General features: G+C 38.7%; 2 protein-coding genes and 1 long non-coding RNA gene across 12 annotated transcripts; 2 read left to right on the top strand and 1 right to left on the bottom strand.

Moving 5' to 3' along the window:
- Nucleotides 1–140,205: 140,205 nt before the first annotated feature.
- vrk2 (VRK serine/threonine kinase 2) lies at nt 140,206–153,475 on the top strand. Of its 2 annotated transcripts, none has more exons than XM_073873278.1 (12): nt 140,206–140,610; nt 140,956–141,011; nt 141,098–141,171; nt 142,293–142,376; nt 142,506–142,614; nt 143,984–144,076; nt 144,315–144,447; nt 148,332–148,452; nt 148,746–148,804; nt 149,941–150,098; nt 152,741–152,902; nt 153,098–153,475. In XM_073873278.1, the coding sequence occupies exons 1-12, from the start codon at nt 140,484–140,486 to the stop codon at nt 153,473–153,475; spliced, it is 1,554 nt and encodes a 517-aa protein (XP_073729379.1). In that variant the 5' UTR covers nt 140,206–140,483. The 2 variants fall into 2 exon arrangements, with proteins under 2 accessions (XP_073729379.1, XP_073729380.1); XM_073873279.1 differs by having other exon boundaries at nt 140,476–140,610; nt 149,938–150,098.
- On the bottom strand, nt 152,991–178,637 carry fancl (FA complementation group L). Its single transcript, XM_055170479.2, has 14 exons — nt 178,351–178,637; nt 178,145–178,203; nt 177,982–178,042; nt 177,619–177,675; nt 177,379–177,476; nt 173,532–173,628; nt 170,323–170,391; nt 162,135–162,285; nt 161,162–161,245; nt 157,889–157,934; nt 157,492–157,573; nt 153,986–154,102; nt 153,740–153,811; nt 152,991–153,597 (listed from the first exon to the last, which is right to left on the bottom strand). Exons 1-14 carry the CDS (start codon nt 178,438–178,440, stop codon nt 153,562–153,564), a joined length of 1,119 nt encoding a protein of 372 aa, XP_055026454.2. The 5' UTR covers nt 178,441–178,637; the 3' UTR covers nt 152,991–153,561.
- A 1,906-nt stretch (nt 178,638–180,543) lies between these two features.
- On the top strand, nt 180,544–522,797 carry LOC129416802 (uncharacterized). 9 transcript variants are annotated; one of them, XR_008635548.2, is made up of 8 exons: nt 180,544–180,834; nt 187,813–187,959; nt 210,037–210,133; nt 250,084–250,180; nt 281,089–281,231; nt 310,194–310,251; nt 345,178–345,987; nt 353,940–355,257. It is a non-coding gene; the product is annotated as an uncharacterized lncRNA (long non-coding RNA). The 9 variants fall into 9 exon arrangements; XR_012372153.1 differs by lacking the exons at nt 345,178–345,987; nt 353,940–355,257 and adding exons at nt 498,604–498,777; nt 521,106–522,797 and having other exon boundaries at nt 180,551–180,834; XR_008635550.2 differs by lacking the exon at nt 353,940–355,257 and adding an exon at nt 295,023–295,089 and having other exon boundaries at nt 180,553–180,834; nt 345,178–347,613.
- The last annotated feature ends 15,392 nt before the right edge of the window (nt 522,798–538,189 follow it).

Below are 538,189 nucleotides of genomic sequence, written 5' to 3'. Positions count from 1 at the left end.
CGGTAAATAAAATTCTGGCTTTGATTGAGTGTAATAAGAGGGTATTTTTGGTGAATATTAAATTTAGCGTTAATGGTTAGAAGAAAGTAAATTGGGTCATCTCGACATTAGTGTACGTCTCCTACCTCACCGCAGCGACAAGGTTTAAAATCAAACTCGATGTTAATTGGACAAAGGCAGATATGCGTAATCTTTGGACAAATACTGCGTTCATTAAAGGTGAAGGGGGGTTAACTTGTCTTTGGGAAGTTGGATTGTAAACAAGAAGTGACATTATGTTCTTTAGCAGAGATCAAAGTAGGAAATAAATAATCGAAGATAAAAGACAGACACTCTCAACTTGAATTAAAGGAATAGTCTGCTCATTTTTAATATTAAAATATGTTATTACCTTAACTAAGAATTGTTGATACATCCCTCTATCATCTGTGTGCGTGCACGTAAGCGCTGGAGCATTTAGCTTAGCCCCATTCATTCAATGGTACCATTTAGAGATAAAGTTAGAAGTGACCAAACACATCAACGTTTTTCCTATTTAAGACGAGTAGTTATATGAGCAAGTGCGGTGGTACAAAATAAAACGTAGCGCTTTTCTAAGCGGATTTAAAAGAGGAACTATATTTTATGGCGTAATAGTACTTTTGGGAGTACTTCGACTCGCCTGAAAAGTCCGCTCCCCTTCTCACTCTCATAATGGGAGAGGGAGGGTGTTACTGCGCCGAGTCGAAGTACTCCCAAAAGTGCTATTAAGCCATAAGATATAGTTCCTCTTTTAAATCCGCTTAGAAAAGCGCTACGTTTTATTTTGTACCACCAAATTTGCTCGTATAACTACTCGTCTTAAAGGGATAGTTCGGCCAAAAACGATATTAAACCCATTATTTACTCACCCCCAAGCTGTCCAAGTTGCATATGTCCATCGTTTTTCAGACAAACACATTTTCGGATATTTTAGAAAATATTTTAGATCTTTCTGTTGATTAAATGTAATGTTACGGGGTCCAGCAATAGTCCACGACCTTCAAGTCCAAAAAAAGTGCGTCCATCCTTCACAAATTAAATCCAAACGGCTCCAGGATGATAAACAAAGGTCTTCTGAGGGTAATCCGTGCGGTGTTGTTGTAGAAATATCCATATTTAAAATGTTATTAACGTAATGAAATACCTTCCGGTAGCGCCGCCATTTTAGAGTCATTTGCATTCAGGATGAGCGCTTACGCAGCATACAGCGGTTTCTCTGCTGCTGCTCTGTCCCCCGCCCTCCGAATTTGTCATACGTCACTAAGAAAAGTGCGTACACTACGCTAATACTCTCTCCTGAGTCTAGGATGGCGGCGCTACCGGAAGGTATTTAATTACGTTAATAACATTTTAAATATGGATATTTCTACAACAACACCGCACGGATTACCCTCAGAAGACCTTTGTTTATCATCCTGGAGCCGTTTGGATTTAATTTGTGAAGGATGGACGCACTTTTTTTGGACTTGAAGGTCGTGGACTATTGCTGGACCCCGTAACATTACATTTAATCAACAGAAAGATCTAAAATATTTTCTAAAATATCCGAAAATGTGTTTGTCTGAAAAACGATGGACATATGCAACTTGGACAGCTTGGGGGTGAGTGAATAGTGGGTTTGGTATCGTTTTTGGCCGAACTATCCCTTTAAATAGGAAAAACGTTGATGTGTTTGGTCACTTCTAACTTTATCTCTAAATGGTACCATTGAATGAATGGGGCTAAGCTAAATGCTATCGAAGCGTCGCAACGCGCTCCAGCGCTTACGTGCACGCACACAGATGATAGAGGGATGTATCAACAATTCTTAGTTAAGGTAATAACATATTTTAATATTGAAAATGAGTAGACTATTCCTTTAACCTTAAGCTAGTCAAGCAGTAGGTTTTTGATGTCTCAGTGATGTGATGTGATGTGTCGTTTTACAGTGCTTAGTACTGATGTGGGTTAAATACTGTAAACTTTCCACTAGAAAAAGGTGAAATAGAATGTCTGAAGTTGTATATCCAGCTTGGAAACTCATGCAGCGTTGACAAATCTGATTTGGCAGAGATATGCATCAATGTGCTTCAGTTCGGAGACACTGCAGGTTTAAAATACATCCAACACAGAATAAAAATAAAGCTCCCATTCCTCTACAAGGCCAAAGTTCAAAGCAGCACAAAATTAGATTGAAAAGTTAGAAAGTAGAGAAAAGATTGATTTAATATCAATCACAAACTGATGTGAGCTGATGTGTCCATGCTTTGAAAAATGACCAGTGTGGTGAAAACCAGCCTTATTAAATACTGTATTAAACTGGAAAAGTATTACATCAGTGTTGGTTTTTTTGCTGCATCAAGCGGTGAGATTACGAATTGCAAGCAACAGCTCCACAGCAAACCCTTCAATTTCGAAAACCCAACGAGAAGCTACGGTAGCTGACACAGGAAAAACGTCGTCGTCTGAGACAACGTAGATGGGTGATTCTCACGAAAACTTGGTTTTAAAAATGTCAAGCATGAAAATGTAAAAATTGCTTAAATTTACTTTTTTTCCCACCAGACATTGAAAAACAAAGTCTGGAGTAAATGGGAACATTAATTTAAAAACTTTTACTTATCATTTAACACTTTTTGTAACATAATTTTTTAAAATTAGTCCTAAAAAATCTCATTACCGCAACAGTCAGAAAACATCAACACTGACATATTTTCAAAATGACATGACAAACCTGAAAGAACATAATTTGGAGATTCTGCACATGCATTTAAAATCAAAGTATTATGCTTCTATTAATTAAATTAACATTTAATAAGCATCTGTTGCGGTAATGATAATCAAAATGTCGTGTAAGCATTCTGACAAGACAATATTTCAAATTAACTGTAAAAAAAATTATCTTACCTGGTAGCCATCTTGAAGTAACTGGTCAATGTGCTTGGTCACTCAAAATCAAACTTTATTAAAATTCTGTATGTGTGCTTAAACTGTTCTCAAAAAGTGTTGCGGAGGATGAGAACATCAGGCATGGACACATCATTTTCCTAATTTTTCTTCATTATTATTATACATGAATATTCAGTAAATATTTTTTCTGTCATCTAAAGTAGTCTAGCAAAACATCCATTTATTTTTTTTAATTTGATTAAATTACAACATAACGCATGTTCAAACACAGCCGGACACATTGCGGTAATGAGAATTTCAGCAGAAAATGAGATAAAATTTCCAATTATAAATAAACTTATGTGGAAATCACACATTGTGCAAGGTAGAACACAGTAGTGTGTTAATTCTGATGCTTTTTAAAGGGACACTTCACCCATTTGCATTAAGCTGTGTATAGTTAGAACTCCAGTCATGTTTTTGAATGGTCGTGCATCATTTCCTCAGTTTCTGCTGAAACAGGAGAAATACAGACTTCAGTGTTGCACTTCCTTCTTTCAATGATGTAAATATCATAATTTTGCATCATTGAAAGAATGAAGTCCAATATCTTTGTTGAGGGAGTGAGACTACAAACAGCCATTTTCTCGGTCAAATAGGCACCAAATTCAAAATGTATGTTACATTTCCACTACAAATATGACAAACTTTCAATAAAGATTAATGTTTCTATGGGTGAAATGCTCCTTTAATGTTACTATATTACACATTTTAAAGCTAAAATCATTAGTGTCGTGGTGTTTCAATGGTTTCGTGAGAATCACCCAGATATGAAACGCGCTCTGTTTGTCAGTTTAAAGCTACTGTAGAAACATGCCGCCGACTTCCATGTAAGACCCGTGGTGTATGTAAGCATAGATATACACAATAAAGACTAGATGTCTCGACCGTGCTGCTGGCCAATGGAGGTCGACGTCCGCACCTGGCGGCCATTTTGTCACACTCAGCTCGCTCACTCGTAACATTGTGTTTTAATGGTGCATGTACTTTTTAAATAACCATGCTTAATCTTCTACCGATTTTCAAACTGTTTGGTTTGTCTGAGATGTACTTATGACACTGCATACTTATGAATAATGTTTATGATGCATGTTCAAGCATCCAGAATTATAGTAACGTTTGTTTGAGTATTTGTGTTCGTGCAGATCACTCACCTTGCATCAGGTAAACAAAGAGCCCGCTTGCCTGTGACAAGATGGCCACCGGTGATGACTTTATAGATTCTGACGTAAGACATCTAGCCTTTATTATGTATATGTATGTATGTGTTATAGTCATGAAAAACTTGATTCATTTATTCGTGTCTATGGCACGAAATACAGCTAAAGTGTCTTTTTTGTGTCACTCACACAAATGTCTATAAATAGCTTTTCGTGTCAGCTGCTCGGGATTTCATTTAATGTATTGTTTTCTTGTTGTTTCCTATTTTCTTACCACTGTCGCTTGGGGTTGGGGTTAGAATCACTTTCTGTTACAGTTTTAGACATCCTAACCTAAACCCCAACTCTAACCCCAACTCCAGGTGACAATAGTTTTAAAAAGCGAAAGAAAAAAAAGTACATCCTAACCCAAACCCCAAAAACCCTTTCCATGAGATTATGTTGGACCCATGGTGTATGTAGAAAAAACGGCTTATTCTTATGTAATGAAAACAATACAGTTATTTTGGTAAGGTCTTTATACACCACACAAAATATAGTTATGTATATTATTATTATTTTCTAAAAGCCCAAATTTTACCTTTAAAATTGTCTTTAAATTAGAACAGACATGGGGGCTTGTTTATAAATAGCTGCATGAGAGACTGCCCCCAAATTTGATCATATGATCATTTCTGCTTACTTGTGATTCATAAAATAAATGTACGCACGAAAAAAGAGCGTGCACTTCTATTGCAGATGTGAAATTTGTAAATCACAAATGATCTTGAAATTGTGCGCAGCACCTGCCAAATGTATAAATGTAAATGTCCATCTAAATATGCTTTCCTGGTATTGGTAATAAATGATATGTCAAATGCTATTAAATGCTATATTGTGTGTCATTATTTTATATTAAATGTAGACTTTTCATGTGTGTACTGAACAGTCACACTACATTACAGAGTTACAGTTTAATCAGATTGAATATGACAAATCCACTTATTTATAATTACATTTTCACACATGTATAATAAACAATCATGATTTTATTCTATATGACTGCTAAATGTGTAAATAAGTTTATAACAGAGAACCGTCACCAAAATGAGATCTAACACCAAATGACAGCAGCAGGTGTGGATGTTTGTAATGAAGTATAACCCTTCATTAAACATACCCCTTAAAAAGCCAGAGATGTTCTGTAGACAGAAAGACATGAACAGAATGTGATAACTGTTGTTACATCAGTCATTTTTTTTTAGAAAAAAAAAAACAGCTCAGGGCTTGAAGTGTTAGCTAATGTAAAATCAATATACAATTACAACACAGTGACAAAATGACACTCACAAAAGTCTCAAATGCTTACTGCATTAGAAGTTAAAATCCTTTAGGAAAGGCAAAACAGTCGTGAGACATCTGAAAAGTTGTCATGTTTTGCAGTATAATGGGACTTAATAAGGAACATCAATGGACAAAGTCTAGATGTAACAACACAACATGTCTAATACAATGCAATTTTATAGCATATGAGATTGGGGAGATTGGAGGAATTTGCTTTCACCCACAAAACAGTGTGTAAATTGTCCAAGCATCACCTACGTGTTTTGCCAGTGGGGGAGATTTCATAGTGTGTCACAGTGTCACCACAGGAGCCCAGATTTGACAAGAGAGCACAGTGGGAAGGATGCCCAGATTAGAATGAGTATAAAACTCCTGTCTAATCAAAACCACCACTATGACTATAAATTAAAGCTGCTATTAACGCTTTTATTTAAGCAGCTTAGTGTCACATGCTGCTGTTTGGTTATACTGATAATGTTACCTACCTGTGCAATGCATTTTATTATGGAAACACTTTTATACTGCAACACCAACACTGAAATTGCAAAATAAATAAATTCTGAAAGTGTTTCTCTCTTCAACAGCATGTTTATTTCAATCACATTCAAAACGTGCCACTTAAAGGAACAGTATTTAGGATTGTGGCCAAAACTGGTATTGCAATCACAAAACTTGTGGCTAAAACTGGTACTGCAATTGCACAACTGGTGGCCAATACACAAAATGACAACATAAACATCAGTTGAGGGCTGCAACTCCACTTTTTAAATGACAATATCCTGGCCAGACCACTGTTGTCAGTGATATCAGTATTTGAAATGAAAATAATTTCTTAATGTCTAGTGACATATTAGGGCCATTTTATGATGAATTGATATAAATTTCTTACATACTGTTTCTTTAAGGATGCTTAATGTTGCTATTCATTTATATAAAGATAATGATAACTCTAAATCTCAGAACCAAGTCAAGGTTTTGTCGTAATAAATATTTGTTAAAGCCAACATAAGCATTAGGACTGAAGCTTGGGGGGCAGATAATGGGTTTAAAGGAACCATATGACCTCCAATAAGCGTTTCATTATCATGACACACCTCGTGCTTTGGTAACAGACCATTAGGTGATACGTGTAAAGATGATTAATCTTTTGGGAAGACATTTAAAAGGGTGTTCTTCTAATGACCCCTTTTATCCATGTTTAAAGATTAATCAGCATGTTGAGCTTTGGATTTCCCATGTGGCTTGTCATTAACAGATCAGAGCTGGACTCATGAAGCCTACTTCTTAGCCAAGCCTTAAAAATAGCTGTATTTTTAAGGAAAAGCTTCACCCAATGACTTGTTTTGGCAGAATTATGAGGTTTTTATAGGAAGAATTGAATGTGTGTGTTCTCACGGTTCTGACAGTTCTAGAGCAGGTTTAGCCCTCACTGCACAACAACAGAACAAGCTGTCCATTCCTGAAGAAACTCAGGGAGACAAGAGATAAAGAGAGAGAAAGAGATAAAGAGAGAGAGAGAACGAGAGAGAGAGAGAGAGAACGAGAGAGAGAGAGAGAGAGAGAGAGACAGAGAGAGAGAGATGAGATGAGATTCTGATTGTGAAATTAATGAGCAGACGCTAGCAAGGGAAAGCAGTGTGTCGGTTCAGCCAACATACTTCCAGTTCAAGCAGAACTGACACTTTGCTTATTTGTTTGGATTTACAAAAGATTCTGTTCAAGAAAAATATTGTTTAGGAGCTCTAAATGGGCTCATTGCAGTTGCAAAATTGATCATTGTTAACAAACTGCCTGTTTCTTAAAATTAATATATGAGAGTTTGTTTCCAAAACGGGATTAACGCCATAAAAAAAGTTACCGCCAAAATCAGTATTGTATCAGGTCAGTATTAGAAAGTCAATTCTTCATTTTGCACAAAATCTGATATCCGTCGTGTTATTTTGTCATTTTTTCTTTTTTTTCCAAAACGCGACAAATGCCAGTCCTCCTAGAATGCAATTTATTCGCTCAACAAATCACAGCGCATCATTCCACGCATTGTAAACAATAATAGGGGCGTGTTAAATACACACAGAATCCTAGTTTTCCTCACCTACTTTGTACTTCGTGATCAACAAACAGACAAAAACAAAATAATAATTTTGATGGCATTGATAAACCTGTGGTGGTTTTCTGTGGCGGGTAAGCCATCAAAAGCGAATAATATACACGAGAGGCACTCGGAAGATAGAAAAATGCCAACTGTTGCTTGTTCTCACACGACAGCATCAAGCTTCTGTCAATGCTAACACATTGACCCCAGGGGATCTTATGAAAAACTTTCCATTATTTTACTCAAAATCAACGAAAATCAAGAAGGACCAAAACATTTTACAGCTGATCACGGTCAAAAAAGTTACGTGACGACGTCCCAAGGATGACAGCAGCAATGACAGTGTTCATATATGACAAAGTAAGTGTTTTGATAATGCCATTAATGTTTTTTTATCAGTGTATACCACTAGTCAACTAAATGAATATACAATGGCAAAGATGAATGCAGATTTATGTATTGATTCAATAGATTTATAGCATTTCTTAAAAAAAATAAAACTTGTCATGAATTTATTGCATTTTGCAGAAAAAATGATCAGTTTTTATAATAAATCTTTGAAAATCAAATTATGGATTTGAAATTATAATACTATTATAACCTTAAGAAGTTTGTACCAGAAAATAGTGGTTTTCATCTTGTCACTTTCTTGGTATAGAAAACGTCTCAGGTTAAGTATACGTTTTTACCTAAATTAGTCAAAATTGATTTAATGCGTTTTGGAACAAAACTCTTCATATATACATTACTTACACAAAAATGTGAAAATAGTGGTCTATTCAGAACTAAATAGTAAGTAAAAAAGTTTGTTAACTAGCTCAATTTCAACAGTTAATGAAAAATGCACATTTACATAAAATTAAACTTGCAGAAATATGGAGATGAAACAGCAAATTCAATGGAGTGATAAATTGAAGTTAATCCCAGAATGACATGCCAGGCCCACACATTATAATGAATGATGAGGAGACATAAACATAAATAAAGTTCCCACTATAAGCATTTAATTGCATTTGCCCACCAGCCATGAAAACAAAGTCAAGCTTCCTTTACTTAATTAACCGCAGACAGAGAAAACATAAAGGCTGTTTAAAGACAGTGGACATCAGATGGTATGATAATGATGAGTGAAAAAAACAAAAGCATAATAAAATGAATAAACTGAACAAAAGGAAAACAAAATAATGATATACTACAAAAATAAATAAACTGCATTGTCATGTGTAGACCTTAAAAGACAATTAGGATACCAATGAAGATTTACATTGTAAATCTGTAAGAACTGTGCTTTATATCAATACTCTCTAAAGCTTTTTCTGGACTCCATAAATATCTGCAATGGGGGAAGCGCTACTGTAACATGGAGCAGAAGATAAGAACTGTGTCTGTATGCTAAAAAACAGATAGGATACAGTTTACACCATGTCCTGTGTACAGTATACGTGTCCTTCCTGCATGCGTATGCCACAATCCCACAATACAAATGGTTTCTAAAAAGTGCTTGAAAGACAAGAGTGATTTATAAAAGAATATAAATTAAATTACATTTAAATCTAAAGCACACTTTGTTTTTAGATCATGGGTGTGACATCATCATGCATTGGAAATCTACCTAAAGGAAGTCTATCTGATGGTCATTATGTATTATGTACAAGATAACTTGAAACACAGCACTGCTATCATGCCTTTATATTCTCTGGCTGTTTTCAGTGCATTTATCACACCATATGCTGACTCTTTCTGTCAGGCTCAACATGTTTTCAGGGCATTTTGTACAACCGAGACATGTCTTGTGTAGCCAGGCATCTATGACCCAGCGCACGGGTACACAGATGACTGACAAGTGGAGGGGAATTTGTCATGACAAAAGCATGCCCTCCATTTTCTGTACTCTACTTTTCCACATGCCACTCTCATTTCTTCTTAAGCACAGCAAAAGTGTTTCTCACAGCTGTGTTTAGCAATTCAAAACAGGACCGTGTTTTTATAAGGTCACCTAACAGAAGATATAGGAAATGCATAATGTCCGTGTTCTATTACCGTCATGTCCCGCATCATTGTGACATTTTATGGTCATTTTAATTTGGTTAGAAATGCAAGATGATATCTAATGATATAATGATATGCAATAGATTGTACAGTTAACATTACGTTCCCTGACCAAACCCTCATCCAAATGGTCTAGTTTACTAAGCATTTATTTAGCACCATTACCCATGATTCCAGCATGTGTGCCACTAATGGTTTAAGGAGTATAATTCTGGAGACACAGGCTGATGATCAATAAGTGCACATGTGGGATATGCTTGAAAACAACAATTTACTCTGAAATGAGTAGAGATGGGCAAAACGGCACAAAAATAATAGAAATTTGCAGAAACACAGAGCACTGTGCCATTTATACATATCAGTTATGACCACAGAGAGCCCATTTCTTTAGCTGCTTTACATACTATTAGTATATCTATTATCTGTCAGTGCACTATGTTGGACATAGTTCAAAGAGCTCTTGTACTACCCTTTGTTTGCTGGTTTTATTGAACAGAACACAAAAACCGATGTCGGCCTCTGAAAATGAATACAAATGAGAATGTGGTCAGAGTGTCCAAAGACATTTACTATAGGTACAGTATATGATTATTATAGTACTATGACCTGAACAGCCCTCTTCAAAGTATTTATCACCTGTCTACACTACTGTATGTGTTTGCTTTTAACAGTGATTTTATATATTATCCTTCAAAATAAACAGTACATTTGGTTTTGTTACAACCTTTGGCTGATGTGTCCAGCTGAGCCCCAAAAGAACATTAGTGCCTAAGTCAATTCCTTATCTTAGGATGTTATTGATTTGGCCTACACGCGTGAGCATTTAGTCTTTAACAGGCTAATGCTAATGAGTTTAAACAGAAGGAACATTTATCAATTGCATTTGAGAGCAAATATATTCAGCTCAAATCTGTAAATACAATAACTTTGTTGGCATATTTAAGGTAGTTAAGAGGATGGGGAATGTCTCACACCACGGTTTCACTGTATAGGAAAAACAGCAATCTTTCAGTACAGCAGCTCATTAGAAGCCAGTTATTCTACAGTTTCTAAAAACCTCATTGAGCTCCACACAGAGACACATGAATAAAACATTCACTAAGAGTTCCTCATCTCAATACTGCAGACAACAAAGCAAAATGTGAGCCTTCTGAAATCTAAACCTAGAGCTTTAAAGTTAGCAAGCGATTGCCTTATTTTCCCCAACATATATCCCAGTGAAATGGCTTCTGAAATTAGAAAAAAGGTAGGGCGAGACTTGATTTCGTCCATCGAGAACTGATTGGATCATTTGAAGTTGGGACATCTTGCTACTTGCTAATCGCTGCAATTTTTTCCGGGCCCCCTCCTAGTGCCATACCTCGTGACCGGAAGTTAAGAGAGATAGTCTCGAGGAGAGACTAGTGTTTTTGATTAAAGATTATGAGGGCACCATCATTTTTTTTTTTTTACAAATAATGAAATTCACAGATCAAGTAATTTGTAAAAGAAAAACCAAAATATGTCATAAAAAAAATTAAGTTTTCATTTTAATTTCATGCTGACTTAGACTTTTGTATCACACTTTTTCCAAGATCTTTTGGCAACATGGTAGAAAAGAATTTGTTTTTTAAGTACTACAGAGAGTGGCCGGTTTGGACTACAGCCCTCTACTTCCCGGATGTATGACGTCAATATAAAAGTTTTTACTAACCTCCGCCCACAGGAATACGGCAGTCGTCAGCTAAGCTAATCTGCTATCCAATCACAACACACTAAACCAGCTACACACAATCAGAACTTGTTACGTATTTCTAAAGGAGGAACTTCACAGAACAAGGAAGACAGCGGTAGATAAGTAAACTGTGTGAAAAATACTGCATTTATATACACACAAAACATGAACACATGTTATACTGTGCACCGTAAACGCAATCAAAGCTTCGAAAACGAAATTAGAATCACTTTATTTTGATTGTCCTGTTGTATAAAGTATGTTGCACCTACATGTCAACTAACTCTCATTGGAGAATTTGTACAGTATATACATCTGCTCAATATCTGTAAACACTTTATTGTGACGATCAACTCAACACAGATTCTACTGACTATATCGCCGCTGTCCGATGAAAACCACGTATGTCCATTTTGCCGATTTGAGATTTTTCAACGGATTGAATGTCCAGGTTCATTTCCGTATACAGTATGCTTTACATATCTAAATGGCCAATGAAAAGCTGTGAAATCATGCCATCTGATTTTCACGTATATCCATTTGGTGTCAAAGCTGTCAATCACACCGCGTATCTCCCGCCCTATGGAAGAATCTCGCCGGTCTTGTGAAGTTTCATTGAAGCTCAGCACTGGATAGCCGAATAAACACAGCCTGGAAGACAATGACTTTCCTTCATCGAGGTAAACATTTCCCCCTGACGCCAGACGTACGTCTAGGAGTGACAAAATTACGGTAGGATTGTGCAAACAAAGTATCCGTCTAGCATTACCATGTCAGTGTATTGATTAATTGTCCCTTCATAGTTTGCAAGAGACATTTAATAAATTTGTAATTAATATTAAATAAGCTAAGCGTATTTAATAAACTAAGACGTAGGCTATTTAATAAACTGAGCGTATGATCAGAAGAACACATATCAACCACCGTTACTGTAAAATATGCACGTATGTCCAGCTTGATTTAGAACCCTAGATTCTCAGACTTTTGAACCTTTTTACCTTAAGAAATTGTTACAGAGAGCAATGTAGGACATCAATCTAGTGATGGATTACAGTAATTTACCTACATTCATACCATTCAAACCTTACAATGCATGTTTTCTGTAATGATGGAATGTAACTACCTTCTCTGAAGCTTACAAAAGGGATCATGTTATTTCTGTAATGTGTAATTTTAAGTCTCAGATGGGACTCAGCCAGCTGTGACTGCTGTCACAGTTGTTTCATTACCAGTGGGCTTGGTGCCTCTGGAAATGTCACCAATTCGAGCCCAAGTCAGATCAATCTGGATGGAGGAAACATTCCTGTCACATCAATGAATGGCTGTGCCGAGCACCGGCAAGAAGGTGAGAGCAGGAGAAGAGAAGGAAAGTCTCTCCTATCAGATTGCGTTAGAGCACACAACTGCTCATCTGTGTTTACATCTGGGCTTGTAGAGGGGATAATGGCATTTCTTTTATACAGGGAATCAGTGCTCTGGCTTTAACTGTGAAATGGATGTAGATTTCCGGTCAAGAATTTTGAATTAAATATTTTGACGACAGTCATGATAGCATTTAGCAGATATATGCATTACAAACAAAACGTCAAAAAGATACAGACCAAAAATATTGATAACTCATCTTGTCCATGCATGGGCATCGGAACCATTTTATGTGGGTGGGACAAGGCCCACACACTTTTTAAAACCAGTGATATTGGACCCACTCACTTTTTCTCTAATTTAGCGCATATGTCTACTAGAGGAATGCCCTAATAAATTTACTCAAATCTGTAAACAGAGAAACGAAATTTTAGTAAAAGCCATTGAGGTGGTTGGGGTTTCTAAAAACTTTGAGATTAATCGTTTTCTGCATTTGCTGTGCCAGAATTTCTTTGTACAACACACATATAATATAATACACTAAGGCACAGAAATGAAGGTGTGCTTTCTTGCTAAACCGCTGATGGCTGAAATATCAGGAGGAACAAGTTATAGAAAGAGAGACTCTCTCTCTAATAAGGTCCACAGAGACATACCTCTTAGAAGGTAAACTCACTTAACCTTTTATACTCATATAACAGTTGTCAAATCAGATGCAGGAGTTTGACCCATGCTGTTTTTACACACAAACACACTAAATGTTTCTCTAAGATCAGAGAGGTGTTCTTTTATTTATCAGCAGTGGTTTTACTTTGACCCTTTTATTAATCCCTTTACCATTATTATTATGCCCCACTGCTTCATGGGAACCACTAAAATGTGACACAAATTGAGGAAAATAGTTATTATGTTGTCAAACTGACGTAATAATTGTGTATGTGATGATTCACAGTTCACAAAGCCTTTAAACAAAAACAAAACCTTTAAAGAAAGAATGTGATCAGGGCTGCATTTCCCGATAACGTTGACTCTTAGCGCGCCATGAAGACTCTTAAGTTAAACCTTAACTACAGGTTTACCTTTTCTAGGCGTGTTTCCCGAACTGTACCTTAGAGGGTTTCTTAAGGTATACTTTCTTACGTACGACGTTACCAGGTGCTGTCCATGGCGATGGTGCTGAATAGGTTGATATCGATTGCTCGACAATCAATTGTTCACTTTATGTAATAGGTACTTCGCTGCGTTATGAGAGAGCGGTGTTATTTATTAAATAAACATTTCAGAAATAGTTCAAGTTACATTTATTGGGAATATCTGGTAAAAATATTTCAAATTGCAAACAACTAAATATAAACCTTGAATATTTTATTTTATATCAAATCCATGCAAAACTCGCAACTTCATGTCCAAAAGTATCATGCATAAAGTGCTCCAATGCATCCATTATTCCTTCACTTTAAAGGATAATTTATATTAGGGGTTCCCATAAATGCGTTGCACAGGGGAATAAGGTGGGTCGTGCAAGTCACCTGGCTTGGCATTACACTTAAAATATATAAAAACAAATTGTTGTTCATTTGTTGACGCGTTTATGTGCTTGGACACTGGATGCGCAACAGCGCGTTTACAATGCGGATAACGCTTAATGGACGCATTTCTGGAGCCGCGCCTGTCTGTTTACCTTAAATATAACATAAAAATATATATTATATGATATATAAATATATATTATGATTGTTTTAGATTTTAGCTTTGATTAGTTTTAATGTGGAAAATTTGTTGACCTTATACAAGCAATAATCAAGTGGAGCAGTTTCTTTTGAGTGTTTATAAAGAATATGGCATGCAGCTGCCTCAAAATTAAAAACTTCGATGCAAAGTCGACTTAACATCAATAATAATATTTAGGAAAATTATGATTTTGTGATGAATGTGCTCCCGTGGCATGCGATTTTACTTGATTTGTTTTATTGCAGCTAAAATAGCCGGTAAACTAAAGATTTAACGGATTTGAAATGCACAAATTAAATAGTAAGATTTGCTGTATAGCTGCCTGCCATAGTTTCACCAACTCCTAAACCCAAAATGTTTTTTTTTAATAGTTTAAAATCTAACAACCATCAGTGTAATGATCGAGCTCTAATTATGTGAATTTTTTATTCTTTAAATAAAAAATGCCTAATTTAACACGGAGTGTACTTTAACTTTTTTTTATAGATATTTAGTTATATAGACTGCAATATAAGCTTTTATCACAGTCATGGCCCCTAGCGGAGTCAAGTGGGATAAGGTATAGCTAAGAGTGCTCCAGACCAACCTTCCGAACGAACGACTTACAGAAGTGATACGTAACTAAGAACGTTTCGGGAAACACGTATTAACGATAAGGTACAGCTTAAGGTACAACTTAAGAACGACGTAGAGCTAAGAGGGTTTCGGGGAACGCAGCCCAGTACGTTTAGTTTCATAAACTAATATCCTGTTTGCTTTCTTGGTGAGATTAATCTCAAAACCACAAGTGATGATACTGTACATTTAAAAGCTTCTTAAAGTGAAATAATAGAAAAGGTTAAAAAACTGATCATTCCACTGTAACACAATAAATATAAGTGATATTATTGTTGTTTCTGTGAGAGACCAAGTAAGGGATATTACTTATATTTAGTTATTGATGTGCTTACTTGAAGCAGCAAAAGACTGTGTTTGGCATTTACACATAGGCAAGGTACAGTAAGGACAGAAAATGCAGCTGAACATCCAAGGTCACACATAATAAATAGTGATATTTAGCAAGTCTGGTTACTCTGTGCTGGGCTATGTTACAAATGACAGTTTACTAAAAACTACCTTATACATGAAAAATGTGAAGTTTCCTTTCATTACCAGGAAGTTTTGATGATTTTAGACAATATAATAAAACTGTCTAGTTTTACACTGGGTATTGGCAAGGGCCTCACGATACGATACATATAACGATGCATGTGGCATGATACAATGTATCACGATACGTTTCGCTACTGTACATGTTGCTATACATTGCAATACTTTTTCTTTTTTTATCAAAAATCTAAAAAAGCTGAATTTTTAAAACTTTTTTTTAAAAGCCAAAGTGCTTCCACACAAATTTTCTGCCATTTTCTCACTCCCGCTAACTTCTGAGACATTGGTCAAATGGCCGTATATGACAACTAGACAGCGACAACTACAGCAGCGGCGGAGAAGGTCTTTTTATGAACACAGAGGAATTTGTTGTTGTTTTTTTATATCAATACTAGAGATTGAAATATCGATACACTATTGTGGAAAAATTATCACGATAGTTTGCTATATCGATATTTTTGCACAGCCCTATTTTTGCTACACTAAAGAAAGTCAAGCGGTACAGTCTAGCACTGTTTATATATTTACAGGTTATATATTCACATGCATCACTACTCTAGGTACTTACTTGAAGAACTAGTTTGACATTTTAAAGGACATGTTTCTGCATCTCCATTGCTGACATTATTCTTCCATACAAATATTAATTTCAAATGCTCAGGTGTCTGTACTGAGCCTCAGACATAAACGTTTATTTTCCTTTGGAAACATTGTGTGACAAGATTTTGAGCTCCTGAACACTTTCAAAGTTATTCTCTCAATCTTTGACATGGGCTTACTTTTGAGGTTATGTTTTAACAAAACATTCTTACATTATTTAGGTTGATTTTATGTAGAAAAAAAGTAAATAACAAAAACGACTTTTAAACAGTATATGACTAGGGATGCATCGATAGGATTTTTTGGGCCGATACCGATTTAAACAGACAACTTCTGGCCGGTACCGATGCTGATACCGATATTAAACACTTGTATAAAATATTATACAGTTAGTCTATTAGCTAATTTATTTCTGATTCAAATTATTTTACTGAACATGGATTGGATCTAATTAACATTCAACCGACCAACATAATAAGAAAGGCACAAATTAAGCTAAAACAAATATAGTAAGACAACCTTCAAAGGTGGTTTTTGATATTCAGCATTTATTTTATTAACAACATTAACTCTTTTTTTTTTTACATATAATGGATTTCTTTAATAAACATAAATAATGCCAGTGCTATTGCTTTAAACAGGGTAAAAATACTTCTTTTCCCCCACTAAAGTGCAGTCTGTTTCTTTTATTGTCCAAAAGATTTGAGCCAGCTCAACAAAGGTTTTCTGTCGGTGCTTAAGTATAGTGCACACCAGAACATTAAATCATTTTAATTGAACAACAGACATGCAACTCGTTGACTTTATGTGGTTAATTAATAAACAATCGGTATCGGCCTTTCTCGTGCTATTGCCGATATTCTGATGGTTTCAAATTCCTCAAAAATTGGCCGATAAATATGGGCGGCCGATACATTGGTGCATCACTATATATGACATATGCTATATGTATACAATCACTTAAAGGATTATTAGGAACACCTGTTCAATTTCTCATTAATGCAATTATCTAATCAACCAATGACATGGCAGTTGCTTCAATGCATTAATGGATGTGGTCCTGGTCAAGACAATCTCCTGAACTCCAAACTGAACGTCAGAATGGGAAAGAAAGGTGATTTAAGCAACTTTTGAGCGTGGCATGGTTGTTGGTGCCAGACGGGCCGGTCTGAGTATTTCACAATCTGCTCAATTACTGGGATTTTCACGCACAACCATTTTTAGGGATTACAAAGAATAGTGTGTTGGCTTGTTGATGCTAGAGGTCAGAGGAAAATGGGCCAACTGATTGATAGAAGAGCAACTTTGACTGAAATAACCACTCGTTACAACCGAGGTATGCAGCAAAGCATTTGTGAAGCCACAACACACACAACCTTGAGGCGGATGGGCTACAACAGCAGAAGACCCTACCGGGTACCACTCATCTCCACTACAAATAGGAAAAAGAGGCTACAATTTGCACAAGCTCACCAAAATTGGACAGTTGAAGACTGGAAAAATGTTGTCTTGTCCGATGAGTCTCGATTTCTGTTGAGACATTCAGATGGTAGAGTCAGAACTTGGCGTAAACAGAATGAGAACATGATCCATCATGCCTTGTTACCACTGTGCAGGCTGGTGGTGTTGGTGTAATGTTGTGGGGGATGTTTTCTTGGCACACTTTAGGCCCCTTAGTGCCAATTGGGCATCGTTTAAATGCCACGGCCTACCTGAGCATTGTTTCAAATCATGTCCGTCCCTTTATGACCACCATGTACCCATCCTTTGATGGCTACTTCCGCAGGATAATACACCATGTCACAAAGCTCGAATCATTTCAAATTGGTTTCTTAAACATGACAATGAGTTCACTGTACTAAAATAGCCCCCACTGTCACCAGATCTTAACCCAATAGAGCATCTTTGGGATGTGGTGGAATGGGAGCTTCGTGCCCTGGATATGCATCCCACAAATCTCCATCAACTGCAAGATGCTATCCTATCAATATGGGCCAACATTTCTAAAGAATGCTATTAGCACCTTGTTGAATCAATGCCACATTGAAATATAGCTGCAAGCAGCAACTCGGGGCCAAGCACCTTCAGCGCAATAATGAGCACCCAAAGCAAGCACAGCAAGCACACAAAACACAGCAAGCTCACAAATCACAGCAAGCTCACAAAGCACAGCAAGCACACAAAGCACAGCAAGCTCACCAAGCACACAAAGCACAGCCAGCACACAAAGCACAGCAGGCACACAAAGCACAGCAAGCACACAAAGCACAGCAAGCTCACAAAGCACAGCAAGCTCACAAAGCACAGCAAGCATACAAAGCACAGCAAGCACACAAAGCACAGCAAGCTCACAGAGCACAGCAAGCTCACAAAGCACAGCAAGCTCACAAAGCACAGCAAGCTCACAAAGCATAGCAAGCACACAAAGCACAGTAAGCTCACAAAACACAGCAAGCACACAAAGCACATCAAACACACAAAGCACAGCAAGCTCAAAAGCACAACAAGCTCACAAACCACAGCAAGCTCACCAAGCACAGCAAGCACACCAAGCACAGCAAGCTGACAAAGCACAGCAAGCTCAAAATGCACAGCAAGCTCACCAAGCACAGCAAGCACACAAAGCACAGCAAGCTCAGAAAGCACAGCAAGCTCACAAAGCACAGCAAGCACACAAAGCACATTAAGCTCACAAAGCACAGCAAGCACACAAAGCACAGCAAGCTCACAAAGCACAGCAAGCTCACAAAGCACAGCAAGCTCACAAAGCACAGCAAGCACACAAAGCACAGCAACCACACAAAGCACAGCAAGCTCACAAAGCACAGCAAGCACACAAAGCACAGCAAGCTCACCAAGCACACAAAGCACAGCCAGCACACAAAGCACAGCAAGCACAGCAAGCTCACAAAGCACAGCAAGCTCACAAAGCACAGCAAGCTCACAAAGCACAGCAAGCACACAAAGCACAGCAAGCTCACAGAGCACAGCAAGCTCACAAAGCACAGCAAGCTCACAAAGCATAGCAAGCACACAAAGCACGGTAAGCTCACAAAACACAGCAAGCTCAAAATGCACAGCAAGCTCACCAAGCACAGCAAGCACACAAAGCACTGCAAGCTCAGAAAGCACAGCAAGCTCAGAAAGCACAGCAAGCTCACAAAGCACATTAAGCTCACAAAGCACAGCAAGCACACAAAGCACAGCAAGCTCACAAAGCACAGCAAGCTCACAAAGCACAGCAAGCACACAAAGCACAGCAAGCACACAAAGCACAGCAAGCTCACAAAGCACAGTAAACTCACAAAGCACAGCAAGCACACAAAGCACAGCAAGCTCACAAAGCACAGCAAGCACCATAAAGCGCATCAAACACGCAAGGCTCAGGAATCATAGAGCAGAACCACCACAATGCAAAGCAACAACAGCAAACATGGAAAAATATAACATATGTGAACTACAGACAGGTTGAGAAGAATTGATGAGGAAGAACAAAACATTAATAGAAAAAACTAATACATGACTCAGGTGGGATTCGAACCCAAGAACTCAGAATCTCAATGCATGTGATTAACTGGATGCGCCACTCAGTTGACACAGTTCATGGGGCAGCAGAAAAAGATTAGATATCTGCAAGGATTGAGATATGTCAATCACCAAAGATGCAGAATTGACACAGCAGAAGTAGAAATAACAGAAATACAATGTACATGAGTTCAAGTGAAATTGAAGACAAGCAGATCATTATGTATAGTAATGCTATACAATGTAATATACAGTCATATTAATTTACTATGACAAATAGACAACGTCACAGGCACGGTCAACTTTGGAGTGGTATTTCTAAGAAAAATAACATAATATCAAAAATCTGTTCAGTCATTTCTGTGCGGATTGCTCCAAACATTATACGAGCAGAACCTGGCAAAAAATAAACAAAATTTGTAAAAGGAGTAGCGGAAAAATCATCTACCAAATGCTTTACAATAATACATGAACAGAATGTTGGAAAATGACAAATGAGGTATCGTTGCAACCGGCATATCGAGTGAATACAATTTCAGAAAGAAATTCATAAAGTAATCCGAAGTTATAAGCAGTTCCATAAGAACTGGAGTAGTTTATTACCCATAGGTGGCGCTGTACTCTGACTTCCCAGGTACCTTCAGGACATCATGTCAAAGCTCCTTGCCACTTTTTGGGCGGATATGTCCAATAGATCAAAAAATATAACAATTTATGTGAAATTTCAAAATGGCGGACAGGCGTTTTGGTCAAACCCGGCATAATACACATCGACAGATGCGGCATGATGTAAGGAATCCATAGCCACCACAATCATAAATTTCTGACAAACAGTTCAGAAGTTATGGGCAAAAATAGCCTATTTTCATATATCATGACCCATAGGTGGCGCTGTCACCAAATTTGGCATGAACCCCAAGTTCATGGTCCATATGAAGTGTACCAAATTTAATTTCAATTGATCAAAGAATGACCGAGCTACAGCTTCAGAACCATTTTTGAGTCAACCTCGTTAAGTTTGCGCATTTATTACTTTTGAACAAAGATAAATATCAAAATTCTGTTCGGTCATTCCTGTGCGGCTCACTCCAAAGTTCACCTGTGCCATATTTCATAACAATTGAACCAAATTTGAAGGAGGAGTAGCGAATAAACTGAATACTGTACATTTCAAAATGGCCACTACTGTAATGGGTGGAGTTTTACTGTAAGGTATTAAAAACAACAAGCATGATGAGAGCAATCACGTGTACTAAGTAGAATTTTCATAGATCAAGCAGATCAGCAGTTATAACCATTTGAACATTGAATTTTTGCACTGCTGGTGGCGCTATAGAGTTAGGACTAGAGACCCCATTTTTGGTCACATGACTTTTTAAGACCACCACTACAACTGTGCCAAATTTCATCATTTTCCTACGTACGGTTCATAGGGCTGCCATAGACTCCCATTGGGGAAGAAGATGAAGAATAATAATACTGACAGTTCCAATAGGTGCCTCAGCACCTTCGGTGCTTGGCCCCTAATTAAGGCAGTTATGAAGGCGAAAGGGGGTCAAACACAGTATTAGTATGGTGTTCCTAATAATCCTTTAGGTGAGTGTATTTTAAATTAACTAAAATATTAACCTAGTACTTCATAGATTCTAGAGGTATTCTGGTTTATTTTGCTATTATTAAACTGCTTGCTTGGCCACCTACTTGTCAAATTTCAGTACTTTGTATTCCAACGTAACTGATTTAGCCATGTGTATAGAAATATTTAAAGACCTGAAGCATTATTGATTTACATGTTTTATAGTTTGTCACAGTCTGAGGTCAAGGGTCCAATCTACAAGTATGAAGGTTGAAGGTCACAGAAATTGTCCCAGTTGCTGAAGGTAATTAAGAGCAAGACTATAGAACAGAATGATGCATAGAAAGAAGGGTGTGCTGTCCTTTCAGATTACACATTAATCCAGCAGACATACTGTACGCGCATCCTCATTTCCACTGCTCTCAACAGAGTCCTCTTAGGAACACTGTGTCTCCATCTGTGTGCTTATGCATGAGGACAAACAGGAACAGAAAGTTCTGTCACAAAAGACCCTTTCAGTTTTAGGTGAATGTAAGCATATCTGGCAAAAAGTTTCAGAAAGGTTCACAGAAAGTCCAATTCAATGGTGTTAAATGTTTTTCATATATGCTTTTTTATTAATTTGGATTCATCTCACTTCAGAAGTATTGGTTTTGTGCCACTTCGCCATACATTTGGCATTTAATCACTTTTTTTACTTAAATGATATTGGAATCCCTGGCATATGACTTGTACAGATGGTTGGTCTGTCTTGGGAGGTTTATGTGTTATACAAATGTCAATTATTACGTCTGTTATGCTTTATTTCTCTTTTGTGTGATCAGCATGTGGCCCTGTTAGAATTTGTTCTCTGTCCCAAATGGCACACAGTATGTCCACCTGCAAGTGATCAGTTTTGCATGTCTGTGAAGTCCACAAGACCGTAGGGTGTGCCATTTGTCATTTCATGATTCAGAAGGGTACTCATTAGTGACCCCATTTTCGGTCGCTATGCCCTCTTTTGCCAAGCCAGCACTGTTGTGGACTTTATAGCAGACAACACAATAATTTATCCGGGATTATGTCACTATTATGGACTAGGAGATGAACCACTTGGGCTGAGGCCAACATTTTCCAACACTAAATCTCATCCTATCTATTGGCAGACATAGAGAATCATCATTGACATCATCGAGTCATGATTAACATCAGCATGTTCCACAGTTTTCCCACCCATTACACTCATCCATTCTCTCTCTATTCCCATAACACATTTCAGTGTGCTTTCCTGTAGCTAGTTATGGTCAGGAAATGCATGTACTGATAAAACTGATATGCACTGTAAGCCACTTTAGATAAAAGCATGTGATCTGATTTATCTTACGCTTTCATCTGGTGTATTTTACCTGCGTTTCTTATGCATCAATTTAATAGCAAGCAAATCAGTTTGTAGATCGATGTAATTGGAAAGACAGTTATTGTAATGCATCAGTAGTGTGGGTGTATGTTTAACCACTGAGTGTATTTTTTGTTCATGCCATTGCTGAGCTCTTTGTATAAACGCTGCTTCAGAGATACTGTATATGTACTATAATATGTACTATTGTTCATTGTTAGTTCATGTTAATTAGTGCATTTACTAATGTTAACAAATACAACCTTATTGTAAAGTGTTACAAAATAATTAAATAACCTTTCAATACATAAATGACTTCTAACATTCTTTACACACTTTTACAATGAATAATGATAGTCCATTAAAAAATGAAGAGTCTGACGCTCTTGATATATAGAGCTGCAAACGCCCTTTATCACACAATGTAATTATCATGAAAAACTACTACTAATGCCATAGACTGACAGACTGCAAAATCACCACCATCCTATGAGAAAAAAACACCATTCACTGGATAATTTAAAGAGGGTCTGCATGTTAATTAACTAGTTCTTTTAATCTCTGGGACAGAGGGTTCACAGATATAAAATATAAATATATAAATATGACATGCAGTAAGCCCTTATAATGGTTGAACATTGGATGTGGAAATATCCAGAAACCTACGCATTTAGGCAAAAGGTCTGTCTTGTCATGTCATTGCTGTATCTTTATCAGACATACAGTATGATAAACAGCCTGGCATAAAGCTCAGGCCACACAAGGCTCGAGGACTGTAAAGCATTACGACCCATTTGTTTGATGCTAAAGTGTCCTGCACCATGACAGAAGCACCTCACATCAGTAAGCTGCTGAAGGACTTGAGTGATTAAATCCCTCATCCCTCATTGTGAGAAGTAATACATAGTGCCTGAGGACTACTGCCTGTCAAGTGATCATATCTTAATCATTAGACCTGTCTGGTAATATAAACCAATCTCATCCATTTACTACTATAAATTAACCCATCTACTACCAGTACACGGTTCCTGCTTTAAACTGAGCTACCATCCAAAGGCAAACACATTAAATGGAGGAACAAGACAGCAGAAGCATTTAAAGTCATTTGACACTTGTACAGTAGATATTGTAGTATCATGAGTTTACAGTATATATGATCACAGTGTTTCCCATACATTGATTTATTTGTGGTGGCCCACCACAGAATCAACACTGGCCCCCACAAATAGAATTTTCATGATTCCCATTTACATTTTTATTTCACCATTTAAAACAGCTTAATTCGTCTTAAAATATAATTTGATATATAATACAGATCAAATACAGATACAGATCAAAGAGTAGAAGTGAAACATTTCAGGTGCCAACACTAGATCAAACGCAAACACAACATGATGACGTCACATATATGCTAATTAGCGGGTGACGTCATCACCACCACAGTCTCCTCAAAATCCTGTGGGAAACACTGGATCAACTATATTATTAATGTGTAATATTTACTATAACAGCAGGAAGCGTGTGGGTATACTGTTTGGTACAGTGCTTTAAGTGGGCCGGTACGCGCCGGTACTCAGTACCGGCACTTCCAAATATAACTCCTTAGCGTACCACCACCTCTCCGTGCTCCCAGAACGTGCTTTTAGCGTACCGGAACGCTCATTTCCACATCTGTTTAAATCAGAGGTTTTAATCCTTTGGCTGCGTTGCCGCTTTTCAGAGCGCCCCTCACAATGCACGCTTCCTAATTCGTCCCAACCAGAGCAGAGACTACATTACCTGTACACCCTTGAGTTTTACAAGTTAAAAGCGCATGCGTCGCTTTTGCTGCTGACAGTTTTAACAACTCAACGTGGTCCGGGGAGGTGTGTGTTTGTGTGTGAAATGTGCAACCATAGCTGCTCGATCAGATGTAAGCTTTTTCCAATACCCTTTTGTAGGTACGTGGCAATCCGCTGTCGTGGCTGTCAGTTTGGTTCCCCTTAACGCAACTTCGGATTTCCGAGTAAAAGAAATAAAAACATTATTGAAATTGTGATATACATTAGGCCCTATTTTAACGATCTAAGCGCATTGTCTAAAGCGCACAGCGCAACGTCTAAATGGGCATGTCCGAATCCACTTTTGCTAATTTAACGACGGGTCGAAAAGGGTTGGTACAATTTTTTTAATGAGAAATGGGAGTATTTCGGGCGTAACGTACAATAAACCCATGAGAGTCTCAGCTCTCATCCCCTTTAAAAGCCTGTTGCGCTGGCGCTATGTCTAATCCCTATTTAGATGACGGACTTTGTAAACTGAAAAACTAAGTGGAGAAAGAAGATCCCCAGTTTAAGATTAATGTTAAATAATTGTGTTGTTTTTCACTTGTATTGAAATTGTTGTTTTTTTGGATTAAAACCTTTAAAACCCGTTTTCTTTTAGTCATGGAAGTAAAAAGCAGGCTTGTAATTGCTTTAAATGTATGGCTATCCAATATCATCAAAAAATTATTTACAAGTATGTAAGAAAAGGTTTTTACTCTAAAAATACTTTATTTGTAACAAACAGGAGATAAAGAATTTACAAACGGCTCTCCTTTCAGCACTTGGACAGCGTCACGAGATTTTTTAAATGTTTCTCATCTCACCATATCCACAGGTACAGAGTCATCATATACAATAAATCCGTGAGGTAGCATTTAAAAAAAAAACATTTAAAAACAGATGCATTTGTTTAAAGCAAAGCATTTATTTACTTACCAGTCTGCAGGTGAAGCAACTCTTTGTGCCTTCTAATGTCTCATAATTAGTCCTCATTTATGTCCAAGAGATTCAATAATAATCTTTTACATTCATTCCTTTAATCTTTCATATTTAAAAGCGTTTTTGTGCTGCTGCGCATTCATGTATGTGTTAAGCAAACCCACGTTGTCGTCCCGTTTAGGCGCATATTACTAATGCGCTGTTTAAATAACAAAAAAAAATATATTGCGCCCTTGACTTTAGACTTTAGAGCAGGTTTTTGTTGGTCAATGGCGTAGTCAATTTTAGTTGCCTCAAAATAGCAACTAGTGAAAAATAGTGAAAATTATTATTGCGCAGGGTGGAAAATAGCAAATTACACTTGCGTCGCGCATTGCGCTGCATTGCGCCGGGTGTAAGATAGAGCCCATTTAGTTTATTGCCAAACTACAAGTGAACAAAATTTCAATGAATTTTACCACCCGCAAAATGGAAAACAATGGGACAGAATAAAGTGATGACTTTCGAGTTTCAAATGGCCAGTATTTTGTTATTCTTGAACCCATAGACATGGTCTTGGTGTCATTTTAAAGCTTTTTTTCAAGCTAGTTTTAGCATTTAATCATGTTGAAAATTTTACTCACATACCTATCTTTTGCACATTTTATTTATGTTTAGTAGCTGTTTCTAACTCAAGCAAATCCACAAACTAATAAAATTATTTATTATTTTTTACAAGGTTGTCTGTTGACTGCTGTATATAAAACCCCTTCAATATAGTTGTTGTTACTTCAGAGGAGTAGTCGAGTCAGTAAAAGTAAATAAAAAATAATACAGTTCGAGTACCGGCACCTCTTTTGGGCCACTTAAAGCACTGGTTTGGTATGATAATCCCCACAGAAGATGTTAATTTATAGCATGGACGTCACAATTACTTCAGAAACACATCATACACATCAGAAAAAATGGTCAGAAAATGGTCCCTAGCTGTCATTGGGATGGTATCATTTCAAAAAAAGTACACCTTTGATCCCTAAAGAGTTAAAGCCGGAGTCCACGAAGTTTGAAAAACGCTTTGGAAAAGGAGACGGGCCAACAACCAAAACACACTTATAGCCAATCAGCAGTAAGGAGCGTGTCTACTAACCGACATCCTTGCCGGGTTGCGTATGTGTGGGGCGGGTCTATCAACAGAAGGTCCAGATTCTATTGGGGTAGGGGCGTGTTTGTTTAGGTGATTTCAAATATCAACATTGGCTTTCAAACATCGTGGACTCCGCCTTTAATATTGGCAGGGCTGACACTAGTGGGGTGAAAAGTGTTGACAATTATTGGGGCCCCCACTGCCAAGAGGGCCCCACAAAATCCAGAAGTTACAGTATACTACAGGCTCCTATTCTGTCAATAATTTATATATATATATATATAAATATATATATATATGAAGAGTTTGGTTCCACAATGCAATAAATCCATTTTGACAAATTTTGGTAAAAACGTGTTTTCTATACCAAGAAAGTGACAAGATGAAAACAACTATTTTCTGTTACAAACTTTCACACAGCATCTTTAGGTTATAAAAACATAAAAAATTCAAATCCATAAGTTGATTTTCAAAGGTTTATTATAAAAACGGATTATTTTTTCCACAAAATGCAATAAATCCATGACAAGTTTTTATTCAAAATGCTATAAATCTATTGAATCAATATGTAAATGTGCATTCATTCATCTTTGCCATGTTATATTCATTTAGTTGACTAGTTGTACACACTAATTAAAAATATAAACATTAATGTTATTAATCAAAACACTTACTTTGTCATATTAAGAACCCTGTCATTGCGGTTATACTTGACGTCTTCGCTTAACGTCTTTCACAGCGATCAGCTGTAAAATGTTTTTGGTCCTGCTCGATTTCCGTTGACTTTGAGTAAAATTATGGAAAGTTTTTCATAAGATCCTCTGGGGTCAATGTGTTAGCATGAGAAGCTTGATGCTGTCGGGAGAACAAGCGGCCGCCTCCCGAGTGCCTCACAGGGAAATTATTAGATGTTGATGGCTTACGTTTCTTTCCCATCACAGAAAACCATCACAGGTTTATCAATGCAATTAAAGTATTATTTTGTTTTGTTTGTTGATCACAAAGTACAAAGTAGATGAGGAAAACTAGGACTCCATGTACTCAGCGCGCCGCCATGTTTGTTTACATTGCGTGAATGGTGCGCTGTGGGATTTATTGCGTTCTGTAAAAAAGGGGGAGTGGCGTTTATCGCATTTTGGGAAAAAGGGAGAAAAGATGACAGAATAACACGGCGGATATTGGATTTTGCGTAAAATTAAGAATTTACTTTTAACTACTGACCTGATATAATACTGATTTTGGCAGTAACTCATTTTTTTCAAAAATGGCGTTTATCGCGTTTTGGAACCAAACTCTTCATATACAAGTTCTATGACTTAGATTTTAATGAAAACCACAGAAAATGCAATTTAGTGTGAAAAGGGTTTGCATGTTGGCCTACTAATAAAACGTATATGATATGGGTGTAAGGTGTTGGGGGCCCACATCTCTATTTCTCAGGGGGCCCAGAACTCTCTAGCTACTGCCCTGCATATTAGTACATGCAACAGTACATACTGTAGGATCTTTTTAAAGAGTTTTGGTCCAGTGACAGCTAGGGACCATTTCTTTTTTTTCTAACAGTGCATGATGTGTTCAAGATATTGCAATAAATATACTGCGCAGTCAAACAAAATAAAAAAATATGATCTTGTCATTTACATTTTTATAAATTGTGCTATTATATACTGTATACAAATTAATAAGCTTTGGATAATATTTTGTATTTTGCATAAATGTTTTATATCACTAAATAAACACTGTATACACAGACATTGCATCTCAACTAGCAAGTACTCTGCGGATATTAGGGCCACAAAAAGTTTTATTAGCTCTTAAATTCTCTCTAGAGAAATGAAATTCCCCTCACTTAAGTGCAACAACCACTGCAGTGCGCCGTGCAATGGGCTGTCTGTAGATTCAGAGTGTTATGAGATGAGTGGGACTTTAAAGCTCTAGTCTAATGTATTCAGACATACTGTAGCTGCTGACTTCTTCATCAGCTCTGAGCTCTGTGACACTTGACACTATAAAGCTGTTTGTCTGCAAAGACTGCACTTTTAGCAGTATCCAATTAATAAGTATATTTATTTATTTTCTGTTTTTATAAATACATCCGTTTTATTGCAATGTTAAGAATAAAAAAATCCATGAGATTGAGAACAGTCATAATGTTACATGAGAATAGTTAAAGGAACAGTATGTAGGATTGTGGCCAAAACTGGTACTGCAATCACAAAACTTGTGGCTAAAACTGGTACTGCAATCATACAACTGGTGGCCAATACACAAAATAACAACATAAACTTCAGTTGAGGGCTGCAACTCCACTTTTTAAATGACAATATCCTGGCCTGACCACTGTTGTCAGTGTTAAAAGTATTTGAAATGAAAATTATTTCCTAATGTCTAGTGAAATATCAGGGCCATTTTATGATTCATTTATATACATTTCTTACATACTGTTTCTTTAAATTAGAGAAAATTTGAAATTCTTGGGAATTCGAGATCCTGAGGCTTTGAAATCTAAACTGCATTATTAATTCGTAAACCAGTAGTCACATAGAAACTCAGTCAATAATGAAGTTACTATAGATTATTTGACTGAAGTGTCCCACAGGCCTGGATATATTGATTATGCTTGTGTACAGCTCTAAGAGGAGATATGTTTATATTGAATGCATGCTGTGCATCAATTTCAATATACTTGATCAAGTATGACACTGTACATTACTTAGACATTCATGCTCATCAAATCCCAGCAACATTAATTCATTTTAAATACATTCCAATAAAATATTTTGATTTAAGATTTGCTTTGTATACATACTCTATACAGTATTTTAATGGGTTCTGACCTGCAAGAAAGCCTGATGAATTCAAATATGGTCTTTAAAGTGACCAAAGTCATTAAGTAGTGTCACTAAAACATTCCTGATGTCTCTAATGACCTTTAGGGGTAGACAGATCAGGTCTCTTGGAAGGGGGCTGTGGGCTTGTTACCCTCCTGAGGGGCTTCACTGGTTGGTCTCAGATTCTTACAGGAAATTAATGAGGCGTGAGCTAGAGGAGGTCATTTTTATTTAATGACTGGGGTGTTATCTCATTCTACTGTCTCCAAATGCTGATCTGACCTGATCTATGGCTCCATAAAGTGCAGTAATAGAGACATTAAAGGAGGTGAGGGAGAGCATCTTTGAAATTCTGCCATCTTCTTTAAACAGGCATCTGTTATAATATTACAGACATGAATTTATGCTTTATCAATTTGGTTAATTGAACATGGGTTGGTCAAATACAAACTAAACCCATGACTACTGTCTAAATCACATATGATTTGCAAGATTTATTCCAACATGATCCTAAATAAAGGTCAACATATAAAATGTGTTTTTTTAATTTTTTTTTAATTTTTGGCATAATACAATCGTAAACAATGTTTTCAGAACATCCAGAACATAACTGTAGTATCATTTATTTATTAATTAACACAATTCCAGCATATGAATATATAAAGGCCAAGAACTGTTTAAAGATGATCTACACACAAGTTGGGGAAGGACAATTTGGCAACTCAAGTTGAACTGAATGTCTTTGGACTGAGTGAGGAAACTGGAATACCCAGAGTAAACGCAAACTGAGACAGTGAGAACATGCAAATTTCACATACTGTAGAAAGACCTGGCATTGAATTAATGAGACATGCAAAAGTAGTATAACTTTCAGCAGCAAGCAAAAGTTTTCTTTGCTACAGTATAGTGCTGAAATGCCAAAACCGAGATTAGCAATTATGATATTTTCAGAAATTGTTTGCATTTTCAGTCAGTCGTTCTGGGAGTTGCTTGAGAAATTTGCATAAGCAGTGAATGGAAAACATTTAATTAAGCATATTAATGCAGTGCTTTTGCATATTTAAACTTGTCACAAATATGATGAGATCGCAATCAGTTTGTGATCACCCTTGTCAAAAATGCAAATAACAAATGCGTGTCAATGCATTATTAATACTGTCTGCTACATATTTGTTGTATATTGTGTGTGTAAATCCTGATGTCGCCATACAGTACATGCATGAATTTACTGAAGAGAACATTGAGAGGAGGAAAAAAAGAGTGATTTTCCTCTTTATCTTTTAATAATGAGCCAAAATAATCTAATTAGATGCCATACAGCAATTCCCAAATAAAAAATTGGTTTAACACAATTCTTAATATAATTGTTGGTGGTGCACATTAAAAAAAAATCACAATTGTGTGATTTTGATGTTACGTTTAATATCTAGTTTCTTGTTCGCTTTCAAAAAGTCAGGTTAAAAGCCTTAACTGTCAAATATGAAAATTAAAAATGTGGTTATTTTCAAATAGTAGGCTCACATTTACTTTAAAATGACAGGTCACGTTGAAAAGGAACGGTCTGGGAGGAAAGTCTACTTTGAAATTAATGTGACTTTAAATGTTATGCATTCTGTAATAGACATTTACTTTTTGATAGCTTTCAGTCTGAGTGACAATAATTCCACATGAATGTAGGCTATGAGTTGCCAGAGCAGCCAGACTTATACACGTTCAGAAATAAAGGTACAAAAGTTGTCACTGGGACAGTACCCTTTTAAAAAGGTACACCTTTGTACCCAAAGAGTGCATATTAGTACTTCAAAGGTACATATTGTACCTAATTGGTACATATTAGGACCTTTTTTTAAAGGGCACTGCCCCAGTGACAGCTTTGTGCCTTTATGTTTTACAGTGTTAAGTTTGTTTTGTTAAAGTGATTTTGTAAAAAAATATTACAAAATAATATCACTTCTAAGACTCTGAAACCTATCACAACCTTTTTATGTTTATCATGCCGATGTAATAAAAGCAATTCATACTTTACAATATTTTGACAAAAACTACATTTGTTTGAACCGACAGTAATCAGCATCAGTAATCTTTTTTTTTGTTCAGGAAGGAGCAGCCTGAACATCCCTAAGGTATAGACCCTGAGGGTGAATGTGATTTCACTAAGTAGGATGTGATCCTGGATCAACACCAGTGTTGGTCCTGAATAAACATTTTCATTTACCAATCAGATTGCAGTATTAGGATTAGGATGCTAGATTTAGGTTTAGAATTGAGGGGCTTTTAAAAAAATTATTCTCAAACTATTATTTCACACTAATATGAGGGTTAAAAATTGTTAGGGTTTGGTTTAAGGGTAAGTTGGGGTATCTTTGATTAAAATGTTGATCCAGGATCACATCTTAGGGCGTTTTCACATTTGTAATTCGGTTAATTTGGTCCGGACCAAAAGCAAAAAAATTATACATTGTAACTTTTTTAGCAGATTTGGTTCCATTTCACACCACACTGATTGCTCTGATCCGCACCAATTGAAACGAACCAAAATTCTGTCATGTGATAAGATCAACATCCCTCATTGGCCACATGTATTTGAACGTATTTCGTAAACGGCTTCACGATTGGTCAGAATCAACGTGCGGCAAATTCCAACGAAACCCCCGGAAGTAAACAAAAGAAGGATAATACAGCAGACACCATGGACAGACTGCTGTGAGCTGTAATTATGTCTCAGTGGTTGTTATACATAGTTTTTATACAGAAATATAGACAAACTGTTCATTTTCAGAACTAATCGCGGATGCGGCTTGAAAAAAAATTACGAGGCTCCGCCCGCACCTCCTCGCAACTCCAGGTATGTCCGCGATTTGTCATTGTGCTAATATTGCTAATAGAAACGGCCTACAAACACTTCCTCATCCGATAATGCACTGCGCAGTTGACTACGGCAGCTGGTTTAGTCCAAAATGCGCAGTACTTTTGCAGTTAGGTCGGCTCGATCTCGGATCGTGTCCTCACCACAAACGAACCGCTCCAGAGTTCGTTTGAAAGCGTACCGAGACCACCTCTGCAAGCTGGTCTCGGTCCGCTTGTTTGGTCCGCTTTTGGTGCGCACCAGAGTTCGAGTGCTGCATTCTCACCTGCCCAAACGAACTGCACCAACTGAGCAATCGAACTCTGGTACGATTCAATCGAACTAAACAAGGCAGGTGTGAAAACCCCCTTACTTTGTGAAATCACACTGATCAAAGTGGGAGTGCAATAATAAGGTTACAGAATTTTTATGTTGCTAAACTATTCCTCTAAAATATAAGGAGCATTTATAACAGGATTAAGTCTTACAGGCTAATGCTATAAAATGTTGACAAACTACTAGAGCATGACAAATCAACCAATGTTTTATTTTAATTATGGTGACCATACGTGCCATTCTTCCCGGACGCATCCCGTCCAGGATTTTGTGTTCGTCTCCCGGAAGTCGTATTTGTCGACCGCATACGTCATAGAGGATTATTATTATTATTATTACAGAAAAGCAACCGTTACATTTTAAGGTAAGAATGAAACTACGATTGTATATCTTATGTTTTTAACTGAATGGCGTATGCGGACTTCCGTAAGATGCAACGAAATCCTGGACGGGATGCGTCCGGGAAGAATGGCACGTATGGTCACCCTTTTTTAATTGCTGACGTCTTACCAAAGGAGAGAAATGCACTTTGGTTCAGAGCAGTTGAGTGGAAAGTCTTCCTGGATAATAAATGTGTTTATAAGAGCAAGGTATATCACCTACATAAATTCACTTTTATCCTCCATTGTTTTAACGCATCCCCTTCTAAGGATAAACATTGTATGCAAGTGCAGAGGTGAAGACAGAGTGCAATTTTAAACTCATTTTAAAACGCATATATCTTGCTATTATAGTGTGCATGATGTGATCCACTCTTCAAGGTGTAAACTTGAGAGTGCTTGGCGTCAGAGAGTGAGAAAGCTGAATAAGGAAAAGCTATATCTGTTTTTAAACATAAGTAATGCTGTCTATCTATAGACTATACTACAACAATGCACAATGTTTCTACAGTGTCTTTTAAAGTTCAATATAAGAATACAAATATCTGTCATTGGAATGCCCATTTGAACCGCAAGAAAGGATAGAAACAAACCAACTGTTTCTTTAAGCAATGCCTCTTTTTCTTTCATGTTGTAAATCACCCTACCATTACTAATCAATATCACAATCACAATCGGTCACACATATATGTGTCAACACAGCTGTCCACACAGTCCAGTCTGATTCAAGGACCTGTTGTAAAAGTCAATTTAAGTATCACCATGCGTCCCCATATATATTAATTGAATTATACAACAATCACATCATGATCTATTGATGCATAAAACAACTGTGTGCACACATTAGTAACATAATTACATCAATGCATTAAGTGTGGGTGTGCTGGAACATCTAAACACTCAATATTATAACACACAAAGTAATTTATTCTACACTACGACAGAAACAAGAGAAGATATTCAGTCACTTCAGTCCTCTAGAGTGAAAAAAACATTTCATTGATTCCCCTGATTGCTGTCAAATTGGTATAAACGTAATGCTGTACTTATCCCAACATTCATACCAATAATAGATATTTTAACAGTATAATTATATTAGAGTATGATTATAGGATCCTATCAAATCAATCTTTCATTTGACTTTGTTCTAGTCTTTGTATGGTTGGCTCAAACCATGTCTCCCCCATCTCATGGTTAGTGACAGTAGAAATCAAATAAAGCCACATGAGTTATAGAAATTGATTTTTCAGAATGAAGTTACATTTTTTTAACTTTGCCTCTATCACATCTATCTCTCGAGATCCCACAAAATCCAATAAAGCATATGGAGACTTTTCTTGACTTGTGTCGCAGAACTTGACCAGGAACAAAATGGTCATAAAGGCGAGAAATAAGATAAGATGATCATGCAGAGGAGATTGTTTAATAAGTACTGTGTCATAAAGGCACAATTCAGAAAAATCTCATAATGGCAGTGATCTGGGGGGCAATTTTTCAAACAGATTTGCAGTCAAGAACAAAACAAAAGAAGGTATACACTTAATATATACAGCATTAAATTGTCCGATACCAGCTCTAGGTTGACAAGGCAATGCTAGAGGCTTATTAGGAATGAACTTGTGCCTAGGAAAAGGGTAGAGGAGCGGTTGCCCTGGAAACGGCTTATGCAGCAAATCTGAAGGTTAATAAACTAAAGGCTGGGCATGGTGAAAATGCTCACTCTGGAGAGAGGGAATTATTTGGAATAAGATCCGAACACGTGACCACCCTTGAGAAATTGACTTTGGTTATTGGTTAGGTCCTATTTATGCACCCAGCATAGAGGAAAGAGTAGATATTGTGTTGATCTGTTCAGCACGCAAAGCTTTCATTATATAGCTGTTTACACCTGAACAGTGGCAGCAGGTCAATAGGGGCGCTGGGGCACCGCCCCTTAAAGTTGGCCAGAGAAGAGCGCTACTTTAACATGTTACCAAAAGTTAAATATATAGTGCAAATTAATACAAAATAAAATAGTTGTACTATTTCACTGTTAGACATATTATCATTTATTAAATAAATCAAAACTGTATTTCGTTTTGTGTGTGTCATGTGTGTGTGTCTGGGGCACCACCCAAACAAGTGAGTATGTAGGTCAGTAAACTTGTTAAAAGCATGTGACTTGAGGCTGAGCTCTAATTTGCTTGTTTAAGATCATTCTTGGGGCGCAGCACTGTGCGGCCCAAACCCACCCACTTTGGTTGTTAGCGAATCAATATAGATTTTTATGTTTTTGACCTCATGTGATCGGACCTTTCTCAGAGTCTTGTCACGGATTGACTTTTAGGGTGGAACTAAAGGTGAGAGGAGAAGTTCCGCCCGGTACGAATTCCACAAACACCCGTCACTTCCGGGTAACCCCGGACAACCCAAATCAAGCGAAATCCGTAGCAGGTGTGTACGATGACGTGGCGATCGCTGACTGGGCGGCTTACACACTAGAGGAAGTATAAAGGGAGCGGTAAAGATGCAGGAAGGGAAGATCGTTTGGGACAGGAACATGACGAACGGATCGGTGTGTTTGGATGCAGAGGCGAGGTGAACAGGCAGAGGCATTTGGAGGATTATTGAGCAGATGAAGCGATTGGAGATCAACAATCAAACCATGTTTGAAGCGAGTGAAGTTGAAAGATATATGTACTTACCAATCTCGTGTGTGCTGTGTTAAAGGTTGAGTGGAAAGACAATCTCAGGACGGATATACCATCCTCATTGCTGGGCGTGGTGAGTTGTCTGGGGAGAACCAGAGACGAAGAAGAGAGGAGATAAATGACAGGGAAATCGTGAGTACAGCGGATTGTTTACATTGTTGTTATATCTGAAGACGGATATAAATACCTGTGTTGGAGTGTTAAATCATTGATTAGTGGCCCCACCGTGGATGACGAGACGGGTGGGCGAGCCGAAGTGTTGCAGATCGACGGAGATTATATTGTGGGTTTTACGAACGGCAGCTGATTACCGGCTGTGTCAGCGACCTTGAACTCCCGCCAGGACGAATCGCGACCGAGTACGGAGTACGGACCTTAAAAAGTCACTGAAGTGTGTGGAGTGCAGTGGGTGAGTCTGTCTTTGACGTGTGTGCACCGAAGTCTTGCAGTGCTGTGCTGTGTCTCTCGTTGTCTGTACTCGTCCTCTAGGTCTAGGAAGTCCCAGCTGGACGTTTATGCGAGCTGCTGTGGCGGTGATCGCCATTTCACATCTCCCCACGTATAAATCCAGCCCGTGTGTTCAGCCCGAAGGAGGCAGTGTGCGTACGTAAGCTAAGGTACTGTGGGGTAGACCATACCATTGAAGGAGAACATTGTAACTGTCGTCTAACCGCTGTGTTGCATGCCTTGTGTTGTGGAGTGAGCTGCCCGCTCTCAGATCTAGGTCAACAGCACGTCCCCCGTGTGGCGACTCTACTTGGACCCCCCACTACGATGACAACGGCCCAATGAGCAGCAACGCGGAGTTGGTAGGACCCCCTGCCCCTAACTGGAGTTAAGAGGTGACATATGGGTTTCCCTGTGTATATCCACCTTGAAGTCTTGTAGAGTCAGAGCTAAAAGCTATACTTACCCCGTAAGCCCTGCAAGTCCAGAACAGCCGATCCAGCGACGAAAGAGAGCGTTACCTGTAATAAGCTAAAAGTCATACTTACTCCGTAAGTCCTGTAAGTCACGAATAGACGATCCAGCAACGAAATAGAGTATTACCTGCAACAAGCTAGAAGTCATACTTACCTCGTAAGCCCTGTAAGTCCCGAATAGACGATCCAGCAATGAAAGAGAGTATTACATGCAACAAGCTAGAAGTCATACTTACCTCGTAAGCCCTTTAAGTCACGAATAGACGACCCAGCGACGAAGGAGAGCATTACCTGTAATAAGCTAAAAGCCATACTTACCCCGTAAGTCCTGTAAGTCATGATAGACGACCCAGCGACGAAGGAAAGCATTATCTGTAATAAGCTAAAAGCCATACTTACCTCGTAAATCCTGTAAGTCACGAATAGACCAGTAACCATGTTTTTTTGTTTTAACTGTAGTAAAACCATGGTTAATTTTCGTAAGGGTACCTTGATTAGTTCCTTACTGATAATAAATCCACATTATACTCAGATTCACAGATTCATACTGCTTCTATTTCATGCAATAGTTGTCTTCAACAGTAACATTTTCAGCATTTTAGTTAAGCAGTAATGATACATCGTCACCTGATAAATGGCTATTAACAGTCTTGCATTACTGCAGTAAAAGCCGCCACTGCTGCTGAGATCCCTGAAATAAAAAGAAATAGGGAATCGTACTGTATATTTAAAGTGGACATATCATTAAACCCATACAGTCCTTTTTTAATTAAAATACAAATTACATAGACTGTCAGAAAGAAATGGTCAAAAAAGATACCAGCTGTCACTAGAGAGGTACTCTTTCAAAAAGTACACCATTGCACCTAAAGAGTTCATATTAGTACCTCAGAGGTACATGTACCAAATAAATATCTGCACCTAAATAGTACATGTTAGGACCTTTTTAAAGGGTACTTCCCCAGTGAAACCTTGGATTCATTTTTTGACAGTTTTTTCAAAGCAGATTCCTCTTCACAACCACAAGCGTGCTACCATATGACTGCATACAACTACATATTGCCAAGCTGTATATAAAGTTGGTCATTGCTGATGAACAACTAGCAACACATTACTCCAACAGACATTTACATAAAGTCTAAGAGTGACAGCCTTTATAAATTTAAAGGAAACAAAGATACTGTTTTAGTGCAAGAAGAAACATTGACCTTGATTATTTCTGCATCTCAAGTACAAACATACTATAAAATGGTTCAAAGGGTTCAGTTTATAAACAGGGATGATTCTGCCCCTACCAGAATCTCATTCTTGTGCAGAAAATATAAAACAGAGGGGTGAGTAAAAACTGGGTTACCTCACCTTTATATGAGAAGTTTATGATGATAATGTGTTCATTGTGTTCTGCTTAAATATTGTTAAGTTTCCATTTGTTACTAGAACAGTTGAGCAGTCAAGCTTATAGTGACCCCCTTGTGTAATGTTACTGTGGGCCTATCATATATGAAAGATTACCTCACACGAACCGTCTAATCAGCTCTTTTTGTGTGCTGAACAATGCGGTGGTTACCATCATAAGTTATGATCAATTATTCCTCCTCCAATAACATTACCCACAGGGCAACAGTGACTGTTCTGTACAAGCGATTTTTCTGAAACAGGTAATGTGGTTTATTATGATAGCTACATGGGGGCTAGCCTCTTATTTTTATGTAAAACTTAGCAAATTTTGTTCACACCCCACAAAGAGGAAGTAGTTTCTGCATACGTAGGAGATACACAAGAGAGAGAGTGTAGCTCATATCCCAATGCCATCGCTGTCATCTGCCTACATTTAGATGAATTACTTCAGGGCTCTGCAAATTCACAGGTAATGTGATTTGCACAGGAAACACACCTGACTCTTTATGAGAGAAATGGACAATGGTTCCTACTTAAATTTCCTTCTTCCTTCCACCATTATAGGGCTAAGACAAACCACATATTGCATGATAAACTGCTCATGGACACCAGATGTCTGCTTAACGTGAACGTGTTTTAAATATTCCAAAAGATCGCTAAGAGGAACACACGATCTTGAACTGAACATTCTTAGACTCAGCTATCAACACCTATTGGCAAGAAGCATACAGTTAGGAAGGAATATATGGGCTCATACTTTTATTTGAAACTAAATAAAATAATGTGTGCACCAAGGCCAAAACGCTGTTGGAAACCAAAATGTCCAATTTTAAGTTTCTTCAGGGAAAACAGAACAGCTGTACAAGCAGATAAAAAAGACAGTGAGATGATCTGTCAACATGTCAATGAGAAGAATGCTCCTTCTGTTAGACAGGCAAACTCTTTAACATTAAAGACAAACTGGGTTTCAGCGACAACGGCTCATATATTCAATCTTACTATGTTCAATTTTACTTTTTTTTCACAGTTTACAAAATTCTATACAGTAAATCAAGGGCTTTTAGGCTGTTCATAGACATAAATGGAGGTATTAGAGCAAGTTCATGAGACATCAGAAATGGTTTATGTCAATACACCAGTCATGGTGAAACGGTAATCACATAAACTTGCAAAATATATACACATTTACAGATATTATAGTACAATATCAATTTTGTATCATACCAATGGTTTTGAAATTAAAGCTCCCATAACACACGGTGTTTCTGATGCATCTGATGTTAATCTGGAGTACCTATAGAGTAGTATTACATCCTTCATATCTCCGAAGAGTCCTTAGTTTTATCAGATTTTTAAGAGACAGATCAGCTTTACTGATTTTTTCCGATAACGTACAAAAAAATTCAGAAGGAGGAGTTACGAACTGTAGGAGGAGCGAGTCACGAGTCATGCAACACTTTATACAACAATGACTGGATAACTTATGATTCACTACATGTTTGTGTCGTTTATATAATATGCACTTACGCACCTATTTCCAACATAACAAAGAAGTCTTACTTACCGCATGCAACTCATGACCCTGTTGGGACTTTTCAACACAATCCAGCGGTAAACAAACACACACGCAAACTCCGCTGCTACCCCAGATAAACAAACTATATTCATTGTTTCCATAATGCTGGCTTACTTGTCTTTACATCCAAAACACACTTCTTCTTCTGTGCCATTGTTGAGTCTTGATATAAAACAAGTGATGCCTGTGACTTCTAGTGTGGGTGTGGTTTTTCGGGGGGAAGTGCGTAAAAAATAAGTGATACGTTTGGATTACCCCTGAATCGTCAGCTGGACCTGTATTCGAAAAAAAACTTTCCGAAACTTGTACGGAACACTGGCGAAGTGCATTCGGCACAGAAATACTCAGCCAATACACGTCCAACTGCTTTTTTGACACTTTGCTTATGTTTAGCATGAGGAAACCCCCTTTAAATGAGTGTTATTTGGGTAGCCACATACTGTAAGTCACTCATGATAATTTTACATTTACGCATATGGCAGTTGTTTTTCTCCAAACGACTTGCATTGCATTACAATGTAGGCTATATATTTATATCAGTATGTGTGTGGGTTCAGACTGTAAAAAAAGATGGACGATGCGACGTCGCCTTCCTCCATTGTAATGAATTGAAGCCAAAAATGTCCGACCATGGTCGCCGCCATGTTACTTAAAAACATCAGTTTGGAGCCAAGGCATGCGCAGAATGAATCGTCTGTGGAGCCAGACACGGAGCTGCGGTATCAAACTTCCGCCCAAACGCTCGCGCGACCAATTCAACCACGCCAATAATAACGTTTCTATAGCATCAAATTACTAGCTATCACAAATCACAAAAATGAACACTTGAACATGATAACAACTACTTGAAAGGACCAAAACCATCTTTAGGAAACTTTTATTGGAAGTGTTAATATTTTTTTATTTAGAGCAGAGTCTCATTTGTTTGAATGGAGAGGGCGGGGTTTATGACTTGTACTGCAGCCAGCCACCAGGGGGTGATCAAAGAGCCAGCGGCTTCACTTTTCAAGACTTATGAGGCACACTCGATTCAAACCTATAACCTTTTTCACCTTTACCACTGAGTTATACAGGAAAATTGCAAATAATTTTTGTAACGCAAATTGTAAATGGACTATTATCCATCACATACAAAGCACTCAAACAATTGTTTAAAGTTGACAATATTCCCTGTTTTATACTGTATATAAACAAGTTACTGTCTGCCTTGCTGTTTAAGGTAGACCAGTGGTCTGCAACATGGTGCCCACGGGAGTCTATGAGTTGCCCGCAAAAGCACAATTCTAATAGCCTCAATTGTAATATTTATTTATTACATATTTTTATATTAGCTTGGCTTCTTTTATTTATGTTAACATTTTAAACAATGATCAAACATATTGAAATAAAATAAAATCAACAAGTAAAACAAAAAGTTTGAGTAGACTATATCAAAAATGCAGCTCTCCAGATTGTTTCATCCATTGTGATAGCCCTTGCTCACAAAAAGGTTGGAGACCCCTGAGGAAGACAGTGCACTTCATGTGTTTATTCCAAAACTCAATTAAACTTTGACTGAGTTCAGACTGTGAACTTTACCAACAGAACACCAAATTTCAGCTCTCTCTGTGTGTGACTGGGTGTAAAGCCACAGTGGTTGCCATGGAAATGGTGTGAGCGAGGGACGAGAACGCAGGTGTCAACGCAGGATTTAAAGACACTATTTACTGCATGTAGCAGATGCAGAAATAATGTGATGCATTAAAAGCTATGGGCTGCAGCAACACAGAATATCATGACATGTTCGGATGATAAATATATAGATCTGCAGATGATAGCCAGGGTGCACTAATAAGATGGTTTTGGGAATGTGCTAGTATTCCTCTCTAAAATTTCTACATTTCTGTTTTTTCTGTCACCCCTGCTGAGACTAAGAGACAACAAAAAATACTCATAAAGACGTAGCATACAAGGTTTTTACACTTTACTGCAGCAAGATGGATTGAACTGCTAACTTTTATTTGTGCCATACACAAGTCATATACAGCTTGTTGAGAGTGAGACTACAGCACTGTCTAACTACTAAAACAATCTGATTTTACCTGACAGGCAATGAAAGAATTAAAAGAAATCATATGAGCCAGTAGTCAGACCAGAAAATTATAGTAAGTTGGTCCCCGTTTCCAAAATCGACAGTATAATGAATTAGATGAAGTATAAAACAGTATGAATGAATTTGGATGTTGATACATCAAGTGACACAAGTCGTCATAACAAGTTAGTAATAAGTGGAATGAGATTAAATAAGAGCAATTTAACCACAAGGGACAGAAATATATGTATTTGCATTTGAATCTGCGTTACAGTTTTCAGATATTTTTGAATAAAACTCCACCTCTCCTCCTTCACGGGGCTAACAGGATAGTAAAGTTTCCATCAAATGAACACTTCCGGATCTTACCAGAAATAGTAGGTCATCAGGGTATTTTCCGCCTGTTTTTCGAATACTATGAATTCGGACATACTTGCCTTTTGGCCTACTATATGGAAGTAGGCGTTTTCAGACACAGCGGGTGTTTTTTTGGCATCAACTGTACATTATAACAATGCACCTTAAACCACACCTCAGCAACTAAACTATAAGACATACATATGTATCATTGGCATCGTAATGTAAGCTGTTGTATTACTATTTCTTTGTATACGATAATATCACCAAGGGACAATAAATCATTCGGGGCATTATGGGATGTGATGCAAGGAAGGGCAGAGCCATGTGCAAAGCCTACAGCAGATATAACAGCCTGCTGTTGAAAGGACACAAAGGTCTATGAGTTCCTCTGGCATCTCTCTCTCTCTCTTTTCTCATTACACAACAGTATGTGTAAGACAGTAGCTGCATTACTCATACACGCGGAGAGCTGGCTTGCGCTCAGTTACCCACGATTGATATGTTTCAACATCGGTGAGTTGATTTATTAGGCACTAGACGCACAGGGTCAGGAACATTTTAGATCTTCCAGGAGGCAAATTTGGAGCATTTGATGAATGAGAAAATCATCATTTAGGTTCTATTGGGAGGACACTGTGGAGCAGGGGTGAAAGCTAATAAAATAGATTAAAGCAGAGGTGAAGGCCGAACACCTGTTCAAACCGAGACTGAAATCTTAAACACATTTGCTGGCCATTCACTATGCAGTATATTTTCATGCCATCCTAATAGATTATGTAATTTTATTGAATTAAGCTTAACACTAACATAAGAAAAAATCTTTGGGGAATATTAAACGTATTATCTAGGGGAATTTTTTAGGGGCTGCAGTCCCTTAATGGCGTCCCACTCTAGAAAGTGTTGTTATTATTAGTGGGGACAGCATAAACATCATTAGCAGGGGCGGACTTACCATTAGGCAAAGGTCGGCAGTTGCCTTGGGCCCCGCCTTACCAAGGGGCCCCAAAACGCAGGGGTGTACTTGGTGAGCTGCCACTTTTTGCCCTTGCTTATCATCAAGATTCCCAGAAAACTATCATAATTTTGTTTAATTAAGAATTCTATTTAAACATCTTTTGTGTTTTTCAGTATATTCCCATAAACGGTTTGAACGTTATTATTACATCTGCACGAATGCGCCCCCCATTATAGTTTAAAGTGGATCATTCCATGCACTACCGGATATGCGCGCGTAGCTCAAATCAACAAAGCGAGCAGAGCTGCAGGGAGCAGCGAGTGAGTTTGATACATTAAAAGAGCGAATCTGCAAGGAAATAAACTAAGAGTGAAACGTAGCTACACCAATGGAGCAGAAAAGATGATTCACACAAAAATGTTGCAAAAGTCTCCGCTTTTCTCCACACAAACACTGCCACGGTCTGTGCTGCTCTCAGCAACCTCTTTTCCGTCAGACACAGCTCTCTCTTGACCACGGACACTGATAGCGTGCCGGTGAGTATGCTCCACAAACAATACAGGATCTACAGTTTATATAATATTAGCGTGTAATCTCAGGTACAGTAGCCTTTAGGTAAGCTTTAGTCTGCCGAAATGTCTGCCCAGCACCACTAAAGATTGTAATTCATCCCCAATCTGCACACGAATTCGTGATCGCTTTAGTCTCATTTAAATCTCATATGAAAACGGTAGCATGCCTCGGCTTTGCCCTGTATATCACTAGCGAACATCAAAGTACAAGATGTGTACATAGATGACATCTGTATAGTTCAATAATATAAAAACAGTTTACATAATGTAATGCAGAAGCAATACATGACGCTTTACCATCCATGTAGAAAGTCAAATTTCACCCCTTGTTTATCTTATGTCGAGTTCTTTAAACCTATGATTGCATTATTTTAAAACCATATTATGTTTCTTCTCATCATATTATGTTCATTTTAATACAAAGTATTTTAATTTAAAATATATTGTGGATGTAATGTGGCATTAAATGAAAATTTATTAAAGAAATTAAGTACACAAAGTAAAATAAAAAGTACATAATTGTTATACACGTCTTTTTACCATGTAGTACTGCGGTTAGTATAAAATCCAATCATATTATCAAACAGTATTAATCTCAACCTCATTGGGGGCTGAAACTTATGTACCCTAGAGGAAAAAAGAGATAGCGATGAGAAAGAGAGAAAAATACAGTAAAGGTTGCATAAAGGGTGCATAGTTAGGGCCCCGACACATGGTTCGCCTTGAGCCCCCAAATCACTAAATCCGCCCCTGATCATTAGCTATGGGTTTAGTTAATTGTGTTATATCTTGTGGTATAAATTGCTTATCATACTTTAAACATTTCACTTTAAATGCACAGAAAACTGTATAACTATCAAAACTGACTCTCAGTCACTCACTGAGCATTGGCTAACTTTACCTCTGTATTCAGCTTTCTTTCTGTTAAAGGGATAGTTCACCCAAAAATGAAAATAATGTCATTAATGATTCACCCTCATGTCGTTCCAAATTCATAAGACCCCCGTTCATCTTCAGAACACAGTTTAAGATGTTTTATATTTAGTCCGAGAGCTTGTTGACCCTTCATTGAAAATCTACATACGGTATACTGTCCATGTCCAGAAAGGTAATAAAAACATCATCAAAGTAGTCCATGTGACATCAGTGGGTCGGTTAGAATGTGTTAAAGCATCGAAAATACATTTTGGTACAAAAATAACAAAAATTACGACTTTATTCAGCATTGTCTTCTCTTCCACGAGACTAAAGTCATGTGACTGCAGTGACGCGGATGCCGTGTTACCCTCAGACTTGTTTGCAATGTTTTTTTTTTCAAACAGCGTGCATCTCCCTCAGACTGTAAACGATGCCCGTGCGCACAAAACAAAAAAACAAAAACGGGAGCGCACCAGATAACACGTCAGCCGCGTTGTACGTCATCCGTGAAGAGAACACAATGCTGGATAAAGTCGTAATTTTTGTTATTTTTGGACCAAAATGTATTTTCAAAGCTTCAACACATTCTAACTGACCCACTGATGTCACATGGACTACTTTGATGATGTTTTATTACATTTTTGAACATGGACATACTATTATACTGTATACTATAATAAAACAGGTATCTGATCCTGACCAGAGCAAGATCTCTGAAAGTCTGGTACAGTTTTATAGATTTTCTATCTTAAATTACAACACTGCTTACCTCACTGGGATGTGAGACAACCGTTTTCTGCCCTTGGATGTCTGTTCCTGATGGAACACACACATGCTCAGGTGCCCAGCAGTGACCTCATTGACCTTACATCATTTTCATTATACATTTCCAGGGATCTAAGAGAGATGAAGATACAAAGAGCAAAAACAACCCAGCATTAGATTAAAAAAAGAAATCAATAGTAGACTTTTGTCTAGCAAATTATAATTATTCATTTTCTATGTCTGCCATTATCAAATTAAGCACATAGCCTTTAGCGTTATGTCAGTACCACGTAAATATGCAGACTAACCACATGTGAATTAAAGATTTTTATTTATTTATTACATTTATTAATTATACAATTTTAGGGTGTTTTCACACTTGGTCCTTTTCAGGGGTCTGAGGGCAGTTTAGGTTTTTGGCCCTTATTTGAACACATCAAACGGTCTCAGACCCATATAAAGTGAACCTTATACGGACGTGGTCTGTAAACCACTGTCTCTTAAAGAGGACTCAAGTGTGAAAACACCCTTATACCTATGATTTAGACATCAACAACAAGTGTAAACAGCAGTGAATCATTCCGACATGAGGAAGATCCGCCTCTGTTTGAACAGGACATTAACAAGTTTCTCAGCAGAGATCTTTCACAGCGCCCTGCAGCACTTAAGGTGTTTCTTCTGGAGTTTCCTGAAAGTGCTGAGAGAGTCAGGTCCCCTGTTTAAAACCCTCTATTAGATTGATTCTTAACACATCTCTGAATCACACATTTTAGTGTTCTCTTCGCACCTCTACTCCTTTCACACGCCACCCTCATTTACACTGAATACAGAAATGAAGGAAATTACAGCTAAATATAGTGATTTTGTACCATCAGATCATTTCACTTCAATTTGCTACATTTGTAACAAGTACGAGGAATATACCACTGAAAAACTTTCATTTTTTAACTTTTTAGAAGGAGAGGGGTGTTTTGGTATTATATTAGGTAGAATAGTATAGTTATGAAAAAATAAAATTTATCCTACTTGCTCTGCATGGTAAACTTTGTTGTTGTCATGACAATAGGCAACAATCTTTTCTTAAGTGCAAGAATTCACACTGTGATGAATTGTTACCCCTGATTGTGATTACTGTGTAGCTCTTCATTTATGCTCCATCTGGGCATTATAAAGTCTAAGTAAAGGAACATTTCATTGTTTATGTACTCAAATGTGAGTTAAATGCGACTTTGACAAGCAAATCAGCGGATTTACTGGATATTAGTTGTTCTTGTCTGATCTTTTAGGTTGCAGAGATTCTGTTCACCCTTTGTCACAAACATACAGCAAGAACAACTAAATACTAAACCCTTTCCTCGCCATTGACAAGTTCTCTCTTCAATTAAAGCAACACTAAAGAGTATTTTTTACCTTAAAATAAAGTTTCCAAAAAGTTTCCATGGTTCATCCACTCGAAACAGGGTGAACGGCACATTCATATTCGTTTTGCAGCCCTCTATCGGCCAAAACCGCACTAAAGTTGTTTCAAACTGTCGGGTCGCGGTCCTGTAGTTCGAGTGAAAACTACAAAAACTTGCTTTACGGCAGACCTACAATCCAATCAGAGCCAGCTTCCATTCCTCTTCCAACCTGTAGGGGGAGCAAAGAGCAAAAACTCTTTAGTGTTGCTTTAAGAGAAAATGCTTCCATGTCAATGACGCTTCCCTGACGAGTTGTGGGGTGGGAACAATCAAACAATTTTTCATTTTACGACATGTCCACTGTAGTGGAAAACAGTATTTATAAATTTCATTCTTAGCTGCTTTTTCTTTCATAAAATGTGCTTGTTGGCAAGATCACATTTTAAAGAGCCAAGTGTCCACTTTCAGGAATGGCTGGCATAGCACAAAAGAAATAAGAGAAAAAAATAACGTCCTCTACAGTGGACAAAAATAATTGGCTGGGTACACATACATAAAAAAAATCAAGTTATATGTTCATCAACAATTTTTGCTTCAAATCCGCTTAAAATCAGCCTCAGGCCATTCAGAAATACCAGTTTGTTGGCAAAATGCATTAAAGGCCACGTTGATTTTTTTAAGCAAGGTCCTCTAAAAGCGATGTGGAAGCCACATGCAGCTCCCCTTCATTTTTACATTTTAATTCTTACTTACATTATTTGCAATGTTTCTAGTTGCATCAGTAACACTTTACAATAAGGTTCATTAGTTAACATTAGTTAATGTATTAACTAACATAAACAAACAATGAACAATACGTTTGTTACAGTATTTATTAATCTTTGTTCATGTTAGTTTATAGAAATAAAGCTTTTAATTGTTTGTTCATGTAAGTTCACAGTGCATTAACTAAAATTAATAAGATTTTAATAAAGTATTAGTAATTGTTGAAATTAACATTAACAAAGATTAATAAATGCTGTATAAGTGTAGCCTGGGTGCCAGCCGATCTTAGCCCCGCCCACAAGAATTTGAAAACGGGAAGATCTGTCTGGCGTTTCTCCGTTGAGGAGCTACTATGCTAAGACAAATGCTGGTCGAACCAATCAAATTGTCAGGGCGGGCTTTATACGATGATGGACAGATAATCAACAGTAACGTAATGAACCACGTCACCAAAGAGCGCGTGTGTTGAATGGCTGCCGCTGTAGAGTTCAGATGTGTGGATTCTGACATTGAGTCTGTTCTAAAAGATATAGACGGGGCACTGATTTTACAAGAGGAACAGAGAAACGCGAGCAGGGCATTTGTTTTTGCCGTCCTTCCTATTCGGCAAAAGTTGGTCGCAACTGAAATGGCTAACGTTATCACGGCGATGCAACTCAGCGTGCACGACGAGATGGATATAATTAGCGGTCGTTGCCAGCTTCTTTTCGGAAGCCCGGAATCGTGGTTGGTGAATAAGTGGAGGGACATGCTAGGCTCCAATATTTTCAAGCAAACGTAATGGGTATTGTCGTGGATGAAGTTAACCTAACGTACAAATGGTAAGAGATAGTCTTACTCTATGACTTAGTAAATACTTCATGATGTGATATAAACGAAATGTTGTAAACATAATAGGTGTTGATGTAAGAAAAAAATTTGTTTACTCCAAAATGAAGATGGAAAGCAGAGAACACACAAAGTGTACTGTAGCACTACACAAAACCAAAGAGAATACGTCAATGGGGCAAAAACAGCCACGGACAGTAAATGAGGGAGAAAAAATTTAAATCTGATGCTGCACAAAAACTAGCAATGCATCAAAGCCAATGTTATTACTAATCTTTCACATGGCCAAGACTGTGATAAAAGGTTAAAAAAAATCCAGTCCACAATCACTTTTATATTGAAAATTAATTGCATGTGTGTTTTCCCAAATCAGTTTTGAGTTTTGGAAAAAAATCATTGGCAATTAAAAAGTAAAAATTCTGGATTTTGTATTAAACATTTAGCAGTTTTAATCAGGACTGGGGCGCACACCGTTACGGACTAGTGCATTTCATTGTGAAATAGAATATTAATACAATTTACAATGCTTTTGAAGTGTTCATGATGATAAGGGTTTTATTTATAAATTTATTTATTAGGTTGGTTGGGGGCCCCCCTAATATGACCGCTGGTAGGGGGCCCCAAGAAGCCGCCTACCTATGCCTCTATGTTAAGACCGCCTCTGCATGCACTTAGAGGGTGTGACATTTTTGAAAATGCCTTTTCATTGCCATTAAAGTTACTGAACCTAAACCTAAGAGCTTGATACAAATGCTAATTTACAAGAACTTTTTATACTTATTATTGTGCATTTGCTAAGCAAATATTGCCTCTCTAAGTTATTTTTTTAAGAAAAAGGCAATATATATATACTGTAATAATAATATTCTGTATAATAATAAAACTGAAATCTTTGAAAAGGTATAAAGATAGACATAAAAAGAAAAGAGGCATTGAGGAAACCTTTCAACAAATTCACTGTTCAGCTCAGGGACTTGAAAAAATAAAACCTTGCACAAAAAGATCCAGTCATACTTTCATCTATCCTAAAGCCCCGGCCAACTACTTAAGTTTCATAAGGCATCAGTCCTCCTTTTGACTCACATTTATGCTGGTATATCAAAACAGAGAAAAGACAATTTCCAAAAATGAATCAATAATGACGTTGCAATTCTTGCTAAAAGTGTACATAAATCAACAGCTTCATTATGTCTTTAACTGCAATGAATAGTAAATGAAATGTTGACTCATTCTGATTCAAACAGTGTCCTTGAGAGACTGAATATATTCACAGCTTTAAAAGTGAATGGCACTCACACAGGTATTGATTTATTTATTATTTGTTTTTTATCCTCAGTTAAATGCCTTGGAGGTATCAAGGCTGTTTTGCATTTCTATTTTTCTGCTCATACCAGACAAATCGCCTGCAGTACGTCTGTGCTTATCCCCGAAGGACAACATGGTGAGGTGTTGGAGGGTGTACAGGAGAAGGAGATGACGTGACATTTCTTCTGCAGCGCTCTCCTGGAAGAGCTTCACTTAAAACTATTACATTCATGACAGCAGCTGTCATGTTCAGTCTCTGTGGGTGGAACAATGAGGTAATTGTGCCTCACCTCTACAACCTGCTGCCACTTCATACAAGACTCTTAATCACCTCATCTTCTCCTTTCTACTCGAAATTTATGGGGTCAAGGTTGAACTGGGCTGGTCAAAATGGACAGAGTTGAGCCTGGAGTATTGTCTGTTTTTTATGTGTAGTAAACGTACGCGCAGTCGAAGCCCTGCAAAGCACAATTTATTAGACTTGTACGTGTACACAGACGTTCAACGCATGCGCAGTGTGACAAAATGCATACATCTCCTGGGCTACATACTACAATCTCCTGTACGTGCATACAAAGTACACATGGTAACAAAAATCTGGGGGTGTGCGTGCAAAACGATGACAACATTTACGTCACATGCAATATTGAAATATTTCTAACATTTTACATATTTTTAGGTAACACTGGCAAATATTTAACCCAGTCTGTGAAAACCCAGCGAAAGGATTTTTTCTACTTTACCGTTTTTTACAATCATCCTACATAATATAAAGAACATTTTGTAAAAATTAGGGCTGTCAATAGATTAAAAAAATTAATCTAGATTAATCGCATGATTTCATGAGTTAACTGCGATTAATCGCAAATTAATCGCACATTTTTATCCATTCTAAATTTACCCTAATTTAACACTTTTCAGGTTTTTAATATTCTAATCATATATACATATATAGATGCTTTATGGAAATGTATGTTAACAACAGCCTGTTTACATTTTTAACAGGATCATCAGCCATTGTTTTGTATATGAATTTTCCTTTCAGAAGATTTTTCTTTCTCCATTTTTGTTTGCTGCTGCATCATTTGTGACCTGTGCTGGCAAGTTGAGTCGGAATTAGCAAATTTTAAAAAAAAGTTGTTCATATTTTGACATTCTCTATTAAAACATAGAACAATGCATGATTTGTTGAAATATAACAAAATATGACAGAACTACACTTGTTTGAAGTTGAAAGAGTCAAATTACCACAAACATTTCCACATCCATACATTATATTACCACATCAATACCTTAAAATCACTGGTAAAACTAATAGATTTAGCACACACAAAGCAAAAACATCATCAATGTATGTTCAACTTTTTTTCCTTTTGTTTGATTGACATTGAGACAGACAATCTAAGTGATCTAATATAATGTTATACATCAGATATTTTTACCCAACAGTTAACCAAACATTTACTTAAAACATAACAGATTATAGAGCCTACCTGCGTGAATTCTTATCAAAACAGATATTTGTAAAACTGTAATTTTGTGAAGATGTCTATATATCCGGGTCGCGCACTCGCGCGTATGTGTGCATGCGCTTCAGATATCAGTCAGTCAGCGTGAGGGGATCGCTTTTGAGTCTTGTCGCTCTTAATAACTCTTTAACATTAATCAGGTACCGAACTTTATCTCTCTTAATGACTATTTTAACATCAAGCAAGTCCTGCAGTCTATTTTATAAGTCATGCACAAAAGCGAAACCAAAATGAATTGAGACGCATTTTTGTATTAGATTAAGCATTAGGAGGACAGTAACGTTACACCTCAGACGTATAAATAAAGATCATATCAGATGTCCAACGAGCATTTAGAGCATTGGATTTGGTAGACGATTTGCTTAATGTTCTTATTTCTATGAAAACCTTTTACTCATTTAGAGAGAGTCACATTTGTCTGCGTCTCTGTCCATTCAACTATGGGCTGGACCAAGGGTCAAACAGAAATTGCGCGTTGCGTTAATCTCCGTTAATAAAATTAGTGGCGTTAAAATGAATTTGCGTTAACGCGTTATTAACGCGTTAATTTTGACAGCCCTAGTAAAAATATAACCTTGAAATCTTTAATATTAAAGGGGTAGGGGTAGGGTTATGTCAAAGGTTAAAGTCAATGTGAAATCACACTTTGATGCTCCTATAATCTCAGACTTGGATATGAGACTTTAGCCTGAATTTGACAGACAATGTCACACATATTATTATTTACTGTACATGTTTTATACATTTGGCACACTAAAAAAATGTTATGTTGAATTTACTTAATTTTATTATGGCAAAAAGATGCACAGATTTATCTAACTCCAGATATATTTTTTAAGTTGTGTGTACTTTTAATTTATCAATTGAGTGTACTTATATTTTATAAGTAATTTGGGATTAAATATATTCATAATTGTAGCTAAACTATTTTGAGTAGTATTTACTCAATTTTTTATGTTCAGTACACTCAAATTAATTATGTGCAACCAGATCAATGTAATGGTTTAAAATCCAATAGTTTTTTAATCTCTTATTCTATCTTAACTTTCCACATTTTACTGCCACATTATGTTTAGCAAGTAAGTAGAGACACATAGGTCTCAGAACTGGCATAAGCACATTATAAAAAATACTTTGCTGCCTTAAAATTTTTTGTTAAATCAACTCAGATTTACAAGTTATGTCAACAGAGATGAGTTGTCACAACTTATAAAATATAGTTGAGAAAAGTCTACTTAATTTTATAAGTTATAACAACTCACCTGTAGTTATAACAACTCATCTCTAGTCAAGATAAATAATAGACTGTTAAAAATAACTTGTAAATTCGTTGATTCAACAAAAAATTTTAAGGCAGCAAAGTATTTGTTACAGTGGACAGTTACTGCTTACCTCATGATTTTTATTGTGTCACCTATTGTCTGTACACAAGCACCACTCTTCTGAATGATGGTAACCACAAAACTCAAATCAGAAACAGAAACTCTTCTAAATCTTAAAGATAATTTAACGTGAAACACTAACAAGTCTTTATTTTTTGTTAAAAACACAAAAAATAGCGTTTAATTTCAAATTTTACTCTTCAAATGCAGTCCCATAGTTATATTTACTTAAATACTTCAAGTAGTTTCAACATAAATTTCTTTCTTACAAATTTGAGTGGATTTTACATGATAAAATTAAGTGAAATTTACTGAATAATTTGTTACTTTAGAAATACTTAAATTTGGAATTTTTACCTTTTTTTAATAGAATTTAATCATTTCTTTTAAGTTAAATTTACTAAAGCACAGAATAATTTTTTCAGCAGGCATTTTATTCACTTAAAGTATATTTACAAGCTATTTTATCAGTTTGCACGTTCCGTTGGAATTAAACCCATGTCCTTGGCAATGCAAAAAATACAAATGAATTGTTCTAAAAAAGAACATGGGTCTCCATTAGGGACTCTGGTCCAATAAAAGCATTGTTGTGAATCATTAAGTAAAGAGATACAGCTCTTTGTGTGTTATTTCTCTGGTGTGCTCTTTACTGCTTTTATTGAGCAACTATATTTGACTCTTGGCACCTATCTGTTGTTCGATATCTTAACATACACAGCGTTCCTTACTCTCACACTGAGCGTGCTGCATAGACACTTGAGACCGGATCTTTAAATAGGTTCTGTGCTAATTGAAAAGTCAATGCTTTTTCAAAGATGTCTGTCTGCATGAGGGTATGTTCATCAACCACCGATGTAAGGAGATATCTGGGGTTCTTCTACACTGCAGCTTTCATCTTACTGTTTGATAAATGGTACTTATAAACCTCTCAATTAAGACTCAGGCTGGTGAAAGGTCACATGCAATTGGATAGCAGATGATATTCTCAGGTCAGCCTAGACATTAACATATTAAATCAGGAGTGACTGAAATGTCAGCCATTAGTCAAAGCGAATGAGACTTCTGCTCTTGAATCAAGAGGTACGCTAGTGCTGTCACACCAGGAAAATCATTGAGTAGATTCTCGGGATCAAGATCTGAAGAAACATGCAAAAGTGAATTAGACAGCATGACTTTAGTCAAATATTGGTGCATTTTATTTTCCAGCTCTAATATTGTATTATGCCTTATGTAGTTTGCATGCAATTCTACAAGTAACCCTGTCAACTTAATTTGAAATCCTGCCTCTCATCCAGGCTGAAGAGATCAGCTGCAGTTCAAACAAAGATGGATGGTTTACTTCTGTTTTATGGTGATCTTTACAAAGCAGGCTACATTAAAACAAGGCAAGATGACTGATCTGTGTTTCCTCCAAACAGACCTGCTGTTTTCAACATAACAACCTTGTGAGGTCTCTATAAACCAATGACATCGTCAATCACCATTACGCCCCATTCAAGGTAAAGTCACCAGTGCGTCAAGGCTTTAGGTAAACACACAAATTAAACTGAACAGCTTAAACATCTGCAGAATGGTGAAAAATGGCCATCATGGTGAGGGTTGCAGTTTATTAAGCCCTGTGATAAGGGTCAACATATGTTTATACTGCTGTGTGGACTTTTTGTCCTGGGATCCATTATTTTAGGCATTTTTGACATATAGCATTTATCGACGCAGCACGATTAGCTCAAACAATAGCATGCGTTTGGGGACCTGTTTGTTGGCAAAAGGTAGACAGAAAAGTTATCGGGAAACCTAACACTATATCATGACAATTCATACATATTTTGGGTCATTCTACAAAAAAGGTGGAAATGCTTGTCCCTTGCTTTTGCAGACCCCTTAATCATTTAATTTGACCCAATAATCCCATAATGATATATATTTAATAAATATAGACTGTCCTTAAAATGATGAGAGAATTTATTTATGTACTTTTCTTTTTTTCCTTTTTTTAAACTTTTTTAAATGTCTGGTCCTGAAAATTGCCCTGTCCCTTTGATCATACATGGAAATTGAACTGTGAACTTATTATTTAAAACCATGTTTTTTATAAAACAAATCTAATTTACATTTACCTTTAACCCTGTATGAATTTACTACAACACTGAAATGGTAAAACTACACTATTAATATGAATAATATAAAATAAACATTTGCCCCCAAATTTATGTCATTGGTGTAACCCTACCCAAAGCACCTTTATTTTGAAACAATGCATCAGCTCTTTGAAGTTTTTTGGGGGGCAAGAAGTGGAAGAAGTGCAGTGGAGAAAGGCAAAAGGTTTGTGAGATGTCTTACCTTATTTGTCTAAAATATCATGATATATCTAAGAATCTTGATAAGATTTTTTGGATGTCATTAGTGTTTTTTTTATAGCTGGGAGTGTAAAGATCTTTACATAAAAATACATTATACTAAATAAGTATGTGATTGTTACATCTCTAATGAAATGGCACATGGCTAATGGCAGCCATTTTGTTAAAATATTCGTTTTTTTTCTGTAAATTGTCCATTGGTGTTACCATCATTGGTGTTACCATCATTAGTATTACTTCTCTAATGAGTACTTTTTATATTTTAATTTTGTCATTGGAGATACATTGTGTCATTGGTGTTAAACCAAGTTTTGGTTATGAATGTATTTTCTTGTACTTTCTAGTAATTTTTCTCAGTTTTTTCTTGCTGTTATCATTCCTCTACTCAACCTTTAACTAAATACACAAGCTGTAATAAGAAAAAATATTTATTATCAACATTAATCTTGTTTAAAGCGTAACTAAACCCCTGGTCAGAGCCTGACTCCACCCACTGGCAATATTTGAAAAATGCAAGAAAAGTGGGCAGATCCCAACGGAGATAGAGGGGACGAACTAAGCTCGTACCAAGTGTGTGGTGAGATCGTAACAAGGGCGTGGTGAGCTTGAACCTGCTTACGTCACGAGTTCTTTTTTTGGACCCAACATCCAATAGGAAAATTCAACTGCAGTAGCCAGCGTTCAACCTGAAGAGGGCAGCACTCAGACGTTTTTACACCATATATTATTGTATTGAAACACTTTATATCCACATGTCAAAAAACTTACTAAAATCAATGAACAGCACTAATAAAGCATAATTTTTACAGATCATTAACTAAAAAAAGTTGGTTTAGGGTTTAGTTACTCTTTAAATAACAGTAACACCAATAACAAGTAAATGACTCAAGGATTCTTTATTAAAATATATTAAAAAGTTAAAAATATATTAAGCTGCCCGCTTTGTGGATTCATAGATTTGACAAGTTAATTAATGCTATTAAAGGAGTTTTGGGTATATTGAAAGAAGTTAATTTAAGCAAATTTCCATCACCCGAATTCCACCTTTTCTGTAGAATGACTCTTCTGTTAGGTGGCTAATTCGTACAACCACATTCATGCATTTTTGTAAGATTTGCTTTTGCCCCTGTGACTTTGGGGTTAGGGATGGGGTTTCTGTATTGGTGCAATCGTACGTTTTTGCATGATTCACTTTGTATTAATTTATACGACTTTTTCAACTTGTAATATATTTATGAATTCTCATGAGATCAAGCTGGGAAACTTGTTTGCAAACAACTATTATTTTGCAATTATGTTTGCTGGCAGAGAAAAATTATAAACAGGTTTGCAACCACAGCAATGTATTGTGCCTCAGAAAATGACTAAAAAATCCAAGTTCGCAAGCTGTATGTAAAGGTGCAATGTCTGATGATGGAACACCGGGAGACTAACATGTGTGTATGAGTCTATATAAATCAAATCAGAAAAACGCAATGAGTGTTTTTACAGCGGCTTGTGGAAGCATCTTCTGTGTGTGGCCATGCATTTATACCCGACAAGCCTGTATTTAAAAACACCTTGGCATGTTGACAGTGCTGCCAAAAGTCAATCACATTATCAGTGAATTATCCCTGTATGAAACAGCTGTGCTAGCAGATCACCTGCACAACACTGGGTGATTACAAAATTTAGCTCTCAAACACACACTTTCATCTATTGTCAGATCCCAGTGGTCTTATTCTCTCATCTGACATTAAGCTACAATCCATATTCACTTCACTAAGGAGGGAGAGAGAGAGAGAGAGAGAGAGAGAGAGAGAGAGAGAGAGAGAAAGAGAGAGAGACTCATACTTTCTCTTACTATGAGCCTCATATTTTGGAATATGCAGTTCTGTGCAAAAATCTAAAACTAAAAAAAGGATGTTTTTTACATTGGTATATTTGGCTAATCAGGAAATAAAGGCTGTGCGTTTGGCCCTTAACCCTTTACAGGAGCACTGATGGATCTGGGACATGCCGTCCCCTGCCCACACTCAACCTGTTCCCAGAATGCACCAGTCCTGCTCTCTATCCATTCCCCATGAGATATGGTCTATATATGTTTTTCAAGTGACCCATAATGAATATTTGTTAATGGAGCACAGATATGTCAGATGTGTCAGCATTAATTTAGAAAACAAAAAACATTATACTGCCATCTCTAAAAATCAGTGAGAAGGGTTCTGACAAATTGTGGGTAATGCCGGTTAAGCAGTTAGAAAGGCCTCCAGGCCAACATCATAAAACTTCACAGTTGTCTGAGAAAGCTAATGAACCAAATAGCATGACATTCCTGTAAAACACACACTTTACAGTACAATTTCCCGGCAGTATGAATAGGGCTCCAGTGACCTAACATTTTCATTTTGTAAATGAATATGTGGTTCATGCGTGTGTGTGTGTGTGTGTGTGTGCGTGTGCACATTAGAATTTGTGTTAACTATTAAACGGTTTACAAGCAATCACAGCACCCTTTGTATATAAATTACCAGGAGCGTGTTCTGACTGAGCACAAGAAATGAGCCACACATTGTCTTTCAAATTTATATTACCTAATTTACTTTTTGTTCAAAATTACTTGCAAATGTCTTGCAGTTACACATGAATAATATAAAATAAAACTAAATGATGGGAAACATATTGGAAGACACAGAGCAGTTAAACTCTAACTGAAAAAGATGCTTTATAATCATTAGTAGAGACATCTTTATCATTCACCTACAAGAAACTGAATTATTATTACACTCTTGAATACTTGATTCTGACGAGCCGGTAGCGACATAACCGCCTAAAACTGATAACAAAGGGTCATAATATTATATTATTAATCAAAATTGTATGTTTGTATTGTTTGTGTCTGGGCTTAAAGGGGACATTTCACAAGACTTTTTAAAGATGTCCAATAAATCTTTGATGTCTGCAGAGTACATATGTTAAGTTTAGCTCAAAATATCATATAGATAATTTATTATAGCAAGTTAAAATTGTCACTTTGTAGGTGTGTGCAAAAGTGTGCTGTTTTGGATGTGTCCTTTAACATGCAAATGAGCTGATCGCTGCACTAAATTGCAGTGGCGTGGTTGGATAGTGCAGATTAAGGGGTGGTATCATCCCCTTCTGACATCACCAGGGAGCCAAATTTTAATGACCTATTGAAAACTAAGTTACTGCGTTGATCTTATTCACATTTGATAAAAGGTTGATAAAAGCACTGGGGACCCAATTATAGCACTTAATCATGGAAAAGGTCAAATGTTCATGGTATGTCCCCTTTAAAGTTGCTGCTTTTTTCCATTTGTTGTAAATGAGTAAATACAATTTATTAAATCAATGTTTTGTGTCCGATAAATTACTCATGTAGCAAGTAGCTGTGTAATAATCAGGAAATAAATGAATGTGCTCTTCTTCAGCTGGCTGTACATTATCCCTTACTTATTTACTGTGATAATATACTGTACATCTGAAGTGATACACTTCATGCCATGTCATATATACAGGATAGGATATTCATCCCAGAACTGCATTCACTTTTTGATTCATACACTATATAGTTTCTTTGTGCAGCCAAGTAGCTATTTGGTTCATACTGGATGAACTCTGCAAAGGCAGCAGTATAAAGTGCATTGAAAATGCTAAAGGTGTAGTGCACATCAATATATATTTCAGATTACAAATAGGATGGGAAAACAACTCTCAATTTTCACCTTGGTATAAACAGAAAATCAGGACAGAGAAGGTGTGAAAATAGTCTACTTTAAATATCATTTTGAATTGTATAATTATCCTGCATCAAGGCATAAAAGAGATCGATTTAGGTCTGCTCATTTTTCATGCATTCTAAATGCACAGCAATAAAGGACACAACATAAGTTTAACAGCAAAATCATAAAAGTTTGCTACGAATCACACATATAAACACAAACCTACTTAAGCATTAATGAAGAATGTGAAAATAGGGTTGTGTTCAGAACAGAATACTAGCTTACAATTTACCACTAGCCTAGTTTTTAATATAAGGAGAGATCTAAAACATTCTGGGAGGGGTGCTACATAGGACTGGGTTTGGACACACTCCCTTATGTACCCCACACTAGCGTTTTGTACCTTTTTACTGACAGTGAGCTCATTATGCTTCATATAAGAGTCCAATTGATAACAAAAAGTCACTTTTATCTTTATTTACCTTTTTACACAAATGTATAAGTGGTTTTTGCATTTAAATAATCAGTCTAAAACTTTGTAATATACACTTGTCAAAAATGTATCACAGCTATCACTGGGGCATTAAAGAGACACTCCCCTTTTTTTGAAAATATACTTATTTTCCAGCTCCCCTAGAGTTAAACATTTGATTTTTACAGTTTTGAAATCCATTCAGCTGATCTCCAGGTCTGGCGCTACCGCCTTCACATAGCTTAGCACAATCCATTGAATCTCAGTGTTTCCTCTAGGATTTTTTCCAGCTGTGGCGGCAGGGGGCGCCCATGATGATTAAAAATGTACATTATTTTTTTAAATGTAGAATATAGTTTACAGTAAACTAACATGTATTTTTCATGCTGTCATTTCCTTTTCCTTATATTTTTTCCTAAAAAATACGTTTTATAGCTTCGTACGGATCTTTCATTGTAGTTTTAATGTAGTGTGCAAGTTCATGCTCGTGTTTAACGTTACAGAGCTGTTGCAAGGTCACGCACAATCCTGTTTGATAATCCGCACCGCAGTGATTGACGGAACACCCGACCAGTTATCCGACATCAGCAGCAATTTAGTCCACACTCGACCCGTTTGACATAAAGGGCTCTATCTTACACCCGGCGCAATGCAGCGCAATGTGCAACGCAAGTGTCTTTCGCTAGTTTTCACCCTAATTTTCACGTTTAGCGCCGCGTTGATTAAATAGCAAATGCATTTGCGCCCCCTTTTGCGCCCATGGGCGTTCTAGTCTGAAAACGAGGTGTGTTCAGGCGCATTGTTGGCGCGTTGCTATTTTGAGGCAACTAAAATAGACTACGCCATTGACCAACAAAAACCTGGTCTAAAGTCTAAAGTCAATGGCGCAATGTGTTTTATGTTATTTAAAGAGCGCATTAGTAATATGTGCCTAAACGGGAGGACAACGCGGGTTTGCCTATCACAAAGTACATGAATGCGCAGCAGCACAAAAATGCTTTTAAATATGAAAGATTAAAGGATTGAATGTAAAAGATTATTATTGAGTCTCTTGGACATAAATGAGGACTAATTATGAGACATTAGAAGGCGCAAAGAGCTGCTTCACCTGCAGCCTGGTAAGTAAATGAATGCTTTGCTTTAATTAAATGCATCTGTTTTTAAATGTTTTTTTTAATGCTACCACACGGATTTATTGTATATGATGACTCTGTACCTGTGGATATGGTGAGATGAGAAACATTTTTAAGTCATGCTTAAAAAAAACTCTTTGCTAAAAAAAACGCTGTCCAAAGTGCTGAAACGTGCGGAGAGCCGCTTGTAAATTCTTTATCTCTTGTTTGTTACAAATAAAGTATTTTTAGAGTACAAACCTTATCTAACATACTTGCAAATTATTTTTGGATGATATTGGATAACCATACATTTAAAGCAATTACAAGCCTGCTTTTTTACTTCCATGACTAAAAGAAAACGGGTTTTAAAGGTTTTAATAAAAAAAACCACACAATTATTTAACATTAATCTTAAACAGGGGATCTTCTTCGTCCGCTTAGTTTTTCAGTTTACAAAGTTCATCATCTAAATAGGGATTAGACATAACGCCAGCGCAACTTGCTTTTAAAGGGGACGAGAGCTGAGACTCTCATTGGTTTATTGCACGTTACGCCCAAAATACTCCCATTACAATAGGACCAACCCTTTTCGACCATGCGCTCGGCGCACAAACCATTTTTCCCGTCGTTAAATTAGCAAAAGTGGATTCGGACACGCCCATTTAGACGTTGCGCTGTGCGCTTTAGACAATGCGCTTAGATCGTTAAAATAGGGCCCAAAGACCCCGACCCGATCATATAAACCAATATAAACCTTTAAGGGTCTTCAGACAGAGCTTAAACACAAATAAGCACAGGACCATTTAAAAACTGCTATCTATCGGAATCGAGTCGAATTTTGGTCTTGGATGTTAGACCCGCAGTTAACTCTTGTTTATTGAGTCCCGACCTGCATCTACAACGCAAATGACACATTAATATACATCAAATATATGCGTTTCACCCGCGGGTACCCCGACCCTGCTGTCTGCCTCAAGTTTTAATTACCAACGTCCTTCTCTTCCCACGGGAATAATGTACGTTTCCTTACAAACAGATTCGACTATTAATGTCTTGCATTTCCATATGAGTAGTATTCAGTATTTAGCTTTTTTTTTTGACAAATATCTCATTAAATGTGAAACTTTGTGAGTGTCGATCTGAAGAACGGAAGATTGACAGTTGAGCGGTCAGCAGCACGCTGCGCTTATAGTCTATATTCTGAATAACTAATGGCCCGATAAGTTGATAATATGAGTACAGTGATTCCAAATGAATTTCCGAAAAACTCGTAATATGTTCAATCGAAAGTTTAATCATGTCTTTTCTCGCAGCCCTGCGCTGCGTCCGTGTATATGCGCCGGTGAAAAGCATACGCGTGATGACCTTGAACCTTAAACTACCCTACATTTATTGTCATACAGATAAAAGTAAAATAACATTAGAAACTGTAAATGTTGTATTTTTATTTGTGTAAACTCACAATAAGGAGAAAACGTTGTGCTTATTTAAAATCCTTAAAAACATGACGTGCTTTCTGCTGCTTTGGTTTTACAGCGCGTCACAAAAAAAGAACAGAAACTTAAATACTTTTTTTATTTGTTTTGTCAATCTGATAATTATTTAAGTGTAACATATTTCGTGTAGGCTTATTTATTTTATTATTATTTCTCAAAACAGAGACGTAGCCTAATCATCATCTGTTGATTTAAATCTATGTGTGCATGAAACTAAACCCATGGGGAAATTGATATTTAGGCGATTTATTTATAAATGAGTGAACAACGCGAATCCAGAAAGCAATTTGTTTATTTTTAAAGACAGCCAGTCTGGCAGGGCTCTTTAATTTGTGAGCTGCCGCCGTGGGCTTTGTCTAGAAGGGATACAGCAAATGCCGAAAAGTTTAGGATTAGATTTGGAGGTAGGATTATTAGGATGAAAACAGCGCCTCTGGCTAAATGAGATCCAAATACATCCTACAATCGTGTGAAATTTTGTGTTTAGAGTTGGGTTTGGGTGAAGGATTATGATAAAACAGTGCTCATACGGCAAGATTTCGTTTGCTGTATCCCTTCTATCCACAACCGCAGGAGTGGCGGGGATGTTTTAGGCGTGGCGGCCCGCCACGGTAGAATGTATATAGCGGAAACACTGAATCTGATTAGACCATTTAGCATCGCACTCAAAAATTCAAAAAATGCTAAAAGTGGTAGCGCCAGACCCGGAGATCGACTGAATGGTAAAATTCAAAATCAAATGTTTAAAGGAACAAAGTAGGATTTACCCCCATCTAGTGGTGAAGTTGTATTTTGCATTCAAACGAACAGTGCTCTCTAGTGCCTCACTTTTCCAAATGGGTGTTGCAACTACGGTAGCCGTTATGTAATCACGGATCTCCTTGTCCGTTTCGGCTGGTTCACGTGTTCTGAATGAAAACGCGTTGTGGAAACGCGTTGGTAGGCTAATGCTATTATAGTTTATCAATACAGCGGAACGATATGGATGCCTCCTTGGACTTACCCGTTCAATGTAAGGAAAGAGAAGAAATTCTAAGCTTACAAAGAAAAGTCAGATCACTGGCAGAGTTCATTTGACACCAACGGGGACATATTCATGAATAAATACATTGATTTTGATTGATAAAACACTTAAAACCCTACTTACTGTCCCTTTAACTCTAGGGGAGCTGGAAGTGAGTATATTTTCAAAAAAGTGGAGTGTCCCTTTAAAAAGGTCCTTTACATATGATATGTACTGTATACATTTGACTCAAATGTACCTTTGTAATAGTAATATTTATTTTAGATATTAATAAGCTATCTTTGGTGGTCTAGGTTTATAATAAATAGTATAAAAACTACATATACTGCGAAAAATAGTAGACTCTAAAAAATGCTAGGTTGTGTTTAACCCAGGGCTGGGTCACTATGGACAGAACACACTGCTGGGCTAAAAATGACCCAACTGCTGGGTTATTTTAACCTAGAAATGTGTTCTGTCCAATAGTGACCCAGGCCTGGGTTAAAAACAACCCAGCATTTTAAGAGTGTATGCGCATACTACTCTATAATGAACAAAATCTTGATAACATAGCTGTATAATTGCTTCTTGTGAGCAGTGAAAGCTGGCTTCAACCTTTAAAATATTTTCACCACTTTTTATATCCTTTTCACAACAGTGCTTCTGAAATAAATAAATGACTGTAAACGGGTCAGAGATGTACATTTGGTAACCCTTCCGGTGACCCATCTGTCTGTTCTTCTGTCCACTCCCCTCTCTCTCTGTTCATTTCTCTATGGTTTGCTCTAGGTTATACCCCCACAACCCATCATGAGTCTAAAGAGTGCTTCTATAATGAGTGAATCACAGTTAACAGGTCCGGTGCTCTGTGCCCTGCAGTCATTGAACTGACCCTTCTGTTCTCCCGACCAATCAGTATAATCGGCCGAGCTGAGATGGGGTCAGATGCCTAGAGAAGCTGGCTCGGGGTCTTGGAGCGAGGCCTAAACCTCTCTTTGAGCACAGCACGGCCATATGTCTACTCTGAATCGCATGACCGCTGTTGGGCCTGGAAGCAACCAATGACAATATTTATCTGAGGTCAGTATGAGTCATCACAGTGGATGATGTCATTGTACCCTAGAAAGTTACACACACCAATAAAAACAGGTAAACATGAGTAACTTGCTATATGTGATAAGGTCCAGACCCATGTTTAGTTCACAAGAGATGTAGAAAGTCTGCAGGAGTTTGACATTGGGATGTATTCAGATTCTTTTTATATATAAATTATATATATTTTGGAGAGCATCTATTTGAATTAGGTGAGGCGTGTTTCATCCTGCTGTGTGTCCACATTTGCAGGACAAATGACAGAGCTCAAATGTTATTTTTCTGAGATATCTCCATTGTATAGCTACACCACAATGTACACTAGCACAACACACTCAGAGCAAAACAGAGATAAACAATCCCACAAACAATGGAGATTCTGATCACATTTTTAGTTTTGCATATCTTTTACCCTGATGTTGAGTTTAATTTACAGCATGTGAAGAAACAGATAAAAGAACCATTTGAATACATATGCTCAGATAAAAACATGAGGAGATCATAACACATAAATCAACCCACACGTGCATGCAAACGGGATACATTCAATTACATTTACATTCATATATACTCACACTGAGGAGAGATCATTAAGATGGGGTATATTAAGTATGTTGCAATGGCTGCGTGAGTAAATCTTTTCAGTAAGCATTCAGTAGTGTACTAGAGCAACCAAGACTATATTTGGATGATGGTGTCTGAGTTGTTTATTTTGCAGACTGCTATATGGCACAAGCACATGACAGGATGATAGATTCGAAAGTAAAACTTTTAATTACTGCGGTAGATGATACAGCGAGATTTACAGAACCATACGATTTTCTCAACTTTTTGTCAAATGAGAACACAGTTCTGTATTAGTTTACTTTTTAAAATAAATATGAATGTCATTATTTAAAGTGTGCAAAACACACATCATCAATAAGAAAACATGAGAGACACATTCTTCTCCCTTTTTAAAATAAAATATTCTTTACTTTATATATCTTCACTATCTATCTTTTTAACTAATATCTTTTATATCTTAAAGGGGTGGTCAATGGTATTTCATGCATTCTGACTTATTAACACAGTTATAGAGTTGTTTCCTCATGCTAAACGTAGGCAAAGTGTCAAAAAAGCAGTTGGGCGTGTTACAGAGTATTTCTGTACCGAATGCACTTCGCCAGGGTTCGTACAAGTTTCATAAAGTTTTTTTCGATTACGGTTCCAGCTGACGTTTCAGGGGTTTCTATATATCACTTCTTTATATGGACACTTCGCCCGGAAAACCCCGCCCACCCGTCATTCAGCGGGAAACGCTAGAACTAGCAAACATCACATCACGCGACACAGCTTTGTTTAATTTCAAAACTCAACCATAGCACAAAAGAAGAAGTGTGTTTTTGGATGTAAGAAGAAGAAAACCAACCTTATTGAATAAATGGATATAGTATATTATCTGGGGTAGAAGTGGAGTTTTGCGTGTGTGTTTGATGCGTTGGATTTCATTGAAAAGTCCCAACCGGGTCATGAGTTGCATGTGGTAAGTAAGACTTCTGTCATATGGTTGAAATAGGTGCGTGCATATTATATAAATGACATGAACCATCCATCATAAGTTAAAACAGTGTTGTATAGTGTTGCATGACTCGTGCTCGCTCCTCCCTCCGTCGTAACTCCAACTTCTTCATTTTTCCGTACATTACTGGAATGAATCGGTAAAGCTAATCTTTCTTTTATAAATCAGATTAAACTAAAGACTCTTCAGAGATATAAAGAATGTAATACTACTCTATAGGTACTCCAGATAAACATAAAAAATGCAGAAACGGCATGTGTTATCTGAGCTTTAACATGTATGATTATGATTGGATGTATTTTACCATTTTAGCTTCATTTTTACTCTGCTTTCCGTGACCCTATCCCACTCAGCCCACTAGTTGAGAATCACTGGTATACTGTAACAGTATGGTTAGCAACAATAACACAGTCTATCCTCATCAGATCAGATTTTGTAACCCAGAAAAACAACAGCATCTGACAGTTTGTTAAGTCCACTGGAAAACATCCATTGCTTTCTGCAGCTAAAACTGGCCAAAAACTGCCCACCTAAAGAAGAAGAGTCATGATCTGACATGCAAAGTGATTTTATACAGCATTTGCAGGATTATTTACAAATATTTAGCCAAAGTTCTACAAGGCAGCAATTAAGAGAAATAATCTGCTTTCAGCTATGACTCAGCCTGGCTCATTCACATCTACACATTTTTTGTAGTGTGACCACCTGAATAAAAAATGTGGATAGTCAAACTTTCAGTGAAATAACTATAATAGAGATAAAGAATGAGGGAACAACTGAAGTTGATCTTGTCCCTGATCTTGTACTGTTTCAGAGGCAATATAAGATAACCATTTATCTTCCCATGAAACATGGCTCCTATGTCCCATGGTTGTAAAACAAATGGTGCAACAATACACTGTGTTGTTATCTTTGACTCCTCTCTTAGCACAGTATCATAGGGACTATACATCCTCTCTTCCTTCTTCTCCTTTCAAAAAATAGTTTGCCAAAAATGTATATTCTGCCAATATTTACTCATCTTCATGGTGGTGCAAGATTTTCTCCATACAAATTAAAACCTACCAACCTGGGTTTTGTCAACATGTTTGAATTCTGCCGTTAAAATCTCCTAAAAGTGGTTCTTGGCTCGTGAGAAACCATTTTTAGTGCTATATAGCACCTATGAAGAATCATACTGGGGTCATATACAGTAGCACCACTATAGCACCACATATGGTTCTACATAGCACAACATGGTTCTACACAGGTGCTACACAGGTACTTCATCTGTGCTATATGGCACTTAAAATGGTTCCTCTATGATTATGAGCCAAGAAACACTTTTAGTGCTATTTAGTACCATTTGTTTTTAGATATAGTATTTTTGTCTCTTTTTGTCCTTTGTCAGTTCCTGTTGAGTAACTTATGACAGTAATTTAAAAAATAACTAAAGCTACCGAACTAAAATTAGATAGCTAAAGAATTTTCGTGGCACTTTACTTGAAGGGTTGTTCATAAAAATGACATGATACCTTCATAATCATGACATGACACATGTAATGAACATGAAGGAGATCTTATGCACGTTTATGACAACTGTCATTAAGTGTCATTTTTTTTGGTTATGTCAATTTTAATGCAAAGATGACATTGTTTGAGATGTCTTTGTGATGAAAACTTGACATAAACCAATACATCATAACTTGTCATGACAACTTGACATTACCAAGACAAATATAATTTGTCATTAAAATGTCATTAAGTGTTAATACTCTGTCAAAAAGTTTTATAACAGCGTCATGAATATTTTTCTTGACCTCAACTACAGTGGTACAAATATAATTTGTCATTAAAATGTCATAAAGTGTTAATACTCTATTAAATAGTTTTATACACTGTACATTTTTTTTTTTTTAATTGTGGAAACTGAAAGTTAAGTATTGACTCAACACATTGCTTTCAAATAATTCACCCTAACAAAAATATGCATTATGGTAATTAAAACTTGAGGTATTGGGGTAAAACAAAAATGTTTATTCACAGAACATATTAAACTCTGCTCAGCCAATTTATCATGTCAAATGAAAAAAACTGAGTTGACTGAACGTAGTTTGAGCCAGAAAAGCGTATGGGAATGCACCTGAAATTAATTTGCTTCAGTGTGGGTGCGCGGGAGTTGATGATCGACATTTTCTACAATAAAGTTATGGTAATTACTTAAATATTTACATTTAAGTCATTTTTAAAGTCATTTTCTAGTTAAACTGAGTAAAAATCTGAATAATTACAGCATACAAACAAAAAGCATATGATATATTTTCTCCTCAGTGTAACGCAGTGAGCTAACGCTTCATTTAGTGAGGAAATGGCAAGGTCACTACAACTTTCACAGTGAGTATATTATATTTGTATTTCTTATTACATATTTGTGTGAAAACTGTTAGCTTTTTCGAGATTTAGGTGCGTTTTTTTATTAAGAGCCGCTGGGCCGCGCCCACACACACGTGCACACATAGACATGAAAGGCTGCTTGCAACCCGCACCTTTCTAGAGAGAAATTGTTGTGTTTTTTAAAATAAATTAATATATTACGAGTGTAGGGGCTTCTGTATTCGGCCTGGACGTCACGAAACGGGCGCATTGTTTACATGTATTCAACTGCATGCAGCACTGCGCAGACAAATCAACCTATGACATCAAAGTTCTGCGAGAGCCATTCAAAAGCTTATATCTCGCGTTCAATAACAATAATAATAATAATAATAATAATTGATAAAATAATATTTTATTGCATTTGGAGACCGATTCACCTAGCCTGGTCCAACCAGACTCTCGTACATTCATTTCATTTGTACAGAGAGTCTGGCCACGCTCCATTGCAAAGTGTTACTTCCGTTAAGGAGGGTCCTTTGTTGAAGTTTAAAACTATTGGATTTGCCCAGAGTCACTCAGGATCTGCCATAGGTGATCGCTAACGTGTGGTCGTGATGTATATCATGCACCGAAACCGGCCGGAAACAACAAATCCGAAAAATCAGACCAACAAAACTAAGCAAACCTGGTTCTTGCTCCGGCTTTAACTTCTGTATATTCTGCAGTTTTGGAACAATGGACCGAATAGATTTTCTCACGACTTTCTCCGCTGCCATTCCTGAACTACAACTCAAACTGACCTCAACGTCATCGTTCTTAGCCACCCCCCTCTGTTCCCTAATGGACCTGCAGATTTTTGCAGGAGAAAACGAAACTCTACATAGCAGTCCCAGACGTAGTACTGAAGCTAAATAAAAATTAAGCGGAAGCACGTAGGAGGGCGGAGCCAGGCTACGATTCACCTAAACTTAAATGAAAACGGTACAATAATGGGTTAAGACCACTGATCTATATAAATGACTGGATTGCGCATGACGTCACACTTGTGAAGCCACCGCGCCGCCATGTTGGTATACCCAAACGTTCTATTAAACCAATGGACGTTATCAGATTTTAATGATAAAACATCACTTTACTCGTCTTCGTTATTATATGTGAAGTTACCCTGTACATTATTACAACAAAAACGTCCAAACCATGTAAATAGTTATTTACTGAAAGTTGTACATTTTGCGTTTTAATCAGTTATTTCTTTATTACAGTATCAGATCAGCAGACAGACCGCAGCATATTTAGTATTAATGACAATAAACGTGCTCATTCTGAAATCTAAATACATAATCATGCTTTGTACCGTATGTGCATGCAATAATTTGCTAGTTTTGTAATTATGTTATCTAAACTTACAAGTTACCTGAACTTATTAAGAGAAATAACGCTGACCGTCACAGAATGTCAAACAAAACTTTATTTATACCCGTGTCATTAACAAATGCAACAGACACACTCACCTTAACGGTTTTTTATAAATCCATTATCCTGCCCGATTAAAACATAAACATTGCAAATAACACCAGAATTAACAAATAATTAACGTACACATATCCTAAAAATTAACCTTGTGTAACTGATACGCTGTAAAGGGGGTAAATTTTGATCATGATTTTGAATGGAAGTCAATGACGCTCTCTGCCGGTTGGGTATACCAAGATGGCGGCTCGAACTGTGTGCTTGATTCACCTCACGAAGTTACGTCAAGGTTTCTATGCGCAGTCCAGTCATTTATATAGATCAGTGGTTAAGACATACAGTGTTGGGTCCATATCACTGGAAAAAGTACTTGAATTAATAAATTTTTTTCTATGTCAAAAAATTCAGAACCCTATGTGTGATGAAGAGCAAGTTCTGTTAGTTGTCTGTTTTTAATGTATTTTGTACATACATAAAGTATAAGTTAAGTATAATCTTTTGATGGGTCTGTTGCATTTTTTTAAGGTATTTAAATAATTTGACAGAGTATTACCACTTAATGACATTTAAATAACAGTTTCTTTGTAATGTTAACCCATAAAGCTAGGTCATTTCTTAAGTTTGATCATTATTCTGCTATGTCATGTTTATGACAGATTTTAGACAAGTTATGATGTATTGGTTTATGTGAAGTTGTCATAACAAAGACATATCAAACATTGTCATCTTTGCAAATGACATAACTGAACAAATGACACTTAATGACAGTTGTCTTAAACGTGCATAGAATATCCTTCATATTATGAATGTGTCATGTCAGTCTTATGCACACATCTTCAATTAAAGTTGTACTGAATTGTCTCTTCTTTTTTTAATGAATTATTCCTTCACTCTAAAAAAGATGGTTGTTCTTTCCATGGCTGGGTAAGATGTTTACAAATAAAACTGTTTGACCTGACCTAGCCATGCCCAGTTGACCCAATAAAGCCAGTGTTTAAATCAATTTTCCTATACATGTAAAACATGAACATTTTTGCCAACAGAATCTAAACACAGCAAGTGCAAAATTAGCTTCACAGACCACAAAAAGATACACAGATCAGCATAAGAACTATATTGCTATTGGGCTACACTCTTACAATATCCCAGGAGACTTTTAAGTAGCCTACATCAGTGATTAATACAGTAGCATGACCTATTAGTCAGATTCCTCTCAACAAAAGTGGTCTCTAAGGGCACGTCTCCACGGAGACCAGAGGTCACTTCAAATTCTAACCAATTGCTACCCATTTGTACATATAAAACTGAAAGGAAATAAAAGTACATGGAGAAAGTGAGAAATAACTCATTCAGAATACATTTAACTTAAAATAATATTCATTTTATTTGCTCAATTTTCACACACACACACACACACACATGCACGCACACCCACACACGCACACATGTCCTCAAGATGGAGGAGTGGACAGGGGAGAAATGACAAACAGAATCGATTGCTTTTCACGAGTCTGAAAGGAATCACTCCAATATACTGGTAACGATTACCACTCCATAACAAACTCGCTAATAGAGTACAAGGGCAAAAGACATTAACTAAAATGACAGAGACGGGTATACTCTACTCTCAACCTCATACATGTAGATTCATGAGTGACAGAATGAAAACAGGGCACCATTGATATGAGGGAGGCATATCAAATAATTTTATAGTATTCAAACTCAGCTGTTGCATGCAATGGCCTGCAAACATTTCTTTGGTAAATCTCTGCCTTTTTAAGTATGAACACGTAAAGCTCCTGACAAGATCATGACAAGGTTATGTCCTTTTGCTCCTTATTGAAACACGTCTATGAGGGGGTTGCTGAAGCCCCTATTCCTTTAATTCCATTTAAAATGAAACACTTGTTTTCTAGGACTGCCACATCAGGAAAGGTTTCCATCTATCAAAGCATCGAAGGCCACTGATTTCCAGCCTGACTAAAATGTATGAGAACCTGCATAAAGGGATTAAAGGGACTGGGGGTTGGACATATCCATTAGACATAATGGATAATACCATCATTTAATTTGATTTCAAACCACTTCTTTTGTCCGCTATTTAGTTCACATGGGATTTAAATCACTGATTTAACGATTGTGTGCATTTTAATGTATTTCACACCCGCACTTAATGTCAGTCAAATATTTACCTACACTCAAAAAACAAACGGTGCTATATAGCACCAAAAGTGGTTCTTTGCTCGTAATCATAGAAGAACTGTTTTTAGTGCCATATAGCACCGGTGAAGCACCGGTGAAGCACCTGTGTAGAACCATATAGTGCTATGTAGAGCCAAATGTGGTGCTATAGTGGTGCTATATGGCACCTATATGGTTCTACACAGGTGCTTCACCGGTGCTATATGGCACTAAAAACAGTTCTTCTATGGTTACGATTCAAATCAACAGTTTTGGTGCTATATAGCACCGTTTGTTTTTTTAGAGTGTGCATTCTTGAAGACCTGCTTTGATCCGGGATAATAGCCCATCAATCCACAGCTGCCAGCTTAGTTTCTCCAACCCTGCCCTAAAACAGACATGTCTGTACCTCCACAGCCCGAATCCACCCCTCGGCTGACAGAAACATCACAGGAACAGGTCTGGGATTCACTGCACCTGACCTGACAACAAGAGTTTTAGGACATATTAGATTTTTGCCCATGGCATTGTCTTAAACTGCCTCTGTCTGGTATGAAGTGTGCTTTTGATGGTTGACCTCAAATTCCCATTTGTTTTCTGTGGTTAAGCTGAAAGAAAGAAATATCCAATTTGCTTGCAATAAAAGCTTCAGATTGACATATACCAACCCAGCGTAGGGTCAAAAAGGGACAAATCCTGTTGTTGGGTTAAATTAACCCAGAAAAATGTTTATATTTGGCACAACAAGGGGTTAAAACAAACCAGCAGTTACATTCAACCCAACAGGTTGGGTTTATCTATTTGTGTAATCCTGTAATTTATTTAATACAATTATTATAGCAACATATCTTGCTGCTTTACTGCTATTGAACTTCAGCAGGTAGGCTACTCCAGAGCTTGGAGGGTACAGGAGCTTAATCTTTCTGGTGTTTTTTCTGCAATTAATAGTATTCCTTGTAATCCACTTGAAATGATAGATGAAACAATGGGTGTAATCAATCACATTGACACATAAATTAATGTATGGTATTTTTGATGGCTTAAAGCTGGGACATTGAAGTCTATATTCAATTCTTCTGGCAGGATATGAAAAATCAGCCGGTCCATCCTGCGACCAAGGTTTGAATCACATTAAATACACTAACTGGATTTCTAGTCGTATCTTTAAACCATTTTGTCATTCATTCCTGCAAGCAAATGAAATGAAATAGCAGACCAATAAAATTGAAGGTTATGATAAAATCATATTCGGATGAGATCACATTTTTTCTCATTGATTTATACCGAATTAAGGAGGAATAGCATAAGATAGGAAATCTAGGACTGGATGAATGTGCTTTGTTCATTTGGTATAGATGACATCATAGTTTGCGATTCCCATGTAGCCTTGGGAATCTCATCATTTGACAGAGCAACACAGATCATGGATGAAGGATTTACAGCCATTCTAAATGGAAACCCATGCTGCCATCTACTGTTTTGAGTATAATACCGCATATAAACCATATAGTACACACAGTATTAACCAAATAACTGAGCACCCAAAAGTCAAAATGCCTCAATACATTAGTGGTAATAGTGCTGTAAAATAAAAGGTTCCTGGTAAGTAGCAATTTGAAATCTATAAATTAACATTTCAGAAGTTAGTCCATAGCACTGGGGGACACGGTAAAACAGCAAATTAAATGATTTAATATGGTATATTATATATAATATTATATAATATACATCCCTATGATGTAATATTATGATAAAAGAAATAACATGATTAAAATCTTATAATTCTAATCACTAATCTCACATATTTTGAGATGGGGACATGACTTAAAACACTATTAAAAATAAATTTGATACACAATGTCATAGAAGAACATGTTATGAATAGTCTTAAAGGGACATTCCACTTTAAAAAAAAAAAAAAGGCTCATTTTTCAGCTCCCCTAGAGTTAAAGGTAAAGCGGAAGATTTTCCCGAATTATTTAAAAGAACTGCCCCTCGATATACACGCAACAGTCTCCCTCCCTCCTCCCAAGGGGGAACGCCTGTTAAATGCGTGCACGAGACAGAGAGAGAGAGAGAGAGAGAGCATGCAGGAGCTCAGTTCTTCTCTTTGCTTTGTTTACAAATTTCGGTCGGCATGTTAAGTTTACCGTGTCTGTGCGGTTCGTGACTTGTGCCAGGGCTAGCATCGCTAATCATAGCTTACATCAACTTTTACTAGCAGTGATTTTAAATGGATTCTTCAAATAGCATGACAAAATGTACTTTCCAGTAGAAACTTAACGTGGGAAGCTCAACCTCTCCTTTTAGCTCACGCCAGCGTGTGAAATAGTCTCCCATAAACATTCTGGTCTTGTTTCTTTCTTTATAGTCCTTTCTCTTCTTGTCATACAATTCGTAGACACTTTTTCTCTTGCGACCCTCAGACATTTTGAAAAAAAAAACACAGCGAGAACGCGAGCTTCAATGAATGGTTGAAACCGTAGCACAACACACATACACGTGAAAGTGCGCATGTGCAGCAAGCGAACCTAGAGGCGAGCACGTACGACGGTTATACGTCAACATATAATCAGAATGATTGACATCTGGGATGACCAATAGTCTTGATGATCCACCCGGAAAACGGAAATTTTCTGCTATACCTTTAATCATTTGATTCTTACCGTTTTGGAATCCATTCAGCCGACCTCCGGGTCTGACGCTAACACTTTTAGCACAGCCCAGCACAATCCACTGAATCTGATTAAACCATTAGCATCGCGCAAAAAATAACCATAGAGTTTGGATATTTTTCCTATATTTAAAACTTGACTCTTCTGTAGTTACATCGTGTACTAAGACATATGGAATATTAAAAGTTGCGATTTTCTAGCCAAATATGGCTAGGAAACTCAAACTCAAACTGGCATAATAATCAAAGACTTTGCTGCTGTAACATGGCTGCAGCAGGCGTAGTGATATTACGCACTGCCCGAAAATAGTCCCCTGCTATTGAAAATAACCAAGGGGACTATTTTTGGACAGTACATAATCACAACTTTTAATTTTATGTCTGTCTTAGTACACGAAAAGTACACAGAAAAGTCAAGTTTAAATAGGAAAAATATTGAGACTCTTTGGTTATTTTTAGCGCGATGCTAATGTTCCAATCAGATTCAATAAATTGTGCTAAGCTATGCTAAAAGTGCTAGCGCCAGACCCAGATCAGCTGAATGGATTCCAAAATGGTAAAAATCAAATGTTTAACTCCAGGGAAGCTGGACATATTTTCAAAAAAAGTGGAATGTCCCTTTAAGAAGGCTTAAAAAATACTAAATGGTACTTTTTTTAGGGACTCTGGTAGGTTAGCGGAATAGAATATACAGTTTGTACAGTATAAAATGCATATAATTCTGCATGGTGAATGTATGTGTTTTGTAATGTGGCCGGGATAATTGGATAGATCAGGCAAAAGACCAAGGTGATGGACTGCGGTTTAACAAGACGAAGATTGCTCCAGATGGGATTTCAAAGTACAGGGAATCTATAACCACGGGAGTTAAAACAGCGCTGGTCACGGACTGCCAGCGAGAGCCTGGCATCCAGCCCATCTGCTCTATTAGAGGAAGAGTGGCTTAGAGCTACAAAACTGAGACGATGTGCTGTTTCTCACCTCAACAGAAAGAGAGCAGAGGGTGCTGAGATAAGCTGATCCACAATCAGATGTAATATAGATTAGAGGAGACATTTAAATGTTTCCTCTTTAAAAACTACACAGTCTCACCCCATGGCGTCAATATTTGACGACACTTGACCATGCGTCAATATGTTGACGCGGAGGGTATACCTTTCGCGTCATTTTTTGACGAACTGGGGACTTCAATACTATTACGTCCGTTGCATTCTCTTTCATATTTTCTTACCATTTTCGCGTCGGTTTAGGGTTAGACTACGCAAAATTAAACAGTGTACGCGAAATTAAACAGTTGTCACCTGGCGTTGGGGTTAGAGTTAGGTGTACGCGAAATTAAACAGTTGTCACCTGGCGTTGGGGTTAGAGTTAGGTTTGGGTAGGGATGTCATTATGTAAATCTAACCCTAAACCGACGCGAAAATGGTAAGAAAATAGGAAAGAGAATGCAACGGACTTAATAGTATTGAAGTCCCCAGTTCGTCAAAAAATGACGCGAAAGGTACACCCTCCGCGCCAACACACCGACGCATGGTCAAGTGCCGTCAAACACTGACGCCATGGGGCGAGAATAGTAGGATTAAGTGGATATATAATGCAATATATTTACAGCTTTGTTAACTAATAAACTGAGGCAATTTACAGGGCCTGATGTTGTCAGAGATGTTACTTGCTGAATTATTACTTGTTATATGTCGCTGAGCTGGTCTGTGAAGAGACAGACAGGGTGTTATAGCAGTATATAACACATAAGAGACTGAAAGGGTAGTTGGTAGAGAATTTGCAGCTATACAGACAAACTTATTTACTGAATACAGTTTATACTCAATGACAGACTGTACACAAATAAAATCTGAATCGGCTTTATTTGCCAAGTGCACACACACAAGCGACAGCCTACACATATTTACCAGTCAAACATCTCACTGTAGGATTTGAGTGAAAAGTTGTGAACCTACACTGTATGCTATATCATGTGTTTTTGTTACAAGCCAGGGCCCAGGGGACTGCATAAAAAACAAATCTCTAACGCTTCAAAATGTCTGCCAGAAATAGGCCACAGCTACTAACCTCAATGGCAGACACTTCCAAAGATGAAGGTAATCCATTTACCTTGAGCCCTGCCACCAGAAAACATATTACAGGGGTTAGCAATTACCGGACTCGTGCCCAGGGACTATTAAACACTTTAAATATCCTATCACAGCATGACAGATATCACCATCATTCAATAAGCTATTGGGAATACTTTACACCAAAGATACTGTAGACTACAGTACAGTACATGTGCTGTCAAAGAACAGGCATAAGGCCACAGGAGACGAGTTAGATGCTGTGCAGGAAGAATAAAGAACTAAAATGTTTTATAACTGGGACAGAAAGGCATTTATGTGGGTCACAGAAGGAAAAAGAAAACACAGCACTTAATAAAACGAAAAAAGAGAATGGGGAAAAATGAAAGAAATTAATCTTTGGCTTGATGGTAAATCAACTGGAATCACGACTCATTCGTTCTCAATTCAAATCTAAACGGTTCAATACACTAAACAGCATTTTGATAAAGTAACTTGCCTCCCCAAAAGCAAGATAAAATATATGCTTTTAGGCTCTTTATTTGGACCACAAAAACTAAGAAAATATGTTGAATACATTTCCTAAACATATCTGCTACTATACTGTGTATATGTTAGTGCTAAATGTTAGTTAGTTTAGTTTAGAAAAGGCTTACTTTTTCTTTTCTGCCGTTTGGAAAACAGCTTAAGAAAACAGGAAAAAGCACTGAAGAGATACATCGCCTGTAATGTGTATAGTCAATTTGACTGTTATGGCCATTCAAGTCAGAAATACTCAGAACTCTTTTGCATTTTGTAATTTTAATAAAACAGCAATGTTAGAATAAAATGTACATACAAGTCAGGGAACTGTATACACAACTGCCCACAATATGTAACTTTAAGGTACTACTGATATGCACCGTTTACTGTAGGTACAAATGTGTACTTTTTGAAAAGGTACGCTCCCAGTGACAGCTTTTGTAGCTTTATTTCTAAGTGTGTTTAATATGCAATTTCTGTAATGATATTGGTTTTTACACTCACTTATGCAACTTGGACTTATGCCTTTTTTGTATTGTTAAAATTTTATTTGCCATTACTTAAAAAAAAAAAAAAAAAAAAAAAACGTTTTTGTATGTTGAATGTACATCGTATATTACTAGCACTGCTGTTTATTTTTTCTGTATTTGGTATGTGTACATACATGCCTAAGGATTTTAAATAATTTGTAGACAAAAACAAAAACTATTTAAAAGTAATATTTTAACATCTTGTGATACATGATACTGCTATGAGGAAGACAGTAACTTTGAAGAAAGTTCCTTGTATTAAAAAAGGGAGGAAGAGGTCAGCCTGTGTAAAATGTGGATAAAAAATCAAAAGATAAATGGGAAGGATAGAGTCAAAATGAATCTCTGTTGCTGTAACTGCACGGTGACTTTAATAACACTCTTGTTCGTGTGTTATGTGACTTTGAAAGAGGTGTACGGATACATTTCTGCTCCTTTTCTTTATCCTCTCATTGTTTAAAAACCATGCATTGCAGAATATTTAAAGGCATTATCTTTCTCATATTTTCTTTTGTATTTTTTTCCAGATTCTCTCATTTGTCTATTGCATCACACTTTCTTCATAGGTTTTACACTCACATTTAAACACTACTGGTGTGCATTCACTTTCTTAATGCTATTCTATCATAAACGCTCCCTTTATCCCCACCCAATTTCCTTTGCTCCCCTCTGAGTTGTGCTAGTTCTGTCAGATCTGTACAAGTATGACAGCCTTGACAGTTATTATTAATACTATCATCTTAAACAATCACTATTTATTAAAGTACAATAAACAGTTACTGTCATTTAGTTTGATTTTATCAACAATAATTATTCTAATAAATACATACCAAAGAAAGAATCTAAAAAAATACTGTAATTTAATGTAATTTAATTTTTATGAGATATAAACAACAGTATAAAGTACAAATTTCAATAAACGTTAGAAAAATCATTATAATGAATTAGTGTATAGAATAGTGTATATTGAGCAGTACTTTCTGAAACTGAATCAATGAATATGGCAAGTAATTACTGCCCTCTCTTGGTAATAATAGGTAAATGCATTATCGCATCTCGTGTATTGTACAATTTAGTTTACTAAAGCTACATTTAAATCATTTCCAGTGTGACATTTTTTCTCACAGTTCTTACTTACCATGTAATGAATGATCAGCAAATATCTAGTTATTTACTTAAAGCATAGAATTTCAGTTCTCACACTGTTCGTTCTGTAGTTGTTTCCCATTATTTATTCTTGAAATAGGCTACCATATGAACTACAAAAGAAGAAAAATAAAACAAGTAATTTGAACTGTACAAGGTTTGAAATCAACAAAGAAAAAGCCTTGCGAGTGAAAATTAAAGTATTATTATTGAAAGAATTGTCATTTGATATTTACCAAAGAATCTAATTTCATTACTTTCAAATACAAAGGCTTACTTGCAAGGCTTACGTTTTTCAGGTTTGCAAGGTCAATATTTCTTCCTTATTTTCTTGTGCCTAACTTAAGAAGTTTATGTTTAAGCAGTCATTTAACACCAGACTCAGTCCCACCTATTTATGCACTGTGAAGTCTAAAAAAAAATACTTACAGTAATATGTCACTAAATGTTAAGGTTTCAAATGTATTTGTCATGTGCACAAGACATCAGTGACAATTTGCACATAGAAATGTTTGATGTGAGGCTCTTCTGCATTACAATTCAAACAGTAAAGTAATACAGTAAATTAAGATAGATTGCAATATAAACATTTGCTTGTAGTAAATGATTGTATATGCATAAAGTATAACTAAAACCACAATAGGTTTAGATTAGTGTTGTACTTGAGAAAGGTCTCTATATTGTTTTAGACTGAACAGCATTTGATCTCGGTTTTCTAAATTCAAAACAGTAGGCCTACCAACATATGTATATGAGGTTGTTTTTTTATTATAACATCTAATAAAACTAACAAATAACACAAGAGCAAGAGATGTATTTTCACAAATATAAGCAAAACTTTAAATGCTTTTAATACATAATAGGGTGATTTCCCATACAGGTTTCCCATACAAAATGCGTGTTTTAGTTGCTTTAAATGAAAACAGCTTGAAATGACATATGTTCAAATGTATCAATGCTATTGTTTTTTGTAGAGTATGTTTGTAAAAACTACTTAAATGTCCTAATATACTTAGGCCTTGCCCTTGATTAATCTAAACCCTGTCTGGGAAACCACCCGAATAAGTTTATTTTTTCTTGACTTTTTTAGGTTTAGGGCTATGTGGATATTTAAAATGAGTGCTTGGTTGTCTGTATATACAGTAATACCTGTGTGGTTTTCCTATACATAGATTCAATACAGAGGTAAAATACTATTATTGGATTAATGTTATTGCATTGAAAATATCAAATGATTGTGTGGTGTAAGGCTAATCTCAATGACCTATAATGACCTATAACATAATCTTGAGAAAAGCATCTTATACCATACTGTTAGTTGCTTAAGGTGAAGTCTCTCTTTAGGGTTTAACAAAGAACTCTGAGATTGTTGAACATTTGCTTAGTATGGCTGTTTTAGTAAGCGTGACTTATAAATGTAAATTCAGTTACTTGGTTCAAGTGTTTATTTTATACTTTTAAACAAATCTAAATTTATACTGCATGTACAGCATTTCCAACATACTATATCAAGAACAGTGGTTCTCTCTTGACTTTAATATTTACATTTACATAAATATACACATAATTGATTCAAATGTCTACCTGTAAAAAAGCACATACAAATACATTACACAACTACTATCTTTCTGTCCACTGTCTCAATATCATACTCTTTTTCTCCCTTCAGCCACCTCTCTCTCTCTCTCTCTCTCTCTCTCTCTCTCGCATTCCCCCTCTCCAGTTTAATGATGAGCATTTGCTTGCAATGCCTGGTGAGATGCTCCATGTACTGAAAGTAATTTATGTAACCAATCAAGCGCTCATTTGTCAACCATCACTCTTCATTTCAGTGACTGCAGGACACCAGTGCTGTGGTCTCTGGGGTGTTGACATATGTTGTTTTGTTATTTTGATTGCAATTAGCGGATGTGTCTGAGTAATAAGGGATGGTGGAACAGGGCCATGGCAATATGGTCACCTCAGTGAACGATAGAGAGAGAGAGAGAGAGAGAGAGAGAGAGAGAGTGAGTGAGTGAGTGAGTGAGAGAGTGAGTGAGTGAGAGAGTGAGTGAGTGAGTGAGTGAGTGAGTGAGTGAGTGAGTGAGTGAGTGAGTGAGTGAGTGAGTGAGTGAGAGAGTGAGTGAGTGAGTGAGTGAGTGAGTGAGTGAGTGAGTGAGTGAGTGAGAGAGTGAGTGAGAGAGAGAGTGAGAGAATGAATGAGTGAGAGAGTGAGTGAGAGTGAGTGAGTGAGTGAGCGAGTGAGTGAGCCTGTGAGTGAGTGAGTGAGTGAGTGAGCGAGTGAGTGAGCGAGTGAGTGAGCCGTGAGTGAGTGAGTGAGCGAGTGAGTGAGCCTGTGAGTGAGTGAGTGATTGTTCATTTTAGTAAAAAGAAGCAACATTGATTGAGGACTGTTTTTTAGCTTCCAGCTGCCTCACGAAACAGAAATGCAAAACACTAATTGTTTTCAAATAGTTTAAAGACTCCCTGACGTTCCTGTAGCACTGCTGGTAGACCTTTGTGTTACCAGTGCAAAGCTCATGGGTTCGATCTCTAAGTAACAATCTATCTATATAGGCATTTTCAAACTAACAAACTAACTTTACCTGATCTACTTTCATTTGAGTTTGTTTGTGACTGAAATTACAAGCCTTCTTTATCGGTACAGATGTGTCTATCTCACATTAAGCTACTCATGTGGCCATGTTGATAGCCACGTCCAACCGAACAAGGTGAATATTGGTCCTCCATCTCTCCTCCTTCCTCTCTGCCTCACTGCCTTCCTATTAGCCAGCCCATATTCCACATCAAAGGCACAGATGCCAATAACCCCACTCTGCCCCCTAAATGCTAAATTATTATTATTAAAGTATGATTGACGGGCCTGCTTATTAATTATAATCTTGTGCACATATGCGGGGTGATGGCAGGAGTGAAAGCAGCATTGTGTGCCAAGACGCCACCACACAGAAGCTAATTTGCTCTGACACACTATCAAAGCACGCTCGTCACAACTCCCATGGTGGCTCCTATAGGCGGCACTCACGTTTTAAGGGGCACGCAGGTCAAGGGAAAGACGATCGCACCACACACGCAGGCTTTGCACAGGCCAAGAGAAGTACAGAAAGTCAAAGGTGAAATGATTTGGCACATTTCTCACTTCCTGACAAACACAGCAGTGCTTTAAGATAAGTAAAAAAACTTGGAAACTTGAAAGAAAAGTTAGGTAACACTTTACTTGAAGGGGTGTTCATAAGCCTGACATTAAACCTTCATAATCATGACATGACACATTTCATGAACATAAAGGAGATATTTTATGCACGTTTATGACAACTGTCACCAAGTGTCATTCGTTCAACCGTGCAATTTTCAATGCAAAGATGACACTGTTTGAGATGTCCTCACTATGACAACCTGACACAAACCAATACGTCATAACTTGTTATGACAACTTGACATTACCAAGACAACATAACTGACCACTTTTTACCAGTGATACAAATTAAATTGCCATTAAAATGTCATTAAGTGTTAATACTCTGTCATATAGTTTTATAACAGCGTCATGAATATTTTTCTTGACCTCAACTACAGTTGTACAAAATACAAATATCATTAACACTTATTTACATTTAAATGACAGTTTAATGTAATGTTAACCCATAAAGCTAGGTAGTTTCTTAAGTTTGATAATTATTCTGCTACGTCATGTTTATGACAGATTTATAACAAGTTATGATGTATTGGTTTATGTCAAGTTGTCATAACAAAGACATTTCAAACAGTGTCATCTTTGCATTAAAATGACATAATTGAACAAATGACACTTAAAGACAGTTGTCATAAATGTGCATAAAAATCTCCTTCATGTTCATGACACCTCTCATGTCATGATTATGAAGGTGTCATGCCAGTCTTATGAACACCCCATCAAGTAAAGTGTTACCAAAAGTTACCTTTGGATGCTTGAACGTGTCTTTTTGCATAGTTTTGTAGACTATGACTTGCTGCTTCATTCTAATACAATTTGCAAGTTTATCAAGTATCAAGACAGTTTGAAAACAGGCAGAAGGCAATGACTCACTAATGCAATTTGTAAAGATGCTTTGTAATACACTTAAAACACCCACATAAAGTTTACCTGCTGGACTTTAATAGCTCGAAGGAATCAATGATGCTGTTAGTGTGAGATAAATGTCAGAGCAATTCATACTCTCTCCATTAAGAAATAAGATGGGAGGTGGGAGACTTTTTCCTTAGAGATGCTAAAGAGGGAAAAACCGGAAGGCTTATTCCTTCCTTGCATCAGCCACAACTGGGTTCTCAAAGTTTTTTGTCATTTAATGATTTTCTAACATGCAAAAATGTCTAGGTGTTTAAATATCTGATCAGTAGGGGGCACTAAAACATTATGCTTGCCTATGGACAGGTAAACAATTCCTCCCTGTGGTGTTGGTCACAGAAACATTTTTTATCATGGTCTGAGAAACTTATCGCACAATTAAGGAAACACTGTCATACATCATCATGGGTGTTTATGGTAAATGATGCATATATAAATATAACAACCCAATTTCTTGTATGTTTTGTAACTGTCAAAATTAGGGTGACCATACGTGCCATTCTTCCCGGGCGCATCTTGGTCAGGATTTCGGGTGCGTCTTCCAGAAGTCATATTTGTCAACCGCAAACGTCATAGAGGATTATTATTATTATTACAGAAAAGAAACTGTTACATTTTAAAGGTGCAGTGTGTATTTTTTAAAAGGATCTCTTGACAGAAATGCTAAATAATATACAAAACTATATTATCAGGGGTGTATAAAGACCTTTTTATAAAGAACCGTTATGTTTTTATTACCATAAAATTAGACGTTTTTATCTACATACATCGAGGGTCCCCCTACTACATGGAAGTCACCATTTTGTGCCGCCATGTTTCTACAGAAGCCCTTAACTGACAAAGTTTTTTACTAAGTTGTCTCCATCGATGACATTTTTGTGAGAGGGGGGGGTGGCTACCGTACCTTCTCTTTGCGTTTCAAAAGCGAGGGAAGAGCAGTGGACTGAGCCATTGGTTACAATTCGCAACCTCACCTAGATGCCGCTAAAATTTACACACTGCACCTTTAAGGTACGAATGAAACTACGATTGTATGTCTTATGACATTTTGATATATTGCAAAATGCTACCTGTCTAAACAAAGGCATTGTCATGTTAAATCAAAGCACACACATGCATACACGTACACACACTCATAAGCGAAGCTGAAATGGCAGAGATGAGTAGCCGGAATATAAAGTAAAAGCATTTTGCAGGGTGGCGGGACCTGGAGCCATGATGGGATTTGAATGACTCTTTTAATAGGTGAAAAAGACTTAGATGATTAAATGGAGGCTCTCGGATGCAACTCAATTCAATTTGTCAGTATGCCTATTCATTTGGCAGACCGGCCTTGCTCTATAATTTCTCCATCTTAGTGCTCATTTCATAGACGGTAAACTGAACGGACGTCTCGTGCTGGTCTTTACCTACACATTCGTCAGAGAGCCGGCAACTACCGGCACTTAAATGTACGCTGAGATCCGGTCACGGTTCAGCTTCATTATGCCTGTATGTATATTTCAAATAAAGTAAAACACATCTGCTTTTCCAGCAGCCTCTGCACTCTTGCAAATGGAGTTCAAATTGCCTGAAATGAGGGAAGGAGTGAGCGAAGAGAACAAAGGAAAAAAACAGGAAGATTTCATCCTTCCAGGAAAAAATGACTAATAGCGGTTTCGGCCGAAGCCCGTACAATCTTGTTGGGCTATTGAAAATAAGAGGGTGCCTAATTTGCCAGTGCATTTTTCTCTCTATTGTGCTATTCTCTCTTACTCTCTTTACCACTCCTCCATCCCCCGTAGTTATCCACCTTTCATTCTACCTGTCTCTGAATGCAAAGCTGCACCCAAGGGCAGCTTGTGGATCCTGGTCAATATCACCAAGCAGATTTGCATATTCAGTGAGTCATAAATCTTCTATTAGCTGACTGACTCCTGACCCTTCTTTCTTCGGGATGGGGGGTTTAAGGCAGGCAAGGGCACACAGCCTGCCTCCTGTCCCCCTCGTACTGACACCCAGCCTTTGCACTATTCACACGTTTGCTTGTCCACATGCTGCTATCTGTGAACGAATCCCATCATCCACAGGCCCTCTCCTCTTCTCTTTCATGAGAGGACCACAACAGGCATCCTGGCACAAGCACAAGATGTCCTCTGATGGGATAGAAGAAACACATCAACGCATTTCCACAACCTCAAGGGCTAAACTCTCATTCGTTGGTAGAAGTCCAGAGAAAATGGCCATGGCACAATAATGAGCAGAGAAAAGTTTATCATTTTTCTTGTTAATCAATATTAGGAGAGAGAAGGAAAGAAATAGGGAGAGGAAAACTGTTCTTTTTCCATGTTTAAGTTGGGTCTTTAGTGTTTCTATCAACCTAGAAAATGTGAATAAGAACAACCCAGCAACTTAGTTTTGGTAAACCATTCTCTGCAAGCATGTGAAAAAATATTTCATTTAAATTTAGCTCCCCCTGTGATGTCAGAAGGGGATAGTACTGCCCCTTAATCTGCACTATCCAACCACGGCACTGCCATTTTAGTGCAGAGCTCATTTGCATTTTAAAGGACACACCCAAAACCAGCACATTTTTGCTCACACCTACAAAGTGGCAATTTTAACATGCTATAATAAATTATGTATATGATATTTTTAGCTAGAACTTCATATATGTACTCTGGGGACACTAACGATTTATTTTACATCTTTAAAAAATCTTGTGAAATGTCCCCTTTAAAATATAGAATAAATGCGTCACTGTACTGACCTGTACTGTAAGCATTATTTCCCATTTGTGCACCTGAACATACAGTAAATGCCACAAATGATCTAACATATTTTAAATATTTTTATGGCAACAAAGTGTAGTTTATTAATGATGGCAAAGTCTTAAAAATCTCTGAAAAGCAGTGCAGCAGCACAGCAAAGAGTGCATGGGTCTTGAAAGAAGAGTTTTGTAAAAGTTGTTGTTAATTTCAGTTCTGTATTGTACTTAATTTTTCCGGAATTCCCGAATGCACTTGTGACTGTTTGTGTATACAATGTCATCAATTAAGGAGCAATGTAGATAAACAAAAAGAAAGAAAAGTGAGAACCACAGAGATGGAAATAATAAGGAAAGAATGAAGTGTAAGAAAATGTGGAATGAAAAAACAGGAAAAAAGAGATAGAAGAGATTTACATGCCTGAATCAGCATTGCTCACACATCTGGACATATCCAATGTCATCATATCCCCGTTTTACATTACCACATTAATAATGCTTGCACCAAAGCTCTTGTTTATTGTTAACCATGCAGCTAAACTGAAATAAAAAAAATAGGAATAAGATGAGACTCAGGACTGGTGAATATCACTCTGAGAATAGTTGCATTCCCATTTCTCATATATTCAATTAACTAACAAGGCTGTAGTGCCAAGCGCGAGAGCAAGTTTGATGGATCAGCCAACTTTGTCCCAGCAGGCTGAGCTTACTCAGGCATTTTTTCCTTACTTCTCCCCTTTATTCTGGAAGAATAGTGAGAAAAGTTATGAGGGTGCTGGAAAGTGACAGGCTTAGCGATGTATGACAAATTTACCATCTCGGTGTAACCTCACGATTCTACAAATCCATGAAAAAAACCTAGAAAGAGATGATGAAAAACTAAAGAGTGAGGATGACTTTTGAATGAAGGTTTATTGGCATTATCTGCGCTTCACAATTCATGTTTTTGCTGTCAAATATTTAGACCAACTGTATGCAGCAGGCCCTATTTTCTTCTATACAATTGGATATCTGACACTGTGGATATCAACTAGAAGATTTAATAACACACATCTTTGTTTATTATGCCAGTAGTCCATTTTAGTGCTTATAGAAAAGCAATCATATTATTTATTAAAGCATTTTTTTCTCATTTTCATCTATCTCTATCCCTTGGCATTCAATGGCCTTTTGAGGGGTCAAGTGCTGACATTAAGGCTGACATTTGGCTGAAATCTAAAAAATAGCCTGTATCATTATGGGTCAAAGTGCCATGACTATAGCCCGACCCTGACCATGTGACCACAGTTGAGATGTGTTTTCTGAAACCTGCCAATGGTATGCTGTGGCAGCTTTGGTCTTGGTATGATTATATATTTGCTCTTGGATATTGTGGGACGCAAAAAATGTGCCACCTGAGAAACCCTTTTCACATTACAAGGGTGAGAAGTGGGACACGCCCATCCTTACAAATGACCTGGGGCTTTTTTGCTACTCGACTGTGTCTACTAGAGAAACCCAACTTTCACAGATTCTCAGTATCTCCGTTTTCCTCAAGGGAGGACGTCCTCATGGGAAACCCATCTCAGGGTCAAATATCAACTTCAACGTGCTGTGGCCATCTGCCGCACGGCCTCATACTTCCAGTGTAACACATGACCCTCTAAGGACCTCATAAGTTAGGCGAGTACCAGGGCAAATCTGTAGCCAGGTCACCTTGCCGTTCCCACGGAAATGGGTCAGGATGAAAGGTGTCTCTGCGGTCCATTTGCATGGCTCCTGAACTCAGTCCAGCATTTGCTGCTAGAGGACACTGTGTAGGAGAGGGTGAAACATAATCCGAGCCAAAAAAAAACTCACACTCACTCGCTCACAAAAGAGAAAATACAGTGAGTCCAAATTCCCCAGCTGTGGGCCTGTCGTTTTGCATAAGTCAGGTATGTGTTCGTGGACGGGGATGGCTCATAACTCTCGGCAGGCTGATATTAAATCCGTATGTGCGGAGACGTGCCCCCGGACAGTAATGGATTACCTGGCCCTGATTCCCCTCCCAGCCCGGACTGGCTTGGCTCAGCCCACCGACCCCAACTGTCTGGAATGTGACAAGATAGCAGGAGCCTGCCAGGGCTGCTGGGAGGCCAGATTTATCTCGCTCCGCGCTGACGGATGATAAAAACGTCAGGTCGTGATGTTTGGACCGGGTCGCCAGCCGGAAGGCCTGTCTGTAAAATGCACGCTGGCCCTGCACACTCACACGTGCGAGTAAACCCACATATCTTCCCTATCGGTTAATCACATAACCTGACCCACACCTTCAGGGCAGCAGAAACGATAGTGTAGCTTGATACTTTCGTTTCTCTGGAATCTTTTTGTTCAAGACACCTCAGGTAGAGCGATTTGGTCCTCTGGTGCCTCTTCTTGAACACTGATAACATCACAATACGTATGATAATACTATTTCAGCACACAGACTTGCACATACACACACACACACACACACACACACACACACACACACACACACACACACACATACACTGATACACACACACATACTTGCATACACACACACACACACACACACACACACACACAGAGGCTCACACAGACTCAAATGCACACACAGACTCACACTTACACAGATTTACAACAAACGAATACAGACACACACACAGACTCACACAAACACAGACCCACACAGACTTGCAGACACATAGACTCGCACACAAACAGACTCGCGCAGACTCATACAGTATGCACACAGACTCACACACACAGACTCACACTTACACAGATTTACAACAGACTCAAATGCATACAGACTCACACACACACACAGACTCACATAAACACAGACCAACACAGACTCGCACACGCACAGGCACATAGATTCACACAGACTCAAATGCACACATAAACACACACAAGCTCACACACACAGACTCACGTGAACACAGATTTACAACAGATTTAAACACATACAGACTCACACACACAGACTCACACAAACACAGACCCACACAGACTCACAGACTCGCACACAAACAGACTCGCACAGACTCATATGCACACAGACTCACACACACAGACTCACACTTACACAAATTTACAACAGACTCAAATGCATACAGACTCACACACACAGACTCACATGCACACAAACTCACACAGACTCAAATGCATACAAACTTACACTTATACACAGACACACACAGACTTGCACACACACACACACACACACACACACACACACACACACACACACACACACGCACGCACGCACGCACGCACGCACACATGCACACACACACAGGCTCACACAGACTTGCACCCACACAGACTCACAGGCACATGGATTCGCACAGACTCAAATGCACACATAAACACACACAAGCTCACACACACAGACTCACATGAACACAGACCCACACAGACTCGCAGACACAGACTCACACAAACGCAGACCCACACAGACTCGCAGACACACAGACTCACACACACAGACGCACATGAACACAGACTAGCACACACACAGACTCACATGCACATAGACTCACACACACACAAACGCACACAGACTCACAAGAGACTCAAACGCATACAGACCTACAGATAAATATGCACATGAACAGAGACCCACACAGACTTGCACACACACAGACTCACATGAACACAGACCCACACAGACTAGCACACACACCAACTCACTTGCACACACACAGACTCAAACGCATACAGACTCACACACACAGACTCGCGCACACACAGACTCACATGAACACAGACCCACACAGACTCGCACACACACAGACTCACATGCACAAAAACTCACACAGACTCACGTGCACAAAAACTCACACAGATTCACACGCACACAAACTCACACAGACTCACAAGAGACTCAAACGCATAGAGACTCACACACACATACGCACATGAACACAGATCCACACACACTCGCACACACACACACAGACTCACACAAACTCAAATGCACACAAACTCACACAAACACACAAACTCAAGAGACTTAAACGCATACAGACTTACATGCACACAGACTCACACTCATACTCCGATGCACACACACCCTACTGAAAAATCCAGCTAAGACCAGCATAAGCTGGTGAGCTGGTTTTAGCTGATCTCCAGCTTGGTTTTAGCTGGTTTTGCTGGTGTAGGAAGCTGGTTTTGCTGGTGTAGCAAGCTGGTCTAGCTGTGTTTTGGTCACTTTTTAAGCTGGTCTAGCTGGACTTAGCTGGTCAGGCTGGAAGACCAGCTGGCCCACCAGCATGACCAGTTTTGTCAGGCTGGGAGGACCAGCGTAAACCATCTTAAACCAGCCAAAACCAACCACCAGCCCACGCCGGTCCCAGCTGGACCCCTCAGCAGGGAGACTACACAGATTTACAACAAACTCAAACGAATACAGACACACACACAGACTCACACAAACATAGACTCACATGAACACAGACCCACATAGACTAGCACACACACAGACATACATGCACATAGACTCACACGCACACAAACTCACAAAGACTCACAAGAGACTCAAACGCATACAGACACATACGCACATGAACAGAGACCCACACAGACTTGCACACACACAGACTCACACTGACGCACATGAACACAGACCCACACAGACTAGCACACACACACAGACTCATTTGAACACAGACTCACACACACGACTTGCATGCACAAAAACTCACACAGACTCACACGCACACAAACTCACAAAGACTCACAAGAGACTCAAACGCATACAGACTTACAGACACATACGCACATGAACAGAGACCCACACAGACTTGCACACACACAGACTCACACTGACACACATGAACACAGACCCACACAGACTAGCACACACACACACACACACACACACACAGACTCACTTGAACACAGACTCACACACACTCAGACTCAAACGAATTCAGACTCACACACACACAGACTCACATGAACACAGACTTGAACACACACAGACTCACACACACACAGACTCGCACACACATACACAGACTCGTATGCACACAGACTCACACGCACACAGACTAGCACACACATAGACTAACTTGCACACAAACTCACACACACCCAGACTTAAGCGCATTCAGACTCACACACACAGACTCACATGAACACAGACTTGCACACACATACACAGACTTGCATGCACACAAACTCACACAAACTAACAAGAGACTCAAACGCATACAGACTCACAACACATACACACTTGAACACACATCCACACAGACTTGCACACACACAGACTCACACGCACACACTCACAAATTCAAATGCACACATACTAACACAGACTCACAAGAGACTTAAGTGCATACAGACTCACACTCATACACAGACGCACACACACAGACTCACATGCACATCCACGCACACAGACTGACACACACAGACTCAAGCGAACACAGAATCAAACACATACAGACTCTCTCTCTCTCTCTCTCTCTCTCTCTCTCGCACATACACACACACACACACACACACACACACACACACACACACACACACGCAACAAAGACTCATACAACCCCCCACACAGGTAGTCACACACACATTCACATGCACACAGACTTAAGCACACGCATACAAATACAAAATCATACAGTCTCTTACACACACACACAGAGGCTCACACACTAAAATCAGAAAAAAAGTCAAGACTGACTTTAGCATCAACTTGAGTGATTCATTGTCTCTCTGTTTCCTCATTTAGAAACAGAGACACTGTGTGTTCTTTAAGAGCCTACTTGGCATCAGGCCAAGGTCCACAGGCTGTGTCCACGACAACGGAGGGATGAGCCTTTGAAAATCAACCAGAGGCTCAATTATGTCCTCCTAAAGCAATTATGCCCAATGACACCAGCTTCGCCCCTTTTCCAGATGCCCTCACCAGCCTTAATTACGTATGCAAATGTCGAACCCAGGTGACATCACCAAACCGGTTTCTGCCAGCAAAAATAAATCACAGATTATAACAAACATCTCCATTTAAAAACGGTCAGCCAACATAGATCATCTAACCTCATGCGTCAGTTGGAGGTTAAATAAAAGATACCTGGTTTCGACCCGTGGCGAGCTGAACCCGTGCCCGCTGATAGGCCTGGCCTGCTGCATTTAACAATATTTAAAAAGAATATGCCAGTGTGATGGTTTAACACTGATTGATAAGGCTGCCAGAGCAAAGTAGATAAACAAGCAGGTGATGGATTTGCCGCTGTAGAAGTGAAGACATTACGCTGCTTGCCGAATCCCGTGCCAGACACCTAGGAGCAGTGGGTGGCCGGAGGTTAGCCATTTTGTGCCCACTCAGTAATGCGGCCTTAATCACTCTCTATATTTCCAGTTAAAAAGGAGGTTTAATGAGCCAGTTTCACAAGCCCAGAGAAACTGATTATTATCTGAGAAATCCTACTGAGTTGGTGTTTGTCCAAGCCTTCCTCTCTCTTTAGCTTTCCCTCGCCATATCCTCAGCTCCCTCAGTAGATGGCACTGTTAGTCTTCTGCAAAAAAAACCCGGGTTGCTTTTGCGTGACGTTCCAAGTAGCTTTACGTTAACATATTTTCTCCCTCCTGTCTTTATAATTGGTGTGTGTGTGCGTGTTTATTACAGAATAAGCGTAAGAGTTCTTCAAGTGTTTATAGACTACTGCCAACCTATCACAACATACGAGTACACAGTCAGTGGTATCACAGCTCGACCCATTTATAACATGCACTGATTTAGATACCTCAATAGAATGCCGTTTAACACAATGATATGTGGAAATAGATACCTTTGCTTTAAACTCACTGGTTATGGTTTCTGTCCTAATTCTAGTAGTTTGAAGTAATTTCTGTCTGTTTTAATTGTTGATGAGTCACATCACTGTCTGTCTCTGATCTGTCTACAAGCATATGCTACTGAGCCCATCTCACCCCCTCTCCGTGCTAAAAAACATCACACAGATCTTGACTGTCTCTTTTTCTCTCTCAGGGCTAACAGCACAGCTGTAGACACAACGAAATTCTTGCGTACAGGCACACAGACAAGACGGCAAAGGTGGAGATGGAAAGAATCTACCCGGGGAAAAAAGCAAAAAAAATATCCAATAGCATCACGCATGCTGCATCCGTGTATGTTTGTGCTTTATTGTGTTGGTTTTTTTTTGGATTTTGTACATTTTGGTCCCGTGGACACACACATTCATCTGTGAGCGTTTTTGCATGTGTGAAGCCTGCAGGGTGTGAGGAAGCAACTTTTCAGGAGGCAAAGGCACAAACTGTGAAGAGATGGGCTTAATTAAAATCCACATGAATATGCATGAGACACTTGTACGGTTCCAGTAATTACATATTGAAAAAAAAAAGGTTTCATGCGCTAGTGAGAAGCTGGCGTAAGTATTCTTAAGTGATGTCTAATTCCAGCACGCCACACGGCATGTAGATTGGAAGGGAGACAGAAAATACTCTTAGTTAAAAAAAAACACACACCAAAAAAATAAAACCTTTAAAGAAAGAAAATAGTAAGACAGCAGAAGATTGTGAAGGTTAAAGTTTGCATACAAAGCCATTGTAAAACATCGATGAGCTTTTAAGGGAGAAAAACACCTACAATTTATGTTAACCAGAGCCAACAGTTCACCGAACGAACATGGCAAATCTCTGCAGGGATAGCGCTTATTTATTACTGAAAACATCAGTGTGGTTATTGCAGGAAACCTGCAGGTCATTCTCAATATACTTACAGCCACTTACAAAAGATTGACACATCTGCTCACTTGTTCTCAGAATAGTACAGCGAATTTACAATTAAAATGCTGGTTTAAAGGTGCACTCAATTATTTATTTATTTTTCGGTTTATGCTGAACTGGCCAACATCACGGTTATTTTAGAAACGGCGGGGTGGAAACGGCAAGTTGCAAGACAAAAGTTTGATGCCCTGAAGTCAGACGAGATTTATTCAAATGTCTGAAGCTTACTGAGAACTGGTCATGTGATCATAAGATGTTGCCCCCCCCCATGTAAAATAATGCAGTGTTGATTGGGTATATACACTGTTGGTAGGGATGCATAACGATTAATCGCGATTAATCTATAGAAGAATAAAAGTTTTTGCACGTATATTTTCAAAAACTTCCCAGGGCCTTGAATTATTTCCCCCAGATTCACAAACTTTCAAGGATTTCAAGGACCCGTGGGAACCCTGGTATTAGGATGTTCCCTTAGGCACAGATATGTAAAGATTTTTTACAGATATGTTTATGTATGAGGTTATATGAACTATTTAGGTGCAAAGCAGTATTTGACAGTTGGGGTACATATTTTACCATACTTCTGATACTGTAAGAGTGGATTCTTTATCTAATACGAGTGACAGTGTAAAATTTTTTAAACATATTAATGTACTATGTAAAGTACTATACATTTTTAGGGACAGTTTAAAAAGTGCATCTTTAGACAGGATTGAAGGAATCTCCACAGAATCATTGTGGGTTTGGGTTCAATTCCTAGAAAACACACACTAATAAAATGCCTTTTATGAAAATTACTTAAAAGCTTCTGCCAAAAATGTAAAAAATGATTTCCATCCATATTCCCATTTTAGACCTTTAATAGATTACAACCGAAGAGAGGGATTTAACTAAACAGGACTGTAAAGAGATTCAGAGAAGGGTAGAAAAGTAAGTTGGGAATTGCAATGGCAACTATGATAGGATGGTTAATCACCACTTTGCCCCGCTAATTTTGCGCCCCCGTGGCAACAGAGCATGTTTTATTCAACAATTTATTAGATCCCCATCCATTCTGGCACTTAACACGCCGAGTCCACGCAGCTCTGCCGAGCACGGTGTATACAGATCCGCCCAGCGGCGGCTCGGCCCGTCTGCAGACCTCCCAGCTATTATATCAAACCGCTGACAGGACAGCCAAACATCATTAAAGACCGTCTACAGACTGAACCAACATCGCTGCAGTTTTCCCTTTACAGAATCATCCATCGCTGCTACAGTACGTACTCTCCAAATATTACCCATAAAGCAATGAAGGAGAGAGATTGAGGGAGCAGAAGAGAAGGGACAGCAGCACCAGGCAGGGTACTAATGGCTCCCCGAGACACTGGCATTATGCAGAAACATGCTGGCCATATGGAAAAGACAATGAAGTACAGTAATTAAAACAGAACAAAGAGAGAGACGCAGTGTGCCATAATTAGAACACAGATTAATCTGCTGATAATTTTACCTTGATTAATGTTCCTGATTTTCTCTTCATACTGACCTGAGCCAGTTGGGTACGGTCCAATTAAATTTAAATGAAGCGGCAGAAATTCAGCATCAGAATAAGATGTCACAGGACAGGAAGGTCTAATTGTTTTAGAGGTACGCACAAAATGCAAGTTGAGACCTTTATATGCAAATCTGCCAGGTGCGCTTAATTGTACAATACACGGGATTCAACTAGTTTTCAGTTATCGGTAATTGTTATCGTAATTTCTAATTCAAGATGCAGAATAAGATAAAACATCTATAAAACATCTACATTGTCAGAAAAAATGGTCAAAGTATGTTCCCCAGGTGTCACTTCAGGTGTTCACATTAGTACCTCAAAAGTACATATTGGTACTAAATCTATAGCCTACATACAGTGTCTGTAGTGCAACTTTATATCATATAGCTATTAAACACAATTGCAAGTATTTTGCTGCTCGGTTATCAGCTTTATAATTCTTTCTGAATCATCTTCACCAGTTCTCCATCTGAAATGTCAATACGCCTCGCCCTCATATTATCCACCAAAAAAGATTTGAGATGTTATTCTGCACAAACGAGACCTCCCAAAAGCCCAACTCACTGGGTGGCTCCCCCAGAGATGCTCCACCCTGACACCAAGCCCTCAATCACAGCCAAAACTAATCTGCCCAATATCACACAATGGCAGGTGCATTTATTCTGTCAATTGAGAAGAGAGGGGGAAACAGTTGGGCGGCTAAATGAAAAAGCTGCCTCCCCGTTCTCTAGCGGCCTCTCTGCACTTCGCTTTCGTCCGGGTTGGGGCTGTTGGCCGGGCTTCAGTTGACTGGCTGGCATCCAGCGCCTGTGGAGTCACTTTGGGCAGGCCCTGCCAGGCGTGTCAGTGTGCCAAGGCCTCCTCCACCAGCATTAGCGTAGGGCACAACTACTGTCACAGAGCCCCAACAGACCCGACCTGGAGCAGCGTGTTAATTCACTCAGATCTATTTAAAAGCGGGTGACAGCTCTGTTACGGATGGAGAGGTGACAAGGGCAGCTGTTCGCCCGCATGCACATGAATACACAAGTGCCGTTCCCAACATCCACACTAAATAACGGAGATCCATGTAGTTTAGCTGCATGTTGACAGAGCATGCAGATCAGTGCACACAGTGGCCAAAAAAGTTACTTTTATTTGCAATATATAGTTAATTTGTGATGAAAGATGGCACAAGCATTCCTTTTCTAATCTTTCATTTTCTCTAAATACGTTTGTTAGTTCAGAGTACGTGATGAATTACACCTGTCATTTTTCTGCTACGGCACCTGTGCAAAAGGTGAACTGACTTTATACATCCCTTAAAAATGTACTTTTCACACTTATGTTGGCTAAAAGTAACTAATAAAAATGGCTAGTGATGACAATCTAAAAGTATGGCTTAGGTGTCCAACTACGTTTTAGGGACCATTATATCTATGCTTTCTAATCAAGTCCTGGGCAAAACTGAATTGCAAAAGTAACCCCCGAAGTATACACTAAGAGTCCTAATTCAACCCGAGTCATAAATGGAAAGGCAGAAAACAGAATTGAAGAGCGAAAAAGTGGCATAAAGAGATAAAGAAAAGGCCTCCTGTGATCTTGATATATGAGCTTTGTTAAATTAACGTGTGGTTTCCAATCAACGGAGGCACGCCACAGGGCTTCTCATCAATGCGGACAGAAAAAAAATCTCATCTGTAGCAGTCGAGCTGGGAGAAACTGGGAAATGATCCAAATTTTGACTCGCAAGTTTATATGCAATGACCCACTCCTGATGGAGGCCTCCAAGCTCGTCTAGCCCCCTTTATCTTCTCTCTGGTGGGACCCCCTCACCATCTCCATTGGACCGGGCTTGTAATTGACCATTAAAGGTACTACGAACATTTTTCAGTTATCTCCCAATGACAATAACAGCTACAGAACATGACAACATTCCATTAGTGTTCAATTTGTGTGCAGATGGGTACGCATATGAGCGCGCGTGTGTGTGTGCAGAATACGACGTCGACATTGGTATTGGATGAGCACGTATATCCGCTGCGTTTTGCGACCCTTGTTTCTTTTGTTTCCGCTCCTGAGTGAAAACAAAACCCAAATAGGCAAAGGAAGCTTGGCAACACGCAACCCGTCTTCCTCTGATGTGCAGTGAGCAATGAGACCTTGCCTCTGTCATATACTGTGTTTAATTACATGGAAACTTTCTTTTCCTGAGGCCATGGCAGTGTAGTGTTTTGACAAGTAGACCGTCGCACTGACAACGTTCCTCATGGATGATTTGGGATAAACTACGCACAGACATAAAAGATTAGTCCATTAAGATCAGCAAACTGCGGCGTCTCATTGATATTCAATGGAGGGCTGGTGCTAAAACAGATTATCGGTTGATGGGCGCCTTCATTAATTCAGTTCAGTTTTTGGGTTGCCTGCATCCTGTTTCCTTCTAAAACAAAACAATTGTAACTGATCTAATAAAATCACGAACTAGGAAATACATAAATACTGGAATGTCTCCGGTTGTGACATAAGCTGACAGCAATAAATTGGAAATTAGCCACAAAGCTGTGGTAAAAAACGTCTTGTGCCGAGCATCTATTTGATTGGATTTGACACGCATGTGAACAGGTGCACGTTTATCTCCGAGGTAAAATGAAGTGACTCGGGCCATTCCAATGAACGTGGTATAAATTGCGAGTCATTAAAAAACAGAAAAACTAAATGATCAGGGAAGAAAAATGTAACTTTAGAGTAATATCAGAGCACGCTCCTGGTCCACATTTAGCTCAGATTGTGTGAAGCATTTTTCTTCCGTGGCCTTTTTGATATTCTAATAACAGGCGGTGAGCTGGACGCAGGTGTGGTGTTCTGGGCAATAACAAGGCCTGAATAATTACCGCCGCCATATCCATAACAGCCCCAAAGCTCAGAAGTGCGTTCAGTCTGTGGCGCCCCTTCTCTCCGCTGTGGAATCCGCCCCTTCGATGGTAAATGGCAGAACTGGGATCTCTTCCAGATTTAGTGCTGCCCAGTTAGAGGGAAATAAAGCTGGCAATTCTCAGGAGAACTCTCTAATGTCTCTGTTAATTGTGAGTTATGGGTAAACATTGCAGGCTTCCCGAGGTCAGGCCTGTCAGCAATAATACTTTTCAGGAGGAATTTACGAGATGGCACTGTTTATTCCGCTATAAAAGGAAGTAACAGAAGGAATTAGACACGGTCTGTTGTTGTCGTTTCTTTTCGCCGATGTTTGCTCATGTCAATCCCTCTTTCCGTCATCTCTTGATTCCCGTTGCGCAGAGAGAGCTACTTATTTGCAAGTGTGACAGTGCCAGTCTTGGTGGATGAGGTACTTGGGCAGAATCTCTCGCAGTCATGGCCACAAGCTCGGCTATGATGACATTCAAAACTTTAGTCTAATTTGTAAAGAACCCTTTTCTTAACAATGCCGTCTGGAGACGGGGAGGGTTGAGGTAATGTTTCGGAAGATTGTATCCTCATTTACTCACTTCAACAAAGAGAATGTGTAGTCTTAAAAGCCTAGGTGCCCCTGTTAGAAATAGACCTACATTCTCACACACAATGAAGGTTTGGGAGTGATAAATGTTGGAGACCAAGGGACCATGTGATGCTTTGAATTGTGTTAGTTTGAGGAGGTGAGGGCGGTCCACTCCCTCTAGACAGAGCCAAACGGAAAGATCTGGGGATGCGTGGTTATTAAGGGAAACGGTTCTTGGCACTTTCGCGTGGGGGCATCCTCTCTGGGAAAAAAAGAGGCGTCTAGATTCAGGCACAATCCATAGAGAGCCTCCGTATGAGGTAGCATTACTTTAACAGCTGTGTAAATAGCTTTAATTCCTGCACTGGCTGGGCCAATGACCGCCCGAAAGCTTACGGAGTCAACAGAGAGCGAGTGATATCTAAGCCCTCCGAAACCCCAGAATGGACAAAGTACATCATCTAAAACATTACCTCCTCCAGAAAAGCTCAGGCCATGCTGGCAGGAGGTGCAGATGAAGACGAAAGCGCACGGGGGAGAAATGTTAATAAACTCAAGGACATGAAGAACGTGTGTCTTTCCATCTATCTCCATCAGCTCCAGGACAGCAGATGACAGCGTGAAAGACAACAGCCCCACCTATATTATCTTTCAAAAGGTGCTTGATGTAAGAAAAAGAAAAGGGATACGAGAGGAGGCGACAAAGAATACAAAGCACGTTAGCTTGCGGATGTTTGATTAATTTGGTGGGTATGACGCCAGCAAGGAAGTACAACAGGAAACACGCATGATGACAAATGTGGGTGCCATGCTACATGATATAAAATGCCTTGCCAATTACCTAACATTAATAAATCATAATGAAATGTTAAGCAGACAGGTTTTGTAAATCTGAGGTAAAGATCATAATGAATGCATGCCAGATTGTTGCATTATGCACACACATGTATGTCTGTTTAAATTATTGTTTAGCAACAGTACATACAAACCATGTCCCTGTAACCACACAGTAGGGCTGGGCAATATGTGACACAGTCTGAAAACCTATTTTTCTAAAAAAAAAGTTGATAATGCAAAGAACCTTAAATTAAATTAAAATGATGTCCAAGATGAAAAATAATTAGTGACAGAAAACAAATTTTTATGCTCCTAATCTCAAAATTAGGCTGAGACTTTAGCCTGAATTTTAAGCCTAGCATTCCTAATTTCAATTTTGGTAGTACAAATAGCATTGGAATAAAGTTCAATTAATTTCTATAAAAGTCCCTCTGTATTAGTATTGTCAGATTTTTAACGTTATATTTAATATTTTTGGTGTAGATAAACATTTCTGTTTTATGTTATTTATTTATTTTCAAGCTGGTGAATTTAAAGTGAAAATAATTACATAATGAAGAGTTTGGTTCAGAGTCCTGCGTGTCTAAAACGGGTGGATTGCGACATTCCTAAAATTTACGGGCGGATAATTAACTCTGTGCCGGCGGGTAGTAGCGCGAATAAAAATATGTGCTAAATTTGTATGTCTTGGGTTGTGCACACCAAAACTTTTAAACGTGGCTGAAAATGCCTGGAGGACACCAAATGCCAGCAGTTTTTTTCAGCCGGGCGCTTTTTAGCTGTGATACTTGAGCTGTGAGCCGGTTGTTTGTTGTGATACTTGTCCCGCCCCTCCTCCACTGTGATTGGACGGCCATGTGAAAACTGACATTGACGAGCTGAGCTTTTCACCCAAAGTTGAATTCAACTGTCCACGCTCAGCGCCGAGCTGCACGTCCCAGGCAACATATGACATTTGACCCACCACGTCACCACCACTGCGTCAATGTGTGACCTTTGTTGATTCTTCTCGTAGCCTAGTTGGAGCGAGCGTTGCAGGAGTTGCATAAAGTTTTGCCGTTGGGCGGAAGCGGGTCTCCAAAAATGGATCCGTGCAGAAAATCTGGTTTGGTTCCAAAATGCTATAAATGCCATTTTTTTTTTAAATAGTTACCGACAAAATCAGTATTGTATCTGGTCAGTTTTAAAAGTACATTTTTAATTTTACGCAAAATCCGATATCCGCCGTGTTATTCTGTCATCTTTTCTCCCTTTTTTCCCAAAACGCAATAAACACCAGTCGTCCGCAGAATGCAATAAATCCTCTCAACAAATCACAGCGCACCATTCCACGCGTTGTAAACAATAATAGAGCCATGTTGAATACACACGAAATCCTAGTTTTCCTCATCTACTTTGTACTGCGTGATCAACAAACAAACAAAAACTAAATAATAATTTTGATGGCATTAATAAACCTGTGGTGGTTTTCTGTGGCGGGGAAGAAACGTAAGCCATCAAAATCGAAAAATTTACGCGAGAGGCACTCGGGAGGCATAAAAATGCCGGTGTTGTTGCTTCTGCATGTTGTAGCATCAAGCTTCTGTCATGCTAACACATTGACCCCAGGGGATCTTATGAAAATCTTTCCATTATTTTACTCAAAGTCAACAAAAATCGAGCAGGACCAAAACATTTTACAGCTGATTGCTGTCAAAAAAGTTCAGCGAAGACGTCCCAAGGATGACAGCAGCAATGACTCAAGGACTAATCTACTGTACTTGAGAACAGTGACTGAACTGGAATTTTTTAAGTCATATCACAAAAAAATCTTTATGATACATGCTGCCCAATTTTACTGCCCAACACTGCCACACAGCACAACCAACACATACATCTTCACATACAGTTAGCACAAACACAAAGGCATCAGCACCTGCCCTTCTGCTTCGAGTTCATCATAATCCAAACCACCCGCTTCACAAGACACCATCTCATGAACAAACACTGACCCCACGTCACCCTGTCACCCACGTGTCCATCTCCGGTCCACTTTTCTGATCTATGTCCCCCCCAACTCCACCTCAGCTTACTGCCAACCTCTCCACCCCTCAGCTTGCATGAAAGTAACACTAAGGCCTCTAAATATATAAAAGATGCAAATGACGCAAGTGACTGACACAGCATAAATAATCCATAAAGGCACATGAGAGGAAATGTGAGCAGCAAGACTGACTGTAATGATAAATAATGTATTACAGGAGACAGGGCTTGTTTATTTTGGTGGCTTGTGCGATTCCTCACAGACAAATTATTCCACCTGTGTGACTGAGAGGCAACCGTAACAGACAGTAGTGTACGGAAAGCGTTCATCTTCTATGTCTGTAAAATGTGTGGTATTGGATATTCTGCACAGGGTGGACATTTACAGTGGAGTTCAAAAGTTTAAGTTTCGGTTTTGCATTTGTTTTCATTTTGCATACTAATTTGACTTGCATTTGATCATTTGTGACCATGTCTGTGAAATCCAGCCTCAAGCCTAATAATCTAATTATGAGATTAGGAGCATCAAAGTTTCATTTCAATCACTGATTTCAATCTTTGACATGGCCTTACTTAGTCAATATCAAGGTTATATTTTAACAGAAAGTTCTTTATTGGATTTTATGTAGAAAACAGTATTTCACAGACTGCACTCTAAAAAATGCTGAATTATTTTCAGCCCAGCATTTGGTGAAAAAGAGTTGAACCCAATCTGTTGGCTTGTACTGTAATTTAACCTATGCTAAGTTGTTACAACCCAAAATGTTGGGTTGTTTAAACCCATTTTTAGTTATTAGTATATCCTCTATTTGCTTTATTGACATCATGCATTTTTTTCAATATGGACTCCGGACTTCTGAACCCCATTTTGTAATCCATAGTCTCACTTTCAAACTGTGAAATGTAGGTGTTAATAATACATGTACATTTTTCATGCCAGACGAATGGTGAAGTGATTGAAAGAATATTTCTGTTGTGGAAAACAACCACAACTAAACATCTCTTTACAGAATTTAATTTGCATCCCAAGGGAGCAGTATCTAGGTAACCACATCAGTCCGTGGCTCAGAAATGGTGCTGATGGTGACAGTGTTAAATATGCCCAGTGAAGCACACCTCAAAGACTGACACACACACTTGCCACTCGGTGGCACATCACTACAATCCTGGACACCCGGAGGTGTGAACCACGCATTGGGCTGAGAAGCAGAAACACTGTGAAATGTCCATACAAAATTAGCAACAGCAATTAGAGGCATTTCAACACAAGGATGAAAAGAAACAGGCCGGACCTCAAAGAGCCACATGGCACCGACTGACAGCTCAGAGAAAAGCGTGCATGCTCTATGCTGAAGTAAAAATGGCAAAAGCCCAGTTTTTCTGCCTTGTTTATCGCTAAACATTCCCAGCTAAGGGCACCCAAAAAAAATTCAAATCGAACAGAGAAGCAGAATCATCAAAGACTAACCAGATGCCAGAAAACAAAAGCAACAACTTAAAGTAAGAAACTGGGGTGTATGCAGAATTAAACTGAAAAAAGATGCATTTGAAAAGGAAGCGTGCATATGTGCGGGGGCTTCGGAAAGGAATGAGAGAAGAAGGAGAAGAGAGAAAGAGGGAGATTAGAGTGAAAGAGAGAGAATTCCATCAACGCAGTGGTGAGATGATGGGGGGTATGGGATAGTGGAGGGAGGGGGCATCTCGGAAGGGCAGAGCAAAGCGGGCACAGGTGACTGTCATGTGTGATGATTATTATTACTGTACACCTGCTCCTCCACACTAATTAACTTTGGATATGCAAATCAGCCCTATTGCATCATGGCCTCTCTCTCCTCCCCAACAGATAAGAGGATGTTCAGCTGCTGGATTTAATTAGGATAATGAACGGTCGGACCGCTTAGGGAGAGAGAGAGAAGAGGAGGAGGAGGAGAAAGAGATGAAGAGAGAAAAAGGAGAGAGAGAGCGAGGTAGATGAATGAATGTGGGGAGGTATGAGGAGATGTAAAAATCAAGGGAAATCGAGAAATATGTCAAGGGAGAGTCCAAATTAGACAAAGAAAGAAACAAAGGCGATGATGAGAGGGGGGGGAACGTCTGGAGTTTGATTGAAAGAGCGATAGATGGAGACGGCGGTGATGGAGAGCATAAAAGAAGCGGGAAAAGTGAGGGCGGAGGAACCGTCCCCACGCAGAAACTCTCCCAGCTTGAATTAGAACAATTCGTTGAAAAAGAAAGAAAGAGAACAAACAAACAACAAGAATACTCTGACATACTTTCATAGACACTATACATGCTAATGCGTGCACTTTCCACCATGCTGTTTCCGGGTATGGCTGATGATCTCTCTTCTGATGTCTCCTTGGTGGTAGGTGCAGTGAGCCCACAGCGCTATGATGGGACTGGATTGATGAGATCTTTGGGGGAGGCTGGGGCAGAGACAGCAGGTGTTCTGACAAGGACACAGGGCCTCACGCCTTCATGCCAAAGTCTCCTACCCTTCAACTGTACGCTTCTCAGCTCTACGAATTCATATGCAGACGGAAGGGGCCGTCCCAGGCCTGGAGCTCACTGGACGGACTCACGGCTCTGTCTGGTTACAGCAAAAACGAACAGCCAAGTTTAGGACTTCATTGTCCAGTTTTACAGCATGGCAGCTTTTTCGAATAGCAAATCAGCTGATGAATTGACGGGCCGCAGAAGGATAGCGTTGCCAGCAGTTTAGAGATCTGGTGCTCAGACTAATTGCCCTGTCAACACCAGGGCTGGAAATAGCCCTATCTCTGAAATGGCGAGAGAGGATGAGACCAAGAGGAAAGAGAGAGATGGAATGATAGAGAGAGAGAGTGATGTGTGTTCAAGGGTGAGAAGATGATGGCATCTTATTTCTCATTCTGCATGGAAAAAATGCATTTCACACACACAAACACGCGCGCACACACACACAATAGCATTATGTTGAACATCGGATGACAGCACCTGACTTAGAGGTTACTTCAATTTTTTTATATTCATAAGATTAAACTTTGTATTACAAAAAACTTTGTATTTTTAAAGTATAAAAATATTCTGATCAGAATAATTCACAGTTCAAAGAGATGTGAATATGCAAGGACAGCCATAGACGCTTGCTGAACTATATGCCATAGGAAAAATAGTGAATTAGGGATACACAATTGATATTGATACATATATATATACACTCACCTAAAGCATTATTAGGAACACCATACTAAAGCTGTGTTTGACCCCCAAGAAACCGATTTGAAATGATTTGAGCTTTGTGGCATGGTGCGTTATCCTGCTGGAAGTAGGCATCAGAGGATGAGTACATGGTGGCCACAAAGGGATGGACATGGTCAGAAACAATGCTCAGGTAGGTCGTAGCATTTAAACAATGCCCAATTGGCACTAAGTGGCCTAAAGTGTGTCAAGAAAACATGCCCCACACCATTACACCACCAGCCTGGTGGGGTCTTCTGCTGTTGTAGCCTATCCGCCTCAAGGTTGTGCGTGTTGTGGCTTCACAAATGCTTTGCTGCATACCTCGGTTGTTTATTTCAGTCAAAGTTGCTCTTCTATCAGCTTGAATCAGTCGACCCATTCTCCTCTGACCTCTAGCATCAACAAGGCATTTTCGCCCACAGGACTGCCGCATACTGGATGTTTTTCCCTTTTCACACCATTCTTTGAAAACCATAGAAATGCTTGTGCGTGAAAATCCCAGTAACTGAGCAGATTGTGAAATACTCAGATCGGCCCCTCTGGCACAAACAACCATGCCATGCTCAAAATTGCTTAAATCACCTGTCTTTCCCATTCTGACATTCAGTTTGGAGTTCAGGAGATTGTCTTAACCAGGATCACACCCCTAAATGCATAGCAACTCCCATGTGATTGGTTGATTAGATAATTGCATTAATGAGAAATTGAACAGGTGTTCCTAATAATCCTTTAGGTGAGTGTATATATTTAAACACACACGCACACTTCTAGGCTGTTCACCTTTACTTGCATCAACTTCTAGTCCTACTTGTAAACATGGCTATGTAAACCGCACTTTTTGTTACCGCAGTGCTCTCTTTGTAAGTTACTTAAAATTGATATAAAACTGTCTGCAAATGAGTAAATGTTTATGCACCAAATAATAAAACTTGTTAATTAGTGAACATTCACATACTTTTTGCCTTGTAGCGTACAGTACATCAAATGTTTGTTTATTTTTCACACAAAGCGGTTTCTGCCTTACATGGAGTGGATTACTGCGGTATAGTTATCAAGTTATTGTTTTGCAGGCGGACGGTTCAGATTGCCTTGCACCACTTGGCTCTCCAGAGCGACCTGCAGCCTGGAGTTCCTCTCCCCCACTTTTAATCTTTCTGCTTCAGGTGATTGATTGGAAAAGGAATGAGCTGTTTATTGGATGCAAGGGAAACAAATTGCTGTTTTAAGTGTGTTGCCTTGATACCAGACATGACTTAAAATGAAGCATCTAACTCTCTCCCTCTCTCTCTTTTCACTCCATGTCTCTCTCTCCGGTATGTGCTATACACAACCTTCATTTGGAGACCTGCCAACACAAACCCACTTTCACCCGCTGCATAAGTGTGCACTCTCACACGGCAGCCATTTAACATGGCATCTGTTTCAGACGCCTTTTATCAACCTATAAAATCAGCCCTTAGGTTTCCTGCGCACGCAAACAAACTTGCGATCTGCGTGAACTGGGGATTTTGCTTCGCACACAGAGCCGTAACCGTCCTAAAGTCACTTCCGAATAATCTGGGATTTGATCACCAGCGAGGAACACGGAAATGCTGATAGTTGGTCAAGGGTTATCATAAAGGATACAGACTACGAGAACTGCCGTCAGCTTAGCCGTAACATCATAAACACATGTTGGCAGATTTCATGACTACTCTACACATACCTGTCTAGACACCTCGATGGTTTTGGATAAGAGCCAGACCTCCCATATCACAGGCCCTTGTTGTGTGAAGGACATATGGAGCCATCTTGGCAAAGGCTCGGTGCACACTGTGAGGGCAAGCCCACTGCGGACCAGCCATAATTACACAATGACGGGCAGACAGGAGGCCAACTGAGATGGACAGAAGAACTCAGATGGGATAGCAGACCTACAGCTACCATCATACTACCAGTATATAATTATCAGCCTAGAAACTAGTGTTGCATAGACATTACACAACATACATCTCATAAATGTTTCTGACTTAATTTACGCATATGCTGGTCATTACTAATTGTACACACAAACAGAAAAATAATCTTCACATAACTACAACAATTTTATGGTCAATAATGAAAGCAGGCTGTCAAAAAAAAAAATATATATATAAAAGTGCCATAAAAGAAGGTAATTTAACTTTTATAAGTCATTACACACGGCTAATGGATTCAAATGTAGTGCAGGTGTGACATCATGGCATTCGATTATGAGACCAAAAACCAATGACGTCCAGTGTTATTGACCTCCAACCTTCACCATAGATGCCAAATTCGATTTAAGCAGCAGTGGAAGTGAAGTTGATCAGTAAATAATATGTTTATCACATACAGCTTTAGAAGACATAACTTTAGAACTCACATGGACTACTATCATACTTTTATAGTGCTTTCTTTATCCATTTCAGAGTTGTACAGCTAGTGGTTTAGAATGACACATAGTGATGCCATAAAACAGTGGTTCCCAACCTTTTTCTTGCCATGGGGAGGGCATCCCTTTACATCCATCTTTCCTATTGATTTTGCCATTACGTTGACAGGCAAGTTGAGATGGAGCGAGCAAAAGTAAAATAATTATTTTACATAAAAGTATATTTCAAGTACCTTATCTTGGCATTGTGCACATACAATGTCAGCAACTTTTACAATTATTTTTTTAAATAAAATTATTAATGGACACGGGTGGGCACGGACCCCAGGACCCATTCTGCTACAGAAGAACCATTTTTGTTTCCTCAAGAGCACCTATTACATTGCTAAAACAACGTTATTTTGTTTATTTGGTGTAATACAATGTGTTTGTGTGGTTTATGGTGTGGTTTATGATTACCACATGACATGTAACATACTGTAAATTATTGTTGCTCCTCTACACTGTAAAAATGATTTTGTGGCTTAGTAAATTTAACTAAATGAGTTAATTCTATAAAATAAATAAATAAATAAATATATTTTTTTAACCAAATTTTGTAAAAAGGTGAGTATTTCTGAATTATTAAAACACATTATTTAGTAAATTCAACTAAATTTTATCATGTAAAATTTGTAAGAAGGAAATTAAATTAATATTTTTTGGTTGAAACTACTTATTATTTTAGTAAATATAACTAACTAGACAGTGGACTCAAAATAATAGGCTGTATTTACTTAATAATATACTGTAGTGGAGTGCATCATTTTTGCATTCATTTTTTTTAGTAAATAGTACATGGAATTTTAAGCAATTGCCATGTAAAACTTGCTTAAAAATTGCAATTGCTTAAAATTCCATGTAAAACTTGCATAAACATTGCAATTGCTTAAAATTCCATGTAAAACTTGCTTAAAAATTGCAATTGCTTAAAATTCCATGTAAAATTTACTTAAAAATTGCAATTGCTTAAAATTCCATGTAAAACTTACTTAAAAATTGCAATTGCTTAAAATTCCATGTAAAACTTGCTTAAAAATTGCAATTGCTTAAAATTCCATGTAAAACCTGCTTAAAAATTGCAATTGCTTAAAATTCCATGTAAAACTTGTTTAAAAATTGCAATTGCTTAAAATTTCACGTAAAACTTGCTTAAAAATTGCCATTGCTTAAAATTCCACGTAAAACTTGCTTAAAAATTGCCATTGCTTAAAATTCCATGTAAAACTTGCTTAAAAATTGCCATTGCTTAAAATTCCATGTAAAACTTGCTTAAAAATTGCAATTGCTTAAAATTCCATGTAAAACTGGCATAAACATTGCAATTGCTTAAAATTCCATGTAAAACTTGCTTAAAAATCCATGTAAAACTTGCTTAAAAATTGCAATTGCTTAAAATTCCATGTAAAACTTGTTTAAAAATTGCAATTGCTTAAAATTTCACGTAAAACTTGCTTAAAAATTGCCATTGCTTAAAATTCCACGTAAAACTTGCTTAAAAATTGCCATTGCTTAAAATTCCATGTAAAACTTGCTTAAAAATTGCAATTGCTTAAAATTCCATGTAAAACTTGTTTAAAAATTGCAATTGCTTAAAATTCCATGTAAAACTTGTTTAAAAATTGCAATTGCTTAAAATTCCATGTAAAACTTGCTTAAAAATTGCAATTGCTTAAAATTCCATGTAAAACTTGCATAAACATTGCAATTGCTTAAAATTCCATGTAAAACTTGCTTAAAAATCCATGTAAAACTTGCTTAAAAATTGCAATTGCTTAAAATTCCATGTAAAACTTGTTTAAAAATTGCCATTGCTTAAAATTCCACGTAAAACTTGCTTAAAAATTGCCATTGCTTAAAATTCCATGTAAAACTTGCTTAAAAATTGCAATTGCTTAAAATTCCATGTAAAACTTGCTTAAAAATTGCAATTGCTTAAAATTCCATGTAAAACTTGTTTAAAAATTGCAATTGCTTAAAATTCCATGTAAAACTTGCATAAACATTGCAATTGCTTAAAATTCCACGTAAAACTTGCTTAAAAATTGCAATTGCTTAAAATTCCATGTAAAACTTGCTTAAAAATTGCAATTGCTTAAAATTCCATGTAAAACTTACTTAAAAATTGCAATTGCTTAAAATTCCACGTAAAACTTGCTTAAAAATTGCCATTGCTTAAAATTCCATGTAAAACTTGCTTAAAAATTGCAATTGCTTAAAATTCCATGTAAAACTTGTTTAAAAATTGCAATTGCTTAAAATTCCATGTAAAACTTGTTTAAAAATTGCAATTGCTTAAAATTCCATGTAAAACTTGCTTAAAAATTGCCATTGCTTAAAATTCCATGTAAAACTTGCTTAAAAATTGCAATTGTTTAAAATTCCATGTAAAACTTACTTAAAAATTGCAATTGCTTAAAATTTCATGTAAAACTTACTTAAAAATTGCAATTGCTTAAAATTCCATGTAAAACTTGCTTAAAAATTGCAATTGCTTAAAATTCCATGTAAAACTTGCTTAAAAATTGCAATTGCTTAAAATCCCATCTAAAACTTACTTAAAAAAGTGGATGCAAAACTGGACTTAACTCTTGCCCCGCCAGTGTTTTTTAAAAAAAAGTTGCCAGCTAGCGGCAGCATTTTTCACAATTTTCACAAAAGTTTAATGCCTTCCAGAAAATGTTCTTTTTTAAATATATAAACAAACTATGCACGGTAAAAAAATTCTGTAGAAATTGCAGCTGGGTTGCCGGTAACTTACCGTAGATTTAAATTTATGTTTTTTACTGGCAACATTTTGTTCAAAGTTAAATGAAAATTAAACATTTACAAGTCTTTGTCTTCACAGAGTAAAACTAAAAAAAACAGCATCAAGCAAAACATTCTGGGAAACAAAATCTGAAGCAAAAAACAGAAAAAGGTTGATGATGATTTCTGGTTCCCAGAATGCTTTGCATGAGGCTGTTATTGTATAGTTTTATTCTGTAAAGATAAAGACTTGTTAATTTTTAAAAATTATTTAACTTTGAACAAACTCTTGCCAGTAAATAACATAAATGTAAATCTACGGTAAATTACCGGCAACCCAGCTGCAATAACACTGTAATTTCTACAGAAATTTTGTTACAGTGTATGTTAAATGAAAGAACAGACCCTCTGCTTTCAAAAAAAAAAAAAAAGTTTCATCTTAACTTAATTAATTCTCTTTTTATCACCTCTCAAATATGGGTAGGTTTCTTCAAAAACACCCGATTTTGAGCAAAAAAGCTTAGATAGTTAAATTTTTGTGAAGGACATTTGATAGAAATCAGATGCAGGGAATTTTTAAAACATACATGGAGTTCTTTCTCTTTCACGTGAGGCGCTACTTCCGGGTTGTATAAGTTGCAGAAGTGCACCTGGTGGATAATAGCGGTATTGCGGAAAGCCGGAAATTCTCGTCATTGGCAGGGAAGCGTTTTCTCTTAATTGACGAGTTATCTCGTCAATGGTGGGGAAAGAGTTAATTTTTTTAGTAAACCCAGCATATTATCTTTTTTCAGTGTATGCCATGCCTTCCTAAAACGTGTTGATTTTGTACAAAGCTCATTGTTCTGAAAAGCGCAGTGTCCTCCGATTGGCCAGCTAACCAGAACGTTGTGATTGGCCTGAATACCTCTGCCGTCAGAAAGAAATGTGACGCTCCTTCCCATGTTTGGAAGATTAGCTTACAATCCAATGTTGACAGGACAATATCATCTTTACTACATTATGATAACGAAATGAATCTGATCCAGAAAATGCATATGACCAAGCTGATCGAACAACTATGCCAGCGCGTCTTGAGCAGAAAGTAACAGATTGGTAAAGGTAAGGATTACTAAAACATTAAAACCATTTGTAATCGTAGAAACGACAAACAACCAGCGCTACTCTGCACTGCTCAAAACTTGCGTTTGAATCATGGTTTAGTCAGTAGTAAATTCTTTAAATATGAAAATATAGACCACTTACAGGCATTGAGTCAAAAGTGGGCGGAATTATGATAACACACATACAGGACAATCCTTGTGTTTGTTGTAGTCCAAGAAAAGAGATTTAAGTTGGAATCAATAATTCGCGTCATTGTTTACTTTGGGATTTGTACCTTTTGCATATCGTTAACATGTACTTACACACCAAAGAAAATGTAAAATCGTGAATCGGATAATTGGTGCTCTTTAAATAACAATTTCTTTCATACCATTTTATAGTCTAAACAACATTTCTCACTACAAATAACCTTTTGAGAAACAGAAAGTTTCTTGGGATGTTAAAGGTTCTTTAGTTCTTCTATGGATATGAGAAGCACCTTTATTTTATAGAGTGCATACGAGTGAACAAAATAATGGCAGGATTCTTTTTTGGGTCAACTGTTTCTTTAAGAAATCTGTACTACAAACTGGAGTTAAACTTTCAAATGATCAAATATGCGTAGTTTCAAATAGGCCTCAGACAACTTGGCCAATGTTATAACAATACTCAAATCATAAAGTGTTCAAATAAATCATAACGCCTTTGTCAATCAAACTGCCACGAGGTTTACTTTCATCAAATTTATGAAAAAAAAAAATCCCCTCGGTTTTCCCATTATTTTATCATTTTCATACCGCCTCCTTTATTTTATTCTTTCATCGCATGAACGAATGCGACCGCTCTCCGGAGAAAGTCGTCACGTTGCCTACTTAACGACAATCTGTCTCTGTACTCACATTTCTCCACTCGGCTTATTTATTTGATAAAGTGCGATGCCTTTCCTTTTGTTGCCCTTAATCGGAGCTTAACGTCTTTACTCCGAGATCAATAAACTTTATGAATTATTTTGCCAGCGTCTATTTTTATGGTTCCTTTTGCTCATTAGCATGGCTGGCTTTATTAGCTGAGGCTGCCAGTGTCTTTAGCCGGTCCTGTGTTCCTTAGGTACAGTAAATATCACTCATGTTGTAATTAATATGCACACCCTCAGCACTAATTAAAACACAGACCCCTCCAACCAGCTGGGCCCAAGCAGAAAGAGCCGTAGTCGTGCCGTAATGAACTTGTTGTAAATGTGAGCCCAGCCATCGGATATCATATCCCTAGGAGCTGACAGCATGCGACGGAGGGAGGAAGTAATAAGATCCATGAACTTGTTAATACCTACCCAACCATCCAGAAGCATACCCCCACCATCTCTGGAAAGAGAGGATATTTTAATGACACATCACTAATTAAAGCCTTACTTTATCTCCAGTGTTTGTTTAAGAGCGATTGAACGAAGCCGAGAAAAAGAGGGAGAGACAATTCAAGCTATATGATGTACGGAACTTAACTTAAAAAAAAAATACTGACTAATGAGTATTAAATGCACAACCTTAGCTATCTATATGCATATCTTATGCGTTAAAGTAAAATATCATTACGGCCATAATCATGTTAATTAACACAAAGAAAGCGTATACATAAAGGTTTAACCCAACATATTAAAATGCTAATTATAGCTCTTCGACGAACGGTAAGTCAATACAATCCATAAAAAAAATTTAATACAGGGATTTAGACACCTCAGGTTTTTTATTAGTATAGAAAGTTTACTTTCTGTGCATATTATGGAGACCTCTCCCTAATGACCTCCCCCCTTACAACCTAATCTGTTATAAATGTAACTTAGATCACTGAGCAAACAGTGGGAAAGGTCAAGGCTATAAAAGCAGAATAGTGGCGACTCTGAAGAAAAGCAGAGCTTTCACAAAGATTTTCTCTCACCACTAGTCTCTGCTGTTGGATCACTTTTCAAGGGTGCTTCACAGGCTTTCTATAGCTACACAGAGATGAACAGTCTTACATAAACCTACATTCCTTTGCTCGCCTGTGCAACTGTGCTATTTTACTTCAGAGATTAGAAAGTGTGTCTGCACCCCTAATGCATTTGTGCTCTTGGGAAAGCAACGTATTTCATGATTTACTATCATAAAAAAGGCCTTTGGTTTCTTTATTCTTGGTTTCTTATTAGCTTTTCACAATCACACAAATCTGACTACTGTAAGTAAAAATTGTGTGCGTATGTAAAAAGAAAAGTTAATTTGTTAACGCGTAAATAAATTCTGTGTCCAAAACCTGCTTCCCAGTCAGTCAATGAGCTCCCGGAGAAACAAGCATGTGTGGAATTCATACATTTAATTTACATTTAATGAAACAAAACAAATTCAAGTAAATATTTAATGACTACAGTATTGAGATTAAAATGTTTATTTGCTAACCGTCAAACCACTTGCACAAATCGTACTGTAGGATTTCACCAGCAGCAAAAGATCTGTGGATTCGAACGTACAGTATATTTAATGCTATCCTGCATTTATGAGGTTTCAAACACAGCCACTATACATCCCAAGCAGGCTTGATAATTCATTTCCACATCTGTGTTTATATCAGTGAGAGAAGTGAGAAAGTGTTGCTTGTAACTCTCATGATAAAAAAGCAACGAGGTTCTGATATCCCACGTTTTATTCTTGACGCAGCTAAACGTGGTCTACGCTGAAACTAATGAAGTCTTTCTAATTCAGTTATAGTTTATTTATGTCAAAGACACAAGTCCATTAATCAAGTTATAACACAACTGTGTGCTGAGAGAAATGGCTGGATTTCGTGTGGTAATAAGATCACAAACATTTTAAAGGTCTGCGATTATCACTGTGGGTTCCTGAGCTCAAGTAAGAACTCCAAAAACCATTTTCATTCCGGGCTCATTAATATGCAAAATTATTCAAATGAGATTGTAATTAAGCATCTACTCAGTGGAAACCCTTTTCATGATAATTTATGATAAACTCTGTAGCTGCTTTGATTGAGATTGATTTTTCGGTGCAGAGAAACTGTCATGAATACAAAACTGATTTCTTCCCTTTTCTCTCTTCTGCTCAGGTATACAGATGCAACATACCCTATGATTATTATTACGCAGGCAGCTTATAGAGATATATTAAGCTAATCTGAATAAATTCATTTGGCAAAAAAAGAAAAAGAAAATCCTATTTTTCATGGATTTCAAATGCTGAATTTTATCTTAACCACATACTTCCTTAAATACGGTAAACACTGTGCTTTAATTAAAAAAGAGTTTTTCCACAGACATATTCTACATTTGATACATGGTTAAACAAGGGCTTAAACAAGAAGTAAACGAAGAGTGAGAATACAGACAGAAACAGAAAAAGAAGGTCATTATTATAGCCCAAGGGTTTTTGTGTATAGTCACTCTCTGCTCTTTACAACCCACTGGAGACCAAATTAAAAAGCACTGTTAACTTATGAGGTTCACAACTAAACCACACAATGTCTAATACTTGCTAATGCTTTTTGTATGAAGTGATAGTACTAAAAGGCAGTTAAAATAGCAAATTTAATGCTCAGCGCAGGAGGTCAGAGACTTGGAGTCAGACAGCTTCTGCTGATGAACTTTTTAAAGTTATTCTAAAAGACATTAAATGCTTCAATAGTTTTCAAATAAATATCTGTTTTTTATCATGTCTTTCATTTATATATAAGCCTAAATTATGTGCTACTTTGTAGCTGGTAACCATCTTTGTCAATCCTCTAGTTCCCAAACTCAAATTAAATCATACCAAGTAAGTCATAGTTCTTTAAAAAAATCTTATCCTTGAGTTGCAGTCTCCTCAGGTAGAGAAAAACGTGTTGAAAACAGATGAGCTGAGGGTGGATACATAGATAATAATAATCATCATAATTAAGTAAGCGTGAGCAAGCACTTGAGGGACTCCATATTCATTGTTGTTAAGGTAGAACATAAAAGGAAAGGTAATGCTAAGTAAATAATATTATTATAATTGGCACACAGGTGAATATTACAGTGTAATTCTCATAGCTTGTTAGGGCTCCCTGATGTGTGCGCTGAGAGACTGCTTGCTTTTCTACTGTCATTCAACTCTTAGTTTAATGCTATTATAAATACAGAATCAGATAAAGAAACATTGCTTTAAAATTAATTATTGTTGCTCAATTTACGATTTAAATGTTTATGTCTGTTACTGCCACAACAGAAGAAACAAAGTGCACTGCTGATTTTAATAAACATGTAAACAGCTACAGTATTTGGAAACAATGTAAACCGTTTTACTGTCTTTGGTAATACATTTAATAACACTAAACATTATAAAGACTGTTTCTTCGAACAACACTCAAGTCTTTGCTAGTAAATATAGTGAATATGGTCACAGCTACCTAATAGGGTTGCCATGATCAACAATGACGTTTAGACATGACCATATGAAGTTAAAGGGCACCTATAGTCCGATTTACATTTTTACATTTCCGTTGGTGTGTAAGTGTGTATTAGTACATGCTAACGATATTCAAAAGGTACAAACCCCAAAGTAAACGATGAGTTATCATTTCCAACATAAATCTCTTTTCTTGAGCGTCACATTTCCGGTTGACGTCAGAGGTATTTAGGCCAATCACAACGTACAGATTAGGAACACAACGCTTTTCAAATCGATGTGTTTCAGGAAGAGAATAAAATCTGAAGCTACAAAAATATTCAGTATGTGGAAAATAATGGGTCTCATTATAAAACGTGATTAAAATTATAAATATACACAAAACGGGGCTCGAAACGTGCGTATGCCAGTTCCCACACAAAGGTTGCGATCTATAAAAAAACTGAATGGGAGAATGGGCTTGCAGGGTGATTCATGTACGCACACTTGCATGTGATCTGTGATATATAAAGGAAACATTGCTTTGTTTTATAAGTTGTAGTATTTTTTGGGGTATGCCATTTTTGGCATTTGTGCGTACGTAGACTTTTAGTAAGGATCCTATGCACAGTTTTATAAATGAGACCCAATGTGTTTTTTACAATAAACCATGCGAACACGTATACACAAAATAACATTGTTAGCAATAGTTTTGGTTGTGAAAAGTTAAATAACTTATACAGTCAAGTTAAATTGTTTAACCTATTTTTTTTTTAAGTTAGAGTAACATACAAATTATGTTGATTTGACAAAAATGCATACCGTACTGCTTGGACACTCTAAAAAAGGATGTGTTAATTTTTTTACATTTTTTTTTTGACATGGCCTTACTCAGTCAACATTAAAGATATAAACACTGAAAAAATATTATGTAGTAAATTAAAAAATTTAATTCTATTAAAAAAATTGTAAAAAATAATAATAACACAAAAAATGTAAGTAATTCTAAATAAACACATTGAGTAAATTTAACTTAATTTTATCATGTAAAATCCACCCAAATTTGTAAGAAGGAAATTAACTTAATAATTTTGTGTTGAAACAACATGAATTATTTAAGTAAATATAACCAGCAGTGGACTTGTACTTCCCAGCATGCTTTGCATGGGACTGCATTTGGAGAGTAAAATTTGAAATTAAACGCTATTTTATGCATTTTTAACAAAAGAAAAACTTTTTAGAGTTTAATGTTAAATTATCTGTGAGATTTATAAGAGTTTCTGTTTTGAGTTTTATGGTTACCATCATTCAGAAAAGTGGTGCTTGTGTATAGACAATATTTGCTGTCTTCCAGCTATTCTGTTTCATTTGTTTTTGTTACGAATGGTGAGTTACATTACTGGCACTCTTGTTTGGCAGAGCAAAAATATCTTAATAAAGTAAGAGTTGAAAATATTGGGTGTGCTTTATTTGTCTGAATATTAATGAAAGTTAAGATAGAATAAGAGATTAAAACTTAATTTTAGTATGTCGAAATTAAACCATTAAATTGATCTGGTTACACATAATTAATTTAAGTGTACTGAACATAAAAATTGAGTAAATCAAAATAGTTTAGCTACAATTATGAATATAATTAATCTGAAATTACTTATAAAATATAAGTACACTCAATGTATAAATTATAAATACACTTAAAAAACTTAACATAAAAATATATATTTATAATATGTATTTAATTTATATTTATAATGTGTATTTAAATAAATTTATTGTGTGCATCTTCTTGCCATAATAAAATTAAATAAAGTCAACATAATTTTTTTCAGTGAAGGTTATATTTTAACAAAATGTGTAATATCTAGGATGATTTTATATAGAAACAAGTAAATAAAAAAAAAATGACTGTAGCTTGATTTTCACAGACTTGGTCACACAGTATAAAATGTTACTCCATTTTCCAAGTGCAACATTATTGAAGTTGCTAGTCTTAGAAGCAGAAGTGGGTCATTAAAAACAAAAGCAAATTTGCCTCTGTCAGCTTTAGTTTAAAATACCAAATATAGACATAAAGGTCACAGATTTCCAATATACAAGTTTTTAATGTGGCTTAATTGTGAGATGTTGAGTTTAAGTGGTGTGAGAGGAGACACTTGTGGTCTGGCTGGGAGAGGTAGAGAGAGAGAGACATCATGGTGAGAAAAGTGAGCAAACTCAAAGAGGTTACAGAGGTCTGACCAGTAGACTGCACTGACCTGCGTACTGACATTCGTTTAAATGTAGCAGCACATCAAATAAACATGGAGCTTTATCTTTTTAACATGGGTTAATCGAAACAGGCTTTAGTGCTGTCATTGAATTTGTTTTCTAGCAACTGCACACTGTAAAAAAAAATTCCGTAAAAAAACGGAAAAAGTACTGGCAGCTCATTACACAGACTTTTTACCGTAAATAAATAATTGATTTTTTTATTTAATTAACAGTCTTTCCACAGTAAAAAAAACCAAACACTTTCTGTTTTTTAACGTTGTATCTGTAGTAATAAGTATAGAAAAAACTGTGTTTTAATGCCATTTATACTGTAAAAAACCTAAATATTTTCTGTGTTTTAATGGTATTCCTACGGTAAAAAAGTTGACATTTTCTGTATTTTAATGGTATGCCTACAGTAGAAAAAGTGGACATTTTATGTGTTTTAATGCTATTCCTACAGTAGAAAAAGTGGACATTTTCTGTGTTTTAATGGTATTCCTACAGTAGAAAAAGTGGACATTTTCTGTGTTTTAATGGTATTCCTACAGTAGAAAAAGTGAGCTTTTTCTGTATTTTAATAGTATGCCTACAGTAGAAAAAGTGAACATTATCTGTGTTTTATTGGTATGAATACAGTAGAAAAAGTGGACATTTTATGTGTTTTAAAAATCAAAAAATATTCTTAATTTATGGTTTACCTACAATAAAATAAAACCCCTTTTCTATATATCTACAATATACACAAACATATAGAGCAGCAGTAAAAAAGTGTTAGTAAACTGTATACTTACAGTGATTATTAAAAACAAGATTGTAATAAAAACAGATTTTTTAATGAAGAAAAATATTGTAGTTCTTTGGAATTACAAATGATAAACAATACATACTTAAATAGTAAAACTTGGCAATTAAATAGTAAATACTATGGGGCGGTTTCCCGGACCAGGATTAGCTTAATCCAGGACTAGGTCTTAGTTTAATTAGGACATATAACTAGTTTTAAACAACATGCCTTACTAAAAACATTATCTGTGTGCATCTTGAAGTAAAACAAAGGGCCCTGATGTATTTTAAGATCTGTAAGTGAAAGTTGTTTTCAGTTTGGAGAGCTATTAAAAGTGTTTAAGTCTAGGACTACTCTAATCCCTGTCCGGGAAACCGCCCCTATATGTCCTAAAACAAGACATCTTGACCAAACAACTTCATTTTGAATTGCATTAAAATGTAACTTTTAAAAGTTAAGATATTCAAGTTTGAGTTAATAACAATTGAGCAAATCATAAATCATTTTTATGAAACAAAATTAACCGCAAGAAAACTGTCAGCGTCAGTAACAGACAACTTTAAGATGCCATAGAATTCCAGTCCTAAACTAAAAAGGCCTCCAAATAAAAAGTAAACAACAACAAGGGTGGCCTAAATATAAAAAACAAACAGTGATGGTTCAAGCATGACAGACAAAACAGGACAAAAATTTGAAAGAGATTTCATTAGACTTGGAGCAAAAACCTTCTTTGCAATAACCCAACACAACAACATGAATAGTGAACATGTATAAGGATAATTCTGATGTTAAATCCACATTTCATCTTCTTCCTCCGATACTTCTGGCTTTAAAACAAAAACAAAATATTACTAATACAAACAAATACGAATACAAACTAGCACTTAACTTACAACTGCAGTGATTACCTGCATGTCAATAGCCCTTACATTTTAATAGTCCTTAGAAACAATAAAAAACATTTATTTCCTTTGTAATTATTCTCAAATTCCAAGTATGTGGCTGCAGCACTGCCAGTTACAATGCCATAGACAAGTGGTTCTCAACTCCAGTCCTCGAACCCTCCTCCCAGAACATTTTAGAGGTCTCCATATATAAAAACGCCTGATTCAGTTTATCAGCTCGTTAGTGTGTTAATTAAGGAGCCTGATGAGGGAAATCAGGTGTTTCATATCAGGAGACATCCAAAACATTCTGGGAGGGGGGGGCCGAGGACAGGAACTGGGAACCACTGCCATGACTGACCTGGCACTACAGCAAAACTACAGTTGCTAAACAGGTTTTTTTTTGTGTTAATTTTGCCACACTTTTCTCTGTTTCAGCATATGGAATGATTTTTGGTGACAAATCTTATTTTACAAATATTTTGAAAAAATGCTTTGACATTTTTCAAAAACTCAAATTTTTTGGACAAAAAAGAATTTTTCCTAACTCAATGTACAAGCCAGAAATTAAAGGCGCACTAGGCGAATCTGTGTGACGTCACTTCTTGTTGACGATTGAAGTGTTCGAAACTTCTCCCCTCCCTTTCGTGCTTTCTGAACGAGTCATGAACGAAAGGGTTGTGAATTTGAACATCCCACAAGGGTTAATAATACCAGACTTTACCAAATAGCCTAAAGTGTAGGTACTTTCGACAACAATACTTGGTGGTATTGTAGAAAAATTTAGGTGGTGAGAGAAACAATATCATGAAAAAAGTTTGCTTAATTACCTTTAAATCTTCCAAGGATTCTGGAAGAAATTTAAGGAGTTTAGGTGGAATGCTGTACTGTTTGGATCCCTTTTTTTCCGCTTTGGACCCACGTTCAGGATTTATACCGAGCAGGCTCCTGTTGGAAACATAACAAAATGTCTCACATTACTTGGCCTGGAAAAATTAAGTGAACTTTAATTTCATCAAAACATACCTTTGGATAAACTCCAGAGTAAGTGCTGCTCCCTTGGGGTACATAATGTTTAGCAAATAAAAGAGGCTAAACATGTAGCTGACCGCAATCAAAGGACAGCTGATGTTGTGGTTTACTGTAATTTCATCTACCGATATGCTGTACCTTCCATCCTCTGCAATGAAACAAACATGCAAAACTTGTTTAGGAGTAGACATGCATATCCTTACATACAACTATGATATATGCTCTTCCTTACCTAGTACTAGAATGCATGGGGTGCTTGGTAGATCTGATAAAGCATCCTGTGAAAGATTAAGACAGATTAAGGCAAAGGGTATAATGTAAATGTAGCGATTGCTAAATGTTGTGCATATAAAGATTTTAGAAGTAAGACAATATTCAGCTCCATTGATTGTTAATTAACTTTTTAAAATTTACTATCCTTTCATGTTGCTAGTGGACAAAAACATCCAATAAATTAAACGGCTGTAAAAAATTATCAGATAAATATTATTATTATTATTATTTGCATAAATCTGTTAATCAACCTCAGTACTGATCAAAACTCTCAAATCTTTACAAATACTCCATTATTTTAACTCTTTAATTGCCATGTTTATAAGGGATGTCACTGATTTGGGGAAAACACACACAAAATTACTGATTTTCAACGTATTAAGTGATTGTGGACTAGATTTTTACCTTTTTCACAGTCTTGGGCATTTCAAAGATTAGTGAAAACATTGGCTTTAGTACATTTTTAGTATTTCTGCAGCATCAGATATTTATTTTTCTTCCTCATTTATTGTTTGAGGATGTTTTTGCCCCATTGACTTCCATTATAACGATTTTTGATTGCAGAGCCATGACACCTTATTATCATGCATTCTTGATTGTTGGTGAGTTTTCCTTTTGCAAAGGGGTAAAATTGGTCATTTTTACTGTTGATCACCATGTGGCACGATTAACCCTTTGATAGGCCTGTGCAAATACAGAGCTTAATTAAAGGTGCAAAAGAGGATGTTTGTTTTATACATTTTTGCAATATTACTTGAAACAGTCTTTACTAAATGATTAAAGAATATTTATTAGGTGCACTGAAAGTAATAAAATTAATATACGTCATCTGTGCACAAGATAGGGCCTTAAAAACATCAGCCAGTTGCTCATGCGGTCATTGTATCAGCGATTGGCCCTCTGGCTTGTCAATCACTGCCATTACGATCCTTGTGAGAGACGTGCGCGCTCCAGTAACTTTACACAGGTGACGCATGTGCATAGCACATCAAACGTCTTAAGTTTCGGTTTGTTTTCATTGTCGATCCTGCTTTCCTCCTCGAATTTGCACACTGGAAGAGAATGAACCTGAAGGAGGACGCAAAACAAAGACTTTTTTTAAGCCACTGGGAATAGGAGAAAATTGTCAGAAGAACGTATTGTAACCACAGTCGTTATTGGAGAAACATTTCAACACTGGAGAGCAATGAAGGAACAGAGGGGTGTCAAGACAGAAGCGCAGTTCACAAAAAATTATTCTCGACAGGTAACAGTGATTATTCTTACTTTGTGGAATAATTATTGTTGTACTGTTATTCAGGTATATTGACGTTGTTCTTGTACTGTAGTTGTAAGGCAGTGACCAGTCTGCTACATGCTAGAAATGGGAGTAGCGTCGACTGATCTAACGTTTTAATGTCCTACGTGTTTATTATTATATCATTTCACAAAATGAATCCACTGACGCGACACAGCATATGCCGGTGGTAAACAAACACTCGTGTTCAAATATTCATGCACGAGTTTTGGAAGGCGTTCCCTAGAAATGAGCTGTGAAGGAGGGAGGCTGTTCTTACGCATGCGCTCATTTAAAAGTCCATGATGTTTGAAAGCCAATGTTGATATTTGAAATCACCTAAACAAACACGCCCCTACCCCAATAGAATCTGGACCTTCTGTTGATAGACCCGCCCCACACATACGCAACCCGGAATTTGATTTGATTTGATTGGCTATAATTGTGTTTTGGTAGTCGGCCCGTCTCCTTTTCCAAACTGTTTTTCAAACATCGTGGAGTCCGCCTTTAAATAACTCAGTAACCGTTTTTGGATTCTCAGTCGGCGAAAAACATCCTCTTCTGCGCCTTTAAATGTCATTATAATGCAATTCAATGGGGCAAAAACAACCTCAAACCATATAAACTAAAAATGCATCAATGCCAATAAAAAAATCCACCATCACTTTTTATATTGAAAATCAATAATTTTGTGTTGTCCCCCAAATCAGTGACATCACTTAAAAGAGTTTAAGAGTTAAAATCACGGATTTTTTTGTAAAGATTTAGTAGTTTTGATCAGTACTAAGGTTGATTAACAGATTCATTAAAAAAAAATAATAATAATAATCTGATAAATTTTACAGCCATTTAATTTAGTGGATGTTTTCAAAAATGTGCCCACGGTATATACACCTATCTTTTCAAATGTCTTAAAAATAGGCACCAGAGCAATGTTTGTGGTAACCGTCGTATGGAGGAATAATTGACTCCGCTTCCTTGAACCATTTGAAAACAACGCACACCCGCGGTGCAACGGCACTCCGCTTTGCGTCGTGCCGCATTGCACCTTGGGTGTGCATCATTTTCTTATAATTCAATGGCCCGTCGTCAATTATGTAAGGAATAATTGACGACGGGCCATTGAATTATAAGGAAATAATGCACACACACCGCGGGTGTGCATTATTTTCAAATAATTCAAAGGACTGGAGTCAATTATTCCGCTTATACCATGGTTACCACAAACAATGCTCTGGTGCCTATTTTTAAGACATTTGAAAAGTTAGGCGTGTGGTTATTGAAAAATAATGCATACCCATGGAACATTTCTCAACCAATCAGAATACAGCATTTAACATGTGCATGGTATAAATGTAGATATTCACTGTTGATTTATACACAGGCTACAGGAGACAATGCAGTATATGTCGAACGTCACGTGACCATACCGGAATACTGGGTTGATCGCTTCCGGTTGCCAGTTTGTGCTATTGTAGCGAGTTATTGTTATTCGTAGTATTATTATTTGTGTTATGTTCTGAATGTATGTCAGAAAAAAATACCTAGATCGAGAAATATATAAAGTATAATAAAGTTAGTACATTTTCTTTTACTTAGGTTTAAGATGTTAACGAGCATATTCACTGGACACATGGTTATTCTCGTGTTTGGTAGCTCCTGAAGTTTTCATGTATGAAAACAGGACCATGTTCGCATAGAGCATACAGAACTGGAAGCAATCTACTATGTTTAACAGGAATACGGAAGTAAGTTCCACATATACCCTATTGAACTGCAATGGAATTTAGTGTTTTACTGAATTAAACAATTAATAACACACATTATGATCCATTGTATAAGCATATTCATTATAGGTTTTCATATTTAAAATTACAGTAAATTTAAATATTACTATGACAACCGATATTATAAAATCTGGTTCTTCATTCTGATTGGTTGAAACGTGTTGTAAGCCGTGATAAAATACCCCGTCGTGCCTAACAACGCCCCTTAGATGTTATAAAATGCACTGGCAACCCACTGCTTCTTGGGGCTTATTGCTTTAATGAACATAGCTTAGCCCTTACGAAAATTATCCATTGTTTTACTCCAGTTAACACAAAAAAGACATGGTTACTGTAGTAACACCATGGTAACCACAATTTTAAAAATCATAGTTTAATCTTGGCTAGTGTTGTAAAACCATGATTTTGCCAATAGTAATCAATACACAAAAAACATGATTACTACACTTTTACCACAATAAAACCATGGTTAATGGTAAGAGAAGTACAGTGGATAATAATGTGTGTTATTAATTGTTCAATTCACTAAAACACTAAATTCCATTGGAGTTAAATTGTCTCGTGTATGCTGTGTATGAATCAACAGTGAATATCTACATATATTTTAATATTTGGTGTGTACCATTACACTGTTTATCTTATATCGTGAACTTTTTTTATAGTCTATGGTCAATCTAAAACTTGGTCTGCTAAGTATGATCTGATGATGCAAACTCACTGGACGCACCATGAACAACAGTGACGTATGGCCTGAGGCCATAAATCTGCCTTGCTCCAGGTCTGCAGCCTCCCCCTACTCTATTTGGCAATCACAATAGTTGATCATAGACATGTCACTCTCAATATCATCTATTTCTCACCTCATGAGAATGAAAAAAATTTACTGGTTTTATTGTCTATAGACCTTTTGCGTGTAGGCAAACAGAGATTATGTTTTTTTGTGTGGGCAGTTTTTTGTGAGCCCAACTGGTGGCAAAAAGTGACAGCTCTGCAGTAGCGGTGTGCAGTGTTAGTTTGATTGTTATGGATTCGGTGTTCTGTCGAAGTCTGTTCCCCCTATGTTTCTCGTTTAGTTTAAATGTCTTGGCTACTGAGATGGGTGCATGTATGTAATGTATATGTATTGTTCTTTATTGGCAAATCAATTATTTTTACAGTATGAATAGCTAAAGTACATAATACAGCAATACTATCGTGTATTATATATAATACCATTATTAAATATTTCATATTTTTTCTGTTTTATAATATTTCCTCCTTATATTTATAGCTTACGTGTTTATGTGTTTGTTCTAAAACAATTATAAAACTATTATGTTTACATACAAATTAATATGCATAGGCCTGTCTATATATTAACAACACTTTACATAGTGTGTGTGTGTGTGTGTGTGTGTGTGTGTGTGTGTGTGTGTGTGTGTGTGTGTGTGTGTGTGTGTGTGCTATATTTATATGTTTAGTAAGTATGTAAACATAATAATTTTGGAACAAACAGTATGGACAGAAAGGAAGAAAACATAGGCTATAAGATATAAGTTTAAAAGAAATAATAGAAAAATATTTTATAAATGCTATTATAGAATACGTGATATTGTTGCTTTTTCAGCATAACCCATTTAAATCTTTAATCTTTCTAAATAAATTATAAATGTCATGAAAATGCACAACATGACATTTTTCTAGTGAGTTGTCTTGCTCTTTCCACTGTTTTTCTGCCACAACATTGCGTGCGCATTGCATTGACACAGTGACGTCTACTCGCAAAAGGTCTATGGACCGCTAGGAGGCAGTGTCCACGGGCATGTTGCTGGCAGTATCATCGCAAGCGCCAAAGAAGACGCGGATGGTTGTGTCCCGCCTGGTTCTGGCTAGAGGAGATACATCTACGGCCAAATCTTGCGAGATATTTGGGTTAGGATTGGGGTAGGATATGAAAACAGCTGTTCTAGATAGATAGGATACAGATACTGTAATCCCGTAAAATGTTGGGTTGGGGTAGGTCGCGACTGTGATGAAAACAGCGCTCTTTCACAGAATTTTGGCCGTAGCTGTATCCCTTCTAGTCACAACCGGTTGGGTACGCTTTCGGATAAACAATTACCATTAGCGGCAAATACAGTTTGCTGCAGCTTAAATAGTTAATAATAGAATAAGTCATTTATTATGAAAATGCATTCGGAAATGGGAGTTTTTTGCCCTGAGGGAGATGTTCAAACAGGCAGTCACAGCACTTGCAGCGCCTCATCGCTCAAACATCAATATTACACACATATTATATATAATATGAAGTTTAAAACTGCACGACTCTCCGTAAGCAGCTCTTTCTGACGAAACAGTTCATGTGTCAATCTGCCTTCTCTACCCATACAAATTAACCAATAAGCCAATCATTTTTTTATCATTATTTCGAACACAGTTTTCTAACTAATGATACTGCAGCAACTAACCTTAGCCGTCTACTAAGCAGAATAACCGTAACTATACAATAATTGTTCTGTTCTTAACAATAAGAATAGAAACAAGAAAAATATAAATAAGCATAGTTTAGTTTCAGAATATAAACATGCTTCCTTTACTCAGCATTTCTTCATTCTAAAATGTTCTAGGAATATGCATTTCCTTTTGTTTATATTTAGGTCATGAACCATGGTCATTTTAAGATCGCGCTGTTCTTTTTGTCCTATTGCGTGATCCGTAGTTGAGAAGTAATCTCTCATGCTTTCATTTGCGTTCCCGCAGTTCTCCTCTAGTGCGTTACATTCACGGTGCTTCTTTCTTGTCTATCCTCTTCTCATGTCTGACGTAGCATCGTCGGTATGTATCATTTGTTTTGTGACGTTATTCCGGAAGTATTATGTTGTTTTTGATGATAATTTACGTGTGTAAAGTGTAATCTGAGGATGTTTTGAAAGTGCGTGAATTACGTATACGCTAGCTCTCACGTGTTTATTTGTTAACGAGCTGCACGGTAAAGATGTTATAATGTCGTGAATGTAGTTCACGTTAGTATTTATTTTAGTACTTCTTTAGTATTTTCATATGTATCTCTTTTTAGTTTTAAAATGAGTACAAACGGAAAAACAACAGTTATTGTGCAATTTGCTTTTATTTTTGGGTAATTTGTCATTGCTTTTTTGTGTGTTGCAGTTTTACTATTTTCCTTGTAACTCCATTAAACCTGTGGAATTAAATCAAGCTTCAGAGTCATGGGGTTGGGAAAAAGTTTAGCTGGCTGTCAAGATATAAAGTAGACATATCGAGGACGGCACAGTAAAACGACGTCTATCAAGCAAGCGAGGTGAAAGATATCAAGTTGGAAGCTAGCCAAACATGTCTTCTCACGCATCCAGGGGACGGTCAACAGACCATACTCTACAGCCAAGTGCTACTGCAGCAACGCACGCCACAGAGCTACACGCTGCAGAACAGAGTCTGCATGGAAATATAGCAGCACAAGAGAACCCATACAGTGCATCAATAAGGACACGCTCACAAGCATGTTGTTCAGTGAGATCCAGTTCATCATCAGTGGGGTCTGCAGCAGTCAGAGCAAGAGCGAAGGCTGAGGCAGCAAAGGCACGCCTATGCTATGCTGAAGAGGAAGCAAATCTGAGGCTACAACAAGCTAAGTTGGAAGTGTCTATAGAAATGCTAAAACATAAAAAAGAGACTGCAGCAGCCATTGCTGAAGCAGAGGCATTCGAAGCAGCTGCTGATGTAAAGAGTGAGAAACATAGTTGTGACCTGAACAAAGACTCTGTTCCTTTAGAAGCCTCACAACGTACAAAGCAGTATGTGCTTGATCAACTAAAAGAAAGGGATTCAGAACTTAAGTCATGTGAAAACGGTGACGCATCAGCAAAGAGAGAGTCGGTCACTAACCACAACGTGTCACCTCCACCACTAAAGCCTGAATCCAGTCCCTTCTATCCGCAACAGAACAATACTGCTTCTCATCATCTCACCTCACAGCAGCCTTACATCAGCACATACGAGGTCAGTCACAAGCCATTTAACAGGACTCCTGAAGACGTTCGTCTATCTCACATCAAGTCCAGTGGTGAGCATGCTTCTCCTACACACCACTTTAGAAAACAAAATCACGACATCCAGCCTCCTCCCGCACAACATGCCATACGGACAGATTTCTATGACTGCAGCTCATACATAAATGATGGCGGCTCACACGTAAATGACTTTGTCAGGTATCTAGCTCGCTGTGAGCTTGTGGCTACAGGCCTGCTTCAATTCAATGACAAACCCCAAAATTACAGAGCATGGAAGCGTTCCTTTTTGACTGCCGTCAGAGGCCTTAACCTGGAGCCGAGTGAGGAGATGGATCTTCTGTTAAAGTGGCTTGGAAAGGAGTCAGCAGAACATATTGAGCAGATAAGAGCAATACATGTTAATCGGCCAGAAGCAGGACTTGCCATGGCATGGGAAAGACTAGACCTTACGTATGGCTCAGCTGAAGCAGTAGAAAATGCTCTGTTCAAACGCATTGACAGTTTTCCAAAAATAATAAACCGAGATGGACCTAAGCTGACAAAGCTGGGTGATCTACTAATGGAACTGCAGGCCGCTAAGGCTGAAGGGGACTTACCAGGCCTGGCTTTCCTTGACACAGCAAGAGGTGTCAACCCGATCGTACAGAAACTCCCGTTTCGTCTACAGGAAAAGTGGGTGGTAGCTGGTGCAGCATACAAGCATCAAAACCAGGTGAACTATCCTCCCTTTTGCTTCTTTGTCGATTTTGTCATCCAGCAGGCTCGTATTGCCAATGATCCAAGCTTTAGCCTCAGCACCAATACAGACATAGCCCCCAGGACAGAGAGGATAGCGTGGAAGCCGAACAGGCAACGGGAGGTCGCCGTCCACAAGACAGAGGTATCACCCAGAGCCACATTTGACACGGGTGAGTCTCCAACAAAACCTGACGGCAGCGAAAAACTGTGTTTGTTACATAAAAAGCCACACCCTCTTCGGAAGTGCCGGGCGTTCAGAGAGAAGCCCATTGACGAGCGCAAAACACTCCTCAAAGAAAACAACGTGTGCTTTAAATGTCTGTCTTCCTCGTCTCACATAGCAAAGAACTGCAAACTCAATGTCCAGTGTTTCGAATGTAAAAGCAACAGGCACAACACCGCGCTCCACCCTGGTCCCGCGCCCTGGCAGCAGGAAGCTGGCCCTGCTTCTGAGCACGGCGGGGAGGGAGATGAAGCTTCAGCGCAGTCTCAGGTCACCAACAAATGCACAAAAGTCTGCGGAGGTGAACTCACAGATCGCTCCTGCTCGAAAATATGCCTTGTTAAGGTGTTCCCAGCTGGCCACAGAGAAAAAGCCATGACGTTGTATGCAGTTATGGACGAGCAAAGCAATAGGTCACTGGTTCGCTCACAGTTCTTCGAAATGTTCCATGACCAAAGCCCAAGTGCTCCTTACACACTGAGAACATGCGCTGGAGTGAAGCAATCAGCAGGGAGAAGGGCCAGTGCCTATGAGGTGGAGTCTCTAGATGGAGCTGTTCGCATCCCATTGCCAAGCCTCATAGAATGTAACGACATACCGAACAACAGAGAGGAGATACCAACCCCCGAAGTAGCTCTTCATCACGTTCATCTAAGGTCAGTTGCACACCTCATCCCAGACATTGATCCGCAAGCCCCTATCATGCTTCTCTTAGGACGGGACATTATCAGAGTGCACAAAGTCCGCAAACAGGTGAATGGCCCTCACAACCTGCCTTACGCACAGAAGTTAGACCTGGGGTGGGTCATTGTTGGAAATGTATGCCTAGGTAATGTTCACAGGCCACTGACAATTAGCACGTTCCACACAAACATTACAGAGCGGCAACGACCCACTCTCTTTAATGCATGCCCCAATGTGTTCCATGTGAAGGAGAGGTTCAGTGACACCCAAGCCACCAGTGATCCCTCAGCATATCTTGCGGACCAGCCTATCTGCGAAACCGACCACCTTGGATGCACAGTGTTCAGGCGGAACAAGGACGACAACCAGGTGGCTCCCTCCATTCAAGATACAAAGTTCATGGAGATAATGGATGAGGGACTGCAAAAAGACTCAAATAACAGTTGGGTGGCTCCATTACCCTTTAAGAACCCACGTCCACGGCTCCCAGACAACAGACAACAGGCGCTGAGGCGTCTCATGTCTCTGAAACGTAACTTTGATAAAAGGCCTGAGATGAGAGACCACTTTCTCTCCTTCATGGACAATATGTTTCGGAACGGTCATGCAGAGTTGGCCCCCCCTCTCAGCTCGGATGAAGAAAGGTGGTACTTACCAACATTTGGGGTGTATCATCCGAAAAAGCCTAAGAAAATCCGTGTGGTGTTCGATTCCAGCGCCCAATACAATGGCGTATCACTCAACAACGTGTTGTTAACTGGACCTGACCTCAATAACACACTACTGGGAGTGCTGATGCGGTTCAGAAGAGAGGCCATCGCAGTCACAGCCGACATAGAACAGATGTTCTATTGCTTCCGGGTAAGAGAAAAGGACCGTAACTTCTTACGTTTTCTTTGGTTCGAGAACAACGACCTCTCAAAAGCCATCGTGGATTACCGCATGAATGTCCACGTCTTTGGCAATAGCCCGTCACCAGCAGTGGCTATTCATGGTCTACACAAGTCTGTCCAAGGAAACGAATTCCATGTCGACCCAGATGTGCAGCACTTTGTGTTGCATGACTTCTATGTCGATGATGGGCTGAAGTCCCTGCCCACTGCTCAAGCTGCTATCAGCCTGTTAAAAAGGACACAGGATGTGCTCTCTAAATCAAATCTGAGACTTCACAAGATTGCAGCGAACAACAAAGAGGTCATGGACTCCTTTCCATCCAGTGACCACGCGAGTGACCTCAAAGACCTTGACCTCGATGCAGACGCACTGCCATTGCAGCGCAGCCTCGGGCTTGATTGGAATCTCAAGACAGACTGTTTCCTTTTTAATGTCTCAAGTGAAATCAAGCCCTACACACGGCGGGGTGTCCTGTCCACGATCAATAGTCTCTATGACCCGCTAGGATTCGTTGCGCCCGTCACAGTCCAAGGCAAGGCTATCCTGCGAGAGCTCACGACGGAGAACGGTGACTGGGACGCACCCTTACCTCCTGCAATGAAAGATGCCTGGACGTCATGGAGAGCCTCTCTGTCTGAGCTTGCCAAGCTTTCCATTCCAAGGTGCTACACAGAAGCCTCACCATCAGCAGCGGTAAGAAGAGAACTGTGTGTGTTCTGTGATGCGTCAGTCAAAGCTATCGGTGCTGTGTGCTATCTAAAAGTGACAGACAGTAATGGCAACAACCAGATTGGATTTGTAATGGGGAAAGCCAAGCTGGCCCCCCGCCCTGAACACACAGTGCCAAGACTTGAACTCTGCGCTGCAGTGCTTGCTGTTGAGTTAGCAGACCTGGTCTCAACAGAACTAGATCTACAGCTTGATGCTGTAACCTACTACTCGGACAGTAAAGTAGTCCTGGGCTATATTTGCAATGAGACTAGGCGCTTTTATGTCTATGTCAGCAACCGAGTGTTACGCATCCGAAGATCATGCCGTCCAGACCAGTGGCGTTACGCGCCTACAGACATGAACCCTGCAGATCACGCAACACGTTCCGTCCCTGCTAGCCAATTGAAACACACCAACTGGTTAAGTGGGCCCAAATTTCTCTCCAAGCCAGAGCCCAGCATTTCTGAGAGCATTTATGACCTTGTGGACCCAAGCTCAGACCCAGAAATCCGCCCCCTGGTGTCTGCCTTAAGCACTGCAGCCTCAAACCAGCAACTGGATTCACAACGCTTTGCAAAGTTCTCTACCTGGAAGTCATTAACTCGTGCATTCACTCGCCTCATTCACATAGTTTGTCATTTCAAGACAGCTCACAGAGAGAACACAGCATGCAAAGGCTGGCATTACTGCAAAGCTGAATTTACAGTTGAGGAATCTGAGAAAGCGTCAGCTGTAATCATCCAAGCAGTTCAAAAGGAAGTCTACAGCCAAGAGTTAAAGTGCATTCAAAAACATGAAAGGATGCCAAAAACAAGCCCTCTCAGAAATCTGGATCCGTTCATTGACACACTTGGCTTTCTCAGAGTTGGAGGCCGGCTTCATTATTCAAGTGTTGATCAGGGTGAAAAGACTCCTCTTATTATTCCTGGCCAGCATCACATCGCCACTTTGCTTATCAAACACCACCACAAACAAGTCCAGCATCAAGGCCGTCACTTCACTGAAGGGGCAGTCCGTTCTGCTGGCCTTTGGATAGTTGGAGGAAAGAAAAAAGTAAGCAGCATCATTCACCACTGTATAACATGCAGAAGGCTCAGAGCTCCTCTCGGTATCCAGAAAATGGCTAATATGCCAGCTGATCGTCTTTCAACAGATCCTCCATTCTCTAATGTAGGTCTTGATGTGTTCGGCCCATGGATTGTCTCCTCGCGGAAAACCAGAGGCGGCTGCGCTCAAAGTAAAAGGTGGGCAGTGATTTTTACGTGCATGAGCATAAGAGCTGTGCACATTGAAGTCATAGAATCCCTCGACACATCTAGCTTCATCAACGCGCTACGGCGTTTCCTTTCAGTGCGTGGGCCGGTCAAAAACATTCGTTCCGACCGCGGCACGAACTTTATTGGTGCCTGTAAGGAACTGAAGATAACCTCAAACATTGACAGCACTGCCGTAAAGACTTTTCTCTCAGACAAGGGTTGCATCTGGTCTTTTAATCCCCCACATGCATCCCATTGGGGTGGATCATGGGAGAGAATGATAGGGCTGGCAAGAAGGATTCTGGATGCAATGTTTCTCCAGCTGAAAGACAAGCTCACCCACGAGGTGCTAGTGACTTTCATGGCAGAAGTCGCAGCGATCATCAACGCCAGGCCACTTGTTCCAGTGACTATGGACCCTGATGACTCGTTTGTTCTCACGCCAGCTGCTCTTCTCACACAAAAGACAAACAGTGTGCCTGCTCCTGCTGGTGAGTTTGGAGTTTCAGACCTCTACAAGTCCCAGTGGAGGCAGGTTCAGCAGCTCTCCAACACCTTCTGGGACCGTTGGAGGAAACAATTCCTCCCAACACTGCAGGCCCGCAAGAAATGGCAGTCCACTCAGCCAAACATTCAGCCTGGAAGCGTTGTTCTCCTTAAGAACATTCAAGCACCTAGGAATGAATGGCCTCTTGGACTGATTACTCAGGCCTTCCCTAGCAAGGATGGAAAAGTACGCCAGGTTGAGGTAAAGATTATCAAACCAGGAGGGTCTAGCCTCTTTCTCAGGCCAGTCAATGAAATTGTTCTCCTTCTGCCTCCAGAGGCACAGTAAATGGACTGTTTAGTAAATGGACTGTTTAAAAAAAAAAAAAAAAAACTGTGCATGGACTGTTGGGTGACGTGTGTCCACGTCAGACGGGGAGTGTTCTGTTCTTAACAATAAGAATAGAAACAAGAAAAATATAAATAAGCATAGTTTAGTTTCAGAATATAAACATGCTTCCTTTACTCAGCATTTCTTCATTCTAAAATGTTCTAGGAATATGCATTTCCTTTTGTTTATATTTAGGTCATGAACCATGGTCATTTTAAGATCGCGCTGTTCTTTTTGTCCTATTGCGTGATCCGTAGTTGAGAAGTAATCTCTCATGCTTTCATTTGCGTTCCCGCAGTTCTCCTCTAGTGCGTTACATTCACGGTGCTTCTTTCTTGTCTATCCTCTTCTCATGTCTGACGTAGCATCGTCGGTATGTATCATTTGTTTTGTGACGTTATTCCGGAAGTATTATGTTGTTTTTGATGATAATTTACGTGTGTAAAGTGTAATCTGAGGATGTTTTGAAAGTGCGTGAATTACGTATACGCTAGCTCTCACGTGTTTATTTGTTAACGAGCTGCACGGTAAAGATGTTATAATGTCGTGAATGTAGTTCACGTTAGTATTTATTTTAGTACTTCTTTAGTATTTTCATATGTATCTCTTTTTAGTTTTAAAATGAGTACAAACGGAAAAACAACAGTTATTGTGCAATTTGCTTTTATTTTTGGGTAATTTGTCATTGCTTTTTTGTGTGTTGCAGTTTTACTATTTTCCTTGTAACTCCATTAAACCTGTGGAATTAAATCAAGCTTCAGAGTCATGGGGTTGGGAAAAAGTTTAGCTGGCTGTCAAGATATAAAGTAGACATATCGAGGACGGCACAATAATATAAACGAAAGTATACAATATCACTTCCGTTCAACACTAATCCATGATAATTGCATAGTACAAAGAAAATATTAATTTTATTTTCCATCAAATAATTACCTTTTACACACACAGCGGAGCAGAAGTTCACAGCAATGTCTGTCACACTCACACACACAGTGCAGCGATGGAGTGGACGTTACTTCCCGCCGATGTCAGAAATACTAACAAATAAACTGTAAATTAACAGAGAGCATGAGGAGATGGCATAAACAAGTAAATAGCACAGAATGGCTTATTTGTATTACAAATAATCACTTATAGTGCAGTTTGTATACATAAAAAAACATTGGTTCTTGTTACCAATATTAAACGAAATTCACTGTTGTATTTTACACGGTAAATTCAAACAATGTATCGATTAAAACAACGGATAATACAATCATTTAGTTTAAATAAAAGTACTTACCAGTGAAAACAATTGTTAAAATGTTGAGTTATACGTCCATGGCCACCAAATGTTGAGTTATACGTCCGTGGCCACCAAATGTTGAGTTGTACGTCCGCGGTCACCAAAAGCCGCAATCACAGTCCCATAATGCAATTCGAAAATGTATATAAACGGAAAAACTCCCGTAACACATATAGTATGGACATTTTTTGTTAAAATTGACAGTAATTTCACTGTTAATATACAGATTTTTTTTACAGTGCACCCATCAGATTCTAGGTAAATCTATTTGTCAGAGGATGCTTTCTTACTATAAACTAGAGCTTAGAGGTCACGGCTAGTTGTCACATATCAAATTTACATTTCTGAATTTTGGCAGATGCTTTTATCTAATCTGGCTGACAATTTTTTGTCAGTATGTGTGTTCCCTGGGGATCGACCCATGACCGTTGCGTTGCTAGAACAATGCTTTACCAGCTGAGCTACAGAAACATTTAGGGCTGTAACTCAGTAACCATAGTTTTACGTTAAGCCCAATCCCATACATTTCTTTTTGGAAGGCTGGAGATTAAGAATCATCCATGTCATAGGTAAACATATGCCATTTATAAAGCCTAAGTTTGCTAACAGCACACAAACACACAAATCCTGCAGACCAACAGCGATGAAAGGTGTCAGAAAGACAGTAGTTGCATGGGTGCTGGTTTCCTTCACATCCAGCAGTGTGTGCTTCTAATTGGTTGTCCTGCAGGGCAAGGAAGGGTGCTCATGTCTGGAGAGACCATGTCAAAGCTCCATAGAAAATATTTGCACACACACACACATACACACACAATTTCAAACAGACTCCCCTGTGACTGACTCTGTCCTTATCTTTTTCGCTTTTTCTCACATGCTCCCTGCCTGCCTGACCTCAAGATCGATGAGTGTGGCAGATGCAGGGGCTGGTCATGTGGACGGCAGGGTTGACACAAAGCTAAAAGGGCTACTTGCCTTTTCACCACACATACTCTATACAGGCACAGTGCACCAGACAGCTTAATTAACCCTGGGATATCGGAGCTGCAGGTTGGAGTCATGCCTTACTGTGTGTATGGGGGAAAGTTTGGCACACAGCTGGGGTAGGAACAACTGGTGTGGTGTATTAGCCAATATGAAAGCTAAAGATGAGACTAGAGTAATGCAAAATATATCTAAAGAAGTGTTATGTTATGTAGAGTATCAGATTATATGCTTGATCTGGTTGAACACTTCTGAGTTGTCCTTCTTTTAATGGTGGCTGGCCTAAAAAACAAGAATAAACGCAATATCTGTAGGGGTTGTGACCCTGCAATACAACAGTCTCTCAAATCTCTTTACTTGAAGGATTAGTCAATTTTCTTAAAAAACAAAACAAAAACAAAAAACAGATAATTTACTCACCACCATGTAATCCAAAATGTTGATGTCTTTCTTTGTTCAGTCGAGAAGAAATTGTGTTTTTTGAGGAAAACACTCCAGGATTTTTCTCATTCTAATGGACCTTAATGGACCCCAAAACTTAACAGTTTTAATGCAGTTTAAAATTGCAGTTTCAAAGGACTCTAAACGATCCCAAACGAGGCATATGGGTCTTATCTAGCTAAACGATTGTCATTTTTGGGATCGTTTAGAGTGTGACGCGCCAGTGCGACCTCACGTAATACGTCATCACGTCAAGAGGTCACCGATGACGTATGCAAAACTACGCCCCAGTGTTTACAAGTGTGGAGAAAGACACTATTCCGACGTTGTTGTCTGTCGAATGATACTAATTAATGTCTTTGTGTCAGTTAATTGTTTAAAATGGTCCGCAAATGTACGTTTCATATATGTAACACGTGACCTTTCGACGTCATTACGCAATTACGTGAGGTCGCGCTGGCGCGTCACAAGACCGGAGGAAGACGAGAAGTTGTGGTTTAAAAGTGCATATTTGTTTTTTCTTGCCAAAATGACAATCTTTTCTCTAGATAAGACCCTTATGCCTCGTTTGGGATCATTTAGAGTCCTTTAAAACTGTAATTTTAAACTGCATTAAACTGTTAAGTGTTGGGGTCCATTAAAGTCCATTAAAATGAGAAAAATCCTGGAATGTTTTCCTCAAAAAACATAATTTCTTCTTGACTGAACAAAGAAAGATATCAACATTTTGGATGACATGGTGGTAAGTAAATTATCTGGATTTTTTTAAGAAAATTGACTAATCCTTTAAAAAAATAATTGTTATTATCATGCATAATTAGCTAATCCAGTCTATTAAATCTCTTTAAAAGCAGGTCCGAATGTATTGCTATTAGACTGAAGGGCTACTCTTTGGCCATTGAAGAGTTGGAGAGATGGCCGCCAGTCCAAAATTCTCCAGAAAATGAGAGTTGGATACAGCATATATCGGAAAAAACAACAACACCTACTTATGTAGTCAACACTGCACTCAGGCAGCATTAAGTCTATATTACAGGAAGAAAAAATTTCTACATAGGTCTACATCAGTTGCTTCAAATGTGATGGACTCTTGCTAGCTTATTGCACTACAATATTCTACATTTTTGCCTTTATATCTCATTATTTGTTTATTTAGGCCGAGAACAAAATATACACCACTGCTGACTGCACAGCTCTAAAAGTGAGAGAAAAAAAATCACATCATAACTACCACCAATCTGCACAAATAGTGGTACATCATGAAGAGATATACAGCCCTAAATGATGTTTGGTTTGGGGTTTTACATTTCAATTTAGCCCAAGGCCTTAGAGACATTAAGACCCTAATGTACATCTTGGTCAGTGGCGTTCCCTGCAGCAGTCACTATGGTTTATTAGCACATCTCTGGCCTCTTTGTAATAGCAAACCAGTCTCTCATTACTGGTCATTAGATTCATATTACTTGTATTTGAAATAGCAATACATCTTACAACCATAACTAGTTTTAAAGGCCTCGATAATGCACTGAAAAGAAAGAAAATACTCGGAGCAAAACAGTTTGTAATTGGAACATGGTGTAGAGGCTGTTTGCTTATTGTATGGACTGCTAATGTGCTTCTCTTGTATAATAACTTGTACAATCAGTAAGGAAATTTGCAGACTGAAATAATCTTGCATTTAAGGCATATTTGGGCTCTGAGGAAAGTATAATTTCACGGGCAATGCCTTGGGGTTAGAATATGATACTAAATATGCATCGAAAGCCCCACAACTGCTACACCTAGACGGCTCTGCCTCTTACATACAACCCATGTCATTGTTATGATGTGTTATAAGTCAGGTCATTATGCCCTTTTACATATGCATGTATAAATGCATATCTTTTGAATTGTGTAGGGCTATGTCATGACATTTTAAAATGCATTTTCTCCATCTGGTAGGCATATTCATATTTGATGCCGATGGTTTCCTTTTGCAGTATATTACTGCTATCTGACCCAAAAGGTCAGAACTAAAGAGGTCTACACAACGTGGAGAAAGCTATCCATTAACATTCCCATTCATCCGAACAGCAGTTGCACGGCTGGCACAAAACCCCCAGGAAATATGCAATTTGAAATCTGCTATCTTTGCTAATAGGAACCGCACACATTTTCAAGCCAATCATATGAAACATAAATGCCATGTGACAAATCAGCCAGGTGCCACAGGAAAGCTGTCATCATGAAACAGGCTGATGGCACCACCAGGGGAACATGGACAGTCCTTCACTATACTTGTGACATGAACAGCCAGATTTCAAAACAGTTTTGAATTAAACAGTTACTAGAAAATTAATTAGTTTTTGCTACTTACAGTAAATGTACAAATTGATTTAATGGAGTAAGATGTCTATTTTAGAAATAAATTGTGATAGTAAAGCATCTAACACCAATGTTACCATATTAACGTTATTAACATATGAACTAACATATGATTTACTTGATCAAAACTATATGGTGAAAGGTATCATTGTCTCAAATTAAAATTTCAGCATTTAGTAAATCTATCTGCATTTGCATTCTCTAATTGCTTACATTTACTGTGAGAACGTTTAACACTATAGGATGTATCGGCAGCTGCAGATATATAAGTGAGAGTAAGTGAGAAAGTGAAGTGTGGCATTATGAAGATGTCAAAACAGTTTCACCAGGCCTCATCTGTCAGCGCTTGATGCCCTTGGTGAAAATTACAGTCTGCCCATTTACAGTCCATTTTGAGTATACATAGCACATTAAGAGACTCATTATCAATTTCAGGCCATATGGACCTAGGCTGAGGTGGGTCATTGCAAGGCCATCCCAAACAGATCTCTCTAATTACAACAATTACGACATCTTCATTACAAGGGGCATTTATGGAAAATGGTGCCATGGCCTCTCAAGATTGGTGTCATTGCATCTTGGTCTACAAGAGGGCCAAAGAGATATTAACCTGCAACCCACAGTCCCCAAATATCCCTCAAATCACAATGACGTTGACCAGAATTCAAATTCTTGCTCATCAAAAACTGTAAAACAGTAAAAACTGTAGGTCTGCTTTCCTAAATCAACAATCATGTAAGTAAAATGCCTAAAAATATTTATTTCTCTGATTAGTACTATGTCTACATTATGCACATTTTAAGATACAGTTTAATTTTTTTGTTTTAGATGTTGTAATTTTTTAATGTTGGGTCTAAAGGGAAGCAAAATTTGCCTGTGCACCTTGCATAGGATTAGATGTACTGCTAACCTGTTAACAATTTACTTTATCATTTTGTGTTAGCAAAAGAATAAAATATTGATTTTAAATGTCTTTTTTTAAATTATTTTATGTTTATTAAAGACTTAAATGATTTTTAAGTCTTTAAGAAATAAATTATTTATTTGAGAATTTCAAAGTATTTGTGTAGCAGTGTTTGAAATTATCTGTATCTTTTTATTTATAAAATATACTTAACTGGTCTTGTGTTTTTTTGGAGGGGGGGCTTTGCTTGTGTACCTAAATATCGTCTTGCTGCACAAGGGCCAGGTGATAATGTTCTGGCATGTCTGCATGTGTGTGTGTGTGTGTGTGTGTGTGTGTGTGTGGTGGGTATAAGTGCTATTAGCATGATAAATAGAGTACAATAAGCTTGACAGACAGTATTGTTTGGATTGGGTGAATCCTTTGAAATGTATCCTTTAAAAAGTATGATTGGAATTTATTTGCATTGAGATTAATAAGCTTGGAAATATTTTTTTTCATGTCAGAATGCTATCAGACAGAATGTTTTATCTACAATGTGTATGATGTCATTGAAATTGTCCAAATTTGAAAAAAAGTGACTTTGAGATGGGACTCTGATATACATGATGAGGAGGAATGTGGTGATGCCTCCTAACTGGTACAGAGAAATTACTCTGACTGCTCACATAATGACCCATGACAGGTATCACTAGGGCTATTAATCGTTTTTGATTTTCAATTTTTGATTCAAACAATTACAAAAACAAGATAATCAACGTAAAACAATTATTGTGCAATACAAATTTAAATTGCGTGTTGCTGGACAAATGTGCTTGTAAGTGTCAGGGTTCTGTCTTGTGTTCATGTCTTTTATTTTGAAGTCACAGTCTCTTATTTTGATATTGTTCATTGTCATGGTTGTCTCTTGTTTACCTGTTTCCTGATGTGTCATGTTCTGATTTGTTCCTTGTCTCTATATATAGCCATCATGTTCCCATTGCAGCCCTAGGTATCACTGTCCGAAAAATGATTTTTTCAGTCTCAAAACTGATACAGTAGTTATGTTAGGGATAACACTAATGATCTTCATTCATATACCACTAAAGAACTTCTGAAGGTTGGTGTCAGAAGTGCTTGACACCAAAAAGAAGGGAGCTTCGGATTACAAGCATTTAACATTTCTATGAACAGAGATAAACATTGCTATTAATACCAGTTTTCATTCAGTTTATCAGGTTTTGTAAATACAACTAGTGTATTTTATAATAAATGATTAAATTAATTAAAATTAATTTGTCTGATTATTATGTATGTGATGTGTATGAATATATAGGCTGTTACTGGGCAAAACTTTGTTCTTAATAGGCATGGGCCGGTTACCGGTTTCAAGGTATACTGAGGTTTTAAAGAGTCAAGGTTTCAAAACCACTAAAATTTTCTGTTATATTGTTTCCAAGGATAGCTGTGTTTACACAAAATTAATTAAATCATTAAAGCATGTCATTTATTTGAGGTTTTCATTGATATATATTAAAAATATATTTTTTGAAAGAATATTATAATTTAAAGGCTTTATTTTTACCTGGCATACATGTTGTATGTTGCTTTAAAAAAATTATACAACCAATATAGCAAAGACCGCCCAACGTTGCACTATTACATTGACATTTTAGTAAATTTTTATGGTAATGTTAAAACAAATTTATTTCTGCACTAGAGGCATCTTACAACAACATATAAAAGGTTACTTTTAACATATCAAACTTTCCTCAAAGTTTTATGATATATTTGGGTCTTTCAGGGTTAAAATACATATATTAAGTAAACGTTGAACATACACAAAAATTATATTCCGTTTACAGTCAAAAGTATATTTCTGGCCAGCTGAAACTGAATAATTACAGACATTATAGAAGAGAAAGGGAATGTAATAACGTTTACCTCTAGTGGTAAGCAAACGCCCCAGTAGTCACTCGTGCTTTAACACAGCTGTCCAAGTTTACTTTGAATGATATCGGCTTTATCCAATGGCTTAACAAGTGCTAAGCTTTGTCCCGCCTTCTTGGGAATTTGATTGGCAGTAAAACATGAATGACGGCACATTTCTGTTTAACGATTGGTTGTGATTGATTTGGAGGCGATTTCGCGGGAGTGTCAATACCCTTCTTCAGGAAGTTACACTGAAGTTTAGTGCACCAACCAGAAGAGCTGTAGCCCGGCTTTCTGTATGCTACTGTAGCTATTGTCGTTTTAAGTTGGTATTTACTTTTGACGAACGTTTATATGAGCACTTTGTTTTTTAAAACGTACTAGTTTATTTGTCAAACAACAGCCAAACGAGGCTATCAGAACCAGCAATGTAAACCGATCATTGTTTCAGTTTTGCATTCGGTTTACTCGTTCAAAAATTTAACAGATTATAATTTAACATTATGCCTCCTAAGAAATACAAATTACCCATCGAACTCCCAGACGGATGGATCTTAACAGATTCAGAAAAGAAGAAATGGCGCATCGGCAAAATCATTGGGAAAGGAGGTTTTGGACTGATTTACCTTGGTACTAGCACTATCATACTGTCCATACTGTAAATGTCTGTGTTTTATATTTTAAGTTTATCTGTATCAGCCGACAGAATAAACAACCAGGGCAACCTAATTTTGTATTGCACCAAGTGGACCTTAAAGTCGAACATTTCTAAAAGCTGAAGGTGCAGGTGGATCTAACATAACTTTAGTCACTTTAGTCTTTACTCTTCATTGTGCGTCTATAGCAATATAGAGTGCAAGAATTATGTTAGAATAATTGGATTTCTTTAAATATTTTTGTGGTAAATCCACTGTATAAGGCCAACCTAACTGCATTTAAGTTGATTTTCACTTTTTAATTTATTCACATTTCCAGCCTCTGCTGATATTAATGTACCTGTTCAGAATGACACTGATTATGTGATCAAAGTGGTAAGTAGTAAGTTTGAATTATCTTTTATAACAACATAAGCGAGTTTTGTTTCTATAACGCGTGTAATCTCTGAATACATTTCCAGGAATATCACGAAAATGGACCTTTATTCTCTGAGTTGAAATTTTACCAACGGGCAGCTAAGCCAGATACTATGAGTATTATGTTTTTTCCCCGATATTGCATTTTAAAGGTCACGTTCTTTCTGATCCCATTTTTTAAACCCTAGTTAGTGTGTAATATTGCTATAATAGCATAAATAAACCTGTAAACGATAAAGCTGAAAGTTCACTGCCAGGTGATATATTTTCTTTAATAGAATTCGCCTTTCAAAGCCTACAGCGAACGGCCGGTTTGGACTACAGCCCTCTACTTCCTGCTTTAATGACGTCACTAGAAAGTTTTTTTACTAAACTCCACCCACAGAAATATGTCAGTCGCCAGCTAAGCTAACGGCAAGCTAAGCTGCTATCGAATCACAGCACACTAAACAAGCTACACAATCAGAACTCGATACGTATTTCTGAAGGAGGGACTTCATAAAACAAGGAAGACATCAGCCTGTTTTGAGGATAGTGAAAACAGCGATATACAGATAAGTAAATTGTGGGAAAAATACAGCGTTTTTTTACACGTGAAATATAAACGCATGCTATATTGCGCACCGTAAACACAATCAAAGCTTCAAAAACACAGAAAGAACGGAAGCTTTAAGATTCTAAACTTGACTTGTGTTCCTTTTCTGTAAAGGATTTTTTTTCTGTTATGCAAGAACTATTATGCAGCAAACTCTTTAAGCACTGATGTTATTATGGCCAAAGGAGGGAGAAGCAGATGCACACTTTGGAGTAGTGTTGAATGAAAATGCTGAAGACCCCTCATCTTCAACTGAGAGTTCTCAAACATGGAGTGCATGTCACTGATGAAGTGGCTATAGATGTAAATGAGCCTGGCTAGGCGAATTAATAAACCAAAGCAAACATGCACCTCTGCGGTCGTTAGTGCAATCCCAGCTTGTTTGAGCTCTAATTCAGAGAGAGTGACCAAATTGCTGATAATGATGCTGGTTTCTCCAAAGGGCTTCTGACCACCTGTCAGTCTGGTGCAAAGCCAGTCAAGACAGATTTTCATCCCAGCTAAACTGGAGGAAGCACTGCTTTAGTTTATATGTGTGTGTGTGTGTGTGACAGAGATGTGTCTATCTGTTTGTATGTTTTTAAGGATAAGCAATGTACAGTATAAAATGGTCTTCTTTACCAAAGCCTTTTCATGACAGTGAGCAAATGGAAGAAGTGTAAATGCATGGAGTTTTTGGGGATACCGACTTACTGGGGGTCTGGATTGTCTGAATACAAAGGGACAAGGTATGAAATCCAAATGTAGACATTTGACATTAATCAATCTTTATATTAAATAAATCGAATGTGATACTTGTCTGTGTCAGAAATAAATGAAATTGATAATTTGGGTCATTTTGTGGTTATGTACGTTAGGTACAGGTTCATGGTGATGGACAGGCTGGGCAAAGATCTGCAGAAGGTGCTTGAGGAGAATGGGGGACAACTGAGAAAGCCCACAGTGTTACAGCTGGGTGTCCTCATGGTGAGATCTTTTCATTGCTGGACTCGTTGGCACAGGGTTTGACAGTGCTTCCCAAAAGCAGTGCTGAACTTTGCACATCATTTATTTTTGAGTTATAAATAACTGGACTTGTTTACTTCATAGTGTGGAGATTACTTGTAATAAGCTTGACCTGTGAATTTGTTTAAAGGTTCAGATCCTCATTTGTCCTCATTATAAACATTATATAAATCAAGAAATGAATAGTAATTAAAAAAATATATATGTATGAAAAGTGTTTACACCTACATGAGAGGACTTTAGTCATATCAGTAGACTAATAAAAGATGATTTTTTTTGACATAGAGGTCACCTCTCTGTAAATATCAGGGTTCCCACGGGTCCTTGAAAGTTTGTGAATCTGGGGGGGAAAAAATCAAGGCCTGGGAAGTTTTTGAAAATATACATATATAGATACAGGTCATTGAAGGTGCTTGAATCTATTTTATGCAAGAATTTTTGTTGAAAAATATCCATATTATTCCCTGTATTGTGTAGGATAATATCAAAAAAATTCTAGACTTTTTAAGCACACATGCTAAACTGTTCGCTTTAAATGCTTATATCTTCTGTATGCGAATGTCGATTCATACCAAAATGCTTTTTTGCCTAGTTGTGCTTGACACATGAAAACCTAAAACATTACGTATGTAACTGTTGTTTCCTGAGAAGGGAACGAGACGCTGCGTCTCCCTTGCCATAATTCTTGCGTCCCTGCAACACCGTCTTTGGCAATATTTCAGATAGCAATATACTTCCTGGCTCCCTCATCACCCTGTCTTTGTCGTTAAGCCTCACTATTGGTTGAATTTGATATACACATTCAGACGCACTTACCCTTGGAGGCGTCCCGAAAGTGTCACCGCAGTGACGCAGAGCGAGTTTCCTCAAAAGGAAACTGTAACAATGTTTCTTCAAATGTAACACGATGTAACCTTGCTCTCACTTGAAATGTGTCCCCACATTTAGTCCTTGAATTTGAGGGTATTGGACCTGGAAAGTCCTTGAAATGTCATTGAATTTGAGTGTGGGAATCTTGAAATATGACCAGCTAAAAGAAAAAGCTTAATTTGTAAATATATTTACATAAATCTTGCTATATATTTATGTAAATATATTTACAAATTAAGCTTTTTTTAGTTATAGTCTTTTTTTTATAGTTATAGACTTAAACAACAGTGTGTTCCATTGAATGGATACAGTGTTGTATAACTTGGTCTCAAAAAGCTTTAGTTGAATTGTCTAGTTGCCTTGCATCCAGCTCATCTGCCTGCAGTCATTACGGCAGGTCATCATGAGGTTACTAAATTATTCATGTTAACCTTCCCCTCTGTCACTTTGCCCTCAACAGCTGGACGTGCTGGAATATATTCATGACAACGAGTATGTACATGCTGACATTAAGGCTGCCAATCTTTTATTGGGACACAGAGATGCAAACAAGGTGAGTCTGCATCCACATTACCCAGTCAATAAAGTTTTTTCGTATAAAGTACCTACTCAAGTGCAACACGAGTGTTTTATTGCCTCCATTGATTGTCTGCCAAGACGGCCAGCCAGCATTGATGACATTTAGATCTTAACTCCTAAATATGATCAATTAACATCTCAATCTGCTGTCACAACATACAAACTGACCCCATTTGCTTTGCGGATGACTGTGGTGTCTGTATCTCTTACAGGTGTACCTGGCTGACTACGGTCTGTCATACAGATATTGTCCTAATGGCCAGCATAAAGAATACAAAGAGAATCCCAAAAAAGGACACAATGGCACTATTGAGTATACAAGCCTTGATGCTCACAAAGGAGTAGGTAAGTTTAAAGGGTCTTTCTTTTAGTATCTCAAAACTATAATGAAGTATTACATGCCAATATGCGAGAATGCCATTTACAAAAATGAATGTTTTAGGTCAGGTACTGTATGAATCAGTCTGTCTGTAATGAGGCACTGTATATGTGGCTAGAAATCTTCAGTATCATGTCCTCAGCTCTGGGTCATGCTATTGGAAACACATTAACTCGTAAATTGCGTTCAGTCTTTATTATTGGATATCGATGGTTCTGTCCATGCTTACTTGGGCAGACTTAATTCAAGAATTCCCTAATTAGTCAAAGTCATAACCTGCATCTTGTATGCATTTGCTATTAATTAAAGCTTTGATGTTTTGTTGAACCGGGGCTTAAATCCAATATCTTTACCTGCGTCGACCATACAGGAGTTCAATACCGAATATACGTGGTAAGGCTACATAATAGCCATGTTTCTGTTACTGGTAATTTTATTAACATGTGCGAAAAAAAACACATAATGCCCAGTCAGCAGAAAAAAGATATTGTTCAGCAGCAGGTTACGTAGGTTTTTCAAATGATATTATGTTTCTCAATGTGTTATTATCATCAGGATAATTTTATAGGTAGAAGACACAGGAATGTGAGGGTGTATTGTTCCTGTTCAGTGGTGGAAAATAAAGAGTGTGCATGATTCATTGTGCTTCATATTGTGGAATCAACATTACATATCGTTTAATAGGTTTGAAAGTAAATCATTCGTTCAGGTTCAGACCGAGGTCTGGCTGCTTTCAGGCAACTACTTGTTCTGACTTGATACAATTTGTTAACTTTTCATGTGCAGGATTTTACATATGGTCTTGATTCTGTCTTACTGCTCTATAAATGTATGGCTAGTTGTACCGTGTAAATCACACTGCACATGGCAAGTGATATAACTCACGAGAGTTTAGGAAAACACCTACCCACTGACGTACTGATTTTGGGCTTGGGGCGGATTAGGCCGCTGAACTCCCATATCGAAGCAGCGCAGCTTTAATTTTACCAAACCACATATCTGCACATTCTTGACGTCACTGCCTTGGATGACTTGACGGAGGACCCTGACAGCTGTTGTGTAGGTCATTAAAGCCGTTTGCCCTGTAGATGAATGCAGATTGCAGTCTTTTCTTCTTTTCTTCTGGCCCTTGGCACCCCATGTAGATGTTGATTTGTTACCATGGTGAGGATTGCAGAGACAGGCACTTCATGTCCTGCTAAACTCCGTGCTAAAGGCCTAATTATCACCTGTAGGGTTGAAGTGAGCCAGCTGAAATTCAGGAGGAGAGGTTCAAGAGTTTGACACAGTGCTTCGGATAATCAGAATAACAATAGGCCATAATTATGAACAACAGCTTCTGTCTGATGGAAGGTGTTGTGCGCGGCCCGGGAATGCTTCGTTCTTAGGTCGGCATTTTTTATAAGTGAATCTGTGTCAGGACTGGGCCAGGCAGCCCACCCATTTCTGCTCCCTATTACCAAGGCGTATAAAATGTTTACAGAGTATGTCTTATCTTGCGCACTTTGGTCTTTAGTCGAGGTGCCCATAATGAGGAAAGAGGGCACGTTTAACATGGCACTCTAAATGCTTTCACCAAGGTCACGTCTGCGTGCGTACTAGGGATATTTTTCGAGGTATTTTGTGTTGCTAAATTAGTTTGGTCAAGGGTAGAGGAATAATAAAAGAAACCCATATACTTGTCCTAATGGGTCTAGCTGTGTTGGTGGCTAGCGGGCAGAGAGGTTGACTCCATAATGGGCACTGCAAGATCAATGATGGCCATGGATTTAGGCTGAGATTTTCCCTTTTGATGAATGCAGTCAATAGGTAATTTCTCAGGAGATGGACTGCAGTTACTGTATTGAGTTAATACACTCTCCAGGCACGAACAAACGATGTGCCTTAATTTACCCATATTGATGAAGTTGGAGCTTTTCATGAAGAGAGACGCTTAACGGGAGGTTAACTCGAGACAGACATAACCATCCAATTCAGATATACATTTAGACGAAGGTAATTCATTGAGGGTGCTTTGTTTAAAGTCAACCCATAATTGGTCAGCCTGACCCAAAATGTATTTCAGTTTAATAGCTGGGTTCCAAGATCAGTACCAAAATGAATATTTCATATCTAAATGCTGCTATCTATCTGGTCGGCGTAGGACTAATCAGTGGGTTGAAGTGAGGCCATTTCACACTCAATGGCCTGTTCATAAGCAGATGCTTTCGCTGTAACATTAGAGCGCGGCTTAAAGTGGCGTTGTTAAAGATGGACTGGGATAGACTTCCATAGAGCTTTTTAAAAAGTGTGAAAGCACCCTCTTGGCCAGACTTAGCAATAATCTCTTGGGCTTATTTGAAGAGCGAAGAGGGGGGCTTCACTTACTCCAAAGTATTTACCTTTTCTGTTCCTGAATTTAAGAACAATTGCATTGATTCTACGGGGTTGGCTAGGATTGCCAGACAAATAAAATATGCCTATAGGGTAAAGGCAGATGCAAAGTGTTTTCGGGAAGATTAAAAAAAATGGGAGGATCATGCAAGATAGATGAGGAGTCTCTTCTTTCTTCTTCCTTTTTTATTTTATGAGATTGTCTAAAGCTTGATTTATACAATAGAAGAAGGCTGATCTTTTACTCTCCTAACTGAAGGAAATCACCTTAGGTGAACTACACGGAACAATGTTTTAAATTAGTTTGTCTGTAAGCTAATGACAATAAAATAACAAATTCCTCAACTATACCACACCCATGATTTATTTTACCTATAGATGCACTGATATATCTGTATTGGTCGATAAAAGCAATTTTCACACTATCGGCGGATATTTTTACAACAGTCGATAGTCATGCCGTTATATCCTGTCAATCAAAAGAGAACAGGAAAATGCAATGAATTTGTAGAAAATGTAAAGTAACATCACTGGGTTCATTTAATTTTATTGGGTTAACTGGGTTAGTTCACTTTTAGAGGTCATAATATGAATGAATAACATTTAGAAAATGTTATCTTCAGAATTTAGTTAATGCCGTAACTATCGGTAACAGCATCGGCAGATATCAGTCTAAATAATCGACTATCAGTGGAAAATGTCCATATCGGTGCATCTCCAGTTTTAACCAATCATGAACGCTCCTTGAATAGCCTAGTTCTCAGTAAGTAATTTCTAGCGGTGCATTTACCATAATTTTTCGTAGACTAACATAAAGACTGTTCTTCAAGTAAATATAAATGATACGAAGTAGAAAATACAGGTTTGTTAAACTGCAGGGTACAAAGACCTTTACACTAGATGGCAGTTGTGTAATGTGCTATGGCTGAAGTAGAGATTGAGGAGGTCTGAGGAGAGCATAAGCACACTCCCAGGCTCTTCTTTTAGGGCCAACAGAGACCCCACGAAATCCAGAAACATGTGGGAACAATTTTGGGGCCCAGACATTTATTTCTTTGTTTTACGGCTTGGCTCTCCGTCGGAGAGTGTTGGGCCGGGCCACAGGCTGTCTGGATCATGTCAGAGGCCGTGAGGATCAGGTTCCTGGGACGAGTCGCCAGACCAGACGGAGGAGGAGGAGGGTGCGGGAGGGAGATGTGAGGAGTTAGAAGTAGACAGAAGGATCTCTGGTGGGAGGAAACTGACCTACTCTATCAACCCTCAGCCCCTCTTAGAAGAGCCCGGTTAGCAAGCAAGCGAGCCCAGGGCACCAGCTGAGAAAACAAAACACTCATTTCTATCACTACCCCCCCTTCTCCAGGATTTTTATAAGGATATATTTCATCAGCCAATAGATGGACCATTTAATCAAAATATTCGCTTCTCGATCAGCACTCATTTTTATGTCTTCCTTTCCCTCTGTCCTGTCTTTATATAGCACCATCCAGACGAGGAGACTTGGAGGTGTTGGGCTACTGCTTGCTTCATTGGCAGTGTGGGACTCTGCCCTGGCTTTCTTCTCTCAGGAACCCAGCTGAGGTCCAGGAGGCCAAAGCCAAGTATGCTTTCCCCCCTCATTACCCGCAGGTCTAGGCCTTGAGCTGTATTGTGTATAGTGGCCGCTGATCTAAGGTCTCATGTGCTTATACAGCCTAAATTATTCACTCAGTTATTTGGTAAAGCTATTTAAAGTAGCTCGGCTAAAGGTGAAAGAACCTTTTGTAGCATCTTTATTTTTAAGTGTGCATGTTGTGTATTTTAGTAGAAAGAAGAAAAAAATTTGTTTGAGATGTGCAACACGGTCTGATGCTATAGCCGTAGTTAACCTCTACCTTTGTCATGTTGACCACAGGCTAATGGCTAACCTGCCAGACTCGGTCAGGAGAATGTCCAACTCCAGCTCCACCACAGGTATGTTCTCTGCGTGAGCGTGCATACAGACCATTTACATTGATCAACAAGGTATGACTTTGGGTGGACTCACATTAAGGCTAACCAAACCATGCAAGTGCGTGATTGTCCCCCCTCCCTACTCTCCCAGAAGCATGCATTCAGCATACACACTGTACTTTTGCAAGCCCAGGCGTAACCTTGCACATCAGAAGGTTTTTACAAAGGCAGATGAAGTAAGTGGTCGCTCAATTGACATCTCTTCTTTTGAACCGCGCTCTGGCGTGATTATACAGCGCATTCCGCGCCTGAACCCAAGTGATCCGCGCTCGAGCCCACCTCTGCAAACCGGCCAGGGTGTGATTAACCAAACACAGGCATGGTTTGGTTAGTGTGAGCGTGCCCTTAGTTGCCTAACCATCACCTTGCCTCTACTTTATCAACGAACTCTAGCATTCCCGCAGTATCTTTCCCCCCTCCACAGGGAGGGGGGTATGCATGTCTCCTGAATGGTGCCTTTGTGATCTATGATTATGATGAGGCCTTATTCCCCAACCTTGAGAGTCAGGCTGCAGCTGGAGCAGAAAGATAAGACCTCAAACATGCATCAAGGCTGTGCATGTGGTGTACATTCAGTCGGGCTGCCACAAAGAAAACGCGCAGTGGCGTTGAACTGCACCCACGTATTTATTACAGTGAAGAATGGAAGGTGCCCATATTAGACACACATTTGTGTTCTTGTATGAACAGAGTGGCTCTTCTACATTGTGCACCTGCCACCATCCATTTGTTAAGGAAGATCTGTTTTTTGTTCCCATGGAATGGAAATGTATTCCGGGGATGCAGGTTGTCAGTGGCCCGGACATTTGTGTGTGTTTGGTAAGCATCTAGGTCAACTGCGGGATGCATGCACATAAAGCATGCAGACCAGCTCAGCTGGGGTTTATCTGTAAATTATGCAAATCTGCAACCGCAATCCACCTTCACAGCAATCATAAACTGCGTCGTAAAAAGGACACATTTTGAGGGATTTAGGAAGCATCACAATAAGGTGTCTAGAAGTTTCCTGCTCAATCTGATGTTCTGTAGACATTTAAATTTTTGCAATATTTTAAATCTTGGTACCCACAGATGTCTTTCTTATTCACCCTCAGAAGAGATTGCCAGTTTCCTGTTATGTGTAAAACACCTAGACTACAATGAAAAGCCAGACTATCAATCCCTAAGAAAAGTTCTTTCAAGATCAGCATTGCAGGGCCCACTGGACCTTTCCAGGCTGAGAGCGTCGGAGACATCCAGGCCAGCCGCTCAACCGGTGAGTGTGAAATGCTTTGGCACAACAGCCTAGTAGTCTTAATAGAGACCAGAGAAGTTAGGGCTGCGGCAGATTTATCTGTCTGGAAGAGAGAAGATGCTTAGGTTTGGGAGGACTCCTGTGACCCTTTTCAAGCTACACAGACTCCCACTCTTGCTCTGAGATGTCAGACTGGCCTGTTGGCTGTGGAAGACTTGGAGTGTAGTGGACGTAAAAGGGAGATTTACACAGTAGTGACATACTCAACTACTAAAGGGCTTCAGTCTGGGGCCACAGCTCAATCTAGTGTCAAAACTGTACAAGAGTCATTTAAGTACACCTCCTTATTTATTGCAATCATATGGATGCAGGTATTATAATTGTTTTATGTGCATTTAATAGCTTAAAAAAGTCACACTGCATACCACTAAGCCAATGCAGCAGGCGATGCTGGTAAGAGGCAAGAATGGCACTTTACCAATAAAAGAGGAATGAGATGGTGAATCTTGACATTGGTGTCACAGGTTAACCTTTGCTCACCTTGCCGAAAGGATTATTGGCTGAAAAGAGGTCTGAAATGGAGAGGCTGAATGAATGAACTGATGAATTTCATGAAAACCTAAACAGCCCAGTTTGGTGCTGTTGAATTCACACATTTGGCAGGGGTCAAAAGATTGCCAGTTAGAATTGCCTCTCATCTTTGTGATGTCCAGCAATATGATTTGTGGTTCAAGAAAGAGGCTAGGGCTCTGGAATGAGCTAGGATGGTAAATACGCTTTGTGTTTAGGGTGTTATTTTACCATCTCTTTATATTGAAGCTGTACTAGACAATAACTATCCAATGGAGCTTCTGCAAAACACATTTCAGTTATGTATTTTTGTTTTTGATTTGAACAATATGGGTAGTTGGTTACAACCAAGAACAACCTGCACAAAAATTCATTGTTATGTCTCTTTATGAAGACTGTAGATGTTTGTTCATGTGTTCATTTATGTGATATCTGTTTATGTAGCTAGTTGATTTACGGTATCAGCATACTGAAATAAGCATTAGCATCCTTATAAAGCTTTGTGCAGAAATCGGTCTATGCCTTTTGAACAGATGGAAAACATCAGCACCAACACCAAGGGCATTAGGATTTAAATCTCCTTTTCTTTGCAGTCATATTTTTCTCTGCGGTTCTGTTCATCTACTTCTAGAAGATCTAGCTGCAGTTCCTTTGAATAAAAGCTAAAACAACACCATCAATGTCCCCCTCGTGTCCTAGCTCTCCTGAAACCACGTCAGGCTGCGTGAGGATAGCAGCTTCCTGTGTCACTCCAACACTCCTGGAGTTTATCTTGCCTACAGCTGACCTCGATGGTGATCTGTGGCCAAATTTAGTTTGGCCAGTTGCCACCTTAGGGAGAGCAGTAGATGTCATCAATCAGGGCAGGTCTTCTCTCTGGATCCAGGTCAGCGAGAGAGCATCGTGCATTCACAAGAGAGAACGCTTAGAGACAAAAACAACTCAAATCCTCTAAATCTAATTTAACTTAACCTCCCACAGACCGCAAGCCAACCCAAACGCACTGACAAAAAACCTGATAGATCAAAGCTTGTGGCAGCAGTGGACGAAGATGATGAGGAAAAAAAAAACAAAGAATGTCTGGAGCAAGATGATGAAAGATGCACATGAACAGTTGTTGTTTTTTATGTACTTTAGATATATGCAAAACTACAAAGTGAAAACAATTTAAGACTTTTTTAAATTCAAAATTATACACTTTTTAACCTAAATATAGTGATAAACTCAATAAAGATGGGTCGAGATGTGACGTTGGTCTGAATGTGTATGTGAATAAATTAAAATATCAAAAAACAAAATAACCATATTCTAGACAAAAAACTAACTATTCAGTTCTTGGTGACCACTGTGACCCATTCTAATTATGACCCCTACATGTATTAAACACACAAGGGGAGGTTTCCCATGCAAAATGCATGTTTGAGCTGCTTTAATTTAAAAACACCTTGTCCCGACTAATTTTAACATACATGTGCTTGTCATATAATTAGAAAATCATCAAAACTTTCATTATTTTACTAACTGCTGACTTGACAGTTGTCCAAAAGACGACTATTGACACCTTGCACAAAGAGGGCAAGACAATTAAAGGTCATTGCAAAAGAGGCTGGCTTTTCACGGAGCTCTGTGTCCAAGCACATTAATACATAAGTGAAGGGAAGGAAAAGATGTGGTAGAAAAAAGTGTACAAGCAATAGGGATAACCACACCCTGAAGAGGATTGTGAAACAAAACCCATTCAAAATGGTGGGGGAGATTAAAAAAAATGGACTGCAGCTGGAGTCAGTGCTTCAAGAACCACTATGCACAGACGTATGCAAGACATGGGTTTATGGAATTAGTAAAATAAATCACCTTTTTGATGATATTCTAGTTTATATGACCAGCACCTGTATATCGGTGACATTGTTTTGTCTCAAGATGCACACCTGTAGTGTTTTTTGTAAGGTATGTTATTAAAAACATCTCAAATGACCTTATATAATTAAGGTCTAGTCCTGGATTAACTTAAACTCTGTCTGGGAAACCGCCCCAATAATATCAGTGGTTTAATACAAGCTTATTGAAATAATGTTTTGTTTTCACCTTTACAGACACCATACAGAGTTAACACAGCTGCTAGGAAAGGAAGTTCTCGTCAAAAGCCCGTGTTCAGAGAAAGTGATGAAGACTGGACTGATGATGAAGAGACCCTGCCTCCACGAGCTCATCCTAAAACAAGAGCAGGAGCAAGACAGACACACACGGTCCAGCAAGTAATACCAGCTGCAAACACATAGCAAACGTCCACACAAACCATAATCAATGGTTTTCATAGCAATATAAACAGATTAAAACTAAATATATGATTTGCAATGTTTATTTCTGTGATACAAAGTATATTAACAGATACATCAATTCTAACATCGGATTTACATGTATTGTAAAATAAAAAAAATCTTACTAAACAGGAAAGGAGAAAAGCTGACTTGCATGGTGAGGCAAGGATAACTGAGAGAAGAAAAAAGAACAGTGAGCACCGATGTGGATATACTGGGAGACTAAATGATGATCAAAGCGAACCCAGCAGAGAGAATGACTACAGGGGGGACTACAGTAGAAAACACAGCAGGAATTACAACCGATGGGAAGAGCAAGATTATCCTGAAGATCACTGGACTGTTTGTGAACGGGAAAATGAATGGACTCATGACAGTCACTTCGGAAAACCAGACGACAGTGCAATATGGGGTATCAGGTCAAGCAAAGAAAAATGGATTTTGATTCTTTTCTTTGTTGTGATATTGACTGCTGTTGGTTTTGTCCTTCGGTTCAGACTGTTTCAGTGACTTCATTGTGTCTTGCTCCAGCTCTTTGATCATGACACTGGAGTCAGAGTACCACACAAGCATTGCTCGGAATCTAGATGTTGTAGTTACAGGTTTTGTGTGACCATTTTCACAGTTATAGGCTGAAAGAGATTAAATAATCAATATGTGCACTTAAAATAAATAAAATGATTTTAATGTGAAGGTTTAAATACAGTAATTTTATGAACAACTTTAATGTGTTCTATTAGTAAATTGTTATCATAAAGTGGAAATATACTTTACCTTGCTGCAGTAAGGGCATTCTCCAAATACAATATTGAAGCTTTGACGACTGGTAGGCAGACCTCTCAGCCACTGGTGATGAACAGATTAATATATACTGTAATTGTGACAACTGTCGAGTCATTCATGTATAATGTTCAAGAAATTGGGTTTGCACAGAATTTTTTTAATAGAAATAATATTAATTTAGTTTGTTTCTAAATGAGATGAGGATGAATTATTATTGTTAAATCCTAAAGCTCTTACCTCATAAAGACAGACCTGATGAAATGGCTGACCACAGCGTGGGTCATTGCACACCTGATCCGGAATTGCAGATTCGAGCCGATAAGAGTAGCAAATACCGCATTCAACACTGAAAACCTTAATATACAACCAGAAAACAAGAATTAAAGTCAGAAATTGTAAAAAAAAATGACACATTAAAATTCTAAATATATTTAATTATTTTCTTATTTAACAAATTATTAGTGCCAATTCCAGTTCAAAAAGTTAAAAAAAAAAAGTTTTTGTTTTCACCCCCCAAGGAATCAAATATCAAAATTAAACAGACATTATAGTTTATTTAAAAAAGTATGTCATAAAATGACAATTTTTAAATAAAACTGATATGTGAGAAAATAAACTTATACCTATTAAAGGGATAGTTCACTCAAAAAAATTCTGTCATCATTTACTAACTCTCATTATGTTACAACCCTGTATACATTTCTTTGTTCTGATGAACACAAATAAAATATTTTGAGAAATGTTTGTAACCAAACCGTTTGTGGACCCATTTACTTGTGTATTTCTTTTTCCTACTATGGAAGTGTAAAATATACACGCACTCGGATGCTAACCCAGATAAACAAACTATATATATTGTTTCCATAAGGCTGGGTTCTTTGGGAAGCTAATCAAGCTTAAAAAGACACAAAAGGTACTGGCACTACCACTTTTATCATAGCTTAGCACAATCCATTGAATCTGATTAGACCATTAGCATTGTGCTAAAAATAACCAAAGAGTTTTGACATTTTTCATATTTAAAAATTGTGCTACCGTAAAGTAGCAAAGTTTTAAATATGAACAATGTCGAAACTCTTTGGTTATTTTTGAGTGCAATGCTAATGTCCCTTTAAATTTCCCTCAGAAACAACAACACACTTTGGTGACGTTGACTTCGTGTCAGCTCTTGGTTGGTGTGTGTGCGCTATTCCAGTTAAAGTGCCCATATAAGGACTTCCACTGTACTTCCTGTATTGAAACTGCCCATAAAAGAAATAAAGCAAGATTGTTGCGTATGAAACTTTCACGTTCGAGAAAACTTTCTGAAACTTGTACGAACCCTGACAAACCCTGTGTCTCAATTTGTTCCCTAGCTCCCGAGGTCGTGAATAGTATATCGTGTACACAGGCTCGGGCACTGGTAAAGACCCTAGCTCACTTGACATTGGAACAATGTTCACTTATTATCATTCACAGCTGTTAGAGGCCAGTCACACCAAAAGCGTTTATGGCAGCTGCAAGCGCCTTTTTTAATGATATTCTATGGGCAGGGCGCGTTTGCGCACTGTTTATGCGCGCCGAGCGCCTTGCGGTTTTTTTGCTGCCTGCCGTGCACGCGTTTTTGAAGGAGCGCTGAGAGCGGAGAAGCGCCCGACGTCATTCGCGTCTTTGAATTGTCCAATCGCATGAGGGGAGAGGCGGGCCTTACGTTGTGGTGAGGGAAGTTTACAGCTGCTTTGAAGAACCGGACTCCACTCGCTCACTCTCTCATGAGTATTTGTGCACATCTCACCCTCAAACAAGGTCAGAGCAAGCGCCCTCTTTTTAAAGTTTCAGCTAATATGACAGTTAACAGCAAAAGAGCGCTCACGCTTCAATATTTGATTGACAAGACAGCTGACTCGGTGGTTGCTTAGCAATATGAAAAGCCGCGTCGCACTGCTCTTTTTTTAAAAAAACGCCTTGCGTTTGCAAGCGTTTAAAGCGCTTTTGGTGTGACTGGCCCCTTACTCATCAACAACCGGCAAAACCAACATATCTCTAACTTAATTTTAAACAGTACATTGTGAAAAATGCTGTCATTATTCTCTTACATATCCGTGCATACAATTGGAGGAATATAATTACATTTTAAATATAAATAAAATAAACACTATTATTTTAAATATTGAGTAGATTGTGGTTCCTTAGGGGCCAGTCACACCAAAAGCGCTTTAAACGCTTTAAAAAGAGCAGTGCGACGCGGCTTTTCATATTGCTAAGCAACCACCGAGTCAGCTATCTTGTCAATCAAATATTGAAGCGTGAGCGCTCTTTTGCTGTTAACTGTCATATTAGCAAAAATTTTAAAAAGAGGGCGCTTGCTCTGACCTTGTTTAGAGGGTGAGAGATGCATAAATACGCAGGAGAGAGTGAGCGAGTGGAGTCCGGTTCTTCAAAGCAACTGTAAACTTCACTCACCACAACGTAAGGCCCGCCTCTCCCCTCATTCGATTGGACAATGCAAAGATGCGAATGACGTCGGGCGCTTCTCCGCTCTCAGCGCTCCTTCAAAAACGTGTGCGCGGCAGGCGGCAAAAAACCGCAAGGCGCTCGGCGCGCATAAACAGCGCGCAAACGCGCCCTGCCCATAGAATATCATTCAAAAAAGGCGCCTGCAACTGCCATAAACGCTTTTGGTGTGACTGGCCCCTAACTGTGTAGCAATGTGTGTTTATATTGTGTTTATATTGTGTTGGCGAGCTTCAGAAAAGGTCACGTGATTTCCAATAAGGGAACATAGGGACCATCGATGCTCACTGGTTTTTGCGTTGCATTGTGGGAGTTTTTAGGGAACGAACATTCCAGTGCACTGGATAAATTTTGCAATTGAGACAGCCCTTAAAATGGCCGACTCCCTAATCAGTGCCCTGACTACCGAACAAGGGAGCTGATTGAGACACATGGAAAGTACATTCGGCAGAGAAATACTCAAACTCTTAAACGGTGTTAATAAGTCAGAATGCATAACTTTAGAGCCCCCACCCCCAAAGTATAATTTATTTTTTACCTGGGATTACATTTAATATAAAAATTGCCATTTGCAATTTAGTCATCCTGCTGGTTAAGGGTCTGTAATATATTCCTCATATTTGTTTTCCACAGTATAAGGAGACTTGGGTGGACTTATCAACACTATTTGTGCTTGACCCGCACTACACAAAATCCTTCTGCTTAGCCAAACGTCTCATCCAGACTGAAGAATCCTTACACATCCCATCATTCCTGTGTTTCTGATCTCATCTACTGTCCATCTTTGCATACTGCTGTTCAGATAACTAGAGGCTTTTTTCTCTGTTCAAGCCATTAAAAAGATCCAAGATACAATTTGTACATTTGGTCAAGCAAACTTTTCTCGCTTTAGAATGTTAATGATGGTCAAGTATTAATCTATGGTACAGACTGAAAATAAACAAACACTGCACCCTTTCAACCCTCAAGCTGAAAGAGAGGAATCATAAAAAATGCATGCAGGGAAAAAATAATAAATGGTTGAGTTATGATTAAACAGCTCTTGATAGCGCCGAAGATTTTGCCACCTTTGTTATTGAAATGATCTTATCTGTAAACAACCCATTTAAAGGAAATCCGTAGCCACCTCTCCAGACGATAAAAAAACATAAAGGGAAACGCAGGAAGAAAAATACTGCAAGCTTCAGATGTGATGGTGATGTGAAGCTAATTGTAAGTGGCAGTGTTTGAGTCGAGAATATGCAACATACAGATTTTTCGTGGGTGGCAGGCGATGGAAATTCTATCTCCAACACATCCTTCATATTCTGTAGGACACTGCAGTCAGGGTTCCTATGAGGAGGGGAGGAAATCATAGCTTTATGCACTAATTAAACGCATACAACATAGTCATGATGGTATAATGAATACATTTCAACGATTACTGTCCAGAAAACTCTACCATATCATTCTGTGAATCAACGTTCTGGGCCAAGACAATCCCACTGCGTGGTATAGACTTCTAATTCATGTTACACTCTATTATAGATAACCACTGAAAAATATCAGTACTATACATACTGTAGAAATAAGCAAATCTACATGGAAATAATTAGTATATTCTATACTGTAATTCATTCTTAATTTAAATAAACAAAGTGTTCTTACCATAAATGCATATTAGCATTCAACTTGTTCCTTAACGGAGTGACCACTAAAAGACACAAAGAATTAAAATTATAAACAGAACTATAATGACACTTTACACACGTTCATCATGACTAGGGTTGTGCCAATAGATGATACGATTGTGTTTGACAATAGTCAGACACATGGCTGATAGCGGGCTTTCATGATGATAGTTGGCCATAGTTATTATTTTTATCATCATAGTTTCACAGTAACATGCGCATTGCGTGCTTTTCTTCGCATGAGAGGGTTTGTGGGCTTCACTTTGCGCGAGAGAGCTTGTAACGTGCGCGGATTCCTTCTCGCACGCACCTGAACTTGTAATGCGCGCGTCTTAGACTTTTCCTTGTACCTGAACTTGTGCGGCATGGACTCCTTCTAGCACCTAAACTTGTTAAGCGCATGACTCAGACTCTTCCTCTTTTTATATGACAGTGATAGTGTTGTCCTTAGAGTAAATTGGCTTCTTTTTGTCCACCAATTAAGTCGCTTGTCATAAATGAGTAAAAAATGAATAAATAAATAAATAAATGATTAAACGATTGCCACGATACTACCGTGTATCGCAATCTCACAGGCTGACGATAGGACGATCTCACAATGGGGGAAAATTGCCTAACACTACTCATGACAGCACATCAACAGATTCCCTTTCACAAACAACGCAAGTGTCATCTGAGAACATGGGAAATCTCATGGTCAAACGTGGGACGATGGGGATGACAAAATAGCATTAATCAGGTTTCCCACACCTTAGTTAACTTCAAATTCAAAGACCTTTCAAGGACTTTCCAGGTCCCATCAACTCAAATACCAAGGACTAAATGTGGGGACACATTTCAAGTGAGAGCAAGGTTACACCGTGTTACCTTTTAAGATACATTGTTACAGTTCCCTTTCGAGGGGACTCGTGCTGCATCACTGCGGTGACACTTTGAGGACGCCTCCAGAGGTAAGTGCGTCTGAATGTGTATATCAAATTCAACCAATGGTGAGGCTTAAAGCAACACTAAAGAGTTTTTGCTCTTTGCTCCCCCTTGAGGTTAGAAGCGTAATTGTCCATTACCCACTGTCGTAAATACTGCAGCATAGCTGGCTCTGATTGGATTGTAGGTCTGCCGTAAAGCAAGTTTTTGTAGTTTCGAACTACAGGACCGGGACCCGACGGTTGGAAACTTCTTCAGTGCGGTTTTGGGCGATAGACGGCTGCAAAGCGAATGTGAAAGTGCCGTTGACCCTGTGTTTTGAGTGGATGAACGACTGAAACTTTTTTGGAAATGTTATTTAACGTAAAAAAAAAACTCTTTGGTGTTGCTTTAACAACAAAGACAGGGTAACACGAGAGCCAGGAAGTATATCGCTATCTGAAATATTGCCAAAGACGCCGTTACAGGGACGCAGGAAGTATGGCAAGGGAGACGCAGCGATATACAGTTACATACGTAACACAAGATGTTTTCATGTGTCAAACACAATTATGCAAAAAAGCATTTTGGTATGAATCAACATTCGCATACAGAAGATATAAACATTTAAAGTGAACAGTTTAACACGTGTGCTTAAAAAGTCTAAAATTTTTATGATATTATCTACACTACACAGGGAATAATATGGATTTTTTCCAGAAAACTTCTTGCATAAAATAGATTCAAGCACTTTCAATGACCTGTATCTATGTGTGTATATTTTCAAAAACTTCCAATGGCCTTGAATTTCCCCCAGATTCACAAAATTTCAAAGATTTCAAGGACCCGTGTGAACCCTGATTACGTGATTGTGGTCGTTATGCTTTCGTCATGTATTCAACATGTTGAATCTTTACAATTTGTGATCGAAGTGGCCCTGACATGCTTCCGAGCAGTTTCAATTGTCCCTTTCACAAATACAGTCTTTACTGGTAAATAGATCATCTGTGAACAGAACCTTTCTTCTTGCGAGATTTTAATGTTAACATATTTGGTTTTTCTTAAGCGAATGTAAACAGATAAAGAAAATCAAAACATTGGCTCTGTGCTTTACACAGCGGTATAAATGCAGTCTGCTGTTAATAAAAAAAATCAGAAACCACTCCCTATTTTTTATAAATGTAAAAAAATTGCGTTTACATTACTTCTACAGCATTTATTAATCTTAGCTTATGTTAATTGCAGCATTACGTTTGTCATTGTATTCATTTTATTTGTTCAAATGACTTAATATTTCACTTTAAAAAAGCAAGGTGTTCTAAAACATATAAGCATTTTCTGTTGTCACGAGAATCATGTGGTTGTACTGGTACTGGCAACCATATTTACCCGGAAAGCCAGGTTATCTGTTCTGTCACATCTTTAACTATTTATTAAAAGAACATCCACATTCATTAACATTTTTGTAAAAGCAATACGCATTGGACTTGTAAGCCAATGGGGACAAAAAGTCATCAACATAAAACATATCAATCAATCTACACGGCAAAAACAAGCCTGAGGGACTGCACCGTACGAAAGCAAGCACAGTGCTCACCCCCTTAATGTAGCCGAGCAGTTTCAATTAACTCAACCTCATCTCTCATTCAGCCTTCCTCACCTGATCGCCGAACACTGACAGACAATGCGCAGCGCTTCATTTCTTACCTCTAATCTCTGTTCTCTCTAAGAAACGACGAAAGAGCCGGTCATTTCCCACTGTGACAAACCGTATGACAAAAAGGGAAATATTCAAATAATTCAAATAAAACGTGCTCATCACGCCTGTTCCACCCGAGAGATCAATCTGGGAGAAACGTGATAGGCGCACTCTCTGTTTGTCATTTGTAAATGCAAAAAGCAATATTTCTGTCTGACCCCGCGCTCGGAGGGTCCGCGACTGCCACCGTCTTGACTATTGAAGTGTGGATTTAATATCAATGAATAACATTGCTAGGCAACCGACAATGTGTTCTGTGTGCCATTGTCAGCCGAGCATGACCTTGGATTTAAAGAAACAATCACGTCGGCTTAAATAGTGCAAACTGACCTCCATTCCAGCACCATCTCACTTTAAATCTAAAAGCGTGCTACGTCGCCAACATATTGCTGGCTGTCAGCTCGGCCAGTCCTGCTCAACCGCTCCTGTCTAAACGCAGTAAAGCATTTACAGCATGTGCATTTATGTATAGAGGTAATTGAAAAACAAGAGCGTGCGAGCGAGGCACGAGCTTCTTGCTGCCGCTTGAATAGAGAAAACAGTATCCATGTAAATATGGAGAGATCTGCAGATATGAACAATGCCTACCGTGATCAGCCCCGAGCAGGCAACACTCCGGCAGCATTTTGGGGTGTCTGGGGTCAATCTGTACCTTTATTGAGACATTGTTTCCTGGAGAACAAGAACATGGCAGCTCAGTTATATTGATATTACTGTAGGTAGACATACTTTGAGAGATGGCAGGAAGATGTGATGATTGCAAATAATGAGATTCAAATGTAGTAATATGAATACTCACACCGTTCCAAACCCGTTTGTTTAAAATCTCTTGACACGTTCATTTACTAAACATTTTGTGCAATCATGACTGTTTGCTTTGGCATCGATATTTAAATCTGGAAAAAGACAAGTGCTGCATGAAAGTTTCATTTGCTTTTTTAATGATTTCTTGGCTTTTAGTTCTTGGTCAAAAGTTGCGTACTTTAACAGGGACATTTCACAAGCCTTTTTTAAGATGTCAAATAAATCTTTGGTGTCCCCAGAGTACGCATGTGAAGTTTTAGCTCAAAATATCATATAGATAATTGATTATATTATGTTAAAATTGCCACTTTGTAGATGCGAACAAAAATGTGCCGTTTTGCGTGTGTCCTTTAAAATGCAAATGAGCTGATCTCTGCACTAAATGGCAGTGTCGTGGTTGGATAGTACAGATTAAGGGGTGGTATTTTCCCCTTCTGACATCACCAGGGGAGCCAAATTTCAATGACCTATTTTTTCACATGCTTGTGCTGATGGTTTACCATAACTAAGTTACTGGGTTGATCTTTTTCACATTTTCTAGCTTGATAAAAGCACTGGGGACCCAATTATAGCACTTAAACATGGAAAAAGGGAAAAAGTCAGATTTTCGTGACTTTTTTCGTGAAAGTCAGATATGTCCCCTTTAAGTCTATTTTTGTTTGATAGAAAAAGTAACAGCATACGGGTCTGGAACAACATGAATGTGAGTAAATACTATAATTTCTTTAATGAAAATAATAGTAGTAGATCCAGTTACCGACAGCAATTCTTCTCATTGAATCTGCTTTAGTGGGTTTTTCCGGTTCCAACACCCATGTCTGCTCATCTATTTCATCCATGACCGTCCAAAATTCGGACAGAGCTTCCACATTTAACAGGAACTGACTGTGTACATGCACCAAGGTGCTCTGAAGTAGAGGAACAGAAAATAAATCAGTTTTTAAATCAGTTTAATACTTTCGATATGAAGAATACAAAGAATATTATAGCTTTAAGATTTTACTTCAATATATTGAATACTTAAAGGATTAGTTGATTTTCTAAAAAAAAAAAAAACAACATCTAGATAATTTACTCACCACCATGTCATCCAAAATGTTGATGTCTTTCTTTGTTCAGTCGAAAAGAAATTATGTTTTTTGAGGAAAACATTTCAGGATTTTTCTAATTTTAATGGACTTTAATGGACCCCAAAACTTAACAGTTTTAATGCAGTTTAAAATTGCAGTTTCAAAGGACTCTAAACTATTTCAAACGAGGCACGATTGTCATTTTTGGCAAGAAAAATAAAAATATGCACTTTTAAACCACAACTTCTCTAGTTTTCCTCCGGTTCTGTGACGCGCCAGCGCAACCTCACGTAATACTTCATCAAATTAAGAGGTCACAGATGACATATGCGAAACTACGCCCCAGTTTTTACAAGTGTGGAGAAAGAGGACCGTTCCGACGTTGTATGTTGAATGATACTAATTAATGTCTTTGTGTCAGTTTATTGTTTAAAATGGTCTGCAAATGTGCGTTTCATACATGTAACGCATGACCTTTCCACGTCACTACGCAATTATGTGAGGTCGAGCTGGCTCATCACACAGCCGGAGGAAGCTGTGGTTTAAAAGTGCATATTTTTTATTTTTCTTGTCAAAAATGACAATCGTTTCGCTAGATAAGACCCTTATGCCTCGTTTGAAATCGTCTAGTGTCCTTTGAAACTGCCATTTTAAACTACATTAAAACTGTAAAGTGTTGGGGTCCATTAAAATGAAAAAAATCCTGGAATGTTTTCCTTAATAAACATAATTTCTTCTCGACTGAAGAAAGAAAGACATCAACATTTTGGATGACATGGTGGTGAGTAAATTATCTGGATTTTTTTAAGAAAATGGACTAATCCTTTAAATATTATAGCCTTAAAAAGATAGTTCACCCAAAAATGTAAAATTCTGTCATCATTTTCTCACTCTCATGTTGTTACAAACCTGCTGATAGAGGCAGTTAATGGCGGTGTATCTACATTGAATTTTTTTTAATCTTGCACTTATTCACATCAAAAATCCAACATTTACATGATCACCAGAATGGATTAGGAAACACAGTTTTGTTAAGACCATTTAAAAGCCAGTAAAAGAAAAAAACTACAGACAGTAGATGTAAAGACTAATGCAGAAATTGTAAAAATACAGCAGTTCTTTGTAACAAATCAACAGAGCAGTATACACAGTAAATACATGTAAGCATCTAGATGTTAGAAAGGGTCACACTCTTTATATCTTATAATCTTACATTGGCTTGGCTGTCTTGAATAATTACTGAAACCTACTAAACACATATGGAAGATGTTGATACTGTCCACATGTCTGGTTTCATATCGCTGCTTTATACAAACTCTTCATGCCTCTGCCGTCAAAAATAAGGGAAGAAAAAGAAAAAAAGTCCCACTGAAGTCTTGCCAAGTCTTCATCAACTACCTGTCAACAAACCATTGATTAAAGCGCCAACCACAAACAAATCAAATGTAAAAAGTGACTGAACAGGAAAAAACCAAAACTCATACATCAGCAAACAAGAGAAATTCAGCAATAGCTTTTGATCACTGAGAACCACAGACGACCCATCCACCGTTCACCATAGCAGCTTCCTCTAATTCTAACACACACAAACACAGTATGCCTCCGTTTCCTTTGGAGCTGTCCAGTTGTAAGGCAAAGCTAATGGTTCGAATATGGCCGCTCATAAATCACAGCTGATGATTGACAGCTGATGGGGTTTGGCCCCATTTCACTCCATGCTGTCAGAGGAAAGGAGCGCAGGTCGCCCAAGCCGCACTGACCTCAGACCCAAAATCCTCGGTTCCCTCCCGGCTGCCAAATCAAGGTCTTTAATCGCGAAAAGCCAGAGTCTGGACACCAGATCCTCTACGCTCAATGCCACGTTCAGTGGTTTATTTTTAGTGCTGCTCAGGACTGCGGCGTATTCGGCATTGAGACGTGTCAGCCCGCACTTGTACTTAACATTTCGGGTGTGAGACGGCGGGTTAGCGAACTCAAAACTATGATGAAGCCACTACATCCAAAAAAGTTAGACATGCAAACTTCCTGAGAACAACTTACAATATGGAACTAATTTAAAATTTCAATTTGCACTGCCTGATATCATAGATGCGGCAGCTTGTTAAAATTTACAAATTTTAGGGAGGCAAACACGTGGTAAATGACCAAATTAAAAGTTATTAATTAGCCCAAAACTACTATTAATTATGTCATCGCAAACGGATTTGATCATCAGATCTATGTTTTGGCTACACCATCTGTTGTAGAATGCCTTGTTTATACAACAATCCTATTTGATTGTTACAGATAATGGCAAAGATGCATTTATATCACCTTTGCACAATAAAGCAAAATATAGTAAATATAGGGCTTCCTGATATTGGTCAAAACTGACTATGCATTATTTTGTTTTTCTGTGATGTGTATTGTGATATGAAAAAAACTGGATGGCGTCACCAGGTGACTTAAAAATTCAAGTAATTACAGTAACTGCATTTTTTGTATAGCTCTGGAAGAAAAAAGTTGCATGATGGTATATATACCACTTGTCTTGTGACCAGATCTTGATATTAAAACCTTTGGAACCATATTAATTGGTACCACCACGTGAGGTGTAATGTTACTGAATCTGTGATTTCTCTCTACTGTTCTTGTATAGTGTGAGGCACCTAAAATAGTTTTTCTTCCCAAAAAAATGCTCTAGTTCTCTGATGTGACTCAGATGTGCACATTGCGATGTCGACAGAATTAAACATACATATTGATTAGTGGTCGACCATTATGGGTTTTTCAATGGCCAATATTAAGAAAGCAGTAATTCTGATTGGCCAATATGAGGCCGATATAACACAAATGAAATGACAGTAAATGAGAGTCAAACAGAAAATTGGTAAAAATATCGAGATATCTCGTCAATTAAGAGAAAACGCTTCCCCGCCAATGACGAGATTTTCCGTCTTTCCGCAATACCGCTATTATCCACCAGGTGGCACTTCCGCAACTTATACAACCCGGAAGTAGCGCCTCACGTGAAAGAGAAAGAACTCTGTATATGTTTTAAAGATCGCTCTGCATCTCTATCAAAAGTCCTTCGCAATAATGGAATTATCTCAGCTTTTTGCTCAAAATTGGGTGTTTTTGAAGAAACCTACCCATGTTTGAGAGGTGATTACAAGAGAACTAATGAAGGTAGGATGAAACGTTTTTTTTTTTTTTTTGAAAGCAGAGGGTCTGTTCTTTCATCTGATATATTGTTTATTTATACATTTAAAGAAGAACATTTTCTGGAAGGCATTAAACTTTTGTGAAAACCATGAAAAATGCTGCCGCTGGCTGGCAACTTTTTTTAAAAACGCTGGCGGTGAAAGAGTTAATAAGTCATTTAACTGTCTGTCAGACTTTGGGTTTAAATCTGAGTGTCTTTTCATTACAAACAACAAATTTAAGTAACAAAAAAATTTACTGGCCTATTGAAAAGATTAATCAGGGGATACCAAAAAAAATTTAATAAAATGAATCGGCTTATATAACGGGCAATGGTATCTGTCTATTACTAGTTATAATAAAACAGAAATATTTAATTCAAGTTTATTTCTGTAGCACTTTTCACATCAGGAAAAACAAAAACGATTAAAAAACAAATATAAAATACATGGCATCATTGCAATTTTTTTACAAAAATTTACATTAATACAGAGCCCCTAAGGTGACATGGGGCAAAAATTAAATAAAAAGTTTTAGTTTCGCGTGCGCATGTGAAAAGTTTTGTGAAAGTTTGACGCGAGACGCGAAAGGTTGACGCGAGCACGCGAAAGTTTGACGTGAGCACGCGAAAGTTTGACGTGAGCACGCGAAAGTTTGACCAGAGCAAGCGAAAGTTTGACGCAAGCACGCGAAAGTTACACGCGAAAGTTATACGTGAGAACTCGAAAGTTACATGTGAGCACGCGAAAGTTACACGCGAGCACATGAAACTAAACTTTTGATTTTTTTACTCTAATGTCACCTTAGGGGCTCAGTACATTAATGATATTAACTGTGAAAATATTTTTTATACATTTCCCAGTCTGCCAGACTATTTTTTTTTGAAAACAGAGGGTCAGTGCCCGGTTGCATGAAAGTCCTTAAGCTAAGAAATCCCTTAAATATAAGGTTAAGGGTGCCCTTATCCAAAAATGTGTTCCAAGAAAAACCCTTAAGTGAACCTTAAGGCTGTCAATAAGTATTTACCCTTAAATGCTAAAGTATTACCTTAAGTTCTGCTATGCGTTGCAACAAAGTCCTTAAGTCCAATTTTCCCTTAAAAACTTAAGGGACTATAACAGGTCCCTTAACGTCACACGCGATGGCTGATTGTATGGTTATTTATGAAAATGAAGTACCAACGCGCATTTCTAACGATCTAACTAATCCCTAGAGAAAAGTGATGCGTATTTATTAGGAGAATAGCGGGTTGATCGTCCGTCAATATAAAGTTTTTCCAGTTTGAATTACTTTGAGGTTTTATACATGCGGCACTTTACAGTCTGTTATTTGCGATGTTTCATTGTACACAAATCCGCCGTTGATTTGTTACCGCTGTGAGATTTTGTAACTACAGCAACCGCGTCTCCGCTGCCGTGTTTTGGCAGAGACTGCCGTAAAATACTTAGTATAAACACTTAGGTAAGGGTGACAGTTAAGACCTTTGTTGCAACGAGTTTCATGCAACCGGGCACTGTTCTTTAATTTGACATATTGTATGTTTATATATTTAAAGAACATTATTTTCTGGAAGGCATTAAACTTTTGTGAAAATCATAAAAAATGCTGGCGGGGAAAGATATAAGCAAATATGCATATTAAATGTTTCATAACATTTTGATATTACCATCTCAAAAACATTTTTGCAGTGTGTCTTTTACACAATTGCCTGGAGTATTTCTAAACGAGGTAAAATACATTGATTTTAGATCATAAGATGTTAAATCACACTTGTCAACAGTAATTTTGTACCATTGTAATATCTCATCCACATAATACAGCCAATCTGAGTTGATTTAAGGGGTAGAGGACTTCCTATATTTAGAAGATGAGATTTAATGTTTTTTTCTTTTGTCACATAATTTGCGTGCTGATGTTGATTATGTGCCTGATACTTTTCCATACATGTTAAATTGGAGAGCACAGAGGCAAAGCTGAATACAGCACCCAAAGCTGGTAATTGAACACAACAAAACACATCAAATGACTTTTGTTTTTTTTCAGACCGTAGCACCAAATATATATGGTGGCGAGAGAGAGAGAAAAATGGGGAACGGTGTTGTAATATGTGTTTAGGTAGGAATTTTAGACTAATAGCACACATTAATGTGTATGAGTTTTCATCCAACACCACACAGGAGAAGATATTTCGACACAGGAGAGAAAGCATGAACCTAATATGATGGGTCATTGTGCCAATACAGCGCACACAATTTAGCATTGCACAGGTGCAAAGACGTGGCAATTATTTTCCAATTAATGCCGGTTGTGTGATTATAGTTATGCTTTTATTTAAATATACGGTACAGGCGAGATGTCTTCATAATTTAATCTTTGTTGGAAATGTGCCCAAAAAGTGGAACAACACAATGATTCATCTCTAGTGAGGTGACACAATGCTTACCGTTCTGTTAACTCTTCCAATTAGGGCCCTCCTCTCAATGTTTAATGGCACATTTTCAGGCATTTAGTGAATGTGTGTCAAGTAAATAAATCAATAATTGCACACAAAGAATTGCTTTTTCTTAACATTCATAGTCTATAATTGTAAAGGGCCGTCATGTGAAGCAACAATAATGGGTTAAACAGATTATTTACATACTCCATTAAAATAGTATCCAAAAAAGTGTGCATCATGTAGATCAGCAGGTTTTTTTTTTAATTGGTGTCTAGGGACCCCAAAAGGTTCTAAGGGGTACCTATAAAATTGTGAAAAATAGACAAAATAAAAATTTTAAAAGTCTTTCAAACAAAACCAATTTGAAACCAATTTTTTTAAGGTCTGAACTTACTATAACCATTATTTTTAGAGGATTTAAAAAATATTTCCTATAGAAATATTTAAATTTTTTAGATTATCATTATCAAAAACTATCATTACCGCAACATGATATTACAATAAATATATGCATTTACAAACTCATGTTTCGGTAATGAGAACTATAAAGTTGTCTAGGTACTATGACAAACAAAATTTCAACTTTTATCTGGAGAGAAAAATAAGATCTGCTTCCCTGGTAGCCATCTTGAGTGTCACAGTAAATTATGTCCCTTCCAACAATTTTTTTTGTTGAAAATGTTAGTTCCTTGAGGGCTTAAACAATGATTGAAAATTGTTGTGGAGGATGAGAAAATGTTTCTTGGACACATTTATATTCCTTATTATTGTCTCTACATTTACCAATGATCATCAAATACCACATGTTTCTTTACTGTAAATGTTTATAGTATAACATGCACTGAAGCTTTTTATTTTATTAGATTTTTTAATTATAAATATTTCCATGTCAAAGAACCCAAATCCAGTCATGGACATGTTGCGGTAATGAAAATTTTCCCCTTAAATGCGGAAAAACAACAGAATTTGTTTGTATGATGTCATTTGAAATCATGTTCAAAATAGTACATGAAGAGATGTTTGTTAACTGTATGCTTCTTATTTTGATACTCTTACTTTGCATTTACTTTTTTCATCAAAATGTTTTATGACACCTCATAAGTCTAATTTCACCCTTTTGTGCTGCCTTTAGCAAGATTATATTCTTAGCCCATTCAATTTATATCTTAGAGCCGAATATTGAATTACTATGTCTATGTTATTTTTCCCAAAATTAAAAATATTTACTAAACAGCAACATCAGGTAAAACACTTCAAACTTTTTTCATTCTGACTTTTACATCATATTTTACAAGTGTGGTGCACTTTTTTGAAAATGGGCTGAGAACATTGTCTCCCTCTGCACACCAGGAGTCTGTCCGGGTGACTGGCTAAGTGTAAATTGGGCTGAGACACACCTGCATCCACACCGCGCCAAATCTTCTGATCCATATTACACACTGCTCACAAACTCACTGACTCTCTCTCTCACACACACACACACACACACACACACACACACACTTCAACCCGCAATATGCAGGTAATCACCACTCATTGAAATGTGCGTAAGAGTCAGTTGGACAGACCCTTCTCTTCCCTGAACAGAGGAGATGCATCAAGACATCAGCAGCCCAGCAGGGCTTCAGCAAGCAGAAGGCTGCGGTGTGCTGAGCTGGTCTTCTCTGTCAGAGAGCCATGTTTCGCTGCCATCTCTCACCCAACACAACGCAGCTTCAGCGGAGAACCCTCCCCTACTCGCTACACTGCTGCGCGGTACGCCAAGTCGCTTTCATCCACCTCAAAGTAATTGGAGCAAACGTATGACTGAAGCATAGGCTGTTTTTCAGGGAGGGAGGTGAAACCGGAGGACGATGATAAAAAGGAAACGACAGTGAAAAATGGGCCTCCGTTCTCGCTTTTAATTGTTATACGTAAAAAGAAACTCATCGAGGCTCATTAGAGGCCGCTAACACGTGTAGCTTTCCAGATCGCAGTCCTGTTGGTTTATTTGGCACGGATTGAGCCTTTGTGAGTGGAGGTATTGTTTTTATGGGAGCAACATCAAAGCGACAGTGCAGCGTGGAACACCTTTCATCAACAAAAACGCACCTTCCAATGCCAAAAAACTTTAACTAATTGGTAATTAAACTAATTGTACTTCAATTGTTTTGTTTTAAAAACAGGTCAATTTTAGTGGTATGAAAAGTAAAAACTTTTTTGTACTAATTTGTTTAGCTGAAAAAATACAATGTTTTAAAATGAGGACTGTGTACCTGTGAGGTCCATGTGATGGCCAAAGGAACGGGAAGATCAGCAGAGAATTCTGGGGCTTCAGCTGGATACTGACAAAAGAAAAAAATTAAGCAATTATAAATGCAGGGTTCTCACACCTTAGTTAACTTCAAATTCAAGGACCTTTCAATGACTTTCCAGGTCCAAACCCTCAAATTCAAGGACTAAATTTGGGGACCCATTTCAAGTGAGAGTAAGGTTACAACGTGTTACCTTTTAAGATACATTGTTACAGTTCCCTTTCGAGGGAACTCACGCTGCGTTACTGAGGTGACACTTTGGGGACGCCTCCAGTGGTAAGTGCGTCTGAATGTTTATATAAAATTTAACCAATGGTGGGGCTTAACGACAAAGACAGGGTCATGCGGAAGCCAGGAAGTATATCGCTATCTGAAATATTGCCAAAGACGGTGTTACAGGGACGCAGGACGTATGGCAAGGGAGACGCAGCGTCTTGTACCCTTCTTAGGAAACAACAGTTACATACGTAACCTGAGACGTTCTCATGTGTCAAACACAACTATGCAAAAAAGCTTTTGGTATGAATCAACATTTGCATACAGAAGATATCAGCATTTAAAGAAAACAGTTTAGCCTGTGTGCTGAAAAAGTCTTAAAAAAACTTACAAAGTTTTATGATATTTTCCTACACTACACAGGGAAGTATATAGATTTTTTTCCAGAAAACTTCTTGCATAAATAGATTCAAGCACTTTCAATGACTTGTATCTATGGATGTATATTTTCAAAACTTCCCAGGGCCTTGAATTATTTCCCCCAGATTCACAAACTTTCAAGGACCCGTGGGAACCCTGTAAATGTTTACACTATACATTACAGTATAAACAGACAGTGAACAGTCCAAATATGTATAATTAAGAATCATGCATAATTATGTGAACACATATTTAATTTTTTACAGTTGCAAATATACACAAAATTAATATACAGTACATATCATGCTCATCTGTAAACAACTTTCCCTCTTACATCTTGTATATTACTTACATTTTTATTTTTTATTTCTTGTGATTATGCATATAATGCATGTTATACAGGTAGTCTGAGCTCCTAAAACCACAACAAATTTCTTGTGTGTGCTCAATTGGCTGACAAAGCTCATTATGATTCTGACATTATATTATGTATACAATATATATGAGCCACACCCTGCAATTGTACCCTCCTTTTGGGTTGTGATTCTCTTCTCTCACACATTTTTTCTACACTACAAGCAATGAACATTTTTGGGTAAGACCCCATAAGCGACTGAAATGCCTTGACTTGCTCTTGTTGCGTGAGCCGCTGTTGGGTGACGGAGGCCCTTGTGAAAGGGCCCGGCTCGAGGAAGATGAGCAGATGTGAGGTGGTTAGATCACTGCTATTTTTAGCACACTGCAGGACGGTGGGCAGGTGGGCACAGGGGACTTCTCACGCCCTGCTGAATCTCATCAGGACCCCGTACAGTGTCCGCACGGATCCACTGGCATCTCTACCATGTCCCTAAGCCTGATGCCAAGCTCACGCTCACAGCCCCGCTCTCAATAAACCAATCACACGACACAATTTTCTGCTTATACCGTGGCCCCTGTAATCACCTTATGTAGATCACTCACAGTCTTATCTCTGTCACCGCATCCTTGTGCTCTCTCGCCTCTCCTTCAGGCCGTGCCAAAATCTCACTGCTTTATCTCTCAGCATAATCTTACGGTCACAGCACATTAGTGCCACCTGCTTGAAGTTAGATACTAAAACCAAAGTATTGCTCTTTTTTTTTGTAGTCCGGCTGTTTATGTAGAGTGAACCTGAATTTGGAAAGCGGTGTAAACTTTGCATGTGTGACCTACAAAAATCCTTATTCTGAACATTGACAAAATAATACAAGCTTCGTTTTAAGGCTGAAATATACACTTCTTTCAAAACTTAATATGAAGATACAGCTACAAATAAGATATGGATGGTTTTACCCATACTGTAAACAATGTCTGTGACACTTTTAAACATTTCTGTTTGGCCGAGAATCTCGATCAGCCCAACACAGCACCATTTGCTCAACCAATGCTATGGCTTAGGGTTAGAACTGTCAAAAACATGGGCAAATTTTAATTGATGAAAAATTTGTTAATGGGGCTGTATCTTTCAAAAAGTACACTTTTGTACCTTTTCTACAGAATGCCATAAATCCGCTCCACAGATTACAGTGCACCATTCCACGCAATGTAAACAAACAATGGCGGCGAGTTGAGTACACAGAGTCCTAGTTTTGCTCATCTACTTTGTACTTCGTGATCAACAAACAAACAAAAACAAAAAAATACTTTAATAGCATTGATAAACCTGTGATGGTTTTCTGTGACGGGAAAGAAACGTAAGCCATCCACATCTAATCATTTACGCAAGAGGCACTCGGGAGACGGGTGCTTGTTTGCCCGGGCCGACAGCATCAAGTTTCTGATAACACATTGACCCCAGGGGATCTTATGAAAAACTTTCCATAATTTTACTCAAAGTCAACGAAAATCGAGCAGGACCAAAACATTTTACAGCTGATCGCTGTGAAAAACGTCAAGCGACAACGTCAAGTATAACCGCAGCAATGACAGTGTTCTTAATATGACAAAGTAAGTGTTTTGATTTATGACATTAATGTTTATATTTTTAATTAGTGTACAACTAGTCAACTAAATGAATATAACATGGCAAAGATGAATGCACATTTATATAGGCTATTGATTCAATAGATTTATAGCATTTTGAATAAAAACTTGTCATGAATTTATTGCATTTTGTGGAAAAAATAATCAGTTTTTATAATAAATCTTTGAAAATCAAGTTATGGATTTGAATTTTTTATGTTTTTATAACCTAAAGATGCTATGTGAAAGTTTGTAACAGAAAATAGTGGTTTTCATCTTGTCACTTTCTTGGTATAGAAAACACGTTTTTACCAAAATTTGTCAAAATGGATTTAGTGCGTTTTGGAACCAAACTCTTCATATGTAGCTAAAGGGTAAATTACCTTTTTAAAAGGTACTGTCCTAGTGACACAAATGTAAACTTTTGTACCTTTTTTCTGAGAGTGTGCAATGTGTTTTACAAATAGCATGACCATAATAAAGACCATGGTTCATAAAATGTGAAAAATCTGGTTAAAGAATCAAATGACATTGAGAGAAAATAAGGACTTCACCTTGGACTTGAGCTTGATCGTAATGGTGTGTTGACGTCCTGCAGAGTCCTCTGCCTTCAGCTTCAGTGTGCGAAACTCTGCATCAATAAAGAGCAGCCTGCCAAAACAGATCAATAGCAGCACACATAAATGACACACGTCAGACATGTCAACAGTGACCACCAGTAAAAACATTATTGTAAGTAAGAACAAGTAGTAAATCATTACAGGGATGTGTGTTTTCTGCTCAAGTACTCGACAGATAAATCAGACAAGTTTTCGGGTTAGGGCGGGAGAGTTGGGGCTGTGCTATTTTTATATTGTTGGTCTATATGCATGCATCAGACAGACATTTTGACCATCTGGCCATCTCATTTCATTGTATGTTCAAATTTTGTATTTAAACAGCAAAAATGCATTACATACATAACTGCACACTGATGTTATAAGTTAGGCACATTAAAACAGCTAAAGGAAAATTTATTTTTGTTGACTTGTCATTTTAAAGATGCTTCTCAGACATGCACAATCCTTACGGCTTTCAAACGGGAAAAGTCTTGAATCGACTACACCACACCACAACAGATGTATGCCTGCTAATGTTCCAGCACTTCACATGGCACACAGATTTCAGCAGCTTATTTACGAGTCGTGTAACGCAGCATATTGCGGTTAGTACGTTCACGCACACTTTGCTCTGAGAGTTCCTGTCGGTAGAGGCTGCAGGATCGCATATCCACATTGTACCTCTTAGCACTTAACTCCACATAAAACAACTCGGAGAAACACCTCCACCATTCTGTTACCACAGAATATATACAACTCTCCTTACATTATTATAACAGAATTCTCACTAGCAAGTGAGCATGTGTGTATGAACCACAATAAAAACTAGAAATAATTTTAAACACTATTATTTGGTAACATATTTTAATTTTTAAAACATTTGATTTTTCATTTAAACCACTAGTCAGCAAATATACTTTAATAAGCTTTGATAAGCTTATCACAAGCCTTAAAGGGACACTCCACTTAAAAAAAAATATATATATATACATTTTCCAGCTCCTCTAGAGTTAAAGAGTTGATTTTTACAATTTTAGGATCCGTTCAGCTGATCTCCGGGTCTGGCAGTATCACTTTTAGCATAGCTTAGCACAATCCATTGAATCTGATTAGACCATTAGCTAGTGATGGGGACGAGACCACCTATGCAGCGTCTGAGTCAAGGCCGAGTCTTTGAAGGGTCGAGACCAAGTCCGTTGGTTTTCAAATACAGTCGAGCCCGAGTGTTGTGTGGTTTTTTTATATGAACATAAAAATGTGTTGGTCTCAAGGACACGAGTCCTTCTCCTCCCACTGTGGTCCGAGACCGAGTCTTTGAAGGAACAAGTCCGAGACGAGTCCGAAAAAAATAACCAAAGAGTTTCAATATTTTTCCTATTTAAAACTTGACCCTTCTGTAGTTACATCGTGTATTAAGACATTGCAACTCTTTGGTTATTTTTTAGCGTGATGCTAATGGTCTAATCAGATTCAATGTATTGTGCTAAGCTATGCTAAAAGTGGTACCCCCAGACCCGGAGATCAGCTGAATGGATTCCCAAACTGTAAAAATCAAATGTCTAACTCTAGGGAAGCTGGAAAATTAGCATATTTTCAAAAAATGTGGAGTGTCCCCTTAAATAAACAAAACATTTAATTTTGTTTTAAGTCGGACATGACAGAAAGTAAAGGCTTCAGTTCAGAAAGTCGGTTCAGTGTCACTTAACTGCTCTTACAGATTTGGTGAGTTCATACACTGAAAGACACAGTATGTGAAACTGTAAAACAAAAAAAAATCTTTAACTTCAATTTAAACTGCAAACTCACAACTTAGGCAAACTTAGATCTTTTTGCTGTGTTGTTGTAGATTCAGGAAGGCCTCTTTTTCTCTCATAAGCCACAGGACGAATCTTGTGCATCGCATTCAATTACAGATGCTTTTGGCACAAAATCACACCAATCATTCATTTCCTCGAAATTGAGATCTCCTTTCTGAGCTGGAATCTCATTCAGTCACTCTGCATTCTATAGGGATCTGCTGCTACAGTATCAGGCCTCGCTGCCGCTCACCTCAGCTGATTGAAACAGCTTGACGGCTGGACGTCTTGCTGGGAGGATTGATGAGAACATTACATTTGCAACTAGAAAATCAGCTTCCTTCATAAATGGCAGAGGAACATTTGACGTGTTTGCATACAAACAGGCCACAGATGAAAGCAAAAAGCCATACAAGAATGTTAGTTCGAAGAATATGGGAGGAAAACCCAAACTGTAATACAGTCTACGCCGCTTTTGTCACAAATTCTTATCAAGTATCCAGATATGCAAAAACCCAGCTACTGAAAATAGTACAGTTATTCCATTCTCACAGGTGCCACCAGGGATCATGGGTTTTAAAATATAACTGCTGGCTAGAGTGAGATGGTGAGAGCACTAGCCAATAGGAATCCTGCTCAGGTGTCATTATCTTGGTGGGGTGTTAAAAGACCACAGCGAGAGGCTCACGCTTCTCTCTCATACATGCGCAAGGTGTGACAACCTCTCACCACGGCTCCTATGCACCAATTGTCTAAAGAAATTCTGAATGGTTTCGTATGATAATGTCAAACCAAATGCAATATCTCACAGTAAAATTGGACTAAAATGGGATCAAAGTCAAAATATTCCACTTTCATTTTCTTATGACCCGATGCTTTCGCTGATACTCCGAATAACGCACTTACACACCACTTTAAAGCAGCCAGAAACTGATGTTTAGTAATTTCCTAAATATCTGACTCTTTTGAACTGTTCTAAGGATATGAGGCAAGAACAGAACTGACCCCATCTATACAGTAATTACCAGTAAATGTGGCTTCTTCAAGGCAACTAAAACTCATTAAAATGACCAGGTTTTGCGGCACTTCCCCCTTCCTAAACCAATCAGAGGCCACAACTATGCCGGACTTGAGGCTATTAACACAGCCACGAATTAAGGATCTTAATTAATCTCAAGTGCATTTACAGATAGTGCCAGTGTATAATACTTCTGACCGCAATTCCGGTCTGAAACGTGCACCTTATTTCCAGTCTAACTTCTACATTTCCCGATTAAACTTGAGAGTGGGTCTCCAATTAGACCAATTTGCATCTGCTAATATCATAATTATATCTTTGGACATTAATAGAAGGCAGAAAATGAGAAGCCGACTGAAATCGGAGCTTAATACACGGATGACAGACACCACATTAGCCCCCTTTATTACAAAGCAAGTCGGATACGGAATGTTTGCGTAAAACTGTAGCGGTTGATGACAGACGTACATGCCATTGATGTCCTGCACCTTCTAGTGGAATGGATTATCCTAATCCTACCCCCAAACCTAACCCTTAAAGCAACAATAAAGAGTTTTTTTTTACGTTTCCAAAAAAGTTTCTGTCGTTCATCCACACGAAACAGGGTGAACGGCACTTTCACATTCGCTTTGCAGCCCTCTAACGGCCAAAACCGCACTAAAGAAGTTTCCAACCGCCGGGTCGCGGCCCTGTAGTTCGAGTGAAAACTACAAAAACTTGCTTTACGGCAGACCTACAATCCAATCAGAGCCAGCATTGCTGCAGTAGGAATTATTTAGACAGTGGTAATTAACAATTCCGCTTCCAACCTGTAGGGGGAGCAAAGAGCAAAAACTCTCTTGTGTTGCTTTAACCCAACCGGGATTTAGGCCGTAGTTGTATCCCATCTACCCAAAACCCACCTCTACACTGTCTAATGCAAAAGATTTGTATGCGATTGTAAGTGACCACAAAACAGTGCGAGCATACAAAATTCAAAACATCATACTTATCCCATCCTAAGCCCTCCATCTCTGTTATCAGCTGGGAATAATACTGAGGTGGTGAAAAGGATTGACATCCTGGTTGGCTTTTCAATGCCACTTCCTGAGAAAAGACAAAATCATAACGAGAAGCACATCATTTATTTAATAATAACCCTTGTGCTTTTTATGGTAATATTATGCTGAATATGTTACATCATGTACTGTTTAAGATAAAAAAATATGAGTGCTTTAGCAAAGTTTACCAATACTGTCCTGAGTTCCAAGATAAAACCCATCAAATCTGTTGAATGCTGTAGTCTCTGTTAAAATAAAATACATGCTTAACCATTGCCGAATATCAAAACCTGTACCTGTTCATTTGACTAATGAGGGTGACCACCAGAGTTAATTATTAATCATTTTAAATTCATAAGAAAATAATGAACTTGAACCCGTCAGGGTACAACATAAATCCAGGGAGGGCAAAACATAAATCTAATCTTTATATCCTACAGGCAAATGGAAAATGATTACTTTTTTCCTCTACAAACATTACATGTTAATTAAGACACATTTCTAGAATGATGAGAAATAGCTGGAAACTATTTCCCATTGATTTACTATACCTGTTTCACGATATGTTGATAACCATGAAGTAGTCGTTTCATTTGCCAACAACAGTGCAACCTTCAAAACAACCAAAGACAAGCCAAAGTATATGAATATTAATAATCACATTGCCAAAACGTCATACTGTACATCAATGAATTGTATTGCAAACAATCATACTTTGCATGTTTCATCTGACGATCAGAGGGTAGAGTTATTCGTATCCTGAAGTCTTTCTCCTATCAAAAACAATTCCTTTTAAAAGAAGTTGCATTTGGATAAGTTCATCTAAGTTATTGGTCAAAAAACATACCGCAGAGTTGACAACTTAAACTGACATTGTTAACATGACTTTGTCTAATGAGATTAAACGTTTATTTTCTTACCAGCGCTGTAATGAACCCATCGTAAACTGTATTCTCTTTATTAAGAGATATTATCATTGGACTCTCCTTAATCAGCAAACAGTTCGTCATGATCAAAACAAACTGTCCAGTTTTTTGGAAAAACGCGAATATAACTCTTTGGGGAAATCCTTAGGGAAAGGAAATGGTAGACAGCATAGACAAATGTTTGTGCTGTCAAAAAAGTAACATTAACTTCCTCCGCTGTGACACGAGCAAAGCGAAAGTAACTTCCCGCAAAAAGAATCAAGTGTCGCTTACGTCATGAAAGTTTGAATGGCCAAACTTTATTTGAACACACCAGCTACAGCATATCAAAATAATGTCTGTAATTAAAGAAAAATGCACTGCATAAATTGTTTGAAATACAGGAAAACGCCGTTTTATCGCCGTTAAGATTATTTAAAAAAAGATCGTTTATTTATTTTATTGTTTTTAATTCGTCGATAAAAGTCTGTTTGCATGGTGAATGAAAACACATAAAAAGAAAGGAATTTCTTTTGGGTTCAAATCCAAGGTAATACGGCAAATACATGATCTCAGACTTATTTTAAAAAATAAAGCACGCACGCGCTGCCCAGGATCACGTGATCAAAATGACTCCTTTGAGGTGGCTGGATTCAGTGGCAGATAGTCATACCGATTGGGGAGATTTTTCAAGCATGTGGGGTGCACAACTGCGTAATTCGCAATTACCTTAATTTAGAAAGGTCAACAAACCAACTCAACAAAACGCGTAGCTCTGTAACAGGTAGGTAGGCGGGCTGACCAGCATATTTATTTGCCCGATTCATTGTATTGTGATACAGAAAGAGAAACTCTTAAAGAGGACCTTTCACAAATACTTTTTTAAGATGTCAAATAAATCTTTGGGGTCCCCAGAGTACGTATGTGAAGTTTTACCTCATAATACCATATAGATAATTTATTATAACTTGTTAAAATTGCCACTTTGTAGGTGTGAGCAAAAATTAGCGAATTTGGGGTGTGTCCTTTTAAATGCAAATGAGCTGATCGCTGCAGTAAATGTCAGTGCCGCGATTGGCTAGTGCAGATTAAGGGGCGGTATTATCCCCTTTTGACATCACAAGGGGAGCTAAATTTCAATGACCTATTTTTTCACCTATTCACATTTTCTATGTTGATAGAAGCACTGGGGACCCAATTATAGCACTTAAACATGGAAAAAAGGTCAGATTTTCATGATATGTCTTCTTTAAATAATCACAAATATTTTCCCTAATATACAATGGTTGTAACCATAGGTTGCAGTGATGCGCAGGTTGATCCGAAATGAGCCGGTGCCTGTGGTTACCCATGGTTATGAGTCCAAAGATTTTTTTAATGATATTCGGGTCGTGGTCCGTCGGGTCGTTTGAAATAAAGATGCCAATTAACTATTTTAAACAATTACTACTTTTAAAAAATGCGTGCCAGGGCGGGTCCAGTACAGTATTTATTTTTATTTTTTTGCGGCCCAAGTTGCGGGCGGGTTATTTGAAAACGTTGGTCGGGTGTACGTTGTTTATACATTGACCCCCGCATTACTGATTTCCCTGAATATAAAAATACAATATATATCCCATATAACTTACATTTTATATATATTTTCTATTATACTGTATATATATATATATATATTTCTTTGCTACACATCATTTAGAAGTCTACAACTTAAACTTTGTAAAGTAAAACAAAAAGTAATGTTTTTTTCAATCTACCCTAGAGTGCTAGTGAATATTAATCTATACCAGTATCCACCACCCATTTTTATCCCCAGTTATCAACTATTTATATATCAAATTAAACATCATGACATGATTTTTTTCTTTTGTATTAACTACAACTTAAACTATCACTACAGGTGGGTCTTGGTCATGTAGTAATTTCACTATTGTTAATTTGTAGATAGTTAAACAAGTATTTCAGTTCAGCTGTAACTGCCCAGCCTCAGCAATTTTATATCACATATAATAGCAGCTGTTAAGTTCCCTGACATGTTTCTCCTGGCAACACCAAAGCTTGCTAACCCATTTCATTTTCTTCCATGCACTGCTGTGGATGCAGATGCATTTGTATTGTTTTTACAATTTCACTTTCAATAAGCATGCTGTAATATGCACATATTTTCCCCCCCAAAAAAACAAAATATGCAGGTTTTCACTAAAGCTGCCTTTAAGCAAATACACACCATTAAAGCTGAGAGCACTGTGTTGGAGTCTGTGATTGTATATTGCTTGTGTAGTGTGTCAAGCGTGTGCGTGCTACACATTGTGCCTGGAGAGATTGATGTTTTGTCATCCACCTGCTTCTAAGCTGTAAAAGCAAGCGCAGCAAAGGCAAACCTACCCAGCTTCAAAATCCAAACAAAGAAATCTTAGTGGGCTGTTTACATATCTGTGGAAGGAATATCTGGCTTGTGTTGACGGGGTGCTAGTGGTTGAGAGATCAGTCTCCGCTCAATGGGTGAGTGTTAAATGCTTTTATTGTTTGCGACAGTGAGGAACAATTTAAAGCGAAAATGGTTGTGACTGTGGTTTGGAGAGGGTGAGGCTGGCAACTCCGCACAAGGAGAGAGAGACTCTTCATTTTCCTTCACATGCAGATTGTTAAAGACGTGCACTGCACAGGGTTAATGTCAGTCCAGAATAAAGGATTTTAACAATGATGCTTTCTGGATTTCGGGAGGTACGCAGATCATTTCGTTGCTCCCTGCTAATGCCTTATTCCTCCAGCATCTGCCTTCTCTTTATACCATTTGAGGGGAGTGATCTATTGTGCATTGTTTATCTCCAGCTATGGTCACTTCTCTGGAATGCAATTGGCTGGAACTACATCGTGTGGGTCTTGCTCCCTGCTTTTTCACCCTCTCTCTCTCTCTCTCTCTCTCTCACACACACACACTTTCTCTCTTACAGATCCTTTTGAAGCAAGACAAGAGCAGGGGTGGCCGATTTATCGCGCCTCTCTCTTGCCGTGCATTCATCTGAATGAGAATAAGGAGCTATTGTTCTGTTCCGGTCCTGGTTGACAAGCTTTAATGTCAGTTTGCGATTATAAAAAAAATATTGCTATTGCTAATGTAGATCGATGGTTCATTATAAAATTCCATTCAATTGCTTATGTGTTTTAAAACAACATCATGCAAGAGCAAATTGATGTTTACATGTAATACTTTTATCAGATTTGTAAGAATAAAAAAGCCATATTCTATTCTATTCTATTCTATTCTATTCTATTCTATTCTATTCTATTCTATTCTATTCTAGTAAATTAAGGAAAGAATAATATTTATATGTTTATTATTTTTTCTCAGCACTGAACACCTGTGCTTTGTACTGGAGCGAGAGACAGAGGGAAAGGGAGGGAGGGAGAGAGAGAGAGAGTTAACCACTGTGATGTAGACTTTGGCATGTGTATTAGTTTCAGCTTTACCAGAGCTCCCATAGCTGCCCATTATTTGAATGACTGGTGTAATGAGACGGATCAAACCTGGTGCTGAGCTGACCAGGGAAGCAGTGCATGTCAACTATTTGGCCAGAGTCCTGGACCATCATTACGCTTTCTTTATGGAGCCATTCAGAATGTACATGAGGCACAATATGTCAGTGGAAATTAAAGTGTCCCAGCACTCTTCCTGCTCGTTCCTGCTCATTTACCGTGCGCACTGGCCGTTAGCCTTTGCATGTCCGTAATGGGAATCCGTCCCACGTCTCACCGCTGGCCAAATACTTCAAAGTTATATACTGCTTAAATAAAGTTCACCAGTGGCTAAAAGTCAAACCAGGATTTTAAAAAATAATAGCGTGATACTTTACAGTGCAACCTGGGGGTTCCTAACTTGCAGGTTTCATGAGGATTTTGGAAAGATTTGATTTTTCTTTGGTAAAGTTATACAACAGGGAAAAAGATGAAAGAAAATAATAGTGTATAAGTTCATTCTTTTCCATACAGTCTAGTAAATAATTCTCAGGCCACTGTATTTTGGGATTTTAATTTTGTGTGTAACTGTCATTCTAGTAAGGAAAACACACATAAAAATAGAAATGTGTGTGATTTTTCCACCCACTGATTTTTTTTACTAATATACTGTAATATTAGTGACCGCATAAGCATGCTAAGTGATTTCCAGTATCACTCTTAAAAATAAAGGTGCTATATGATGCCATAGAAGAACCATTTTTGGCTAAAGGGTTCCATTAAAAACTTTTAACATATGAAGAACCTTTTTGTTGTACAAAAGGTTTTTAAAAGATAGTTCACCCAAAAATGAAAATAATGTCATTAATGACTCACCCTCATGTAACCGTTCATCTTCGGAACACAGTTTAAGAAGATGTTTTATATTTAGTCCGAGAGCTTTCTGACCCTTCATTGAAAATCTATGTACGGTATACTGTCCATGTCTAGAACGGTAATAAAAACCTCATCAAAGTAGTCCATGTGACATCAGTGGGTCAGTTAGAATGTGTTGAAGCATTGAAAATACATTTTGGTCCAAAAATAACAAAAATATCGACTTTATTCAGCATTGTCTTCTCTTCCGGTTCTGTTGTGAACCACATGCACGAGACGGACGATTTATCCTCAGATGTGTTTGCTTTTTTTTTCAAACTTACAACGTGCGTCTCCCTCAGACTGTAAACGAAGCTCGGGCGCACAAAAACAGCTGGGGCGCACCAGATAACACGTCAGCCACGTCACTGCAGTCACGTGACTTCAGTCTCGTGCACGCGGTTCACAACAGAACCGGAAGAGAAGATGCTGAATAAAGTTGTAATTTTTGTTAATTTCAGACTAAATCTAAAACATCTTAAACTGTGTTGCGAATCTCTTTAAGATTGTAAAAAATAAGAAAGAAATGATTCTTTGAGGAACCAAACACGGTTCTTCTATGGCATCGCTGAATACCCTTTAGGCAGCTTTATTTAAGAGTGCAAGTTAATAGCAACACATTTTTGCTAAATGATTTACTGATAGGCCTTGAGGGGTACATAACTGTACGACAACAAAGGTTGGCAAACGCTACACAGTAGCATTGATTATACGAGGAACTTGTAGTAGGAATTAACCGAATGCACCTTATCCAATTATGCTTAGTTGTTAGCACGCTGGCACCCATCCACTGCAGCGTGTCTGAATGTACACTACGACTAATTTGCTGTATCACGCTTTGGACCAAACCCTTTTCTTGTGGAGGTGAGGCAGGCAGTGTGAAGACTTAGCCAGGATTACAGGACTTCAGAGATAGCGCTGAATCCAGCCCCCTGTCTGACATGAATTGATCGGATTAGAAAGGGTGGATTCCATCCTTGAGGGGAAACCAAGCACGTTGTGTATAATTGACTTTTTTCCCCCTCCATGTCTTGTGGGTTGGCAGCGCTAGCAAAAGGGAATACTTTGGTGGGTAAATATCAGAAAGGACTCGGGTTTGACCAGGTTGGTGGAGGCTTAGCAAGCCGATCGATATCGCTGGTGTTGAGTTGCAGCGGCAGCCCAGGGACACGGTGAGGAGGAAATGTCTCTGCGCTGTGATGCTCGACCTACACATCCACAGAGGTCCAAACGATTCCGCTGCGGGTCTTGTTTCAGAGGGTTTCGGTTGTTTACCTCCTTTGTGCTCCTTTTCATCCGCCACCCCCACCCCTTTAACTCTTAAACCTGTCTGTTTGCTGCTACACAGCGGAATAGACACAAATGCTCCTGCTCATCAGAGTGGTGTGGGTAAGGTTTCATCTCTTTGGTAAATCCTTGTGTCAAAAGTGAGACTCTCACTTACAGCCTTGAATCGTGCACATCCGGTAACCTTTGAAGTGTGTGTGGAGAGCGCTCATAGTCATCTGAGAAGGGCTCAGTAAATGTTAGGTCACTTCAGGGAAGAAAGATAGAATAGAGGAATAAGGTTTTTAAGACTTCTTTTTGCTCTAACATCACTTTCTTCGCTTTATATGAAGGATGACTCTCAGTAATAGCAGTAGACCCGATATAACTACTTTTTGGGGGTCATTAGATAAATTTCAATTACATTTTCTAGCAGATGTTTTTGGGAGTATGTGTCCGCTGAAAACACAGATGAGTTATGTTCTGTTTTAATGATCTTTATTGGGTATCTATTTTAATTAGCAGATAAATGTGGGAGGGGTGAGAATTGCCCATGAGAGCCTGTGTATGTACTTTATAGTCTTTCTTTCTAAAAAAAAATAGTCAAAAAATGGTCCCTAGTTATCACGGGGGTGGTGGTACCCTTTTTAAAAAATAAATTTTTGCACAAAGTTCATATTAGTAACTCAGAGGTACATACTGGTATCAAAAGTATTATTCGGATGGGTTAGTTTTACATAAGGATGTGGGGTAAAGCAATTTTTATCAGAGCTTCTCAGTGATTTTAGTCCTGTCCGAATGCTCCATGTCAGTAATCATTACGGAAAATGTCAGTAAAGATTACGGCGACTTTCACCTTCTGTAAAATGGTCTGGCAAAATTACCTCAGGTAATACTAATCCAGTACGAATAGACCAGCTGTAAATCAGTGGCGACTGGTGACTTTTTTGAAGCGCACGATGCGAAGTTCGTCACAACATGTATGTAGCTCGTCATATGTGTGGTTCGTCATTTCAAAATATGTGTTCTGCGCTTTGAGAGATTGTGTGTGCATCACGTGTCATGCCAAAATAAGTGCCTGCTGCCTTGAACTTGAAAAGAGACGCTCGCGTTTGCCAGATACTCGCAAAATCTCATGCGTTATCAGTTTACTGTTAAGAGAGTCTCTTGCGTGTATTTAGGGAACGTGAGCGTCTCTTTTATCATAAACGGTTTTGACGCGTCTGCAGCAGGCACTTATTTTGACAAAACACATGATGCACACAGGAACTCTTCACACGCAGGACACATATTTTGGAAACGGGAACCACACACGTGACAATCTGAACACTTATTTTGAATTAGCGCATCCTCGGAAGAGCTGTCACAAGCGCCACTGCTGTTAATATACACGTACATTTTGTCATTTCCTGTTATTTTGCGGGTTTTTTCAAATATAAAAGCACTTAAAGAAGGATTTACTTGCGTTCTAGGCGAAAAAAAAAAACAAGTCAGTGGCAAAGTTAGTTCCTGAATACCACGACACAAAAAAGTCAAGTTCACTTCTCAGAGGCACAGAACTGTTTCTGAAACTGACGTTCTCCCCAAACTAAAATTAAACGCAGTGTTTTAAGGTTTTTCTCATCTGTGTCATTGTGTTTGCACATGCGATAAAGCAAGGTAATGTGCACGTGACGACTAGAAAGGTGACGCTCTGTGTAATCGAGTTACCCCTTCCACTTCTGAAAGTTTTACTGAGATTTCGAATCCTGTGCGAATTGATCATCATTATTACAGACACCCTGTGGTAAAATTACATTACGCCATCTACCCCTGTAAAACTAATCCCATCCGAAAAAAGAGGCTAAAGAGGGCATAGTACCTCAAATTGTTACTAAATGGATGAATATGAGGGCCTCTTTAAAGGGCACTGCCCCAGTGACAGCTTGGGAGAATTTTTTGACATTGTAGCATTTTAAAAAGTGTTTACTCTTGCATTTGGTTACTCTAAGGTTTTGCATGGCCATGAACCTGGATATTTACATTATGCTAAACAAAAACATTAAATACAAGAACCAACTGGTCACAGGTTCTCTTTAGGTTCTTTAGTGGCCCAGCAGAAGCATATATATGTGTGTATATATGTGTGTGTGTGTGTGTGTGTGTGTGTGTGCGTGTGTGTGTGTGTGTGTGTGTGTGTGTGTGTGTGTGTGTGTGTGTGTGTGTGTGTGTATTTTTTAATGAGCCCATTTCATCTTCGATATTGTGTCATTAGACCAGAGTCTCTGTAAAAAATTGCAATTTTCCACATAACCATGTGTAGAAAACAAAGCACCTCTACCGTTTTGGCAAAGAATTAGGTTGAGCTTAATGGATCAATTTTTTGATTATTAAAGCCAAGTCTCTGTGCTAAGGCGTAATGCGTTCAGCATTGATCTCTCCCCAATCTTTTATTGCCGTTTCTCCAGTGGCTCTCACATTTAAAAGATATGTTCACACGAATAAAGATTTTACGAAGAGACACAGGGGTAAATAAGATCTTAAAGTGCAGAGATCACATTTTTAGAGTAAGGTACAGTATAGAACGATACAAAAAACTAGAACATAAAAGTGTTTCTTGGATTACTTAACAAACTAGAATCAAGCCAAATCCTAAATTAGTTTTACTTATGTACTACTAAAGTTTCATCGATGATGGAAGTCATAGTATGTAGCCAACATATAATAGCTTTTTTGTTCTTAGTTTAGATTAAATCAATGTAAAGCACCTCATCCTTATGACATTTGAAGAACAGATCAGCTTCACAAAACGTGTTAGGTTTTATTATATTTTGCTTCACGGTCAGTCAGATGTTGGACGAATGTTGATCCGATGTCGTTTCTTTGGCTTGTCTTGGCAGTTGATTTAGAGGACAGTGTTGAAAAAAGTGCCCTCCTGTGTTTAAAGGGCCAAGAGCATATGGAGTCTATTGACCATATGAGTAGAAATGAGTGCAAAAGCTTAGCGTGTAATGATTGTTGCACACTGGGCCCGTGAGCTGTGTGCTAAACAATCAATATCCCATCAATAGCTTTTTATTAAAATTGTTCGCAAGCAAATCAAAATCCATATTGTTTTCACTGAAGAAAAGAGTGTGAAAATCCCATTTATATGTTAGTCAGATGAACAGAGAGAAATATTGGTTTCTATGCATGATAGAATTAGGACTCGTTGCCTATACGTATTGTTATTAGAATATCTCGCCGAAATTGATTTTCCTAAGCGATGCGTTTGTGATTAACTTATTTTCATTCATTTCAACTGAGCTGAATTAACTATCATATTACCCCTGTATAAAGATGAGATTAATAACACAAGTACTCATTATACTTATGAGATGAATGATATGCCGCGCGGGCCGTATTGATTTGGCTGAGGGGAGAGAGAGCGCGCGCGGTAGAGTTGCTTATCACTGCGCTCTTATCGTTTATTTACTGCTGTATATTGGCCAGTACGGGCCTTTTAAAAGAGTTCATTTTAACAGCTTGAAGTATGAGGCACAGAAACTCTCGATTGTGTGCATCCGTCACCACAAAAGTCGTTTTTCCACTCCTCCTTTCCACTCGGCATTGTTTTGAATTTAAATCAGATCAGTAATCCTCCCTCTGTGATAGACCATTAGACATACAATGGAATTTGAAGAGCATCTTTATTTAGATCAACCATTCTGGAGATTACTGAATAAACTACCCACCTCTTCACTTCCTCAAGCTCACAGATGAACGAGGGAGGAAAAAAGAGAAAGCAAAACAGATAGTTGTGGAGGCTGAAAAGGATATTCACTGAAAGTTCCCTTTGCTGGGGTTTGTTTCCTATCTTTGCAGAGGAGTGGGAAATCAAAACCTGGAATGCTGGGAGAACTCCGTGGAAACTGATTGAGGGGTGAAGTATAAATTGGAGGACGTATACTTCCTGTTCCTGCTGAAGTGACCCGCTGGTCTGAGGTGGAGAGAAAGGGGCAAAAAAAGAAGGTGGGTATGAAATGAGCCAATAATAATTTGTGTTAAGGATTAAATGTGTATAAGCTTTACATAAATTTGGCCTAGTTAATAGATCAGGGCTTTGGTCATATAGTATTTTAAGTGTTTTGGTGGTGTTTCTTGACTCCTTAGTCTTTCACTAGTGTAGCTGCTTTGATTTTTCCAAATCCCATGGACAGTAAACGTCATTTATTACTCAAAAGCACTTATGTGTTATTTGTAGGGCAACCACAAGGCCAAAATATAAGTGTAACATAGTCATATCTGAGTGAATACTTCACACCTATTGGAATTGTATTTCGATATTATTGTGATATACTTTTATCCGTCTTGAAATATCTGCCTGTGTTTATCCATGAGGAATTGTAATTTTCTGAAAAGAGACTGCAGTGGCACATGCCAGCCAAAAGAGGGCAACATGATTTCAGAATTCCTCTATTTAATAGGACAGTATAGTGGCTAGAGGGTTAAATGTGTATGTAACAATAATTTACATTTGCATTCGGAATGGCTCCTCCACTTTGTCAGTTCAAAGCAGTTCAACACTTTTGGCAACAAAGGAGGGTGTTGTCACGTCTGTGAGATGTTCCAGCTGAAATGAAGTTTCCTACCCATCAGCGTGTCATCATGAAAGGACCTCACAGTCGTGATGTCTGAATGAAAACAAAAGAGAAATTACATTTAACCTATCATTGCTGAAACAACCTGCTGTCAGGAGATAGCCAGAGATCATAAGCTTCATTATATTTAGCCTATTCCACTGTTTTAGAGTGATGGGATGGGATTTTTTCAGCTAAACAAAAATGTAGATTTAGTACTTCTCAGAAACACTGGCGAGATTACATTTCTTATTCCACATTATCACTCATGAGCTTTTCAATATTACGGCACATGTGCTCTGCATCAATCAAATGAGAATATGCAAAAGCAGAATTATGGTTCGTTCAAAAATGGCTTTATTTGGATACAATTTAAGGTATCTGCAGATTGTTAAATCTGAATGTGTGAGTTATGTTTTAGGTTTTTTGTATATATTTCTGCATATGAATTTATACAAATATACATATGCATGTAAGTGCATACTTGAGTGTGTTTTAAATGTATCTAGGGTGCTGAATGTGTGCATGTATACACATTTAGTTTTTATATGTCTTTTCATAGCAACATACATTTCACACAAAAACACAAATTTTATTGATAAAACTGCTTTGTCACAGGCTGCTTTCATTGTTAGATGTCATAGGCCACAGTAGGCAACTACTGTATATAAGGGTCAGTTGCACTTCATTCTCTGGCCAGCAGAGGGAGGCCCTTCCAGTTTGGGCTGCCAAGAGTGAGTTTTTTGGGTACATGAAGCTGTGATTCAGTTCGGCACACAAGTACATATTTAGGGATTTCTTTATTTCATTTACTTAAAACATAGTCTCTAAGTATAAAGTATAAATAAGTATACTTGTGGGTATAAATGTTACTCAAACATAATGTTCATATACAATATTCACAAGTAATAGTGTGGCTAATTATGTCTTTATTTTAAGTTTTTTTTTAATTTTTATTTATAGTATATATCACATTAAATGTTTGTATTTATTTATGAATATTTATTAATTTTACAATTTTGTTACTGCTACATTTTACTGAATAGCTTTTCAGATGTGTGTGTATGCAAGGTTTTATTTTAATTTTTTTTTAACCTGTTAAGTGTAATAATAGTTTTGAACTCCGTTTAGTATCTCTGCTTACATCTCTTATCACTCCTGTCAGTGTTATTTCCATAACAGTAATGCACTTGTAGAACAATTCAATTAGGCTGGACATGCTGTACAATTAGGTTTTCCTGTTATGGAATTTAACGGTAAATTACTTGCATATTTCCCAGTCATTTGCAAGTATGCAGGGCCCATTTCATCCGTCTGAACTGGAGAGAAATCATAGCTATTCATTTTTTTCCTCTTGCTTTTTCACTGATATCAGTGGCTTGACTCTAAGAAAATAAAGGTCAAAATAAAATCTTAAAGATGAATGTAATTTAAGCTTTATGTAAACTTTAGAATGCTGATTATTCTGGTTATAAATTTTTTTCAGTACCATCGCCATCCTTTGCATTTGTGCAGTCGTGCTTGCGAGATGCTGATCTCCTGCTGAATGTCACATTAGACAGGTGTGTACAAACACACTGTCTGCTAGTAAAGTGAAGCAAACACTTATTCGTTTGTGCATTCTTGCAATATCTAATTATAAACTTCTGTTTCCTCTTTCCCTGTAACTGGGTTAAAGAGATTTGCTGATGTCTGCATTTTGTACTTTAAAAGCAACAACAAAGAGATGCTTGTTTGTTTTCTTTGCATTAAGATAATTGATGCATGCTTTTGACTAATATGATAACCGTTGTTTTGTCGCAAAAAAAATCCGGAATATTCATATGTCTGTAAACACTTGTATATTTTTTATTATGCATAATTGTGTTTACTTGAAAGTAGATTATTTATTTTTATTTATAGTAGGCTATACTCAGAAAAGGCTATATGCATCTATTAGCACATTTAATATGAAACAATAAGCTTTGTTTTGTAAATATAGTCGTCCTCGTTCCTAATTGCCGGTTGATATTTTAGTCTTCGGTGCCAAATTGATCCATTTCTCGGCACAAGCCTTTTTTGCTGTGGCACAGATGTGCGTCATCTTCTCAGTCTGCCCGCGTGGACCGAGCGCGTCTTTACTCAGAGCCGTAACTGACATGACACCTTCTTCTCAGTGCAGATCCAGGGATGTGTCTAATCGGCGCTGGCAGAACACTCTCTGCTTAATTTTAGCCATAATGGCTGTGAGGGGTGAAATGATACTTTTAAGAGGATAGAGAGAGAGAAAAGAAGTGAGAAGGAGAGAGAGCCAGTGAGAAAAAAGCGAGAGAACTCGAAGGTGATTAGTTGTTCTGGAGAATCTTGGCTGTGGAGGCAGGAACACTAATCCTTGCTTTGGTTGGAGCCATTTTGCGCAATAGGTCCCCGATTCCACCCCCTCTCAATTTTAAGACCCGTGTCAAGCTCAAGCTCCTCTCCTGCGCCTCACTGCTCTCATTTCCTATGCCTTCTGGCGAAGCCTGCTATTTATAAGAAATCATTTTTCTTCTTGCTTTTATTTAATTCTTTCCTACTTGTTTGATTTTCTGCCCTGCTTAGGAAGGTGGCCAGATCCAGAGGGTTCCACTGCTCGCATTCTTGCACCCAGAATCCTTTGCTCTGTTGTGCTCCATGTGCCTCTCTGGCTACCTGAGCTCAAATAACACATCCACAAACACGTACACATGCATATGCTCTTTGCGAATAGGAATCTATATATCTTACTGCCTACATTGCCTTTGTTGATGTTGATGTAACCAGCACACTGTTTGTTTGAAAGCATGCTAACAAGCTTTCTGATCAGATAATATTGAGTTTTATTGATAGTTATATCCTCATCAAAGCTAAGCTTTAGGCTGTGTTGTGTGGTCTGTATTTGTATTGAATGCCCACCTATTTTAAGTCTGAAAATCTTTTTTATAGAATACAAATATTCTGTATTGTCGGATTGAAGGATGATTTTACATAAATATTCAGTATTTAAAAGTGATTTTATTTATTTTTTTGTTCCAAACATGCATAATATTTTTCATAAACTTTTGTGCTGCCTTTATGTTTATGTCTTTTTTAAACTTAAAGGATTAGTCAATTTCCTAAAAAAAATCCAGATAATTTACTCACCACCATGTCATCCAAACTGTTGATGTCTTTCTTTGTTCAGTCGAGAAGAAATAATGTTTTTTGAGGAAAACATTCCAGGATTTTCTAATTTTAATGGACTTTAATGGACCCCAACACTTAACAGTTTTAATGCAGTTTAAAATTGCCGTTTTAACGCAGCTTCAAAGGACTCTAAACAATCCCAAACGAGGCATAAGGGTCTTATGTAGTGAAACGACATAAAAAAAATAAAAAATGCACTTTTAAACCACAACTTCTCTTCTTCCTCCAGCTGTGTGATGAGCCAGCGCGACCTCACGTAATTGCGTTATGACTTCGAAAGGTCACGTGTTACATATATGAAACGCACATTTGCGGACCATTTTAAACAATAAACTGACACAAATACATTAATTAGTATCATTCCACATACAACAACGTCGGAATGGTCCTAGTTCTCCACACTTGTAAACACTGGGGTGTAGTTTCGATACGTCATCCGTGACCTCTTGACGTGATGACGTATTACGTGAGGTTGCACTGGCGTGTCACATGACCGGAGGAAGACGAGAAATTGTGGTTTAAAAGTGCATATATATATTATATATATATATATATATATATATTTTTTTTTTTGTTGTTGCCAAAAATGACAATTGTTTCGCTAGATAAGACCCTTATGCCGTGTTTGAGATTGTTTAGAGTCCTTTGAAACTGCAATTTTAAACTGCATTAAAACGGTTAAGTATCGGGGTCCATTAAAGTCCATTAAAATGAGAAAAATCCTGGAATGTTTTCCTCAAAAAACATAATTTCTTCTTGACTGAACAAAGAAAGACATCAACATTTTGGATGACATGGTGGTGAGTAAATTATCTCGATTTTTTTTAAAGAAAATTAAATAATCCCTTAGCAACTGTCAGTGTATGGAAAAACATTTCACATTTTTATTTTATTGAAAAAAATAACAGCCTGTCCGAACACATGTGAGGCTGAGCAAATAATGACATTTTAATTTTGGGGGAACTTTTTTTTGATTTCCCCCTAAATCATTTGAGTGGCGTGCACTAGCTCCTGCTATATTTTTGAATTACGTCCACAAAAGAATACTTTCTAAAAAATGTTTTCAGATGTTAATAAATCTGCCTGGAAAGTTTTTGTCACACGAAGTGATCAGCTTTAGGAGCTTCAGATTTTGAACTCTGCAGAAAGATGAAGCTCTCATCGCTGGTCTTATTCAGCTGTCACTGCAGTGATCAAACCTTCACATGCAGGATCACTTGCAGGTTGGCGAAATCGGTTATGCAAAAGGAAGATATTGAAACCTATTGAACACAGCTAAATGTTGAATTGTGGCTTTACTTTTTTCTTCCTTACATGAACAGTCAGTAAAATTTATTTACCTGACCTTCGAGTTTCCAGAGCAGCAGGGTCCAAGTTTCACATTTTCTTTTTTGTGGCATTTCATTTTAATATGAAATACATAAAACAGGATAATGAGGGCTCAGGGTATCTACTTATTGATTTTTATTTCAAGGCTAGAAATAATAATAATTAAAACAGAAAAATTACCAGCTGGTCCTTGGGATTTTTGTGTTTGGTGTTAAAGTGCCGTTTAAAGGGCTACAGAATTAAATTACATTCATCAAAATTATAACTTTAAAAATATAACTTTAAAAGTTGAAGGGTTGATAAAGTAATTATTATTTCTCCTATTATATAACAAATAGATTTTAGCCTCTCTACAGAGTTAAATTTGTAAAATGCTATTTTATTTATTTAATTTGTATTTGTTTTAGGGATTAGTAAAGTAGAAAAACAAGAATTGACTACATAAAACACTATGAAACATTAACTGTGCCATTGAGAGAAAAAAGGAAAGCTTGTCTCTATTAGACCATTAATAATATAATGAATGTAGTAATGCTTTTGACACCTCTGAGAGTCAGAACATGAAGTCTCTATTTCAGTATGTTGTCTGGAAACCCCACTTTGTAGTCCTTGCCAGCCACATCCAGTCTAATCCATCCTAAGACGTTGTGTAGTAGCATCAGAAAAGAATTAATGAACAAAAAAAACTTTTAGACCTTGTGTCACTTGATACCGGAAAAACTTTGTCTAAAGCCCTTAATTCACACAGGAGATGACTGGGAAGAACGGTGTCCACTGAAGGATATTGATATAGATTTTAATAAATGTACAGGCGATGACACCTAAAATGCTGCTTCAACAATGCAGGTTGACAGTGTATTTGTACTAATAACCCCTAAGAGTGGAGATGAAATAGCGGGTGCTTCACTGTAGCCGTGATTAATGTGGCTGAAGTAATTAAATTCCATTAGGCCCTGGGATCACCTGCCAGTGGAAAGCGGGTGGCAGGCCACGGCGAGACAGCCATCCAGGACCAAGAGACTAATGCTTTATAAAGCAGCGCTCCCAATCCCAGCCAAGGATACGCTAACGTAGGACATCTGCTCTCTGTTGATGGCTGAAGGTATTGATGCATTGGATCATTAAGGGGGAGGGGGGGCAGCGAGGCGGTGCCATCAGAAAGCTGAGTTTTTTTGGTGTTGACAGGAGAGATGCACCAGAAGAAATGCATCCGCCGTGCCTTTGTGTGCTGTAATCTCTGGGTGTCGCGGGCAGGAGAAGCCTGGCTGCAGGGCTCTGTGGGAGTAGCTTTGCTATGGGTGCAGTGTTGGGCTGTTGTTTTTCTGTTTTTCCAGTAGATGGGCATAGCACCGCCCCTTCACCCCCTGCTGTTTTGCAGCAGATTCCTGAAGACTGGCATCATAGTGGGCGGGGAGAGAGAGCCCTGTGCCCTTTGCAAATGGCTACAGTAATGATCCACTTGGGACGCAACGGGTCGCCATAGATGCGGATGTGTCCAGGTGCCACATACGCATTTCATTAAATATTAAAGCGATTGCTTTCAGTTACAGAAGCGGGGGAAAATTGGCCACGTTCCAAAAGTGACTAAATGTATGTGAGATGAGAGAACATCTCACTCCACGTCTCTCTCTTCCCGTTTTCTCTCTTGCCTCTTTTCTCTATTTTTCTGTCTCCTCTCTCTAATCACTTTCTGGTTTTACTTGACCTTTCTTCTGCTAATTAGTTGCCTTCTTGAAATGCATTATGGGTAATCTATCTTGGGCGATCCAGCTTCCCCCTTCTCGCTCCGGTAATCACTCTAAATGTATGAATGATTTATTCAGTGGAGCCATTTCTCACAATCTTAAAATACACAAACCATAAAATACAACCCAATTATTACCTCAGGCCTGCAGACCGGACCTAGCCCGCTCCTGTGTTGTGTAATTGTGGTGACATTGAAGAAGAGCGTTATCTAAAATGTGCACAAGCACAAGTGCGCAGGAACTTGCAGGTGTCTCAGGAATGCAATTGCACAGATGAGCGCAGCAGTAATGTAAGGTGTTGAGATGGGCAAACGCATGCCCATGCTGTGTTAAATGCTACGTGTGCGACTAGTTTTCCACAGGCTGAGGAAAGGGCTGAAAGCTTAGCATGTCCTTGTTACGCATGTGAAAAAAAATCAAATTTATTCAGTATCCGCTTCTTACTGTGACTGTAATTTCTGTATGGGTCAAATTATATCAAGTTTTTAGAGTCTATTCATTTTGTGCAACCTTTGAGTTTGACACTATCATGAGAGTAAATTCATGCAGTTGAAATCCAAACAGTTTTGATGCCATGTGTTGTTTAACACTCAGAAAAGTGCTTGTGTATTTGTGTGTTGTCTTTGATATGTGCATACAGTAGAAATGGATACAGCAGATGTGTGAAGCCAGAGCCCCCGGCTGCTGCCAGCTCCTGGGATACTGTGTTGACAAGTGCCTTCAGGTGCACAACTCTTCCCATTACACGCATAACAGTCCCTTACACAGAATCAGAGCCAGGAAACACTGTATAAGCATGTGTGTGTGTGTGAGTTTGAACACATTGGGAAATGGTGGTGAATCGGGGAGATGAGTTAGAAGTTAATGCACATCAGAAGATCAAGTACTTACAGATTTTTTTCTAAAGCAGTGCTCTTGTTTGTGCTACTTGTCTTGTTAAAGTCACTAATTCTCAGTAATTTTCATCCGATTTTGCAAAATGTCATGATCATTATTTTTAGCAATTACAATTACAGCGGTCAAATTACAAGGAATTGCATTTTTTTGTAGTTCTGCATGGTTAGGCTATGCATACAGATAGGATTGCATATCACCACTGGGTTACTTAGTGTTTTTCTTTTAGTTTTTTACATTAATGCAGTTAATTTTTTCCTTTAATTATTGAAAAAGTTATTATTGGAAAAGTTGTCCTTTTACTTGTATTTTGGGCACTACATGTATAATAGGCAAACAGAGCTTATTTAATTAATACTTTTCACACTTAGAATACATTTATACAATGCATGTTTATTCCATTTGACTTTGTCTTCCAAATGTAAAATAAGTCATAGTCTAAAAAGATTTATTAAAACTGAATACGTCTTGTAACTGTGCCATGCAGTTACATTTGCTAACTCTGTTAGTAAGCACTACGGAAAAATATACATAGTATTTAATTCTTAAGGTTAGAGGGAAGATATAAAGTTTTAAGCTGAATCAAGAAAAAATATATGACGGGTCCCTTGTAAAACACAATTTCATGTCTAAAGCATGCATGCTCATATTAAAAATGATTGTTCAGTAAGTGCTGTTTACTGTATGCAATTTTGTTTTACTATTTATTTTTGCAGTACTTGGAATTGTTACTAAATGTTTCTAAATAAAATTGTTTCCCTGAGAATTCTATACATATGTCTCCATAAAAATATGCATCAATTAAATCTGATGTAAAGAGAAAGGACAATTTATTGCTCTGAGGATTTATTCAATTTAACTCTGTAATTGCTTGCAATTCACTTGCTCATTATAGTACAATTTAGTGCATTTAACAGCAGCTGTTATAGAGTTAATGACAAGAGCTATAGGGAGGATCTACATTATCCCAAATTACTCTGTTCAAGGTGTAATTCCACACTCAAACACACTGCATTTAGGAACACCACATGAAGGAGGTTTATAGAGACTGTACATATAATAAAATATATAATAATATAATAATTATATTATATATTATATATATATAAAAACACGCACACACATATTATTTATGCACATTATTTTACATTATTTTATTAATTACTTTTAAATATTTTTTTATTTAACCCACTATCTGCTGATACAAAAAAAGGTTAATCTGGATCCAAATGAAGTTTAATAGACATTTGGAAATTACTGCAGTAAAGAGGGTCAGATGCATGTACATTATGTTTACATAAAAAGGCACTCCAGAAATTTTTTTATTACCTTAATGTGGTTTTTATTACATTGATATCAGGGTCATTCTACAGAAAAGGTGGAATTCGGGTGATGGAAATCTGCTTAAATAAACTTCTTTCAACATACCCAAAACTTCTTTAATAGCATTAATTAACTTGTCAAATCTATGAATCCGCAAAACGGGGAGCTTTATCTATTTTTAACTTTTCAATACATTTTAATAAAGAATCCATGACATTGTATCTTCAATACCTGACAAAATGAGAATATAATAAAAGATAATGAATATGATAAAACTTATAAACTTAAATTTTTTTACATCTTATTGTGTTTTTAATGCTTTTGTGTTGGTCAGGTGACGAAATAGTGCTTAGGAAGTACTCATTAGAGATGTAACACCAATGATGGTAACACCAATGATGGTAACAGCAATGACAATTTACAGAAAAAACTAACATTTTAACAAAATGGCTGCCATTAGCCATCTGCTATTTTATCAGAGAAGTAACAATCACATACTTATTCAGTATAATGTATTTTATGTAAAGATCTTAACGCTCCCAGTTATAAAAAAGAGTAACACTAATGACATCCAAAAAATCTTATCTCAGAATTCTTAGATATATCATGATATTTTAGACAAATAAGGTAAGAGATCTCACAAACCTTCATGCCTTCTTCCACTGCATTTCTTTCACTGACCTCTTGACCCATGAAAAACTTCAAAGAGCTGATGCATTGTTTCAAAATAAAAGTGCTTTGGGTAGGGTAACACCAATGACATAAATTTGGGGGACAAATATTTATTTGATATTATTCATATTAATAGTGTATTTTTACCATTTCAGTGTTGTAGTGAATTCATACAGGGTTAAAGGGACATGTAAATTAGAATTGTTTTATAAAAAAAACATGGTTTTAAATAATAAGTACACAGTTCAACTTCCATGTATGATCAAAGGGACAGGGCAATTTTCAGGACCAGACATTTAAAAAAAAAGTTTTTAAAAAGGGGAAAAAAAGAAAATTAAATAAATAAACTCTCTCATCATGTTAAGGACAGTCTATATTTATTAAATATATATCATTCTGGAATTATTAGGTCAAAATACATGATTAAGGGGTCTACAAAAGCAAGGGACAAGCATTTCCACCATTTTCGTGGAATGACCCATTATTGCAATTTTTTTTAACAAAACACAGTCTGTTATGTTTTTTTATATTTTAAGCAGGAAGGCAGTTCAAGAGATACTGCATACATCATAATTTTATTTATGTCTTGCGTATATTACAGGATAAAATCTGTGATTCAACAGTCATATTATAGAATTGTATTATGTTCTCATTTGTGTATGTCTGTGTGAATGTGTGTGTGTGTGTGTGTGTGTGTGTGTGTGTGTGTGTGTGTGTGTGTGTGTGTGCGTGTGCGCGTGCGTGCGTGTGTGTATGTGCGTGTGTCAGTCACTATTGTAGAGGTGTTCTGGGTGTGTGAACTGACTGTGAAGATGCCTTTGAGCAGTGGCTGTGTTTTTTGCCTGATTGTTTACCACTCCCCTCTTTTTTTTACTTTCTCTCTCTCTCTCTCTCTCTCTCTCTCTCTGTCTCTCTCTCTCTCTCTCTCTCTCTCTCTCGGCTGTAAGTCTAAAATTTTAATTATGCTGCCTGACAGGCTCGGTACGTGATGCACGGCCCTGCATCCATCACGGCGCGAGGGCCGGTGGCGGCCCATGCCTTGCCTCTTTCCCGAACGTCGGAGCAAGGGCTGAGCAGCAGGTGCCATATTACTGTGTACAGAAAAGCAATTAGGAAGCATATTGGATGAATGAGGAGTGCATTAATATTAGCGAGTACATTTGTCAGTGGGCTTGATGCGAGTCTTTTTCTTTTCTTTATGCAACATTAAGATTGTGGCGCTCATAAATTCTCTGCTTAAATTGCCATCTGTTTCCCTGTCAGGGTACTCCGAGAATCTGAGAGGAGGGGGATAAGAAAGTTTTCTCGGTTTCTCTGCCCCCCCCTCTCTCTCTCTTTCTCGTTCACTCTTTCGTCTTCCTGTGTCAGGAGAATGTGGTTTTGGACACGTTAACTCTTGTGTGTCTTACACATCTCTCACTTGTTCAGGCGCATGTATTGTATTGTGTATGGCCACAAAAATCAAATGTTTGAATTTTCTTATAATAGAGATTGGGGATGTGAAAAGTTTTATATTTTTTATAATCAAATACTTGGTGGATTGCCCAAACTAGCCGACTGAGCTCTGTATATTCATAGGATGGACAAATTTCTCAGAGGGGAGTTTAGATAAGACAAATTATTTGCGTTAGACGGAAAACAGTGGAGTGAAACTGAATGCAAGGGTCTTGAGATGTCTTATTAAAGGTTAGACATTTTGACACGCTGTCTTTAAAACTATATATATGTTAACTTCAGCATTTTTTTTTGATTCGTCAAGCATGTGATCTCACATCTCTTTGGTTGAACAAAACGTAAAGGTCTCTTCAGGTAATGTTAATTTACTCACGAATGGCTAAAACCACTTTGTTCTTTTTCTCTCATTGTCTTTCAGCGGCAGAGGAATAGCTGCTCATCACTCGCTCTCTTTGGCATGATGGCCACATTCTCAGGGCTATCATCTCAATAACACGGACGGCTTAATGATGGCACGTCCAAGTGCTGTCACAGAGAGATTACTGTCAGTGCGTCCCATGCCCGCAGGGGATGTGGGGGTGTGCTCGGCTCGATTTGGAGGGGGTGGGGGGGTTGCATAGAACCACATGATAATTAGCCAGCCTGCAGTGTGCATAAAACAGTCTGGAGTGTCAGAGCAGCCCCTCCATTCACTCGTGTGTTACAACGTATAGCATAGCTATAACAGGAAACCGTCGGGTTTGACCAGCATCGATGAGTTCGAAACTAGCAATATGCTTTGTTTCCCCAACCGAATTGATTCGAGTGTGTGTGGATTACAGGAATGCGTACGTATATCAGCACTGTCATCTGGCTTTAAACAACATATCATGTGTCATTAAACATCCACAACTCCTACCAGCGCTATCACCGCAGACAGTTAATATACACTTCGACGGCATACGCTGAGCGCACAGCTTGGATGAGAACGTCTGGACTGTGTTTGCTTGTTTTAATGCGTGTCAGTGGCCGCCAAATCTGTCCATCCAGTGCGGTTGCGCTCACGCTGGCTGACTGTTATTAAAACATTTTCCCTTCTGAGAATTATATTCAAATAATTCTGTTGCCAGAGTTGTCAGCCAGTTAATATTTAACTGACTCGTCAGTAGCTCGCTCCCATAATCTGTATTACAGGCATTGGCATTGAGATTAAAGATCAAGAGATTTTAGGAAACTTAGAAAAGAATACCAAAAGAGAGAGGGAATTTGGCCATTAAATGGCAAATTCCCTAGCAAGTCCTTGTGTTTAATGTGGGTTGCCTTAAAAAGACCTCCCTGCATGATGTTTATGGTTGGAAAGCTGCAGTGACTTTGGAAAGAAAGAAGGCAAACTTGGAAAATTTGCTACCTTGTGTTCTGAATTAGTGTGTGATTTTCCCCTTCTTTATACTTTAAATTTTTTGTTTTACATGGTTGTGGATCATCGAAACACAGACTGGAAAGAGGACGGAATTTTCCCTTCACTATATCCACCTGTTTCTCGAACGCAAAGTAAATGATGTGACGTATTTCCTTTCCGGTGCGAGACTTCCGTTTCAATATCCAGCCGATAGAAAACAGTGTAGTGGGAGCACGCGTAAATCATGATTTAAACAGTTTATATTTACTATACCTGCAGCCGAACCAGTGTGAGGATGAAATTAAGAAGTTGCTTGATATATGAAGATATATTGAATCATTTCGTGTTGTTGATCGGAGGTGACAGGTCTTCAATGCGCAAATATAAAAGCAGAGACATACCAGTATCTTTATGGGAAAGTCAGTCGAGTGTTTGTACATGGAATTTACCAAGACTTTGTGTTTTTAACTTTTCAGGGGCTGGTTTTAAATATCACAACTGTCCCTCTGGTGTGAGTTTTTTTTAAACGGCAATTTATAATGGACTTGTTTATGGCGACACGTCAAGCTTCATGTGGTCCGACACAGTCAGCAGTATCATTCAACATGAAAGTTATTTGAACAAACCATTATAAACATATTAAACTACTCCATGTATTGAGTATTGTTTTCGTTTTATAAAAATATTACATCTTATGCACTAGGTGGAGATGAAATTATTATATGAAATTATTTGCTTACTTTTTAAACTATTTGCTTTTTCATTTAAAACATGATGAAAGTACGCGCAAACACATTACGAACTATTTTAAATATTAACTAAGCAGATTATGTCGTATATATTCTGTACTGTAATCGAATTATTGTATTTATTGTTTACTGGCAGTTTCTTTTAAAGGTTTTACTGGATGGATTTGTAAATACAGATCATGATTGCATGTGCGCCACATACACATTCAGTTCTTGTGCATGGGGTTAAAATAAATGTTTTGTAGAGATTAACTGCGTTTGTATAAGCTATTATGGCAACCCCTAACTGCACAAATCATGTCGGCCTTCTTGGATTTCATAATAAACATTAAACAGCCAGTCAAAACGGCACACTTGTGTCCTTCGCAATAGACTACCATTAGCTTTAGTGGCTCACCAGAAGTCATAAACAAGAAAGCTCAAAGATGGCGCCGCCCACATTTACGTCAAGAAACAGGTGTATACTCTGTATATAGCATAGGTCGCAAAATAGCAGATCATAGTCTAGATCCAGACCACAAATAATTGAATGTAAATTCTTCTGGTTATGATTAAAAACACACATTATTTTCCACATACCGTACATTTTTGTAGATCCAGATATCCCGCCTTTCTTAAAACGCTTTGATTTTGTACAAAGCTCATCGATCTGAAAAGTGATGTGTCCCTTATTGGCCAGCTAATCTGTACGTTGTGATTGGCCTGAATACGTTTGACGTCAGTCGGAAATGTGACGCTTCTTACCATGTTTGAAAGATTCGCTCACAATGCAATGCTAACAGGAGTTAACTTACAGGCTGTGAGTCAGAAGCGGGATGAATTATGATAATGTCGGTCTTGTCTACATCACCAATCCCAGGAAGTAAACTGTTGCCTACAATTTGCGTGTTTGTTGTAGTCCAAGAAAAGAGATTTATGTTGAAACAATAACTCTCGCTGTAAACATCTTATACTTTTAATGGAAGCTAAGAACCTACTTTGTCTGAAACTGCACCAACAATGAATAATCTCTATAATCAGTATCATTTATAAATGGTATATAAGTGCTCTTGCTGTTAATATTCCTGAAATGGACATTGGATATTTACAGTAGTTTCATTGCCATACAAAATATTGCATCTTGAAACTGTGTTTTGATTGTTTGGACCCCTGATATCCACCGCCCGTATCCAATGTCTGTTTGAGTACGTAGTAGCCTATCTATGTGTGTGTATGGATCCACAATTGCATGTACCCGAGGGTTTCCGTCTTTGACGTAAATCACATTGGTGAAAAGACCAAGTTTATCTCTCCTTAAGCGTAGCTGAATCTCTCAACAGGTCTGTGCATGATCCAGTGCTATTACGCTGTCTAATACCTTCTCATTGTTATTCATTGGCTATAACATGGCTCGTTTTTTTTCTCGCCTCTTGCCTTCCCTCACAGCTCCATTTATGAATTGCTCTGTAACCTCTTTTAAGAGTGCCGTCTAATTGATCTAATTCAGTGCTAACGGATGTTCTCTGTTATTACAGATGATCTTAGAGGCAAAGTTGGTAAAAGCATTAATAATCTGCACTCGTTGCGCTGTGCCGTGGCACGCCTGAACGCGCCGGGGGGTAATCACGCAGTCCATAGGGGGCGCATGAAGCCATTATTAATATTAAGGCAGATTGTTCGGCCCACAGTCGCTCACCTAGTCTAAATAGAAGGCGGAAGGTGGGATGCACGGAATACTGAAACTCTGAAAGTAGTATAAGACATTAACCCACAAACTGATACCGCTGCTGTGTCTTCAGACTCTTTCACATGACTGCTGGTAGACACGCAGTGTGTTCAACACCTCCTTCCTTTGTGTTTTGTACCTCACAAGCCTACACTGTAGTCAAAGAGCCTCTCTTCAACATCATGATGATGCTCCGGGTCTCTGTTGCATCATGAAACCAAGATCTCCAAATATCTCAGGAGAACATTTTGCTAGCCTGGTGAAGGTTGTTTGATATTTCCCATTCTTTCCCGACTTCCTTCTTTCTCTCTCCTTCGCCTCCTAATTCGCAGTATGATGACAATAACATGCACGACAGCCTTAGCGAGACCTTTCGAAATGCTGCCAGCCGCCCACTCCCCTGCCAAGGTCACCACTAAAAGGCGTCTCACTCTTCTGCTAGTGGCTTCTTCTTCACGCAGACTCGTCGGCTAGCCCTGAAAGATGTAATTTTCTTCAAATGCACCTTTCGGACTAGTTTGTCTATTTCCGCGGTGCCCTTTTCCAATATGAGACAGAGACTCTACATCGCAGCGACTTGCACAAATCACCCGGCGGGGCGGGGATCTGAGAGGGACAATTTGCCAGCAGTATGCATGAGTAAGCAGGGAATTTCTCCATCCATTTAGAGTGACCAGACTGCTCCCTGACAAGCAGATGAGAGAAAAGCAGTGCATATAGAAATCTTGTGGCTAACGTGGTCCTGTGAGGGAACCATCTTCAGATGGCTTTTGCCATGTCTGATCTTTCTCTCTGGTCGAATGTGGTTTTTCTGTTGTCTGTACTGGTGCTTTGTAAGCTGGGATTTTTATATGTAAGTGTATTTTCTTTTATTCTTGCTGTTGCATTGAGGTACTACAACAAAACATACACACTGTCAGAAAAATTGGTGAAAAAAATAGTCCACTGGGAAAGTAGGGGAGAGCGGGGTCGAAAGTACAAAAAATGTAATTTTAAAAGATAATGTTTTAGACATATATATATATATTTTTCTTTGTGGGCAATAACTCACAAGTGTGGTCTATCAATACCAGGTGGAATTTTGATCAAATGTAAAATGACTTCAGTATAATTTCACTTTAAACATAAGTAGTGAATTGTTCCTTTTGACCCTGACAGCAGGGACGATCGTAACACACATGTGGGTCAAAGTAACACAACAAAACAATAGATTTTTGTGTTACACTTGTTTGTATGAAATATAGATGACTATGACCTTGTTTATTTGTAACTGCAAACATATTTTGTAATTTATCTTTGTAAAAAATAATGAAATTACATTTTTATTTAAAATTTTTGTTTTATCAAATGTTTTAAAAGCAACCAACAGTACAAACTTAAATAGAATAAAACATGTTTTCAACAGTTTGAACACTATGAAAATTAAATTAAATCAAATTAGAATAATATCAATTTTCAACATAATGCAACAGTATAACATTTAAAACTCGATTTACTTTTATTTTGAAAAACTCTGAGAAGTCAATCTTCAGGATGTGTAAGGTCACTAAATAACCTGTAGATTGATCAGTACTGTAACACAGTGGTTCCCAAACTTTTTCAGCGTGTGGCCCCCCTTGTTTACGGTGCATTCCTTCGCGGCCCCCCAAAGAAAATTTGTGACAAAAAATGTTCTAAATCTCAACATTTTAATTTAAAAAAAAACATTAAATTATACAAAAAATAGTGCTTTTGGTTAGTAGCCTTATTTTTTTAGGTGTAATTACACAGAATTTATGATAAATTAATGTATTTCATAAAATGTCATAAAACTGGGGCCCCCTTGCACCATCTCGCGGCCCCCCTGTTTGAAAGCCACTGCTGTAACACATGAAACGAAAAACACAACGCGTTATAAGAAAAAATGACCGCTTTTGGAATTTACTTTTCATGACTGAAAACACATTTCTGAACCTAGATGCGCAAAACGGTGAGTAAATAATGTGATATTTGTCAGCTCTGTCAAGGGTTTGTGTGCTAAAGATGCTGTCATAGTTTGTGATGCAAATGTTATCAGGCCTCAGAGAAAATCTCTTTGTTATTTTCGTCCCCGCTCTGCCCTACTCTTTAAAAAGTTCACCTTTGCACATAAAAAGTAAGAATTAGTACCTCAGACATACATTCTGGTAAAAAAGAGTGCATATTAGTACCTCAAAGGTACATATTGGTACCAAATGTACACATAGCAGTAACATATGGATTTTTGACAGTGTATAACCGGCTGCCTGTACGTTATCCCGCTTATTAAAGGTATTGCGGAGGATTTTCTTTTTCCGGGTGGATCATCAAGACTATTGGTCCTCCTAGTTGTCAATCAGGAGTGTTGCGCAATCGCATTTTTTTAAAAAGTGGAGAAGGCGGTTCTTTTCTAAAATTCGAGAAAATCCTCCGCTACACCTTTAAATTGCTATTTACCTCATAAGTAAGGTAAGAAACAGATGTTGATTTGATTTGAATATTTTATTTTTTAATTTTTAAGAAATTTAAAAAATTTATATAATATCATATATGTTTTTAATTTACATATTTATATTTAATTTTTGTGTGTTATTTAACTGTACCTGTCAAAATTATTTGCAGCATCCAGGTTACCATGCGTTATTAGTTATGTAAGGAATAATTGACAACGGGCCATTGAATTATAAGAAAATAATGCCCATGAAACATCATCAGAATGAACCAATCAGAATAAAGCATTCAGCAGGCCCGTGCATAACTGGGAATAATAAACCTGCAAATGTCGCTACTGACCAATCAGAATCAAGCATTTCAACGAGCTGTATCAATAACAAGGAATTTTATTAAATCATAATAATTCATTAAAATAAAAATATATCTATATCAAATCATAGATTCAATTGTGTTGATGATGGAATGTGGCTTTGTAATAACAGATGAATGCCATAATGATGGATGCCATTTTGTCGTGTTTCTTTAGTTTTTTTTATTTTGATAGAAGCCAGTCGCTATTTCAGAATGAGAAGATCTGTTATTGTGAGGTGGTTTTCCAATTAGGAGGGCAGTTTGCCTTGTGATTTTACCCGGCCAGCTCTGAGTAGAACAGCAGACAGTAGACAGATTTGGCAGGTTACACATCTCTACAGCACATGAAATCTTGAGTGGTCCCACATCTTGTTTAAAAGACTGTGTAAATCCTCCCTGTCCTGCTTTAAAAATCACACTGACTTTAGAGGTCAACTCTTCCCAGTGAAGTGTCCTTCAATGAGACGTTTAATGATACACTCATCACATTTAGCATTACCGCTGTCATACAGAACAATAAAACACTTGCTAAACAGAAAATAGCACCTTTTATGCTATTTCATTTATATGTGTCTACACTCTCAGACAAAAGATACAAAGCTGTCACTGGGATTGTACCATTTAAGAGATTCTAATGTGTAATATTTAGGTACAGATGTACCTATATGCATCTGTAATATACACTTAGACACAGTTTTTTTTATCAGAGAGTGTAGTAGTTTGTAGTCAATTGTGTACTTATTTGTGTTGATATAGTTCTTAATATTTACCAGATTCGGCCTGGCATGTGAGATTTCCTTGTTAGCTTAGATGTGGAATACTGTTTTTAGAGTACACACCAAGTCAAGACTTTTGTGCGAAACCCTCCAGCCAGCGGCGCGGTAGGGATGATGCGCTCTCTCACAGAGCGCTAACCTTGATCAATACCCCACTATGGATCGCTCCAAACCCCGCCGCTCCTACTCGCTCTTTATTTCAATATCACGGCTGTTTGAACACTGTAGCCAGAAGCCCTTGCTGAAATGGGCTCATTCTCTCGTTCTCTCTCCCTCGCTCTTTATGGGTAGGTTTGTAGAGGATAGATCGCCAGAGGCCACAGGCAGAGGACAGCTGTGTCACTTACCTGTGTTCTTCATTCCCGCCTAAACTAAGAAGAAGAAGAAAGTTGGCAATGCAGCCTTGCTCGCACATCAAAAGTAACTTATATTTGGAAATGCAGGAGAGATACAGTAGAGAAAGGTCTTTAATCACTTCCCATGTGACCTTACCAGCCTTTTGAGCCCTGCTGGGCTGAGAAGAAGCGGTTTGTTTTTTATGTTTGCTCTCATTTTGGGATTCAAAGCAACAGATACTGCAGCTTTTGTTTTTAAAATCAATCTTTAACTGTATTTAGCCCTTTCGGACATATGAATCACTTTGTGTTTATAGGAGATCACACAGAGGTGCTCAGACAGGTGGAGTTTGAGTTTGAACCAGCTTCTAGAGATTTTGTACTATTATTTACCTTACACTGTGAAATGATACATTGGTTAAAGTGTGCACGTGAGTTCAGAGGCTGACCCAGATGTGTTAAAGTGGGTCATGGGAGTGGCCAGGCGTTGTGCTGGAGACAGGCATGGAGATGTGTGGGATACTGGGAATGGGTTGGGGTTTTGTCCTGATTAAAGTATATTTGGAATGGGAATTGTTTGCCCCATACTATGCCATTGGTTGAGCCATTATGCAAGAATGCCTCGAGCGCCTTTTTGGTGTTGATGTATTTCTACAAAAACAGAAAGATTCGGTAGGCCTATCAAATAGCTTTGGAGGTGTTTTTTGTAAGTACCCAGTAGGGTTTAGTTATATAAATGCATGAATCATAACTTGACACTCATTTTTTAGTGGTGATATGTGAACCCCCTAGTAAGTTTCTTTGCATACAATATTTGGCACATTTACTCCCTATTGACAATGATGCATGCTGTTTAACGACTGTCCAGTCATACCATTTACTCTGTCAACTCCCAGTAACCTCACACTTCTTGTCAGCCCATCTCCCATCATGCAACACTGTCAGATAGTGAGTGCTATAGGGCAAGCGGCTCCGATGCTGTCATCTCTCTCCTGCCTTTTCTCATCATCCGCTTTTCTTTCTTATATCAGCACACTCATCCTTGCTTCCATTTCCTGACGGAATCTGGTTTATCTGACAGTTTCCTGTGAGTGTTGCCTCCTCTCATTATAAAGTGACCCTGGTCCAGCTCAGGCCTGCCAAGAAACCAGCACTTAGGTGCTATAAGTTTGGGGGAGGTCCTTTGAAATGCAACAAAATAAGGCATTGTCATGCACTTAAATCTATGTGCAAAGGTCTAGTTTTTCTAAAATTGAAAGTAGTTATGTCTGTTTACTCCCCAGCACAAGGTTTTAAACTTGTAAGATTGTCTTTTTTCATAGACACATTATAAGATAAGTATATATTATTATAAGGTAAGATGTAGTCGCTTTTTATACAATGGAAGTGAGTTGGGACTGATGCCATTGAGCTCGAAAAATGTCCCAAAAGGACTAGAAAGTAATTTTTAAGTGGTCCTCATGACTTATGATATATTTTAAGTGGTCCTGTATTAACATCGTTGTGTCTTGATGTCAGGTCACTGTTGGGTCTTGGCATCTGATCAAATGTGGTCTAACATCAAGACCCAACCTTGGCCTGATGTCAAGACCCAACTTTGGCTTGACATGACAATCCAACATTGAAATGACGTCAAAATCCGACGTTGATCTAACTTCAAAATCCAACATTGAAATTACGTCAAATCCGACGTTTATCCAATGTCAATATACAACCTGATCAAAGGTGATTTAACATCAAGACCCAACCTTGGCCTGATGTCAAGACCCAACTTTGGCTTGACATGACAATCCAACATTGAAATGACGTCAAAATCCAACGTTGATCTAACTTCAAAATCCAACATTGAAATGACGTCAAATCCAACGTCAATATACAACGTTGATCCGATGTCAAATTTGAACTTTGATCCAATGTCAAATTTTAACTTTGATCCAATGTCAAATTCTAACTTTGATCCGACGTCAAAATCCAACGTTGATCCGATGTCAAGACCCGATTTTGATCCGACGTCAAGACCTGACGTTGATCTGATGTCAAGACCCGACATTGATCCAACGTCAAAATCCAATATCAAAATCCGTTGTTGATTCGATGTCAAAATCCAACGTTGATCCGACGTCAAGACCCGATGTTGATCCGATGTCAAGACCTGACGTTGATCTGACATCAGGAGCGACATTGATCTGACGTCAAAATCCGATGTTGATCCGATGTCAAGACTCAACGTTGATCCGACTGCAAAATGCGACGTTGATGTGACGCCAAAATCCGACGTTGATCCGAAGCAAAAATCCGGCGTTGATCCGACGTCAAAATCCAATGTGATCCGACGTCAAAATCCAATGAAGTCAAAACTTTAAACTTTGCTACCACGGATGACTGACAGAAGAAACAGCACCGCCAAGTGCGCACTGTTCAATAAGTGTTTAGTAATCTCATCTTAACCACAAGATGAGACCTTCACTGATAACCACACATTCTCTTCAATCTATACTGAAACACAAGAAATAAACAATAACTTATGCAATTTAATGCCATGATTATAAGAAATTAAGACTTACTGCTCTGATTTAAGACTTTGTAAGGACTCTAAAACCCCAATAGATTGAAAGATATTATTTCATAATGAATGTCCACCGATAGATTTATATAATTTTTTTATGTTGTCAGTTTGCAGAATCCACTTGAATACAGCTTACATTTGGATTTTGACGTATAGCTAAGTAGTAAACCATTGCATTAACAGCGTAAATGGTCATTGGTTCGAACTCAGGGATCACACATAATGATAAAAATGTATACCACAAAGGAAGATATTTTAGAAATGTTTGTAACCAAACCGTTCGTGGACCCCATTTACTCCCATAGTATTCTTTTTTCTTGTTATGGAAGTGAATGGGGTCCATGAATGGTTTGATTAAAAACATTTCTCAAAATATCTTCCTTCGTGTTCATCAGTACGAAAAAATGTATGCAGGTGTGTAACAACATGAGAGTGAAAAAAATGTTCATTTTTGGGCGAACTATTCCTTTAAACTGTCAGATTTTAATTGGATATTTAAACAGTTGTACAAGCAAATTTGTTGTGTTTTCTGATCATTCTTTTGTGTTTGTCCCCAGGAGTAATTTCAGTGGCTGTTTATGGGATGAAAGGCTGCGGTGAGCTCACCCTATGGAGAGTTAACCGGTTGGAGGAAAGCCAGTGTGGCTCAAACAGGTAGGAGCTGTGCCAAAACCATCCTGTCCCATTCTGTCCTGCCTGCTGACATCAGTTGCCTGTTAACCTTTAATAGAGCTCCAATCACTTCTAATCCCAAATTTAAAATGCGGTTTTGCATTGCTTGCTTTACCATCAAGATGACCGATGCAGTACACGGTTGGCTGAGTTTAAGGATTGATGTCATATTATGATTGCATTCACGACGCAAAAAGAGCTGGTGAATTGTACAGCCATAATTGTAGGATATATTTTCTTTTTGCCACTTTTATTGATGAGTACAATAACAGGATTCAAACTTCAGTCTCCAACAGGGCTAGGCAAAGACAACGGCAATTGTATGATTTAGATTTTCCACCACAGTCTGTTAGTTTTTCTATGTGCATTCAATACAACAGGATTACATTTACAAGAGAAAGCAACAAATGAATCAATGCGCTCGTGTCTTCCTTAAGGCCCAATGTATCTGCCATCACTCCAATGCTGATATTAATCATGCATTCCCAATTCAACCATACCAGTAGATGACAATTACTTTGCCTTCCATTATTTATTACAGAGAAGATGGCCACAAGGGAAAAACGTATTGATTTATAATGTGTTTCCAATCTGCATATTTAAAGTTACAAGAATACAAGAATAAGGACAAAAATTCAAGCAGCACCTGTATAAACTCATTTAAACAAGTGCATTTTTGAGTTTCCACCGCACGGGAATGCGCTTTCGTACCCCACTTTGGTCATCCACGTTGTTGCTGTCAAGTAATTACTGTGGTCAGAGAGTACCGGTAAATGTGGCATTTTAGTAAATGGTTTGTGTCCGGCCTGGTGCCCAGTCGGAGTCTGCGGAGACGTGCCGAAACAGATAGAGGGGGCCAGGTAGCCCATGACATCCCGTTTAAAACGCTCAGACTATCCAAACGGCCCTGCGGACTTCAAACCTCGCCAAGCTGTTCCCACGGCCCTCTGATGCCCGCCTGTCAACGCATGCCAGGCCAAATCCAACACAGCTTTTTGGGTGACTGAAAGAGAGGCCTACGTTATATTGGCTTACCATTGGCCCGTTTTGTGAAAGCTGTGTAGGTCAGGCCTCATGTGGGGCCTGCGAGGAGGGAAATGGACCTGGTTTGGCTGGTCTCTAAACAGCCCCAGGCCCAATGGGAAGAGAATGGCCAGCGAGGTAGTCTGAACTGTGTTTACTCAGGACTTTGTGGGTTTTGGAATAAAGAAAGAAAGACAGAAAGAAAGAGAGTGAGTAAGACTTGGCCCTTGTCTGTGTTGGGTAGTTAAACATCCCCAGGCTGGGATTGTGGTAAAGGGCAGCTGGACTGCGGCAAGCAGGAGTAAAAGAAAGAGAAGGCACTGCGCACATGTGGCTTTTACATTAGTACGCTTTCGCTCTCCAACTTCTCCTCTCTCGCCCTCTCTCTCCTCAGAGGGCCTTCTCTGTTCTGCTGAACTCCCTTGACCTTGTGGTTTGAATCCCTTGCCACCCACACTGGCATGCTGCTCTACTTTGATATGGTTCCAGGCCCAGGGGTAGAACCGAAATGGCTGGAGTTTGGCTCACTGCTGCCCATTGCTCACTGGTGCTCATGTGACTTAGGTGCAACGCTGTGCTCAGGTGTGTGAAACATGCCTGCCTGTCTCCAAACACGCGAATCCACCCTCTCCTTTATTCAGTACCCACAGACATTAAGCTTTACAAGGAACACTGCAAAAACAATAGTTAATATGTAGCATTAAGCAATAAAGCAGAAAGGAAAACAACCCAGCTAGGCATATTAAGGTAATCCAGAGCGCTCTCCTTTAACGAAATACAGTATGCTAAACTCGACCAAGATGAAGCAGCTCGTAGAAGTAACTTATTAAATAACAGCCAGCTAATTACTGTGTCTTGCTATTGTCCTGCCGCTATGCGTGTTATTGAGTGTTTTATGTATCTTAGAGTAATGAGGAAGACAAGTCTGGCACCTGCACTGTGTAATTAAACATATAAATTCTCCCCTCGCAGAATTATTTGTGGTCACGGGCTGATTTATATGGCTCAGTAAATTGCAACGTTGAGCTTATTTTCTTTCCCTGAAAGGGCTTAAAAAGGAACCCCATCCATCAGGCACCTTTGCCAGAATAAGCTTTGCAAAAAGTTGAGTACTGTATATATCTATATAAGAAATAAATGCTATTTATTTCTTTGTTTGTTTCTTGCCCTACTCAAAGCTTTGTTATACAACTGCATTTGATTTTTTTTTTCTTGGGGGAACGCAGGTAAATGTGTATTTCTGGAGCACAAATTAGTTTTATGTATGGGTAATTGGATTGATGGTGCCATCATGTGCAGTGAGTATTTGCATAACTTTGGAGGCTGTGTGTTGATGACTCTTAAAAGGTGATATAGAGAAAAAAGTATTTAAAAAGCACAACACAAGTAGTAATTTTTTTTTTTTAAAGAGAGCTTTGGCATTACTTTTTTTTTTTTTGCAGTGGTTGCAAAGTATCATCCCTTATGATCTGTATTTTAAAATGTGCCTTCATGACCATTTATGCTATAGAATGTTTTGAAATATATATGGTAATGTTATTGTGCATAAGACAGCACAGATGGGTGCATAACCATTATGTTGTGAAATAACATGACAGTTTGCTGCACACACAACCAAAGGAGGTCTGGAACACACAGAGGAAGCATTGACCATTAATCTCTGGCAGTTGCTCGGTTGGCGCAGGACCTCAGTTTGTAGGCCATTTAGAATATGTAATATATTCAAAATCACATTGGTGTATAGAAATGTTAAAAACATTAATATGAAATATTGGCGATATATGCTGATACAAAAAAAAAATTGTTTTGTGAGTACAGAGTGAATTTTAGTGGAGAAAGACATTTTTTAACCTTAAAGGATTAGTCAATTTTCTTAAAAGAAAAATCCAGATAATTTACTCACCACCATGTCATCCAAAATGTTGATGTCTTACTTTGTTCAGTTGAGAAGAAATTATGTTTTTTGAGGAAAACATTGCAGGATTTTTCTCATTTTAATGGACTTTAATGGACACCAACATTTAACACTTAAATCAACACGTAACAGTTTTTTTCAACAGGGTTTCAAAGGACTATAAACGATCCCAAACGAGGCATAAGGGTCTTGTCTAGCGAAACGATTTTCATTTTTGACAAGAAAAATAACAAATATACACTTTTAAACCACAATTTCTCGTCTAGATCCAGTCCTGAAAGGGTCAGCGTGACCTCACGCAATACGTCATGACGTCAAGAGGTCACAGAGGACGAACGCGAAACTCCGCCCCAGTGTTTACAAATGTGTTGAAAGAGGACCGTTCCGACGTTGTTGTATGTCGAATGATACTAATTAATGTCTTTGTGTCAGTTTATTGTGTACAATGGTCCACAAATGTGCGTTTTATATATGTAACACGTGACCTCCCTACGTCACTACGCATTTACGTTAGGTCGCGCTGGACCGGACCTAGACGAAAAGTTGTGGTTTAAAAGTGCATATTTTTTATTTCTCTTGTAAAAAAAGGAAAATCGTTTCGCTAGATAAGACCCTTATGCCACGTTTGGGATCGTTTATAGTCCTTTGAAACTCCGTTGAGAAAAACTGTTACGTGTTGAGTTAAGTGTTAAGTGTTGGTGTCCATTAAAGTCCTTTAAAATGAGAAAAATTCTGCAATGTTTTCCTCAAAAAACATTATTTCTTCTCGACTGAACAAAGAAAGACATCAACATTTTGGATGACATGGTGGTGAGTAAATTATCTGGATTTTTCTTTTAAGGAAATGGACTATTCCTTTAATGCCGCAGCTAAATTAAACGTGACCCATCCTTGCAATCTTGTAACCTTTTCAATTTAGGGTAACTTTTTGATTAGCAAAGACCAGGACAGGTCCGAGCAGGACCAAAACATTTTACAGCTTATCGCTGTCAAAAAAAGTTCAGCGACGACGTCCCAAGGATGACAGCAGCAATGACAGTGTTCACAATATGACAAAGTAAGTGTTTTGATTAATGCCATAAACGTTTCTTTTTTAATCAGTGTATACCACTAGTCAACTAAATGAATATAACATGGCAAAGATGAATGCAGATTTATATATTGATTCAATAGATTTATAGTATTTTGAAAAAAAAACTTGCGGAAAAATAATAAGTTTTTATAATAAACCTTTGAAAATGAATTTTTTATGTTATTATAACCTAAAGATGCTATATGTGAAAGTTTGTATCAAAAAGTGGTTTTCATTCTGTCACTTTCTTGGTATACCGAAATTAGTCAAAATGGATTTATAGCGTTTTGGAACCAAACTCTTCATTTATTATTTCAAAGAGATTATAAGATGATAAAATCTTAATGAAATAAATATCTAAGCTATATACAGTGTTTTGCTAAGGGACCTTAACAGTGTACATAGTACAGCAGTCCCTATAGTCCACAAGGAGCAGTTATGTACAGTGTCTCTACTATAACCTATTTTCCATCCTTCCGATGTTGCATTCTCACTCGAGTCTCTCAATAACTATGCTCATGTTTATTCTTCATTTCATTTTTCCTGCTTGCTTTTTGAAGAAAAAAAAGCTTTATTCTGAGTTCCTCCAGCAATTTGAGCTCTGCCAGTTTTGTAAATATTTGATTTAGAGGTTTAATAAGTAGTAAACGATGAAGATCGTATTTAGAGGTGGTAATCTCCGGTAACTGAAGGGTGAGGTAATGCAGAAATGATGATTTCTCTGTTTTGTCTCTGCATATTTTTAGAGTTATTATTGCGCCAGTGTTACTGCGAGGGAGTGCTTGCGAAGAACGAGAGAAGTATGAAAAAAGAGCAACACCCCTACCAAGAGACAAGCCATCTTACATGAGCAAGTAACTGTCACCAGCACCAATATGGTGTTGTGTTTCTTCATATTGAACATATGTAGTGTATACGGGACCAAAATTAACACTCACCAAGCGCCAAATGCAAGTAAAATTTGGCTTGGGTGTGTAAATAAAATTGAGTTATAGTCCATTCGGCCAAGTTTGGCTTTCATACTGTAGGAATCACGACGGTCTAAGCTGTGCTGTTTTTTGTCTGACATATGTAATAATAAAAAAAAATAATAAAGTTGAAAGATATCTGCTAGAAGACTGTCTGATAAAATGTATGAACAGTTCATCTACTCCGATAACAGACGCACCATTCAATCTATTAAGTGACCGCCATGACTCAACATCATTGGTCAATAAGAAAAAAGGACAAAAAATTATGCAAAGTAGTTTAATTTCTTGAATTTTAAATTGAATAGTGTTAATAGCAGACCCATTGTGTGTGAGATTTCATTTTTGTGTATGTGTTGCATGTGTGCAGCAGTCTGTGTGTGAGCAGACCATGTCAGGCCAGTAATTTCATTTAAATGAGGCGGTTGCATGTTCGGTGTTTATTATATTAATTGCACAGTTAAACTCTATGATGTTTGTGATGGAATCAAGATCACCTTATTGACCCGAGGCTACAAGACATTGCAAATCATCTCTTTCTCTCTCGCTCGCTCTTTCTCTCTCTCTCCTGATTTACTTCTTTTCCCCTTCGATTTAGATTTATTTATTTTATTCGGTTTAATTTTTTCTATTTTTTATTTTGGCATTTTGTGGGGTCCTGCTGCTTTTATTACATTCCTGACACTTTTGTTAATAAATCATTGCGAAGTTAATGAAAATTGCATTCAGGCATATCCAAAATGATTGTGTCCTTTGTCATGCTAATAAATTGAAAGATGTTGGTCCAATGGGTGAATGCCTGCCCATTACTGAGAAGTTTTTGATGGGTGCCTGTTGAACCTCTCATTTTCTCCTCTTTCTCTCGCTTCCCAGCCGTTGTTCTTCAGTCGGATTTCTTTTTTTTGCACATTTATCTTCAGCTTTTATCAACAAGAAACTAATAGGTTTCAGGTGCAGTCATTTTCCCTGCTTTAGTTTGCATGGTGAAGTGTAAAGATAGAAACATATACTTGTGTTACAAAGCGATCTGCCTGAACAGAACAAATAAACAAATAAATAAACATGATGATAATACACATTTCATTTCATTCGCGGCATCGCCTATGGTTATTTTACACGCTGAACTTTTACCTTGTTGTCGAATTTCGAGCATTTGATATTCTGAAGCAAATCTCTGTCGTGGTGAGTTATACATTTCCAGCGTTTCATTTTGATAAGCATTTTCCTATATCTCGCTTTTTCTTTTCCTCTAAGCTCTGTTGGCTGTGCAACGTCTTATCGTACCCAGCGCTCCGCAGATACTGTGTCAGTGAATGAGGTGAGCACCGTGTGGACGGTTTACAAATCTAAATGCAAAAAGAAATGGAATATTTGATAGCCTTCCATAATGGCCCTGAAATCTGTGTCATTATCTACTATCAGATGTGGCTTTTAAAAGCATCAGGAGTTCTGGGCGTTTTACATTTCAGCTGAGAGCAGTTACTGCGTGCAGAATACATTTAGTGGGTCAGTTTACTGGGCCTTCCGTTGCTTGGCTAACTGTTTGCTTCGATGGCATCTGGCATGACAAAAATCCACAAAAAAGGATACAGCACAGGAATGATCGTCTGTCAGAGATTCAGTGCGCACACCGTACACTGGTGTGCATAAATGTGCATAACTAAATGTTTCAGCTATGTTCGATTACAAAATTGTGTGACCCTGTCTGTGAAAACCAGGCTAAAGTCTCAAAATTAAATTCTGAGATTAGGAGCATCAAAGTTTTCACTCATTTATTTGACATTGATTTACATTTTTTGACAGTAAATCACTGTAGCTGGGTTTTTACAGGCAGGGTCACGTATTGTGTGAGAGGGATGTTGTTTGTGAAATAATACAGTAGAAATTATCCAATATATTCTGTGTTATCTTATGTGTTATTTCACTATTTAAAGGGCCATTTCATCGGTAGAAACATTAATCTTTATTGAAAGTGGTCATATTTGTAGTCGAAATGTAACATAAATTTAGAATTGTGTGCTTATTTGACAGAGAAAAGACAGAACGGGACTTTAGGGCACATTTGTATGGAAAACTACAACTCCCACAATGCACCACAATGCACAGCTCTGCAAGCCACTCCCATTAATCGGAACACTGCTCAGATATCTATTGTGTATATAAATGCCACGTTAGTATAAAAAAGAAAATAGAAACACTAAATTTATAGTCAGATGTCCGTTTATTCCTGCAGGCTTTGGCTGTCGCTTCCAGCTTAGGTTTCTAAAATATGTATCCAGGACGCCGCTGTCCATATACGGTACAAAGCTTGGGTAGGAGCAAGCTTCATTCAGTTTTTGATTTATTTTTGAAAGTGCTTGGCCGAACATGTATATTCCCAAAGAAGAAAAAGCCGCCTCCTGCACACAAATGCGTCCACCGCACAATATGTATACTCCACAGACGCGCTGGCTCAGCGCTTGTGCTCGTAAGCCGAAACACGTTTGTGAAATAAACACGCGCAAAGTACTTCTTTCATTCACCAAACAAACGTCCATATCCTGATCTGATGCAGAAATGTTATACAGAAAGCACAGAGCGAGAGTACAGCCAGTACTAGTCCGTCCAAGCTCGAGCCAGTCCGGGTTTCTCTACGCAGCAGAGGCCGAGGGTTGATGCGTCTTCCTCGGGCTCCTCTACGCAGCCGAAGCCCAGGCTCTGGCCCACTCCTCAGGTTTCTGTTCATCCATCTGCCTCAGCTCTTTGCTGTATTATGGCTCATAAAGGTGCCATGAACAGCGGATTAGAGCATCACGCTTGCGAAATCACCCTCTTCCATATCATATCGATTACCTTCTGCTATTATTGTAACATGAAGTCTGAAACTCCACAACGTCTCTTGGCTTAGCTTAGCATAAAGATGGCGGCTGATCGTTTTTTTGTCTGTGTTCGTATATTTTCGTAAGTCCCACCCACTGATCTGTAATAGGTCTGTAGCGTGAGTGGGACCCACCCATAGCCCCCACCTGGGAAAAATTAGGAAAGAGTGTTTGTAGTCTTACACCCTCGATAAAGATACAGCAGTTCCTTCTTTCAATGACACAAAATTACGATTTTTACATCATTGAAAGAAGGAAGTGCAACACTGAAATCTGTATTTCTCCCGTCTCAGGGGAAACTGAGGGAATGATGCACCACCATTCTAAAGCATGACTGGGGTTCTAACGATACAAAGCTTAATGCAAATCGGTGAACTGTCCCTTTAATATATTCATTTGCACACCCATTGCGGTTGTAGGATTTGTAGTCTGTGTGATAGATTTTGTAGTTCTAGTGAGTTTGGCTAGCTTATCATTAAAATACTGATCATGTTGTTTGAAAAACTTGAAAGTAATGCTACTAAATGAAGATAAATCCAGCTGTGCTCCACATTTTTATAGCCTAAACAATATATTTATTTAAAACAGTAAGATACTAAGCAACACTGAATTCATTTTAGTCTCAGGTATGTTGTGCACGATAGAGAAGAGAGGCCAGTAAAAGGTTCATTGAACAGAACCAGATGGTTCTTATTTAGTGACTGCTGGCACTAATCTCCACTCATATCTAAAATTCGATGTGTTTGTTGATTCTCGCCTTTAACTCATCCGCTGATTGATGTGCCATGGCTGCGTGGACACCGGGGAAGGTCTTTGTGTCTCTCCCCCATCGTTGCCTTTCAGACTGCCCATGTGTGTTGAGAGGGCTGTGCTGAAATATCAGTCAGCTGCACCAGATTCGATTAGCAAGCTAATGTTTTATTAGAGAGGAGTGCGAGAGTGGGAATAATTAAAGAGCCCTTGTGAGAGATAGACAGGCAGTCCTGTCTGCCTGGGCTGAGGGGACATCTGTTTGCCTGGGGGTCAGGCACTGAAGCGGTGGGGTGCTGGGCACGGAAGGGGGAGTTTGAGGGGCGACCGGGTAAAGCCAGGATGGTGGCCGTGCTGGAGTTTGTTTCCTCGCTACGCCGTGCTGAAACATGAAACAGCAGGCCTGCTACCACAAAGACACCAAATTAAACAACTATCCCAACTTCATTAACAGAATAATGATGGTCTCAGTCTGAGCACTGCTTTATTACCCATGCAAAAACACATTCACATCACACCACGATAGGACGGCGTGCAATTGGAGCGCACCAGAATTTAGAAAACGTTTAAGTCTGTGTCAGTAGTAGAAATCAAAAACAAAGAAAAACAATGGCCAAAAAAAGGATCTCTCTGGGTATGTTTCCTGTGTGCACCTTCGGTTGCACACGGAGAGGCGATGCCAAGTTTTCTCCTTGTGCAAGTGCCACGTCTTGACCCGAGGGGTGTGTTGTGTACCCGGGTTGAACGGTGCTTTGGTCCGCCCCCCCACAATTCTCACCTCAATACTGCAACCTTTCAGTCTAAAATAACTTTAAAGCGCAGCGTCTGATGGGAATACAGCTCCAAACTAAAGGCTGCTCCTATTAAAACCACCCTAATACTAAGGAGGGGGATTGAAAAGTGAACCGTGGGGCTGTATTGATGTGAAGAAAATGAGTAGATCTTGCTGTGGAAGAGGCTTGACTCCCCTATTGATTTAAACGGGAAAATGTAGAAATAGACTCTGTAAATCTGGCGCTGCCTAACAGGTTAACAGCGACCATCTTTTCATGTAAACTCATTCGGTATGCCTGCATTGATGTAGGGAAGATGAGCAGTAAAGCAATTCCAGCGTCTGGCCCTTCACCTTCCCTGCTTTGTGAATTATAGTGTTTTTATAGATCAATACGCAAACGCAATTATCTGTATTATTATATTGTGATAAATGGTAATTGTATGCATGCTGGTATTTGTACTATGGGAGGAAATGTTTGATGGTTTCTTTACAGCCAGGTATTGATGATTTACAGACTTAAATATTACTGCCGGAAATGATTGTTACTGATATTGTCACCTATATTGTTACTGTGTGTCTCTGGGACAGAGGGAAGGAGATGTTTCAATGTTTTGAAAGCCGATGGTCATTCACATGCATAATATCTGGGTTGGATTGTGCAGCGTCTGTGGCATCGTGCTAAATAGCTCCTAATTTTTCCTCTCCGGAGTGCATGTTGGATGCAGTGGCAATATTATCATAACAAAAAGAATGACCGGGATTTGTCATAGTTCTTTCGGAGCACATGATACAAAGTGTGCACATTAAAGCTAGCTGCCCTTTTTGGAATTAGCCGCAGTTAACACACCAGCATGTTTCTTTTACTAATTTTAACATGCATCTGTCCTCCGAGCCGGTGTGCGATGTCTCATACAATGTCAGCTCACCAACTAGTCTGCTAATCAGTTTTTAAGTAGCCCTGTGCAAAAAGTTAACCTGAACCAGATTAGTTAAAATCCTTCTGTGGTGCCACAGAGGGTCTCAAACAAGTTTGTCAAAGTTGAAGTTATTAACATGAAGCAATCTCTTAAGAACATGTAGGGCCTTATGAAATATTTTTTCCCCGAAAAGTCTGTTTTATTTATTCTCAAATTTCGTGTTTTCATTTAATTTTTATGGATTCTGCTTTAAATAGATAAATTAAATTTCAGTAATCAAAAAACGTATTTTATCAACTGAAACCATTAAACGAAATAATTTATTAAAACTTTTATTTAAAATTACATATAGGCTGATGTATTTTGGCTGTCACTTTAACCGCATTGTACTATAACCATGTTACTGACATCAACCAAATGTTTATTTTTTATTTTTTTATTATAAAACTATACTTATCTTTTCAGGCTTCGGTATTAAATGTAAATATATTATTAATGAAATTGTCTCTCAACAATCTATGATTTAACATTAGCAATAAATACAAATAAAACAATGCACAGTCCTCACTGTATGAATTAAATGTACAGCTGCAAAAGTTGTTCAGTTGAGTAATTTTCATTTTTGGTGTGTAATGAACATTTCTGACACAGATAGTAGCAAGCTACTGTCACTTTAAGACCCAAGACAGACTGCCCTGTTTTAATATACTGATAAACATCCAGCTGTTTATGTTCACTTAAACCAGAAAAAAAACTTAGTTCAGTGATCATGCATGTGTTGACTGTCGGTGCCGATGCTCCTGTGTGCGTGGATGCGCTTTTTGGATGTGTGCCCTCATGTTGTCTGATGAAGATACTATACAAGCTATACAAGCCTTTAAATAGATGTGAAGAGAGTAATGTTTCTGGCCTTTGTTTTCTTGTTGTTTGTTCTAAACTTTGTTTGCAGTTACTTTTCTTCATCTATCCTGAATTTGTGAATGATTCTGTAAATATACTTTCAAAGCTGTGCGGTGTGCGGGCGTGTGTGCGCACAAGGTGGACACAGAAAGAAAGTATACTGTACCTTTGCTGTATCCCAGGCTTGACGAAACCTGCACGTGATCTAATGAGGCAACGCATGTCACTGTTAGCAATGCATGACGAAAAACCTTTCTTTACGTCCAACATTACACAAAAGAAAAATGTTTCCGCGCATTTTTCTGTCATTTTTAATCTGTCATTGCAGACTAATAAAACCAGAGCAAAAAACCTGCATTTAAAAATTATTTATAATGCGTTTTAAAAATGACTGAATCCAAAATTTGTCAAATTCTGTGACATTCCGTGTGTACATTCAATTTCATTTTTATGCTTGGATTCCGTGATTCCATCTCGGAAATCATAGGGCCCGTAACATGTTATGCAATGTCAAAACATTGGCTTGAATGTAAATGTTTACATTCCATTTTTGGCTGTATGGTTCCATAAAGAACCTTTAATGTCTGATAACATTTGCGGTCTTTAAACAGATCTTTTAAGATCCTTTGACTGAATGCTTCTTCGTAGAACGCTGTAAGGAACCTTTTGTAGCACCCTAATTTTAAAAAATGTATTGATCGTATTAGTGCTGCTTTAAATGAGAATTTAACATATCATGAAAATCTGACTTTTTCCATGTTTAAGGGTGCTTGCTTTCACACCTGCCTCATTTAGTTCGGTTGAATTGTACCAGAATTTGATAGCTCACTTGCTGCGGTTCCTTGGGCAGGTGAGAATGCAGCAATCGAACTCTGGTGCGCACCAAAAACGGACCAAACAAGCGGTCTCGGTACGCTTTCAAACAAACTCTAGAGCAGTTTGTTTGAGGTGAGAACACGATCCCAGATCGAACCGACTTAACTGCAAAAGTACAAAAGTATCAGATGAGGAAGTGTTTATTGACAGTTTCTATTAGCAATATTAGCACAATGACAGGTCGCGGACATAACTGGAGTTGGGAGGTGGTGCGGGCAGAGCCTCAGAAATTTGGTGGCTTTGCCCTTTGTAGTGCATTAAAATGTTGTTTTCAAGCCGCATCCGCGATTCATTCTGGAAATTAAGAGCTTGTCTATACAAAGTATGTATAACAACCACGGACATAATTACAACGCGCAGTCGTCTGTCCATGGTGTCTGCTGCTGTATTTTCCTCCTTTTTGTTTACCTCCGGGGTTCCGTTGGAATTTTGCGCACGTTGATTCTGACCAATCGAGTAGCAGTTTAGGAAATACGTTCAAATACATGTGGCCAATGAGTGATGTGGATCTTATCACATGACTGAATTTTGGTTCGTTTCAAATGGTGCGGATCAGAGCAATCAGTGTGGTGTGAAAAGGAACCAAAACTGCTAAAAAGCTACAATGTATCAATTTTTGCTTTTGGTCCGGACCAAATGAACCGAACTATAACATGTGAAAACACCCTAAGTGCTAAAATTGGGTCCCCAGTGCTTCTATCAACCTAGTAAATGTGAAAAAGAACAACCCAGTATATTAGTTTTGGTAAACCATTCTCTGCAAGGATGTTAAATAATAGGTCATTGAAATTTGGCTCCCCTGTGACATCAGAAGGGGATAATACCGCCCCTTAATCTGCACTATCCAACCATGACACTGCCATTTAGTGAAGAGATCAGCTCATTTGCATTTTAAAGGACACCCAAAAAACGGCACATTTTTGCTAACATATACAAAGTGGCAATTTTAACATGCTATAATAAATTATCTATATGGTATTTTAAGCTAAAACTTCACATATGTACTCTGGAGACACAAAAGATTTATTTGACTTAAAAAAAGTCTTGTGAAATGTCCCCTTTAAAGATTCTTTTAAACAGTGCTTCACCAGTTAGCTACAGTAAAGCACAGCAAGCTGTTAGCATGTGTAATAAATATCAACATACAGTATTTGTAGTATATCTAGATTAACTAATTGACTAATCCTATTGACTAGTCTTATAAAACAAAACAAAAAATAATGTCTATCCTGCAGCTGTCCAATTTGATGGGCATTTATTACTTGTCAGAATTTCAATTGATTGGGCTTAGCTGGAGGTTTATGTACCATGTTTTTATGCCAATGAGCTCCATCCTCTTGGTCTGCATACTACAAGGCGAATACGTGAAGCACAGATGGAGGGGTGGTGGAGCTGGAGAGTGTGGAAGGGATGAGTGGTGTGGTAGGGGTTGGATGGATGGACCTTCAGTCTGTTCAGAGAAAACGAGTGGGCGGATGAGAAACCTGCGAGGTACAGCTTGATTGACAGGACGTTGTGACACGGTGCACCAGAGAGCATAAAACATCGTGGTGGCAGATCCGAAGATCGGATGAATCTGGGGAGGGTCGAGGTGAACGGCCAGCAATTGGGGCACCCACGACGAAATCGCAGTTTCCGGTATGCGGACCTCAGCGGCGTAACAATTACTCTCACAGCGGAGTTTAGGGACGAAAACAGATCTCTCATATTGAGAAGGGATGGGAGGATGGGGTGAGAAATGTGGCTGTAATTAATGAGTAGCTGGAATGAGGGAGTCCCAGATGGAAAGGCAGAGTCGCCTGGCATGATTGTGCATCCATGGCTGAGCTGTAAGATATACCTGGCCGCACGCGCGGCTCTCTGAAGTGGCTAGTTAGCATACGCCGCTCTTGTTATTTGTGTACTCGGTATGAGAGCGGGTCTCCTCAGCTGCCGTTCGCCAGAGACTTGTTTTGTAAGATTAATGAAGGTCACCGATATTCTCAGAAGTATTCTGATAATTAAGGCTTTGTTTATCAAAAACAAGTTATATTAAGAGCAAAAAAGATTCATGGTAATTATTCATAATCTTAACAATTCAAGTGTAGCCACCTCATTTGTGCTTTTAATTCTTCTTGTTAATGTTTTGCATAAATCTGCATAATTACTTGAGATGCCTGTTGTAATTTTGACAGCAACTGAGCTCATGTGCACTAAAGTATGGCGAACGTTCCGCGCGCTGCATACTTATAAACGGACAGACGTATGGTGCCGGCATAATGCCGTTCGGATAAGTTTAACTCTCCTTGTTGCCCAAGTGCCGCGACGTTATGAAAGAATAGGTGTTTATATCAAATATGCTAAATGAACGGTTTGGCCCACAGCAGGGAAACGGAGACGGAATGACTGGTTTTACGACCGAGCCGCTGCCGCGATCACGCTGACAAAACAAATGCCGACATGCTTCTATAAATCCTTGGCACAAATGGTCAGTCCCCCTCTGCTGTGTGCCCATATGTATCTGCGGAGAGCAAAGGCTACAGGCCTTCTAATCACACTCCAATTTCTGCTGTAATAATCATCATGTAAATGGATGTGGAATGGTAATGCAAGTCTGGAGTTTACATAATCTTGTAATGACCCCTTGTACGACACTGTCTGGGATGTTGCCTGTAATAGATTGTTAGTCACTAATCTGTAAAGAGAGAGGGAAAAAAATCAAGAACAGTGGCTTATGAAATTAAATTTGGAGTGTGGCTGGACCTATTAGCGGTCTGACATAAGTGATATAATTCCTTTCACTCCTCTGTGGATGCACGCTAACACTTTAGGATGGCTGATTAGTATTCATTAAACAGAAGAAATAATGCTCTCATCATTGGCCCAGACCTAAGTGATGCTTTTATCTGTTGCATGATGAAGGTGCACAAGTCATTGACATTTGAATGCAACTTCTGTCTGTATGTGTATTGCAGGTACTGTATACTGTATATGTTTCATCCTCTCTTTCTTACTTTGTCATGCAGATTATATTACACATTTTGCCCATAGTGTCATCCGCTCTTTGTTGCAGTGTTTATACATTATAGATAAAGTTTTGATTTTTCATATTAAAGGGACACTCCACTTTTTTGAAAATATGCTCATTTTCCTGCTCCCCTAGAGTTAAACATTAGATTTTTACTGTTTTGGAATCCATTCAGCTGATCTCTGAGTCTGGCGCTACCACTTTTAGCATAGCTTAGCACAATCCATTGAATCTGATTAGACCATTAGCATTGTGCTAAAAAATAATGATATTTGATGTGTGCAATGATATTACGCAGCAGCCGAAAATAGTCCCCTTAGTATCTTAAATAGCAGGGGACTATTTCCAGGCGCTGCGTAATATAATTGCGCCTTCTGCAGCCATGTTACGGCAGCAAAGTCCTTAATTATTACGCCAGAATGAGAGTATAGTTCCTAATAGGGGTGGGCGATAAACCGGTAGACATAATTAACCGCTAGAAATTTGTCAACCGTTAGAGATTTTGAACTATCGTTTTTATCGAGGTTACTCGCCCACGTCACGCTCCTGTGCGTGTGGTCGCGAAAACGAAACGTTTGTACACGTATTTAAGCACTGCAGTTTTAAAACAAGTTATTTTAAGCCATTGAAACACAGACAACAGATCTGTATGCGTGCGTTCTTTCTGTGTGTCAGGAGCGGACAAGTCGCGCAGCCGCTGCTCTTTCTGTCTGTGAGGAGCGCGCAAGTCGCGCGACCGCTGCTCATTAAGCTCGTGAGCATTTTTTTCCCGCTTTATTGGCCTTAAATACACATATGCGTCAAAACTCCCGTCTTTGCAAGCATCTTCATAAACACGACCAGTTAGGTCTTAAGAGAAAGTAAACAGCTAAAAGAGAAAGCGCATGTGTAACAGTGTAGTGGATCCGGACTTTGGTCTTAAAGGGGAAGTTACCTAATTTTGCTCCTGTCTGTCACTCGTGTTAATCAAACAGCATTGAGAGAAAATCTCTCACTGCTCCTAATTAAATCACTTTTCTACCTTAAATAAAAATATATATAGGCCTATACATACATGCATAGTTATTTAATATCATTCTTATATCATTGACTGTTTATCTTCAGAGAGCTTGAGTTTTGTTTGTTTTTATCTTCTTTCTATGCTTGTATATGTTTTTTTGTGAGAATTATGAACATTTCTATGGTATGAAAGATTTAAACCTTATTAAAACATAAAAAAAACTCTACCGTGATACATATCGTTATCATGATATAAAATTAATCCTATCGTGATAGAAGATTTTGGTCACATCGCCCACCCCTAGTTCCTAACCATATCTGAGTAGAAAATCGCAACTTTTAATTTTCCGTCAGTCTTAGTACACGAGGTAACTAAAGAAGAGTCAAGTTTTAAATAGGAAAAATATACAAACTCTTATTTTTGAGTGCAATGCTAATGGTCTAATCAGATTCAATTGATTATGCCAAGCTATGCTAACAGCGGTAGCGCCAAACCTGGACATCAGCTAAATGTATTCCAAACCGGTAAAAAAAATCTAATGTTTAACTCTAGGGGAGCTGGAAAATGAGCATATTTTCAAAAAAGTTGAGTGTCCCTTTAAGCTTGGTTAGGAAAAAGTGTTTTGCCATCCAAAAATCACACACGTATGCTTTAATTTCAGTTAAATTGTCTTATATAGAACTACTGTATATTGGCTTAGACATTTGCATTAGCCGCTGTAAAAACCAAATCATTCAACCACCGTTGAAAACAATGCAGGAGTGGTGCATTTCCACAGGGACACACCATTTGCTTTAGGCAGTTTCCTGTTTATTTTCACTAAGAAACAACAAACATGTCAACACGGAGCACCTAATGTTCCTCCCTCCACGGACCCAAAGACCTTGACCTCTCTCGCCAGCCTGCTGCCAGGCCTGCGCAGCGGGTGCGCTGATGTGCGTAAGGCTCCTTCACGGCGCCGTGAGCCCATCACAGATCTGCGGAGGGCCGCGTTTTACGGGAGGGTCGCGTGCCGTCGGGAGTTAAATGAAAGTTGTCTAATGAAGTAAACTCGGGAAGATGGAGAGAGGGAAGGCAAAGTGACAAAGAGAGGGCAGGGGAAAAAAAGTCAACTTTCTTTAATTATGTTTACCCAACAGGCCTTGCCTCCTAATTTAAATAGCATAAACATCTGGACTGCAGCAGCATTAAAATCATGGCAGTAGTCAAGCAAATCTTGTGGAAAATAATGAAATTAGATCCCCGGTGCTGTGACAGAGGAAGGGCAGGATACATCAGCTCCATGTTAATAAAATTTCCATGAATGACTGAATACAATTAAGAAATTGTCAGTTGTGGCTGTGAACTTTTGTAACTCATGGATGTTTGCATCATTTGATTATGGCGGCAATTTGGAATTGTTTATCGGTGTCTGTGTTGGGGTATTAATTATGACCTTTTTTATTGGTCACGATTAATACAAACACAGACGTTCAGGGAGAGTGTGGAGGTCTGCGCTGAGCACAGCAGGGCTCATCCACTGGAAATCATCTCTATAGACTCTGTATTATTATTATTATCAGTGTGTTATGGACGCTTCAAATATCCCCCCTCCTGCAGTATTAAATATACGACATTATTAACCCCATGCATATGTACTGATATAGGGTTGCATTTTCATATTTACATAACCGTTTTATGAGCTTCAATTAGCTCAGCATTCTAGGCAATATGAGATAATATTTATGTTAAAATGTGCAAACCCACCTTTTGCACTGGTTAATTTAACCCAGTATGTGTTCTTTCCAATATCTGCCTCAGCCCTGGGTTGCCAGTTATTGTTTTACCCAACAGTGTGTGCAGTTATTATGCTGTAGGTCTGAGGCATGGATTCCAATTCTTCTAGTTTTGTTTCTTTAGCTTTTTCGTTGTTTGTCTCATTGCGTCTATATTAAGATTCAGAATGAGGTGCTTTGCAAATTGAAATATGAACCTCTACCTCTGCTTCTGTCCTCTCTCGACTTTAGCATTTATCTTATCAGTCGGCACTAGGAAGGGAAGATTGTATTTGTTGAGATGATTTGTCAGTTTAGGAGGTAATAATGGATTTGGGCTGAGAGCTGTACAAACAAGGCCTTCAGCATGGAGAGAGATTGAGGAGAGGAAGGCATGACTGCTTCCTGTGCATTTTAATGCTCTGCACATCATGTGCACTCTAAAAAGAGGGATAATCACAGATCTCTAAATAAAGATTTGTGAGCTTTCTTACTTAAACGTGTGGATGCGGGGAGGCGTGGCTGAGGCTTCAGAGAGAAGTACTTTTAAATGAGGCACATTTTAATTTCATTTAGGGTGTGTTCACATTTGCCACTAGTGCGATTACTCTGGTAGTGCATATCAAGCAAACGTGAACGCTGCCACCCGAACCAAACAAGCAGTGGTGCAGTTGACTGAAATATGAATGCAACACAGACCAAAGACATCTCAAGAGAATAAAAACAGGAAGTGTTAACAGATGCGATCCTATTAATCACACAATTTGTTAAAGCCAGGGTATCTGATTTGATCCAGAAACATTTTTAGTTATGCAGGTTGAAAGTCTCCTCACATCCTGATAGCATTCACTATGTTAAGTTGTCTAAATGTATTTTTATAAATGTGTGTCATCTGTGAAAGGCGTAGGACCAAAAATGTTCAACAAATCATTGAACTCGGACCGCAATAATTGGACGCATGCGATTTTTGCTCCTCTTCTGTGAACGTGTTTTGCATGCCCTGTTCACACAGACATCATTACGGTGCATGAAATGCAAAAAATGCTACAAAACTAAATTATCAGGGGTGTATAAAGACCTTTCATAATAAACCGTTATGTGTTTATTGCCTTAGAATGAGACATTTTATCTACATACACAGAGGGTCCCCTTACATGGAAGCCGCCATTTTGTGCAGCCATGTTTCTACAGAAGCCCTTAACAGACAAACTTTTTTACTATATTTCTCTGGTGGCGGCTACCGTAGCTTCTCTATGTGTTTCAAAAGCAAGACGTGAGCAGTGGACTGAGCCGTTGGTTGCAATTCACCACCTCATCGCTAATATTTACACACTGAACCTTGAAAGCTTGACGGAAGGCTTGCCTGAAGCATTGCCAACAGCCAATAACAGTGGCCGCAATACATGCTCCGGTCTTCCATAAACGTAATTAGCTGGCTCTGTCTAGATTATTTGCATAAGGCCATCTGATTGGCTGATGCACGCGTTGCCGCTTGAAAAGTTGAGAATGTGTAAATGTATCGTAAGTCATCAGCGCGTACACGTGCGCTCACCTACCGTGTGTAAACAGAGGTACACAAACTTTCCTGCTGAATTGACAACCTGCACAGGAGCCACAAAACGAAATACATCTTTTTAAACAACAACGGCAAAAACCATCTGGTTTTTCCACGAGATTGGCGATTTAATAATGTTTGTGTTTGTTATATTACTGGTATGATTTTTTTTTTATTTTGCACATGAAATGGCTGCAATTGTTGCTTATAAGAGGAGGTATCGCAGAGATCAGAGAGTGTGTGGTACAAGGCAGAGGATTTTTTTATCACATAACAGTTTATTTGAAATGCCAGAGGAACATATTATTCAAAAATATTGTTTGCCAAATCATGTTTTTTTATTTGCTGGAGAAAATAAAAGAGGAGTCACTAGTAGAAGTCACACAAAGTGTTTAAACTTTGTAAACCTTAATTTTTTGTCCTCCAGTTCTTTTTTAGTGTACTACAGTTTCGTTAGCTGGGATTTCACACCCCGGATTTTCAGTGGTAATGTCCGTGGTGCTGAATTCAAGGGCATCAGGCATTAGAAGATCACCCGCACCCAAGGGCATCAGCTTATTTGTGACCCTGAACTAATTTGCACTGCTCTTAGTAGATTGCGTTGGTTATTATGGAAATCAACTGTTGCGCCGTTTAGTAAATCTGGCCCTTGAAGTATTTGATGAACGTATGGTATTTGTCGAGAGCATTTGGTTACAATCATTATATAATTTTTGACGGAGGTGACATTTAGCGTTTTTTGCATCCAAACTTTTCCTATCTTCGTTTGCACATGTAAGTGAGGAATTCCTGAGGGTGTTTTGAGTCTTGTAAACATTTTTTGAGTTTTCCACTGGTGAAATACCCCCCAGTGTACACGCATACAATGAGCGTGTTAGGCTTGTTTAAAAACCAGCATGGTTTTGAATGTTCTGCTTAAAGATGCAATTTGTATTATCCGCACCGCTAGAGGGCGCCAGATCAAATCAATAACAATGACGTCGTTTAATGACGCTCTGAAGCAGCGTAGACTGATGGGATTTGTTGTCTTTAACTCAAACGCTGATGGCCATCAATCAGACGGGAACGAGAAATCATGTTACACATGAGATAAAATAATCAAGTTTTATAAATTTTGTGTTTGATGACATTGTTTTTTTTTATTATGTAAGGTTTCATGTAATGTTCAAAACGCAATTGTTAGTCATAGATGTTACAGTATTAGTCCAATACGATGGTTTGTTAACACAGCACCGAATTAAGTGTTCAGATAAACAAACTTTCCATTAAAAAAGCGAGTGGCCCGACAGACGCTATTAGTTCCGCATTTGTCCACGACACTGTTGTCATGTGGTTTTTACGTCAGTAAAGGCGGTAACAAAGGGTAACGTAGATATTAACGTCATTTACAGGCGACTGCACTGGCCCATGTCACTGTTTAGGGCAGCAATTTTCTCATCATTTACAAGTAGTTGAAAACATTATAGATATTGTTAGTAATCAGCAATTTTCTCATAATTTACAAGTAGTTGAAAACATTATAGATATTGTTAGTAATCAGCTGGACAAAATATATAACAACAGACTAGTGGTTTTTGAATATTTTACTGCAAATATCTTACAAATTGGACCTTTAATCTGACGCAAAATCATAAAAGCTGACTGATCAGGTTGTGACTTTTTTCTTATGCCTAAGTTTGGTTTGCTTTTAAAAATGTCAGTGTGAATGCTAAGCGAACCAGGACTAAATATTTTTTCTTTTTTGATTCGGACCAAACAAACCAAGGGAACTGAATGTTCCCATGTTTACTCAACTACACGCATAGTCTTGCCAACCTGACATAAATCGTTAGCAGTTGGAATATGGCTGAGTTTACAGAAGACGTTTTGACTTACTTTAGACATTTCTTAGTAACTATACCCGAACCACAGCCAACCAACTTCAAATAGAAACAAGTAAACAAGTGTTATGCTTATAGGCACAACCTCTGAAATGGTGTATTTTGACAGCTTTCTTCCCTTTACTTTCTCCCCACTCGGTTCTTTCACACACTGACAGATGTGGAGGTATGAAGCGCTGTTGATGGTTCCTAGGGCCTGTACCACAAAAATCTGTAAGTAGAGAGAAAAGTTCAAAGCTAAGAGAGAGCTGGATGTTCAGTAATTGTTTCCATGAATACTGCCAGATCCAGGGTTAAGTTGTCATCACTGGTCTTCCTTTCAATGATGGTTTTATCTTCCAATTGCTTTTTGTCTTTGTGTTCAGTTCATGTTTCTAGCTTGTTGTTCCAGAGAAACCTAATTTTTACTAGTTCTTTTGTTACTTTTCAGTTTTGACCTCTCACCTCCTCTCTGATTTTACAGCCCAATAAAGTCATTCAAACATATTATATAGCATTGCTTGTCATTGCTCTTTAGCGTAGCTGTAGAGAGATCTCTTGTAGGCCAGATCCAATGACTTAGGGCTTCCCTGACAGGGCTTGCACACAAATCATTGGTAATATTATATCCATGCTTGACTTTTTAGACTGCTGCACATATATCGTTTATACACCACACACTGTACAGTTTTTATTGGACATCTTGACCAATTTTGGTCTTATTTCCTTTGGCAAAGATGTCTTTGATATTTGCCTCCTGTGTAATGTAACCTGATGTACATTCAATATGTTTGCAAAATATATAGACTGTGCACAGCATGATAGAAATGGACGCACGTGCTTGTGCATACGCGATGGCATAAGGTTCATCTTTCGATCCCGTCTCATTTGTAAATTGTCTATTTTATCACACATTCGTCCTTGTCCGGTACTTATACTGAATGATGTCAATGTACAATTTTCAGATTACACACTGCAGGGCACTTGTAGAGCAATTCCAGACTGAGACATTGATCTTACCGGAATGTGTAACCCAACATTACACACACACACACAGAGTTAAGACAAGCAAATATTGAGATTTATTCTTTGTCAGAAACGAGTGTAAAGTGGTTGGCTTACTGAAGTACACTTGAAAAGTTCATAATGTACTGTACCACAAAGTTACTTAGAATATGCCACCTGTTTTGTGTTCTTTGAGTGAGACCTATTTTCAAGGTTTTTTAAAAAATGGGGGATCGGAAAGCACTTTTATTGTGTTAGAGAATGGAAAATATGTTAGAGTAGGAAGGTTTGCTACGTGAATAGCAGCGTGAAAATGAAAATATACTAGGCATCTTTTCGAAAGTTGGACTTTTCCAAAGGGTTCTGTCAGTGAGGAACCCCTTAGGATAACTTAATGTTAGAAGACGAATATGGTTTACCCAGCCCTTAATATTCCTCCAAGACTATGGATTTTCTCAATGCAGTTTTATTGCAAAGATTCATTGGCACTCGTTCTATGAGGACAGACATACAGGTAGACAGATAGAAAAACAGATAGAAAAGCATGAATCTAAGGAAATTTTACTGGAGGACGGAAAGGAAAATATCCAGATTCCAGAGGAAATCAAGAGTGCCTCTTCCCAGAGCTGTGAGGATCTGTGAGTGTCGTGAAAGCACTGACCTCTTGCAGTAAGGTTCATGTCTCTCCGTGCAGAAACAGATGGATAATAGCACAATGCTGAAATCATGCAGCACGTATTATGGGCACTGTGATTGCCGACCTGATTACCTGCCATATGCTTGCTGAAGGGTTGAGCTGAGAATGAGGGAGTATGCAAACCCTTTTAAAGCAACGTTTTTATAGCGTTCTCATTATACCAATGTGGAGACTTGCTCAAATGAAAGTGAGCGTTGCGGGAAAGGAAAATAATGAAGTCATAAAATTCAGGGTTCACGGTGCATGGGTTCCACAAGGGCCTTGACGCTGTCCCACTGGCTTGTTCTTTTGTGTGTGTGAGATTTGAGTATATGCAATATGAGTATGGGTGCCTGTATGGACAGACGGTACATGAGAACAGAGATTAATTCATATTGTAGGGTATATAGATATCTCAATGTGAAGTTCTTTGTATGTACCATGTATCTCTCTCAAGGGTTTTTCTCCTCCTATGAGTTTTCCCACAGAGTTTTTCTCCTAGGGTTTTTTTTTATCCCTGGGAGAGTCAGCCAACATTGGCTTAACTTAGCACTTTAGTGTATACGTTACATTATTACTATGCTCGCTTGTACGGTTTATTCTTAACCGCTGTATTCTACTTCTTATATTATCTATCGATTATTCTGTGTTTTCCCCTACATCTATTCACGTAAAGCTGCTTTGAAACAATTAACAATTGTGAAAGCGCTAAATAAATAAAGTTGTATTGAATTGAATAGCTTCTTGAAATAATAATAATAATAAAAAAAATGTATACAATTCTTACCAAACTTTTTCTTCGCAAACTCACAGCCCTCTGACTTTATATACCTCAGTACATACCATGTGGCACACGATGAGATGAGAGGGGCGGTTACCAGGCCTGTGCCCTGGAGATTTGCCTGTCTTTCAGTTCTCCATGTCATCCATTAAAATAGAATTTTGCATAATCTTTAAGTACCTTTATGGCCTACTTAGCATAACACGATTCGTCTGTCAGTGAGATGATATTTGGGTCAGCTTCTTTCTAATTCTCTTACAACGGGGTGCTTCTCCAACATGGCTTCCTTTTTACGAATTTGTCACATCATGAACTCTGAATATATTATAAAGAGGGGTTGGTATTTACATATTTAATTTAGTCATAATGGTGACGTTGGCTTAAAATGGATTTAAGCCTTGTTAGTCATGATCACTTTGGGAAATGGTACACGGTGAATAGACTGTTCTGCTTGTTTTCAGGATAGGCCATAGACTGTGAAGAGATGCAAATAGTTCACCTGTCATTATTTACCCACCTGCTTGTTCCAAACCCACATGAATATAAATGTGATTGATTCAATCCTTTATAATTTTTGTGTTTAACAGAAATTGTGGCTAATTGACACTAATCCAACAAATGCCAACAAAAATGTATTCATTATAAATTAAAATATTGATGTTGAATTAGTGTAACTTAGCTTTAAAGGGACACTTCACTTTAAAAAAAAAGAGGCGAATTTTCCAGCTCTCCTAGAGTTTAACCTTTTTTTTTTGTAACGTTTTAGAATCCATTTAGCCGATCTCCGGGTTTGGCGGTACCACTTTAAGCATAGCTTAGCATAATCCATTGAATCTGATTAGACCATTAGCATTGCGCTCAAAAATAACCAAAGAGTTTTAATATTTTTCCTGCTTAAAACTTGACTCTTCTGTAGTTACATTGTGTACTAAGACGACGGAAAATTAAAAGTTGTGATTTTCTAGGCCAATATGACTAGGAACGTTGCCTTGTATGGATGTTGCATAGACTCGGAGCCAAAACAATCGCAGCTCGGCTGCTTCAGCTCTACTTCTGTGAATGCTCAACCTGTTAACAGCTCAAGTGCTGTAAACGTGCATTTCACGTATGCATTGTGCGAAACCGGACTTAGCAGTTATGTGTCTGAAACTGCCGAATGGAGCATCTATTTTACATATATATCTACAGTCCAAAGTGGTGCGAAAGAGTGGAGGCGGGGCCTAATTAGCATTAGGGCTGCATGATAAATCGCACGCGATTGTTATCCGCATTTTGTCAGTAAAGCCGGTTCCTTGAGTAATAATTCTCCATCAGCTGCTTTCAGATGGAGCGGCATTTACTACAAAGAGCCGTAGTTCACTGACAAGCAGGGAAATATCACATTCATAATCCTGGATGAACCACCTGCGATTATGAATGCGATTGTCAGTGAACTACGGCTTTGTGTGGTAAATGCCGCTCCATTTGAAAGCAGCTGATGGCGATTTATTATTAGGAACCAGCTTTACTGACAAGATGCACGTGACAATCGCAGGCGATTTATCGTGCATCCCTAATTAGCATATTCATATTTTGGTCCGAGCTGTGTGATTGTGTAGAGATGGGGACTTATTTGCTTATTTATCTGCGTATACTAAATGAGGCAAGGGTGCAGAGTAACATTTAAGCTGTTTTAAAGCATTAAGAAATTAATGTCACAGGAAAAAAAAACTTTTACATATTCTATTATGATCCTCAAACATGAGTTTGAGGTTCATCAACTACAGGCAATCTTTAAAGGCAACATACACTGTGATGTGAATCTGAAAGCCATATATATATGAATGCATTGAGTTTGTGGTTGAGTGTGGGTTATAGGTTTACAACTTATTGAATGCATGCTGGATTTCTCTTTCAAATCAGCAGTGACCCTATTGAAATCCCTCATCTGTCAGGGACTGTCAGAAGGCTTAAGAGGTTGAATGAATAATGAAAAGTGTCTGTGGTGGTACACAGACTCTTCTCCAGTGCCACAGGTGGTGAACGTATATGTGTGTGTTATGCTTTGTGGTTGAAGAGGAGAGGTCTAGGCAATGACCCAGTGAATCAATCACCATTGTGATCCTGTCAGGAGAATTGCAGACGGCCTAGTGGACAACATCATGGAAAGCTAGACACTTGATTTTCTACACAGAGTAAATTAACAACCAATAAAGAATCTTTCTTCTTGTGTCGCACCTAAGGGCATGGCTGAAAAAGTAATTTGTTTAAAATAAAAAACTGTCGGGATGGTATATGGGATTTTTTTTTACAGTTCTTCACTGTTTCAAAGTTTATTAAAGTTTTGAAAAACTTCCAAAATACTGGAGGTTCCCTACAAAAACAATAAGCACAGAAATCTAAATTTGTTTTTACATTTGTACTGCGATATTATCTCTTTTCTGGTGTGCTGTTGCTCAGTGCTCAGTTCGAGGTGACCTGTGATTGCTATTACAAAGAGTCTGGGAGAAAAATACTCCTTAAGTATGCAGATCCAATAATAGGTATTGACAATTTTTTCTTCAGCAAATTGCACATTTCCTGGTTAATTGCTATCGGAGATTGTATCTTGAAGCTGATGCATCGTAGCTTGAACCTGTTAAGTGCTGATGATGCTGTTAGAGGGGAAGAATAAGGTACAACAGCACCAATTTGCTTCATTAAAGACCTGCTCAAGTCCTGTTTTTTTCAGCTGTATGCTTTGGGCTGGGCCGAGTGCCCTCTTCTCTTGACCTCCACCGCTTATTTCATTAAACAGTAATGCTGAACAATAAATGCAAGCACAGACATGCGCATGAACAAACAAAACTGTCACTCCGCAAATAATCATGTGTGACCCTTATGTAAAAGCCAGGCTCATAATTTATAATTTTGAGATTAGGAACATCCATGGCTTTCTTAACATTTATTTAATTCTTTGACATTACCTTACTTAGTCAATGTTAAAGAATTGTCTTTACATTTTATAAATCACAATAAAAGACTTTGGTTCATATACACCAGTGGTTCCCAACCTTTTTCACTTCAAGGCCCCCAAATTGCCCACAACAATATTTGAAGGCCCCCTACTCACTCAATGTTTTTCCATATAAAATTAAATAGAACTTGCATTGACTAAACAGATGTATATTGGCTACTAAAATGGCCAAAAAAAGAAACATCTTGATTTTTGCTTGTTTTAGCTTATTTTAATGCTTGTTTTGTCCAATTTGTAATAATTTTAAGTCATCTTGAGGCCCTCTTGGAAATCTGCTGAGGCCTCTGCCCCCCGGTTGGGAAACACTGACATACTTCGATCACCCATAACATTATGACCACCTGCCTAATATTGTGTAGGTCCCCCTTTTTGCACCAAAACAGCTCTGACCCTTCGAGGCATGGACTCTATGGGTTCTATCAGAACCAGCATTTACTTTTTCAGCAATTTCAGCTACAGTAGCTCGTCTGTTGGATCAGACCATACAGGCCAGCCTTTGCTCCCCACGTGCATCAAGGATCCTTGATCGCCCATGACCCTGTCGCCAGTCACCGCTTTTCATTTGACCACTTTTGATAGGTACTGACCACTGCAGACCGTAAACACCCCACAAAAGCTGCAGTTTTGGAAATGCTCTGATCCAGGCATCTAGCCATTACAATTTGGCCCTTGTCAAAGTCGCTCATATCATTACGCTTGCCCATCAACTTTGAGGACAAGTAAGTTGATGTGTTAGAAGCAGGGCAAAATGGCATATGTACGGATCTGAACGACCATATTAGCTGAAAAGTGAATGCTGGTTCTGATAGAAAGGTCTAGTGCAGTGGTTCTCAACTCCAGTCCTCGGGACCCACTGCTCTGCACATTTTGGATGTCTCTCATATCTGACACACTCAGTTCAGTTCATGGAATCTATCCTAACGAGCTGATGATCTGAATCAGGTGTGTTAAATAAGGGAGACATGCACAATATGCAGAGCAGTGGGTCCCGAGGACTGGAGTTGAGAACCACTGGTCTAGTGGAGTCTATGCCTCCATGTGTTTTGGTGGCAAAAGGGGGACCTACACAATGATAGGCAGGTGGTCATAATGTTGTGGCTGATCGATATTCACTCACCTAAAGGATTATTAGGAACACCTGTTCAATTTCTTACTAATGCAATTTTCTAATCAACCAATCACATGGCAGTTGATTCAATGCGTTTAGGATTGTGGTCCTTGTCAAGACAATCTCCTGAACCAACCCAAACATTTTTTGACGAACTGGGGACTTCAATACTATTAAGTTCGTTGCATTCTCTTTCCTATTTTCTGACCATTTTCGTGTCGGTTTAGGGTTAGATTTACATAATGACACCCCTACCCAAACCTAACTCTAACCCCAACGCCAGGTGACAACTGTTTAATTTCGCGTACGTAATAGTATTGAAGTCCCCAGTTCGTCAAAAAATGACGCGAAAGGCATACCCTCCGCGTCAACATATTGACGCATGGTCAAGTGTCGTCAAATATTGACGCCATGGGGTGAGACTGTGTTGCCTGAACTCTAAACTGAATGTCAGAATGGGAAAGAAAGGTGATTTAAGCAATTTTGAGCGTGGCATGGTTGTTGGTGCCAGACGGGCCGGTATTTCACAATCTACTCAGTTACTGGGATTTTCATGCACAACCATTTATAGGGTTTACAAAAAAAGGGTGTGAAAAGGGAAAAACATCCAGTATGCGGCAGTCCTGTGGGAGAAAATGCCTTGTTGATGCTAGAGGTCAGAGGAGAATGGGCTGACTGATTCAAGCTGATAGAAGAACAACTTTGACTGAAATAACCACTAGTTATAACCAAGGTATGCAGCAAAGCATTTTTGAAGCCACAACACGCAGAACCTTGAGGCGGATGGGCTACAACAGCAGAAGACCCCACCAGGTACCACTCATCTCCACTAAAAATAGGAAAAAGAGGCTACAATTTGCACGAGCTCACCAAAATTGGACAATTGAAGACTGGAAAAATGTTGCCTGGTCTGATGAGTCTCGATTTCTGTTGAGACATTCAGATGGTAGAGTTAGAATTTGGCATAAACAGAATGAGAACATGGATCCATCATGCCTTGTTACCACTGTGCAGGCTGGTGGTCATGGTACAATGGTGTGGGGGATGTTTTCTTGGCACACTTTAAGGCCCTTATTGCCAATTGGGCATCGTTTAAATGCCGCAGCCTACCTGAGCATTGTTTCTGACCATGTCCATCCCTTTATGACCACCATGTACCCATCCTCTGATGGCTACTTCCAGCGGGATAATGCATCATGTCACAAAGCTCGAATCATTTCAAATTGGTTTCTTGAACATGACAATGAGTTTACTGTACTAAAAGGCCCCCACAGTCACCAGATCTCAACCCAATAGAGCATCTTTGGGATGTGGTGGAATGGGAGCTTCGTGCCCTGGATGTGCATCCCACAAATCTCCATCAACTGCAAGATGCTATCCTATCAATATGGGCCAACATTTCTAAAGAATGCTTTCAGCACCTTGTTAAATCAATGCCATGTAGAATTAAGGCAGTTCTGAAGGCGAAAGGGGGTCAAACACAGCATTAGTACGGTGTTCCTAATAATCCTTATGTGAGTGTATAAGACTATAGCATTATTTGTTGTCTACAATATGCACGTATGCATATTCCTTTACTGATCATGACATGATTTTATTTGGGGGTAAAATATACCTTTAACTACAAAGAGCAAAGTAGTTGGAATAACTTCTTTGGCCCTTTGCCTCCAGAGAGAGCAGCCGCAACACAGAGAACTGTGTTATCTCTTTTTACTCTCAGTGTCTGATGGGAAATCTTCACCGGCACGCAGGATGGATGTGGACTGACATCGGACAATCTGACAAATCTAAATCGTTATATCTCATTTGACATTAATATGGCATTTTTGGTGGGGCCTGCTAACAGTGACGTACAGTTCAGGGATTCATCATGTTGGCAGTGGGAAAATGGCATATTCATATGAGCGGGGAATTAGCTCTTTGGATGTGAAGGAAATGCAGTGGCTTCTGACTGAGAAACAGGCGACTGCGTGGGGTCTGCCTTATCTTAGCAATATGTCAGAGTGCTGGAGCATATTCTGAATGACAGTTATCTATTTAATTCTTTTTGACATTTGCAGATAAGAATCTTAACAAAGCTCCAATACCGGAAGTCAGAGTTTGTGTGTTAACAGAACTGCTTACTTTCAGAGCATATCAGCGATCTTTTATCATGCAAGCAAATTGCTTTACACTGCTTTACTTTTATGTGGCGTGTATGTGCGGTTTGTTTATGTCCTTCTTTATCCACTAATCTTCTTATTAACTGTTACTACCAGTATTCCTACCTGTATATGCCTTGAGGACATATACTTTGTATCTGTAAACAGCAAATTCTCCATTGGTGTCTTGATAAATGGTTAAATCTATGATTTGATAGATTTAACCATCGCTGACTGTTTATACTCATTTTTTATTTCGTTGCAGGTGAATATACGTGACGAACATATTATTCTCAGATTATGCTCAACCTTTTATCATTGATGAAAGCGAATGTATGCGAGAACTGGAGAGCTTATTGTAATCAGTTCCAGGGTGCAGACAAAGTCAAACCAGTGGGGAATTAGAAAAAAAACCTGTTTGTCGATATTTATTTGGCCATTCATTTGCATGTATCAGACAGTAAGGGCAAGGGGTACAATATCCACTGGTAACAGAGATGTTGAGCCTGGGTGAAAGTGTTTCATTATGAGAGTAATAAGTTTTAGACACAAATGAAGGGGCAGATAACAGGAAGCACAAGAGGCAGAGGAGCAAAGTTGGGTTTGGTTATAGCCTTGCTGGTATCCTTGAGGAAGGGATCTCTTTGTTAATGAAAAGCTTTTTTAGATTACACCTAGTTCCCCTTGGTAAAAGGCCAGTCTGGCCTTATCTCAGTTGATAAAGCCCCAGCACATTGCCCGTGTGACTGCATCTGAAACTGTATGTGCATGCAAATATACAAAGCTGTCACAAGACCCCCCCCCCACACACACATCTTTTAAACCTCATTCTAGACACTGAGATGCAATATGGAAACCTTGACAGTACATTGTTTGAAATGTGTTTTTGGTGTTGTTTTGATTGCTGCACTTTTGGAGTTTACTTTGACTTATAGTTGCAGTATAAACAATTTTGACTTCTACTTCATTCATTTCATTTTATTATTTCATTTATTTATAAAGCACACATACTGAAAACATAATAAATGACCATACCGCTATTCAGAAGCTAGATCTAAAATGCAAATTAAAAAGTACTTGATTTAAATGCCAGCGTAAATGACAGAAAAAAATGGCCCTACGCTGTCACTGCGGCAGAATCCTTAGAAAGATTACAATATGTATCTTCTAGGTATATATTTTAGGCAAAGGTGTACTTTTTGAAAGGGTACCGCCCCGGTGACAGCAAGGGACCACTTTCTGACCATTTTTGACCATCAATGTTTGGACTGTACAGATCTCAGAATTAAAGGACTCCGTTGTCTAGGTCCAACAACTGCAACTGCACAGTCACCTCTCGACTTCAGGCTTGATCTTGGATACGACAGGTTGTTGTTGTTTTAAAGACTGCAGGCATCTGGCTGGCTTATTCAAGTTTAAAAGTTCAGACAAATAAAAAGGCGCCAAACCATTCAAGGATTTAAAAACAAACAGACGTACTCTGAATTCCTCTCTATAACGCACTGGCAACCAATTTAGAGTCATAAAATTGGAGTAATATGCTCGTTTATAGACTCCCGTTAAAAATCTGGCTGCAGCATTTTAAACCATTTGAAGCCATGCCATAGAGGACTATGATATTCCAACATACACTATACGGAATTAGAATATTCCAAACGAGGTTAATTGAAAACATGTATGACTCTTTTAAGATCCTTAAATGATGAAAAACTTTGAACAGACGTTTTAGCTGGAAAAACTTTACAACAGTATTGTTTGTCAAGCATTATATGGTTTGATAAGGATTCTAGCATTAAGGTTTGTTCTTTCTTTACCAACAGAGGGCCCACATGGCCAATCACACCGAACGCGATTTAATCTAATCTAGATTAATCGTGTGATTGTCATGAGTTAACTTGCAATTACTTGCAAATTAATCGGACGATTTTTATCTGTTCTAAATTTACCTTAATTTAGCAATGATTGGCTGAGAAATGTTCCATGGGTGTTAATTATTTTTCAATAACGCACATCATAATCTTTAAAATGTCTGAAAAATAGGCACCAGAGAAATATTTTTGGTAACCATGGTATAAGAGGAATAATTGACTTTGAATAATTTGAAAATAATGCGCACCCGCAGTGGCACTCTACGCTTCGCGTTGTGTCGCATAACCACCTTGGGTGTGCATTATTTTCCTACAATTCACTGGCCCTTCGTCAATTATTCCTTACTTAGACATTCTCTATTAAAAAAACTTCAAAATAATGCATGATTTTTTGGAATCTGACAAAACGTGACATAACTACACCTGTTTTAAGTTTACAGATTCAGCAAAGTTAATTTTGAGAAAAATCTAAAATTACCACAAAAATTATCACATCCATACAGAGCCCCTAAGGGGACATGGAACAAAAATTTAATAAAGATTGTGAAAATATTGCGTGCTCACGTGAAACTACCGCGTTTAGTTTCGCGTGCTCACGTGAAAATTTCGCTTTCACGTGCTCATGTGCAACTTTCTTTTCACCTGCTCACGTGAAACTTTCGCTTTCACTTGCTCACGTGCAACTTTCGCTTTCACGTGCTCACGTGCAACTTTCGCTTTCACCTGCTCACGTGAAACTTTCGCTTCTACGTGCTCACGTGAAACTTTCATGTGAGCACGCGAAACTAAACTTAAAAAAAATTCTGCACATGAAGGTTTCGTGTGAGCACATGAAAGTTTCACGTGAGCACATGAAACTAAACTTCAGATTTTTTTTACTCCAATGTCACCTTAGGGGCTTGGTACATCCATACCTTAAAATCACTGGTAAAATATAGATTTGGCACATATTTTGTCTATGTGTGCATATATCGGGTGGGGCACTCGCCTGTCTGTGCGCACACGCTTCAGATGTATTAGTCAGCACGAGGAAGATTGTTTTCGCATCTTGACGCTCTTAATAACTCTTTTAACATCAAGAAAGTCCTGCACTGTATTTTGAAATTCCGGCATGTTTTAAAACCGAAACCAAAATTAAACACACAAGTGGATGGACACGCATCCTTTGTGTATTAGTTAAGCATTTAGGATGATACATCAGAAAACGTAAAAAAAAAGATAATTTTCAATGTTTAATAACCATTCAGAGCATTGGATTCGCTAGACGAGAGCGAAATGTTCTTATTTTTATGAAAACCTCTCACTAATTTAGACTGCACGGGTCACATTTACTGTCTAGGCTGCGTCTCAATTGATCCAACTGTGGGCTAGACCAAGGGTCAAACAGAAATGGTGCATTGCGTTAATTGCATGTTAATAAATTAGTGCAATTAAAATAAATTTACGTTAAAGCGTTTTTACGCGAAACAATATGACATAACTATACAGGATATGACATTCAAGTTATATATATATTACAGGACAAACATAGAAAGAAAGGCAGCACGCCAACACACTAGAGCAAATATAGAAATGCTTGCATTGGTCTGTTCTTCCACATTGCAATTAACTCTTGTGGGAAAGCATGTTGTATTGTTATGATTACTCAAGCAAATAATAGAACAGCCTTGCGTTGACATGTCATCTCCACTGTGTCTCCCAGAAAATGGCTTTTTCCCCACTCTCTTTCAAGGAATTAAACATTTGTCATGTTTGCATGTAAGTCCGGTTGAAACCGCAATTCATAATGCGTTTTGCCCCAATAGTCACCTTTGCGAATCTTGTCAGGTCATTTTAATGTGACCTGTCAGTTTTGCTTTCAGTAAACACATTCTGTTTCAAATATGCTTTTGTTTAAATGCAGCACGGCTGCCGTATGAATATGTAACCAGGCTGTTAGATGGGGGTCTTTTTGGCCTTTCAGTGTGGTCAACAGTAGAGAGAGTGTTTTTCCTCTGATGTTTTTCCACTGTTTTGCCTGAGGTTGTTGGTTGTATTGAAAGGCCTCATTTATTATCTCTCGCATTGTTTAAATATGCATGGTGACTCTCTCGCCTCTTAATCATTGAGATTGCTTGCAAAAATGTGATCGATGTTGTGTAAATATTCATCATTAACAGAACACGGACGCGTTAAAGGTTTAACTCTTTAAACTCCGCAGAATGCAATTATTCACAGTGTTTCAACTCCAAATGCAAATCCTAACAAACACACATTATTTTTATGTGGGTGTCTCTTTGCATGTGTATACCTTCTGTTTGCATTTAGGATGTGAACATGCATGCATATGTGCACATTATATGTGTTAGTGGGAGTGCATATCCCTATTTATCAATGATGCATGTGCTAAGATAAAAGGCTAAAACACAAATCTGTACATGCGCTCTCTCTCTCTCTCTCTCTCTCTCTCTCACCTCTCCCTTTGCCCACACCATGGCACACCCTCAATCATTATTAGATGCAGGCAGTTGAAGGCAAAGCCTTACCACAGTTATGTTTCCCTGTGTGATAAAATGAAAAAGCCCTATCAATCTTTATTGTCTGTCTTGCTTACTGTAATTGCATTCAATAGTCCACTGATTCTCTTGTCTGGGCTAATGTCACGAGCAGTGAAGAGCCAGATGCTCCGACTACATCATACACGGCTGCCGACCGCTCTGATAACTTGGCAGCACCACTCTACATCCCGTGATAAATTGTTGACAGTATAGATTGTGAACAGCTGAACATTGGAAGTGTATATAGAATAAGATTCATACCTTGTTGGAGCTCTGGCATCGTGATGTCAGCAAAAGGGCAGGTCATGTATTATTCAAATGCATCTAACACTGGAGAAGTGCCAACCGGCGATTGTATCTCAATGAATAGTAAAAAGGAAGGGGGGGGGTGATGGAGGACAGCAGTGTTGCCAGATGTAAAGAAAAAAATAAAATGTTTTCATGCGTCAAACATGCATCACTCTATTATAATACAAACAATACAAGGTGTTTATAATTATGGGTCTCTGTCCAGAACTGCTCCTCCGCCCCTCCCGTCAGCTGGGATTCTAAGAGATGCTGTTTCTTGGGCTTTATTCGTTTTTGTTGTTATTTCTTATCATGGCTATTAAACCATGAAGTGATGTGTAAATAGGTTTGCATGTTTTTGTTCGACCATCCATGTCACTTGTCTTTGTAGGTTCCATTACTGGATTTTTCATACAACTCTGTTCTGAAACTTGAAATGGATCATTGTAAGTAAATGATTTGGATCTTTGGCAGTAACTGCGTTATAGAACTTGAACTTTCACGAATAATGTATGAAACACTAAGCTCACATTTGATTTTTTTAATACATGATTACATTTTTTTTGGACAATTATGTGAAAATATAACCTTGACCTCTTTCATATTGACTGAGTAAGGTCGTGTTAAAGATTGAAATCAATGATTGAAATCAAACTTTGATTCTCCTAATCTACTACTTACATTATGAGACTTTAGCCTGGAATTCACAGACAGGGTCACAGGTTTACTTTTTTTCTATTTATTTATTTATTCTTTTCAGTATTGCATGAATTCTACAACAACATTTCTCTAGCTTTCTCTACTATTTTTGTTTTTGTTTATTTCATCAGTTATCTCATAATAATGCATCTGGGTTTGCCTTATCTATGAAAAATACTTCAAAGGTAATATACCTTTAATAGATAATGCAAATGATACATGGCGTGAACATGTTTTTATGAACATTATTTATAAAGGTCACGTTCTTTCTGATCTCATTTTTTAAACCCTAGTTAGTGTGTAATGTTGTTATAATAGCATAAATAATACCTGTAAAATGATAAAGCTCAAAGTTCACTGCCAGGCAATATATTTTCTTTAAAATAATTCGCCTTTTTAAGCCTAGAGCGAATGGGCGGTTTGGACTACAGCCCTCTACTTCCTGCTTTAATGAAGTCACTAGAACAGTTTTGACTAAACTCCGCCCACAGGAATACGTCAGTCGCCAGCTAAGCTAACGGCAAGCTAAGCTGCTATCGAATCACAACACACTAAACACAATCAGAACACGTATTTCTGAAGGAGGGACTTCATAGAACAAGGAAGACATCAGCCCCGTTTTGAGGACAGTGAAAACAGCACTATATAGTAAATTGTGTGAAAAATACTGTTTTTTTTTACACATGAAACATAAACACATGTTATATTGCGCATAGTAAACACAATCAAAGCTTCAAAAACACAGAAAACGGGAGGTTTAATGAATTTAACAATTTGTCATTTTATACCACTGCTTTATTCTTCCACATGAGGTTTAGAGCAATACTGTGACCCCTTCCTTTCCACCCCCCACATTCACATTATTACCTGTGTACAATATATGCTGCCACGGTCACGTGTATATGTAGATGTCCAACCAGTCTATTTGTGGAAATAAATAAAGAAGTGAGTCTAAGGGAAATTGCCCTTCACCTCTGTGTATAGGTGATCTGCATGTGCGGAGCTGGTGGAATTGCTTTGTGGGTAGCCTCCCTGGAGGCTGATGGCCCTCCTCTCCACATTGCAATGGGGAAAGGCTATAATTTACACTTTTTGGATTCCATTAATCTCCTTGTTCCACAGATCCTGACACACGGGACAGGGCTTTTTTGCATATTAGCTTCCAAAGATGTGGACGTATTTACATGAGCAGCCCCGCTGATAATCAAAAACATGCTGTTTCGTCAGAAGCATGCGAAAAACAAAAACATTATGCGCTGAGGTAAATAGTGTTGGCTTAAGAGTTTTTCCTGGTTTGTTGATGCAGATGTGTCCCATCACACAGCATTTTACTGTATTTGATCATCATAAATGAATAATGATCGTATTGGTTGGCTAGACTTAAACTCTGAAGCGTGACCATTTGACTAAGATGAGATCGTGGGTTTAAGCATTTAGCATCACTCAAGATTGGAAAATTAAGTTTTATTTCTCTCATTCTCTTTAAATGTGAGAGCACACACTATAGAGAGTCGGGTGCCAGCTACATGTAAATGTAGTGATGCACATTGTTTGGGCACATTTTTTTTAATATATATTTTGTCTAAAAAAAGATTGGATATTTAAGTAATGTTAATGTCATTTTATTTTATTAGATAACAAAATATGAAACAGATTATTAAATGTAACAATGCAGCTCAGTGGGTAGCACTTTTGCCTTACAACAAAAAGGTCCCCGGTTTGAGCCCCGGCTGGGGCAGATGCTCTTTCTGTGTGGAGTTTGCATGTTCTCCCTGTGTCAGCGTGGGTTTACTCTGGATACTTCGGTTTCTTCCCACAGACAGTCCAAAGACATGCACGTTAGGGAGGTGTACACTGTAAAAAATTAGCTGTAATTATGCAGCTGGTTGGCAGTTACTTACTGTAAAAGATAAAAACTGAAAATGTTTAATGTTATTTTAACTTTGAACAAACTGTTGCCAGTAAATAACATAAATGTAAAATCTACAGTAAGATACTGGCAACCAGCTGCCAGTAATACTGTAATTTCTACTGAATTTTTTTACAGTGTACCAACCGCCAATGTGTGCATGATTTAACTTGTGCATGGAATAACTGGTTCTCGCCATGAATATAGCCAATGGCGTTATGAATAAATAAATAAATTCAACATGGCTTGATATTTGATAACGCAGTGATTTTTGTTTTAGGTGTGACAAAAGTGCCCAAATAATGTTTGGTCTACTGAGAAAAAAGTTTTCCAGAGATTTTTGAAAGGCATGAAGCCATGAGCACTGATTGTCACACAAAACGGTACAACACAGTACAACAGTAACCTAACAGAGTTAACTTTTTGTTTGCAAAGTTTTGCCCATTTAAAAAAAAAAAAAATTTTTGATTGTCAGTAGGCTTGTTAGTGGAACAGTACAATGTAAAACTGATGGCAAATCAACATACATTTTTTTGTGTTACTTTAACTTAACAAATTAAGTTAAACAATCCCAACTTGTTTTTATAATTTATGTCAAATTATCACAACAGAATGTAAAATAGTAGGTTAAGTTGACTTGCAAAACTAAGTTGTTTTACTATATTCTTATACCTTAAATTAGACAAATTAATGCATACCTACCTTTTTTAATGCGTGCACTTAATCTTTGTACAGCACATCGTGAATGTGTAAGCATTTAACCTAGCCCCATTCATTCCTTAGGATCCAAACAGGGATGAATTTAGAAGTCACCAAACACTTTTTCCCTATTTAAAGACCGTTACATGAGTAGTTACACGATTAAGTATGGTGGGACAAAACGTGGCATTTTTTTAAGAGGATAAGTTTGCAACTCTTCGACCTCGGGGGCAGTAATACTGACGGAAGTTTGAGCGAGAGGGGGAGTAGTCAGGAGTGATGATGTTACTGCGCGCCGAGGTCGAAGTTTTGCAAACTAAGTGCTCTTCCGCCAATATAGTTCTCATTTTTTATCTGCATAAAAATTTGCCACATTATATTTTGTGCCACCATACTTACTCATGTAACTACTCATGTAACAGTCTTTAAATAGGAAAAACATGGAAGTGTTTGGTGGCTTCAAAATTGATGAATTGAATGAATGGGGCTAGGCTAAATGCTAACAGATTCACGACGCGCTGTACAAAGATTAAGTGCATGCATTGAAAAAGATAGGTATGCATTAATTCGTCTAAGTTGAGATAAGAACATAGTAAAAACGTTTTCCTTTGACTTTATGGTGCTTTTTTACAGTGATCCACTTCAGTAGAAATATTAAAAACCGATTTAATTTTATAATTTTATAAACAATTTGTAAATTTTATGGCACAAAGAGTTACTGTAGGTTGCATTTTACAGCACTGTTAATACTGCACTGTAAAATTATATCATATTTACATTGATTTTTATGTTACTTTAACTTATAAAACAAGTTGAAATTGTTTAATAACTTAATTTGTTAAGTTATGTCAACTTAACTTTAAAACGTAGGTTAAATTGACTTGCATAATTAAGTTGTTTAGTTGTTTAAACTTCATGCTGCATTTTTTTACAGTGTGTATTCAAACATTGTTTCTCCTGAATCTGCTGTTATGCTATTATATGTGCTCATTTAATAATTTTTTTATGGTACAGTAAACAAGTTAACCATGATGACAGATAAAAACAGATTTTACAATTAACTTGAATGTATAAGTGAGAAAAATATGAACACATTCCCAGTTGTCACATCTACAACGTTCTGTACCTGGATCATATTAATCAATTATACCAAACAGATGTTTAATTGCACCTATAGAATCAGTGAAGGTGCAGCTGCTAAAATGAGCACATAGTGTAATGACCTGCCATGGATGGAAATGAAACTGTTTACTCAGTGCACACTACTCCTCCATATGGCAAATGAACAGGTGAGGAGAGCGCGTGAGCCCAGAGGTGAAGATAATGGACTTCAGTAGTCACCGGTCTTCTCTGTGTTCTTTCTCTCTCTCAGATAGTCATGTTTTCTGTAGCTGTCAGCACCAAAGTAGATTTCGTGGAGGAATTGAGGGAAACACAACAATTTCCATCTGATCTACAGTTGCGAAACAACTAGGTTGAAATTATTCATGCTAGTGGACTTTAGACATGCAACCTCATCTTGTGTTCGTTTCTTTGTTTTGGGGTAAGATGTTTTATTTATTTTGTCCTTTTTTCTATTTGGGGAGAGATAAAACCCCTAGATCTATTCACTAGACACTTTTTTAGAAGTCCTCTGACTGCCCAATGACTGAGATTACTAAGCAAGATTCCAGGGAGAACTTCGAAAATATTTGCTAAAAATAAAAACAGTATAACTTAAAAAAAAAAAAATATATATATATATATATATATATATATATATATATATATATATATATATATATATATATATATTAATTCAATTCAGTGCAAAATTAGTCAAACCAGGAATTTCAGGTCTGGTGTTAATGAAGCGATACTTCAGTCTTAATGATGGATTTATGGGATAGGGAACACTATCCTATGATATGTCTTACAGTCTCTGTCCCTATTCTTGTTACCTCTACACAGATGCACACCCACTTCTATTTAAGCGCCTCTCTTGTCTTTCTCCATAGAGAAATGTGTGCTGGTGCCTGACAGAGCCTGTGGTCCGTTTAACAAGAAAGAGAGAGGCTGAAAGAGATGATGGCATTGCTCATTAAATATACGCAGGTTAGTTCCAAACACGCTGAGACCAGCATAGACACACACACACACACACACATGCACAAACTCCCACCTGCTTCTGGGATGCTGCGTGTGCATCCTTCTCAGTTCAGACATAAAACACAAGCCTCCTTTAAGAAGGAAGATGCCACCTTGTGGTTGCCCACAGAGCTTAGCTGTCTTACGCTCGCATGCATTACGCTCCCATGTCCTTCAAATCACATAGCGAGATTAGTCACCAGCAAGATTGTGGTTTAATAAGTAAATGACACTAGCCAGGACTCAGTTTCTTGAAATGCATTCTAAGTTTTTTTTATTACTCCCTGTATAATGCAAAAACAAAATTAAAACTAGGGATACTGTACTGCAGCAATGGCAATGCAGTCCGGTTCACTGGAGTTTCTTTTAAAAGTTGCTGCTTTATTTTCCCTTGTGAATGCGTAATTGTTGGCCTGATGGGAAGAAAAGAGAGTGTATAGAAGGTTTGTCCTCTCGTGACAGATTGTGTACGGCACAGCCGCGCAGCTCTTTGTTCAGGTGTCATCTTAGCATTCATGCTAATAGAATAAGCATGCCGTAGCATTGCTTTATGTAATATTGAGTGTTTCTTTGATGTGACAGCTTTTTAGGTAGCTCTCATGTGACCAACATTGTGTAATTATTCATGAACGTTGTATCTGAAAACAAAGCCATTGTACAGTTTTTCCACGTACTTTATTCTTTTATTTATTTGTTGGTTTATGTAATGTTGTTTTCATCTTTTGCTCTCGATTTTAATGGAATAGCGAATTAAGAAATATTTGACCTACAATATGTTCGTATAATTGGATTACATTTTTAAAACTATTGCTAGATCCTGAATTTAATCTGTATTAAAAATATAAAAAACATATACATCTGAAGTCACTTTATGTGTGTTTTTTTTTTTAAATAAAATCATCCTGCATAATGTGAAGTACATTCTGTAAAAATATAATCTTGATATCTATAACATTGACTGGGTAAGATTAAAATAAAAAAATCAAACTTTAATGCTCCTAATCTCATTCATAGATGGTATGACTTCAGCCTGTATTTTACAGACACGGTCACATATTTAATATTTTAACAAGTAGGATCACTAGTATTATCAACATCATTTTAAGCCATGAAAGCTGCCATGATATCTGTGTCTCTTGTCTTGTAAAGACTCTGTAATCTAACACAGCGTACAGATGTAAAGATAAAGATGTTGGAGTTAAAGGTCTGCTAAGCTGGTGTACTAAACAGAAGATGCATTTAAAACATATGGCTGGAGAAATAAATAGTAGCAATGGGTATTTATGTTTGTGCGGTGTGACCGACTGTGTAGCATCTCTCTTTGGTTGTCTGCTTCTGGTTATTTCCATCCCATCATCACTTGTTTCCCAACTTCCAAAGAGAGTGATGTAATTGCTACGTTATACAGTAGAGCCATGCATATTTTCCATCTTCAGACACTTAGCCTGGAGGCTTTGCAAAGGAAAATAGAAATTTAATTTACTTAATTAAAACATATTTGCATATGGAAATTGTCAGAACATTGTTTTCATTTAGGCAACCTTTAGGCTAAGGATAATGCCTTACATATATTTACATAACATCAAGAATGAGAAGGAAATAACTGATCGTTGATCAAACACTTCACTTCACTTACTATACTAATACATGCAGTTTACATATCAAGCTACATGTTTGAAAGGTGGCCGGTTGTATTTTTGGGCCTTTTTACACCTGGTCACTTTAAGTGTTTTCTCTGATCAGATAGATATCTGAATGTAAAACTGTTCCATTTACATTTGGCCACATAAATGCATCTTGGCAAAACGGACATGACTCCGATCTTCTACTCCCGCGGAAAATGCAAATACACTATTCATTACTCCGCCTTAAAAAACTTAAGACGTTTATGCAACAAAAGGCAGCACTTACTGTATGTTTACTGTATGTTGGGCAGGGGATGCGCATCTCCTTGCTCGGCATGAGCTGGAGCGTGCAGTACAGAGCAGCAGGAGAGTGACGGCGTGATGATTTAACGTAGGTACAGGTCCATGATGAATATCATTCGAGTTTGTCATTGGACTCTTTTATTGGTTCTAGATTGGTGCTAGTCGCGCTGTCGTCGCTCCATAAAGCAATAAGCGTGTCTTCTTTGTTTGTTTGTCTCTTTGTCGGCTACTTCCGGGTGACGTTTACGTTTGGGTGGAGTTATGCATTGACATATGTGGTTTCATCAACCAGATGTATTTACACTTGACCAGTTTCGTCTTAAATGTCACCTCCTGAAGTGGTTTAAGCGATCGGATTTAAACCGATTTTAAGTCATTTACACCTGGTATTTTTACGATCTGATAGCTATCCGATCAGAGAAAACGCATGAAGTGACCAGGTGTAAACAGACCCTTTGTTTTTAAGGCACAAATGTATTTTGTTAAAAGGACATTCCACTTTTTTTTGAAAATATGCTCATTACGCACTGACGGGAAATAGTCCCCTTGGCTACTTGCAATAGCAGGGGACTATTTTCAGGCAGTTTGTAATATCACTACGCCTGCTGTAGCCATGTTGCATCAGCAAAGTCTTTGATTATTACGGCAGAATGAGAGTATAGTTCCTAACCATATCTGCCTAGAAAATTGCAACTTTTAATTTTCCGTGTCTTAGTACAATATGTAACTACAGAAGAGTTAAAAATTCTTTGCATATTTTTATCGCAATGCTAATGGTCTTATCAGATTCAATGGAATGTGCTAAGCTATGCTAAAAGTGCTAGCGCCAGACCCGGAGATCAGCTGAATGTATGCCAAAGGGGTAAGAATCTAATGTTTATCTCTAGGGAAGCTTGAAATGAGCATATTTTCAAAAAAAGTGGAATGTCCCTTTAATTTCACATAAAGTCACTATGCAAATGTGTGCCAAAAGATATGTATCTTTGTGCTATCCATCTTTTTTAAGTGAATAATGGACAATAAGTAGAACGATCAGACGAGAGGAGTGTCTTTATCACATCTCTGAATCTCACCAACCAGCTAACCTATGATATTCAGAATGCAAAGTGATGGTAAAGGGGGGAAGGGTACAAACCGAACCCATGCAGCTTCTTTTAGTAGCTAACTTATACATCAAGAAAAAGAGACCTAATTAATTAAGAACAGTATGAGAAGTAATGGGATATTACAATATAAATTGCTACATTCTGGAACCAATTTAATCCAATTACTGGAAATCCCTCATGAATACAATACCTCAAAAATCACTCTGTAATGGTCTCAGGGGATAGGGTTGTCAGACAGTTTAGGAAAAAACGAGAGAAAAGATCCCATTCTCTTTAAAGCCAATGATAATTTGCTAATTGACATTTTGGGTCATTTCCACCTGAAACCCACTCAATGCAAAGTCACTCTCTCTCAATCAAGACTGTGAATTGTTTTTAGTGGACAATAGACAAAATCAGAGGTCACACTGAAGTATCCTAGTTTCTGTTTCAACTTTCAGCTGAAAAGTTTCTTTGAGTTTAAGTCAAGACTCAGAAAAGTTACTTTCCTCACGTGGAATATTAGATCAAAGTTTCCATCAAACATGCTTTATTGTGATCATATTACAATTTCATTGGTACTCCAAGGATGTTTTCTGCATTTCTCTGTCTTATTCTTTGTTTGATTGTCTATCTTATCATGGCAGTCTATGAGATCGTGCTCATCAGTGTTTGGGGGATGGAAGAGTCACTCAACACGCACGCATTGATCTAAATTACTAAACCTGTTCACTTAATCAGTCTGAAGTATCTTTAAGTAGAAAAGTCAGTCGCACCACTAATTGAGGGTTGTTTTTTACATGGTAATGTTTTGTTAATTATGACAATTTTGCTATAACCCTCTCGGTTAAAAATGAAATAAGACAATAATTGGCATTAGATTGCGAAGCTGTGGAGTTTGAAGTTGTTTCTTTTGGCCGATGATGGGAAAAGTCACGACTAGCTTAAGGTCTGACTAATAAAGATTAAAGGGATAGTTTACCCAAAATAAAAATTCTCTCATCACTTACTCATGTTGTTACAAACCTGTATACATTTCTTTCTTCTGATGAACACAAAGGAAAATATTTTGAGGAATGTTTAAAACCAAACCTACAGCATCAGATGCCCCATTGTAGGAAAAAATAATGGAAGTGAGTAAAAGTTGCGATGTGCGGTGACATTGTTTAAAAACCCTTTAACTGGCGCAGCCCTTTTTGAGTGGGGGGTTGGTGAAAAGATGATATACACCTTTAAATTAATATAACTCTGGCTTTTTTTTGTCTAGAAGCCTAATTTTGGTTTTAATTTTGGTAATTTTTGGTTTTAAAGAAGACACTTCAAAGTTTTTTAGGGAAGTGTCTGGAGGTTAAAATATTTTTTTTTTTAAAGCAGTTTACATTTATTTGTAATAAATAAAAATGCAATATAGCATAATTTTTAATACATAAAATTGTCAAAAAACTGAAGTTTGTGCTGGTTTGCTTTGAGGTGTGCTGCATACTTGTGTCACAAATGAATAAATTACAGTTACTGCATTATTATTACTGTTAAAAGGTTTTGAAATATGAAAACTACATTCTTAGACCTTTCCAACAATAGTTTGTCGTGATAGATTAACATTTACATAGAAAATATTGAAATAAACGTAGGTGTCCCGCTCACGGCACAGCGCCAATTAACGGGTTGCGAACTTGCGATGACGATGTGAGTTGCGATAAATATTTGATATTTTTTCATGTTTTAGTGACCATTCACATGTCGCGCCTAAAAACGTGTGGAAAACGCTAGACACGTAGGTTATTGTCACATGACCTGCACGCTGCGCTTGTGTTAGGGCTGCACGATGTGAGGAAAAGTTGCGATGTGCGGTGACATTGTTTAATGTTGCGATGATGATGTGAGTTGCGATTAATATTTTTTATTTTTTCATGTTTTAGTGGCCATTCACATGTCGCGCCTAAAACGCGTGGAAAACGACACGTAGGTTATTGTCACATGACCTGCACGCTGCGCTTGTGTTAGGGCTGCACGATGTGAGGAAAAGTTGCGATGTGCGGTGACATTGTTTAATGTTGCGATGACGATGTGAGTTGCGATAAATATTTTATATTTTTTCATGTTTTAGTGGCCATTCACATGTCGCGCCTAAAACGCGTGGAAAACGACACGTAGGTTATTGTCACATGACCTGCACGCTGCGCTTGTGTTAGGGCTGCACGATGTGAGGAAAAGTTGCGATGTGCGGTGACATTGTTTAATGCTGCGATGACGATGTGAGTTGCGGTAAATATTTTATATTTTTTCATGTTTTAGTGGCCATTCACATGTCGCACCTAAAACGCATGGAAAACGCTAGACATGTAGGATATTGTCACATGTTCTGCACGCTGCGCTTGTGTTAGGGCTGCACGATGTGAGGAAAAGTTGTGAAGTGCGGTGACATTGTTTAATGCTGCGATGACGATGTGAGTTGCGGTAAATATTTTATATTTTTTCATGTTTTAGTGGCCATTCACATGTCGCACCTAAAACGCATGGAAAACGCTGGACATGTAGGATATTGTCACATGTTCTGCACGCTGCGCTTGTGTTAGGGCTGCACGATGTGAGGAAAAGTTGTGAAGTGCGGTGACATTGTTTAATGTTGCGATGACGATGTAAGTTGCGATAAATATTTTTTATTTTTTCATGTTTTAGTGGCCATTCATATGTCGCGCCTTAAAACGTGTGGAAAACGCTAGACACGTAGGTTATTGTCACATGACCTGCACGCTGCGCTTGTGTTAGGGCTGCATGATGTGAGGAAAAGTTGCGATGTGAGGTGACATTGTTTAATGTTGCGATGACGATGTGAGTTGTGATAAATATTTTATATTTTTTCATGTTTTCGTGGCCATTCACATGTTGCGCCTAAAAATGCGTGGAAAACGCTAGACACATAGGTTATTGTCACATGACCTGCACGCTGCGCTTGTGTTAGGGCTGCACGATGTGAGGAAAAGTTGCGATGTGCGGTGACATTGTTTAATGTTGCGATGACGATGTGAGTTGCGGTAAATATTTTATATTTTTCCATGTTTTAGGGGCCATTCACATGTCGCGCCTAAAACGCATGGAAAACGCTAGACACGTAGGTTATTGTCACATGACCTTCACGCTGCCCTTGTGTTAGGGCTGCACGATGTGAGGAAAAGTTGCGATGTGCGATGACATTGTTTAATGTTGCGATGACGATGTGAGTTGCGATAAATATTTTATATTTTTTCATGTTTTAGTGGCCATTCACATGTTGCGCCTAAATACGCGTGGAAAACGCTAGACACGTAGGTTATTGTCACATGACCTGCACGCATTCTGAAAAGTTCAAATGCTTTTGAAAAGCCTGGAAAAAACAAGCGTGTTGCACCGCGTGCGAGTCGTGACCGCGACGCTTCCAGAGCGCACATACTGCGCGCCTACATTTGAAATAATGAACTTGAGTGCACAATAAACGGAATATGTGAATCACCACTTCCACAGTACCTGTGTTTGCGGCGTCATCTCTCCTAAATCCAAAATAATTCCATGATATAGCTGAAGTGCTATTCCTTTTTACCACAAGGTCTTCGTCTGACAACACATTTTACTCACTCTTCTCTTCTTCATCCGCCATCGTTTTTGCTAACAGGCACAGTGTCGCAACTTACACCTCACAGATCAATCTAAGCGTAGCTGACTTGGGGGTTCCCCTGATTGGCCTAATAGCATGAACGCGCAAACCATGTCTTCAGGACTAAACGTGATAGGTCAAACGTTTATTACATGCGCTTACCGTTTTCCCTTCATTCATCGCGCCAAGGCTGTCTGTTGCTATGTGTTCATCACGTGAGTTCATATCGCGATAACGATGAAAATTCGATGTATCGTTCAGCCCTAATCAGTTTGGTTATAAACATTCCTCAAAATATCTTTCTTTGTGTTCTTCAGAACAAAGAAATGTATACAGGTTTGTAACAACATGAGAGTGAGAAAATGATGACAGAATTTTTGCTTCATTTTTGAACTATCCCTTTAAGAAAACTGGTGCTTGAATTCCAAAGCAAACAGTTTCTCTCTGATATTATCAAGGTCAAGTGGAATTTTTGATTTTGCTTTGCAACAAAAAAGTTTAAGAGGAACGTGGTTGTATGTCATGGACAGTCATGCTTTATATTTCTTTGACTTGCAGATGTCACATGATGTGTATTTTATTTTTAATGAGTTATTTCCACACACGTACAATCGAACAATTGAAAAAAACGAATTAGTATGATAATCTAATCTTCACAATGCTATTTGATTTTATTTACGTGTATATGTGTATCTTAGCAAACATATACAGTATTATGTACTGTATATTGACTGCAGTCTGTACTGATTCTCTAAAGCAGATATCCATGTGTATCATTCCTGCATTCCTATTTCATTTTATTTTACTTAGATATTTTTGTGCATGAACATTTAAGAGCCAGATGTTGTGAGGTGATGTGATGAGGATTCACAGTCCCCAGGGGTTGGTTACCATAGCAGTTAACATTCCCCGCTTCTGTTCGCCCATCTCGCTCAGAAGATGCAAATGTCTTTGATAAAACATTTTACAACTCCACGTGTGTCTGTTCGGACGCATACAATCATTTCTTAATTTTCCGTAAAGTAAGTAATCCCTTTTCATAAACCAACCGGGCTGCGTCGACACCTTGAGAGATTATATTGTAAGAGCATGGAAGACCTGCGTGATATTTCATCTTTTTGTAATGAGTCCTTGAAATGATGTCTGGAATGAAAGTGAATGCCCATTTGATGGCTCGTTTTTTTTTCTCAAAAGCTGATAGATGCGGAATAAATGACAAAGCGGGAAAAATGTGCATAACAAGAAAACAACAACAGCAGTGATCCTGAAGTATTAGTCTGAAACATTGCAAATTTAAAGGTTGTTTTCCAACCGCTTCCATGAGTATTTAAATTATGCTACACAGCTTATCGTCTCACGATGATAAGACTAATACATTCAAATATAAGAATTCAATAGCTTTGCAGCTAAAATAACTGATATGTGTTGCAATTCCTAAAATGGCGACAACAAATAACATCACACACAATGCTTTAATTCCCTATAATAACCTTTTTGGAATGAGCCCTAACTGTGAGTCTGCACTTCATTGCTTCTTTTACGTGCATGTGTGTGTGTGAGTCCACGAGAGCTTTGCATTTAATACAAAGCGATTTTTGAGTGTTCACAGGTTGCTTCAGAAGTGTTGGGTTTGGTGTAGCACCTGACTGCTAAAGGTTAAGTAGTAAACAAAATGATGTTGTTTCACATTGTTCAAAATAATCAAGATAAAGAGTATCATTGAGGGGTCAGGGTGCTTTTTGCTCTAAAATTATGCTAAACAGGCAGATCTCCATCACCGTTATTAATTTCTGTAAGCTTAGCCTGTTGGCTTATCTCCCTACGCACTCCCCCCGCCTCTAGCTACAGAGCATATCTCAGATTAGACTAATATTTAGAGAACAGGAGAATAGGGCGTCAGATCGGGGGGCAAATCGCATTGCAGAGATGTTCATACCGCTGTAAAGTCACAATGATAAAGAGTTAATCACATCTTTCCTCTCCTGTCCTCGTGGGTGTGGATTTGTCCTTGTACCGCATCCTGTGTCTCATATAGCCTCTGGCTACAGCTCTGTCAGGTTTAGGGACCGTGGGACGGAGGTGAGGAGGGGGAAACATGTTTACCCTGAAAACAAATGGCTCCAGTCGGTATATCCTGAACTTGAAGGGATTGTTCGCCTGAAAAGGAAATACATTTATGAAGGTGAAATTTTCTAGAATTTAATATGTAAGCTGGCCTTAAACATTTTCATAATGGAGCCGTTCAGCCAAAAATGGTTCTTCTATGACAAAGGTAAAAAAAGCAATCCAACACATCACGTTTGAAACAAAATGTGCCATCATGCTCCAAGCTTCTCCACCTTTGTCCATGAGTACACCATAACTTGTTCGAATCATCATTGTGAAGTCAATTATGCCTATTGTTTGTGACCCACGTTCAATTTTAATGATGTATCTCTTTACCGTAACGCTACGATGTTTAATGGTAATGCTCCGTTCCCATGCCGGTTTTTATAGAACATGTCAGAACGGTAATAGATGTAAAGCATTGTTAATGCGTTGCTAATGAAATCTGGACAGCGACAAGTCTACGAATTGATATAATTCAAGCAGTTGCTGCAGAGCGGATGGGTGTTTCAAAGTCGTAATTCAAAAAGCGTAGCAGGGTTCAGCAATTAGGTGTTGGACTAATTTGCTACAAAATAAGTCAATGGGTTTTCAGTGTCTTGGGCCAGCGTGAGCAGCAACGGCTGATTGCATTAGTGCTATAGAGAGCAGGGCTCATAAATATATTTATTAAGCTTGATATTTCAGGAGCAGTGGAGACAGATGTTATCTCCACAGACAATGTGTTATTAATCTCTTCAGAAGTGTGGAGTTTGTGTAGAGAGCGGCGATAACACGCTGAAGGACCGAGAGAGAGACTTTTACGCTCCCGCTCTGGTGGGAGGCACAGCAAGGCCTCAAATTTTCATGAATTTATTGAACCACAAACTCGGAGATAATCAAAGATAATCATTTCTCAGATGAGCAGGCTCTGTGTGGGTTTATAGTCGGTAAAAGCAATCAATAGGAAACACTTACACAAACTGCGGTTTAAAAAAGAAACAATATAGAGAAATTGAAAGAAGAGAAACAAAGATGGCGTAACGTAAGGCGGAGAGCAAAACAGCTAATGAATATGATGCTCAGTCCGGTTTGAAAGGGTGTGCTAGGTTTATAAAAAAAAATACACTGATTTGTGTGAGATGTTTACTGTGTCCGAACACGTACAGTTCAACCTAAATTGGTATATTTGTAGCAATAGCCAACATGACATTGCAGGGGTCAATATTATCGATTAGGGATGCATATCAATTAATCGCGATTAATCTATAGCAGAATAGAAGTTTTTGTTTACATCAAATATGTGTGTGAACTGTGTATAATAATTATGTATATATAAATATGCACACATGCATGTATAATTTTAAGAAAAAAATATATTTATATATTAAGTATTTATATTTATATATAATATAAATTATACATAAATATACAAATGTATATACACATGTAAACATTGCTTAAATATATACATGCATGTGTGTGCATTTAACTATACAAAGTTATTATACACAGAACACACACATATATGATGTAAACAAAAACTTTTATTCTGCTATAGATTAATCGCGATTAATTGATATGCATCCCTATTATCGATATTTTACTTAGGATATTAAAGGGGACACTCCACTTTTTCTCCACAGAATTAAACATTTGATTTTTACAGTTTTGGAATCCATTCAGTCAATCCCCGGGTCTGGCGCTACCACTTTTAGCATAGCTTAGCACAATCCATTGAATCCAATTAGTCCATTAGCATTGCGCATAAAAAAATAACCAATGAGTTTGATATTTTTCCTATTTAAAACTTGACTCTTATGTAGTTAAATCGTGTACTAAGACTGACGGAAAATTAAAAGTTATCCAATACCATGGCTGCAGAAGGCGCAATGATATTACGTAAAAATAGTCCCCTGCTATTGAAAGATACTAATGGGACAATATTATTGCGCCTCCTGCAGCCATGTTACGGCAGCAAAGTCCTTGATTATTATGGCAGAATGACCATATCTGCCTAGAAAGTTGCAACTTTAAATATTCAGTCAGTTTTAGTACACAATGTAACTACAGAAGAGTCAAGTTTTAAATAGGAAAAATATCGAAACTCTTTGATTATTTTTTAGGCGGGATGCTAATGAAATAATCTGATTCTATGGATTGTGCGAAGCTATGCTAAAAGTTGTAGCACCAGACGCGGAGATCGGCTGAATGGATTCCAAAACGTTAAAAATCTAATGTTTAACACTGTTACAGCATGCAACAGTGAAATCCGCCATTACGTGATATCGCGTCCTCGTTTGTAAACAATGCGAAAGTTTTTCAATCCCAAGCGTGCAGTCTGCTGAGGTTGCTTACTGTATGTAGGCTGAACTGCACAAGCCATGAGCATATTACATGTTAGCAAATATAAATGGTATAAATTAACTGTTACTTACTTCTAATATCCTCCTTCAGCTCCAGTGCGTCCTCCATTGTTCTTCTAAGGTAACGTTAAAGATAAATGCTTCTCTTCCTCAATGTCCAGACATAAATGAAGATATTCCTCACGTGTGTGTATAAAGTTTATAATCCAAACATGCGGTAAAGTCTTTAAATCTGATAAACTTTACGCTTTGTTTATTATGGTTTGAACCGCTCGTCTGTTGATTTCCATGTCAACAGCGGGTATCGCCTGTGGGCGTGACCGAATTAAAGATAATGAAGTCAGCCAGGAAAAACGGTACTCTCTTTACTTCAATGCAGATTATATAAAGAGGCATTATTTGTTTTCGATTATATTTAGCTTGTTTAAAAGTAGACATTTCCGGCTTTCTTTGGATATGTGTATCATGTTTGTGTGACGAGTATTCGCGGAGTTTCAATTGATTTTTGTGACGTGTTTTGAGAGACACAAAGATCTGTTGTTATTGTGAATGAACACATATTAAAGAAGACCCGTTACCATTTCAAATGATGTCAAACACGTAAGTGTATGATTATTAATGATGGAGTATTTTAAGTTGATTCTGCCATGATAAGGAAAAAACACGTCAAAAAGCGGCGCCGCTTTTTTGGACCCCAGGGGGTTAACTCTAGTGGAGCTGGAAAATATTTTTCATATAAATATTTTCAAAAAAAGTGCAGTGACCCTTTAAGTAAAGATCATGTTCCAAGAAGATATTTTTTAAATGTCTTACCATAAAAATACCAAACATTTATTTATCATTAGTAATATGTGTTGCTAAAGACTTCATTTGGACAACTTTAAAGGCGATTTTCTCAATATTTTTTGGCACCCTTAGATTCCAGGTTTTCAATAATTGTATCTCGGCCATCCTGACAAACCATACATCAATGGAAAGCTTATTATGCAGCTTTCGGATGATGTGTAAATCTTATGACTGGTATTGTTGTCCAGTGTCACGTAGTGTCTGAGCTAAAGGTGAACTTTTCATATCTTTGTAAGAGATCTTGATTTGTGACACAGGACTATAAATTCGTGTTTTTTTTTAAGTTAACCTGTAGCAGTCAACGTTGGATATTAAACTGTAGGTTGCTTCTGTTTTTAAACATTATATTAAAATTTGCTGTAATTTAGCACTATGTTAAAGTTATAGCAATAAAGACAATAATCCAACCTTTTAAGTTCAATTAAAGGGATAGTTGATTTTCTCACTCTCATGTTTTTACAAACCTGTATAAATGTCTCTGTTCTGATGAAAATTAAGGAAGATATTTTGAGGAATGTTTGTAAACAAAACTGCACTGTTAAATTTTTTGTAGAAATTACAGTATTACTGCCAGAAGTTTGCCAGTAACTTACTATAGATTTAAATGTATGTTATTTTATACGGTTTGTTCAAATGAAAAGTAAACATTAACAAGATTGTTTACAAGATGTTTATAAATTTACTCAATTTTAGACTAAAATTATTTGTATTCAATATACTTAATTTACAAAAAAATAATGCTAATTGCACTTTTTGCGTTTTATTTATTTTTTATGCTTAGTTTTATACTATTTAGTTTGAAAATAGTAAAGTGTTACGCTACAATATCACCCATATATCTTTTAGCAGCCCTAACCTAAAATAAATTGTCAACTCATCTGTGTCAGCTGGAATTTCAATATATGCGCATCGTAAATTTTTCAGGTGCTTTTGTTTAGTCGTAGCTGTTCTTCATACATTGGAGCTGTGTTATTCATGTTAGTTGCACATATTTAAGTCTGACCTTTAATCCCGTTCCCTGTCAGAAATAACTTTCCTGTCACTCGCTCTGAACGTTAAAAACATAAAAGCAATAAAAACACACTTGTTTGGCTTTGTCTGTTCACCTAAGACACGGGTGCTAAACTGAATATAGTTTTATAGTGGCATGTGTGTGTGTTTTACTCTGTATGTGCCACATTCAGACCCACGACTGAGCGCCATTTTATTGCTTCCTTGAGCTTCCGTGGTAGAAATCCTTCTGATTCTTTTCACCCAGTCCCTTAGGCTAGACGTCTATATAGAGCAGATGTTCTCTGCAAAAGGCCATGAATGTTTAATCATTTGTGTTATTGATGCAGGTTTTTGTTTGTTATTTTGTCTGTGTGTGAGTGTAATGCAAGCGGTGTGTGTGTGTGTGTGTGTGTGTGTGTGTGTGTGTGTGTGGTGGGGGGGTGTTATATGAAGGAGATAAACCTCCTCTAAATCCAACCCAAGCAGGACAGACTTGTAGAAGAAAGACATTATTAGATGTCATGTCTGTGCCAGCGCTCCATATCCTCAGCGCATCTCATCCCAGCACATCGCGGAGTGGTGCGGACACGCATTTGTGATCCTTTGTTTTTACACCGCTGTGTCTGCGTTATCCTCTCAAAATTGTACTGCGTGGATGCTGTGATTCGTATGTAATCCCGGATTCCAGAACAGGCGCTCACTAGCCAATCACAGATTTATTTAACGTTTACAAAATTGATCTGAAAATCTGATCAGATATTACTGATAAGAACTGACGCTGGAATAATACACCAACACGATTGCGATAGGAATGTGTTGCAGGTCTTGTCCACCTCTGTGCTATCAGGCATAATTTAATTGAACTGATTTAGCCTCATTCCTTTTTTGCATCCTTTGTGTTTTAGGGCTAAATGTATACTAGCATATGTTACAAAATGTGTTTGTCTTTTAATAATTTAATCATGTTCTTGTTAATGGTTGTAAGAAAGAACATTGCAATAGTTCAGACTTAATGCTAATTTCATTTTACCATACAAAAGTAAAAAAAAACTTTGTAAAATTACTATCTGTATTTGATTAATTACTATAGGTGTCACGATTCTCCAAATCCTCGATTTGATTACATTTTCGATTCTAAGGTCACAGTTTGATTCGATTCTCTATTTTTTTTTTTAAAGAACAGGTTGCTATGCCATTTTTAGACTAGACTTTTATCAAGTACAATATCTGACCTTGAACCCGGAGATGCCCTTCCATGTTATTCGTGCTGCCAGTGGAAAAATATGGTACACGCACATACCTGATTAAACGAAACTTCCTGTCAGATGAACATTCCTGTCAGTACTTTGCACCTTAAAAACTCGCTTTTATTACCGTCAGAACAGATTGTGAGACTATACCCCAATAAGTCATGTTTAAATGCAGTTTTCATAACTCTTAAGCAACTGAAATAAGTTGTTGTGAAACTTAAACGGATCTGATTGAGTTCAGCTGAAGGCGGGAGGCGTGTGCTGTTTTTGTTTCCCATGTAAAGAGCAGCTCGCGTGGTGTCTCCTGCATCTGCCATGCTATCTTTTAACATGGCTGTGGCTAGCTAAGTTAAAATGTTGAAAAGTGAAGTCGCTGGCTCTTTGATCACCCCCTGGTGGCTGGCTGCAGTACAAGTCATAAACCCCGCCCTCTCCATTCAAACGAATGCGACTCTGCTCTAAATAAAAAAATATTTACACTTCCAATAAAAGTTTCAGAACGATGGTTATGGTCCTTTCAGGTAGTTGATATCACTCTGGTATATGTTTAATTGTTCTTTTTTTGCGATACGTTTTATTTTAGCTAGTAACTTGATGCTATAGAAATGTTAGGATTGGCATGGTTGAACGGGCGTGCGAGCGTTTGAGCGGAAGTTTGATACCGCGGCTCCGCCTCTGGCAACACAAACATTTTTGGCTTCAATTCATTACAATGGAGGGAGGTGACGTCGCGTCTTTTTTTAAAGATATCTTTTGGGCCATTTTTGCCTTTATTGGATAGTAATTAAGGGGAAGACAGGAAAGTATAGGGTGAAGAGAGGGGTATGGGATTGGCAAAGGACCTCGAGTCGGCATTCAAACTCGGGTCGCCAGAAGTGCGTCTGCACCATGTGTGGGAGCACCGTCCACTACACCATCGGCTCCGACCCGTCATCCATCTTTTTTTACAGTCTGGTTGTGAGTTAATTTCGGTGACACCCTTATAAATTACTAAAGGAAACAGTTTTAAAGTCAATCTATAGGTAAATAGGTTAAAACATATTTAACTTTTATGCATCATGCTGCTTAAACTTCAGAACTGTAATATCTAAACGTAAATATGGGAATTAAAACACTGATATCAAAATTACTCTCCATAGTTTTTACAGCCACAGTACCTTTCATAGCGACACGGTTATACCATGTAAGTGTGCTACAAAGGACACTAGGAAGCCACCCCTAAACATTTTAGTAGATATTCTGTTCTGCAGAAACGACGCTCCTGCTGTTCTTTATCAGTGCTAAAGCAGCCACCAATGAAGCTTCTCCTCTGCTCTGTGCTCATCGGGGAGCGCAGGCCCGCCTGGTTTCCAAACTGAATTTTTATTCAAATAAAAAGTGGTATGTTAGTATTTGAACTGACGGCTGAAGCTGATAATTAGTCTGCATGGAGTCAGCTTTGATTGGCGTTGTAATTGGATTGTCATTGGGCTGAAAACCTATTATCTTTGGCTCATGCCCCATGAAATTTGTTGGAAAAACTTTGCTGCCAGTCATTCGAGCGGCCATCTTGGGCTTGCAAATGAGGTTTAAAGGGAGGGAGATCGGTACTGCTGGGAGGCTCACATGACTGCGTCCCTCTACACAATTCCATTGGTATTGATTAATGATATTAACTTTGCAGGTATCTCTTCCAGCATGCTGTGTTATTGGCCATTGCTTAGGACTGCTGCTGGTAGAAGCGCAAGAGATGAGAACAGAGCGAACGAGGTAGAGGAATAATGAGAAAGCGGAGGAAAAAGGAGGGAGAGCTTTAAACTGCAGGAGTCTTTTTATTTGCATTAATGTATATTAAGAGTACTGAATGCACTGTAGGCGTCGTTCACTTATTGTATAGTTGTTGGAGTGGGAAAAGGATTGCATCTTAACATAAAGCATTGTCGAACGCTACTGCACAAACATGCAAACGGTGGCTTTTTTAACACGACCTGTGAGGCTTGAAAATGCATCAAAGGAAAGAAATTTGCATTTTTGGTGTTTGTAGGTGGCTGCGAGTTGAAAAGGTGTGAGAGCAATCCCATGTTCCTCACACGTACGGAACCGAGGCCTAAAACAATAGGCTGCACAACGACGCCTTCCTCAGGTGTGAGTGGGTGTGTGATTGGCTCCCTGCCCTCTGTTTTCTCACTTCACATGCAGATGGCATTGATACATATATTCACACCCATAAGCCCCTGCGCTCAGCCGCCCCGGCCCCCGGGACCATCGTATTTGTGCAAAAAACAGCATCGCCATCACACGAGAGAGACGTGCGTGGAGAACGACGCCCCGTGGTGAAAATGATTATTTTGTGTAAAGTTGAGAGGGAGCTCAGCGTGTTGGAATTTGTTGAAAAACAGACGGGATAGCAGATCCCCCAAGTAGATCCCACACAACCATGCAGCGTTTAATGACTGCCGTGAAACCTACATATATGTCACTTTAAAACAACTTGGAGTCAAAGTTTTGCATATGAAATATTTTTTATGGGGTATTTAATTGCATTTGAAACCAATGCATTTGAGTTTAACAGGTAATGGCATAAAGTAGTTAAATTAAAATTACAATTCTTTCCACCTTTTGTTAATGATATGTATAATATTGAGCTTTTTGAGCTAATAGCACCTGCTCACTTGACACTTTCATTGCAACATTTTGCATTTTGTAAGTTACAAAATATAATTTTAAGTAAATTTAACTATACGGGTGATTTTCACGAAATCCAGACTTAGAAGGTGTCCAGCATCAGATTTTTTAATAAGCCCTTGAAGCCAATTAAGATTAAGCACATATACAATTAAGGTCTGAACTTACTATTACCATTATTTTTTGAGGATTTAAAGGATATTTCCTATAGAATTATTTACATTTTTTTAGATTATCATTATCAAAAATTATCATTACCGCAACATGATATTACATGAAATATATGCATTAACAAACGCATGTTTCGGTAATGAGAACTAAAAAGTAAAAAAAAGTCTAGGTACTATGACAAACTAAATTTCAATTTTTATCTGGAGAGAAAAAAATTACCTGCTTTTTTGAAAATGTTAGTTCATTGAGGGCTTAAACAATGAAAATTGTTGCGGAGGATGAGAAAATTGGTCTTGGACACATTTATATTCCTTATTATTGTCTCTACATTTACAAGTGATGACCAAATACCACATGTTTCTTTACTGTAAATGTTTATAGTATAACATGCACTGAAGCTTTTTATTTTTTAGATTTTTTTAATTATAAATATTTCCATGTCAAAGAACCCAAATCCAGTCATGGACACGTTGCGGTAATGACAATTTTTCCCTTAAATGTGGTAAAAACAACAAAATTGGTTTGTATGATGTCATTTGAAATCATGTGCAAAATAGTACCTGAAGAGATGTTTGTAACTGTATGCCTCTTATTTTGATACTCTTACTTTGCATTTACTTTTTTGTCAAAATGTTTCATTTATAAGTCTAATTTCGTGAGAATCACCTACTCATTTAATATAACGCACACTTTTACACATAAATGACATCATATGTTTCGCATAAAAATATTTATTTGTTTAATAAACACACTTATTCTAGTCCAGGTGTAAAAAGTACAAATTTTTTTAGTTACGAAAAGTAGCCGATTGTAATTTAGCGTATTGTGTATTTGTTTGCCACTGAGAACATTCAGTGATATGGTAGTTGATGACATTTTTCAAAACTGAGCACAACGCATGGCACTCTGTAACCTCTTATGCGAACACTGTTGATCAGGCTGCTCCAACTGTCATCTTATTTGCATGCGATGGACGCATCATTATTCACTACATTTGATGTCCGCAAAACACATTAGAACTGTTTCCTTGAGCAAAATATTAAGGGCCCGCCATAGCAGACATCATTTGTGTGCCCAAATTGTAAAATGTAAATTGATATGTAAGAAAATGGCCCATTAACTTTTTCATTAATGGTTATAATGCATTTTGAGTGTCGTCTGCGGAGAGAGCACATGTTCATTTGAAATGGGAACTGGGTGGCTCCACAAACACACTTTCACTCACAGATATTTATTTATTTATTAATTTCCCTGCCCGCTGTGAAATCATGTGTCTGTCATTATGGTGTTACTATTAATCAAATCAAGTCACCAATATGTTCAGCGATACTTTCTAGAATGAAGTCTGTATAATGAATTATGAAAGGGATTCCTAATGCTTCATAAAGATGTTTGTAATGCATTGTTGTATTCTTTTGTGTTGAGATTTAAGGTTCCACATGAAGTGGTTATATTTTTTAAATTGGTCAAGTCCTTGTGACATACGTATGTGTTATAGGCAAAGTCTTCTAAAGCCATATACTAGTTTTATGTGTGGAACAGACTGAAAGTTGAATTGTTTTGAAAATAGCATGCTTTTTAACGTGTACATTTGATCAGTCCATGAATTCCCTGAAAACTAAACCACAAGTGACCCTTGCATGCTAGCTCCTTTCTACCAGTTGAGTTACAGGAAACTTAAACAGTAATACACCATTTAGCACACTGCATAAAAATATTGTAATATTAATACACTCTAAAAATGGCTGGGTTATTTTGACCCATAATGGGTAAATATTGGACAGAACACATGCTGGGTTAAAAATGACCCAATGTTGGGTTGTTGTCATGCAACCAAGTGGTATAATAACCCAGCAGTGGGGTAAAATAACCCAGCATTGGGTCAATTTTAACCCAGCCGTGTGTTCTGTCCAATATTTACCATTATGGGTCAAAAATAACCCAGACATTTTTAGAGTGTATAATACTTTAAACTATATCATGTCACAATTAAAGTATAAAATATCACAAACATTTTTAAAACATGTGATTTTAAAGTATTTTAAGAATACTGGTTACAATAAGGGTACATGAATCATAATGAACTAAGACATAAATGTATTTTTACTTAAACATAAACTAATGCTGAGTCAACCCAGCGCTGGGTCAAAAAAGGGACAAACCTTTAACCTTTGCTGTTTTTTTAACCCACTGTTGGGTCAAATCTAAAAAAAGTCTGGGTTATTTTAACCCAATGGCTGGATTCATCACTTTTTGACTCAACGCAGGGTTGTAAAGAACCCAGAATTTTTGTAATATATAATACAATCACAGGCATCATAGAAAGCATTACAATATGATTTTCTGACCAATTGTCCCCACAAAGATAGGAATACAAGTATTTTTGTGACCTTGTGGGGACATTTTGAGGTCCCCATGAGGGAACAAGATTATAAATCAAACCTACCCAGTCTCACAAAATTATACCTATTGTCACGTCATTTTTTTTTATCCTTTTTCATGATACTGTCACGAATTTCCGTGTTTTTTCGTGATCATATCACGAATGTCTGTTTATGTGTCATTGTCACATATTAATTACTCAACTGCTTTTTCCTATTTTCAAATCATTTTTGCTTCGGTTTAGGGTTAGATTTTGTGTTTGCGTTAGGATGTTACTTTAAGTATTGGTTTATACAATTTTTTTCTGTTTTTTTATATTTTCTAAATTAAAAAAAAATGTCGTCTGGCGTTAGGGTGGTTAGAGTTGGGTTTGGGTAAGGATGTCATTTTATGTCAATCTAACCCTAAACCAAAGCGACAATGGTAAGAAAATATGGAAAAAACAGTTGAGTAACCAATATATGACAGTGACACGTAAACAGAAATTCGTGATACAATCACAAAAAAGCAGAAAAGTTTTCTGTGATGGTTGGGGTTAGGGTTTGGGTTTAGGGAAGGGAATAGAATATACTGGTCTCGTACACACTGCAAACTTTCGGGAGTGACAACCGCTTTAAAATGCGGGAGTGAATCCCCTAAATGTTCGTTTCATGTCTGTACGGAACAAGACTCACTCCCGAAAATGTGATGATTGACACAGAAATAACCATAGCAACGTTCTGCCGTCTCGCGTGCTTCACAGCTTTGACCAAAATAATAACAGCATTGTGTTTTGCAATAAACCTCCGTCTTGGCGTTGTGTATTTTATGCTTTTGTGAGGCTGTTTCACAGCGCGGAGTGCGCAGTCTTGCAGTGTTGCCAGGTCCTCGTCTTTTTGTTCGTAAATACTGTTTTGGCGCTTAACCGTTTATGGCTTTTGGCTCATGAAGCGATCAAGTTTTTAGTGTTAATAAAGTGTGAGGGTGCCGGTCCCAATATTTTGATCTTTGAGATAAAGCATTTTGATTTATTTCGGTTTATTATTGGATTTGTCTTGTTCGCTGTTTTTTTAGTGCAAGATCTGGCAACACTAGTCAGCAAACGCTTGTGCCTCTGTCATTTTCTGAACCGTGCATACTTTTTCCCCTTCTAAGCATTTTTTTTTAGAACGTTTAAACACTTGATTAACTACTAGTTGTTCAGTTCGGTTATGTACACACTGTGCAGAGTTTTTGTAAATTCAGTTGTCACTACCTGCATTTTGCGGGAGTTAATTCGGTTGTAGAATGCAGTTGTGAGTCCCGTAAATTACTGAACTGTGTGTGTACAGAACAGGATTAAGCATCAAAAGGTGAAGTGACAACCGAATTAATATGCAGTGTGTACGGGACCACTGTTTGTACGGTATAAAAACCACTACGTCTGTGGAATGTCCACAAAAAACATGGAAACCAGAGTGTGTGTGTGTGTGAGAGAGAGAGAGAGAAAAACCTAAGGAAGATCTAATTTTGGGACATCTTTATTTGTAAAAAATATCCAAACATGTATAGCAAATTAACTAAACATGTTTCTGTTAGGCTATAGGTTAGGTTATAGTATTTCCAACTAGCTGTGTTGAAGTCAATGGGACGTGTGTGTATTTGTGCAGTCAAAATCTAGATGCACAACATGTGTGCACTTGTTCAGATGTCTGATCTGGCTCTCTTCAAAGAGTCGGTATTGAAGTCGTGACTAATTAAACAACAGAGACTTTATAGCAGTGCAACACAATGTCTGCGTTGAATTCACCCTGGTCTTCACTGCCTCTAGACTTGTCGTAACAGTGCCACGTGCCCTGCTGCTGGATACTTACAGAGCATCTCTGTACTCATACAGCATTGCCACTCTTTTATCACAAGTGATTAACACGGCCCGCACTGTGATCTTTGAAGGGGACTTCTAACTGTGGCCAGCCCGGTTGTGAGCCCACCTCTGTCCTTGCTGTGGAACACAGCTCTATTCTTAGTACAAAAGCACAGCACAGCTCACTGAAGTATGATGACGGCGTAATGGTCGTTCGTCTACAGAGGCGTTTTGGTTGGCTGACTACAATGGATTTAATGATCTGTTCTCATGCTAATACATGCATATGTAGCATTCATTGATGTGCATTTTGTTGGTGTGTGTGTGCTGATTGTGAACGTGAGTCAGTACAGTTCTCGTGACTGATTTCAGAGGTAGCACTTGGTGATGTTAACTTGTTTTGGCTGTAGCGTGGATTATCTCAGCTTGAGTGAACTCGCCAGGTGGTTCGCTACACAGTTTTTTTGTTTGGGTAAAATTATTCTGTTGTGCTCTGGTACAATTTTACTGATAAATCCTCCTTACATAAAAGATTACAGAGAAACCTGAGAAACGGACTATCCTCTTGTATAAATAATTGAAAACGTGTTTGTCATAGAAGTTGAGGGTCAATAACAAATAATATGAAGTGTAAACTGCTATGAATAAATGGTTTAGTTCAGTATTTTTAATTTAGAAATACTGTACACGTGATCAAATGGTACAAGATGTCGAATTGGTCACTCAAGACTTTATTGACAGTAAAAGAAATTCTGCTACTGTGTCCTGCTTTACATTTTTGTTGGCAATTGTTCATTTGGCAATTTTAATTATGGACATTTTTAAAAAGCTTTTTCCTAGTAAAATTTTTGTTATTGTGTAATGTTTGTTACGGTTTTTCTCAGTCGCTTTGGGGCATCTCAAATTATTCTTAAAATTTGCAAAATTTCAGATATAATGTAGTGACAGTTTTACAAAAAAAAAATTTCAGTTTGCTGATTCAGTATTTTAAAAAATAAATAAAAAGAAAACAAATATATATGTTGAGGTTAAGTTATGAAGATAAGACATTGAAGTAGTGTAGTGAAATTAAATTTGAAAATGAATGAAAAGACTACTTAATGATAAAAATCTGTAAAAATTGGATTCAGATCTGTGTAATTATTAAAGCTTTACAAATGACCAGATTAAAAATAAATAAATATGAGACTTATCTATAAAAATGACAAAACTTCTCACAGACAGCTGTGAGAGGCTGAGTTACTGTTGGCTTAGCAACCGTCACAGCCCATCCCCACCACCCTGCTCCAAAATGATCGATTTTCTTTAATTTTCTACTGCATCCTCCACCAGAGAAGGAGAGGCAAAATGAATAAATAAAAAAGGGGAGGCTATCTGTAAGCTATCCCTTCATCGTGGCGTGAGCTATTCAATCCTGTCTATTAGATTTACTGGAGAGGAGCAAGGCATTAACGCAGAGAGGGAAAAAAGGAAAAGGAAAACACTGCCACAGATAATGTGGATGTTTCGTGCATAATCTCTAATATGAGAAATGTATTAATAGGGAAATTATTGTGCATTCAATTATTTTGAAATGGCTGGCAGAGATGTTTTGATTTGCCGGTGTCCTGATAGCAGGGGCGCAGCGGGGAGCTCGGTGAGTGATGAATAACTTAATCTCCTAATCCGAAAATGGGCAGCGATCAACAGTACCGCTGCGGAGCGGCCAATAAAATGAAAGCACCGGAGAATGACTGATGAAAGCAGGGAAAAGACGGGGAAATAAGAAATAGATAAACAAATAGAACAATAAAGCAGCCGGTTTTAAAGCGGCGTAATTCTGCCACGTTCATTAAAGGCGGAGAGCAGAATAAAACTATGCGAGATGGTGTTGCAGTAACATTACCTTTAATGTGGGTATCATGTGGCGCGCTTGATGAGCTGCTGGCTTAGCTTTATATCGGCGTGACTCTGAAGGAAAACAACAGAGGATTTTTAATCAACCTGGAAAAAAACAAGACACAGAGCTTTACCCAAAACAACTAGATACCTGTCAGTGACCTCCCCGAAATATTCACACGAGTATCTACAGTATACACTAATAAAACAAAACAATAATTACAGTTTCTGAACAGTGTGTAAGTCACTGGTTTGTCTGTGGCAGATTGATCAGATGAAGGCTCAGAGGGAGGCAGTGTCTTGTTTCCCTTCAGGTTGTTTCTTTCTCATTGTCCTCCTTAAGTGTGTCGTGTATGTACCTGTAATAATAGATGAAAAGTCACGTGAGATAATGCATAGGGTCTCCAAAGTGGATCTTACCTTTTTTAACTATTTAGCTTATATATTGGCATGGGAAGAAACTATAGATTTTCATTTACAAAACATTTGACATGGAATGAGAGATTTGAAATTAAGTAAAATTACAGTATTACAAGAGTAAGCATAAATAAATAGACAGACAGACAGACAGACAGACAGAAAGGTAGATTTAAAATTAGTTTTGCATACATGGAATTTATTTGTTGTAACTTTCAGACCCACATGCACGAATCCAATATACTGTTACACATGCGTTTTGTTTTCGGAATTAAAGGAGCAGTATGTAAGAAATTTATATCAATTAATCATAAAATGGCCCTGATATGTCACTAGACATTAAGAAATCATTTTCATTTCAAATACTTAAATCACTGACAACAGTGGTCTGGCCAGGATATTGTCATTTAAAAAGTGGAGTTGCAGCCCTCAACTGATGTTTATGTTGTCATTTTGTGTATTGGCCACCAGTTGTGTGATTGTAGTACCATTGGCAAGGCCTAAAACCCAGTGTTGGGAAAGTTCAAACTAGTTCAAAGTTCAGTTTCTAGTTCAGTGCATAGTTCATATTTAAAAAAATTGAACTAGTTCACAGTTCCAAAAATGAACTAATTTATAGTTTTTTTCCCCATATTATTTTTAAGAATTATTGCCATTATAGCCCATATAGAACCACAGACAGCAATTATTTTATCAGTTTTAACACTGAATCTAAATGTGTCAGATTTCATATTCAACTTTAAATCCTTATCCAACCAGAGTTTACAGTAGCATTGACTGTCTTGTAATTTTTGTATTTGCTTGCACATACCTTAAAATGCTAGCCAGGTGCTTCAAGGGGGTTGCACACCGGGCGAGAAGCGCTGCACGGAGTCGCGTGTAGGACAACGCGTGAGCTTTGTGAGCTTAGTCAGAGTCTATTTCAAGATCCAAAATATGCGTTAGCCTATGTTAATCGTTAAAGATTTGGGACAAATATGATGTTATTTAATGTTAAACTATGTGAGTGGCGCGGCAGGGATTTTAGCAGTGTCCAGAGTAAATGTGTGTGTACATTTATAAAACATAATGTGTTTTGCGGCACTTCTCGTCCGGTGTGCAACCCCCTTAGTTCAATGTGCCGTTTCAGGTTTGCTGTGGATGTGACTAAATTGCGGATTTTCTGTTTGAAAGCCGGCGGGCAAAGTTTGCACAGAAATGTAAGATTTTTCCCATCCTCATCCTCATTGCTGCTTTGTCGCCTACATGCTGCTGTCACCTCCATGCTGCTTTTTGTATTAATGACGCATGCAGCCGTAAAACACTGGTGGCTGGTGTTGCCAGATTGGGTGTTTTTACCGCTACAAATTAAGGCTTGTTTACAGTGTGTTTTAGCTGTGTTTTTGCCTGGAAGACTCTATAGAAATCTGGCACCCTATTGAACGACGTTAACTGAGAGAGCGTGCCGTTCACAAACACCAGAATGAACGAGTTCACAGTAACGTTCATCAGGCAGTAATACATTACGTTCACGTTTGCCCCAAATATGAACTAATTCATGAACTATCGTTCAATGAACTGGTTCAGGCACAACACTGCTTAAACCTATTCAAATTATACTTTTTTCTGATGCTTTTTTGCAAATTATGATTTTGTGATGGTGCCTTAAGTGCCAGAGCATCGTTCACGCTTGCCCCTGGGCCATCGGGCACTCCTTATTGTTAAGACCTGCATCTGAAGTAAAGCATACACATTAAGAATCCATTTAGGGATTTCCCAAGTTTATTGTTTTGTTAAATTGAAGATCGATTATAATTTTCATCCAGCCCAGACAGACAGGCAGACAGTTAAAGTAAAATTATAGGTGCAGATGTGATTCAATGTGTTTTATAATTAACCGAAGTTCACTGATGAAGACTGAAGCTCTCTCAGTGTCTCTTTTACTTCAGAACGCAGAGACATAATGGTCTGCTAACATTTTTTCATTTTTTGGTAAATTATTAAAGGAGGGGGGGGGGGGTGTTCAATGGTTTTTCAAGCATTCTGACTTATTAACACAGTTATAGAGTTGTTTCCTCATGCTAAACGTAGGCAAAGTGTCAAAAAAGCAGTTGGACGTGTTACAGAGTATTTCTGTGCCAAATGCACTTCGCCAGGGTTCGTACAAGTTTCGGAAAGTTTTTTTCGATTACAGGTCCAACTGACGTTTCAGTGGTTTTCTATACGTATCACTTCTTTATATGGGCACTTCCCCCGGAAAACCCCGCCCACCCGTCAATCAGCGGGAGACGCTAGAACTTGCAAACATCTTATCACGCCACTTAGCTTTGTTTAATTTCAAAACTCAACAATGGCACGAAAGATGAAGTGTGTTTTTAGATGTAAGGAGAAGAAAGCCAGCCTTATGGAAACAATGGATATAGTTTATTATCCGGGGTAGCAGTGGAGTTTTCCCAACCGGTCATGACGAGTTGCACGGGGTAAGTAAGACTTCTGTCTTATGTTGGAAATAGGCGCGTGCATAATATATAAATGACACGAACATGTAGTGAATCATAAGTTAAAACAGTGTTGTATAGTGTTGCATGACTCGTACTCGCTCCACCCGCGGTAGTAACTCCTCCTTCTTCATTTTTTCGTACGTTATCGGAAAGATTCGGTAAAGCTAATCTTTCTTTTATAAATTAATCTGATTAAACTAAAGACTCTTCAGAGATATGAAGGATGTCATACTACTCTATAGGTACTCCAGATTAACATCAGAAATGCAGAAACAGCGTGTGTTACGTGAGCTTTTTGTTAACTTTGTGATGTTTAGGTGTCATTGCTTGGTCAAACTTTTCCACACTGTATGAGTATTTTGTGCATTCTGTCAGAAAGTGCTGCATTATCTCAAAACTCTCAAACTCACTCTTTGCGATTCTTCCTCTCACTACAAAGATGTGAAGGGACACATATTGTACTGTACAGTAGTAGAAGCACAGAATCTGCAGTTTGTCACAACAAACCATTATTTCATCTCTGATGGTGCATGTATTTAATTGATAACAGTGAAATGGCTTTTGCCTCTGGCTTTTTTCCCCAATCAAGTGTTTGTGTGTGTGCACGCTTGTGCATACAGTATGTGTTGTTGTGCGTGTGCATGTTGGCTCAGAGGCTTGCGTAAGTTTGTCGAGGGTCCGCATGAGGGCTGCATGACAGGCAGCAGACGGACGGGTCAGGTAGCATGTGGCGTATGGCAGGTACGCTTCCTGTGTCTAAACAGAAGTGTGTAGAAGTACAGGCCTGGCCCTTTCCGACAGTACAGACACCACGCAGCTGCGGCTTGATTGAGACATCTGTATGAAGCAGATGGAGTTTGGGAAAGAACAGGGTTTGATGTCTATCACTGACATTAAAACGGCACAGCATTGCGCTCAGTTGACTGGGGTGGACGGCAGACCACTCGTAAGATTGACTGCTGGACCTGCCTAGGACTGCTGAGCGTCTCAAAATTCCCATTTGCTTCATCTCCAAGTTTGTTTTGCTCATAACTTAATCCCAGCATTAATAAGACAGGCAGGATTTAAAAAAAGCTCCAAAAAAGTTTTAATGGACAAAGGCATATTTTAGGATCATGAACAAGGTCCTCGCCATGATATATTTTCCTTTTATTTAGTCGAAATTGTAATTGGACTTCTTCATATAAAAGGATCAAAATGGTGTCAGAGCATTAGCACTCTCTTTCTCTCTGCAAATAAATAAAAGATATGGTCTGGTAATACAGCAGGTCTCATATGTGTAAAAGCTGAGACGCATATCAGATCTGGATTTGTGTCTCCAGCCAGGGACCGCAAACACACAGTTGCAGCCTTCCAAAGCACAAACACTCCTCTTTCATTTTCTTTCCTCTCCATCACTTTCTTCTCCCTTGTTAATGTAAAATCTATTCCTCGCTGTGTTGACCAAGCCTGCCATGATTTCAAATAAATGCATTGAAGACTCCCGGGCAGCGTGCGTCTATTATGAGTGGTCATCAAAACGAGGCATTTGGTGACCTTGCAGACATTTCGAAATGTGCCTCTTTCCTGTTTTCCATCAGCCCCCTTCCTTCACATCTTTGTTTTTCACCGGTTATCTTTAATATGAGAAGCAGAAACAGGCGTGGATCGGTGAGCCACCTGAAGTCCGGGGGCTTGGCTTGCTTTTGGTTGCCATAGCATTGGGATTATTAAGAGATCCAGTGGCTGCCTGGCTCCTCTTTTATGATTCTCAGACTGAATAAAAATTTAAAAGGCCATTAAGCACCATTATCCCCTCCATCGCAGGTGTCACTGCCAGCAACGCCGAGTGAAGTAGCTTATTTTTCTATTAGGCAGAGAGAGAGAGGGGCAGTTTGTAAGGCCAGTGCAAATGAATCTCTGCTCTAGAATGGCCAAACGGTCAGACTCTAATTAGCCTGCACTGCTCCTCTTTATCTAATGGAGCTCTGTACGCTGAAAAGGGTAAGCCTTTCCAAACACACAAATGACTTATTTTAGTCTCGCTTTGCTCAGTGGGAGTTTAAGCATCTTTGAGAGTGTTACAAGCAAATGGAGGTTTTGAGTCCCAACTTGATCACGAACGACCACCATCAATTTAAATGAGGTGAAATCATGCTTTGAGTTTTTATTTTATAGTTTTTTTCCTCAAAATAAGGTCAAATATTACTGTGTTCATTTAAGTAATATACTGTATTACATTTTCATTAGATGTTAAATGAGTTTTTATAGCTCAACTGGTAGAGCATCTCAAAAGATTGTAGGGTTTATTACTAGAGAACACAAATACTTATAAAATTGTATATCTTGAATCATATCAAGTTGCTTTGGGTAAAAGCATCTGACAAATGTGACTCTGCTTGAGACATCTAGGCTAATACTCTCATATTTATATAGTCTAATAACTAGAGCTGGGCCAAAAAAAATCACCTGCGATTCTCATGCATGTCTCATCAGTAAAGCCAGTTTGGTGATTAGTAGTAAATCGCCATCACCTGCTCTTAGATAGAGCGGCATTTACTACACAGAGCAGAATTTCACAGAGAAGATCGCAACATTGTGTTCATAATCGTGGAAAATCGCCTCAGGTATTGTACCGTATTTTCCGGACTATAAGTCGCGTTTTTTCATAATTTGGCTGGTGCTGCGTCTTATAGTCAGGTGCGCCTTGTCATTTTTGACATTTATGAGGCAAGAGACAACATTACCGCAGGAGTCCGGCATATGCTGCTCCAGTATTTATGAAATGTGTCACGATTTCGATTTAAAATTAAGTCACAACTTCGAACTTCAAATTAAAAAATGGGATTGTTGGTGCTACCACGACCCCATGTCATGTCTGGTCGGCTTACCAAGCAAGAAAAAAATCTCTCAGAGGTGCCTTTAAAAACATTGGTCCAGCAGAACGCGATTTATATTTTAACTCTTTCCCCGCCAGCATTTTTCATGATTTTCACAAAAGTTTAATGCCTTCCAGAAAATGCTCCTTTTTAAATATATAAACATACAATATATGAAATAAAAGAACAGACCCTCTGCTTTCAAACAAAAAAATCTGTTTCATCCTACCTTCATGTGTTCTGTTTTTATCATCTCTCAAATATGTGTAGGTTTCATCAAAAACACAAAATTTTGAGCAAAAAGCTGAGATAATTCCATTTTTGTGACAGACTTTTGATAGAGATTAGATGCAGAGCGATCTTTAAAACATACACGGACATACATATGTTTGTCCTAGGGCAATACTTCCGGGTTTTTTAAGTTGCGGAATAATAGTGGTATTGCAGATTGACGAGATAACTCGTTTATGAAAGAGTTAAACACGAGGGATGTATTGCTACAACTCCTTGAAATGCATATCATAAACAGGATTTCTACCTAGTGATCTGACTTCGGACAGAGCGCAGCTCTCTGCATGTGCGCGAGAGTGAGAGAGGCGCCAAGATGTAGTGGGTTATATTTTTAACAAAAGGGATAGTTTGCCTCAACTCGCATAAAACGCATACAACTGAACAAATACGTAAGGATTACTACTTTAGTTTATGTTTAGACTTCGGACAGATGCGAAAGCGCGTGCCCGTGAGACAGAGAGAAGCGCAGCTGCTTATGACGTGCTGGATTTATTTTAGATGCTAGGAGTCCAAGACGTGCGCATTAAGTCCATGTGCATGCAAGAAGGAATCCTCTCTCTACAAGCTCTCTCGCGTAAATTAAGCCCACAAACCCACATGCGAGGAAAAGCATGCGATGTGCATGTTAATGTGAACCTATAAGAATAATAATAAATAAAAATGACATAGCATTTTTGTCTTCAAAAATTAAAAAAAAAAAACAGAGAATCGAATCGCGACATTAAAATCGAAAAAAAAAGGGAGTAATCGAATTGTGGATTTGGAGAATCTTGACACCCCTAGTATTTATGTAATTCAATGAATTCAGTGATGCGAACTTGATGCACGTTGGCTTGTTCTGTTCATTTAGCCTACTCAGCATTCCAGGTATGTTCTGTATGCTATTTTGTATCGTGTAAATAACTGTTTGTATTACGTTAACGTACGGACATTCAGCCTGCTGTTCTGTGTGCTATTGTTTCGTTGAATAACTTGCCTTTCCAGATTAAATGTCTGTCCTTCGGCTTGGATTTGGTGAAATAATTTTCTAAATAAATCCGACGTATAGTCCACTGTGATGTATATATGTTATTTCGTCTCAATGAAGCATTTTTGAATGATGCGACTTACACTCCGAGCAATTTTAGTCCAGAAAATACGGTATGCGATTTTGCCTCGGTGAAATATGACTCTGTGTAGTAAATACCGTTCCATTTGAAAGCAGGTAATGACGATTTACTACTCATCACCGAACCGGCTTTACTGATTAGACACACATGAGAATCGCAGGCGATATTTTGCCCAGCTGTACTTAACCTAATTCTGAGATTAGGAGCATAACATTTTGATTTCACTCATTGATTTCAATCTTTGTCGTGACTTTAATCAATCAATATGAAATATATCAAGGTTACATTCACAGAATGTTCTTTACATTAATTAGGATGATTTTATTTAGAAAACAGTAAATCATAAAAAATACTTTAGCTGGGTTTTCACAGGCACGATCACAAATGCATATATGTTTTGTATATTCAAGTCAGTTGACCATTAATATTGAAATTCATAAAGTGTATAAATGCATGAAGCACAGGACAAAATAATCATAAATGAGCCCAGTTAGAACCTTTACTTCTTAGGGCCTAGGGCAACATTTCGAGTTTTTTCTCCAATTTTTAATTTCATGTAAAAGTTATAGAAACTTTAGAAATGTTTGAGCCTCCTAAATTCATCTCTTTTGATTAACAGGTCATCTCTGACGCAGGTGAGGAACGACTTGGAACCACCAAGTTAGCTGGATGTCGTTTTCTGTTGGCTTCAGCCTGGAAAAGCGCTGATTGTGAAAGGGCTGCAGCAGGGCTGTGCTGGAGGATCTCTCTCTTGGGCAGATGGTAGGAAGACAGGGGGAATAGTCACCCTGCAGCTTAGCCAACAGGGACACACACACAGACACGTTCACATACGGCACACCCACACAGAAAACATTACAACAACGATTTGTCATAGTCTTTCATTTAAGCGAGGAGTTTTTCTTTTTTGTTGTAGTTGGAAATAAGACGTGCGAGTTTATTATTATCTTCCTCTGAGTCAGTACGTTCAGCAGAGATCCTCTCTTACGGGCTGCTCTCGAACTGTCCACAAGTTATTTAGGAAAAAGTTGCAGTAAAACTGGCAGTCATAAAGTTTGCTTGTTGATCTCGGCAGCTGTTACGATGTCAGCACCAAAGAAGCAAACAAGATATCTTAATTAGCAGAGCCCAAATAAGAAAAAAAATGTTGGCCCATTTTGGCCTGTACTTTAGAGTATATTTGCCCTTGCCAAAACACACAAATAAACAAATACAATGATTTTGCTTGAAAACGATGGCACATTTGACATGCTATCAGACATATACTGTTTATGTTATATTGGTAAACATTTGACAATAAGGTTGTATTTGTTAGCATTAGTAAATGCATTAGTTTTGTGTTCCTGTGGCTCAATTGGTAGAGCATTGCACCAGCAGCACAAAAGGTTGTAGGTTTGATCAAACTTTGAAAAAAATGTTAGCGTCTGTGAAAAACGTATATGTAGCTATATTAATCCTTGTTCATGTTTGGTACGCAGTAGTTGTTCATGTTAGTTCATTTTGCATTAATGTTACAACTTTTGATTTTAAAAATGTATTAGTAAGTGCTGAAATTAAAACTAAAAAACTAAAATTAAGTGTATTTTAATTCATGTTAGCTAATGCATTAACAAATGTTAACAAATACATTCTTATTGTAAAATGTTACTGCTATATTTAAGCAAATTATGAAAACAAAATAACACGATCCACAAAAATAAGATTGATGAAATGTAAGATCTAGTGGTGTTTCCGTCAATCCATCTAAAAACACTCTTACACCGGCCTCGGTTTTTTCTTTATTGTGTAACTCTGCCTAGAGAGTTCTGCCTTTAAAACATCCTCGACAACAAACAACAAGTGATGGGTAATCGTTGCTGTCGTGTCTGTTTAACTGCTGGTATCAGGTGGAGTGTCTTCGTTTTTTGGGAACCCTGTGGCTAAGCTCACAAGTTTGACTCTGTTCCACGTAACCCAACATGCTGTTCGACACTAACCATCCGCTCCCATATGGCAAACCTGGGCTGAGGCTTTGTCAGCTTCCAGGTTTTTGTATTTTTTGTCTGCCTTAAAAACAGACAAACACAGTGAGAGGTGAGCTAATTACCACAGGCCTTCCTGTAATTATTCTTCCAGAGCAGAAGACAGGTTGGGTACAGACAGATCTGATGCTGTTTTCCTTAATGCTCATCTTGTGCTCACCAGACAGCTCACAAGTTCTGTCTATTTGAGGTTCAGCTTGTCCAATGAAGTAAGAGTCAGGAGTTGTCAAACACAGTTATGGTGACTTTACAATCTTTGCTTGTGTGAGAGTAATTGGCCGTTGGTTTCACAGAGGTAATTTAGTGGAGAAGAATATCGTGCTTTCTGCAGCATTGGGCAATCTACTTAGGGATGCACCAAAATTTTGTCCGCCAAACATTTTTGTCCGACATTGCATTTTGGCAAGCCTTTTAATGGTAGTAAATGGTGAGCCACTCCTCAATACGCCACTAGGTCTCATACACTTTGTCCTACTTCATACGCTGGAAACGTATGCACGTCATTTGTTACCAAGCTAGTTATTTTTATTTGTAAAGTCTTATATATTGATATTTTTCTTACGAAATTGCATCGATTGTACTCAGAAGGCCTTTATTTAACCCCTGGAGCTGTGTGGATTATTTCTGTGAAGGTTGGATGGAAGGTTTGGGCTTCAAATAAAATGCATTTACTACCATTACAGTATATAGCTTGGAACAGCCAGGGGTTCGTTTCCTGAACAACGAAGTAACTCACTGCTAAACCACCATAGTATAATGCTTAGTTGGAGAAACGAACTACCTAGTCAAGACAAAAAAAAACATAGTAACTTTGTCGCACATTCATCATTTGAACCATGTTGGTTCAACAACATAGTTGATGATGTTACGTGGGAGGTGGAGTACTAATAATCTGTTTAAATCGATTTAATGCTAGATTATTGTTGTAATTAACGTACATTGCATTGGAAGACTGATTTTGTTATCGTGATTTAGTTCTTTGTTGTTTTATTTTAAGATATTTAATTCATGTGCAAGTTCCTTCTTATGTCACTTCATTCCTCAGGGTCTTAAAGGGACACTCCACTTTATGAAAAAATATGCTAAGTTTACAGCTACCCTAGGGTTAAACATTTGATTTTTTCCGTTTTGGAATCCATTCAGCTGATCTCCTGGCCTGGCAGTACCACTTTTAGCCTAGCTTAGCATAATCCATTGAATCTGATTAGGCCATTAGCATTGCGCTAAAAAATAACCAAAGAATTTAGATATTTTTCCTATTTAAAACTTGGCTCTTCTGTTGTTACATCATTAAGACAAATGGAAAATTAAAAGTTGCGATTTTCTAGGCTGATATGGCTAAGAACTATACTACCATTTCAGCGTAATAATCAAGGACTTTGCTGTTGTAACATGGCTGCATCAGGCGTAGTAAAATTATGCAGCGCCTGAAAATAGTCCCCTGCTATTGAAAGTAACTATAATGAGAGTATAGTTCTAGCCATATCGCCCAGAAAATCACAACTTTGAATTTTCTGTCTGTCTTAGTACCCGATGTAACTACAGAAGAGTCAAGTTTTAAATAGGAAAAATATCTAAACTATTTGGTTATTTTTTAGCGCGACGCTAATGGTCTAATCAGATTCAATGGATTATGCTAAGCAATGCTAAAAGTGGTACCGCCAGACCCGGAGATCAGCTGAATGGATTCCAAAACGGTAAAAATGGTAGGAGAGCCGGAAAATGCACATATTTTCGAAAAAAGAATAGTGTCCCTTTAAAGCTTGTAGATCTGCGGTTTTAGGAAACACCAAATCGTTGAACTTTGTCAGTAACAACAAAACCTCCGACAGTAGTTGGCTAACGATGGTTTTGGGAAACGCACCCCAGGACAAATTTTTTTGTGTTTGTTTGACAAAAGATAATCATATACATCGAGGATGGCTTGAGGGTGAGTAAATCATGAGGTAATTTTCATTTTTGGGTGAACTATCCCTTTAATTCAATTATTTTTTTTTATTAAATTCTAATAGTATGGCATGTTTTTTACAATGTTGCATTGTTTTTATGATAAATAAAACAGAAAATGCTGAAATTATCAAATATATAGAAAGCATATAGAATAAAATATATACAAACGTTTTTCCTCATAAAACATTAGTAGTCACTGCATTAAACAACAAAATAAGATTTACTGATTCAGTGCAAGGGTGGACTGTTAAAGGTTCAACGAGTGATTCATTCATGAATTGGACTTTGCTAGCTTTGATTCTTAACAGCCAAAAGAAAATACAGGATGCAGTATTTAACTGCTGCATGTAGTTCAACTAATAGCTTTGTTATTTATAAAGACGCAACTGTCCAACACCCTTTAGGACTAAATACCTCAGAACAAAGCATTTAGAGTTTTGTTGAAAAGTAATGCAAGACTTTTCCTGGAACTGTGTCCTTTGAAAAGGTTATAGGGAACGTTTTGAACAGCAACCGTCAGCGCTGTGTTGAAGAAGTTATTTCAGTCATTAAGCTACAAATGGCATAGCCATTCATCGACTGATAGTCATGAAGGATGCATGTAGAGTGTTTTGTTAAAAGTAGGTGAGTTTTGCTAGCCTGATATGTTTATGTATCCCACAGGGAACATTGTCCCACTAAGATGCCACGGTTGTTCTACATAATTATAATAGGAAGGTCCTTGTAAACTCATTAATATTTGTGAGAGTCTAAAATATTTCATGTACATTTACTACTGTCATACATCAGTAAGAAGTATTACGTCCGGTTTCCTGAAATCCATCCTGTTTAGAGTTTAGTGTCTGTTAAACTAAAAGTTGGCCACTGATTTCTTTAAGTAAAAAATATGGTCTGGGCTGACATTTTGGGTTTTGGTGACCACTTTAGCACAACAGTAATGTGGTACTGTAAGTCTGCCACATTGTTCTGTCCAATATTTACCCAGTCTAGGTTAAAAACAACCCAGCATTTTTTTGGAGTTCTGATAGCCTGTACACCTACTCTTAGGTTGCATTCCTTAGATTAAACAAACACTACTTAATCTCCTATCCACAGCCATCTCTATTACCTTGTTTTCTCTGGTTGTCCATGTCTCCGGCTAACATATAGTATAAGCGTTTAAGTAGTTTGCGATGCTCAGTGAGGTTTTCTAGGGATTACCCTGGCCTAAAGTAAGTTTTAGCCTTTCATTACCCTGGCTGCAGAAGTCTAGCTCTAATACGATACAAATGCGTAATCTGTCACACAAAAACACAGCTGAGCCACCGTGTTACTGTCTGATATTGCTTTGGGTTCCCTCTCGCCATTTCACTAATTAAGCTCCGAGCTCAACCTCAGGTCTTGCTGTACTCTATCGTCATTTTAAATGTATTTTGATTGATTTGTGTCAGCCTTAACTATGCTCTCTGCTAGATCAATAAATAAAGATCAATACTGTAATGTTTTCATCAGAACCGTTATTAAAAAATAGATTGACTATAAAGAGAGCTGAATCACTGATTGAACTGATGCTTGCAATGCATGCCAACTTGAAATTTAATTGAACTACGCCGAAGCGCTCGAGATTAGTTAGAGGAAAGCTTGCAGGGTGCACAGAAAGAAAATGGAGGCGCTCGGGAGGTACAGAAGAACAAAACGGCTCAGCAGGGTCAGAATAATGACGTCGACCATTACGATTCGCATCATGTGCGCTAACAAGTAGTGTTTATGTAACTTGCATTATAATTACTGGCTAGCCAGTAGCATTCATGTGGTCGCATGTAATATGATGACATACAGTAAATTACAGTTCCGATGAATGGAGTTGACCAACTGTAAAATGTTAAAACAGTAAAACAGCATGAAAGTTGGACTTTGCAAGGGAGATGATGGCTTGCGGTCTGCGTGTACGTAATACGAGTCCGTCAGCTGCTGTGTGCGCCGAAAAAATATCCACAATGTCTCGTCGGACTTAGAGATCCAAGCTCGGGATTTTAATAAGAGCAGTCGAAGTACGTCACGAGTTACAGACCATTGATGTTATTGTGCTCAGTTTTAGCTATGGGATGTTTGTTCACTGGAGAGCTCCTGGTCTCGTATCCACCCAACAGGCCCTATTTTCTTACCCATCAGCGTACTGTAGGTTTGGCAGCAGCTTGGACTCTGCCCGACTCTCCCTCTAGCCAGCTGGGTGTCAGGCAGTGGAGGACAGCTGGGGTTTCGGCCCAGCCAGGGCCCGCAGGGATCTCGGGGTTAGCACAACAGAGGCCTCAGTCCTGTGCCTTCCTTTAATAGCCTCAGTTTGACCCCACCTCGCCACACACACCGCTTCCATCGCAGCCGTATGATTAATGGCCTAGTTTTGCTGTGGCTGGCTTACCGTACGACACCCTTGCACACACACAACCATTGCACAGCTTGTTCTTTCTATGGAATAATGAGGCTTTTTCATTTTGCATGGCACTACTACTTGCTATGTTTTAAATAGAAAGGTGGCAATCTGTTTGATTTCAACAGAAAAACGAACAGCATTGAAAGTGAGTGCTTTTGGGTCGGGTGCGCGCCTGTGGTTTTGGATGGCGGAGAGAAAAGGTTTGATCCAATTCGAAGAGACTTAATTTCCCTATAGAGTTCACATCTACGTCCACCGGTCGATAAGCAAATAGCATTTGCGTGTCTGGCAGTGGCTACACACGCTTATAAGTCCAGTGACCACAATGAACTTGGTTAAACCCAACAACCTCATCAAACCTGGACTGCCCCGAGCTGGCACACAGCAGGATTAACATGCTATTAAAGTTATTTGGTGCATCAGAAGGGAACACTCCGTGCTGACATCCAAACTGTCACCTGGGTGTTTTACTGAGAAACGTTAAACAAAAAAGCCTACACAGCCTTGCTTCGTGTAATGTTAGGATTTATCTAAAAATCGCACGGTGGTGTGAAATTCAGGATTATCGTTTAGTGTGCGTTTTTGTCTTGCTGCTTCTGGAGTTACATTGTAGTAAACAAGTTAATGGATTTGAACTTAAATCTGTCTCTGTCATCATCAGGATACATTTGATTGTAAACCATGTCAAAACAAAGTTAATCACTAAGTCTATTCATAGCACATGAGATGCTACACCAGGCACCTCACAAAGATAAGTGTCTTTTATACTTTATTTTTGTGATGCGCATGACTAGAAGACAAGAAGTTCTGAAACAAGCACTTCCATACTCTCTGAAGAAGTGGACCAGTCACATTATAACATTTGGAATACATGCCCACAGTTATGGTTTATCTGTTTGATTCCCCTGATATATCCACAAGCAGGCGGATTTTGGAATTTTGATGAAGCTCTCGAACACCAATGCACCTATCCAAGTTCCTCACAATACTCAAAAAACATGGATATTTAATGTTGGGGGAAAGGGCACTATCTTTCCCCTCTCTCTCTTTCACTTGCTCTAAGCTGAAGCCTTTGCCCAGAGAGCTTTATTTCTTCTCAGGTACCCAGAGTTGGAACATTATCATAAGATGTGAACTAGATGTGAAAAACTGGTATGTCTGTCCACATGGATTCTGGTTTTCTCACTGGTTAGATGTTCCCTCATTTGCAACTGCTGTGTGCAGTTGACACCTGATCCTTCTCTCCCTCAGGTGGTGTGATCCACCAAGTGTCCGTCTGGCCAGATCTCAGCCCTGCGTTCAACCCCAGCCACGCTGAAGAGGTTAAACTGGCAGGAATGATCAGAGACACAACTGGTGGGCTTTAGTGCATTTTGTTGTAATTGTGTCCCAGTTGTCTTGTCAGAAATCAATTCAAGTTGGGAGCTGGCTAGCACAAGGAGGTCAAGGATTCTTCAGCGTAAATATTTTATCTGTACTACACGTCTGAAGCTTTTAAAGATGCGTGCCGGCCTGTTTTCCACATTTCTCTGACGCACAGACGCTATTGGCTCAGCCTTTTCGCCCAGGTCAGGGCCAGGTTAAAATCAATTATAATCTATTATTAAGGGTTCTGTGTTTCTTTTAGAGGTTGAAAAGAGTAATGTGAAGAAATTCAGTCCGCTGTGAGGTCCAGTTGTATTTGTTTTGTTCTTGTTCGACTTCTTATCAGGGCACCCAGATTGGTCTAGCTGGTCTGGTCCATTGCTGGTTTAAAGGAATTTTGGTCATTTGTCAGATGGTCAGTCTGGAAGACCAGCTGGACAACCAGCAAACTGTTTGCTTTGCCAGGCCAGGAGATCTGCTAGATTGGCTCAAAAATCTTATTTAATTCCTGAAATTAGTAAGAATATAAAGACCAAATATGCATTCTCCATGTAGCTTTGATTATGGTGTCTAGTGTATGTATATAGCATACATTTTAACATCTACAAAACACAGTAAATGTTTAATAATAGTATTTAATTATGAAACACGTAGGTAAAATAGTTGACTATATTTGAATATTTTTAAATTTTCGTCTAGCATGCTGATAACTAAAAACAATTGCACTCGAGTCCCAAGGGTTAACACTTTCACCAAACACAGAGACTCTTCAGAGAGTAGAGTTAGATGATTGTTTAGCCAAACAAACACAGTACCGTCAGAGATGAGAGAGTGAGAGATAGATGGAGCCAGTGCTTGAATAACAGTTTATGTAATACACAACTCTACAGCCTCCATCAGCCCCTCCTTTAGTGACAGAACAGTTGTGTAGCCCTCCTCTAAAAGTGCCCAGCTCTTTAATCTCCTCCTACTCTCCTGTAATTACACTCAATGAATAAATAATGTCTACTTCATGCTACGGCGTGCCAGATGTAAACTAAAACACGCTTTCAGCCGCACACCTTTGCAGAGTTGACCGCAGTGCCTTATAAGCGAAATTGTGCAAGATGATTTGTTTTCATCTCTGTAAAAGTACAAATTTGATTTCCTTCAGTACCAAAACAGACAGACGTTGTGCCTGATTTGTTTTTGACGACAGCTAAATGAAAGATGCTCTCGGCGGAGCACAAACGCTGTCGGGGGTGAGCGAGAAGCCGTGTGTTTTGTCCACCACCACCTTCGTATACTTTACTCAAGCAGTCCAGAGGACGTGCGGCGGCCAATCGATGGGGCGGTCTTAAGTGTGATCAGAGCGGATGAGAGATGAAGATGTTCCCACCTTTGGTAACGACTGCAGGTATCGGGGTCGATTCGGCGGCCGGCAGATTGAGAGGCGTTATATCTGAGGCGCATGAGGTTCCACTCCAATGAGCAATCTGCTTTATCAAAAGGCTTTTTTCTCAATCAATAAAGCTTTCATCAGGGGAGCCCTGCATTGTCCTCACCAACTGTATCAGCTCTTACACTGGACAGATGCCATGTGCAGGACACCCTAATGTCCGTTTAACTCGAGTCAGTCTGGTTGACCTGGTAAAATTGATCTCTCTTACTTTCTGTCTCTCTCTCTCTCTCTTTCAGGTCATCCATGCACCTGCAGTAACAGGTTATTACATAGTGTATTTTCAAGAAATAGTTTATCACATTTATGTTACATACACATTCTCATGTTGTTCCATACCTATATATAGTTACAATCTGAAGCCATACATTGCTCTGAGTAATAGGCCAAAAGTTAAATTGATTAGGAAACCAAAGGCCGGTTCACATTTCGAGTCTATAACCACGTGGAAATGTGACCAACGTACTTTGGCGGTTGCGCTCCGGTAGCGTCCGCCGTTGATAAGCAACATTAAGCCGCACTCCCCATAGATTCAGTAATGTGTTTCCTTGCATTTTTTACTCTATCTGTGTCAAAATAATAGCCACTTGCTTGACAGTTTGTTTGTTCTGTGTACCCACGATCAGCTGTTCCTCCATCTTGAGTTAAGACTTAATAATCCAAAGTTTACATGACACAATGTTGAAACAAAAAAGGGGTGAAGCTGATACTGTAGGTTCAACCCAGTTTCACAAAATTTTTTATCCTTTTTCGTGACACTGTCACGTATTTCCGTGTTTTTGTGTGACCCTATCACGCATTATTGTTTAGATGTCATTATCATGTATTGGTTACTCAACTGTTCGGTTTAGGGATAGATTTACATAAAATGACATCCTCTTACCCAAACCCAACTCTAACCCTAACGCCAGGCGACAATGGTTTAAAAAAAAAAAAATGTTTTAAATCAGAAAACAAATAAACCAATACTTAAAGTGACATCATAATGCAAACAACAACTATAAAGATAACAATAACTATAAAAAAATATAGTTTCGATAATTACGGAGTTCACACCACAACTATAAGGATAAAGATACAATGAACGATATTGTTGGGATTACTTTCTGAGCGTTTTTTTTCCACCTGATGAACGATAAACCATTGACGGCCAATCAAATCTATTTGAACTGCAAGTGCACGCGCACTTAAAATGACAGTGGAGCTCATTGCTGAGGTCCATAACATAAAATTAGCTCAGGTATCCAGCGCTGATGCAGTTGCTGTGAAATTCACTACGTAATGCTTTTTCCTCCCACACTGACTACGCCAAAAGGTAATTACACAAACTACTAGATTAACTGTTTAGAGTGACGTGAAACGCAGCATGTTGAAGACATTTGCTGGTTACCCACTGTGTAAATGCAACAAGACCAGCATATTTAATATTCAGTGACATGTATACAAAAGTTTTCATTACAATAAATATTCAATATTATTTAATGCCGTTAAAGGCAAGTGATTTGCGCGAGTGCCGTTTACGTGAGCGAATTAGCATAAAGTTATCTTTATGATGTGGGCGCTAATATATTTATTGTTATAGTTAACGTTATAGTTATCATTATAATGTGAACGACCCTTAACCCTAAACCGAAGCGACAATGGTTTGAAAATAGGAAAAAGCAGTTAAGTAACCAATACGTGACAATGACACGTAAACCGAAATGCGTGATAGGGTCACGCCAAAACGAGGAAATACGTGAAAGTGTCACGAAAAAGGATAAAAAATTTATGTGACTATAGGTACATAATTTCGTGATACAGGGTTGGTAGGTTGGTTCTTGTCCCATGACCTGCAATGCAGATGCGGCATTTTGAAAAGTTAAAATCATTTCAACTTGCTGCGCACCCATGCACCTTGAAAAAAGAACGCTCTAAATTTAGGCACTTGCCGCACGTCTACATTATTTTTATTTTTTTTTGCGCGCGTGCAAAAGCCAGTGTGAACCACCCATAAAGCTGCTTAAAAATTCTTAAAAAAAATAAACCTTCTACATTTTACCCATAAAATAACAGTTTTTCTGTTGATATTGACATGAGGATGAGTAATTGATGAATTTTGAAGTGAGAATTTAGATTTGTGGGTGATCTATTCACAATGCACATTGTTTGTACATTTACATTTGGCAGACACTTTGTTTCAGTCATTTGCAGTTCATTACAAGCTATACATTTTATCAGTATGTATGTTTCCTTGGTTCGAAACCATGACCATTTGGGCTGCTAACGTGACACTCTACCAACTGAGCTACAGTAATACTTAAAAAAAATTCATACACCATCAACCATTATCTCCAGTAGCTCAGTACAGCCCACGGTAGGGAAACCCCCATGGTGGGGGTTTTGCAAGGTTGCAAGAGCGACTTTGCGGCGTGTTAATGAAGTGGTGTGGCGTGGCGGTGACGAGGAGATCTGGAGGAGGATGACTGCGTGGGGATTACCTTCTGAGTCCTCCAGCACAAGGAGAACAGTGAATTAATCTCCAGTCTCGCCCATTCAGTGAGTCCCCAGAGCTTGCTTAATTAACCTAATAAAAATACTAATAGAACCATTTCCAAAGGTAAATTTAATTTACTTGTCAGCGTTGTACATCAATAGGGATAAGGACGGGTGGGCACTTGTGCCTCTGTGAGCGTCCACGCAGGCCCCTAATAAATACCAACTCGTTTTCATCCACATCTGATTACGCCCGCTGTCACTGGCCACAGTTAAATTATGATGAAAAGAGGGGCTGAGAGCCGAATTAACATGACCAAAGATTAACACAATATTTGTCTAAGCAGATGATGGGATCTCTCTCTCTCTCTTCCACTTCTCCTCCTCTCGATGATGCGATTGCTTACATCAGCCGCTAGCCGTGTGAACTAATGCCACCATAAATCAGATTTTATTTAAAGAGATAGTTGCCCTCCTTTAATCCAAATGGGGTTTAAGCAAACACAGTTCATATGGAACAATCATAAAAACTTACTGGCGGGAACTTTTTGTGGCGATGTACTACCAATGTACTACCAAGAGCCATTAAGCCCATCTCATTACTGCCCTCCCAATGACTGTGTAATGACCTGCAATCATTTGTAAGTGAATAACTATTAAAAGCCCTGGCAGCCGGGAGAATGCTTTTAAAGGCAAATTAAAACACAAGGGAGGTAGCCTATTCCTGCATAATATGTGTCTGTAGACACATTACAGGCTTTCTCATCCTTTCTATACAATACCGAGGATCTTTCATCTCCACAGAACATGAGAAATAGAGAAGAAGCATTTGCTCTCGTTTAAGGCAACACAGTTGAGTATTACAACATTCACGTCATATTTTTGGCATGATTCTGGAGATTTTTATTTGTGTTACGTAAACAATAAGGTACTTGAGGAGTAAGTCACGTCTGAAGGGCACTGTTAGACATGACTTAAGTGGACCTCAACAGTTTACAGTTTTAATGCAGTTTAAAATTGCTGTTTCAATGCAGCTTTAAATTGCTCTAAACGGTCCTAACCGAGGCATAACGGTACATTCACACGGGGCGTAAGTGTTAACACTTGATGGAAGACTTGTCTGAAGCGTGGCCAACAGCCAATCACTGTGGCGCTACACATGCTCCAATCTTCCATAAACGTAATTTGCTGGCTCTGCATAGGTTATTTGCATAAGACGATCTGATTGGCTGACGCAGGCATTGCCGCTTGAAAAGTTGAGAAATGTTCAACTTCTGCTGCCAGCAACGGCAGTGATGCGGCGCCAACGGATCAACAATTCAGTGGACGTCACCCATTAAAAGTGAATGAGAAGCTTTAACGCTTACCCCCTGTGTGAATATACCATAAGGGTCTTATCTAGCGAAACAATCGTCATTTTCGAAAAAAAGTACCTTTAAACCAAAACGGCATGATAGTTATTCATACGGCATGATGTATGCGAAACTTCCGCTCCTGTATTTACAATGTGGAGAAAGATGATCGTTCCAACTTTGTTGTAAGTGAGCTGATACTAATTAATGTCTTCGTTTCAGTTTATTGTTTAAAATGGGCGGTGTGCATTTTACATATGTAACGCATGACCTTTCAACGTGATTACATAATACGTAAGGCCGCTCTGGTGCGTCACGGCTAGTGCAAGACGAGAAGTTGTGGTTTAAAAGAACATATTCTTTATTTTTTTGGTGAAAATGACAATTGTTTCTTGGATGGCATGGGGTGAGTAAATTTACAGGATTTTTTGAATGAAAGTGGAGTTTTCCTTTAAAGGGACAATAAGTAGTATTTACCCCCATCTAGTGGTGAAATTGGTTTTTGCATTCAAACGAATAGTGCTCTCTAGCGCCTCGCTTTTCCAAATGCGTGTTGCAACTATGGTAGCCATTATGTACTCACTGATCTCCTTGTCCGTTTCAGCTAGTTCACGTGTTTTGAACGAAAATGCGTTGTGGAAACGCGTTGGTAGGCTAGTGCTTTTTGTCCCTCTCTGCTATTATAGTTTATCAATACGGCGGAACGACATGGAAGCCTCCTTGGACTTACCCGTTCAATGTAAGTAAAAAGAAGAAATTCTAAACTTACAAAGAAAACTAAGATCACGGGCAGAGGTCATTTGACACCAATGAGGACAGGACATATTTATGAAAAAAGACATTGATTTTGATTAATAAAACACTTAAAATCCTTTAACGTAAATAAAATACACCTATTGACCAATCAAAATCAAGGACTGGACGTAACTGTTTAATTAGTGTGCTGTTATGCATGTGCGAGTCCTTTATGCTGACACACATATGTGGTCCTCAGTGTGTACAGTAAAGACCTTCACTGGTGCATTGTTCTGTGTCCTCCGTCCGTGAAGAGGATCAATCAGAGGCTTTTCATTTCCTTGCTCTGTGAATAGATAAGTTCTTCTGCAAAACTAAGTCAAGAGACTTTGTTAACTGTGGATGACTTTTAACTTTCTCAACAGACGTAGCAGGGTGCTTTGCGGGAAGCATTTAAATTATATTGATCAATAGACCTACTGTATACAATACATGTTTTTACAAACGCTCTAATCATGGACAAAGGACACCACGTTTCTGTTTGACAGTAGTGGTTACTTGCACTGAAAGAACGACCTTATCCCATGTACTCAATTGTACTTGGTTTTAAAAATTAAGCCCTTTCAGAGATTTCTATAAGGCACTCATGTTCAATAATAGACCCCTGAGAGGTGAAGGCCTGCCTATATGGAATGACTCTTTAATTTTAAGAGGCGGAGCACCTCATCACACTTTACTGTTAGTTTTTTCTCTCATAGCATCAGTAAGCAGTGAAAGGTCATGTTACTTCTTATCTTTTTAATACAGTATGGGGGATGACTGCTGAGTGCTGGATGTCTGAGGCCACGCAGAGCACACGAGTTTGGGTTGTGAGGTGAGCATTGAGTTTTTATTTTTTATTTTGGTTTGTGTAAGAAGTCACTAAAGTCTGAAAATGTTGTTACAATCAACAACCACAAGGTGGATGTGCATGTGCAGTTATTTATTTATTTTGCTGCAACAAAGTTATGTGCGTTAACTGAGGTTTAGTGTTTTTGTTTTGCACCATACGTTTGATAATTTCACACTATCAAATACGACTGTGACCCTTTTCGACTATTTTTAACATTTAAGCAGTAAGATACGAAGCAAGATTGCTCCTCGTCAACTTGAAATTCAACCTAATTTCCCAGTCTGATCAAGATTTCTCTTTGAGGACTTAATATGCTTCTGTGTCTGAACGGCACAGCAGAGTTTGAAGGCAGGATGAGGAAAGGGAATGTTTTGGTGTCACTGGGAGTTTTGTAGGTCTCGGCAGAGAAGAGAGAAGTGGAATGTAAAGGAGTTGAAAAGAGGGAGAGAGATGGAGAGATTCTCAGGAGGGGGATATAAGGCTTTATACCACGGGGCTGTTGAATGCTTTATTCTGATTGGCTGAGAAATGTTCTATGGGTGTTGATTATTTTTCTGTAAATCGCACATAATGCTTTTGGGGAACCTTGTATAAGCAGAATAATTGACTCCGGTCCTTCGCGTTGTGCCGCATTACCACCTTGGTTGTGCAATTATTTCTTATGATTAACTGCCCATCATCAATTATTCCTTACGTGTCCACCATCGGCACCTTAAGCAACACTCCCTCCTTTTGGTTTTAATTCACATTCACAGGAAATCTAGATTTGTTTCTTTACTACACATAGATAACTTGTCTGTGTTTCTCTCTGTGTGTGTGCATCTGTGTGTGCATGAATACTCAACCCTTTACTGACTCACAACTATTGTATATAGCTCTTACTGTATACTAGCAGCTTATCTGAACTCACTCCTGGAAAACCATTTGATATGAGATTTTATCTTTAGCCGTTATCATACATAGTAGTTTGATATCAGTAACACCTCGTACTGCTTTATGTACTACTTGGCTATATACAGTACTATCTCTCATTAGAGATATATAGCACTGATTACATTTTTGTATTGCACAATGCACTATTTTAACCCCACGAGGATTAATGATGGATAATAATAATAATAATTGTCATTTACATTTGTTTCATGGAGATCTTACGATGTGCATTTTTATGTAAATGTTATGATGATCATTATTATCTATTATATAAGCTGTATAGCTATATACCTTTTGCCCCCTCTCTCTTCACATCTCTCTCTCTGTTGTTGCCACATATGTACAGCAATGACCTGCCGTTCACTATGCAGACACCATGCTGTGAATTCCATCTCACCAGAAAAACAAGAGGAAATTGTTATGCAAATGAAAATGCACTGGCTATTCTAGAAAGGTGTGTGTTTGTGTGTATATGTGTGTGTTTATATATAAGAATAATTCAGAGAATAAAAGAAATCAATAAGTAGAGGGAACATAACACTTAAAAAAAAAAACATTTGCAATCGACAAGCACACAGTGTATACTATAATCAAGCATATGCATTTCAAACCTAATCATAATTGGCCGTAATTGTTTTACGAGGTGGCGAATTTGTAAAATTTGTCGGATGTGAAGCGTACAAAAAATAAACAGATTGTATTAAAACGCACAAATGGGATCATATCAATAAATTAGCAACCCTTGTGAATTGACAAAAGAGGCAACAGTCACTTTTGTGATCTTTAATAATAAGGACATAGCCACATATTTTTCATATAAGTGACAGCATCTGATAAAGCTGTTTGCCTATAAGTTACAGGTGAAGTGTGTGAAAGCAGTGTTGCTTTGTTATAAACAGAGAAATGCTTTGAAAAATGTCTCTGCATACACTCACCTAAAGGATTATTAGGAACACCTGTTCAATTTCTCATTAGTGTAATGGTGTGGGGGATGTTTTATTGGCACACCTTTGGCCCCTTAGTGCCAATTGGGCATCTTTTATATGCCACAGCCTATCTGAGCATTGTTTCTGACCATGTCCATACCTTTATGACCACCATGTACCCATCCTCTGAAGGCTACTTCCAGCAGGATATGCCCCATGTCACAAAGCTCGAATCAAATTCAAATTGGTTTCTTGAACATGACAATGAGTACTGTACTAAAATGGCCCCCACAGTCACCAGATCTCAACCCAATAGAGCATCTTTGGGATGTGGTGGCACGGGAGCTTCGTGCCCTGGATGTGCATCCCACAAATCTCCATCAACTGCAAGATGCTATCCTATCAATATGGGCCAACATTTCTAAAGAATTCTTTGAGCACCTTGTTAAATCAATGCCACGTAGAATTAAGACAGTTCTGAAGGCGAAAGGGGGTCAAACACAGTATTAGTATGGTGTTCCTAATAATCCTTTAGGTGAGTGTATTACGTTGGAATTGACAAAGCATTTTTAAAATAAAAAAATCTTTACCTGTAAATACTTGCATATTTTCATTGAAAGCTCCCAGATTTGAGTATTTAAGCATATCAGCAGGAACTCCACCCTCAGTGATTCAGCGATTGAGGTTTTCTCATGGGTGGCTGAAGTGATTGTTCCCCCCGTTTGAGTGTTTATAGGCAGGAGGATGTAGTCTTCAGTGTTACTGCCTAATAAAAAAGCTTGCATGCTGTGTGATTAAATAACAGGGATGGCAGTAAAGAGAAAAGACATAATGATGGTTACATGCAGGTCAGTTACAATTTAATTGTCATTGCACTTCATTGCGAACGTATCAATTCGCTGCTGCTTAGCTGAGCAGAAAACAATGCTTTAACACATAGAGGAGTCATGCTGACTGACTGTCAATTTACCTGCTATCATGCTTTTTCTTCTCTTTTCCTCTCTAAATTTTCTCTCTACATGTAGCATTTTTCTTTGTGTAAACTGAAAAATAAAATTCCCATCCAAGCTGGCATACAAACCCAGTGACCGGCCCTGGTTGTCATATTGTCGATGTTGGTCAGAATCGGATCATAAACTCATTGGAATAATAACTAATAATGTGTATCCAGCATGGATTTCACTTACATAAAAATATTAGGGCTTTTGGAATAACATTGCAATGTTTTGTTTTTGTTTGGCTGACACTTAACAGATTTTTTATTATGTTGACATATTTTGTTTTTGTGGCTGTAAATTGCATCAGGTTGCATCAGGGTTAGCTATACTAAGGGCCACGCTGATTCCTCTTTGGGTCCATCCAAATCCTTTTATGAGTGGGTCTCAATCCAGCCCAGCTCGGCAGAAGATAATTCACTGGCCGAGACTGCACACACCAAACGGTCTCCCCACTGAGCTTGCTTTAAGTCTATAAGTCTTAGTCAAATGTCACAACATGACTGATGCATTTTTAAAGAGGGACCAATTCAAGACAATCAAAGCGTGGGCCTGCTGGGCTTGTTAGGGTTCTCGATGTCTGTCCAGTTCCTCAGAAGTCTGTTCGGTACGCTTTTGTTTGGATTTACCAGCTCTGCTCCCATGACAATCCACATATGGTCATTTATCAAAGATCTGCGCTTCACAAGAAGCTGTTTTTGTGAAGCTGTCAGCGCAGATATGGCCTGCGATAGCTCTGCACACTTTATTGTACTAACTTGTCAAAATTCCCATCAGACTTGCAATCACAGCCAGCCATGTACCCTCTTCCATCTCTAGCCCGCTGATTTGTGTTCAGATGAGAAACCAAAACCATCCCAATAAAGTTTTGGCAAGGATGGGCCGCTTTAATTGGCAGGCAATTGACGCGCCAATAGACTGTCATCCTGGGGGTCAAGAGTAATTTATTGAGACGCTAACTGCCTTTTTTTGGGCTGCCGTTCCATATTGAAATTCCCATCCAGACTGTATTACACGAGAAGATGATGACTTAATCCCCTGTTAATTAGAATAACATTTCCAGCAGCTGAGGCTTAGCTGTTAATGCGAGGGCTGTGGGCCGCAGAGGAGAGATGGGCCGGCTGGATCAGCGGCCCCAGAGTGGGTAGCTTGGCCTGGGCTCAGAGATCCAGGCAGCGGGGGCAACTCTCCACACCTCCAGCGGATGAGTGCTGGAAAGCTGTTAAATCCGCTGCTGATGACTCTCTTGCCGGCTAATAAACTCATGTTTATTGGCAGGCTCTGTCCATCAGCGGTCTATTTTCAGCAGCACATGGAAATATGTATTAGTAACACTGAATCCTCATATGGTAGGGCAATATTTTTAACAAGCTCATTTTCTATCTCCACAGAAAATTGATTACTGCTGTTTTATATGAAATGGAACAAACAAAGGATTATTCTAGTGCTTAAAAAAGCAAAATGTGCAGTATAAACTAGGAAGGTGCTGATCCGATACTTGGGATTAGTATCAGGGCCAATTCAAACCTTTTTGCTGGATCTGGTACATTGGGACCAATCAAAATTTTAAACTGTGCGTTACAGTGATTAGGGCTGTGAAAAAAATATCCATACAGCTAACTATCGTGATCGTGATTTTTATTTCGATCTCTACTATCGATATTTAACAAACAAAAAATGTCAAATCCCTCTGTGTGCGTCAAACGACTGCTGTAGTGGTCGCTGTCCATTCAGCCGATGTCTCAGAAGTTAGCGGGAGTGAGAAAATTTAAAAACACCTGCAGCTTTCAAAGTCGACATGTGGAAGCACTTTGGCTTAAAAAAATCTGCTCTTTTTTACATTTTTGATAAAAAAAAGAACAATTATTGCAATGTATCGCAGCATGCAGCGAATTGTATTGAACCGTGATGCATTGCATCACGATCCATGCATCGTGATATGTATCGTACTGTGAGGCACTTGCCAATACCCAGCCCTACCCGTGATTGTTACTGTCAAGCTATTAAAAAGGTGTGAGGATTCCCGTGAGAGGATGCTGCACGTGCATTATTCTCCTCCTGGAAAGCACATAAGCATAAAGGACAGGATGATATAAGCGCATCATTCTGTGCCCAGGAGGATGCGCGTAAGCGTTATCGTACCACTCTGTATTGATATAGTTTTACCCAATTAAGTAAAGTATATTTAGTCTATTTATTTATTTATTTTCAAATGTCCAAATCATATGTACTCTAAGGTTGCGTGCACACCAAAGCTTTTACGTCGGCGGCCGGCATATATTTGTAATTGTTTACAATAAAAGCGTCGCGCTTTTCAAAAAAGCCAGCAGCTAGTGTTTTCTTTCGCGCTGAAAGCCGGTGCTCTGCGTTTTTTCCCCGGTGCTCGAGAGTTGAAAAGTATTCAACTTTGGGTGAAAAGCTCAGCTCGTCAATGTCAGTTCTCACACGGCCGTCCGCCTGGCGCTTTTAGCCGCGTTTAAAAGCTTTGGTGTGCACATCCACTTAAAACACTAAAATGCTTAATAATTTGTTAAAAACTGACATTCTTGTAACTTAAAAATCAATTTAAATTACTTTTTTATTTTAAATGATACTAGATACTAGCATATATTCTGCTGAATAATAAACAATGAACAAAGTCTATTATGCGGAGGTATTTTTTATATTAAAAAATTATGAAAAAATATATATATATTGCTTTATTTTTCCTTTTTTCCACAGTTTGATCATCACAAAATATAGCATAACAAAAAGTGTTTATGCAGTGGTAGTAGCAATAAAGTACACATACTAATCAAATATACTTTGTAATGCACTTTTGTAAGCCATTTTGGACAAAAGTGTCCATAAAAGTGTATAAGGTAAAAAAGCGAATTGAACAAACAGAATGTACAAGAATTTCATATTATTTATTGTTCACCTTTTTTCTTTATTAAAGACGGAGTCCACGATGTTTGAAAAACGCTTTGAAAAAGGAGACGGGCCGACTACCAAAACACACCTATAGCCAATCAGCAGTAAGGAGCGTGTCTACTAACCGACATCCTTGCCGGGTTGCGTATGTGTGGGGCGGGTCTATCAACAGAAGGTCCAGATTCTATTGGGGTAGGGGTGTGTTTGTTTAGGTGATTTCAAATATCAACATTGGCTTTCAAACATCGTGGACTCCGCCTTTAATGGTCAATCATGCTTTTATGGGCTTGTAGATTTTAGGAAAATCTGATGTAGAAATCAGACATATATTGACAAATTAATTTCACAAATTGCTTGAATTTCAATAGTGGCCCAGTAGTGACACACACTCTTCGTTGACTCATGTCTGGTATAGAAATGGAGCAACTTAAAGTGGACTCAAACGTTGGACCCAGCACGCACAGTAACGTTTAAGTTAAAAATGAGATTTAAATTGATGCTTCATGGTTTTCCATTTTGTGCATGCATGTTTTTGTTGGTGAAAGTGCATTTGCAGTGATGTCACTAGCTGGGTTTTCATCCAAACGTGAAGCAAATCTTTTCAAAATTAACAAATGTGAATTAGGTGAGTTTTTCCATCAAGTTGTTTGAGCAAATGATGATGGGAATAGTAACCTAGTAACCAACAGTAAACAAAACAATGCACTCTTGGAAAATAGAGACAGGACTGCATTTAGTTACAACATAGACTGTAAAAAAAAGATGGACGACGCCCGTTCGCTCTCTTCCATTGATGAAAAGTGAAGCCGCCAGTGTCCCGATACGACGCTGACATCTTGGGTCTTGAGTCTGCGCAGTAGCGATTTCGGGACCAGTCATACACGGTAGTGAGCAGGAAGAAAAGCCACGAAATCAAGGCCCCACCCTCGCTCTCGTAGAATGCGCATATCACAGCTGTCAATCATGACGTGATACCACCGTTTGTATAGTATTAAATAACTAAATAAAAACTTATTTTAAAAACAAACCCTTGAATTTACATCAGCGTGATAAAAACTACAATGAATGATAGAAACCAGCTTCAAAAAAAGATAATTGAAGTGTAATTAAATTGTTTAGTTGGTCTCAAGTCCCATTGAATAACATGGGGAGGCGGGGTTTATGACCTATACTGGGACCAGTCACTGGGGGGGGGGCGATCGAAACTTTTTGGCTTTACTTTTTAGGCCTTGTGTGGCATGCTTGAGTTACAATTGGGCAAGTTTTACATTTATTAGCAGTGCAGCTTGTAATTGCCAAACAGAATGATGTGCACAGCAGAAAAAATTCAAATTTTTTGATAAAGGCACTAGCACCAATGATATTGCGACAATGTCGAGCCCCATATATGGTAAAGACAACGACAAAACAGCTGAACGGTCGGTCCAGTGGGTTTAATGTTCGCTACGTCAGAAATATTTTGGCAAATGCGTTTCCATCTGCCGTTATTCGCATTTACTCTTTTTCAAATAGATCAAAAATCACCTCAAGTGAGCGTAAAAACATTTTTTTTTATAGAAATTTGGCGTTTTCATGTCGTTTTTGATGTGATTCTTCAAAATGCGCATAAAATCATAGCAAAGGAAACATCACTACTGACACCTTATTTCAGCCCCACCTTAGCCTGAGGACCGCAGGGAGACAGGAAGTGGCAGCGCCAGGTTTACCCCACTCTCTATCTCAGTACTAATCCAGAAGCCGCACCACTCTTTAAGAAAGACCTCATTATCAGCCTCATTGATTGTGCTTCCTGCATCTACGACCACAGCTTCTTCTACCACACCAGCTGAGAGAGAGAGAGAATGAGAGAGAGAGAGAAAGAGAGAGAGAGATTCTCAGCCCAGTGCATATGTGTGTCCTGCATTATAGAGAGGGAGGTAAGCAGTAGGCAGGAGGTTTATGGTGCTGTAATTGGTAGTTAGTGTGATATTTGTAAGACAAATAGAGCTATATGTGTGCGTCCCTCTCTCTCTCTCTCTCTTTTCTCTAGTCTTTACAGTCACCAATACAGCCACCAAAGGGCCTCATTATAGCCCACCGCAGCCCAGGCCTCACTGCACACACACACACACACACACACACACACACACACACACACACACACACACACACACACACACACACACACACACACAGAGGGCAGGAAGTTTTGTGTGACAGTGTGGCTGCCAGGACTGATAGATGATACAGTAAGTGTGGTATTCAATGCGAAAAGGCCCTGACGGTCTGGGAATGAAACAGCTCTTCATTACAGCACACCCGGTGGACGTTTTACACTCACACTGTGCACTGCGGGACTTAACCACGGTCACCCGTGTGCATATGCAGAGTCCAATATGAACTACTTGCCCGACATGTCATTTATGAGGGAATTTAAAAGTTGTACTTTATGATATATATTGGGACAGATGTTTTATTTAGTTGAAAGTTTGATCGGCAACAGCATACCTCATCCTTGTCCACAAGCAACTGTATTTTATTTACTACCAAAAGGTCATTTTTGCAGATATTTGGCAGGTTTTAAATGGTCCCGGTGTATAATTGAAAATTGGTCCTAAGTCTTTGAAAAGCTCCTATTATGTACTATTTAGGGACAGATACATTTAAGTATGCACTCTTTGGTACCAGCACAGTATTTCCTGCCCCAGTGACAGCACTTTTGATCATTTTTTTTTCTGACAATATAAGCATGCACCTCTATTGGTCATCTCAATGAAACTATTTTGCTTGCGTGTGCATGTGTAACCTACTATGCTGTATGAATAGGAGGGAAAACCAGTTATTCTGCTTGACAAATACAGTATTCAATATTAATTGACATGGCTGTGAAATGGTACAGTTAGCAGCGAGAACTTACTTTCATTCATCTTGCTGCTGTTTATTTGTACACTATTGTTTGTGAGCATCTTTTTTCTTAAAATAAAGTGGGCTGCAGGGTAGTTTGCCACTGAAAACCACAGACAGTTCTTTGTCTGTCAGCTACAGTAGCAAGTGTGAACACACTTCAACTCTGGGATGAAAAATAGAAACAGGATACAAATATAGACAGAAGCAAAGCTTTTGAAACTGCAAAATATATATACAAGCCTTTCCTCTGTAATACATTTAATTGCAACACAAACGGAGAGTAGTGGCACAATGGTTCCTGTTAAGGAAAAAACAGTAAAGAGGTGGAGTAAATAAGGTGTTGCTTTTCTTTTGTTCTTTCTTTTTTCATTAAAAACAGCATCAGTGTTCAGTCACACCAACATTCAGCTCTCGGATTCGCTTTCCCCGGATGCACAAACAGTGTGTAATTATCCCAGCCACCCTGCTGTTCACTCTCTCTCTTTCTCTAACTCTCCCTCATTCTGTCTCTGCATATCCCACACTGGAGAGACCGAGACCCAAGATGATTCTCTCTCTCCCTGCCACACGAGAGAAAGACAACTCCTCTCTTCATTACAGAAGGACCTGATCCAACTTGAAAGATGCAGCCATTATTCTTGACTGTCTGGACTCCCTCCCTCTTTTGCCTGTCACTGGCTTATTGTTTGGCCTCCTGGGGTTGCATTTTAAACCTGCGCTGTCGTTCTAGCACACAGAACGAGGGCTTCATCGACTCCTCATAATGTCTGCATGCTGTTAGAGGAAATTCTGAATAAAAATTGCATTGTTTTATGCAAAAATAATCTAATTCACTAGAATGCTAGGAAGAGTGATGCATGCTTGCATTGTCTAGAGGTGTCATGCTTTATAGAGAGAACTTTGTGCTGAATGCACTTAGAAATAATCAGAAAAGAAAACTGTTATTACATTAACACCATATTGCTGTTCTATCTCAAGCTAGTTTATGAAAGTCAAAAGCTGGAGGCTGTTTTATGTACTGTATGAAACTGTAATATAACTCAATAGTAGATTGTTAACCATGTGATTGTACGTAGTAAAAGCTAAAATTAACGTTTGGAATCCAACTTTGTTTTCAAGTATGTTTGACGGGTGCTTTTACCATCATGGACTGGATTCAAAAGAGTGGAGATATTCAAGGCTGTTATGTTCACTACAAGTACATTTTAATGGTCAATTTCATAAACCTTGCTAATATTACTGTAGCACAGGTTCAGGCAAACGTCTTGATGGTCTACATTGTTGCGCTTTCCAACCAAGTGTACATCTTTAAAAGATGTGCGCTTACTGGAACCAGGGCTTTGAACCAGATTTTTTTCCTAATTGGTTCGTTCCGAACAGAAACAGTATTTTAATGTTTCCGGTTTTCGGTTCAACCCTAAAGTTGACGTTCCTGAACCGGTAAAAACAAAAAAATAAAGGTTAATAACGTTCCATGTCACCTGCGGGACATACAAATAAGTAGGCTGATCATTAGGACATAAAAACTTAAATTATTAGTCTATTTTTACTTAAAGGCGGAGTCCATGATGTTTGAAAGCCAATGTTGATATTTGAAATCACCTAAACAAACACAACCCCTACCCCAATAGAATCTGGACCTTCTGTTGATAGACCCGCCCCACACATACGCAACCCGGCAAGGATGTCGGTTAGTAGACACGCTCCTTACTGCTGATTGGCTATAAGTGTGTTTTGGTAGTCGGCCCGTCTCCTTTTCCAAAGCGTTTTTCAAACATTGTGGACTCTGCCTTTAAGTCTCTATCTTGTCATCAAACTTTAAAAAAGGCTACATTATGTAAGCGGCATAACTGCAATTCTGACATCCCTACATTTGTTGAGTGCACTTACGGAGGACGAATTCCAAACAGCGCTTCAGGAAGAAGATGCAGCATAAACAGTCGCTCCACATAAAGTGAAAATTACGTTGTTTTTCAGTGCTTTTTTCGACAAATGTATTTTATACATCAAGAGTTCTGATCTTTGAAGTGCATCGGGATAATCACGTTTGATTGGACTTGGACCGGACACATTCAAATGCATGTGCGTCTGTGCGTACAGAAAATTGTTCACTTTAGCGCCTTTTTGATGTTAAATTATTTAAAGTCACTTAAGTCATAACATTTGCAAGCCTTTGAAACACGTGGAAATTATCAACTTTCACCATATTTATATTTGCGTATAAATCTGCGAATCGCATGCGAGCCGAACTGTGGGTTGTGATCTGTACGGATCAGCTGCGATACTTTACACCACTAATTAGTAAAAAAATCTAGAGATACTTGGTAGATATTTACCTCTTATGATTAAGCATTACATACTTGGGCTTGACTAGGCCAGTGGTTTTCAAACTGGGGGCCGGGGCCCCAAGGGGGGCCGCGAGATGGTGCCAGGGGGGCCCCAGTTTTATGACATTTTATGAAATACATTAATTGCTCATGAATTCTGTGTAATTAAATCTAAAAAAATAAGGCTACTAACCAAAAGCACTACTTTTTTGCATAATTTAATGTTTTTTTTTATTAAAATTTTGAGTTTTAGAACAGTTTTTTTGTCACAAATTTTCTTTGGGGGGCCACAAAGGAATGTTCCTTACACAAGGGGGGCTGCACACTGAAAAAGTTTGGGAACCACTGCAAGCTTCTCATTTCTCTGATGAATCAACGATGACCGGAAGTGAACTTCACCGAGTCATATTGCACAGAAATCTTGTCAAAGAACAGAAAAATAACAGTATTAACCAGTTACCATTATTTTTAATAAACGGTTCTGTTCCGGAACATATATTTTTGGAACGTTTCTGGTTTCATTTCTGTTCCTTGCAAAACATCAAAAGTTTCTGGTTTTCGTTTTCGTTCCGTGAACCGGTTCAAAGCCTTGACTGGAACTCTGCAAGAGAAAACAGGAGCACATTTTACTTGGTAGAAGTGGCTAGAAATGTGGGGTTTAGGAAAGAATTTGGGGGCTGGTGGCTATTATCTTTTATAATTTCCATTTTGGAATAGAGACTGGCTGTGAAAATGTAAAAGGTATATATAGTTCTACTTCTACAATCATTTTTATTATTATTATTATTATTATTATTATTATTATTATTACATACATTTTATACCCAGACTCTATTCCGAAATGTATATATTATATTATATTATATTATATTATATTATATTATATTATATTATATTATATTATATTATATTATATTATATTATATTATATTATATTATATTATATTATATTATATTATATATAAAACATATTGCAGCCACTCTAATAAAAATATTTCCCCAACTTTTAAGCGCGTCTTAAATTGTTGTTGATTTTTCAATAACATGTTTTGGCCCCGGCTGCAGTTTTGGCCGACATTATTCTCCATTTCATTTTTTTCCCTTTAGGACAGCAAGTGACTGTTGCAGTTCATTTGAAACGATTGTCACTTGAATTGGTTTTGCAAGGCGAGAGAGTGATGGCCCCAGTCATTGTGTCTCTGCCCGCTTAACATGCTGGTAATTAGAGAGAGAGAGAGAGAGAGAGAGAGAGAGAGAGAGAGACTCTGCTTCAGAAGGGTGAAAGAGACTTTATTAAGAGTCACAGACAGATCACAACTGCTAAGTGACCCGCCAAGGTCGGGCTCAAGGGCAGGCTTTGTAATTAGTATGCTTTTCGATGGAAGGAGGCTCCAGTGCGATTGTTCTGTCACTATCAAATTAGCCCCTCCAGTCTGGACCCTGTATCATGACCTCAGGGCCTGGATGCCTTTCGTCTGAATAGCAATGGTATACAAGAAAATGTACTCTGGTTACCATAAAGATACTTTTTTTCCAGATTTCAGATCAACATGTTTATTTATTTGTTGATAATATCGAATTGTGGTTATGGTGAATTCAGCCATACTGTAGGTGTTGACAACAGATGCTTTTATTGCTCTGGTCAATGATACTGAATGTCCTGTTAAGAGCAGTGACCTTGACTTTGAGGTCCTAATCTTTTTCAAAAAGTGAGACCATCGTGAGTGAATTACATAGGGACAGTAAGGTTAATTGACAATATACACCAGAAATCCATTATTTATTACTCCTGATTTTCTCTTTCTCCGTCTCCCTCCCTCTGTCGACCACAATATATTCTTTTGAAGCAAGCATCTCCGGACACTATCCGACCCTCCTGTGTCATAAACCATCACACTTCCAGATGAATTAGATACATCAGCTACAGCACAATCAACACAGCCAATGACAGGGAGATGAACCCTTATGGCAGATACCCATCTTCAGTCAGCCCCCCCCCAACCACACATGCACACACGTTCTCCGCATTAAAAAGCTCTGTTTTCTCCCTCCAGCATCCTCCCCATTAATTCTCTCCCTTTCAGTCACTTGTGTTTGTCTGATTTAACAAGATAAGATTTCAGAGCTGATGTTGGCTGTTCTTAATGTACCACAGGGTCCACAATGGGATCCGCAACTCGTCTTCTGAGAGAGGCATAAATCGGCTGTTCGAGAGGGAAACAGGGGAAAAAAGTGAATTAGATATGCAGCATTACAATTTTACAGCCTCAGCCTCAGAAATTGAAATAGTGGAGATTAATGTATCATACATTATACACTGTCCGTCGAAATCAGTGCTAATATACTGTGCAGGCTTGCGTAACAGGAATAAGACTTTTTAAGAAGTGCTCCTAAGGCCACTCTGACCTCGGTAAATGATTCAGATCTCTACGCTTCTCTCGAGCAGTCTAACCAGAAAGCTCCCGAGGAAAAATAATCTCCCATTGTACAATTGTGATTTAGATCATTGCTGATACAGTGCCAGTGACCATGGATACAAGAGAAATGCACTATATGAGTGAGCTGCAAAGGAAACACGTATTTTGCAAAGTGGACATAGGGTGTACAGTGAGGTTTTTAAAGTTTAAATCACTTGAATTGTTTAATAATGCCATTACCAATAATATTAGTATTAATTATATCATTGTTAATTGAAAAATTAACATTTCATACACTGTAAAAATGTCTGTAGAAATTACAGTATTAATGGGTATTACTGGCAACTAGCTGCCAGTAACTTACTGTAGATTTTACATTTATGTTATTTACTGGCAACATTTTGTTCAAAATTAAATAACCATGAAACATTTTTTGACTTTATCTTCTACAGTAAGTTACTGGCAACCAGCTGCAAAATTACAGCAAATTTTTTAGAGTGTAATATTTAATTTAAGTTATTTGTCTTTTTGTCTTTTGTGTTGCACAAAACCTGATTCATGCAGATGTTCTCATAGCAGTGTATGCAGTGTTTGCTTGAATACTTTAGTGGTCTCATTAAATATTGTTAATTTTACCATGGAGCTGATAAATGCTTTATTCTGATTGGTTGAGAAATGGATAAGGTATGCATTAGTTTTCGATAAACGCACATCTGGCCTGTCAAATGTCTTAAAATAACCACCAGAGCAATGTCTGTGGCAACCATGGTATAATTGACTCCGGTCATTTAAATTATTTGAAAATAATGCACATCTGCCGTGTAACAATTTTCAATTATTCCTTACGTATGGTGCCTTTAATATTTTTTAGTGCTGGCCAAAGATTAATCGCGATTAATCACATACAAAATATTTTGCATAATATATGAGTGTGTGCTGTGTGTAATTATTGTGTATATATAAATAAACCACCCCAGTCTCACAAAATTTTGTTATATAGTCATGTAAATTTTAGATTCTTTTTTCGTGATATTATCGTGAATTTCCGTGTTTTTTCGTGATCGTATAACGAATGTCTGTTTTCGTGTGATTATCACGTATTGGTTACTCCACTGTTTTGTCCTATTTTCTTACCATTGTAGCTTCGGTTTAGGGTTAGATTTACATAAAATGACATCTTTACCCAAACCCAACTCTAACCCAAACGCCAGGCGACATAAAAATAAATCAGAAAAATAATATAAACCAATATATAAAGTGACATTCTAATGCAAACACCAAATCTAACTCTAAACTGAAGTGACAATGGTTGGAAAATAGGAAAAAGCAGTTGACTAACCAATATGTGATAATCACACAAATATATATATATATATAAAATGATTAAAAAAACTTCTGAAATAGATATATTTATTTATGTGTGTGTGGTTATATATACATAATAATTACACACAGCACACACTTTTATTTTGTATCTGATTAATCGCGATTAATCTTTGCTCAGCACTAAATTTTTATTCATAACATTTCTTTGTTCATTATTTCATCCTCAAAATTATTTTTGGGATTAAATTGGTTTTAAATCCCAGATATGTAATGTGGTGATGTTTCGTATTTTCTGATAAAAGTTCATTACAACAGATACATAAAAAGCAAATTTATGTGTACTTCCTATTTGTTCTTCAACAGATCTGTGGCTCAACAGTGAAAATGATTTGGAAGAAGAAGAGGATCAGCATTCATTCAGGTCAGAGAGGACACCACATCCCACAAAAGGATTGATTTTAAATGACATGAGATATTTGAATATATGTGTTACTCATTATAAATGTTTATTTATGAAACCATAACATACATCCACTGACCAGCTTCCTCGGGTGCCTGTCATTTTGTCTCTCTTTCTTATTTCATTTTTTTCTCTCTCTCTCTTCCTCTGTGTCTGAATCTTTGTGAGTACTGATTGGCGAGCCCATGGTTTTGATTAACTTTGTTCTCTTTGAAATCAGACAGCGGGCACATATCTGGGGGCATCATGCAGAATGCTTAGGTTAAAAAGCTTACTGAAAGGATCAAGTTTCTTGCTTAATAAAAATCAATTCAATGAGACTGGTTAGAAAATGAGTCATAATGTCAGCTTTAGAGCGATTTGCCATTATGCCATTATGGCTAATTTCATCTTTTATTCTTCTGCTTCCATTGTTGCTCTTTGATTTCCGGAGATGGGCATCTAAATGATTCATAGCTGTCTGCTGTCATTATTTCACTATGTTGAAATCACAGAAGAGTAAATGACATTTATATGAATTAGTAGGTGTTGTTTAGCACATCATGGCTGTAGAACAATTATCATCTTCTCTTGATCCAAAAACTGCTACTGTTGCCACACCGCTTTATCCCATATAATCGATGCGATCAGTTCATATACTGTACTAACTACCACTCAGGTACCAGTTTTACTGTATTTATACTACAGTTGTTATAGCCATGATTAAATAGGACTTGAGTTGCGCAATTACAAGCATTTATTATTTATTGTCACAGGGGTTTATGGTAATTGAATTGAATTCAGTACAGCACAAGGAAATAAAACTAATATAAAATCTAGTTTTTAACAGCAGTGGTATCAGAACAATAATTACATTAGATCAAGTATAACATGAGACTTTGTGGTCCGAATCAGTACTTTAATAGTCTATGAGAGCACACTAAAAGTGCAGTCATGCATTAATAGCACGGCTCAATTTTCTCTGCTGATTCAGTGTATAGTATAAAACAACATGGCTATTGTCAACCTGGCTTTTATTACATCATCACTACCATTGTTACATTATTAATACTACATCATTGCTAGCACTTTTACACCCATTATGATTGTGTCAGTAGTGCCACAGGTGCATTATTGTTATATCATTACTACTGTTACATTATTACCACGTCATTTTCTGGTCCATTATTATATTCGTACCGCAACCGTTACATCCATTATCTCCACATCAATCCTACTTGATGTCATTATTACTACAGGATTAATACAATGTTACACATATATTATATATTATTTATTACATCACGCAAGTGCGCCGGTCCTCTTAAAGAAATGTTCATATATGTGAAATTTGTCAGGTTTGTAAGCTTAACTGTTGTTACCCTGGATGAGGAGGAAATGAGAGTTTATGTAATATAACAATGGCATTGGTAATCTGCTCCATAATTTCCCCTGTCGTTGGTCATATCTTGCACATGGTGCCTTAGAGATGAGGAGATAAAACTGCTTCATTTCTCTAGGTAAATGGAGGAGGGGTCTGCTTCATCTTTTTGTACCAAATGAAGGGGGGACCGCAATCCCTATGACTTTGCGCCCCTCCTCTGCTGACAGTTACCACACACACACACGCACACACAAGTTTGCCTCACCTCCCCTCGAGCTTCCGTCTGTATCGCACAAACAGCTGGAAACGTTGATTTTCATTTTCTGTTGCCGGGCAATGCGACGTGATGTCTTAACACTTGTAAATGAGCGCTTTTATCTGTCACTTTAATGCGGCGTAGATTTTATTGCTGACGTATTATCACGTTTTTAATAACGATAATCAACTGCCTCTGTTGTTTTTCCAGCAGAAATTAAATCCTGACACAGCGAGCAGGACTAATAAAAGATGTACTAGCTGGAGGAAATAAGAATAAATAAATATGACGAATCACGAGGGCTGGAAATCTGTATTTGGATGCGAGAGACAATTACGCAAAGAGTCAGAATGCATCAGGCTCTGTAATAACTGTGCTGCAGGCCTACATGTTTGCTTGCCTAAACAGACTGTGGGTTACTATGTGTTACCACTTACAGTGTCCAAATTCATTCAGGGCTGATCACATAGAGGCTCGTGTGTCAGGCAGTTAAACATTTCTGCACATGCCCGTTATGATAATGACAGGTTTGGTATTATGGTAAATTTGTTGTGTTTTCTCCAACTGCTTCATGGGACAAACACTGAATGTAAAAGACATACAGACTTCCTGTACTGTAGGTGTAAATGCATTTTCGACGTAAATGCTATTATTTAGATGGAGTTTTAAAAAATACACTGGGGTCCTAAAGCCTAGGATTTTTGTTAATTTTGAGTAGGCCTAAGATACCATTAAAAAGAATCAAAAGTAACCAGCAAATGTGTGATATGTTGGCTATTGTAATAGATTTGACAGAAAGTATGCTGCTTTTTGGATCATTTTCAAATCATGCTGGAAAAACATGGATTTTTATATGAATAAGATATGCCAATTAGTAAATTGATGTTAAATTTTAAACAATTTTGCACTTAATATAATCATTGATAAAAAATATGCAGCATACAGTAGAAGCCTTTTCAACACATTTTCAGAAAAAAGGGTACAAGAAATTGCAAAAGTTGTAACTGAGGCGATACCTTTTCAAAAAGTACATTTTTGTACCTAGTACTTGCATATTGGTACCCCAAAGGTACACATTCACTGTAAAAAATAACTTTAAACAAACTGTTGCCAGTTAATAACATAATTTGAAATCTATATTAAGTTACTGGCAAACAGCTGCATAACTACAACTATTTTTTAAAGTGTTGGTATTAAAGAGGCACATACTGGTTCCTCAAAGGTACACATCTGTACCAAAAAGGTACATTTTAAAGGATTTTTTAAAAGGTACCATCCCAGTGACAACTTTTGTACCTTTTTTTCTGAGAGTGTAGTGGCCCTCATTGTATTATTCAAAAGTAGGTACATCGTTTTTTTCTTTTCACCAGATAAAAGTTCAGTGTGTGAATAAGTGACTAGATTAGACATAACTAGCTCCATCTCCAAGTTTGAGGAAGTGCTATCTAGTTGTCCGACTAATTAATTTATTTATTCATTAACGGCATTCCCACATCTGTGGATGTATTCATGGTGAGAACTGGTTCATCTACACACAAGTCATTCTATACACAAATTGGGGAAGGGCAATTCAAGGGCATCTGAGTCAGTGACAAAAACGGTTTAGCAAGATGATACTTTTTTAAACTTGTTTTAAAAACATGCATCAGGTTTATTTGAATGCACAGTGTATTTATGTTAATTTGAACCATTTTTATGAAAGTTAAGACTGAATGGACCTGAAAATGTCAAATGTTGTAACAGCTAATTGTGCCAAAGAATGAGAAATATTTAATATTTTACCCACCTTCGTGGCATGTAAGCGTAATCATAAAAAATATAATTTTATTAATTATTTCTAAATGTAAGTTTAAATGCGTTTTAGTGATATTTGTCCTGACATATTCTGAAAACAGCTTTGTTTTCTAAATAATCTTTGACAAATGATGTAAAAATGTATGTAAAAAATCATATTACACTAAACAAGATGATTATATTTTATTCCACATTTTTAGGAATATGTTTATATTTTAATTTAAATACAGTCATGAGCCTGTCAGCCTTGTATGTGTTTTGCATGTGACAGGATTATGGCAGCCCTTATTGTTGCCTTGTTTTGTGTGGAGACTCACATGGCCTGTGTTTATGTTTTGTGTACCTCGTGCTCTTAAAGGAATAGTCTACTCATTTTCAATATTAAAATATGTTATTACCTTAACTAAGAATTGTTGATAGATCCCTCTATCATCTGTGTGCGTGCACGTAAGCGCTGGAGCGCGCTGCGGCGCTTCGATAGCATTTGGCTTGGCCCCATTCATTCAATGGGACCAATCAGAGATAAAGTTAGAAGTGACCAAACACATCAACGTTTTTCCTATTTAAGACGAGTAGTTATACGAGCAAGTTTGGTAGTACAAAATAAAACGTAGCGCTTTTCTGGGCGGATTTAAGGGAGGAACTATATTTTGTGGTGTAGTAGCACTTTTGGGAGTACTTCGACTCGCCTGAAAAGTCCGCTCCCCTTCTCACTCTCATAATGGGAGAGGGAGGGTGTTACTGCGCCGAGTCGGGGTACTCCCAGGAGTGCTGTTACACCATAAAATATAGTTCCCTTTCAGTCGGTCACTACGACGTCACGTCGTGACCGACGAATTGGGAGCTCGCTTAGAGAGACCAATCTGCTTCGAATACTACTAAAACGCCAATGAACTTGGCATTGAGATATTTGCATAATGCTGGCGCCGCCCCGCCAGGTGCGTATATAAGGCGCACGTGCAAATAGGGAAATCAGCTTTTTATCGCTTCGAAAGCCGGCAGTATCTGCTACTGAGAAGCTACTTCACTCTGTTGGGATCGATTGCGGAAGTTGGTTGGACTGGCAGTACCACAGCGGACGCTTCGCAGTATTCCACAGGCTCTGCATCTTTTTTGTTTGTTTTGAGTTTAGTGTGTGCGTTGCCTTCCCTGTGCGCATCATCAACTGAGCATCTGAGTGAATTTCCCTAAAAGAGTGATACGAGAGAGCTTTGTGCCTTGTTAAAGGCAGCCACTCTCTCGTATATCCGGACATTAGCGTCCTTTTCAGGATGGCTTTTCGTCCGTGCGATCTTGGATGCGGGAAGTATATGGGTCCGAAGGACGGTCACGAGCGTTGTCTTTCGTGCTTGGGCATCGAGCACGCGGAGGCAGCGTTCGCTGGGGGTAAGTGTTCTCACTGCGAGAACATGTCCCTTGTGGATTTGCGGAGACGGTTGTCTTTCCTCCGGGGAAAACGCAACCCACGTCCGACGAGCGCTGATCGCCGCCACGGTGCGGCTGTGAAGCTCTCGAAAGATGATCTCCGCATCACTGTGCTGAACCGGGCAGGGGATTCGTCCTCTGCTTCTCAGCCTCCTCATCCACAGCCGGTTGATGCGCCGATGGAAACTTCAGAGTCGTGTTCTACGATGTCTGTTGGATCTGTCGTGCCTCCCTCCGGGTCCACGGAGACCGCAGCATCCGAGGGTGGGCCCTCTACCTCTGAGGATCTGGATGTCCTCCCCCCTTCCGGACGGGTCGTGACGCCGGATTTCGATCCAGAGATGGTGGCCGTGCTCTCTCGAGCGGCGGAGACCGTCGGGTTGGAGTGGGTTCACCCCCCACAGCCCGAACCGTCCCGCCTGGATGATTGGTTCTTTGGAGCTGCCCGGGTTTCACAACCCTCTCCGCCGGTACCTTTCTTCCCCGAGGTGCACGAGGAGCTGACCAGGACCTGGAGGTCGCCGTATTCTACCCGTTTACGGCCGTTTCAGCCCTCCCCCCTCACCTCCCTCACCGATGGAGCCGCTAAGGGCTATACGGGAATCCCCCCCGTGGAGCGTGCGGTTGTGATGCAATTGTGTCCGGCCACCGCTTCCACCTGGAAGGATCGCCCAGCCCTCCCCTCCCGTGCTTGCAGACAGTCTTCCGGTTTAACGGGGGCTGCCTATCATGCATGTGGAGAGGCGGCTTCAGCCCTGCACGCTATGGCGTTGCTGCAGGTCCACCAGGCCAAGGCCTTGAGAGATCTGCACGAGGGAGGACACGACTCGCCTGTGCTTTCGGAGCTCCGGGCCGCTACGGATCTGGCCCTCCGTGCTACGAAGGTCACGGCACAGGCGATCGGTCGTGCGATGTCCACGATGGTGGTCCAGGAACGCCATCTGTGGCTCTGTCTGGCCGACATGACGGATGCAGAAAAGAACAAGTTCTTGGATGCGCCCGTATCCCAGGCAGGCCTGTTCGGCGAGTCGGTGGAGTCGTTTGCCCAGCAGTTCTCCGCCGCCCAGAAGCAGACGGAAGCGATCGCTCAGATCATGCCCCGGCGCAAGCGACCTGCATCTCGCCCCCCAGCGCCGGCGGCCCCGTCTGCTCCTCGCCGAGGGCGCCCTCCGGCGGCTGTCTCCGCCCCCCCCGCTAGAACGTCTTCTAGACCACGGAGAGGGAACAGCCGTCGGCAGCCCGCCCCGCCCGCACCACCCGCTTCCCGTGGCAAACGGAAATCGAAGCGGCCCTGAGACGGGCGACCTGGAGTTGGATGGGATCACTCTACGGGAGACGGTGACGGCACCGCTCCTTCCACCGGTAGAGGGCCGGGTGGAAAATCTTTTGTTTCGTTTTGTTTCTGTTCCGCCGGCTTCTCAGCCGGCACCCACAAAACCACAAAAAGAGTGCATTCCTATTCCTTCTCCAGGTCTCCAGAGGATCGAGAGAGATGTGAGCGGGCAGTCAGATGCTCTTCCTCCCTCTCCTCTGTCGCCAGTGGGTGTTCTGAGGAGTTCGAGCTCTCCCCTTCGGAGACCGGACCACCAGCAACCCCTTCGGAGTCTGCGTCCTCAGCTGAGGAGACCGGACGACCGTTTACCTCAGCGGGCTCAGGTCAGTGTCACACACACACATACTGTAGATGCTTATGCTGTCACGGCAGACGCACCGGCAGTCCCGCCTGTCCCGCCTCGCTGCCCCGCCGCGGGTACACCGGTAGTGCCGTTAATTCCTCTCGTACGGTCCCTGGGGGCTTGGCTTCAGCTTCCCAGTCCGTCTCGTTGGGTTTTACGCACGATCCGCCTCGGTTACGAAATTCAATTCAATCGGCACACTCCCAAATTTGCGGGCATACGTTTCACCACGGTGAAAGCGTCCGTTGCACATGTACTGCGTGCAGAGGTCGAAGTCCTGCTGGCGAAGGACGCGATCGAGCCGATCCCTCTTACCGAGATGAGATCGGGTTTCTACAGCCCGTATTTCATAGTACCCAAGAAAGGCGGCGGGTTACGACCGATTTTGGATTTGCGTGTCCTGAACAAATCTCTTCAGAAGAGGTCTTTCAGGATGATTACACCGAAACAAATTTTCAGTGCAATACGCCCCCAAGATTGGTTTGCAGCGATAGACCTGAAAGACGCGTACTTTCATGTGTCCATTCTCCCTCGTCACCGACCGTTTCTCCGGTTTGCGTTCGAGGGGCGGGCATATCAATACAAAGTACTACCGTTCGGGCTGTCTCTCTCTCCCCGTGTGTTCACGAAAGTGGTAGAGGCGGCGTTAAAGCCCCTCAGAGAGAGCGGTGTTCGCATTCTGGCTTACCTCGACGATTGGCTTATAATAGCGCATTCTCGGCGGACGCTGTGCGAACACAGAGATCTAACACTTCAACATCTCGCCCGTTTGGGTCTTCGGGTCAACTGGGAAAAGAGCAAACTCTGCCCCACGCAGAGGATCTCTTTTCTCGGTATGGAACTGGACTCGATCGATTTATCGGCGCGTTTAACAGAAGAGCGCGTCCAATCAATTCTGACTTGCCTCGGTTCATTCCGAGGGAAGAATGCGGTCCCTCTGAAACAATTTCAGAGACTCCTGGGGCGTATGGCAGCAGCAGCGGCCGTGACACCGCTCGGGCTGCTCCATATGAGACCGCTTCAGCGTTGGCTTCACGATCGAGTCCCGAGGAGAGCGTGGCGCGCTGGCATCCATCGTGTAACCATTACACCTGCGTGTCGCCTAACATTCCCCCCGTGGTCAGACCCCGCGTTTCTCAGGGCCGGCGTGTCCATGAGACAGGTCTCCCGGCATGCTGTTGTGCATACAGATGCCTCCGACACGGGCTGGGGAGCCACGTACGACGAGCTCACGGCTTCGGGGGTGTGGACAGCACCCCAGTTGCATTGGCATATCAATTGCCGCGAGTTATGGGCGGTATATCTGGGACTCGTACGCTTCGCTCAGGAGCTGCGAGGGAAGGATGTACTAGTACGCTCAGACAACACTGCGACCGTAGCGTATATCAACCGTCAAGGCGGTTTGCGCTCTCGTCACCTGTCGCATCTCGCTCGTCATCTCCTCCTTTGGAGTCAGAAGCATCTGAGGTCCCTTCGTGCCATTTACATACCGGGCTCGCTCAATACAGCGGCAGACGCGCTTTCCCGAGCAGCGCGCCCCGGCGAATGGCGACTCCACCCCCAGACGGTCCAGCTGATTTGGAGGAAATTCGGTCGAGCGCAGATAGACCTATTTGCGTCACCGAACAATACCCATTGTCGCCTGTTTTATTCACTAACCGAGGGCAGCCTCGGCGTGGATGCGTTGGCACACAGCTGGCCGCGGGGCCTGCGCAAATATGCGTTCCCCCCAGTGAGTTTAATAGCACAGATTCTGTGCAAAGTCAGGCAGGACGAGGAGAGCCTTTTAATGATCGCCCCATATTGGACGACCAGGAATTGGTTTCCGGAGTTAATGCTCCTCGCGACAGCCCCTCCCTGGCGGATTCCCCTGAGGAAGGACCTTCTTTCTCAGGGAGGGGGCACATTATGGCACCCGCGCCCCGACCTGTGGAATCTCCACGTTTGGTCGTTGAGCGCGCGCAAGGTTTAAGTGATTTACCCCAAGCGGTATCTAACACTATTGACGCGGCACGAGCTCCGTCTACGAGACGGGCTTACGCGTTAAAATGGAACCTTTTCGTCACCTGGTGCTCTTCGCAACGCGAGGACCCCAGAGAATGCCCTATTAACATTGTGCTTTTATATCTTCAACATAGGTTAGATGGTAGGCTGTCACCGTCCACTCTTAAAGTTGATATCGCCGCTATATCTGCGCATCACTCACTTATTAACGGCAGATCAGTGGGCCAGCATGATTTGGTTGTTAGATTCCTGAGAGGCGCTCGCAGGCTAAACCCCTCGCGCCCTCCTTCTATTCCTCCCTGGGACCTGTCCATGGTGCTGAAAGCGCTACAGAGTCCTCCGTTCGAGCCTTTGCAGTCTGCGAGTCTGAAGCTTCTATCCATGAAGGCTCTGACCCTACGAGCATTGGCCTCGGTGAAGAGAATAGGGGATTTACATGCATTCTCTGTTGACGATTCGTGCCTTCAGTTTGGTCCTTCTGTCTCGAGCGTGACCTTGAGACCCAGACCAGGCTACGTGCCCAAAGTTCCCACTACTCCCTTCAGAGATCAAGTGGTGAGCTTGCAAGCATTGCCTTTGGAGCAGGCAAACCCAACCGAGGCTTTGTTGTGCCCCGTACGCGCACTGCGATTCTACGTGGACCGCACGCAAAGCTTCAGGACCTCAGACCAGCTCTTTGTTTGTTATGGTGGCCAGCAGAAAGGGAAAGCTGTCACTAAGCAGAGGATGTCTCATTGGATAGTTGATACTATCGCCCTGGCTTACAATTTGCAGGGCATTCCTTGCCCCTTTAATTTGAGAGCGCACTCCACTCGGAGTGTTGCCTCATCTTGGGCATTAGCTCGTGGTTCCTCGCTAACAGACATCTGTAGAGCTGCTGGTTGGGCGACACCTAATACGTTCATTAGATTCTACAATGTTCGTATCGAGCCTGTATCCTCTCGTGTTCTGTCCTCACCAGGGAGGACACGGAGAGCAGACTCGCAAGTCGGCTTGCAGCCTCCGACTGAGGCTCCAAATTGAGTTTCAGTATGGAAGGCTAACAGAGCAAAAATGCGTAATGGTTTGATTTGCTCTCTCCACTGCCTTGACAGCCTTTGTTGCGGAGCATTGGCTGTCAGCCTTTCACTAGTTGTATTCTCACGAACCTACGTGTTTGGCCAGGGCCCCACATTGTGTCCCAACGGGTTCCTTTGTGAGTATTATTCCGTGGGGTTAATCCTACCAGCCCACGTTTCCCTTAGCAGAGCACTGCTTTGCTTACACAGCCACGGCTGTCATTTATACCTCAACTACGGTTGACTTTCGTCCACCATTAGCCCTTAACGGGGCGGTGGCTTCCGCAGCGTCCCTATACCGCTCAGTTAGGGCGCTTCCCAGTCGCTGGCACTACTGTGGGGTTAAAGGAACATCTAGTGCCCGGCCTTCTGCCTTGAAACCTAATTCTCCTATCCTTAAGTGGAACCGGAGGGCTTTAAGCAGACACTGGAAGAGGTCAGCCCCTAGTGGCGTTTTAGTAGGGTTTCCCAATTCGTCGGTCACGACGTGACGTCGTAGTGACCGACTGAAAGGGAACGTCTCGGTTACGGATGTAACCCTCGTTCCCTGAAGGAGGGAACGGAGACGTCACGTCCCGTCGCCACAGGTGCTGCCACCTGCTGTTTAGGCCGGTCACCTTCCGGCTTTCTCAGCGAACAGAAGCTGATTTCCCTATTTGCACGTGCGCCTTATATACGCACCTGGCGGGGCGGCGCCAGCATTATGCAAATATCTCAATGCCAAGTTCATTGGCGTTTTAGTAGTATTCGAAGCAGATTGGTCTCTCTAAGCGAGCTCCCAATTCGTCGGTCACGACGTGACGTCTCCGTTCCCTCCTTCAGGGAACGAGGGTTACATCCGTAACCGAGACGTTCTCTTTTAAATTTGCTTAGAAAAGCGCTACGTTTTATTTTGTACCACCAAACTAGCATTTATGCTATAACCTGGCTTATTTACGGTCTGTACAGTAATGTTGGATTGTTCATTAATGTGCACTGTCCCAAATATATAAATAAATAAATAAACCCACGCTGACACATGGAGAACCTGCAAACTCCACAGAGAAAGGCCTCCCGGACCCAGCCGAAGCTCGAATTGACCTACAAGGCTCATTCTTGCTGTGAGGGAACAGTGCTACCCACTGAGCCACTGTGTCACCCTGTCTGACCAATTAAACGTTTTTTAAAGACATTTATTAATATAATTATTTTAATTCTGTCTGGTGCCAGTAGTCACATGCTTCACCCCTTAACGCCTCCTTTCGTCTCCTTTCCTGTCCTTTCTTCTCTGTTCCTCACTGAAGGACAAATAGGTCCCAAAGCTTTTCACACGAGACCACAACCTCAGTGGTGTCAGCTGCCTTTGCTCTCCTCTCAGGATGACAGATTCATCAGGTTTAGGTTTAGCTTCAGGGCCTCAGGAGAGTGAGCGATCTGCTCTCCGGCCGGCCCAGTGTTGAGAATCAGACGTTCCACTGGGAGCACCGGCTCTGGTGGCTCTGGCCATGCGAGAAGCAGTCGATGTAGACCTTTGTGAACCTCTCAAACTGAAACCCATGGCATCACCCAAATGTTTCCACAAGGCCCCTTTAGTCTGTCCAGTTACATTGCTTTGTTATTTCCTTTGCGTCTGTTTCTTGTCTAGTCAAAGAACCTGGTGGAGAAAGATCTCCTAAAGGGAAGAAAACATGGGCGTTATCGTTCATACAAGTGAGACTCGCTTGTAAGTCTTTGTTTTAGAGTTTATTATGAGCGCAGATGAAACACGCTTGCAAAAGCTGGCACACCCACACACGCTCATTGATAGGAGTACTGTATTTTTCATTATCAGAGTCTGTACCCTGCTGTGCCTTGTTCTGGTCTCAGTGTGTGTAGATCAGGCCTGCATTATCTTGAGAGTAGATTTGCTCATATTTGCTGATGGCTTCTTTTTTAACAATGGTCCATCAGGCTGCTATCATCAAAGGGCCTGGTTTTAGGTTGAATGGCTGCATCTTGGGAGCACATTAGCCTGTGTGTGTGCATGACCTGGTTGTGTGGCTTTGATGTGCCTTTGTTCTCTGACCCATTTGAGTCCTGGCTGGGCATGTGGTGTGCCTGTAAAATGAGGGTGGCTAAAAACCCACAGATCTGGGTATCTCCATAGCCTTCTTTAAACTGAAAGCAGTGTCATGGTGAAAGGGCAGTTTACGGCGATGCGTGTGATTATACGTACGAATGTTACGAGCAAAGAATTAAACAAGTTTCAATCTTTTTTTGGGAATATGTCGCAATGTCATACTATTCACTCTGCCTTGATGTCAATAATATATTTTTTAATTAAAGCCCACTCTATAAAGATATAACACATCACCTTATTTTACATCAACTATCTGTAATTAACTCAGAAACTCTTTGAAAGCTTAACATTCGACATCAAATCTACTCTCACTGTTGTGACAAACATGATGGCATTATTAACCTTCTGTGAGGTCAATTTTAATCCTATTTAAAGTCTGGAAAGTTATAAAGTCAAACTTTCTTTTTCATTTTGTGTAGACAGGCAGCGTTCAAAAAGACATTAAAAAAAACGAGGGCAATTACGCATCTGCGCCTTTGACACAGAGCTAGATTTTAGCGCAGACTACGCAGGGTAAATTGGCCTATTTTAAGCATGGATCTGACATGTTTGGAGTCAGATAATGTGCGTCAAGGAGAGAAGGCCCAAAGTGATTAAAGCTAGCCAAGACATAATTATGTCAAACTCTGCAGTTGTCCTAAGCCCTCTCTAGTTGAAAGAGATTCCTCGGAAATAACATGAGAGATGAGAAGAGGAAAAAGAAAGTGAGGGAATACAAGTAAAAGTGAAGGGAACGTGTCTTAAAGTGGTTTGTCACATTGCTAAAGCACCCTCTGTTGACCCGCCCAATTTGGGCAAACAAGACACCTGCTTTGAAAAAGAGCATAGTGTTATTTTACAAAGCTGTTAAATACAACGGAAAAGGCCAAAGCAGTGTAATGTTTGTCTCAAGATCTTTATCTAATCAAACTTTATTGCACTTTCTGCTAGTGGTTACACTATTACAGTATATTCTATTTTCTTTTAAATTTACTTTTTCCAGATCTGTCTGTCAAAAATGTGGCCAAATTAATCCCAAACTGTTTAAGGGTCCTATGTATCAAATGTACACAATATGTGTACATTTAGTGCTAAAATGTATCTTTGAAACACTAATGTGTCTTAATTTGAACCAATATACAGTTTAGTTCCTCTGAGGTACTAATATGAACTCTTTGGGTTCAAAGATGTACATACTTTAAAGGGTAAAGCCCCTAGGGACCATTTTTGACAATTTTTTTTCTGACACTATCTGAATTGAATAGTTTGACACACTAAATTTTGTTATAATGCAGTTTTGTGGGATTTCATTCCTAAAACAAGTCTCGATGCACATCTGTAAAGACAGGGCCTAAAACTTTTTTTTGCCAAACTTGCCAATGGCCAGTCACTTAAGAAAATTTTCTGGCCATATATATATATTATCTGGCATATATATTTTACATCTGCACTAACTAAACATATATTTAAAGATATTTAATATTAACAAGATGCGTCACTGGTATTGATATGAATGGGGGAGATTGCAGCAGTCAGAATGGCTGCTCTAGTCCCGCCTCCCAGTAAAAAGAGCCAATCGTCAATCAGAATCCTTTGGGAGAGGGACTTTGCGTATGCCCAGAATCGACTGGTCTTGTTTGTCTTGTTCTTAACAAGACCTTGAGGCTTTGCAAATATGGCGGCAGACTTCCTTAAAAGGACATTGACATATTTAAGTAACACTATGCAATAAGGTAGCTACTATGTATTAGTAAGCTACATTAGTTAACCTGAACTGACAATAAATAATATATCTACAGAATTATTATTCAAAGTATGTTAAGTAACATTGATGGTGGTGTGTGTAAATTTTAGTTGCATCTAATGGTGAGATTGCGAATAGAAACAACAAAAGCTACGGTAGCTGCCACAGGACAAACAAGTCTACCTTAGAACTACCTTAATTCTACGTGGCATTGATACAACAAGGTGCTGAAAGCATTCTTTAGAAATGTTGGCCCATATTGATAGGATAGCATCTTGCAGTTGATGGAGATTTGTGGGATGCACATCCAGGGCACGAAGCTCCCGTTCCACCACATCCCAAAGATGCTCTATTGGGTGGAGATCTGGTGATTGTGGGGGCCATTTTAGTACAGTGAACTCATTGTCATGTTCAAGAAACCAATTTGAAATGATTCAAGCTTTGTGACATGGTGCATTATCCGGCTGGAAGTAGCCATTAAAGGATGGGTACATGGTGGTCATAAAGGGATGGACATGGTTAGAAACAATGCTCAGGTAGGCTGTGGCATTTAAAAGATGCCCAATTGGCACTAAGGGGCCTAAAGTGTGCCAAGAAAACATCCCCCACACCATTACAATTTTGGTGAGCTTGTGCAAATTGTAGCCTCATTTTCCTATTTGTATTGGAGATGAGTGGTACCCGAAGGGGTCTTCTGCAGTTGTAGCCCATCCGCCTCAAGGTTGTGTGTGTTGTGGCTTTACAAATGCTTTGCTGCATACCTCGGTTGTAAAGAGTGGTTATTTCAGTCAAATTTGCTCTTCTATCAGCTTGAATCAGTCGGCCCATTCTCCTCTGACCTCTAGCATCAACAAGGCATTTTCCCCACAGGACTGCCGCATACTGGATGTTTTTCCCTTTTCACACCATTTTTTGTAAACCCTAGAAATGGTTTGGATTGCTTAAATCACCTTTCTTTTCCATTCTGACATACAGTTTGGAATTCAGGAGATTATCTTGACCAGGACCACACCCCTAAATGCATTGAAGCAGCTGCCATGTGATTGGTTGATTAGATAATTGCATTAATGAGAAATTGAACAAGTGTTCCTAATAATCCTTTAGGTGAGTGTAAACTAAGATTAGTTTAGCTAATACTACAGCACATGCAAACAAATTAACAAGGCTGCTGTATCACAAGCTATTTCAAAACCGCTCTTCGTATTTTATTACCTCATTTGGTGTGTCAAGAGCTGTAAGAACAGAGAACAGAATCAAACATTACCTGTATTTATGACGCTGCGATATAAGGATATAAGCAATCAATCAATACGCAAAAGAGGCTGTGATTTTCAATTAGCAGGGAATCAGATTTGAATGAACAACTATATTCCATGCCAACGCAGAGAACACGTGGGAGAAATGATGTTATGATGGTCTTTTCCTGGGCAAATGAATACAGACTTCTTATCACTTGCAAGACTCTATAAAGCAGCTACATGAATTATCATCTGACTTAGAGAGAGCGGTGCTTTAAACAAGCTCAGGTTAAACCCTGGAACACAGCAAGGTGAAAGAAATGGAGGAATGATGAAGGTAGAGAAAACTGTGAGAAATGCTTTTATAAAATCTTTAAAGGGCACCTATTTCATTGCTAAAACAATGTTATTTTTTGTATTTGGTATAATACAATGTATCCACGTGGTTTATGGTTAAAAAACACATTATTTTCCACATACCATACATTTTTGTAGCTCCTGATATTCCGGTCTTCCTGAAACGCACTGATTTAGTACAAAGCTCATCAATCTGGAAAGCGCTGTGTCCCTGATTGGCCAGCTAATCTGTACATTTTTATTGGCCTGAATACCTCTGACATCAGCTGGAAATGTGACGCTTCCTTACCATGTTTAAAAGATTCGGTCCAAATGCAATGAACAGGAGTTAACTTACACGCTGAGTCTGAAGCGGGATTATGATAATGTCGGTCTTGTCCATGTCAATCGGCCCAGGAAGTAAACTTTTGCCTACCATCTGTGTGCTTGTTGTAGTTCAAGAAAAGAGATTTGCATTGGAAACGATAATTTGCGTCATTGTTTACTTTGGGGTTTGTACCTTTTGCATATCGTTAACATGTACTAATAAACACTTACACACCAAAGGAAATTTAAAATCATGAATCGGACCATAGATGCTCTTTTATATATGTATACATTAAAGGAACAGTATGTAGGATTGTGGCCAAAACTGGTATTGCAATCACAAAACTTGTGGCTAAAACTGGTACTGCAATCACACAACTGGTGGCCAATACACAAAATGACAACTTAAACATCAGTTGAGGGCTGCAACTCCACTTTTTAAATGACAATATCCTGGCCGGACCACTGTTGTCAGTGATATAAGTATTTGAAATGAAAATTATTTCTTAATGTCTAGTGACATATCAGGGCCATTTTATGATGAATTGATATACATTTCTTACATACTGTTCCTTTAACTTTATCATTGATACAAATAGTTGTAGTAAATTTTTATTTAATAGTTTATTTAATTTCTAGACATTATGCTACACCACTTTTTTCAGAATATGATGTGAATCAGTAGTTAAGGTTGAGCTCCACCTAAGGTTTGTGAACAAATGTTAAAAGGCTCAAAGGTTGTTTTAATTTTAGCGTTTAGAAACATTCAGCTTAGCTTTTTCTCTTGTAGAGTTTTTTAAAAAGTTCCCTACAGTGCCAGCATTTTTTAGAATTTTCCTAAAAGTTTTTCTAAATTTTCCTAAAAGTTTAATAGCTTCCTATATATATATATATATTTTTTTTTTTCCAGATCGATATATAGGAAAACAACATATAAAATTAAAGAACAGACCCTCTGCTTTCAAAAAAAAGTTTAATTCTATATTCATTAGTTTTTATCACCTCTCAAATATGGGTAGGTTTCTTAAAAAAATATTTTTAGCAAAAAGCTAAGATTATTGCATTTTTGTAAAGAACTTTTGTTAGAGATCTGATTCAGAGCGATGATCAAAACGTACACAGAGTTTTTACTGTTTCTTCATCAGTGTATTCTTCAGCTTTTTAAAAGTTTGGTAAGAGCGCCATCTAGTGGATAATAGCAAAAATATGGATCGCTACAAAAACTCGTCATTGGCGCGGAAATGCTTTCTCTTAATTGATGAAACTACTCGCCAATGGCGTAGAAAGAGTTAACAGTTTAGTCCGAAAGAATACTAGCATGTCAAAATACCTTGGTGTTTTTGGCCTTTTTAAAATCTCAAATGAACTTTGTTTCTGTGCTGGAACAAGACCCCAGTATGAAATCTGTTTACGGGCCTCTGCAAGGAAAGCGAGCCATTCTCACATTCACAAATGGCAGCTGCTTTGTGTGGCAATATCCTGGCAGGCAACTAAGAACTGGGGAGATTCTCATTGCACCGCTCCCAGGCGGTGCCGGTCATATTGCACACGGGCCGAGCCGCTTTTATATCCGTGTTTGTTTTAGGGCAGACTCTGAACCTTCAGTCCGTACTGATGAGCCATCTGGAAATGGTTTGGTGCCATCTTCTATAAAAATCATGCCCCTTTATGAGCATGACCTCAGGCTCATCATCACTCATGTACTGTACAGCAATATTAAGAATATGATATGGAGAGCTCATGGCATAGCACATGACATTCCTACAACATCTCCCTTATGGCCGTGTGTACCCAGTGCCAGGGCTTTTTCTGAGTTGAGTGTTTACAGAAACAGTAAACTTATACTATACTTCAACATGCATTTTTATATTGTGTTTATGTGTCTCTGACTAAATATATTTTTTTGCTGTAAAACTTTATCAAGTCAATTCTTGAATGTCTTTTTTTGATGTGAACACATTAACGAAAAGTTAAAAGAATCCCTCCACACTTTGAGATGTGGTTTATTAAACAACATATATATTTCATTCAGTTGCTCACGAGAGGCAGGCATACATGTTTACCTTTATGGAGATTGGGAGAAAACATCAATGCGTCCGTTCTTTTTTGGAGTTTGTTTGTTTTCCATATTGACGAGAGGCACTTTGAAGAAATTGGGTTGGCAGTGTGTACAAGTCATTAGTTGTGTTATATTCCTGTTTGTAACCCTTTATTGTTTGGATAATACTATTACATGCTATTTCTCAGTTATTTTGTACATTTTCTTTGTTAATAGTCTGATTGTCATCATGCTTCTGTTCGTAATTCTGTCTTTTTGAAATTCTGTCTTTGTCCTTCAAAGCGTTATGTGTGCAAAAAAGTCATAGTCTGCCATGCACTGTAATTTAATAACGTTCTTTGTTCTAGTATCATTCTTCATTTCACAAAATTATGCAGGTGAAATATTAGCCAGTGTTACAGTCACATTATGGCAAAACCAACTTAAGCCTCTTTAAAGATTTTATTAAATTTTAATGAGCAGGTGTCACATTTGAACTAATCTTACATAGAGAGGCTGCTCACAAAGACTCGTGTGTATTTAGCTTTTATATTTTCAGCTTTTAAATCAACATATTATTTGTACATGCTACTATGAAAAAGCGTTTCATCGTTGTTTGTATTGCAGTTGGATGTTAGTATTGTTGTCATGTGCTTTATGTAAAATAAGCAATATGACAACAGTTGTCTGCATAGCACGGCAATATCAAAACAATTGTACCTAAATTCCCCAACTAATAAAAAACAGATTACAATGTGCAGTCACATGGAGATCAGTGTTAAATCTTTACTGTCTCAAACGCTGGGCTGTGCTGATTTCCATAATGCATAATCTCTCTGCATGCCGGCCTGTGGCTTCTGTCAGGGGAGGACACTGGCTGGTGCGTGTCCGTCCCCACCCCCTAATGAAGCAGCGCTCTGTCTGGCCCTCTTATGAGAAACAGCGGCTCTGGCCACCCTGCATTCCCTCTTCTGTCTAGATTACCAAGATCACAATCTCTACATGCAGCCAATTACATACATGGAAATTGAATAGATGAAGAATTGGGCAAAGCAGGAATTGGCTTCCTGGAGAAAAAGGAAGGGAAAAGATGGGGGTCTATTCTTGGTTTACTCGCTTTTCTTGCTTCTGTCGTCTCCCATTTGTCTTTTAGTCGGTTATACTGTGGGCAAATTCCATTTGAAAGTGAGCATCACTGTGCCCATCTACCTCTGAAGGGCACATCACTTGGGTACCTGTTAAGGGTGCATGGCCATAGACTCTTATATAGTATGTGGCTGTTTGAAAAAGCATATGCGACACATCACTGACATTTTATTTTTCAGCTGAAAATTATCTTCATATTTGTGTCTATTATTGCAGTGCTAAATACAACCTCAAATATATCTTTGGATTGACAATTCAGTTCTGTGTGAAGTCCAGTCTCATAATAATTATCTTTATCTTTAACATGGTCTTGCTAAGTCAATATTAAAAATATCAAGGCTATATTTACTTTATGTTTGATGATTTTATGTTAAAAACAGTAAATTACAAAAAATGTACAGTATAGGATTGCTAGGTTTTAGGGGTGTCCTTGAATAGTCGAATATTCGATGCATTGATAGGAGAAGCCTGATTCGACTAACAGTCAAATCGTCGCAGATGGGTGATTCTCATGAAATCTAGACTTAAAAGGTGTCCAGCATCACATTTTTTTTAAAAAGCCATTGAAGCCAATTTTTTGCACATATAAGATTAAGGTCTGAACTTACTATAATCATTATTTTTAGAGGATTTAATAAATATTTCCTATGGAATTATTTACATTTTTTAGATTATCATTATAAAAAATTATCATTACCGCTACATGATATTACATTAAATATATGCAGTATATGACAAACAAAATCTTTTATCTGAAGAGAAAAAATAAGAACTGTTTACCTGGTAGCCATCTTGAGTGTCACAGTCAATTATGTCCCTTCCAACATTTTTTGTTTTTTTTGTTTTAAATGTTAGTTCCCTGAGGGCTTAAACAATAGTTTGTTGTACTGTGGAGGATGAGAATTTTTTCTTAGACACATGTTTATTCCTTATTATTTTACCAATGATCACCAAATACCAGATGTTTCTTTACTGTAAACGTTTATAGTATAACATGCACTGAAGCGTTTTATTTTTTCGATTTTTTAATTATAAATATTTCCATGTCAAAGAACCAAAATAAAGTCATGGACACATTGCGGTAATGAATATTTTTCCTTAAATGTGGAAACAATTTGGTTTGGTATGATGTCATTTATAATTATGTACAAAATAGTACACGAAGAGATGTTTGTAAATGCATGCTTCTTATTTTGATACTCTTACTTTGCATTTACTTTTTTAATCAAAATGTTTCATGACACCTCATAGTCTAATTTTGCAAGAATCACCCAGATGTGTTATGAAATGAGATCATTCAATTTTATATGGGTGCACATTATCTGATTTCACATATAACAGCTTTCTCCCAATATATTAATATACAGACTATTATGATAATGCTATGTGTGAAGTAGCTTTCAATAAATATTTTTTAAAATGCGTTAATAAATATAGCAACCCCCCAACAGGGCACGTCCATATGGGAATAGGTTTACAGGTTAATAAACCTCTGCATTTAAAAAGACAAAGCTGGCAATTCTGGCGATACTTTCGTTCTTTTAATAATTTCTTTATTTTATTTAATTTATAAATCACTCTGGGTTGTCTGATTCAACTATTTGGCTTGTGTTTTGTTTCCGTGCACTTCAGGCATTTTGCACATATTTGTTCTGCACCTTGTTACATCTGACCTTATTTTATTTAAATTATTTATTAATTATAAACATAATTTCTGATCTAATTTTATTTAGTAGATTTTTGATTGTTTTTAGTTGTATCAGTGTTACGCTGTTGCGTGCTGGCCATGGTGCTGGCGCATGCAATTTAGCCGAATGCGCTAGGTGCTCTCTGCGTCAATAAAGTGATTTTTTTAACAGGTCTAAGTTAAAAATGTATTTAAACAGGGGGATTATCTTGTCAAAAGTGAAACTACAAAACCACAAAACAGGTAAGCTGTTTCATACATCTGCACCGAACCTATATTTATGCCTGACACGACTGTCTCTCTTGTGATGTAATATTATGGTCAGTGTTCACTTTCAAATGATAGAAAAGAGATTCCTGAAACAAATGATATAAAAATCATCAGGTGTTTCTGTATCTAAAGTGAATACAGAGATGATCAAAGTCAAAGTAACCAAGCAGGTATTTCTGTGCAAAATAATAAACTGTATGTCTAAAACAATCATTCATTTCAGTGTTTTTCTTGTAATAAATGAACATTTAAGGAATTGTATGTAAAGCTTAGTTTTTTATCATTTACAGTAACAATCACAAATTATATGTCATTTGTCGTTTTTTTTGGTCATGACTGCTTTGATGCGCTAAATCGTAAAATTAAATAAAATCTCTGAATTTTAACCGGGGTTTCCCAGATGATCACATCTGTTATTTTTTTAGGTTTAGTTATTAAAATGTTTTTGTTATATGTTTGTGTGATGTGGCTTTAAAATGTTATGAGGAATCATTTAACGAATGTTTATACTGCCTTTCATTTTAACCTAAAAAAGGTAAAAAATGCATCATCAGTTTTGTCTTCGTTCATCACTTGAAAGACAATTTTGGTTACTTCATCAGAAAGTTGTTTCTGTGTGCTGCTTGTGAAAGAAAATAAAAGTTAACCATTTGTTTACTACCTGGTCTGGTCCCCCTCCCAACCACACACACACACACACACACACACATAGATGATTCGACTTTCACGTTTAGTTTCACGTGCGCTCGTGAAACTATCATGCGTGGACGTAAAACTATCGCGTGCTTACATGAAAGCGAAAACTTCATGTGTGCACGCGATAGTTTCACATGCGCACAAAAAACTAAACTTTTTTAAATAATTCTGCACATGAAAGTTTCACTTGAACACGCAAAAGTTTCACGTGAGCACGCAAAAGTTTCACGTGAGCACATGAAACTAAACTTTAGATTTTTTTACTCCAATGTCACCTTAGGGGCTCGGTAATTTTCCCCCTCATGGAGTGCTTTTGAATTGCCAAAATGGATGCCTGAGTATGTTCCTTTACATCTAGCAGACACTTTTATATAAAAAAAATGTCTGTTTCTTGTATCTTGCAGTTTTGGTTGTTCTTTATCTTCCTATTTTCATTTCTCCATCCCTCTCACTGATGGAAAAATTAGTAAGTCTCAGGATGATTGTGTTGAAGACCTGAGCTCTGATCCCTTCTTATTCTTTCTCTCTTTCACACACACTCACACTTTTTTCTGTGGTCTTGATCAGGGCCATTCATTTATTTACATTAGCCTGGCCGAAAGGCATTGTAGAAAGTTTTAAAACCTGGAGCACCATAATGGTTTATTTAAGCTGCCACCCAAAAGCCGCTTGCAGACGAGGCTAAGAGGATTTGTGACGCCTCTGTCTATCAACCTCTTCAGAAATAACAGAGCCACTTTCTTCAAGCTTCAGACAAAAGTCAAGCAAATAAAAAAAAAGGTGAAATCGTGCAATTAAATTTGTAAAGTGAAAATAAAGTCCACACAAAAGTTTAATGAAGCAATATCACGCACACGCAATAGTGTTGTGGTACTGAATAACAACAGGGCTGGGATTCTGCAGCATGCACAATTGTGCTGATATATTGCACAGTATAATAATGTTTTCCGTTGTTAATCCTATTAACAATAGGTTAAATTTGAGTAAAATACACTGTAGACCAGGGATGGGCAACTTTGATAATGCCGTCACCCAAACCAGTGGCATTGGTTTTAACCCGACTGGACCCGAATGTAAACTGACGTGTGTGCATTCTGCAGCCCCGGTGGCCTCGCAACAAATTTGGCGAGCTGCTCCATTTGTTTATATGACGATGACACCAAGGTAACTGCTAAAATGTACATTTAAAAATATCTGACATGTCTGTCTGAACGAAAATTAACCTATCGCCAGCCACACAATGTCGCAAGCGCTCTTGCAAACAGAGGAGAGGTTTGAAAAGGACATTGACACACACATGCGAGAGTTCACGCGTGTCCGAGACATGCGTGAAACTTTTAGACCCGAACCTGATCGGGTCTTGTGTCGGACCTCAGTTTCCGGACTCCGTGTAGACCTCTTCTTCACATAAGCCCAAACATGGGACTATGCTTACTGTGAGGATCCGCGGGACCTAGCGCCCCCTCCTGGTTGGGAGTATTTACGTCCTAATACAAAATCATCATTTTAAAAGTATTTGATTATGTATAATATGGTCCAGCGGGCCGTATTAGAATTTACCCCGGGCCGTGTGCGGCCCGCGGGCCGCCCGTTGCCCATCCCTGCCGTAGACACACTGTAGTTATTTTGCTTACCACTGATTAGAAAAGTCCCAAATATCAGTGATGGCCTGAAGGTATTTTAATGAAGATCATATAATCGAAACGCCAAGAAATAAGGACTCTAAACTTACTGTACCAAAAGTTATTTCCTCCCTCATCCTAAATTCCAGACATTCACTCAGGGTTTATTCTCCGATGTCCAGCCAGATCAGTTTAGATTTAACACAGGATTTTTCTCCCTTCAAATTCCACACTGTCTCCTTTATGATGCAAATACCGAGATTGATATCCTATTTTTGTTGCATCCGAGTGTGCCAAATTTCTGATTGGCTGCAGATTTTAAATTTGATTTAATCTGGGTCAATTTGCAGAACAGTTTAAAGATGCCAAAGCACTTTTTTCTCCAAGCTCATGATTGTAAATGTGCGCCTTATGAAAATATAAGTGCTAAACTTTTGCATCATAAGTTTAATAACTGGAAAGAAAAAAATAGAAATGAATGCGAAAATAATCAGCAGAACAAAAATAAAGCAAAACATATCATGTTTGCAGCTAAAACAGAAATTGGCCTGAATAGGTCAGACAAGTGAAAATGGATGGATTTATTATACAGACAAATCACCCACACAGACATCACCATCTTCAGTCTTTTCCGAATTACAAACTTCAAATAAGAAGTCATTAAGAGACCAATGCAAAAACATTATGAGCACTTAGCTTGAAATATTCCGATATATTGTATGTTGAAGATGCAAAGTACACTCGTGCAATGTGTGGTTTCGCTAATATTGCTTGTTTATTATTCCAACCAAGTGTGAAAAGTGTGAAAGAACTATAGTACATGCATTTACATATAAAAAATACAAACTTTTGTCTGTATTTTCTGATTCCACCTCACATCACGGTAGCATTTCTAGTTTAGTTCACCCTGTACTTGATGTCTTATTCCTTAAATTCCAGCTAAGCGTGGCTGTCCAAGTGTTGCTCATATGTAGAATGTGAATTTGTGTAGGAAAGCCAGTATCTCAATACAACTCTCTGTCTCTGACTGCCCACCACTCCGGGCCGTGACATTAATCCTTATTTTCTCCATCCTTTCATTTACTTTTGAGTTCTGTCTCTTTGTTGTCCTCTCTCGCTTCTTTCTCTGTTGCTTTCATTGCTTTCCCCAGCAGGTTACACAAAGCAGATGTCTTCAGTGGCCTGACAGGGGCATTCTTATCAAATTATTACAGCTTCTAGGTGAACTTAGTGTCTGAAGGCAGCTATACATATTGCATGAATGTTGATATTGGACTTGGTACATGTGGGTATTTATTTTTCCTTGTTTGTTTGTTTGTTGTGATGAGTCCAGCGTTTTGGCTTGTTTTGTTACATTTTTAATCATTTGTGTAGTATTTTGTGCAAGGTGCAGTATTGAAATTAAAACTATTTAATACAAAGCAAAGCTAGAAAAATATTGCATTGTAAAATGTTTTCTTGTGGGGAAGAATGGTCAAGGTTTTTCTCTAGTGAATATTTTTCTGGACTGGTAAATTGATAAAATGTCAGTCCCTCCAGAAAAACACAATTATGCAATAAAAAAGCTGCATATTTATGCGGGCCCCATTTTTTAAAATATGCTTTCGCTGCATAAATTGCAGATTTCTGCTCGCAAAATATGTGGGGCTTGCATGGTTTCATAATCCTCGCATTTTTGTAGCAAAAAGTCAAATATATCTTAGCAGAAAGTTGAAAAATTTTGCATTTATTTCACACATGCGCAACCAAGTTACGTAATTACACGACGTGAACATCACGTTCACGCTTTTGCAAGTTTACACAATATGGCAAGTTCCCACAATTTCATCGCATAAAATTGCATTGCAAAATTGTCATACTCAATTCTAGTCAGAATTTGAGTCTGAAACCGCTCCATTGGGCTGTGATTATGGGGCGTGTTTCAACGGAACTAAGACAAAACGTGCCTCTGCACTCAATTGGATAGACCTACAACCAATCAGAGCAACCGAGTGTGCGACGTATGTTGAAATGGCGTCTTTTGCAGCCTGACTGAACTGCTAGTTATTTTGCTACAATGACACTAACATTATGATTATACTAAGCCTGAGTAGCGATTGTACATCGACACTTACTATGTTTACACCATTTCATTCATATCACAACATTGTGAGTTGTTTACTAAGTCATACAGTCAGACTATCTCTTACCATTCATAAGTTAGATGAACTTCATCCACGGGCTTCCGAAAAGGACCACTAGTTATATCCACGTTGTCTTAGGACCATCGGAGTCAGCTGATAAATTAAACTTTTGCCGAAAACCGGAGGAGGGATGTCAAAAAAATCTTTACGATTAACAAATGTATTGATTGCGTTTCTCTGTTCCTCTTTTAAAATCAATGCGCTGTCGATTTCTTCTAGAACAAACTCGATGGCAGAATCTTCATATCTCAATTCTCCAGCGGCAGCCGTCTTTGTTGTAAACGGATTCAACACAAGCGCTCTTTGGTCACGTGGTTGATTACGTTACTGTTGATCATCTGTCCATCATCGTATAAAGCCCTCCCTGACAATTTGATTGATCTGACAGTTTTTGTTCGAGCATAGTAGCGCCACAACGCAGCGACTCCAGACCGAATTTCCCCCAGCCTACAATGTTGTGGGCGGAGCTAAATTCGTCTGGCACCCAGGCTACGTAAATGGACACATTCTGTCGCCAATGGTCACTGTCGTTCATGTTGCCATACGTTTTTATTGAAATGTGTAAGGTCAGTGTGAACAGGGCTTTAGTCAAGAAAAAGTTTGTATTGACATATAATTTACAGTATTAGCTATATTAACAAAACTGATCATAATTATAAAATAAGTATTGAAGATGTTAAATTATTTTTGGACAGCATGCAAAGCAAAACCTTTTCTTACACCTAATGATTACTCTTTTTGTCTCTCTCATCTTCATCCATGTGCTCCTCTTCCTTGTTTCCTCTTTTCCCCTCTTCCATATTGTGTTTGCCGCTCCGTGTCTCTTCGGGAACCACAGGGGATCTTGTTTATTTACTCTCTTCTTGGGAATCAAAGCTGTCGCAATCACACTCTGCCAACTTTATGGCACTCCCAAAACCCTTCCCGCTCCCTGTTTGTGTCTTCCTTTCCCCAGACGCTTCCGATGGCTGTGGCCTCCTGCTTCCAGCACTGGGGGATTCGCTCAGTGAAGGGCCGAGGGCCGAGCGGGGCTCACCAGTCGCCGATAAAGCGCGCTTGATGCTTTGTTGAACGGAGCCGGTGACAGAGAATGAGCAGAAGTCCCGGCGGTGTTGATTTGTACTGTGGCAAGGACCCTCGTGCCTAATAAGACCTCAGTCTCTGCGTAGTGTCTGACACCACCCTAATACAGCATATGGAAATGAGGCTTGCATATGGCTACAGCTAGGTGAGATCTGACCCCCGCTACATAAATCTGTGCAGCGGCAGCGCTGGCTTTGAAGGAGAGTTGTAAATCAGTCTCAATAGATATGAGAATATTGTGATGGGGAGGTAATGCGCACAAAGGTGGTTCCTCGGTTGTATCTTTTATGTTTTTCTGGCCTGTTGTTTCCATTTCTTTTCACATTCTCATCTGGAATCCTATCATGAGGCTGTAATAATGCGAGTATATGCGCGTGGTGGATGGCGTGATAAAAAAGAAAGATTTCGAATTTGTTTGGATTAGACCTGGAGTAGATGAATCACTGTGTATTGCAATATATTTGTGAAGGTGTTTGTGTATGAGGTGGGGGGCATAAAAACACAAAATCACCTACATTAGAACCTATATGGAAATCAGTTTTAATGTATGTACTAAATAATATACTAATAAAAATGCAAAAAAGGATTGTTTGGGGGTTTAGTAGTAAAGGAGGCTCGGAATACAGCATAAAAAGTGCTTTGTATGTTTACGGTGACCATTGTCCCTCATGGTGCTCAGCCATCACGAATAGTAGATATGTCAAAACAAGGCTGATTTATATTTATGTGTGTATGTGTTTGTTTGCTGGGAGCGGGCCGTCCTGACAGTGTGTGAGCTCTGATGCCGCTGTGTGCCAGGGACCACTGATTCTTCTGATGGCATCTGGCTTCACCGTGCCTACACACATTTTCACGTAGCTGCAGGGTCGCAATCCTTGAATGTCAAAGATCTTTTGGCCTCTGTTCCTTCCAAAATATCATGAATAATGTCAGCCTTCAGATCGGAGAACATCCAAAAGTCTAACAACTTATTGTGACAGTCTCAAATCTAACTGACACAGGCGGCGGCAGTGTGGCCTGCTACATAAATCAGATGGTAAAAGAGCAGGGTTGGTCTCTGGCATTGATACCTTATTGTCACAATCCATCAGTGACCTCCAAATATCTGTAGATTTTTTTCTGTCTCTTTTTGGACATATGATCTAAGGGCGCACTCACACCATCCAAACCAAGCCATGCCTGAGTCCAAGTGAACCAAGCTCCAGTCCACCTCTGCTTGGTTAACCAAGCTGTGCCCGGGCACAGTACAGAATGATCACACTAGTCAAACGAACCAGGCTTAGGGAGTCAAACGCGCCCGGCGCAATTTGGTTTGGTAAGTGTAAGTGCGCCCTTAAAAAAGAAAAAAAGGGGTAAACTGTATATAAAGAGTTCAGGTACAAAAATACGTTTATTAAACACTTGGGTAACACTTTACTTGAAGGGGTGTTTATAAGACTGACATGACACATTCATAATCATGACAAGACACGTGCAATGAACATGAAGGAGATTTTATGCCTGTTTATGACAACTGTCATTAAGTGTCATTCGTTCCATTATGTAATTTTTAATGCAAAGATGACATTGTTTGAGATGTCTTTGTTATGACAACTTGACATTACCAGGATAACATAACTGACCACTTTTTACCAATGATACAAATTGAATTTGTCATTAAGTGTTAATACTCTGTCATATAGTTTTATAACAGTGTCATGAATATTTTTCTTGACCTCATCTACAGTTGTACAAATTTAATTTGTCATTAAAATATCATTAGTGTTAATACTTTGTCAAATACGGTAGTTTTTGAATATTTTTCAGTTCATAATGTTTTTTTTTTGTAAGTTTCCTCCGTGTGTTTAACAAATCAAATCAATCATTCAATAATAATAATAATTAAAATTGATAAAAAATATTTTATTGCATTTGGAGACCGATTCTAAAATTAAATAAAAACAGTACAATAATGGGTTAAGCAATGCAGCGTTAGGTCCATATAGCTGCAAAGTTAATTACATTAAATTAAATTGATTAAATGTTTTGTAAGTTTATCTTCTAAGTCAGAAAATTTCAGAACCCTCTGTGTGAGGAAGAACAAGTTCTATTAGTTGTCAGTTTTTAATGTATTGTGCACATACATAAACTTAAGTATATAATTTTGACGTGTCTGTTGCATTTTAATAAGGTATTTAAAATTATTTGACATATATTAACACTTAATGACATTTAATGACAGTTTAATGTAATGTTAACCCATAAAGCTAAGTAATTTCTTAGGTTTGATAATTATTCTGCTATGCCATGTTTATGACAGATTTATGACAAGTTATGATGTATTGGTTGATGTCAAGTTTTCATAACAAAGACAATTCAAACAATGTAATATTTGCATTAAAAATTACATAATTAAAAAAATTACACTTATTGACAATTGTCATAAACGCATAAAAATCTCCTTCATGTTCATGACACGTGTTATGTCATATTATGAAGGTGTCATGTCAGTGTTATGAAGTGTTACCAACAATTTTGCTTTAAATTCGCTTAATCCTGCCCTCAGGCCATTCAGAAATACTGTTTTATTGGCAGAATCTGTTAAACGCCATAACAATTTTTCAGCAATTAAGCATAGAATAAGAATTGAACCATGGCACACGTACATCACTTCACAAAAGGTTTTATCCAGTTAAACTGGTTTACTAAATATATTAGGATATTGACCGAATATTTGACATGTTTACATTTATTCAGAAAGGTTAGTGAAGAGGGATTGGAGACGTTTTTGCATTGTAGGGTTTTGCAGTGAAATAATGATGAGTGAAAGATTGACATTTGTGAAAATAAGGGATTTCAGACTTATAACTTATAAAAGTGAAAATACTGAACCTAAACATAAGAGCCTGAAAATAAATGCTATTTTAAATTTTACTATATGTAATTTAATTTTCAGAATAGAAACTTATATTTTGTACTTTTACATTAGTGATGCTTACAGTGTCATTTCCTAATTGCTTAAAATTGCCTAAAAATGCAAACTTTTCTGCCCTGGATTTATACCAAAAGGCAACTATATACTTTTGTGGGTTGTTTTTCCAAAAAGTGTAAGCACTATCAGAAAAGCGATTTGTGTGATTAAGTGTCCAGACAAAATTTTATTTGTTGATCTAACCTAACCTTAAGCCATATTTTTGCAATGCCATTTGGTGATGCTGACAAAACAAAAATCATGTACTTTAGTTTTAAACCTGAATGATGTAAGGCACATTTTACACAAATATCTTAACAGTCAACATGATATAAGAACTCTGAATCTGATTTGTGTCATTCCCTACAAACTATCCCAAATACACACCGTTTAATATGTTGCACGCCTACCATGCAATTGTTCTGTCACTATTTGTACTGTATCAAATTTTCCCTCATTCTAATGTGGATTAATTTATCAGTGTTTCTCTCCATATATCACTGTAAAGGCGAAATGAAGCAGATGGTCTTGCGTCTCCCTCCCTTCCCCTTTTTTGCCACGGATACGGTAGTAAGCGGTGTGCCAGCCGCGGCATCGATATTCACTGCCGGACGAGAAAGGCAGTCTAATTCTCCACATTGAGTAAAGGTTTAGGTGTTAGACGTTCGTGTTTTTCCCTGATGGGTGCTTTTGTAAGCGAGTGCCTCTCCTCATCCGTCGTGGTTAGAAGAGTTAATGGACTAAATGTGAAAGAGGCGATAGGAATTCTCCTATTTTCTGCTTCCTACTGTTTTTCCCATCGCCTGGCCTGGGCTGTTAATTTAGGAGAGAAGCAGATAAATTAGAGTCATGTGGTCATATGCGATATTTGTTTTTGCTACACAGCTGCAGGTACCCATAAAACGCTCTGAATTTATTTGATTTCGACAGAGGCCTCTCGCTCTAATTTACCAATCTCGTTGTTTCTCTTTGCACAACTAGAGCCGGCTAATTATTTTATCCCCTTAAAAAATAAACGTGTTTCAGAATCTCTTGTGTGGGTAACAGCCATTGCAAATAGACGGGAACAGGTTTCTTGATTTTCTCCCTATTGCTGACAATTTTCCTTCTCCTGGTTAACTCCCTGTGAAAGCAATTTGCCCCATACTCAGGAAAGGTAATGAGCAGATGGTACCATTGTAAATGATGATGCGCCCATAATAAAGAGTTGATAAACACAGAATTACAACAGGGCGGTGGGCGCTAAACAGCACGGTGGTCTGTAGAGTGGACTAGAACATTCTGTGCTGCCCTATGGCAGGCCTGAAACTTTTGGTCCCTGCCATCATTGTCTCTTATTTGCCTGATAACCGGCAGCCATTTTAAAGGAGACCTACCATAGACTTACTGTGGATATTTGGCAAGGTAACTTTCTAATTGTGTTCCTATGATTGCTTTGGTTTCTTAAAGGTGCAGTAGCACAGATAGGTGATTCTCACAAAATCCAGATTTAGAAAGTGTCCAGCATCAGAATTTTTAGAAAAGCCCTTGAAGCCAATTTTTTGCACAGTCTGAACTTAATATAACTTAATATATTAATATTAGAGGATTATTTCCTATAGAATTATTTACATTTTTTAGATTATCATTATCAAAAATTATCATTACCGCAACATGATATTACATTAAATATATGCATTTACAAACTCATGTTTCGGTAATGAAAACTAAAAAGTTGTCTAGGTACTATGACAAACAAAATTTGAACTTTTATCTGGAGAGAAAAAATAGAGACTGCTTACCTGGTAGCCATATTGAGTGTCACAGTCTATTATATCCCTTTCATTTTTTTTAAAAATGCTAGTTCATTGAGGGCATAAACAATGATTGAAAATAGTTGCGGAAAATGAGAATTTTTTTTCTTGGATACATTTATATTCCTTATTATTGTCTCTACATTTACCAATAATTACCAAATATCACATGTTTCTTTACTGTAAATGTTTATAGTACATGCACTGAAGCTTTTTATTTTTTTTTAGATTTTTTAATTATAAATATTTCCATGTCAAAGAACCCAAATCCAGTCATGGACACGTTGCGGTAATGAAAATTTTTCTCTTAAATGTGGAAAAAACAACATAATTTGTTTGTATGATGTCATTTGAAATCATGTGCAAAATAGTACATGAAGAGATGTTTGTAACTGTATACTTCTTATTTTGAAAATGTTTCACGACACCTCATAAGTCTAATTTCACGAGAATCCCCGAGATGAGAATAGGTGCAATACCAACGTTTTGGGTAAAAGGAACCTTGACTTTAAACATTACATGTGGACCTTAGTGAAAGAAATACATGTACACGCTACAAAAGTGCGGAATCCGTTTAAATGCAGCTGGGTGACACAGAGCCGCCATTCGCGGGGTGGGTGGGATTTGTTGCCCGATGTTTCAGTCACATAAATTGCAAAAGCTTTTAAAACGTAGTAATTTTTCATTTTTAGTGAACAGTGCGCTATAAACTTCAATGAGACCTGAAATGGCACAATTCTTGGCTGCATCAATCACAGAGATGTTTCAGTGATTCAGGCAGTGTGGGAGTTCTCATTAAGTCACTAGTTGTGTGTCACAACATATGAATCTCACTGAGTTTGACATGGTATTAACACCTTGGATATATTTAGATATTCATATAAACAGAAAATTGGAGGTATTTACAGTGAATGTGGAAAACGTGGATTAGCTCACGGCACAGCGCAGTGAATGAAGAGTCAACTAAGAAGATTAGAAATTAATGACGTTGTCCCCTAGCTTATAGTGGAAACAGGCACACATGCACACACTTGAAGGACTTGAAATCGACAGTATGTGTGGAAGCAAATGCTTCTTTTTAGGTGTTGTGGTACAGCAGAGGAGAGCTGGAGGCTGTAGGGCAGTTGAGTTCCTTTCATGTGCTGCTGCTTGGATCTCATGGCCTGGATCCCAGCTGAAACACTCGACATGTGTGGAGCTAAGTGCCCACTAATTTCCCGTTGGATCTCAGACCATGATGTTGAAGTGTCTGTCTCAGGGTGCGTGTGTCCTTCTAAGCTCTCTCGTAGCAGGGGATTGCAGCCAGAGCCAGTCGTTTCACGTGTCGCTGTTTGTACATCTCCCCATGTATGCATTCGATACCCATGCAGCATCCTCATTTATATCTCAATCTATAATTCATATATTTACCCGTTTGTTTGACTACAGATATGACATGCTACTTATCTTTTCTGTTTGTAGAGATATACCAGAGATGTCCAAGAGTAAGATCCAAGTGGTTGCAAACAGAAGATGAAAGTGATTTTTGCAAGAAAGGGTTTAAGAATAACCCAGAAGGCCACAGATCAGTGCATAAATTAATGGATGTGAAACTCAATGTCCACTTCTCATGCATATTACAGTAATCTGAAAGAAAGATGGAAGCTAACTGTGGGTTCACACCAGACGCGAGTTCAACAATTACATACAAAGTAGATTACATACAAAGTCAATGCAAAGACGCGATTAGACGTGTCCTTGCATGGGGCGATGCGAATGACACGCGCTATTCGCCTCAAAAGCGTCTTCGCCCAAGTTGAAAATACAACTCAAGTAAAAAGATTATCCCACGAGTAATCTAGAGCGAGTAACGCGATGCCCCGCGTTTGGTGTGTAGGTAACATGCGAATGACGCGATATGGGTGGCGCATTTGCCGCAAAAACACACGCTATTCGCCTCAAACGCGTCTTCGCCCAAGTTGAAAATATTCAACTCGAGTGAAAAATTTGCATGACACGAAGTTAAATACCGCGAGTAATCTAGAGCGAGTAACGCGATGCCCTGCGTTTGGTGTGTAGGTAGCATGTGAATGACGCGATACGAGCGGCGCATTTGCCGCAAAAACACACGCTATTCGCCTCAAACGCGTCTTCGCCCAAGTTGAAAATATTCAACTCGAGTGAAAAATTCGCATGACACGAAGTTAAATCCCGCGAGTAATCTAGAGCGAGTACCCGATGCCCTGCGTTTGGTGTGTAGGTAGCATGCGAATGACGTGATATGGGCGGCGCGTTTGCCGCAAAAACATGTGCTATTCCCCTTAAACGCGTCTTCGCCCAAGTTGAAAATATTCAACTCGAGTGAAAAATTCGCATGACACAAAGTTAAATCCTGTGAGTAATATAGAGTGAGTAACGCGATGCCCCGCGTTTGGTGTGTAGGTAGCATGCGAATGACGCGATACGAGCGGCGCGTTTGCCACAAAAACACGTGCTATTTACCTCAAACGCGTCTTCGCCCAAGTTGAAAATATTCAACTCGAATGAAAAATTCGCATGACACGAAGTTAAATCCCGCGAGTAATGTAGAGCGAGGAACGCGATGCCCTGCGTTTGGTGTGTAGGTAGCATCCGAAAGACGCGATATGGGTGGCGCGTTTGCCACAAAAACACGCACTATTCACCTCAAACGCGTCTTCTCCCAAGTTGAAAATATACAACTTGAGCGAAAAATTAGCATGACACGAAGTTAAATCCTGTGAGTAATCTAGAGCGAGTAATGCGATGCCCCGCATTTGGTGTGTACGTAGTATAAGATCTGAGCATCACAGCAGGGAGGGGCGTGAAGTGCAACATTCACTTAAATTAAATAAAGTTTTGTTTCCAAACTTCCAGTTTTGCTTGCTTAATTTAACAGCCAAGATTATAAAGTCTCTGCATGGGCCTACTGTAAACTTTTGACGCTATGAGAGGTGATTGATTTAATGATAAGTGATTGCTGTTTAATAGAGTTGTGGGTTTTTTGGCAGAATTCACTCCCAGATGATGCGAGAGATGGTTCAGAGTGTTTTGGTACAGTGTCAAGATCACACAGATGACTAAAAACAAGACCAATAACATCCATCCCCATTGGATTTCTGAAGGTCCATTAGTGGAGCTAGCCAGCTGTCAGTCCTTGCATCTCTTTCCCAGCGCAACAACAACAAATCACTAGGCAAAGTTTAATGCAATTAAAAGTGTGCAGCATTCAGGCACCGGATTGGGCAGGTAGTGTGTGTTGGGGATCAGTAGCGCTGTGTGCCAGAGTTTGGTTACTGACAGTAATTAGCACATGCTAGATATTAACAAGCAGAGGCTGCCACATGGGTTATGCAGATGGGTCTGGTCCTCTCCACCCAAAGCAGTGTGACCATCAGCGGACCAAGCCCGGCCGTTGCGCCGCCGGCCTTGGTCGCACGTCTTTCATTACCGAATTTCAGAAAGCTGTGTAGATTTATGAAAATGACTTTTAAACGTAGCCAATCTCTTTGAGGGCTGAGGCCGCGGTTGGCCGCGGAGGGGACCCCACTGTGAGGTTTTAATGAAAGATCATAGTGGCCCTCCAAGACTGTCAGAGAGCTGCACTCGCTGAAAAGCCCAAAATAATCTGTTTTACTTTTAATGGCAGCCATTTTATATTCATTAAGATCAAAATGCAGTTTTTTTGCAGGCAAATTGCAAAGCTATTCCACTCACAGCTTGAGAAGGCAGAGGCCCCACAGCTTTTTATCTTGCTCATAAGTAAGCATGGGCCTAATGTGTCTAATGTGCTTTGATGGTGCAGAGACCTTCACAGGTGGCAGAAGCAGGCAGTCATCAAATTCACAAGTCAAATCAAAATATCCACTTCTCCAATGGCTTGTTGCTCCCGCTTGTCTCTCCTTCAGTTCTGTTTTTTTCCCTAGGTTTCTCTCCTTCTCTCTCTCTCTCTTACACAAACACACACAAACTGACTTTTGTCTTTCCACTCATCTTCTTTGTCTCGTCTTGCTCCATTCCTCTCATCTGCTTTCTTTTCTTCTTGGTAGATTTTATATTTCTTGCTTTTTGTTTTCCTGTCCTTTCCTCTCTCTAATTTCTTTCTTTTTTCTGCTTTTTCTCAGGAGTTCATGCTCGGTTTTTGCAAGTGTGAGAAAATATGATGATTGACTCTGACACGTCTCTGTAGAGTCGCATCAAACAGCCACCGCTGTAGCGGTGAGGATCTATATTTACTCATCAGCCTTCTTGTTATGGTAATTAGATATATTCCTTCCCTGGCATCCGTTAAATCCTAAATTAGCAGTGACTTTAGACAATTTCCATGACAACTTGTTTCCACTGTTTTATTTGCACGATGGTAATGATGTTTTTTTTTTATAATCCTGGTTGTTATATTGGCTATTGTTTATACGGTCACTACAGTAGTCTTGTTGGTAAGCTGGTCATAGACTGTAATCACAATAACAAGTCACACAGTTTTATTTTTTTTATTTTTTATGAAAATGTCTTTATTACATTATGTCCCGAGTCTAGTGTTGTTTGCATGCCGTCTCTTTGGTCATTCCCTCGCCAAACCTCTGTGTAAACAAATGATGTTGTTAACTAAAAGCACAGTAAATATTTTAAAGTTTAAAAGTGTTTTCTTTAGCACCCGATAGTACGTGTCGAGTTACACTCACTTGAGTTTCTTCCACTGGCCAGCAGAAGGCACAGTTGCAGCATACCCAGATTTCAGAGGTGCACCCCTACACCCTATTCCAGCCCCACCTTCGTGGCTTTTGGGGATAGAGTCCAACCCACCGGTGACCAGACACACTGGCTTCAACTCCACCTCCAATAGCCCCAGTGCCTGCTGGGGGAAATCCTTGCCACCCAGCATAAACTGGCATGTTTACAGGTCGTAACGTTTGATACAGGAAGCATTTTTAAATGTGAGAGTTACCTCCAGTCTTGCGTGTCTTTGAATGTGTGTGTGTGTGTGTGTGTGTGTGTCTGGCATGGATAAGGGAATCTGATAACCTTCTATCTTTCCGTGGGTCTTAGGGGTGAGGTGAGTGTGTCTGGCCCTGCCAAGGCGCTGTTTAATGGGCCTCTGAAAACACTCAAAAGGCCGACACAAATGTGTGTACGGGCAGAGGGCCAGCGCAGGCTCAGACGGGGGGTGCAGGGATCTCAAATGGTGGAAGGTTTGAAGGAATGTTTAAGGACAAAAAGTGTTTGAAGGAGGAAGGTAAGAAATGAGAGAGACAAAGATATTTGGGTGAAGGGGTAAAGAAGAGAACCAAGAAAGCAAGTCGCAAGTTAATAGATGGAGAGTACTAGTAATAGACAAATGATGAGAGGAAAAGATCTGTGAAATCAGAGAGAGAGAGAGAGATTATAAAAGCGCAAGAGAAGTCTCAGCTGTAATCCACCAGCAGAGCGTTTTCCCACCTGACCGAATTTAGGTGAATAATGCCGTAATTGGAGACAGATGTAATCAGTTTGAGGTCTCCCATACTTCTGATTAAAATGCAAAATTTCATCCCAATGTAATATGTTGCCTGAAATCGAAAGAACACGTTGCAGTGGCATTAGTAAAGTGTGTGGGATTTAGTTAAAAAATGCTTTTTTTGTAGAACTAGACAGCGGGGCACAACCTTACGCATTTAGGTTTTGGCTCAATCAATGTATTTTTTATCAGTTACTAGGAGTTGTTGACATGTTTTAAATGGTGCTGTGCTTTAAGTAACAAGTCAGTGATTAAGATAATATAAGATTCAATTTAATGACTTTACACACCCAACTCAGAATTAAAAAAAAACTTTTGATGTAAAAATTACTTTCATTCATCCAAAACAATTTTTAAAATGTAAAAAAAAACACACCAAAACTTAGATTTGCAGGAGATCATCCCCAGACAATAAGAAAAAAAGACTAAAAGCAAAGATTGTGCTATGTATAAATCTATGTTACAATAATCCCATGTTGGTTTGTGCCTCGCTCACCCCTATTTGTTTATATATGTACTATAATCAGGGTTGGAAATAGCAGAAATTCACTGGGGGGATGTTAATTTGGGGGAGGGCGGTAATTTTAGATGACTTCTTAGATGGGTTTAAAATAACATTAACATTTTTTTTATGTTTCCTTTAAAGTATGTTTTCTTAAGTATTTAAGTTACACAAACTTTTAACAATTTAACAGAAATGTGTCCTTGCAGAGTGTGAAAATATGGATAGTTAGTTATTGGATATTTTAATTAAGAGGAAAAATCTGAAATGAAACCAATATGTCAGTCATACAGTGCCACTGTGACTGTGAAGTGTCATGTGACAAACTTTATAATGCATTTTAAAATAAATAATAGTTGCAATAAACACTCAAAATTAATTTGTTTAAACATAATTCCTTTTCAATTCCACCATTTCAAAAATTCTAACCAGTTTGAGGTGGAACTCCATTCTCTTCGAAATTCACTCCCTGTCCCCCTGCGTTCCCCCCATTTGTGTTTTGAATCATTGTTTGCACACACAACTTTACTACAGTGTTGGAAAGTTTGATATATTCTTTAAATTGTTTTTTACAAAAACAGATTTTTTGTTTCTGCTTTCCTGCAGCTAAAACAGTATCATAATGCAAATGTCATGGGTTTGATTCATAGGGTATGTATATATACTGATAAAATGTATTGCCTTAATGCACTTTAAATTGCTTTGGATTAATAAATTCAGTTTTACTAAATATATCAACATAGTGTTGGACAGTTATAGTGTCCATACTTCTTATTATTGTTTAGTAGAATGCGGCTGGTATAGTAATATATACCTAATATTAATAAATCTGCCAAGGTTTGTTGTCACCTTAATTTCGTTTTGCCACCATTATTATTGTTCTTTCATATCTCACTTATATGTTAATTTTGATGAATATTTACTGTGCATTTAAATGAAGGAATCTATTTCTGAAAAAAAAAGTATAAAGTCACAAAGCGAACACAAATCTCGAGTGTGCTTTTTTAATTTACCAACAACTAAGTGATGCTTTAATGACACGCTGAAGATCTGCATCACAGCATCAGAAAGCAAAGGACCACGAGAACAGTTGAAATTAATAAAAATGAGCCCCGACCTAAACAAAACATTATCTGTTTTGATATGGAAATAGTGAGATATGTGCATCCTCAGATTAAATATTAATATAGTCCTGTTTTTTGTACTCGCCCATAATATGCATTATGCATTCTTTTTCTTCAAGTCAAATTGGGAACTGAAAGTAGAAAAAACAAAAAGATAAAAACTTTGAAATTGTAAAGGGTTGAACCAACTCTCATCTCGCACTGACACCAAAGCAAGATGTGAGGAATAATAATGCAGCTTTAATTATAAGAGGATGATTGTCAGAAAGCACCTTTCCTTTTTTGCCTCTCTTTGTTTCATGTGTGTGCTTGAGAATAAGACACAACCAGGCGAATCATATGCTATCTGCAAATGTATATGAAAAACCTTATTTGTGCAAAATTATAATTTTACAGCCGTAATAAACACAACAAACATGCATGCATGCAAATACAAATGCGAATCCCAAAGATGGATGAGAAACAAACGCTTGTGTTGTGTGTATAATGCAGCAGTGTTCTGACAATGGCTGTAAAGTGGAGCAAGTGTCGGGCCCTTGTGTGCAGGTCATCACTCCTAATGCAGAGCGTGTCATCAGTTCCCGAGACAACAACAGAAATGATGCGGCCGCTACATATGAAACGGGCATCATGCATAAACATGCGCGGGAAAGGGAGGGGGAGAGAGGAATGGCGGCAGCAGGGCCGGGGGTGAGGTGACGTTGCCACGGGGATATTGCTTCTCAGGGTCTCAGCATAGATGGCACTTCAACCCTGTTTATTATTCATGAGCTTTGGGGTGGTGTAATAAGCCACACCTCAGCTGGGCAGCTGCGGCAGGTCTGCGCTAAGTGATGGATCGTGACAACACTGACGGAGAATATATCACCATTAAGATCAAATGCACCTCTCCAGCACACTTCAGAGCAACACACACACAACATATCGGACCTAACAACCACTATATCTGCATCAATGCAATTGAAAAGAATCAATGTCAACTTTCTGGAATAGTGCATATTAAAGAAGGTCACTAAAAAACTATTACCTCATTGTAAGCGACTCGCATATTTACATATAAAGCTAATTCAGTTCAGCGACATCATTAAATGCTAATGTAGATGGCAACGCTGCAGGTATATTACCACCATTCAGAGGCAGTTAACAGAGATTTTGCTAAGACCGAGCTTTGCGTCAAACATTGATTTGTCCCAGGGTGCGCCTGAGAAGTGCTCGGAAACCTCAGTCACTTGAACCTGGGCTTTCAGTAATCACACTTCTGTGGATCTGTAGATGTTCCCCATGTTATAGTGTCTCGGCTTTCAAGTGTCTAGCGTTATGGTGGGGAATTGAGCCACAGCCTGTACAAATTCCTCACTCTTGTAAACTTGTATTTATGCGGTAAATAAAAGCACAGGTATCGGTTTCTTCTGCTGCCTCTCTGAAGGAGAAAGTGGCGTCTAAAAGACTTTTTTTCTCTCGCCGTCCCCCTCTCTCTTTTCAGTGGACTGAGTTTTATAAAAGCAGCGTTATTGACCTCGCTTCCTTTGAGAGCCGCGCGTTACATTGCAGGTGAGTCGGATGACGATACTGCCCCTTTCATTCATCAAAAGAAGTATGTGCGGAAGGAGGGTGCGTAGCGAAAACCCCCCGAAATAACAGCCCTGGCCAATGTCTACAAGCTGCATTCCAAAGGGAGATGTTTTCAATTCACTCATTATAAAAAGGTCATTCTGGGTCAAGTTCAATGCCATGGAAAAGAAGAGCTCGCTGTGAGGAGCACCACCCACACACTGCAGAGCAATAGATGAACTGTGCAACTTCATTTTTTGGGGGAAAATATAAGAAAATTAGCCATGTGTGTGATTTACATTTGCCAAAAGGTACAGTAGGAGAGAGGTGTGCATTTGTGATTTTAGGGGATAGAAACCATAACAAAGTAAACATTCTCTCCAGACGCGCTGCTCTGTAATGATGTTATTAGTATGCATGTGGCCGAGCCCAAATGTAGGCTATATAACAGTCTATGCCCACTTTCCCCCTTCTCCCTCTAATAATGGCTTTAGACTCCATTCAGTGCGGGGACACTCGCGGGGCATCCGCGGCGAAAGGACGGGATTGGGAGATAATGCACATCAGCAAATAGAACATGACCGCCGTGTCCAGCGTCAGCGCTGCCCATTGTCTGCTATGTGAACGGATGATAGGGACTGTGGCGGACAACAAAGCCGGGCCTCAATGGACCAAGCGTATTAAGATGGATCCCAGACCACTGGTTTGCTTTGTAGAAGGAGTAAAAATAGTAAAGAAATACCTACTTAATAAAGTTACAGTAGATTTGTTTTCGTGTCAAATGTTCATCATAAATAACCTTTACTTTTAGTTATGCTGGCTATTTTAAAGAGGTACATTTGACTGCCAGAATAGGGAGGATTTGTGGTTTATTTGCATATGCATGCTATTCTGCATGAAAGGGGGAGGTGGTTGGGTAGGGAGGGGTCTGTGACTGATACACGGGGGGAGAGGTATCTTCAGTCTTCCATCTTCAGTACCCTTTAAAGCAACACTATGTAGTTTCCATGTAAAAATGACTTACAGCTCCCCCATGTGGTTGAAAAGCGCAACAGTGCCTGGTATCAGACACTCTTCTGCAGACAGGGGGAGGGGCGGGGCTGTGTGCTCTACCCTCCACTGCCACTTTAGGAGTGTGCTTGTAGCAGCTAGGAGGCTGCTCAGGTTGCAGCAACAGTACAATTTGTCCAGTTAAAAGTTGTTCTATCACTGAAATAATTTTAGAGACATTATTTAAAGGTAAAAAAAACTACATAGTGTTGCTTTAAGAAGGTCCCAATATTTTCCATTTAGGTACAGATACATTTGTATACATTTGGTACCAACATGTACCTTTGAGGTACTTTTATGCACTATTTGGAACAAATATGTACCTTTGATTTACTAATGTAAACTCTTAAGGGAGTTGCACACCGGACAGAGAAGAAGCGCCGTGCCGCACCATGAATCTAAAAACAGAACACATTATTTCCTATGAATGTACACACACCGGCGGCACCTAACAGCGGCTGTCCGCTGTGACTCTGGACGCTGGTTAAATCCCTGTCATGTAACAGAGAGCTACTCACAGTTTAACATTAAAAACCATCATATTTGTCCCAAATCGTTAACGATTAACATTGGCTGCTAACGTATATTTTGCACTAAACTCGCCCTATTTAATGTGCATGTCCGGTGTACGATACCTCAGAGTTGTCCTAGACGCGACACATCGCTTCTCGTCCGGTGTGGGACCCCCTTTAGGTGCAAAGTATGCTTTTGTAAAGTGTACTGCCCTAGTGACAGTTAGGGACCATTATTTGAAAAAAAAATTGACAGTGCAAAGACAAAGTGATGCAAATAATTTTTACCGGTGTCAGCCTTGAGTTTTGATTTTCCAAGGAATTTGTATTGCGTGAAATGGAAGTGGGAACATCACCATGAAGAAGGCAGCTGAATGCTGCGTTTTAGAAACCCGTTAATACAGTATAGTGTCAACAACCTGTGCTAATTTTTGGTGAGCAAGTGCACTATTTAGGGTGCAATCTTTTATTTACCTTAGATTATAAATGATGCTCTATCTATGCGCAGCTGACTAGCTGCACGATTTTGTATAAAATGAGAATCACGGTTCTTTTGCTTAAAATAAAGATCACGATTTTCTCACGATTCTCAAGAACTTTGTTAATTTTAAAGATGTACAACCCCTGAACATTAGTTTAACATTAGTTTTTACAGATGCAGTTTCAGATAAGTGTAGATAATCTTTAAATTCAGTTAATGTTAATTTTAGAGTGATTATGTATTCATTTTATTTAAAGAAAAAAAAATATACATTTTAAGTAGCCTAAAAAAAACCAATACATTTGGTGCAAATTGCTGCCACATGGATTGACATTACTTTATGGTAATGAGCTATGATGCGTTTCTGCGGCGACCAATCACAAGGCGGAAACGTTCAGTGGGAACCAATCGGAAGGTGGAAACCTCCACTTGAGAGCATTCCAGAGAATGCATTCGAGCGTCATCGTTTTTTAACGCTCACGCTGGCGGCGTGAACGTCCATCGTGTGAATAAATCTACATGCACGCTTAATCTTCACGCCCACTAGAAAACTTGGTCCAAATGTAGGAAAACGTCTTATAAGTATTCAAGTGGTCAAGTGCAAAGACAGCCAGTGTGGTTATTTGGACGCAGCCAATGTTTCTCCCTGTGCTAAAAACCCTCTCGAAAGGGATAAAATCCGGAATAAGTCCCTGTTTTTGGTACTAAAACAATGTTAAGGTTCTTGTCGGACGTACCTGCGCATTGCTCTGCCTTACTCATTCTCTTTAGCTTCTTTCTGTCTAATCTCTTGGCCAAAGCATCTGCTGTACCAGTGGAGTGAACACAAGCACGTCTGGCATGCGCAATAATAAATGTGACGTCAGGACGTCATCGCGGCCGCTGTGATTACTTGTTGTATCGAGAGAACTGACGAGACGGCGTCTTTCCTCCTTAAAAATATAATTAAATAAATTGTTGAAATGCTGGATTAAGATCGTTTGGGAGGTCGAATCGAGATTCGATTAATCGTGCAGCTCTACTGACTAACAGTGTTGGCGATGACCAATTATTCATTCATATGTTCCCATTAGTGGCAAAACTTTTATCATAGTACTTATGTGACTGTTTGGATCTCTGCAACATGAATAAACACATCATGTGCTCAAGAACAGCATTCGAGTACATGTATGTGTTAGTAAAACAGGTGGTGACCGCTTGTTCTCCAATCACAAATGTGAAAGTATGTACATTGTGGGTGGCAGCATTAACCTCACAAATATGTGATGGTACGGCTTAAGCATTTAAGTGTGTAAGACGTCTTCAAGTACTAACTTTTGCATGTTATTGAACATGTCCAAAGGGACATGATGTAAAAAACAGAAAAACGGCGTAAGACTGAGTGAAAAAAAGGTGAAGACATCTCCCTTAACTTCCCTTTAGTTTTGATTAATTGTAGTAATCTTAGGAAAACTTAATTTTTGAAAGTCAAAGGCTGACATTTTAGTGGCATTAATTTGTAACGCCATGCTCAAAACACAGAGGTCAGCAGGTAATTAGCACTTCTAATTGCACAAACTCTGCAGCACATGTATGTTTGCAAAAATACCATCTGGACGTTGTCTATTGAAGAAGTCAAATTTAGTATTCAAATTTATTGCATGTCATTTTTATGATTTAATTATCATCCATTTTAGTTAGGTCCTCATTAATCAAAGCCTTCTTTTCCAGATAATTTGTTGGAACCAATTACGTGGGCAGAACAAGGATGGCACTTGCTGTATAAAATCACCATCACACGTGTTTCAAAATGCTCAAATGTTTTCTTAGAGCAACCCTAACCACAAACTCGAGTGAAACTATACTGCCGAACTATATGTAAAGTTCAGTGCTTTCAGTCAAGCACATCCTGATCTTTGAAACGTTGAGTCAGCAAAGTTTCCTCTTCATCATTCAGATGAAGCGTCACAGATGCTGAGAGACGTTCAGCTGTCTGATGGTCTCAGTGGGGAAACGATTGCACCACGCGTCCTGATTCAGCTACATGCAGAGTTGTTGTGTGAAATTGTTATTCATCTCATTTCATACTTAATGGTCAGATTTTCCATTAGGCATGCAATCATCCTGTTTGTGGACTTTTGCAGAGTTTCTACAGAAATATGAGAGGTTTTGATTTATTTGCTCATTTCTCAGGACACGGTCTTCTCCAAGAGAAAGCGAGCATCTTCTGCTGTCTGCCATACCCAGAAGAAAAGCCAGTGAAGTTGGCCAAAGTCAACTGGTTAAATCTCTTACATAGTCTTGGCGGGGTGATTGAGGAGACCCATAAATTCAACAGTAGCCTCTGCTGTCACTGGCCTCTTGGGACGTGCGGTCATGTGGATCATCTTCGTAGAAGAACCTCACCGCCGTTCGTAGCGTTGACCTCTCCTGACCTGACCGCTCAGAAATCTGCCCGTTACCGAGTCTATCTGTCTCCTGTCAAGGTTTCACAATCATCTGATGCATCTTTTTGGCTCCAACACCTGGAACTCACCAGCCTTAAGACGACTTCTTTTCAGAAGAGTTTTTTTTTTTACAGAAATCATCCTTTTTAGAATCCATCTCCTCGGAGGGAAGTCGTCCGCAGTTAAGACCTCCACAGCTCAGTCTGTTTGAACTAAACCTTTTGAGGACTTAGCCTTTCAGTGGTTAGTGGAGTCCAGAACTAAAAGGAAAAGATAGAACGGGAAAGAAAAAGAGTTGTGTGATTCAGCGTGATGAAACATTCATCTTAATGAGGCATTTACCAGCTTCGGTTTGCAAAATGTCACATTCTTCATTTACTCTGATTTGCTTTCTGTATTCTGTGTCTTACATGAATTTAACAAACACTTATGAACAAAACAAACGTGTATACATGGACTAATAAATGAATCCCTCAAAAGAGAATAAGAGTTAATGTGGTCTACACTCTAAAAATGCTGGACTATTTTCGGCCCAGCTTTGGGTCAAAAAGGGACAAGCCCAGCCGCTGGGATGAATTAAACCAGAAAGTGTTTATATTTGACCAAACAATCAGTATAAACAACACATAAACAAAGCATAGGTTAAATTACAACCCAGTGGGTAAGGTTCGTCTCTTTTTGACCCGATTTTGTGTTGAAAATAGTCCACCATTCTTTTCTTTTTTTAAGTGTAAGTTGTTGATTTCTGCACAATATTAGTCCATAGAGGAAAATCAATAGCTTTGTTGTGAAAAATTAACAACGTAGACCTACTACAGTTCAGTTAAAGGATTGTTCTGATGAAACACTATTGACTGCATTGATTCTGCTCTCTTATATAACAACTTTTGCAGTGATACCACAGAGTGTGATTGTTTGTGACTGTGTTGATGACTATTTACTGTAGCTGAGTAGTAAATAGCAACAGTACTGAATACCTATAGTTGGTATGTGTTGCTTGGAATGCAATGTATGGTATAGACCTGTATGTATATACAGGCTGTAATAAATAACCCCGCTCACAAGTGTTTGCCTATATTTCAGCTTAAATTGTCCTCGTCATTGTCTGTGTGATAAAGCTGGGGTGGTTGAAACACACAGGGCAGCGGGCACAAGCGTCCGGGTGAGATCTGGATGGCTCCCAACATGTTTGGCATCAAACGAGGTGTCTGTTCAGCCATTATTATAGAACAGTCCATCTCTCACAGACAACAAGCTTTAAACAGGGTGCTAAGTACAGCACCCATGTAGTCTCTGTTTAGTATTATTGCATGTGTATATGTTATCACAAAAGGTTTCATGATGTTACATGGTATTGTTTGTTGAATGCGTACTATGTAGATATTAAACAATAATATTTTACATTGCATTATACATTCATGTATTTGGCAGATGCTTTTCATTTCGCAGATGCTTTTATCAAAATCGACTTACAGCTCAATGCAAGCCATACATTTTGTCAGGTTATATGTCCCCTGGGGAACAAACCCATGATCTTTTGTGCTGCTAACGTCATGCGTAACCAATTGAGATACAGGAACACTACTTGGTACATGAATGTGAATATCATTTGCTTCTAAAGTATAGACGGTATGCACGTGACGTCACCTTCGGCGAAAGTGACTGCGGTTACGCCCACTGAGTGGCAAAAGACAAAGCAGCAGAATGGGTGTACAGTGTGAAATCAGCGAAAACTCGGGGAAAACTGCCAACAGACTGCCAAAAACACAGAAAGGAGAAGTAAATAGATTGTTCATGCCAACGTCCACAGACCACAGGTAACGTTAGGTTGACTATCAAGCTGAGGTGAACACTACTTAAGTATTTTACTTTCTACTTTAAAGTATTTTTTCAAGAATTGTATTTTATCAGTGTTTTTCTTTGGAAAACATACATTCCAAAGCATATTATCATAATTTTTACTCCATTACATTTCATAAATAAAGTTTTTGTTTTACATTTAATACTTAAGTAGGCCTACATTAGCAACCGCTATGAAAACCAGCCATTTTGTTGAATGTTTGCTACTCAACAGGCCGTGCTTCGGCGTGGTCACATGAAAAAGTGACGTCAATGCATACCCCCTATAGAAGATACCGGGGCTATTTGTCACAAGGGATGTAACTTAAAGGGAAACATCACCGTTTTTCAATATTTTACTATGTTCTTACCTCAACTTAGACGAGTTAATACATACCTATATTTTTCATTGCGTGCACTTAATCTTTATACAGTGCGTTGTGAATGTGTTCGCATTTTGCCTAGCCCCATTCATTCCTTAGGATCCAAACAGGGATGAATTTAGAAGCCACCAAACACTTCCATGTTTTTTCTATTTAAAATAAAACGTGATTTTTTAAGCGGATAGAAGTGGGAACTATGTTTTATGGCGGAGGAGCACTTAGTTTGCAGCACTTCGACCTCGGGCGCAGTAATATTGACGATGAGTGAGAGGGTGAGTAGTCAGGAGTGATGATGTTACTGCGCACTGAGGTCAAAGGGCTGCAAACTAAGTGTTCTTCCGCCATACAATATAGTTCTCATTTTTATCTACTTTAAAGCTCACGTAACACACGCTGTTTCTGCATTTCTGATGTTAATCTGGAGTACCTATAGAGTAGTATGACATCCTTTATATCTCTGAAGAGTCTTTAGTTTAATCAGATTTATAAAAGAAAGATTAGCTTTACCGAATCTTTCCAATAACGTACGAAAAAATGAAGAAGGAGGAGTTACTACCGCAGGAGGAGCGAGTACGAGTCATGCAACACTGTTTTAACTTATGATTCACTACATGTTCGTGTCATTTATATAATATACACGCGCCTATTTCCAACATAAGACAGAAGTCTTACTTACCACGTGTAACTCGTCATGACCCGGTTCTGAAAATCCACAGCATCAAACACACACGCAAAACTCCGCTGCTAATCCGGATAATAAACTATATCCATTGTTTCCATAAGGCTGAATGTCTTCTCCTTACATCCAAAAACACACTTCTTGTTGTGCCATTGTTGACTTTTGAAATTAAACAAAGCTGAGTGGCGTGATAAGCTGTTAGCAAGCTCTAGCGTCTCCCGCTGACTGACGGCTGGGCGGGGTTTTCCGGGGGAAGTTTTCCGGCGGAAGCCCATATAAAGAAGTGATACGTATCGAAAACCCCTGAAACGTCAGTTAGAACTGTAATCGAAAAAAAACTAGCCGAAACTTGTACGAACCCTGGCGAAGTTCATTCGGCACAGAAATACTCTGAAACACGCCCAACTGCTGTTTTGACACTTTGCCTACGTTTAGCATGAGGAAACAACTCTATAACTGTGTTAATAAGTCAGAATGCTTGAAATACCATTAAACCCCCCCTTTAAAAAATCACAACGTTTCACTTTGTGCCACCATACTTACTCGTGTAACTACTCATGTAACAGTCTCTAAATAGGGAAAACATGGAAGTGTTCTAGGTGGCTTCTAAATTTATCCCTGTTTGGATCCTAAGAAATGAATGGGGCTAGGCTAAATGCTAACAGATTCACAAAGCGCTGTACTATGATTAGGTGCGCACATTGAAAAAAAGATAGGAATGTATTAATTCATCTAAGTTGACGTAAGAACATAGTAAAATATTGAAAAACTGTGGTGTTTTCCTTTAAGTCATTGTATGGTTATAAAAAATTCAAAGATCAACAATATAATAAAAGGACAGGGGCATTTGTCATAGATTTTCTGTAACCAAGAATTCAAAATATGTGCCTGGACAAAAACATTTACAAAAATAAAAATATATATTTTCTTTATAAAATAGAAAAACTATAAACATCTAAATTTGCTTGCCTTTGCCAGGTGTGGAGATCCATTAGTCTTTATATGGATATCTACAAAAAAAAAAAACCAGATTGATGCAATAAAGACTTGTACGTTTTTGTTTTCCAGAATCCAGCACACTTCAGCATATATTAAGATATTTTTCTTTCTGTGCCTAAATCTTTTTTGTCTAGCAGAAACTCTTTTACAGAATTTGTTAAATTGCACTTTAATTAAGCATCAGATCCAATCATTTAGTTATATCTCTGCACACCTCCTTCTCTTTCCATTCATAACACAATGAGCCCCGGCGAAATGGAATTTTAAAATGCGAAATGTCCTTTGTTACGATTAGATTCCACCGTTTGATCCCGGTTGAAACAGTAAGAGAATCAAAGCTTGGCACTGTCTTTCTTTTTTCCTCTTTTACACCTCATTCTGCTCATCTCCCAGGCTTAAACATTGTAACCATGGCAATGGGAGTTTAGGATGAAAAGAACCCATAATTTTGCAGCGGGATTAATTCTGAAACATAAGATGTGCCGCGTGAAATCCTTGTCAGACCTCACCAATTCTACGCTAGCCAACGTATCCACGACGGCTCGGCTCTGTGTACCGTGTGATTTGACAATGTGGTAGTTTTTTGACTTATTTCTCCTTGTGCGGCTATTGACACGTTGACACAAAGTGGTTTTGCAGTCAGGCAGTGCCCATATTTCAATCAACATTAACCGAGACGTTGGACAGAGTTATGCGGTAAAAGCAGAAGTGACATGTACAGACACATCACCAGACAACTATAATTTCTGCCTGATGCCAGCTGGGAGCTCCAAAAGTAGAATAAACATTTAGCGTAGTGGGGAAAACAGACACAGTAGTCGACAACTGAGAAAACTGCTTTGCTGCTTAAGATCTTATTTTGAGATTTTCCGTGATTATATGGAAACTGCTTTTATTCGTATTACTGGAGGCCATCGTAACATGCCTCATCCACAAAAGAGATCATGCACTTCAGAAATGACTTATGAGAAAAACAGAATTTCGCTGCTCATCAGAGTTGTGCAATAAGGCCAGATATATTTAATCCAAAATAAACAAATACAGTCCCACGAAGTAAGTGGAAATCTGGACGGTGGACAGTGTTTTGGCTTTGAAAGTGCAAATGGACTACACAAAAGTGTGAAGGAATGCACAGGTCAAAATGTGATTTTATTTTTCGCTTTGTTCCTTTGTTTGTCATACGAACTCAGTGTTCGAGTTCAGTGCTGTACAATAATTTACACCGTAGTGATTTTAGTATAAGATTTATTTACAGTTTATGACTTAAAATATATGCATATTGCCTATTAATAACAATTATTATTGCCTAGCCTAAAGTGATCTTGACAGTTGACCAGGGCATTCCAATAAAGTATAGACAAGCTCAACAACTCATTAATATCATGCATTATCTTGCTTTTTATCATTGCCACTCTGAGTTATTTTTATTTCGTGCATACTATTGCTTTCACATAAGTAGTTTATTGTCGACGGCAATGCAGTGGAGGTCGTTATTGTGAAGGCTTTATTGATCAAATAAAGAAATTGCAGAAATTATGAGGGCAAATGTTCCACAGCAGTCACATGTGAATAATCACTGTGTATTATAATGCGGTACATGAGGACAGACATCTCCTTCTCCGTGTCTGGATATGATCTATGTGACATCTAAAGGTGAGAGCATCTGTATTCAGTATGAAGCTCTAGATTTCAGACAGTCATCAAGAAAGTTTGGGAGCTCGTATATCTGGGAAGAAACTTTGTGTGATGTAGCTTAAAGTAGATTCAATCCCAAATCTACCCAAACAAGGACAAGGATTAGTTGTTGAGACCAAGCAGACTTGGCTACAGAGGTACATCTTCCATTCTTACAATTGATCATAGTTTTTTAAAATGATGACATGGTCGATAAAGGAAAGGAAATAATAGGAATAATAGACATAGACAAATTTTGTGTTTTGCAATCTGTTGCTGCACTTTATTTTGTTTTATTTCCACCTTTAAGTGTCGGAAATACTGTAATTATAATTTACACTCTCTAAGAATAATTCATGTTTCACAGATGTGTAATTTTAATCCTGAGTCTTTTCCTTATATCTATAACAAAAAGACCCAGTGTTTAATCCTTTGAGAAATCTCATCATTAATGTAAATGTCTATGATTGCTGATGTTATATTTTCACAACACTTGGGTATTTTAGCTACTGTAGAGTTCTTACTATTGCATCTTATGTCTGCTGCATCTTGCAAAACTGATATGCAAATAATTAAAATTAATTTGAATAATTAAAGAAACCAGTTTTAGCAACCAAATTGAAGTAATTGTGTGAATTTTTATGTACATACACTAAAATGTATTAAATAAAAAGTTTGGTTCCAAAACACAATAAATCTATTTTGACAAATTTCGGTAAAAATGTGTTTTCTATGCCAACATACTATTTTATACTATTTTCTGTTCATTTTCCAAAGATTTACTATAAAACTGATTATTTTTCCACAAAATGCAATACATTTTTGATTTTTTTTTTTCAAAATGCTATAAATCTATTGAATCAATGTATAAATGTGCATTCATCTTTGCCATGTTATATTCATTTAGTTGACTAGTGGTATTCACTGATTTAAAAAAAAACATTAATGGCATTAATCAAAACACTTACTTTGTCATATTAATAACACTGTCATTGCTGCTCTCATCCTTGGGATGTCGTCCCCCTGAATTTTTTGACAGTGATCAGCTGTAAAATGTTTTGGTCCTGCTTGATTTTCGTTGACTTCAAGTAAAATAATGGAAAGTTTTTCATAAGATCACCTGGGGTCAATGTGTTAGCATGACAGAAGCTTGATGCTGTTGGGAGAACAAGCAACAGTTGGCATTTTTCCGTCTCCCGAGTGCCTCTTGCGTAAATTATTCGATTTTGATGGGTTACATTTCTTCCCGTCACAGAAAACCTCCACAGGTTTATCAATGCCAACAAAAGTATTTTATTTTTTATTTTTGTTTGTTTGTTGATCACGAAGTACAAAGTAGATGAGGAAAACTAGAATTCTGTGTGTAGTCAACGTGCCACCATTGTTGGTTACAGTGTGTAGATTGGTGCTCTGTGATTTGTTGAGCGGATTTATTGCATTCTGTAGAGGAGGAGGACTGGTGTTTATCACGTTTTGGGAAAAAAGGGGAAAAGATGACAGAATAACATGGCGGATATGGGATTTTGTGTAAAATTTTACTTTTTAATACTGACCTGATACAGTATTGATTTTAATGCCGTTTATCACGTTTTGGAACCAAACTATTCAAATATACTTTTATACAGTTTGCAGGTAGTACACCCAAATGGATGCTTGAGTTTTATTATTATATAAATATTATTATCTAAATATATATTTTTTTAATTTCTCATGACAAGTGTTGATTTTCCAAGTAACTGGAGATGGAACTTTTATGTACTGTTTTGAAATGGGATCCAGAAATGTAATCTCTGAAACGCTGCACACAATACACTCTAATTTATATGCAATTAATAAATCCATAAATGCAACTGCCCTGTATATTGTATTTTAAAGGCATGCAGCTTACCTGAGCCCTGTTCCCTCTGAACGGCAGATGCCTTGAAATGGGAATTCTGGGGAAAAAAGCATTGCAAATGTGTCTCATAATGTTTGGAAGACACTTGGCGACAAGAGCAATTAAAAATATGGTAATTTTCTCAAAGTGCCCTAACAGAGTGCAATAACCCATTTGCCCTACATTCACCATTGCCATGTGGCCCATATTGTATTTTCAATGACTAATGACTTACTAGGGCAGACTACATCTAGATGTGCTTTGAATTTCTGTGGTAAAAGTGAAGGTGCATAAGAAGTGTGTTAGAATGAAGCAGGTAGAGATAGAGGCCCTGCAGCAACACTGCTAGATGTGTTATAGGTGGGTGTTTTAGAAAGATCACAGCAAGGCTTGTATGAGGAGCGTTGACATCTTATCCCATCCCAATCACACTGATTAAAGATTACTCTGTAATAATGCTGTGACTGGAGACAAGAGAGATAGTTTTAGTATTAAACCTTTATAAAGGTTTATACTGATGATGCATTATGAATGAGGCAGAAGGTCAAAACATGAACCTACAGTAAACTTACTATTTTTGTACTACTTCAGACCTAAACACATTAATATACATAAAACAATATCAGTGTTTACAGGGATGGTGTTTACAGTGTTGAGAAACCCTTTTGTTGTTTGCTTTTCAGTTGTTTAACATAATTTCTGGTTTATTTTGAGCTTAAGAATAAATACAAATAAATCTGATATGTAATTGAGCTGCTGTTGCTACTGCCAGTGGATGTATTGGTTGACATTGACGTGTTTTTGATGAGTGGTAATACCATATGTCCAGGTTTTATGCCATTTTATGTATTCATTTGTTTGGCCTTGTACTAATGAACATTTTCTCCTCTCCTTTAAATCTAGTGATCCTTTGCCATTTCTGAAGTGTTTTGATTATTTAGCAATTCATTCTCACACCAGTCGAATGTATACTATAGGAAATGCCCTTGAATTGCACATTAGCCTCTAAAACTCCCATATTATTTTATAACTATATTAAAACAGGAAATATACTAAAGGAAACTAAAATCTGGACAATCTTGTCCCTGCAGTGTCTGACATGAACACCAAAGCTACATTTGTCTTACACATCTTTTGCAGAATAGGCTATTTAAAATGTAAAAAAAAGTATAAGATTAATAATGAAATGTCTATTTGGTGTTTCACAGCTACAGCATTTCTCATGTAGCGTTTTGTGCAGCATTCAGTGCAAATATATTTATCTTCAACGGTGCTTGTCGTGAAGAGCCGTGTATGTGGAAGAGGCAGGATTTTGGGTGCACGAGCAAGGCGTGCGAACCAACCCTGCTTCACCTCTGTAACCGCCCCCATTTTGCCGCTTTCCATACGTCTTTTATTTCAAATGAACTAGACACTTACCACGTACCGTGTGAAACACCCATTAGTATTTAGATATTCGTTTTTGCCTATGTGTAGCATTCTGAGTCTGTAATCTCTGAGGTTTCACCACAGTTAGTATGCAACCTTAGTAAGACAGCTCACTACATGGTCGCCAAGAAAATAAAATAAAAACTAATTTGTTTTGGAGTATTGTGGTATTATTTTTTACAAATGACTTATCTGTGAGCTTCATTATTTTTTTTTTTAAAGTTCATGTGGCCTCATAATCTTTAATCAAAAATGCAAATCTCCTCCCCTCCCCAAAACGATCTTTCTTTACTTCCGGTCATATGGTATAGCAGGTGGGCGGGGTCCGGGAAAGATCGCTGCGTTTAGCAATTAGCAACACGACCCAACTTCATACGATCCAATCAGATCTCAATGGACAAATTCAAATCCAGCCCTGCCTTATTTCATTTCAGGTTACATTAATGGTTTCACTCGGATATACGTCACCACAAGGAAAATGAGGCAATCGCTACTTCCGTTTTATGGCAACTTTAAAGCTTTTCTTCTGCCCTTTATACTTTAACTGTAAATGCACCATTGTGCAATCTCTGTTTACGCATGGTGTGTGAAGTCTGTCCGGGCTTGCCTGTGCTGGGCAATGTCTCGCATGCACTCCAGGTCTGATCCGTACCTGTGCAAAATATGCCCAGACTCCCTGCCAGGCCCCCAGCTGAGACACTTCAAGTGTCCCACCGAAAGAATGGGACCCATTCGAAAAAAGCAATTCGCACGTCTCTTCATTTGATTTATTTATTTGATTAGCAGCGTACCGAAGCGGGCGGCGCGGGAGGGCCAGGTATTTCAGCCGGGACCGTCTGCTCCAGCAGGCCTGGCACAGGAAGGAGATTGGGGTCCTGCCATCACAATCTTCAGCTGGCGCTAGCACCAGGGGGGAAAGCCTTCACCCTCCCTCTTTTAAATAGAGAGAAGAGTTTTTATCCTGCTGTATTACTTTTCTTATTCCCAAATGCTGCCCAGCTGGCCTGCCGAGCGGCTCTAGCCTATGTCATTACCACACCGTTGTGACTTGTCACTTTCCAATGACTTGATATATTTAAATGTAACCGGTGATTGCTGGAAAGCAAAAAAGAAATGGATGTATCACCAGCTGATCGAGGGAGGTGACATTAATCTAACAGCACTTCAACAGAGCACCATGCTGAATTTAAGCATAGAAACTAAGAGCAGTTTTTCTTTTTTTCTTGGCTCATGGTGGCATGAATATGAGATATTGGTAGAATTGAGTTATAAACTGCGGCTTGTTGGAGGTCAAAGGTCACTGTAGGCCTTTAGATATGCAGTAATTCATAAAAGGATTTACACATGTGCATTGTTCTGCTGTGAATGCTGACACAGATCTAGTAATTGCACTGTACATTAGAGCCTTAAGCTTAAAATCTTATGTTATAATGGACAGATGTGCAGTCAAGTCTCATGTTACTCGCTTAAAGGGTTTTGGTGTTTAAAAAGTTATATTTAATTAAATTGCTGAATTAACAGGAATGAAAAAAGTATACATGAATTTGTCTGTACACTATAGGTGTTTTTAGCACTTAGAAGCTGTTTTTAAGCAGGTTCATACATACAGTCCAATACCGAATTACAGAAGATGAAGTACCTACTGCTTTATCATTAAAACATGACATTAATATAGTATGTGCACATTTAATTTCGTTAAGTTATATTGTTTTATCTCTTTTCGTGTGTCCAGAACCTGTAAATATAACATCAGTTTTTATTTTCGCACTTTCTCTGCCAACTGCTTTAGTAGAGCAGAGACTTTTATGCGTTACTTTGCGCCTACTTTCGCGTCTGACGTTTTTATCTTTTTTACACGTGGAGACATGCGCACATGGACAAAACCGTGAGAAAGTCGATTAAGGTGTTTACATGCCACGCGAAATCGGGGTAATAAGCAAAAAACTACCTGTGGCGATCGGTTTTTGCTTACGCCGTTTATTGGCTTTCCCTGATTAAACACGTTTACATGTTATCAGTTTATTAAGCATAATCGGCATAAGACTGTGCATGTAAACGCACTCATTGTCTGAGAAGCCAAACTTTGTGGGTTCCATTCCCGGGCAAGAAACTTATGCTGCGTACACACCCAAGGCAAAACTTCGTGTTCCTTGCTCCAGACTACTTGTGGGATTTAACTTCGTGTCATGCGAAATTCCCGCTTAAGTTGCGCGGAAGACGCGTTTTAAGCAAATAGCGTGTATTCGCGGCAATTGCGCAACCCAATTTGTGTCTTTCGTGAGTTCGCATCTATTCACGTCTTTGCATTGATTTTGTATGTAATCTAATCTTGTATGCAAATAGTTAAATTTGCTTCTGTGTGTATGCCCTATTACAGTACTAATAAAATGTATACCTTGAATGCACTTTGTTGCTTTGAGTAAAAGCCTCTTCCAAATGCATAAATCTAAATATATGTAATGTATCTGGTTAGGTTAAGCTTGAGTCCACATTTCTGTTATAAAGCATTGTCCAGTTTTGCATGAGGAAATGTCTAATACAGTATGTCTTTACTCCATAATACCAAAATTGTGAGTGCAGGCTAAAGGTAATACACCTTCAACCCAGTCAAAAACTTTCTTCCAACAAACTTGGCCCAGGGTATTATACCCTAATGTTGGATAAATCAACTCAACTTAAGGGCCGGGTATACTTTTTCCGCGTCCATCCTGCGCAGCTTTCAAAGTATACTTACCCTCGGCTAAACACGGATGGCGTGTTCGACACGTATGCAATACAAATTATTTCTTATTCAAATTATTACTCTACCAGGCCATCAGGGCAGCACTGATTTAAGACCTTTACAGTACATTAAAAAATGTGGGATAGATGAAGAAAAGTAGCCGATCCACAATTGCAAGCAAAGTTTAGAGCAAACGAGAAAACATAGAAAAGGAATAAAACATTATGGTGATGAAAATGCTCCACAGCTTTCTGTTCTTGGAAAAAGTGAAAATTAAAGAAGAAAAGACAATGGTGTGTGTGTGCAAAAGTTGCATGCGTACTGTCTGTTTTTTTGGGCTGCACGCTGGACGACCATGGACCCTCCTGATGACAAAAATTACATCATGGGGATGGCGCGCGTACACGGACGACCCTCGTACTTTATTCAAAAGATGCAATTATTTACACATTCAGAAAAGACTCAATTCACAAATACAGCCAACTCCAGTGGCACAGCTTCATAAAGATTTAATCAGCATAATTTCTTAACTACAGAACGGGAGCTACGGGAAGAACCGGAAATGTCTAGAATCCCGGAGCCCATCTTATCTGCGTATAAGCATGTGGAGGAAGCAGCAGCTACCGTGCTCAGCACGAGTGTTAGTGTGTGATTGACACATAGGTGAAACCCATTCGTCAGATGAATGGTTCCCGCGCTTGTCCTGTGCCTCGTCTGAAGGGCTCTTGTCACCTCGCGGGTTGTCACTTAAAGATGAATTGTCAAAACAACAGAGATGCAGTTTGTAGCCATACACATAAACAGCCAATGGGACGGCCTTAAATGTCTATTGTCCTGTAAAGCTATTGATTTTTTTGTTATTTGCTGTGTTCGTGTGTGCGTGTTTAGCTTAGTCTCCAGCTGCCTCCACGCGTGCCGTTCTGAATCCACGGTATTAATGTTTACTGTTTTTTTTCTTCTCCTCCTCCAAAATAAAGGCCTCTCATGTCCCAGTTCTCATCATCTGTTTTCACTGGGCATGACTGAAGTGTTGGTCACACCATTTAGAAAGTGATGACTCTGACCTCTTGCTTTGCATATGCTTGCTTAGAGTCTCTGTATACTTGTCTGTGTGGGATTTGGTCATTGACACTTCTGAAATTGCCTCCTGAGCTCCGTCTCTTTCTCTCTCTAACTCTTTCATCCCAATGTCATTCTTACGCTCACTCGAAACCACTAAAACACACAGGCTTAGATATGTAAGGCATATTGCCAATTATTACAACCCCCAGCCAAGATTTACAGTTCGTCTTATTGCTGTATACAAAGTGACTCTGTTTGCAATTTTCAACTGGCATTGTAATATTACGACAACAAATTAAAGTTAGTGCACAGCCAATGCTTTCCATAAGCACTTCATCTGGATGTGTGGGCATTGTTTCTTGTGCTTGTATCGGGTTTGGCGGTAACAGAGGAAGTCGGGACTGAAAGGGCTTTGATTAAAGCGTGAGTGCGCAAAGTGGCAGGATAAGGGCCGTTTTGGATCCCCGCTCAGTCGTGGGCCAGGAGGGTAATGATCAGATTACACCGATTGGCTGCATAAAATAAACATGGCGACGGCGGGGCGCTGTTCCCAAGACGTTGCCCGGTAACGGTGTGATAATTCGTCTGTCTGTGTGAGCTGCCCCTCACCTGTCTGTCTCCCACCCTTTCATACGAAATAATTTTCTCTCTCTCTCTTGCTTGTCCAGTAACCCAAGACTCATTCTCTTTTTTTGTACCTTCAGTAGATGTTCTTTTTTCTCCATTGAATGACGTGTGCAGTTGTGATGTCTTCATCGAGTTAAAAAATATGCTTTCTGAAGCAGTCAGAAGTTTGTATTGCAATACACTTAAGTACATCTTAAGTATCTTTCTCAGAGTTTTCTATATCTTTCTTTGCCCCTCGTTCTCAATAAGCTCCTGTTTTTCCTTAATTCTCTAAGATCATACATCACCTTGCACACACACACACACGCGCGCGCACGCACGCATGCAGGTATTTCAGAGAGCAAGGCAGTCACAAATGTACAAAGTTCCCAGTAATAATCCATTCGTTCTGTTGTGTGCAGATTCTGGGTCTAAGCCTGTACAATTATTCAAATCCCAGCTTTTAGCTGCAGCATACAGCTCCCCATGGGGCTTTGCCTCTCTAATCTTGCCTTTGGCCTTGCATTTCAAATGGAATTAATTCCCATAAGGAATGCATATGAAGAGAACCACTAGTGGCTAATCCTGCCGTTTAAGTTGGTGAAACGTACACCTGTCATGTTGTCGTAGGCGAGTGGTTGCGGGTACTGATAGCTGGACTGAAATCCAAAGGCCTGCTTTCTTTTCTTCTCTTCTTTTCTCTTGTTTATTGACCACCTCTTGCCAAAAACAGTTTAAGCTTCACTTCCTGCACCTTTTCCTGGGTCCTAAGAAGAGAGATAGCATGTGTTATTATGGAGCAACATATGGAGCAATAAAGTCTTCCTCCGAGAGGTAATCTGCCATTGGATGATCCTTTTATGCTCCTCGGGTACGAGGTAGAGATGAGAGGGATTGGAGAAAGTGCCGTACACCAAATTGAGAATGTGTTTTGTATTCCAATCACAGGATAGAAACATAACAGAGCACCAAAGTGCACCGGTTTACGAAATCTCCGATAGCTCACATCACGAGGGACGTTCTTACCTAAGGGTAATGAAATGCATCTCTTTCTGTGATATCTGGTAATATGGATAGTTGGTTGGTCCTCATATGGGAGTTAGACAGCGTGTGTAGTTTGTTTGGGGAGTGAGAGAGTATTTTGGTTGCAGCTGGTGTGTGTTCATGTGAGATCTCTCCTTTCTTTCCTAGCTGTAGGCGCATAAAGTGAGGATGAGTCCAGGACATAAGCCCATCTGCACACAAGCCCCAGGTAACACAAGCAGCAGCCCAGTTCATCAGACGCACACATGGATACGGGACTGCGGCGACTCCCACATGTGTCTCATTACAAACTCCCCATCTTTTTCACTTTTAACAGTCTCGGCAGTCTGTTCCTCCGCCGCTCGGCCTGCCCTGATACGCTGGGTGAGAGAATGTCTACTGGAGTGTAATGATGCCTGTTGCCGTTTGGGTGTTTGGCCTAGTATGTGTGTATGTGTGTGTGGGGAGGGTAATTGAGTGGATGAAGGGAACTGGCTGGCTGGAGCTTTGCTCTGTCCTCTTTAGATTTGGAGTTACCCTTAGCATTAGCTTTAGTGCTTCCGATTGCTGGGCTAAAAGCCAGGTTGCATGAGAGTGTGTGTCTGGTGTCTCTCCCCTTGGTGTAGGCACCATCTGCCTGCTTGTCCTCTAGGATGGTGCCCGTCCCCACTGGCCATCTATGGCCAGGCTTTTTGGGTGATAAACTACAGGCCTGCTGGTAGGAGGCTGACAGGCCCAAGGCGGTAGGACCTTGGTCCTTTTGTATCCAAAGGTCCCTCCAACACTCCAGCCCTCTGCTGGTTAAACTGTCACTTGAGAAAGAAACTGACTTAATGCATCTTTAAAACATTTGTGACATCAGCTGGTTGAATGGCCCAGTTTGTCCTGGGAAAGGCTATAGCATCGTTTGTAGTATTCTTTAATACTTAAAACTAAAAGTATCCCTGGACAATACAGAATTCTCCCTAAACTCTAAAAGCCAAAGGGAAAATAAAGCATACCAATTAAACTTGGCATGGCTTGTTAGTGGTCGGGCAGTAGACTGACGACTAAAGTTATTGTATTTGTGAGTCAATGCATGCGTCTGGAAGTCTGTGTGTTTATGGGACTGCTGGCGGGTACCAGAAGCAATGCAGATTACGATAGGGATGTGATGGTTAACCATCCATTAAAATACATCCCACAAAACGGCCACAAACTACACACTGCTTTGCTTAGCTGACAACATATATAAGCCACCATTTCAGAAGAGGAATACTATAAGAAAGGAAAACAGAAATTATCCGTTTAGTGCTGAAAATCCTTGTGGCATACAGTACTGTAGTTGACATCTACTGTAATATTCCTTCAGTAGCACTTAGTGAAATAGTCAGTTATTCTCACTATGTGGTGGTTGATGTTGTAACTATTACAGTGATGTTTTGTTAGGAGGTGTATTACAGTAATTCTTTTACAGAATTACAGTACGGTATTCATTTTTGAGGTGTGAGAAATTTTCTACATAAAATCATCATACATACCGTATTTTCCGGACTATAAGTCGCTCCGTAGTATAAGTCGCATCAGTCAAAAATGCGTTTTGAAGAGAAAAAAACATATAAGTTGCACTGGACTATACGTTGTGTTTATTTAGAAAATGATTTCACAAAATCCAAGGCGAAGAACACATATTTATTCTGGAAAGGCAAGTTATTCAACTAAACAATAGCACACAGAACAGCAGGCTGAATAGGTGTCCGTACATGCTAAAGTAACATAAACAGTTTTTTTCACGAAACACAATACAAAACATACCTGAGAGGCTGAATAGGCTAAATTAACACGACAAGCCAAATCAAGTTCAAAAAGGTCCTGTAGTCATTCCACATCACTGAATCCATTGAATTACATAAATACAGGAGCAGCATAGAGCGGACTCCCACGGCTGTAGACGGTAATGGTTTCTCTTGGTTCATATGAAATTATTTTGACATATAAGTCGCAGGACCAGCCAAACTATGAAAAAAGTGTGACTTATAGTCCGGGAAATACGGTACTGTAAAGAACATTCTGTGAAATAACCTTGATTTATTTCATATTTACGTAAGGCCAAGTCCAGGATTGAAGTTAAAAATTGGAATTGAAATTTAATCTCAACGTTAGACGCAGGGTCACAATTCACAGCATGCTTCCTGTCATCCATGTAACATACTGACATACTGTAGATACAAATATTTAATAACTACACATCAGACTTGTTGCTCATCTAATAGGAGCCCTTGGCCAGCCAGATTCCTTTTCTTAAACTCACCACTGCTATGCTCAGAAATCCCTGTGTCGCAAATATTTATTTATTTTATTTAAAAAAACCATTCTGGAAAAATGGAGACAGCCTGTTGGACCCTGACCCGGCCCGAGCCTTCCAAGCTGATGGCTCGGATTGGCAGACGCACATGCTCGTCCAGACAGACAGAGGAGAAAAACGGCCTTGTCTGCTCTGAATCTTTTAAGCGTTGCAGTTGAGCAGTGGGCGCTGGAGTGGTGCAGTCTAGGATGGCTGGGTGGTTTGGGAGGCTGGTGGGGTGAGAGGTTGAGGCTGGCAGTCTGCTGAAGTCCATCTCTCTGCCAGTGTAGCGGACGCACAGGGCCAGACAGACGCAAGAGGAGAAATCAGACAGCCGGCTGTGTGTCACACGACAGATTGAGACGTCAGTTCACAGCTCAGTCCAAAAGCAGGCCTTGGTCTTAATGCAATGCACATAAATATATCTGAGTCCCTGCGCTGGATGCTGGCCATGACTGCGTGGCTGCTAGTATGGCTTCTCTTGATGCAGTGCGTGAACTTTTGCCAGAACATAGCACTGGATATGAGCAATGGCTTTTGGCCTGAGATTTATTATTGAGAGTTATGCAAAGTATGTTTTGTGACTGAACAATTGGTGAATGTTTCCATTTCATTATTTTAGTAATGTTAACCTCCTGAATTTTAAATTCAATTTTATTTATATAGCGCTTTTCACAATTGTTATTTGTTTCAAAGCAGCTTTACATGAATAGATGTAGCGAAAAAAAAATCAGAAAAATAGATAGATAATATAAGAACCCCCTAGGAGAAAAACCCTGTGGGAAAACTCCTAGAAGGAGAAAACCCCTTGAGAGAGATACATATATGTTTATATATATAAACACGATAGGGATATGAAACGGGTAAGCAGATTAAACTGGTTCAGCCAGTGGTCGTTGGTCAGGCATCGGCTGGGCATCACGGTGAAGGACAGCCAGTAGATCAGTGGTGTGATGACCTTCACAGCATCAGGAACTGGGTTTGTTTGTCTCATTGTCCTCGGGGTCGAGGATGAGACAGGGAGAGAAAAACAGAATCCTTTTAGCGTAGGGGCCGTTTGCAAGTGTCATACAGTATTGTGGTTTAAAACCCGCTCGGTTCCAGACAGACTAACTATTGCGGCATAAGTATATTACCCAGATGAGTTATGTGAAATCAGGTGTAAATACTCTATAGGAGGCCCTATAGGATTGCTGCAACTTTTTTGTGTGTGAAATACCAAAAAAGGCATTCAGTTGTTTCTTTTTCTGTCCCTTACCCTCTCTCTCTCTTTCCCTTTCTCTCTCTTTTTCTTTCTAAGTCCACACACTTATTCACCTGTGAGAGTGCCTTTATTGTTCAATGCTGAAATGTGCTGAGAGTCCCTTAGGACGTTTTTTCAGACAGGCTGATCTCTGCTCTTTGACCTCTCTGAAGACTCTATGACCTGATCCAAAGCAGAATTTCGGCCCAGCTGTGGGAACCATCACATGCTTTAACTGAAAGGATGGAGACCTCTGGAGTCCTCCACCCCACTCATCCTGTCACTCACCCCCACCCTCCCTTTTAGGGTTTTTACTCTTAAAGAACAAAGTCTGATCCTGTCCTGTGTTATGACTGAAAATCTGAATGTCTACACAGTAAGTGTGTGTGCAGTTTTTGACAAAGAAAGGCCTTTCCATGCACTTGCATGCTAGGCTACTTATTCCACTTTGGTGTTTATGGATTCAGAAGTATACTTTGTTGGAAAGTGCAATCATTTCTTAAATATGAAATTTACCTCTGGAGGTTAATTTGTATTGCGCTTTAATTTGTGTGTTTGAACATTAAATCAACATTAATAATGTGAGATTAAGAAACTGCTAAAAGAAGAACTAGTTAACTTGTACATCTAATTAAAGCCTATTCTGGGACCCATACATGGGGGGGGATAATTTCACCATCGCTTGCACCACAGATTTGAATATTAAACACAAGCTGGAACTCTTCATATTGCTCCACAATAAACTGCAGTCTAGAAGTCCAAGCTGAGAAAACACTTTGTGGGGTTCTTATCTTACTCTTCTTTGTCTGCAAATCTGCAGATTGTTAGTTTATAAGTTCATCGAATAGACAGCTGCCACAAATCTAAGCTATGGTGAAGAAAGGCCTTGTCACAATCCGTAAATCTGAAACATCTCAGAAGGTCGCCCTACAAGTGCTCCGCGAAGCCCCTAGTGCTGAAATCATCAGAGGTCCTGCGAGAGGAGAGGAATGTGTAGCATTACCCAGCTCTCACAGCCCCACTCTAAACACACTTCCATATTCATACCATTATCCATTCGTCACGTCCAATTGCTCTGTTATGGTAATCGTCAGAAGCTCACCATGGCGTAATTACTTACAGCTGACTTAGGGAAAGGAATATTCCACACCCCCACGGTCTGACTGCTGGCTTTTTCTGCGCTATTAACCCATTCGTGTTTATTAATGTCTTCCTGCTAATGCAAAGGGGCCACTTCATGAGATCCATCATCACGCCAGGCCTATTAGTAAAGTGGCCCCACACTCGGGCGATATTTCCTCAGTCCCCGTAGCTTTCCATCTCTCCAGTCCTCTCGCACGGCCGTTTAATTACCTTGGTAAACGGGCGGTGGTCCTATTAGCCTCTTGTTGCATTGAGTTGCTTGAGTGCCTGGTCATGTGAGTATCAACAGGGATCCGTTTTCTCGAAACGCTAGCTGGTTTGCGCCTGTGGGCGAACTGTGCTGTTGCATAGCGAGTGATCAGAGCAGAATGTAGCACACTATAATCAGACATATAGGTGTGTAATGAATCTTGCGGGGTTTTACGAATGATCAAAGAGGCGCGTGTTTACCTCTGGATTGTTTTGCGTTGAATTACGCAGATGTTATGGCATGAAGCGATGTAAATGAAGTCAGTTCCAAACAAAGTCCGTACCTGCCTTTTTTATTAGTTTTTTTTTCGGTAAAATCTCTCCTCCTCAACTTTTTCCCCTCAATCATAACCTGAATAATTTGGTATTCACACCAATTTGCCATTTAGAGCAGTGCTAATAAGCTCAGGATTTATTGCATTAGGCATTGTGGGTTTGGCTGCGGATGGTAGAGTTGGGATCCAGAGCCTCTCCTTTGATTCCAGTCATACACATCACCCTGCAATTACTGGACCTGATCTGGAAACTGTCAAGCATGACTGCTACGTTATTGGAATTATTGCAATTACACACAGGTAATTGACCTACTATCAGCCAAGATGTTAAACTCACTGGTGTAAGTCCCTGTTGAGCTCACTTCCGTCCCAGTCTCTCTCTCTCTCTCTCTCTCTCTCTCTCTCTCTCTCTCTCTCTCTCTAACACACACAAAATGTCTCTTTCCTTCAGTGGGATGGCTTGGCTGGGATTTAACATTATATCTCATAGCCCTACTGAAAAATCCAGCTAAGACTAACATAAACTGGTGAGCTGGTTTTAGCTGGTATTGCTGGTGTAGGAAGCTGGTCTAGCTGTGTTTTGGTAACTTTTTAAGCTGGTCTAGCTGGACTTAGCTGGTCAGACTGGAAGACCAGCTGACCCACCAGCTTGACCAGCTTTGCCAGGCTGGGAGAACCATCTTAGACCAGCTACTGCCAACTTAAACCAGCTAAAACCAGCTTATGCTGGTCTTTGCTGGATTTATCAGTAGAGAGTGTTGTGAATATTGCAAAATGTGCTGTTTTGACACAGATGACACAGCATTACTTTATTATGAAATAACTTTATGTTTTCTCACACATACAAGAGTAAATTGCAAAGTTTTAAGGGGAAACAAATTAGGAAAAATTAAATTAGAGACTGTGGTACTGTCTGTAATATCCAGGCAAAAGTCTGGAGCATTTAATTTTTATTTCACGTAATCTTTGACATGGCCTTACTTAGTCGATATTAAATATAACAAGGTTAATATTTTCACAAAGTGTTTTACATTATGTGGAAAACAAAAAAATGGCTTAAAGGGGACATATTATGAAAATCTGTCTTTTCCATGTTTTAGTGCTATAACTGGGATGCCAGTGCTTTTATCGACCTAGAAATTGTGAAAAATAACAACACAGTAACTTTGATTTGGTAAACCATTCTCGTCAAGCATGTAAAAAATAGGTCATTGAAATTTGGCTCCCCCTGTGATGTCATAAGGGGATAATACCACCCCTTAATCTGCACTATCCAACCACAACATTCAAAAGGACAAACCCAAAAACAGCACATTTTTGCACACACCTACAAAGTGGCAATTTTAACACGTTATAAAAAATTATCATTAGGGTTTTTTTAAGCTAAAACTTCACATGCGTACTCTGCATACACCAAAGATTTATTTTACATCTTTAAAAAGTCTTGTAAAATGTCTCCTTTAAGCAGGGTCACAATTAATTTTGGAAACACACTGAAATTAAATGACAATGAAATATTTAAGTTTCAGGACTTGGTAGTGAAATAAAAAAGTCTGTGGTATGTGATATATGCTTAAAAGTTAAGGTTTCCTTCCTTCAAATGAAGTTTGAGATTCTGTGAAACATTTTCAAATCCTGCTGGAAATAAATGAATTATTTCCATTATACTATATTATTAAATTACAAAAGTTTATATTTAAGAATAATTACGTTATAAAAGATGTAGTGAAAATTGCATAATAAAACAATTGCCACTAGTGGACTGTACATGGTCTTGTGTGTGACAGGTAAATGTACAATAACTTATGTATTTATTATTCATAAATAAATATTTTATATATTTAAATTTGTATGTATTATTTATGCATTTATTTATTAAGGTTATATATTTACATGTCTAAATAACAGATTTATATTTAAATTTAAAACAGGTGATTAAAGGGGCCATGGCATGAAAATGTTAGCATTGCCACTTTGTAGGTGTGAGCAAAAATAGGTAATTGAAATTTGGCTTTCCTTATGATGTCATAAGGAGATCTTATTGTAATAATACCGCCCCCTTAATGTGCACTATCCAACCACATCACTGCCATTTAGTGCAGATAAAAAGAAAGAGAGAAAAAAATAATTGACAGCACAATTGAGTTTGAATTGCATCAAACCACCATCATTGTGATCAGTGTTTGCACTTCATCAGCTCATTTGCATTTTAAAAGACACACCCAAAACGACACATTTGTGCTCACACCTACAAAGTGGCAATGCTAACATTTTCATGCAATGGGGCTTTTAAGGCATTTACAGGAATGTGTTTTTTCTTGCAATCTCATTGTTATTTTAAAAAATCCTGTACAGAAAACAGAATACAGTTAAAATGTCAGCTAATGTGTATTGAAAAGCAAAACTTTTTAAGAGGTGTTCTGAGCTCTTAGTGAGGATACTGACCATTATCTCCTCTGAGCGCAGTCCCACTGCTGCCCCCCTCTTGTCCTAGCCATCCTTCATTACTGTCACACACGGTAGCTCTCTCTCTCTCTCTCTGTCTCTCTCTCTCTCTCTCTCTCTCTCTCTCTCTCTCTCTCTCTCTCTCCAGTCTTCACCTCTGAGAAAAAGAAAGAAGAGTGTGCCACACAGCCAATCAACTGCAGCTAACTCACATCTGAATTAAGCTGTGTAAAACAGGCCCCAGGGCTGGTTGCTAAGCAGTGAGATGGGCTTGCAGATTTCTACTGGGAACCAGAGGACAGTGAGACGTTTTTGTTGTAGATGGGAAGAGCAGAGGACATTGCGAGCAGACCTCGTAATAATGAGACCTCGTGTCCCCAGCCTAATATCACCCGGCTCTGAGAAACAGGCGTGAATGCAGAGTGTGATAATTAATACGTGTCCAGATGCAGGGAGAGTTGTGATGCTGATAACCTCTTCTCACCTCATATGAAAGTACTGTTTGTAGTGCCTCAACACAGCATCCATGTTTACAGCCCTGTTTTGTGGCGCGCAGAGGGCGCAGACCGTGATTATTTTCCCTGTTTGTGTTGTTTAGGCCGTGTTTATTATATTCGTACGAGTGTGTCGCAGCAGTTTGTTTCTCTTCTCTTGTTGTTGCGACTGAGGGACCAAATTAAGGCTATTGTGTGATGTGTCTCCATGGCGATGTGTTGGTAAACTTGGGGGCCATGAGTTTGAAGAGGGCACTTGATCCTGTTTGGAGTTTTTTCTGCATAGCTGTGTAGCTTGTTGTTTAAGACAAGTGACGCCACAATGCGATCTTTGTTGGTGTGTCGGCAAACTTTAAATAAAAAAAGCTAAATTGGTAGAGCATTGTGTTAGCATCGCAAAGGTCATGGTTCCATTCCCCAGAAAACACACATATAAAAAATGTATAGGTTAAGTTGCTTTGGAGAAAAGCATTTCTCAAATAGCTCGATTTAAATGTAATGATTTTTACATTTACAAATGCTTCAAAAGTCATGATAGTTACCATAAGTAAAAGCAATATCTATTTGGCAAGCATGCTTTTGTATGGAATAGCATGTGATATAGAGCAGTGGTTCCAAAACTTTTTCAGCGTGCGGCCCACCTTGTGTACGATGCATTCCTTCGCGGCCCCCCAAAGAAAATTTGTGACAAAAAACTGTTCTAAAACTCAACATTTTAATAAAAAAAAACATTAAATTACACAAAAAATAGTGCTTTTGGTTAGTAGCCTTATTTTTTTAGGTTTAATTACACAGAATTCATTATAAATTAAGGTATTTCATAAAATGTCATAAAACTGGGGCCCCCCTGGCACCATCTCGCGGCCCCCAGTTTGAAAACCATTGATATAGAGAAAGACCTGCTATTTCGAAAGTGAGTCAATTTACAAGTGGTGTATTTGTGTCTATAGATCTTATGTGTGCGGAGGAAAATAAAAGCTTTTTTAGCTTGTTTGTTTGTTTGTTATAGGACACTGAAAGTTGCCAATTGCACAATGCACTCTAAAAGTGTTGGGTTGTTTTAACTCAGAGTTGAGTAAAATGTGGACAAATGAAACAGTTTTGTTAAATTCACTTTAAAAGGTCCAAAGTTAGATGGATCGGTTCATTTAAACCCAACCGTTTGGTTTGTCCAAATTATACATAAAAGTAAAGTGCTAGTCATGTTCATAAAGAGACTGTTTTTCTGTTTATTTTGCCAATTTTGTGATGTTTACTTAAACTAACACATAAACATCAGCCTACATACAAATCATTTAATAAACTAAAATACTGCAAGTCTTGTGTAAGTATAGCTAACTGCGAGGCTTCTTTATGGTTACTTATATAAAAATGCTACACACTAGACATAAAAATAAAACATTCATCTCTAGTTTACCTCGCTTAAAAAAAGAAACAATTTGAAAAAAAAGATAATGAAACCAAAAATGAAATGACAGCATTGTGGAAGCCATCATATCAACACAATTAGCTCCTGCCAGAGTCTGAAACTTGAGCGATTTTTCTTATTTAACTCATTAGAAGGGCCACAGCTTCACTCTCACTCATGTCAATTCTGCATAATTACTTTTAAGCAAATCAAAGTAGCCACTATCTAGCATTGTTCGACGTGGCTCATCGCTAAATTTAATTATGCCTTCATTTTAATAAATCCCATTTCAGATGAGAAGAGTCGTTAATAAGTTTCATTATCGTACCTACGTCTTAATCATCAGTCCTGCCGTGTGGCGACAGGTCATTTCATAGCTGTTCCACCTTAGATGTAAACATCAGGGGGGCTGTTGTTGAACAATGACAGGGCATTTCTATTGAAACTCTGGTGTGTTGGGATTGTCCAGATGAATATTTCTTTGATATTTCTTGATGTGTTTGTTATGTCCTGACATCACTGCAGTTTTATATTAAAGGTGAGCTGTGTAATTCCTGTGTGCATTCTTAATGAAAAAAATATATACTATATTGAAGAGATTGGTTCCAAAACACGACAAACGCCATTTTTAAAAAGTTACCACCAAAATCAGTATCGTATCAGGTCAGTATTAAAAAGTAAATTCTTAATTTTACATAAAATCCAATTTCGGCCATGTTATTCTGTCATCTATTCTCCCTTTTTTCCCAAAACGCGATAAACGCCAGTCCTCATTCTCTGCAAAATGCATAAAATCCACTCAACAAATCACAGCGCACCATTCCACACATTGTAAACACGGAATCCGTTTTCCTCATCTACTTGGTACTTCGTGATCAACAAACAAACAAAAACAAAATATTACGTTTGATGGTGTTGATAAACCTGTTGTGGTTTTCTGTGGCGGGGAAGAAACGTAAGCCACTCGGATGACGGAAAAATGCCGGCTGTTGCTTGTTCTCACACGACAGCATCAAGCTTCTGTCATGCTAACACATTGACCCCAGGGATCTTATAAAAACTTTCCATTATTTTACTCAACGAGCAGGACAAAAATATTTTTCAGCTGATCGCTGTCAAAAAAAGTTCAGCGATGGCGTCCCAAGGATGACAGCAGCAATAACAGTGTTCTTAATATAACAAAGTAAGTGTTTTGATTAATGCCATTAATGTTTATTTTTTAATCAGTGTATACCACTAGTCAACTAAATGAATATAACAAAGATGAATGCACATTTATATATTGATTCCATAAATTTGTATCATTTTGAAAAACTTGTCATGGATTTATTGCATTTTGCGGGGGGAGAAAAATAGTTTTTATAATAAATCTTTGAAAATTAAATTATGGATTTGAATTTTTTAAGTTATTATAACCTAAAGATGCTATGTGAAAGTTTGTAACAGAAAATAGTGGTTTTCATCTTGTCACTTTCTTGGTATAGAAAACAAATGTTTAGAAATTAGTCCAAATGGATTTATTGCGTTTTGGAAACAAACTCTTCAATTGTTACTGTCCTATTGAAATCTTGTACAGTATGTCCAAATTCAGTCGTTTTTGAATGATTACACACTGGGTAGGGACAAACATAAAAGGTAACAAAAATGAATTGAAAAAAAAATCTGAAAATATGGAGATGCAGTATTTCAGTAGAACAGCAACGGTAGCTAGAATGTGCATCCTCTCATTACTTTACTGGTCAAGTCAATGTTTCTTTACTGGTTTATAAAAGTTTTATGCACATTCCAGCTTGTCAGGTTGGAAGATCGGATCAAAATAGCAAAGAACTGTAAAACTGCTTAGGTTGGTTTTTCCCTGTATTTTTGTGAATGGAGATCTGATGAAGTGATACGAGGGAGAGAGATGAATTTTTTTTTTCTAATGGAATATTCCCAAATTAAGTCATGGTACTGCGGATGATGTGTGGCATGTAGCCGTAAAGTGAGCATCTCTTTGATCTTTGCTGGCTATGTTGATTTCCAATCTGATGGAGTTAGGTCGTCGTCCACACTGTTCCTCTTGGATGAGGTTACTGAACAACAGCAAAGTGGGAAAGATATTTTTTTCTCAAATGATGGAAAGGTGAAAAGTGCTTGACAGTGAAGAAAATACTATTGCACACCTCAAGTCTGGGTCTCACAGAGAACCAAAAGCGCATAAGAAAATGTTGCTTCATGGAAAATGCTTGCCCTTCCAGAGTTTAAATGTGACCCTGCCTGTGAAAACTCAGCTGAAGTCATTTTTTTGTGATTTACTATAAAATCATCCCATATGATGTAAAGAACATTCTGTGAAAATATAACCTTATTTAATATTGAATAAGGTAATGTGAAATTGAAATTAATGTGAAATCAATAACTATAATCAAACTTTTAATTAGATTTTTTGGCTTTTAAAGACAGGATCAAAAATTGCTCTATTCTTTAGCATAAATTGGAAAAAGGATTTAAGTGGGAATTAGGCAGATAGCTTTTCTGTAAGCAGTATCATAATACATTTACATTGAAACACAATGTATCAATTATTAATTAGAGAAAAAAATAGTGCACAGGGCGACTACCGTGACATGCCACACTGGATTACCTCACAAACAGCTTCATCAAGATGGCTGCCTGGGCAGCGCTGCGGTACCACAGCTCCGGCTTCAGCGCCGTCCATGTTGGCTCAGCTCAGGGGTGGGTGTGACTCCTGACAAAGGGTTCCTGTTGGTCACTTATCTTGTTAATTAGGTTTTCACTTCTCGTCGGCTCTCCCCTCCCCAAGCCTGGTGACAGATCTGCACCCAAACCTTCTGTGCCACCATGGCATTGTTTTTCCTCACATAGTGAGATAATTAATATGTCTGTCCCATACATTTTTCATGTTGTTTGCTTTAAAATTGTGAAGGAGGCAAGAAAAGAGATTCTCGGAGAACAAAAAAACGAGCGAGAGAGACAAGACAAGATTAATTAAAAGAGTAAAGTGAGGGATCTATCCTAGGACAGACCCTACTGCCGCTCGATGCGGTGAGCTTTATTTAAATAAAGGCTGATGTCAGAAAACCCCCTTTAAACCTGCATGAAGGATAACTAGCCGACTGTATTAAGGTACGCGCCATCTATTCTCTCACTGTACATTATTTGTATTCAAGGCTTTTGAAATGACATTGCAATCTGATGATGCACCAGCCCATTATATTGTCGCACAGGACAAATATCCTGGCGTTTTCTCTGTAGAACTAACACAATTTTTCCATGTCAGAGGTGGGTAATATCCTTGCGGTCCGGGAAGCTGCCGGTGCATAAGGAATGATGCCATTAATCCTCCTGGGCAGCCTCTTGCTCTGATTATTAAGGAAATAAATTTGCATGCTGCATATGAACCAGGTGAATCACTGAAGGCGCAAATTATATTTTCTGACAACGACGTAGTGAATGGAGCTGCATTGCTCACCCTGCAACCCTGCCACCCCCGTAGCACACACACACACACACACAACATCTCTCCCCCCGCTGTCCCGAAAGCTGCATTTCTATTCATTACCCTAGGAAAGAGGAGTCAGTGCCCGCTTTGTAAGTTTGCATGGAGTGTGTTATCTCTAGACTGGCGCTAGCAAACTCCTAAGTGCACGACTGTAATCACAACTTACAAATCAAAGTAATAATTGAGATATAAAGAGACAGGGCAGAATGAGATACTCTTTTGGGTCCCGTTTAGGATCTCTGACACTAATTCCCTATATGTTACTGTATACACTCACCTAAAGGATTATTAGGAACACCAATTCAATTTCTCATTAATGCAATTATCGAATCAACCAATCACATGACAGTTGCTTCAATGCATTTAGGGGTGTGGTCCTGGTCAAGACAATCTCCCAAACTGAATGTTAGAATGGGAAAGAAAGGTGATTTAAGCAATTTTGAGCGTGGCATGGTTGTTGGTTCCAGACGGGCCGGTCTGAGTATTTCACAATCTGCTCAGTTACTGGGATTTTAACGCACAACCATTTCTAGAGTTTCTAGAAAGAATGGTGTGAAAAGGGAAAAACATCCAGTATGCATCAGTCCTGTGGGTGAAAATGTCTTGTTGATGCTAGAGGTCAGAGGAGAATGGGCCGACAGATTCAAGCTGATAGAAGAGCAACTTTGACTGAAATAACCACTTGTTACAAGTATGCAGCAAAGCATTTGTGAAGCCACAACACACACAACCTTAAGGCAGATGGGCTACAACAGCAGAAGACCCCACCGGGTACCACTCATCTCCACTACAAATAGAAAAAAGAGGCTACAATTTGCACAAGCTCACCAAAACTGGACAGTTGAAGACTGGAAAAATGTTGCCTGGTCTGATGAGTCTCGATTCTGTTGAGACATTCAGATGGTAGAATCAGAATGTGGTGTAAACAGAATAAGAACATGGATCCATCATGTTGCCACTGTGCAGGCTGGTGGTGGTGGTGTAATGGTGTGGGGGATGTTTTCTTGCCACACTTTAGGCCCCTTAGTGCCAATTGGGCATCATTTAAATGCCACGACCTACCTGAGCATTGTTTCTGACCATCTCCATCCCTTTATGACCACCATGTACCCATCATCTGATGGCTACTTCCAGCAGTATAATGCACCATGTCACACAGCTCAAATTATTTCAAATTGGTTTCTTGAACATGACAATGAGTTCACTGTACTAAAATAGCCCCCACAGTCACCAGATCTCAACCCAATAGAGCATCTTTGGGATGTGGTGGAACGGGAGCTTTGTGCCCTGGATGTGCATCCCAAATCTCCATTAACTGCAAGTTGCTATCTTATCAATACGGGCCAACATTTCTAAAGAATGTTTTCAGCACCTTCTTGAATCAATGCCACAAAAGGGGGGGGGGTCAAATACAGTATTAGTATGGTGTTCCAAATAATCCTTAAGGTGAGTGTATATCTGGATAGAAAATGTTGCTGGCAAATACAGATGTTCTGCATCAATTTAGTGTGTGCTGTCTGACTATGGACAGCTCGAACTTGTGCGTGCGTTGACCCGGTGCGTAATGGTCCATAAAGGCTTAGTTTAATGAGGTGGTCAGTTGTGTCAGGGGTATTAGCTAATGTCCTCTTCATGGATGAAGACCACCTATTCTTGTTTTATAGCACGTATTGGCTCTCAGTACGTTTCGTACACCAGTGCAGTCAGCTTGACTTTTTTACACACTGTTGTGCAATTTCTCATCACTTATAGGATCGATGCACGGTGAAGTGAGTTTTTATTTGTACACCGAAGGAGCTAATTATATCACAGCTGGGTGCACGCTCGTGTCACTGCGTTTATGAAAACATGTGGCGCGCCAATAAAAAGTGATGTGTCAAACTAAAATGGGTTGTAGGTGCTTAATTTTGAGTGAATCTTAGGAGCCAATACCTACTGATTCATTCTCCCTAGGTGGGTACATCTAGATCCACCTAAAGTATTCTGAGAAGTAAAATGGACAATAAATAAGCAGAAATGTGCCATCTGGTTGTGAGTCATGTAGATTCAAAGAAATGAAATGTTACTTTAATTGTGTTTTAAGACGTGCACAGAGTGAGATGAGGTTGGATGATGGTGCGTTCTGACAGTAAAGTGCTCAGAGTCAATTTAGGGAAGTCGTGCCGCTAGGCGGTCATCTTTGCAATGCCTCTGGGCAGTTATTTCAGTCATCCAAGACTAACGTCATAGCTACTTGACTAGGAAAAGACAGATGTCTCTAAAATCGTGTGCTACAATTACAATTAAACAACATATTTCTGACCAACAATTACATTTCCTAAGCTCATATTGTGCCAAAAACATATTATTTCAGCTATATGTGTGCATGCATCTATTTATTCCTAACTGGTTTTACTCCAAGACATGTGTAAGGACACAGACTACAGTATGAATTACATCTTAAACAGCCGCACAGACTAATTTGTATCCTCTCTTGATGTATACGACTGTATTACATTATCACTTTGCGTAAAGCCATACATGCAAATATTGTTCTTTATGAGTTGAAAACAGCATCGTGACCTTGATATGATAAATTTATAGCCCCACTTTCGGAGCCTGAAGTTCATCAGAGTGTGTGCGAGCTATTTTAATGTGACGGCCGGAACAAATGCTCCCACCATCTTGCAGTGCTGAATATTAAAAACGAATCGCTTTGAATGAGACAGTAAAGGACAGACGATCTTAGAGCATTTTTAAGATAGCCCCGTCAGGGGCCTATCCAAGCCCAGAAGTGAGCGCCAGCAGGCTGGGGGAGACGGGAGTAAAACTATGGGGATCTGCAGCAGCCCGTTTGCGTCTGGCAGATATGGGTCACTCCATCCAAATTATATGGGTTGTGTAGGATTATTAGCCATATTAGAACAGCTGTTCATACTCTCTGACAAAAGAAACATTTTGGTATTGTAGGTCACAACCGTTTTAGTTGTAGTAATTCTTTTTATTGTTTTTTTGTTTGGTCTATATAGCCATTAGTGTTATGTAAGCAATATTTTTAATAATTTACTTTAATAAGTATCACAAAAAGTTAGTGCTTTGTTTAAAAAGCCTTTACAGCAAGAGGCACCCTTACAGAGAAGTTGCGCACGATTAAATAAATTTGTGACCCAATTATTGATTTTTTTTAATGGCCTCACTACAAATTGTATATTTTCACACCTTCTTAAGGTTTTTCTAAATAATAAAACATAAAAACTGAATAATAATAGTAATGGAGATAAATATTAATTCTTGGGAATAAAGATCTAAGACTAACATTCTTGCGTCGATAAACAGTTAATATATGTTAATGAATGCAAAATATATCTACCGTACATACTCATATGACCCATAATGATTATCATTATTGGCAACTTGGCCTGTCAGCTCTCACTATGACCCCGGCCATTTTAGGCAACACACACACACACATACGGTACGTTTTCATTCTGCCCCTGGCATCCTTTTTTCTCTCTTTGTGCTGGCATGGTAAATGCATCTGAAGATCTAAAATGTCAACAGTCTGACACCAAACATTATGTTTGACTCCTGCTCTCCCTCAGGCATCCACTCTGACCCCTACAAGACCCTCTCAATCGATCCAGGAACACTGAACAACTTGCACATATTGCTTGCACTTCAAATAACTCTACTGTTTGATCTGTATTACACGAACGTGGTTATTTATAGAGGCTTTTATATCATCTAGAAACTCTAGAAAAGTTTCGCTCAACCTTGGAGAAATAGGATTTTTTTTATTTATAGTGTCTTTGATGAATTAAAGAGCACACAACGGTAGAACCTGTCATTATTAAATCCAGCTTTGAGAAGTAAGCACACATCTTGATATTTTCTTCCATATTTGGCCATGAAAAATATTTTTGGTTTGAATTTAATTAAGAGCAATGATAAAAGAATGATTATTAAAGCAAAAATAAACAAACTAAATCATAATTATACTGTAACAAATACTGCTAATATTTAGAATTTTAATTAATGTGCAATTTTGTGATTTTATTTATTTATTTATTTATTCAAAAATTGTAATGTTTGAACTTAGTATTATGTATTGTGTGTGTGTGGGATCTTTGTGTATTCATGTATCTGCTGGCTAGTTTTGGCACAGTGACCTGTCACATCGAAGCATGAATTTTTAACAGTCTCAGAAGCTGACACAAGCAAGCACCTTAAGGCGTAAACCTAATATTTTCTGATAAGGAGCTTATGCCAAGTTTTACCCACTGCAGCAGCCTGCAGCCACGCTGTCTCTGGCATTTCCACGTGTGATAAGTTAACATGAGGCATCTTTGACCATAACTTAGAAAAACATCCCCCTTTATGATATGGCTCTAGGAAAGGAGCAGTAAGCAAAGAAATGACATAAGTACTATGCTTTGTTTTGAAGTCAAGATTGAGACATGTTTGCCCTCAGCGAAATCTTTCACTTTTACACTGTGATGGAGAAATACACTGAAAAAAAATGATTAATTGAATTTAATAAATTTTTTTAAGTAAGTGGTTGCAATCAATTTATTTAAGCTACATTGAAACAAAAAAGATTAGTAAAGTAAAATAAAATATCACTCCTTCCAGAGTTTTTGCGGCACGTTTTCTTTAAAAATACGATGGAATATGCGGGATATTATGCAATTTATGTGATGGAATTGCGTGAATTTGTGAAAATTGCGGAACTTGCAAAAACTGCGGAAACTTGTAAAAGCTGCAATGATGTTCACGTCACATAATCACGTCACTTCATAATGTTCCCATTGCAACAGAGGACACGGCTGCGCTTGTGTGAAGTAAATGCAACATTTTTTAACTTTCTGCTAATATATATGTAAGTCTTTTTTTTTCGGCGAAAGTGCGTTATATTTGGAAAAAATGCAGCCCCGCATAAATATGCGGACTTTGGCTCATTATGCAATAAATCGTGCGATTGCACAATCGCGTTTTTCGGGAGGGACTGAAATATAAAACTTTTGTTTAAATGTAGCTTAAATAAATTGATTGCAACCACTTACCTTAAAAAATTTATTAAATTCAATGAATCATTTTTTTTCAGTGTACAGAATGATGCCACGAGAGATAAACTTGAAATAAAAATATATTGTACATCAGCTGTGATTCAGTATAAAGCAAAGCAGATCATGTGTCAAAGACAGAAAATAATTTATTAAAAATATTTTTTCAAAAAAAATAAATAAATAAATAAAACATGATAAAATTATAGATCTTGAAAATGTACATAAAAAGTAAAACATGTCTGTCTATTACATATCTTTCTGTCAGAGTGGTCTGATCTCTCAGGACTGACCAGATTCACGTCAATAACCAACCTGTAAATGACAGTCACCTCGGGATCTTATTTACCCATTTGACTGGGATCTTAAAAAGGTCACACTGTCCGCTCCTTTCCTCTCAGCCTCTCAACTTTGGATTTATTTATTCAGTCATGTCTACTCTGAATCCATATTCAGCTCACAGAAAAACCTGTTTCGTTCATACTTTGTAAAACAGGTTCACTTAACTTTGGAGAATTTGAAGCAGAATTGCTTTAGCCTCAATGACCACACTGCTGTGTGCGCAAATATTATAGTAAATAAATCTCACATTTTACATTGTGAGTAATTTTATATCACAGTTATGGTTATTATTTTTGCAATGGCAGATGTGAGCTAAGCATTGTGATGCAACAAAATTTAACAAACAAACGATAAAGTAACAGAAGCTTGTATGTGATCCGTAAACAGCTTTTCTCAGCAATGAATTTTGAGCAATGTAATGACTTCGAGATGCAGAAAACACATCTCTAAATGATTTGACTGGTGTAAATGTATGTGTCTTAATGCGCATGTGTTTCTTTAAGATGTGCGCACTCTGGCTGCGCGTATTAAAAGTGCCAAATGGATGCTAAAGCGTGCATGTGTCGAAAATGTCACTGTTGGCAATATCATCCATCTAAGAGTGTGAACATCGGGGCATCGTGGATATATGCATAATGGTGGGGTGGGAGAAGGGTGAAGAGAGTGTGTGTTACAGAGCGGGAGAGAAAGAGAGAGCGAGTCTCCCCTGCACCGCGGATCAGGCTGGAACAAAGAGACTGTGCCAGAGTGTGTGAGAGTCCGCACTCCCGCTGGCCTCTAATTCAAACCAAACGTTCACCATGAAATAGCTCTTTGACATCATTACATGCTGTGCATGTTGATGTCCTCCACTCCTAAACATGGTAGGGGGAGGGGCCGGGAAAGCGGGGGCACTGCAATTGTCACCACATGGGTGTAATGAAGAGAATGATGGGACTGCACCCTTCTTCTTTTCTCTGAACAAGAAAAAAAATGTTTCTGTTTTAATATCCAAGAGCACATTAGCACGATTCGAAGGACTTTAGGATTGTTTGTCATGTTCAGACTCGTCATTGGTTTTGCGCAAGCCGCACCAATACCACAGGAATCCAGTGCCCTAGACAACAGCATCGACTGGCTGTCTTTCGAGCTACGGTTTGGCCCCCACCCTTTCCCCTGATGTGTGCTTAAGAGAACCCGCCTCCCTTTGATTTCAATTGGCCTGAGGTATCTGATCATACCAAGCATCTGATCCAATCAATCAAGGCTTTGTGTGACCCAGTGTTCTTGGGACGTATTGATGTCGCTATTTCTTGGCCGGGGTGGGCCACGGTTCTCCGGGCCTGCTTATTATAGGCCAAGATCCAATTTCCAAGCCATCTTAGATCACAGGGGAGTCGTTTAAACCACAGAAAACCACAGAATATTTTGGCAACAGACAAAGGCCTGGATTCAATACATTTGTGGAGCAAGTCCTGCACAGAGACCTCATAATGAAAGCGTTTTCTCATGTCGGCTGGGACATAGTCTGTAGCTAAAAGTCTTGCTCACTGAGAAATTGCTAATGTAGAGGACCTTGTCAAATGTCTAAAACAATGTGCAAAAATTCATACGAAATGTTTTCTGAACACAATTTAGACTAACAGTGAACGCCTGCTGTACCACTATAAGTTTGCAGTATTGCATAACACTTTGCAGATTTTTAACAAAGCTAAAGGCTGAGATTGAAAATGGTTTTCTTACTTTCCGGGTGTGCTAGAGAGATAATAATTTCTTGTTTTTTTGGTTAAAGTAGCTTAATTGGCCATTAGTCTGACAAATATCATACCTCATCCTTTTGTCCTTTATGCTATAAGGAATTTGTATCTAATAAATTGAGAGTGAGAATTTTTTTGGTTACTCAGCAAACTCCACAAACACACTCTGCACTGTGGCAAAGAGATCCGGACAGTTCTTAATGATCGATCAATAGACCTTTGTAAATCTAATAAAGGAGAAGTTAGCTGTGCCTCTTTGTATTTGTATTGTAAGGCAAACTTTTCCCAAACTCAATGGCATTCCCAGTTAACAGCAAGCAGAAGAGACAGTGTTTATTTCTCTTCAAGAGTTTCTTCTTTAGTGGTGACCATCGATACTGTCAAAATGTAATTAGAAATATCAGTCAAGTTCACAAACCCTAAACATTACTGATTAAATACTATATGGGTAATATTTAGTTACACAAACCTTTAACTGTACTCATAAAAATAGTTTATGGTCCTCGTGGGGTTATATAATGCACACATAATTTACAGAGCAGAGTAATGCGGCAGGAAAGCCAGCGTGAGACAGAAATGTGGACGAGTTTCTCTCGGAATGAACTAATCAATAGTGCAATGTTATTCGTAATGGACTGTGTCAGCTTTTTAACCGGACAAAACCTTCGTCAAGTCAATGAGCGGAGTTAAACCTCTCACTAATCTGAATAATCTGTGGACATATCGACTGGCCGAGCAGCCTGCCAGAATAACAAATCCTTTGTGTCCTTTTCTTCCACTGCTCCATTTTAATATGAAAATTCTGACAGTCTCGCTCATTGATTCTTCCTTGTTTTATCGTCTCCATTTGTTCTCTTTACACGAAAGGGAAGTACCGAATGACAGTTACATGAAGACAAACAATCTGTTTATGCTCTGGCTATTCAGTCCTGCTGAAGTCATTTTCCTGTGTGCAATAACAAACAGTGTGATCTCAGTGGTGATGGGCTTTAAATGAAATATGAATTATTGACGGTGAGCACTTGGACGAGGGGGGCCGTAATAGCCACAGCTTCATGAAGACGCGGGAGGCGATAGCTTTATCTGTCCTGTTTCTTGTAAGACCGCAAGTGTGACATTGCAAGTGCTATTGCCGCTCAAACAGCTTTTTATAAGAAATAGCATAACTTTCTGAATATTCTGTCCTTATTTAGATTAGATTTACATGTCATATACAATAAAATTGGTGTGCATTTTCTGAAACTGTTGTGTATTAAGGAGCCTGTACATGTAACATTTACATACATAAAATATACAACAAAATAAACTAAGAAAGAAATGTCTGTACATGAAATATTCACATTTTCTTGACACTTGCACACTCAATGAAAAAATGTTATGGTGAATTGCACATTCGATTCACTGTATTGCACATATATGGTGTTGCACAGGTATGTTGCAAATATATTGCTTGGGGAGCAGGTATATAATAAAATAGTTAAATAGTAGCTAATAAGTTAGGATATTTAGTTTAATAAGGTGTATTTGCAGAGTTTGGTTCCAAAACGCAATAAATCCATTTAGACTAATTTCGGTAAAAATGTGTTCCAAGAAAGTGACAAGATGAAAACCACTATTTTCTGTTACAAACATTCACATAGTGTCTTTAGGTTCCATTATTTGATTTTCAAAGAGTTATTATAAAAACTGATTATAAAATGCAAGAAATACATGACAAGTTTTTTTTAAATGCTATAAATCAATTTGAATCAATATATAAATGTGCATTCATCTTTGCCATGTTATATTCATTTAGTTGACTAGTGGTATACACTGATTAAAAACAAATACATATTAATGGCATTAATTAAAAAAACTTATTAAAGGATAAGTCAATTTTCCTAAAAAAAAAAATCCAAATAATTTACTAACCATAATGTCATCCAAAATGTTGATGTCTTTCTTTGTTCAGTCGAGAAGAAATTATGTTTTTTGCGGAAAAAAATCCAGGATTTTTCTCATTTTAATGGACTTTAATGGACACCAACAAGTAACAGTTTAATCCAGTTTAAAATTGCAGTTTCAACTGAGTTTCAAAGGACTCTAAATGATGCCAAACAAGGCATAAGGGTCTTACTGTATCTAGCGAAACGATTGTCATTTTTGACAATAAAAATATGCACTTTTAAACCACAACTTCTTGTCTATCTCCGGTCCTGTGACACACCAGGATACCCCATCCTTTGCATAAAGGACAAAAGGATGGGGTATGATAATTGTCAGTCTAATGGCCAATTAAGCTACTTTAACAAAAAAAAAAGAAATTACGGACTAATCCTTTAAGAACACTGTCATTGCTGCTGTAATCCTTGGGACGTCATCTTTGAACTTTTTTGACAGCAATCAGCTGTAAAATGTTTTGGTCCTGCTCGATTTTCATTGACTTTGAGTAAAATAATGGAAAGTTTTTAAAAGATCCCCTGGGGTCAATGTGTTGGCATGACAGAACTTGAGAACAAGCAACAGCCGGCATTTTTCAGTCGCCCGAGTGGCTTACGGTTTTTTCCCGGCCACAGAAAACCACCACAGGTTTATCAATGCCATCAAAAGTATTATTTTGTTTTTGTTTGATTGTTGATCACAAAGTACAAAGTAGATGAAGAAAACTAGGATTCCGTGTGTATTGAAAGCGCTGCCATTATTGTTTGCAATGTGTGGAATGGTGTGCTGTGATTGGTTAAGGAGATATATTGCATTCTGCAGAGAAGGATGATTGGCGGTTGTCGCGGATTGGGAAAAAAGGGAGAAAAGTTGACAGGATAACATGGCGGATATCGGATTTTGTGTAAAATTAAGAATTTAGTTTTTAATACTGACCTGATATACAATACTGATTTTGGTGGTTTTTTTGTTAAATAGTGTTTATCGCGTTTTAGAACCAAACTCTTCATTTACACATTTATAGATGGAATGTGACATTTTACCTTGTTGCACATTAATGAGTATATTGCACATATATGTTATCATACATTCATTGTAGGTTACAGTTGTACTCGTTGTACGTGTTGAAATTTACAGTTCTTTACATCTTATGCTGTTTTTCTAAGGGCGCAAAAAGATGCGCAAGAAGATGTTTTACATAATCTTTACAAGATCTTTTCTTATACTAAGACATTGAATGTAATCTTCAAAAAATGTGATATATTGTTATATTATGCCTTCTAAGCAGTGGCTTGTGTGACGAAAAACTAAAATAAAGTCATTCATGTATAATCGTGATCTCTTACAAAAGTGAATAATTGCTTGCATTTCTTTCTGTTCCTCTTACATAGCCATTGTCTTCAAGTAACAAGTAGTGGTATGGACTACTTTATGGTCCAGAACCTGGTCACTATGAACTTAAAAAAGCTACATGAAGATTCGTTTAAAATAAGGGCATATGAATAAGTGTGAGAAAATGCCAGAATTTTCACTTTCAGCTGAACTTCTCTTCAAAGACCAAGTCAGAAGCAAAGGGCCGAATAAAACTAAAAGAAAAATTAGCTTTGGACCACATTTTGAATGCAGCAGTACTCTTTTGCTTTGCATATGTGGGTGGGTGGGTATCAGAAGAACACAGAGCATGCTTGAAGTGCCCGAACCAAATCAAGAGAAGATGAAGGGAACAACTTCTGTACGCTGACACAGAGCAGAGAAAGAGAGAGAATTGAGCCAGAGTCATTAGGAGGTACGAGAGGAGAGCCATCTGATGATACCAATAAGACAAAGGTTGTGAAAAATAAAGCGTCCATTGATCTGCACATTGATGTGTGACATTTTAACCAGAGCTGAGAGGCAGAGTTCACTTCACGTCTCAAGCAGGCCTCATTCTCTCATCTGTCTGTTTCTATTCACTTTACTTCATGCCCTTCTTTTTTGTCTTTTCTGTATGATCTCTCTCTCTTTCTCCTTTGCTCTCTTTTTCTCTGTCCCCGAAGCGTTTGATTTCTTTGCTCCACAGCCACTGGTCTCACGGGTCACTCCATATTAGCTTACTTGTTAATACTTGGGGGTGGGATCAATACTTAATCAACAAGTAATGGGATTTTGCAGTCTTCCCATATGATCTTCCAATAAAGACTTGAATCTATCTACCAACCTTTTATAAAGGGCTCAGGGAGGGGCGGTTGTGGTGGCGGAGGGGGAGAATTGGAAGAAAACAGAAAGCGAGTGAGAGAAGAGAGAGAGAGAGAGAGGGTGGCCGATGTGGCGCTGCGCTTTGGAGCGGATTTGCTGCTCTGATGCTTTTAGTCTGATCTGCATCTGATTAAGGTTCAGAGAAGGCAGTGTCCTTCACCCCCCTCTCTTCTTTTATCCCACTATAATGTACCGTGGCACACAGATTCATCATCGGCGGCCTCGCCGAGGCCAGAGCCCAGCCACTCAAGGAATTATTATTGTGTCCTGCTTATGCTGCCCTACTTTCTTAACTAACAAACCAATAAAGCTGTAGCCACCACTCCCCTCAAAGGAAAGATAAAGCACAAGTGTCTGCTTGCCGTCTTACAGGTGTCACAAAATGGCAGACGGTATAATCTCTTCACGGTGGGCGTAAATGTGTGTGTTAGATGTGCTTCAGATGCATTTTTTTCATTAACCAGAAAGAGCTCTCCTTCCATTAAAAGCACAAATTATAAAGGCTGAGAAAACCAACCTTATTTGAATCACCTCAGTTATCAATTTCATAAACTTGTTAACAGTCTGCAATAAACACTCATTTAGTTATTAGCATCTCAGCAGGTCCTAATGTGATATGATACATTTCAACACAGAGATATCCAATTTACAGTGACTTCTCTATCTGTGTGTGCAATTATTGAAGGATAACAGCAGTGTTAATTCCAGTTTCCTATCGTACCGTAACTCCCACCGATGTTTATTAGATGAATTCAGCACTGAATGATAATGATAACATCCTATTAAATGGTTTGGCTTAGCCGTATCGTGTAATGTGCTGATGTTTTTATTGGACCGCTCACTGGCGGGCGTAGAATGGATTGTCATTGTTTCATTACGCTGGCCGAGCTAACTGTGACTGCAACATATGTAGCGCGCTAGACGCTCATGCACCGCTGCTTCAGAGACGTGGTAACATCACGCTCAAAAAGACAGGGGGTCAGATGTACAACGCTGGGCTACGGTACACTTTCTTTTTCATTTGTCCTGTCTGTGGGTCACAATGCGCAATGTCAGCCGAATTGCAACTGCGGTACTTGAGACATACCGATACAGGTTCATGCTAAACAGCAGATTTGGTGCCCAAAACACGATGCTGACTCCTGTAAACAGCTCGGTGCTATTGTCATGTTTCTGAACATTAATATTCATGACATCTTAGTAGTTTAAACACTTCAGGATTGTGTGGCTGTGCTCTTTTTTGTACAACAGATTTGTAATTTGCATTTCATAGGCGACTTTACTCAACCCTGAAATATTTTAAGCAAGACATTAGCATTACTTCCCATTATTGTATGCGTGTGAGAGAGAGAGAAGACGGTGCGTGCGAGGGAAAGTGTGAATGTGTGTGTGTTCCTGGCCAGTCTCGAATAATATTACATAACCCGAATAATGTCATATTTGATCATTTAGTGCATTGAGCCCATCTCCTCGTGTCAGATGGCTGATAAACGACAGGCTAAATCAACCCTTATCTCCTCTTTCTCCCTTTTCCTCTCCATCAGTGCATGAGCTGACTGTTAACTGTGGGCCCCTGCGGCCACTCTCACTTCCTTTCCACACAGGAAGTTTGGTCAGGTGTTATGGAGTTTGTTGATAGTGTGCTAACAGTCGTTTCCTAGGCCTCTGCCCCACTGACCAAGACCCATTCAGATGACAGTGTCCCAATATCCTGTTTCCTGTCAATCCCAAGCCACTTTCTTGGTGATTTATTGACACAAAAAGAGTCGCTTTCCTTAGTGGATGTGGTGAAAATGACCCAATCTCTATTCATTATAATGATTTTTAACGTTTTAACCTCAACCTGTCCTGTAGCTGTACATAGATGTCCATAAATCTCTAGTGGTGAATAATAACAATTGATCACGTCCTAAACTTTTTGTTAGTGCCGCAGGCAAATCAACTTATGAAACTAAAGTTACAATATAGATGGCCTATAAGAAAGTCTAACAATATCAAGACAATCTCACAGCATTTTATAACGTGGTTGATTCATACAGAATTAATCATTTGTATGTTTTAGTAGAGGGGCAACCTTTCGATCTTCTGATGAAGCCAATACGGAAGTGATTTAAACTGCAACTCATCGACTGGCCACTAGAGGCAAAAGGGAGTCAATTCTCATAGACCTCCATGTTAAAATGGCCAACTTTACAGTGGACAATAATATGTTTACAACCTGATACAAAAATTGTTTTTGGTGTGTATAGCTAAGTTTGCCCTTTATGACAACTGATAGCGGGGTGAATTGTTTTTTGTAACTCATCCGTTTAAATTATATTAAGCCTTAAAGTTCTGCATAATTACCCAGGTGAAAAAGTAGTACACTTCCATAGTGTACTTAAAGTGCTTTGTTTTCGCACACTAATTTTGTGCTTGATGTGCTGGAGATTCATCTTTGGTGCTTTTTAAGATGTTCTTAAGATTATCTAACTGTGCTGTTTTGGGACACAATGAATATGAACTAAAATGCACTTTTAACATAGGCCTACTGTCTCTGTATTAAAAAAATATTTAGTTAACACTTGTATTAAACTTGAACTCAACTTTCATACAAAGATGGGTTCAAGTTTACTACAACCCCAAAACAGAAAAAGTTGGGACACTCTAGAAATTGTGAGTAAAAAAGGAATGGAATAATTTACAAATCTCATAAATGTATTTTTTATTCACAGTAGAATATAGATAACATATCAAATGTTGAAAGTAAGATATTTTGAAATGTCATGCCAAATATTGGCTCATTTTGGATTTCATGAGAGCTACACATTCCAAAAAAAGTTGGGACAGGTAGCAATAAGAGGCCAGAAAATTTAAATGTACATATAAGGAACAGTTGAAAGACCAATTTGCAACTTATTAGGTCAATTGTCAACATGATTGGGTATAAAAAGAGCCTCTCAGAGTGGCAGTGTCTCTCAGAGGTCAAGATGGGCAGAGAATCACCAATTCCCCCAATGCTGCGGCGAAAAATAGTTTTCTGAGTTTCTCAGAGAAAAATTGCAAAGAGATTGAAGTTATCATCATCTACAGTGCATAATATCATCCAAAGATTCAGAGAATCTGGAACAATCTCTGTGCGTAAGGGTCAAGACCGGAAACCCATACTGGATGCCCGTGATCTTCGTGCCATAAGACAGCACTGCATCACATACAGGAATGCTACTGTAATGGAAATCATAACATGGGCTCAGGAATACTTCCAGAAAACATTGTCAGTGAACACAATCCACCGTGTCATTCGCTGTTGCCAGCTAAAACTCTGTAGGTCAAAAAAGAAGCCATATCTAAAGATGATCCAGAAGCACAGGCGTTTTCCCTGGGCAAGGCTCATTTAAAATGGACTTTGGCAAAGTGGAAAACTTTTCTGTGGTCCAACGAATCAAAATTTGAAGTTCTTTTTGAAAAACTGGGATGCCATTTCATCTGGACTAAAGAAGACAATGACAAACCAAGTTGTTATTAGCGATCTTTTCAGAAGCCTGCATCTCTGATGGTTTGGGGTTGCATGAGTGCGTGTGGCATGGGCAGCTTACACATCTGGAAAGGCACCATCAATGCTGAAAGGTTTATCCAAGTTCTAGATACATATGATCCCATTCAGACGGCGTCTCTTTCAGGGAAGACCTTGCATTTTCCAACATGACAATGCCAGACCACATACTGCATCAATTACAACATCAAGACTGCGTAGAAGAAGGATCTGAGTACTGAAATGGCCAGCCTGCATTCCAGATCTTTCACCCAAAGAAAAGATTTGGTGCATCATAAAGCGGAAGATGCGACAAAGAAGACCTAAGACAGTTGAGCAACTAGAAGTCTGTATTAGACAAGAATAGGACAACATTCCTATTCCTAAACATTGGTCCTCCTCCAGCTGTTCCTTATATGCACATTTAACTTTTCTGGCCTCTTATTGCTACCTGTCCCAACTTTTTTTGGAATGTGTAGCTCTCATGAAATCCAAAATGAGCCAATATTTGGCATGACATTTCAAAATATCTTACTTTCAACATTTGATATGTTATCTATATTCTACTGTGAATAAAATATAAGTTTATGAGATTTGTAAATTATTCAATTCCTTTTTTACTCACAATTTCTACTATGTCCCAACTTTTTCTGTTTTGGGGTTGTACAATGGTATCTAAATACATTTTTTAAATACATTTTTAGCACATTTTAGTTCATATTTATGGTGTCTCAAAATAGCACAGTGAAGTACACTTAGATGATCTTAAGAATATCTTAAGAAGTACTAAAGATTAATTTGTAGTATATTAAGTACAAACTTAGTGTGTGAAAATAAAGCACGTTAAGTACACTATGGAAGTGTACTACTTTTTCACCTGGGTAAGGGCGTGGCCACTTGAGTAACGGTTGAACGGCCACTGCTGTCACTATAGAGTCGAGCTAGGTGGGTGTGGGTTTAGCAACCAGTCACCTCAGCTTCACCCACGTCCCTTCTTTTTACCCATTTTCGGATATCCGCGAGTGATGCGTGGTGGCACGTGGCCAAGATGGCGACGGCAGGCACCGCCTACTTTAAGCTTCAAAAACGCTCTTCAGAAACTTATGGGTGACGTCACGGACACTACATCCATCTTTTTTTTTACAGTCTATGGTTTTATTACATTCTGTACACATTCTTTTAGGGGTAAGGTTGGGGGCGGGGCTTTCTAATAATTTGCATTGTATGAATTCATATGGAATAGCCTCGTAAAATACTTACATTTTCCTGAGATCAGGCTGAAAGTGTACATACTACACATGTTCAATGACCTGTTAGGGTGTTTCACTATAGATTAAACTTTTGAAGAGACATTTTTCCAGTGTGTCACGACTGAACGGTGGTCCTTCATTCTGTTCTGGAATGGTGCTCTGTGGAAAGGTGTTACATCTCACTGGAAAAGTTGAGGAAGTATAGAGACAGTTCCTCGGGAGAGAGCAGTCTTGAGGGGAACCGTCTGACTGCGTCCGTCTGGAGCTACACTAAATCAGACACGTGAAGAGGAACCGGAGGCTTTCAGACGTCAGTCCCAGGTGGAACATTCGCTGCCATACCTCAGAGAGATTCATTTAACCTGAATTACTCTGGTGGATTTTCACATGGATTTTTCTCAAATAGATTTGTTAGAAACGCTGTAAGAAGCTCCCAGGTGTGAGGATGATGGCACGGGGAACGTCTCGTATTTAATTACCTTCAGTTTGTGTGATTAGCTGGATTTTGCGGTTGTGCTAAATACTGTCCAGCAGCAGCTTTCAGTAATGAGCTCTTTTGTGGTAATTTCAGATCAAGCCCTTGTGTAAATGGGCAGTTTCTATTCACAGAGAGTTTAAATATTCACAGTCTACCCAAGGTCAATATTATCTCGGCTATAAGCAAGGCCTCTACAGTGTGTGACGCAGTCTCTGTGTGATATTGTGTGTGTGCGTGTTCCTGTGATCCCGGTTCCTTTCATTTCTCTTTCCTCCTCATGTTCGGTCATTAAGCAGATGCACTTGAAAGAAGGCTGTGGTTGAAGGGTCATTGGAAAGTGACCTGCTGTTCAGGTCTAGCTGTCCAGGTCACGGTCAGGTTCAGAGGTCGTGTGTGAGAGTGGCCTGCCGGTGTACGTGTGAAACACAGTAAGGGCTTTTATCAGATAGGAAGTGTGTGGCAAAGAGAGAGGGAACCACAAAAAGACGATTTATGCATGTTTGTGTGTGAATGTGTGTGTGTGTGTGTGTGTGTGAGAAAGAGAGAGAGAAAGTGTGTGTATGTATGTGTGATTTCTATTTAACGTATGTAGCCCTGCTCTACAGGGCAAAGGATGGGAGCAGTGCCATTCAACCTGAAGGACAAGTTTCATAGCCCATCTTCTATACAAAAATAGCTTTATCTTTATATGAATGCACAATGTTAGAAGGTTGCATAGCAATTAAACACCAAGGAACTTTTTATTTAAATAGCAAGGAGTTATAAGAGAACACTGAAAAAATAATAATATAAAAAATCTCCCATCCACTCCTGGAGCTCCTTGACTTAATCTGGCAAAGTTTCTGAATCATGAAAGCTACAAGCTTGGTCCCTGGACACCAAACAAAACCAATGAAGTACTTGAAAAATATGCAGAGATGGACTGTAAAAATGAAAAGTGAGGAAAAAGACCTTGTATGTGTCCATAAATAGATAAATAAATGGATCAAAATATATCCACATTTTGGCCTTTCCTTTTACCTGCTACTATGACTTATTTTAGCCTTGAGGAGGTTCAAAGTGTGTCCAAAGCACAGAACCCTTTCTTAAAACTCGACGTGACGACACTATTCCTTCCTCAAACCCTCACAGCCATACAGAGGTCATGCAATCTCACTTCCAAGTAAAGGACTTAGTTGGATTGACAGCATCCTTCAATTACCCAGATGTCCCCCTAGTCAGCAGGGTCGTGTTGAAAGGCACATCTGTCGAGAGCCGCAGCCCTAACTTTAAAGGTAGAGAGGTTTAGGAGTGGAGGGTTCGAGTAGCTATTTTGGGCTGTAACGTGATCCTTTACGGACACTCTTAAATGTGGGCCATGAATAAAGGTCAGAGGCTGGATTGTTGTTGTGTCTGGCAAGCTAGTACATCTGGACAGGCTGTGTTCAGCGCACCCCCTTACCAGAGTCATGCTGTCTGTGTCACAAATTCTCATAGTCAGACTCTCTTTCAACAGAATGCAGTTCAGTATTTTAAGTACTGTGTAACAAAGCAGACCATAGGTATTTGTGCTAGATTCTCTGAAGGATGGAACACGAATCATAATGCATGTGGGCGATTCTCGATTTTTTGATAAAAAAAAAAGTAAATGCAAAGTAAGAGTATCAAAATAAGAAGCATCCAGTTACAAACATCTCTTCAAGTACTATTTTGCACATGATTTCAAATGACATCATACAAACCAACTTTGTTGTTTTTTCCACATTTAAGGGGAAAATTTTCATTACCGCAATATGTCCATGACTGGATTTGGGTTCTTTTGACATGGAAATATTTATAATTTAAAAATCTAAAAAATAAAAAGCTTCAGTGCATGTTATACTATAAACATTTACAGTAAAAAAAACATGTGGTATTTTGTGATTATTGGTAAATGTAGAGACAGTAATAAGGAATATAAAAGTGTCCAAGACCAATTTTCAATCATTGTTTAAGCCCTCAAGGAACTAACATTTTCAAAAAAAAAAAAAAATTGTTGGAAGGGACATAATTGATTATGACACTCAAGACGGATACCAGGTAAGCAGTTTTCTTTCCAGATAAAAGTTGAAAATTTGTTTGTCATAGTACCTAGACAACTTTTTAGTCCTCATTAATGAAACATGAGTTTGTAAATGGATATATTTAATGTAATATCAAGTTGCGGTAATGATAATTTTTGATAATGATAATCTAAAAAATGCAGACAATTCTAAAGGAAATATTTTTTTAAATTCTCTAAAAATAATGGTTATAGTAAGTTCAGACCTATACTTTAATTTTATATGTGCAAAAAAATTGGCTTCAAGGGCTTTTTAATTTTTTTGATGCTGTACACATCTTCTAAGGTCTGGATTTCATGAGAATCACCCATCTGTTAAAGGGATAGTTCACCCAAAAATGAAAATTTTGTCATCATTTTCTCATTCTTGATATGATTTAGACCTGTATGAAATATTTTTTTCTAACTGACACAAAATAATATATTTTGATAAATGATGGTAAGCACACAGCTGATTCTAACCGTTGACTTCCATAGTAGGAAAACAAATCTGATGGAATTCAATGGGTACTGTCAACTGAACGCTTACAAATATTTATAAAAAATCTTCTTCATCATTTATCACAATACTTCCATAATATTTGTTATTCTACTATGGAAGCTAATGTTAAGAATCAGATGTGTGCTTACCATCATTTAAATATATATATATATATATATATATATATATATTATTTTGTGTTCATCACAGAAAATTAATTCATACAGGTTTAGAACAACATAAGAATTTTTAATTTTTTTATGATGAACAATCCCTTTAAGAGTAAGCAGCTTTTGTGTATTCTAGCTGGCCACTAGAGGCAGCATTTCTTACTTCTTCTAAGTACTTTGTAGATTACAGCTGTTTTCTGACCTGTGATTTAAAGTGTTTTTAATGAGGATATATGGTAGACAGTTTACACAATGTTCAGAGAGATATTGTTTTTATGCATCTTCTCAGTTGCATGCATGTAAAATTCATCTTCGCCTTATTCATCTTTGTTCGTCATGTTTTACATTTCTTTACATTCTGTACCTCTCCATTTCTTTCTGTCTTTCTTCTGTTTTGTGAGACCCATTAATATAGCAGTCAGATCTAAGTGCATTTTAAAACTAATTTGTACTGGCGGTTTGTATTTAAGACAGCAGACATGTAATTGTGTTGAGGTTTAGTATAATTCATGATCCCCTATCCTTTTTCTTTCCTGCATTTTTCAATCCATCCTTTATTTTCCCTCATGTATCTCGGTTGCAGGTCCTTTCTTATTCTCTCCTCCACTCCTCTAGCCCAAGTCTCTCTCTCTTTCTCTTTCTCTCAAATTGTGTTTTATTTTAAGACATGCAGCATATGCTGATTTCAGGATGTGTTGCGAGAAGGACTTAGGAGCCCAGCTGACCTGCCTGTGATGGCTAATTGGGAGTGTTTTCTATCCCCCGATGGCCCCAGAAGCCCAGCGTTCTCAGCTGCGGCCGCTTGTGCTGTCAGCTGTGCCCCTGTGACAAAAAGCAACTGTAATATTTCATCCCATGAACTACATTTTTCAAAAGATTATCATATTTATCTACCTGGTTGAGCTGCACCTCTGTATCATCAAAAGAGTATTTTTGGAATGCCAGGTCAGATTTCTTCTTGCGTGACCTCTACAACTTTATTTTCTCTGTTCAACTGTGGAGTCACTGACTGAATGTACCGTAAGGAGCACTGTACACGTTGCTTTAAATGTATGTAGCCTTGTATAACCGACACAAAAAAGAAATTACAGAGGCTATTTAAAAATAGTTATGCATTATTAAAAAATATATAAACTATATATTAGGGGTGTAACGGTACGCAAAAATCACGGTTCGGTGCGAACGTCGGTTTTGAAGCCACGGTTCGGTTCATTTTCGGTACAGTAAGGGAGAAATGCAAACATTAAACTGCAGGTTGTTTATTACTTTAAACTTTTTTTTACAATTTGTTTACACTTTTTTAAACACTTTATTAAAGTATAACAGATAAAATATATATAAAATGAAAAAATAATAAATAAAATACTACTGCAAAGTTCTTTTTTACATTATTTTATAACAGAAGGTAACTCTTATCTTAACCTTCTCTTAAACTTTTTCTACTAAAACCTTGAACTAACAAATTCAATTCCTGAATACATTTATGAACTATTAGCCTACATTTTTGCCACTAAAAATTTTCTGTTTTGATTTATTTTGGATTTTTTAACTCACAGAATTGAATTGGCTATGTACCATCTCTGTATAAAAATAATATTACTGCTCTATGTGTAACAGCATAGCAAGCAACATGATGATATACTTATTATACATTCATTTTGAGATTAGTGAGCTGCATACATAGCCATCTTTGATCTTTTGCACGTTTCTCCTAATCTTTGCTTGTGTCATCAATGTAAGCTGTGACTTTACTTACGAACCCCTCCGCAGCTGAGTAACAGCTGAGTAACCCCGGGTTAGAGCTCTTCTCTGTCCTGACCAGCTGATCGCATTGTGACAATGATATGATTGACGTGATATGCAGATGAAAAATCTGATCACGCATTCCTTATTCTCGCTGTCACAGAAAGCGCGTCTCATGAATGCGTAGCAACGAAAGACGTGCATCCTCTCACGCACTTTTGAAAGAACAAAGCAGCGCGTTGACACGCGTTTAACATGCGCTTTTAGATACGACACGTAAACGTTTACATCAATAATCAAACGGATATACAACTAAGTAAATAAAAATCTTTCTGCGGGCCGAATTATGTTATATGTTTGACAGAAGACTTGCGCTGAACGCGGAGACTTCCGCCACTTAATATGTTCGTGCGGAAACGCACGTATTATGTTCCGCACAGGCGCACACAAAATGCTTTCGGTGCACGTGCGCACCGTGCCGAAAGCCCTGAACCGAAACGGTCCGGTTCGAATACACGAACCGTTACACCCCTACTATATATATATATAAACTATAGCTACTGTTGTAAGCACTTGGTTACATATCATTTTGTTTATTGCTTTATAAGGAATAAATACACCATAAAAATATTTTTAGTTAAATTTCATTTAACAACATACAATAAACTTAAACAACATACATTAAGATGAATACATTTGCTGTAAACAGCACTAACAACCCTATATGCTCATAATTTTCTTGGTAATGGGGTCAATTTTGTGACTTGATACATTTTGAGTGCGGCATGGTTGTTGGTGCCAGACGGGCCGGTCTGAGTATTTCACAATCTGCTCAGTTACTGGGATTTTCACGCACAACCATTTCTAGGGTTTACAAAGAATGGTGTGAAAAGCGAAAAACATCCAGTATGCGGAAGTCCTTTGGGTGAAAATGCTTTGTTGATGCTAGAGGTCAGAGGAAAATGGGCCGACTGATTCAAGCTAATAGAAGAGCAACTTTGACTGAAATAACAACCGAGGTATGCAGCAAAGCATGTGTGAAGTCACAACACGCACAACCTTGAGGCGGATGGGCTACAACAGCAGAAGACCCCACCGGGTACCGCTAATCTCCACTACAAATAGGAAAAAGAGGCTACAAATTGCTCAAGCTCACCAAAATTGGACAGTTGAAGACTGGAAAAATGTTGCCAGGTCTGATAAGCCTTGATTTCTGTTGAGACATTCAGATGGTAGAGTCAGAATTTGGCGTAAACAGAATGAGAACATGGATCCATCATGCTTTGTTACCACTGTGCAGGCTGGTGGTGGTGTAATGGTGTGGGGGATGTTTTCTTGGCACACTTTAGGCCCCTTAGTGCCAATTGGGCATCGTTTAATGGCACGGCCTACCTGAGCATTGTTTCTGACCATATCTATCCCTTTATGACCACCATGTACCCATCCTCTCGAATCATTTCAATTGGTTTCTTGAACATGACAATGAGTTCACTGTACTAAAATGGCCCCCACAGTCACTAGATCTCAACCCAATAGAGCATCTTTGGGATGTGGTGGAACGGGAGCTTCGTGCCCTGGATGTGCATCCCAAATCTCCATTAACTGCAACTTGCTATTAATACGGGCCAACATTTCTAAAGAATGCTTTCAGCACCTTGTTAAATCAATGCCACATAGAATTAAGACAGTTCTGAAGGCGAAAGGGGGTCAAACACAGTATTAGTATGGTGTTCCTAATAATCCTTTGGGTGAGTGTATGTCCAAACATATTGTTAGATTCAAATGAAACTTGGAAAATATTTTTTTCTCTTCTTTTGTCTTTCTATTTTTTAACTTGCCTCTCTCCTTGTCTTTTAGTGCAGTGTTTTTCATCTATCTTAATGCATGATGAATATTTAACTGGTCTTTACATTAAACACATCCACAGTCTTTGTATTCACATGTCTGAAAATGGCCACAAGATGCTGGTTGCACGGTATCCTTGTGTACGCTTGGCTCACTGATACATAATTAACACGTCATGCAACTGCTCCAGCAAACACGCAGATGTCTCCCCTGTAGCGCTGCCTATTGCCAGGGTGTGCATGTCCATGTATGTCTATGTGTATGTGTATATCACCAGCCTGAACAGCTTCAATAAATCTTGAATCAGGTGTGACAGGAAATGGTTAGATTTTGTTGTCAGATTTCCTGGAGTTTGCATGATGCCAGCGTTGTGGCAACCTTCATTTTGTACCTTGAAAAGTGATTTGGTTGCATGTGGCAACTGCTGCCCATGTGAACGGCACCTTATTGCATTAGCGTGCCGTGACCAGAGGCTTTCTGTCCGGTGGTACAGCAGCAGCAGATCCATCTGGACCACCAACAGTCAGACCAATTAGTGGCTATTGTCTGGGCCAGCGGTGAGTTCAGAGACCACCAGGACAGACCACTCTACCTCCCTCATAATAGTCCCCGATGCCTTCAGCCCCCCTTAACACATCTGCTCTGTTCTTTATGCCTCCTCTGTTCTTTCTTTCATCAGTGTTATCCTGGTCTTTTTCCAACAGAGAGCGATGCTAAAGTTTAGGTGAAGTGTATACTTTCTGCCCCACTAGTGTCAACAAACAGAACGGCAAGAATAATGTTTCCTGAACATTTCGCTTATCTGTCATTGGACAGTCAAGCAGGTAGTTCCACCCCAAACGTAGAGTGAAAGTTTTGGCATTTATTGTAAACCAACTTGTTTATTTACTCTATCACAGTTAGTCCACTGTGCAAAAGTCTTTGTTAGGCTAATTACGGTACACTCTTAAAAATAAAGGTGCTTTGATGTCATAGAAGAAACATTTTGGATGTGTTGTTTCCAAAAGATCCTTGAACAATCCAAAGAATCTTTCTGTAGCACAAAGAGTCCTTTATGGGTTCGACCTTAAAAAGGTATGAAAGAAAAGGTTATTCAGGAAATATTTGACTGAATGGTTCTTTGGGGAACCAAAAATGGTACTTCTACAGCATCTCTCTAAAGAGTATAAATACACCAAAAGGCTATAAATAAATAAATAAACGTATAGGGGCGGTTTACCAGACAGGGTTTAGGTTAATCCAGGACTAGGCCTTATTAATATTGGGTCATTTAAGAAGTTTTTACAAACATACCTTCAAAACACAAACACATTTGTTTCATTTAGGGAGTTTTTGAAAGAATTTAATAGAATAATCTTAAAATACCTTGGTAGAGCTGCACGATTTTGACAAAAATCATAATTATTTAGGCGACTGATTTTGCACTAAATTGAAAATGATAAAATATATGTTTTTGAAAAATACAATAAATTGCAAGCCTGCAGAGAGCAGTGCACTATTGCAGACATACTGTTTGTAGGGTACTGAGGATTTAATTATATTATTTTAATATAGTCAGTTGTGAACTAAAGTGGGCCGGTCTAAGGCATGAAACTCAAGGGCTGAAAATGAGTCCCACTTTGGCCCTGCTACGGTCCTTGTTGCTTTACATGTCTCTCTCAAACGCCAGCACACACACGCATTCACATTCTTCTTTTTGTTTTCTTGTACTATGCTATTTTTCTATACCGTTTTGCCATCTCAGCAGATCTTCATTTGCTTCTCTATTTTTCTGACTTTTTCTTTACAATTTCACTCACTTACTTTACATCTCACTCTGGTCCATTCATATCTCTGGCTGAACTGCTCTGGCCCATCTAATGGGGTCATACTCTTCTCTTTCTTGAAAAGTGAGGGAGAGGACTTTCCTCTTCTTTCATCTGTTCATTTCCAGGTTAAGAGCCCAGTGGCTAAGAGGCTCAGTAGATCGCTAATCTTTTATGCTTGGCTTGGGGTCATCTGCTGCCCTTTACCTGAAACACACACAGCCATGTTTTTTTTGCCATTTTTGGCTCTTCGCTCTTAGATTAAATAGACAAACTTTCAATAATAATAATAATACATATGTGTATTTTATAATGTGTATTTTCTTCCCCAGGTGTATTTTTATCCTCAACCACTTTGCTACAGGGCTGTGCACATTTTATTCAGTATTATAAAGCAAAAGTGTTTTAGTCAGTGAATGTGTGTGATTTCCATTGATTTTGTTGTACTTGTGTGTTACTGTAAAATAAGCTGATCTTTCAGTCTTAAAGGGGGGGGGGGGGGTTCAATGGTATTTCAAGCATTCTGACTTACTAACACAGTTATAGAGTTGTTTTCTCATGCTAAACGTAGGCAAAGTGTCAAAAAAGCAGTTGGACATGTTACATGTATTTCTGTGCCGAATGCACTTCGCCAGGGTTCGTACAAGTTTCGGAAAGTTTTTTTTGATTGCAGGTCCAGCTGACGTTTCAGGGGTTTTCTATACGTATCACTTCTTTATATGGGCACTTCCCCCGGAAAACCCCGCCCACCCGTCAATCAGCGGGAGATGCTAGCACTTGCAAACATCTTATCACGCGACACAGCTTTGTTTAATTTCAAACCTCAACAATGGCACAAAAGAAGAAGTGTGTTTTTGAAAGTAAGGAGAAGAAATCCAGCCTTATGAAAACAATGGATATAGTTTATTATCTGGGGTAGTAGCGGAGTTTTGCGTGTGTGTTGGATGCGCTGGATTTTCCCTACACTCTCAGAAATAAAGGTACAAAAGTTGTCACTGGGACAGTACCCTTTCAAAAAGGTACACCTTTGTTCCCAAAGAGGGCATATTAGTACTTTGAACTGCCAAAATGTACCTTTAAAGGTACATATTTGTACCTAAATGGTACATATTAGGACCTTTTTTAAAGGGTACTGCCTAAGTGACAGCTTCGTACCTTTATTTTTGACAGTGTACCGGGTCATGATGTGCATACGGTAAGTAAGACTTCTGTCGTATGTTGGAAATAGGCGCGTGCATATTATATAAATTACACAAACATGTAGTGAATCATAAGTTAAACAGTGTTGTATAGTGTTGCATGACTCGTACTCGCTCCACCCGCGGTAGTAACTCCTCCTTCTTCATTTTTTCATACGTTATCGGAAGGATTCGGTAAAGCCAATCTTTCTATTATAAATCTGATTAAACTAAAGACTCTTCGGAGATATAAAGGATGTCATACTACTCTATAGGAACTCCAGAATAACACCAGAAATGCAGAAACAGCGTGTGTTACGTGAGCTTTCAATTATTGTTTCTCTCATTCCAGCTGATTTGGACATTCAGTTGTCTAGTACTGTATGTGGTTAAAGGAAGCCCGTGATTGCTTTCAGAACTCTGTGCTTTCTTCCTATTCTCACATTGTTTTACACTCTCCCTGTGGGACCTTAAAGGTTTATGATGTATCATTAAGAGGTCAGATCCTAAGACATTTTGTTAAATCATCTAATTCTCTTCGTCCACACTTTATATACTGTACACTGCAGACTTCATATGTAAGAACAGTAAGCCTTGGCCTTATTTTTCACCCGGTTTATATTTAAAGCAGAGTTTTGCTGGACATTTGTTATTATTAGTTTCGGAAAACAATAGCAAGAGTGTAGTCCCCTGCATCCCCAGACACCAGCTTCAGATGTATTGCTTTTCCTAAATGCTGATGCATGCATTTATCCACTAGCCTACAAAGTTAACACACTCAACAGCGACAAAGTAAGATGTGACATATTTAAATATTCATTTAATGCCTAAAAAAATTGGCTTAGCCATTAATGATTCTCTCAAACCTCTGTAGTAAAAACTTACCGTACAGTAGGACTGATCTTAGGATCAAGAAGATGATTTATTATAGACTTTTTGCCTATTGACTATAAAACACAAGTCCTGGTTTGACGTGAACAACCCTCATAATATTATTAAGCTAAGCCTTTTTGCAGCATCACCACCAGCAAACCTCTCACCCCCCAGTTGTTTGCTAATCATTGGATTTAAACCCTCACAGTTTTCTTTTTATTTTGTAATACTGTACTTAATTACTTAAACCTATTTAAGCATCATCTCACCAGCACCATCTCTATTCCATTTATCAGGTTTTTTTTACCTCTCTGCCCTCTCTTAAACCTGCTGAAAGCTTCTGCAGTTGGCATGTCTTTTTAACGTTGCCTGTTAGTGATAACAGGTGGCTCCCAGTCCTTTATAGTGGCCTTTAGGGTTTCTCAGTTCTCCTCCTTTTTTGTCTTCCCTCTCTCTTTTCCTCTTTTCTCATCACAGGCCATTAGAGGAAGAGGGTCAGCGAAGTGCACTCCATCTTTCGCATGCTATCTGAGCCACTGGCCGGGCGAGTGAAAATACATGTTCAAAAGGTTGTAGGTTATATTTAGCAAGGAGATGACCTCGAAGTGCCTTAAAAGGGCTCACATACTTAAAGGGGCATTACAGATTTTAAACTAATTCACTGTGATAGCTAAAGTGCACGCTGCATACCGCGGGAGAGAAACAGCGCAGGAGGATCCAGCAGGGGCTAGGATGTGACCAGTTAACATTATTCGGCATAAATATTAAATTTTCTGCATCTCTGAAATTGACACGTGAACAAAAACAACTTTTGTATGCTCTGATAATGATGAGTACACTAAATGGGTGATTCTCACGAAAACTTGGTTTTAAACATGTCAAGCATGAAAATGCGAAAAATTGCTTAAATTTACTTTTTTTCCCACCAGACATTGAAAAACAAAGTCTGGAGTAAATGGGAACATTAATTTAAAAACGTTTACTTTTCATTTAACACTTTTTGTAACATAATTTAAAAAATTAGTCCTAAAAAATCTCATTACCGCAACAGTCAGAAAACATCAACACTGACATATTTTCAAAATGACATGACAAACCTGAAAGAACATAATTTGGAGATTCTGCACATGCATTTAAAATCAAAGTATTATGCTTCTATTAATTAAAATTAACATTTAATAAGCATCTGTTGCGGTAATGATAATCAAAATGTCGTGTAAGCATTCTGACAAGACAATATTTCAAATTAACTGTAAAAAAATTATCTTACCTGGTAGCCATCTTGAAGTAACTGGTCCATGTGCTTGGTCACTTAAAATCAAACTTTATTAAAATTCTGTATGTGTGATTAAACTGTTCTTAAAAAGTGTTGCGGAGGATGAGAACATCAGGCATGGACACATAATTTTCCTAATTTATCTTCATTATTATTATACATGAATATTCAGTAAATATTTTTCTGTCATCTAAAGTAGTCTAGCAAAACATCCATTTATTTTTTTTCTTAATATTTTTGTGTTAATTTGATTAAATTACAACATAACGCATGTTCAAACACAGCCGGACACATTGCGGTAATGAGAATTTCAGCAGAAAATGAGATAAAATTTACAATTATAAATTCTTATGTTGAAATCACACATTGTGCAAGGTAGAACACAGTATTGTGTTAATTCTGATGCTTTTTAATGCTACTATATTACACATTTTAAAGCTAAAATCATTAGTGCCGTGGTGTTTCAATGGTTTTGTGAGAATCACCCAAATATACAACCATGTAAACAATGTTGGGTTGTTTACATGGTTGCGTCAAATATAGACAAACCTAACAGGAATCCATTCAGCCGATCTCCGAGTCTGGTGCTACCACTTTTAGCATAGCTTAGCACAATCCATTGAATCTGATTAGACCATTAGCATCACACTAAAAAATAACCAAAGAGTTTTGATATTTTTTTCTATTTAAAACTTGACTCTTCTGTAGTTACATCGTGTTCTAAGACTGACGGAAAATTAAACGTTGTGATTTTCTAGGCCAATATGGCTAGGAACTATACTCTCATTCTGGCGTAATAATCAAGGTTGCTGCCGTAACATGGCTGTAGCAGGCGAAGTGATATTACGCACTGCCCCAAAATAGTCCCCTTGGTTACTTTCAATAGCAAGGAACTATTTTCAGCTGCTGCGTAATATCATTGCGCCTCCTGCAGTCATGTTACGGCAGCAAAGTCCTTGATTGTTACGCCAGAATGAGCTTATAGTTCCTAGCCATATCTCCCTAAAAAATTTTTTAATTTTCTGTCGGTCTTAGAACACGATGTAACTACAGAAGAGTCAAGTTTCAAATGGGAGGAGTATCGAAACTCTTTGGTTGTTTTTGGCGCGATGCTAATGGTCTAATCAGATTCAATGGATTATGCTAAGCTATGCTAAAAATGGTACCGCCAGACCCAGAGATCAGCTGAATTGATTCCAAAACGGTAAAAACCAATTGTTTAACTCTAGGGGAGCTGGAAAAGGAGCATATTATCAAAAAAAGTGGAGTGTCCCCTTAAGGTTTTTTAGGCAGCATTGGAGCATTGGTCTGAAGCTCCACGGGTGGAGACCTATTTTCATTCGTAACTAGATTGGCATTATTTATTAATTCACATTTGAAATAACAATTATAGTGTCAGAAGGGATCAAGCCCAAACCGTAATTGCAATGGAAAACATACTTAATGTGAAACTTATCCTCACTAAGTGCATCATGTCAGGGACCAGCTGCATGTCTCAAAGAGCTTCTCCTCGCAGATGTCACTTCTCCTCTCTCACCTCCACTACAACTGATTTGGACGTCCAGCTGTAGTATGTAGTTGTAGGAAGCCCGGCATTGCTTTCAATGCTCTCGGCTATCTTCCATTCTCTCCCATTCGCACATACACTGTCCCTCCGGGACCTTTAAGGTTTATGATGTTTCATTAGGAGGTCAGATCCATAGACATTTCATTAAAGCATGTACTGTAATGTTCTTTTGTAGACACTTCATATGCAGTCATGTAAGAACAGTGGAGTTGATTTACACAATACACAAATTGTTTGGTTTGTTTAGATTATTATTAAATGAAAAGTGTTGTTTTATAAAGCATTAAGTCATCACAGGCCATGCGTCACTGTGACTTTACCATGGGCAGTTATGTTTGCATTATTTGCTGCAAAAAGATGAATAAGTTTTATTTTTATAGCATAAATGGGAGGACTGGAAATGTTATTGTGTTTATCAAGTCTGTTCTTCTGCCAGGTTCTTCTTGTACCTTTCCATTTTTATACCTCTGGAGTGTCATAGGTATAAGAAGCTTTATTATGACATGAGCACACTAACGCACATGCGTCCAATCCCTCTCATAATTCTCTCCACACTGCACATCTGAGAAAACTCTGCACACTTTTAACTCTCTTCCTCATTCTTTTTATATTGAGGCTAGCTGCACTCATATTTCATGTCAAAGGCTTATTCTTTTATTGAACATCAAATCCTGAGTGTCTTAGTTGACGCTTCTTTCTTTCTTTCTTCTACTGCATACATATTCACGAGCTTGGTCGGCTATATGGTTTCTCAGACCAAATCTACAATTCTGCACATTAGCAAAGTAATAACACTACACGAATGGATCCCCCATTCTAAATTTAGAAGTTAAGTCATCTGTTAAGTCTTGACACACGGCGACTCCACTGTCTCCGGCGTCTGCGCTTTCGCCTTCACCAGCATTCCAAAATTTTGGCGGGAGGATGGCTTCGCTTGAATATCAGGCTGTGACACTTTGCATACTTATTTGAACTTTACATCTGACACAATGCAGAATAAATGCATAAATAAATAAAAAACGATTGGCGGCTCCTCTCACACACATACCTGTACACACAATTCCCAAAAAATGCACACAAACACGCGCACTCCAGTTCTACTACTCTGGCTTGTCAAAATATTGTTTCAGTATATCCCCACTGTTTCTGGCCTGAAGTCAACTTCCATCTCATCTAATGAAAAATGCAGAGCGTTCACTGGGGATTAACTGGAAGGTTCTTGCAAAAAGCATGAGGGAGGAGAGGAGCAGGGCCCTGCTTTATGGCAACACAACTCAATCATTTAGTACCTGCAGCTGACCATTTGACCCGCTGCTTAGAGTTTTATTCTTCCCAAATAGCGGGGCAGAGATGAGGGAAGTGCTTGAGTTAGCGTTTTTCCTGTCGTCCTGATAAATATCTCTTGCACCTCAGCATGTGTTCCCATTTATCTGAGTAGGTGCCGGTGCTGTAGATACATTATTAAGTGTGATTAAACACATGCGCAGGAACTTGCGAACACGGAAACGCTTCTGTTGCGCACCATCGTTTTTCATCCCCACTCCCCACCTCTGCAAGCGCACACGTATTTAAACACGCAGTCGCTTCGGGTGTGTGTAATTGCGTGTGCGTATTTGCATGTTGAGCATAGTCAGTTCAGAAATTGCTGGATGGATGGAAGAGAGGAGATAAACATATAAACAGAAAAAAATAAAATAAAGATATATTTGTTTGAATAATAAACAGAATTAACGTTTTATGATGTGAAAATATCATGGCTGAAATGTAATGGGGGTCACCTCGGGACAAACTCGCTCACCTAAAATTGATCAATTATACTGTTTTGAATATCGTGACTTCGGCTGAGCGGTCCAGCGTGGCTTTTTGAATTCTGCTGCATAAATAATGCATGCAGGTTGGTGTATAATTTATGTAAGTGGACATGCAATCACCTCAAATTAAAGTGCATGAGCGGAGGTCAGGTTACTTGTTTTGCATGCATGTGTGTACGCGTGTGTATTTAAGGGTCCAAGTGCATCTCTCTCATTCCATTTAGCTCATTCCTCCATTTCAATTTCTTCCTCTCTTAAACATAAATATATGTAACAAAAATATTCTGGCTTTGCTGAGGTTGGAGACACATGGCTCACCAGTGACTGAGACTCACAAAGCAGGAGGCATTAAGACATCAATAATTAATTAAACCAACAGGCTCTCATAGATACCTACAGAGGAGGACATCTGGCTGAAAGCATACTCGCTCTCATTAAAACTGGGCTCCAAATGGGAGCTGATTAATCCTTTCCAAATGTTAATTGGTGGGTTAAAGTCTGGATAGCTGTCAGTGGTGCTGGTCTGTTTTGCTGGGCCTTAGCGGCGAGCAGTACTGGTTTGGATCACGGTTCATCCTGTTCCCAAGATGCACTGCCCAATGCTCCGCAAACCAGCCAATCGAAATCCCCGCTGCTGTCTTCCCGGCTCTCTCGCCGTAATGGTTATCACAGAACATTGGGGATTGCTCTGTGTGTTTGTCTTTCAGCATATTTCCCCTGTTTTGGCTGGTAATAAATTCTATTACCTTGAGTTTGATTGATTTGTGTACTTTATGCCTGGACAGAGTCTCTTTTATTGCTGTTGGTCCCAGTAACATTATCATGGCTATCCATCATGTGTAGAGATGTCCATTTTAAGGCAGTCTCTCGCCGGTGTTTCAGGAATCGGGACGTTTTAGCCAATGCTCAGCAGCTCTCTGTGTGTGTGTGACATGTTTATGAATGTCAAGATGCACTGTGGAGTCACGATGCTGTCCGGCAGATCACTGCATTAGCTGACAAACTCTCCCACTTGTCACATGAGGCATTGACCTAAAACGCGGCAGGGTTCATCTCTGTCTGCTGTCTCTCTCTCTCTGTCTCGTTCTCTCTTTTTCTTTTATGTCATATTTGGCATATTAGTTGCAATCGGAATGCCACATGAGCAATGAACTTTTGTCAAAAACTAAAAAGAACTTGAAGAGTAAATTTGGGAAAGTAGTTAGACAGACTACAAGTTACTAAGATAAGTAGCAGATGATACTTAATTTTGCAATCAGAGTAGGGGTGCGGGGGGCAAAAACTAACGCGAGGTTAGTTGTAACACGGACTGTTTACATTGTTGCACAAGGTTGAGCGTTTTGTTTTTCTGGAATTTTTTTCACGCTGCCAAAAGAAGATCTCCGGCAAATCATTGAAAAATGTATAATGTTTTTTCCAGAGAGTTATTGATGAACGAGTGTTTTGGTGGTATGCAAGTAAATTTTTTCATCTTATGTTTTTACGGTTTCTAAGTTGGGTGTGTAAGATATCAAATCCAATGCTATGTCATATTAATCCGTGTATTGTTGACTAAAACATAGCATCGTTTTGAAATATGTCTGCAGCTCTTAGCAACTTTTTTGTGGGCTTGAAAATATTTTGAAACTACAACTTAAAGGGCTCGTTATAGTTGTGTGTAGGTCCTACGGCGTAGCCGTGACAGCGTAGGTTCCGCATCGATTTTCTTTTCTACTTTTGCATCGTCGTCGACGTGCAAACACACACGCAGACTGCTGCTAGCCAGAATCCACGCGTGTAACCACAGTAGCAGCGTGACCGTCAAAGAAGAAGAAGCTTGACAAGTTAACCCACAAACAAAGAAGAAACAGCAACTTGTTGTGTATGATTTGAGAAGTAAATAAACAGCGACTTTTTTTGCAGTTTGAGTTACATCACTCCTCAACTTGGCTCATCTTTGTTTTCATCGTCGCAAACAGAAATACCTATGGCGCTGTATTTTTACCTGACGGGAGGGTTCTGGTGGATCAATCACAGCGCTTGCGGTCCACGTAGAACTGACGCGTTGTTAAAAATTTTGCAAGGTGCACGTCAGGCTACGTAGAGCTACGCACAGGCTACGGCGTAGAGCTTACACACGAGTATAAATCGGGCTTAACCCCTAAGAGCTTACGATATGAAAACTAACGTTAATGTTAGCGTAATTCTTGCCGTTGTTTTAAATAAGCTACACACGAATGATTGCTGGCTGCCAACAAAATAAATGTGCCTGTCTCATCAAAAATCATGTGTCAAATTTATTTTTGCTCATATCTTTAATATTGATTGAATAAGGTTACGTCAAAGATTAAAATCATAAAGGAATTAATGGCTAAAATCAGACTTTGATGCTCATTATCTCAGAATTAGATTTTTGAAACTGTAGTATGATTATTACAGACTGGGTCACATATAAAAAAAATGTTTTGTCATAATTGTGCTGCTTTTTCTCACAAATTTAGACATTTGTATCCATTTATAATTGAACTATTGTTAGAAAAGGGCTGAATTAATGAATACAGTATTGATACCTGTCTATTATAGACAGATATATAAACAATATCCACTTCAAGTATATAGACAAAATAGTATTGAAATATTTGCCTGCAAAGTTAATTTTTAGCAAGTGTTACAACTTGGGGTAAGTTGTAACGTTTGGACTTCTGTCAAGTTTAGTGTAATTGTCCAAGAATGGTAAGTACTTGAAACAAACTTCAAATGTTAATAAAAGAGGTGTGTGTGATGCTTGTGTAAAAATATAATTAATTTAACTATATTTTTTGAACGATTGAGACAAAACCAAAAAGCGTTAGGTTGTGCCTACTATTTATCTCACAGAAATAATAATAATCTTAAAAATGGAGGCAGCATTAACACGATTTCACAAGAATATTATTTGTATTTTGTGAGGTGGAGATCGAAAAAGTGATTATGAAAAAAGCAAGAATGAAGCCCCACCTCTAAACCCAGTGTCACTCGGGTGTATGCCAATCATATTTAAATTTATGAATGAGACTGTATAAGTTTATATGAATTATCCACTTCATAAAATAGGTATGAATTGCCATGAGATTGTGTTGACAGCATTCATTTGATCAGACAAATTAACTGTATACTGCTGAAGTATACTTACTAATACACAGACAGCATGCTATATTTATACAATTAGTATAAACAGCAGCAAACATAATATTTTGTTTTAAAGACAGGGATTTCTGCACAGGGAATTAATGAATCATTTCCTGGAAACTGTTTGTTTACATTGGCTGTTCGAACAAACTGATTTGCTAAAATGAATTGGATTTCCAGATGCCAAATATGAAAGAGAGAGAGAGAGAGAGAGGATTGTTTTGAAGTGTGTTTTAATTATTTTCTAGTCTCGCTCTGCAGCATGTGTGCACAGTATATAGTGTGCCAAAAAATACAGTGATGTAACATTTTATCACACTTTATCACCACAAGTAGCTTGTTACTGCAAAGAAGCTGAGCTCCTGTCAGATTCCAGCTAAGTTTGTAGCGTTGCTGCTTTCTTTTAAGCTAGTTACTCCCATTGCTACTGTTACACCTCTGATATACCGTATGGTTATTCACATTTGCAAGGTGTTTGTTGGCTGAATCCCCTCGCTGGTCTCTGGGGACTTGTGTTAGACTGTGCGGTGTTCACAGCATTCAGCTGACATGATCTTGTTTGAGCCTGAAGTCGAGCTGTTGTTTCATTTAAAGCCTGACCTTGTGCTTCTCTTCAGAACTTCTCACCTCACCTTCCTCCCACTGCACACAGTTAACACCATCCAGAACTCAAGTGCTGTTCAATACCCTTTTCTTCTTTGCATCTGTGCGAGAACCATGTATGTGGGTTCATCTGTGTGGGTGTGGGGTTATAGTGTGCCTATACGGGCCACGGTACGGCACAAACAGCTTGCTTAATTACCATGAAGAAAGATCTGTTATAGGATCATTAACAAAGCATGTGTATGAAACAACGCTTCTAAATATACCACGCATCAGAAGAAGTGAGGCAGCTGTAGCATTGTTGTGTTGGCAGTATTGTTGTGGGCATTTCACTTTAAACTCTCTCGCAATTATTTCTTTTATTTTTAAACTTCCAACAGCTGTCTCTGATGCAGGTGTGCTCTGGCCAAGACATGCATTGCCATCAGCATTTTGTCGTGGTACAGTACAGCTTAGGATATGGCTATTAATAATCTGCTTTAACAGATCAGGGTTACCAGAAAAATATTAAATATAAAAAATATTAAAAGGGACATTTCACAAGACTTTTTTAATACATTTAAAATACATTTTTGGTGTCCCCAGAGTACGTAGGTGAAGTTCTAGCTCAAAATACAATATAAATAATTTGTAGCATGTTAAAATTGCCACTTTGTAGATGTACTGTTTTGGGTGTGTCCTTTTAAATGCAAATGAGCTGATCCGTGCACTAAATGGCATTGGCGTGGTTGAATACAAGCGTGCTGCACAAGCCCTAAAAAGTGAAGCCAAAACGTCTCAATCGCCCCCCAGTGACTGGTCCCAGTATAGGTCATAAACCCCACCTCCCCCATGTTATTCTATGGAACTTGAGGCCAACTAAACAATTTAATTACACTTCAATTATCTTTTTTCTGAAGCTGGTTTCTGTCATTTACTGTAGCTTTTATCACGCTGATGTAAATTGTAGTGTTTTTTTTTAATAACTTTGTTTTTAGTTAGTTATTAATGTTATAAAAACGGTGGTGTCACGTCATGATTGACAGCTGTGATATGTGCATTCTGCGAGAGCGAGGGCGGGGCCTTGATTTTGCGGCTATACTTCCTGCTCACTACTGTGCAGGACTGGTTTCGAAATCGCTACTGCCCAGACTCAAGACCCAAGATGTCAGCGCCGTATCGGGACACTGGCGTCTTCACTTTTCACCAATGGAAGAGAGCGAACGGGCGTCGTCCATCTTTTTTACAGTCTATGGTTGAATAGTGCAGATTAAGGGGTCATATTATCCCCTTCTGACATCACAAGGGGAGACAAATTTCAATTACCTATGTTTGTAGAGAATGGTTTATTAAAACTAAGTTATTGGGTTGTTCTTTTTCACATTTTCTATGTTGATACAAGCACTGAGGACCCAATTATACGTGTAGCACTTAAACATAGAAAAAGTCAGATTTTCATGATATGTCCCATTTAAAAGTGCTTATATTTCATCTGTTATAGGCTTACCTACTTTAACTTAAATGTCTTTAATGTCTTTCTTGTAGTCAAGACCACCTAAACCGAGACCAAGTCATGACCAAGACCAAGAGGCTGAGACTGAGACAAGACCAAGACTTTAAAGGGTCGAGACCAAGTCAAGACCAAGACCAAGACAGGCCAAGAAAAAGACCAAGACCAGTGCAAGTCACTGCATTAAAACACTCATGATGAAATGTAGCATATGATTAGGCACTTCTTGTCTGTGTGTGTGTGCGTGCGTGCGTGTCTGTGTGCCATCAGAGAAGTTGATAAAATAATCAAAGGCATTGCAGATATGTGGGAATTTATCTTTATAAGCAAATAAAAGTGAACAAACACTAAAGAGCTGAAAACAACTTAACCATTTATTCTGAAATGTCTTTCCATGGCTTGCCACCCACTTAACACAATGCAGGCGTTTTTAGTAATAAAATTAGAAAAAATTATTCAGTAAAATAGAAATAACAAATGCAGTGCAACGTACTTAAATATTTGCATACAATATTGTCAAAATCAGCAGAAAAAAATGTGCTAATTTGTTCTGTTTGGCTATTTGAATACTCCTTAAAATGCTGTGTGTCCAATAAGTGTGATGTAACCAGGCTTAAAAAAGACTAGATATAGACTATGAATCAAGCTATACATTAATCTTATTGTAGGACATTTTCTCTGATTGCAGTAACATAAACTGCCTCCTTTGTAAGTATTTATTTTTATAATGTTACTATTTATTAATCACTTACTACTGCTACCTTATTACTGTTATTACTGTAAATACTTCCCTATCTACAGGTATGTAATTTTACTTTGTTTTATGATGTTACTATTTATTAATCACTTACTGCTGCTACTTTTAAATGGTACAATGTCACGTGGCACTTTGCCGGGCGCTATATTGTCTGTATCTGTCCTGTGGCATATAGATGGTTTCAGCAGTAACAACATAAACAAGCGGCTGTCGCGGTCCGCACGTAACTTCCGGTAAACTCAGCTAATAATAAATAACCACAAAGTACTTTAAACGTAGTTTATTTATATAACAAGCAAAAAACAACACATATATTACCTAGGAAACCAAAACATTTGTTATTTTCGACGAGGCATTTGTTAAAGAGATCAGTTTAGCAACTAGTCAGACCATTAAAAAAAAAAAAAAAACGGAAGTAAGGTTCGGATCCAGACGTGTATCACGTGCGTCCGATGAATCCGTCTATACTGTTGTTTGCACTGCCTGTCTTGTTGCACTTTTTGCAGTACGTAGCTCTTTTTTTGCCTAGTGTAACTCTCTGTTGTTCTATGTAGCGCCATAGTCCTGGAAAAACGTTGTTTCATTTCACTGTGTATTGCATCAGCTATATATGTTTGAAATGACACTAAAGCTTCTTGAATCTTGTTCTTTTTGTTCTATCGTTATTCCAGACAAATTCACAGGAATGCCCTCTGCCCCCTTGTCTTTCCCAGTTTGTGACTTAAACATGTGGTCATCCTAGTACGAACAAAACTCTGTATCTAACTTGTTTTTTTTCCTGAAATGCTGCTTACACAAGTACAGTTGGAAAACCGTGACTGCGTGTGCTACAGCCCAGAGCTGCTGTTTGCCAGCACACGAATCGTTCTGTTGTTTCCAGCTGTCACCAGAGCCATGTATACAGAACAGGGTGATGGTCTAGCTCAAGATAAAAGTGCACCCTGTCAACAGTGCCTGTCCTTACCATGCAGGCCTGGGCATTTTTGTTTCACCTTATCAGATACAGCAGCCCAGAGAGTGTGTGTGTGTGAATGGCACTTATTTGCGTACCGCAGAGAAAGACTTACAGAGAGCTCTAATATGATCAAGTCCCATACCTCACACCGAAGCTCATTACACACGCGCCAAGGGACGCGTGTTTAATATATCAAAAATCTCAATTATACCACCTAATTGATATCCGTATTTGCTTAATTGGTCAATTTCATTTACCCCAACCCCCTATCCACGAAAGAAGTCGAACTGAGGTAGCACAACTGATGTACGACACTGTTTCTTGCAAGTGGAATGAACAATTTCGCTCTTTTAGCTCTGCTATTTTTCCCAGATTGGAAAAGATAATAAATGCATTCTCATCAACTTAGGCTCAGACTGACTGTGAAATTAAACCAATCACCAAAGCAATTACAGCAGGAGAGGAGAGGGTCAGATCAATAGCAGCCCATTATAAGTGGCCGATAAAGAGAGAGAAAACACCCAGGATTCAGGGAATTCCTCAATGTCTGATTGAGTGATTGCTAAACAGGGGATTCTACAAGCAAATGTTAAATGGCATCAACAGCTCAGTGCAGTCTATGGATAGGTAATTATTTTTAAGCCTCTTTTTGAAAAGGGTTACTTTATTCAATAATTGGAAAGATGCAGTACCCCCTATTGTTGGTGTGTGGCAATCTCTCTCTCTCTCTCTCTCTCTCTCTTTCTACACAACTGATTTTTTGGATGTACACTATTTTGCAAGGCAGTAAAATGCATTCTTGAAGAATTCAATATACTACATTTGTTGAAGTGCATTAGCAGGATTCATAAAAAATTGTTGCCAACATCTTTAAGGATCATTATCTGTATATGTCAGATTGCGGATTTGTTTTTTTGCAGTTATGTTTGTGTTCTTTAATAAGCATGTGTTGTAGTAATACTAAAAATGGACAAGAAGTTTAACAAGGAAAATGAACACTTGCTTTTTGCACGGTTTGCCATAAAGTATTGTAGGATAACCTAAACATCTTCCCTCTTCTATAGTCCAACCCGGTAAACTGTGACCTGGGTCAAGGCCTTCTGCACTCTCTTTCATCTCCTCTGTGTAGATTCACCCACTAGTATTGATTCCTTATTGACCTGAGATGTTCTTAGCTTCATTCTGCAGTCCTTTTCTCAACTGAATGTACTGTAAGAAACAAGTCATTTACATTTGATTATATCTTTCTTTCCTGCTTGCTTGGTTTCTTTCTTGGTTTTTGCTTTTTTCTCTCGGTGTAGACATACTGCTGCAGAAATGTATGCACAATAAAGAGTAGGGTACTGTAGTATATAGTGAGGCCTGACTTTTTCCATGTTTAATTGTTATAATTGGGTCCCCAGTGTTTCTATCAACCTAGACAATAAGTTCAGTTTTGTCCTCATTAAGTTGGAGAAAGTTAATAGAAAACCAATCCTTAATGTCCCGGATGCAATCCATCAGGGTCTGAATGGACTCGCCAGATTTCAATGGCAAATACAGTTGCATATCATCAGCATAAAAATGAAATAAAATATTATGCTTCCTGATGATATCCCCAAGCGGACGCATATATAAGTTAAAAAGAACCAGACCCAGGATGGAGCCCTGAGGTACTCCACTAAGAATAGGAGAAGAAGATGAAGAGAATTTGCCTATCTTCGATGTAGACATACTGCTGCAGAAATGTATGCACAATAAAGAGTAGGGTACTGTAGTATATAGTGAGGCCTGTTTTTTTTTTACTTTCAGTCTACCTGCTGTATAACATTTAAAGGGAACATATCATGAAAACCAGACTTTTTCCATGTTCCATAAGTGCTATAATTGGGTCCCCAGTGCTTCTATCAACCTAGACAATAAGTTCAGTTTTGTCCTCATTAAGTTGGAGAATGTTAATAGAAAACCACTCCTTAATGCCCCGGATGCAATCCATCAGGGTCTGAATGGACTCGCCGGATTTCAATTGCAAATACAGTTGCGTATCATCAGCATACAAATGAAATAAATATTATGCTTCCTGATGAGATCAACCCAGTAACTTAGTTTTGGTAAACCATTCTTTGCAAGCATGTGAAAAATAGGTCACTGAAATGTGGTTCCCCCTATGATGTCAGAAAAGGATAATACCACCGCTTAATCTGCACTATCCAACCACAGCACTGCCATTTAGTGCAGAGATCAACTCATTTGTATTTGAAAGGACACACCCAAAATGGCACACCCCTTTTTGCTCACACCTACAAAGTGGCAATTTTAACATGCCAAAATAAATTATCTATATGATATTTTGAGCTAGAACTTCACATATGTACTCTGGGGACACCAGAGATGTATTTCACATCTTAAAAAAGCCTTGTGAAATGTCCCCTTTAAGTTATTGCCTATTTTTACTGATTGCAATGTAGGGAACCACTTTGAATTGATGCAGACTAATCCAGCGTAGTATCTGAGAGAAGTCGTGGACTCTAGATACATGTTTGCTCTACTATATATCTGACAGTGACATCTTCTAATTACTTTTGACTGTAGGGCAGTGCTAGTGACATACAGACCCATTTCATATATGTAGATGCCAAGTGCACATGACAATGTCACAGTGATGGAAAAACAACTGTCTTACTAGTTGGTATCACATGCAAATAGAGTGTAATAGAAATTAGATAATTATTCATTCCTTTCAACTAATTAGTTTCCCTCACCATGCACACACGCGCGCGCACACACACACACACACACACATACACACATTGGGACAGTGAATCTGTTGAGAGCTCTGCTTTTATGAGTGCCCTCCGGATCCAAAAGTAAGAAATAAATCCGAAGGGAAACTCTCTCATGGTAATTCTTATTGTTTGTACTTTTATTTGTTTATTCATTTGTTGACTTATCTATTCATTTCATTATTGTTGTTATTTTTCTTCTTGTATTTCCCAGTAGTGATTTAAGTTCTAAATGGTTTCAACTTTTCTTTTGATCTCATTTAAAGAAAGAATAAACAAGAAAATAAAAAGCTCTTGAAGTTAACAATAATACATTTCTTTTTACTTACAGTATGCCACCTTATCATCACAGCGCTGCTGTAACTGCAGTAGCTACATATAAACTGAGCAAAAAACCTTTGTGCATTGCCGTGTATAGTAAGCGTTTGGTCTTTTGTATTTGTTTGTAAACCTGACAAATAAAACATGTTCAGCTCCACTGTTCTACCTCCCTGTTTAGATACAGTGCTTGAAATAGAATATGTAATTTTGGTTTTTCTGCTTTGATGAAATAGTACTGTGTAAATAGGGTTTGGCCATCTTAGTAATCACTTCTATTGAGTGCAGAGAGCTCTGGATAAATAGGTCCTAATTTGTGAGAGGTGTATATTTCTCTGAATATTTTCTCTGAAACCAAATCAGATAGAAAAGAAGTGTGGTTTGTAATGAACTCACTTGTTGGAGCTATGTTTTAACGGTCCTAATACATTAAGCCATGGTGCTCATGTGGGAAATGCCAGGTTGGGTCTGAGATGTTTCTGTGCAGGTAACATTTATAGGTAACATCACTAGCATCTAATTTTTTTTTCGTTTAATTCATTCATTCATAATTGAACAAATGTGATTTGAGCTACTTTACACAGAGTAAAAGGAAATCACATCATAAGATCGCATACAGATAAATAGAAGATTATTTGGTCAAATCACCACCAGTCTTAAACTATTTTAGTTTGTATCTTAAGGACAGGTCTTTTTCTGTGGAGATAGGCCAATTCTCTTCATCTTCTTCTCCTATTCTTAGTGGAGTACCGCAGGGCTCCATCTTGGGTCCGCTTCTTTTTAACTTATATATGCGTCCACTTGGGGATATCATCAGGAAGCATAATATTTTATTTCATTTTTATGGTGATGATACGCAACTGTATTTGCCATTGAAATCCGGCGAGCCAACTAAATGAGGACAAAACTGAACTTATTGTCTTTGGCCCACAATTATGAAGAAATAATCTTAGTACGGAGTTAGTTAACTTTTCCCTCAGTTTCCTCCCAGGTTAGAAATCTTGGTGTCATTTTTGACTCTGAACTATGTTTATCTAAACAAATAAATTCCGTGGTAAAGAATAGTTTTTATCAGTTACGGTTAATTTCCAAACTAAAATCATTTTGTCATTCCACGATTTGGAGAAAGTTATGCTTTTATCACTTCATGCTTGGACTACTGTAATTCATTGTATTTTGATCTTCCTCAAACATTGCTTGGTCGACTACAGATGGTCCAAAATGCAGCTGCAAGTCTGCTGACCAGGACAAAGAAATACGATCATGTTACCCCAATTTTAGCCTCGCTCCAATGGCTCCCGATTAATTTTATACTTCAATTTAAAACTCTCTTGTTTGTTTTTAAAGCTCTTAATGATCAAGCTCCCTTATATATTACAAACCTTCTTACACCCCTGGGTTGCATTAGATCTTTAAGATCCACAGACAGGGCTCTTTTATCTATCTCTCATTCCCGTCTAAAATCTAAGGGAGATGGAGCCTTTGCTGTCGCCGCCCCACGTCTATGGAACAATTTGCCTCTGGACATCCGCCTTGCACCTACAATTACAATTTTAAAATTGAAAACTTATCTTTATTCCCTGGCATTTAATTTTTTTATTGATGCTATTTCTGACTTGTTTTTACCCTGTACAGCACTTTGGATAACTCTGCTATGTTTAAATGTGCTTTATAAATAAATTGTACTTACTTACTTACTAATGTTGCTAAAATTAAAATGTTGATAGCTGATAACTAACTGTATCGAGTCTATCACCAAATACAGCACTGTAAAACGTGCTGATATTGAACATCTACACTACAGCTGGAGAGCAAAAGACCTCATTGCGCAACCCTGAACAATGAAAGCCATTATGATTACAGAGCAATGATAAGATCAGTTAAAGCAGCGATAAAACCGATTTCTCTTCGTTGTTTTTATGACATTTTCATTTAGTCTTTTAATCCACGTCCTATGGGCAGTAATTAAAGCACGTGCTCAGTGAGCTCTTTCCTGGAGTGAGGGAGTATTACATTCTGACCTTTTCAGATAAGAATCCACACGCAGGATTTGTAGTGCCGCACTTCAAGTGGTGCTTCTAAAGATGCCAAAATTGATTTATTCCCATTACCGAGGTGCTAGTTTTGGTGTGTGGTGTTTAGAAAGACAATGTTCTCCGTTAGTCTCAGGTAATTTACTCAACTCCACGTGGGCCATCTTTGTGGGCCACCCTTGCATTTTTATTGTTGTTAGATTTTGTGTAGAGCATTTGGCGGAGATAATTTCGATTGTTGAATAGCAGGCTTGAAAAATGGTCTAACATAGTAATGCACACAGCTACCCAGGTGCTGACTTTATTGGTTTCGGTTTTATTAGTTTTTGCTTTTGTGTCGTACTGTAGATACTTCAAAAGGTGCGACTTGCTTTTTATTAAATTCTTTGACTTCAGAAGTTGGTTTACTCAGCTGGTTTACAAAGGTAAATCCCTAGGAATACTACTTTATCAAAGCAAGTCATTTTAAGTTGTTTTCTGTTGTCCACGCTACACAGAGGTGCACCTTCATGCCAGTAAATTAAATGTGCTATGTGTTATAAAGACAATAAGAAATTCACCACAGCTGAGGACGGTTCACGGGGGAGTTGTTTTATTTCTACAAACTCCATCATCTCTATAAAGCTCACTAATTTGTTTTGACTTTCTTGAATAGCTTTGAGCAGGAGAGCGACTTTAACATGACCCTGCTCCAATGCCAAACTCGGCTTCTCCTGCGTGATTTGCTCATACAAATGAAATGTGTGGTTTGGGTGACAACAGAACCCCTCACGTTTCGACAGAGCGTTGTGTAGAATTCCAAGGGGTCCCGAAGAAGCCCGACCAGCGCTGCGAACCGATTCAATTCAGATGGAATTCATTTCAACAAACCATCCCTCTTCATACATGCTAAGAGTGACAAAGAGCTTTTGAGTAGCAAGGGAATTAATAGAAGGTGGTAAAAGGCAAAGGGATAGAAGGAAAGGAAAATAGATTTTGATTGACAAACACAGGATGCAATTAGCAGAGTGTCTGGGTGAGCGAGCGAGAGGGAGTGAGAGCAGCGATGTGGATCCGTGCTCTGGTGGTGAAGGGCTATAGCGGTGGGTAACGCTGACTGGAGACTCTCGTGTCTTCTGCCATATGGTCTCCTTGTAGCTCTGCTCAGTTCCCAGGCTCACAGCTATGCGTAATGTGCACTGTTTCAAGAGGAGGTTATACACAAAAACACACACCATCTGACTGATGTTTTGCATTCTGATATATCAAAACAGTTTGTGCATCTGAGGTATCGCCCGTTTATCCCTCAGGGAGCCTTCACGGAGTCGACCATGCAGTTGCTAAATTGAGAAGAAACTTAATTAAAAATACGCAGGTGAAGAAAACTTTCGGTAAATTGAATGTGATCTCATTTATCTCGAATCCAACGCTGTGTTATTAATGACCAGGGAGTTTTTGTTTACAACTGTAGAGCTTGGTGTAAATAAATTGAGTTTTGTGTCTGTAGTTGCTGGTGGGTTTGACGGCGGTCAGGCGGTCAGGGTGAGGCCTGCAGTAGGGTTTTGTCCCCGTGTACCTTTGGATCTGTGTAATTGGGGAGCAGACCTGTCAACGGGAAGTATGTTGTTTCTTTTTAGAGCACCACTGCAGGCTCGCGTGCCGGTGATGGATAGTAGTTTGTCCAGAGCCAGGGGTCGTAGCTCGGCAAGGTGTGATCTAAACAGAGGCCTTTGCCTTACCTCATTTCTCTCATTAACACACAGCCAGGGTTTGGCCTACATCCTGCATCTACACTGTATCTTTTTCTGGACATTAGCCTCCGAGGTGAGTAAAAAAAGGTGTAAATTAGGTTTTCTTGTTATGCCAGCAATGTATTGGTGAATCACTTTGTTTACATTGTTTATAATAATAATAATGATAATAGTAATGATATTAATTAGGGATGTCCCGATACCACTTTTTCATTTGCGATCCGAATCCGATACCAGAATTCCGAATATCAGCCAATACCTGCCCAATACTACTGTAATTAAATGTGTATAGTGCTTTCTGGTACATCTAGTATAATTTTAAATGTAAAAATCAATAATTTTAAATGAATTGCATTAGTAATTATTAATCATGGCAGTGTTTAGGAGAACATATATTATGTACGTTTGATCAATTAAGTATGCTAAATATTTTTTTTCCTTAGAAGCTATTGAGTGTATTAAAAGACTTGGAATATAGTGCATAAAACGTTTATGGTGCTTTTATAATACTTTGTCCTTTTTATAGATTATCAGTAACAACCACGGCTAACGCACAGTATTGGAATTGGATCGGTCATGTTGTCGGTCCTCGATCGATATCCGATCCAGCCAAAAAGCCCGGATCGGCCCGAAACCGATCCAGAATATCGGATTGGGACATCTCTAATGTTAGTAATAGTAATAATAATAATAATAATAATAAAACAACAACAACAATACTAAGAGTAACAATAACATCAATAATCATCATAATAATAACTATAATAATAATAATAATAATAATAATCATCATAATACTCATAATAATAATAATAATAATAATAATAATAATAATAACAACAACATAAATAATAATAATAATGATGATGATGATAATAACAAACCGATAACAACAACAATACCAATACTAACAATAACAGCAATAATAATAATAATAATAATAATAAATCAATACTAATAGCAGTCGGAGCCGATTGTGTAGTGGACAGTGCTCCGACATATGGTGCAGACGCACTTCCGGCAACCCGAGTTCGATTCCCGGCTCGAGGTCCTTTGCCGATCCCATGCCCCTCTCGGCACCCTGTACTTTCTTGTCGTCTCTTGATTACTGTCTGTCAAATAAAGGCAAAAAGGCCCAAAAAATAATAATAAAAAACAATACTAATAGTAACAATAATAATAACAATAACATCAATAATAATAATAATAATAATAATAATAATAATAATAAATACATTCTGATAATACATTTAAAAGCCCCTAAATTATTACAAATGTTTAAAACAGCACAGTTATATTTTATGAAAGTGTGGCCCTAAAAATAACACTATTAAGACTCATTTACCATGACAGAAAGACAAGTAAATGCATTTTATCAGATAAATACAGGGTAAATGTCCCAAGTTTTGGTAACACGTGAAAGGGATAGAGAACAACTGTTAATAAAAATATGTTGTTTGACCTTCTGAGGTTGATGATGAAAAGTTAAACACCTAACAATGTGTTGAAATCGAAATCATGACATAATTTGTAGGCCCTGTCGTCACCTTGGGTTTTTTAGGCCTTATTTGTGGAAAATGGTGTTTGCAGTGTGACCCTACATAATATTGTAGCTCTCAAACAGTCATATTACACAGTAAACATGACTGTCTGTCCCTACAGAGATGCTGATTGGGATGTGTCTATCTGCCTTTGATGTTTGTTTAGGTATATATCAGTTATCAGAAGTGTTATTGACACACTCTTTTTCACTCTCTCCATCCGTTCTCGTGCTCACAGTTTACAATCCAGTTCATTCACTGAAGCAGAAAATATTGCTGTCTAGATATTTGTCCTGGGGCCGATATAGAGGGCATTGTCTTGGGACTGTGAGCTCATAGCTGTGCATGGCAGCTGCAAAGTGTGCTTTGTTACGTGTCTAAGGATTGGGGTTCAAGACCTTGCTTTTTCTTGAAATACTAGGCAGATCAGAGACGCATCTGTTCCGAGGGGAGCATGGGTCGACGCTTCACTGTCCAATTTTTCTCCATTATTTATTTATTTCGATTCTCGTGTTTTGTATCTTCTCTTCCCGCAACACGATTTCCAGGCCAGACCCTGAGACTGCCCTGCAGTGTACCACGGCCCCGGGGGCTTTTCTTTCTCCTATTGTTCTCATTATCCAAAACACAGTATTTAACCTACAAACATTTAAAGTAAAACTGGGAACAGCTGTCACATTAGAGGGAGACAGCGCTGGCAGTAATAACCAAAATACTGTAATTGAAGCCGTGATGTAATGCGAGCGCAGGCAGAATAAACAATAGACTCACTTTTGTTTGTTTTTGAAGGCTGTTAAACAGTAGTGAGTTTTCCCTCAAGATACTGTAACAGGGATGATCTACAGGAAGCATATAGCCTGTTTGCATATGCGGCTCTTTCTCTTGCACTGCCACACTGTTGCACTGACGTTTTTTGTCTTTCCTTCTCTGCAGGCCTCTAAACTGTAGCAGAAGGTTAGTGTCATATTGCGTTTTAGTGTTTAGTGGAGGAGCATGATAGTATGGAGGGGAGCAGAAGCGTCCTGAGCAGCGATCCTACAGTGCCCGCTGGGCTTCACCCATCATGTATATATTTATACATTGGTTAAATTGGGGTTCTGCAAGTTGGGGAACCACAAAATCTGGTGCTAATTCTGGTGCCCTTGTCAAGACTACCAATTTAGAAAAGCAAAATGAATGATCAAGCCATTTTAGAACCTTCATAGAAATATATACCTACACAAAAATGACTAACAACACAATCTCATGGCAATAACTATTTTATGAGGTGGCTAATTTGTAAATTTATATGCATTACAAATTTGTATCTCATTTGTAGTACAATAAACTTGAATGAATTAAAAATACTTATAATAAAGAGATAAAACCTATTTCAGGTTTATTTTTCTTACCCAACTGTCAAAGTTATGTTTGCATAAATTCTCTTCAATTCAAATTTTCACTGTTGGAAAGCAGTGGAAGTTGCTTCAACTTAAAAAGTGGATTACCTGGTTGCACTGAAAAAAAAAGATAAGTGGTTGCAATCAATTTATTTAAGCTACATTTAAACAAATACATTTTTTTGTTTTGTTTTTCTATTTTTTGTTTGTTTGTTTAAATGTAGCTTAAATAAATTGATTGCGACCACTTACAGTACCTTAAAAAATTTAGTAAATTGAATGAATAATTTTTTTCAGTGTGCCTTACACTTTACAGTTAATTCAACTCAAAAGTATTAGTTGACACAACAATTTTTATTCAACTTTTTATATTTAACTGATATTTCAAGTTGAATTAACTTAAAATTTTAGGGCATCTTACTTTTTAAAGTTGAACCAACAATACTTTTATTTTTTTATGCAGTGTATGCAAAAAAAATTGCAAAAAAAGTTATAGATAAGTCTTTTATTTTGTATACATTTTTAATTGTAGTAATTTTGTTAAGAAAACTACATTTAAAGTGGATCTATTTCATTGCTAAAAATAACATTAGTGTATTTGGTATAATACAATGTGTTCGCTTGGTTTATGGTTAAAAAATAATCAGAGATAAATTATTAAAAATTATTTTACACATACCGTACATTTTTGTAGCCCCAGATATCCTGCCTGCCTCAAACGCTTTGATAAAAGTGTCCCGGATTGGCCAGCTAATCTTTACGTTGTGATTGGCCTGAATACCTCTGATGTCAGCTGGAAATATGACGCTCCTTGCCATGTTTGAAAGATTCGCACACAATGCAATGCTAACAGGAGTTAACTTACAGGCTTGTGAGTCAAAGTGGGAGGAATTGTGATAATGACTGTTGTGTCTATGTCAACAGATCCATGAAGTAAACTGTTGTCTACAATCCGTGTTTGTTGTAGTCCAAGAAAAGAGATTTACGTTGGAGACGATAACTCGCTACATAGCTTACTTGGGGTTTTACCTTTTGCATATCGTTAAAATGTACTAATACATACTTACACAGCAAAGACAATTTAAAATCATGAATCGGACAATAGTTGCTTTTTAATAAATAAAGTCACTTTGCTTCTCAGGTAAATGTATCTTGATTTTTTTATTTGTACTGGAAAACTACCGCATAATACTAAACATGTTTTTTTGTAGTATACTCTGTAATAACACCTTAAATCACATACAATCAAATTAGCTTCACAAGTAATTTTTACGTATTATTTAAATTTTGACCAGTTGTGAGTTGCTATAAGTTCTGTTGTAACAAAAATAAGTTTGAATTGCTTAACTTATTTTGTTAAAAAATTTCAAACTTAAATAGTTGATTTTAGTTGTGAATAAAATACGATTGTACTTAAAAGTGTAAGGCAGCAAAACAAATTATAGTGTAATCATGCATTTTTGTACAATTAAATTTTCTATATTTGTGCGTTTTATGCGAAATTGCCACTATTTAAAATACTGAGATCAGGTTGAGATTACAATACATGAAATGGCCCACATAACTGTTGTGGATCATCCTGGCACAGTTTAACCTCAGTTTATGCATATGCAAATCTCATAGGATGTATGTTTATCTGAAGGTAAGTGAGTGTGAGTGCAGCTCCACATCTATCGAATCCATTCCAGTCTAGGATATAGTCCATTTACACTGACAGCCTGAAGAAATATGGCCTCTTAATTGGTGAATCATGATGCGTTGTAGTAGCCGTGATTGCCACCAAAGTGAAACAGTGAGATTATTAGCCATCCCGCAATGAAATTTATTATGATCTACAGGGCTCTGTGTGTGGAGAGACCATTTCACCTCAGCAGGAAAACAACAACACTGTCCTTATTAGTCATACTTCACTAGCTGTCAACAGCCACAAAGGCGACTCATGATTAAAAATGAACATCCCGCACATGTTCGGGGCCGTCGCGTGTTTGGTGTCACGAGCGAAACGTCGGGTTATTTGTGTGCTTTATTGATGGAGCAGCTTTGAGAGGAAAGACACCGTTTTGAAGTATCTGTTAATTTTCATACTGCAGCAGAGATAGAGAGTGAAAGAAATGATAACCGGAAATAAATCAGCAGGCGAAAAGAATTCTCAGCTTCATAATTCTGTGGAAAATATGGAGACTGAAACCCCCATTACAGAGGAAATTGAAGCTCTTTGTTCTTAAGCATTTTCTTCTTCGCATATTTCCCTGGATGGAGTCGGAGATTTGCTGGGCCGGAGTTACCCAGATGAGACAAACAGGAATTAAAACGCCATATGCTTGGAAACGTTACCTCCGCACTGCTCAGATGCCTCTGCAATTTCTATCACTATAAAGAAGGGAAGCGTTAGTGCACCTAAACCACTTATTTGTTTATTTAGCTTTCTGCCATTTTTACTGGTTTTAAGTTTTTGCAGCATCCTGTTCATTTTTATAGGATGCTTAGCAACCCAAGCGGAGGACCTTCTACGGATGGATATAAATGATTATGTGTTGGAAATGCAAAGAAATGCATATGTTTTTGAAAAACATCTCCATAAAGAGCCCTGAGAGAGCCAGCCTCTACGAGTTCATGCTGACGGGTTTCAGCAAGGTTACAAGGCATGGAGCCTGGGAGCCCGAGCTTTGATTTGTAAAGCCGATGAGATGTTTCTTATTTGGAAGCCCAGCTCAATCTCAATCTAGCGGCACATTAGAGGTGCTGTTCCCCTACGCCCCACCTAGCTCAGTTAATTGTGTGTTTTCAACCCACTGTCGGAGGCTAATTTAACTATAGATTGAAATGAAACAGCCCTGGCCTCACATTTTCTGGCAATCAAGACTCCAATTTGACTGTGTTTTCTCAGCAGACATTAATGATTCCAAAGCTAATACTCATTGTTTGAGGTGACATAGCAGCCCTGGCATTTACTTAACCTTTTGTCTTATGTACAAGTCAGAGTCAATGCAGAATCTACTCTTAATTAATATCTTTTCATCTCTCTGCCAACATTCATCTCTTGAATATTCAGGGACAGTCAAAGTAGACAAAGGCGGATAATTCAAAGATAAAGGACGGGAAGAACATTTTATTTAATCGAAAAAGAAAAAAGGAGTAAAAACTTTCTTTTTGTATTTTTTATGAGATTTGTCAGGCATAATTAACATTCAGAACAGCCTCTTGGTTACTGTAAAGCAACGCTAACAAAGAAGAGCTCAAGTCACCTTGAACCTTAAACTGGTTTGGGAATCAACCAACCAACCATCTATAAGGTGCTGTTTTATGTAGTCACTAAAAACTTTTAATGGCTCTGTTCAGTCTTTTCCAGGATTGCTTTGATTTGTAATATTAGAAGTTCTGGGGTGCGTTTCCCAAAAGCATTGTTAGCCAACAAACATCGTAAGTTCCATCGTTACTAACATCGTTCAATGATTTTTCCCGAAACCATCGTTCAAACGAACATTCGCAAACAAATCGCTAACTTGTGTCGTTGGAAAGACAGCTCTTCACCAGTCGTTAGAAGCATCGTTCCTTGTTATTATCATATGTAGACTTACGTTGATCATGCTTTTGAACAAAATAAGCAAAAAACCTAGTACAGTCTATATTCATCATTCTAAATATATAACAATTTTCTTTTACATCTTTAAATTTGTAAACAGAATGAATTTGAAAACTGAGCATGTGCGCAGAACTACTAGCTTTAAGACCCTGGGGAATCCCTTGGAGGAGTGACATAAGAGGGACCTTGCGCGTGAATTAAATATCTTGAAAATAAACAACAGATAACTAAATCACGTTAACAAAATCAGTCTTCCGATGCAATATATGTTATTTACAGCAATAGGCATTAAAGCGATTTATTAGTACTTCACCTCCCAAGTGACATCATCAGCTGTGTTGTTAAAACAACATGGTTCAAACAAAGAATGTGTGAAAAAGTTACTATGCTTTAGGGAAACAGTCGTGACAAGGTAGTTCGTTTCTCCAACGATGCATCGTACTATGGTCGTTCAGCAACGAGTTACGTTGTTGTTTGGGAAACGAACCCCTGGTCTCTGGCTTGGGTCAAGTTCAGCATAACATGTTTCTGTTAGTCCTGATTTTAAGTCTGTGTGCATGCTGCTAAAGAAGAGCCAATGGGAGCTTTGTGTATAAGCTTTGCCAGTGATGTAATAATGTAGTATAAACAAAAGACCAAACACTGACAGCATAGCAGCAATCTCTGAAGACATAAATGCTTTCATTCTTTCTCCCATTTGCAACGGTCTTGTTTATACAAACTCGATACGTATTTCTTTCATTTCAGCTAATTTTGCATCAGAGTAAAATATATGACGTGTCCACCCATACTCTCTCTTTCTCTGTGTTTCTCTCCAGATAGGCCCCTCTGTGTATATTATCCAACGTACACACGGCGTGCAAGTTGCACGGGTGTTTGAAAAGTGTGACAGAAATCATTTATTATTCTGCAATATTCAGAACAAATAAGGTTACGAGGCTGCGCGGCAAGCGCGGGGCCTTGAGCTCAGAGGCTATTTGATTTGTCACAGGCCTGTTTTATGTCTCTCTCTCGCTCTCCCTCACTATCTCTCTCCCTCTATCCGTGAATGTTCCCAGCTGAACTTGGCTGAGGTCAGTGTCCGGTCAAACGGAGTCGGGACTGTGTGTCTGCGGGGGGGCAGATGAAGTGGTCAACGGTGTGACAGTTACTGGAGATTCTGACAGCCCTGGCTCCAGTGTGGATTAGAGGTGAAAAGAGCAAAGAGAGAGAGAGAGAGCCGTGTGTGTGTGTGTGTGCGCGGTGCTGTCAAGCATAAAGGTAACAGTGCCGGGGAGAAGGGGCTGTGCCCAAGACAGATCATTGGTACATTCTCCAGTGTGTGTAATCTCACATAAGGCCGTCAGAGATTAAAATGGCGGGACAATTACAGCAGCGCGGGAGATTCCCGCTGTGTTTGCATACACGCGTGGGATTTGTAAGCTGTGCATTAGCCGCACGGTGCGGGACACCACTGAGAAGGTAATTTAAGGAGAAAATTCCGCTGGATTCTCTCTCCCGATATCATTACCGGTCGTATATGCTCTATCACGTCCGTGCGTAGCTAACCCCATGCTGTAGATGAACACCATAGCAATTAATTGTTCTGGGTTTGGTTTTATAGCCTGTTCGTTGACCGAAGCTCAGGGAATGGTTTGTTCTAGCCATTGCTATCTAAATTAAATTGTCTTTATCTCCTGCTAGTGAGAAAGGGAAAATGGGGGAAAAAATTAATTTGTTAGATCAAAAAATATTTAATTTTTCAACACATCAAACAAACTTTCATTCAGTCAGGGTGTACGGCGGCAGCCCTTTTTTCTTAATTAAGAAAGCATTCTATTATTAAACCAGATGAAAAGAAACATCAATTCAAACAGTACAGTCATGTTCGACGACTACTAATCTTTTGGTAATTATTTTTTAATTGAATCTTTTGAACACAAAAGCCCAGAGCAGATGCTTGTATTACTTGAATCCCTCATCACACCCAATGCTATATGTGCAAAGATGATGCTCTTCCGTGTCTGAGCAAAGGGAGGAGAGAAGTCGAAGAAAAAGAGAGAATTTAAAACTAGAGGATGGAAAAGGGGTGGGGGGGCGACCCAGTGGCATTCGGAAGAGTTGGAAACTTCTGCATAAACGAAAAGCTCAGCAGTGAAAGTTCTTTAGATGATTACAGACGTGCACCGTGCACTCGCACAATGGAGTATGCACGCGGGGCCGCCTTGCTGTTTTGCTGATATGTACAGTATTTTTTAAAAATGAAGAGTTGGTCTGAATTCTACACAGATCTGTGTGATTTTACCTCAGGTACCCCTCCCAAAACACACTTCTTCTATAGCCTTAAAAATGGCTGGACAAGCACCGCCTTTCAACTTTTAGTTTAACGGAATGCTGATTCGTGGAAGTTCCCATGATAAATCTTGAGGGGAACATGCTTTAAAAAAGTATTAGCGAAACCTGGTACAAAGTTAGAAAGGCTTTGGGAGGAAGAGGGGAAAAAGATGTTAAAGAATGGCAAAGCTTGATTTTTTGACAGTTGATACGCTCCCTGTGTGGAAATTTGTGAAGTACACTCTAAGACTCTTCAAAGTACTTAAAGCAGTTGGAGAAGATGCAAAGAGAGGCTTATGAGACGGGACTGTGTGTGTCTGGACGGTTCTAAAGAAACATCCTTAAACGTATGCAGGAATGCAAGCGGCAATCAGACCCAGCCCCGTGCCAGATAAACCTGGGAAATCACATTAAACACGCATTATGCATGTGGCTACAAGATGCCAAGCCACAAAATGGCTTCTATGTCAGCTCAGACACTCGCTAAATCAAATGCTGTCAGCATCATTTCTGACAAACATGATTTACTTTACATCTTTAAATACACTTGCACACACATACAGTACATTTATATAACAGATGCAGAACGTTTAAATATCTTGTTCGTGCTATACCCAAACATACAGTACAGTAACAATGACCATTGCTTTCTTTCGAAACTCTCCATATATCGCTTTAGCAGAAAAGTGTTTGTCGGCAGATTAGAGGTCATTTTGAAACCAGAGACAGATGTGTCCCCGTGTCCTCTAATCAGGCCTTTCAACATCAAAAATTCACTGTCGCCATCTTATTGATGGCCTTAGGCAGATGCGTTCGGTTTTCAAAGCCAGTGTTAGTTAAAGAGACATTCATGCGTGTTTGTAGGAACATAGGAATGGAAGAATTGAGACAGAAAGCTAGAGAGAAAAAAAGAGAATGAGTGATTTCTTGTGAGTAGAAAGATGATGATAAATAAACAATTACATGAATAACCTTCTGAAAAGTCACCTGTCCTCCATAAGGAGGCTGCAGACAGCTTGTCAAGGGAAATTAAAGGTTTGTCACCATCATCCACACACACAGCATCAACAGAAAGGAGCTCTTTGAAAATGGATGTGCTTTTGAGAATATAAAAGGGTTTTTATTAAGGACGGGTATGGATGCAGGCGTTGGTTTACAGTGTTTTAAAGAAATGCGTCAACCCTGTAAGCATAAAGCCCCCAAAAACATTTGTTTATACGAAAATGAGGTTTTAATCAATGACGTGTGGTGGAATTTCAAGCCTCTATCTATGTTTTTTTTCTTCGAATGTAAATGGTTATGGATTATAGACCTTTTGCAAGTCGACGTCACAGTTACGTCACGCGCGCATGTGGTGCCAGAAAAACAGTGGAAATGAATGAGACACGAGTGAAACGAACAATATAACTCTGGAAATGTCTTGTTGTGCTGTTGAGTGTCAGAATAGGAATGGCAAAATAGATGACCTTCATTTTTACAGTATACCGTCGTCGAAGACACCATTTGAAGATAAACGTAGGTGTTTATGGTTGCAATAAGCCCTCAACCGGACAGACTGGAGTGATGAAATCATCTGGAAATCTTTAAATAATTAGAATAGAAAATAATTAGAGAAGATATCCGGTTTCCTGTCGAAGTCTGTACCCTCTCTGTGTCTCTTATAGCGTTTTCATCACGTTACGTTTATAATTTATTTAGAAAGATTAAAGATTTGAATGAGTTCATAATATCAATAATATTACCATTTATTAAAGTTTTCATTTTTTTTTCGTTTTCTATTACTTCTTTTTACCTTCTATCTTAGCCTATGTCTTCTTCCTGTTTGTTCTAAATTATGATGTTTACTAATAAATATATAAACATGGCACACACACACACACACACAATGTAAAGTGTTAATAATATATAAACAGGCCTATACAAATTAATTTGTATGTAAACATAATAGTTTTAGATCAAACACGTAGGCTATAAATATAAGGAAGAAATTGAAAACAGGTATTATGAAATATTTAATAAATGATATTATACAGAATCCATGATAGTATTGCTCTTTTAAGTACTTCAGCGATTCATACTGTAAAAATAATTGATTTACCGATAAAGAACAATACATATACATTACATACATGCACACATATCAGTAGCCAAGCCATTTAAACTTTTAATTTATTTAAAAATTAAATGTAACTTGGTGAAAACGTTATAAGAAACATTACACTTAAGAGAAATATAGGGGAAACAGACTTCTACAGAACACCGGATCCATAAAAATCACAGTTTAATGTTAAAACACAGCTATTGAGAAGCATTTACTTTCTGCCACCAGTTGGGCTCCGCCCACAAAAAAGTCATCTCTGTTTGCAAACATGCAAAAGGTCTATTGGGACACCATTATACTGTATAGCCACTGTAGCGATATATCAATACTGATGATACAGTACTGTGCAAAAGTCTTATGCTTAAAATCCGCCGAAGTTCAGATTTTTTAACTCGCGCGTTTCCCGCGGCAACGTTCAAGCGTCTATCCTAAAACGTAAATCCTAATTTTTAATTGTAAAGAAATTGGTCTTTTTACTTCATTCTGCTCAAAAACGCTCAATATCTGTTAAGTGCCAAGAGAGGTCACACTACACACCGACGATGCCTAAAGAAGACATTTAGTCCTGAAAATTTAATTTTATATTTTTTTGTACATATTTTCTGTATTTTCTGTTTGTATCTTAATAAAATAGATTGAAAAATAAGTATGGATGTACATTAAATCTTATAAAACAACAAGGCTGGTGGTGGTGGTGGCCTAAGACTGTTGCACAATACTGTAAGTGTATGCATTCTTTGACATTGTTGAGTAATGCTGTCTATCAGCATTACTGGACACCATTTTTTCATCATTAGTCAACAAATACTTAGTAAATATTGGCTATTTATTAATGTAAAGGTATAGTAAAAATAATAGTTGATCTTATATTTTAAAATATTTGTTACTAGCTCTTTTCCATTACAATTCTTTGGGGGTTCACCGCCTCCCCTATCTCCACAGAGAAAACGCCCCTGATTTTAATATAAACCCATAGCAGTTTATCATCATTCGGCAACAGCAGAATCAATCAATACTCTCCAATATTTCATTTACGGTTGGAATTTTAGCCATAAAATATTACTGAGCGTAAACAGAAGAGGCTTTCTATTGCATTCACAGTGGGGGAGTTTTGGCACACAGTTCACACTGAGAAAAGAGGCCACATGCACAGGTTGAGTGGGCAGGTGCTCGGGTTTTGTTTAGGCTCCAGGTGTGCCTGTTTGGATCAGCAGTACTGTACTCTTTGCACAGGTCCTTAAGATAAAGTGTTAGCCCCCAGATCACCGAGCCTATGAAAGCACAGCATGCGAGATGAGCTTTTACTGTTAGTCTGACTTATTTGGGGTTATTACAGTGGCTGTTTTTATTGCAAATAAACAGCTCTGAGCCACTCATAGAGTTGCATTTTAGCTGTCTATTGAATTACATGGTTCTTGGAGTGTTATTTCCTGTCAAGAAAGGCAATTTTTACACACTGTATGATTTAGTTGCTTGCTGAATCGCTGTGTTTGATTTATAAGTATGAGCTAGACCTATTCAGTAGTTTACCTACAAAATAAGAAAGAAACAACGCTAATCAAGTACAAGGAGAAGTTTTTATTCTTCATTAATTTATTATCTTACCGTAGTAACCTTGATACTGAATTATTACAGCAGAACTAAAGTATTGAGCTCAACATAAGAATAAAACATCTTTAGTCTCTCGGGGTACAGTTTACTGTACAGGGAAATCATTTTATATGACTGAGAATCTGAATTTTAAATGTTATTTTGACCCAAAATGAGGAGATTATTACTTGTAGTAATGTGAGATGGGTTTGGTCTTTGTGAAAGGTTTCACGGCACATTTTACCATCTCTGCTCTTGTATGCCTAGATACAGAATGGCACACTTTATTTTAAAACATGACCACTTACAGTATTTGAAATTGACTTTAAATGCAAACAGGCAGAACTCTGGATACCTCAATCAGTTTTGCCGAGAAAACCCTTTTCTTCAAATTTCACACTGTGTATTGTGCTTGGATAAAAATGGAAAGAAAGAAAAAAAATCAATAGCGAAGACATTGCTGGAGGCGTACATATTACATTTTGCATAAAAGTCAGACCTAATTTGGCTTTGATCATCATTCCTAAAGATGACTCACTGGAGCCACTATCATTAGCCAATCCTGGGGAAACCCAGACACCGAAGGAGACCAAAGCCTTTGAACCGCACTGTCTGAATCCCTTTGGCTCTGTGTTTTTGGGTACAGATTTCTGCACGGTGACTGAGAGGATACCATGATGTTTATTAAAGTGGACACTATAAGACCTCCCAGAACCATCGTATGGGACCATTGTAAAGGATTTATCTTGTATAGAGATAGGATTATACATTTTCAGATGTTATCAGTGATGATTGTTCTTTTATGCTTTTTCAAACAGGAAATCTTTACTTTAAATCTTATGATAAAACGTTCAATTGGTATTCATCAACCTTTGAGCTAAACAACATTTATTCCAATAAGAATTGGATTGGAAGTCAAAGTATATCTTCTCTGTTGTTTAAGGAAACGATTACTACAAAACTCACCCTCGATTTTTATCGCTTGTCTTATAACAACATTTTTTTTACAATCGATCCGGATCAAGAGACTTTGGGTTATAAAAGTCTATTGAATCATTTTCAAGATTACATTGCTAAGCTGTAGCCACTGATTGAAAATCCCATTAGGAGTAGATGTGAATATTATTAACAGATCGAGGAGCAGTGTCAGAGAGGAAAAAAAAAACGGAAAAATTTGTCTTGACTTCGACACACAATGCCATTGTTCTTGGGACATTCAGATGACACTTCATTATTAATAATACCCAGATCTGATAGTTCTTCATTCTTCTGAAGTCCCTTGTGGAAGTGCATTAGGATTACAGCACGGCACCCATATGCAAACCTTTACAAATGTTTTCACAGCCTCGTGTAATTGCTGCATGGTTTTAAAACATTACTATACCATGTTTGAGGCTCTATTGTGGTTAAGCGACCACACCGTGCTAATACAGTATATGCCCTTAGCAAACACCCATATACACTGCTAATAACACGGTGACCATTGAAAGATGTGCTTATGGAAGCCTGAGGCAGATGTTGACACTTCACAGGCTTCTCCTCCTCCTCTTGGCCTCTGTAAACGAGACATCAGTGTCAAAACTGACACGAAATGTGCTTATTTGGAGATTTTTTTGGATGTCTAAGGGGAAGAATGCTGTGGAATGGGGCGCTTAGCCTTAATCGTCTAGACTGGGTACATTACACAAAGTCTTGGTTTGGTGCAAGGGTGTAACTTTATAGGAAAACACGTGAAGCGGTCTTAAATATCCCGTCCAGAATTGGCTTCCGTGTCCACACACATGAAAGCAGCGTTGCGATGCCATCACAAGAGAGGGTTTTTATTATTAAATCCAGACCTCTGCGCTGTTTTTGCTGGAGATCAAACCTGTGGATGCAAAGACGTATAATCTAAGTGAATGAAAATAGCCCCCTGTTTCACCTGGCAATATGGTTCTAAGTTGCTTGACGAGGTTTTAATACATCAAAACGTGGTCTGAGGTAAAGCTGTTATGTATAACTGTGAAATATTCTTTTTAGGATATTCTTTTTTAATATACAAATTATCTCTAGTACAAGAGCTACCAGTCTCACGAGGTTTCGTGTATTATGTAAATTTTTGATTCTTTTTTCGTGATATTTCCGTGTTTTTAGTGATCGTATAACGAATTCCTTTTGTCATGTGATTATCACATATTTGTTACTTAACTGCTTTTTCCTATTTTCAAACCATTTTCACCTCGGTTTAGGGTTAGATTTGGTGCTTGCATTAGAATGTCACTTTATGTATTGATTTATACTTTTTTTTCTGATTTATTTTTTATATGTCACCTGGCGTTAGGGTTAGAGTTGGGTTTGGGTAGGGATGTCATTTTATGTAAATCTAACCCTAAACCGAAGCGACAATGGTAAGAAAATAGGACAAAACAGTTGAGTAACCAATACGTGATAATCACACGAAAACAGGAATTCGTTAAACGATCACGAAATTTCGTGATAATATCACGAAAAAAGAATCAAAAAGTTACGTGAGTATATAACGAAATTTCGTGAGACTTGGCTGTACAGGAGATACTGAAGCTAGTATTCCTAATGACAACTTGGGACTACAAGCCCTGGTCTTTCCTACATTCAGAGTAAATTTGTATTCAGCCATGTGAAATCGTTCCTTGTAATGAAGAAATTTATTTTAACATATTTTATCAAAGTGCTTTTTATTAGACTCAACCACAATGACAGAGAATGACAAAGAAAAACATTTGGCTAGAATAGGCCCTGGATCTGCATTAATTAAAACAAAAATGTTACAAAATTACACAAGTTGAGAAGAGAAAAGAATATTTTAGCTTCAAGAGCTTCATCAGAAAGTTAATGTTTGAAAATGAGTGATCTCTCCCTAGTTATTTTTCTCTTTGTTATCAGTCTACTGTTCAGCTGAAGGTCACAGATGTGCTGGTGTACTGTATAGTCATTTCTAACTATGATAGAGTAAGGAGCGCTTGTTATAATTGTATTTTAATTCACTTGTGCTTGTTTAATTACTTGTAGATTAGCATAGCAACTCCATTACTAGTTTCAGGTGTGAAGTGTCACTCAAAGTTCCAAAGAAAGTCCCATGTTCGAGTCTATTTGAAACATTATTTTCATTGGCTGTGGCCTGTGAATTTCACTGACATCTTTCTGTGTAATGTAGTGTTAATGGCACTCTTCTCAGCTGGGTTGAAACTGAAAACTCGGTGAAAAAGCATGTTTGACAAGATGGCGCACTCTGGTTTGGATCAAGCAGGGAAATTAAAGTGATACTACATTTAATAGCGCTGCAGTAATTTCATAGATTATTCCTGCTGTTTAGTGTATTATTGTCACATGAGACAGACACTATATAGCCCAGGTTCGAGGATGGGAATGGGGGAAGTGAGGAACACATATGTAAATGATTTCCACTGCATATAAAATTATAAATATACTATTAAAGAAATAGCAGAACGTGCTGCACTGATCTTCTTTATGTCAATCACTGGTGCTCTTAGAACGATTAGATGTAATTAATATACTGAAAAAAAACAAATATCCAAGGAAACGCGTAGATCTACTTTTAATTTTCTATGTATCCCAGTGTAATGCTCTTTAACATTTTCACTTGAGTGCCTTGGTTATTTGTTTTTTTTTCAGTATAAATAAACTATTTTAAACTATTAATGCACTGCTGTGTTTTCACATTTTTGCCGTCCTGGTTAACTGTAATACTCAGAATATTTAAAGAGCACCTATGGTCCGATTCATGTTTTTACATTCCTTTGGTGTTTAGGTGTGTATTAGTACCTGTTAAGCAGGGTTTCCCGCAGCACATTTCACTTAAGGCGGCCCGCCTAAGCTTGGAAACCCTACCGCCTTAACTAGGTTGTCCAAAAAAAAAAATGCTGCACAAAAGGCCGTCAAGTGCATCTCAGAGAATAGTGCGTACGCGCATCACACCGCGAGCGGGGACACGCCCACATGGCCAAAATGAGAAAGACGTGTGTCGGACCGATACTGTCTGGAGGATAACTAGCCTTAAAACATCTCGGGAATAGCGCTTCACACTGCGAGCGTGTTCATTTTTTGTTATAGTTTCTTCAAAATTAAGTTTTATTTGAGTGTTTTAAATAAAAATATTTTAATTTTCATCATGAGGCATACGCCCCGCCCCTGAATGCCACGCCCTTGGACCCAAACCACCATAACTAACAACTTTTCTACGGGAAACCCTGTTAACAATTTGCAAAAGGTACATACTTCAAAGTAAATGATGACGTGAATAATCATCTCCAACGTAAATCTCTTTACGGATTGTAGGCAACAGTTTACTTCCTGTGACTGGTAACAAGACCGGCATTATCATAATTCCTCCCGCTTCGGACTCACAGCCTGTAAATTATCTCCTGTTAGCAACCGAATCTTTCAAACATGGTAAAGAGCATCACATTTCCGTCTGACATCAGAGGTATTCAGGCCAATCACAACGTATAGATTAGCTGGCCAATCAGGGACACAGAGCTTTTCAAATCTGTGTGTTTCAGGAAGCGAGTGAATCCGGAGCTAAAAAAATTTATGGCATGTGGAAAATAAATGTTTTTTTTAAACCATAAATCAAACAAAATAGCGTTATTTTTTAGCAATGAAATAGGTGCCCTTTAAGTGTATAAAACCATCAAAATTATATACAGTTATATAGTAAATAAATCAATATATTAATAATATTACACAATCTAATTGTCTGGGGCTGATCTTTATCCTTTAGAAAAATATATAATTAAGCTATTCAGCAATATACAGTGTATATATAACCTTGTAAACATTTAAATATTAAGATTTATTTTTAGTCAACTCTCATCTCTTGGCCTGTATGTAGTGAGTTGGCCTCAGTGAAAAAGTGTAGTAGTGCAGTTTTTGCCTGATTATCCAAGGTTCACGACAACAGAGGCTCGAGAAAGACTCTTCGCGCACACCGCACCTCAGGGAATTGTTAAATGATTGGGCCAGCACTTAATTCAATCACTTAGCACTTTCTTGCCTTCTTTCTGTCTCTCTCGCTCTCTCATTCCCTCTCCTCTCCTCATTGATCATGGTCATGGAAAGTGATATTTTGCATATCTGGTTAAGTGCTCTTAACAACCTCAGCCTGTGCTATGTTAAAAAATTAATAAATAATAAAAAGGGGTGGGGGTGATCTTGTCAGGGAAGTAATTTGCTTCTCTTGAACCAATGATGGTTTGCACTTTATGTAAATTGGTGTCTAGGGACAACAAAATCCCTCTTAATACACATGCAGAGTTCATAACAAAACGCAGTGATGAGGAAGGGCGAATGGTGGAAGGGAAGGAAGAAAAGTGATATAGCGAATCGAATTTTCTCAGAAAATCTCTGTTTTTTAGTTCTTTGACTGACAGGATCAAAAGACGTAGTGATGTGCTTAAAGCTCATATTTCACTTGCATATTTCCATAGTGACAATGTGTAATTTATGGCTGTTAAATTAACACTGTACAAATAAAAAACAAATCAAATGACCCCTTGTCATTACGAGTTTGGTGAGAGAGATAAATTGTTAGTGTTCAGTAGTGTCACAGTCAGAGGTTACACGCTGGGCTTGTTGCTGACAGCCGGCAGCTGAGGAGCGCTGTGTTCACGCCAGCCGTTACTCTAAGAGAGGGAGTAAGACAAGATGTCTACTTGTGCCGCCACATGGCAATATCACAGAGCACCCTGACCACAGGTTATCTGCATCAGGCATGTGCATCATTCAGATTTGAATTCCAATTCAGTTCTTCAATGATTCAAAAATGCATAAATAGGAAATATGAAATACAATTAAATTCAATTTACATAACAGAACAATTAAATTATATCTCTGATGGGCTTAATATAATTATGTTAAAGGAATATTCCATTTTCTTAAAAGAAAAATCCAGATAATTTACTCACCACCATGTCATCCAAAATGTTGATGTCTTTCTTTGTTCAGTCGAGAAGAAATTATGTTTTTTGAGGAAAACATTGCAGGATTTTTCTCATTTTAATGGACTTTAATAGAGCCCAACATTTAATACTTAGCTCAACACTTAACAGTTTTAAGAGTTTCAAATGACTATAAACAATCCCAGGCGAGGCATGGGGGTCTTGTCTGGCGGAGCGATTGTCATTTTTGACAAGAAAAATAAAAAATATCCACTTTTAAACCACAACTTCTCATCTAGATCCAGGCGTGATGCACCAGCGTGACCTCACGCAATACGTCATGACGTCAAGAGGTCACAGAGGACGAATGCGAAACTCCGCCCCAGTGTTTACAAGCGTCTTGAAAGAGGACCATTCCTACGTTGTTGTATGTCAACTGATACTAATTAAAGTATTTGTGTCAGTTTGTTGTTTACAATGGTCCGCAAATTTGCGTTTTATATATGTAACACGTGACCTCCCTACGTCACTACGCATTTACGTTAGGTTGCGCTGGACCGGACCTAGACAAAGAGTTGTGGTTTAAAAGAGCATATTTTTTATTTTTCTTGTCAAAAATGACAATCGTTTCGCTAGATAAGACCCTAATGCCTCGTTTGGGATCAAAATGTTAAGTGTTGAGTTAAGTATTAAACGTTGGGCTCTATTGAAGTCCATTAAAATGAGAAAAATCCTGCAATGTTTCCTCAAAAAACATTATTTCTTCTCGACTGAACAAAGAAAGACATCAACATTTTGGATGACATGGTGGTGAGTAAATTATCTGGATTTTTCTTTTAAGAAAATGGAATATTCCTTTAAGTTAAGCAATGTATTTGAACATATAATTTATACAACAAAACATCTGATTTGGAAATCCCACCTATAAAAATAATTAAATAAATTGAAAAATCATTAATTTAGTTTATAATGAAAGTAGACTTTTTCCCAGAATGTTATAATTAAAAATATTTGTAACAAATTTGGCAGTATTGAAACTAGTAAAAATAAATACATAGAAAGAAAAAAAAAATATATATATATATATATATGTGTGTGTGTGTGTGTGTGTGTGTGTGTGTATATATATATATATATATATATATATATATATATATATATATATATATATATATATATATTATACCAGATGAACACACACATACACATATATATATATATATATATATATCATTGAACACATTTTAAGTTTCAAATACAACCTCCTTGCACTCCATTATAGCCCTGCACTCCCAGAGTCACTCAGAGATTTATGAAGAACCCAGAAATGTGTGTCATCATTATGAAGGGAAGTGAAGGAACTGTAGTGTTTTATCATGGTAATCCTGTGCGTTATTTGCGCGAACCTTATTTCTGTGAAGCACGCATGAGTCCCCTGTGTGGGTCTGCACGTGTCTTTCATGTGGCACCATAGACGTCGTCCTCCGTACAGAACCCCTTTTGTATTGTTTTATTATTTATGCATGGGGCTGCAGCTTTAAGATGGTGGGGGGCTTGAAGTAATTCATATTCAATCTCCGCCACATCTTAAGCAGACGTTCAGTTCCAACATTTTTCATCACAGATAAAAAAATAAAGAATGACGAAAGGAAGAAAAGAATGCGAAAAACGATAAGGCGCTGGGGGTTCGCTGTATGCGCGTTCTGGAGCAGATGGAGATTAAAAGAGTGAGTGAGAAGCGAATGAAAGAAAGCGGAAAAAGAAAAACAATGCAAAGTCGAGCCAGTGGAGAATTTTTGTTTTCGGAATCTCAAAGCCTATTAAATATAGATTTAACTTTTGGCATCTAAAAAGGGGAGGGATATGGAGAATTCTTGCAGGCGATGAGGTGCTCCTTGTTGCACTTATTCTAGCCCTGATGTATGAGTGTGTGTGTAAAACCAGATGAACAGCCGCCAAATATGAACTGTGGTTGTACAGCCGTGCTGCGTGGAAAGTTGTACTCGATGGATGAGAGTAGCACACACATACACACGCACTTACGGCGCAGGAGCGTCTATTTTTGTATCTCTATTAGAGTTTGCAGGATGCATGTGTTTGTCACTTGGGACTGCAGCTCAGTATATAACTTCATAATAAAGCACAGTCAGCAAAGTGTAAGCATAGCAGGTGGAAATCTGAATATTAAATGTGAATTTTTTAAATTCCTAGTTATGGCCGAGTTACAGACATGAGTAAAATAGGTGGTCTTTTTTATTTTGCTTTATATTGTAGTGCTTTAACACAAAACCTGCACTAAGGTACTAATGTCTTTAAATACACTGCATACTGAGTGTTTAACAGTGTCATAACTGTTCTTTCTACAATTATACATTTTTATGTAAATTATAAATTGTGCCTTATTCACAAAACTCAGCACTATTTCACTGAGCTATTACTGCCATTTTATTTAAATGCTGTTTTATTTATTCATACATCCATTCAGGCATATGAAACCGATTCTGGTATGAGTTACAGTGATGAAGTTATACTGTACAGTGTAAAGGTCTTTGCACACTGAGGTCCGTATTTCACACACACAAACCTTGCACACTTATCCGATGCATATCAATTCATTTGTTGCGAAAACATTCGCAAAACAATACAAAATTAAAGCTGCAAGCAACAATGAAAAGGCCATTGCACCCATGGCCACTGCCAACCGATGGCCTTAGGTAAAGCAGGAAAATATAGGAAGAATATGGAAATGGTATTTTGATGTGCCACACCTCCTGTTGGCAGGAAGTGGCGTAATAACTAAAACTGAAGAGTGCACATAAATGCCTTCAGTCCAAAATCTTATTTAACATTAATTTGATTGAACTCTGTGTGAGTCTGGTGGACCAAACTCAGTCAAAAAGGTGCATTTTGCTTTTGGTTGACTAGCCCTCTGCCACAACTCAGCCAAATACTTTTTCACACAAAGGTGTTACAAAAACAGAGCAATTAAGCCTGAACTGCCTAAAGTAAGCCAGTTTTGGACCAGAATGTGTTGCTATCTGGGTTTAAGCTTATGCAAAATGATGTGAAGCCAGCAGGTGGCGTTATGACTGTAACTGAATATTGCCATGCAGATGTGTTCAGTTCAGGGCTCTTAGCAATTATGTGACATTTGGGACAAATCAGACATTGAAAAATCACTGTAAAACATGTCACTTCCTGTTGCCAGATGGTGTCACTATAACCATAAGTGACTATTGACATGCAGATTGTCATGTTAGGACTCTTAGCAATCATGTGAAGTTTGGGACAGATCGGAAACTGTATGCATGAGTTCCAGCAACTTCCTGTTTCATAGCGAAACATAAAATTTGGGCGGGCCGGAACAGACAGCAAATGTTAGCGTAGACTCAAATCCTTCGCAATTTAGCATCACAAAGGCACTAAGATGAGACTCGCCAAATATCATTATGATGAAAACTCTAGGAGGAGTTTGTTAAATAGTATGACAAACTTGAAAAGACAAAAACTGAGCCAAAATCACAGAAATAATAAAACATAGATGACTTTCTGTTTAGTTTAGTGCGTCGCTCCAGAGACTTTTTGTAGGGATTTCAATAGTACATGAGCATACCGAAATTCGTACATGTACGTCAAACACAGTCTGAGGGCTGCTTCTTTGAATATTTGAAAGTGGCGCTTGTTCGCTTGTACGGTGGCTCTGATGTCAAAACACCTCTCAAAATGCTTGAGCTAAGGATACGAAAAACGCAAAATAAATCCAATATGATCCGAATTTTTTATGACAAATGAAAGGTTCATGAGGTCGAATTTCATTTCTTAACGTGGCAAAATTTCAGAAGAGTATTTCGGACCCAGTTTGCAATGATCTTTAGATCACAGTAGATAATAAGCGGTTATGTCATTAATCATACTCGTATTAAAAGTTCACATGTTTAACATCTTAAATTCATTCATTTTCTTAGAAATTCACATTTATTTATTTATTTTTTAACATTCATGGCACATTTAAGGTGGCTAAGATCATATTTTGAATACGAATTGAGAAACTCAATTTGTCCTTTCATCATGTTATCCTCACATTGTATGTCTGCTCTTTGGAAAGTCAGGAAGAAAAAAGAGCCAAAGTAAAATGGGAGCTGTCAGGGGAGAGGCAGGGGTTGATTTATGCTGAAAAGTAAAACAAAAGAGTTCAGTAATGGCCAAGCTCAGAGCAGCTGATTATCCGCTGTCTTGTCAAGATAATACCATAGATCAGAGGTATTTCTTTATTCAAATGATATGCCTGCATCTGCACTCAATTGAAGGCCATCCGCTCTCAGCTAGCGGGCAGACGACATTGAAAACCACTCCCTGGGTCAAATGCGCTGCCTTTGGCAAGCCGTAAGTGTGGAGAAAGCTAAGCAAAACTGATATCGCAATAATGCCCTGTCTATGTCCTCTATGTCAGTCCGAAGATCTTCTGCACCCAAACTGACAGACTGCCCAAACCCAAGAGTGCTGTATTAAAGGAAAACACCATAGATCTTTTTTCAATGTATGCACATTTAATCTTTGTACAGCGCCTCGTGAATGTGCCAGCATTTAGCCTAGCCCTATTTATTCCTTAGAATCAGGAAACAGGGATGAGTTTGGAAGCCACCAAACACTTCCATGTTTTCCCTATTTAAAGACTGTTACATGAGTAAGTATGGTGGCACAAAATTGAACCTTTGTTTGGAACCATGGGAGTGAATGGGGCTAGGCTAAATGCTAACACATTCAAGAAGCGCTGTACAAAGATTAAAGTGCACGCATTGAATAAAGATAGGTATGTATTAATACATCTAAGTTGAGGTAAAACATAGTAAAATATTGAAAAATATTGGTATTTTCCTTTAAGACTCCATGCAGCTACCTCACCCGATCAGGGTCACACTGCCATACAAAAGCCCCACAGCTTGAGCGCATGGGAGCCGTATGAAATACTAACAATTAAAACAGAAACATATGGTATAGAGCAGTAATCACGGTTCGTGTCTGAGTACACGTGTGTGCGTATAAATGAAGGGGGGGGGTTCATTTAGACCTATTGTTTTATCTTCAAGCCATATGTTCATTATAACTTTATTTACAGGGCAATTTAATCACATTTTGTAATCACATTTTATTCAAGTACTGTAGTAAGATACATAAACATGCATAAAACGCATTCACTTTTGAATTCATAAAATGCTTTCTTACTATTAACCTTGTAGACATTATACCCGATGCTATTGAAAAAAATAATTCCTGGCTTTTAAGATGAAAAGCCTGACTTTAACTATAGTGTAGTGATACATTAGCACTAGGTTACGTCACTTAGCCCGGCTAAGTGTCACACATGTCAGTGGGCTGAACTGTTCGCCTACCTCTTGTCCTTTAGAAATGTACAGTAAATGAAAATAAGGAGTTAAAAACGTCCGACTATTTCAGGCATCTAGCAGTTCTTCCCTCATGCTTTGTGATGTACAGTATAGCGCTACACAATTTCTATGCTGCACCTGCACACTTTGATAGACTAGATTTCTGCTGTACCTGAGGCATTCTGTCCAGGAGGATTTAACCTTTAGAGATGTTCAGATGAAGAGAGAGCTTTTATTCGCCATGAGCCATGTCTCCTAGGGGATTTCCAACCGTTTACTTAGATGAGTCCGGTAATGCCATGCAAATATAATTTAATTTAAAGTTAATTCTGCGGCATTACTTTTTAATAAAGAAATGATAATTTATACTCTCCTCTGCACTTTAATCTGTTTCTACTGCGGTTTGTTGCAAAGCGTTTTAATGGAGAAGAATGTTATTCCACGCTAAAATCTTACTGGTAAAATGAGCTAATTAAATGCTGTCAGTTATTATGATGCAAAATGAATTGAACCCATTTAGTGTGAATTGATGCCAATTGAATGCTGTGGCATCCAGTGTTAGTTTAAATCAAACCAAGATTACTTATTAGATAATCTATACTTTTTTATTGTTAGAGATAAAGTGAAGTCTTATGATCATTTCATTTAAGGGGCTATTTAAGCTTATTGCAACTCATTGTCATTGCGCTTATAGTAAAGCGGTCAGTGTGTCGATGCAATCCAGTATACAGTTAGCCTCCAACACAAAGCCCTAACATGTGAATAAAGGCTTGAGTTCAGCGTTTTTATTTGCATGATCATATGCAAATGTACTAATTAGCACATTGTCTGGTTTGCCTTAATAGTCAGCATTTCTGACAGCGTTTAACAAGGGTGTTTATTCTGCTCAGGGTCTGGATACTGGCAGGAAGACAGGAGTACCAATTTACCCCAAACTGCCAATAGACATTACAGACTCTTTCCACAATTATAAAGAAGCATTATAACATCGATCTGTCTTTACTTTTGTTTACACATTGGTATAACATGAATCATAGTTCAGACGCATGCTATGCAGTTAATGCTGATTTAATTACAGTCTCTGAAAATGTTCATCTTTAGTCTTTTTGTAAGAAAATTCACTTGTAAATATACTCCATTAAACACACACTACATGGCTTATTTTTTAGATATCACATGTGATCACAGGTTGGTTAGACTTTTTAGCCCACTGAGGATCTTTTTTGGATAGCTTCATAATGCACTCTCAGTAGAAAAGGTAGTAAATTTGTCAAAAAAGTACACTTTTATGAATAAAATGTGCAAATTTAAACCTACAAACTGGTACCAAATGTCTACATATCTGTACCTAAATGGTACATTAGGACCTTTTGAAAGCGTACTGTGCCAGTGACACTTTTATACCTTTTTTTCTTTCTGAGAGTGTAGACTTAGTCTTACAATTGTAATAAGAATAATTAACAAAAAGAAAAAAAATCAGGCGAGAGGAAAGTGGGGGTTTATAAGAAGTGGGCGATGACAATCTTGATAATTAACATTTTCTCTTATTCAGGGGCCTTCGCTGTCTTATAATTTATGCATGTCTTTGAGGCATCACAACACATGTCTCATCAACAGTCACCCTCGACACCCCCCCCCCCCCCCCAGAATTCATGGAAGCTGGGGGGCAATTTTATTTTGTACATGAATATCCATGCTAATTTCCCTAAAAATCAATGCACACCATACTGCTTCAGGTTGCCATTTTTGTAAATGATTAGTGAATGTCAAAAACGCACTGTAAAGATCAGCCAAACACACATTGTGCACAATATGCACACATTGTATAGATGGGAAAACACGCACCACAGGTTGAGTCACCACTGGTATTGGTGCCGGTATCACAGCCGTGCCATTTAAACATCATTTATCCATCAATAATTTGCAAAAAAAACGGTTTTAGAGTGAGACCGGTTTCCCCGGCGCTCAGACTGTTCAGCTCAGTGCCTCAGGTCATTCTAGAAATTTCATTTAAGGAAGCCTGAGTACAGAACCAACACCATATGGCTGGCACACAGTGAAACTCTCTCTCCCTTCCCACTACTGTTCCTCTTCCTTTCACTTGCTCTAGTTCAGAGTTGTGTATATGTGTGTAAAGCATGTCTGTGTTTCTTTTTTTTACCTGACATCCCGTTGCACTCAGCCAGGGCCTGTCACAGTTTGAGACACGGCAGCGAAAGCAAAACCGAACAAAAAGGACAGCAGGTAGCAAAACATCCCCTGCAAGCCGAGCCAAAGCCACCAGGTCGCTTTGCTGGTGTTGTTGCCATATGGCAACCTCAGGCAAGCAGGCTTTCTGTTTACCTGCTCTATGCAGGGTCATGTCAGTTTAATTTCTGCTTAACCGCGACATGTTTCCCGTGCCAAGCTGTCCGCATCATCTCCCACAAGAGTCTCACCCCCTCCTGAGTAAAGGATTGGGTGAATCAGGACACATGCATGGGAGCCTGGAATACTCCATTGTCCAGCATGTTTATCTGGGGTTTTTTTTTCAGCTGACAAGTCTTTAAGATTAAGTAACTATATTGTACATCCTTCAATACCAAGCTCAGAAGCTTGTTTGTGTAAAATAGATGTTGAGATCCAAGCATGGCTATTTTCTTTTACTGTACCCCTCTGTCAACCAGTGGTATCTGCCTTCGAAGTCACTGGCCTCAACACAAATTCCAAGGTGTTGCCGTATGAATAATCAAGTTGTTTGCTTCACCCCAAAACATGGTTTATTGTTAAAACTTGATAAAGTTACTTTCACTTATTTTGTCATGTAGCTATGTCCTGTGTCTTATTTTGTATTTTTGTGAGCAAGACCTTAATTATGTCCAGTTTCGCTTAAAGGGTCACTGTGAATGCTGTCAAACAGTTTGTGTCTGTGCATATGCCTGTTTGGACATATCTGCCAAATGTCACATCAGTGAAGCCTTCCGAGGGTGAAAAGCCTCCTTATTGGGTCACACACAATCACAAGTGACCTTTCTTCCCTCTCTGACGCCCATGGCTCAACATAACAACATCAGCTCCCATCAGTCAACGGTACCGCAGTGTGAAAAATCCAATTGCATATGACGTGCCATAGTCTCATCATTAGACCGGTTCAAGCTTCAGTCAGCTGCACTCAAGATAGCAGAAGACCTAAGCAGTGCCATGGTGCCCATTTCTCAGATACCTAGATGGGGTGTTTGCCATATCTGTGGCCAGTGGAATGAAATGAAACCCTGCTGGGAAGCTGTTTTAGAAACAAGTTACTAATGTAAATTTTTTGATTTAGCTTTTATAGTAAGACAGCAGATCCTAAACATGTGTACACTTACAGTACAATCCTTTAAGAACAATCAGGGTTTTTTACAAAAGTGCAATGGTCATAGCTTGTGAATCATACTTTGAACAATGTCTTTTGCCTTCTACCTGAAATTGTCACCAAAGCAAGGGATGATTACAGTACTGTGCAAAAGCCTTAGGGCGTTTTCACATTAGCACTTTTGGAGCGCACCCGGGTTCGATTGACATCAGAGTTCGGTACATTTGGATGATGTGAACGCTGTCTTCCGAACTCGGGTGCGCACCCGCGAAACGTACTCGAGTCCGCTTAAAAAGGGTGGTCTGGGGTTCGTTTCATGTGAACTCCAGATCGGTTCGTTGCTAATGTGAGCACAATCGTATCAAATCGCGGAAGTGAACCGCTGTTAATTACGTATTATATGGAATGTCCCACCAAAACAGACGTGTGTGTTTGTGTGCGTGCACTTACCTTGACAACAAAATGCATAGAATGCTTGCTTGAGTTTTGTTCTTATTTTTTTAAACCTGTGGTTTTGTTTTCAAAGAAATAATACAGAATCGCACTTTCGTCTGTCTGCTGCAAACATACTAAAGTCGTTTCGATGACAACGGTCTGTCCGCCGACGTCAATTTTTGCAGAGGCATTCAGAAAACATCTCTCTGCTTGCAGAGTTAGTCAATCACGCTTGTCGTCTTCTCGTTTACAGCGGTTGCCAAGCAACATGAGAACGCGCTGGCTGCAGCTTGATGATGCAAGCGTACCGCGGTTCGGATGCAAAAATAATATGTGAACACAGTCCATGGGGGGCATGGGGAGGGGGGAGCAAATCGAACTCGGGTTCGGACCAGGCAATCGCACAAAAATGTGAAACCGTCCTTAGGCCACCATTCAAACTTTGGATTTATTGTTTTGGCAATGGTATGTACCATACAGGTGCTTGGCATTAATTAGAATATCATCAAAAAATGTCACTAATTCCATTCAAAAAGTGAAACTTGTATATTATATTCAGTCATTACACACAGACTGATATATTTCAAATGTTTATTTCTTTTAATTTTGATGATTATAACTGACAACTAAGGAAAGTTCCAAATTCAGTATCTCAGAAGATTAAAATATTGTGAAAAGGTTCAATATTGGAGACACCTGGTGCCACACTCTAATCAGCTAATTAACTCAAAACACCTGCAAAAGGCCTTTAAATGGTCTGTCAGTCTAGTTCTGTAGGCTACACAATCATGGGGAAGACTGCTGACTTGACAGTTGTCCAAAAGACGACCATTAACACCTTGTTCAAGTAGGGCAAGACACAAAAGGTCATTGCAAAAGAGGCTGGCTGTTCACAGAGCTCTGTGTCCAAGCACATTAATAGAGAGGCGAAGGGAAGGAAAAGATGTGGTAAAAAAAGTGTTTAAGGCAATAGGAAAAACCACACCCTGGAGAGGATGTGGGGGAGATTTACAAAGAGTGGACTACAGCTGGAGTCAGTGCTTCAAGAACCACTACGCACAGATGTATGCAAGACATGGGTATCAGCTGTCGCAATCCTTGTGTAAGGCCACTCTTGAACAACAGACAGCATCAGAAGCATCAATAAGGACTGGACTGCTGCTGAGTGGTCCAAAGTTATGTTCTCTGATTAAAGTAAATTTTGCATTTCCTTTGGAAATCAGGGTCTGGAGGAAGAGAAAAGAGGCACACAATCCACGTTGCTTGAGGTCCAGTGTAAAGTTTCCACACTCAGTGATGGTTTGGGGTGCCATGTCATCTGCTGGTGTTGGTCCACTGTGTTTTCTGAGGTCCAAGGTCAATGCAGCCGTATACCAGGAAGTTTTAGAACACTTCATGCTTCCTGTTGCTGACCAACTTTATGTAGATGCAGATTTCATTTTCCAACAGGACTTGCAACCTACAAACAGTGCCAAAGCTACCAGTACCTGGTTTAAGGACCATGGTATCCCTGTTCTTAATTGGCCATCAAACTCACCTGACCTTAACCCCATAGAAATCTATGAGGTATTATGAAGAGGAAGATGTGATATGCCAGACCCAACAATGCAGAAGAGCTGAAGGCCACTATCAGAGGAACCTGGGCTCTCTTAACAACTAAAAGCAGTGCCACAGACTGATCGAACCCATGCCTGTAATTCCATTTCCTAACTCCATTGGGGCTCCTTTTGCCTGTAATTCGGGAACCCCAACATAATGTTCATACTTTTCATGTTCATACTTTTCAGTTGGCCCATGAATTTGGGAAAATTACTTTTCATTAGTTGTCAGTTATAATCATCAAAATTAAAAGAAATAAACATTTGAAATATATCAGTGTGTAATGAATGAATGTAATATACAAGTTTCACGTTTTGAATTGAATTAGTGGAATAAATCAACTTTTTAATGATATTCTAATTATATGACCAGCAGAATAGCATACCTGTATATAATTATTTCTTACTTAATAAGAATACAGTTATAGGAAATATGTATTTGGTATGTTAAACACTGATGAAGATGTGGCAAGGTATGTCACACCAAATACTGATTTTGCCTAAAGCCAAACTCTTTCATTCACTTGGATCATTGAGCCTTTTATCTTTGTAAGTTTTTATCTTCTGCAAGTTGTGCAGAGAACCTATCACCAAGTTCATGCAGATTAGCTTAGTTTGATGTGACGTTATAATGACACACCAAAACGTCTCGTATTTAGAAATTGATTACTCTTCTTCTAAAATGTCTTCTTTCTGTATGAGCATATAAATTGATATTAATTGGGTTCACTTCCATAATTAGGGTAGTGACATCAGGCAACATCCAAGTTGTAGGTGCTGAAATATCCTCTGCAATCAGAGGCAGTAACAGGTGTCTGCATGTGCCCACTGGCATCATGCCACGCCACCCGCCATCTTGGCTTCTGCTGCCACTGAGCCTCCTGTCTACAATGGCTGGCACTCGTTGCATTAATTGATTTACTAATCTCTACAAACTGCTCTGACAGCACATATATGTTATCGGTTAAATTGTATAGCTTCCTGTACGCACCTCACGCTACGTTTTAAACTTCCTTTCTGCTCCTGTAATGTTGTGTTTGACAGAGGTATCTTGCATTGAAGGCTATGGTCTTGCCATGTGTGAGAAGAAGATATGGTCAGAGGCCAAGCAATGTTCAGTCTTGTGGCATGTGTGTGTGCGCGCGCTCTGAGTGAAAGGTTGAGGGACCATGTCCCTTTAACGTCAGAAACGACAGCCTGACACCCACACACCCGCCCTTTTTCCATTTCAGATGCAAAGCCGGCAAGCGACGCATGCATATAGTCACAGCAGCAATCTCATCTATGTCCAATCTGTCATGGCACTGCTTTTCATTATTCTTATTTGGAGATAGGGAGTCATTTTTTATAGGCACTTGAGCTGCAGAGCGCGGCCGGCCGCTCTCTGGTCAGGCAGACGTGTCACTTTCCCTGCATGAATCTAGGTCAAGGCGAAAGAAAGAGAGAGAGAAAGCATGAGGAGATGGAAAAGGGCTCACGGCATTTCTGAGAGGCAAATGAACTGATGAAATTATTGAAATTCGGCCGTGCTGTAAGAGGGGGAAGGGAGCAAGCGGTGGTCAGCCTTATACCTACGTGACAACCAGTCTATGTCTATTTTCTCTCTCTCTCTACCTCCACCTGTCTAATATAGACACACACATACAGAGCCCGAACAGCTACATTGCAGTATGCGCTGAAATGCATGCATAATCAGAATCTTTACCATGTTAAACATGCTGAAATCTGGACCGGAGTGTGTACTGCAATACAGAGAAAGCGAGTCTCTGTAATGGCTGTCACCTCTGTTGGGCGACTGAGGTTCTGTTTTTCCTACTGGAATGACGTTGTCTTGGTTGCAACGCGCATTTAACATACATTTATCATCTGCATAAACACTCGCCAATATTCAGCTAGCAACTGCGGAGGTGGCCTTGTACGTGTGCGTGTGCGCGTGTGTTTGATGCATCCAGATGTCACTGTCAGGAGGCGGCAGGGGTGGGTTTAAGGTGACCTGTTTTAAATATAGACAGTGTCATGACAAGATGCCACGCTCGACTTATAAAGCTGATTTGCATAACATCCTTTTGTGATTTTTCTTTTTTCACACACTCTCTCCTCTCATGCACACAGAGGACAAAGATGTTGTTCTTCTTCGTTCCCCTCGTGGTGAACGTAGAAAACATTTTTAGTGTCGGGACATTATGCAAGACAATTTGTGGCTATTAGTGGTTGTAATTTTGAGAAATAGATATTCATTTGTCAAACTATTTTTACTCTTTTGGATAAAAATCTGTTCCCATGTGATCATACCCATGTGGTGGTGGGTTAGGTAAATGAAAAACCTTTTAAAGGGACACTCCACTTTTTTTTTAAATAGGCTCATTTAAACATTAGATTTTTACAGTTTTGGAATCCATTCAGCTGATCTCCGGGTCTGGCGCTACCACTTTTAGCATAGCTTAGCATAATCCATTGAATCTGATTAGACCATTAGCATTGCTCAAAAATGACCAAAGAGTTTCAATATTTTTCTATTTAAAACTTGACTCTTACATCGTGTACTAAGAGCGACGTAAAATTAAAAGTTGTGATTTTCTAGACAGATATGTCTAGGAACTATATTTCACTCTGGCATAATAATCAAGGACTTTGCTGCCGTGCCATGGTTGCAGCAGGCGCAATGATATTACGCAGCGTATTAGGGTTCTGTAACCCTTTCAAAAACCCTTTTTATAAATTTTAATAGCAGGGGACTATTTTCGGCACTGCTTAATATCATTAATAAAATATCGTAACTCTTTGGTTATTTTTGAGCGCGATGCTAAATGGTCTAATCGGATTCAATGTATTATGCTAAGCTATGCTAAAAGTGGTACCGCCAGACCCAGAGATCGGCTGAATGGATTCCAAAACAGTAAAAATCTAACTCTAGGGGAGCTGGAAAATGAACCTATTTCTTAAAAAAAGTGGAGTGTCTTTGGAAATGTCATGTGGTTTCCATGACTGTTGCATTAATTTTTTTTTTTTTTTGCATTACATCCTGAAAAGAGTTAACGGTCACACTTTATTTTAAGGCATCACTGTTACAGTGTAATTATACATTTAAGTACCAAGTAATCATCATTAACAACATGTACTTACTATAGGGTTGGGGTTAGGATTAGGGTTTGGTTTAGGGTTAGTTGCATGTAATTATGCATAATTAACTGTTATTACTATAATAATTACATGTAACATGTGTAACAAAGACACCGTAAAATAAAGTGTTACAGAGTTAACACTCACGTGCAGTAATTTCTGATGTAACATCACTAAACAATCACTATAGAAATATATCCACTAGTTATAGTTATTAAAAGCCCAGTTGTTATTTTTAATGACATCCACAAGATTATACAAAATATATGTTCTGTAATAACTTATCGTTATAAATTGATTTATTAAAAGTCATTTGCAACCATTTCTTTCCTTTTTTCTGCCTAAGGCCTTGGTCTTCGTGTCTTATAGAGATGCATACAATGGACGTGCAATAGCAGGTTCAGAGAGCTTTCAAAATTTCAGTTTATTGTTGCGTAGCAGCCAGTCAAGAGGATCGTATGAAGCCGATGCCTTATGTTTAGAGCTTTGAATTGACACGTTTTTCTCTATTTGCTTGTATTGTAGCTTCATGTTTGTCATGCAGACCATCCAATCCACAATTCATGTCATACTGTGCACCAGGATTTTCCTGTTTTGTAGAAGATAAAAATTGATCCATACAGGCAATAACACATGATTTCAGCCCGCTTTACAGAGAGGACAGATCCAATGTGATGTGATGTGTTGTATGCATGGCAGCAATTGAACATACAGATACAGTGTGCATATGTAAAAGACACAGTATGTACAACCATTTCTTTGCATACATTTCTCTCTTTGGCTTGGCTGCAAATGTAGATATTTTCTGAATGCGAGACATGTATAATGCAGGAAAGATCATGTGCGTCAAAGATGGCACAGTACAATGTCATGGGGGTTAACAGTGCTAAAACGCTGGTTTGTAAGCTTATAACATTGCTTCAGGTCGGAGATCACATATTATACGATTAAAGCTCACTTTCTATTGAGATCTCATCATCTCCTAAAGAAATTAAACCAAGACTTGCTTTAGGTTTAAGTCTAGTTTTCTTATTCAGTAATGGCAAGTGTGTAGAGAGTGGATTTTATTGCAAATTACATTCACATATTTATTCACCATTTCTTGCTTTCCTGCAAATGCAAGGCACGGCTGAAGTGCATTTGTGGTTTAATTTCTATTTGACAGCAAGATTAAAATGCTTGCAGTATATCATGCATAAAAACATATCAGCTTTCCATTAGTGAACTGCAGACTGAGAGTCGGGGTGTTTAAAACACTTACCTGTTTTATAAATGTGTGGAGCACAAATATGCTCAATTTTATATACATCATCCTGACCTCAATTCCATTAACTCGTAAACAAAAGGCAGAAAGTGAGAGATCAGCCTTGTTAGCCTAACGGAAAGGTGAAGTTACATGTGCAAGGAGGTCAGAGTCGACTTTATATCCCTGGACACACAGACACAAATGCATTATAGTGAATTATTTATGAAAATCCATCATGACTGGCCCTTCAGTGTACTGACATCCATGCTCCGTTTGTCCTGGGAAGATGAGTAATGATGTTTAAATGATGTCTCCAGCAGGAAAGTATTTTATACTGTACTGTAACACTTTGGTAAAAAGGAACAAATGGCCAGCAATTTTACAGTGGATTGCAAGAAAATACATAAGAAATATCAAATCAAACTTTAAAGGATTAGTCAATTTTCTTAAAAGAAAAATCCAGATAATTGACTCACCACCATGTCATCCAAAATGTTGATGTCTTTCTTTGTTCAGTCGAGAAGAAATTATGTTTTTTGAGGAAAACATTGAAGGATTTTTCTAATTTTAATGGACTTTAATAGAGCCCAACATTTAATACTTAATTCAACACTTAACAGTTTTTTTCAAAGGACTATAAACAATCCCAAACGAGGCATAAGGGTCTTATCTAGCAAAACGATTATCATTTTTGACAAGAAAAATAAAAAATATGTACTTTTAAACCACAACATTTCATTTAGGTCCGGTCCAGCGCGACCTAACGCAAATGGGTAGTGACGTAGGGAGGTCACGTGTTACATATATTAAACGCACATTTGCAGACCATTTTAAGCAATAAACTGACACAAAGACATTAATTAGTATCAGTTGACATACAACAACGTAGGAACGGTCCTCTTTCTCAACACATGTAAACACTGGGGCGGAGTTTTGCGTTCGTCCTCAGTGACCTCTTGACGTGATGACGTATTGCGTTGGGTCACGCTAGCGCATCACGACCGGATCTAGACGAGAAGTTGTGCTTTAAAAGTGTATATTTGTCATTTTTATTGTGAAAAATTCCAGTGGTTTTGCTGGATGGGACCCTTGTGCCTCGTTTGGGATTGTTTGTAGTCCTTTGAAACTCCGTTGAAAAAAACTGTTGAGTTAAGTATTAAATGTTGGGCTCTATTAAAGTCCATTAAAATTAGAAAAATCCTGCAATGTTTTCCTCAAAAAACATAATTTCTCGACTGAACAAAGAAAGACATCAACATTTTGGATGACATGGTGGTGAGTAAATTATCTGGATTTTTCTTTTAAGAAAATTGACTAATCCTTTAATGTTTCTCAAAGTACAGGAAGTCTCCTTTTTAATACTAAACAATTTTTTAGCTTAAAGCTTTTGCATTATCTGTATATAAGCTGGACTCTGGCCTGTTCATAACCCTTTAAAATTAGAGAAATGCATTTTTGTGACTATCATAAAAGCTCATGACCTACTGCAGACCTTAAAAAATGTTGCACGCATTCCCTCGCTCTCTCACTCTTGCTCACCTCCATAAAAGGAGATCTTCCTGTCGCCAGCAGCCCTAAACGGGCACGGTTGCCATTTATCCCTCTAGCACTTTCCTCTTGTCCATTTCATCCCTCTCTTCTTCTTCCTCATCCATCCATCCCATCGTCCCTCCCTTCTTTCCATTCCCCGGTCTGTCATCAATCTCGCTAAAATGACAGCCGACAGATGTTAGCCTTTGCAAAGATCAAATCCATGGCTGGAGGGCTGCTCACTGCGGAGATGGGTAGCCACTGAGACGCAGGGCCACAGCGGTGGCACCAACGTACACACACACACACATCACGCTCATCTCGCCCGGCCTTTGCATTCGTCTGTGTCTTCATTGCCCTCACACAAACACACCTCACCAGAACTGAAGCTTAAATGTGTTTTGACATGAGGGCAGGGTGGCATAGAGGCAGGGCTGTCAAGATGGGCAGCTGGAGGGGACAGTCATCTTTACTAAGTTGTGTTGAAGTTCAGGAATGAAGAAATATTGTTTTTGTGGCAGTGTGTTTTATGGTGTCCAGTAAACTGAAGCATATTTTAGTTGTGTGTACTGTATGTTTGTGAAGATCTGAGCCAGGTAATGTACGTGTATGACATGTTTACCTGTCTGGCTGCAGTTAGCTGCAGGCTAGCATGAGTATTTATATGACAGCAGGTTTTGGTCATGTATCTCATTTGAGCTTTGATGACTCACATGGGTCACAGAAAGGCCCAGTGATGACTTAATTTCCTCTGGGCCACCGGCCTTCAGCTCGGTCCATATACAACACTGTGTGACACTGGCTATGATTACAAAAAAAAAATGCACACAATTTTATCAATCCGACTGAATTTAATATGATTGAAGGTTACGACAATACAGTTTACACGCACCCTAAACATTGCAATCTGATTTAAATGTTCGCTTAAATGTAAATTTTATAGAATCCGAACTCTGCGCAAGCACACAGCCAGGGTTGCCAGATTTGCGTATCAAAACCATCCAATTGGACATTCAAAACTAGCCCAAAAGCATCCCAATGACTGCCCACAGCCATTAAAACATAATAACTAATTAACAAAATTATTTAATCTTTAACCCGCAGAAAAAAACTTTCTGTGACAAGAATCATGTGATAATTATAAGACGTGAACTTGAAGACAAATGTTCTGCGCATGTGCACAATGTATTTTGTATCCGATTGAGAAATACTACAATTCATGCGTTTACATGCGCACTTTTCTCCTGCTGATCGGATCACAGATGGGAGTACACCACCCCCTTCAATACGATCCAAATTTGCATCCAATCATCTTCAATCATATTGATTAAAGTGTTTACATGAAGACTTTTCAATACAATTGAGCCATCAATATGATTACAAACAGATTATTCGGTTACATGTAAACGTACCTACTGTGTGTTTGTGTGCTTCTGACGTAACAATACTTTAAAAGTGAATTTGTGAAAAGATTCCCAGAAATTCCCATTTGGGAATGTTCTCACAATAGAGGGTATGCACGTGACGTCACCTTTGGTGAAAGTGACTGCTGTTACGCCCACTGAGTGGCAAAAAGTCTGAGTGACAGCATTAGCAAGTAGCAGAGTGGCAATCGGGAGAGTAGGGACATTTCCTGGTGGGCCGGTCTGATAATAGTTATACATTGCGAGTTTTATTAGCAACACCGTCTGGCGGCCTGATATGCGGCCTGATGTAAGAAATATTCTTACAGTTATTGAAAGATGCACACATTATCCCATTTATTACTTCCTGTTTATGAGCACGTCCGACCGTATTTTTTATTTCTTTTTTGACCACCGAGGGCCGGTGGTCTACGAAATTTCCCCGTAGATTTCTTTGTCCCACTCCGTCCCTGGCATTAGCATAACGTGGAAAACGCGTCTAAAATGGGAAAAGTACTTGTGTGATCGACTGTGCTAACAGATTCAACAAAAATTTGGAGCGGTCATTTTTCAGACTGCAAAAAACACTTAAAGAAGAAGTAGCAGTAGCCATATGTCAGGTAGGCTATGTAAAATTTTGGGATAAAAATCCTATAATAAATACACTAATGAATACTCTTATTCTGTGTAATTGCAAAGTTTTGTCAGTGAGCCTTCATTTCAAAACATCCATTATGATGATCCTTATGTTCTACAAAGGTGGGATGGTCTAATAGTGTTAGGCAAGACAAACATATGTATCAGGAAAAGCAATGTCTGGCCATATTCCATTGTCCACAGACTACTTGTTGTTTGGCAGGTTGTTAGGGTCACTGTTAGGCCAACTTAATTCAATTTAAGCTGATAATAGTCAGTTTTACTGGCAGCTGCTATGAAAACCAGCCATTTTGTTGAATGTCTTGCCACTCAACAGGGAGAGCTCCGGCGTGGTCACATGGAAAAGGGACGTTGTTGCATGCCCTATAGTTCAATAATAGTTCAGTCAATCCACTTGTTTTGCTTTTTTCACCTTTTTGTGTGTAAATAAATGTATTTTTCTATGATAAATTATGCTATTTATGATCTACTTTAAAACCAAAAACATATGATTTGAAATGGATTTACTTTTATGGATAAAGTGTTCTTTTAATTTTAAATAAGAAATTAATGGTAAGCCCCAATTAGGTATCTAAACAATGTAAATGACAATAAAGGTAAATGTCTCTACTCTCTCTAAAGTCTTGCTTCATTAAGCTAAACTTGTGTGACAGTCAATGGCAGGGTTCAACTGTGTCCTAGTGAATGATGAGTTTGATTCGTGTATTTTTATGACCTGAAACAATATCAGTGACAGTTTGACAGACATGACTGCTGCTTTCCAATAGACTGCAGAGGACAGGCTGCTATCAAATAATGACAATTTATTCAACATCCAGTAGAAGCTATAATAGTGATTACAAAGCACTTATAGAAGATTCAGGCAGTTTTAAAAGACCCTGACACTTTTGCTTTACTTGCACTTAACTCTTAGGTGGGTTGTTTAGCAGGTGCTCTGACAAACGTTTAACTTAACTAAAAATAAAACAGATATCAGACGTTCATTAAATTACATTGTTTCAGTTCCTCTTTAAGAAAGGAAACGCATTTGCCTGTTTGTATACATAGTGTTTTATCACATGTTTTAGGAATGCTGAGTCCTCTACATTACACTGGTATGAGTGTTAGATCTGTTTAACATTAAACATAAACTACAGTAGCAGGACTACATTGTGCTATCACATTGACAGTCTCTCTGTTGTGTAAAGTTACTAGTTTGCTGTTAATAAGTTGCTTTAATGTTGCTTCATACTGTATAGTGTATACAGTTCTGTTGATAAATTGGTTTACAGTACATTTTCAATGTATTTTCTGCCGAGTTCAGCATGCTATGCGTGACAAAAATAGAATCGGCCCCGAAACTCTACTTACATTATTGCTTCTGCTTTGCTTAAACAACAGAGCTGGGCTGCTTTTGTGGCCTGTGAGAATACTGTAACCTGTAAACATGGATGTTTTGAATAAATACATACTGCTTGGGTATGTGATGTTAAACAAGCTTCAAAGAAAGCACAAAGGAAAAGGTTGCAGAATAATGAGGTGAAGGTTGTGACTAAAGGTTAGAGGTCTTAAATAGGAACACTTACATGCAAACAATTGGTGCTAAATAGCACTAAAAGTGGTTTACTGGCTCGTAATCATATGGGAACCACTTTAAGTGGTGTATACTGTAGTAAATACAATATGTAGGGTGGTCCTTATTTTTCAACTTTTAAAATGTCATGCTCTCACCCCACCAATATGTTTGAATAAATAAATAAAAAATAAAAAATTTAAATTAATTTAAAATAAAAAAATTAATTAATATTTAGAGGTTGCTCAAGACCTTTGAAATTTAACACACATGTGATACTTTGTGCTAGCATGTATAATTGTTTAATAATATACTTATGGCAGCAATGGACTTATTTGACCATGCTCCATGCAATTAAAACTCTTTCAAAGCAAGAAAGCTTCAATGTGAATGAAGCACAATAGACAATACACACTGAGACAATGGCTGAAGCAACACGAAGCAAGCCCGCTATATGGTTACTCAGATCAGAAGAGATCGAAATAACTGGAACAAAGTTACCCTCCAAAAAGCAAGTTTTATGTGTGTTGTGCGTTTTTAAGTGGTACAGTTTTTGCAAAATGTGATTTCGGAAATAGTCAAAGGCTTTGAGCAACCTCTAGATATTGTAGGAACAATTCAAAATTTTGCAGTGTTTTTATTGATATCCTAACACATGTGGGGGGGGGGGTCGAACATTTATTAAAAAAATTTGACCCATTATAAGGACCACCCTAATATAGAACCATATGGTGCTACAGTATGTAGAACCATACAGGTAAGTGGTGCTATAGTCATGCTATAGCACCACATATGGTTCTACATGGGTGCTCCCCTATGATTACAATCTAGTGAACCGCATTAAGTGATATTTAGCACCACTTTTTAAAGTGAATGATGTGTCAGGATCAACAAAAGATGTTGATCTTATTCGACCAGGAGAGGATGTGGTGTACAGGTGCTGGAGTGTCTACACATTGCCTCCTTTGATTTCCGAGTTGGGCCACGTAGGGATGGTAGGGTGTATGAGGGGAGCTGTGGGTGTGATGACAGGGGCTGGCTACACTTTAGTAGGGGCGTAAAAGACAAGAAGGGCAGTTCCTCCCAGCAGATGTCACTAACAAGCAAGTGTTGTTGTGTCTACAGCCCTGGGCAGTACAGACAGGCAGACCCACATGCTGCTGTGGAACACATATAACTTTACAAGGTAGCAGTAACAAACTTCCTAATACTGAGTTTCAATTGCACGCAACTCTCAGAGCATACCAAATCAAACACACAACCTTTCAGCTTCAACAATGACACTGTCTACTACCCTATAGCCTATGACAGCTATGCTGAGTTTGGGCATGATTCATTTTTTGTCTCTTTTCTTCTCTCTGTATTGACCCATACAGTATGTGAAGTCCTGGTGATGTTAGCAAGGGGAAGGTGAGGCCAAGTGCAGGAGGGGAAGGAGAAACACATGGGACTAAATATTGATTGAGGTCTGACATTGATTTAGCTGTGCTTGATTCACAATACCAGGCCACCGTATGCATGCATATAGATCTATATGTGTCCGTCCCAAAAGATGAGTCTCTCTCTCTCCCTCTCTCTTTGCATCTCTCGCTGCTGGAGAGGGAAAAGGAATAAGAGGAGCCCCCTTTAGCCTGTACTCTTTTGTTTTTTGTTGTTCTTTTGTTTCTTTTCATCGTTAATCCTCGGGCTCTGACCAGGGGATGTCACATTGGTCTCTCTCTTTCTCACCCCTCACCCCCTCGCTGCCTTTTTCTTACCATTCTTTCATCTCATGTGAGGAAATCTATTGCTCGGAGGTTGCTCATTCATTGCTCATGTGACTTAATAGTCTTAGAGATAGTGTTGCTTTATTTAAGGATCAACTTTGTCAGTTTATTCCCTCTAAAATCCTTTAGGAAAGGCAAAAGCAACACCAGTGAGAGCTTGTGGATGAGATACTGTGATGTGAGAGTGTAGAGATTTGTAATGGTTATAGAAGCTATGCAATGTGTATGAAAGTAATGCGGATAACAAATCAGATAACATGTATTTTGGAAAATTAAAAAAAAAGACTTCATATTGAAATGTCAGACAAATCTGAGCATAGTTTGAGACATACTTGAGATTTCTTCCAAGGGGCTGTTTACAAGATATTGGGTCTCATTCACTTAACATGTGCAAGCACAAATTTGTGCGTGAGATGTGCGCACGGATGTTTTCACGAACAAATCGTGATTCAACAAAATTCCTTTTAAATGTACGCAAAAATTCAAGAAAACCTAAAACCACTCGTACGCAATAATCACATACGCTATAATCAAATACGAGGCTATAATTATACAAGCCTATATCACTAAATTATGTAACTAATAGCATACGTGAATAATTATGTACCAGCGTGACAATGTACCAGCGTGACAATGTCACGTTTTGCTGCGTTTGAGCGTGAGCATGTCACGCTTTTCTGTTTGTGTCAGAAAACGTTTTTGTCCTATTTTCAAACCATTGTCGCTTCGGTTTAGGGTTATATTTGGTGTTTGCTTTAGTATGTCACTTTAAGTATTGGTTTATAAAAAAAACATATTCTTTTATATTTTCTAAACTTTAACCAATTGTCGCCTGACGTTGGGGTTAGAGTTGGGTTTGGGTAGGGATGTCATTTTATGTAAATCTAACCCTAAACCGAAGCGACAATGGTAAGAAATTAGTTAAGTAACCAATACGTGACAGTGACACAAACAGAAAAGCGTGACATGATCACGCTCAAACGCGGCAAAACGTGACATTGTCACGCTGGTCCATACGTGCCTATAGGTACATAATTTCATGATATTGGGTTGAATTATAATATTTATAATAATGTTGATATATCAAATTTACATGATTATATTTAATATTGTAATATTTTCTTTATTATATATTAATAAACATAATCTATATTATTATTATTATTATTATTTTATACATATTACATATTATTATAGCCTACTTATTTTTTTAAACATATAAAGAAGATGCGCGTAATGACAAATCTTCACGCTTTCCTTCCTCACTTTTTAAATCTCTAAATGAAATGCCTGCTTAATGCCTAATGTAACCTAAACACCAATCGCTTGATCTCCTGTCTGTTTTATTTTAGATACAGATGCGCATCTCTGACATATTAATTAAATGTCATATTTGTAAACGCATACAGTACTTATTTAATGTTACTCTGGTTGGTGGACAGCACTTGCTTCCTCCAGCGACAGCAAAACCTCCCAAATAAAAAATGCAAAGCAAAACGGAACTTTACAGATAATAAATATGATCAGGGATTTCTTTTCGAATTCTTTTGCTTTTATGACAAACAGCTCTAAAGTTTTCTGTGGACTGGTGCTGCGCTATGGAAAGCCCTTATATGGAGCTGGTTTGGGCGTGAATTATGCAAATTACCAACGTCGTGCACGCGGCCGCTCATGTAGAACACTCCAAATTCACTAACGTAAGAACAAGTATAAGAACAAACTCATGTGTGTACGCGCGTGTTGTGAATTAGCCAGAAAGTTTTCGTGAAAAGTTCAAGTGTGCGTATAAATACGAAAAGCGTACGCAATTATTAGTGAATGAGACCCATTGTTTTCAACCATAAAGTTTTTCTTTCCATCCATTATTACTTCTAGGGAAGCTTGTCATTAGTGCATAAAAATCAAAAATCAAGGTAGCTGGTCAGTTATTATACTAGTTGACCTTCGTGACCCATTCCAAGTATACCTTCCCTCACTTACACATCAGATGATCCCACCTCTCTCTCTCTCTGGCTGTTCCCAAAAAGCCTAACCATGGTGAGTTAAGGGATTGAGAGATTTTAAAAAAGGAGGGGGTCACAGATGCAGACGACAGGGAGGGGGTGACATGAGGGGTTAAGTTCAAGGGCAGGGGCTGGGAACACAGACTCGTAAACATGCCGAATGGTATGCGAGCAATAAAGGCATAAAGGTTAGCATGAGGGTTCGCTGTACAATAAACAGCCCCCATTACCTGCTTTGTTTATACAGATAAAGAATCCACTGTAAAATCTCTGGATGGCGGATGTAACGCTCAACTTCTCTGAGGACAAGTGGCGAGGATGGGGGTTTGGAGGGGGGCTGTGAGGGGTTTATGAGGTGCTCTGAGAAACACTATGGAAAAAAACACAAATCGTTACTAATGACATTTACAAGCGCAAGAAAGCATTGTACACAGATGCTTCACGTGCACTTTGCTAAAATGAAGGGACGAGAGAGAGAGAAAAAACAAAGGCACAGAGTTGTTTTAATGGAGTGCTACGTCACTTTTTAGTGGAGTAATGGAAGGGTAAGTGGGCCTATTCTCTTTTTTGTGGACCTGCAGACCAATATGTCTTCGTCGTTTTTCTCTGAAAGAACATAAAAAGACTTGAGGGGTCAAATAAACAAACACGCACGGCACACACAACCACACAACTTCTGATATGATCTACAGGGTCACGAAATAAAATAATCATTCCACTTCCAGGAACTTTGGCAAATGTTGCTCTGGGTTCTTTTTATTCCCAAATACATAAGTATAAACAAATAATTAAATAAGAAAAATAATCTCATTTTCCCACGTGGTTCCTTAAAATGTTTCTGTCATTCTTTAAGTTTTGTGTATTGATTAAGTCAATATATGTTTTAGGGTGAAGTGCAAAAAATCCCATCATTTTTTAAAGATTAAAGCCTAACACCACCCCGTATAAGAAAGACAGGAAAGAATGTGTGAAAAGAAAGAAGTTCTTCAGTTTTCTCACTCTTTCACTGTCAGTAATGTTGTAGTGTTGACAGTCAGGGTGTGAGCTCAGCTCCAAGGCCTCAATCACTCAACACAGAAGTCATTTATAACGGAAGTGTTTTCATCAAAACACTGATATTGCTTTCATACCAACACGTCGTGATTTAAAAGTAGGCAGAGCTTTGCCGGGTCAGGTCGGGTTTCTCCTGGCAGTAGAAGTTAATAAGTGTCCGGTGTATACACTAATAAGGTGTCAGGGTTCATTTTAGCCTGCCGGAGTGCGCGCCTGCTCCCAGCTGCCCTCTTTGCACATATGGAGCTCTGCTATCAAGATGGTTGCCATGCCAGCCTGGGAGATTTGCATGTGTGTTATCTATTTAAATAAATTCTCAGGGTTTATAAGCGCTATAATGCATCTTGGCCGGGCTCAGCTCATTGCTAATTTATAGGCAGTCTACTGTGTCTGGGGCTGATGACACCATCTGAAGCATGTAGTCTAGACGACATTGAACCCACTGTCCGTGGGGTAATTGTTTTATGCAAATGAAAAAATCCAAGGGTGACATGTTCCTCGTGCATCCGTGTAATTTGATTGAGGTGTGCTAAGACTGCTGCCAGCCCCGTATGCCTTTACTTTATTATTATTGTTATTATGGTGATTATGATTGTGTGCAGGCTGATGGGCAGAGGGTTGGGTTTTGCTGCTGGCTGGATAGAGAGTGAAAGATCTCGGAGCCTTGGGGTTGTATCTCCTCTCTGTCTTTGTGTCACAGATAATTCATGTACACTCGCATAGAACTCTTCATGCTATATTCATGGCTTGATGGATTTTTCCAATATTACATGGCTTTGTTTTTGTTGCCAGTGACTACTGGCAAGACAAACGCTGGTGAAAAATGTATAATGGCACAGAGTAGTGATTTGGTGTTTCTTAAGTAAATTCAGTGTCGGGCTTTCTCTGTTGATGTCTGTGGGAAAGTTAAAGAGGGAGGTAGGGGCCCCTGTTGGCCCTGGCATGGTGTCCTTGAGACATGAAGGGATGATTTGTTTTGTGACATTCTTATAGTGGGTGGGTGTGTTGAGTGGAACAAAAACTAAATTATTATTATTATTAATAATAATAATAATATTGAGAAGAAGAATAAGAAGAAATGAAGGTAAATGTACTGTAAAAAAAATGCAGCATGAACTTAATTTTGCAAATCGATTCAACCGACTTTTTTAATGTTCTGACTTGTGATATGTTGACATAACTGAGAAAAACTAATTGAATTTGTTTAACTTAATTTGTTAAGGTAAAGTAACATAAAAATATTTGTTGACTTGATATTATTTTTACAGTGTGATTACAATAATTTTATAAAAGTCAAAATCAAGCATAAAGTTTCTGTGACTTATATGGTATATTCTAGGTCTTTTAAAGAGCATCTATTGTCCGATTCACGTTTTTACATTTCCTTTGGTGTGTAAGTGTTTATTAGTACATTAACGATATGCAAAAGGTACATACCCCAAAGTAAACGATAACGCGAGTTATCGTCTCCAACGTAAATCTCTTTTCTTGGACTACAACAAAAACACGGATTATAGGCAACAGTTTAATTCCTGGGATCGGTGATGTAGACAAGACTGACATTATCATAATTCACCCCGCTTCGTAATCACAGTCTGTAAGTAACTCCTGTTAGCATTGTGACCGAATCTTTCAACATGGTAAGGAGCATCACATTTCCAGCTGAAGTCAGAGGTATTCAGACCAATCACAACGTACAGATCAGCTGGCCAATCAGAGACACAGAGCTTTTCAAATCCATGCGTTTCAGGAAGATAGTGAAATCTGGAGCTACAAAAATGTACGCTATGTGAAAAATGTGGATAATGTTTTTTTTTAGCCATTAAAGGGATAGTTCGCCCAAAAATGTTATTAAAACCCACAATTTACTCACCCCAAGCTGTCTGAGATGCATATGTCCATCATTTTTCAGACAAACACATTTTCAGTTATTTTAGAAAATGTTTTAGATCTTTCAGTTAATCAAATGTAAAGTTACGGGGTCCACGTCCTTCAAGTCCAAAAAAATGTGCATCCAAAATAAATCCAAACGGCTCAACGATGATAAACAAATGCCTTCTGAGGGTAATCCGCGCGTTGTTGTTGTAGAAATATCCAAATTTAAAACTTTATAAACGAAAATAACTAGCTTCTGGTAAAGCCGCCATCACAGTCGCTTCCGCATTCAAAATGAGAACGTACGCAGTTTATGGAGGGTTCTATGCTGCTGCTCTGCGCCCCCGCCCTCCAAATTTGTCATATGTCACTAAGTGCGTACACTACGCTGATACTCTCTCCTGAATACAGAGGAGTCTAAGTAACCGGAAGCTATAGTTATTTTCATTTATAAAGTTTTAAATTTGGATATTTCTACAACAAAACGGCGCGGATTACCCTAAGAAGGCCTTTGTTTATCATCGGATGCACATTTTTTTGGAATTGAAGGATGTGGACCCCGTAACTTTACATTTGATTAACTGAAAGACCTAAAACATTTTCTAAAATAACTGAAAATGTGTTCGTCTAAACAACGATGGACATATGCATCTCGGACAGCCTGGGGGTGAGTAAATCATGGGTGTCATATCATTTTTCGCCGAACTATCCCTTTAACCATACAGACACATTGTATTATACCAAAAACACAAAATAACATTATTTTTTAGCAATAAAATAATTGCTCTTTAAAGCCATATGATAGCCATGCGGTTTGAGAGGACCAAACGTTTTTTTTTTTTATCCGATTCATATTTTTGCATATACAAATATCTACTTTTATTGCGTGTCTAAGAGCGGTGTGAAAATCTTTTGTGTTCCTTGTAGCAAAAGGACACTCAAACTATAGGAACATCATGATGGCTGAAATACATTTAAACAAATATTTGTCATTGATTGATTCTTTCATATTTTTTCTTTAGATTTTTATTCTTACTATACTTCACTGCAATAGTTTAACAACCCTGATGCATCCAATATTGGTTTAAGCACATTTGCAGTTCCAGGTGCCAGAGAAGAGAGTGTTTTATGGGTTAGGTGACCGTGTTTCTATCGCTAGGTGAGGAATGGCTAGGCTTCGTGGTGCCTCCTCCTGACCTTTCACGCTGGCCTGCTCTGCATACGCATTTGACTAATAACGACCCCTTTAATTATCAGAACCCAGTGCATGCGGCAGCCCAGACTATCATAAATCTCATGTAGAGACAGCACAGGACCAAGGACAGATCTCCACACTTACACCCCAGATACACTGTGAGCCAACACTGAAGCAAATGCTTATGAAAAGCTGTAGTCTACAGTAACAACAGCCTTTGACTCGCCAGCAATGTAGACAACTTTGCTGATCATATCAACGCCGTTCTTGCTCCTCACTTCCGTGTCTGTATAGATAATAATTCACTAGATCTGCCCTTTTGATCCCTAGTCCTGACTATGACACATAGCATCACACATCCAGTCCTAGTCTTTCTCTTTGTCCCTCTCTGGCTTTCTGTTATTCACAAGGGGGAAATCACATTGTATACACGTGACAGTGAGGTTCATCACTACAGAGCATGACCCCGGTGTCTGGGAGAGAAAGCTCTTTGTTTGGACGACAGGCGTTTCAGTGATGCTCTATTGTCAGCGAGACAGGACTTTAAGAAGAAAGGCCATTAATGTGCACAGAGGGCTGCCTGGATCAGCTCTGCTGAAGGCTTCGCATTTAAACATGCAGAGACACCATTAATTACTGTTTAGGTCAGAAGAGGAGCTCGGAACATGAGACCAAACTGTCATCTATAAAACAAATGAATGGTGGTAATTATCAAATGCAAGAAAATAATGTAGACAATTTATTAAAACAAATAAAATTATGGATTATTATAATAATTAATGTAATACAACGACTATAATAATAATAATAATAATAATAATAATAATAATAATAATAATAATAATAATAATAATAATAATAATAATAATAATAATAATAATAATAATAATAATTATTATTATTATTATTATTATTATTATTATTATTATTATTATAAGCAAAACAGTAGCAATAGTAATAATAATAATAATAATAATAATAATAATAATAATAATAATAATAATAACAACAACAACAACAACAACAACAACAATAACAACAACAACAACAACAACAATAATTATTATTATTATTATTATTATTATTATTATTATTATTATTATTATAAGCAAAACAGTAGCAATAATAATAATAATAATAATAATAATAATAATAACAACAACAACAACAACAACAACAACAACAACAACAACAATAATAATAATAATAATTATTATTATTATTATTATTATTAATATTATTATTATAAGCAAAACAGTAGCAATAGTAATAGTAATAGTAATAGTAATAATAATAATAATGTTTATTATTATTATTATTATTATTATTATTATTATTATTATTATTATGCTTACGATAATAATAATAAAAAATAATAATAATAATAATAATAATAATAATAATAATGATAATAATAATAATAATAATAATAATTATTATTATTATTATTATTATTATTATTATTATTATTATATTTTTATTATTATTATTATCGTAAGCATAATAATAATAATAATAATAATAATAATAATAATAATAATAATAAATAACGTTTATATGCATATAAATAATAATAATTCACTACTCATTGCAGAGAGTAAATAATAAGAGAATAAAAGTGAATGAGAGTCATATTACTGTGACATTGAAACCCTGTAATGAATTTCCTGTCAGAAGTATATACGTCTTTATTAAGCACTTAAAAATGGTCTTCAGTCCATTAGTCTCTAGAGAGTCATGCTAACTCGAATAACTCACAGAATGACATCATGCACACACATGCAGTACAGAGGGAAGGTAGATAGCTAGGTAGGTTGTCCTCACCCGAATTGCATGTGAGCTGATTGTAATGGTGCTTCTGTCTCAGCCCCCTGGGAGGAACCAAAGATACGACTCTGCATCAAAGCATGGGAAGCATTTCTCCCAAGGTCATGGTCAACCTCAGCCCTACCCAACTGACCCTGCGAGGTCACTCTGTTCAGCACACCGTGACGGTCGGGACCAAAGCTGCATACTTGCACACAGACATCTACACACAGTCCAGTGAGGATATAAAATCAGCATGTTTATTTTTAGAAAATATTTTCGAGTGTAGGTTGTCCACTTATTAGATACTAATGAAGCACCATGAGTTGATTTATCGCTGGCCTCATCTTACAAGTGTCTGATTTATTAGTGGTTTAATCTTTGGATATTCTGTTTTAAAAGACCTCTACTTACATATCTCTGTAACTTTTTAATTTATGTTTTTAAACATTTTTTATATTAGTGAAGGATATAGGATAGTGAAGGCAGGAAGGTAGGGGGGAGAGGAGGAGATGGATAAGGACATGACCCAGGTCAGAAGTAAAATTTGCTCCCTGTTCCAGCTCTAAAGTGATTGGCTGAGGTTAATCAGTTAATTCAGTGGTGTTTAACTAAATTTAGGTACTGACAGGGATGGGAGTTTGTCAGTTTTGTTCATTTTTTTCTTTTCTTCTCTGTCCTCTCTGTGACAAACCATGTGGATTGAAAAAGGCTCCTGCAGCATTTTTCGTTTTTATTCTGTCAGTCAGCGTGCGTCTTTGTTTTGCAGCACAAGCCACTCAATAATCAACAGTTCAAGCGTGCAATATGTTGTTTCCTGCAGTTGTGATTTTGTGTAAATACATTTAGGCCACCAGTGCACAGTATTAAAAAGTCTGTGTAAACACACCATATATACACTCTTTGGTGCAGGTTTTATGTGGAATCCCTCTAGCTAACAATAATAAAATGGGCTCATATCGCTGTGAGGGTCCCCCGGTGTCCTGTACACAAGTGGGTAATTTCAGATTTATGGATGAGAGTGGATAGAAATAAGAGAACAAACTTAGGAAATAGAGAGAGAGAGAGAGCTGGGGGTGTGGCCAGGCTGTAAGTGACAGGGATGAATAGCAGAAGTATGGGCTGAGACGGGCTGGCCTCCTGCTGACCCTCCTCTGGCCAGTGTGTGGATTCAACACGACTAGGTAAACACACTGCTGGCCTTGTCAGGGAAGAGGCCCTAGCACTGGTTTATATCAAACACACACATCTAACCCGCACATAGCCAGAGAGAAAGAAAAACATCAGGAAACGACACAGATCGTTATTACATTTAAAGAAACGGAGGATATGTGGTTTTTAATGTGTGAGTTCACTTCATGTGGTCAACAGTTTAAAACAGTTAAGAAACCCCGTCACCAACATGCACTGGTCAGCTATATTAGTGAGGACAATGGTTTTATAAAGTAGTAAGATGATATTTGTGACCCTCTCTGTGGAAATTATTGTTAATAATGAAAAAAATATACTGTGAAAATTAAACCTTGATATATTTAATAGTGAATAAAGCCATGCAGCGATTGAAATCAATGTGAACATGATTCAAATCTAACTTTAATGCTCCTAATCGCATTATTACATTATAAGACGTATTAACATGCGTTTTCATCGATCGGATCACAAGTGGACGACGTTAATGCCAGGTGTAAACGGTGTTCAAAACGTTTTGGGCTCGTCCACTTTTGATCACTTTCAACCACATTCAGAGGTAGACGAAACCCCTTTCGATCAGATTGCTTTTGTAGTGTAAACGCACATGTGGTTGAATGTGTTCAAACAGCCACACGCGACCGCCTTCTCTCTGCCCATTTATCTAATCTGAGGTACTGAACACAACGTTTTACGTCTTTTCTGACTTCTGGCACGAACACATGGCAAACAGCACTATTTTAGCCTTTCATTGAAAAAAACTAAAGCGGCTGATCTCCGCAGTTTCATTTTGCAAGCGTGTGAAAGTTCCTATTTCATCAATTGCACTGAAAATTCAGAGAACGCTCTAACATATACACTAACAAAACATTGTGTAGCATGTTTACTTACTACACAAGCAGCAGACTCCGACATAATATTAGTTCGCGTCCATATAAACTCATCATTACTCCCGCCAGGGTTTGAATGACAGCGGAGAGACTTGCCCACAGTCTCACAGACCACCCCCTCACAGTATTCAGGACAGAAATGGTCGAAAGTGGACTAAAGAGACGGATTTAAATACAGGTGTAAACGTAATGTGTCTCTCTCGTCCACTTGTGATCCGATCGATGAAAACACATCTTAATACCAAGTGTAAACAGCACCTTAGTTTCACAGACAGGATCATATTATTTATTATACCCGACCCTCAAATCCAACCTCCACACAAACCTGTTGAAATAATTAAATTTATAGCATATGCACAAGCCTTTCAAATAGTGAGGACACATTCACATATAGGGGAGAACTGGGGCAAAAGTAACGTGGGACGAATGTAACAAAGCGTTTTCTCCGAGCCATGATAACACTTACATCCCAAACTATGACAGCATCTTTAGCACACAAACCCTTGACAGACATGACAAATATTGTGTTATTTACTCACCGTTTTCCGCGTGTAGATCCAGAAAGGTGTTTTCAACCATGAAAAGTAAATTCCTAAAGCGGTCATCCGCATGCGGAAAAAGTTTGAGAACCACTGTGTTACAGTACTGATCAATCTACAGGTTATTTGGTGACCTAACACATCCTGAAGTTTGACTTCTCAGAGTTTTTCAAAATAAAATTAAATTGGGTTTAAATGTGAGGAGATCTTGTCGAGTCGAAAGTAACACTTACTAATACTATTGTATATGTTGAAAATTTACCTTATTCTTATCTGATTTAATTTTATTTTCATAGTGTTTAAACTGTTAAAAAAATATTTTATTCTCAACAATTTAAGTTTGTACTGTTGGTTGCTTTTAAAACATTTGATAAAACTAAAATTTAAAATTAAATTGTAATTTCATTATTTTTTACACATATAAATTACAAAATATGTTTGCAGTTACATATTAACGAGGTCATAGTCATGTATATTTAATAAAAATCGAGTGGAACACAAAAATCTATCTTGTTTTGTTGTGTTACTTTCGTCCCCTACTTATGTTTAAAGTAATTTTACATTTATACAAAATTTCACCTTGTATTGATAGACCACACTTGTGAGTTATTGACAACAGCAAAAATATATCTCTGTCTATAGACGGTTTCAGCAGTAACAACATAAATAAGCGGCTGTCGCGGTCCGCACGTAACTTCCGGTAAACTCCGCTAATAATAAATAACAACAAAGTTCTTTAAACGTAGTTTATTTATATAACAAGCAAAAAAACAACACATAGATTACCTAGGAAATCAAAACATTTGTTATTTTCGACGAGGCATTTGTTCAAGAGATCAGTTTAGCAACTAGTCAGACCATTAAAAAAACGAAACCGGAAGTAAAGTTCGGATCCAGACGTGTATCACGTGCGTCTGATGAAACCGTCTATAACATTATCTTTTAAAAGTAATTTTTTTTCTGAAAAACATCACTTTCGCCCTCGCTCTCCCCTACATACTGATGCATATTTGGCTTTGGGTGGATTTTACCATCCAGGTCCAGCCAATCAATCATGGGGTCATTCAGGTGTCAACAACCAACCATACTTAAATAGGCGGAGTCTAATGGTTTGGTAACTTAAATCCTTAAATCCTTAAACTCATTGTAGTAAGCATTTCATTCTTCCCTTGAAATAATACCACTACCCTACGACGGATTCATTATGTTCCTGCAAGAGGAGTTTTTTGTAAATGTAAGCCATTCTTTGTTTTTCTCCATTGCTCCGTCCATCTCCGTTCTTGCATTTCACCTCCACATTCTTTTATATCCTTTCTGTCTAGACATCTCTAAGCAGAGGTAAAGGAGGAAGGCCAATTACAGAGGTTACAAGCGGCGCGGCAATTAAGGAAATGTACAGTTCAGCAGAGTTCAGGGATTAAAAAGGCCGTCAAAACCGGAGAGCCCTGTAAAAGTATGACTCATAATTTTTGCACAGTAAAGCTTGCGCAAATGGCCGTGTCGGTGATAAGGCGGCTTTTATATGTTGAGTGGGCCAGAGCCCGTGTGAAATAATTTACTCTTGCGACAGAGCCGTAAACAAGATTACATTAAGGTGATTGTTTAACCCTTTCTCTCATCACACATTCGCAAATACCTGACAGGAGCCAGATAAAAATGCTTTTGAAATACTTCTTCATTCACTTCACATGTGTGGTTTCCATCCAGAAGCACAGATGAGCCTCTGGGCAGGGGAGGTGGACCTGGCGTTAACCGTCCCTTAAAACCTTGAGACGACCAAGGGAGGATGCAGGTTATGATCTTAATTTCATCCGCTCCTCTAAACTGTTTCGCAGCTTGCCGAACGGTTGACTCAGCGTTCCGCGCAGACGTCCCGTGACAGCGGCGAGATGGAGAGCTCCGGTAGCTTTCAGCTCCTCACAGAAAGGAGCTCTGTTAGATCCATTGACCTCTGCTGGACAAGGACTCTCTGTCTACACATCTCCCCTCACGCAAGGAGAAAGAGGGGGAGGATGGTGAAAAGGAGGGAGACTGTAGGGTGTCCTGGGAGAGGCTGGTGGACAGGATGATGTATTTGGGAGAGCGGAGCAGATGTCCTGTCGGGCTGGAGTGCGGCAGGGCTGTAGCGCCGTGGCCTCATAAAGAGAGGATTCTGCCCCTTGACATCTCAGTCTTTCTCAGATATAAAACAGAGATGCACTGCCAAAAAAGGCACACACATGCACGCACTGTCTACAGCTTGATTAAGTTACAGTTCAGGAGAAGAGGGGATATGGGAGTGTGTTTATTTTGCTGAAGTTTGCGTCGCTCTTGCCAGAGCGCTGTCTACTTGTGCCTCACAGCAGGCTGTTCGCCGCTTCATCTATCGGCTCTCTGCAAAGCGAGGTCAGAGGTCACATAGCTTCATGGGTGGGAGGCTGGGTGAAGAGTGACAGTAAGCTTCACTGTATCCAGAAAGATGGTGTCGTCTGTTTATTAATTTAATAGTGGGGATGTTTTTTACAGGCACTGTAAAAATGTGCAACATTTTTGTCAAATCAACACATATTGTTATGTTACTTTAACTAAAAAAATGTAATTAAACTATTTTAACTTGAGTTATTTCAACTTTTTTAAGCCAAAACTTAAAATAGTAGGTTGAATTGACTTGCAAAACTAAGTTGTTTTAACTTTGTGCTGCATTTTTTTACAGTGTGGGTTTCACCATAGTGGTAAACATATTTTTGCCCTCTAAAAATAGATGGTCAAATGGTCAAACTATTAATATTCAACTCAATAATATTCGCTGAGAAAAGCCCCAAAGTTTTAAAATGGTCATGTTCTTGTGTTTTGTCTACAATGTTTTCAATTGTTTGTTAGTGTACTGTACATACATTATGTGTCAGATAGATGCAAAAACATGCTTTGCATTTAGTTTGTACTAATGCGCTTAAAATATGGTACAGGAGGCACACATTGCTTTTTATAGCAATATTTACAGCTTCTCCAAAAATACCGAAATTTTTTTTTACTAAATACAAAACCTTTAAAACATGATTGTGTATAGCAGCCAGCTCTCTCTTCTCTGCCTGTAACACTCTCTGTGTGCCAAGCAGAAGAACTGTGACACGCTCCCATAAGGCCTCTCATTAGAAACAACACTGTCTGGCAGGCTGGACCATAAACTTTAGAGAGGTCACCCACCCATCATGTTTTTCTGTACTGTAAACAAGCAGAAAGGTTAGTACTGTATTCACCTGACAATATCTTATCTCATTAGAAACAAAGGACATAGGGCTAAGTGCTTTGACAACAGCAGTCATATAGAAGTGCTTTCCTGAACCCCCCAGATAGTCTTTACATTTATGTTGGTGGTGTGTGTTCTTCATGTTTTTTTTATGTGTATGAAATTTGATGGAATTTCTGTGGTGTAATTATTAACGTAACTTTGAGGTATAGCGCAATCCAGTGATGCATCATTTTGCATCTGCTTATAGGTGAAGTGTCTAATTTTAACATCCATTAAAAACACCAAAAAATATTCTTTGCTATTGTGAGAGAGTGCCGCAGGGATGACGTATTTTTGTAGGCCAACCCCGGAAATTAGCAGGACACTGGTCCCTTTGCTGAAAAGCCCATTCATTTTATCCATAGACTTGGATTATCACAAAAAATTAAAGGGGTCATAGCATGAAAATTTGTCATTTTACATGTTTAAGTGCTATAATTGGGTCCCCAGTGCTTCTATCAACCTAGACAACATGAAAAAACAAATAACTTTGTTTTGGTAAACCATTCTCTGCAAGCATGTGAAAAATTAAAGGTCCCATTCTTTCTGTGTTTTTGAAGCTTTGATTGTGTTTACAGTGGATTCGATAGCAGCTTAGGTTGGCGTTAGCTTAACTGGCGACTGACGTATTCCTGTGGGCGGAGTTTAGTCAAAAAACTGTTCTACTGATGTCATTAAAGCAGAAAGTAAAGGGCTGTAGTCCAAACCGGCCGTTCGCTGTAGGCTTTAAAAGGGGAATTCTGTTAAAGAAAATATATGGCCTGGCAGTGAACTTTGAGCTTTATCATTTTACAGGTATTATTTATGCTATTATAGCAACATTAAACACTAACTAGGGTTTAAAAATGGGATCAGAAAGAACGTGACCTTTAAGTAATATTTTTTTTTGCCCATTTTGTGACGTAGGTAGCAAGTCTAATTACAATATTACCACCCCTTAATTTTCACTATCCAACCACAGCATTGCCATTTAGTGCAGAGAGAAAGAAAAAATAATTGAGTTTCAATTTCAACAAACCATCATTGTGATCATTGTTTGCATTTCATCAGCTCATTTGCATTTTAAAGGACACACCCAAAAATGGCACATTTTTGATTGCACTTAAAAAGTGGCAATTTTAACATGATATAATAAATTATCTGGGGGGTATTTTGAGCTAAAACATCACATATGCACTCTATGTACACCAAATACTTATTTTACATATTTAAAAAATCTCATTATATGACCCCTTTAACAAAAGTTTATGACACTTACATGTTTTGTCCAACAACGTAATCTTTACAGATGATCACAACGTTTATGAATTTGAAGTCTAAATGTGTCTACTAGAAATAAAAATAAATTTAGGCTGCGTCCAAATACCCCTTGCGGTCTTGGCCACTTGAGAGCGCGTGCACGTGACAGGAAGTAAGTGCGCAAGACTGTCCCATCTCTTAAAACTTGCAAAGTGCAGTGCCCTTAACGCACACTAAACCCACACTTACTTGAATACCGCTTCGAAGCGGTATTCAAGCCTAAGCGTATCCCGTCATGCATCATGTTCTGGATGTAAATCATGAGACTTTTGCCCAAATTAGCGAGATGTCATGGAAACTTTATTTGTAAGTTAATAAATGGATTTTTACATATTTTGGTAGTAAAACGGAAAGTGTTCCAAATTACATTGGTGCAAACATTGTTATGTATTTTGTAAAACATCTGTAACTACTTTTATAAAATTAATTCAACATTAATGGTGTTGTTTATTCAGGGACTACTATATAAACAATAAACTGTAATAAAGCTACATGCACAAAATTAAGAATTTTTTACAGGTGCAAAGAATTCTGCGTCTGAAAGTTTTAGATAAGTGTCGATAATATTCTTTAAATGTTCATTTATTTATTTACGTGTTCATTTTATTTAAAGAAAACCTTGAAAATATATATTTTAAGTACCCTATATTAAAAATGCGTTAAAAATACGTTTTGGTGCAAATTGCTACCATTACCTGGATTGACATTTTAACACTTGCTAAGTGTGTCCCATCAGGATAATTTTTACATGCACGCTTGGGATCTTCATGCCCACTAGAACACTTAGGCAAAATACAGGAAATACGTCATGTAAGTATTCAAGTGGTCAAGTGCTAAGACCACAAGTGTGGTTATTTGGACGCAGCCAATGACTTTAAAATTCATAAAAGTTGTTTTCATCTGTGAAGATTAACTTCTTATCCTTGAATATCCCCAAAATATGTCATCCCTCCGGCACTCTATAGCCACACGTACTGAAGTCCCGCCGCAAAGTAGTACCATAGATTGAGACAGTTTTGTTAAGTTGATCTCAAGCAAACATAATACATTTTTGCACTGCAGCTACCAAAATCACATAGTGATGGTCTGCCGAAACGCCCTCATTTGATTGGCTCCTCCTACATGCTGAATGTGATGTCATAAATGCGTGTGTTCAGATCACAATATCTGATCACAATGTCTTGCAATACACCGCATGTCTTGTTTTATTGAAATGTAATTGCATCTAATAAGGAAAACGGCTTTATGTTCCACTCTCCCTCTATTACAGCCACTGGTGTAGTTAACACCAATGTACTTCTTTCCCCTTTCTATCGATTTTCCCCCCAGTGCTGGCTTGTACTGTTTCACTTAGCCGTGCCGAGAGACACGCACATACAGTTGTACTTGTCACTTCTTTTGTAAGAACTGCTCATATAAAGACAGTGTCTCTGCTAAGTTTCTCTCAGCTATAGATTCATTAGTTTTTGGCCTCCCGCTGCCTGTCTCTTGGTTTGCTGACTGCTAGTGGAAAAAGCCATTTAGCCCACTGAATGTCAAGGTTAGTGCACATTGTCCTTGTCATCAGTCTCTGCGGCAGAAGGTCAGGGATAAGCTTTCCTCAAATGGGCAGCGTCAAACAAAAGGGAGGCTGACTTAACTGGCCCGGAGAAAGAAGACCTTCTCACTTAGTCGATAAACAATCCACTGGGCAAAAGCTCTCAGCAGCGTTAACCCTTGCACAGCTGACTTACAGCACATTCACTAAACAGTTGCCTTAAGTGTCTTGTTCACTAATAATCACATGCAATTCAGTTTAATCAGACACTGAATGTGCTTAAATTTCAGTAATGTTTAGTGCAAGCACAAATGATTTGTATGCAAATTTAGCCTATTATTGATTGTGCCTTATTCACAAAGCTAAAACAATGCAGGCGCAGTACAAATAATTAATTCCTAGTTATTTGCCCTGTGCTTCAGTGTGTGCGTGTTGGTATAAAGGCCACATTACATTGAACGTTTCCCCACAGCGCACTAGAGCGCAGACTTGTTCAACGTCCACTTACAGTTAAGCATTCATTCGCCAAATTAAATAATCATCTTTGGAGCGTTGCTTATGCTAAATACTCATTTCTCTTAATCAAAGTGCTGTAGAAATCAGATTGTATTACAGAGAGCAACAGTACTGAATGCCACTGGTGGCAGAGTGAATATATTTCCCTTGATCAGTTCGATTAGGCCGAGAGACATGTGTCCGCCACACCTCTATCTAAACAGACATCGAAATGTCATCTCCCGTGTGGTCGCAGCGAGCTCAGATCTCACTCAGCCAAAGGCAGCTCTGCAGGGAGACATAACATATCATCCTAACTATCTAACAACAGCCAAAATCCACAAAAGAAACTGGTCTGTCGGACATGGTACATCACATATCCCTTAAATGTCCAGTCAAACGTTTTATTTACATACATTGTATACATACAACATATGTTATGTTATGTTAAAGTGTCCCTGTAACTAAAATGATGGAGCGCAATGCTAGAAAAGCCAAGGTCATTTTTTTAATTTCAGAGAGTTGAACACACATGCAGTAAAATGTATACCTTGAATGCACTTTAAGTCACTTTAGATAAAAGCATCTGCCAATCTGCATAAGCTATGTAAATGTAAACAAAATGTAAACATGCAAGCCTAGTGGTTGTGGACATTTTTGACCCCATTTATTGTTATGTGAGCAGTGCCAAATAATGTAATGCAGACTACAGAAGAATAAACAGTTCCAGGGAATATCGTACACTCAACTGCTCCTTTTTTAATGTAGAGACTAATTAAGGTGTGAACCAGCCCACAGACACGCAGACAGACTGTTGTGTCCCTACATAAAACTACTTGACTATGGTTTGTTTATTTTTTATTTATGCATTTGCATTTATTTTACCTTAACAAGGGGAGGAAGGGAGCAGATGGTGATGCAGCATAAATACCTAGATGGACCAAAGACAGAGTGGACAAACATCATATGAAAAGAAACAAACAAGGCTAATTATTATTTTTCTCATTAACACTTTACACAACCCGGGGGAATAGTTTACCCCAAAATGAATATTATGTTAAGGTTACTTATCCTTATCTCATTTTAAACTTGTATGACTTTCTTCTGTATACATTATTATCAATCATGTGACCTAACGGTACATTCACACAGGGCGATAGCGTTAACGCTTGATGGAAGGCTTGTCGGAAGGGTGGCCAACGGCCAATCAGAGTGGCCACAACACATGCTCCGGTCTCCCAGAAACGTAATTGGCAGGTTCTGCGTAGGTTATTTGCATAAGGCGATCTGATTGGCTGACGCATGCGTTGCCATTTAAAAAGTTAAGAAATATTCAACTTCTGCCGTGAGCAACGGCACTGAAGCGGCGCCGACGGATCCACAATTCAGTTCAGCAATGCATGACGTCACCCATTAAAAGTGAATGGGAAGCGTCAACGCTTACGTCCCGTGTGAATGTACCGTAATATGTCATTCCAGTTGCTTGCCGCCATCTTGAGTACCTACCGAGAACTGTCATAGCTAGCTTGCTACGATTTACAGCATATTTTCCACCACATATATTATTTTCTTGTTTTTGTATATTCTATGCATTAGATTCATATAGCTATAAATATGTTGCTTTACATGTCATGTCATAGAAAAATGAGCCCATGTGTCTTGTTCATCTCCACTGTTATTTTTATAATCAAAAACAGCTAACATGAAAAAACTGTAAAATATATGATGAACGTAACAATACAAACTTACTTTATCCGAGCGCTGCTCCACAGTCCGGCGCAAATCTGCGATTTCATTTTTATCACCTTTTCCAAAACACTCTCAACACAAAAAAGTAATCTGCAGTAGACGATCCACAATGGAGATTTCTCAGCGGCTCTGTGAGAGGCTAGCCGGCCCGCTATGCTACCAAAACAAAACATTCGGGTCCGCAGACTGTGCACCCATGTCTCTGGATGTGTAAGCGCAGATTTGCGCAGAAGTACATTTTACTTACGTAAGTTGAATCCTTGTAATCGTTTCATGATTGGTTACTACCCCCATCAATCAAAACTTTGCTGGATAGGCAATGGCTGGCTTAATTTTGGCATCATCTGGTCAAACGCCAAGGTGTGCAAAATGACACCTCGCTTACCCAATTTGTGCTTCCAGGACATTTTAAGTTGTCAAACCTTATCAAAACAGAAAATAATGCAGAATATTTATTGGAACAGTTTAATGAAGCAGAAAGAGATGCATTTCAGTGATCGTGAAACATGATCGTAAGCGCGCATGTAAACAAAGGAGGATCTTGCGGGATTTTCCCCTATTTTTCGTTGTTTTGAATTCAAATGTGGGATGCATTTTGAAGAGTGGACCCTTACGTTGCAATGTACGCTGTAGTTTTTTGGATATGTCAGAAATGATCAGAACCATATGGCAAGATATGTGAGTACAGACATTAAATTAATATGCGGTCTGTCTGCATTACATTTAATCCTTTTCACTCCAGTGTATTGATGGCAAAAACAAGCTCAGAACATGAATCTTGAGTGTTTTAGCTTTCAAATCATGCAAAGTTTATGATAATTGAATATTTGATGTAAAACAAAGTACAGAAACACATAGACTGACGTATCGATCTTGCCGAATCAGGTACTCAGGATGGTGGCAGAAAAGTTTGAGAAGTGAGTGACGTACGCGGTTGACATCATCTGATATTTATGTATAGGCTTTGTGAAAGGAGCATGCTTAAAGAACTTATTTTCACATAGACATAGTATCATATTTAAAACAATATTGTTAACAGAGTAAATGATGACCGAATTGTCATTTTTGGGCAAAATATTCCTTTAATCATTATATAATTTAGGAATTTAGAGAGTGATGTAACAATAAGAGGTTCAGATAGCATTATCAGATTTCTTCCTGCTGAACCCTCGGTGGTCTGGACTTGTCATTGTGCCCTTGGGGAGGTGTTTGAACACACAGGTCGTGGTAATCTCTACTATCTCCGTGGCTTATTCTCCAGATCTCTCTAATGGCGCGACAGTGTCCACAGTGGCAGCAGTCATCTTAAACGGATGGAGGCAATTCCAGTGGCGGTCACGTAGTAGTGTATTCCCAGTGTCACCTTGTCATTTGGAGCCTGTTTGTGCAGTACTTTGGGTAAAATCGAGGGACGTGTGCGCGGTTCTCCGGGAAAGATCTCTTCGGCCCCCCTCCTTTGTCTTCGTCGCAAAGGTCTAAGCAAACACAACTTCACCCCCTTTCATTAACCTTCCCCGTGATCTCTTTCCATCCACAAAATCCCTCGCTCTCCGTCACTCTTTCTCACTTTTTGTTCGTCTCTTTAGCCTCGTACAAGGTTAATGTTTGCACAGATGAACTTAATTAAGGCTTTTTCAAATGACTTTGGGAGTTTGTGTGTTTTAGAATTTTTAAAGCAGGACAGGATTATTGTTCTTGAGGATCAGGCCTAATGTAAAGCAGTGGTGCTGAACTTCCTGTCTAGAGCAGGAAGATGATATTGGAAAGAGTTTCTCTGTCCTCTCTGTTGAATAGATCATTATCGGGTAATAGGATAACTAAGCTGGATATGTTTGTTATACTAATACCATAGGTCCACATGAATATATTTCCTTTTTCCTTAAATAATTTACAAATATCTTAACACGTGTTCTAGCTGGGACATCAGGTACAAATTATACAAAAAGTTTCAAGGGATTGGCTGTTAAAGGGGTTTCTGTGAGACATATAGGGAACAGTCTATTGATGTTTTTTTCTTTAAAAATAAATAAATGTGAAATTGTGTTAGCACCAAGATGTTATATATATAAATAGTATTAAATGTGTAAAAAATTATAGAAACCATACCAGGCCCGGATTGGCCATAGATTGGCCATAGGGAGGACCAGGAGAATTCCCGGTGGGCCGGTCTGATTTTTTTGGCCATGAGGGCTGGTGTTATGATGACACCAGGTTGAAGGTTGCTGTCCCTATGCTGCCAGCACTCACAGCAGCCCCATTCGCGTAATTTGCGGGTGGTAGATGTACCCACCGCTTTATGCCCAAGTTGATTGTGTCCCCCGACTCCCGACCACGGAGTAATTCTTGCGTTAGGGTCCATAAACATCTAAAACGCATGGACAACTCAGGACGCGCCGCTTTCTTCTGCTTTTCAAAGCGCTCGCCTGTGAACGTGAGTTTTGTTGTAGACGTGTCTATATTCGAGTGCGCTTGCCGCGCGTTTAGATTTAAAATAAACTTGACTTGATACGAACGGCCTCTAAAAGGAAAATGATCTACAAATCGTATTTTTTTTATCTAAGTTATAGATGTAACAATGAATCATCTTTGAATAGCTATTCATCATCTATTTCAAGAGTATCAAATCTATTTGATGCAAAGCTCATCAGTTTATTGGGTAAAAAAGTAACTGTTTCATAGCAGTATGATGTTTTCTTAAGTAAAATGTTGAAAGTCCATTAAATATTTGTTCTTTTTGACACAAGATATGTCTACCATATATTATTTGGCAATATACAGGATCTAAGTACTACTAAACAGATTAAGATAAGGATTTTTATTTTTTCATCTGTTTCCCCTGCATAGGTTATACTTGATAAATCTTGCTTGTGTATTATTTAGTAGGGGTTTCCAAACGTTTTCCTTGATTATTACACCAGAATGAGAGTATAGTTCCTAACCACATCTGCCTAGAAAATCACAACTTTAAAATTTTCCGTCAGTCTTAGTACACGATGTAACTACAGAAGAATCAAGTTTTAAATAGGAAAATATTGAAACACTTTGATTAATTTTTTAGCGTGATGCTAATGGTCTAATCAAATTCAATGGATTATGCCAGGGCTAGTCAACTGGCGGCCCGCGGGCCAAGTGCGGCCCGCCAATCATCTTTATCCGGCCCGCCGGTCACCTACATGACAAATGACAGCCGAAAACACGGAAAGTGAGTCAGAAAGGTCCTGCCAACCGTGGGTGCTTTATTATCTGATCCAATTCGAGCTTTGGATGCATTAAAGAAAACAAACGCAGCTTATGGGGCTTCACCACATGTGACGCGGTGACTGGAAGTGATGTATTTCAGTGTGTTCCAAACAAAACTGTGTGCAAAGTAAAAATTATGAATTATTTTTTGTTTCACTTTATCAGTAACACTTGAATACTTTAAAAACGATTGATTACTGGTACGTAAATTATTAACTATAAATATATTCGTAGATTAAAGGTTCTCTTCCATGACAGATTTACGATTAAACTACAATTTCATTACGACTGCCTCTAGGGGGCGAACTCCCGACAGTTATATCTGTACAACGGAAAGGCTGTTTAGCGTATATATCTATAAAATATAAAAAAGAAAACATGTAGTGCAATTTTAGTCATTAGGAGGGGCTATATGTTGTGAATACTTGACATGTAACAATTAATGAAAGTTAAACAGTTATAAACTAAATATGTTTAAGAGTGTTGATCTTTTACACTTTTACTATTAACATTTACACAGACTCTTACATGTTGCAATTGTTTCTAAATATTAATAAAGTAATTAAAAGGCAACACACTGGATACAAGAAGTGTGCATTTGTTTTGAAAATGCATGATTTTCAATATGTTTTTTTATATACCAAAACAAAAGTAACAAAAAAAACAACACCACACACACACACATACATATATATATTAGGGTCCATAAACATCTAAAACGCATGGACAACTCAGGACGCGCCGCTTTCTTCTGCTTTTCAAAGCGCTCGCCTGTGAACGTGAGTTTTGTTGTAGACGTGTCTATATTCGAGTGCGCTTGCTGCGCGTTTAGATTTAAAATAAACTTGACTTGATACGAACGGCCTCTAAAAGGAAAATGATCTACAAATCGTATTTTTTTTATCTAAGTTATAGATGTAACAATGAATCATCTTTGAATAGCTATTCATCATCTATTTCAAGAGTATCAAATCTATTTGATGCAAAGCTCATCAGTTTATTGGGTAAAAAAGTAACTGTTTCATATCAGTATGATGTTTTCTTAAGTAAAATGTTGAAAGTCCATTAAATATTTGTTCTTTTTGACACAAGATATGTCTACCATATATTATTTGGCAATATACAGGATCTAAGTACTACTAAACAGATTAAGATAAGGATTTTTATTTTTTCATCTGTTTCCCCTGCATAGGTTATACTTGATAAATCTTGCTTGTGTATTATTTAGTAGGGGTTTCCAAACGTTTTCCTTGATTATTACACCAGAATGAGAGTATAGTTCCTAACCATATCTGCCTAGAAAATCGCTACTTTTAATTTTCCGTCAGTCTTAGTACACGATGTAACTACAGAAGAGTCAAGTTTTAAATAGGAAAAATATTGAAACTCTTCGGTTAATTTTTTAGTGTGATGCTAATGGTCTAATCAAATTCAATGGATTATGCCAGGGCTAGTCAACTGGCGGCCCGCGGGCCAAGTGCGGCCCGCCAATCATCTTTATCTGGCCCGCCGGTCACCTACATGACAAATGACAGCCGAAAACACGGAAAGTGAGTCAGAAAGGTCCTGCCAACCGTGGGTGCTTTATTATCTGATCCAATTCGAGCTTTGGATGCATTAAAGAAAACAAACGCAGCTTATGGGGCTTCACCACATGTGACGCGGTGACTGGAAGTGATGTATTTCAGTGTGTTCCAAACAAAACTGTGTGCAAAGTAAAAATTATGAATTATTTTTTGTTTCACTTTATCAGTAACACTTGAATACTTTAAAAACGATTGATTACTGGTACGTAAATTATTAACTATAAATATATTCGTAGATTAAAGGTTCTCTTCCATGACAGATTTACGATTAAACTACAATTTCATTACGACTGCCTCTAGGGGGCGAACTCCCGACAGTTATATCTGTACAACGGAAAGGCTGTTTAGCGTATATATCTATAAAATATAAAAAAGAAAACATGTAGTGCAATTTTAGTCATTAGGAGGGGCTATATGTTGTGAATACTTGACATGTAACAATTAACGAAAGTTAAACAGTTATAAACTAAATATGTTTAAGAGTGTTGATCTTTTACACTTTTACTATTAACATTTACACAGACTCTTACATGTTGCAATTGTTTCTAAATATTAATAAAGTAATTAAAAGGCAACACACTGGATACAAGAAGTGTGCATTTGTTTTGAAAATGCATGATTTTTAATATGTTTTTTTATATACCAAAACAAAAGTAACAAAAAAAACAACACCACACACACACACATACATATATATATTAGGGTCCATAAACATCTAAAACGCATGGACAACTCAGGACGCGCCGCTTTCTGCTTTTCAAAGCGCTCGCCTGTGAACGTGAGTTTTGTTGTAGACGTGTCTATATTCGAGTGCGCTTGCCGCGCGTTTAGATTTAAAATAAACTTGACTTGATACGAACGGCCTCTAAAAGGAAAATGATCTACAAATCGTATTTTTTTTATCTAAGTTATAGATGTAACAATGAATCATCTTTGAATAGCTATTCATCATCTATTTCAAGAGTATCAAATCTATTTGATGCAAAGCTCATCAGTTTATTGGGTAAAAAAGTAACTGTTTCATATCAGTATGATGTTTTCTTAAGTAAAATGTTGAAAGTCCATTAAATATTTGTTCTTTTTGACACAAGATATGTCTACCATATATTATTTGGCAATATACAGGATCTAAGCGCCAGACCTGGAGATCAGCTGAAAGGATTCCAAAATGGTAAAATTAAAATGTTTATCTCTAGGGGAGCTGGAAAATTATATTTTCAAAAAACCGGAGTGTCCCTTTAAAACAGGTACAGCACCACTGAAAACTCATGTACCTTTTTGTTTGGTTGGTGTTAAATATTGTCTAATATGGATCCTAAAAGAAAGTGTTCAAGAAGCCACCTGTTGACACATATGGTTATCGCCTGATGCCTCATCTAAAACGGCTGAGTAACAAAATATTGTATACGTACATGTATAAAAGGTTTGTTTCCTTTTCTCCATGGGGGGATGCTGCGGGATTGGGTAAAGGAATATTCACTTTACGGTCAACAGTAAATGTACAATATTTCATAAAATTACATAAAATATTTTATTGTTTATGTCATGCAAAAACTGACTAAAGGAGCATGCAAGCAAGTTTAAACGCCAGCGCAATAATGTATTGATTCAGACAGTATATTCTTAGTCTCTCTCAGTGTTTCTTAATTTCCTCACAGGGTCTGTGACCACACCATGACCTCTCTGAGATGCCCGAACCGTTTCTGTATTGGAGAAATGAACAGATAAATAACACTGACCGTAATGATGACAAGGTTAGACGGAGGTTGAATCATGTGAACGGCCTGAGCAGAAGTCACAAGGCTCATCTGAAAGCCACAGTCGTGCCCCGGGGAGACCTCTGCCTCTCAGAGTCTCTTTTCAAAATGAGAACATCTCTGTGCTATTTTCTCTTTTCCTGTCATGCCTCTCAGTTGACTTTTGACCTGTTTGATAGAGCGCTTTAGGGTGGCAGAAGAGGTGCTTGTGCAACCGGCCCTCCCGGTCACCCGGCTCAGAGTTATAGTCTTGTGTGTCTGTATATATTTAAAGCCACTGCTGAATTTTTCTGCTGTATTATGCAACCCTACCATGTTATTCAGATTCTTTTAAGCATTGCTGTAGTTATGGTGTGTTGTGATCATTACATGCAGATAGTCTTTGTTGTATAAAAACTGTGTATGGTGAATCCCTGAGCCACTGGCTGTCTCTAATGGTTTGTTTGTGTTTATTGTTGTGAAAGTGAGATGTGACTCTGGGTGATGCATGCAAGAGGAGGTTAAATGGTCAGCCACTGGAACCGTGCATTAATTAAAGCACCCAGGTGCCAAATCACACCGTGACTCGCTTTTGTCCTCCCGCTCAAACACGTGACTGGCCAGAGCTTGTGTCAACTCACCTTTCAGCCCTTTTATCTCTTCCTCTCTCCTTTACTTTCTCATGTTCTTTCACTGTCCCACATTTTCAACAAAGTGCCATTATAAGTCTGTATTGCCTTTGCAGTGGTCTCCAAAAGTCTAATACCCCTCGTATTATAAATTTAAATTATTTAACCTGTTAATTTTGCAAAAAAATGTGTGTCAACAATTGAATTTTATATCAGTAGTACAAAGCCCAAAATTAAGTTTGATTTAACCTTTTTCTGCAAAAATGCATCATAGAAAAAATGGAGGAAAGAAATGATGAAGACTGTGTCTCAGGCTGTGTTTTTTAAGGTGAACAAAATTCTCTCATATAAAAAGTCCATACACCCCTGTTGTTTTGAAACAAACATATTCAAACACACTTTAGCTTCCTCACAGCCTCTTCATCTTACACACTCTGCTTTCACCACGGTATAAATTTCAGCAGAAAAGGCCACTTACTATGTCATAAATCTCCTTATGCCACTACCAAATTACAAAGATTTATTAGCAAAATGACCATGGCAAGTGCATACAAAAACTTCCCTTGTGTTTTTATGACCCAACATTGCTTGTGTGCTGGGAGTTTTCTATCTGCATATAGCTTTTCTTCAATTATGAAACTGCACAAAAAGAGACGCATGCACCGGCAACAATTGCACTTCTCTGTTCTAGCCTGTGCACCTTTCATTAAACTGTGTTTGAAGCTGCAACATTTTTCCGCTTCCGTTCATTCCACTGGTTCTTTTCAATGCAACTTTACCTCTTCTTTTTTAATCTGCTCTCTTTCACACTCTTTCGCTCAATCCGAGCTTCCCATTCCTTATGTCAAGCCTGTTCTCAGTGACTAAATGGCAGTCTTTTGTAAATTGTGGTCAGATTACTTTGCCTTTGTACGCGGTTCATAGTATTGAAACAGTGATTCATGTGCAGCTCACACAGCCTCCATTAATTTCATGTAATGTAGCTTTTATCTCGCTAGCTGGGACGACTATCTCCACCTCTGTCTCTTGGGCCTGAATCTTTCTCAAATTCTCTCTCTATTTACTGTTTCTCAAAATTTTACTTACTCTCTCAAACACCTTGTTTCTATATCTTCATTTCAAAAGCTAGTGAGCTGTCTCGCTATAAACTTGTGATTGCCTTTAATGGTAAACCTGAACTATAACAAGCATAACAATACATGGGATACATTTTTAAAATAATAACTACTGAAGTATGTTTAGAAGGCTTAATATTATTTTAACATTAACCTTTTATTATTATTAGTAGTAGTAGTAGTATTTTTTTGAGCATTAATGAAAACTCACTTTGTCATATTAAGAACACCGTTATTGCTGCTGTCATCCTTGGAATGTCGTCGCTGAACTTTTTTGACAGCAATCAGTTTTAGTCCTGCTCGATTTACATCGATTTACATGACTTCGAGTAAAATAATGGAAAGTTTTTCATAAGATCCCCTGGGGCAATGTGTTAGCATGACTGAAGCTTGATGCTATCGTGTGAGAACAAGCAACAGCCGGCATTTTTCCTTTGCCCGTGTGCCTCTAACAGAAATTATTAGATTTTGATGGCTTAGGTTCCTTCAACGCCACAGAAAACCACCACAGATTTATCAATGCCATCAAAAGTATTATTTTGTTTTTGTTTGTTTGTTTGCGGATGCAAACCCTTTACCACAAACTTCTTCACTGCTCGGCAGAGGTGGACCCTACTTGGGTATTTTAGTTTAGTGTTGTCTTGGAAAAAAATTTCTTTACTAAAAAATATTCACTACATTCTAAAGCATAGAATCATACTGTTTATTTATATTGCATATTAAAACTGATTTAATACATAATTACATAAAAATTTGTCCTTTCAATTTCTTGAGTAAAAGTACAAAAGTACATTACAAGATGTTTAATGTACTTAAATGTTAAATATAAACCAAAAACTTGAAATTATGAAATGTAGTGGATTTAAAATGATGATAATATGCTTTGGAATGTATGTTTTCAAAAAATAAAAAACACACTGATAAAATACAAATACTTGAAAATATACTTTTAAGTAGAAATACTTAAATAGTGTCCGCCTCTACTGCTCGGTGAAATTTGTTTATCCTCGCCTCTGTAAACGGAGTAGGCTAAATTAGCTAGAGGTGCACGAGAGATACTTTCTGCAGCCTCTGAGCCAGTGTGAGAGCCAGTCAGACTCTGGCCGTCATCAATTTGATGGACAAAAACAACAGAGATCTGTATAGTAAAAGTTTAAATAATGAAATAGCGCTCACATTAACATTAACACATTACCTTCGGTATTAATAACAGATGACGTCCCGTTAGCTCCGCTGGTGTTTGACTCGCTGGTGTTGTTGTGTAATAGTGTATCAAACACGCGACAGTCCTGCAACCCCCTGCAACGCGACCGTATTGTCGTATTTTCGCGTGAAATATAAGTTATTGATCCAACTGTTTCAGTGTTTCACGAAGCCTCGCTCTGCTCACCACTAAATATAACCAGTCCTTTAAGTGGGCCCCGGTACTCAGTACCGCCACTTCCAAAAATAGCTCTTCAGCGTACCACCAGCTCTCCGTGCGCCCAGAACGTGCTTTTAGAGTACCGGAACGCTCATTTGCACATATGTTTAAAAATCAAAGGTTTAATTTAATCCTTTGGCTGCGCTGCGGCTTTTCAGAGCGCCCTTAATGTACGATTCCAAATTCGTCCCACCGAGAGCAGAGACTACATTACCCATACACCCTTGCGTTTACAAGTTAAAAGCGCATGCGTTGGTCAGTCAGTGTCAACGTGCTCTGGACTGGAGAGGCGTGTGTTTGTGTGTGAAATGCACGACCATAGCTGCTCGGTTAAAATGAAAATACAATGAACACTTAATATGCCCTCCTTGTTTTAGACTCTGAGTAGTAAAAGAACAAGGTCAGAATCAGAGGACTCGCTGGCTGACATCCCACAAAGCCAGAATGATAGCTGCAGGTCTGACGCAAGCCTTATTCAATACCCTTTTGTAGGTACGTGATAATCTCCGCTGTCCCGGCTGTCAGTTTGGTTCCCCTCGACGCAACTTCGGATTTCCTCAGGCGATGTTCAGAAAACATTCTTGAAATTATAATATACATTAAGTTTAATTGCTAAACTATAAGTGAACGAAATTTCAATGAATTTGAACAACATGCACAGTAGTTTTACCACCCGCAAAATGGAAAACAATGAGACAAAATAAATGACTTTTGAGTTTCAAATGGCCATTATTTTGTTATTCTTGAATCCATAGACATGGTCTTGGTGTCATTTTAAAGATTTTTTTCAAGCTCTTTCTATCTGAAGAACTAGTTTTAGCATTTAACCATGCTGAAAATTTTACTCACATATCTACCTTTTGCACATTTTATTTATGTTCAAAAGCTCTACAGTAGCGCTTTCTAATGGTATTTTTTCAAAATCCTTTTGCACATTTTATTTATGTTCAGTAGCTATTTCTAGCTCAAGCAAATCCACAAACTTATAAAAGGATTTTTTATTTTTTACAAGGTCGTCTGTTGACACATTTGCAACGAGCGGAACCGATAAGCGGAATCGTTAAGCAGGCCTGCTAACGGTTCAAAGGAATCGATTCACTGGGCACCGGTTCTTAAGAAGAAAGTCCCTACACGGCGGATATCGGATTTTGCATAAAATGAAGAATTTACTTTTTAATACTGACCTCATACAATACTGATTTTGTCAGTAACTATTTTTTTTTTTAAATAGCGTTTATCACGTTTTGGAACCAAACTCTTTTTTTTTGTGGGGAGCTTGCTCACAGCTTATACAGTTTTTCTATTAGAGTGACTTTAAACCTCTATTGGAAGTGATGGGAAATGTGGTGGAGGTGTTGTATGTAGCCTCGGGGTGACTTTTTCTTTATTTCTGTTCTTTATGCTGGCTCTTCGGAGCACCGACACAGATTCAGTGATTGGTGAATTTTGGATCATACTGTAGCAGGAAGTTAACCAGTCGCAACCAGAGAAGATTTGTCTCTTCTAACATATGCCACATATTTCGCCTATAGTAACTGTGCTTCGACAGAGCATCACAGCTTTTATACGTAGTTTTGTGAACATGCCATTATTAAAGACCTACTCATTTCTGCTTTGTTGAGAAAGGCTGACAGAAATCTGCTCCTGGTTACGTTTCGCGAACTGTCACTCTCTCCTAAGATAACACCCATGCACAGAGCCTTCGAAATGCCAAGGTTCAAGTTTACAATTTAAAAGTTTAAATACAGAACCATGGGTCACCGTGGGCCACAGTAAAGGTCAACGCCATGACGACGGATGTTGGATATTGTTCATTCAGCCTCTCGAGTTACACATTTTATCTTTATCTCTCTCTTTTCTCTCACTGTAATGTTTTGTAGATCTGTGTGGCCAAACTAGAAATATTTTATGCCTGTCTGCTTGTAAAAAAAAAACACAATAATTTCATACCACATCAAAACCCCAACCAGGTCTTTGCAATTTTTCAAATGAGTAATATGTTATTTGCTGAGAACGCCATGCATGAGGGTTTTTCAGATTCACTATATTCTTATAAGAAGCTGGGATGTAATTATGGAATAGGCAATTCAGCGTGATAGTCACACTGTGTGGTCTTCATGTGTTTCTGAGTGAGCATAGCAGGAGATATAAAGACACCTGTGTCCCAGCGGGACTGAACTCCCCTTCTCTTCTCCTCCTTTCTCCTCTCTGCTCTTCTCCTCTCATCTGACATCACATGAAAACATCACTGAATAAATCAGTTTCTCACACACTGTATAATGATTAACTACCAGTGCAGCAGTTAAGCCATAGAGGCCTTTAAAAGCAAGCATGTCGGCGGTGCTCTGTGCCAAGGCGCCGCTCGCTCCCCCTTCCAGGCCTCTGACGCGGGCTCGCTGGTAATGCTCTTTCCCTGCAGGGGGCCCCGGAGCCGGGCTTGTCCTGACACCGCTAACATATGTAAGGACACCTGAGCTACGGCCTCCAGCCTCCCGCCACCAAGGGTTAATTTTCCACCCAGCCGTGCGGCAGCCAGACTTGGCCAAGTTTCCTGTCGCCCACAGTGCGCCACAAGCTGTGTTTGGGAGCCAGCAAACAACATTAATCCTGGCCCTATGACGGATCGCATATGCAAAATGTCTGCCACCCCACGCGTTCATGCAGGCAGGCAGGTAGGAAAGGGAGCGGGGACAGGCAGAAAAGACGACATAGTTGGACAGAGAGGAAGAGAGATTGCGAGAGAGGAGGGGGAGGAAAGGAATGCAGCAGATTGTACTTCATCACTCTACTGGAAGTTTCAATCTTCCTTTTGTCTTTAACATTTCAGGTGCCGATGTGTGCAATGCCAGGAAAGGTCAGGAAGATGATTTACTGAACATTTATGGAGGCTTTATCTTCGGTCCGTGTCACAAATCAGAGCGATGCTTTATAGAGGGGTGACCAAACAGACATGGATAAAGAGAGACCACCCCAAAGCCACAACACTGAGTTCAATGATACAGTAAGAAACACCAACTCTTTCCAGTATTGTTGAGTAATTAACTAAAATGCTGATAGCTGTACATACTGTATTTCATAATAGTGTCATTTTTTAAGTAGAAAGCTACTTTCTTACGTTTACAGTACAGTACAGTATATCCCGTTTTTGTGCACATCACCATGCAACACAGGCAAATAATCAAATGTGCTCAACTAAAATTTCCATTTCAAACAGCATGTTTGGATAGTTAATTGAAACAAACTTGCTAATGGGAATTAAACAAATCACTAATTCATTTAAATTATTATTTAATTTGGTTCCTGACCTGCCTCTATTTTATGATCTTGAATTAAAATAAATATTGAAATGAATGCTGCTTTTATTTATGTGCTTTTGATTAAATTACAGGTTAGTTTAATTTTACTAGTTAAGTGTAAGTTAACATGTATAAATATTGTACATTTGATGCTGTCACTGTGTCATCAAAACTGATAATTTGAATGAAATCCACATATGTAGTTTCAGTCTCCTTTTACTAACAACTTCCTCTGAGGGCGCACTCACACTATCCAAACCGTACCCCATGGGCGATTGTCCCCCTTCCATACTCCCCAGGAAGCACACACTCACACTGTACTTTTATGGATCCGAGCCTGGGTGCGCTTTCATCATTACCATGGGTTCACACCAGCCGCGTTTGAGGTGTCAAATTCGCGTCTACCGCGTCTAGTTTTCCCCTTGAACATTTTGAGTGAAATAGATCATTCACGCGTGAAAGACAAGCATGAAATTCGTTATCGAGACATTAACGCGGGTATTCTGCGATCGCTTTCTGTAATCACGTCACTACTAGAGCAAGCGCCTGATTGGTTAACACGGCGCGTTTTCCGTCAAAGTTCACTTTTTTTACCTTGCGCATTTCTCACATCAACGTTCAATTCGCACCATTCATGCGTACTTGACGCGCAAATGAGGCGGAATCGCGGATACCGCGCCGTGCTGAACGTCTCCTTCGCGCTGCGAAACCTCAAGATGCGTGTCAACGTGTCTTTACATTGACTTAACATTGAAATCACTCGCGCTTGACGCCTCTACTGCGGCTGGTCTGAATGCAGCATTAGGATTCAGTTGTTTTGAACAAACCAGGAAGTAAAGCGCTCTCTTAACGCTGGAACCGTAATGTTAAGTCTGTGTTTTTATTCAGAGTCGTTTGGTGTGTGATGACACACAGCCCTCTCACATGCCATCACATTGCTCAGTTGGTCTGTCGCGTTGGCAGCTCAGACATTCATGTAACCCTGCTGCGCACATCAGAAGGTTAAAGGTGAGTGGTCGTGCAATTGACATCTCTCCTTTTAACCTGCGCTCTGGCACAATTTGCGATCACACTATAGCCTTCTGCGCCTAAGCCCAAGTGAACCACGCTCGACCTCACCTCTGCAAGCAGGCCGCGGTTTGGTTTGGATAGTGTGAGTGCGCCCTGGGGGTTGCGAGAACTTCTCCAAACTATGACCACTTCTAAAAACAGCTTGCCCAACACTTCTCTTTCATTAGCAAATCACTGCTGAGAATGAACACTCTTATTCTATTCCCTCCATCTCTGAAATGGGAGGAGTAAAGTTGTGGTACAGAGGTGTTTCTCCACAGGGTTTTTTCTTTTGTGTGTCCATTATGAAACCTCAGCATGAGGGCCATGTTCATGCGTCCATGACTGTTCCACAGAATTGAACAATGCCGTTTAAAGTGCAACTAAGTAGCACTTTTCCTAAGTTTTCTTTTCTGAAGTGTCTCCTATATGGTAAGCAGGTACAGTAACAGTCTGCAGTGCTGTATGGTGCTGGGTCGACAGACCGCTGTCCATTTCTTGCTGTATCTCATTTGTCCCACTCAGCATGTCTCATCATCTCGCCTCAATAAAACAGTGCCCAAAACCCAGCAGGCCTTTCTTAAGTTTTGTTTTTAACTTACTTCTTTTAAAATAGTCCTAAACATTATATACTGTAGTGTCTGAACACTTTGCTTTGGCCTGCATTACATTTTTTATTTTAGATAGTCTGTTCTCTTTGAAGTTGCAATGCAAACCTTGAGTTGATTTCTGCCATAGTATATTTTTTGTTTGATAAGTTGAATTTTCTTGACAGATCTTAATTCAATGGCCTTTCGCTCCCATTCATGTATGTTACATTGACATTACAAGGTCTAGCTTATGGTGGCCTGTCATTGTGGTGGAATTTTCTTTTCAAAATATTGCTTTAATACTCTTTAAAGATTACATATTTTAATGGGAGGGGAATCGCAGAAGCTTGGTTAAAATATTTCTATTTAAGTACCATGTGCATCTCTTTCGAGCAATCAATAGAAGCCGGAGGCATGTAAAATATCATTGCACGTTAGACCAAACATAGTTTGCATTTATTTGATTTTTTTATTATGCATGGTATGTAGGTTGCCAGGTCTTAGGTCTCTAGCACAATGTGAGTTTCCATTCATATATGTGATGTTTCGCAGCATTGTCAGATGGCAAAGTTCATAGCATTTAGAATCTCGGTAAAGGCTTGTCAGAAATTCCGAAGGCCCATCCCAGAAGAGCCTGAAAAAGTATAACTACTGAAAACAGCATTATTTCAGAAACAACCAAGGGTGACAAGAGGTTTTCATTGCAGATTAAAAATCAATGATCTTTTCAGCGTGTGCTGGCAGAGGTTAGCACTGCAGAGAAAGAAACGGCTTTCACAACAACCATTTGATTAACCTGGATGATTTTATGTGCTGATAGCGTCCACGGTGAGCAAATCATTATTAGATCTCATTTTCTGCACGAAGGAAACCACTGAAGCTTAGCTGCACGCCATGCCCTGTGCATTGAATTTCTGTCTTTGACTTAAATAGGAATAAAGATGAGAGGAGAGACTGTGAAAACTCTTCGTTCCGAACGTAAATGTGGCGAGCGTCCTCTCTATATGTTTGCCGCCAAAGGAAGGCTTTCATTAGCTTTTGCTTGCGCACATGCCATATAGAGAGGAAAGCACGAACCTTTGGCACCAGAGGTGCTGTGAGTAATGCATATAGAATACGCAATACAAACGTCTTGTACAAAACCTCTATGTTAAAACCTTTGCACCTCGTCCCTTGTATTTCACCCTTTTCCCTCCAGCAGGGTGACCGCTTTGCAATCCCCCCCTCCCCGGGTCTGAACAAGCAACTGTGTGAATGTATCTCGAGGTCGCTGCTGGGAGTATTTGATTTGAGTAACAGAATGGACGGGGAGTTTGTTGTCAGACTGTCATTTAGCCGGTCTGCAGTAGCAGTAAGCCTTCACAAAATATTAAACTGCTTTCAGCACATAAAAGCCGTCCTCTCCTACCACTGACATATGGCTTGAAAAGCAGCCTCTGGTTTGTTTTGGAGAGGTGGAAATTGAACACAACAGTTATTTGAAGTGGTTGGAGTTGCTCTTTCTGACGCTGAATATACCAATGACAGAGAAGAAAGCAGAAGCGGCGCTATTACAACCCGCGAGGTTTTGAAAGTTGCCGATGTAAGTGCAGAAGGAGAGAGGGATGCTTGGGGGTGTCAAGTAGTGTAAATCCCATTCTCACCTTACAGACAAACCACCAGCTCTTAGTGACAGATGAAAAAATCTGACACACCTGAATGTGTGTGCTTCTAAAATTACTACTGGTTATAGTCCAGATATAATATTAAAAGGAATGCCACATAAACATATTAAAAATACACTCACCTAATGGATTATTAGGAACACCTGTTAAATTTCTCATTAATGCAATTATTTAATCAACCAATCACATGGCAGTTGATTCAATGCATTTAGGGGTGTGGTCCTGGTCAAGACAATCTCCTGAACTCCAAACTGAATGTCAGAATGGGAAAGAAAGGTGATTTGGGCAATTTTGAGCGTGGCATGGTTGTTGGTGCCAGACGGGCCGGTCTGAGTATTTCACAATCTGCTCAGTTACTGGGATTTTCACGCACAACCATTTCTAGGGTTTACAAAGAATGGTGTGAAAAGGGAATAACATCTAGTATGCGACAGTCCTGTGGGTGGAAATGCTTTGTTGATGCTAGAGGTCATGAGCCGACTGATACTAGCTGATAGAAGAGCAACTTTGACTGAAATAACCACTCGTTACAACCGAAGTATGCAGCAAAGCATTAGTGAAGCCACAACACACACAACCTTGAGGCGGAAGGGCTACAACAGCAGAAGACCCCACCGGGTACCACTCATCTCCACTACAAAATAGGAAAAAGAGGCTACAATTTGCACAAGCTCACCAAAATTGGACAGTTGAAGACTGGAAAAAGTTGCCTGGTCTGATGAGTCTCGATTTCCGTTGAGACATTCAGATGGTAGAGTCAGAATTTGGCGTAAACAAAATGAGAACATGGATCAATCATGCCTTGTTACCACTGTGGTGGTGGTGTAATGGTGGAAGATGTTTTCTTGGCACACTTTAGGCCCCTTTGTGCCAATTGGGCATCGTTTAAATGCCACGGCCTATCTGAGCATTGTTTTTGACCATGTCCATCCCTTTATGACCACCATGTACCCATCCTCTGATGACTACTTCCAGTAGGATAATGCACCATGTCACAAAGCTCGAATCACTTCAAATTGGTTTCTTGAACATGACAATGAGTTCACTGTACTAAAATGCGATCTCAACCCAATAGAGCACTTTGGGATGTGGTGGAACGGGAGCTTTGTGCCCCGCATGTGCTTCCCACAAATCTCCATCAATTGCAAGATTCTATCCTATCAATATGGACCAACATTTCTAAAGAATGCTTTCAGCACCTTTCAACTGGTGTTCCTAAAAATCCTTTACAGTAGGTGAGTGTAGTACCACACTATACATTTACTGTACATTTACTTTCCTTTGTATATGTGTATATTTAACCTAAAAAATAATGTACGTTTTTTTCACTGTACCCTTCCCAAGCAGTTGATGGTGAGGGGGGGATATAACAGTTGATTTGGTCCCTGCTGGACACAGATTTCCATGTTGAAACTGCTGTTCATAACCGAAAAGCCGCCTTGAACATCAGGCAAGAGAGAAGGTGTGAAATAGTGCTACCAATCTGAAGAGTTCTGGGCTGGCAGAAAGTGTAAGACTGTCCAGGTGTCTTATAATATGAGGATTAGAGCTTTGCCAAGGATTGAAGAGCAAAGTCCTGATATTAAAAGAGCGAGAGAGTGAGACACAGAGATAGGGAGTGAGAAAGACTTCGAGAGGACTTCAGAGGAACTGCCTGTGCTGGCTGAGTGCCACACACACGGCCATCATTTTCAACCCCCAAATTAGAGAGGTGACCATCTGACAATAAACCAGCCTTTGGAGAGGAGAAAAAAAGAGTCAGACCCCCATTATAAATATTAATCAAATGGACGCCTTTCAGAGATGGCATTTCTCTGCAGGAAAAAATATAGTACTTTCCTGTCAGGGCGGCAGTGGAGGTCAGGATGGCCTTTCCCTCAAGTCAACCATGATTTAGCCGTTCTCATCGTATAAAGTATAGGGGAAAGTACAAAAAAACACTCTTGAATAAAAAAGACGCCTTAATAGCTGTGTATTTTTTTTTAGATTAAAACATTGTTTAAAAGATGCTTTCTCTCAGTCCTTTGATCAGATATTACATCATCCTTTTGTTCTTCTGGAAGTCTTTACGCAGCCCGACTCTTGGCAGGTACAGAACACTAAAGGACCATTTTATTTCTAAATGAGTCTGAATGGCACACCGCAAAGACTGGAAAAGCTGCTGCCCTTTCCTTTTTAAATGGTACGTTGGCATTTAACATTACACATGTCAGCAGAACCTCACTCTCCATTTACGGCTTCTTAATGTATGTGTATTTGTTCACAGCCACTTACGATATTAGCTGTTGTCAACGGCTGCGCGGAAAGGGACATTTAACGTGTAGGTCTGAAAAACTCGCATGTGATCATAAATGAATTTATAAACTACATTTATAAACTCGAACCTTTGATATAGTCCCTATCCCTCCCCTGCAGAATAAAAGTATTTACTTTCACTCAGAGACGACAAGTTGTGCTGCAATTGTACAAAATAATTCATTAGCGTGCCTCTTAAAAGCAATCCTCCTCTCTTCGAAACTATAAAAATATAGAATCGGTCATATTTGCATAAAGTAACGAAAACGTATCATATATTAAGACGCATAAAACACTGGCTTTGTTTTTGTTTCTCTGCAAATAAGGTGTGGTGCAATTAACAGACACATATATATAAGGCTCATAAGGCAGTTCAAAGCTGTGTCTCTTTCTCGATGTCTCTCCATATCTGTTTATCTCTCTGTTTTTCATTTACATCATACATTTGCCTACCTCCGACAATGCTCCCCTCCCTTAAACTCTCACTCTCTCTTTCACTCTCTCTTTCCTCCCATTATGAATAATGAACTTGTCCTCCTATGATCAGGCCTATTGGGGATTTCCGCTGCGTGTGTCAGGGCCTGTCTAATGGATTGCTGTATGCTAATTTAGCTAGAGGATGATGGGCAGTTCTCTGCTGGGGTCACCGGTGAAATAAAAGAGCCCTTTGTGAGAGTCTGAGCCATGTGCCTGTGACAGACCAGCGCAGACCTTCAGAGTCTTCTTTTCAACTTGTGCACAGCTATCTGGAGAAGAAAGGACAATGGAAAACAACAGGCTATGTCAGTATTGATTTAGGGAGGGATGTGTGTCTTGGTGTCCTAGACCTCTGTAAACTCATTCAGTGTGTGCGTGTGTAGGTTTGCGACCGCTTTCGGTCGTCCGCAACCTTCAAACATACTCGTGGATACTTTTGAATAAGCCACTTCCATGCTCCGCACCCCAGCTTAAGTCTCGCTGGCCTGTTTCCAAGCCTCAGTCCATCAGCCATTAGGCCATTAATGAAGTAACTTCACATTGTTATTGACTGGCTTGTCAGTAGCCCTGCCTGAGCCCTTAATAGGAGTCATTGGTCTTAAGTTAAAAATGGGCTGAAGGAGGTAGACGAGGCCATGCGTAGCATCTCAAGTGCCCCGCAGAGGTGAGCAGCAGCGAGCCCATGCAAATGATCTGGTGTGCGAGCGGAGAAAACCTCCTATCTGGACAGATGAAAAATTCTGCCGTTCAGGCATTGGATCACAAACAAATTAGATTATAAGCAGTGGAGCGATGTTTTGACTAAGGTTTTTTAATTTTGTTAATGATAACGAAAAGAAACATGATAACACTTTACAATAAGGTTGTATTTGTTAAAGGGCACCTATTTGATTGCTAAAAAACAATGTTATTTTGTGTATTTGGTATAATCACAATAGATTTGAAAAGCAGCTAATCTCTACGTTGTGATTGGCCTGAATATCTCTGGCATCTGCCGAAAATGTGACGCTCCTTACCATGTTTGAAAGATTTGTGGCTAACAGGAGTTAACTTAGAGGCTGTTAGTCCAAAGCGGGAGGAATTATCATATTTTCGGTCTATAAGCCAGGCTTGGCACAATTCAGAATTGAATTGAGAATGACTCCTAAATTCCAATTCAATTCTTGAATTTGAATTGATGTCAAAAACAGGATCTAGAATTACAATTTGAATTTGAATTAAAGGAAGCAGAATTGCAATTCAATAGAAATTCAAAGAAATTCATATACATATTATAAAGTAAGTAAAGTGTTAAAAATGAAGCTTTCAGTATATGTCAGAATTGTATAACATATTCTATTATATTAATTTAAATATATTATATTAATTCAAATTCCAATTCATGAATTGAATGGAGGCCAATTCTGAAATTCTGAATTGTGCACAAGCCTGCTATAAGCCGCGGTTTTTTTCATAACTTGGCTGGTGCTACGTTTTATAGTCAGGTGTGCCTTGTAAGTCAGTATGAATTAATTTTGACATTTATGAGGCAAGAGACAACATTACCGTCTACAGCCGCGAGAGTCCGCCATATGCTGTTTCTGTATTTATGTAATTCAATGGATTCAGTAATGTGGAATGACAAGTATGCGAACTTCACGCTAGTTGGCTTGTTCGGTTAATTAAGACTATTCAACCTTCCAGGGAAGTTCTGTATGCTATGGTTTATCGTTTAAATAACTGATAATATTACTTTTAATGTACAGACATCTATTCAGCCTGCTGTTCTGTCTGCTATTGTTTCGTTGAATAACTTGCCTTTCCAGATTAAATGTCTGTTCTTCGGCTTGGATTTTGTAAAATAATTTTCTAAGTAAATGCGACGTAGAGTCTACTGTGACTTATATATGTTATTTCGTCTTAATGACGCATTTTTGATTGATGCGGTTGAGCACGGTATGATAATGTCGGTCTTGTCTACATCACCAATCCCAGGAAGAAAACTGTTGCCTACAATTCGTGTGTTTATTGTAGTTCAAGAAAAGAGATTTACGTTGGGGACGATAACTCGCGTCGTCATTTACTTTGGGGTTTGTACCTTTTGCATATCGTTAACATGTACTAATACACACTTACAAACCAAAGTAAATTTAAAAACGTGAATCGGACAATAGGTGCTCTTTAACATTACCAAAGGCATTAATCCTTGTTAATGTTAGTTGATATCAACATAAATTTTATATAAGTTCATTGTGCTTTAACTACTGTTAACTGTTACAACTTTTGATTTAAAAAATGTTTAGCAAATTATTAATACATTAAAGATTAATCATTGCTGTAGAAATAAAGGCTGTAACTGATATGTTATTAATCTATACCTAATATTAACAAATACAACCCTAAAGGGTTACCAGAAAAAAATTGAGGATAATGTTTTTAGTTTGCTAAATGTATTGCTCTTGAATTTTTACATTTTTATAATAGTTTCTTGATGGAAGGTTAATTTGCTAGAGTATTAAAGATATATCTTTTTTTAAATATAGCTTTTTTGTTTTAGGTTATAGAGTTCATTCTACATATAACTCATCACAGAAATGATTTAAGAGGTTAGGGATGAGACTGGAGATATGAGATGTCCCTTTGGAACGGTCTGCCATTAAGTTTACTAAAAATGTCTGATGGTTTTGCCCAGACAGTGATGAGAGCTGTGTCTGAACCGGATCCAAATTTCTGCTATGTGATGCAGTAATGACAGAGAAATGTTGTCATAATTATTGTAATTTCCTTTGATTTAGAAAGTTGGTGTAGTTTTAATTGAGCAGACAAATTTAGCAGTTTCTGGACGGCTGAGTTCAGGGATCTCAAAAGACTTCACCCAGTAACCCAACAGCCCTTCAAAGCTTTTAAAACTTATAATCAAGATCCCTTTCTTTCTTTCTTTCTTTCTTTCTTTCTTTCTTTCTTTCTTTCTTTCTTTCTTTCTTTCTTTCTTTCTAACCTTGCTTCATAACTGCCATAACAATCTAATGCAAGGTAATGTTTTATATGATGTCATATGATGACAACTGTACAAATATGTCTTCCACTTTTATTTTAACCCAAACTGAAACTAGCTTTTTGTTCTCTTGGGCCTTATTTAAATGGTGGCCTTTTCATTCCCAGGAATAGGAATGTATCAGTAAACATGAGACAGTTAGCATGTATTTCTTATTACGAATGATTTGTATGGCCATTTGTCTGTTATGAGTGAACCTGTAGCACATCACAAAGCCATCAAAGCCTCGTTTCCAACCGTACTCATGTAAACAAGCGAAATTGAGTTGAGTTAGTTCCAATCAGAATGTCAGATGAAAGATGTCTATGTTTCTCCCCACAGAGGGGACAAACAATTACCATAGCCGAATTTACAATATCAGGCGTTCCGTGTGATTTTGACGGATACATATTGATAGGTTTCATTTCTGGTATCGGTAAATGACAGTGGTCATGTGTGGCCATAATCTGTGATGAGTTGAGCATTGTGGTAGGCTTTATGGTACTTGTGGGCTTGTGTTGATAGGAAAAGGAGGGTGTTTTTAAGGCAGAGCGAATTAGATTTTCCTATTCTGACTAATAGACTGTTGTATAATATTGCACAATATTCATTCAGCTTCAACTGAAACATTGCACAATAACATGCCCAGAAGCGAGATTTAATAATTGCATTTGGGTTTTGTGATTTGAATGTTGTTTTATGAAAGCATATTGCTACTGCAGTAGGCTTGATTTGATTTAAACAACACCGAAAAGCCACAATACACAGATTGATGTGATAGATTCGAATCTGACTTTTTAACCCCATATGACCGTTAATCATTAGCAAGTTTTGGTATGCAAAAATGATTATGAAATATGGAAATATGATCTTAAATGCTGTTATTTTTATGAAAGGCCAGCTTTGTTTCCCCCAATAGTATTGAGTCACTTAAAATTGGTTGTGACTCAGCTGACTGAAAACTCGACCTCTGGGCTTTTCTAACAGAGCTGTCTGTGTAAGGAAAATCTTAGTTATATGGAAAGCATAGAGTTTCATTTTCTGTAATTTCTCACCTTAGGGTCTACTTCTGTTTTAGCCTGTTCAATTTTTCCAAAAAGTTTTTTCAAAGTTGAGATATGACACTAACAACTGAATAATTGTAGTGGTAATATAGTACAAGTACTGTGCCATTAGATTTGTTGTTTTGGCAATGGTATGGTGAGCATATATCATTATTTCTCAGTCTCTTTATTAAAATACAATAAAAAATAGAAGAAATTTGTATGAAGTATTAAATTCATAATAAGATTATAAGCTAAAGTGTCAAGTATTTTGAGTGAGCTTCTCTGCACGTGAGCAATAGCAGGGAAATGCAGACTCTCTTAAACCCAAATGAAATAAAAGCCTAATGTTTAAAATCTAATGACTTCAGTCCAGTCAAAAGAATACAAGATGTGTTTAGTGAGGTCACACTAAATACTGACTTTTACGTGAAGAAGCAGTTTTGTTCTGAAAATCTTCTGTTTGTATCTTAATAAAGAAAATATAAAAATATATATTTTGTCTCTCCAGAGTATGTATGTAAAGTTTTAGCTCAAAATACCATATAGTCTTCTCGGGTCCAAAGAAATGTACCTGACCCGAAATGACCCGAATCACTTTATACCTGAACCCGACGTGCATAAATATTTTTTTTTAAAGAAAGACCTGACCCGAGACAAACCGGAGAAAATTAGACCCGACTCTGACCCGAACCAGTTGCATTTTTTTTAACCCGACTGGACCCGAATGTAAACGGCACCAACATGTGTGCAGTCTGCAGCCCCGCACGCTGCAATCAGACAGAAAGAAACCCTGCTTTGTTTGAAGATGACACCCAGTATAACCGCTAAAATGTACATTAACTGACAATTAACCTTCCGCCAGCCACACAGTGTCACAAGCGCTCTTGGCAAACAGAGGAGAGGTTTAAAAAAGGACATTGCACACATGCGAGAGAGTTCAGGTTTTCCGGTCCGTTCGGCAAAAACACATTCATTTTAATTTACCCGAGACCCGATCCCGCTAATAGTATACCTGACCCGAGGCACACGTGAAACTTTTAGACCCGAACCCGATCGGGTCTCGGGTCGGACCTCTGGTTTTCGAATCTTAAGTGGACCCGTGAAGACCTCTAGCTTCTATCAACATAGAAAATGTGAAAAATAACAACAACAACAACAACCCAGAAACTTAGTTTTGGTAAACCATTCCCTGCAAGCATGTGAAAAAATAGGTCATTGAAATTTGGCTCCCCTGTGATGTCAGAAGGGGATAATACCGCCCCTTAATCTGCACTATCCAACCACGACACTGCCATTTAGTGCAGAGATCATCTCATTCGCATTTAAAAGGACACACCCAAAACGGCACAATTTTGCTCACACTACAAAGTGGCAATTTTAACATGCTATAATAAAATATCTATATGATATTTTAAGCTAAAACTTCACATGTTTGTAACACCTGCAAGAAAATGTTGTTTAAACACAAATAATTAAATAACATTCTGTCTATATACTTAAGGTGGATATTGTTTATATATCTGCCTATAGATATTCACACATTCATCCATTCATGATGCTTTATCTAACCATCCTTGTATTAATCATCAATGCATATAAATAGATTTAAAAGGGCTGCACAAAAAAAAGACAAACAATTATAATTGTGAGTTATTTCCCCTGATATTGTATTAACAGTTATCATTTTGATTAATAGTATTAACATTAATTTCATTTAATTATCACTGTATACCTGAGGCTTAATTATAACACTGTGTTACAACTAACCCCGCTGTGTAAAAATGTTTCAATCCCAGCTATCAGTTACTGACATGTTTCAAAATGCTGTTATGTGTTAGGTAACAAGTGATTAAAATAAGGTTGGATTTTGTGACTTAGGCTACACACCCAACACAGAAATCCAATTCCATGCCTCTTTGTTTAATATCTTAACTGAAACAGATTAAAACTTTTCACAAACTCACAGCAGATCATCTTTTGACAGAAAGAGAAAAAGTCCAAAAGCACAGATTGCTCGGCCCTGTATAAATATGTAAAGTACTCGTGTTATAATTAACCCCCCGTTAGTTTGTGCCCCGCTCACCCCTACATGTCTAAATTTAGTCAGTGCATTAAACAGAAAAGTATCCTGTTCTCTGTCTCTCCCCTATACTTTCCATACTCTCAATAGGAAGTGTCAAAAAAGAATATGGTAGTGCAGCAGTGCACATGTTCTCGTCACTGGACATAAACATACCCAAACAACACACACATGAATAGTGTGCAAGTTTACCTGTCGCTCTCAGGATGTATTTCTGTACCTTATCACCGTGCCGCAGTGGAGGAGTGCTGAGCAGACGCAGGCCTGAGGGCTCAGTGTATCTACGGCAGCTCGTTCACCCTCTGTTGCCTGAATGAGAAATGTGCATCTCTTCCAGCACTGACAACAAACCACGACTGCATGTCCCTAGCAAAATAAAGCTCTCTCACTCAGTCAAGATAAAGACTGTGGGGTTTGCTTCTCTCTCTAGCGCTCTTGCAAAACCTAGTGAGCTGCTTTGACACTTATAAGTTTCCTAGCTGAAATGAAACCTCATAAGTGACTGATTTGGAATGCTGTGTATAGGCAGTACCTCTGCATACATAAACAACCAACCACACGAGTACCACTACAGGTATTAACTGTGTTTTTGGCAAAAAAAAGAAAAAAAATATTACTGTTATTTTCTTAAACATGGCTACTGTAGTAAACAATTGTTAATTTTCTTAGGATAAAATATTTAGCATACACAAAAATTAGTTTTTAAACATTTTTACTTTTATATTTTATTTTGTTATATTTTATTTGTTATTTTGTTGCAGTGCATTCTGGGATTGTCTTGTCCACAAAGCAATCCTATGTCCCCAAAGCATTAGAATGTGGCACTATAATGAAGTTGTGTACCCTTTAGAGCCGCCTTTGATGTCTTAAAATGCTACCTTTATAAACAGCTCACTGGATTTTGCATCTGTGTGTATGTGTGCACATGTATATATTTAAACACACTCCATTTCCTTATTTTCCCCCCTCTCAAGGTTACGGTCATCTTTTATACTGTGTTATAAAAAGGTTCAGCCTGATGGAGATGTTCAGCGTTATTTTGTAATTAGAGCGTAATCCTCCTCTCATTGCGTGTGCTTATTGGTAGACGCTCTCTGCATGCAATTGTAATAATGTGATGAAAATGTGAATAATAGCCTTGCATCTCAAGGTAGCGTAATTATTTGAGACGGCTCTATTGAAAGACAGAAATATTCCTGTTTGATTGTAGCTACACCTGTTTATAATATTACCACAGGTACTTTTAAAAGAAAATTCCTCGAGCGAATGTTTACTTTGATTACCTCAGCATTTGTTTGTGTACAACCTGTCTCGCTAATGAAAGAGGTTCGGATTGTGCAACCGCACTTTTGCATATACTGCAGTTGTTAGTGGCCTAGTTTCAAGAGCAAAGACGAAACACAAAGTCCCTTTAAAAAGGAAAATAAATAAATAAATAATATTTGACAAAAGTTGAAGGCGGCAGGGACATGAGAAGGTAAAAAAGGGAAAGGTTAGTTGGGTGGCCTTTATAGATCTTTATGTCTGTTGAGGGGATCAGCAAGCCGAGGCTGATGAACTTCACTTTCTATTAGTGGCCATGGAGAGGATGTTCTCTCCCCACCGATCAATAGGCTGAAGGACAAGAGTGTCAGAAAAATGAGAGACCCTTCTCTTTCTTGGCAGGGCGGTCTCAGAACGGACGGCGAGGAACTGAGTGCCAGAGACCCTTAGTCCCTCTGGAGTGGCTTTGAGTGAGGGAGCCATTTTGGAGGGGGTGGGGGGCGAGGAGGCACTCTCATCATTCGCTGTGTTCCTGTTAACAGTAAAGAGAGGATATCTAAACTCCAGCAAAAGACCTCTTTCAGAAACCTTTGCTGTACAACTGGAGGTGGATTTCTTTCATCTTCTGCTCACACTGCAACCAAGCAAATAAATTAAACAAACCTAAGAAGCAAATGTTTATTTTTCACGTTATTTTGTATGTGCACTTACACTGTACTTACCCCCAAAAAAAATACAGTCCCTCCAGATTTTTTTGGGTGATTTTTGCATTCAAAATGATTAAGCAATTTCCAAAAATTAGTGGAAAAATTATATTTTTTTTCTAAGTAGGATACCATAAATGATTGCCCGATATTGAATTAATAGTAAAAAGTATTTTTATTCATTAAATAGTTTATTAAACATGTAATAATAAAATAAAAACAGAGAAACAAATAAAAATAGGACAAATACAACAAGAATGCTTGAAACTGCGGATAAGTGGTGGTAAAAATACTTGTAACTTGAAATTAAATAGTATAGTATAAAACCCATACATGTAGATCAGGAATGTAAAATAAAGTGTTATTTTATTTATAAAACAGATACAATATACATATAAAGAGTTTGGTTCCAAAACGCAATAAATCCATTTTGACTGTAAAAATGTGTTTTTTATACCAAGAAAAGTGACAAGATGAAAACCACTATTTTCTGTTACAGACTTTCACATAGCATCTTTAAATTATAAAAACATAAAAAATTCAAAGCGTCGCCATTGTTGTTTAAAATGTGTGGAATGGTGCGCTGTGATTGGTTTAGCGGATTTATTGCATTCTGCAGAGAGGGAGAACTGACGTTTATCGCGTTTTGGGAAAAAAGGGAGAAAAGATGACAGAATAACACGGCGAATATCGGATTTTGCATAAAATTAAGAATTTACGTTTTAATACTGACCTGATACAATACTGATTTTGGTGGCAACTATTTGTTTAAAATGTTGTATATCGCGTTTTGGAACCAAACTCTTCATATACATATTTGTTACAAAGGCTCCATATTTAGACTCGCTGGACAGCATCCGCCCATATGAACAAACATCATAAAAAAGATTATTCCATCAGCGCCCGATTCGGTGACAGCTTCTGTGCTTTCAGGGCTGCAGGTTACCGTTTTCTTCCGACCCTGGCTGCGTCTATTCAGCCTCTCCATTTCACACAGGCAAATTAAGCACTTCCCCTATCCCGAAAAGCCTGCTATCCCTTCACAAATGCTGAATATGAAATTAGCTTCAAACTATTGAGAGGCGGCACAGGATCATTTCACACTGAAAGTAAAGGTGTCCCTTGTATTTCCCAAATGCAACTGATTTCGACCATGAAAAGGAACAAGAAAGCAAAAGAGGGGAAAGTGTTCTGCCTTTTGTCCTGACTGATTCTCTGTATTTTTCTGTCCCATTTTTTCTCTCTCCGTTTCTCTCTTTCCTTCGAGAGGCGTCTGCGAAGCAGGTTTGGATGTAACCAAAATGATCTTTAGACTCTCATATGTGGGTTTACATTAAAAAACAACAACATTAATTTCCATAATGCATTCTAATGGATTAGGGGGCTGTTTGTAAGGGGAAGGTCAGGGTTATGGTTTTAGTCAACACAGCAACCTACCTGACAAGAGCTATTATGTTAATACCCGTTACAAGCCATGGAAATAAAATGCACATAATTAGCTATTTCAGCCATGATCTCATTTATTTGGCAGCGTACCTTTATGCTCACCCCTGGCCTCTCATTTCATATTATGAACCATCAACGGGGCCAAAGATACATTATCATTTGTGATATCAGATGACAGCTCAGACACAGTGACTGTATGTGTGTGTGTGTGTTTGTGAACATGAGGGGGGTGTTGAGTTTATGTTTGAAAAATGTGCTGTAGAACAGACCAATTAAACGTCTATTTGATGGGGGCAATAGTTCAATCTGGCAAACTATCTGAAACATTTAGAGGCAGATATAGGAAGGCTTTGTCAGTGTGCCATTTACTCTCTCTTAATGAGCTGGACCTAATGGAAAGGCTTTTATGTTTGAGTGTGCTGTGTTGTAAACATATGTGGATCGGTTACATATATTTTGTGTTCATGGCTGTGTGAATTAACTGTATAAATTAAATAAAAGACTCCATCGAAGCATACTGCCCACATCTTGTACAGTGTAAATAACAACTTGCTTTCAATATGAGCAAGTTGTCTAAAAGATGATGTTTTTCTAGCACTAGCAAAACAGTGCCTTGAGAAGGTTTCGTTGACCCTTCCCGCCTCTTTCGCAGACAAATGGTCCCACCTTGAACATTTTTTTAACAGGTGTCAGGCTGGTCGAGATGCTAACTGAATGTTTTTAGGGTGCTTTCACACCTGCCTTGTTTAGTTCGGTTGAATCGTACCAGAGTTCGATAGCTCACTTTGGGTGGTTCGTTTGGGCAGATGAGAATGCAGCAATCGAACTCTGGTGCGCACCAAAAGCGGACCAAACAAGCGGACCGAGACTACCTTGAAGAGGTGGTCTCGGTACGTTTTTAAACTAACTCTAGAGCGGTTTGTTTGTGGTGAGAACATGTTCCGAGATTTAACCGACCTAACTGCAAAAGTATACTGCACATTTTGGACTAAACCAGCTGCCGTAGTCACCTGCGCAGTGCATTAGCGGATGAGGAAGTGTTTGTTGACAGTCTCTATTAGCAATATTAGCACAATGACAGATCGCGGACATACCGGGAGTTGTGAGGAGGTGCGGGCGGAGCCTCAGAAATTTGGTATCTTCGCCATTTGTAGTGAATTAAAATGTTGTTTTTGCAGCATCTGCAATTCATTCTGGAAATGAACAGTTTGTTTATACAAACTATGTATAACAACCACGGATATAATTACAGCGCACAGCCGTCTGTTCACAGTGTCTGCCGTATTTTTCTTCTTTTTATTTACTTCCGGGGTTCCATTGGAATTTTGCGAACATTGATTCTGACCAATCGAGAAGCAGTTTAGGAAAAACGTTCAAATACATGTGGCCAATGAGTGATGTGGATCTTATCACATGACAGAATTTTGGTTCGTTTCAACTGGTGCGGATCAGAGCAACATTGTACAGCATGTACAATGTATCATTTTTTGCTTTTGGTCCGGACCAAATGACCCGAACTACAGATGTGAAAACACCCTTAAATACCACAGAGTCAGATTAAAAATGTTACGATGACATACGCCTGCAAATAATTGACTAGTGGCTTACAATTAGTTAACTTACACCGTAAAAAATATTTTCAGGCCAATGATATTACGCAGTGCCCGAAAATAGTCCCCTGCCATTGAAAGTTACTAAGGGGACTATTTTCCTCCTGCAGCCATGTTACAGCAGCAATGTCCTTGATTATTACGCAAGAATGAGAGTATATGAGAGCCATATATGCCTAGAAAATCCCAACTTTTAATTTTCTATCAGTCTTAGTACACGATGTAACAACAGAAGAGTCAAGTTTTAAATAGGAAAAATATTTTTTGTGCGATGCTAATGGACTAATCAGATTCAATGTATTGTGCTAAGCTATGCTAAAAGTGGTAGCGCCAGACCCGGAGGTCAGCTGAAAGGATTCCAAAACGGTAAAAATCAAATGTTTAACTCTAGGGGAGCTGGAAAATTTTTATATTTAAAAAAAACGTGTCCCTTCAAATGTTTAGGTAAATTATCTTTAAAATTTCAACTTTATTTAATATATTGTATTTAATGTATTTAATATTTTGACCATAGTGAGTTGCTATAACTTAAGGAAATAAGTTAAGCAGTTGCTTAACCATTTTTTTAAGTTTGTGTAAAATAAAATAAAAATAAAATAGGAAGTTGAAATTACTTGTAAAGCCAATTTCATTTCTGAAGCTTGGAATGAAAACAAAAACATTTTAACACTAAAAAATTACGAACTTCAGTTTAAGGTCACTGCCTGAAAACAAACAAATTGAGTTGAAAATCCACATAGCTGACTGTGATTAAATCAGAGACCATCTACAAGCATGATACTGGGCATTTTTTCTTTGTTAATTTCGCTTTATTAAACATTTCTCTTATTTGAAGACGCCAGTCTGCCAAGAACATGCTCTTGCTCCTTTGAACTTGGCAAAAACCTTTTCCTCAAGCATTTATATTTAACCTTCAGAACAAACTTCCGTTCCTCTTGTGGTCTGCGCTAAACTGATTTTCGTTTTAATTAATGCTCTAGATGACCACAGCAGCTCCTGAAGTCTTCCATTAGAGGTCTTCTAAATGGGCCCGTAGAGAAAATAGGGAGATCCACATGTAGCGGCCAAAGGCCTGCAAGCATGCGTTCACATACATATACAGTTAAGAGAAGGCATGTTCATATGCAAAAAAGACACCCACACACATCGTAATTGCCGAACAGGGCAGATTCATGGTTCGTTAGTCCTTAAATATGGTTTTGACCAGTGCATTCCTCAACATCCAAAATGCACAGGGTGCTTTCTAATAAACTCCAGCTTGGGCAGCGCTCCAGATGGGGGTTAGGAGAGAGGAGCACTGATGGTGGTAAGTGGTTTCACTGGAGACAGCCTACCCCTTCATCCCCAGCCAGTAGAAAGCTGGGTGTTAGTCGACTTGGCTGCAGTCTACACTTTGGGTTTCAGCCACATTTTCTCAGTGCCTCTGAGTTTGTTTTTTATATCCTTGCTGCCCATTTCCTACGAAACTCAACCTGGGGTTTAGGGTTCCTTTCTAGCCGGATGTTTGTACCCCCGGCAAGAGCTTGCTCTCGCTCCTTTTTTCTCGTTTTCATTTAAGCTGTTTCTTTCATCTCTCACACTTTCTTTCTCTCTCACACACACACATGCATAAAGCACAGACCCACTGTGGTTTCCCTATGGTCATTCCTGGACCGTGTGTGGAACGGCTCAGACTTCACTGCAATTACAAGAATACCTGCCTGTGCTCCAGGCTGCTTTTGTTTTTCTTTTACAGTTTGTGTGTCGTCTCTGTAGTGTAGCTTTCTGTGTATTTACAGAATGAAGCATGAGAGGAAAAATCACATGTGAGCTGCTGCACAGTACAGATGACTGATAAAAAGTTAGGTTTTATGTGTGTGTGTGTGTGTGTGTGTGCACGCAAATAGTCGATGATGAAAAATATATAACGTCAATTTTACCTGCTTGCTCCTTATACAGTCTCCTCATTATTCATCACAATCATGTCACAAAAATATTATATTACCCAGAAATAAAATAAAAAAATACATCTTTTTCTATATCTTGATATAGATCATTGATAATCATGACATTAGTTTGGATACTAATTGAAGTAACTCTTTTGACACACTAACCCTTGACGCACCCTCCCATCTCTTCACCCGACCCTTCAAACCTTTCCTCTCTTCTCTGTAAGACCCCATTTCTTTCGTCCCTGCCTCCATTCCTCCATTCTCTGTCCAGTCTTTAGAGAGACGGACAGCCATTCTTCCTCATTGTCTTTGACAAAGAATGGGGACCATAGATTGGTTCCCCTTTTAATATGGCTGCTTTTTATGCCCAATTCATCCAAATTAAATTGGTCACAACCCACCTGGTGTTGCCCTGTCTTCAATGTGTCTCATGGATCATTCAAAGCCTCTCCAGCCAAACTTCACAACCTCTGCTGACCTCGTGTCTTGCAAGTCTGTGGCTATTGTCGTATGCCCAATAAAGGATGGCATCCTCAACAGCAATGGTGTGCACAGAGACGAGCAGCAGGGGTCTGAGTCTCTGCCCCTTTCAATTCACACTGAAAGTACCCCTCTTGTCATATTAGTATGATAATAAAAATAATAAATTAAATATTATAATAAAACATAACTTTTGTTTGATATGTTATATAATGATGTTAAAATATTACAAAATATTATGAATAAAGTTAAAGGGTTAGTCCATTTTCTTCAAAAAAATCCAGATAATTTACTCACCACCATGTCATCCAAAATGTTGATGTCTTTCTTTGTTCAGTCGAAAAGAAAGTATGTTTTTTGAGAAAAAACATTTCAGGATTTTTCTCATTTTAATGGACTTTAATGGACACCAACACGTAAAAGATTTAATGCAGTTAAAATTTGTAGTTTCAAAGGACTCTAAATAATCTCAAACGAGACATAAGGGTCTTATCTAGCGAAACGATTGTCATTTTTGGTAAGAAAAATAAAAAGACGTCATCACGTCAAGAGGTCACGGATGACGTATGCGAAACTACGCCCCAGTGTTTACAAGTGTGGAGAGGACCGTTCCGACGTTTTTGTATGTGCAATGAAACTAATTAATGTCTTTGTGTCCGTTTATTGTTTAAAATGGTCCGCAAATGTGCGTTTGATATTTGTAACAAGTGACCTATCCACGTCATTACGCAATTACTTGAGGTCGCACTGGCTCGTCACACAGCCGGAGGAAGAAGAGAAGTTGTGGTTTAAAAGTGCATATTTTTTATTTTTCTTCCCAAAAATGACAATCGTTTCGCTAGATAAGACCCTTATGCCTCGTTTGGGATTGTTTAGAGTCCTTTAAAAATTGCGTTGAAACTGCAATTTTAAACTGCATTACAACTGTTACGTGTTGGTGTCCATTAAAGTCCATTTAAATGAGAAAAATCCTGGAATGTTTTCCTCAAAAAACATAATTTCTTCTCGACTGAACAAAGAAAGACATCAACATTTTGGATGACATGGTGGTGAGTAAATTATCTGGATTTTTGTTCAAGAAAATGGACTTATCCTTTAAACTGTTAAGCGTCGCCGCTTAAGTTTGCATCAATATTGTTGATGTAAATTTTAATCTATCACTACAAACTATATATCGTTGGAAAAGTCTAAGCCTCCAGAATAGACATTTCAACAGTGTTTTATAAAATAAATTATGTAGGGAGAGTAATTGATTCATTTATGAAGAGAGTGTGCCTCAAAAAATTTATTTTCTGCTAAATGTCACTGTCCAACCAGCAGGACGACTACAGTTACTTCAATGTTTGCATATGAATTCTTATCTAATCATGACAAACTGTATATTGTTTGAAAGCTCCAAGAGTGTAGATTTAACTCAATAGGGTGGGGTGACGCTTAAAAGGTTAATATAGTAAACAGCTACAAACTTCATCCTCATTCGGTATTATTTTTAGCAACAGATGTAAACAGCTTTCAAATGAAAAAAAAAATACTTCATAACTTTTTTGTGTTAATCTAAAACAATTGTGATTTATTGTTTTCTAAATAAAGTTGTCCCATGTAAATAATAGTACAGTATGTGAAAATATAACCTTGATATCTTTCATACTGACTGACTAAGGCCGTGTTAAAAATATAATCAATGTGAATTCAATCATATAAAATACTGAGGCAAACCAAGCTGGTTATGTAACTTTTATTTGTACTAATTCATTTAATGCCTGTTTTCATGTCCTCCTGCCCTTGTGGCCCTCTGTGCACACCACTGCCCATAGGCTGGCCTAAACTTTCTAAAGGGTCACCTTTAGACCATTAGTGGAGTGTTATTCCCCCTCAACCAAACCCACGCAAATGGGAGCTTTTAATCACCATCCTCTCCGTCTCTCCCACCTCCCTCTCTTCCGGAGAGAATGCCTCTTGTCTTTTGGGTCTTAGTCATGCCATGTCCTAATGCGCCTGGATCCTCGCAGACGGCCATAATGCGGCTCTCAATGCTGTTTATTAGCCAGATCCATTTGCCACCACAAGTCCGCCCCCCCACCACCGCCACCATCACCCCAGCCCTGCCACTACGCCCACTTTCATGCTCCCTCCCACCGTCTTTTGTGTGCTGCCATATGAATGCACTTTGATGGTTTATAATTATGCCTGTCCTTTTGACACAAGGATCCACGGCCTGCCCTTGTTAAGCCAGTAATTAGCCTGTCCTCCTTATTTATTGAGAAAGTACAAATTATCCTTTCTAGTGGGCACTGGCCATTCCCCGCTCGCTCTGGTTCCACTCTCTCTCTCTCTCATTCTCACTGTTTCTCTCTCTCTCTCTCCATTCTCCTTGTGTCCCTCAGCACTTTTGATAGGCTGAAAGCAGCTGCACTAAAGCAAGATAAAGCTGCACCATCAGGATGATGAAGAGCGTGGATGGAGAGGCGCTGCGCCGAGCACAAAGGCCGCAGAGAAGCTGCGACAGTGGCGTGAGGACAGCTGAAGAATGCAGCGCCGCTCCAGGATGAATAGCTCTCATTTGTGAATATACAGATCTGCCTGGAGGAGGGTGGAAAGGGGGGAGAAATGAGAGGGGTAAAAAAATCTACAGGTCACAGAAAATAAAGTTTGGAGGCCAAAGCCAATAAAAAGCATGCAGTGCAAAAATATATACTGTATAATACTTATTTTCAAGGTCATAATTTTTTTCCTATGTTTATTATTGTAGCATCAGGGTTTTAATAAGGCCATTTCTTGACTAAATGTTTTTTTTTATTCAAATAGTACTAAACTGAATAAAAAGATTTTGTGGCTCAGTCCTTTACAAATATTTTTTATTGCTTTATGTGTGAGAGATAAGACTTGTTTGCCATTTCCCCTACTTGTCTCATAGATGGCAACTTAACTGTGGCCCATACTTGGTAATAGTCTGCTCCCATATCTCAAGTTCTGCCCAATTTTGACTCAACTTTTCAACTCTCTGCATGATCTATAAATGTAGCACGGGTTGCCTGTTCTTCCCCCTAAAGATCTGCATAAAATCATATTCACTGTTCTGTCTGTAAATACTGTCCGTTTTTCCTTGTTTCTCAGCCTTTCAAGAGATTAGCTTTTTTAAATAGGTCTGGAATATTAAGCTGTGACCCCCTGTTGTCCCGTTCCCTCCTCGGCCCACTCCATGTCCTCCTTAGCCTGAACAAAACCCATTTGCTCTAGTACGGCAGGAAAACTGTATTCAGGTGGTCCCCTCCTCTCCTAACACAGACCTCTGCCTCGGTAAGAGCCTCCCTATCAATAGAGATGTAAATAAGTTCAGACAGTTGGCAGACCTTTGTCTACATCTTACATTTGAGAGGCATCACAAGGGTCTCTTTTAGTTGGGCTGAGATTTTTAATCTTTTTAGTTTCAGTGTTCAGGGAAAACAACACGCTCTTTCAGACTAAATGGCAAGGATTAGCAGTCACACTTGTGCAGTCTTGGTCAAGTTTGATCTCTTTTTCGGAGTTTTTTTTTTAACTGTGCATTTTTAAGTTAAGCATAACAGGAATTTGTTTATGGAAGCAGTTATATATGTCCGATATACATTTGGTGTAATATTTTTTGTTTTTTGGGAAAAGATCAAGAGCTCTTCAACTGGTCATATTCTCTATAGTTTATACAAGTAAAAATAAACGTAACCAATAGTATAACTCTTTGCAAATATGTACTTTGTACCTAAACTAAGTTACCTTTTTGTCAGTGCAAGGAGCTATATATTTTTAAATAAATGGTTTGTTCACCTTACTCACTGACATGTTACCCGACTCTTCACTACTGTATATGCTTTTATGTGAAAGATGTGGTTTTGTGACATCACAATGCAACATCTCTGTGTTGTTCATGGCATGACCTGGGGTCTCGTTTATAAAGCGTGCGTACACACAAAACGGGGCTGGAAACGTGCGTACGCCAGTTCTTACGCAAAGGTTATCACACTTGCAGGTGATCTGTGATTTATAAAGGGAACATTGCTTTTGCCGTTTGCCATTTGTGCGTACATAGACTTTAAGGGGTGGTTCCCTTTCAGTCGGTCACTACGACGTCACGTCGTGACCGACGAATTGGGAGCTCGCTTAGAGAGACCAATCTGCTTCGAATACTACTAAAACGCCAATGAACTTGGCATTGAGATATTTGCATAATGCTGGCGCCGCCCCGCCAGGTGCGTATATAAGGCGCACGTGCAAATAGGGAAATCAGCTTTTTATCGCTTCGAAAGCCGGCAGTATCTGCTACTGAGAAGCTACTTCACTCTGTTGGGATCGATTGCGGAAGTTGGTTGGACTGGCAGTACCACAGCGGACGCTTCGCAGTATTCCACAGGCTCTGCATCTTTTTTGTTTTGAGTTTAGTGTGTGCGTTGCCTTCCCTGTGCGCATCATCAACTGAGCATCTGAGTGAATTTCCCTAAAAGAGTGATACGAGAGAGCTTTGTGCCTTGTTAAAGGCAGCCACTCTCTCGTATATCCGGACATTAGCGTCCTTTTCAGGATGGCTTTTCGTCCGTGCGATCTTGGATGCGGGAAGTATATGGGTCCGAAGGACGGTCACGAGCGTTGTCTTTCGTGCTTGGGCATCGAGCACGCTGAGGCAGCGTTCGCTGGGGGTAAGTGTTCTCACTGCGAGAACATGTCCCTTGTGGATTTGCGGAGACGGTTGTCTTTCCTCCGGGAAAAACGCAACCCACGTCCGACGAGCTCTGATCGCCGCCACGGTGCGGCTGTGAAGCTCTCGAAGGATGATCTCCGCATCACTGTGCTGAACCGGGCAGGGGATTCGTCCTCTGCCTCTCAGCCTCCTCATCCACAGCCGGTTGATGCGCCGATGGAAACTTCAGAGTCGTGTTCTACGATGTCTGTTGGATCTGTCGTGCCTCCCTCCGGGTCCACGGAGACCGCAGCATCCGAGGGTGGGCCCTCTACCTCTGAGGATCTGGATGTCCTCCCCCCTTCCGGACGGGTCGTGACGCCGGATTTCGATCCAGAGATGGTGGCCGTGCTCTCTCGAGCGGCGGAGACCGTCGGGTTGGAGTGGGTTCACCCCCCACAGCCCGAGCCGTCCCGCCTGGATGATTGGTTCTTTGGAGCTGCCCGGGTTTCACAACCCTCTCCGCCGGTACCTTTCTTCCCCGAGGTGCACGAGGAGCTGACCAGGACCTGGAGGTCGCCGTATTCTACCCGTTTACGGCCGTTTCAGCCCTCCCCCCTCACCTCCCTCACCGATGGAGCCGCTAAGGGCTATACGGGAATCCCCCCCGTGGAGCGGGCGGTTGTGATGCAATTGTGTCCGGCCACCGCTTCCACCTGGAAGGATCGCCCAGCCCTCCCCTCCCGTGCTTGCAGACAGTCTTCCGGTTTAACGGGGGCTGCCTATCATGCATGTGGAGAGGCGGCTTCAGCCCTGCACGCTATGGCGTTGCTGCAGGTCCACCAGGCCAAGGCCTTGAGAGATCTGCACGAGGGAGGACACGACTCGCCTGTGCTTTCGGAGCTCCGGGCCGCCACGGATCTGGCCCTCCGTGCTACGAAGGTCATGGCACAGGCGATCGGTCGTGCGATGTCCACGATGGTGGTCCAGGAACGCCATCTGTGGCTCTGTCTGGCTGACATGACGGATGCAGAAAAGAACAAGTTCTTGGATGCGCCCGTATCCCAGGCAGGCCTGTTCGGCGAGTCGGTGGAGTCGTTTGCCCAGCAGTTCTCCGCCGCCCAGAAGCAGACGGAAGCGATCGCTCAGATCATGCCCCGGCGCAAGCGACCTGCATCTCGCCCCCCAGCACCGGCGGCCCCGTCTGCTCCTCGCCGAGGGCGCCCTCCGGCGGCTGCCTCCGCCCCCCCCGCTAGAACGTCTTCTAGACCACGGAGAGGGAACAGCCGTCGGCAGCCCGCCCCGCCCGCACCACCCGCTTCCCGTGGCAAACGGAAATCGAAGCGGCCCTGAGACGGGCGACCTGGAGTTGGATGGGATCACTCTACGGGAGACGGTGACGGCACCGCTCCTTCCACCGGTAGAGGGCCGGGTGGAGAATCTTTTGTTTCGTTTTGTTTCTGTTCCGCCGGCTTCTCAGCCGGCACCCACAAAACCACAAAAAGAGTGCATTCCTATTCCTTCTCCAGGTCTCCAGAGGATCGAGAGAGATGTGAGCGGGCAGTCAGATGCTCTTCCTCCCTCTCCTCTGTCGCCAGTGGGTGTTCTGAGGAGTTCGAGCTCTCCCCTTCGGAGACCGGACCACCAACAACCCCTTCGGAGTCTGCGTCCTCAGCTGAGGAGACCGGACGACCGTTTACCTCAGCGGGCTCAGGTCAGTGTCACACACACACATACTGTAGATGCTTATGCTGTCACGGCAGACGCACCGGCAGTCCCGCCTGTCCCGCCTCGCTGCCCCGCCGCGGGTACACCGGTAGTGCCGTTAATTCCTCTCGTACGGTCCCTGGGGGCTTGGCTTCAGCTTCCCAGTCCGTCTCGTTGGGTTTTACGCACGATCCGCCTCGGTTACGAAATTCAATTCAATCGGCACACTCCCAAATTTGCGGGCATACGTTTCACCACGGTGAAAGCGTCCGTTGCACATGTACTGCGTGCAGAGGTCGAAGTCCTGCTGGCGAAGGACGCGATCGAGCCGATCCCTCTTACCGAGATGAGATCGGGTTTTTACAGCCCGTATTTCATAGTACCCAAGAAAGGCGGCGGGTTACGACCGATTTTGGATTTGCGTGTCCTGAACAAATCTCTTCAGAAGAGGTCTTTCAGGATGATTACACCGAAACAAATTTTCAGTGCAATACGCCCCCAAGATTGGTTTGCAGCGATAGACCTGAAAGACGCGTACTTTCATGTGTCCATTCTCCCTCGTCACCGACCGTTTCTCCGGTTTGCGTTCGAGGGGCGGGCATACCAATACAAAGTACTACCGTTCGGGCTGTCTCTCTCTCCCCGTGTGTTCACGAAAGTGGTAGAGGCGGCGTTAAAGCCCCTCAGAGAGAGCGGTGTTCGCATTCTGGCTTACCTCGACGATTGGCTTATAATAGCGCATTCTCGGCGGACGCTGTGCGAACACAGAGATCTAACACTTCAACATCTCGCCCGTTTGGGTCTTCGGGTCAACTGGGAAAAGAGCAAACTCTGCCCCACGCAGAGGATCTCTTTTCTCGGTATGGAACTGGACTCGATCGATTTATCGGCGCGTTTAACAGAAGAGCGCGTCCAATCAATTCTGACTTGCCTCAGTTCATTCCGAGGGAAGAATGCGGTCCCTCTGAAACAATTTCAGAGACTCCTGGGGCGTATGGCAGCAGCAGCGGCCGTGACACCGCTCGGGCTGCTCCATATGAGACCGCTTCAGCGTTGGCTTCACGATCGAGTCCCGAGGAGAGCGTGGCGCGCTGGCATTCATCGTGTAACCATTACACCTGCGTGTCGCATAACATTCCCCCCGTGGTCAGACCCCGCGTTTCTCAGGGCCGGCGTGTCCATGAGACAGGTCTCCCGGCATGCTGTTGTGCACACAGATGCCTCCGACACGGGCTGGGGAGCCACGTACGACGAGCTCACGGCTTCGGGGGTGTGGACAGCACCCCAGTTGCATTGGCATATCAATTGCCGCGAGTTATGGGCGGTATATCTGGGACTCGTACGCTTCGCTCAGGAGCTGCGAGGGAAGGATGTACTAGTGCGCTCAGACAACACTGCGACCGTAGCGTATATCAACCGTCAAGGCGGTTTGCGCTCTCGTCACCTGTCGCATCTCGCTCGTCGTCTCCTCCTTTGGAGTCAGAAGCATCTGAGGTCCCTTCGTGCCATTTACATACCGGGCTCGCTCAATACAGCGGCAGACGCGCTTTCCCGAGCGGCGCGCCCCGGCGAATGGCGACTCCACCCCCAGACGGTCCAGCTGATTTGGAGGAAATTCGGTCGAGCGCAGATAGACCTATTTGCGTCACCGAACAATACCCATTGTCGCCTGTTTTATTCACTAACCGAGGGCAGCCTCGGCGTGGATGCGTTGGCACACAGCTGGCCGCGGGGCATGCGCAAATATGCGTTTCCCCCAGTGAGTTTAATAGCACAGATACTGTGCAAAGTCAGGCAGGACGAGGAGAGCCTTTTAATGATCGCCCCATATTGGACGACCAGGAATTGGTTTCCGGAACTAATGCTCCTCGCGACAGCCCCTCCCTGGCGGATTCCCCTGAGGAAGGACCTTCTTTCTCAGGGAGGGGGCACATTATGGCACCCGCGCCCCGACCTGTGGAATCTCCACGTTTGGTCGTTGAGCGCGCGCAAGGTTTAAGTGATTTGCCCCAGGCGGTATCTAACACTATTGACGCGGCACGAGCTCCGTCCACGAGACGGGCTTACGCGTTAAAATGGAACCTTTTCGTCACCTGGTGCTCTTCGCAACGTGAAGACCCCAGAGAATGCCCTATTAACATTGTGCTTTTATATCTTCAACAAAGGTTAGATGGTAGGCTGTCACCGTCCACTATTAAAGTTGATATCGCCGCTATATCTGCGCATCACTCACTTATTAACGGCAGATCAGTGGGCCAGCATGATTTGGTTATTAGATTCCTGAGAGGCGCTCGCAGGCTAAACCCCTCGCGCCCTCCTTCTATTCCTCCCTGGGACCTGTCCATGGTGCTGAAAGCGCTACAGAGTCCTCCGTTCGAGCCTTTGCAGTCTGCGAGTCTGAAGCTTCTATCCATGAAGACTCTGACCCTACTAGCATTGGCCTCGGTGAAGAGAATAGGGGATTTACATGCATTCTCTGTTGACGATTCGTGCCTTCAGTTTGGTCCTTCTGTCTCGAGCGTGACCTTGAGACCCAGACCAGGCTACGTGCCCAAAGTTCCCACTACTCCCTTTAGAGATCAAGTGGTGAGCTTGCAAGCATTGCCTTTGGAGCAGGCAAACCCAACCGAGGCTTTGTTGTGCCCCGTACGCGCACTGCGATTCTACGTGGACCGCACGCAAAGCTTCAGGACCTCAGACCAGCTCTTTGTTTGTTATGGTGGCCAGCAGAAAGGGAAAGCTGTCACTAAGCAGAGGATGTCTCATTGGATAGTTGATACTATCGCCCTGGCTTACAATTTGCAGGGCATTCCTTGCCCCTTTAATTTGAGAGCGCACTCCACTCGGAGTGTTGCCTCATCTTGGGCATTAGCTCGTGGTTCCTCGCTAACAGACATCTGTAGAGCTGCTGGTTGGGCGACACCTAATACGTTCATTAGATTCTACAATGTTCGTATCGAGCCTGTATCCTCTCGTGTTCTGTCCTCACCAGGGAGGACACGGAGAGCAGACTCGCAAGTCGGCTTGCAGCCTCCGACTGAGGCTCCAAATTGAGTTTCAGTATGGAAGGCTAACAGAGCAAAAATGCGTAATGGTTTGATTTGCTCTCTCCACTGCCTTGACAGCCTTTGTTGCGGAGCATTGGCTGTCAGCCTTTCACTAGTTGTATTCTTACGAACCTACGTGTTTGGCCAGGGCCCCACATTGTGTCCCAACGGGTTCCTTTGTGAGTATTATTCCGTGGGGTTAATCCTACCAGCCCACGTTTCCCTTAGCAGAGCACTGCTTTGCTCACACAGCCACGGCTGTCATTTATACCTCAACTACGGTTGACTTCGTCCACCATTAGCCCTTAACGGGGCGGTGGCTTCCGCAGCGTCCCTATACCGCTCAGTTAGGGTGCTTCCCAGTCGCTGGCACTACTGTGGGGTTAAAGGAACATCTAGTGCCCGGCCTTCTGCCTTGAAACCTAATTCTCCTATCCTTAAGTGGAACCGGAGGGCTTTAAGCAGACACTGGAAGAGGTCAGCCCCTAGTGGCGTTTTAGTAGGGTTTCCCAATTCGTCGGTCACGACGTGACGTCGTAGTGACCGACTGAAAGGGAACGTCTCGGTTACGGATGTAACCCTCGTTCCCTGAAGGAGGGAACGGAGACGTCACGTCCCGTCGCCACAGGTGCTGCCACCTGCTGTTTAGGCCGGTCACCTTCCGGCTTTCTCAGCGAACAGAAGCTGATTTCCCTATTTGCACGTGCGCCTTATATACGCACCTGGCGGGGCGGCGCCAGCATTATGCAAATATCTCAATGCCAAGTTCATTGGCGTTTTAGTAGTATTCGAAGCAGATTGGTCTCTCTAAGCGAGCTCCCAATTCGTCGGTCACGACGTGACGTCTCCGTTCCCTCCTTCAGGGAACGAGGGTTACATCCGTAACCGAGACGTTTCCCGGACAGGGATTAGCTTAAGCCAGGACTAGGCCTTAGTTTAATTATGAAATATAACTAGTTTTAACAAACATGCCTTACAAAAAACATGATTTGTGTGCATTTTGAGGCAAAACCAAGGGCACTGATGTATTTTGAGATTATGTCAGTGCAAGTTGTTTTCAGTTTGGACAGCTCTTACATTTATTTTAGTCTAGGACTAGTCTAATCCCTGTCTGGGAAACTGCCCCTAGGTAAGGATCCTACACACAGTTTTATAAATGATACCCCTGGACTGTATTTTGACTGTATTGTGAATCTTCAAACCAACTACTTTCAATTACTATCAATCAATTGTGTCATTAACCTCAACATCTAAGCTCATACAGTAACACAAACAACTACAAAGAGATTAACCACAACATAGTACATTATTATATGACTTAAAGGTGCAATGTGGCACTATTAGAAGGACCTCTTCACAGAAAGGCAACATAACTATTATCAGTGGTGTATAAAGACCTTACATAATGAACTGTATCGTTTTTATTACCTTAGAATGAGCCATTTTTATCTACATACACCACGTGTCCCTTTACATGGAAGTCGCTGCCATTTTTCTACACTAGGCCTAAATGGACAAACTGCTACAGTACGCGTTTTGTCCATACCTTACAAAGCCGAGATAGGACGTGTAATATTATTTTTGCTTGCTTGACTTCTCATGATCATGACTTAAAGAACACCAATTATCCGATTCACAATTTTACATTTTCTTTGGTGTGTAAATATGTATTATTACATGTTAACGATACGTTAACAAAAGGTACAAACCCCAAAGTAAACTATGGCATGAGTTATCGTCTCCAACGTAAATCTCTTTTCTTGGACCACAACAAACGCACGGATTGTAGGCAACAGTTTACTTCCTGGGATTGGTGATGGAGACAAGACCGACATTATCATAATTCCTCCCGCTTGGACTCACAGCCTGTAAAAAACTCCTGTTACCATTGCATTGTGAGCGAATCTTTCAAACATGGTAAGGAGCGTCACATTTCCAGCTGACGTCAGATGTTTTCAGGCCAATCACAATTTACAGATTAGCTGGCCACTTAGGGACACGGAGCTTTTCAAATCGATGAGTTTTGTACATGAATCATTTGTGCATTTCATGAAGAAAGGGAAATCTGGATCGACAAAAATATATATGGAAAATAATGTGTTTTTTAACCATGAACCAAAAGAACACATTGTATTGTATTATACCAAATACACAAAATAACGTTGTTTTCAAGCAATGACTTTAATGTCTCCTGATCTCAAGATAACAAATGTTTTTTTTTCATGATCTCGATCTAAGGTTGAATTATTGTGATGTGATTAAGTGTACTCAATAGAATGTGTTGTTTTGTTTGTAGCAAAAACATATTTAGCAAAATTAGCATGGATGAACAAATTATATTTTACTTGGATCAGGCCGAAAAAGATTTGTCAGTATTTGACAATTTGATAGTTGTGAATTTGGGGTCTGTCCCTAAAGTTGCAATAACATGTTTCTACTTTTAACAGCATATAAATGAAATTACTTACAGTCCACAAACAGTCACAAAACCAACTGTACATTGTTCATGTGGTTGTCAGCTATAATGCACACTTTTTAGATTATTATTGATATTTATAAAAAGAAACTGTTAAATGCTATTGAAGATAGAAACGTGAACATTGTAACTTTAGAGATGGTCCCTAAATTCACGAACATTAACCGTCCAATGTAATTTATTTATTAAGTCCATCGTGGGCAATTATTAGCTATACTTATGGTGTTGGCGAAGCAACCCATCCTCACCCCCATGGCATCAATATTTGACGCACTTGACCATGCGTCAGTGTGTTGCGCGGAGGGTATACCTTTCGCGTGGTTTTTTGACGAACTGGGGACTTCGGTGCTATTGCGTCCGTTGCATTCTCTTTCCTGTTTTCTTGCCATTTTCGCGTCGGTTTAGAGTTAGATTTACATAATGACATCCCTACCCAAACCTAACTCTAACCCCAACGCCAGGTTACAACTGTCGTACCTAACTCTAACCCCACCGCCAGGTGACAACTGTTTAATTTCGCGTACACTGTTTAATTTTGCGTAATCTAACCCTAAACCGACGCGAAAATGGTTAGAAAATAGGAAAGAGAATGCAACGGACGTAATAGTATTGAAGTCCCCAGTTCGTCAAAAAATTACGCGAAAGGTATACCCTCCGCGTAACATATTGACGCATGGTCAAGTGCGTCAAATATTGACGCCATGGGATGAGGATGTGTAGGGCGAAGACCTCAACTCATATGCATCAGCAATCCACTTCAAAATACATGAATATTATAAAGAGGAAATTACGTCATGAGATTTTAATTAAATCAGAATAATGAGAAAACAACTTTTTTGCACGACGTTGTTAGGCACGACGAGTAGCGGAGTGCCTAAACCCCCTTAGCTGTTATAAAATGCACTGTAACCCCACTGCTTCGCGGGGGCTATTGCGTTTATAAAACGGTTACTTCATATGCATAACGTTAGCAGGATTTTATAAAATAAAACACAAATAAGTTGTAATTATATTAGTACAAAAATTACTCTTCCGCCAAACAAAGTAATTCCTCAGAATCAAGTGTGACTGAAACAGAGCGCAGTTCCCAACCAACACAGACGCAGCAAAGACACAATGAAAATATGATTTAAGAGTGTGGTGTTTATTTTCATAAATCAGTACGCAGCAACAGTGGCGCAGTGATACTCCTGTAATGCGGTCTGAACCGTGGGTTTACCGGGGTATTTTATCATGGCTTAGAATGCGTTTCAACCAATCAGAATAAAGAACCAGAACTGCCCGTTTTATAAAAATAATTTTGTAATTGTCCGTATTCTTTGATAAAAGTAGGTAGAGGGTTACTTTACTAGAGCCTTTTAATCCATGCAAATATACACAGCCTTGGTTAAAATTTTATTACAAATTAGTAATAAATCAACCTTAAAAGGGAACCATTTTTAATTGTGTTTTTTATATTTTGGGGGTTGGCGCATTCCGTTTGGTGCAATGTGTTGCAATAGTCCAATGTGTCTCTGTTACTTGATTTTCACATTTAAATATTCTTTTAAAAGATTCTGTGTGGTCAAAGACATTAAAACATAATGAGCTAAAACTAGCTGTGGAAAAGGCTTAAGAAAAAAGCTTCATTTTTAATGATATGCTCGGTTCATTGGTCCCTTTACCCAAAGCCATATGATAATTCTGATCTGTGTATCCTAACAAGACTGTTTACTCTCTCATTTAAATTTTCTTTTCTTCTTCTTGTCTGTTTTTGGAACAAGGCCCTTTTCTACACATTTTGCTCATCTCACAGGGGATTAACTGGGTTTTGTCGTCCAAAACAGGAAGTCAAACATAACAAACACCCTTTAAGGGAAAGTATCGACATACCCGTAAACAAACACACAGATATGTCTGCAGTCCAGCGGCTGTCTGTCTCGTTTTGCCGCTTTCTGACTGTCTGGTGTGATGAGATTTAGGAACCCAAATGACATGTTTGGTGATGGTCTGGTACATTAAATGCATGGGTCAGCTCCCCGCATATCTGTGTGTGCTTAATTACAAGCACCCAGCTTGTAAATTAAAACTTTATATTGAAACAGAGCACTGGCGCCTGGGGGGATCTCTTGCCCTTTTATTTCTGGATCCCAGACTCAAACCCTGCTGCGCTTTTGGACAGGGTCTGTGGACGTCTGTGGCCCAACACGCCCCACTGCCATGCAGGCTTGTTCCTGTGGGCCACCATGCTTGGAGCTATGGAAATGTCTTGCTGTGGGACTGAGTGTGTGTGTGTATGCAACCATGTATCCAAAACATGAGAACGCGGAATGGAAGCAAGAAAAATGTATTGTACCTGTAGCTACCAGAAATATAATTGAGCAAACTTATCAAAATTAACTTTTATTAAGTTATATCACTGAGCCATCACATAATAAGTGAAAGTTTGGAACAGGATGAAACAACACAGACTATATCTCTCTATCATCACGTCTGTGGAGCAACCAAACATTCAGCCTAATTAAACCCAGGTTAGATTGAAAACCCACCAATATGGCATGATTTAGTGCTGTTTTATAGTTTCTTAATGTTGTTGACAGTATATAAAAAAGATATGTTTGAATGGCTTGTTTTAACGCCCATTAAACTTTTCAATAATGTAGAATTATAGGTATCTCTGTATCATCAAATCTAAATGGCTTTTCATTCAGGATGCCGTCTTGCATTTAAAACAAGCTACTGTAGACCGAACACAACAATATTACATTTACAATTATGCACTTTGGAGATGCTTTTATCCAAAGCGACTTACAGTGCAATACAAGGTATAAAAATTGTATCAGTATGTGTGTTCCTTGGGTTTGAACCCATGACCTTTTGTGCTGCTAATGCACTTAAACTGAGCTATACAGGAGCACTTAATAGATACCTGTCAACCCTCCCGTTTTTCCTGTATTTTGCCATTCTTTCCCGCCATCATCCTATTTATAAATAAATTCCCGTATTTCTCCCATATTTTTAGTCTTTCTGTAAAAAATCCCACTGGCCGTATTTGATGTTTGCTACATTCACCTCCAAGTTACTTGCAGTTGCAAGAGAGCAACCCAGTTCCACAAAATTACGTACCTTACGTAAATTTGTGAATCTTATGCGTGACACTGACACGGTTTTCTGCCTTTTGCGTGAATATGTCACGCATTTCTGTTTACGTCTCACTGTCACGTATTTGTTACTCAACTGTTTTGTCCTATTTTCTTACCATTGTCGCTTCGGTTTAGGCTTAGATTTACATAAAATTACATCCTTACCCAAACCCAACTCTAAAGGGGGTCGCACACCTACACGCAGCTTAGCGTCGCGCAACGCCGCATTGCGTCTAGGACAACTTGGAGGTATCATAAACCGGAAGTGCACATTAAATAGCGCGAGCTTCGTCAGGTAGCGTCTACTTCAAAATGCAAAACGTTAGCAGCCATTGTTAATCGTTAATGATATGAGACGAATATGATGTTATTTAATGTTAAACTATGTGAGTGGCCCTCTGTGGCGCGACTGGGGTTTGAGCAACTTCCTGAGTCGTAGCTTGGCGGCGCAGACAGGCACCTGTCGGCGCCGGTGTGCGTATACTCAGAAAACAATTTGTTCTATTTTTTTTTTTTTGAACGGCACGACGCTGAGCTGCGCATCCGGTGTGCGACCCTCTTAACCCTTAAAATATAAAAAATTAAATAATGAGAAAAGGTATAAACCAAAACTTAAAGTGACTTCCTAACGGAAACACCAAATCTAACCCTAAACCGAAGCGTCAGTTAATTCACAAATATGTGACAGTGGCACGTAAACAGAAATGCGTGACATGTTCACGCAAAAAGGCGGAAAACCGTGTCAGTGTCACGTATAAGCCTCACAAATTTACGTGACTTCTGTTTACGAGGTACATAATTTAGTGATACAGGCCATACAGAGAGCCATACAAACAATGATACAAGGTAACTTATAAACTGCAAATAATGACTTGGTATTTTTGTCTTGTTTTTAGTACAAATTTCTAAAAATTCTAAAATCAAGATACAATTTCTTGACCTAAAAATAAGTTGAATTTTAGACAAAAATATACAATTTAAGGGAGTTTTTGCTTAAAACAAGCCAAAAATCTGCCAGTGGGCTATGAAAATGTAACATTATTTTTTTCTTGAATTGTTTAAGAAAAAAGTAAACTCATTTTAAGTTTTTTTTTACTGTATTTTTTATTTTATTTTTTTGCTTGTTTTAAGCACAAATTCACTTACATAATTTTTTTTGTCTGAAAACTAGACTTGTTTTCTTGAGTCATTTTGATCATCAAGAAAATACATCTCGATTTAGGAATTTGTAGATATTGAAAACACGACAAATATACTAATGTGAAATATTAATATACTCATCCATTCCCTTGCGTAGTAGTGAAAAAGGGTGGTGGGGGGGTTAGGGTTCGAGAAATGAGAAAACAATGAGTGTTAAGTGCATCTTAGTGGGTTTTAAAAAACCTTATTCGGATGGACATGCAATCTTTTGCAAATATCTACCAAGTTTGGCCTCAGGCACGCTCGGCACGGGAACGGGAGAAGTGCTCGTCCAGGAAAAGATGGAAAATGATGGCTTTGGTAAAATAGGTGGAGGGAATCAAATTTCAAAATTGAGGCTTATGAAATAATAAATAAAAATCCCTGCAGCAAATGCTTACTGGTGCCTGCAGCTGACTAGCTTAAGCACATGGCATGAGGTGGGCATTGTCTTTATAAGATGGCACCTCATAAAATGGCATTAGCTGCCATTGCTGGGGCTTGAAGTTTCATCCTGCTGGGTTTAGGCACAGCGTGTTCGCCAGCACACATTATTAGAGTGACATCTGCTTTACAAGTCCTGCACCCAGGAGCATACCTAAACAACTCATTTCAGTTCTGTCCTCTCCACAGACCCCCTCTCTCCCAGTCTCTCCCAGAGCAGAGGGTGTGTAACTCATTTTGTTCTGTTGTTCTCTCTCGCTTTCTCTCTCTCTCTGTGTTTTCATTTGCATATTGTGTCATTTCTTTCTCTTTCTCTCTCTCTCTATCTCTGTTTGTAGCCCTCTGGCCACAGATGAGTGTTGCACAACACAGGGCTTCACTTTATCAATCAGCGATGGCACAAACACTTAGTGCATTACAGAGACAATCTTTTATTTCAAAGCTCTTCATGGTGGAGGCATGCAAATTACTACTGCATCAGGCGCCTTGACAAAAGAGCAAATTACCCCACATGCACAACCGTTTCTGAGGGTCTGAAGAGGACGTCGACAATAGCTTTTTCGATTTAATGTTACGGATGGCATGTATTTATGCACAGTTTTATCAATGAAATGTAATAAATGCAAAAGGTAAAAATTGTGAGAATGTTTTAAAGGTAACACTTAAGCCCGGTTTAAGGCTTAGCTACAGCCAGGACAAGGCCTTAGTTTTATTGAGATGTTTAAGACATTTTCATAGAAAGATGTTACTGGTGTGTATCTTAAGACAAGTCAATGGCACTGTCATATTTTAAGATCTGTACGTGCAAGTTATTTTCAGTTGAGACAGCTCAAACATGTTTTAGTCTAGGACTAGAAATGTTTGTAACCAAATTGTTTGTGGACCCCATTCACTTCCATAGTAGGAAAAAATACTATGAAAGTAAATGGGGTCCACAAACTGTCTGGTTATAAACATTTCTCAAAATATCTTCTTTTGTGTTCATCAGAACAAAGACATTTAAACAGGTTTATAACAAAATGAGTGTGAGGAAATAATGACATAATTTTCATTTTTGGATGAACTATTCCTTTAAGCCTGTACATTTACTGTACATGTTTGACGGTTATTCCCGTGTGGTTTTAAATATGAGAAGTTCAGATGCAAAACCTGTTAAACACCACCTCTGTCAAAAATGAGATGATATTAACCGAATGCTCTTACCAAGTATTATATTTTTATCAAATACGTTTGCTTAAAATCTGCTTATTCTCGGTTTGTTGGCAGAATCCATGAAGAGTCTGCTAAAAAATGTTAATTTACAAGAAAACATGTCAGACGCATTTATAGAGGGTTTTGCATCTGAGGTCTTCATATGTTTAGACTATAAATCATTTACAGTAATTGAAGAAGGCATGTAGTGTGAACATTTATACTGTAGTACAGTAGGTCAGATAAACAGCACAGCGTTTTAATGGTCATGCTGTAACTAGATCTCTCAAATCCCACAAGACTAGGCAGAATAGAAACAAGCTTTACAAACATCACAAACCCAATGTAAGACACGCTTCCTCTGCTCTGTTTTATCAATCACACACACACACGCACACACACACACACACACACACACACACACACACACACACACACACACACACACACACACACACACACACACACACACACACACACACACACACACACACACACACACACACACACACACACATATACTGAGACAATGATAGTTCAAGCTGACGCTGTCAGTATCCTTCCAATTCAATGAAAGCAACATCATGTGCTGTTTCACAGACTGCCAGGCTTGACCATCAATACAAAGCACTTCTGGACACTGTGTCATAGATCAATTCCTGATCAGTCTGATGTTGCCTTAGAACCCATCATATGGCAACATCATGGGGCAACTTAACATGTGACACAAAATAACATAAACAATAATGTAGGCTAAATAAGAAAACTGTTTGTTTATCCCTGTGATGGATCCCATATATATATATATATATATATATATATATATATATATATATATATATATATATATATATATATATATATATATATATATATATATATATATATATATATATATACATATACATTTTTTTTTTTTTTTTACAAATATACTTTAATATACTTTAACAAATTGTTCTGCAAATAAATAATGCACATTTCATTTTTTAGATACAATTACATAAAATTATCCTACAAAATGTAAAGAACATTTTGTGAAAATACACTGCAAAAAATGAATTTCTTACTTAGTATTTTTGTCTTGTTTAGAGTAAAAATATAAAACAAATCTTAAATTAAAATGTATTTTCTTGATGAGCAAAATGACCTAGGAAAATAAGTCTAGTTTTTAGACAAAAAATATGAACTTTAAGTAAAGTTTTCCTTAAAGGGAGGATAGGCAGGGATTATCTAAAAAACTTTTTTACAAATTTGTTTAAACTGTCTTTATATACCAATACATAAGTAAAATGTAAATACTCTGAAAAAGAGAGTATAAAAATCAAGTGTCTGTAGACCTTTCACGACTGTTTTAAACACAGCTAATTATTTCCTTTTGGGACGAAACAAATGATTGGCTTGCGCGACTATCACTCTCTCTCGCGACCATGGCTACCACCCCTGTTGCTACAGGATCTGCCCAAGGCAAACAAGGCAAAAAATAAAAATAAACGAAGTAATCAAAGAGAGTAAAATCGTGTGGTTTTTCCCCGAGTCGACGATGCGGTAGCGGTATTGTCTCCGTCGTGTAGTCCTCATCAGAGTCAACAATGCTTTCATCGCGGAAACTCTTACATGCAAAACGTATATGTTATGAATCTTCCACGAAATTCAC

The sequence above is a fragment of the Misgurnus anguillicaudatus genome, chromosome 11 (genome assembly GCF_027580225.2).
Source record: "Misgurnus anguillicaudatus chromosome 11, ASM2758022v2, whole genome shotgun sequence".
Lineage (NCBI taxonomy): Eukaryota > Metazoa > Chordata > Actinopteri > Cypriniformes > Cobitidae > Misgurnus > Misgurnus anguillicaudatus.
This window is presented reverse-complemented; position numbering and strand designations above follow the sequence as displayed.

What these genes read in the sequence shown, in the direction of transcription:
- vrk2 (XM_073873279.1), top strand. Translation starts at nt 140,484, where the DNA reads ATGCCTCCTAAGAAATACAAATTACCCATCGAACTCCCAGACGGATGG. An exon ending in TCTGAATACAAAGGGACAAG is followed by an intron (nt 142,377 to 142,505) that starts GTATGAAATCCA and finishes TATGTACGTTAG; the next exon opens with GTACAGGTTCATGGTGATGG. An exon ending in GTCCAGGAGGCCAAAGCCAA is followed by an intron (nt 148,453 to 148,745) that starts GTATGCTTTCCC and finishes TGTTGACCACAG; the next exon opens with GCTAATGGCTAACCTGCCAG.
- fancl (XM_055170479.2), bottom strand. Translation starts at nt 178,440, where the DNA reads ATGACGAACTGTTTGCTGATTAAGGAGAGTCCAATGATAATATCTCTT. An exon ending in ATCAGGTCTGTCTTTATGAG is followed by an intron (nt 153,812 to 153,985) that starts GTAAGAGCTTTA and finishes GTTCATCACCAG; the next exon opens with TGGCTGAGAGGTCTGCCTAC. An exon ending in AATGCCCTTACTGCAGCAAG is followed by an intron (nt 153,598 to 153,739) that starts GTAAAGTATATT and finishes AATCTCTTTCAG; the next exon opens with CCTATAACTGTGAAAATGGT.